Source organism: Argopecten irradians, chromosome 2 (genome assembly GCF_041381155.1).
Source record: "Argopecten irradians isolate NY chromosome 2, Ai_NY, whole genome shotgun sequence".
NCBI classification, from domain to species: Eukaryota; Metazoa; Mollusca; class Bivalvia; order Pectinida; family Pectinidae; genus Argopecten; species Argopecten irradians.
In genome coordinates this window covers 47,617,729-48,133,948 of record NC_091135.1, presented here as the reverse complement: position 1 = coordinate 48,133,948, position 516,220 = coordinate 47,617,729, and the positions used below count along the sequence as shown (strand labels likewise).

Below are 516,220 nucleotides of genomic sequence, written 5' to 3'. Positions count from 1 at the left end.
ATAGTGTAAATATATCCAGTATAATTGCTTATGAGGAAATTTTTACACTGAGCTTTTCCACTGGACAACATAGCAGAACTTGTCTGCCGTTTTGATATACATTGTACATGAACACATTTAGACAGGAGGGGCATTTGCAGACTAAAAAGATAATCTGATAGCATGTCTTGGTGATAAAATAACAGTGTTGGCAACTTGGTCACGTGACCTACGGCACCCCACTTCACTTTAAGCGATTAAAAAGCACATTTATTGGAATTAACATGTTACAAATTATACACAACCTTATTTCAGTAATATTTATCTTTCATTCAACATATCATTCAATGTCTTATACACAACTGGAGAAATCTGAGAAAAAATTGTCAAATTCTATAATTTGTAATATGATAGTTTAAATAAATGTGCTTTTTAATCGTTTAAAGTGAAGAGGGGTGCTGTAGTTCATGTGACAGAGTTGCCAGCCTTCACTTCAGACAATATTACTCATTACTGAGACATCTATAATAATATCTTTATTAAAACAAAAATACATTATTTTATTGATCCAGTCCTGTTCAAATATGCTTTTAAAGATATGCTCTTAAAACATGTTTCTATACACAATACATTTATGTACGGTAATCATGTGGAGAGGGCATATATAGGCTTTGTCTGCTGCCCGATCCAAAATTGAATCTTTGAATTTAATAAAATATTTTGAAATGAAAAATATGTGCCCGACTATTCACTTTAAAGGTGGGGTTCATTCAAATATTGCAGTGTTATCTTTATGCGAGATATTTTATCGGTATCGGTTTTGCCTATTTAAAAAGGATTAAGAGCCTACAAGATAACTTCTCACATTATTGTGGGTATCTGTCAAGGGGTCCCTTTGTATCCACCTATCGAACATATTTTTGATTTTTTTTTTTTAAATATTTCTGCTAATGCAAATGGTTTTATTCTTTATCTTATATCCATTTTGACAAGGGATAAATGTTAAGGTTTTTAGGTTTGCTTAACATATTTGACATGTTATCTATTTTTGTCCACACTTTTAAATTATAGAAGAAAAAAAATCGCCATGAGACTGATCTTTAAGCAGATACTTTTTCAAAAAAAAAAAAAAATTAAATCAGGGAAAGTAGCTTTTCAAATGCTAGAATGTAATCAATGATATTTTTTCTAAAAAGTCAACATTTGCCCTAGGCGACATTAAATTCAAACTTGACCATAGGTACCCTAATAAAACAACAATTAGTGATAGAATTATGTAAACTAACATATTTATACACTGAAATTAGTGCATTTTTATTATTGTATTTTCCCTAACAAAATAAAAAGCTTAAGTAGATATGCTCTTTTTTAATGTCAGAAATCAAATAGTAATTAAGAAAACATGCATTTTGTCATCAGCTATTTAAACTCAAAAGATGTTTTCTGTCGATAAAACTTTTTCAAATTGCATTAAAAATATATCGATTAAAGAGCGGAAAAGAAAAAAGATTGAATTTTAACCAATTAGGGACATTGATTTCTTTACCATGGCAGCAAAGTATTTCAAAACTGCTAAGTATCTTATTTAGCATACCGTATTTGACCCCATAAGTGCCTAGGGCACTTAAAAAAAATGAAAAAGTGTATAAGACGAAATTATTGCAAATCTATACAGTTTTGTGTATTTTGGTCTTTATTTATGCCTGGGCAATAATGAAATGGAGGCCTCAAAAAGGGGGAGAGGCGCTTATAGGGACATGGATGCTTACTGGGTTGAATACGGTACTTCAAAACCCCATATACCAAATTTCACTTGCAATTGTAAATCTGATATCATCTAAATTGCAACCAAAATGGGGCCTCCATTTTGTTTCCATGGTAACCGATCTTTTTGAAAGTAATATGTTATTTAGCATATCTCATAATCTCTTTATTATACCAATTTCTCTTAATTCTGACAAATTAAATTTCAAATTATCAGAGTACTTCTTTGCTACCCTGGCAACCAATATTTTTAAAGGTGTTACCATTGCATTTAGCATGTGAAATTATCACTATATATTATTTTTAACTTAAATCGAACTCTGGAATCAATTTTAAACAAAGAAGTGATCCGTAGCTAACTGCCCTCAATATTTTAGGTCACCCAAAAACGGTTTTCCTGCATTTTAATTTCGAAATTAGTTTACACATACAGATATGTCCTGAGAGTAAAATTGTGGAAACACCCTTTTACAGGGTGAAATGAGAAGACAAAGAGCAATGTTTCATTTTCGCTTTTTTTCCCTCCCAAAAAGTGTAAATGTTTTGCAAAAATCATTACAAAAGTTTGAACAAGAGGCCCATGGGCCTTAACAGTCACCTGAGTTCAGATATAGAATGAAACAAAGACATATAAACACTAATATACTGGCCCTTGAAGACGGTCAATGATTTTATAAATTTGACTTTTTAATCTATAAAGAGTATTTGTTTCCATCAAACCTGTGAACTCGGAAGAAGATAATTTAGAATTTTGACCCTGTTTGGCCAAACCCCTCTGGTCCTCCAAGGGGTCAGCAAGGACTGATATGAATGTTAAAATGCTATATCTCGGGCTAATAATTCTAATAACGTTTCCTATGAAAATTGAACAAATAATAAACTAAAGTAAAGTTGACCCCCTCCCAAAGGGGAAACGTGAGACCCCAGAATTATATAATTCACAATTTTTGGTCCATCTTTAGTATTCGATTCTACCATTTCCAGAATTTCAGATGAAGGTTTTTGAAATTTTAGCCTATTTGACTCCTTTTGACCTCCCACTAAGGCCCTTGTGATTCCAATATATGGGAGTTACTGTTCTGGTTTCAGTTAATGAACACTTAGATATTTACGATACAAGTGTTGAATTTTTCATTTTTCCAAGCCTTTAGCTGATTCTATCTATAATTAGGGCAAAACTGTTTTGAGGAGCTTATTTAACTTATAACTTATAAGGCAGATACATTAAGAAGAGTACAAAAAAATAAATCAAAGTGCCAAGGCCACTCATAGATGCTGTGAATGAAGGACTCAAAGAAAGAAATAAAGAATTTATTTTTTCATTTAGATATAAAATTTAGTAAACTATACATAATTAAGTGTGCAGTGTTGAATTTCAGAGTTTAATAAAAAAATATTTACGACATACCGTATTCATTTTATGGTATTTGAAGTTTTTCAAGAACAATAAGTTGAATAACTTATTGTCCTGAAATAACTGTAATAAATTTTATTTCTAAATTATTTTTGAAATAACGATTTTTCAACACCAATGAAACCGTTCAGAATCTGAGTATCTTTTTTTTATAATTCTTTATTAATTGCTGAATTATCAATTTCATCAATGTCTCTTCAAAGACAAAAAAATAATAAGTAAACATTTACGTATCTTAATATCCTTTTAACATTGAAGAATATTTTCGGAAAAAGTAACATTAGAAATATTACCATTTCCGGATATGTTTTGGTTTCCTTTTTAGAAAACTAACATGGGTTGCTTTGACGACTTTTGACTAATAAATCATGGCCAGATACTTTTGCCAAATAAAAGGTACATTATTTCATTACGTATATCACTCGGATTTCTTTTGTCACTCGTAAAAATTCACAAGAACGCTAGCCGTTAACATCAAGAAAACTTCATGTAATGTATCGGGCTTTAGCAAGTCTACGTAAGCCTAACAGTAACTGAATGGCGAGATATCACCGTGCAGAACATTTCTAAAGGCCTATCGCAAGTTTTGCTTTGCCGACTTTTGACTTATAATAAAACATGGCCATATACGTTTGTCAAGTAAAGGGTACATTATTTGGTTACTTATAACAGTCAAATTTCTTTTGAATTCATAAGACTGCCATCATCAAGAAAACTTCCTGCAATACATCGGACTTTAGCAAGTCTTCATAAGGCTACCGTACATTACACAGCAATATAAGTTCATTTGTCACTTTAAGTTGCTCGTACATAAATAGATCTATATTAGCATTATATTTTGTAAGTTTATGTTGATAGATTTGGTACTTTTTCCCTTTCAAATACCGCAGTTGTCGATAAACAAGAGACAGAGCTCCCAGTAACAGATCAATTAATTTTTACTGCGCAATAATATATCAGATATAGTTCGTCAATACAACCAACACAAAAAACTTTATAAGCGTTATAAGAACTTTTTTTGCAGTTACCTTCCTAACATTTGATTACAATTATCGACCATTAGCATGAATTACGTAAAATTTAAATAAACATACACAATCCAAACCACCGAAAATCTGTCGCGGAGGAAGACAGCGAAGAAGGCGTTGTTCGTGATTTTCGGGAGACCAGTGTTCTCGGAGTAATACAAATATTATAGAGTCCCAACTGAACACTTAAAACACTCCATCCATGGTGTATAAGTATGTACAAATTCTATGTCTGTGGTTTTGAATATTGGGGTTTTATTTTTTCATACCATCAAGTATTACGTGAAATGAACAAAATAACTTTTAATTTTCATCGCGGAGTGGTTTCATTGTTTTGTCTTTTGATGTGCACAGGCTCTCCGAGCGTGCCTAAGAATGCTGTTTCACAGCATCAAAAAGTAAAATAATGAATTTCCATGACTTTTCTACAATTTTAATGCAAATTATTGAAGGCAAATACTGAAATAGAATACAAATCCAAATAATACATGCAATAAACTTTAAATTAATGGTTTCGAAGCAAAATATACTATATAAAATATACTTTATTAATTAAGGAAGTTTACACAAAACCACTTTAAATGACCAATTACAAAGAATATTGATAAGAAATTGCAGACTGCCACATTTGAAATAGCCTAAGGTAAACCGTTGATATTTCGTTCCCACGCAATAATTATTTCGTTCCCACGAAATAATTATTTTGTTCGAACGCAATAATATTTCGTTCCCACGCAATAATGTTTCGTTCGAACGCAATAATATTTCGTTTCCACGCAATAGTTTTATTTATTTCATGTCCGCTCCCAGCCACGTACGTACGGGATGAATAAATATTTATTAATCAATTGATTTTTTTCCAAAAGTTATTTTTGGTGTTTTCTTTTCTAATACACTATCTAAATGATCATGTACAAGTATTGTATATTTTACTTACATTGTACATGATATGTTTACCACAGTAAAATAAACCTTTGTTTCATGGTCTTTTTGGAGTCAATGCTTAAAAATCATGCATATTTATTACTGGATTGGAACTGTTGGATATTTGACTATCCGACGGTAATACTGGTGGATAGTAAACATATGTTGTACACAATGGATGACGTCACAGACAGGTTTAAATGAAATATACATAAGTTTTAGTCTATACCTTTACTACCACATCATCATATATATTGATGCAAAACATTCTGAAGCGAAAATAATTGTGATACAACATTAGATCAGAGGTTTGGTATTTGTACTAGATAACTCTGTTGTTACGCTGAGTGTGTGTTTGGAGGTAACAAACAGAATATAAAGAGATGATTTGAATCCTATTGAATCTGTCTATGGTCTCTTTGTCATAAACGTCCACTGATGTGTTGTGATTATAATCCTTATGAAGATGACGATGACACTTAGCCCAACATGACGAAGGCGTCGACGTCTATATCTGTAAAACATAAGTTAACCAGGAAATAGAATTCTACAGAAGTCATTCTCTCATTGAAATGTTCATAATAATTTGATCTAATTTTTACTCAGTTATGTTTGGACACAGAATATAATTCACATCGACTATGAAGTTGCGGAAACTCCAGGAAAAGTATTTTCCCATTTCTACTGTAACTAATTTTTCTGGTCTCTTTGGAAATCACAATCAGCTAGAAAAATAATATAACTCGATTTTCAATTTATCTTTACGAATTGTTAAATTCCAAACAAAAGGTATCCCATTAATTTCACCTCCACAATTCACACAAAAATATTCTCATTCTCGTTACTTCATTATTCACAAAGTATATGAATTACTGACTTACATGTAGCTCTGAAAATTCTACGTAGAATTACGAATGTCTATGAAAATATTTAAAAAAAAAAAGAAGAAAACTGGTAGATATATAACATTTCTTTAAGAATATCCTTTTTATGATTAACATGCATGATTCCGACAGAATGGAAACAAATTCACGATCAATTTCCTCGATAAAAAGAGAAGGATTGCATGATATATATTGTCAGCACTTCACTGGTAGAATATAATGTTTTATTGATAAAATGTCTTCGAAAGGAAACATGTATGAAAACTGTTACATAAACCTTAGCTAAGACTACTTTTTATCTTTGAAAATGCAAAATTCCTAAAACATCATCATAATATCAATACAAATGCACAAATATGTGTTGTTTCGGGGAAATACATGACATTTCTTAGATGAACAGATCTAACGTCAGTGCTATTTGTACAGTGATCTGATTGGCTAACAAATATAGAAACGACAATCTTAGCTATTTTTAGATTTAACATCATCGCCACCGAGAAAGATGTAGACTTCACGGAGAATATGGTGTCTTTCTGTTGTGGATATCAGTGAAGGTAAGTGATATTATAGTAGATGGTTCAGTAGGCCAGATTTATACACTTCTGTACCAGTATTATATCCAAGATAGTCCCTATACTGCTCCGTTGCATTAGACAGAAACGTCTAATATACTCCGCCTGGTACTGTTGTGAGTCAGTTTATTTGGTCTAGAGCTCACAGGGACATGGGAATTGGTAAGTCTTTATGCAAAACGGCAAACCCTAGTCAGTTTCAGTCATTATAGAATATGTTCAAGCATTTTTCTTTTTGCTTCTGTGTTTCTTTTTATGGAGGTGTGTATACAACTTCCAGTATAAAATCACTCAGGTTCTCATCTTAACCGGAACACTATACCTTGGTAATCCTATCGACAAATTCCGTAATTACGGGAGATAACTTTTACACTGTGTGTTGTAACGTTGTGTATTGCACAGAGGTCAAGAACTGTCAGTGATTGCCAGTTCTCACATGCTTCACATTTTCTACACATACTTTAATTGATTTGGTTTATTTAGTTTTGCGTCCTATCAACAGTAAGAGTCATCATGTTATATTATCCTCCAATATTATATGTTATTATATTAATTATTCGACTACATTTAGGTCTACTGACTTTTAACAGTAAGCCGGCCAGTGTCTAGAACAAGAGTTATACGTAGTGCTAGATCTAGTATTGTATTTACTTATAAACTTCGAATCTGATTGTAAATAGTAAACTTGATTGTTAGCAAAATCAATCACAGGGGCGTAGGAAGCGGGGTGGGGGGGGGGGGGGGTGGGGGGGCAATTGCCCCCCACGTTCCCCAGGAGTGGGGGGTCAAACATGTCTTTTTGCCCCCCCCCCCCCCATTTTCGCCGACTGAAATGTTCTAAAAATGCACATATGAATGAAAAAAGGGTCATCCTGCACATTTTTCGTGCTTCATTTTAGAAAATTTTCCGCCGCGCGGCGCATTTCCTAAAACGTTCAAGCACATAATGTTCAAACATTTGATAAAAAGTCAATACACATGAACTAGACTAAAAATGTCCATCAAGGGATTCTACAATTTCAAAAAAAAGTCTCTTAAAAGATTAATTTGTTCATATGTATAAGCACGACAATAAATTCATTATTATTTTGAGTTACACAACAATATGCCGATGGTGTGAAGCCGGTATGTTCAGATCGAGCAGGGTTGCATAATGATATGACGACATTCACAAGTATCATTTTTAAATGCAGGTAACTTTAAATCGAAAAATTACCATGTTAAGAACGCTTTAAAATCATCAAAATACATAGTAAAACTCATCTCAGTCATTCTAAATTGTAATACTTTTTTTTCCCGGGGAGACCCCCGGACCCCTAAACAACAAAAATATCGCGCCTTCGGCGCTCACAAATTCATCAAAATAATTCGTAAAACTCATCTCAGTCATTCTAAATCGTAATTTTTTCCTGGGGGAGACCACCGAGCCCCCCCAAACTCAGCAATTTCTCGCGCCTACGGCGCTCTCATAATCATTAAAAAACCACTTTTCAGCCGTTCTAAATCGTAATATTTTTCCCGGGGAAACTTCCAGACCTCCAAACACCAAAAATGTCGCGCCTTCGGCGCTCGCACGCCAATTTGGCTAATTTCCGAATTTATTAATTTCCTGTTAGTGACGCCACTGTCTATAGATGTATACAAGGATTATAACCGTACCACAATCATTACTGTAGCTTGTGTTATTGTCCAGTAATCTATAATAAACATAATTCCTGGTACGGTGATCGGGTACGGTATCGGGGACGGCGTACACGAAATCACCTCCAACTAAATACAATACTATTAACCAATGTAAAACAGAAAAGATATCTGTATTAAAATTATGTTCATCAAAAATCAAATCAAATCAAATGAAATATAAAATACAATGTAGACTTATATGAAATAATGTTATTTTTCCATCAATTCTTATTAATGTTATACTAGATTAAAGATATATAGTATAAATATATATAAGATAAGATAAAGATTTGTATTTTAATGAGAGTCAGTAAAAGGTAAATAATAGATTCTTAAAATGAAATGAAACAAGTAGTTTATCTATTATATGTAATTTATTCTATTTACATCTTAGGAATCATGATTCAATATTAAAATTGATATTTCAAGTCATTGTTTAATTAATATCTTTTTTTTCTTCAAATATTACTTGAGAAGTGCATCAAAAAAAAATGTTCATAAGAGAAAGATATACCTCTCATATGGATAACTAATACAGTGATTATCATTTTCATTATTGCATATATATTTTTTACCAATTATATCTTTGTGTTGATTTTAATATTTAACAATTTATATTGGCCTATAATCTCCAGTTTTGAAAAAAATATACCAATGGTTTATTTCTAGTTTACTAGCATTCAGCCATTGATAAGTATGGTTATACATGACTGTAAAGTATAATCAGTGTACTGTATACATAACAATCAACATTATCGATAAACACTAAAAGGTATTAAGCAAATGTAAGTAGACAACTTAATAAAACATTAAATAATGAGAATACAACAACTATCTGATACAAAACAGTCGCCCAGTAATTAATACCTACAACTAAATCAATCATTTATATCCATTCTGTTTTAAGCTCTCTTGTGCAAAATGATTTTGATTAGTGACAGTCAGGTAAGCCACAGTTTTAAAGCTGTGTGATATTCTTTAAATCATCTGCTAAAATTGTTTTAAGCTCTCTTGTGCAAAATGTACTTACGTGTTTGATTTTGATTAATGGCAGTCAAGTAAATTAGTTTATTCTATCGATATATTGACAGCATATAAACTCATATGCCTCTTGACGTTTCTTTTAAATTTTAGGAAGAACATTTTTGAATGCATTTATTCAGGAAATACAGTATACTGTACAAACTTTAAGAAACATGTGGACATTGCTATTTTGGATTTTTTGTGGTATGGTATGTATATTTCATAAATCAGTGAAATGTTATAAGGATATCTTAATACCTGGTACTATTTGTCTATCTGTTGTCTAAATCTATCTATATATCTGTTCATCCACTAACTTTGATTATTTTGATTTCATTATTTCATAGTATAAGATTATTCTATTGAAGCTCACATGGATGTTCTCTGAACAAAATATGTACATGTATGTAAACAGATCAGATTCAGATAGTCCTTTTTTTCTTTTTTCTTTTTTTTGCACTCAAAATTGAGACGCCAGTCTGTCTAAATCTGTGATGTAAGTGAGTTTGATTTCATGGTCAACTGTTATGGTCATTTGACTAAAGTGTCTATATAAATTTATTCATGAATATTTTCATGCAATTCATGAACTTAAAACTTAATGAATAATTTAGGAACAAATATTTCATGAACATTCATGAATCCTTTCATTCATGAATTCATGAACGTTCACGAATCTCTTTTAATCATGAAATCATGAACATTCATGAACAACCAATTCATGAAAATTCATAAAACGTTCTTGAATATTTAAAGAATATTCATGAACTTAAAACCATCATGAATGTTTCATGAGTTATTCATGAACTTACACAAACAATTCATGAATATTCATGAAACTTCATGAACTAGCACAAGCCATGAATTTTTTTCATGAACTTGAGTCGCTTTCATGAAGTTTAATGAATGCAATTTTGAGTCAGCGGCATTTAAATTTCATGAACTCCACTGGAGGTCCAGAATTAAAATTTTCTGTCAAACCAATGACAATTCTATTGGAATCAATTCAATATTTGATGAAACAAATTCTTATGACAATAAGTATAATCCATATATTAATATATAACATAAGAAGATTACCAACAGTTTACTGTGTTCATTACATGTTCTTACTGCCACAGATAAGTGCTAACAAAATCTGTTTTCAGTGATACACAGCTATCAATTTCATTTAACATTCCAAGGTAATCAGTATTTGTCCAAAATAAACCTATAGTTGTAAAGTATGATAGTTGATATGGACAATTTAATTCAATAACATTTGACAAAATTTCACAAACCAATATCTATGCATATTCACTATAGCAATATCAGTTTGCGACAATTTCATGTTGAAAAAGAATTGCAGATAAATCAAAACTTACTCAAAATTTCATCTGTGCTTAAAGAAATCCAGGAATGGAATAATCCGTTCATTAATGTGCCAAAACTTCCATTTTAAGATGAATAATGTTTCCCATTCGACATGCCGGCAGATACAGCAGCCATTTTGGATTGTGATGTTTTGGCGGGAAATAGATATAGAAGTCACGTGACTTAAGTGGTCATGTGACAAGTCATGTGGATATTCACTAAAATTCATCAAAATGAATGAAATAGCATGTCAAGAATCATTCATGAAGTTTTATGCATAACTGATATTCATTAAACTTCTGAAAAATGAATGAAACACTTTCATTCATTTTGAAGAATTTTAATGAATATTAGTCATGCATAAAACTTCATGGGTAATTCTTGACACATTGATCATGAACAATCATGAATGTTTCATGGATTCATAAAACTTCATGAATAGTTCATGAGAGTCATTTGATGAATATTCATAAACTTTTTTTCATAAACCACAATCTGCTAGTATTCTTGAAAGTTCATGAATCATTCATGAATATTCATGATATCATAAATACCATCTCGTAGGGGCTGATATTTAACCAGTGTTATGTTTGTATTTTAAGTGAATCAAAATTTGTCCTGGTAGTAAGTGACCGATGCGTTCTATTGAACCCTTGTTTTTTTCTTTCAATCACAATGAATCTTTGTAATGTGTATTAAAAATAAAAAGGTATGAAATATCCAAGGAGTTTAACAAAAGACTTAAAAAGGCGTGGTTATGAGGTTATTTCGAGAAGGACAGATGGCAGAAAAGGTCAGTCTATATGTCTGGTGACAGTTAACTTAAGAAAACTGATGTGCTGTTTGCCATAATTTGCATGCTTTAACACTTCCTTTTGGAAAGATCATTGGAGAATACCGGTATGTGAATGAACTTCGAGGAAGCTGCTTTATGCTTCATCTTAATTAACAAAATACCATATAGTTTTGAAATTGGGACCATTACATGTCTTTTTCATGATTTCGAATAACACCTCCTTCAGTACTTTCAGTACTTTGATTGGTGAGAATGGAAGGTTGAGGAAAGCTAAAAATTTAGTGCAAACGAAATATATTGATAATCTAGCTCCTTCATCGCATCCCATTTAGATTGTCTGTAATCTTGACCAGGTCAAAAAGTTTAATCGTTTGAATCGGTGCCATAGAGATAAATAGATGTCGCAATGAAGTGAGTAATGTCGGATATGTTGGTATAATTTCATATATCACTAATCCGACCAAAGATAGAGAAAGTATATAGGATATGCCTAACATTGGCAATATGAAAGACAAGAATAATGTGTTGTTGTTTCGCCCTATGATGGGTGTACGCTTCGACAATAAGGTTGATGAAAGACATTCTGCAGCGAAAATAACTGATTCAATATTAAATTAGAGGTTTGGTATTTAATGTACTAGATTACTCTGTTGTTACGCTGAGTGTGTGTTTTTTGGGAGACTGCGGTACATTGCAGTGTTGTCTCACTGAAGCATACGTCCACAGAAGTGTAGGACCACAACCGATCACATATTTGTTCTGATATAAGGTCAACCAAATATTGGTTTCGTATCATTTCAACACATTCAATTGAAAATCTAAGATGTTGCGCTATAAATTGAATCAAACAGCAGACGACGCCTATACAAATCAAAATTTGTTTTCTAATAGGAACAATGGCACATATGCTAAAGCTAGTGGCTGTGGGCGATCACGCCGTCGGGAAGACTTGTCTGTTTATCGCCTACGATAAGAATACTTTCCCAGTGGACTACGTACCAACTGTATTTGATAACTACGTCCACGACGATTTAGTGACCGGGATACCTGTTAGTGTGACCTTGTGGGATACATCTCGTACTGTAAGTATCTGGTTCATTGAAGTGTAAAAAGTAAGCTTAATTGCAGGGAGGGGGTTATTGATGGTAATATTATACAATTATCGACCTAATGTCACGTGGATACGGTGAGTTATCAACCCGAGTAAGTGATATATCCCGAGGTCGGAGGCCGAGGGTTATATCATTTTCAAGGGTTGATAACTCCCCGTATCCACCTGAAAATAGGTCGATAACTGTTTTATTATATGTCATTTACAGGATATTAACCCGGTTCTTCAAAAAGACTTAACTACAATAAACATAATGATATTTGCAAATGTTCCTTTTACAAAAGTAGTTTATCTATTACATGTAGTATATGTTAAATATACAAATGCTTCTTGCTAATGTTTTAAACTAGAAAAACCGGAATATTTTATCGCTGCATCAACTTCCCGTCTGGCATTCTTGAACGTTTTCCATAAATTGAAGTTTGCAGTTGATCAACGTTGATCGCAGTAGACTTGCTGCCTTCCGCCAAATATATTGCCGACTAAGTATGATGACGTCACAATAGATTAATCCGACGTCATTGAATGAGGGAAACTCCCGTTACGCTATAAAACATCAGTCATATAATAATACTTTTATATTGTAACAAAATAGGCCTAGTGGCCTGTGGTTTGGGCATATATCCGATCAGGTATTGGATCGAGGTGTTCCAGTTTACATTTAAGATACAGTGTTTAAGATGTAACAAAACAGGTTAGTGGCCTGTGGTTAGGGCATATACCCGATCAGGGATCGGGTCGAGGTGTTCCAGTTTACATAAACGATACTGTGTGGTAGAGAATATTTGAAGATTCTGACATAAATAGCGCTAGGACGTAGCGTGGCAGTTTTATGCTATGGACATAGAAATATAAATGCTGAAGATTGTTATTCATTGAGTTATTGCATTGTATGAATTAATTGTTAAGATGCGAGAGTGATTGAAATAATGTACGAGTGCATCATGTCACGATCTCGATCTTTCCGTCAATACACAAACATGACTAGTGTGTGGAATGTGTTCGATATAAGATTAAGTAATCGAAATTACATGTAAATCAATGAATGTACAAACCCATGTGTTAGTTATCTCCCTGAGAGATACCGTCGATTTCATTGTTAGACGACTTTATTTAGCTGTAAATGTCGTTGTTGACATTCATGTGTTCGTCGCTGACAACTTGTTGTCAAAATGACGTAGTCGGCGTTTCGAGTGTATTCGTTGTAGAAATATTGTAAAGAATGTCTGTTATTATACTTAGATCGTCTTTATGTTTATGAAGATTTGTGCATTTGATTTAGGTACAGATGCATTGTGTACGATGTGTATTTTTATAGTATCGGAGGGATTATATTATAGTTCCTTTGCGTAAGGTCTCGGGTGTGAGACAGGCCAACCTAGACTGGTTCCCGATCAGTTACCTCCCTTGCGTACGCTTCACTGAGGACCGGTAGCGAGTAGCCATCTTGAGTGAGAATCCCAACTCCAGAGTAGTGCGCATCATTTCTGCGCATGCTATGTCATCATGGAGACGGCTACTTCCGTTAAGAGAAAATAACGTCATTAACGTCGTTCCTATAAACACTTTAATCTTGTTTGCACGGCTTTCAGCCAATCAGCGGGCGGCCTAGCCTCGCCCGAGGCCCAAAGGTTATAAATAGGGGTGAGCACAGGGCCTCGCCACAGCGGGCCGGCCTTCTGTTTATAATAGGGGTGAGCACAGGGCCTCGCCACTTCTGTTTCACCGGTATCAGCGAGCGGTCACTACGCTCTCGCAGGATAATAGCGCCAGACTAAATTGGTTACAGTTTAAGTTAGGATTAGACACTCACATGTTTTAAGAATACGGCTCTTAGCCTCTATGAGTTGTCTAATTATTTATTTCTTGGGTTATTTGGTTATAGGATATGAAACTCATAAGTTTCAAGAGTGCGGCTCTTAGCCTCTATGAGTTATCATATATTTTTATGACAAGCCTAGGAAAGACTCTCATAAGTTTCAAGAGTGCGGCTCTTAGCCTCTGTGAGATGTTAATAGTTGATTTCTTAGGAAAGACTCATAAGTTTCAAGAGTACGGCTCTTAGCCTCTGTGAGATTACTGGAATATATGGAGATTATCATTCTTATTTAACACATGTTGTGACTTTCTCAGTTATATAAATATATTCTTTAACTATTATTACTGGCTTGAGTCTTTTATTATACTGGATCATTCCGGATAAGCAATCGTTGAGACTTGTAGTCTTAACCTACGGATCATACAAAATATAAGGTTAGACAGGAACTGCGACCTGGGTGCTGGGTACTACCTGCACGCTACCCAGGAATACTTAGGAATACCGCACCCGGGTCAGTCATATAATAATATATAACAATGTATCATTATCTGACATTAGGTTGTAGGAGGTTATTGATGGTAATATCATACAAATATCGACCTGTTTTCAGGTGGATACGGTGATTTATCAACTCGAGGAAGTGATATTACCCGAGGCCGAAGGCCGAGGGTTATCTTACTTTCGAGGATTGATAAATCACCGTATCCACATGAAGACAGGTAGGTATTTGTTTTATTATATGGCATTTTCATGATGTAAACCATTTGACTACATGTATTTATACACTCATTCCTCTTCATGATATTAAGTAGCCTTTCTCCACGATACACGAGTCCTGTTGAATAATTTCGAAGAGAAAAATGAAGGTTGATAATATCAATAAAATAGAGAAAACATCACGTAATACACTTGGCTGAATATTTGAAAAATCTGACAAAAATGCACACACAAATATTGGCATAGTCACATTGATTCCAGTAAACCTGCTGCTCTTCGGCAAAAAGCTCGCGAGGTTACCTCTCGCGAGTCCAGTAACCTGTGTCAAAGATAGATCGAGGGAAACTCCCTTGAGATGTGACGTCATAATCACTTTTGACGTCAAGACGTACCCAAATATAGCGTAACGGGAGTTTCCCCTCATTCAATGACGTCGGGATGATCTATTGTGATGTCATTATTATAGTCGGCAACATATATGGCGGAAGGCAGCAAGTTTACTGTGATCAACGGTAACAACTGCAAACTTCAATTTATGGAAAACGTTCAAGAATGCTAGACGGGCTGCAGTTGATACAATATTCCGGTTCTACCAGTCTACACCGTTAGCAAGAAGCATTTGAATATTTACCATATACTACATGTAATTGCTTTTGTAAACAGAAAGTTTGCAAATATCATCCTGTTTTTTTGTAGTGAAGTTTTTTTGAAGAGCCGGGTTAATATCATGTAAGTTCCATATAATAAAACAGTTTTCGACCTATTTTCAGGGTGATACAGTGAGTTATCAACCCTCGACCTCGGGATATATCACTTACTCGGGTTGACCTAAACATAGGTCGATGATTGTAAAGTATCGTGGTGGGAAAATCTAGTTTCAGCCAATCAGGAACGAGCAAAACACACAGTCATGTGATAATATACAAATATATGTCGACCTGTTTTCAGGTGGATACGGTGATTTATCAACTCGAAGAAGTGATATTACCCGAGGCCGAATCACCGTATTCACCTGAATACAGGTCGATATTTGTTTTATTATATGGCATTTACATGATGTAAACCATTTGACTACATGTATAAATACACTCATTTCCTCTTCATGATATTGAGTAGCCCTTCTCTACGATACTCTCTGTTGAATAATTTCGAAGAGAAAAATGAAGGCTGATATTATCAATGATAATGTATCATTATCTGACATTATGTTGTTGGAGGTTATTGGTGGTAATATTATATAATAACGTATCTTTATCTGACATTATATTGTAGGGAGAGGACTATGACCGTTTGAGACCGATGAGTTACCCTCAGACAGATGTTTTCTTGGTGTGCTTTTCCGTAGATTCCCCAGAATCTCTCGACAATGTAAAAACAATATGGGTTCCGGAACTTAGACACTACTGTCCGGAAACTCCTATCGTACTAGTTGCTTGTAAAATAGGTAAGTATACACAGCATGACCTAGCTGTTAATTTTGGCACATACCTGTCACCTAATTACCATCTGATAATAAAATTCTTCAATATTTACTAGTAGTAACCGTGATTTCGATTATTCTATTATTTTAGAGAAAATAAATATGATCATTTGATTACTTATTTAAGAATAAGCTGGACGCTCTTAATACAATTTGCAGACTTACGGGAGAAAAGTCCTTCTGATCTTCTGACATACGAGGAGGGGTCAAAGGTTGCAAAGGAGTTAGACTTGTCTTACATAGAAACCAGCGCGCGATCACGAGAAGGTCTTCAGGAGGGTTTCGCTACAGCAGTAAGTTCTGGTTTTACCATGTGTTTTAAAGATAAGATTATAGAGCAACAAATATCATTTCCGTTCTGGTTAAGAGTATATGGTAACGTAGAACTTGTTATCACTTTTTTTATTAATTTGTTTTAATTTATATGTACATATGTATAAATATCGCCACGTCGAAAAGGTATTGCTCTAATATTGATAATTGCAACTAAGTTCTTCTGTACTCATTGTGTACTACAGCTTGAGTTGGCGCTACAGACGTCCACGATCACTACTATTCAGCCATGGTGTATGTGTTGTAAAAGGACCGTCCTACTTCCTCCCGTAATGCCCCCGGCAGGTCAGTTGTCTTACAGTACTGTATATCTCACATATTCATAACTAGTTGTCTGCCCTAAACGGTCGGGTAAGTAAACTATTTTAAAAAGTTCATGAATTCAAAACGTCATCTTCTTACAGATGTCATCTCTTTTAACCTCATAGTTGTGTGATCGAAATACACAAATCATGACCAAACCTCATAGCAGTAATTCTTTATCAGTAGAGAGTCAAAAATTGTAAAATGTACTTTCACTTTTGAATTGTACTGAATTGACACTAGCTCATACTATCAATTCACCACTGACTGTAAATATTAGTAAATAAAACACCTAAGCACCGCTCCACATGGGTTTAAATACCGCCATTAATAATGTACTGATCTAATAATTTCATAGGCAGGGCCCCAAAGATAGAAATAGAATCGTCAAAGTTTGCGGAGGACTGGATGGCGATGCACGAAAACCCTGTTTGTGCTGATGTAACTTTTGTTCTGATTGGCCAGTACAACTTGGACGCTCATAAAATTGTTCTCTGTTCAGCCTCCGAATACTTCAGACGACTATTTTCAGTGGCGTCTCAAAATCAGGTGACATTTTTATTACAACTAATTTGTAATTTTGGTACATGTTTATCCAAAGATTTAGAGATTTTGGTTGTTAATAAGGACTTGCGGTCAGTACCTGGCAACTACCCCACATGATCTTCGATGCCGATAATTACTGTGTGTATAGAACGTTACACTTACGATGTATTTTTTCAGGCAAAGGGAACTGAGTCCACAACTACCTCATCTTTTCCATATGAACTAAACTCTGAACAGCTCCAAGGGATTGTGGCGGTGTACGACAAGGACCAAAACACAGAGGACATGGTGGGTCAAGGTCACAGATTCACAGTGGTGGAGTTCAGGGATGATATCAAACCAAAAACCTTTGTCAGAGTACTACAGTTTCTATACTCAGGTATGTACTAACTGGACATTGTTTTTTCACGTACATTGTACCATTGCATCAATCCTACGTCGGTTATACATTGTAACTACCAACAAATTATTTTATAATAATAAAGACAGATAATGTGTAAATTACACACCGGTTGACACCAGTTGAACTTTTGTGATCATCCTCAAAAATTCTGTCTTTTGATAAGAATGCTAACACCACTTGGATGATGACCGGAAATTTACACCCAAATGTTGTAATTGACCATTGTCTTTAGCTTACGTTATATGAAACTTATCACAGATGTGCAATGTTTTTATTTGATATACATCTGAACTAAACAATGTTGTATGCGTTCATCTGGTTCCAGGCGTGCCTAACCTGACAAATGAGCTGGACCAGATTGACACCGATAATCTGGTTGACGTCATGAAACTTAGTGAAATATTCAATTTACCAAGACTCATGGAGATTTGCCAAAACTGTCTAGCAAACCAAGAATTTCTGAATCCAAGTATAGGCACCTCCGTAAATGACGAAACGAAAAGAACAATGAAATGCACGTATTTCAACAAACCAGTGTCGACAGACGTTATATTCAAAGTGGAAGGTAAAAACATTTAATACGTTAGCAAAATACACCAAATATCATTCACCTAATATCTCCAAGAGCAATGTAATTACTACATTAGTTTTTGTATATGGTTAGAATCTTGTTATGTAAGCAAATCCAAAAGTCAGCTAGCATTTTAACTTGAGGACAGTTGTGTTTTATAAGGCATCAACCTGGAGGTTCTCTTCAAGACAAATACATGTGTCCATGTAAAACCGTTGTTTTTAATCTAGGTGTTTCCATTTGCTTGTCATGGAATGGATACGTGTTATTTTATCAAAATGAAAAGTATTTATTCTCTTACTTTCAGGAATAAAAATATACGCTCATAAGATCGTCTTAGCTGCTAGATGTAAAATACTATTTACCGATATCAAAAGTCACGACATGAAAAGCACTGTTGCTATGACCGAGGTAAGCTTTTTTCAAACCTTCAAAGAAATATCACTAATTGTAGTCCACCGTTCTGTTATACATTATCAATTTTATTCGGGAAAACCATTAAGAGAAACGACTGTAACTGTACCATCTTTAGTGTACTTTCCTTAAATATAATTATGTTACTTTAACATATCGGCGTAACGTCATTATTTGACCGAGTTTATAGATAAAGCTACTATCAAGATAAAAACTGATAACACAATAACTTTTACTAAAATATATAAATTATACTGTATTTTTCATTAACACAGGTAGAAATTCCTGACACCTCGGCGCGCGCTTTCCTCGCGCTGTTGGAGTACTTGTATACTGATTACGTATCTATGGAAGACGTTGATAAGATGGAACTCATAGCTCTCGCGGATAAATACGGACAGAGACGTCTCGTGAATCTATGTGAGTTATGTGTCATCGAAGAAGTGAACAAAAGTGTTGTAAAGACTATAGAGGGTACAGATGTCGATGTCGTCAGACTTTTACAAGCGTCACAGGTAATAAAAGACATTTGTCATTATATGTATTGCAAACGTCACAGGAAATGAAAAACATTTGTTATAATATGTAATTACAAACGTCACATGTAATGAAAAAGGTCCTAAGTACAGGTAATTACAAACGTCACAGATAATGAATATCATTTGTATTATATATAATTACAAATGTCACAGGAAAAGAAAATAGTCCTTATTACATTATGTGATGTGATTACAAACGTCACAAGTAATGAAAATAGTGATGGTTATATGTAATTAGAAACGTCATACAGGTTGGTAAGGTAAAAACCTTCTTAAATCCCTGATTACAAAAAGTAGAACTCTTGTTCAAAAGCGATAGGCATAATGTAAATGAAAATACCATGTAGTACATGTAATGGTACTTTGTAGACCAAAGAACAAAAGTTAAAAAATCATTGAAAATGTCCTAGGTAATTGGACATTCTAGTTGATACGATGGTTGTTTATATGTTTACAGAATCACAATGCTGACCAGTTATCCAATTGGTGTCTTCATTTCCTCTCCACAAATTACACCGTGTTGAAAAACAAGAAGGAATTCTCGTCCTTAACAGACGACAACAGAACATACATTGAAGAGAACCAATGGCCTCCGCTGTCATATCTCCGCGATCTGAAGGAATACAAAAGGGAAAGAAACAAATGCTCATTGAAGTGTGTCATAGTGTAAATAAATGGACCATAACTTTTTGTGATATACCTGCATCATCTCATTGCACAATGGTGGTAGAAATACTTCAAACGATCGAAATCTGTTCTCCACTAAGACAAGGTTGTTTATTTTCGACTTCTTTGAGTTGGAATCTCCGTAAGGATGTGTTATATTTTGATGTGCAATACAATTCTTTTATTTATTTGTATACATTAAAATTCGAAAAACTCGCTTAATACGAAGTACATGTTTGGTAAGTAATAGATTGCCGAAAAACTCGCTTAATACGAAGTACATGTTTGGTAAGTAATAGATTGCCGAAAATGCCGATTTAAAAACAAATTTGGCGTAGAACGACACTTAAAAAGCCGCTTTCAACTACGTAAACATGGAGATAACTGTTAAATATTTGAAATAATTTGTTGTGATTTTATTAAATAACTATTTTGGATATATTTATGTTTTATAGTTATAACTTTGCGGCCCAGTGGAACCCACCTATATTTAAATCGATTACCGGTGTATTTGATATTGAAATATTGCTTAATCTATGTTCACACAATATCCATCGTCTTTTTCCTTGGTTTATATTGAAATCTGAATAATTTTGAAAATATTCCGCGTCCTCCAAGGACTTCAATATAAGCGGTTTACACTGTACATATAGGATTTTGACATCTTCCTTTCTTACGACACGGAACTAGTACATGTGTGTATACTTAAAGTAAAGAGATTGACAGTTGACTTGAGAACTCGCTTATAATTCGAACACTCCGATAACTCGAAGTTTTTTCGTGGTCCCTTCGAGTTCGTATTAATCGAGTTTTACGGTATATCTGAAAACCGCCTGTTTTGTATTGTTAGCTCACATGGTCCGAAGGACCGAGGTGAGCTTATGGGATACCGCAGCGTCCGGCGTCCGTCGTCTGTCGTCCGTCGTCCGTCGTCCGTCAACAATCGACTTCTTCTCCATAACCGCTGGTCGGATTTCAACAAAATTTGACAGGTAGCATCTGTGTCGTAGGTTCGTTTGAAGCACCGTCACATTGGTTCGGTGTACCATTTTGAAACTGCTTGTGTGAAGTAATATTGAGTAATAAATATGGCGGACCACTGAACTGTTGTTGTTTGATGTGTAGGAACACAATACGTCCACACTGACAGTAGAACACGAAACATGGTGTCAGAATGGTTTTCGATGGTAAGGTGAGTGACACTACTATCGTAAAAATCGATCGTGAGCCCAGGAAGATAATCGACATGGAGGCACGGAGCGTTGTAAACATGAGGTGCCCAGACCATGCGGTTCCCGCCAAATTTCACCGAGGACTATGAGGCCGGACAACGTGAATAAACTTTGAATCTATATAAACTTTTGTGAAAACAAACTTGTTTTAAGATGTCAATGGTTAATCAAAACGTTGGTGGAAGCGCCGAGGCCCCACAAGGTACTGAAGGTGGTGCAAGTCAAGTCCAACCGTTGTTAATTCATGTCCCGTCAAACTTACCTTTTCCAACAAAACTAGAAATGAAGGGTAATTTATCTGTGAACTGGAAGAAATTTCAGCGAGTATGGGACAACTATGAAGTTGCCACAGGACTCATAAACAAATCAAAGAAGCTAAGAAATGCTACATTATTGACATGTATAGGTGCTGAAGCACTCCAAGTCTATGATGGTCTAACATTTGAATCCGCAGAAGATAAAGATGACATTGAAAAGGTGTTAAAGAAATTTGAAGACTTCTGTGTTGGTCAAACAAATGACATCTATGAAAGATACATGTTCAACAAAAGGGAGCAAGGTAAACATGAGTCTATTGATGAATATGTCGCCGCACTCCGATCCCTAGCTAAAACCTGCAAGTACGATACGCTTGAGGATGAAATGATACGCGACAGAATCGTAATAGGTCTTGAAAACAACGGTACTAGAAAGAAACTACTCCAAGAGAGAAAACTGGACTTAAAAAAGTGTATTGACATTTGCCGGACTAATGAAAAGATTACTGTCCAAATGAAAGAAATGAATGAGGAAGTACATTATATGAAGCGTAAAACAGCTCCACATAAGTCCGAACAGAAATATGACCGATCCAGCGACGCGACGTGTAATTCGTGTGGTCGAAAACACGACAGGAAGAAGGAAAGTTGCCCTGCATATGGACGTAAATGCCGAAAATGTGGTGATAAAGGACATTTTGAGGTAAAATGTAAAGGCGAGCGTAAGCCTGAACGTCCAAGAAAACACAAACCGCGTGGAGGAGGTCATCGACGCGTGCACTATGTAAGTGACGAATCAGAGGAAAGCGATTATATGTTCTCTGTTGAAGAAGTAAATGCACTAGGTGTGAAACCTAAGCGAATCAATGCATTGTTGAAGATCAACAAGAAAAACATTGAGTTCCAACTAGATAGTGGTTCATCAGTTAATGTCCTACCAGCCCGCGTGTATGCACGTGCATGTCATGATCGTCAATTTAAGAAACTGAAAAGCTATAACAGAAAGCTACAGATGTTCAACAAAACCACAACTAAACCTGTTGGAAAGAGAACATTGGAAACCATCAATCCGAGAACAAAGGAGAAATATATGGTTGAATATGTGATCGTACAGGGAGACGTTCACCCTATCCTAGGGTCAGCTGACACACAGGAAATGGATTTGATCAGAATTCAATCCCATAACATACAGGAGAGAAATGTGGGTGATGATGTCGTAAACCTGGTCGATACGAAGGAAATAAGTATCAGTGACCTTGATAAAACAGGTGTGTGTTTGAAGGTGAAGGTTGTTTGCCAGGAGAACTTCATTTAGAAATTGATGAAACTGTTAAACCGACGAAAATACCAGTGAGAAAACTACCTGTAGCAACAAAACCAAAGGTCAAGGACGAATTGGACCGTTTGGTGAAAAAGGACGTGCTCGAACGTGTCACAGTTCCGACAGATTGGATTTCGTCGTTAGTCGTTGTTACAAAACCGTCAGGAAAAATCAGATTGTGTATAGACCCTCAACCGTTAAACAAAGCGCTCAAACGAAATGACTACTCGATGCCAGTATTGGATGATGTGTTGCCAGACTTAGCTAACGCCAAGGTATTCACTGTGGCAGATGCAAAAAATGGCTTCTGGCATGTTAAACTCGATGAAGCGAGTAGTTTGTTAACAACGTTTGGGACCCCTTTCGGAAGATTTCGTTGGAAAAGAATGCCTTTTGGCATATCGGTGGCACCCGAGGAATTCCGGCGAAGAATCGATGAGTATTTGGAAGGTTTGACTGGTGTCAAGGCCATACACGATGATATATTGATTTACGGTTCAGGAGAGAAGGATGAGGATGCGTTGACAGATCATGAGATCAACTTGAAAGCGTTCATCCAAAGGTGTAACGAGCAGAATCTTAAGCTCAACAGGGACAAACTGAAGTTAAGACTATCGCGAGTAGCGTATATGGGACACATAATCTCGGGAGAAGGTTTACAAATCGACCCCGAAAAAACGCGAGCGATTAAAGAAATGCCTAAACCAGCAAACAAAGGGGATGTGCAAAGATTGCTGGGAATGACGAACTATGTCCAGAAATTCACTCCAAACATGTCCGAAATCACAACACCTCTAAGACACTTAATCAGAAATGATACCGAGTTTGTATGGGATTGTGAACATGACACAGCATTTGAAAAAGTGAAAAACGCACTAACAGCAGCTCCAGTGTTAAAATTCTTTGATCCGTCAAAGGATACCGTCTTACAATGCGATGCGTCTCAGACAGGGTTAGGTGCATGTCTAATGCAGGATGGACACCCGATATGTTATGCTTCGAGGTCCTTGACTAAGACGGAAGAGCGTTATGCTCAAATCGAAAAGGAACTGTTGGCTGTGGTGTTCGGAGTAGAGAGGTTTGAGACATATACCTATGGACGTAAAGTTTTAGTAGAATCGGACCATAAGCCGCTGGAGATTATCTGTAGAAAAAATCTCCTGAGTGCTCCAAAGCGACTCCAGAGAATGTTACTTCGGTTGCAGAAATTCAATCTTGAAATTCAGTACAGACCGGGTCCGACAATGTACATGGCCGACGCGCTCAGTAGAGCATATCTCAAGGAAAACAGTGAAAATCGGTCTGAAACCGAGCGCGAGACTGAATACATCAATGTGATACTACCAATCACAGAGTCGAGATACGCCAGGCTGCAAGCCGCTACAGAATCCGACGAGGTACTCAGGCAACTCAAAACGGTAATTCTCCAAGGATGGCCGGATACTAAAGACACCCTTAATAACAAGCTTCATGTCTATACTTTACATTCCGCGATGAACTTGTCGTTCAGAATGGTCTAGTTTTCAAAGGTGACCGAGTAGTTGTGCCGGAGAGTGAGAGAGAAAATATCATTGAGGCAGCACACTCGCACCTAGGAATACAGGGATGCATTCGGAGAATGAGAGAATCTTTGTATTGGCCAGGAATGTATAAAGACGTGGAGAACTTTGTCAGTAAATGTGAGATATGTAACTCAAGATGTATCGATCAGCCGAAAGAACCATTAATAAGCCACGAGGTACCTGACAGACCTTGGTCAAAGCTAGGTTGTGATCTCTTTGACCTAAATCAGAAAGCCTACTTGGTGACAGTAGACTATTTTTCCGATTACTTCGAGATAGACAGGTTGTTCGACAAAACTGGTAAAGAGGTAATTGGAAAATTGAAGGCGCACTTCGCGAGACATGGGATACCAGATGTTATCTTTTCCGACAACGGACCGCCGTTTCAGAGTCATGAATTTGACAAATTTGCTGAAAGTTACGATTTTGAGCACATTACCAGCTCACCGGCGTACCCACAGTCAAACGGAAAAGTTGAAAACGCTGTAAAAACGTCTAAACGAATCATGGAGAAATCTATCCGTGACGCTAAAGACCCATTTCTAGCTCTACTAGACTGGAGAAATACGCCACGTGAAGGAGTGAACTATTCACCGTCACAACGTCTATTCGGTCGAAGGACAAAAACTTTGTTACCAACATCAACGAAATTGTTAGAACCACAGTCGTTGAATTCAAAGGACGTAAAAGACAAAATAACACAAAGGAAAGAAAAACAGCAGAATAACTACAATCACGGTGTGAAAGAACTAGGTATTTTGAAAGGAGGAGATGTGGTTAGGATAAAAACCAGTGGGTAGATCTAAGCTATGGACAAAAGCCGTAGTTACAGACCAAACCGACATAAGATCATATAACGTGAGAACAGAGGATGGAAGGGAATACAGACGTAATCGTCGTCACCTCAGAAAGACCCAGGAAAAATGGAAGCCTGTTGGTACACCAGTTATTCTAGGTTCAGATACTGATAGTTCAAAACCAGTTGTTGAAACTCCATCAGAAAGTGTAAATGTCGCACCAGACAAACAAATGGAACTGGTTACACGAGAGACACGAGACACTTCTCCAAAACCATCACAAATCCCTGTGAGAGTTCCTAGTCCGACCCCAAGTACACCTGTGACGACAAGAGTTGGAAGACGTGTTGAGAAACCGAAACATCTGCAAGATTTCGTGTGCCAGATTAGTGTGCATTAGTTTATATGTTCTTTTAGTCATGTTTGACTAGTTCAAAGTGTTTTGCTAGTTAAATCAGTTAATTGATATTAGTTAAAAGTGTTTACAGACTTTAAAGTGGACATGGCCAATTGAGAACTGAAAGATTATTTTAGAAATAATAATGTTAACGTTTAAATATGTAATTGCTTAGAAATTTATTGGAACAATAATTAATATATTTAGTTTCATCCATAGTGAAGAATGTTAAGCACACATGGACTCAATTACATATTGATAAAGTTTATTTTATTCCCCATATCATATCTATGGACAGTTAAATATAATATCTAAAGAAAGGGGGATGTGTCGTAGGTTCGTTTGAAGCACCGTCACATTGGTTCGGTGTACCATTTTGAAACTGCTTGTGTGAAGTAATATTGAGTAATAAATATGGCGGACCACTGAACTGTTGTTGTTTGATGTGTAGGAACACAATACGTCCACACTGACAGTAGAACACGAAACAGCATCCTTATGGGCTACTAACTGAAAATTGTACAAATGATTGGGCTGGTCCCCCGGGGGCCTGAGTGGCGGGGCCAAAAGGGGTCAATTTGGCTATTTCCATATAAACGACTTCTTCTCTGAAACCAAGCATGGGATAGCACCCATAATGCAATGGTAGCATCCTTATAGGGTGGGGATTCAAAATTGTACAAATGATGGGGCTGACCTCCCGGGAGCCTGAGGGGCGGGGTCAAAAGGGGCCAATTGGGCTATTTCCATATAAAAGACTTCTTCTCTGAAACTAAGCATGGTATAGCAATGATAATGCAATGGTAGCATCCTTATAGGGTGGGGATTCAAAATTGTGCAAATGATGGGGCTGACCCCCCGGGGGCTTGAGGGGCGGGGTCAAAACGGTCAATTTGGCTTTTTCCCATATAAATGACTTCTTCTCTGCAACTAAGCGTGGTATAGCACCCATAATGCAATGGTAGCATCCTTATAGGGTGGGGATTCAAAATTGTACAAATGAAATGATGGGGCTGACCTCCCGGGGCCTGAGGGGCGGGGTCAAAAGGGGCCAATTTGGCTATTTCCATATAAACGACTTCTTCTCTGAAACTAAGCATGGTATAGCAATGATAATGCAATGGTAGCATCCTTATAGGGTGGGGATTCAAAATTGTGCAAATGATGGGGCTGACCCCCCCCCCCCCCCCCCCGGGGGGCTTGAGGGGCGGGGTCAAATGGGGTCAATTTGGCTTTTTCCATATAAATGACTTCTTCTCTGCAACTAAGCGTGGTATAGCACCCATAATGCAATGGTAGCATCCTTATAGGGTGGGGATTCCAAATTGTGCAAATGATGGGGCTGACCCCCCGGGGGCCTGAGGGGCGGGGTCAAAAGGGGCCAATTTGGCTATTTCCATATAAACGACTTCTTCTCTGAAACTAAGCATGGTATAGCACCCATAATACAATGGTAGCATCCTTATAGTGTGGGGATTCAAAATTGTGAAAATGATAGGGCTGACCCCCCGGGAGCCTGAGGGGCGGGGTCAAAAGGGGTCAATTTGGCAATTTTCCATAAAACGGCTTCTTCTCTGCAACTAAGCATGGTATAGCACCCATAATGCAATGGTAGCATCCTTATAGGATGGGGATTCCAAATTGTGCAAATGATAGGGCTGACCCCCGGGCCTGAGGGGCGGGGTCAAAAGTGGTCAATTTCCATATAAATGACTTTTTCTCTGCAACTTAACATGGGATTACGCTCATAATGCGGGGGTCTGAAGGGTGGGGTCAAAGGGGGTTAATTTAGCTATTTCCATATAAACGACTTCTTCTCTGCAACTAAGAACGGAAGAGCACTTATAATGCAATGGTAGCATCATTATAGGTTTGGGATTTGAAATTGTACAAATGATAGGGCTGACCCCCGGGGCCTTAGACGGCAATAGATGCGAGGTCAAAAAGGTCAATTAGGCTACTACTTTCATATAAATTACTTTGTCTCTGAACCTATGTATTGGTTGTGATTCAAAATTAAACTTTGGGAGTCAATTTTGCTTATTTTTCTAATTGTCGAGTCTTGTGATAATTACTAACAAAAAACCAGGTGAGCGATACAGGCCCTCTGGGCCTCTTGTTGGTAACATAAACATGCCTTGTTTTTACACGTTTTCTGGTTCATTAATTAACATGGTTGTACTGATCATTATCCATTACTTGTATGTAAATGTTCATTTAAAGATACCCTGTGATATATACATGTGCTCTAATTGTATCGAATGCCATTTTGCACATAAATTTTAGCTCGCCATTATCAGATGGTATTAAGTGGAAAGTCTTGGGACACATGAAAGGACTAGTATGTTAAAGATAGATGGAAACTGTAGTAAGACGAACATTTTGTAGAAACAGCTTATAGTCCAAAGATACAGATGTATATAATTGAGATAAGAATGTAAATCTACAGAATTGTGTATTATACCAGTATTGATAGTATTAATTGAAGTCCCCCTCTCTCATTTACACCCACTAACAAATGCATATATATTCGTGTTCATGAATGAATGATATTACGTTTGACTAAATCTCATGCATGAGTATTATGGAAATGGTGTTTACATCAGCTGTTATAACATGTATAACATGTGTCCAATTCGTTTGTCACTTATTTGCATTTTAATAAATTCTAATAAAATTGTCCTTCGTCTTACATTCCGTATTTTCCAGAATGTACAAAAGGGATCGTGGTCACATTTGATGCATTGATTCCTCTTGGACCCTTGGTGTGTATATTGCATTTGAGGGCCGATCAGATTACGAGATGACCAACAGGCAGCCATTTTGGATTTTGATAGGTGAAGATTGTTACTGCTATTTCTCAAAAAGTACTGAAGGAATTTGTCTCAAAATTTTATTTTCTCATTGCACCCTAGTTATGTCTATTTCATTTTGAAGCTGATCGGAAAACCAGATAGCCGACAGAGAACATCTTGGTTTTTAGTTTCTGAAAGCATTTTTTTTCAAGTCTGAAATTTGTTACTGTTCATTTTTTAAAAAACTTCATGGGTTCTCTTTCATGTATTTTCAGTTTTGATATTACAAAATAATGTTTTATTTAAATGTTATTTTTGGCATATAATAGAAAATATGAGAGAAAGGATCATTCTTTCAATTGAGTGATGTACAGCATTCAGTGGTGGACGTAAATATCCCTCTATGTTTTTGATGATGTGAAACAGCATTCTTAGGTACGCTCGGCAAGCCTGTGCACATATAAACAATAAAACCACTCCGCGATGAAAATTAAATGTTGTTTTGTTCATTTTACATATTACTTGATAGTATGAATAAATCAAAACCACAAACATTAAATTTGTACCTACATATGCACTATAGACGGTATGAATTAAGTGTTCAGTTGGGACTCTATGATTTATGTATCCCAACGCGTCATGTATGGTCCCAAAAATCACGAACAACGCCTTCTTCGATGTCTTCCTCCGCGGCAGACTTTCGGTCGATTTTGGATTGTGTATGTCTATTTCAATTTTACGTAATTCATGCTACTGCTAGATTAATGTAATGAAATGTTAGGAAGATAATTGCAAAAGAAAGTTCTTATAACGTTTACATAGAGTTTTTTTTTTATTATTTGGTTGCATTGACGAACTATATCTGGTGATATCATTGCGCAGTAAAAGTTAATCACTGGGAGTTGTGCCTTTTGTTTATCGACAACTGCGTTATATTGAACGGAAAAAGTACAAACTTTATCAACATAAACTTACAAAATATAATGATAATATAGATTTATATATGTACGAGCAACTAAAAGTGACAAATGAACTTATATTGTCGTGTAATGTACGGTAGCCAACCAGTTACTGCATCTTTCGAAGACTTGCTTAAGTCCGATGCATTACATGAAGTTTTTTTGATGTTACCGACTAGCATTCTTGTGAATTTAAAATAAATCTGAGTGTTATACGTAACGAAATAATGTACCTTTTATTTGGCAAAAGTATCTGGCCGTGATTTATTAGTCAAAAGTCGTCAAAGCAACCCATGTTAATTTTTTAGAAAGGGAACTAAAACATACCCGGAAATGGTAATACATGTATTTCTAATGTTATATTTTTTTCTGAAAATATTCTTAAATGTTTGAAGAGATATTGATGAAATTGATAATTTTAGTAATTGATAAAGAATCATAAAAAAATGATACTCAGATTCTGACCGGTTTTATTGGTGTTGAAATCTTTATTTCAGAAATAATTAAAAAAATCATATAAAATTTACTTCAGGAAAATGAGTTATTCAACTTATTGTTCTTGAATCAACTTTAGATATCATAAAATAAATACTATATACCGTAAATGTATTTTGTTTAACTCCCTAATTTATCACTGTACACTTAGTATACTAAAATCAATATTTAAATGCAAAACCAATTTCTTTATTCCATTGTTTGAGTTCTTCATTCACAGCATCTATGAGTGGCCTTGGCACTTTGATCTTGTTACAAACTTCAACCGATATTTTATAATCCCCATGATAGCATATGCATATACAACAAATCTTCCAGTATTTCTGATTTCTTCTGATAGTTTGGAACCGATGGCATTACTGATATGATCTATCATCATTATATGGCATGTTTTTTTTTTTTTTTTTTTTTTTTTTTGTTAGTTGATTTTTAATTTGAATTATTGTTGGAATATCATTTCATTACTGTGATACTAACACGTATGCGTGTTTAAGTTTTAAAGTGTGTTCATTTTATTTAATTTTGATCTGTCAGTGATATGTATAGTTTTGCCGTGGGAAATATCTCTCCAGGACTAACATTTGTTTGTTGATATGATAAACGACATATATTCAATGTTCATGTGTCTTATCGCGCTGTAATACTCTTTGAGCAGAACTAATGGTTTTCGTAAGCTTTCGGGTGTGTGTGTGAAAGGAAATAATAGATCTCCTCTTTTGGACAAGATAAGACGATTTCATAGGTCATTTTCACTTGCTAAAAATAATGGGTCAAATTAGTTCAACTAACCCAAGTCATTTTTGCAGGGTCCTCGGACTCGGGATGCGCATATAGATTGACCACTACGATATCGATTATGTATAGTGTATGTGAAAGGTTTAATCCCACCATTCGTGCAAATTATATGCACTAGGTACAGAAACATAGTTTAATAGAATATTAAATTATTTCTTTATTATCGGGTTTCCAATGAACGCCGTGGTCATTATTCCTTCATCACATCGATGCCAGGCTGTTTCCATGGGAAGGAGCAGGGGTCGCACATACTGGGAACCGTCGATTCGGTGATGGTAAGTAAATACTTATCATCACCGAATCGACGGTTCCCAATGACACCAGTCCCACCTAGACCGATAGCTCAGATATAGACTTTCATTCACTCTGAGGACCTAGTACCTTGTTACAGTTTGACACCATATAGCAAAAAGTTCAGTGGGTCACCCTCTTAAAAAACATAATCACGGTACCGTATCAGCTGAATTATCACATGTAGTGGGTTATCCTATGACACTTTGTCACCTTTGATGGATCGTGATTTATTATCAGACATCTTGTGTAGCTAAGTTGTGGAGTTAAATGAAATAAAACACCTAGACAACGCAATGGTAGTTTGTATCAACATTATGTCATATGTATCAGCATTATACCATATGTATCAGCATTATGTCATATGTATCAGCATTATGTCATATGTATCAGCATTATGTCATATGTATCAGCATTATGCCATATGTATCAGCATTATGCCATATGTATCAGCATTATGTCATGTGTATCAGCATTATGCCATATGTATCAGCATTATGTCATATGTATCAGCATTATGTCATATGTATCAGCATTATGCCATATGTATCAGCATTATGTCATATGTATCAGCATTATGCCATATGTATCAGCATTATGTCATATGTATCAGCATTATGTCATATGTATCAGCATTATGTCATATGTATCAGCATTATGTCATATGTATCAGCATTTTGCCATGTGTATCAGCATTATGCCATATGTATCAGCATTATGTCATGTGTATCAGCATTATGCCATATGTATCAGCATTATGTCATATGTATCAGCATTATGTCATATGTATCAGCATTATGCCATATGTATCAGCATTATGTCATATGTATCAGCATTATGCCATATGTATCAGCATTATGCCATATGTATCAGCATTATGTCATATGTATCAGCATTATGTCATATGTATCAGTATTTTGCCATGTGTATCAGCATTATGTCATATGTATCAGCATTTTGCCATATGTATCAGCATTATGTCATATGTATCAGCATTTTGCCATGTGTATCAGCATTATACCATATGTATCAGCATTATGCCATATGTTTCAGCATTATGTCATATCAGCATTATGTCATATGTATCAGAATTATGCCATATGTATCAGCATTATACTATCAGCATTATGCTATGTTCAGATTACAAAATGATAACGTTCTATTAACAGTAAGGGACAATCGGTTCAAGGACGTTACAAGAAGTGATGGAGAACCAAGAGAAAAACAAACAACGACACAAACAAAACTAAAACCACGGTACATCAAATAACTTTTTTTAATATCCCATAGAAGAATATTTTTAAAGATATCATAAATCAATCTGTAACAGTTTTCGTATAGGGTATTTCAGGTATCACTCCTGGGTTCCGTTTTTATATACAATTAAAACCTGCTATAAATCTAATTCTGACGAATAAAGGTGAGATTAGATAAAAGGTAGTTATTTTAAAGTTAAATCAAACATTCCCATCCCTCAAATTAATAAGGCTGGTTCAACCCCTGGTAAGACAATAAGCGGGACTAACAAGTTGTGGTCTTAAAACCAGGGGTATTTTCCTCTGTCAACACTCAACCACACGTTAGCAGCCACAGTTCACAATACGGAAGAAAGGTAAGAATTAATAGATCAGATAATAGGAACGATACGTAATGAATGGGTCTTCTTTTTAGAAAAGAAACCACATTAGAACCGATCTGATATAAAGAGATTAAAAATAGATTCGGTTTGCTTCCGTATGTCGCTTATTATAACTACACTACATGTTCGGTGTATACGAAAAAAAATAACCCGATAAATTAGGTACATGCAAGGCGTCTGGATGAAATGCATTTACTTAAATCGTGTTTATGTGTAATGTTTTTTTGCTTATTATTATTATTATTTGTTGTTTTTTTTATAGAAAACAGACAGGAACGTTTAAAATGAAATTAAGTTAAACAGTTGGTTGCTTTTTGTGTGTATTCCTTTATTTATGATATGAAGCTCCTAAATGTATTCGAATCATTGTCTTACGTTTGGATGTCAGCTGCTTAGTGTATGCTGTTCAGGACATCCCATTTCTGTATGGGTCCATGGTAAATCCACAGGTCAAAGGGTGACAATTAATGTTTTCCATAGTTTAAGTCCTGATTAATTAAATACTAGAGTAGAAATGGTATTTGGTTCATGGTAAATCCACAGGTCAAAGTGTGACAATTAATGTTTTCATAGTTTAAGTCCTGATTAATTGAATACTAGGGTAGAAATGATATTTCTGCATTTTTGAATGCACACCATTAGTATCCTTATTTCCTCGTGTTTTGTTTCCTTGCAATAGTGGAACACTTGCCTTATTATAGTACTATATCACTGAAGCATACCGTCAAAGATACGGAACACAAAAAGGACGGTAGACACTTGTACCTACTGCATAGTGTTAAAGAAGACAAATCCGAGATCTTTTATATTCCCTTCTTCCTGACTGACTTTTTCTTCTTAACGTCTTTCGTGACACTATGTACATCAACTTAAGGATGTATTCTTCTGAGGTTTCAGTCCCGTTGAAGTCTCGTTTCGACAAAGATCAAAGAAGTTACGAGATTTTCAAATGCAATTTATCAATATCTGTGGCAAGTTGCCAGTTGCAAATTTTGTCAAAAAATTACAGTTCTAACTTTAGCAGATTTTTTTATACGGGGATTTTAAGAAATGGCCCATTTGGGGGCCATTTTGAAATTGTGTCTTTTTTCGCTTTGAGTAGAGCCAAAGTTTTAGCATTTTTTACTGAAATTGTTTTTACTTACATCATCACTGCACCAGCAATTTTAGCTGTATTGAGCTAATTTTTGCTGTAAATCTTTACTAGGTTCGTGGTAATGAAAATATTGAGCATTAATGTATGAAATGATTTTTTTTTCTCACTTTATTTTTACATTTAATGGTAATTTGAGCACTTTTAATTTTTACTCTAAAATACTGAAAAATAACAAATATTCAAGTGGGGCAAAAAAGTAAGCACACAGACCCCCCATTTTTCTTCCTGATTCTGAAAGAACAACCCTTTTTCTATTGATATGCAAAATATTAACAAAAGTTTGATACCAGAACTTTTTCTATAAAGGGTTAGATTTGGCAAAAATGGCTGAAAATGGTGCATTTCGTAGCTCAAAATTAAGGGGTAGGGGTAGCATATCTTGTTATTCTGAGAAAAAAATATTAGTCTTTTTGATCAAAACTGGTATAATTTAAAAGAAGACTACTGGAAAATAAATTCTACAAACATAAATACATATCAAACACCTCATTAGGAAATTATGGCTTTAATATCTTGTGTATATGGTCAAAACGGCAAAATTCCCATAAAATCCAATATTTTGTCAACTAGGTATCTTTGAGTGACAGTAGCTCAAAAACGAGCACACGGACATATGTTTTTTCTTCCAATTTCTTCCATGGTATAAACTCCTCTTTCCAAAAATCTATATAAGAAAAAAAGTTTAATACAAGAAAATTTTGACTTCTCAGAGGAGTACATCCTTAACGTATACATGTGTTCATTTTATTTTCAGGATGTAAAATGTCGAACTCGGACAAGAAAGAACCACGTGCAGCTCGATCAGTCCATCTCTGGTACACAGTGCCCGATACCGCTACTTCAGTTCGAAATACCATCATCGTCCGTCGTTGTCAGACCGGAACTTATTTCTGTGCTATCAATTTCCGATGTGGATATATCGGGATACAAGAATTATACGATGGGAAAAAAGTCGTTATATTTTCCGTCTGGGACAATAAGACTGACGATGATCCGGAAACTGACAGACAAGCAAAGGCTACTTACGAAGGTGAAGGTGTAGACATCCAGAGGTTTGGAGGCGAGGGTACAGGCCTACGGTGCCTTTTGCCATACGACTGGGCCATTGATGAAGAAACACGTTTCTGGGTGGATGCTAAGACGGACGGGAAATGGACGGAGTACTCCGGATATTACTTCGATCAGAGAAAAAACGAGAAGTTCCACATTGCCACGCTCAAGACTATAACGGGAGGAAAGCTGCTTTGCAATTGTGCGGCATTCGTTGAGGACTTTCGGCGAGACGGGAAAAGTTATCACCAGAGTCGGAAAGCGTGTTTTTGTGATTTCCAGTACTGTGACGGAGAGCAGTGGACAGGCTGTAACAAGGCCGGATTTACCGCCGATCAAACTCCGGTGTTAAATATAAACGCAGGATGTGAAGGGAAACTGTTCTTTTTGGAAACCGGGGGTGACACATGTAACTGTGGTACGCCCCTTAATAACACCGTGAAAATCGAATGATATTATAGTCATCTCAGTAGATTTATTTGTGTATAAGTCGTCGTAACGCCATCTTGCATTATAATCAGACTCCATATTGGTTTACATGTATATTTTGTTTTATCCTGGTGATCCACATAGATCTATCCAATTTTCACTTTGTTATAACACAATTAATGCCATTTTCTTCCACCTGTGAGATGACAATGGACCGTGCAATGACTTTTTTTTTTTACATTTTAGTTTCACATTTATGTTTGTTATAATATGACTGAAGGCAAGGCCTTAAAGGACGCAGCCAGATATTTCAGTAACCATTGATTATACAATGTTAAAAAGTACAATTGATGGAAATAACGGAGCCGAATTTTCTGTTTATTTTAAATTCATATAAATAATATTCTCGCTCTATCCTTATCCAAAAACCCCCATTTGAGAAGGAAATCCACATAAGAGAAAGAAGAAATTTTTATTTCTGTAACAGATATTCCGTTTTGGGTCAGCTGATTATATTGGAAGTTGGTTTATCACTTGAACGCTAACAAATAAAGAGCAATTGCACTGAGCTTCTGCCGGATGAAGATTACGTTCATCGGATCATAAAGCGTTTGAACCGCTTGATTATATATTGAGCTGACTTCAAAGCATCACATTCACGCTGATCGGATTTTTTACAGTGGGTAAAAACAATGGCGGGCGCAAACTGAAGCTGTCAGTGTGTAGGATTGAATTTTTCATGCATGCGTTACCTTAGAAGTGCTTCGCACTTCCTGCCCTTCGTGCCCTGATGAATCTTGAAGCTTTGCAATATTCAAGATACTAATTAAATATTTTTCTTCGATTTTTTTGGGGTATTTTATTCTTTGATCGTAGTTATCATTGGTTAGTTGGTTGCTTATAATTAGATAAATGTTCTAGTAACGGCCTCTTGCGTATGCAGTGAGTTGTGTGATTCCGGTGATTATGACGTCGTCATTTGACGTGATTTTTGTGACGTCATAATCACCGGGAGGTGGGACTTATCGACGGTAAATATTACCCACGTCGTTTTAGGATCTCGAAACCCACGTTTGGGAGACTGCAGTGTCCATAGACCGTTCTATAGATTTTATCCATGATTTGAAAAAAAAATAATCAGTTAACACGATTAATATCATATTACTTTTATATAAAGATCTAATGTTTTGATCCTAGATCTGAATGTATTCTTCATTCACAATGGAACCACCAGCATGTAACAGTTAAACATAATTAGCTCATCTGGCCCAAATTAGCCTTGTCTAGAATTCCATCATCGTCGTAGTCAGCCTGCATGGAGCGTATTAGAGTTTCAGAACACTGGATTCCGTAGGTGGAATTCCATTGGAACAAACTCCAACAATTCACAAAGCGCAAAATTAGACAACTTCTTTGATAGATACCGGTATTACTAATATGTCATTAAGTATCATTATGTAACAGTATTACGGGATGGGGATTCAAGATTGCACAAATGGACAAGACGCCACTCCCTAACAGTTAAGTTATACTGTTAGACCAGGCAAACAGATGGACATCTATTACATAATTCACCAAATACATTATGACGTGCATATTTGATATAAATTCTGTTTTAACGATAAAGTTCATGTGAGTTGAATCTTAGATCGTTACCAGTTTGCTTGTTTGCTATACGAAAATCGAAATATATAATAAGGAAGAATACAGGCCCTATAGGCCTCTTGTATTTTGGAACTCTTCTTTCTATGGAGGCAGCTTTGTAAACGTGTTTACATCAATCGAGAGGATTCGAGGATTTCTAGGTAGGGTTTCTTGTTTGCACATAACCGTGTAATTTCATTGCTACAATGTATATAAATATTGTTAAATATTATATGTGCCGATGCTTCTTTATTCCCTAGGATATGTGCTTAACAGTGTCAACTTGAATCTTGTCGCTTTAGGATAATAGATAATCTAAATCAATATGAATTTATCTGTTCACAGGCGTCTGCATCTGGTTTTGGAAAAATAAAATATAGTAGGGGTAGGTTATCATATTTTTATCAAACCAGAAGCAGACGCCTGTGATCTGTTTATGTTCATCGACAGTGATTGACAGATTGAAACAGTTTCAAATGAAATAATATCTGATGGAACCACATGTATTGTAGGCTACAGGTGTCTTGATTCTAGTAAATAAGATAAATTTTACTTAGTGATAGAGTATGGACTTTATTTCAGTATTCTTTTGTTAACAAAAATTCTGAACATAGAATCTACATGTATTCTTTAAAAAACCCAGAATGAAACAGTGAAAGTCACGGTGTATTTGAAATAATTGAAATAATAAACTCTACTGCAGAAGGCCAACTAAAACAGTATACGTATTAAACCAAAGGCTTCTGATGTTAATACTACGGTGAACTGCATACTATACTGTGACCTCTTTGACATATCATTAATCCTATTGTAATTTTTTGTACTACAAACCTCATGGTTCATTGGGTCAAGTAGAATGAATAATCATACCCTGCCTGCAATCTGTTTCTGGCAGGAGGACCGCCATTTGTCAGAAATCTTCTGTCTGTCATTCAGAGCTACTTCATCGCAGCTAGGGGTCGAATATTCACATGATGTAATGTTTCAAAAATGTTTCATTGTGTTTACCTATAACATTGTTGGAGTAGTTTAACACCAGCAAACACCAATGTTATCGTTGCTAAACAATATTTCCTTGGTAATAAAAGTATGACTTAAATTTGATCTCTAAATCCAAGATTTTTTTATCAAAAGCACAAAAATATGGACAAACTTTTACTGATTCTCCGCCCTAATATCTCAATATTATTACCCATACTACCAATTTGGATTTGAAAAAATAAAAGGATGATCAACGTTGTGTCAGGTGACCAAACCACTGAAATCAATGTTAAACTCTACCTGCCTATTCATCCATTAACAGTCTTCTATCCTTTACCCATAATAGTAGAGTCTACTGGTAAGTCAGTTTCTTATAATTATTGGATGTTAATTTGACACAACATAATGTTTCAAAAGTATCTCGTTGTGCTATACCACTAACATATGTTGGAGTACCATCCCTGCTGTTAACATACATTGAATGTACTCTTCCAGCTGGCTACTAGTATTCTGTTCCTTCCTTTCGTTGGCCTCTTCCATCCTATATCTTCTGATAATGTTGTTACGGTTAAAGATGCTCCACCGCTGACAAATAGTATTTTTTCACTATCAAAAACAGGACAGCAGACGATATAGTATTTTTCTTCAGTTACAAAAGTTACTTACTTCACACCATTACCACCATTGAAAAGTTTGAGCTTCTAATATTACTTCAAGTTAAAAATATGAAAAATAATAAATTGCATCCCGAAAAAATTCTGTGGTACTGTATCCTATATGGAATGAAGCACTGATTGCGCATGCACCAAAGGCAAAATAAATTATTTCATATATAATTTTTATGTTAATTAGACACATATATACACCATTAAACACCAATTATTGTTCAAATAATGAATATCATTTATGCTCTTTTGGCGATGGAGCATTTTTAATTAACTTGACCATGACTACTCAGAGCAGCTGGACCACAACATAGAGAATTGTATTTTGATATTTCTTTGATATGTCTACATGTACAATATACATATATTTGGTACACCAATGTGGATTTAGAAGATTCTGGATGGGATAGCATTCATGGTTATTTAATTAAATCAATTGAATGAAAAATGTTGATAAATTGATGACAGACTGGTCTATGGTTATATTTCAGATCAAAGATAGTTTGGAGTTTACATCAAAGCACCTATGTCTCCACTCATGCTGGTTTTTATAGTAATAACAACAGGTATGTTATTTATATGTGTGTTGTCTTAGTTAATTTGATCTCATAAACGTATACACTGCCGAATCAGTCCAGCAAAGGTATGAAATGCTGATTGAAGCTAAAAGTGTCATTAAGATTTTTTTTATTAGTTTAACATCCTATTAACAGCCATGATCATGTAAGGACGTGCCAGGTTTATTGGTGGAGGAAAGTCGGAGCAGAGTACCTGAAGAAAAACCACCATGTTTTGCACAATTACAGTTATATGTTTTATTTTCTATACTTTTCAGTGAGTAGCAAGGACTATTACTGTAGTCATCAAGCCCAAATCATTGATAAAGATGATTTTGGAATGATCACAACTCGATTGCCCTGGGACTCCAACAATCGCTACTCCAATAACCTCAAATGTGTATGGACTATAGATGCAGGAGAAGTTCACAGAATAAGAATTACATTTACCAAAATCCGATTGGAACCAAATATTCCAATGAAAACTTGTGAAGATGGGGATTTTCTGAGTATACAAGATGGTATGAAAATTGACATAACTACATGTATGCTGTAAAACTGTATGTATTAAAATATGATTATTATTTTGTTCCACAGTTGTAAATGTTTTAATTGAAAAATAAAGAAGAAAAAATCAGAATAGAGATCTATCTTTCATTGAACTGATATAAATCTACCAATGGTGATGTCAAGATCGATTTAGGATCTTTTGTCTGGAAAGTAAACCACTGCATGATTACAAACATTCACAAACATTATTTCTGATCCAGAAAAAAATAGTTTACAGCTTATAAGAAATCGTCGTGCATCATGTGCCGTCCGTAAACTTTGTATTCAAACAACTTCTTCTCAATAACCAAAAGCTCCAGGGTGCTGATATTGGGAATGTAGCATGCTGGGATGAAGGGCTACCAAGTTTGTTTAAATGAATAACCTTGACCTTCATACAAGGTCACAGGGGTAAAAAAGGCTAAAATCTTTAAAATGACTTCATCTAATAAACCGAACGGCCCAGGATACTGATATTAGGACTTTGACTTCTTGTGAATAGCTAAGGGGCGAAGAGACCTGATATTAAGCCTGTAGCATGTCATGATGAAGGGCTAGCAAGTTTGTTCAAATGAATGACCTTCTACTTCATTCAAGGTCAGTGGTCAAAATAGTGTGTGTTTCAGTTCTACTATATATTGTATTAACATTCAGATGACAGTTAAGGCCTATTGGGCCTCTTGTTTATCATTTTTTGTGTGTGATATCTAGGTGAAACAGAAAAGGCGCAAATCCTTGTCAATATTTGTCCTGGACTGACAAATCCCCAGGAGATCATAAGCAAAGATGGACATCTCTACTTGGTGTTTACATCAGACCAAAGCAGCTTTCTTGATTATTCTGGAATTGAAATGAAATTTGAGGTCTTTGGTAAGAACATTGTTCTGTGCTGTATCTAAGTGAAATTGATATACAAGTAATATTATTTCTCTCATATCACGCTATATGATATAAAGTTTGCCCTCATAAGATAGCTATGTAAGATAAATCTATCTTATATGGCATTTCATATGTGCTGATTAATTTGTGTTAGCATGGAGACAACTGTTTACATGACACCTGGGCCTACCTGTTGCACAGGGGTACGTAAATACCGTTAATATGATATTTTGATCATGTATCAGTTTCATGTGTTATAGCCTATTAGGATATATGACATACATGTATATCGACAAGACCTTGCCTATTTTACATAATGAACAATTTGCGTGTCCATGTGCTTGTTCTGAACGTACGGTTAGTCCGAAGTAGACTTGTCCGAAGTGGACAGGGATATCTCAACCCTCGTGAAAGATTTTGGCCGTCAACCCTTGGCAAGCCTCAGGTTGACCGGCCAAAATCTTTCACTCAGGTAGAGATATCCCTTTCCACTTCACAGACCCATGCAAGATTCTATTAGTCTTCCATACATGTTTATATGGTAACATTAATATTGTAGACAAGACTGACTGTCCACCGGGCTGGGTTTCCATACATGTTTATATGGTAACATTAATATTGTAGACAAGACTGACTGTCCACCGGGCTGGGTGAACCACCTTTTACATACCTACAGAGATTATGATGTAGAAGAGAAGACCTCTTGTTACCAAGTAAAGACACACCCGGCAAACGGAGCAAGGTTTCTGGATGCCCAGCGCTTCTGTACCTACAGTCAAAGTAACTTGGCTAGGATTGAATCTAACAGTACATTCAACTATGTCTTAGGTAAATTTACTAAGGTATGGAGAAAGTCTTAGATAAAATGTATTGGGAGTGTCTTAGGTAAATCTTACTGACAGTTTTGAGAAGATATGGACAGAAAAAAAACAAGGAAGGTTTTAAGGAATTATTTTGCTTCAAATTTCACAACAGTCACCACCACTTTAACAACAACAAAATTAGTATGAATTAAGATAATTAACCCAAATATGGCACCTCTGGTGTATTCAATATTTTGATCTGAGATATGAATACTAGATCTTTACTATGTCTATCTTACTATTTTGCTTTTAGTTGTTAATTTTACCATGTTGGTATATGTACAGTATCATTGCTTTTGTGAATATGCATTGCTATGCCTTGGTTATCATATTTTAAAGTAACAAAATTAACCCAATTTGTAATATATATGTGTAATAATAACAATATGAAGATTTTATTATGTTTTTTCATCAGACTTATCAAAGAAACATCAAATAGTGTATTATCTCTGGGTAGGCCTTACTGATAGGGAAACTGAAGGAACATTTCAATGGCTGGATGGTAACAGTTTCAACTCTATGGAAAGGTACAGGAAATAGATCTTAACTTTCTAACCGTGTATAAAGAACAATAAATACATTGAAATATCTTGATAACCATTTATTGCTAAATCTAATGTTGACTTTATTCTGTATTTGCACTGTACAGAGATATCTGCCCTTGTGGGTGGGTATTGATTGTGATGTCATGTGTTTGCGAGAGCAACATCACATTTTTTAGAGAAAATGACTTGAATTTTGCCCATCTAATAATAACATCACAATTGATATGTACCGAAAGGGAAGTAACTCTGTTATAGTAAGGTTTATTTATAGGAAACTTTGAAAGGTTGTCCTGGTACACATATCAACTTAAGAAGGTATACCTTAAATTAAAATTCAAATCTGAAGTTTAATGTTACCTTTATTATGAAGTTACCTAGTAATGAGTTGCATTCAAAAAACATTTATGACATACACTTTACTCTTTGTTTTGAAGTAACTTTTAGAATTGATTGTTGTGATTATTACTGGTGTTTGTTTGTCTGAAGCTAGGATAAATCCCATGTAAGGCAGTTGCCAGGTACTGACTGTGGTTTGGTGGTTTTTCTCTGGGTGCTCTGGCTTTCTCCACCAACAAACTTTGCATATCCTTAAATGGCCCTGTCTATAGGACGTTAAACTAATAAAACCAAAAATAAAAGGATAAATATGTTTACTGGTATTTGTTTTTGTCTGAAGCTAGATTACTTATTTCTTGCAGTATAAAAAAGTGTGATAATAAATGTTTCTTTCTTCTTATCAAACCTAATTATATGCTTTATCTTTTAGGATGTCTTCCATCTCTTTAAATGACCAAAACAAGAACTGTGTTGTATTAAACACTCGATTTAAGAAATACCAAGTGATGAGCTGTGACAACTCCTACTTCTACATATGTGAGATGAGATTAGGTAAATCTTATTCTTTCTACAGTCAAACATCCTTAACTTGGTGGGTAAGTCATTAAAATGTTCTGACATATTACCACAAGCCTGTGGGGCAGTTACCAGGTATTGACTGCAGATTGGTGGTTTTTCTCTGGGTACTCCGGCTTTCCTCCGCCATCTTAACCTGACACATCCTTAGCTGTTAATGGGATGTTTAACTAATTAAACCAATTATAAAGTTAATGATGCTCCACCGCCAACAAAACATAAACGATACTCCTGAATTGTACAATAATTGCTGTTAATTAGTTTGTAAATATGTCTAATTAACACAAAAATAACATGAAATCATTTATTTTGCTTTTAGTGCATGCACAATCAATAATTCATTCCATATAGGACATAGTGTCACTGAATTTTTTCAGGATGCAATTAATTATTTTTAATATTTTTGTCTTGGACTGAAATAAGAAGCTCAAACTTTTCAATGATGGTAATGGTGTAAAGTAAGTAACTTTTGAAACTAAAGAAAATCCTTATTCGTCTGTTCCTTTTTTTTAGCGAAAAAATGTCATTTGTCAACGTTGGAGCATCTTTAAACTAATTAAACCAATTATAAACTTGAAGTTGGCAGGAGTGTGATAACCCTTGGAGATGTATTTAAGTATTTTTAAAATCAAGCTTTCTTGAATATAAAATAAAAAGTTCAAGATTATCTAAGTATTTAAGTTAAAGATGCTCCACCGCCGACAGAGCATAAATGATATTCATCATTTGAACAATAATTGGTGTTTAATCGTGTATATATATGTCTAATTAAAACAAAAAATAATATGAAATAATTTATTTTGACTTTGGTGCATGCGCAATCAGTACTTCATTCCATAAAGGATATAGTGACACGGATTTTTTTCGGGATGCAATTAATATCTTTCATATCTTTAAGTTTGGAGTAAAATTAGAAGCTTAAACTTTTCAATGATGGTAATGGTGTAAAGTAAGTAACTTTTGTTACTGAAGAAAAATACTAAATCATCTGCTCCTGTTGGTGATAGTGAAAAAATACTACTTGTCAGCGGTGGAGCATCTTTAAGCTTACTTACATATAAAATAAAAAAGTTGAGATTTATCTTAGTATTTAAGTTAAGCTTAATTATACAGTGGACCCGCGATAATCCGGACGCCGATAGTCCGGAAAACTCACAATCTGGACGGAAATATCAGGGAACGGATTTCCGTAACGTTATTTATACTCACTTGTCTGGAAATTCGTATTCCGAATCCGGAACTCCATTTCGGGAACGGAATGTAATTTTCGTTAATAAATTCCTGCAATAATCCGGACAATTTGTTGTCGCCACGTGCCGAGAAAATCCAAGGCCAGCTACAGTCATGTGTAAAATACACCTTTCACACGGGTACATGCAGTCATGTAACGGTTCATTGGTTTTCTATAGGAGATCAAACTTCAGTGTTGTAATTGAGATACAGCAATTTATTTTTAGCCACTCTCTTTAACACATGCAGTTTGAGTTTGAGTACGGGTACGTATGTTGTAGATACCTTACTTGTTTCGCATGCAGAATATATCGCTATGAGTATCGGATACAATAAAGTGAGATAATACTCACAAAATTAATAAAGAATTTTAAATGTAAGTGATCTATTCGAATTCATCGTCTGTGGTATAAGATAAAAAGGCTACAGCACATGCCATTTACACGTGTGTGACATTGTGCACGAAGTTAGACGAGAACGGGCGCGTGGTTGTTACGCACGTCTGTAAGTCAGAAAGCAAAGATTTGTGGAAATGGTTATTAAAAACACACATTATACAAAATAACAATTATATGAGTTCATAAAATGTTCACAACTATTTGTTATCATAGTGTTTTTTTTATGCCAAGAACGTAGATGTTATTGATCCTTGGTAGGCAATTTGCCGTACGACAGATCAAGAGTGGGATACGTAGTTATATGCATACATAGTACACAATTAACGATGGCTTTATGTTTCGTATTTTGAAAAAGAAATACGTTTATTTATTATTCTTAACGTAATGATATAAGAATACCTATAAAGCATAACAAACAAAGTATTGATTATAATACACGTATATTACATAAAAGCCTATCATCGATTACAAGGTCAAGGGGAGTAACTCGTATGTGACAATTTAATTGACTAAGAACACGAAATTCGGCAGTCCGGAAAACTCGTAATCCGGACGGTATATATCCTAGAGATTTATTAGAAGCTTTAACAACCTCAGAGTGTGAATATATTGTATTTACCTGGTTATCGACATTCACTGATGGTTCAAGTATTTAGTGATTTATACCATCAAAATCACACTGATTTAGCAATCTTTGTTTCTTTGTGGTTTTGCATTTGTTCAAATACTGACACATGCAGTGGAAGAAGTCTTTGTAAAGCTAGTCTTGTGACTATTGACAACTGTAAAGCTCAATGTATGCAGTCTTGCATTTCTGATTGGCTTATATTAAATGAGTATTGATGATTTGAGATATTTAGGCTTAGTACTTAGTAAATGAAGCTGTGAACAGATGATGTGAATCAGGCTGAGATAAATAAACTATTGACATTTGTAAGAGAGACATGATCTTACTTTGGTATTGTTTTATACAGGACAACCCGATATCTATACAGTGCCAGAATACGAAGCTACTGAAGGAAATGGTGAGTATACTTTATAAATCAAAATGATCCATTATTCTAGGAATTATGATCTCCAGCAAGTACAACTATTAGGGTGGTATTTGATGCACCAAAGACACGCCCATATCCTCATGTTTTTTATTTGTATAATTGTTTCATCAAAAAAAAGACATTCATCTTGCTTTTGCCTCACTTTATACCATCTTATATTTGATATATTTGCCTTTGTGTGTTATACACATTTATAATTTCAACGGTATCAATTAAGATACTTAACAATGACATGAAATTTGTCAATATTTTTTGCTACATGTTTCATAAAGAATGTAGACCAATACATTTATGCCATACTTTGTCTCGTGGTTATGTAACAGAATTAGCCTCACTTAATTGTCCCTTTAAATGAACATATTTTTCTTTTGTTTTCTGTTTTTAGGTGAATTAAGTGCAGACCACCATTATGTTATTGAGGCAACAGATTTGATTTGGATATTCATAGGTTTAATAGTGACTGTTTGTTCAATAGTTGCATGCATACTGATAAAGATATACCGATCTAGAAGTAAGTATGTGGATTACAGTTCAAGTCAGACTGAAGGTCAAAGGTCAACCATGATGCTTAGTCAAAGGTCGAGTCAAACACAACAGGAAAGTGAAGTAGCTCAAGCCAACTTGTTACAAACAATGACGCAGCCACTGACGGATCCCTTGATAAATCCTTGCCATCTACCTAGACCATCTGCGCCCACTCTGAGGGAACTTCAACCAGTGCCCCATGGTTCTGAGCAGGAAGATCCTCCGTCGTATTGGGAGGTTGTGTATGGATGTTAACTGACTCATTTTATAGTGATTATAAGCTCATCTTGGTCAATAAAAATTACCAAGAAAAGTAAATGTCACATTGTGGTATCTGTCGTCTGTCCGTCAGCAAGATGACTGGTAGTATCCTTATGGGGTCAAATGTGTTCAGTTGGGCTATATTGCTTTAAATGACTTCTTCCCTGTAAGATATAATTAAATATAAATCACTCATATCTTGTACATAGCATCCAATATGAGTTTCAAATTCAAAAGTGTACAAATGGTTTGGGGGGGAGGGGGAGTCAAAAGGGTTTACTTTGGCCACATTGATATATCCAACTTTTATACAGTACTCATACATGGCATATAGGGGAGGTATTGTGAAGTTGTTGTTTAGAACATATGGTCGCCTAATAAGGGTGGTGTTTTTTCACAGATTGTAGATAATCTGGCCATATCTAAAATACTTTATATGTAAAAAGGAGCAATCAACTTTTTTAGCGCAAACTTGATTTTGAAGCAGTTAGCACAATGATGAAATTGTGCATATATAATATAATAGCCATACTCACGACTAGCACAATCATACTTGAGTATATATTTCTAAAGCAAAATTACTAAAATATGATAACTTCTGAAATATATGTACATTTACAGTGTATCAGAACTCAGGTGGCTGTTTAGACAAGGGTTTGGGTTTTATTAGTTTGAACGTCCTATTACCAGTCAGGGTCATGTAAGGACGTGCCAGGTTTGTTGGTGGGGGAGCGAAATGGCTTTTGTTTATTATTTGATATACCGTTGATATAATGTTTTATTAACATATCTGTGAATTTACATTTAAAGTGTTTATTCTATTTTTATACCTTTATTTATGTCATCTGATCTGAAGGGTCAGGATGACTTATAGCCATCATGGTTGGTCCATTGTTGTGCGCCATCTCCGTCACATTTTTAACTTCTTCTGAAGTTCCACAAGTGTGATTAAGCCAAAACTTGTCTGAAATGATCATGTCAGGTCGATTCGAAATCCAAGATCTTCATCATGAGCACAATCTTTATAACACATTTTGAACTTTTTCTCACTTTTTACCAGTGCAATTAAGCCGAAACTTGCCCAGAAATGATCCTGACATGGTCCCACTCCAAGTTCTGTTATTTTTTGGGCAATCTGAAATCTCCAAGATGGCCACCATGACACCATATCTAATTAATTTCCTATACAACTGTTGCCAACGTTGTCAGATGACCATTAAAGCCCTTGGGCCTCTTGTTTTATCAAGAACGATTACAATCGTTTGTACATGGATTTTACTAGTTTATTTATTGCCACAGACATATTTTTGTGGTCCCCTTTTTTATTGTTGACATCAAATGTCATCCATTTATCTTCAAATTGAGGCAAATATAGATTTGTAACATCAGTAAAAAGAACCATACACTGAAATGACTGCTCACTAGATGCAGTATTTAAAGCAATTGTGAATGTTTTGTAAAACTTGTTGTAGCAATGTTGGTTTTTTTTGGATCATTTCATGATGAGAAAATGGATAAGATTGTGAATCATTTTGTTATTCATTTGAATAAAGAAATCTTTCATTACCCAAGGTAGTTTGATGGAGACTTGTTTGTATTGTAGTAAGATTCTGACATCATGTAAACCCTTTTCTAGAAAATCTGCTCTACTGTACCGCTGTTCTGTCATTTTGTTGTGTTGTATCATTTCCTGATGTCTGTGTCATGTCATTGTCCAATTATAACAATGTTATTGAAACTGGTATAACCCAGTGGTGTATCTGAGTGAGTGAATGTTGTTGTTTTTAGTTTAGATATCATCAATTATCAGTTGTTACTTTTATAAGAAAGATTTTTTTATTGCAATTTGTGTTGTGAGATTATTGAAAACATTTTTTTTATTATAATATTCCCTTCATTTTCACTTTGGGAAGGTACTGTACACCAAATTTCTTTTGCAGCTATTAATTTCAGTTTCAAAACAGACGGGTAGAGATTAATTCTCTCACAATAAAAACATATTAGAATTTATTTTCAATATATAAATTATTTTGTAATTTTTAATTTGGGAGATAAACTTTCATGAAATTATTTGGATCGGGAAATTCACGAAAGGAAGTGGCACACTTTAATGGGGCTGATGGGGAAATTCACGAAAGGAAGTGGCACACTTTAATGGGGCTGATGGAATTTTATAGCTTTAATGGAGCTAATGGAATTTTATAGCTTTAATGAAGCTGATGAATTTTATAGCTTTAAAGATTGTGCCAAATTAATATTTTACTTATACATACAATGTATATATTCTTTGTTAGTTTTAGGGTGATGATAAGATCATGACCAGATGAGATGAGATTTTATCCAATTTTGTGAAATTATTAACTTTTCAAATAAAGATTTGAATAGTTTGATTTGAGGTTATTTTGTTTTTAGCTTGCCACTCAAAGACAGAGGGGCTTATGGAATCACCCTGGCATCGGCAATGACCAAAAATTTGCAACACATCAATCGAGATTCTCAAAGCAAAACGTCCTGTGTATCAAATGGGATACAAAGAAGCAAATGCCATTACCACCTTTAGAAACTATGGCATGTCTCTAAATGGACATAGAGCATATGGTCTTCCTCACAGGGTCGAACGCTTAACTCTAGAATAAAAGTAAGACGTTGAGAAGAAGAAAGTACCTTAGAAGGAAGATAAACGAAAAGATCTCAATTACTCGCCTTGTACTTATATCATTCTATGCAGGCAGCAATGCTAACGCCTTACTTAAAGGACAGAAAAAATAGTGTGTCGAGTTAAGACTCAGGAAATCGTTTGCTTTTGCTAACACTAATTATTAGTCATATAGACTGACGTCACATTGGTTCAAAACTGATGTAAAATATTATTTTAAATGCTAAACTGTATTTGATTGAGTATGGTTTTTCATTACCAGAGTATTAGGATCTTATCGCTTCTTCTTTCTAACTTACTTTCTTCTTCCTAACGTCTTTCTTGATATCGCCTCAGATTTGGCCTCGAGTTGAGCGCTCACCCCTATGAGGAAGTCTCTGGGTTCTGTACCCTGGCCGAGATACACTATTGTCTATAGAAGTTTCTGTTTTGCTTAACAGTCAGCATAAAGGGCGTGTGACAACTGGTTTGCTCGTTGTCAGTATACTGTGACCGAGTGGGTGTGCTGTCCGAAGTCTTTTACAAGTGGTACATTTGTATATATGCTGCAGAGATATATCACTATAAATGGCAAGGGTTTCCACTTTTGCAAAGATATACGACACAGATATTCCACCGTCTCCTAAAATATTCACACATACAGGTGAGGCCGATCTCAAATGGCTCTGACTGTTAATATGACGTAAATGAAACAAGTCAACCAACCATACTCTCTAAGTGGTTTTGTTAGTGGTATTATGACTCTAGCCATGGAAAAATCCAGAGCCTTCCTCTTAGGGCAGGCCTCCAGGCCAGAATTGAGGCGATGCCAAGGGAGACATTACGAAGACATGTGTTTTAGGAAGTGCAGAAGAGATAAGATCCGTTGAGTTGTCTTTCACCAATGCAATGAAGCACTATGACAGGCATTATGCTTTATTCAATGGTGGAAGGAGTATCATATACCAGGAAATATTAGATTTAATGTACATACATGTGTTATGTAATATAAATGCGCATGCTCACAAAGAATAAATACAAAATTGGTAATATACAGTGTGACATAATTAAATTGAATTTGAAAGTCTATATATTACTAAATAATACATGTTTTTGTATTTCAATTTTTGTAACAACTACAGGTAGTTACGTTATCTTCACTCAGATATATTTCAACCTACGTTTGTATATAGAAAAACAACATCAAAAGGTGTTGTTTTTTTCAATCAATCTTATCTTCACATAATATAACATCTTCTAGTTATAAATAAAAAGATAAACAGCACGAAAACAATCGCGGCGCATTATTTCTATATATATATACGCTAACCAAAATGGCGTTGACCAAATATGTTAAAGTGTTAGAAATACAGATAATTTGAGCAGTATATTTATAACATTTTCAGTGTGTAGACATATTAACAAAATTTTAAATTGTACGATAATACAAGGAAATTAAATTTTGCGAGCTCAAAATATCACACTACTCTACATAAACGACGATTTATGAATTTGTATGAAAATAAGAACATAATTATCTTTAAAAGATATGCAAGATATAAGATAATTGGTTTCCATGGATATTGTTTACAATACCAACGTATCATATACGCACACCAAACACAACAGGGTGGTCTGATATGGTAACGTCTATACAGTTGACTCTGAATTAAGAGACATAGCTAACTGCTTATTTCCTTTGCGGATGCGTTTCAGTAACTTTTCCCAGAATAATTTCCTTTCTGTGCTGATACGTGTTTTGTCGGAGTTATACTCACTTGGCCATTTCAAAGGACGCATACTATTCCAGTTGTCTCTTACGATTTTTGGAAACTCGCTCTGCTGAGTATCGTCTAATAGGATTAAGATATTCATATGCTGTCTCCCTTCTCGAAACGAGTATCTACTCGCTACTTTCATAGCAAGTGTTTGCCATTCATTTTCAAGAAAATTACAACTTACGACGAATACACTTTGATACGAAGGGAAAAAAAAAAAAAACGAATCATCAATGGCATACACTTTGATACGAATCATCAATGGCATCCATGATGTTATCGTAAATGTCACGCCCTGTATCGAATGTTTTATCCTCGGCACTGTATCTAATGCCGTGTCGATCTAACCATGTAGTAAAGGTCTTCCGTATCCAACCACAATCTTTACTGCAGTATGAAATGAAGACGTCGTATGTAAATGTATCTTGTTCTACTGGCTGTCGGCACCAGATACGTAAACCAACGCTGTGTCGCCATGCGAATCGGAGCAGAATTCCAGACACGCAAAAACCCAAAGCGAGGCTGATGGAAACAATCAGCCACACCGGAGATGCACATTCGACTCTAAAATCGCGAAGAGTTTCCAGAAACGTGACCACTTTTATATTGTTCTGAATACACACAAGGTCGTCTTTGTCGTCAATAACACTAGTAGTGTCAACCCAGGTCAGGAAATCCAGATTGCTACAGTCACAGGATAAAGGATTTCCCGCAAGTTTTATTTTTATTCTGTTCGACACTGATCGATATGTTTCCAGAACAGAATATTCAGAATAAGACAAAGAGGAAATAAAATTATTTCTTAAATCGAACAGTTCTAATGATTTAAAAATTTCCAGCGTTTGAACTGGAAGGTTATCAATCAAATTATTGGCGAAAATCAAGGTTTTCATGGAATCTGCCTGGTCTTCAAATATACTTGCGTTAAGATGAGCTATTTGGTTTGACGAAAGATCCACGTAAGCAAGATGGCGCAAACTTTTGAAAAGATTTTGAGAATAAAACATTCCATTATTATTTAGTAGACAGCTTCTAGCTGTTAATTTTGTTAAATTCTGCATCTCTATGAACATGGTGGGATGTGGCATTGAACAGTCAATCTCGGACATAACGAATTCTTCCAGTCGACTGAAATTGCCGAGCCGATGACCACTACAGGAAAATGAACTCAGTTGGTTACTAATGTCTAGAACCTTGAGGTTATTGCCTCTAACACTGATTAATCCGTTATCTTTAAACAAAGGAAAATATGACACATTCAGATAAATCAGACTGGTTGGAAGAAACACGCTTTTATTATGAGTAACTTTACGCTTTCTCATGAATGTTGATGTCTTGTATGAACAATCGAAATATCGTATTGATGGAAACAAGTTCAGAATGAAAAACACTCGCGGTGATTGGAAAGAGTTTCTTGACACATCTAAATATTCTACACAACCACGACTCGTCCATGACAATACTGCCGACATACTGATACTACCGATAGCATTGTTAGACAAGTAAAGATTCTTGACGCAAATTGTACTCAGGAACCGTACGTGTGATGCCTGTAAATGGACCGTGTCGCCACTGCGAACATAGTTGTCGCGAAGTTCGATCGTCTCTATCTTTCTTCCGCGTAATCCATAAAGAACAGGCAATATGTTGTGAACGTCTATGTGTCGGCGTGAAGACAAATACAACGATGACAATTTTTTGAATGGGTACAGAGCATTTGTCTCTATCTGCTTAGTTATAACTAAAAGCTTTAGTTTAGAAATGTTCATAATTTCCAGTTCATGAAATGTCGTGTTTCTTATCAACATATCTCCTCTTTGGTTTAAGGTCAACGTTTCTATTTTTGTTAAATTAAGAAAACTTCCTTCAAATGTCAGATTATCGAAAATATCCATATGAAGCACCTTGATTTGGGATAGAGAAAGCCATATTGATTCTGGGTAAGATTTACTTAAATGAAAGTTATTGTTGGACATTATTAGGGTCTGGATATTATTGAAGCGATTGAACGCTGATGCTCCAAAGGATAACATATTCAACTGATTGTGGGCCAGATCGAGGTACGTCAAGTTCCTAAGGTGATGAAATGTGCCTCTAGAAATGATTGATATGGCGTTATACGAGAGAACGATATGTTCTAAATGTGGTGTATGTACGAACGAACCATTTTTCAGGGCTTTGATATTGTTGTAAGTCAGGCTCAGAGACGTTGTGTTCTTTCCGATGTTCTGTGGTATAGATTCCAGGCGACACCTCGGACAGTTGACTTGATTTCTATACACACTGCAGCAATCCGTGACTATACCTGAAACAGTAAAACAGTATTTCCCATAATATTCAAGAATATTTCATTTTACTAAAGATTTGCATTTCAAAACGATAGAACGGTAGAAATAATGTTCTGTAAACCAACTTTCTTTTGCGTGCGATTTATTTTCGCGAATTTCGCGATCAAGGTATAGTTTATCTCCACGAAATAATATCTTAGACAGTCCTTGCACAATTAAATTCAAAGATATCCCACTTCAATTTTTATAAAACGCGAAATTTAATCTCCGCAAAAATATTACGAAACGGAAATCGCGAAATTTAGTAGCCACGAAAGAACGTTGGTTTACAGTATATTTGGGCATATAATAGTACATTGGATTTCCGTTTGGTTTTATTTCGTTTTCAGATAACGTCGTATATTTACACTTGCTAGGCTTGTTCACTATACGCAAGTACAAGCCGATTTTGTTTACCATAACTGCTTGGTAACATTGAACTTTGAACTTGCGTATGAAAATGTTCTATTCAGCTTAAAGGGACTCCTTTTTTTTTAAAGAAACGCATGGCTTTGTTTACATTTTGACACAACATTACGTGCATATTGTTGTTTTTCATAGAATTTTGGAAAAATGTAAACAAGACATATGTTTTATATTTATATATGATACCAACATTTTTAAAATTAACAATTTTATAAAGAAACAGGAAAATATCCCGACCGGGGCGACGTGCAGTGCTGTCAAATGTAAACATTACCTCTATGTCTGTGTTCGTCCTACGATCGAGTCTTTGGAGTGGACGGGCGTGACACCCTCTGACAGAGGTCAGTTATAAACATATCATCTTGTCTTTGTTCTTTGAGAATGTAATCATGTGTATTATAAAACATGCACCGCTAGTAATCCACGTGTTGATAGTTACGCGTCACCACAAATACATTGTACCCATCGAACACAAGTGAAATTGTTCCGTCTGTAGATGTCGATGTATCTAAGCGTAGATTATACAATCACATGGCTCCCAATGATGCAATATCGTCAAGTCATACGACAATCTCAAACACGTTGAGCTACTTGAACACCCGTGTATTGACAACTTCGGCAAACTCCAGTGTGTAAGCGTGCGTCAGCTTCGCCTCGCTGCACAAAACGGTCACCGAGTTCACAGATGTGGCCGAGTACAAATTCTTTATGTTATTACGCTATATATTAACTCTTAGCAAAATTGAATATATCTTTAAAATTCTGATATGATGAAATAAGTTTTTCTCTGAAATTTACTTTGTTTGTCATGTTTATTTTCCAATAAAATATTGAACTTTTTGTCGTCGCGGATGAATAATCTACCTTACGTGAAGAGTCATCATTCGCTGTTCAATTGAGTAAGCTCCTCCCACTTTTGACCGACTTTTATTGAATAATTACGTCACATTCAAATGACAATTTTATTGCATAATATACAAATAAAAAAAAGTCGATTGAGTGTAAATATAGGGATTGGATTTCGTTTTTATGTTAACCATGCTTGTATGGAGCAATTCCTCTAAGAATATATTCCGCGCCCCATATTGAATATATTCTTAGAGGAATTGCTCCATACAAGCATGGTTAACATAAAAGCGCAATCCAATCCCTATGTATATGGCGTGAATAATGTTCCCTTGGAATAAATTATCATCATAAACAAAGAAGACCTATCAACCAACACCAGGCCGATTATTTTTAACACGAAAAAAATACCACACTATTTAAATTCGTGTATAAAAATGGTTACATGTGTTTCTGCCTTGGAAAGACAAAATTTAGATCAACATTGTCAAACAAGTATACTGGTCATTAGATATATGAAGCCTTTCTGTAACATCATAATTCTTACCCACGTTTCCGAAAACAAAATTACTATGGTGAAAAATCTAATATTTTCGAACGGTTTCGTATCGTGATATCATAACAAAACCATACCAAACTACATTCTGTACAAACATCAGCCTACCCGAATAACAGAGAGTCCATTGGAAGCAGAAGACAATCAAAGATAAGTAGAGTCCCATTTTGTAGAAAACTTTTCCTCTAACGACCAGGAAGTTAACTGATTTACCTTCCCAGAAATAGGATATAACGCTGAGAGCTGACGTCACGGTTTTACCATACGAGTTTCACATATAAGACTTGCTTAAACAGGATTTATTACTGATATATTCCAATTTCATTTTGTAATAGTGATCAAATAACACAAGCAAACTAGCTGTAAAAACGAACGACAGCACACTAACAAACATAAAAATAGGTGTTATTGATTGCGTGTTTAATGATCATTTATAGGGTTAATACCTGTTTTAATTACTGTTAAATCTCGTATCCTCATGCATATGGTGTGGGCAGCTCTCGCCATGAATCTGACCCTTAACATAGCTGCGCGTCTCGCTCTATTGATCACACTTAACTGGGTAAGATTGTTGGAGGTTTGATACCGTTAAAAGGAAGTAGATTTAAGTACACATTGATGTAATAGAGAAGTTCATTGCTTCAAGGTTACAGTTATATGCAATGTGCATGGTTACAAATGAATCCTGCAAGTAGGGCGTAAAATGAAAAAATAAAAAAAAAATTCATCTTTGACTTCATCTCACTTTTGACCTAAAGTTCGCTTCTTTGGGGAAGCATCTGGGTTCTGCCACCTTCCGAGACACTACATAGTCGATAAAAATGGTAGAAGTGTTTTGCTTACTAGGACTCAACCAGTAGTCGTGACGGAACAGTAGTCGTGATTTAGGTAAAATTAAATTGTTTGCATCTCACGAAACACATTATTTCCACATAAACAAAACAACAATACCATAAAGTATTCATCAACAGCTCCAAACATTCGGAAATCTGGATGCACAGTAGAATATGCACACAATCACGACTACTGTTCCGTCACGACTACTGGTTGGGTCCCAGTAGGGCTCTTCATAAAGGGAAAACGTCAGTTATCAGTATATCGGAATCAGGTTGAGAGTGCTGTTCGGTGTTTTTGACGACATTTTGCAGTCAGATAGCATTATACAAAACTAAAGAATTACACTTACACGAGGGCCCACAACACGAATAGACTGCCGCCTCCTTAAACATTACAGATATTCACACACGCAACACGTTGCATACAGAGAAGTAGGCATTTCTTAGAATACCAAAGCTGTTGATATGGCGTTAAGCTTACGTTTGTTTGCTTGTTTGATTGATTAATTATCGTTCCATTAACAGCCAGGGTAATATAACGACGGCCTCCCATGTATGCGGTGTGTTGCATGTCTGTAGTGCGAGGTGTGTGTTTTAGGAGACTGCGGTATGTTCGTGTTGTGTCTTCTTGTATAGTGAAACTGTTTCCCTTTTTATAGTGCTATATCACTGAAGCATGCCGCCGAAGACACCAAACAACACATCCCACACGGTCACATTATACTGACAACCTACTCCAGTCGTCCTACTCCATGTATGCTGAGCGCTAAGCAGGAGCAGTAACTACCACTTTTATAGACTTTGGTGTGTCTCGGCCAGGGGACAGAACCCAGAGCCTTCCTCACAGGGGCGAACGTTCAACTGAAGGCCAAAAGTGGAGTGGTTTCAAGGGAGACGTTAGGAAGAAGAAAGTAAGTTAGGAAGAAAGAAAAGATAAGATCCTAAATTTAGTCGCCTTTTAGGATCATGCAATAGGGGCAGCAGGTACAATTATAACACTCTACCTGCAGGGCTGTTAAGCTTACGTAACAAACTCACTTACAAATAACAATGACAAAAAAATCACCTGTAATTGACCTAATGTGGGCGAAGTTGTCCTTTTCGCGATTTCGCAAGACATTTACGGGGTCGCGAAAATTGCACACGTGAAATAATAAATAATAAATAAACCAAATGTACCTGTATGTACTTATATATTTTAAGTAAAGTCGTGGAATTGTCGAACAATTATCCGGTATTGAAATATAGCATAAACGTATAACATATACCCAGGTAGAAATAAAATCACCATATGCTGTTGTTTTCATATTCAAATTATATCTCGATAGAAAGTTATTATTCCAAAGATACAGAGGTATGAAATTATTAAAGAACATGTCAATGTACTTACATGAAGAACAAAATAATTAAAAACGTGATTAACAGAATAAATGAACAAAATATTGTGCAATGATGATAAACCTTGTGGCTCTGCGCACTTCGCGCATAGAATGAAGTTATAAAAGCTTAATGTATAGCTTTTATACGTAAAAAAATAGTGGTCTAGATGAGATCGTAGTTGTTGATAGGATATAGTTGTAAAGGAGAGAAGGTGGTTGAGGTGAAACGGTAGATGAGACGAGATGGTGGTAAAAGTGAGATAGCGGTTGAGACGAGATGAGAGTAGAAGTATACAAAAGTCAAACGGTAAATATAATACTTGCTTTGTATACGCCTGAGACTATATGAATGAGATTAGATACAGGTGTAATGAGCCAATATCTGAGCAGAGAGAAAAAAAAACAAGAAATATTTTCAAATTATGACAATTTCCACTTAATAAATCAAAAGATTTCAGCTGTGATATGAAAAGAAAAACTTTTAGTATCACACTTTCCTTTTGAAATGACTTCCTTTAATACATACCAATTAATATTCTTATACAAGAATTAAATAACATCGACTATTAGTTACGAATAAAACTATTGTTCAATATTACGCACTATAATATACGATAATTATTATATAAGATATTCTTATCAAAAAAGAAAAGTGTTATAATGAGGAAATAATAATATAGATGAATGTGTATACATGTACAAACCAGTCTATGAAGGCCAACAAAGAGACCAACAAAACTCGCCTTTATATTCAAAGTGTCTTTTTACAAAAGTGTCCCAAATTTAGTCGACTTTTTACAATATGTACAATGGGGCAACATGTACAATTTGAACATCCTATTTGCAGTTTAGGTGTTGCATAAATCAAACTTAAATAATTTATTCCTATCACCCAGTGACCTTAGGGTGTAATCATCTTAAGCAGGTCAATTCACGCTCCATACGGCTTTGTAGTGCTACATACAATCTCAAACTATTAAATCATTGTAAAATGAAAGTTTTCATCAAAAGTCTATAATGCTAAAATATAACTAGGTCACTGTGACCTACTTTTTCAATTTTTTTTATTTCTTTACATAACTGAAATTCACAAACCATAATTTGCTGGTATAACAGTCGAACAACATAATGTCTAATCTAATATTTAAATAATTGGACTAAACGTTCACCCCTCGACCTTTGAACTCAGAGAGCCAACAAACAAATCGGATGACCTGAATAGCTGACCCTAAGATATCTTCATTCCAAATATTTCTATGTATTACATTGTGTTTGGTATCCCTCATAAACCAGTTCTACCAATTGTCATATTGTTAGCATTATCAGAATTTTGACAAGTCAGATTACCATTGCAACGTTTTGGTTTTATGTCCTATTGACGGCCATAGTAATTTAAGGACATGCCAGGTTTGATGATGGAGGAAATCAACGTACCCACAGAAAAACTACCAGCCAGCGGTCAGTACCTGGCAACTGAGTCATTGGCTTTCCAAAAGTTCTCACATATCAAATCGACGTTCTGAAAATAAATTCGCCTAACTTTTTTAAACGAGGCTGCGTTGAAATGTAACCACGGACATAGCCAGCCGGGAGGACGTTTTAGTATTATTATAATATATATTAATTTCTTCGCATGCAGAGCGATTTTGACGAGAGATTTTATTTTTCTATTTCATAAGAAATTATACTGGATGCATACATACCATTTTAACCGACTTTAGTCTCTTCATTGCCCAACTGTTCACTTGAAATATTAGCAATCTGTCGACATCAACACTCATTTAGAACTCTTGTTGTATGATGGATGACATACCGGCCAACTTGAAAAACTCGTAGATTGAGTAGACAGCAAAGTAGACTGAGGATTATTGGTCTAAAACACTAAACATACTGTTAGCTTAACTTACGTTATGTCAGACATAAACAGCTGCGTCAAGTTTTCATTGGTTGAATTGCTGAAATAAAATCGTGAATCACGTTTCGTGTAAACAACCACATCACATGGAACTGCATTAATACATATTAAATAAAGGTATACGTAATACTTACATGATTGCGTATCAAGTTCTCGAGACAAACTATTGCTACATTCGTCTCTGCACACAAGAGAATATTAAGGTAGGTTCGAAATTTATTGCATTTTATATGTAATTGGCTAAACTACTGAAAATTATTTATCGATAGATTTTTTTTTCAAACTTTTGAAATTGTAACCATAATATTGGACTCTAAACTTTCATCAGATTTGAAATATTTATGAGTATGTTTAAAGCTACATGTACCGCAATTTTCATGTTGACAATTACAACATTTCAATGCGCAGGTTTTCAAGTTTGTATTTCAAATAAGAGATCAAAATGAATGTTGCCAGTATTGCCAAAATCATTAATGTTATATCTACTATGCAGTAAAATGAATACGCGGTTAAATGATCTCATATCACATCTTTAGACTGTTATATCAGTCCATAATTTCTGTATTATTACTATGAATGATTTACACAACTTCATTCATGAAAACGTGTGTTTTTTCAATACATTATTTCGCCCAAATATGGCACATAACTTTAAGTCATTTTCCCACTAACCTTACTTCTTCAATGGAGTCATTGATGTTCTCAGTAAGTGATGAACTACATGTTAATCTTGAATATTTACATCTTGCCACAGAGAATCTCATTACGCTAATGATAATCATGAGCTGCAACCATGAGTAAATAAATGCAGCCTAGACTTGGTATGATAATACATATAAATATGAATGGGAGTTCTGTTTATTGACACCAATTTTTTCCTCGGGGAAAATTGACACTGTCGGTAAATGAATAAGTTTAGTTATGATAAAATGAAAAACAAATCTTTTAAACGTGAATGGTTTATTAATGAAAAACTGAAAACTGATTGGAAAATAGTGAATTTTAGCTCTAATTGGTACTTGTTAATTAAAACCTGAAATCAAAATGTTAATAACTTTCGGTGGTGAATAACATATTAAAAGACCTTCTTGATTCATGAGTATGAGAAATACGATACTTATGAATTTAAAACAAAACTGTTACACGTCATATGTATTGTTTAACAAATGTAATATATATAAATATATAAATGCCTTTTCAAGAAACCGTGCTATTCAAAGCTAATTTTTTTATGATAATTTAAGGTGGTAATGAGGTAAAAATGATGTTTTTGAATAACCTAAACGAATGAAAATAGTAACCGAAAAAATAATGCAATATGATGCTATCATAATGGTCATCTCCCTTTATTTCATAGATTAGTTATTGGTGTTCCTGTAATAATTTAGATTTCAGACAAATATATCAAAGAGAATAGACAGTAGACATTGCCTATAAAGGTCTTCAGTTTCAGACTGCTAAAATATAACCTAGATATCGAATATCTTAAATCTCAAAATAGATAACAATCTTTAAACAATACATATTTAAAATAAAATAGTGATATAAATTTGATTGGTTTATTAATGTTATTTTAAAACTAATTTATTGTTCAGATAATGTTATAAAATCAAGTCAAGTTCATTCAAATACTTGAAAAGCTTGAGGCATCCGTCATAATTCAAGCGTCTGCATAACATATCATAAGTTGTCACCCTTTCCATAAAACTACATTCTTAATATTTTAATTAAAGACTCATACTTTGGAATTGAATCGCAAATAGGTCCTGTTAACTTTTCAGAGCGGAGTGGTTCCTTGGCATTCATTAGGACATTTCTCTAATTTGAATTCGATGTACTTCAAAATAGATCAACTCTTTATACTTTAACTATATGTTCTAGAGATTTTTCTTTTTTTTTAAGCAAAATGACACAGGAACTAAGAAGGAAGTTAATTGCTGGACTAGAGTCAAGTCCTAAGTACACTCCATGTTGGTACAACTACGATGGTATTGGATCGAAACTTCAGCAGGAAAGCGGAGAGCTCAATAGGAATTACTATTTAACAAGAAGCCAACTATCATTTCTATAGCACAACGTACAGGTACACGTATCTTAAACATATCCGTAATTACTTCTCAATTACCTGATGTATACACTTTTCTATCATAAAATATAAGCGATCGTTCGGTATCTTACAGTGGCTTTCTGACATCTTCCCTTTTCGATACTTTATTCACTTGTATTTTTGAAAGATAAAATTGAAGCTATAATACAACAATCAGAGTGTATTCCAAAGATAACGCGAAGCGGTTTATCATGAGAGTACACTCGGATCAACCTCATTTATATGAAATTTGATTTCCTCTCCCACACAACGTTTGGTTGTAATCCATACAAGTTTTAAGGAGTAGTAGGATTTCGATGTTTTCGAAGTTATTGTTTCAATTTTGCAGGACATCGTTCAGGATGTGCCCTATGACCTGACATTAGTTGATCTAGGAAGTGGAGACTGTTCAAAAACGCGGTTTGTCATAAATGAACTTCTCAAAAGACAAACTACCCTTAAATTTTATCCAATGGATATTTCAGGAGGTATACAGTTGTAATATGTTGTAAAGTTTTATTTCACTTCGCCACTTTAATTGTCTATGTGACGGGATAGTTAATTACAAACAAAAATTTGCATCATTTTGTCGATGTCGAACATCGGTATTGTTGCTTTAAAAAGCGGATATTTGCCCCTTTCCGAAGCATAACGGCAAATATACCGAACACACTCCACCTGGTCGCACTATACTGACAACTGTCTCGTCCGGAGAACAAAAATCATAGCCTTCAGTACGGGATTAATATCAGACGGAAGGAACGTGATGCTATATAAGAGGAGTTATAAGGAAGGAAAAATGTCGTATAGGAAACACATTATCCAAAATAAAGTCACCTTCCGACAGTCATGAAATAATAATCTGCTTTCCCTCTTTTTTGTTTCTGAAACTAAGTCGTATCTAAGCTCTATCAAACATAATTACATCGACGAAGTAATTATCCACTAAAGGTTTACTGGTTTAATTACAAATCTACTAGGTTCAGTATTATTTATCTATACGTAAGATTTTTTTTCCCAATAGACTTATGGCTGGATGCCATGGTACACTTTTATTGCGAAGTAAGTTATTTCGAGGATACAAAATAACAACACTTTTGATCGAGTAAAGTATTAGCAATGTAATGTTTATGTGGATGGGATGTATTATGAATCTACCATATGACGACCAAGTTAGTACACTCCGAAGGATATCAACCAATGACATGTAGAGTGGGTGAGAAGTAAGCTAAAACCATTTCCATGGAAAGGGATCATTTTACTTAGGTAGTATGGGTGAGAAGTAAGCTATATCGTGTTAGACTGGTTTCCTTCCCTTAGTTCTCTACTCTCCGTCAAACTTTCGTAAGGGAAGTAACGGAGGCGGGAATCTGTATAATAAAATCAAGAGTTTTCGAAAGTCCATGATTATAAATGGCGTATAATCTGAAAAGATTACCTTCAATTTGTTTGTCTTCGTGCAAATGGTACATATAAAACGAGACGTTCCAGAGTGATGACATTGTTTATCGCAATGACGTCACAATTATGAGAGGCATGTACAATGTATAAGTCACAAAGCCCGCGCAATCCTCGATTGTCAGGGGTACGATCTCTACATGAAATATGTCATAGGAAAATGGAAGGATCTGTATGGGTCATTTAATGTAATTCAAAAGAATCGAATAACGGTACATTGTATGACTTTACAGTTGAGCGTCATTCTCATAAATCATCACATGAACTTACTGCAGGCCTTCGATTGGTCAGTTTGAGTTTCCAGGCCCCAATTTCCAAAAACAAACTTAAGAGAAAACTGACTGAAGACAATATATATGACATGAGTTATAAAAGGGGAAACTCGGGGTTGAGACGATGCTTACTAAAATACTACTCTCTTCTGTATTTCAATTTCAACAAATTTTCCTCTGTATTTAGGCAGGATGCAATACAATGTAACAATTTAACGTACTTGTTTCCTCATTCATGGTAATATGTCTTGCATTGCACATGGAATAAAATATATTTTACATCAACAATTCAATGGACAAACGTATCTATCCATGATGAAACGCGAAACTACCACTTTCACTTAAGCATTGGTTGTCATATTTTTGACATGCATTGGTGTGTAACATACATTGGGTATTACAGCATATCCAGAGGTGCAATAGCGCACCGTGATAGATATGCTAGAACACCCTATGTATGTTACATACCAATTCATGTCAAAAATATGCCAACAAATACTTAATTTACATTTTAAGTAGTCAATATCGTTTTAAAAAAGAAAAAAAAAAAGATTTAAAAAAATAACGCATGAAAATAAAACTTATACGTATGCATAGAGAAAAATATCAGTCGATGGAACAGCCTATGATTTGACGGGAAAAACTGTATGGCACTGTCTTCCGGTATGTTATCATGGAAAACCGACTAAACAATAGCAGTAGATGAAAAGTCCTATCGAATAACCAGATATACAATGATAAATGCAACACTTCAATCCATTTCAAGCATTTTATTTAGAATATTCATATTGATCAATTTTAGGAATATTTTATCCTTTTTGCAATGAACGCTCACGGGAGAGCTGTCTTAGCCATAGAGGGTGTAGATACCGCCAGGAGAACTCTCTTAGCCATAGAGGGTGTATATACCGCAAGGAGAACTGTTTTTGCCAGAGAATGCGTAGATACCGCCAGGTGAACTGTCTCAGCCAAAGAGGATGTAGATACCGCCAGGAGAACTGTCTTAGCAATAGGGGGCGTGGACCGCCAGGTGAACTGTCTTAGCCATAGAGGGCGTAGATACCGCCAGGAGTAGTGTCTTAGCCATAGAGGGCGTAGATACCGCCAAGAGTAGTGTCTTAGCTATAGAGGGCGTAGATACCGCCAGGAGAAGTGTCTTAGCCATAGAGGGCGTAGATACCGCCAGGAGAAGTGTCTTAGCCATAGAGGATGTAGATACCGCCAGGAGAACTGTCTTAGCCATAGAGGGCGTAGATACCGCCAGGAGATGTGTCTTAGCCATAGAGGATGTAGATACCGCCAGGTGAACTGTCTTAGCCATAGAGGGCGTAGATACCACCAGGAGAAGTGTTTTAGCAATAGAGGGTGTAGATACCGCCAGGAGAACTGTCTTAGCCATAATCGGCGTAGATACCGCAAGGAGAACTGTCTTAGCCATAATGGGCGTAGATACCGCCAGGAGAACTGTCTTAGCCAGAGAGGGTGAAGATACTGTCAGAAGAACTGTCTTAGCCATAATGGGCGTAGATACCGCCAGGAGAACTGTCTTAGCCGGAGAGGGCGTAGATACCGCCAGGAGAACTGTCTTAGCCAGAGAGGGCGTAGACACCGCCAGGAGAACTGTCTTAACCATAGAGGGTGCAGATACCGCCAGGAGAACTGTCTTAGCCAGAGAGGGCGTAGACACCGCCAGGAGAACTGTCTTAACCATAGAGGGTGCAGATACCGACAAGAGACCTGTCCTAGCCAGAGAGGGTGCAGATACCGACAAGAGACCTGTCTAAGCCAGAGAGGGCGTAGATACCGCCAGGAGAACTGTCTTAGCCATAGAGGGTGTAGATACTGCCAGGAGACCACTCTTAGCCTGAGAGGATGTAGATACTGCCAGGAGAAGCGTCTTAGCCAGAGAGGGAGAGGGTATAGATACCGCCAGGAGAACTGTCTTAGCCGGAGAAGGCGTAGATAGTACCGCAAGGGAACTGTCTTAGCCATAGAGGGCGTAGATACCGCCAGGAGAACTGTCTTAGCCGGAGAGGATGTAGATATCGCCAGGAGAACTCTCTTTGCCAGAGAAGATGTAGATACCGCTAGGAGAACTGCCTCCGCCAGAGAGGATGTAGATACCGCTAGGAGAACTGTCTTAGCCATAGAGGGTATAGATACCGCCAGGAGAACTCTCTTAGCCATAGAGGGCGTATATAACGCCAGGAGAACTGTCTTAGCCGGAGAGGGCGTAGATACCGCCAGGAGAACTTACTTAGCCGGAGAGGGCGTAGATACCGCCAGGAGAATTCTTACAGCCAGGAGAGGGCGTAGATACCACTAGGAGAACTCTCTTAGCCATAGAGGCAGAAGAGGATGTAGATACCGCCAGGAGAAGTGTCTTAGCCAGAGAGGGCGTAGATACCGCCAGGAGAACTGTGTCTTAGCCGGAGGAGGGCGTAGAATACCGCCAGGAGAACTCTCTTAGCCATAGAGGGCGTAGATACCGCCAGGCGAGATCTCATAGCCATAGAGGGTGTAGATACGCCAGGAGAACACTCTAGCCAGAGAGGGCGTGAATACCGCCGGGAGAACTTCTTAGCCATAGAAGGGCGTATACCCAGAACGCCAGGAGAACTGTCTTAGCCGGAGAGGGCGTAGATACCGCCAGGAGAACTTACTTAGCCGGAGAGGGCGTAGATACCACTAGGAGAACTCTCTTAGCCAAAGAGGATGTAGATACCGCCAGGAGAAGTGTCTTAGCCAGAGAGGGCGTAGATACCGGCAGAGAAGGTGTAGATATCGCCAGGAGAACTACCTTAGCCATAGAGGGCGTAGATACCGCCAGGCGAGATCTCATAGCCATAGAGGGTGTAGATACAGCCAGGAGAACACTCTTAGCCAGAGAGGGCGTGCATACCGCCAGGAGAACTTTCTTAGTTAGAGAGGGCGTAGATACAACCAGGAGAACTTTTTTAGCCAGGGATAATGTAGATACCACTAGGAGAACTGTCTTAGCCGGAGAGGGCGTAGATACCGCCAGGAGAACTCTCTTAGCCAAAGAGGATGTAGATACCGCCAGGAGAAGTGTCTTATCCAGAGAGGGCGTAGATACCGCCAGAGAAGGTGTAGATATCGCCAGGAGAACTACCTTAGCCATAGAGGGCGTAGATACCACCAGGCGAGATCTCATAGCCATAGAGGGCGTAGATACCGCCAGGAGAACACTCTTAGCCAGAGAGGGCGTGAATACCGCCAGGAGAACTTTCTTAGTTAGAGAGGGCGTAGATACCGCCAGGAGAACTTTCTTAGCCAGGGATAATGTAGATACCACTAGGAGAACTGTCTTTGCTATAGAGGGCGTAGATACCACCAGGAGAATTCTCATAGCCATAGAGGGCGTAGATATCGCCAGGAGAGATCTCATAGTCATAGAGGGAGAAGATACCGCCAGGAGAACTGTCTTAGCCAGAGAGGGCGAAGATACCACCATGAAAACTTTTTTTAGTTAGAGAGGGCGTATATACCGCCAGGAGAACTGTCTTAGTAAGAGAGAACGAAGATACCGCCAGTAGAACTTTCTTAGCCAGAGAGGGCGTAGATAACGCCAGGAGAACTTTCTTAGTTAGAGAGGGCATAGACACCGCCAGGAGAACTGTCTTAGTTAAAGAGGGCGTAGATACCGCCAGTAGAACTTTCTTAGCCAGAGAGGATGTAGATACCGCCAGGAGAACTCTCTTAGCCAGAGAGGGCGTTAATACCGCCAGGAGAACTGTCTTAGCCAGAGAGGATGTAGATACCACCAGGAGAACTTTCTTAGCCAGAGAGGATGTAGATACCGCTAGGAGAACTGTCTTAGCCATAGAGGGCGTAGATACCACCAGGAGAATTCTCATAGCCATAGAGGGCGTAGATACCGACAGGAGAGATCTCATAGTCATAGAGGGAGAAGATACCGCCTGGAGAACTGTCTTAGCCAGAGAGGGCGTAGATACCATCATGAGAACTTTTTTAATTAGAGAGGGCGTATATACCGCCAGGAGAACTGTCTTATTCAGAATGGGCGTATATACCGCCAGGAGAACTGTCTTAGTTAGAGAAGGCGTAGATACCGCCAGTAGAACTTTCTTATTCAGAATGGGCGTAGATACCGCCAGGAGAACTCTCTTAGGCAGAGAGGCCGTGAATACCGCCAGGAGAACTGTCTTAGCCAGAGAGGATGTAGATACCGCCAGGAGAACTCTTATAGCCATAGAAGGTGTAGATAACCCCAGGAGAATTTTCTTAGCGCCAAATATTTGATCGCGCCACTGACAGGAATAGCACTTTTCCCATATAAGAAAAATGGATCGATGTCTTGTAGAATTACTTTTGTCCTTTAGGTATTTCTTTTGTTTAATCCAAGTTCTTTTGTCAACGAGCGACATATACAACTTGACACTTCGAGATCAACTCGTAAATGATCTTACGGACGAAACAGCGACATTACCGCATCACGTTTGTTCTAAATGCTTTCTCTTCTTTCTGTGTGACTTCCATTTCCTCCTGTCTAACGTGTCTTTACTCTACCTGGATATGGAATGTAAAAGAACGAAATTTAAAAAAGCCTAATCCATATAAAGCAAAATTTCTGCCAGCAGCTTGAATCTGTCTAAGAGCGTTCTGCTGGATGAATATAGGTGGATCAGATACAAGTAATACTTATTGAAGTGTGCTGGTTGTGTAAGAATCAAATAAACAACCCGAAAAGTACATAAAATTATCTTAGCGTATATATCTATGACTTGTATACAATGTATAAAACAGTTTGGTATTTACGAGCCCGAGAATCATCCTTACCTCCTCTCTATAGCCGTTCGGAATCCTTTCTCTGCTGACTGACCATCCAACTTGTGAGACAGTCATTTGCTGTCGTCAGTCCTCTCACTGTTAACTGAGGCCGCGTCACAGTATCGGCGAAATGTTTGCTGTACCTCTTTCCACATTCCGACGCGGTGCCGTTGCTTGATACTGGATCTTGGTACTGGAGGCTAAAGGATGGCAGACGAAGCCCACGTGCACCCTAGAAACAGTATTGTAAAACAATAATAAAGACATCACCGGTAGTTAAAGCCTTGGTCAAGTACACATACAAAATGTAGCATGATTACATAAACTTTATAGAAATAGTCCTTTTACTTAATTATAATCAACGGCAGATCTACAGTTAATTAATTATCGCATGCTATGGTGTCAAAAGCAATACTATAAATTTTATTTTTTAACATTTCACTATTTTCTATCAATAAATACTTAGAGCAGTAAAATGATGTAGCACCCCTACCCTTGGTCGAAGTTGTCTGTTTCGGTAATCTCTTGTAGGTATAGCATGTTCGCCAATTAGTTGCTCAACTTCAGCTTCAAATTCGACGATTTGCTGCGCAATTTCCTCCTTGTCGGGAACAGGTTCGACAAAGCGTTTTCGTGTTCCTCTTGCGGCAGTCGGTCTGGCTACAACGCGACAGCTGATTTGTGGGGGCAAAACGGATTCTTCGCTGGCGGAAGAGGAGGATGGTCTGCCGTCGTCTTCTATATCGAGGTCTTGAATTCCATCACATGAGATGCTATCATTGATGGTGTTCTTCGTTCCTGTGGGTGATGATGAAGACAACCCAACTGACGACAAGTCATATTTATTTCCATCTCCTTTACCAATGATCATTCCTCCGACTTTGCTGTTTTGCCTGCTTCGGTTTCCTTTTCTGAAGAAGCTGGATAGTTTGGAAGAAATGCTGGAAGAATACCGGCTCATAGCTGACAAGGATGAAACATCATTGAATGGTGTGCAATTTCTGTTGTCTGGATTTTGTTCTTCCTGGTAAAGAGAGATGTCCATTTCACTTTCATCTGTCATGCTATCTGCATCAGAATCTCCATCGTTAGAGGAAGGGAACATATGAAGGCTCGATAATTCTTCTTCCTCTGTGCTTGCGCCGTGCATAGACTGTAAGCATTTCTCCACTATATTTCTTGTTACGGGCGCAGTGTGGACCTCAAGGTCTTTCTTCGACTCCGTAAAACTAGAACTTTGACTAATTACTTCCGATAGTCTCCCGTCGTCGTCCCGGGAACGCTGTTCCCTTATCTTGGTGAATTTACATCCCATCTCTATGGTTTTCGTGTATTCTATATTCAGCAATTAACGTACTTGTGTGATGGCTCGTAGCTAGGCTAGAGATGCGCGATCCCAAAATGCAATTGATAACAATTACAATGACGTCATAATACTTCATTCACGATTACGTCATAGGCCTAAGTACATGTATATTACTTGTCGGTTGTCGGTTATGCAGCTAGCATGTACATCTTATTTATCTTGATTTAATAAAGTATCCGGGTAGAAGTCGGAGGTCCAGGGTTCGAGTCCGTGCATTTTCCGTGGATTTAGAAAGGACTATGAAAATAATAAAAAGGAATCAAGACTCACGAAACAGATATAAATGTATTGCCCTATTTTATTAGTTCTTGTAATACACTGCATCTATGAATCATACAATAAATAAATATTGACATGCAACATATTTATGCAATATTTTTTACGAATTTCGGCATGCATGTTATGATTTCATGTAATTTATTCTATTATAAAATCTTCATAATTTTGGAGCGAACAGACGAAAGAACGGGCGAACAAACGTAAGAACGAGCGAACAAACGTAAGAACGAGCGAACAAACGATAGAATGGGCGAACAAACGAAAGAACGAGCGAACAAACGAAAGAACGAGCGAACAAACGATAGAACGGGCGAACAAACGAAAGAACGAGTGAACAAACGTAAGAACGAGCTCAAGACATATCAACATACGACGATCAGACAACAATGCGCACGCGCTTATGTATACATGTCCGTTCGTCCATTTGTGTGTAACTTTCAATGTTAATTATTCGTCTGGGTATCTTTGTGTCCACTGGTCTAGTCGCGTTTGGGTATATACGTGTCCGTCCATCTGTCCGTTAATATACTACGTCAGATCGAACGGACGAACAGGCACTACACGACACAAATACATTTTCAGATATGAATTCATTAAGTCATACAAACGGATGGACTGACAGACGAAAGGACTGACGTACAGACACGCACACACAACACGATGCTCATATAATATATGCACGAACGGAGGGAATCACTGTACATAACTAAAAATTCTTTGTTTGTAGAACCGAAGTTAATATTTGAAGTCAATTACGCAAAAAACAACGTGAGGTCCAGGCATTTTTTCATATAAGCAATACAAAAACAAGATGATATACATGTATTACTAAATATTATAAACTATAGTACATGATTAAAAACAAGTGAAATTTGATCTATACAGGATTATCAAATAAGAGCAACAGTAGATTTTAATACAAGATGGATCGAAAATATCATAGTTAAAAAAACCGTTTGCATCTTAGTTTAGTAGGCTATATAATAATTAATTTCCAATGGACAAGACTATATAAGGAATGGGAGGGGTAGCTGAATTATAGAAGAAACGTTTCCTTTTGTTTACAATTATTTTAATTGGAATTGGAATAATATTGATAAGTTATCAAAATTCAGAAATCATTACTGATTTTATTACTTGTTTTTTTTTCTTTTTTTTTTCAATTTGGGTTCGATTCCTTCATTTTAGTGTCACTTCTTTGTTTTGTCTAAAATCATTGCGGTCATTTCATTAAAAACATATCTCTTTCCCTGCGTGAAGATTAACCTCGTGTAAAATCTACCACGACAATACTCATTTTAACTCAATCCAACCACTCTCCTTATTTTGTCAATATCAATATAGAATAAAATGCATACTATTATTCTCGTTATTTCCTCCAAAATTACGAAGATTTCCTAAACAGAATAAATTACATGAAATCATAATATGCATGCCAAAACTCGTAAAAAAAATATTGCATAAATATGTTGCATGTCAATAGAGTTATATTTATTGTATGATTCATAAATGTAGGGTATTACAAAAACTAACAAAATAGGGCAATATATTTATATCTGTTTCGTGAGTCTTGATTCCTTTTTATTATTTCTATAGTCATTTCTAAATCCACGAAAAATGCACGGAATCGAATCCTGGCCGGATTCTTTATTAGATCACCCGATCCAGATTATCAGTATACCAATAAATGATGTAGAGCAGTTAAGTGTGCTGCAAAGGCGCAAAGATAATTAAGATGCACATGCTAGCTGCATCACTGACAACCGTCAAGTAATATACATGTACTTAGGCCTATGACGTAATCGCGAATGAAGTATTATGACGTCACAGTAATTGTTATCAATTGCATTTTGGGATCGCGCATCTCTAGCCTAGCTACGAGCCATCACACACGTACGTTAATTGCTGAATATAGAATACACGAAAACCATACAGATGGGATGTAAATTCACCAAGGTAAGGGAACAGCGTTCCCGGGACGACGACGGGGGACTTTCGGAAGTAATTAGTCAAAGTTCTAGTTTTACGGAGTCGAAGAAAGACCTTGAGGTCCACACTGCGCCCGTAACAAGAAATATAGTGGAGAAATGCTTACAGTCTATGCACGGCGCAAGCACAGAGGAAGAAGAATTATCGAGCCTTCATTTGTTCCCTTCCTCTAACGATGGAGATTCTGATGCAGATAGCATGACAGATGAAAGTGAAATGGACATCTCTCTTTACCAGGAAGAACAAAATCTAGACAACAGAAATTGCACACCATTCAATGATGTTTCATCCTTGTCAGCTATGAGCCGGTATCCTTCCAGCATTTCTTCCAAACTATCCAGCTTCTTCAGAAAAGGAAACCGAAGCAGGCAAAACAGCAAAGTCGGAGGAATGATCATTGGTAAAGGAGATGGAAATAAATATGACTTGTCGTCAGTTGAGTTGTCTTCATCATCACCCACAGGAACGAAGAACACCATCAATTATCGCATCTCATGCGATGGAATTCAAGACCTCGATATAGAAGACGACGGCAGACCATCCTCCTCTTCCGCCAGCGAAGAATCCGTTTTGCCCCCACAAATCAGCTGTCGCGTTGTAGCCAGACCGACTGCCGCAAGAGGCACACGAAAACGCTTTGTCGAACCTGTTCCCGACAAGGAGGAAATTGCGCAGCAAATCGTCGAATTTGAAGCTGAAGTTGAGCAACTAATTGGCGAACATGCTATACCTACAAGAGATTACCGAAACAGACAACTTCGACCAAGGGTAGGGGTGCTACATCATTTTACTGCTCTAAGTATTTATTGATAGAAAATAGTGAAATGTTAAAAAATAAAATTTATAGTATTGCTTTTGACACCATAGCATGCGATAATTAATTAACTGTAGATCTGCCGTTGATTATAATTAAGTAAAAGGACTATTTCTATAAAGTTTATGTAATCATGCTACATTTTGTATGTGTACTTGACCAAGGCTTTAACTACCAGTGATGTCTTTATTATTGTTTTACAATACTGTTTCTAGGGTGCACGTGGGCCTCGTCTGCCATCCTTTAGCCTCCAGTACCAAGATCCAGTATCAAGCAACGGCACCGCGTCGGAATGTGGAAAGAGGTACAGCAAACATTTCGCCGATACTGTGACGCGGCCTCAGTTAACAGTGAGAGGACTGACGACAGCAAATGACTGTCTCACAAGTTGGATGGTCAGTCAGCAGAGAAAGGATTCCGAACGGCTATAGAGAGGAGGTAAGGATGATTCTCGGGCTCGTAAATACCAAACTGTTTTATACATTGTATACAAGTCATAGATATATACGCTAAGATAATTTTATGTACTTTTCGGGTTGTTTATTTGATTCTTACACAACCAGCACACTTCAATAAGTATTACTTGTATCTGATCCACCTATATTCATCCAGCAGAACGCTCTTAGACAGATTCAAGCTGCTGGCAGAAATTTTGCTTTATATGGATTAGGCTTTTTTAAATTTCGTTCTTTTACATTCCATATCCAGGTAGAGTAAAGACACGTTAGACAGGAGGAAATGGAAGTCACACAGAAAGAAGAGAAAGCATTTAGAACAAACGTGATGCGGTAATGTCGTTGTTTCGTCCGTAAGATCATTTACGAGTTGATCTCGAAGTGTCAAGTTGTATATGTCGCTCGTTGACAAAAGAACTTGGATTAAACAAAAGAAATACCTAAAGGACAAAAATAATTCTACAAGACATCGATCCATTTTTCATATATGGGAAAAGTGCTATTTCTGTCAGTGGCGCGATCAAATATTTGGCGCTAAGAAAACTCTCCTAGTGATATTTACTCCCTATCTGGCTAAGAAAGTTCTCCTGGCAATGTCTACGCCCTCTCTAACTTAAAAAATTCTCTGGTGATATCTACATGTACTCCCTCTCTGGCTAAGACAGTTCTCCTAATGGTATCTACGCCCTCTCTTACTAAGAATGTTCTCTGATGGTATCTACATATACATCCTCTCTGGCTAAGAGAGTTCTCCTAATGGTATCTACACCTTCTCTGGCTAAGACAGTTCTCCTGGTGGTATTTACACCCTCTCTGACTAAGACCGTTCTCCTGGTGGTATCTACATCCTCTCTGGCCAAGACAGTTCTCCTGGCGGTATCTACATCCTCTCTGGCTAAGGCAGTTCTTCTAGCGGTATCTACGACCTCTAAAGCTAAGACAGTTCTCCTGTCGGTATATACATCCCTCTCTGGCTAAGAGAATTCTCCTGGCGGTATCTACATCCTCTCTGGCTAAGACAGTTCTCTCCAGGCGGCATCTACACCCTCTCTGGCTAAGAGAATTCTTGGCGGTATCTACATTCTCTCTGGCTAAGACAGTTCTCCTGGCGGCATCTTCATTCTCTCTGGCTAAGACAGTACTCCTGGCGGTATCTACTTCCTCTCTTGCTAAGAGAATTCCTGGCGGTATCTACATCCTCTCTGGCTAAGAAAGTTCTCCTGGTGGTATCTACATACTCTCTGGCTAAGTAAGTTCTCCTGGCGATATCTACATCCTCTCTGGCTAAGAAAGTTCTCCTGGTGGTATCTACATCCTAACTGGGTAAGAAAGTTCTCCTGGTGGTATCTACATCCTCTCTGGATAAGAGAATTCTGATGGCGGTATCTACGCCCTCTCTGGCTAAGAGAGTTCTCATGGCGGCATCTACACCCTCTCTGGCTAAGACAGTTCTCCTGGCGGTATCTACATCCTCTCTGGCTAAGACAGTTTTCCTAGCGGCATCTACACCCTCTTTGGCTAAGACAGCTCTCCTGGCGGTATCTACGCCCTCTCTGGCTAGACAGTTCTCCTGGCGGTATTTAGATCCTCTCTGGCTAAGAGAGTTCTCCTGGCTGTATCTACACCCGCTCTTGCTAAGACAGTTCTCCTGGCGGTATCTACGCCCTCTATGGCTAAGACAGTTCTCCTGGCGGTATCTACATCCTCTTTGGCTAAGACACTTCTCCTGGCGGTATCTACATCCTCTCTGACTAGGACCGTTCTCCTGGTGGTATCTACATCCGCTCTGGCCAAGACAGTTCTCCTGGCGGTATCTGCATCCTCTATGGCTAAGACACTTCTCCTGGCGGTATCTACGCCCTCTCTGGATAAGGCAATTCTCCTGGCGGTATCTACATCCTCTCTGGCTGAGATAGTTCTCCTGGCGGCATGTACACCCTCTCTGGCTTAGAGAGCTCTCCTGGCGGTATCTACATCCTCTCTGCCTAAGAGATTTCTCCGTGCGGTATTTACATCCTCTTTGGCTACGACAGTACTCGTGGCGGTATCTACATCCTCTCTGGCTAAGAGAGTTCTCCTGGCAGTATCTACGCCCTCTATGGCTAAGACAGTTCTCCTGGCGGTATTTACATCCTTTCTGTCTAAGAGTTTTCTCCTGGCAGTATCTACGCCCTCTATGGCTAAGACAGTTCTCCTGGTGGTATCTACATCCTCTCTGGCTAAGAGATTTTTCCTGGTGGTATCTACACTCTCTTTGGCTAAGAGAATTCTCCTGGCGGTATCTACATCCCCTCTGGCTAAGACAGTTGTTTTAATATTTATTGATATTTTGAATATATTTTATAAAGTTCATATATTTTGTATATTTTATTATTTCATATTGAATAAAATGTTCTAATGGAGTATATGTTTTGCTCTTCTATAATAAAATTGTATAAGTGTTTATCTGACATATTTCTGGGATCCTCCTTACCCCTGAACACACTTTAGAACTCTTCTGATACAAAGGATGGAACAGCTTATAATAAGTTTCCAGGGTTGAATGAGTGAAACAAATCACCAACAGATATTTTGAGCTACAACTGGGAAATATATCACTAGTGATTTTATATACAAATGAATTGTTGAGTTTAATAATAAATATCTCATTGCACAAGGACCTGGCGTGAATTTCTAACCAACAGTACTTATATATATACATAGTAAAGTGATACAATTATATATCATTGCCTCCTTTTGAGGGCACTATGGTCTTATAGTTTTGTCGACGGATGGCATAGTACCCGAGCCGGAGGCGAGGGCACTATACCATCACAAGACAACACTATGAGACTCTAGTATCCTCAAAAGAAGGCGATAATGCTTTTAGTACATAACGAATTGAAAAAAAAAATGATAGGACAAACAATTATGTATGATCACCAATAACAATTTATTTAAACAAGTGTGGCCACATCTAACATTTAGAAATGTCATGGTCGGAGGCGTCGAAATAATTTTTCCAGGCAAAAATCTTTGAAAATACTCGCTGCATATTTCGTTGCCTGCTCAGTTCAATTATCTATTTTGCTCTTTTGTAAATTCGCCGGCATTCAAGTTTCCAAACCGCGACATTTATGTTTTGCAAAACGTCGTCCGTACACAGCTTGTTTGCCTGTGAACAGCGCAAATAGCGACAGTGACGTCATTTTCGTCAATATGACGTACATAACAAATAGCGTGCCAAACCATAGTCCCGCGGGAAACCATAGTCCTGGGACTATGGCTAGATAGTGCACAGGGGCTGAGCCAATGAAAATGCGAGAAAAAGTCACGTTATATACTAATATATATATATATATAACTACTGTTGGTAAGAAATTCGTGCCAGGTCCCTGTGTCTCATTGATATGGTGGTAGACAACTTTATAACAATGATGAATAGTTAAAGATGCTCCACTGCTAACAAATGGTATTTTTTCACTATCAAAAACAGCAGCAGACGATTTAGTATTTTTCTTCAGTTACAAAAGTTACTTACTTTACACCATTACCGCCGTTGAAAAGTTTGAGCTTCTAATTTTACTTCAAGTTAAAAATAAAAAATAAATAAAAATTAATTGCATCCCGAAAAAATTCTGTGGCGCTATATCCTATATGGAATGAAGTACTGATTGCGCATGACCCAAAGGCAAAATAAATTATTTTATATTATTTTTTTGTGTTAATTAGACTTATGTATACACGATTAAACACTAAATATTGTTCAAATGATAAATATCATTGATGCTCTGTCTGCGGTGGAGCATCTTTAAACAAATGACAGAAAAACTGATAATAACAAAAGAGATCCAAGAGCAAATTAAGAGCAGGAAGAATGCCTACATGTACACCACTTATGATCTTCATATGATAGATATTTTGTGACTTATAGATTTAGTATTTCACAATACCTACACATCTGGCTCGGATTGGAGTTACATGAATATTGATACTTAGTACATTTTACTTCACTGCTGCGGGAGGGATGGGACCGGACTTGAGAGGGGCATATACAGTGTAGTTGAGCTAGGGAGGGACATATACAGTGAAGTTGAGCTAGGGAGGGGCATACACTGTGTAGTTGAGCTGGGGAGGGGCATATAGAGTGTAGTTATGATAGGAAGGGGCATATACAGTGTAGCTGAGCTGCAGAGGGGCATATACAGTGTAGTTGAACTGGGGAGGGACATATACAGTGTAGTTGAGCTAGGGAGGGGCATATACAGTGTAGTTGAACTGGGGAGGGGCATATACACTGTAGTAGAGCTGGGGAGGGGCATATACAGTGTATTGACTGGGGAGGGACATATACAGTGTAGTTGAGCTAGGGAGGGGCATATACAGTGTAGTTGAGCTGGGGAGGGGCATATACAGTGTAGTTGAGCTAGGGAGGGGCATATACAGTGTGTTGAGGGGAGGGCATATACAGTGTAGTTGAGCTGGGGGGACATATACAGGAGGAGCTGGGGGCATATACAGTGTAGTTGAGCTGGGGAGGGGCATATACAGTGTAGTTGAGCAGGGGCATATACAGTGTAGTTGAGCTGGGGAGGGGCATATACAGTGTAGTTGAGCTGGGGAGGGGCATATACAGTGTAGTTGAGCTAGGGAGGGACATATACAGTGTAGTTGAGCTGGGGAGGGGCATATACAGTGTAGTTGAGCTGGGGAGGGGCATATACAGTGTAGTTGAGCTGGGGAGGGGCATATACAGTGTAGTTGAGCTGGGGAGGGGCATATACAGTGTAGTTGAGCTGGGGAGGGGCATATACAGTGTAGTTGAGCTGGGAGGGCATATACAGTGTAGTTGAGGGGGAGGGCATATACAGTGTAGTTGAGCTGGGGGCATATACAGTGTAGTTGAGCTGGGAGGGCATATACAGTGTAGTTGAGCTGGGGGGCATATACGTGTAGTGAGCTGGGAGGGCATATACAGTTAGTTGACTGGGGAGGGCATATACAGTGTAGTTGAGTGGGGGGGAACATATACAGTGTAGTTGAGCTAGGGCATTATACAGTGTAGTTGAGCTGGGGGGGCATATACAGTGTAGTTGAGCTGGGGAGGGACATATACAGTGTAGTTGAGCTGGGGAGGGGCATATACAGTGTAGTTGAGCTGGGGAGGGACATATACAGTGTAGTTGAGCTGGGAGGGGCATATACAGGTAGTTGAGCTGGGAGGGGCATATACAGTGTAGTTGACTGAGCTGGGTGAGGGGGCATATACAGTGTAGTTGAGCTGGGAGGGCATATACAGTTTGAGCTGGGAGGGGCATATACAGTGTAGTTGAGCTGGGAGGGCATATACAGTGTAGTTGAGCTGGGAGGGGCATATACAGTGTAGTTGAGCTGGGAGGGCATTGTGGGGAATATACAGGTAGTTGAGCTGGAGGGCATATACAGTGTAGTATGAGTGGGGAGGCATATACAGTGTATGGTGGGGGATTACATGAGTTGAGTGGGAGGGGCATATACAGTGTAGTTGAGCTGGGGGGGGCATATACAGTGTAGTTGAGCTGGGGGGCATATACAGTGTAGTTGAGCTGGGAGGGCATATACAGTGTAGTTGAGCTGGGAGGGCATATACATGTAGTGAGCGGGGGGCATATACAGTGTAGTGAGCTGGGAGGGCATATACAGTGTAGTTGAGCTGGGGAGGGCATATACAGTGTAGTTGAGTGGGGGGCATATACATGTAGTTGAGCTGGGAGGGCATATACACTGTAGTTGAGCTGGGGAGGGGCATATACAGTGTAGTTGAGCTGAGGATGGGCATATACAGTGTAGTTGAGCTAGGGAGGGGCATATACAGTGTAGTTGAGCTTGGGAGGGGCATATACAGCGTAGTTGAGCTGGGGAGGAGCATAAACAGTGTAGTTGAGTTGGGGAGGGGCATATACAGTGTAGTTGAGTTGGGGAGGGGCATATACAGTGTAGTTGAGCTGGGGAGGGGCATATACAGTGTAGTTGAGCTGGGGAGGGGCATATACACTGTAGTTGAGTTGGGGAGGGGCATATACACTGTAGTTGAGCTGGGGAGGGGCATATACAGTGTAGTTGAGTTGGGGAGGGGCATATACAGTGTAGTTGAGCTGGGGAGGGGCATATACAGTGTAGTTGAGCTGGGGAGGAGCATATACAGTGTAGTTGAGCTGGGGAGGGGCATATACAGTGTAGTTGAGTTGGAGAGGGGCATATACAGTGTAGTTGAGCTAGGGAGGGGCATATACAGTGTAGTTGAGCTGGCGAGGGGCATATACAGTGTAGTTGAGCTGGCGAGGGGCATATACAGTGTAGTTGAGTTGGGGAGGGGCATATACAGTGTAGTTGAGCTTGGGAGGGGCATATACAGTGTAGTTGAGTTGGAGAGGGGCATATACAGTGTAGTTGAGCTAGGGAGGGGCATACACAGTGTAGTTGAGCTGGCGAGGGGCATATACAGTGTAGTTGAGCTTGGGAGGGGCATATACAGTGTAGTTGAGCTGGCGAGGGGCATATACAGTGTAGTTGAGCTAGGGAGGGGCATATACAGTGTAGTTGAGCTAGGGAGGGGCATATACAGTGTAGTTGAGCTGGAGAGGGGCATATACAGTGTAGTTGAGCTGGGGAGGGGCATATACAGTGTAATTGAGCTGAGGAGGGGCATATACAGTGTAGTTGAGTTGGAGAGGGGCATATACAGTGTAGTTGAGCTGGGGAGGGGCATATACAGTGTAGTTGAGCTGGCGAGGGGCATATACAGTGTAGTTGAGCTGGCAAGGGGCATATACAGTATAGTTGAGCTGGGAAGGGGCATATACAGTGTAGTTGAGCTGGCGAGGGGCCTATACAGTGTAGTTGAGCTGTCGAGGGGCATATACAGTGTAGTTGAGCTGGCGAGGGGCATACAGTTGACATAAGTCATGTTGGTCCTTCCTGATTTCAAATGAAGGTATAAGTAATAGACATATCCATGAACTTTCAAGGCTTATTAATATTAAATTACCTCTGCCATTATCATAATCATATCTAGGCTTTTATCATCAATATCTTAGGATGTAAACACACCTTATTATAAATTATTTCTATGACATATATTTTGTTTGGTATGCCAAACACATAAATGCAATGAAATCTGTTGATAAGGAGAAATTGCATATCTACTAAGCAGAATAAAAGTCAAGTGCACCATAATAAGTGTAAAATGTATGTTTTCACTTAGTCGGTGATTTATTGACCAGCATACCTCTTTATAAATGATTAATCACCATGATCATATATCAAAGTTTTAGAGGGAATTGAATCCTGCTATTCACATAAGTTTTTACTTTTGCTGTAGATTTTTAAATATGTATCTTTTTACAATTGTTTTTATAATTCAATTTATGTGATTTAGTGCACGTGCTAGAGATGTATTGGTGTTGACATGGTAATGTTTTATCAAAGGAAAGAAAATGCTGTAACAGTCTTGTTCTAGATCAATTTTTTTCTGAGTTTCTAAATCATTCAAACTTGTATCTTTAATACAGGAAATTAAAGAAACATTTCCGCTTCTCAAATCGGTAGACTATTATTGTCATTCTTGTAATGACTAATCGTGTATTTCATGGTGTTCTGGAGATTTTTAGTGTGAACCATTCTATATCAGGCCCAGTGTGTATTAACATTGTAACCCTACTGACTGTGTTACACAACACTAAACATGATTCATTCCAATACCACCACCAGTAAGTAGTGGTATATCTTACATGGTCATATATCACTTCTTTGGTGCATCTGAATAAATAAGTTAATAAAAAGTTTGTATGCATCATGGCTAACTTTAGGCATTACTGTTGCCTTGAAAATTGTTTTAAAAAGTATCAATCTTATAAATTTTGAAAAACTATGCGAAAACATGTAAATTTCAGGAAAAAAAAAATCCACCAATTTAATTTCAGAACATATGTTTCTGTCACCAAGTAACCATGCCATTATGTTTACTATTGTCTGTAGTAGGTACTACCAGTATTTATTTAACCAATTTCGATTTTACAAATTCACACACATTGAGTCCTTTTTTTACCTTGGCATGGTATTCTTATGCATATAGCGGTTAATTCTGCTTATAACTGCCTGCACCAAAAAAGTGGTTAAACTGTATCACTAGTCGAAACAGGAGGTTCATATATTCCAAAGGTCAAAAAGAATCTGACATATTTTCACATACCTCAGAGTTTGTTCATGTATCATTCACATTTCTTTACTAAAAGGCCAAAAGGGCCGCAGTGCTGATAGTTGGGGTGTTCTGACCCATTACCACTATAGTCCTTCGCCTCTGGATTGAATACGACAGTTGCTAAAATGCATGTAATATTACTCCCTTAATACCTATACCAAACGCCTTCAGGATATTATAGGCAATGCATACTGTGAGGACATTCTGGCAGTTTTCTTTTGAATTCAATTTTATGTTCAAAAGTAGGATAATCTCAATTATAAAGAATAAAGTGCAAGACTGGGAATGCTATCTCTACCCCCGAAAGTCAGAGGTTATTGGAAAAGAATCTTTATTATAAGTAATAAAGAGATCAACACAAAAAAAACCCCAAATTCTGATGGAAAGAAGAAATTGTCAAGCTTTATTTCATAAACACCAGAAATATCAGTATCAAGCTATCTAGTATTGACCAGGATTACAATCAGATCAGTAACTCTAGAGAAGTGTTTACTGTCAAACCTCACTATCCTACATGTAACCATGTAAAAACTGATTGAATACAGCAGTTATGAGATAGTAAAATGATGTTTGAGGATAATCGGTCTCACCTTCGGGTGTTTGTTAAATCACAATCACCAGAAGTTAGGATTAATCCTACTCAAACAACATCATTTTACTGTCTCCAAACCACTGTATAAGTTTGAGTTGTCCACATTGGTGAGTTATATTGTTTGACTGGGACTACGGGTGGGGTATGGTTTCTGACCATGTATTTACATGGTCATTTCTGACCATGTATTTACATGGTCAGATACCATTGTGGCGGTTTATCCCCACCTAGGACCTAAGAATGCTGGATACAATTTTATGTTATTGAAACGTTTGTATTTCAATATAATTTTAAACTGTCGTTTTGTAATAAATGGCCAATTTCAATTCAAACTTTATTTGTTGGGTTGTTTTTCCCGATCTTTGGTCCAACAAGCTTGCCCTGTCTGAAGTTCACTGAGGTAATGTATAATTAACAATTAAAATGTAATTTTAATATATTTTATACATGCTGAAGGGATTACATTTGTTAGTATAGTCCCTAGGCTATGTACTTTATATTGTACTGTTTGTAAACAAAAGGAGGGCGCAGGGTGAAGGAGGTGATAGGTCACGCGCACTAATTTGCCTATATAACCTAATTACACTGTACGCAGTCATTCCAGCCTCTGCAGTAACCAATATGGACACTGGTCAAGGTCAGTTTGTTGCATGATTATATTTGAACCCGCCTCCCTCCCCTGCTTCCTCCAATTGTATTTTGTTCAAATTCATTTTTTAGGTGGGCAGTTTATCCCCACCTAGGACCTAAGAATGCTGGATACAATTTCATGTTATTGAAATGTTTGTATTTCAATATAATTTTAAATTGTCGTTTTGTAATAAATGGCCAATTTCAATTCAAACTTTATTTGTTGGGTTGTTTTTCCCGATCTTTGGTCCAACAAGCTCGCCCTGTCTGAAGTTCACTGAGGTCATGTATATATATACAGCCAAGCTTTGTTAAACTCAACTCTGGTAACTCCATGATCCTACTTTATTCTAGTTCTGAAGTTACAGGATCTATATAAAGTTGGTTCATATATTAAGAGTTTTATATGGTTCCGATGACCTTGAGACGCGGGCCCAACATCATAAAACTATTCTCAGACAGATGTTTTATAAGTATATGATTTTATATAAATTTGAGTAAAAAATCTGTCTGAGAAAGTTTTATGGTGCTGGGCCAAGGAGATTCAACTGTTCTTTCAAGTAGGAAATTAAATTTTTACAATTAATGTCATGATCAGATGATGAGCTTTTGATCCAAGTGATAAAGTTTGTAATTATAATTGAGGTCACTTTTTAAATCTTCTCACTTTATCATGACACAGAATTTGAAAGGTCAATTAGTTTAATATCTTATACAGTTGATGTGTGAAAATTCAAACCCTTGCGTTCCCTGTCCAAACTATCTGGAATATTAATTTTTCTGATTTCTAGATTCTGCATGTCTCCTAAGTCAGGAATCAAACCCCAATATATTTCTGTCCAGATTGCAAGTTTTCCAGGGACTATCAGCGTCTGAACTATTTCAGGACACTATAAATATTTTAATGTCGGAATCATAGATTGATTGTAAACCCATATATATATATTATTTACAACATGTATTCTCACATTCATACAACATTTCACGATGAATAGGTTTTTTATTACTCACAGTTATCTGCCCTTGTCCATAAGTATGAACAGTACAATTGAGCAAAAGCAAATAAAATGAATTTATGATGTTACACTCATCAATAGATTATAAATTATATATATATATTGTATCTATGTTCCTAGTAATTTAAATCAAAAACAAGGACAGATAACTTCGTTTAATGAAATACACAACAGCTTGCTGTCATACACAAACATTTTACCTGGTATTACATGCACATGTATACATAACATACTTTTGTTAATTATTTCATATTATTGGTATTACATGCACATGTATACATAACATACTTTTGTTAATTATTTCATATTATTGAAATTAGAAGGGGACATCCCTATTAATATAACAGGGCACATCCCTGATAATATAACAGGGGACATCCCTGATAATATCACATTAGGACATCCCTGATAATATAACAGGGAACATCCCTGATAATATAACAGGGGACATCCCTGATAATATAACAGGGAACATCCCTGATAATATAACATGGGACATCCCTGATAATATAACAGGGGACATCCCTGATAATATAACAGGGACATCCCTAATACAATATAACAGGAGGGACATCCCTGATAATATAACAGGGGACATCCCTGATAATATAACATGGGACATCCCTATTAATATAACAGGGCACATCCCTGATAATATAACAAGGACATCCCTGATAATATAACATTAGGACATCCCTGATAATATAACAGGGGACATCCCTGATAATATAACAGGGGACATCCCTGATAATATAACAGGGAACATCCCTGATAATATAACAAGGGACATCCCTGATAATATAACAGGGAACATCCCTGATAATATAACATGGGACATTCCTGATAATATAACAGGAGACATCCCTGATAATATAACAGGGAACATCCCTAATAATATAACATTAGGACATCCCTGATAATATAACAGGGGACATTCCTGATAATATAACATGGGACATCCCTGATAATATAACATGGGACATCCCTGATAATATAACATGGGACATCCCTGATAATATAACAGGGGACATCCCTGATAATATAACAGGGGACATCCCTGATAATATAACATGGGACATTCCTGATAATATAACAGGAGACATCCCTGATAATATAACATGGAACATCCCTAATAATATAACATTAGGACATCCCTGATAATATAACAGGGGACATTCCTGATAATATAACATGGGACATCCCTGATAATATAACATGGGACATCCCTGATAATATAACATGGGACATCCCTGATAATATAACATGGGACATCCCTGATAATATAACATGGACATCCCTAATAATATAACATTAGGACATCCCTGATAATATAACATGGGACATCCCTGATAATATAACATGGGACATCCCTGATAATATAACAGGGGACATCCCTGATAATATAACATTAGGACATCCCTGATAATATAACAGGGGACATCCCTGATAATATAACAGGGGACATCCCTGATAATATAACATGGGACATCCCTGATAATATAACAGGGGACATCCCTGATAATATAACATTAGGACATCCCTGATAATATAAACAAAGGACATCCCTGATAATATAACAGGGGACATCCCTGATAATATAACAGGGACATCCTGATAATATAACACAAGGACATCCCTGATAATATAACATGGGACATCCCTGATAATATAACAAGGGGACATTCCTGATAATATAACAGGGACATCCCTGATAATATAACACTAGGGACATCCCTGATAATATAACAAGGGACATCCCTGATAATATAACACTAGGGATCCCTGATAATATAACAAGGGACATCCCTGATAATATAACAGGGGACATCCCTGATAATATAACAGGGGACATCCCTGATAATATAACAGGGGACATCCCTGATAATATAACAGGGGACATCCATGATAATATACCAGGGGACATTCCTGATAATATAACACTAGGACATTCCTGATAATATAACACTAGGACATTCCTGATAATATAACACAAGGACATTCCTGATAATATAACAGGGGACATTCCTGATAATATAACAGGGGACATTCCTGATAATAGATATGTTCCCAGAGGTAACATTTTAAATTGTTACATTGATACTTAACAAAACATATACTGATTACACATAACATAAAACAATTAAGCAGAGTAAAAATATAAGCAAAACAAATAAAAAAAGATATCTCACAAGAAAAAAAGAATGCTTTAAGCAAAGTTGATAAATATAAGTTAGCTATCAACCCATGGAACACCACACTTACACATGAGTGAGGGACTGACTAAATCTGTGACACATTACACATTCATATTTCACACATTCATAAAGAAGGGTAGGGAATACACAAAATCCCAATACATGGAATATGTTTTAATATGGTCATTGCCATGGAGACAGTCATTGATAGATACATACAGATGATTATAGTTATTATTTATCCCCCACTATTGTAAATGTGATACTGGTGACCTCTATACAGTTGTGGCCAGTCACTACATGTACACTTACAACATCAAATAGGACAAACCATTTCTCATAACCAAGATACCATTCATAGGTCATAATAAAAAAATAGTTGGTGTATGTCAAAAACTAGAATGACAGAAAAGTGTACTTCATTTAATACAAAGTACTGCATAAAATGTAGTATAAATGTCAATTTGTCAAGGTCATTCATTTGAACAAACTTAGTAGTTGTTCACCCCAGCATGCTACAGACCCAATATCAGGTTTGTAGGCATACTGGTTAGTGTCAAAAAGTCGTTTTTAAGATTTTAGCCTATTTGACCCTTGTAATGTTGAATGAAGATCAAGATAAATAATTTGAACAAATTTAGTATAAGGCCATCCTTGCAAGTTAGTGACCCAATACATCAAGATTTCTGGGCCAAAAGACAATGCATGCAGTGACACAGCTTAACCTTACCTTCCCTTTGTGTGGATGAGGTAAAAAATTACACACACTCTGATGATGAAACAGACCACCTTACCTTTACACATAATTTCAAACTTAATTCTTAATGAACATGCTTATTTTAAAGCTTTAAAAAAAAAATCAAATATGCAAAAAACATCTGATCCAGAGCTTGCAGAAATGTTCATTGTTCTGATAAACACCCAATTTTTGTTTTAGGTAAACGAAGAGCTAACTATGGAACACACTTATCATTTTATAAAAAAATGAAGTACTAATAGCACCATATAAATTTTTTTTAGTAAAGTAAAATTAGCATATAAAGATATAGGGTTATAATAAAGATAAACATAAATAGGGTAGATATCAGTACAAAACACTACTACTATAAACTGGTTTAGCATCAAGTTACTCACTCATTTCTCGCAGCTAATTACAATGTTACAAACTAAACAAGAGTTGTCTTTCTTACAGCTGAAGCCATTTTTCTCTCCCATGTATTGCATGAAAGCCATGAAAACCATGGACTCAATTCTAAGAAAACCCAGCAAGTTTTACAGGCATGTTTCTGATGATATTTGAAGAATTTCTTTTTTAGAAGAGGAAAATAGTACCGAAACAAATATGCGTTTAATTGTTTTCAGAATTGTTTAGTAATATGTTAAAGCAAAAGTGAAAGTGAAAGTAAATAAAACCATGGACAGATTTAAATCTCTCTTCACACCTTCAGAATATTCTTGTGAAAAGAAATATTGTTTGTATCTTAACATCTTGGCATATCCGGACAACATGTCTAATGTTACAGATAGATGGAAACATATCACCAAGTACATGCATTCCCTATCATGTGTAAACAGGCAGATGTTTCAACAAGATTGCAGAGTTTGTGTAAACAAATAACCATTTTCAAAATAAACATCATCAAGAGGCCTGCCTCTAAAAGAAATTTGGTGATCATGATGAGGCATTTGTACTTAGTTGTCTAAGAAAGTATTCAGGCTGCAAATAAGATCTTATCTATATTGATTGATTAATAATTTTCTTTAATGTCTTAAAGTTGCTCAAATGAAAGCATTGTTCATAAAATTCAACATATATGGCATGCACAATAGCAGAGCTCATTGTTACCATAAAAAAATTCTAATATGTGATTTCTAAACATCAAATCTATCTTTATGCTGTTAAACATGATATTGCACTCAGTGACAGTGAAAAAAACATATTGCAACATGAATGAGCAAATATTGTTTAAATTCTATCATCGAGAGACGACATCCTACATACTTGGAGAGTCTCTATTTTAATGACTATTTATTCATGCCATTCATGTTCTGTCATTGTATATTACAGAGTTGTCTCCCTTGCAGGTAGGTGTAAAATGTGTCATCATTTTCTCTGAAAAATATTATGTAACAATCAGTAACCTACCAACAAGGGCAGATAATTCTGTAATATGCAAAAAATTTTAAGCATTTTGTTCTCAGGTTGTGAAATGGAAGTATATGATGAAAAGTAAAAGCAATTAGCTTCTAATAATTGTCATGAAGATCTATGAACTCAGATGACCAACAATTGCAATGTCAACCATGGACCTGATCTTCAGACATTTTTGGTTATCTTAATTTACTTATAATCATCTCCATGGAAACAAAATACCATATTACATTGTGAGTTTAATGATGTCACTTCCTGTAGAATACAATACATATTACTATGATCTTGATACAGTTTTTTGTTGGTGTGTAGTTGCTGTGAAATGTTGAAGGTGATGTAGTTTACCATGTAGTTTTTGAGAGCAATAAAATATATCCCATCATGCATCAGATCAATTGATAAGATTTACAGAGTTATCTTTCCCATCATGCATCACTCGGATTTCTCGTGTCCTGGCACTGCTTTGGGTTGGTCAGTATCACCTGAAAAAGAAAACAGGAGTTGTGAGAGACAAAAGATGGCAATTTTCCTGGAAAAGTATTTGTATTTTTTTAAATTGTGGAGAAACGATTGAAACAAGGTCAAGGACAGCAAATCTGTGAATCAAAATTAATCAACAATAAAGTACAAACAAACCTGACTATAAAGACCACACAAGAACAAGAGGCCCATGGGCCAAATATCGGGACTTTAGAACTCTTAGTTATTCACAAGAGGTCGTTTAAAGATTTCAGCCTATTCGACCCCTGTGAATGAAGGTGAATGTCATTTATTTGAACAAACTTTGTAGCCCTTTATCTCAGCATGCCACAGGCACAATATCTGGACCCTGGGCCTTTTGGTTATTGAGAAGAAGTTGTTTGAATACAAAATTTACGCACGGCAGACGGCGCACCACGACGGACGATGCATGATGACAATAGGTCATCCTCCTCTAAAAGGGCTTTAAAGTAAATTCATCTTTAAACACAGATCAAATTTTGTTGGGTTTTTTCCTGATAATGTAAACAAAATATTTTTCAAAGCCATTATTTCTGAAACTATCATGAAATTTTGATCAACATATATATATACCTACAGGTCAATCCTGTTATTCAATTCAAAGAAAAAGTTTTTCTGTAGTCCTAACAAACATAAACATAACATCTTGGTAACAACTTTTATTAGTATTCACCACCAGATTCTCTTGATGAGTTAGGGATATGCATACAGTACTTGTCACTATGAAATCTGATCCAACTCATCAAAATTTTATTGTAACTGTCTTTAATACATTCTGCAGTCACAGAATAAAACAACAGCATTTGTAAAATACCAATATTTATCCTCACGATTATTGAAACAGGTCTTTGTCAAGTTAGGAATATGCACAATGTGCATTTTATACATTTCACGAACATGCTGCCAAAAATCTAAACTATTAAATATGCCTCGCATTCAGAAGACACATTCCAGGCGTAACCCCATTTGTTTTCTTATTGGAGGGACATTTCTCACTGTGGGTGTTAATGCTGTGAAATCTCTAAGCAGCAATTACACAAATTATACATGTAGGGCAGGATTCTCCACTGTAACCACGGGTAGTTTATCCAGAATGCCGTAAAGGACCAGAAATATGCTTCTATAAACAAGAACATATGTGTTACCTTGATTAGTGCTATGTATAACTGTTGTAGACTAATAGTTAAACTTTTACCTTGAGGTGAAAGTCATGTTGACCTAGATACTTAAAACAGCTGACAACTTTATAGCTAGCTAGCTAAGTTTCCTCCTTCCTCTTTGTTTGTTATATGGCAATTGCATTGTCCTAGATTTAAAATTGTAATTACAGTAAAACACGGTTAAAACGAACCTCTGGGAACCAACAAAATCACTTCGTTATAAGCATAAGTCTGTATATATATACATGTTGTAGATATCTTATGATAACCTTGCTAGGGAATGAAAATAACTACATTATATACATAAAATCATTATAAGTGTGTTATACTGTACCTGATTATCTAGACAATTTTAGTTTTGTGTGTGGCGCAAGTGGCTGTTGTCTTTAATTTGATTACTCAAATAGCAGATGACCTATATTCCCTTGACCTTCTCAGCTTAATTGGCACAGGAGGTCACATTGACCTGGATTAATAAACAACAGATGACCTTGATTCCTCTACCCCGTCTAAGCATGCCCAACATCTGACTTAAGTGTGGCACAGGTGAAGGTCATATTGACCTTCAAACTTAAATAGTTGTTAATGTGTTTAAGACCTTCACATTTTAGCAGAGGTTTAGGTCACATTAACCTGGATTGATGAAAAGACAGATAACCAAAAGACTCATCTTAACCTTCAGAGTGTGCTACAGTTAGGTCAAGGTCAAATAGATCTACAAATTCTAAATCGCTAACAACCTTAATATCTTTTGACCTTCTCAGTGTTACATAGGTGAAGGTCACATAGACCAAATTAAACTTAAAACTCATGACAACCTAGATTCCGACCTTCAAACATAAGTTTAAAGTGAAAAGTTCACAATTGTTGACAGATTGTTATTTTGGTTTCTACACTAAATCAAAGATTGACTTAGCATTCTAGGATGTACACTATAAACTTCAAAAGTTACAAGTAAGGGCGGGAACCTCTCACCTGAACACCAAACCCTACAGGTAATTCATTTGTTAAGGATGGGCAGGTAAGACAGCAAGGTAGATTGTCTATTAATCTTAACAAGGACTGGAGGAAATATGCTAAGTACAGGAAGCTTTTTATCTTTTGATTTATATTTACACAGAATTGTGTAAATCAGTAGAAACAAAAAGTGTATTGTGTGTCCTTTAGCACCCTACCAGCAGCTACAGGGTTGTTAAAGGACATGTACAATTTACTTTACACACAGGTGTGACTGTAATGAAGGAACAGTACATGGTCTAAAAGCCAGATTATTTCTGTTGTGTCCTAATTTTTGCATGATGCTCGAATGCTGATGTCAGGATTCAATGACATTGTGAAAAAATTGTGACATTCACTGGATTTTGACTTTTGTCACATTTTGACATTCAGATTCTTTGAAATGTAGAGTGTTTGTAGTAATAATAAAAAGGTATGAGATTTTCTGAAACTTGTTTTGAAGTTTTAATTATTGTTCACCAAGGCTTGCAAAAAATAAACTTCTTAAGACTCATTTTATAAAATATCATATGAAATAAACATTCATTCACCTGTTTGCTGATTTTGGTGAAGATATAATCATGAAATTTGCAGCAAATGAGAAAAGAAAAATCCACTAATCATAAATTGAACAACTGGGCCCAGTTGTCCCCAAAACCAAACACCTGAATTGTTGATATAAACAGGAATATCAACACTAGTCCATCACTGTAGACTTGGCTAAGGAATAGGATTTAATTCCCAAAGCCTTCTTGGAAGAGGCAACACTTAACTTAGGGCCAAAAGCAAGGTATAAACATAGACGGGAGAAAGTTAATTATGACAGCTCCAAAAGGATAAAGATTTTTGGGATCATATGAGCACAAGATTTCATGCCAGTAATGAGATATAGAAGCTTGGCAATGTACTTTTGTTTTTACATTTTGAAATATGTATTTTTATTAGAAATGGATTGACTTTGATTATTTTCTGTCTGAATAGCACATGTTTTTTCTTCAGTAGCAACGATACTTCTTGCCAGTCCATCAGGTGTTTATTATAATGTCTTTCAAGCCAAATTTAAAGTGCCAACGCGGTGTGAAGATGTCTTAAAAAACCAAAAAACAACATAAAAAACAACAACAAAAATGGTGATAATTAACTGTCACATTAATTAGAAAACTGCTCCTTGATGGCTGATAATTCGTTTTGCCAACTCTAATCACACTCAAACTAACTGCTGTGGATTCTTACATAATGACAATTATTAAAAAATATCCAACTTATGTGCATGCCAGCTCGTGATTTGAAATAACATAGCACTAAAGGGAAAAAATCTACAGTGTGTTGATCCACTAGTGTGAGTGATGTAACATATATACAGAAACTTTAATTTATTTATAACATCTTCCTCGCTGCCAACACCAATATCAGTTAAAACTTCAATTGACTATTAGTCATTTCAATTAAAGAAATAAAGATTCTTGACATTTTCTAATTGCTTACTTGTGGTTACTTGAAACTTATGAGAGGTCAATTCTGTTTTGTAGTGTGACCTCACCGAAATTCCATATAACTATGTGTTTATTTACCATTTATCCAAATTTACCATAATAACATTAAGCCAACATAAACTGTTTTAATCTTTAGTGACAGAGAAACAATAAGTTATAGATATGGTGGATATTGCAACACAAGATAGAATTTCAGTAACCATGCATAGGGCATCTATTCATTGCCAACCCTCCCTATTTTGGAGGGAAACTCGATTTTTAACCCTATGTTAGCAAGTCCAAATTCTTAAATATTCAAAATGTAACAAATCTGACTATACCATCAGAAAGCACAGGTCAAAATATGCAAAAATTAACCTGTAATTTTTTCATAGGGGGATATTTAGTAGACTTTCTTGAGGTTAAAATTTTAAACACATGAAATTACCCCCATGGAAATTTAAAAAATTGGTAAGTATGCAGCGGATTGCTAAACAGGGTACTGTTAAATTAAATGACTAAACACCAAAGGGTATGTAGCCAGGTACGCGTGTGATCCAGTTCAATGTCGAAGCAATCATTGTAGCATACACAATACAAAATGTGTGGTAGCCAGGCAGTTTGATTGACAGCAGGTCATCTGTTAATTTTTCTATGAAAGTTTGTCATAATTAACATTAACATTAGGAGAAAATTTGACTATTATCATTCAAAAGGCTTTATTGGTCCTTTTTAAAAGTGTATATATTTGGATATATTGAGCAAAAAGTAATATGAAGAATAGATCACTGATTGCTTGGGCTTAACATATCCTTCTGGGCTAGCCAAGTCTATTACCGTAGTCGCTGTAATTAGCGCCCAGGGCACTTACTACCTTTCTATCATAAGATTGCATGATTGTGTGATAGTACTAGTGTATCGACTCACTGTAGTAGATTACATCACTACATGTTACAGATGAAGTGTCTATGTAACACGCATTGTGATTGGCTGAGTTGATCTAAAAATAGAAGAGAAAACGTGTGTGCACAATAAACCTGTTTCAGTGAAATACGAAATATAATACAGTTTTTTATACCAAAGATTTCTCTTTTTTATGTTAATCTCAAACATATCCACACAGTCCATAATAGAGGCTAAGTTTCGAATCAGAAAGGTAGACAGGGCATCAATGATAGCTAATTCTGTGAACTTGGATATATACGACTGATTTTTGCGAAGCTGGATTTCATGGCATTAAATACGTACTAAACATTGTACTGTGGAGAGTATGGTGGTTGGAAGATTATCCATCACAATTATATCTCTGTTCGCAAACACAGGATTTCCAAAATCATTATTGCTTCGTCGAAGAATTTAATCATTTCTAATGCATTTGAAGTAAATGTCTCCACATAATCCGCAGCCAGGCTTTCTTCTGTCACATGTGCTACAATGTGTATTCAAAAGGTGTACTATGAAAAAAACCACCCCTGATCAAAACAGTCATGTATATTTTTACAGCGCAAATTCTATATCAGCGTTATTTTTTTTACAGACTGTAATACTTCTATTTTACAAATATTTGTTTTTCAGAAGCTTATTTATTTGAACATTTGTAATTGTTTCGCACACTTACAACGTCCCGATTGCACAAATAGGGGCCATTTTAAAATGGGGTATTTTTTTGCGGATGCAGAATTAGGTTGGGTAACGTTTATATTTATATGCACACTGTCAGCCAATCACAATGCGGGTTACACAGACACTTCACCTGTAATATGTAGCGATGTAATCTACTACAGAGAGTCGATACACTAGTGCTTCAGCACAATCGTACAATCTTATGATAGAACGGCAGTAAATTATTGAAACAAACTTTTATTGGTGTACCAAAATGTCAGTTTTGGACGAAAAAAAAGTCAGCCATATCTAAAAATTTTCTGTACTCATAGTACATAACTCTTTACAGTAAACATGCATATGCCTTTTATCCTGTGAGATACTTTATTTTGTTGTGATTCACATGTAAAACACTCACAAGTTCAAGTATTATGGAATGCAATGCTGATGTTAGAGGCATCACATGTTGTAAAACATTGTTAAATTCATGAGATGTGAGTGTTCATACTCTTTCTTCAGACAAACGAGGGGCGCTTATAGGGGGAGGGGTGCTAATTACGATGAATAAGGTACATTAAAGAATGGATGAAGCAGTATCATTAAATCTCTGTATAAAATCAAATACTAACTGTAGAAATATCATTAATGAGGAACCACTGTAATTGCATTAATAAAAGCTGATCTTATATCATTTCTTCTTTTAATATTTTACTGAAACCATTTGAGAATTGCTGGAAATGTTCATTTGATTCAGATGTTTAATGACATTTACTTGATCTTTTGAATAATGCTTGAAATGTTAATTTGATTCAGATGCTGAATGTTATTTCAAAGGTTATTTCAAAGTTCATCTTTATGAATAGATCAGATCAGAGTCATTAGGATATTTTAGTTTAAAAGACACTATTACACCTGAAGTTGGTAAATAAATAACTTGTGCAGACCAGAACCCTATTCTTAAGAAAAACGAAACCTAAGAGCTTGTCAGGACTAGTTTATTAAATCATTTAGAGCAACAAAAGCGTTTTGAAAAATAGGCTTTGCATACCACATATTTCATTCTGGAATTCCCAAGAAACCAACCATGTTGTTTTTCAAGCTCAATCTATTTAGATATGGATCAACCTTCGAAGATTTACTAGCTCTGGGTGTGTACTGGGGGTACTTCAGGAGGGAGAGAATTAAGCCAAGCATATCAAGGGAAACAATCTATGTATATCCCTGTAATGCCCATGTAAACATAATTATTCTTAACTCATGTGACATATACAATCAACAAATCAGAGACTTCATTCTGACCAGATGACTATTGACCATTGACTTTGAATGAAAGACAATTTTACTTTTCATATTTTTTTTTTTACTTATAATATCATATTTAGTTTAAAAGTTTTTTTTCCTATCCTGAGAACCATTGATCTCAAAAGGTGATTTTATCCTGAATTTGGATCATTATTATTGTATCATCCAATTGCTTACCAGACTGTACTTGACCTTGAGGTAAAAGTTCATGTTCTTCATCTGATTGTTCATCTTCACTCTCAGGTAAATCATCCACAGTATCCATACAACACAGGCTATAGCAGACGACACTAATCACAGTTGTGGGGAGGCCAAACATCAAAAGGAACAGCCATCGAGAAGACTGCCACACTCCCTAGGAAATACAGTATCTTACTATAAATAAAATGGTCACTAGTGTCTATCCCCATTATATTGTTTTGCACTTGGACAATGGTAATGGTCAAATTAATTTTGCATTTGTTATGATTTTTTTTACTTGATTTAAGATCATATACTTTAAATTTTAAGGTTTTAATGTATACAAATATCTCTTGATCGGCCAGATGTAAGCATGCAAGGGGTCTTAGAGTGGAAGGAAACCAGAGTACTTTGAGAAAATCCCCCACAATGGGACAATGGTAACCGTAACTGTTTTATCGCAGATTTATTTGTGGCAAGCTTGGTGGCTTAACCACTAACCCACCCAATCACTCCCAAAAATAAAAATAAAAAAAACCAACCAAATAATAGAATATAACCTACCACCACCATGACAATGAGATCGTAGAAAACTCTCTTCAGTCTCTGGAAAAATCCTGTCCCTCCCAGTGCCTGAAAAACACAAGAAGAATTCATTGTTTCAAATGCACACAAATAAAAAGTATCCTCATTTTAATGCATATGAATATGCGACATATATTGTATTTACATTTAAATCAAACTAGTCGATACAAAATTCTCCCAAGAAGTAAGCTAGAAACTTGTGGCCTAGGGGGAACCTACAGATGAACTTTGAAACAGATCCCTTCAGTACTTTCTGCGAAATAGCGGTAATAAACTTTAACCATCAAATCAAAGTTGGCAGCCAGCTAGTCCGCAATCTTGTTAACCGAATGGTCCAAAAATGCAAAATGCACAACTAGGGTCGTAGGGAAACCTACATATGAAATTTGAAAAAGATCCCTTTTACCAAAATCCAAGATAGTGGCGATCGACCATATTGTTTACAAATCGACCCCAAAATACAATATGCACAACTAGGGTCCCTGGGGAAGCTACATATAAAATTTGAGAAAGATCCCTTCAGTACTTTCTGAAAAACAGCGGTAACAAGAATTGTTAATGAATGGACGGACAACATACCACGGACGAAAGGCGATTTGAATAGCCCCCTCCCATCTGATGATGGTGGGCTAAAAAAATAATACAGAAAGCCTTGATATTTGTCAAGATAACATTTTATGATTTTAGATTTTATCTTTTGAGATATCAATATCCATGATTATCTGCATCATCATAATTCAGATCAGTGTATCTATTTTAATGAGTCCTGCATTAAAAGTATCACTATGAATCAAAGATGAATTGCAATTTTATTGACAAAAAGCAGCTGTTTATTAAAGCGTATCAAAGTTATAAATTATGTCCATTGATTTTCAAATTTTGTTTCATGATAAATATGACTGATAAAAATTTAATGTCAGCACTGACGGAATGGTTTAGAATGTCTAAATATAAATATGATTTTCTCCCAGATCTGATATCAGCAGAATTTTACGAGAAGAAGTTACCATTTTATACTATATATTTGATATTACTGTAAAACTTTTCAAGTTCATTTTAATTTCAAAATATCATCTTATTTGAAAGTCAATATTATGCAATATGTTATGAATTATGATATTGTGTATATCTGATGACTGATTTAAGTACCAAGGATAAAAAACCCCAGGTCTCCCTCGGAGTGTTTCACCTTTTATTACTAATTATAGCTATCTGATGACTTTTGTCAAATGTAGATAGCAAAATTCACCATTAAAGTCATTCCTATAAATGAAACTCTAATCGTAACATTTCAATTCTGTATCAATATTTATCACTGCAAAATCTGTTAAAGTCATTTCCTTTAAATATCAAGTTTGAAATGAGTTTGCTATATCCCCTACCCCATCACATAGTGTATGATATGGCCTACTTACTTTCAATGGTATTAGGTTATGTAACAAGTAGAGAAACAGCGGGAACCTCACCCCAGGAAAAACAACACCACAGCATTCTGTTTTAGGTTTTAGATAAATTAAAAGTGCTATGTACTTAAACCAAACCTTTAGAACAACACTTTGGAGACCCCTTCTGATTCCTGTATTTACTAATGTGTTAACTTATACACTGTGTTGTAAACATTAACATAGAACAATGGTGAAACAGATTCTATTTTACAATGGACTCTACTGAGTTGAACTTGGATACTTCTAGAAAATACAGGTTTACTTTCAAATGAAAGAGAATCCTTGACAATATTGTCCTGTTAAATATTTCCTGGACAACATACTAAAATCAAGATAATTTGATAACATTCATCTTTAATTAGTGATTGACCAATCACTGGACAGTTTGTAGCCACACCTCATGCTGGCACACGTGTTGTGTACTCATTCAATGTCGCAGTACATGTTTTAGTATACACAGTACAAAATGTTAAGTCACTTGCGGTGCCCAGGCAGTTAGACTAAGACAACTGGCGAACAATCAATAACTAAATGACTTAAAAACACCCAGGTTCACCTTTGATCATTAATGCTCTCTCATAATGGTTCATTTGAAAGGTCTTCCTATAATCAGAAGTTAATCCACCAACATTAATAACTTAAAGGAATTCCATAACTTAAAATTCTCTATAAGAATGCATCACAGAAGTAAATGATTATTTTAATTTTTACCTGTAGATTTCCCCTAACTTCTGTAATGCTTTTTGATGTAGAACTTTAAGCTAAAGGAATTCATTAAAGTTAAGGAATGGTGATAAAACTTGATCCTGCATGATTGACAAGTATCCCTAAAATATGATGACCAAATGAGGAAATACTCAAAATGACTGTTGGCCCCTGGTGAATTAGAATTACCAAATGACTGAGGTTGGCCCCTGGTGAATTAGGAATAACCAAATGACTGAGTTGGCCCCTGGTGAATTAGGAATAACCAAATGACTGAGGTTGGCCCCTGGTGAATTAGGAATTACCAAATGACTGAGTTGGCCCCTGGTGAATAAGGAATTACCCAAATAACTGAGGTTGGCACTGGTGAATAAGGAATTACCAAATGACTGAAGTTGGCCCCTGGTGAATTAGGAATTACCCAAATGACTGAGTTGGCCCCTAGTGAATAAGGAATTACCCATATGACTAAGTTGCCCCTGGTGAATTAGGAATCACCCAAATGACTGAGTTGGCCCCTGGTGAATTAGGAATTACCCAAATGACTGAGTTGGCCCCTGGTGAATAAGGAATTGCCCAAATGACTAAGTTGGCCCCTGGTGAATTAGGAATTACAGAGGATTCCGCTTATTTGCATAGGTCATTTTCCAGAAGAACATTTGCAAATAACCGGAGTATTCGAATAGGCGGAGATGACATTTTGCACCTCCGTTTGACCCCACACATATGTATGTGAATAGGCAAATAGATATCATTTCGTTTACTTGATAAATACGTAAATTATTTACACTTAAAACGAACCACAAGTAATTATTTTCGAAGTTGTAAATCGATTTTAATTGTTTAATAACAAAAAATATTCCAATATTAGATTCTTGTTTACGTTAGATCGACACATGAATATTTGAGAAACAGCTAAACGATCGATATCAAATGCAATTAGATTCTACTAAACAGGATTAGATTTGTGTCTAAAATTCTGAACCTAAATAATAAACAAATTTACGTACATTTGCCTGGCAAAATGAACTAACGATCGTGATTAAACTTCAAAGTGCCCATCAACTAGTAGTGTTGCTTTTACACATGTGCATATGAATTCGAAAATGGCGGCAGGTGATGAAGCCATGCTTTCATTCGACCTAAATGTCTTTTGAGAATTCTCCCTGTATTGTTGATCTATACGGCCAATAGCTTGATAACATTTCAGAAATTAATGAATATTCAAGTAGCTATGAAACAATTAACGTAGCAAGTATCTTTTGTATCCTAAGCTTACATACTGTACGAAACTTGCGGTAGTCATTGTACGCCGACTTTGCATGCTTTTATGTCTCGTTCAACGAGACGCTTGATACGCACATGTCTGTCGTAGTCAACAAGACTCTGGTTGAACGAGACTACTCATGAATGGCGATTGTTGTAAGGAAGCATGGTTTCTCCAACCGATCGCGAACTAATTTAAGGTACGTTACGTTCATAAATAAACATATTTGAAAGTGCAAATACTTTAATTAGATGTTTGAGTCAGTGAATATACTAAAGTTATGATCAACCGCTGCTGATGTAAATCGTAACAGCGTCGAATACCTTTGCAGATTCCTGCATAAAATAACAAGCCATACTATAACGTTAATCTGTTAAATTGAAAAATATTCGATTTTATTTTTAGAATTTCCCAAATATTTTATTCAAATAACCGGAGGTCATGTAAAAGTCTATGCAAATACACGGAGTTGAAAAACAAAGATAAAGAAGGAAAAAATCGGGACCGCAGAATTTTATGCAAATAACCGAAATATTCGAATAACCATTATTCGATTATGTGGAGTCCTCTGTACTGAAATGACTAAATTGGCCCCTGGTGAATTAGGAATTACCGAAATGACTGAGTTGGCCCCTGGTGAATTAGAAATTACTGAAATGACTTAGTTGGCCCCAGGTGAACTTTGAATTACCAACTGACTGAGTTGGCCCCTGGTAAATTAGCAATTACTCAAATGACTGAGTTGGCCCCTGGTGAAGTAGGAATTACTCAAATGACTGAGTTGGCCCCTGGTAAATTAGGAATTACCCAAATGACTGAGTTGGCCCCTGGTGAATTAGGAATTACCCAAATGACTGAGTTGGCCCCTGGTAAATTTGGAATTAACCAAATGACTGTGTTGGCCATTGGTGAATTAGTAATTACCCAAATGACTGAGTTGGCCCTGGTGAATTAGGAATTACCCAAATGACTGAGTTGGCCCCTGGTGAATTTGGAATTAACCAAATGACTGTGTTGGCCACTGGTGAATTAGTAATTACCCAAATGACTGTGTTGGCCACTGGTGAATTAGTAATTACCCAAATGACTGTGTTGGCCACTGGTGAATTAGGAATTACCCAAATGACTGTGTTGGCCACTGGTGAATTAGTAATTACCCAAATGACTGTGTTGGCCACTGGTGAATTAGGAATTACCCAAATGACTGTGTTGGCCACTGGTGAATTAGGAATTACCCAAATGACTGTGTTGGCCACTGGTGAATTAGTAATTACCCAAATGACTGTATTGGCCACTGGTGAATTAGTAGTTACCCAAATGACTGTGTTGGCCACTGGTGAATTAGTAATTACCCAAATGACTGTGTTGGCCACTGGTGAATTAGTAATTACCCAAATGACTGTGTTGGCCACTGGTGAATTAATAATTACCCAAATGACTGTGTTGGCCACTGGTGAATTAGTAATTACCCAAATGACTGTGTTGGCCACTGGTGAATTAGTAATTACCCAAATGACTGAGTTGGCCACTGGTGAATTAGTAATTACCCAAATGACTGTGTTGGCCACTGGTGAATTAGTAATTACCCAAATGACTGAGTTGGCCCTGGTGAATTAGGAATTACCCAAATGACTGAGTTGGCCACTGGTGAATTTGGAATTACCCAAATGAATGAGTTGGCCCCTGGTGAATTAGTAATTACCCAAATGACTGTGTTGGCCACTGGTGAATTAGTAATTACCCAAATGACTGAGTTGGCCCTGGTGAATTAGTAATTACCCAAATGACTGAGTTGGTCCCTGGTGAATTAGTAATTACCCAAATGACTGAGTTGGCCACTGGTGAATTAGTAATTACCCAAATGACTGTGTTGGCCACTGGTGAATTAGTAATTACCCAAATGACTGAGTTGGCCACTGGTGAATTAGTAATTACCCAAATGACTGAGTTGGCCCTGGTGAATTAGTAATTACCCAAATGACTGTGTTGGCCACTGGTGAATTACTAATTACCCAAATGACTGTGTTGGCCCTGGTGAATTAGAAATTACTCAAATGACTGTGTTGGCCCTGGTGAATTAGAAATTACTGAAATGACTTAGTTGGCCCCAGGTGAACTTTGAATTACCAAATGACTGAGTTGGCCCCTGGTAAATTAGCAATTACTCAAATGACTGTGTTGGCCCCTGGTGAAGTAGGAATTACTCAAATGACTGAGTTGGCCCCTGGTAAATTAGGAATTACCCAAATGACTGAGTTGGCCCCTGGTAAATTTGGAATTAACCAAATGACTGTGTTGGCCATTGGTGAATTAGTAATTACCCAAATGACTGAGTTGGCCCTGGTGAATTAGGAATTACCCAAATGACTGAGTTGGCCCCTGGTGAATTTGGAATTAACCAAATGACTGTGTTGGCCACTGGTGAATTAGTAATTACCCAAATGACTGTGTTGGCCACTGGTGAATTAGTAATTACCCAAATGACTGTGTTGGCCACTGGTGAATTAGGAATTACCCAAATGACTGTGTTGGCCACTGGTGAATTAGTAATTACCCAAATGACTGTGTTGGCCACTGGTGAATTAGGAATTACCCAAATGACTGTGTTGGCCACTGGTGAATTTGGAATTAACCAAATGACTGTGTTGGCCACTGGTGAATTAGTAATTACCCAAATGACTGTATTGGCCACTGGTGAATTAGTAGTTACCCAAATGACTGTGTTGGCCACTGGTGAATTAGTAATTACCCAAATGACTGTGTTGGCCACTGGTGAATTAGTAATTACCCAAATGACTGTGTTGGCCACTGGTGAATTAGTAATTACCCAAATGACTGTGTTGGCCACTGGTGAATTAGTAATTACCCAAATGACTGTGTTGGCCACTGGTGAATTAGTAATTACCCAAATGACTGAGTTGGCCACTGGTGAATTAGTAATTACCCAAATGACTGTGTTGGCCACTGGTGAATTAGTAATTACCCAAATGACTGTGTTGGCCACTGGTGAATTAGTAATTACCCAAATGACTGAGTTGGCCCTGGTGAATTAGGAATTACCCAAATGACTGAGTTGGTCCCTGGTGAATTAGTAATTACCCAAATGACTGAGTTGGCCACTGGTGAATTAGTAATTACCCAAATGACTGAGTTGGCCCTGGTGAATTAGGAATTACCCAAATGACTGAGTTGGTCCCTGGTGAATTAGTAATTACCCAAATGACTGAGTTGGCCACTGGTGAATTAGTAATTACCCAAATGACTGAGTTGGCCCTGGTGAATTAGTAATTACCCAAATGACTGTGTTGGCCACTGGTGAATTACTAATTACCCAAATGACTGTGTTGGCCCTGGTGAATTAGAAATTACTGAAATGACTTAGTTGGCCCCAGGTGAACTTTGAATTACCAAATGACTGAGTTGGCCCCTGGTAAATTAGCAATTACTCAAATGACTGAGTTGGCCCCTGGTGAAGTAGGAATTACTCAAATGACTGAGTTGGCCCCTGGTAAATTAGGAATTACCCAAATGACTGAGTTGGCCCCTGGTAAATTTGGAATTAACCAAATGACTATGTTGGCCATTGGTGAATTAGTAATTACCCAAATGACTGAGTTGGCCCTGGTGAATTAGGAATTACCCAAATGACTGAGTTGGCCCCTGGTGAATTTGGAATTAACCAAATGACTGTGTTGGCCACTGGTGAATTAGTAATTACCCAAATGACTGTGTTGGCCACTGGTGAATTAGTAATTACCCAAATGACTGTGTTGGCCACTGGTGAATTAGGAATTACCCAAATGACTGTGTTGGCCACTGGTGAATTAGTAATTACCCAAATGACTGTGTTGGCCACTGGTGAATTAGGAATTACCCAAATGACTGTGTTGGCCACTGGTGAATTAGGAATTACCCAAATGACTGTGTTGGCCACTGGTGAATTAGGAATTACCCAAATGACTGTGTTGGCCACTGGTGAATTAGTAATTACCCAAATGACTGTGTTGGCCACTGGTGAATTAGTAATTACCCAAATGACTGTGTTGGCCACTGGTGAATTAGTAATTACCCAAATGACTGTGTTGGCCACTGGTGAATTAGTAATTACCCAAATGACTGTGTTGGCCACTGGTGAATTAGTAATTACCCAAATGACTGTGTTGGCCACTGGTGAATTAGTAATTACCCAAATGACTGAGTTGGCCACTGGTGAATTAGTAATTACCCAAATGACTGTGTTGGCCACTGGTGAATTAGTAATTACCCAAATGACTGAGTTGGCCCTGGTGAATTAGGAATTACCCAAATGACTGAGTTGGCCACTGGTGAATTTGGAATTACCCAAATGAATGAGTTGGCCCCTGGTGAATTAGTAATTACCCAAATGACTGTGTTGGCCACTGGTGAATTAGTAATTACCCAAATGACTGAGTTGGCCCTGGTGAATTAGGAATTACCCAAATGATATTGGTCTGACTGAGTTGGTCCCTGGTGAATTAGTAATTACCCAAATGACTGAGTTGGCCCTGGTGAATTAGGAATTACCCAAATGACTGAGTTGGCCCCTGGTGAATTTGGAATTAACCAAATGACTGTGTTGGCCACTGGTGAATTAGTAATTACCCAAATGACTGTGTTGGCCACTGGTGAATTAGTAATTACCCAAATGACTGTGTTGGCCACTGGTGAATTAGTAATTACCCAAATGACTGTGTTGGCCACTGGTTGAATTAGGAATTACCCAAATGACTGTGTTGGCCACTGCTGAATTAGGAATTACCCAAATGACTGTGTTGGCCACTGGTGAATTAGTAATTACCCAAATGACTGTGTTGGCCACTGGTGAATTAGTAATTACCCAAATGACTGTGTTGGCCACTGGTGAATTAGTAATTACCCAAATGACTGTGTTGGCCACTGGTGAATTAGTAATTACCCAAATGACTGAGTTGGCCACTGGTGAATTAATAATTACCCAAATGACTGTGTTGGCCACTGGTGAATTAGTAATTACCCAAATGACTGTGTTGGCCACTGGTGAATTAGTAATTACCCAAATGACTGAGTTGGCCACTGGTGAATTAGTAATTACCCAAATGACTGTGTTGGCCACTGGTGAATTAGTAATTACCCAAATGACTGAGTTGGCCCTGGTGAATTAGGAATTACCCAAATGACTGAGTTGGCCACTGGTGAATTTGGAATTACCCAAATGAATGAGTTGGCCCCTGGTGAATTAGTAATTACCCAAATGACTGTGTTGGCCACTGGTGAATTAGTAATTACCCAAATGACTGAGTTGGCCCTGGTGAATTAGGAATTACCCAAATGACTGAGTTGGTCCCTGGTGAATTAGTAATTACCCAAATGACTGTGTTGGCCTCTGGTGAATTAGTAATTACCCAAATGACTGAGTTGGCCACTGGTGAATTAGTAATTACCCAAATGACTGAGTTGGCCCTGGTGAATTAGTAATTACCCAAATGACTGAGTTGGCCACTGGTGAATTAGTAATTACCCAAATGACTGTGTTGGCCACTGGTGAATGACAAGTCATGAGGTATCGGACTGTCAACTTAAGTCTAAGAGCCTTAACATAGAAGGCTACTGGGTTGACTACAGAAGAAGACTAGTTCACCTTTTTCCAATGTCTGAGAGTTATAGATATACCCGGTATGCCAAATTGAATGTGCCATTTGCAAAAAAAGTGTAGCACCTAATCATTCCAATTGATAGGTTCATGCAGTTTATTCCACATGGTTATTTATTTTATTATTTTGAAATCTTTTCAGATCATACAAGTATTTCGAACACGTATATGCCTGTTTTACCACTCCTACACATCAGCTGATCCTATGAAATATCTCAGCTTAATCTGTGTTGATAGAGTAAAACCTGTTTATTTACATCACTCCTTTAGAAACATTTTATCATATATATTGTAGAATTGTGGTTGACCGCCATCACACTAGAGTCAGATTCCATTTAGTAACTATCTGACAAGTGATAGGGAGAGTCTATCAACTACCTAGCAACGACATCCAAGGATTGGTGAAATCTGGGAATAATAATGTCTTTGTCTCTACAAGGAAGTGAAATTCTTCAAAATTAATTTTAAAAATACTGTCTTATCATTACAGATAATAAGAATTACACATGGTCAGAAGTATGACCAAAGTCTGCCGACAGGGAAACTATTCTTATCACTATATTGTGAGCTTCACTGACCTTCACTGACCTTCAAATCAAAATTTGAATGTAATTGCCACTGACCTCCACACAAAAATATTAAATATATAAAAGACCTTGACTTTGAGTGACCTTCATTCTTTAACAATACAAGATGACCTTGAATATGACGATCTTGCATACAGACACTACAATGCAACCTCACCTCCAAACTTCAAACACCAATTTGCCAAAGACCATTCATATCACACCAGTATTTTCACCTTGCCTACAACCTTGACACCACAATGTGACCTTGACTTACTTGTTCCTTTTCGTCGCGGACATCCTCCAGATACTGCATGAGCTGTTGTATGGTGAAGTCCTGTACAGGTTTGGAGGGGATGTAGTAGTAGTGGGTGGTAGGGTTCAGTAACATCAGTGTAGGACCCTTCATAAACGACATGGCTATACTGTTTACTGTCTCCATGTCGGACATCCACAGGAACTGGAATCCACTGGAACATACACAGCAAAAAGTGAGGATACTATCAAAGATGTAGGTTAGATACTGGTGCTTATATTATCTTCCATTTCAAATCTGTCACATTTTAAAAGTCAGGGAAAAGCCAGAGGTCTCTGAGCAAAACAACTGAATAATGGTCAGTAACTGGCAGGGCAAATCTTTTGCCCTTATGGTAAAAAGATTTAACATTAACTATAAGATGTGTTTTATGAAACAAGAGATCCCAGAGGGATCTTGGCGCCCATCAATGAATAATCTATGTCTGACAATGGAAAGAGGGATCTTTTCTCTGCTTTCAAAACTTTTGCAAACATTTTGTTGACCGATCGATCCAAAAACGCATTAGGCACAACTAGAGCCCTAGGGGAACCTACATATGAAATTTGAGAAAGATCCCTTCAGTACTTTGTGAGATATACCAATAACAATCTTAAACTATCAAAATCCAAGATGGCTGCCTGGCGGCCATCTTGTTGACCATTATGCATAACTAGAGCCCTAGGGGAACCTACATATGCAATTTGAGAAAGATCCCTTCAGTACTTTGTGAGAAATAGCGATAACAAACGTTAACTATCAAAATCCAAGATGGCTGCCTGGCAGCCATCTTGTTGACCGATTGGTTCCAAAATGCAATATGCACAACAAGGGCCCTAGGGGAACCTACATATGAAATTTGAGACAGATCCCTTCAGTACTTTCTGAGAAATAGCGATAACAAATTTTAACTATCAAAATCCAAGATGGCTGCCTGGCGGCCATCTTGTTGACCGATTGGTCCCAAAATGCAATATGCACAACTAGGGCCCTAGGGGAACCTACATATGAAATGTGAGACAGATCCCTTCAGCACTTTCTGAGAAATAGCGATAACAAGAATTGTTAACGGACGGACAGACGGAAGGACGGACGACGGACCACGGACAAAAAGCGATTTGAATATTCCACCATCTGATGATGGTGGGCTAAAAATGGCATGCCATAGCAACTGTCTTATATTATAGTGTTTTTGACTTAGATACCAGGATTGTCCACAGAAGTATCATCCCTTCATATTTGTGTTATGCATGGATGAAACAGGTGTGGTGGTCTATCCATTTTGGAAACAAAATCCATAGTATTTTTCTTCTGATATTGTAAAAATACCTAATGTAAACTCTCACAGGAACTGCATCTGATTTTTGGTATGTAACAAAAAAGTCTACCTGTAGCCATGAAACTAAGCTACCTTGACTGCTGAGACCATCTAGAAGAGATGTAGGGTCTCAGCGATGGGACAGAACTAACCTGAAGGCCATTACAGTGACCATGAAGGACAAAAAAATAATTTTGTTTAACAAAATTAATTGCCAATAAAGTCTGAGAAATTGTTTAGATAAGCTAGATTCTTCAATAAGAAGTAATGATATAACTGTCTATATGTGATAAGGATAACTTCTTGCTTTGTTAAGGCATGTTAAGTTTCTGTCATTTTAAGAGATATTTATTTTTTGAGTTGAAATTGTGCAGGGTGTTTAACAACATTAGTGTTCTTGCATCAACATTATACAGATAACTATCGATCAATTTTATACATCTGCAAACACAAAATTTCAGAATATTTATCATAAAGCTAAATCCACACAAAAAGCTTTAATGGGTTGAATACCCGCCTACACCTTCTCTGCTATAATCCAGCTATGAAGAACCGTCAAAAACTTATCAGACTTTCATCGACTGGCAGGGGAGATCACTCCATCAAATTATGGTTTCTTATCTGTTCTCCCACAGAGAAACTGAGGATTTTGTTTCTCTTTATTGTTCAGCAAGATCAGCATTTAAAGCCTCGTCTAAGATGAAAACAAATTTGCTGGTTTGAGATAAGGATGGTGAGAATCCTAGACTAGGAAGATGTGCCAATAATTCCTACACAATTATAGGCCCTCAGCGAATTCACAGTCCGACCATAAACAAAGTCTATATGATATGTAGAAGTACATACAACACAGTAAACCAGAGGATGAATTATAGTATACCGCAGGTTTTCATAATCACAACATTTCTGTAAAACAAAAAGAACTAAGGAACTTTTCTATTTACCAAGTTAATGTTTTAAGTCTCACAGAAATAGTGAAATTTTTTGTCCACGCTGCACATTGTAGAATACAAGAGTTTTTTTCTTCCGCATTTCTTTCTATATTTTTAAAGAGGATATGAATTTGTATATTACAAATATTAGATAAATTAAAAATAACTTTGTTTAAACTTTCATGTGATCTACAATGTTTCACAATTTGCTGTAATTTCAAGGAGAAATTTGTGTTTGAAAACCAAAACATTGGGAGATAATATTACAGCAAAAACAAATTTCCTATTTTTTTAATAACAGTGACCCTGACCTTTGACCTTCTATCCTGCAAAGCATTCCTGTGCAAGTACTTTGCTTAATTTTGAAATGTCCAGGGATCACTCTGGGCCGCAATATTGCGATTTTTACCCATACTTTTCAACAAGAGATCCCAGAGGGATCTTGGCGCCCACCAAAGAATGATCTTTGTCTGACAATGGAAAGAGGGATCTTTTCCCTGCTTTTCAAACTTTTTCAAACACACTATATATAAAATTTGAGACAGATCGCTATAGTACTTTTAAGAAATAGCGATAACAAATTTCAAGTATCAAAATCCAAGATGGCCGCCTGTCGGCCATCTTGTTCACAGGCGGCCATCTTTGTTGACCGATCAGTCCCAAAATGCAATATACACAACAAGAGTCATAGGGGAACCTGTATATGAAATTTGAGAAAGATCCCTTCTGCACTTTTTGAAAAATAGCGGTAACAAACTTCAACTATCAAAATCCAAGATGGCCGCCTGTCGGCCATCTTGTAGACCGATCAGTCCCAAAATGCAATATGCACAACTAGGGTCCTAGGGGAACCTATATATGAAATTTGAGAAAGATCCCTTCAGCACTTTTTGAGAAATAGCGATAACAAATTTCAAGTATCAAAATCCAAGATGGCCGCCTGTCGGCCATCTTGTAGACCAATCAGTCCCAAAATGCAATATGCAAAACAAGAGTCATAGGGGAACCTGTATATGAAATTTGAGAAAGATCCCTTCAGTACTTTTTGAGAAATAGCGGTAACAAACTTCAACTATCAAAATCCAAGATGGCCGCCTGTCGGCCATCTTGTTGACCGATCGGTCCCAAAATGCAATATGCACAACTAGGGTACTAGGGGAACCTGTATATGAAATTTGAGAAAGATCCCTTCTGCACTTTTTGAGAAATAGCGGTAACAAGAATTGTTAACGGACGAACGGACGGACGGACGGACGGACGGACGGATGGACGGACGGAAGGACGGACGGACAACGGACCACGGACGAAAGGCGATTTGAATAGCCCACCATCTGATGATGGTGGGCTAAAAATATCACTCTGAACTCCTCCTAATGTGATAAAACATCACATTCTCTTCAGAATCGCATACTACTGGTCAACGATTGCTATTAACAAGCTTCACACAGATACAGTTAACCAGACGCTTTCTTGTGAAATGTTCTTTGAAGTCAAGAGCACTGACAGTCCTGGTCTCGTAGATGATAACAATTATAATGAACTGATCCAGAGCATATTCCTGCAATTCTAAATCTATGAAAATACAGGTCTGCGGTAAAAATTTTCATACTTTTTTAATTAAAAACGTGGGTTTTATTCATCACTTTGTATTTATAACAAGAGACCCAAGGGCCTTCATGATCATCTTACTACCTTGGCAATAGTCATATAGGAAATTAATTAGATATGGTGTCACAGTAGCCATCTTCGATTTGGGATCAACCAGAAATGTAACAACATTTTGTTAAGATTATATCAGCATCTTTTCAGGCAGGTTTCAAAACCAATTCACATGAGAGGAACTTTAGAAGAAGTTTGATTTGTGTTTTCAAGATGGCGGCTGTGGGGTAATGGGGTAATTTTTGGAAATTAAATATTTTTGATTCAACAATTTTTTTTTCAGGGGGAGGACCCCAGCACCCCCCTTTCAATCAGGAAGGAGGAGGGGGCCCCTCCTCGCTTTGCTTGTCAGCCATGTCGCATCGCGACTCAGAATCTTGTCCATTATAATCCCCCCCCCCCTTCTCAAAATGTAATGAGATGTTTCTCTCCTTCTTATTTTGACCAAGAGTAATCCCTAAAATCTAGATTTAAATGCTTGGACATTTTTTACTCGTGCATTTTTTTTATTTTGGAACTTGAGGTGAAGGTCAAATCATACCAAGCAATTTGCTTTAAAGAACTAGGTTATTATGTCTATATATACAAGCTGTCAATTCCACCTGGATATCAAGAACTCATTTGACAAGAAAGAAAAGAACCATATCTGGTACCAAGATTTCACCAATGCTGAAAAGGAATGGAAATGTGTTGTTTCAGCATTGAAATTAAGGTGATCTTGTTGGAATGAAAAAGATGGAAGAGTCTCACTGGGAAAAGATGAGAGTTGTATACAGTTGGTGTGTGTATCTACATCCTAATGGTAAACAATCTACATGTATTTATCTTTCAGAGGATGTCTACATTTTTGTAAAAGTGTTGAAACCTATAAGCTACCTGATGAGAGAACGGATTGTGTTGAAGTCTGGCATGGTTCTGATTGCATCATAGGTTTAGATATATCCCAATTATGCTGCTATAAACACATGATTCATCACATAAATCATGTAATAACTGATTAAATACAAGTCCCATTAACCGAAATGATTTCCAAGATTAAATATTTTTAGACTTTGTTGTCTAAAAAGGCACTAGTTTGCAAACTTGGCATTTTGTAGGCATTAATGCAGATTTTAAATTTGTAATCTGAATAAGTAGTGGAATATGTCTATCCAACATATCTGATCTCCACTTTCTTTTTCAACAGTCTTGCCTAACATGTGAAGGAAGTTTTATCTGTCTTACCTGTGAAGGTCTTACTGTACATTTACCCAGAGTTTGCCTTACCTGTGAAGGTCTTACTGTACATTTACCCAGAGTTTGCCTTACCTGTGAAGGTCTTACTGTACATTTACCCAGAGTTTGCCTTACCTGTGAAGGTCTTACTGTACATTTACCCAGAGTTTTGCCTTACCTGTGAAGGTCTTACTGTACATTTACCAGAGTTTGCCTTACCTGTGAAGGTCTTACTGTACATTTACCAACAGTTTGCCTTACCTGTGAAGGTCTTACTGTACATTTACCAACAGTTTGCCTTACCTGTAAGGTCTTACTGTACATTTACCCAGAGTTTGCCTTACCTGTGAAGGTCTTACTGTACATTTACCAGAGTTTGCCTTACCTGTGAAGGTCTTACTGTACATTTACCAACACAGTTTGCCTTACCTGTGAAGGTCTTACTGTACATTTACCAACAGTTTGCCTTACCTGTGAAGGTCTTACTGTTCATTTACCAACAGTTTGCCTTACCTGTGAAGGTCTTACTGTACATTTACCCAGAGTTTGCCTTACCTGTGAAGGTCTTACTGTACATTTACCAACAGTTTGCCTTACCTGTGAAGGTCTTACTGTACATTTACCCAGAGTTTGCCTTACCTGTGAAGGTCTTACTGTACATTTACCAACAGTTTGCCTTACCTGTGAAGGTCTTACTGTACATTTACACAGAGTTTGCCTTACCTGTGAAGGTCTTACTGTACATTTACCAACAGTTTGCCTTACCTGTGAAGGTCTTACTGTACATTTACCAACAGTTTGCCTTACCTGTGAAGGTCTTACTGTACATTTACCAACAGTTTGCCTTACCTGTGAAGGTCTTACTGTACATTTACCAACAGTTTGCCTTACCTGTGAAGGTCTTACTGTACATTTACCAACAGTTTGCCTTACCTGTGAAGGTCTTACTGTACATTTACCCAGAGTTTGCCTTACCTGTGAAGGTCTTACTGTACATTTACCAACAGTTTGCCTTACCTGTGAAGGTCTTACTGTACATTTACCAAGAGTTTGCCTTACCTGTGAAGGTCTTACTGTACATTTACCAACAGTTTGCCTTACCTGTGAAGGTCTTACTGTACATTTACCAACAGTTTGCCTTACCTGTGAAGGTCTTACTGTACATTTACCAACAGTTTGCCTTACCTGTGAAGGTCTTACTGTTCATTTACCAACAGTTTGCCTTACCTGTGAAGGTCTTACTGTACATTTACCCAGAGTTTGCCTTACCTGTGAAGGTCTTACTGTACATTTACCCAGAGTTTGCCTTACCTGTGAAGGTCTTACTGTACATTTACCCAGAGTTTGCCTTACCTGTGAAGGTCTTACTGTACATTTACCCAGAGTTTGCCTTACCTGTGAAGGTCTTACTGTACATTTACCCAGAGTTTGCCTTACCTGTGAAGGTCTTACTGTACATTTACCCAGAGTTTGCCTTACCTGTGAAGGTCTTACTGTTCTTTTACCCAGAGTTTTGCTTTCTCTTTACCCCGATTTTGCTTTACCTGTGAAGGTTTTGCTTTCCCTTTACCCATATTTTACCTTACCTGTGAAGGTTTTGCTTTCTCTTTACCCAGATTTTGCCTTACCTGTGAAGGTCTTGCTTTCCCTTTACCCAGATTTTATCTTACCTGTGAAGGTTTTATTTTTTTTAATCAGATTTTGCCTTACCTGTGAAGGTCTTACTTTCCTACCAAGATATCGCCTTACCTGTGAAGATCTTACTTTCCTACACAGATATTGCCTTACCTGTGAAGGTCTTACTTTCATACCAAGATATTGCCTTACCTGTGATGGTCTTACTTTCCCTTTACCCAGATATTGCCTTACCTGTGAAGGTCTTACTTTCATACCAAAATATTGCCTTACTTGTGAAGGTCTTACTTTTGCCTTACCTGTGAAGGTATTACTTTCCTACACAAATATTGATGGATCGCCAGCTGTCAATCAAACCGCATGTGACTTTGTATTTTGTATTGTGTGTGCTACTATGTTTACTCCGACATTGAATAGAAACATGTGCCTTTGTGAGCGCGAGGCGTGGCTATATTACACCTGGCAATCGGTCAATTGCCTTACCTGTGAAGGTCTTACTTTCCTCCACAGATATTGCCTTACCTGTAAAAGTCTTGCTTTCCATTTACCAATACTTTGCCTTAGCTGTAAAAGTTTTGTTTTCTCTTTACCCAGATTTTGCCTTACCTGTGAAGGTCTTACTTTCATACCAAGATAATCCCTTACCTGTGAACGTCTTACTTTCCTACACAGATATTGCCTTACCTGTGAAGGTTTTACTTTCCTACACAGATTTTGCCTTACCTGTGAAGGTCTTACTTTCCTTTTACCAAGATATTGCCTTACCTGTGAGATCTTACTTTCTCTTTACCAAGATTTTGACTTACCTGTGAAGGTCTTACTTTCTCTTTACCCAGATTTTATCTTACCTGTGAAGGTTTTACTTTTTTTTAACTCAGATTTTGTCTTATGCCTTAAGATCTTGTCAGTATTGCCTTACCTGTGAAGGTCTTACTTTCCTACCCAGATATTGCCTTACCTGTGAAGGTCTTACTTTCCTACCCAGATATTGCCTTACCTGTGAAGGTCTTACTTTCCTACCCAGATATTGCCTTACCTGTGAAGGTCTTACTTTCCTACCCAGATATTGCCTTACCTGTGGAACCTGTCCTTATGTTCTGTAGCTAACAGTTTAACCATCTCCTTGAGTCTGCGAATAAAAAAATAAATGCATGAAACATTCTTTCATACTTCAAATAGTTTTAATCATAGTTAAATTGAAACAGATTTGCTTGCATGTAACAATGTAATTATATTGCTACTTTGAAATTGAGAAAGGCAAAACGGTCCTTGTTTTGAACCTATACATTGGATAAGATTTATTGAAATTAATTTGCCTTTTTACCTATTTGAGGTCAAGCAGTGCACACGACATCAACTTCAGGTAATAAAATTTTGTATAAACGATTTTAATGTTATGACACAGAGAATCAGAAAAGCCAAGGTTGTATAACTGGGAATACCAGCCCCTCTTATTGTAGACTAGGGATCATATTCATCAAAGTCAATTAGTGACAAACATATTCAATAAACAGTAAAAATCAACAATAAAAATAAATTTTGATACCAAAAAAGTGAATTTGTTTCTGGTAAATCAAACCTGTCTATAAAGACCACCCGAAGAACAAAAGAAAAATGGACTATATAGACAGGTGGTCTTTATATAAAGGTTCAATTGTGATTAAATTGGTCATTTTAGACCCTAGAAAAGTGGCCTTATTAAACAGGTGATCTTTATACGGAGGTCAACAAGTGTGGTACTGTTTACTGTATATTTATATTTGAATATATTGCACAATGTGTTAATGAAGCCTTACAAATATTTTTCTAGACAACCATGGCGACAATGTCTTTATCAAAGCATTGACACCATAACTAGGTGATCTTCTGTTAGAAAACAAAAGTTTTAAGGAGATAACAAAATATAGTCATATATACATTAAACAAGAGATCCCAGAGGGATCTTGGCGCCCACCAAAGATTGATCTATGTCTGACAAATGAAAGAGGGATCTTTTCTCTGCTTTTCAAACTTTAAACTATCAAAATCCAAGATGGTGGTCGCAAAATGCAATAGGCAGAACTAGGGTCCTAGAGGAACCTACATATGATATTTGAGAACAATCCCTTCAATACTTTCTGAGAAATAGCGGTAACAAACTTTAACTATCAAAATCCAAGATGGCCACCGGTCGGCCATCTTGTTGACCGATCAGTCCCAAAATGCAATATGCACAACTGGGGTCCTAGGGGAACCTACATATGAAATTTGAGAAAGATCCCTTCAGTGCTTTCTGAGAAATAGCGGTAACAAACTTTAACTATCAAAATCCAAGGTGGCTACCTGGCGGCCATCTTGTTGACCGATCAGTCCCAAAATGCAATATGCACAACTGGGGTCCTAGGGGAACCTACATATGAAATTTGAGAAAGATCCCTTTAGTGCTTTTTGAGAAATAGCGGTAACAAACTTTAACTATCAAAATCCAAGATGGCTACCTGGCGGCCATCTTGTTGACTGATCAGTCCCAAAATGCAATATGCACTACTAGGGTCCTAGGGGAACCTACATATGAAATTTGAGAAAGATCCCTTCAATACTTTCTGAGAAATAGCGGTAACAAACTTTAACTATCAAAATCCAAGATGGCGGCTGGTCGCCCATCTTGTTGACCGATCAGTCCCAAAATGCAATATGCACAACTAGGGTCCTACAGGAACCTACATATGAAATTTGAGAAAGATCCCTTCAATACTTTATGAGAAATAGGGTAACAAACTTTAACTATCAAAATCCAAGATGGCTGCCTGGTGGCCATCTTGTTGACGGATCAGTCCCAAAATACAATATGCACAACTAGGGTCCTAGGGGAACCTACATATGAAATTTGAGAAAGATCCCTTCAGTGCTTTCTGAGAAATAGCGGTAACAAACTTTAACTATCAAAATCCAAGATGGCTACCTGGCGGCCATCTTGTTGACCGATCAGTCCCAAAATGCAATATGCACTACTAGGGTCCTAGGGGAACCTACATATGAAATTTGAGAAAGATCCCTTCAGTACTTTCTGAGAATTAGCCGTAACAAACTTTAACTATCAAAATCCAAGATGGCGGCTGGTCGGCCATCTTGTTGACCGATCAGTCCCAAAATGCAATATGCACAACTAGGGTCCTAGGGGAACCTACATATGAAATTTGAGAAAGATCCCTTCAGTACTTTCTGAGAAAAAGCAGTAACAAACTTTACTATCAAAATCCAAGATGGTCGCCTGGCAGCCATCTTGTTAACCAATCGGTCCCAAAATGCAATATGCACTACTAGGGTCCTAGGGGAACCTACATATGAAATTTGAGAAAGATCCCTTCAGTACTTTCTGAGAATTAGCCGTAACAAACTTTAACTATCAAAATCCAAGATGGCGGCTGGTCGGCCATCTTGTTGACCAATCAGTCCCAAAATGCAATATGCACAACTAGGGTCCTAGGGGAACCTACATATGAAATTTGAGAAAGATCCCTTCAGTACTTTCTGAGAAATAGCGGTAACAAACTTTAACTATCAAAATCCAAGATGGCTGCCTGGCGGCCATCTTGTTGACCGATCAGTCCCAAAATACAATATGCACAACTAAGGTCCTAGGGGAACCTACATATGAAATTTGAGAAAGATCCCTTCAGTACTTTTAGAGAAATAGCGGTAACAAGAATTGTTAACGGACGGACGGACGGACGGACGGAAGGACGGACGGACGGACGGACGGACGGAAGGACGGACGGACGGACGGGACCACGGACGAAAGGCGATTTGAATAGCCCACCATCTGATGATGGTACATTAAAAAAAGAAACATGTAATGACTTAAAATCATCTAGTTGATTTACAAATTAATTCCTTTGTTTTAAGGTATAATCACACAGTTATTTACTGTTTTAATCAGACAGCCCCCAGATAAAATACCACTAATTTTTTTGTCTTCATGCTATCTAAATGTAGAATAGAAAACCCTTTATCTTTTCATATTTGAAATTTCTAAATGGTTTTTAATTTGCTAAATATGACACATAGAAGCTTGTTATCACCGAGATATAGAAATGGCTAAGATCAAAATGATTGCATCATTTAAAATCATTTAATTTGTCAAATATTTAATTTCTCTTGTAAACAAGAACCTGCTCTCTTACGTGTTAAAGAGAGGCATGTCTCCCTGCCCAATAACAAGCTATTCACAGAGGCATTGATAAGTAAATATAAAATTTCATCATTAAATCTGCTGATGAAATAAAGATAAACAAAACTTGTGCAACATTTCAACAACTGGAGAACTTTTGTGCAATGCAATCATAACTATATTTAATTTCAAGCTTCCTTTTTAAACTCATGGTTTTATTTTCCATTTGTTTTTGTTGAATGAAAATTGCAAGATACAAGAAATGTGATAAAAGGAAATTTGATCACATGTCAGCATTTTTTTCACCCAATTATTGTGATACATACATATGAAATGAATGAACAATTTTTTTTATATCATTTAAGATTTTTTAGGCAGCAGTTACATAGGGTTCTATTGAAGATGTTATAGGACTTATATTCATTTCATTCATTTCCTGTCATTAGAAAAACTTTAAAGGCAAATCCTACCCAGTATTTCTATCAATGTAAAATAAGAACGTGTATACATTCCATTACAATCACCATCCCTGGTGGTCTGCCCTTGCATCAAACTTATAGTGACATTTTCAAATGAAAAAAACATTCCGAACAAAACTCGGGTCTCTATGAAAAGGAATGTCTGATGCGACATGGCTGACATTGCTGCCATTTTAATTATAAGTTTACATATCCATGCTGCCATAGGAGAATTCCACAATATATATCACTTTTTGTGTGTTGGTGTTATTGGCCAGCAAGAAGTCCACGGTAAAAAACTTTCATTGTCAGTAGATTTTACATTTCAAATATTTACATAACAACAAATAGAAATAAATTTATTGACTAATGTTCTCCTTAAATATAATTGGTTTCCCTTATTGAGTTTGCAGAGGTCAATCATCGTGTCAAACTCCTCTCGCCAGTTAATGTTAATGAACAGAAGGTTGTTTTAAGCACTGATAAACAATAAGAACCATTTGATTTTGTTCTTCAAGAGTGTTTGGAGGCAATGCAAAATGTTTAGAACGAAGATACAAAAACTTTTTGAGATTTTTTTTATAATTTTTTTTCCCCCAAAATGAAACTCAAAAATGTACTTGCACACTCAACGCGGTGCGCACTATACGCGCAAAAATACGGTAGTTACAAAATTATCACTTTTTAATTTCAATTTTTTTTTCTATGACAATTATTACATTCAAAGATCATTTCAAAAATACAGTTCTGCACTTATTTCCCTTTTTCCTTACATGAAGTAAATGGTCAACAACTGCCTTCCGGGTTTTGGAAATAAGTCGGTTTTGCGATATACCAAAGCGACGGTTGTTACTCTTTCTGTAATTGTGACGTCATATTTTCAGGTAATTTTTTGACATGACAATCAATGGACGGTGGGACTCATCATAACTCTAGCAAAGCTAGTGTTTTTAAGTGTTTCGGCAGTCCTGAATATTACCCTATAAAATTCTTGTTCCAGAAGAAGAGGGTTTGAGGAAGAACTCTTGTCTAGTACGGGAGCATTAAGTAAAACACAATTTTTTTTTAAGTACCTAAACCGTAATTCCTATGTGTAAAATTTCAGCTCTGTAACAAGCCAGACAAAAATCCCTTTAACTTTGGAGTCCTTATATAAGAAATTCAAGTGTTGATGTTTCACAGGATTTTATTCCACTTTGAATTAACAGACATCTTGAGCATTTGGCCACGACAACTGTGACACCTCAGACCCCACGTTGACATGAACATTTTTCTAAAAAGAACATCCTTAATTTAATCACAACTTTGCTTCAATGATGATCATAGATAACCTTGAATAGATTTAAATATCAGTTTCCTTCAATAAATCTGAAAAATATAAATTCTCCCATGTCTGATCTATAAAAAAGGTTCTTGTTTGGAAAAGATATCAAAATGAAGCATTATTCAAAGGGTAACATTCAATCTAAATTATGCTCTGTTTCAGCCATAAATACCTATTCTTTTGTTATAAACTAACAGAGTTGACACGCTTAATTGACATGTACAACTGGCAAGTGTCGCCTTGTATTAGTAAAGTGTTAAACCCTGAATGAGTGAGAACAGTAGTAGGCCGGGTTATGTAACGTTTTGAAACGGTCCACCTACACGGTCAGCCAGTCAACATTAATGTGACAGATAGGTTTATTCAACTTAACAGATCTTGTTTTTTGAGTGAAATTTTTCTGAGTGGGTGTGCATCCCTGTAGGGTAAAAAATCCAATGTGTGTGAAAAAGCTTATAATTCATTATGGTAAATGGTGTGCCTTACTCTGGAGACGTCAGACCAGATGTAATTTCTCTCAGGCAACTGTTATGGCATTACATTGTAATCAGCTTGTCATTATTTATTTATCTTAACATAGTTAGGGGATAAGGTGATTTATTATATTCATGTATTATGACGTTGAAATAAATAATTTTTTTTAAAAAAATCCTCTAAAAGTTCTGAAATATCTAAAACAGCCTGAAATTTTTTTCTTCCCAAATACTTCAACCTCTCTTACATAACAATGGAAGGAAAGAGGTCATACAGGCCTGTATAAGGTTCACTTGCTTCTCTAGAGCTTGAAATTGTATTATGACTTTATGAAGTTTGACTTCTGAATGATGGTAAGGTTTAAATAAAGTTACATGCTTTTTGGCAAGTAAAACTTCTGTCATGCTCATCTATTTATTTGATTTTTTAAAAAAAATATTCTATGGAATGATTTTTGTCTAAATGACTGACCATGCAAAAAGATAATTTAAACTCAAATATCAGATTTTATATCTAATGGCTTTGTTTATCTCTTTAACAATTTTATAGGCAAATTTTATAGCTATATTTTGACAAAATTGCTTTATATCAATTTCTGTAGGTAATATAGTTTATCAAGGAAAACCAGACAAAACCGTCTTATGGTATCATAAATGAGACGATACACTTGAGGCCTTATATAAACAGGAAATTAAACGGCATCAAAACATGTATTTGTTTGTGCTGAAGTTGCTTTTTGGTTGTTCCAATGTCATTTTCCTTGAACTTATAAATAAATAAAATTTTCTGACAACAGAAACAATATGGAACTGTTTAAAGCATATCTCTGATTTGCTGAATCATTAAATTGGGAGAATACTTATCAAAGAAAATAAAAACATCAGCAGATAAAATGTCTGAACAAACACACAAAAGGCGACTTTATAACGCTGGATCGCTATAAAATACAAACAAAGCAATTTTGGAAATAACACCAAGCAAGATACAAAATGAGTCTCAAGAAGCTGAAATGGTGATAAAAGGTAAAATATAGGTTACAGTGACCTAGATTTGGTACCTGACCAATACCTCAATCCATTGACTAATATTATTAAGGAATTTATGCCACATGTAATGTTACAAATAGAGGGCAGAGTAAAAAGTATGCTGACCAATGGTGAGGCAGACAAATATGCTGAATGATGTCGAGAAAGACATTGGTCTGTCAAGTGAACAGAGAACCCTCGTGGAAGATATTAGCCGCCAACCCTCGGCAAGCCTTGGGTTGACAGCCAAAATCTTTCACTTTGGTTGAGATATCCCTGTCCACTTGACAGACCCATGTAAGATTCTATTAGTGCTGACCAATGGTGATACAGACAAATGTGCTTACCAATGGTGAGACGGACAAATGTGCTGACCAATGGTGAGACAGACAAATGTGCTGACCAATGGTGAGACAGACAAATGTGCTGACCAATGGTGAGACGGACAAATGTGCTGACCAATGGTGAGACAGACAAATGTGCTGACCAATGGTGAGACAGACAAATGTGCTGACCAATGGTGAGACAGACAAATGTGCTGACCAATGGTGAGACAGACAAATGTGCTGACCAATGGTGAGACAGACAAATGTGCTGACCAATGGTGAGACAGACAAATGTGCTGACCAATGGTGAGACAGACAAATGTGCTGACCAATGGTGACAGACAAATGTGCTGACCAATGGTGAGACAGACAAATGTGCTGACCAATGGTGAGACAGACAAATGTGCTGACCAATGGTGAGACAGACAAATGTGCTGACCAATGGTGAGACAGACAAATGTGCTGACCAATGGTGAGACAGACAAATGTGCTGACAGATAGTGAGACAGACAAATGTGCTGACCAATGGTGATACAGACAAATGTGCTGACCAATGGTGAGACAGACAAATGTGCTGACAGACAGTGAGACAGACAAACGTGCTGACCAATGGTGAGATAGACAAATATGCTGACCAATGGTGAGACAGACAAATGTGCTGACCAATGGTGAGACAGACAAATGTGCTGACCAATGGTGAGACAGACAAATGTGCTGACAGACAGTGAGACAGACAAACGTGCTGACCAATGGTGAGATAGACAAATGTGCTGACCAATGGTGAGACAGACAAATGTGCTGACCAATGGTGATACAGACAAATGTGCTGACCAATGGTGAGACAGACAAATGTGCTGACAGACAGTGAGACAGACAAACGTGCTGACCAATGGTGAGATAGACAAATGTGCTGACCAATGGTGAGACAGACAAATGTGCTGACCAATGGTGAGACAGACAAATGTGCTGACCAATGGTGAGACAGACAAATGTGCTGACAGACAGTGAGACAGACAAACGTGCTGACCAATGGTGAGATAGACAAATGTGCTGACCAATGGTGAGACAGACAAATGTGCTGACCAATGGTGAGACAGACAAATGTGCTGACCAATGGTGAGACAGACAAATGTGCTGACAGACAGTGAGACAGAACAAAACGTGCTGACCAATGGTGAGATAGACAAATGTGCTGACCAATGGTGAGACAGACAAATGTGCTGACCAATGGTGAGACAGACAAATGTGCTGACAGACAGTGAGACAGACACATGAGAAGACAAATGTGCTGACCAATGGTGAGACAGACAAATGTGCTGACAGACAGTGAGACAGACAAATGTGCTGACCAATGGTGAGACAGACAAATGTGCTGACCAATGGTGAGACAGACAAATGTGCTGACCAATGGTGAGACAGACAAATGTGCTGACCAATGGTGAGACAGACAAATGTGCTGACAGACAGTGACAGTGAGTTGACGAGCGGCAGTAGTAAATTTTCAATGACAAACATCCAAGATGGCTGCATAACGGTTTGCTTTATGCCACGATCTGACTCAGAATCACAGCTTGGGATAAGCAGAACCTTCTTGTATAATTTGAAAAAAAATTCTTCTTGAGAAACAAAAAGCTCTTTTTTCTGTATGGACAAGAGACATCTAGATTAATTTGAGAAAGCCAACATAAAGAAGAAAGACGCTCTCTGACATTATTGACTCAAAGAGTGTGTGGGGTCCCACTCCTGTGTTGCAGGGGAGATCACAACAATAGCAAGGCTTCCTTTATCTGACAGATCCTGATAAAACTTCTGACCATTGGGTGGTATGGTTACCATTAATTTCAATCTTAATTTGTACATAAGTACACATCTCCTATAAAACATTGTATGTTTTGCCATGACAGTGTTTCTTAACCAGATATTTGCTTATAACTTCTACAGACTTATGAAAAAGACTGTTTTCTGTAGACTGTCAGAAAGCTCTGTGACAAAACCCTGTCCTATCACTACTGAGGAACACAGCGCTGCACATAGTGCATCCCAACATACACACTTGGCCTGTGAACACACAGATGCGACTAAAGTGATAGTATTTCACATTTCTGAAAGTCTGAAAATGCACTGGTAATTTCCAATCGGCTAAGTAGAGGTAAACATGCATATGCCATTTAAAGCAACAGTATTATACATTTCTGTCAGTCTGGGAATGCCTGGTAATGTTCATTCCTTGAAGTACATATGTACTACCATTGTATATGATTTAGGCAGTGGTTCCCTGTCTTTCTGACACACTAAGAATGTTTAGTTACTTTCATTCTGTGAAGTACAGGTAGATGTACATATCTTCTAGTTACAGGGAATAACCGACTAATGAGCTGTAGGACATGGTAATATCGACAAGATGGCTGAGATGTCTCATTCAGGTATGAGGTCATACATTCTAAGACAAGTTGATCAAGCAAGATTGTTCATCCAAATTGTATCCAATTTTTTTCCCCATATTGGTGCTTATCTTGGTTTTATTTTTTTATGTTAAATATTTATAAAGATTTATGCAAATATCCTCATAAAAACTATATAACTACTGTGATAAATAAATGCAGGTTTCTGAAAAGGAAAAACAGAGTCTTAATATCACATATAATATGTACCTAACTCAAGCAAACCAAATATCACATATAATATGTACCTAACTCAAGCAAACCAAATATCACATATAATATGTACCTAACTCAAGCAAACCAAATATCACATATAATATGTACCTAACTCAAGCAAACCAAATATCACATATAATATGTACCTAACTCAAGCAAACCAAATATCACATATAATATGTACCTAACTCAAGCAAACCAAATATCACATATAATATGTACCTAACTCAAGCAAATATCCATGGTTATATCCTACACAAGAAGACCCAAAAGAGCACTTTTTGAAGGAGAGATGATTGTATTACAATTTACTATCTCACTTTACCAAACACTAGAAAACGTTTGTTATATACAGATAATATGTTCAGCTGCTTCCACTTACAATGGAAACAAAATTGAATGTTTGAGTGTAGACAGAAAGCAATTACAACTGGCACATTTAGTTTAGCTGAAGACCCGTGAAATGTCTACACTTTGAATAAGAAGTTTTGTGAAATAGACATATACAGATGGTACTGAAAGGGTCTGGTACTCCTTCAGGCATACAGGGCTCACCACTTTTGGATATAAACTTTTGGCATAACAATTACTTTTTGTCTAACAATAGTGCAGTACATATGGACTGATCAGATGGATAGATAAAGCATAGTCTAGCATACTGACAACATTGACTGAAAGTTTCAGCGAAATTATTGAAGACTTAGAACAAATGCTTAACTAGGTCACAGTGATCTACAAAGTTTTCAACTGTTTTCTGAACTGAAATTCACAAAACCATGATTTGCATGCAAAAACTGCAACAAAATATCATGGAAATGTCTAGGACATAATCACCTCTTATTCTATATTCAAAGTTGAGAGAGGACATGATGTGATGCAGTGAGATGGTTTGTTTGTTTAATTATTTTAACGTCCTACAGTACTTAATGATCCGGTCTAGCCGTTGCTGCTGGGTGTGATCAGGTGACACTAATTAATTAACATGTATAATCGCCCAGTCTCGGTCATGGTCCGATGGGCTTCTGAAAGGGGAGTTATTTCAATTCATTTTATACCGTTCACGGTCCATAAGTGCAAGTTACAACATGTCAAATATACAATTTATATTACAAAAGAGATGGAAAGTGATACATAATATATATATTATATATATATATATATATTTCAGCATATCGAACCAACTATCACTTCGTCATAGAAACATCCTTTTTTGGGGATGTGGATGTGGGGCAGTGGTAGAAGGCACAGGTATGTTTGGCTAGGTGATTGGGTGCCGTAGGTCGTGAGTTCGAAACCCGGATAGGGCATGTGTCAATAAATTGTCAACTATTTCACATTTCTCACCTTTTCTTAAAAGCAAAATAGATAAATCAAGGATTTATAAGTGTGGTCATCTAAGTCCTTGGTGTTGTTACTTGTAAATCCTTGGATAAATTTACCAGAATTTTATAATTCTCTAACATTGTTAACACTTTCAAAATAATTTTACTTATTAAAAAAAAAACACTTGGTCTTCTGTATTACTATTTCTTAATACACTTTTGGCGTAAAACATCATAAAATGGACATTGTAATAGAAAGTGATATAAGTAAGTTCATTAGAATCACAACATATACAATTGGTTAATTTGTAAAATAAAATTATAACAAAAATTATCAATTGAATGTTTGTACAGTATACCGTGTGTTATACTACAGTAAATACATTGTTAATAACCTCTTGTCTATATGCCTCATTAATTCTGTTCTGAATAATTTGAAATGAGTACTGTAAAAGTCAGCGTTATATTATTTGAATACCATATTCCTTCACAGATCTTGTTTTTATTATAAGATACTGATAAATTGCCTATTGTTGAATGCCGATCGTTTTCAGTGTTGTTCATGTTATTACACTTACAATTTTATTATTTATGTTTCTTGGAAAAAATATTGGATTTGCAAGCCGGTTCAGCAAGGACCGGTACATAGGTCCTTTGTTTAGTACACCAGTGTCAAAAGCTTTTGTAATTGTGCCCTGGGCCGTGACATTGCTTGCCGAGGTGAACAAGTACCTAGATACTAGCTGTAACTATATATAGAATAATTCGGACCACTATACAACTGTTGTGCGAATCGATTACTATGATCACGTTTAATTTCCGCTCTGGACGATTTTTACCTTTCGTTTTTCGTTTGTGTAATTCGTTTTTCGTTTGCATTCATCTTCGATAGCTTGCGTTTTTTGTTTTGCTTTTTTGTTTAGAGAAATAGAGGTTCCCCAACAAGTCACTGTTGTTTATCATGTTTATCAAACTCAGGTTAGTTAATTTTCAAATTTTGAAACGACACCAGCTTTAGTGAGTGTCTTTTAAAGATTTGAAAATTAACTAACAAGAGTTTAGATAAATATGATAAACAACAGTCTCGCGTTTGGGAACTTATTTATCCCATAACTTTAGCCCTATATTTATACCGTGGTGACCATTTTCTCGTCTTCACTCAGGTAAACTTACCACCATACATTGTGTAGTGATATCTTTCCGCCATAAAATATTGTGCTTAAATAGAGAGCCAACATTCTATTGTTTGATACTTTGAATAAGCAACTACCTGTTAACCAATAAATACAATTCTATTTAAAAGAAAAAGCGCTATGAAAAGTAGTCTAAAGTTGAGAGCCAATCGGAATCAAGAGCTCTTGGATTTGACCAATCAGAGGCACCGTAGGTGTTTACACACTGTAGTGTGTAAATATAAATGAAAATCAACTGTTATGGAATTTATCACATGGTTTTTCCATTGTGAAACATGCATAGTTATGGGATAAACATGTTTTTCGTTCGTCGTTCTTTGTCTTTCGTTTGCATTTTGGTTCGTTTGCGTTTGGTTTTTCATTTTCGTTTTGTGTTTCGCATGCATGTCGAGGTAATGTTACACACATTAAGTATTGTATTAACAGCCAGGGTCATGTAAGGACGGCCTCCCATGCAATCATACTGGATGCCTCAACCCATTTTTAATGAGGACATCAAATATTATATATAACAATTAACCAGGCATGTCTGATACAATATCAATCAGTTTTAAAACCATTTCTGTTTCCCAGCTGTTACTACAAAGGGCATGCATGGGACTCAATCTTAGCAGACACTTAATGTATATTGAAGTGTTGTCATACCGAAATATACATGTAATATACTGTAAAGGGTTTCCAGCAGTTGCTGTGGCGCAGTCAGGACAGCTACAGGTGTGGTCAAACACAGATTACAAAAATACAACTGGCAACTTAACAAATCCTGGTACATAACAATTCTACACAGCAGCAGATATTTCTGCTTTCATCACTCCATCAGCTTCAAACACTAAACGACTGACCCCAAACCCTGAAGAATGTCGGCAAAACATGGACAACATACAGTTCTCCAGGCATTCACCAAAAACCTCAACAGAACAGCCATTTAGTGAAGCTATGACTCAGGGACAATCTGGCACTGTCGGCTGATTGGTATCAATCTTTAAATAGCATAGGAAGATCAAAGCATTTAGGGTACCCGACATGCTGTAAATACAGACAAGAAATTCGGTGGAATATTCCTGATAATGGAAAATGTGTTTTATACAACTGCAGCAATTTCAAGATGAAGAGAATGAGCATATTTTCACTAATGCTTTACAATTCATTCAGTTAGAAGATAATAATTTCAGTGACATAATTGTTCTGACATTTGATTTTGAAACTGATTAGATATGGACATTAAACTCATTAGATATGGACATTATAGATGCAGACAATGGATTCAATCACTGACGCCAGACTTTACTTCTACCTGATATTTCACGCCCCCACTCCTCCAGGCCCTTCAAATAAAATCTTTTGACACAAAAGTCATATCAACCCATTAAATAAACATGTAAATAGCACATACAGAAATAATGTTTATATGTAAATGTATTTATTTAATATTTAGACTCAAAATAACACAAATATTATAACCCTTTGAGCGCTTGTCACCGCAAATGTCGTTCCGCTAGTATCTGTAAGTAATGTTGGTCACCGCAAATGTCATTCTGTTGACAACGTTTTTCACATGGCTCGTAGGTATTTCCCATCCACGTGTTTATAAATAAAAACAAGGACATAGTCATTCAGATCCCCCGCCAATGGAGATATCAAAGCTGAAGTAAGTTTGATTGTGGAGACTTATGTGCATGAAAAAAAAAAAAAAAAACAGGAAAAAGGAAGTTGAGCTAAAGAAAGATGGAGTATAATTCAAATAGAGCGGGGCTGCAATTGTTGAATCAGGTATACAGCCTTGACATTTATATTAGACTATATACACAAAGATGGGTGGAGTTTTGCAAAGTAACATTTACCATTTACCATGATATTTTCAGCAATGTTTCCATGGTAACGGAAAAAGTGCAAAAAATGAAAACCTAAAAATAGCAAAAGGTACTACTAGACCATAAAAAGAATGTGTCTATGAAGTTTCGTGGAAATATCTCTGCTGGTTTTAGAGTTGTGCTCCGGAAATGAACCTGCTACAAAAATATGATATTTTCAGCAATGTTTCCATGGTTACAGAAAAAAGTACAAAAAGTGAAAACCTTAAAATAGCAAAAGGCACTACTAGACCATAAGACTAATGTGCCTATGGAGTTCCGTGCATATATCTCAACCAGTTTTCCAGTTATGCTGCGGAAACGAACCTGGTACAAAAATATGATATTTTCAGCAATGTTTCCATGGTAACAGAAAAAATGGAAAAAATGAAAACCTAAAAATAGCAAAAGGCACTACTAGGCCATAAGAACAATGTGTCTATGAAGTTTCATGGAAATATCTCTGCTGGTTTTAGAGTTGTGCTCCAAAAACGATTCTTACACAAAAATCTGCCATTTTCAGCAATGTTTCCATGGTTACAGAAAAAAGTACAAAAAGTAAAAACCTTAAAATAGCAAAAGGCACTACTAGACCATAAGACTAATGTGCCTATGGAGTTCCGTGCATATATCTCAACCAGTTTTCCAGTTATACTGCAGAAACGAACCTGGTACAAAAATATGATATTTTCAGCAATGTTTCCATGGTAACAGAAAAAATGGAAAAAATGAAAACCTAAAAATAGCAAAAGGCACTACTAGGCCATAAGAACAATGTGTCTATGAAGTTTCATAGAAATATCTCTGCTGGTTTTAGAGTTGTGCTCAAAAAACGATTCTTACACAAAAATCTGCCATTTTCAGCAATGTTTCCATGGTTACAGAAAAAAGTACAACAAGTAAAAACCTTAAAATAGCAAAGGCACTACTAGACCATAAGACTAATGTGCCTATGGAGTTCCGTGCATATGTCTCAACCGGTTTTCCAGTTATGCTGCGGAAACGAACCTGGTACAAAAATATGATATTTTCAGCAATGTTTCCATGGTTACAGAAAAAATGCAAAAAATGAAAACCTAAAAATAGCAAAAGGCACTACTAGGCCATAAGAACAATGTGTCTATGAAGTTTCATGGAAATATCTCTGCTGGTTTTAGAGTTGTGCTCCAAAAACGATTCTTACACAAAAATCTGCCATTTTCAGCAATGTTTCCATGGTTACAGAAAAAAGTACAAAAAGTAAAAACCTTAAAATAGCAAAAGGCACTACTAGACCATAAGACTAATGTGCCTATGGAGTTCCGTGCATATGTCTCAACCGGTTTTCCAGTTATGCTGCGGAAACGAACCTGGTACAAAAATATGATATTTTCAGCAATGTTTCCATGGTTACAGAAAAAATGCAAAAAATGAAAACCTAAAAATAGCAAAAGGCACTACTAGACCATAAGAACAATGTGTGTATGAAGTATCGTGGAAATATCTCTACCGGTTTTAGAGTTATGCTCCGGAAACCATTCGTACGGACGGACAGACGGACGTCGGAACCCATTTGGATATCCCCCGCCAACTTCGTAGCATAACAGCGTGTGTGTACTGATACTCTCGGCAGGAGTACTAGGATATGCTCTGTTGAACAGGCCCCGACAGCAAACGTAAACAATTCGTAAATTCCATCATGGCGGCCACCTTTGACTCAGACTGGGACAGAGACGAAGACGATAATATTGAAAATATCTTCAATGAAAATAGTGACAGTTAAACTGATTTTGAAGGTTTTGGGCCTGAGGACATTGTTAGGAATGGAGCGGTAATTGCTCACATTGATATGGATGATTTCTCCCCCAAGAATGACGAAGATAACAACTCTGACAAAGCGGAGGGTTGGATGAAATCATCGGGGCCACCTTTGTGTGCCCCGTTTACAGGGGAATCAAAACTGATTATTAATATGGAAAATCAAGAACCTATAGATTTTTTTCAACTTATTTCTAAATGACGATTTTTTAAATATTATCCAACAGATTTACATGCCGACTGCAAAATATCAAGGTCGTCAAGGAAATCACTAGCGTATCTTCGAGTGGAAAAAGGTGTCACTCAAGGAGATAAAAGTATTTTTTGGTCTTGTTATAGCGATGGGATTGGTCCATAAAACCAATATTTACTGGGCAACTGAGAACATTATTTTTACTCCAATTTTCGAAGACAAAATGTCTAAAGATCGTTTCCAAAATATTCTCTCAAACTTACACCTGTGTGACAACGACACCTTCATACCTACACATGTATGTAAATTATCGCCAGGTATTATTACCTACTAATGACAAGGACTCTGATGAAACATCTACCTCCTGTATCAATCCTTCAGAACTGGTAAACTCACAAGAAATGTGTGAAATAATAATCACAAAGTCAGAATTTACAACATCATTTGTTTTATGTCATAATAATTCAACGTCAATGTTTACCTGTCAATTAGAGCTATGATTTGCCTGTTCGCACCTGAAATTTGAATCAATTAATCACCAAAACTAATGAATTGTATTCCTTGCTGTAGAAGAGGAATAAAGAATGATAGTTAGGTGATTTCACATTATAAATACTCCTACTTTATAGAATTTTTGAAGAAAATATATTTATTTACCTGTAATTTTTACCTGTAAATCCTTACCTGACAAATTTTGAGAGACAAATTTACCATCTATGTAAACCTAAACACCTACTGAACAAAATTTGTATATATTTGTGATTGAAAATGGCATGGAAAAAATGTTATTGCACATTAAATAAAGATATTCATAATTTCTGATTTTCTTCAAATTAATTGAACAGTGAGACCCCTTGTATATTAAGAGTATATAGCGCTTAAAGGGTTAAAATGCCCTGTGAATCTTGTAATGTAGTTTTAGGACTAAATTGCGTGAACATCACAATATCCTTGAGCTTTGCATTAGTTGTGAAAAACCTTTATTTTCTATTAATTAAAACCCTTTCATTAAATTTGATCTGTAGAAGGTTTCCAATTATAGTACCAGTCACATACTATGTTCTAAGCCTTCACATTTTAAGTCTATCCTACAGAAAGACGAACAGAGCTGTTTTAATATAAACATCCGTTTTCAATGAATGGTGTAAATTACAAATGAAATATAAACTTAACTAAGCATCAAACAAGCCAAACTACACACAGCAGTCCAATGCAGAACATGTTCAGATGCTTTAGAAAGATAGAGAGGGGTATTCAAGGACATTCACTCTCCTTGAAAATTCCACCAACAAATCCAACTGCTATTATTACAATGATTACATGACACCCATTGAAATTTCAGTGAAGCATGTAGAAAATCTCATGGATAAACAACCCCTGCAAGATGTTGATCATGGCATGATGAATGTTCATGAATGATTCATTACTTTCAAGACTATTAGCAGATTGTGGTTCATGAAAAAAAAGTTTATGAATATTCATCAAATGACTTTCATGAACTCTTCATGAAGTTTTATGAATCCATTAAATATTTATGATTGGTCATGATCAATGTGTCAAGAATAATTCATGATGTTTTATGCAAAACTGATATTCATTAAAATTCTTCAAAAAGAATGAAAATTGTTCATTCATTTTGAAAAACTTAAAGAAGGATCAGTTTAATACCTAACAAGTCGGTCATCAGCGGCTTCAGTCACTACCTTCCACACCACCTGAATTATATAACCTGTAGCCATTGTGACTCACAGTATAGAAACCCCATAACTCTCATAGCAGATTGAAATTCCTTTGTAAAATTTACTCAGACTGCAACAAACAGTGACCAGAACACATCTCTCTGTTGTTGTGTCTAATAAAATATGTGATGGATGCTTTTTCTGCACATTTAGATACCATATTACATATAGCTGTAGATAATTACTTCAAACCTGATTACAAAGAAACCATTGTTTGCATCTCTTATATGTCCATAGGTATTAATTTATGTATAGAATCTTTTAAAAACAGTAGCAATGTTTTGGATAAGTTCCACACCCAATCAGCCAGCGAATCAAACGGGACTGTAAAACTTGATTGAGATGATGTATCGGTGATAAGTATTAAGATTCTATAGTCTTAATCCTATAAGAATCTCAGTCAAGCAGGAGTCAAGACAGACAACTTATACTGGTTTTCAGAATTTACATGATGGTCATTAAATTGGAAAAATCAACCTCCATGTCTATAGTTTATTTGTGAAAATCACGAAATTTATCATGAAAATCATGACATTTTCCCCATCACGAAATAGCTCACTTGCACTTTGTCTACATATAAACTTTGCATTATCGAAGGTAGTTTATTTAAGAAACTTGTCTTGTTCCAATTGACCTTGTTGAAACTAAAACATCTAGATACATAAAGCTCTTAAATTGTAGAGGTAAATGACAAGTGTTTTGATGATATGCTTAAGACATATCCCTTTGATTTGCAATATAAGGTGCATTCAATTTGCAGCATTTTGCAATAGCTAACAAAGCATAATTTTTCATGTTTGCACATAATTGCGTAACATGGGTGTCAAATACATAAAGGTTAACAGGTCTGCATCACTATATTGGTGGTCAGGTGGTGCTACTCGACTGTCATCTAGCCGGCCGGGGTTTGATCTCAGACTTGAAAAGGTCAGGGGTCACCTGTCTGCTCAAATCTTCTTACTTTAAGACCCACTGGGTGCTTACATCAGGGCCATTGAAAGCGAATAATTAAGTTAGAAAACTTGTTTTGCAATCAATGTAAAATAGAGATTTCCATATCAAATTCATAATCATAATGCTGCTTTGCTGGCTGGTGTGTCATTCCCCTTTGAATAACACATTTGATGCCTGAGTTGGGCAAGTGCAAGATACTGGCCATATGCCTGTGTTTTTTCTTCATGTACTCGGGCTTCCTTCCACAATCGACACCAAGAAACACAGATTTTGAAAAAAATTTGTAAATTTAACTTGAATATACAAACATAAGAACAGATATGCAGATCATTTATTTTCTTTATAAATTGCAAGCTTATAACACCTGAAGGTTTTGTTTGTTTGGGTGCTGTCACCACAAAAGCCTGGCCTTGAAACAAACATACCAGGTAAAAGAGGAAAAATAGTAAGATGGGCCAAATCCATGACCTTAGAAGATGTAGACAACCTGTGATTGGGACTGACACAGGTTACACGCAGACTCCAGAAGGGCCCAAAACAGGGGTCACATAGCAACAAATCTAGGCTTGATTATTTATCTAAAACATAAAAACTTATATGATTGGGCTAATTGTTCAAATCCAGAGTATTCTCATATCTTATATGGACATTTTCACATGGCAACTGAGTAATAAAAGAGGTCTTATTGTAACATAACTTAAGGCATCCCCTAAAAAGCCCCAGATCTTGGTATCTCAGGAATCCAGCAACATGTGTCACATGTCACCAGGTCTGGCAGAAGCAGGAAATGGAAGGACACACAGACAGACAGTTACGTAACAATCTTTGTACACACGACTATTAACGGGGGTTCTCCCAGACAAGTTTCATCTTCAGCTACATGATAGGGAGACTTAGAATGTACGGGGGAGATGGAGGGAGATATACCGACAGGACCCAGGACCGATGTCGGTCGACCATAACTCACCCCTAACTGATTGTACTGTCCTATATATATTATGGCCAACTTTCAAAGTGATAACAGTAAATCAAACAATCATCTGTTTTCTATGTGCAGTTTGTCATCTTGGCAGTCATTGGCTCCGCTACTTATCATTTTACCAACGAGGACCAACCATATGGCACTCCCACAACTACATAGTAAATACTGATTAGAATGCACTAGAATACTTCAGTACACATTACACATAGAAGTTAAACAGCTACCAAAGTACACGAGGTCTAGCACTTCTGTAGGTGTCATCATCAGATGTCCCTCATTGTCTTGTTAACTGACCAATATGAGGTCAAGGTCATTCATTAGAACAAACATGTACCACCTAACTCAAGGGTGCTACAGTCCCAATGTATTGATGTTGAGAATTTGTCTTACGTTAGTACCACACAGATATTACATGAACACCTGCTCTGAGCAGGTAAGCTGAAAATAAAGATTCAATCAAGCTTAGCCTTAAAATAAGGTTCAATAAAGCTCTTACTTAACCTCATTCATTACCATTAGTATTGAAATGATAGTGCTAGTATTTCTTGAACTATAAGTCAATAATGGACAGTTCTGATACGATAGCATTACAACAACAAATATGTAACTTTCAGAGATTAAATTCAATAACCCTTGGAACTATGTATCTGTTTAGTTTCTAGACTATCCCATATCATGAACACATATTTGGTTTGAAGTATATGATATATATACTAAATGCAGACCAAAAACACTGACATTGTCTTGATAATGTCAGATACACTTTGGACCCTTATGACTCAAAGTAATTACATAAGAAGCTTTAAGTGATCACAACTGCAGCATCCAGCATGCATGGCCAGGTTTCCCCCCCCCCCACTATAAATCCACATTCATGTAAAGTTTGAAAAACCTGAGTGGTTTAGTCATCCCACATATATCGGTACAGATGCCTCTTCCTGTTTTATAATACTCGAGAAATTCACCAGATCTAGCATTTTTAAATTTTACTGCAATCTTACAAACTTTACAATAACTATTGGCATATTCAGTGCCTGTGACTCAAATGATAAGGTTACTCTTCCTTTGACCAAAAATCAAAGAAAAAAACAACATTGCCAATTCTCGTTGTCACATGCAGATAGATGTAATGCATAATAAAAGATCCCATGTCTGACAATGGAAAGAGGGATCTTTTCTCCTCTGCTTTTCAAACTTCAGCTACAAACTAAATATGAAATTTGAGAAAGATCCCTTCAGTACTTTATGAGAAATAGCTTTAACAAACCTAAACTATCAAAATCCAAGATGGCAGCCTGTCGGCCATCTTGTTGACAAATCAGTCCCCAAATGCAATATGCACATCTAGGGCTAGCTGCAATATTGTAGCTTAAAGACTTTTAGACAGAAAATAGTGTCGTCTTTAGAGCTACAGTTGGTGCCTATTACTGCTAATGGAGCAAATAATGATTATACAAACCATTATAAAACGTTTGTTTGCATTTTTATCGTACTTGTTTGATATCGCTACTTACTAGGGAATAAAACTAAACAATATAAAATATCAAATTCTCATCTATCATTATTTTTTTTACATAATACATATGAAGGTCTTTCTAAAGGGAATTTATACGGCAAGTCCACAAGTGGTGAATTTGACATCTTGTGAGCGGTAAGGTAGATATTAAGAATGGTAGTTATGTTTGTTTTAGACAAAAATAATATGTAAATGCATGTATACCCTTAAAATAATTGGAAACCTACAAAAAAGTATAGAAAACTTTGCCCTAGTGATTTTCGGAGGCAGTGCTCCACTACGACACATAGTGACCAATTCGTAACCGGCCGAAAGGTATAGTAGGCCGGGTACGTATATTCGTTCTAACCTAGGCACAAAGGAAATCTACTTGTGAACTTTGATTCAAAAAGAAGAAATATGGAAACTTTGATGAATATGGCTTAAAACCACAAATTGGTGAATGATTCAATACTATAAGTGACTTTCATATTTTCTAAATTTCCAGATGAAATTATCAGATTTTGAACCTGAAATAAAATACCATGTCTGATTCATATAACCTTGTGGAATGTATTGTACCACTCAGAGCATGAAATATATTCTTAAAAAACATGGCTGACCATTACCTGTCAGAAAACTCTTTATTGTTTTTATAAAAAGAAAGATGACAGTTCTGTGGAATGTGTACAGTTTTACCAATGTGTTGTGAATCATACATAGGCTATGTTGTGGGGGAGAAAACAACTGTCTAGTTAGACAGTGAATATCAGGTGTGGCACACCCACGCAGTCTAGTTAGACAGGGAATATCAGGTGTGGCACACCCACACAGTCTAGTACAGAGGAGGGAGGGGAAGGAGGGGGGCTCACCACACAGTCTAGTACAGAGGAGGGAGGGGAAGGAGGGGGGAGGGTGGCTCACCCACACAGTCTAGTACAGAGGGTGGAGGGGAAGGAGGGGGGCTCACCCACACAGTCTAGTAAAGAGGGGGGAGGGGAAGGAGGGGGGCTCAACCACACAGTCTTGTACAGAGGGGAGAGGGGAAGGATGGGGGCTCACCCACACAGTCTAGTACAGAGGGGGGAGGGGAAGGAGGGGGGTGAGGGTACATCCACACAGTCTAGTATAGAGGGGGGGGGGAGGGGAAGGAGGGGGGGAGGGGAAGGAGGGGGGCTCACCCACACAGTCTAGTACAGAGGGGGAGGGGAAGGAGGGGGGCTCACCCACACAGTCTAGTACAGAGGAGGGAGGGGAAGGATGGGGGGCTCACCCACACAGTCTAGTACAGAGGGGGGGGGGAAAGGAGGGGGGGCTCACCCACACAGTCTAGTACAGAGGAGGGAGAGGAAGGAGGGGGGATCACCCACACACTCTAGTACAGAGGGGGTAGGGGAAGGAGGGGGCTCACCCATACAGTCTAGTACAGAGGGGGGAGGGAAGGAGGGGGGGGGGGTGAGTGTACATCCACAAAGTCTAGTACAGAGGGGAGAGGGGAAGAAGGGGGGTGAGGGTATGTCCACACAGTCTAGTACAGAGGGGGAAGGGAAAGGAGGGGGGCTCACCAACACAGTCTAGTACAGAGGGGGGAGGGGAAGGGGGGTGAGAACACACAGTCTATTACAGAGGGGAAGGAGGGCACGTCCACACAGTCTAGTACAGAGGAGGGAGGGGAAGGAGGGGGGGGGGCATGTCCACACAGTCTAGTACAGAGGAAGGGGGTGGGGGAACATCCACACAGTCTAGTACAGAGGAAGGGGGTGGGGGAACATCCACACAGTCTAGTACAGAAGAGGGAGGGGAAGGAGCATGTCCACATCGTCTCGTACAGAGGAGGGAGGGGAAGGAGGGGGGTGAGGGCACGTCCACACAGTCTAGTACAGAGGAGGGAGGGGAGGGTGGGGGGTGGATGCATGTTCACACAGTCTAGTACAGAGGAGGAAGGGGAAGGAGGGAGGTGAGGGCACGTCCACACAGTCTAGTTCAGAGGAGGGAGGGGAATGAGGGGGAATGAGGGCACGTCCACACAGTCTAGTACAGAGGAGTTAGGGGAAGGAGGGGGGTGAGGGCACGTCCACACAGTCTAGTACAGTGGAGGAAGGGGAAGGAGGGGAGTGATGGCACGTTCACACAGTCTAGTACAGAGGAGAGAGGGGAAGGAGGGAGGGGGGCACGTCCACACAGTATATGACAGGAGGGGGGGGAAATGGGAGTGAGAGCACACAGTCTATTACAGCAGGGAAGGTGGGGTGAGGGCACACCCACACAGTCTAGTACAGAGGGGAAGGAGGGGGTTGAGGGCACATCCACACAGTCTAGTACAGAGGGGAAGGAGGGGGGTGAGGGCACATCCACACAGTCTTGTACAGAGGAGGGGGAAGGAGGGGGGCACACCCACACAGTCTAGTACAGAGGGGAAGGAGAGGGGTGAGGGCACATCCACACAGTCTATGACAGGAGGTGTGAGGGGAAGGGGGGACACTCAGTCTATACCTATTAAACTTCAATAAATAGACACGGTGTTTAAGAAGGAGAGAGGGGAGGAGGTTACATTAAATAAATGGGAATAGAAATGGTGAGGAGAAGGGGGAGGAGGTGACAGTGTATGTCTATACATAATCACATTTAAATGTATGCTTGATCATTGTAGAAGGTGACCACCCAAAGTCACTACCTATAACACAGTAAATAAATGGTTTATTCATAAGTTGTTAAAACTCTGTCCGGCTACAATACAGGAACCATCCAAGTAGCCATACTGGTACAATCAGTAGTAAAAGATACATCAATAGTAGTCACAGACTAATGCTATGACATCAACAACGATGAGTTAAAGATAAGTTTGTGATCCTGTTTGTCTAATATAAAAAGGCAAATAAAATATGTTTAAATCAAATAAATGGCCAGGGTGTTTGGGTAGAGAGAGTAGGCTACGTGTCTGATCTGGGTCTATGAGAAGGTGACTGCCTACACACCTACTTGGGTGTTTTGTACAAGCATCCTCAGCTGTTGACAGCTCCTGAATCAATCTATGAGGAGGGTAGTTTTAATTGGTACAATCCTCTCCCTGACTCAGTCAAAAGGCATTATCAGTGAATCATTCACAACTACCTCTTGATGTTTTATTTCAAAATAAATTTAATGTTGATTCAATGAAAAATGACTATAATTTACTTCCGTCCTTTAGTAACCGTAGCTGTTAATACGGATAATGGTTTAATTAAGGCAAACTATTTTAGGAAGGTATCACTATTGAAGAAGAAATGTGTAATTTAATTTAAAAAAACCAATGGTCTAAAATGACATGGTAATTCACCGCTGACTTTCAAAAATGAAATCTGAATTTACTTTGCACCTTTTGATTAAGACCTTATGACAAACTGACATTTGGCTTTTAACAAATAAATGCTTTTGCAAAAGTGACATTTAGTCAGGTGTCCTTTAGAAAAATATCTTAAAATGAGTGACTTTTTGGGCGTATAATGCTGAAAATTGTTATATTAATTCTCTTTAAGGTTTGCTGAGATAAATCATGAAAGTTGTTGAGATGTGAATAGACATTCATTCTATCATAAAATTACTTTATGTCCCACCATGGTACATTCTATCAATCTTTACATTAACGTAAACAACCTCATAATCGTCAGAAATACCACATATCTCATAGCAGCAGATTAACTTCTTCATTTTTTCAATTTATTCAACAAAACAAGAAAGATATCAAAATAACACTGACTCAACAATTTCAGTGATGGCCAGATCAGGTGTAATCAGCTTATCAGATAGCAACCCTGGGTTCAGTTCCAGTTTCTTCTGAAAATAAAATTACAATGAATAACAAATGTCAGAAGTTATTATTGCTGTTAGACTTGATGCACAACAGACTAATTTTTGTAGTTTGTGTGATTCGCTCTAGTATATTTCCTAGATTTTATCTTATGTTCACCGAGATTGTAATTCCACAACTTGTTTACTTGACGACTACATGTATATACACATACCAAACGATTGTAATTTACTACCAATGGAAGTTAAATAGATACTTATCATCTTTTAAGTGTCCATACAGTTATCATATCTAAATACAGGTCAACGACTGTTGGAATTAATTGTGACTATCAAAGATTCCTTACTGGCAGGATGGCCTTCATATTCAAGGCATTCAAACACTAGCTTACCTCCCCTTAGTAGTCCCCTTTGGAAAGGACTCTGTCATATTGCTGAGGCCAACATAACAAAACCAAGCACAGATCGTTTCCTCATTACAATCTCAGGGTGCAGGCTTTACTTTTAACTTTTTTTTTTTTACATTTTAACATTCCTTAACATAAAATGTCCCATTGAAAAGCAAGATTACATATGTTAAATAAGAAATCTTTAGAAATTCCCTTAACTTCTGTGATGCTTTCCTATGGGTTTTAAGAATTTCCTTAAGTTCAACAATATTTGTAAAACTGGGCCCAAATAAATAGGAAATAATCTGTTAACACCATCAAAGTTCATAGAGTTCAGGAACCTTGAACACATGCACCCTAGTCAGACCGACTAGGGATTTTGTGTTCCGCTGAACAATAGAGAATAGGACCAGTTTTTAAAAGACTACATGCAATCTTGCACATAAGATATACAACATCAGGAAATCATTGGAATTTGTTATATCTATAAGATAAGGAAGCATAAGCACATTTTTCCCTCACATAAAAATTAGCATCATTACAGCTTTGTCGCTGTCAACCTTGACATGCAGCTGCACATGCTTAACATGTGCTGGCATGCATTTCACAAGTAGGGGCGTTCAGTACACACTCTTAGATCTATTGTTATGTTTATAAATCAATAGATTTATAGTACAAAGTTCTGCATATCAAATTACCAGTGAACTTCGGTCACACTTTTACAGATGATTTCTTAAAAGAATGTACAATTGTATAAAGAACACACTTGATAGTAAACACTTAGATATACCCACTCATTCCTGTCAATAATGAATAGGTAAAAAACATTAGAATTTCAGGATTTTTTAGGTACAAAATGTGCTTGATTTCAACATGGCTCCCCTGATTGGAGTTTGAGCTCATGGACGCAAACTTTTTTTCTATCTAGTGTTATATGAGATCTTTGACTTTAATTATAGAACACAATAGCTAACTAATATTCAGCTATTTTGATAATACATTGTACAATGTAAAACATTAACAAACTTTAACACTGTGGTCTATGTAAAATTATTTAGTTGGCTGTTCTCCAATTCGTCAGTGATGTTGGAGACACATTATACTGTCCCTCCAGCACGGGTTTGTGATGTTTTGATATTTATCATATCGCTAATTTCAATTGATTTCTATGTATATTACATTAACCATGGCAATTCTTGGGTTTATAATTTGATCTTATCTTACATGTAGCACGACCATTGTGTAACAGTGTCTAAAGAAAAGAAAGGGGAAATAAGTCTGAAAATTAGCCACATACTTAACCAAGATTTGATGATTTCTTGTGTCTGTCTCAACCGCTCTGTGTCACAACATTATAAAAGATAACGCCATGTTTCATGTACTTTTATAACTATGTCTGGGATCTGCGGATCAGAGGCAGATTAATTAGAAGTCAACTGAGTACATGATTACCACACAACCCATTAATATTACCAAGGGTTCGGGTGTTAAGTGTTCATCTTGCATTCTCTCTATGATACAGAACAAAATCTGAAATCATTCCCTTCCATCTGATCTTGACGACATGCTATTACATGATATGTAGCGCTTTTTAAAGATTTCTAAGGTTCTAGTTTTGAGATTAAGGCCTTGAAACAAGAAAATTTGTTTGAAATGTTTAAAAACCTTGCAGGACAAGTGCTGTCTTAAGTCTGCAGATTATCAATATGATAAATAAAATGGGAACATTAAGATAGCCTTAACATGATACCAACAACAACAACAACACTTATTTTCAGGCCATTATCAAACAAAAACAACATACAGGGATGCTATTATATAATGAGGTGACAGCTGAATCATACAAACAAACACATTTAAAAACTTATAAGGTAACGAACTTTCTAAGAATCCAACAAATGTAAACATTGTAAAATATTCTTCCAAAACAATGCATGTAAACTTTATTGTATTATGTGCGTGTCTTGGGAGACTGCGGTATGTTGTGTTGTGTCTCCTTGTGATAGAGAGAACTCTTCCAATTTACAGCACTATCTCAATGAATTATTCTGAAGACGCAAGAAGGGGATCAAAATACCCTGTAATGTTAACCTGAAAACATTCTTAACCGAAACACTTACACTGTCGTAAACTAGAACACTGAAGTATACACAGAAGTTCTAGATGACATGGAAAAATCATTTGACCACATTTGAGAACACTACTCCACTTCCTTCCATACAAAACTTTCTATTTTTTAAATCGCTGACAGTTTTTTTCTCTATCAAAAACAGAAGCAGAGGAATTAGTACTTTTTTCTTCAATTACAAAAGTACTTACTTTACACCACCTATATGGAATTAGGTATTAAATGTAAAAAAATTATTTTAAAGGTATTTTGTCTTAAGAAGGTACATATTTACACAATTAAATATCAGTTATTGTTCAAATGATGACTATCGTTTCTGCTCTGTCAGCATTCGAGCATCTTTAAATATGTCATTGTTGAAATCAAAGATGATCTCTGAGCAGCCATTTTGAATCTGATTAGCCCCAAAAACTATACATAAAGTTACATGGGGTATCAATCCTACCAAATTTGAGAGCAAAAATACATGAACTCCTGTAATATTTATACAAAAAGAGAAAATGACCAGACAGACAGACAGACAACGTGATTCCTACAGGGCAGAATTGGTGTGTCATTTCTACCCCCTTCTAATTCTATGTACGTGTTGTATATTACCAAACTTGTATTTTCAGAAAATCAATTATATCTAATATCCTCATCATGGTCCATGTTCTTCATCACCAACTTTTATAATTTCCACACACCTGGTGATGCTTTACCATTGGTTAATGATATTGACCAATAGAAAGCCATCACCCTTCTCCTTTACCATTGGTCAATGATATTGACCAATAGAAAGCCAGCACCTTTTTCCCTTATAGAAAGGAAATAGGCAGAATGTTAGTTAGAGTGAGTATATACAGAGATTCTAGGTCCTAGGTGTAAAAAGTTCCAGGGCCTTTCTGACCAAGTCTTGACTGTGTAGAGTTTTAGAGATCCTGGGTTCAAGTTGAGGCTGACTTGATTTAAGACCACGAGTCCTCAAGATGTATCAGTCTAGAACTTCTGAGGTTAATGTGAGTTGTGTTGATCTAACCGAACAGATGTCCTACACTTAAGTTATACCATAACTGTTTATAGCTTCAGACGCTCTGGGTTCAATCCCAAATCTGGTCATTTCATTTCCTCACATTAACTGTTGAATTAGTGCCCATCTAAATACCAACAGGGTGGAGTTTGGCCTTTTGTGTGTCTTCATGTCCAAAAATTTATTGGAAGATGTAAAAGTGCAGCTGAACAGTATTGAACTGATGGCAGGTGGCCAGAGAGCTAAAGGTGTAAGTGTTTCAATGTAAGACTTGTCCTAGGATAATGTAAATGACATACTGCTGCATTTCTCTCTTTGCTATAAATGTGAAAGAATTTTTTTAATTTGCAAATATGTACATTAGTTGTCAATGTGTACATTTGTTACCACATCTAATGACAAACACTCGTTATTATTAGTTTATTTGTGAGGTGTTTCTGGTACTGTGGTGTATTCCCAGACCGACTAATAGCCAGTTTGGATCACCATCACAGCTGGTACGATTGTCCAAAACTAGCTGTCTAGATAACAAGACCAGAGAAAGAAGAAAACAATCCTGGCCAGTTATAATCATTACACATATCTAGCCATGTTTACCTGCTGAGTCGGTATGTTGGTAGATTACAAACTTTATTGTAGGACTTGTTTATCTCACTCATTGTGGAACAGAACTATGCAAGGGAGGTAATAACCAATAAAGTAGGAGCTTAACTTACCAAGGGAAGTAACTTATACAGTTAAAACGTATAGTATAACTGTGAAATAAGTAGCCAAGGGAGATAATCCATAAATTGGGAGCTTAATAATAACTATGTAATAACTAGACAAGGGAGATAACCTATAAAGAAAATGTTAAACACATACAATAACTGTAATAACTAGACAAGGGAGATAACCTATAAAGTAGGAGCTTAACACAACTATGATAACAGTCGAATAACTAACCAAGGGAGATAACCTATAGCGTAGGAGTTAACACATACAATAACTGTGTAATAACTAGACAAGGGAGATAACCTATAAAGTAGGAGCTTAACACATTCTTACTGAGGAAGCTTGCAATTAAGAAGCTATGATAAGTAAAATGCTTTCAATCTCTCAATTGTTCTTTTCCCATTTCTAAATAGTATCATGCCTCCATGCTAAAAGGGGCAGCGGTGACAGAATGGTTAAGATGTCTTGACATATTACCACAAGCCCTTCACCTCTGGGTCGCGAATACAAATCCCATGTGGGGCAGTTGCCAGGTGCTGACCACTGGTCGGTGGTTTTTCTTCGGGTACTTTGGTTTTCCTACACCAACAAACCTGGCACATCCTTAAAAAGACTAGTGCATGCCCAACTGTTGGAATATTTACATCTTCCATCCATTATATATACAAGGGGTTATTCATATGACCATGATTTCCAGTTCAAGATTTTAGATAATGACTGACAAAATAACATGAGAGAACTCTCATCATGAGAGTGAACCTTGGAAGATGTCTTCAACATTAAAATCAATGCCAATACATTTTTTATAATGCTTATTGACAAATGTTTATCTTTGAGCCAAGCATTAAGGAAATTGTCTATGTTAATCTGTGACCCCTGTTAACCACAATAGATCGTACTAAGCCATTGATGCGAACTGGTCTAAGTACTCGATAGGGGTTATAAAGTAGACATATGTGACTTTGTCACTGAGAAAAACATGTTGTGGTGTCAGAATGTAGCAAAGCACTACAGATCAGAAAAAGGATAAAAGAGGAATGTTCCATAGACTCCTGACCTATCTCAATGTTGAATCAGATCATGTTAAATATATATATATTTAAGCTTAAAGAGGAAGAAAGAGAATTTAAACAAAAGAAAACCTGCCTAATCACCTAAATATAGGCTTAATTATACAAAGCCTCCTCAGTTAAATAACTATCTACTGATTTCAATACTGTTAATTACTCTGCTGTGTTCCTTGATTCTCTCCCTGCTGTGTTCCCTGATTCTCTCCCCTTAATTACTCTGCTGTGTTCCTTGATTCTCTCCCATTAATTACTCTGCTGTGTTCCTTGATTCTCTCCCCTTAATTACTCTGCTGTGTTCCCTGATTCTCTCCCCTTAATTAATCTGCTGTGTTCCCTGATTCTCTCCCCTTAATTACTCTGCTGTGTTCCCTGATTCTCTCTCCTTAATTAATCTGCTGTGTTCCCTGATTCTCTCCCCTTAATTACTCTGCTGTGTTCCTTGATTCTCTCCCCTTAATTACTCTGCTGTGTTCCTTGATTCTCTCCCCTTAATTACTCTGCTGTGTTCCTTGATTCTCTCCCATTAATTACTCTGCTGTGTTCCTTGATTCTCTCCCCTTAATTACTCTGCTGCTGTGTTCCTTGATTCTCTCCCCTTAATTACTCTGCTGTGTTCCTTGATTCTCTCCCCTTAATTACTCTGCTGTGTTCCTTGATTCTCTCCCATTAATTACTCTGCTGTGTTCCTTGATTCTCTCCCCTTAATTACTCTGCTGTGTTCCTTGATTCTCTCCCCTTAATTAATCTGCTGTGTTCTTTGATTCTCTCCCCTTAATTAATCTGCTGTGTTCCTTGATTCTCTCCCCTTAATTAATCTGCTGTGTTCCTTGATTCTCTCCCATTAATTACTCTGCTGTGTTCCTTGATTCTCTCCCCTTAATTACTCTGCTGTGTTCCTTGATTCTCTCCCATTAATTACTCTGCTGTGTTCCTTGATTCTCTCCCATTAATTACTCTGCTGTGTTCCTTGATTCTCTCCCCTTAATTAATCTGCTGTGTTCCTTGATTCTCTCCCCTTAATTAATCTGCTGTGTTCCTTGATTCTCTCCCCTTAATTAATCTGCTGTGTTCCTTGATTCTCTCCCATTAATTACTCTGCTGTGTTCCTTGATTCTCTCCCATTAATAACTCTGCTGTGTTCCTTGATTCTCTCCCATTAATTACTCTGCTGTGTTCCTTGATTCTCTCCCCTTAATTACTCTGCTGTGTTCCCTTATTTTCCAAACTTAATTTCTCTGATGTGTTTCTTGATTCTCTCCCCTTGAGAAGCCTGAAAAGGTGTTGTTTCCATGACTTACTAAGAAGTAGCTATAGCGAGGGTTATTTATAGAGGATGCTGGCCACAGAATGACAGATAACAGGTGACCTGCAACTGTCCACAACAACAAGGTCATTTGAAAAGCTCACCAGGTGATGATAGTTCTCTGAAACCTGTTGTAAACAAGAGGCCTTGAGTGCTGCTACAGAAAGAGCATTGCAAAGTTGGTTCAAATCTATAAAAATTATTTACGAATTAAAATAAACTTAAAAGTTGAACTTTCGTATTAGAATTTTTATTTTTTGTTTTTCATTTTGATAGTTAGTGTAATAATTCTAACCCAGTTTGACTTATTTCCTATTAAAACTAAGCAAATAATGTTCATAAATGTGTTTTTCCTATATAGACTATTCTTTAAATTTTACCCCCTCCCCAGGGGAAAGTCTGAGATCACAGGGTCATGAAATTCACAATTTTTGTAAAGGGCCTTAAGACCTTCCAAGATTTATGAAGTTTCAGCCTATTTGATCCTTTTTGGCAACGCATCTAAGGCCCCTGGGGGTTGGCCAGGACCAATATGGATATGACGATAAAATGCTATCTCAGGCTAATAATTCTAACCCAGTTTGACTAATTTCCTATGAAAAATAAGCAAATAACATTCATAAATGTGTTTTTTCTATATAAACTATAGTAAACTTGACCCCCTCCCCAGGGGGAAAACATGAGACCCCAGGGTCATATAATTCACGATTTTTGTAAAGGACCTTAAGACCTCTCCATCTATGAAGAGTATTTGATTCTACCAGTTCTAGAATATTAGAAGAAGATTTTTGAAATTTAGCTTATTTGACCCCTTTTGGCCCCACCCCTAAGGCCCCTGGGAGTCAGTCATGGAAAATTTGTTAATAGGATTCAATGGCCATTTCATAGGGATAATTTTGACAACATTTGACTCATTTCCTTTTACAAATGACCAACTAATGCTCAAAAATGTGTTTTCCCTATATAAACTATAACAAGAGGCCCAGAGGGCCTGTATCGCTCACCTGGTTTTTTGTTAGTAATTATCACAAGACTCTGACAATTAGAAAAATAAGCAAAATTGACTCCCAAAGTTTAATTTTGAATCACAACCATACAATGATGCTATTGATACCATACAAATATGCTATCCAATACATAGGTTCATAGACAAAGTAATTTATATGAAAGTAGTAGCCTAGTTGACCTTTTTGACCTCGCATCTATTGCCGTCTAAGGCCCCGGGGGTCAGCCCTATCATTTGTACAATTTCAAATCCCAACCCTATAAGGATGCTACCATTGCATTATAAGTGATCTTCCATTCTTAGTTGCTGATAAGAAGTCGTTTATATGGAAATAGCTAAATTAACCCCTTTTGACCCCACCCTTTAGGCCCCCTGGGGGTCAGCCCCATCATTTGCAAAATTTTGAATCCAAACCCTATAAGGATGTAACCATTGCATTATGAGCGTAATCCCATGTTAAGTTGCAGAGAAAAAGTCATTTATATGGAAATTGACCACTTTTGACCCCGCCCCTCAGGCCCCCGGGAGGTCAGCCCCATCATTTGTACAATTTTGAATCCCCACCCTATAAGGATACTACCATTGCATTATGAGTGCTATCTCTTGCTTAGTTTCAGAGAAGAAGTCGTTTTTATGGAAATAGCCAAATTGACCCATTTGACCCCGCCCCTCAGGCCCCCAGGGGGTCAGCCCCATCATTTGTACAATTTTGAATCCCCACCCTATAAGGATGCTACCATTGCATCATGGGTGCTATCCCACTCTTGGTTTCAGAGAAGAAGTTGTTTATATTGAAATAGCCAAATTGACCCCATTTGGCCCCGCCCCTCAGGCCCCCGGGGGATCAGCCCCATCATTTGTACAATTTTCAGTTAGTAGCCCATAAGGATGCTACCAGTCAAATTTTGTTGAAATCCGACCAGTGGTATATGGAGAGGAAGTCGATTGTTGACGGACGCCGGATGCAGGACGCCAGACGCTGCGGTATCCCATACGCTCACCTCGGTCCTTCGGACCAGGTGAGCTAATAAACTTAACCCCCTCCCCAGAGGGAAACATGAGACCCCAGGGTCATATAATTCACAATCTTTGTAAAGGACCTTTAGACATTTGTATCTATAAAGAGTAATTGATTCCATCACATCTGTGAGTGGAGAAGAAAATTTTTGAAATCAGTCAATTTTACCCCTTTTGGCCCCTCCCACAGCCCCCAGGGGGGTGGGGACCATATAATTCACAATTGTGATTGGCCTTGTGCCTTAGAAGGTTTGTGCAAAATTTCATTGAATTTGCTTCAGGGGTTTTTGAGAAGAAGTCGAAAATATAAATTGTTTACAGACATACAACGCACGATGACGGACAAACGGCGATTAGAATAGGTCACTTGAGACTTCGTCTCAGGTGACCTAATAAATACCACACAGACAAGAACAAGCAAAAAGGCATTAAAATTTGTTATTGTGTAAGCTAATATAAATTAGATGAAAACTTCAGTACAAGCTGTCATGATTATTTTTAATTTTTAACTAAAGTCTGACACTATTTTTAACTAGAATACATGGATGTTTTTAACTTCTAATAAACAATAAATTCAGAAAAAAAAAATGAAAAAAATAAAAGCCTGAAAAATCATTGTTATTTGTTAGTGGTATAAGCCAGGAGAAGATTGAGCCTGTCACTCCCTATTATATACTCAGTAACAGGAACATATTTTCACCATTAGCACTGCCAAGCTGCTGAACAGAACTCAATCTTGGTCAAACACTTCCCTGCCAGCTGGCTTTAATTGGTGTAAAGCATGCATGTGCCGACGACAAAAAACAAGAAAGAATCTCAACCATGCCGTGTTCCGAGACATGGAGACAGGAACTGCACATGTAAACCAATTCTGACAATGGTCTTCTGTAGGAGTGTGATGTACTGATTCCTCTCAGCACTTTTTAATTGTTGGACAAATTGACAGTCTGTTACTTCATTTTCTGAATGCTGCATCATTTTGAAATTCTTTTTACACTTAAACCTGATATGGTTTAAAGCATCTTGACTAAATATCCTGTTGAACATATTAAATCCTATTTAATGCCTTTATAATAAAACGATGGTTGACTGTATAGATACAAGAAAAGATTTGACAAGTTTTGTTGCAAAGAAAAGGTTAATTTCCGTGTAGATTACAGTACAGTCAAACCTGCTTCAGTGACCACCTCTTTATAACGACCACCTGCTTAAAAAGACCACTTTCTCAGGGTCCCAAATTGTCAATTTTAACACAATTTGAAATGTGTATAAAGACAACTTGGCTATAAGACCATTTTCATTGATCCCTTGGATAGACAGGTTTTTGACTGTACTCCCTCCATTGTTGGCTTTAAATCACAAAGCATGATGACTCTGGTAACCACCAGGGTCAATTCATGCTAAATACAAAAAAGTTCAATACAAAAATTTCATAAATATAAGCATATGTAATATATACATCTGTTTGTACACTACACAACAGAAGTCTGAGCATTGCTGAGTTTCAAGCCAATAAATTTGGCCTCACCTCTACATCAAGGGTATAAAACTTCCATTTGTTTGTTGTGAAATAATTCCAAGCTTACTGTAGAGCTGGACTTTTTACACAGGAACACTTGAGAGTCTTTAATTCTGCCAAAATATTTTCATTTCTTTTGAAGAAAAGTTGCCATCTCATTACCACTTCCCAGGTAACGGATTAACCTTGTCATTGAGTTATTTCTACCTCATAGACTGGAGAGTTCAAACTAAACAGAAACAAACAATTTTATATTCTAAAATGTTTCATCAATCTTTATCGGTTCTTGACAGATATTTCATATATGATTTGAAGCCAAATATAAAATTGAAAAAGTAATTATATAGTTAATACACAAATACATTATCAGACCTAAGCCATGTCATGATTAACCACAATTTCAAAGTTGTAAACAAATAAAAGAATATAATTGTATTCAAGAAATTTTTGCAAGAAATGTTGGTTTGTATATATAAAAATAAGAGATTTTCTATCCAATAAACTTATCATTTCAGGAGAGTTGACATGAGTTTGTTGGTTTAAAGTCCTCAAAGTGTTGGCAAGGTATGCTGGATAGGGGATTCTGGGCCGTTGTATTGCTAAAGACAGCTTTCTTTAATAATTTCCAAAGGCCTTTTGCCAAATTGATTAGGGATGTGGCTTCCCTTGTTTTGCTTTACAACTGTATTTGGTAAGAAAAAGAGAATCAGGTCCAATGGTGGGGTTATCTAGATGGCTACAGAATTGGTAGGGGTTTCATCAAGGTACAATAATAGCCTTATAATTTTGCCATTGCTATCATCATGCAAAGAAGACAAATAATACTTTCATCGCATTTCTTAATAATTTGAACAAAATATTTAGATATTCATATAATAAAATTATAATGGCATTTCATGGCTGTAACGAAATTAACAAATATCATCATAATACCATGTTATTGCTGCTACTGTATTCACAAGATAAAACCATTCAGTCGTGTCATTGCTGTTACTGTATTGTCAATGTGTGCTGTAAAATGATCCTGTAAATTCCTAAGAAACACTTTAACTCTATCACAACAAACATGCTGTACAAATGTATGTCTGTTTTTCTTCTCTCTGATCTCACGTTTTCTGATAACATTGCACATGCTGCAATTGAATTATCCTTCATTAACTGTGAAGCATGCCAATCTACTGCAAAAACTTCATTCAGGACTTCCAAGTCTGAAAATTTTCTCATTAATAGTTCCATTTACTCAAAATAAAATAAGATTCGACACAAACCTTTGATAAGAAATCCAAAAATTTGCCATAAAAACCATGAGATGTACTTTAGATGGAACATCAGATGTAAAATAAGTTATACAGCTTGATGCTAACATTAATCATCATTACATGTCAGGAACACACTGGATCAATCTGGTCACTAATAAACCTAACATTTAATTCTATAACCTCCGGACTTTGAATTATAGAAAAGTTGCTATGGAAGCAAACAGTTGACCCAATGACCTCCATTAAACATTCACATGCATTGGTTTGCTTTTGTTAAAAAGTTAAAATTTGACATATTAGCTTCAAATATGGACAAAAATTGGTATACTACATAAGAAAGCTTGCTATCGAAGCTATTAGTTTACATTTTGACTTTTAAATTTCAATGAAGACAAAAATAGGTACGATCCAGAAGAAAACTTGCTAAAGATGTTAGAAGTTTGATAATATGACCTTTAATATTATTTTGACATCAAGCAGAAAAATCGCTGATACCAAAACTTGATTCCATGATCTCTAATCTTTCTGACCATGGACAAGAATTGGTATGCTGAATAAGAAAAGTTGCTAGGAAACAAACATTTGACTCTAAGACCTCTAGACTACTAAAGTATAAATGTTACCAAGGAAGCCAAAATGTAATGCTGTGACCTCCAGACGAGTGTGGTTGGTCTGCCCCAGTATATAGGTTGTACAGGTAAAGTGTGTTGTAAGGATAGTACATCCCCTACAGCTTGTACTTACACCAACAACTGTCACATTTATTCTATAGTTACACCTTAGTTTAACACCAAAACAGATTAGTTTGTAATGTATAGGCTTGTAGCTACTTGTTCGACCTAGGGCAGATGTCTGTATCAACATCAGTTATGAATCAATTCTGTCCTCGCCTTATTCACCAGGTCAATATAACAACATCAGTAGTGTGAATTAACTAGGACAGTGGTGGGTCAGTCTGTTCTCGCCTTATTCATCAGGTCCATATAACAACATCAGTAGTGTGAATTAAATAGGACAGTGGTGGGTCAGTCTGTCCTCGCCTTATTCATCAGGTCCATATAACAACATCAGAAGTGTGAATTAATTAGGACGGTGGTGGGTCAGTCTGTCCTCGCCTTATTCGTCAGGTCCATATAACAACATCAGTAATGTGAATTAAATAGGACAGTGGTGGGTCAGTCTGTCCTCGCCTTATTCATCAGGTCCATATAACAACATCAGTAATGTGAATTAAATAGGACGGTGGTGGGTCAGTCTGTCCTCGCCTTATTCATCAGGTCCATATAACAACATCAGTAGTGTGAATTAAATAGGACCGTGGTGGGTCAGTCTGTCCTCGCCTTATTCATCAGGTCCATATAACAACATCAGTAGTGTGAATTAACTAAGACAGTGGTGGGTCAGTCTGTTCTCGCCTTATTCATCAGGTCCATATAACAACATCAGTAGTGTGAATTAATTAGGACGGTAGTGGGTCAGTCTGTCCTTGCCTTATTCATCAGGTCCATATAACAACATCAGTAGTGTGAATTAAATAGGACAGTGGTGGGTCAGTCTGTTCTCGCCTTATTCATCAGGTCCATATAACAACATCAGAAGTGTGAATTAATTAGGACGGTGGTGGGTCAGTCTGTCCTTGCCTTATTCATCAGGTCCATAAAACAACATCAGTAGTGTGAATTAAATAGGACCGTGGTGGGTCAGTCTGTCCTCGCCTTATTCACCAGGTCCATATAACAACATCAGTAGTGTGAATTAATTAGGACGGTGGTGGGTCAGTCTGTCCTCGCCTTATTCATCAGGTCCATATAACAACATCAGTAATGTGAATTAATTAGGACAGTGGTGGGTCAGTCTGTCCTCGCCTTATTCATCAGGTCCATATAACAACATCAGTAGTGTGAATTAACTAAGACAGTGGTGGGTCAGTCTGTCCTCGCCTTATTCATCAGGTCCATATAACAACATCAGTAGTGTGAATTAACTAAGACAGTGGTGGGTCAGTCTGTTCTCGCCTTATTCATCAGGTCCATATAACAACATCAGTAGTGTGAATTAATTAGGACGGTAGTGGGTCAGTCTGTCCTTGCCTTATTCATCAGGTCCATATAACAACATCAGTAGTGTGAATTAATTAGGACGGTGGTGGGTCAGTCTGTCCTTGCCTTATTCATCAGGTCCATAAAACAACATCAGTAGTGTGAATTAAATAGGACAGTGGTGGGTCAGTCTGTCCTCGCCTTATTCATCAGGTCCATATAACAACATCAGTAGTGTGAATTAATTAGGACCGTGGTGGGTCAGTCTGTCCTCGCCTTATTCATCAGGTCCATATAACAACATCAGTAATGTGAATTAATTAGGACGGTAGTGGGTCAGTCTGTCCTCGCCTTATTCATCAGGTCCATATAACAACATCAGTAGTGTGAATTAAATAGGACCGTGGTGGGTCAGTCTGTCCTCGCCTTATTCATCAGGTCCATATAACAACATCAGTAATGTGAATTAAATAGGACGGTGGTGGGTCAGTCTGTCCTCGCCTTATTCATCAGGTCCATATAACAACATCAGTAGTGTGAATTAATTAGGACGGTAGTGGGTCAGTCTGTCCTCGCCTTATTCATCAGGTCCATATAACAACATCAGTAGTGTGAATTAATTAGGACAGTGGTGGGTCAGTCTGTCCTCGCCTTATTCATCAGGTCCATATAACAACATCAGTAATGTGAATTAATTAGGACGGTGGTGGGTCAGTCTGTCCTCGCCTTATTCATCAGGTCCATATAACAACATCAGTAATGTGAATTAAATAGGACCATGGTGGGTCAGTCTGTCCTCGCCTTATTCATCAGGTCCATATAATAAAATCAGTAATGTGAATTAATTAGGACGGTGGTGGGTCAGTCTGTCCTCTGCTTTTCACCAGGTCCATATAACAACATCAGTAGTGTGAATTAAATAGGACCGTGGTGGGTCAGTCTGTCCTCGCCTTATTCATCAGGTCCATATAACAACATCAGTAGTGTGAATTAATTAGGACCGTGGTGGGTCAGTCTGTCCTCGCCTTATTCATCAGGTCCATATAACAACATCAGTAATGTGAATTAATTAGGACGGTGGTGGGTCAGTCTGTCCTCGCCTTATTCATCAGGTCCATATAACAACATCAGTAATGTGAATTAAATAGGACGGTGGTGGGTCAGTCTGTCCTCGCCTTATTCATCAGGTCCATATAACAACATCAGTAATGTGAATTAAATAGGACGGTGGTGGGTCAGTCTGTCCTCGCCTTATTCATCAGGTCCATATAATAAAATCAGTAATGTGAATTAATTAGGACGGTGGTGGGTCAGTCTGTCCTCTGCTTTTCACCAGGTCCATATAACAACATCAGTAGTGTGAATTAAATAGGACCGTGGTGGGTCAGTCTGTCCTCGCCTTATTCACCAGGTCCATATAACAACATTAGTAATGTGAATTAATTAGGACGGTGGTGGGTCAGTCTGTCCTTGCCTTATTCACCAGGTCCATATAACAACATCAGTAGTGTGAATTAAATAGGACCGTGGTGGGTCAGTCTGTCCTCACCTTATTCATCAGGTCCATATAACAACATCAGTAGTGTGAATTAATTAGGACGGGGTGGGTCAGTCTGTCCTCACCTTATTCATCAGGTCCATATTACAACATCAGTAGTGTGAATTAAATAGGACTGTGGTGGGTCAGTCTGTCCTCGCCTTATTCACCAGGTCCATATAACGACATCAGTAGTGTGAATTAAATAGGACCGTGGTGGGTCAGTCTGTCCTCGCCTTATTCACCAGGTCCATATAACAACATCAGTAGTGTGAATTAAATAGGACAGTGGTTGGTCAGTCTGTCCTTGCCTTATTCATCAGGTCCATATAACAACATCAGTAATGTGAATTAATTAGGACAGTGGTGGGTCAGTCTGTCCTCGCCCTTATTCACCAGGTCCATATAACAACATCAGTAATGTGAATTAAATAGGACCGTAGTGGGTCAGTCTGTCCTCGCCTTATTCATCAGGTTCATATAACAACATCAGTAATGTGAATTAATTAGGACAGTGGTTGGTCAGTCTGTCCTTGCCTTATTCACCAGGTCCATATAACAACATCAGTAATGTGAATTAAATAGGACCATGGTGGGTCAGTCTGTCCTTGCCTTATTCACCAGGTCCATATAACAACATCAGTAATGTGAATTAATTAGGACAGTGGTGGGTCAGTCTGTCCTCGCCATATTCACCAGGTCCATATAATAACATCAGTAATGTGAATTAAATAGGACCGTGGTGGGTCAGTCTGTCCTTTGCTTTTCACCAGGTCCATATAACAACATCAGTAGTGTGAATTAAATAGGACCGTGGTGAGTCAGTCTGTCCTCGCTTTATTCACCGGGTCCATATAACAACATCAGTAGTGTGAATTAAATAGGACCGTGGTGGGTCAGTCTGTCCTCGCCTTATTCACCAGGTCCATATCACAACATCAGTAGTGTGAATTAAATAGGACCGTGGTGGGTCAGTCTGTCCTCGCCTTATTCATCAGGTCCATATAACAACATCAGTAGTGTGAATTAAAAAGGACCATGGTGGGTCAGTCTGTCCTCGCCTTATTCACCAGGTCCATATCACAACATCAGTAGTGTGAATTAAATAGGACCGTGGTGGGTCAGTCTGTCCTCGCCTTATTCACCAGGTCCATATCACAACATCAGTAGTGTGAATTAAATAGGACCGTGGTGGGTCAGTCTGTCCTCGCCTTATTCACCAGGTCCATATAACAACATCAGTAATGTGAATTAATTAGGACGGTGGTGGGTCAGTCTGTCCTCACCTTATTCATCAGGTCCATATAACAACATCAGTAGTGTGAATTAATTAGGACGGTGGTGGGTCAGTCTGTCCTCACCTTATTCATCAGGTCCATATAACAACATCAGTAATGTGAATTAATTAGGACGGTAGTGGGTCAGTCTGTCCTCGCCTTATTCACCAGGTCCATATAACAACATCAGTAGTGTGAATTAATTAGGACGGTGGTGGGTCAGTCTGTCCTCGCCTTATTCATCAGGTCCATATAACAACATCAGTAATGTGAATTAATTAGGACGGTGGTGGGTCAGTCTGTCCTCGCCTTATTCATCAGGTCCATATAACAACATCAGTAATGTGAATTAATTAGGACGGTAGTGGGTCAGTCTGTCCTCGCCTTATTCATCAGGTCCATATAACAACATCAGTAATGTGAATTAATTAGGACGGTAGTGGGTCAGTCTGTCCTCGCCTTATTCATCAGGTCCATATAACAACATCAGTAATGTGAATTAATTAGGACGGTAGTGGGTCAGTCTGTCCTTGCCTTATTCATCAGGTCCATATAACAACATCAGTAGTGTGAATTAATTAGGACGGTGGTGGGTCAGTCTGTCCTCGCCTTATTCATCAGGTCCATATAACAACATCAGTAATGTGAATTAAAAAGGACCATGGTGGGTCAGTCTGTCCTCGCCTTATTCACCAGGTCCATATAACAACATCAGTAGTGTGAATTAATCAGGACGGTAGTGGGTCAGTCTGTCCTCGCCTTATTCATCAGGTCCATATAACAACATCAGTAGTGTGAATTAATTAGGACCGTGGTGGGTCAGTCTGTCCTTGCCTTATTCATCAGGTCCATAAAACAACATCAGTAATGTGAATTAAAAAGGACCATGGTGGGTCAGTCTGTCCTCGCCTTATTCACCAGGTCCATATCACAACATCAGTAGTGTGAATTAAATAGGACCGTGGTGGGTCAGTCTGTCCTCGCCTTATTCACCAGGTCCATATCACAACATCAGTAGTGTGAATTAAATAGGACCGTGGTGGGTCAGTCTGTCCTCGCCTTATTCACCAGGTCCATATAACAACATCAGTAGTGTGAATTAAATAGGACGGTGGTGGGTCAGTCTGTCCTCACCTTATTCATCAGGTCCATATAACAACATCAGTAGTGTGAATTAATTAGGACCGTGGTGGGTCAGTCTGTCCTCACCTTATTCATCAGGTCCATATAACAACATCAGTAGTGTGAATTAATTAGGACGGTGGTGGGTCAGTCTGTCCTCACCTTATTCGTCAGGTCCATATAACAACATCAGTAATGTGAATTAATTAGGACGGTAGTGGGTCAGTCTGTCCTTGCCTTATTCATCAGGTCCATAAAACAACATCAGTAGTGTGAATTAAATAGGACCGTGGTGGGTCAGTCTGTCCTCGCCTTATTCACCAGGTCCATATAACAACATCAGTAGTGTGAATTAATTAGGACGGTGGTGGGTCAGTCTGTCCTTGCCTTATTCATCAGGTCCATAAAACAACATCAGTAGTGTGAATTAAATAGGACCGTGGTGGGTCAGTCTGTCCTTGCCTTATTCACCAGGTCCATATAACAACATCAGTAGTGTGAATTAATCAGGACGGTAGTGGGTCAGTCTGTCCTCACCTTATTCACCAGGTCCATATAACAACATCAGTAATGTGAATTAATTAGGACGGTGGTGGGTCAGTCTGTCCTCACCTTATTCATCAGGTCCATATAACAACATCAGTAATGTGAATTAATTAGGACGGTAGTGGGTCAGTCTGTCCTCACCTTATTCATCAGGTCCATCACATTATACCAGAAACTGTTCATTATATAGCCCCTGAAATTTTGGAATGAGATCTATTGACCCTTTACAGGAGTTATATTGTTTCACCTTAACTGTAAGCGACTTTGGCTAATGAACATATTTTTTTGCACTTTTGAGGTATATGTTTCTTTCCTGCATTTTTAAGATGCGATCTTGACTTTGAAATTTTGTAATCTTTTCACCCTGTTAAATTGTGACGTGCAATCTTCTGACCTTGAACTTGTGAGGTGCAATGCTTTGATCCTGAACTTTTGAGGTGCAATCTTTTTTGACTCTGAACTGGAGAGGTGCAATCTTTTGACCTTGAACTTATGATGCACAATCTTTTGACTCTGAGCTTGTGAGGTGCAATCTTTTGATCCTGAACTTATGAGGTGAAATCTTTCGACTCTGAACTTTAGGAGTGCAATCTTTTGACCTTGAACTTGTGAGGTGTAATATTTTGACTTTGAACTTATGAGATGCAATCTTTTGACTCTGAACTTGTGAGGTGCAATATTTTGACCCTGTGATATTGTGAGGTGCAATATTTTGACTCTGAACTTATGAGGTGCAATAATTTGACTCTGAACTTGTGAGGTGCAATATTTTGCCTTTGAACTTGTGAGGTGCAGTCTTAAGAGACTAAACTGAGGCGCAATCTTTTGACCCTGTGAACTTGGGAGGTATAATGTTTTGACTATGAACTATGAACTAGTGCTGTCTTTTGACCTTGAACTTGTCGGGTGCAAGCCTTTGACCTTGGACTTGTGAGGTGCAATCTTTTTAATGTTAACTTGTGAGGTGCATTCTTTTGACCATGTGAAATTGTGAGGTGCAATCTTTTGACTCTGAATGTGTGAGTTGAAATCCTTTAACCTTGATCTTGTGAGGTGAAATCATTTGACCTTGAACTTATTAGGTACAATCTTTTGACTCTGAACTTATGGGGTGCAATCTTTTGACTCCGAACTTGGGAGGTGCATTCTTTTAACCCTGTAAAATTGTGAGGTGCAATCTTTTGAATCTGAACTTGGGAGGTGCAATCTTTTGACCTTAAGCTTGTGAGGTGATATCTTTTGACTCTGACCTGTGAGGTGCAAGCCTTTGTCCTTGAACTTATGAGGTGCAATCTTTTTTTGACTCTGGAATTGTAAGGTGCAATCTTTTGAAACTGAACTATTGAGTTGTATTTTTTTTTTCATTGAATTTGTGTTGTGCATTTTTACCCTGAACTTAACAGGTAAAGTATAATCTAAAGTGTGAGGTGCAATCTTTTGACTCTGAACTTGTGGTGTGCAATTGTTAAACCCTGAAATTTTGAGGAGCAATCCTTTTACCCTGAATTTGTGTGAAGTAACCTTTTGACCCTGAACTTACGAGGTGTTATCTTTTGACCTAGAACTTGTGAGGTGCATTATTTCGACTTTGAACTTGTGATGTGCAATTCTTTGACCTTGAACTTGCAATGTGCAATCCTTTGACCTTAACTTGTGAGGTGTAATCCTTTGACCCTGATTTTGTGAAATGCAATCTTTTGACCTTGAACTTGTTAGGTGTAATCCTTTGACCTTGAACTTGTGAGGTGCAATATTTTGCCTTTGAACTTGTGAGGTGCAGTCTTAAGAGACTAAACTGAGGCGCAATCTTTTGACCCTGTGAACTTGGGAGGTATAATGTTTTGACTATGAACTATGAACTAGTGCTGTCTTTTGACCTTGAACTTGTGGGGTGCAAGCCTTTGACCTTGGACTTGTGAGGTGCAATCTTTTTAATGTTAACTTGTGAGGTGCATTCTTTTGACCATGTGAAATTGTGAGGTGCAATCTTTTGACTCTGAATGTGTGAGTTGAAATCCTTTGACCTTGATCTTGTGAGGTGAAATCATTTGACCTTGAACTTATTAGGTACAATCTTTTGACTCTGAACTTATGGGGTGCAATCTTTTGACTCCGAACTTGGGAGGTGCATTCTTTTAACCCTGTAAAATTGTGAGGTGCAATCTTTTGAATCTGAACTTGGGAGGTGCAATCTTTTGACCTTAAGCTTGTGTGGTGATATCTTTTGACTCTGACCTGTGAGGTGCAAGCCTTTGTCCTTGAATTTATGAGGTGCAATCTTTTGACTCTGGAATTGTAAGGTGCAATCTTTTGAAACTGAACTATTGAGTTGTATTTTTTTTTCATTGAATTTGTGTTGTGCATTTTTACCCTGAACTTAACAGGTAAAGTATAATCTAAAGTGTGAGGTGCAATCTTTTGACTCTGAACTTGTGGTGTGCAATTGTTAAACCCTGAAACTGTGAGGAGCAATCCTTTTACCCTGAATTTGTGTGAAGTAACCTTTTGACCCTGAACTTACGAGGTGTTATCTTTTGACCTAGAACTTGTGAGGTGCAATATTTCGACTTTGAACTTGTGATGTGCAATTCTTTGACCTTGAACTTGCGATGTGCAATCCTTTGTCCTTTAACTTGTGAGGTGTAATCCTTTGACCCTGATTTTGTGAAATACAATCTTTTGACCTTGAACTTGTTAGGTGTAATCCTTTGACCTTGAACTTGTGAGGTGCAATATTTTGCCTTTGAACTTGTGAGGTGCAGTCTTAAGAGACTAAACTGAGGCGCAATCTTTTGACCCTGTGAACTTGGGAGGTATAATGTTTTGACTATGAACTATGAACTAGTGCTGTCTTTTGACCTTGAACTTGTGGGGTGCAAGCCTTTGACCTTGGACTTGTGAGGTGCAATCTTTTTAATGTTAACTTGTGAGGTGCATTCTTTTGACCATGTGAAATTGTGAGGTGCAATCTTTTGACTCTGAATGTGTGAGTTGAAATCCTTTGACCTTGATCTTGTGAGGTGAAATCATTTGACCTTGAACTTATTAGGTACAATCTTTTGACTCTGAACTTATGGGGTGCAATCTTTTGACTCCGAACTTGGGAGGTGCATTCTTTTAACCCTGTAAAATTGTGAGGTGCAATCTTTTGAATCTGAACTTGGGAGGTGCAATCTTTTGACCTTAAGCTTGTGTGGTGATATCTTTTGACTCTGACCTGTGAGGTGCAAGCCTTTGTCCTTGAACTTCTTATGAGGTGCAATCTTTTGACTCTGGAATTGTAAGGTGCAATCTTTTGAAACTGAACTATTGAGTTGTATTTTTTTTTCATTGAATTTGTGTTGTGCATTTTTACCCTGAACTTAACAGGTAAAGTATAATCTAAAGTGTGAGGTGCAATCTTTTGACTCTGAACTTGTGGTGTGCAATTGTTAAACCCTGAAACTGTGAGGAGCAATCCTTTTACCCTGAATTTGTGTGAAGTAACCTTTTGACCCTGAACTTACAAGGTGTTATCTTTTGACCTAGAACTTGTGAGGTGCAATATTTCGACTTTGAACTTGTGATGTGCAATTCTTTGACCTTGAACTTGTGATGTGCAATCCTTTGACCTTTAACTTGTGAGGTGTAATCCTTTGACCCTGATTTTGTGAAACTTGTTAGGTGTAATCCTTTGACCTTGAACTTGTGAGGTGTAATCTTTTGACTTGGAACTTATGAGGTATAATCATTTTACCTTGAACTTCTGACGTATATATTTTGATACAAAGACAAAACATGAAGTCTTTTTAACAAAATTTTCTTTGTTTTTCAGCAATTTAAACAGAAGCATCATTGAGCAGAACTCTGCTGAAAATACAGCGACAAAAAAAACAATCTTTATAACAGTCTGTAAACATTTTGTATAAACAATCTTTATAATAGCCTGTAATTACAGACAAGCAAAATCAACCACATACCAAAAGATCATTTCTGGTTCAAACAAATACATTTAACTTAATTAAAAAGATTTATTTTGATAAGAAAACATTTTGGAAATTTGTTGAGATCATTTTTGGTTCAAACACACTTAACTTAATTAAATGATTTATTTGATAGAAAAACATTTCCGAAATTTGCTCAGAGATCATGTGACATAATACAGATGTAAATGTCTGAAAGAATTAATTATCAGACAAGAGATCCCAGAGGGATCTTGGCGCCCACCAAAGAATGATCTATGTCTGACAATGGAAAGAGGGATCTTTTCCCTGCTTTTCAAACTTTTTCAAACACACAACATAAAAAATTTGAGACAGATCGCTATAGTACTTTCTAAGAAATAGTGGTAACAAACTTCAACAATGAAATCTAAGATGGCGGCCGGTTGGCCATCTTGTTTACCGATCAGTCCCGAAAGGCATTATGCATCAGTCCTAAAAGGTACTATGCACAACTAGGGTACAAGGGGAACCTACACATAAAATTTGAGAAAGATCCGGATCCTTCAGTACTTTCTGAGAAATAGCGGTAACAAACTTTAACAATCAAAATCCAATATGGCCGTCGGTCGGCCATCTTGTTTACCGATCGGTCCCAAATAACAATATGCACAACTAGGGTCCTTGGGGAACCTACATATGAAATTTGAGAAAGATCCGGATACCTTCAGTACTTTTTGAGAAATAGCGGTAACAAACTTTAACTGTCAAAATCCAAGATGGCCACCTGTCAGCCATCTTGTTCACTGATCGGTCCCAAAATGCAATATGCACAACTAGGGTCCTAGGGGAACCTGTATATGAAATTTGAGAAAGATCCCTTCAGCACTTTTTGAGAAATAGCGGTAACAAACTTTAACTATCAAAATTCAAGATGGCCGCCTGTCGGCCATCTTGTTGACCGATCGGTCCCAAAATGCAATATGCACAACTAGGGTCCTAGGGGAACCTACATATGAAATTTGAGAAAGATCCCTTCAGTACTTTCTGAGAAATAGCGGTAACAAACTTTAATTATCAAAATCCAAGAAGGCCACCTGTCGGCCATCTTGTTGACCGATCGGTCCCAAAATGCAATATGCACAACTAGGGTCCTAGGGGAACCTATATATGACATTTGAGAAAGATCCCTTCAGCACTTTTTGAGAAATAGCAGTAACAAACTTTAACTATCAAAATCCAACAGACCACGGATGAAAGGCGATTTGAATAGCCCACCATCTGATGATGGTGGGCTAAAAATGTAGAAATATTTAGGAAAACAACATTACAATATCATGTGGAACAATTGGAGACATATTAGGATATGTGGCGCCTCCATGTGTCAAAGGAGAGACTACAAAGATTTACATTAGACATGTATATGTGAAGAAAGGAAACCAGGCATGCTTAATCATGACCTTGAGTTAAGATTTCAAATGTTGACCTTGACCTTTCCACATATGTTTCACAGTCATGGGGAGAAGCCTTCAACATTGAAGAAAGCAGCAGTGCCATGTTACATATTAATGTGACATAAACCATCACACATTCATACGACACGATAGCGAGACCATTCTCAGCTCCATTTTTTTACCTATAACGACACATTGATTATTATATAATGAGATTTCTTATTAGCGTGTGATAGGAGGTATTGTTTGAGATTTCATGAGTCTAACCAGGACTTGATTTTAATTTGGAATATTTACAGTCAGTGGTGAATTGATAGTATAAACCCCGTTGATTTCAACCAAAGGCTACTCAACTTTATTTCTCGATAAATTGAGTATGTCACGCGTAACTTGGAGCTGCGCAGATGAATTTATGATGGTCCAAATCAGAAACTTTTGGGTGTTTTCAGTACCGAACGTACGTTCCATGAACATGTACATGTATCAAAATAGGTTTGAACACATGTACACGTACATGTGTAAATACAAATGTAGAAAAGTTACATTGTTTATGTTACTTCCGTACCTCTTTGAGCAATGCTTCCGTGTGTATGATAAATAAACAATGTTGTACAGTTTTGCACATTCCGATGACGTCCCAATGTTTACATGTTGTGTGTCGGTGAGTCTGTGTTGTTCGCTACAATATGTAGATCTACATCCTATTTGTATTTTTAACATCTTTTGTTGTACGCAAATGGATAAGATATGTCAGGACAATTTTAAACATCAGTCTTTGAGTTGGATACGTTAAACCAAAACGACCTAGCACAACAATGCATTTTTGTTCACCTTGGGGAACAGAGAAGTCCTGTACGTTATCTACTGTGAATCGGCAAGAGTAGGCCTTACATACACAATGTACGTTTGGGTGTTTCGAAATATCAATGAAACGGAATCCTACAATTGTAGCTTTACATCACTTGTAATAGATATCTGTAATATTTATTGAAGTGTTTGAAACAACAATATAAATATAAGCTAACATTTTGAGATCGGTAAACATTTACAGTAGTGGGCCTACCTGTGTTTGTACATGTTCCTCGAAACGATGTCCGATACATTTGAAAATCTCCAAAATCCGGAAATAATGACATGGAACTATGTTAACATCCGTGTATTCAAGAAATTTCAAACGTCAACTGATTAAGTAGAACTCAAGTAATCACAAAATTGAAGAAACTCTGTTTGTCACACCTCCTTGACACTTGCGGTTTGAATCGGACGCCGCGTCACATCTACGTTAAATATCCTGCCATGTTATGAATTGTGTAAGCGTGTGTAATCAAACGAAGGAAAAGATTAAAACCAAACTGCTTTGCACCATGGTGTTTTTAACAACAGATAAATAAAACGATTTATAGTTCCATACCGGAAAACCCCCAGATATATGCTTCATCAGATGGAACTCATTTTATTTGTATGTTCATTGATAAATTGGCGGGAATTTTCGCCACTTCGATTGGCTGTTCCGAATGCCTGTCAGAACCAAATGATATAATTCAATTTACCGTATTTTCCCTAATGAGGGCGCCGGGCGCGGGTAAATGGCCTAGGGGGGCGCCGTTATTTGAGACCATTTTTAGATGTTTTTTTCTGAAACAGACTATAGTCATCTTGCTTTTAGTTTCGTATTTTTCTGAAACTTACTATAGCCAAATTACGTTTTGAAGTCAAGTAAGTATTGAAATTACATAATTATGAAGAAATGTTTGCACCAGAAGTATTAAACATTGTTTAAATATGTATGTTTCACGGAATTTTGGCATTTTATGCTAGCCTGTTTGTTTACCATGCGTACACAAAATGGCGGACGGTGCTTTCGATCGCTACTTTCGTTTTGTGGCAGATGGGAAATACCGACAAGAGCACACAATTAAATGCTTAAAAATGATAACATGCCTGTTATTTAGTAACCTTTATCATAGACATACAGTAAGTATTCATAAAACCTGTATAGACATCGCTAAAATGTTGTTGCCAGTTAGTCTTCATCCATACACGTGTGTGGGGCATTCAAGTGACACGTTTTGTTTTGAACATGGAATTCTCGCTGTTTCTATGTGTAAACACTTGGCAAAGATGTCCTAAGTTACCCAGTGCAATACATTTATAGCTGATCGGATATCTGTTAAGCATCAGATTGATGTGAAACAGTATTTTATTAGCGTCTGCAAAGACAAATCGTCACAATCTGGCACAAAAATTGTATGAAATTAGCTGATTTTTTTCAGCAAAAAACGTGGGGGCGCCCTTATTAGAGGAGGCGCTCTTAATAGGGAAAATACGGTAAGTCTTATAAACGCAATAAACACTATTAAGGGTTAATTTTGAGCTATGAAAATGATAGTTAAGACTTTAAACATAAGGATTAAAGTCTCTTTCTGGTGGTTCTATCGATGGATAAAGTTGAGTAGGGTATTGATATTTGTTTCATAGGGTATTGATATTTGTTTCATGGACTGCAAAGCGGTCCATTCCAAATATTGATACCCTACTTAACTTTATCCTGCGATAGAACCACCAAAAAGAGACTTTAATCCTTAAATAAAGTCAAATATTACATGTTATCTTCTAATGGTTATGCCACGCCCCTCTGTGAAGGAAAAACATATATCTGTACTTAGTGGTATCCATGGTTACCATGTGTACAGGTCGAAGGTCACAATACAGGTGATTATTATTCTGATTATATACTTCATGCTATTGTAGTTACTACAACCGTAAAGCTAATGGTGAACTAATTTCAGATCATTATGGCAAATTAAAAATAGGATTTATCATATGACAGACATCAAGACAGACAGAGTAATTCCAGTTTATATCCCCAACTTTTTTTTTACATTTTTACAGGGGTTAAGTGGTGCAAGTATACAATGATAGTGATACACATTGCCGAGTAATGATATGGCAATTAAGGCTTAGAAGAGTTACCTGAAGAAACCTGTCATTTTGTCATTAACAGGTAAATACCAAACTTGGCATCAGTATCCAGTGAGCAGGTGATGATACACTATAATAGAGTTCCCTGCAGTAAAACGCTCACAAAGTAAAGAGAGAGGTAGAACACCATTTGGCAAGATTCCTTTTAAATAAGCCTGAGCCTTTATACTGAACAATAAATTCTGACTAGATCAGCACTTTATGCATATCTGAGACTAAAATATCAAAGGTTCTTTAATGTAGTTTTACAAATCTGTCTGTACAATATCTGTCTGCATATCGTACCATTGTATTACCAATAGTGTACTTAACCCTGCACGGTGTAACATGTTATACAAACATTTCCTCAGGTAGCAACTGGGGCTGCATTTAGCCTTCTTAATGCGTCTTAAAAGTCGCTCAAGTCTGATTTTACAGGTCAATTAGTTCAGACATCCAAATTATAAGTTTGAGACGACAATAATTAGCTGCCTAAAAATAATTAACTCATGAAAGACTATGCAAGTAAAATTTTGCTTTCTCTTCAGAAATTTATTTTATATTATACAAAGTAGAGAAAAATATTTGTTAATCAGCTTTTTACTTCTGGTAACAGCTTTTTCAGGAGAGGTCCAATATGTAGTAGTCTGTGTCTAATAAACACATAGAGGATCTGTCTCTACAGCCTCCATAGCTTCATGAACAGATATGAAAGTCTGTCAGAAAGAAAATATTTTACTGCTTTTAGTATCTTCAACGGACAACCCTATTGTGATCTTTGCTTAATGGACTGGTCTAGTCTTGCATTTAGAAGAGTCTACATGTATCTTCAGGGGTGAAAGAGCTAAATGCTGCAAGCTGGAGCTGGGAAAGGCTTCCTCAATGGTATAAAGATAATTTTCAGCTTAATAAAGGTAAATTAATTCAGGGGAACTAGGTACATTATTTTCATCAAGCAGGAAACTGAAGGACAAAGCTTGTCACATAACAAACAATTCCTGGTTCAATCATCCTGCTGAAGTACATCCAAGACAATATAGGCATCAAGTATACTACTATAACTGTTGAAAATGATTGACGTAAAAGATATAGTTACATTAATCTTTCAAAAACCAATTGAAGTTTTCCTTTCTGCTACCTGTATCAATTCCATGTGAAATCTAAACCGACAAAAAAAGAAAGGATAAGAAAACCTGTGATGAATGAATCTGTCATCCCTATTGTATGATATGTAACACCAACTGGAGTGGGTAACAGAAGAGCAGTTGACCTTGGAGGTAGGATGACCTTGGGTGTACCTTACAGGTGTTACGATAGAGAGATAAGGACATCAATCCTTACCACGATGTCCCTGGTAGGCAGTTCAGGGCACGATGTGGAGCAGAAGCGGCTTGGACAGCCTGATGCACAATCAAAGATTTAAATTGACACAAGACACATGAACATGGTAATAAATATGACAAAACTTATATAAGTCATTAACAGGTTTCTAGTCAATGCAGGAAACAACTGTTTGATAATATCAGTGCTTTGACCCGAGTAATAGACATGTGAAATGTACTTTTAAGTACAATCCAGGCCATTCACCTACCTGCAGAATGTACCAATCTCAAGTTTCCAGAATTGCAAATAAGTCAACAATTCTGAATTTCCATCCATTTATCAAAATGCAGAAACATGCTTGGGCTTATTTTCATGAAAAGCATTTGTGCATTCTTGTGTGGCAGTTTGATCCCACAATTTAAGAAGAGTTATTGCCCTTTGTATTTTTATCATTTTAATCTTGTCTTGAGATCACATTAAGCAGTGACAAATCTGTCTAAGACGTGTAAGGTTTTATAATCATGAGGTGATCAGCAGCTTTTGGTTGTGGATATTTTAATGATTCATTGCTGGCTGTGGGATTTGATATTTTAATCTTGGCCTTTGATCTTGTTTTTCCACATAAAATGGATTGCTTTTTGACTTGATAAACTTTAAGGACTGTGAAACTTCATCAGCATTGGAAGGAACAATATCTACAGGTCTGTTTCTAAAGTCTTAGACATTTTTTAAAATAAAATTCAAAGAACGTAAAAACATAGATATGTGATAAGATTTAAGTCATTAAAATGAAAATTTAACTACAGCTGATTAAGTTAAGTCCATAAGCCATTAGATCGGTAAAAATCATGACAGGTAATCTGAGAACATGAAGTTTAAAGCAAAAACAACAAAGGGCTATAACTCTTGAAAATAAAAATTCAGAATACCCTCACAAACTTTAAAAATATGATAAATAATGAAACCCTGAACTCCAAAAATATGATTTGAACATAAATGATGAAATGCTGAGGCAATGTATAATAAGCCTATTTAGAATGAAACGGCAATATATATTTTTATCATTCTTTATCAATTTTTCTTTTCTTTTCAAAAAAGCAACTCTATAAGATAGCCTTTTTGACACGATTACCAATTTCAAAGAGACAGCTGAAATAAGAAGATTGTTATATCAAAAACCTACTGACAAAAAAAACAACCGTGATATTCTTTTCAAAATGTGAAGGCTATATAACGCTATAGTATGAAAATTATGATTCATAAATATAATAGTTAATGATCATTTATCTTCTTTGAAAAGAAAATGCACAGACACTACAAAAGAAGAAAAGATTATATGTGCAGTCTTACAAATAAAATCATTGATGTGGCCAAAAAGTTGTTTCTTAGCCAGCAAAAATTTCAATTTATGATAATAAAACGGTAGAATATGTGACATTGGCCTATACAGTCTTCCTAGTGAATAATGTCCCTGGCCAAGACAGGAATCTCGGCCCCCTACCTAGCTTAAGCCTACAGAAATATGTACACTATCACACAATAATATTTATCTGTATGTAAAGTTAAACTCCATAAAAGTTAAACCATCATCAGAAGTATAAAAATAAATTCAAGGGTCTTTATTTACATTGTATACACAACCAAGAAGTGCTCACATTCTTCTGGAAATAATTCAAGACTTGCATGTTCACATGTAGGATCTGAGTTTTAAAGAGGTTGGGTACAATTCTGTCAAATAATAAGAAAAAACAATAGTAAAACATGTTTATAACCAACAATTTTACAATAGATTCATGGTTATAACATAGTAATTATCATTCCCAGTCGAGGTTCCTGTAAGATGCCTGTAACATGTGTATAACAAACTATTCTTAAAATAAAGTAATTGTTCTGGTACCAGGTAGAGGTTTGATAAAGCTATATTGTTCTGGTACCAGGTGGATGTTTGATAAAGCCATATTGTTCTGGTACCAGGTAGAGGTTTGTTAAAGCCATATTGTTCTGGTACCAGGTAGAGGTTTGTTAAAGCCATATTGTTCTGGTACCAGGTAGAGGTTTGTTAAAGCCATATCGTTCTGGTTTACCAGGTAGAGGTTTGTTAAAGCCATATTGTTCTGGTACCAGGTAGAGGTTTGTTAAAGCCATATTGTTCTGGTACCAGGTAGAGGTTTTGATAAAAGCCATATTGTTCTGGTACCAGGTAGAGGTTTGATAAAGCCATATTGTTCTGGTACCAGGTAGAGGTTTGATAAAGCCATATTGTTCTGGTACCAGGTAGAGGTTTGTTATAAAGCCATATTGTTCTGGTACCAGGTAGAGGTTTGTTAAAGCCATATTGTTCTGGTACCAGGTAGAGGTTTGATAAAGCCATATTGTTCTGGTACCAGGTAGAGGTTTGATAAAGCCATATTGTTCTGGTACCAGGTAGAGGTTTGATAAAGCCATATTGTTCTGGTACCAGGTAGAGGTTTGATAAAGCCATATTGTTCTGGTACCAGGTAGAGGTTTGTTAAAGCCATATTGTTCTGGTACCAGGTAGAGGTTTGATAAAGCCATATTGTTCTGGTACCAGGTAGAGGTTTGATAAAGCCATATTGTTCTGGTACCAGGTAGAGGTTTGATAAAGCCATATTGTTTCTGGTACCAGGTAGAGGTTTGTTAAAGCCATATTGTTCTGGTACCAGGTAGAGGTTTGTTAAAGCCATATTGTTCTGGGTACCAGGTAGAGGTTTGATAAAGCCATATTGTTCTGGTACCAGGTAGAGGTTTGTTAAAGCCATATTGTTCTGGTACCAGGTAGGGGTTTGTTAAAGCCATATTGTTCTGGTACTAGGTAGAGGTTTGTTAAAGCCATATTGTTTGTGGTACTGGTACAGGTAGAGGTTTGTTAAAGCCATATTGTTCTGGTACCAGGTAGAGGTTTGATAAAGCCATATTGTTCTGGTACTAGGTAGAGGTTTGATAAAGCCATATTGTTCTGGTACCAGGTAGAGGTTTGTTAAAGCCATATTGTTCTGGTACCAGGTAGAGGTTTGTTAAAGCCATATTGTTCTGGTACTAGGTAGAGGTTTGATAAAGCCATATTGTTCTGGTACCAGGTAGAGGTTTGATAAAGCCATATTGTTCTGGTACCAGGTAGAGGTTTGTTAAAGCCATATTGTTCTGGTACCAGGTAGAGGTTTGATAAAGCCATATTGTTCTGGTACCAGGTAGAGGTTTGTTAAAGCCATATTGTTCTGGTACCAGGTAGAGGTTGTTAAAGCCATATTGTTCTGGTACCAGGTAGAGGTTTGTTAAAGCCATATTGTTCTGGTACCAGGTAGAGGTTTGATAAAGCCATATTGTTCTGGTACCAGGTAGAGGTTTGATAAAGCCATATTGTTCTGGTACCAGGTAGAGGTTTGATAAAGCCATATTGTTCTGGTACCAGGTAGAGGTTTGTTAAAGCCATATTGTTCTGGTACCAGGTAGAGGTTTGATAAAGCCATATTGTTCTGGTACCAGGTAGAGGTTTGATAAAGCCATATTGTTCTGGTACCAGGTAGAGGTTTGTTAAAGCCATATTGTTCTGGTACCAGGTAGAGGTTTGATAAAGCCATATTTTGTTTCTGGGTACCAGGTAGAGGTTTGTTAAAGCCATATTGTTCTGGTACCAGGTAGAGGTTTGTTAAAGCCATATTGTTCTGGTACCAGGTAGAGGTTTGTTAAAGCCATATTGTTCTGGTACCAGGTAGAGGTTTGTTAAAGCCATATTGTTCTGGTACCAGGTAGAGGTTTTGTTAAAGCCATATTGTTCTGGTACCAGGTAGAGGTTTGTTAAAGCCATATTGTTCTGGTACCAGGTAGAGGTTTGTTAAAGCCATATTGTTCTGGTACCAGGTAGAGGTTTGTTAAAGCCATATTGTTCTGGTACCAGGTAGAGGTTTTGTTAAAGCCATATTGTTCTGGTACCAGGTAGAGGTTTGTTAAAGCCATATTGTTCTGGTACCAGGTAGAGGTTTGTTAAAGCCATATTGTTCTGGTACCAGGTAGAGGTTTGTTAAAGCCATATTGTTCTGGTACCAGGTAGGTTTGTTAAAGCCATATTGTTCTGGTACCAGGTAGAGGTTTGTTAAAGCCATATTGTTCTGGTACCAGGTAGAGGTTTGTTAAAGCCATATTGTTCTGGTACCAGGTAGAGGTTTGTTAAAGCCATATTGTTCTGGTACATAGGTAGAGGGTTTGTTTAAAGCCATATTGTTCTGGTACCAGGTAGAGGTTTGTTAAAGCCATATTGTTCTGGTACCAGGTAGAGGTTTGTTAAAGCCATATTGTTCTGGTACCAGGTAGAGGTTTGTTAAAGCCATATTGTTCTGGTACCAGGTAGAGGTTTGTTAAAGCCATATTGTTCTGGTACCAGGTAGAGGTTTGTTAAAGCCATATTGTTCTGGTACCTAGGTAGAGGTTTGTTAAAGCCATATTGTTCTGGTACCAGGTAGAGGTTTGTTAAAGCCATATTGTTCTGGTACCAGGTAGAGGTTTGTTAAAGCCATATTGTTCTGGTACCAGGTAGAGGTTTGTTAAAGCCATATTGTTCTGGTACAGGTAGAGGTTTGTTAAAGCCATATTGTTCTGGTACCAGGTAGAGGTTTGTTAAAGCCATATTGTTCTGGTACCAGGTAGAGGTTTGATAAAGCCATATTGTTCTGGTACCAGGTAGAGGTTTGTTAAAGCCATATTGTTCTGGTACCAGGTAGAGGTTTTGTTAAAGCCATATTGTTCTGGTACCAGGTAGAGGTTTGATAAAGCCATATTGTTCTGGTACCAGGTAGGGGTTTGTTAAAGCCATATTGTTCTGGTACCAGGTAGAGGTTTGTTAAAGCCATATTGTTCTGGTACCAGGTAGAGGTTTGTTAAAGCCATATTGTTCTGGTACCAGGTAGAGGTTTGATAAAGCCATATTGTTCTGGTACCAGGTAGAGGTTTGTTAAAGCCATATTGTTCTGGTACCAGGTAGAGGTTTGTTAAAGCCATATTGTTCTGGTACCAGGTAGAGGTTTGATAAAGCCATATTGTTCTGGTACCAGGTAGAGGTTTGATAAAGCCATATTGTTCTGGTACCAGGTAGAGGTTTGATAAAGCCATATTGTTCTGGTACCAGGTAGAGGTTTGTTAAAGCCATATTGTTCTGGTACAGGTAGGTTTTGATAAAGCCATATTGTTCTGGTACAGGTAGGGTTTGTTAAAGCCATATTGTTCTGGTACCAGGTAGAGGTTTGTTAAAGCCATATTGTTCTGGTACCAGGTAGAGGTTTTGATAAAGCCATATTGTTCTGGTACCAGGTAGAGGTTTGTTAAAGCCATATTGTTCTGGTACCAGGTAGAGGTTTGATAAAGCCATATTGTTCTGGTACCAGGTAGAGGTTTGATAAAGCCATATTGTTCTGGTACCAGGTAGAGGTTTGATAAAGCCATATTGTTCTGGTACCAGGTAGAGGTTTGTTAAAGCCATATTGTTCTGGTACCAGGTAGAGGTTTGATAAAGCCATATTGTTCTGGTACCAGGTAGAGGTTTGATAAAGCCATATTGTTCTGGTACCAGGTAGAGGTTTGTTAAAGCCATATTGTTCTGGTACCAGGTAGAGGTTTGATAAAGCTATATTGTTCTGGTACCAGGTGGATGTTTGTTAAAGCTATATTGTTCTGGTACCAGGTAGAGGTTTGTTAAAGCCATATTGTTCTGGTACCAGGTAGAGGTTTGTTAAAGCCATATTGTTCTGGTACCAGGTAGAGGTTTGTTAAAGCCATATTGTTCTGGTACAGGTAGAGGTTTGTTAAGCCATATTGTTCTGTACCAGGTAGAGGTTTGTTAAAGCCATATTGTTCTGGTACCAGGTAGAGGTTTGTTAAAGCCATATTGTTCTGGTACCAGGTAGAGGTTTGTTAAAGCCATATTGTTCTACCAGGTAAAGCATATGTTCTGGTACCAGGTAGAGGTTTGTTAAAGCCATATTGTTCTGGTACCAGGTAGAGGTTTGTTAAAGCCATATTGTTCTGGTACCAGGTAGAGGTTTGTTAAAAGCCATATTGTTCTGGTACCAGGTAGAGGTTTGTTAAAGCCATATTGTTCTGGTACCAGGTAGAGGTTTGATAAAGCCATATTGTTCTGGTACCAGGTAGAGAGGTTTGTTAAAGCCATATTGTTCTGGTACCAGGTAGAGGTTTGTTAAAGCCATATTGTTCTGGTACCAGGTAGAGGTTTGTTAAAGCCATATTGTTCTGGTACCAGGTAGAGGTTTGTTAAAAGCCATATTGTTCTGGTACCAGGTAGGAGGTTTGTTAAAGCCATATTGTTCTGGTACCAGGTAGAGGTTTGTTAAAGCCATATTGTTCTGGTACCAGGTAGAGGTTTGATAAAGCCATATTGTTCTGGTACCAGGTAGAGGTTTGTTAAAGCCATATTGTTCTGGTACCAGGTAGAGGTTTGTTAAAGCCATATTGTTCTGGTACAGGTAGAGGTTTTGTTAAAGCCATATTGTTCTGGTACCAGGTAGAGGTTTGTTAAAGCCATATTGTTCTGGTACCAGGTAGAGGTTTGTTAAAGCCATATTGTTCTGGTACCAGGTAGAGGTTTGTTAAAGCCATATTGTTCTGGTACCAGGTAGAGGTTTGTTAAAGCCATATTGTTCTGGTACTAGGTAGAGGTTTGTTAAAGCCATATTGTTCTGGTACCAGGTAGAGTTTGTAAAGCCATTTGTTGTACCAGGTAAAAGCCATATTGTTCTGGTACCAGGTAGAGGTTTGTTAAAAGCCATATTGTTCTGGTACCAGGTAGAGGTTTGTTAAAGCCATATTGTTCTGGTACCAGGTAGAGGTTTGTTAAAGCCATATTGTTCTGGTACCAGGTAGAGGTTTGTTAAAGCCATATTGTTCTGGTACCAGGTAGAGGTTTGTTAAAGCCATATTGTTCTGGTACCAGGTAGAGGTTTGTTAAAGCCATATTGTTCTGGTACCAGGTAGAGGTTTGTTAAAGCCATATTGTTCTGGTACTAGGTAGAGGTTTGTTAAAGCCATATTGTTCTGGTACCAGGTAGAGGTTTGTTAAAGCCATATTGTTCTGGTACCAGGTAGAGGTTTGTTAAAGCCATATTGTTCTGGTACCAGGTAGAGGTTTGTTAAAGCCATATTGTTCTGGTACCAGGTAGAGGTTTGTTAAAGCCATATTGTTCTGGTACCAGGTAGAGGTTTGTTAAAGCCATATTGTTCTGGTACCAGGTAGAGGTTTGTTAAAGCCATATTGTTCTGGTACCAGGTAGAGGTTTGTTAAAGCCATATTGTTCTGGTACCAGGTAGAGGTTTGTTAAAGCCATATTGTTCTGGTACCAGGTAGAGGTTTGTTAAAGCCATATTGTTCTGGTACCAGGTAGAGGTTTGTTAAAGCCATATTGTTCTGGTACCAGGTAGAGGTTTGTTAAAGCCATATTGTTCTGGTACCAGGTAGAGGTTTGTTAAAGCTATATTGTTCTGGTACCAGGTAGAGGTTTGTTAAAGCCATATTGTTCTGGTACCAGGTAGAGGTTTGTTAAAGCCATATTGTTCTGGTACCAGGTAGAGGTTTGTTAAAGCCATATTGTTCTGGTACCAGGTAGAGGTTTGTTAAAGCCATATTGTTCTGGTACCTAGGTAGAGGTTTGTTAAAGCCATATTGTTCTGGTACCAGGTAGAGGTTTGTTAAAGCCATATTGTTCTGGTACCAGGTAGAGGTTTGTTAAAGCCATATTGTTCTGGTACCAGGTAGAGGTTTGTTAAAGCCATATTGTTCTGGTACCAGGTAGAGGTTTGTTAAAGCCATATTGTTCTGGTACCAGGTAGAGGTTTGTTAAAGCCATATTGTTCTGGTACCAGGTAGAGGTTTGTTAAAGCCATATTGTTCTGGTACCAGGTAGAGGTTTGTTAAAGCCATATTGTTCTGGTACCAGGTAGAGGTTTGTTAAAGCCATATTGTTCTGGTACCAGGTAGAGGTTTGTTAAAGCCATATTGTTCTGGTACCAGGTAGAGGTTTGTTAAAGCCATATTGTTCTGGTACCAGGTAGGGGTTTGTTAAAGCCATATTGTTCTGGTACCAGGTAGAGGTTTGTTAAAGCCATATTGTTCTGGTACCAGGTAGGGGTTTGTTAAAGCCATATTGTTCTGGTACCAGGTAGAGGTTTGATAAAGCCATATTTGTTCTGGTACCAGGTAGAGGTTTGTTAAAGCCATATTGTTCTGGTACCAGGTAGAGGTTTGTTAAAGCCATATTGTTCTGGTACCAGGTAGAGGTTTGTTAAAGCCATATTGTTCTGGTACCAGGTAGAGGTTTGTTAAAGCCATATTGTTCTGGTACCAGGTAGAGGTTTGATAAAGCCATATTGTTCTGGTACCAGGTAGAGGTTTGTTAAAGCCATATTGTTCTGGATGATTCTGGTACCAGGTAGAGGTTTGTTAAAGCCATATTGTTCTGGTACCAGGTAGAGGTTTGTTAAAGCTATATTGTTCTGGTACCAGGTAGAGGTTTGTTAAAGCCATATTGTTCTGGTACCAGGTAGAGGTTTGTTAAAGCTATATTGTTCTGGTACCAGGTAGAGGTTTGTTAAAGCCATATTGTTCTGGTACTAGGTAGAGGTTTGTTAAAGCCATATTGTTCTGGTACCAGGTAGAGGTTTGTTAAAGCCATATTGTTCTGGTATATTGTTCTGGTACCAGGTGGATGTTTGATAAAGCTATATTGTTCTATAAATGAAACTCTTAATAATAAAAATAAGCAAACTGTAATTGATATTTCCCAATTCTAACTTAGGATGAACATAAAATTATTAATTTTGGTAGTTATGAATGCTGGTAAAAAAACACCAAATTACATATGACAATTAATTGTGACTGCTACTTAAGGACAGGTTGATATGTACCAATACAGTACATCAGAACCAAAAATTCCCCATACAGACATTTAGATTTTCATCACAGAACCTCTTTATCATTAGAATCACTTTATATCACTTCTAAATTTGGTGTCTCTTGAAGGACAGATTCAAGTAAAAAATATAATATTTTCTCCATTTTCCTCATCATGATTACATAACTTCAAAATCTGTAATTTACATGTGTCAATGTCTTTTCAAACTAAACTCACATCTTGTTTGGAAGAAAGAAAATTGAAAGTAATGGATACCGGTAGTAGAAGAGTAAAACAAGAGGCCCAAGAGGCCTTGATGGTCACCTGAGTGCTGCTACAGAAAGAGCACTGCAAAGTTGGTTCAAATCTGTAAAAGGTATTTACGAATCAGAATAAACTTTAAAGTTGGACCTTCATATTAGAATTTTTATTTTTTGTTTTTCAGTCAGTCAGTGTCAGTGATTTTATAAATTTCACTTTTTAATCTATGAAGAGTATTTGGTTCCATCAAACCTTTGAATTCAGAAGAAGATTTTTGAAATTTAAGCCATTTTGACCCCGCCCTTCTGGTCCCTGGGAGTCAGCCAGGACCAATATGATATGGTGTTAAAATGCTATTTCAGGCTAATAATTCTAACCCAATTTGACTCATTTCCTGTTAAAACTAAGCAAATAATGTTCATAAATGTATTTTCCTATACAAACTATAATAAATTTGACCCCCTCCCCAGGGGAAAGTCTGAGATCCCAGAACCATGAAATTCACAATTTCTGTAAAGGGCCTTATGACCTTCCAATCAATGAAGAGTATCTGGTTCTATCAAATCTGTGAATTCAGAAGAAGATTTTTGAAGTTTTAGGCTATTTGACCCTTTTTGGTTCCGCCCCTAAGGCCCCTTGGGGTTGGCCAGGACCGATATGGATATGACGATAATGCTATCTCGGGCTAAAAATTCTAACCCAGTTTGACTAATTTCCTATGAAAAATAAGCAAATAACATTCATAAATGTGTTTTTCCTATAAAAACTATAGTAAACTTGACCCCCTCCCCAGGGGGAAACATGAAACCCCAGGGTCATATAATTCACATTTTTTGTAAAGGACCTTAAGACCTCTCCATCTATGAAGAGTATTTGATTCTACCAGTTCCAGAATTTCAGATGAAGATTTTTGAAGTTTTAGCCTATTTGACCCATTTTGGCCCCGCCCCCTAAGGCCCCTGGGAGTCAGTCATGGAAAATTTGTTAATAGGATTCAATGGCCATTTCATAGGAATAATTCTGACAACAATTGACTAATTTTCTTTAATAAATGACCAAATAATGCTCCAAAATGTGTTTTCCCTATATAAACTATAGTAAACTTCACCCCCTTCCCAGGGGGAAACCTGAGACCCCAGAGTCATATAATTCACACTTTCTGTAGAGGGCCTTGAGACCTTTCAATCTATGAAGAGTATTTGATTCAGCCATTTCTGGAATTTCAGAAGAATATTTCTGAAGTTTTAGCCTATTTGACCCCTTTTTGCCCCACCCCTCAGGCTCCTCGGGGGGGGGGGGGGGGGGGGGGGGGGGGGGGGGGCTGGGATCATATAATTCACAATTTTGGTTGACCTTTGGCTATGGAAGGTGACCTAATAAACAAAGCAAAGACTGAAAAAAGGATTTTACAATGATGGTTTTTTCATTGGAATAACCAGGAGTTTTGTAAGTCATATTTTACGTAGGCTATAAAACAATTACCAATTATTTTCTAGATTAATGTTGTAAAATATGGTTAAATGTCACCAATTGCATAATTCTGTAAATTCTCTTCATAATATGAATTTGGCCACAAATATGTAACTAAATATCAATAGGATAATGTTGTAAATTTCATCATGATATGAGTTTGGCCATAAATATGTAACTAAATATCAATTACATTAATTCCACACCATTTTTATCAGCATGTTTTACAGTTCTAAATGCAGAAAATGATAAGAATCCTTATGATTGGTTCATGATAATGTGATTCATGTGTCATTGTAAATTAAATCTCATTTACATATCAAATACATATCATCTGAGTATTATTTAAAATGACATCAACAAATGTGGTATTTAGCACCATAAGATTGAGCCAGCGTAATTTATAAATCAGGACACTTGTTTTAACATCTGTACTAACATTTATCTACAAAATGATAGCTCAAGCACAAGTTATAGCTAACAGAACATTTTTTTTCAAAATCATTGACTATAACAAAACCACATTGACCCTTCAAATGTTGAACTAAAGGAAGTCTCCAACTGAAAAATTAACAATAAAACAATAATTTATATACATCTATCAAAAACGCACATATTAAATGTATGTATCAAATCAACACCATCAATTCCTATCTCTCACAAGTCTTAATGTTTTTCTGAGGCTCCCAGCAATAACTACCGTATTTGCATTAATAAGCATCAAGAAAGCACAAGCTAGAGATATCATGATTTTTTTAAAAAAACTTTGGGTGAAAAAGACTTAATTTATTTTAATCCAAACATTAGAGTTTGTTTTAAGTAGATAGCACCAACCATATTCATTAGTCAGCAGAATGTTAACACATTGAACCAAATAACTACCCTCGTCCCTATAACTGCCCTCGTCCCTACAACTGCCCTTGTCCCTATAACTGCCACTCCCCCTTGTTGAGGCCTCGATTTCACTTCCCTCAAATTAAGCCATGTTTTAATGCAGATATGAAAACCATATACTGCACCATAGTATATTAAAAGCCACATGCCTGATTTCAAGTTAAAAAACTCACAGCTTCCACGGGTTTCTTTTTATCTTTTACAAATTGATTTACGACTTACTTTTGTGAAACATTAGTCAAAATTTTGTTGTGTTATGTGCCTTCATTTCACCCCGCCCCCCAATTCTTTTGTGTCCTGTCTGGGCACTTATTGGTTCAAAAACGGTAACTTTAAAAATCTGCTGAAAATGCTAGTTATAGTGATAATGAATTATTAAATTGCATCGTAACGAGATGATGGGTGCTAATTACCATAATATCAATCACTTCAATGAAAGAGGGTCTGTGTTAAATATACATATTGTGATAGCATTTGATAAACATTAATAAATAGGTTATCAGTTCAAATGATGTTAAGGTCAAATGTTAAAGGTCAAAACAGCAGGGTGACCATAATTATAGGAAGCTATAATAACGGCAGTAGTCGTCATATATAACGTCAGCAACGTCAGCGCCAATCAGCCTCCGTCATCACAAACCAGCCTGCGTACCCCGTTATGAGAACTGATACAGCTCAGCAGATACACAGTTATCAGGGTCAAATTGAATTATACCCCACAGTCTATCTCAGCATACCTATTACCTATCGCTACAGTAAACGATGAGAATGTTTATTATTGACATATAAATTACATCGCTTCTACAACTCTAGGATTCCGACATGGCTGAATGTTTGGAGGAGCTATTCCAGGGTGTCTTAGAAGCTCATTCAGGTCCCTCTTTCATGAACATTTCATAGCTTAAGGAAACCCCAATAAAAAATATTGAATCATGAAATTTCCAATTTTTCATAAATTAAGGAATGTTGATGTCCATATGCTTTTAATATGTTAGTTTGTTCATAATTGAGGAAATGAGATAAATGTAAAGCCCTGTCAAAGTTGTTTTGCAGTATGTTTATAGAGTTTAATGTAGGTAAAACATTTTTATTTGATTTAAAGAAATATTTTCAATGAACACCAAATGATATTTTAGGACCGACCATATTTAAGTTGAATAGGAAAACCAGAAAAATGACAGAACTATTGACCCACATTGGCAGTATCTGGCTGTACTGTTCTACCCCTGGGTACAGAGTGGGTGATAGAAAGGCACCAGAGACAGCAGTAGAATCTCAAACACCATGACCAGCTAGGACACGATAGCTGAGAGCTGGAGAGTCTATTGTAAAAAGTCAGGAAAATTTACTCTCCACCGCAGAGAGTCAGTGATAGATTGTCCGATATGTTAACCACTCAGCCTCCACCACTCAGATGTATCTAGGGCTGGAGAAAGGATGGTTTAACCACTTTTACATAGCGACCCTTAGGTCTAATGGTAAAAAGCACTATTTACTCCAGGATAGAGTAGCTGAGAATTGGAAAAGTAAATATTTCTATAAAACTTAACCACTCCACAACCAGGGCCCACCTTATAAGGATAAATTGAAATAAACTTACTCCAAAATGGTCAAGGGCATCACAAGATCACCAATCACTGTTTTTCTTAATTACCAACACATACTCATCTATACTACCTAGCTCCACACACTATTTTACCTTTAATAATATACATTTTTCCTGATGATAATGTATTAGATTCTCACTCCTTATCTGACGTTTTTGCCTGGGTTATCTCCCTTCCGTCATCAAATCACTTACCTAATGACATCAGACGTTTTAAAGCAATTAGTCAGAGTAATTCATCAAAACCATCATATCTATACCTAGCTGAGTGATATACATCGTTTATCTAGTATTACTAAGGGATTGAGATGGAGGATGCATCATGATGATGTACATGGCAGGAATAGTCTTAGGGTCTTATCACTATAGCAGTATGAAGTATTTAATACCATCGTCAATGGTAGTGTGTGGACATTGTGGTATTCTGTTGATGGGGCTGGTACAAAAACATCTCTGTTTTTCTAGACTTAATACTTCTGCTATAGGATAGCCATTCTAGGGTCTTAATAACCCTCACTCTAACACATTCCATTAACATATATAAACTGACCCACTCTCAGGATAGCCATTCTAGGGTCTACCCTCACTCTAACACATTCCATTAACATATATAAACTGACCCACTCTCAGGATAGCCATTCTAGGGTCTACCCTCACTCTAACACATTCCATTAACATATATAAACTGACCCACTCTCAGGATAGCCATTCTAGGGTCTACCCTCACTCTAACACATTCCATTAACATATATAAACTGACCCACTCTCAGGATAGCCATTCTAGGGTCTTAATAACCCTCACTCTAACACATTCCATTAACATATATAAACTGACCCACTCTCAGGATAGCCATTCTAGGGTCTACCCTCACTCTAACACATTCCATTAACATATATAAACTGACCCACTCTCAGGATAGCCATTCTAGGGTCTACCCCCTCACTCTAACACATTCCATTAACATATATAAACTGACCCACTCTCAGGATAGCCATTCTAGGGTCTTAAAACCCTCACTCTAACACATTCCATTAACATATATAAACTGACCCACTCTCAGGATAGCCATTCTAGGGTCTTAATAACCCTCACTCTAACACATTCCATTAACATATATAAACTGACCCACTCTCAGGATAGCCATTCTAGGGTCTTAATAACCCTCACTCTAACACATTCCATTAACATATATAAACTGACCCACTCTCAGGATAGCCATTCTAGGGTCTTAATAACCCTCACTCTAACACATTCCATTAACATATATAAACTGACCCACTCTCAGGATAGCCATTCTAGGGTCTTAATAACCCTCACTCTAACACATTCCATTAACATATATAAACTGACCCACTCTCAGGATAGCCATTCTAGGGTCTTAATAACCCTCACTCTAACACATTCCATTAACATATATAAACTGACCCACTCTCACACTAAGTCATAATGACATGATTTTTTTTACACCTCTTCAAACATGAAGAATCATAATCTAACATTAAGTTATTATGTACAAGAAACCATTACATCATGTCTTAAACATTTTTCAACACTCAATACATTGATTCTGCATTACCTTCTCCGTGCCTTTAATAAACTAACCCCCCCTCCCCTATACATGCAGACTACCTACAACTAGCCCTAACAGTAACTTTTCATATGCTAGAAATCATTACATCATTGCATAGTTTCTATATCACCTTTATGCCCATGCTACCCCCCCCCCCCATCCAGACTACCTACAACTAGCCCTAACAGTAACTTTTCATATGCTAGAAATCATTACATCATTACATAGTTTCTGTATCACCTTTATGCCCATGCTACCCCCCCCCCCCATCCAGACTACCTACAACTAGCCCTAACATAACTTTCCGTATACTAGAAACTAATAATTGGTACATCATCCATTGACTTTGTATCACCATCATTGTCCCTAAAGTAATCCTCAATATCCCATGCCTATAGACCACTAATGGATAAGCACTGACTGTTTCAACCTAAATTCTTCATATACCCCTTCAAAAAGATATCTCCAACATGAAGACCACGGACACCACATACTTGCCCCAATATACAGCAATGACCTAACTTTTACCTCCATATTAAACCAACACCCCTCAAATCATACCTACCACTGTGCTCCATTTTAATATCCTACAATCCATCTCCATCTCAAATGACCTTTAAAACAGCCCACAACCAATCACTATCTCTGGGGACCACCCACCAATCTATCCCTACCCCTGAGACCATAAATACCCGAAATCTATTCCTACTACCCCTGGGGACAATACAATACACGAAATCTGATCCCACTACCCCTGGAGACAATACAATATCCAAAATCTAATCCCACTACCCCTGGAGACAATACATTATCCAAAATCTAATCCCTACCATAGAATATCCCAAATTAAATCGCTATCCATGGGGACCATACAACACCCAACAACTACCCCCTACCCCCTGGGGACCATAAAACACCCAAAAACCAATCCCTATGCCCTGGGGACCATACAACACCCAACAACCAGTCCCTATGCCCTGGGGACCATACAACACCCAACAACTGATCCCTATGCCCTGGGGACCATACAACACCCAACAACTGATCCCTACCCCCTGGGGACCATACAACACCCAGCAACTAATCCCTACCCCCTGGGGACCATACAACACACAACAACTACCCCCTATCCCCTGTGGACCATACAATACCCAACTACTAACCTCTACCCCCTGGGGACCTTACAACACCAAACAACTAATCCCTACCCCCTGGGGACCATACAACACCCCCACAATCTATCCTTACCCCTAGAGACCATATAACACCCAACAACTAATCCACACCCCTGGGGACCACCACAACATCCCTACAATCCATTCCAACCCTTTTGGACCAGAACTCACTACAACCCTTCCCTACACCCACCTGGAACATTTCACTATCTCACCCACTTGGACCACTATTACACCTGACATCCAACCCTACCGCTGGGGAAACTGTCATATTTTCAAACCTAATGACAAATCTAACAAACTCACACTGACTTTACAGTATAAACCTTATATTCCACCCTTACACATTCACACAAGCATACCTTTTCTAATTCCCTACACTATAGCCACATCCCAAACCACTATTCTCCAACCACACCTGAGATTCTCCCTCTCATACCCATGCCTTGAGTTTCACCACCTTACAATACTTATAAAAGTTCACATTAACAATCTTCCCATTCCCAGTGCTTGCCCCACCCTGAGTGACACCCCACCACTATCTCCACCCCCTCAGAATAGCGTCCGTCCCCCTATAGGTGTCCCCTGAGGCCTAAGGCAGTATGGGACAATATCTCCCTCCTTTCAGCCCACAGTATAAATACAGTTCCCCTGACTGGCAGACTGTCAGTGTGTGTAAGCTCACTGCTTGGTTAGGAACCCGAGGTAAGAGAGTGGGATCGAGGTAAGAGAGTGGGATCGTAGAGGAGGCCTGGTCAGAAAGGGGCACCTAGGTACCCAGTGAAGGAGGAGGATACAGAAAGACAGGGAGATGACAGATGAGGGCTGGACCTGACCATAACTAGTGTCACACCTGGATATAACATTGTCAACAGTTACACGTGTCTGTGATGTAGACCTCTGTTGATTTGTACGACTCAAGGAACATCAGACATATTATATCATACTATCATACACAATCAGGATTCTTATAGATCTGACGTTTCTCCATCCGAAATTTCACACCTGTCATCATCACCATTGTGTTGGGCTACCTCTGGGAGCAGTAGCCTAATAGTCCAACAGTGTTCCTCCTTATAGGTAAATTTGGATGCAAAGAATGAAAAAGTGATAAATTGGCAGGTATAATGTTCTAACTTAAACTGCTTCGTGACAGTCTAAGAGATATATGATCTGGATGTTACATATCTAGTGTGCCAGTGGAACACTCATATTTATATATTACACGGCTGGCTGATACAGACGTCTGCCAGGTAAGGACTGCTACGTTATACTCACCTGTACGTTTATGAATGAAACTATCAGCTACATGCTCAAGTTAATAGATTCAGAAAGCTATAAAACCGCCGCTGTATTGTCAACCAATAATATCGCTCGAGAATCTTAATATCCTTTGACAAAAAAAAGTGATATATGGTTACTTCTGAAACTGAAAATTCTGCTGATTGGTGAAAAGTGTTGAGTGGCTGCTGTCTGAAATAGTGTTGTCGAAGTGTTCACCGGCTCCCTTAGGATTCTGTTTCTATTCCCTAGGGACACCACGGAGATTAACTGGCGGTATTAATTACATACTCTTCTAAGCAGGAGGACCAATTATATTGGGATTCTAACAAAACTGTTGAAAATTTTCTTTCATTAAATCTACAGTCTTTCTTTATTTACTTTTGTGGAACAACCGATATTGTTTAGTTAGAACATGCACCGGAGACAAATGACTGGGTGACAGTGTTATAATAGCTGACAATTTTGATTCTGATAGAATAGAATTATTTCAGGTAAGTTAACAAATTTAGGAATCAAATTTGAGAAACTGAAAGAAAAAGGATCATCTCATCATTCAAGATGCAGAATATCTGGATTCTTGTTTTAACTCTCACAGCTGTGTTTGAAATTTGTGAATTAAAAAAAGCCAAACCTGGACGAAAAATTATTCGGACTCAGCGATGCAAGTACACATTTGTGGTCAAAGAAGTGGCTGCTGGTCACTGTCCGACGTCCATTCAGCCTCCAATTCAATCAGACGACCAGCAGATCATGTCAGGTGACATGAGCACGTTAATCAGCAGACTACAAGAGGTGGAGAGGCAGTTGGATGGAGAAATGATGAAAAATAATAATTTAACTGAAAGTATAACTAAGCAGGAGTTGACTCTCAAGAAAGCAGACTATATGTTAGAACAGTACAGATCCAATTTTTCTAACCTGTTTCACATTATCAACCATTTAGAGCGGAGCTTACATACTCAGAGGTCAAGCTATCGTGACCTTGAGAAGAAGGTGTCCAGTGTGGTGTTGGATGTGCTGGAGATGAATAATATACTGACCACCAAGGTCAGCCCAAACGACAACAGTAACCCTATTCTTAAGGATGTACAAGTACAAAGTGTCTCCAAAATACATAACTGTGGACTTTCAAATGTGGATACAACCTTCTTAGGTAAGTCAAAATGACCAGAGGTCAAGCAAAATAAAATGTTTTTACTTACATATGATTATATTACAGAATGGTCCATGATTTGTAAAATTGAAGAAAAAAATTAAAAGTTCTAGTGGATCCTCGGCCACCACTTTATAGACGATGCCGGCCAAAAAATCTTTGTCATCAAACTTGATGGAATAAAGTAAACCTAATTCTAATACTTCCAAGGTCAATAACCTCTGAACTAGTATGACCCCTAGGTCACTTTGTCCCTAAATTTTGGCTGTGTATTAAACACTAGGTACTAAATGAATAATTCATGTCCTTTTGCACCAGTTAATCCATGGAGCAGAAGACTGCGGTTCAACAAAGACAGTATGTAAATACGTTCCCTACTGTTGACTGAGGAATGTTCTACTAGAGATCCAAGTATTAAGCTATGTGATGCAATCTCTCTTTGGATTTAGGGATTGCTTAGCGATCCATCTTCACCTTTAGATATCAATATCTATGAAAGTGCCTATCTGTGAAGTTAAACCCATATGAAAGACTAAGTCTATGAATTCAGATATTGATCCAAAATGGGTTAATCTACGAATTTTTACATGGAATGATCCTGTAAAACAATCCATTCCTGAATTCAAACATTGACCAAACAATTAAGCTCTTTATACACTGAGCATCTCTTAATCAATATTTGATAAATAATATCTTTAAACATCTGAGTGTGTTTTCCAAATAACCTTTTCGTCTTTAAAAATTGAAAAAGAAAATTTAACTGAACATACTGAACATCACAGTGTATGTATGGATGTATGTATCAATCTACCACTGTACCTATACACAGTATGTATGGATGTATGTAGCAATCTACCACTGTACCTATACACAGTATGTATGGATGTATGTAGCAATCTACCACTAACCTATACACAGTATGTATGGATGTATGTAGCAATCTACCACTGTACCTATACACAGCATGTATGGATGTATGTAGTAATCTAGCTACCATTATACCTATACACAGTATGTATGGATGTATGTAGCAATCTACCACTGTACCTATACACGTATGTATGGATGTATGTAGCAATCTACCACCATACCTATACACAGTATGTATGGATGTATGTAGCAATCTACCACCATACCTATACACAGTATGTATGGATGTATGTAGCAATCTACCACCGTAAGTATACACAGTATGTATGTATGTATGTAGCAATCTACCACCATAAGTATACACAGTATGTATGGATGTATGTAGCAATCTACCACCAGACCTATTCACAGTATGTATACAGGTTTATAAATAAGCCATATTTGATCTCTAAACATAGACTTGACATCCTTTAGTGCGATACACAGAGAAACTTTAATACCAAACAATGTCTATATGAGTTAGAAAAGCGTTGGTCACACATGGTGTAGTTGTGAAGTTGTATAATTTTGTATCATGTTGATACGCTAATCTCCACTTAAGTAGCTATCACAACACATCATTATCAAACCCAAACAAACTTGTGGGTATAGCCTCCCAACGCCTCATCCCTCCTCTAACTGTAACATTCAACAGGTTTTCCTGAGCGTTTCCAAATATCTCGTAAAGCATACACCTAAATAACATCATCACCTCTCAAATAATCATACAAAATTTAAGTATGTTTCTCTCAAAAAAACTACTTTTGGTTTTTGCTAGTGTAATATTCCTCTTAACCACGGTCTTCAAACACAAGGTACACTCAACAATGTCAGGTAATTTTAGTTTTCAATCTTATGATCTTTATGTTGATTTGCCTGTGGTTTCGTTCTAGAGAAGTGCCTGAGGTCCATTCATATTTGTCTGAAGTTTTGTAGTTGGTCATATTTAGATTAAGTTGTAAGAGGAATGCTACATATTAGAAACAGACTTATCAGAGCTATCATAAATGTCTATCTCGGCTAGACTAGTACTCTACGCTAGACTAGTACTCCACGTGTGCTTATATCACTGAATTAGAAATCTTTTAAGAGTACTACAGCATATTGCTATACCAAATCCTACGTACATGATTTTTTTCCTAATTTCCATATTTTTTTCATATAATACATACTTCCTCGACAACTGTTCTCACATACTAATGGACACATGAAAAGAACTTATGGACATAATTAAGACACTGTTCAGATTTTTCTCTCAAATAAAATAACTAAATCTTGTGAAGCCTACACAATATTGGTGCTGTACATATTTTTTGACATTTTTATCGAAGGAGTGAAGATTGAGAAGGAATGTATTAAGATTAATTTGTTAACTATATTAAGAGAGAGTATTTGAACCTGATAGTGTGATATAAGAGTGAAGCTATGTCGACACCATACCACGACGGCCAGTCAGAATGTGTAGGTGTCTTGTATCATGAATGAGAGATTTGTTCCAGCGTCAGTTGTAAGGAATGTTACAGCTCAGAAATGAAAACATTTTCAGCTACTGAAAATATTAAAGTCACAGTCTGTCAAGAAAAGTACTTAAAATCTACTTACAACTAATTTACACAGTTCTACTTGATTTTCAAACTTAATGTAAAATATAAATGAAACAGTCACTCAAAGATGGAAATATAAGATAAATTAACATAGCTCGAGAATGGTAGTAAGTTATAATAAATCCATAGAAAGCATGGACAATGTGGGGGAGTATAATCTAGATATTCTCTACCACCGTTGTTCATTATATATAACGAAAAATACAGATTAAAAAAATCAGCACTGCTGTTCATGAACAATGTGATAAAATAACATTTTGAAGTTGAAGCTGGTTCATCGATTGAGACATCAGAAACAAATTTTACACAATTTTAGTAGAGTGAAATGTGAGTAAATTCAAGGGACATAATTCTGATAAGGGAGATAAATCTACAGTTTTTATCTATGAGATATACAGTTCTCTAGATAATTGATCATCGATATGACGATAATTGAATCACAAGCAGTTACATCATCTTATAAATGCCCATATGGTGTTTACTGAATAATTCTCTTAGAATATAATCTATCATATCAAATACAGCAGTGTTATTAAAGGATAGGCAAACCATTCTACATAGACCATGGCATGATGCAGGTGCATTTCACACAGAGTACAGACTGAACTGTGGCTCTCTCTCTATGGTGGTAAAAACTACCAAGATCTACATCTTTGATAGCATTGTCAACTTATCTAAGTATAGTAACTTATATCACCACACATTGTTTATTTCTTAATTCACAAAGAATAAACAATAACAATCTATTGCTGAAAAGAATAATTTACTATCTTTTAACATCTCTTATCTCACATAAAACATGAGGAATATGTTTGATCTATTTTCTATGACAAAAGAAACATCTATGTTAAACTTAATTACTTATATTAATAAATTATCTTATATTTTTACTGTTGGGGTACTTAATGATAAATGAGATGAATATGTTGCAGTCCAACAGTTGTTCTTACTGAATATTTTTATGTCAAATCATTGTATTAAATAATGTTTTATTTTACACACATGTATGTAATTTCTATTGCTTTTACCTTCTAAAGCTAACCATACTATCTACATATCGTAGACTGGAAATTTACAATACCTATTTTTAGGAAGGGGTTATATACAGGCGATTGAAAAGCCGACATGTTAGCATGCATTGATATACCTGTTGTTGTATTATCAGATAGACATTTCAAAGCATATTCTCAGCCCACCTAACGTCTAGTCATTTGTGGTTCCGACTGCGAACATGGGAAAATTACTCTATCACCATTATCTCGGAAAGAACATTGGGTGAAGTTTTTAAAGAAATGGTTCTTAACTAGAGCCTGGAAGTTGTCTGATGTAAGGCTCTTTCTTTCACACCATCCTTACATAATTTGGTGTTTTTCTGGCCCTCAACCATTTGGCCACGCTTATAAGTATGAGCATATACAGAAAATTGAATATTGGTTATTCCTTTTTATGATTATCATTTTACTATACTGTTTCCCACAAGTCAAATATGCTTGATTCAACAGTAATGTTCTGTAATATATAGCAATACCCAAAGTTAAATCAACCTGACACAATCCAGAAGACTTTGTTTTGTATAAACATTAATATTCATTGGCTGAATAGTTTTAAAGTACATACACATGCTAAAACGTGAATTTCCCAATTCCTGAAAAACATGACTTTAAAGAACAAGTTGAGAATGTAATGGTAAAGGTATAAGAAATTTTACACCTGGCCATCTTCTAGGCCAAAGGTACTAGCAAATTTAAAGTGCAGTGCTTTCTGCCCTCCATCTAAGGCCTTCAAGCTAAGGATTTTCTCAGGGCAGTGGTCATCTTGGGGCAGTGGTCAGCTTGGGGCAGTGGTCATCTTGGGGCAGTGGTCGACTATGCTGGAATCTTAAAGGCACCTTCTTAAATGACAATAGCTGTCAATAGATTCTTATTCCAGGTTTAGTTTTAGAAATGAATTTTCAGGAGTGAATGAGTTAAGCTCTCCATAAATTTTGTATGGCGACACCTTACACCAAGTCACCATGGCGCCACCTTACACCAAGTCACCATGGCGACACCTTACACCAAGTCACCACGGTGACACCTTACGCCAAGTCACCATGGCGCCACCTTACACCAAGTCACCATGGCGCCACCTTACACCAAGTCACCATGGCAACACCTTACACCAAGTCACCATGGCAACACCTTACACCAAGTCACCATGGCAACACCTTACACCAAGTCACCATGGCAACACCTTACACCAAGTCACCATGGCAACACCTTACACCAAGTCACCATGGCGACACCTTACACCAAGTCACCATGGCAACACCTTACACCAAGTCACCATGGCAACACCTTACACCAAGTCACCATGGCAACAACCTTACACCAAGTCACCATGGCGACACCTTACACCAAGTCACCATGGCAACACCTTACACCAAGTCACCATGGCAACACCTTACACCAAGTCACCATGGCGCACCTTACACCAAGTCACCATGGTGACACTTACACCAAGTCACCATGGTGACTTATACACCAAGTCACCATGGCAACACCTTACACCAAGTCACCATGGCAACACCTTACACCAAGTCACCATGGCAACACCTTACACCAAGTCACCATGGCGACACCTTACACCAAGTCACCATGGTGACACCTTACACCAAGTCACCACGGTGACACCTTACACCAAGTCACCATGGCAACACCTTACACCAAGTCACCATGGCGACACCTTACACCAAGTCACATGGCAACACCTTACACCAAGTCACCATGGTGACACCTTACACCAAGTCACCATGGTGACACCTTACACCAAGTCACCATGGTGACACCTTACACCAAGTCACCATGGTGACACCTTACACCAAGTCACCATGGCGACACCTTACACCAAGTCACCATGGTGACACCTTACACCAAGTCACCATGGTGACACCTTACACCAAGTCACCATGGCGACACCTTACACCAAGTCACCATGGTGACACCTTACACCAAGTCACCATGGCGACACCTTACACCAAGTCACCATGGTGACACCTTACACCAAGTCACCATGGCGACACCTTACACCAAGTCACCATGGTGACACCTTACACCAAGTCACCATGGTGACACCTTACACCAAGTCACCATGGTGACACCTTACACCAAGTCACCATGGTGACACCTTGGTGACACCTTACACCAAGTCACCATGGTGACACCTTACACCAAGTCACCATGGTGACACCTTCAATTGGTGGTTATGTATCAAACCTTAAGTATGCCAAAACCTTATATAAAACAAATTGAAATATCTTTCAAATTAGAAAAAGTTGTAATAAATGGCTCTTGGAATGATGAAACTATTTATTTACATATGATTTGATATAAATCCAATTTCAATTTATTTGCTGCCATAATCTTTGAAGTAAAGAGAACTGTTTGGATTGCGAAACATAAACAGGAAATAAAATGCTTAGACTACATAAATTATAGCCCTCCTTATAGAATCAGGTCCAAAAGCCTGAAAACATTTAAGGTTGAATTTCTTTTCTTTTTTTTTTAGTATTAAGGTGTTCCTGCCAACACCAGGCTGTACATTTTGTACCCATAAGCCAAGGAGGAAGGCTTGAAATGGCACTTATCTATTTACAATAAACCCAAACCACAGCAAATTTCATTGATGACTTTTTGGCTACCGAGACACATTTTAGCATTAACACGTGTAAACACGGTGAACTCACAATCATATAAATGAAGGGATCGTTTCAAGGTGGCACTTCACATCTTCCCTGTAAGTGCAACTCGTGGTATACTTAACCGAACAGGAAGTGGTTTTAATTACCAGATACGTTCCATAAGGATTAAATATGTTACACAGTTTCTTTCATGTTTCTGATCATGCTTTAAAACATCATTTTATACATTTGGCAAATAAAATATATGAGAAAAATGTATATGTTTGGGCTGCACATTGATATGATTAATAAGCCAAGTGTATCTTGTGCAAAGTTTTTAACACTCATGAACTATATGAAATCTTTGACTAGGATCCTATTTGCTGCAATAAAAGATTTTATGTACTCATCACTGCTGATAGCGATTAGTGTGTCCCATCACATATACCCCAGGCCTACTGAAATAACTTGGCTTTCAGAGCTGTGGCGTTTGGTGATGCCCAGCATTTCAGACCTGGATCTGCATGCTGGCATCTGAGATTTCAGACATGAACTTTCTGACCTCAGTAATCAAAAACTGGATTTTCAAACTACAGGTGATTGTTTTAATGCTGCTGTAAAACTATTCCCAAATATTATATAAGACAAATATATTTACAATACTTTCTAATTTTACTCTAGACACGTTAAACTGATAAAATATTAGAAATTTGGAATCAAGAGAACTGTATACATTTGAAATTCTCCTATCTTTTTTTATTCGTGTTTCTTGATTAAAATCAGCATGATCCATGATACAGAACACATTTTACTGCAAATGTCTAGTCTGATACACTTGTGGTAGATCTGCACGTACATGTGGCACCATGCAGGCATGCATGGTGACAAGTGTTACATAAACTGTTTATATGTACATTCCTTTTTATACATGAGTACAATTGTACAATAATGTAAACTCACCCTTCCTTCTCCTATACCCTTCCCTCCTCCCCTCATTTTTTATTCTTCTTGCCCCTTTTTCTTCCATCCCTTTCCCTCCCTTTTCTTCCCTTTTCTTTTACTCCCCCTCCCTAACCTTCTTCTTGCCCTTCTCCTCATTCTCCTCCTCCTCCCTCCCCCTCTCCCTTATGGTGGTTCATGAAGAAGAAAAAAGGTCCCTACCTAGATATGATAGGAATGTCACAAACCTTATGCGTCCTCATTCCTAAGGTCTGAACTGTTCTTGGCAAAGTCTCTGTGTGTTCCCCTCCCCATCATAATAAACAACGATGAGGAATCACCAAGACAGCTTGCTCTGACTCCATTGTTCTATATCTAATGTCTTGTCATAGCTCTGACTCCATTGTTCTATATCTAATGTCTTGTCATAGCTCTGACTCTATTGTTCTATATATAATACCTTGTCATAGCTCTGACTCCATTGTTTTATATCTAATGTCATGTCATAGCTCTGATTCATTGTCTATATCTATGCTGTCATAGCTCGATTTTGTCATAGCTCTGACTCTATATCTAATGTCATGTCATAGCTCTGACTCCATTGTCTATATCTAATGTCATGTCATAGCTCTGACTCCATTGTTCTATATCTAATGTCATGTCATAGCTCTGACTCCATTGTTCTATATCTAATGTCATGTCATAGCTCTGACTCCATTGTTCTATATCTAATGTCATGTCATAGCTCTGACTCCATTGTTCTATATCTAATGTCATGTCATAGCTCTGACTCCATTGTTCTATATCTAATGTCATGTCATAGCTCTGACTCCATTGTTCTATATCTAATGTCTTGTCATAGCTCTGACTCCATTGTTCTATATCTAATGTCATGTCATAGCTCTGACTCCATTGTTCTATATCTAATGTCTTGTCATAGCTCTGACTCCATTGTTCTATATCTAATGTCTTGTCATAGCTCTGACTCCATTGTTCTATATCTAATGTCATGTCATAGCTCTGACTCCATTGTTCTATATCTAATGTCTTGTCATAGCTCTGACTCCATTGTTCTATATCTAATGTCATGTCATAGCTCTGACTCCATTGTTCTATATCTAATGTCTTGTCATAGCTCTGACTCCATTGTTTCTATATACTAATGTCTTGTCATAGCTCTGACTCCATTGTTCTATATCTAATGTCATGTCATAGCTCTGACTCCATTGTTCTATATCTAATGTCTGTCATAGCTCTGACTCCATTGTTCTATATCTAATGTCATGTCATAGCTCTGACTCCATTGTTCTATATCTAATGTCATGTCATAGCTCTGACTCCATTGTTCTATATCTAATGTCATGTCATAGCTCTGACTCCATTGTTCTATATCTAATGTCATGTCATAGCTCTGACTCCATTGATCTATATCTAATGTCTTGTCATAGCTCTGACTCCATTGTTCTATATCTAATGTCATGTCATAGCTCTGACTCCATTGATCTATATCTAATGTCTTGTCATAGCTCTGACTCCATTGTTCTATATCTAATGTCTTGTCATAGCTCTGACTCCATTGTTCTATATCTAATGTCTTGTCATAGCTCTGACTCCATTGTTCTATATCTAATGTCTTGTCATAGCTCTGATTCCATTGTTCTATATCTAATGTCTTGTCATAGCTCTGACTCCATTGTTCTATATCTAATGTCTTGTCATAGCTCTGACTCCATTGTTCTATATCTAATGTCTTGTCATAGCTCTGACTCCATTGTTCTATATCTAATGTCATGTCATAGCTCTGACTCCATTGTTCTATATCTAATGTCATGTCATAGCTCTGACTCCATTGTTCTATATCTAATGTCTTGTCATAGCTCTGACTCCATTGTTCTATATCTAATGTCATGTCATAGCTCTGACTCCATTGTTCTATATCTAATGTCTTGTCATAGCTCTGACTCCATTGTTCTATATCTAATGTCTTGTCATAGCTCTGACTCCATTGTTCTATATCTAATGTCTTGTCATAGCTCTGACTCCATTGTTCTATATCTAATGTCATGTCATAGCTCTGACTCCATTGTTCTATATCTAATGTCTTGTCATAGCTCTGACTCCATTGTTCTATATCTAATGTCATGTCATAGCTCTGACTCCATTGTTCTATATCTAATGTCTTGTCATAGCTCTGACTCCATTGTTCTATATCTAATGTCATGTCATAGCTCTGACTCCATTGTTCTATATCTAATGTCATGTCATAGCTCTGACTCCATTGTTCTATATCTAATGTCTTGTCATAGCTCTGACTCCATTGTTCTATATCTAATGTCATGTCATAGCTCTGACTCCATTGTTCTATATCTAATGTCTTGTCATAGCTCTGACTCCATTGTTCTATATCTAATGTCATGTCATAGCTCTGACTCCATTGTTCTATATCTAATGTCTTGTCATAGCTCTGACTCCATTGTTCTATATCTAATGTCTTGTCAGAGCTCTGACTCCATTGATCTATATCTAATGTCATGTCATAGCTCTGACTCCATTGTTCTATATCTAATGTCTTGTCATAGCTCTGACTCCATTGTTCTATATCTAATGTCTTGTCATAGCTCTGACTCCATTGATCTATATCTAATGTCTTGTCATAGCTCTTGACTCCATTGTTCTATATCTAATGTCATGTCATAGCTCTTGATCTATATCTAATGTCTTGTCATAGCTCTGACTCCATTGATCTATATCTAATGTCTTGTCATAGCTCTGACTCCATTGTTCTATATCTAATGTCTTGTCATAGCTCTGATTCTCCATTGTTCTATATCTAATGTCATGTCATAGCTCTGACTCCATTGATCTATATCTAATGTCATTGTCATAGCTCTGATTCCATTGTTCATAGCTTATCTAATGTCTATATCTAATGTCATGTCATAGCTCTGACTCCATTGATCTATATCTAATGTCTTGTCATGTAGCTCTGACTCCATTGATCTATATCTAATGTCATGTCTATATCTATTGTCTAGTCCATAGCTCTGACTCCATTGTTCTATCTATATCTAATGTCTTGTCATAGCTCTGACTCCATTGTTCTATATCTAATGTCATGTCATAGCTCTGATTCCATTGATCTATAATCTAATGTCTTGTCATAGCTCTGATTCCATTGTTCTAATTATAGCTCTGAATGTCTATGTCATAGCTCTGATATCCAGAGCTTGATCCATTGTCTATATATCTAATGTACTTGTCATAGCTCTGACTCTCCATTGAATCTATATCTAATGTCATGTCTTAGCTCTGACTCCATTGTTCTAATATCTAATATATCTAATTCTGACACATGTCATTAGCTCTTTGACTCCATTGGATCTATATCTAATAGTCATGTCATAGCTCTGACTCAATTGTTCTATATACTAATGTCTTGTCAATAGCTCTGACTCCATTGTTCTTAAATCTATGGGGTCCTTGTCATAGGCTCTGTCCATTGTGATCGTAGTAAGTTCTATTGGTAGTCAGGAAGACTCTGATTCCCATTGTTCTATATCTAATTGTCTTGTCATAGCTCTGACTCCATTGATCTATATCTAATGTCACGTGTCATAGCTCTGCTACCTCCATTGATCTATAATCAAAACTCATTGGTAATAGCTCTGATTCTATTGATCTATATCTAAAGTCATGGTCATAGCATCTGACTTCATATTGATCTCTATAGCTGACTCCATAGATCTTAGATATGATTCCATTAGCTTGACTCCATTGTTCTATATCTTGTCTATGACATTGTCCATAGCTTTTGTGACTCTTCCTATTGAGTCTATTATATATTGGTCATGTCATAGCTCTGACACCATCGGTTCTATATCTAATGTCTTGGATCATAGCTCTGACTCCATTGTTCTATATCTAATGTCTTGTCATGAGCTTGACGAGTCCATTGATCTATATCTAATGTCATGTCATACGCTCTGACTCCATTGTTCTATAACTCTATACATCATGTAATGGCTCTGACGTCTAATGTTTCTCAATATATAAATGTCATTGTCATAGCTCTGGAATCCAAGCCCTCTGACACATCAGATGTGCGCTGACACAAGCTCTTTATTATATGTTACAGCTTCGAATCAAGCCTCTGGACACATCGAAGATGTAGTCTTGAACAAGATCTCTATGATACATAGGAGTAGAATGCTTTGTCTCTGTAAATCAGTGGGCCTTAATGACTTGGCAGCTATACTCCATGTTCTATATCTAATGTGATGTCATAGCTCTGACTCGATTGTTGGTACTTAAGATCATGTCTAGCTCATCATCACTAAACAAAAAGTCTGATAGATGTCATATTGACCATATCAAATGTATTATAGAACTTCAGAATGTTCTATATCTAACTTGTCATAGCTCTGACTCCAAGTTCTAAATCACTAATGTATCATGTCATAGCTCTGATTCTACATTGAATCTATACTAATGTATGTAATAGCTTCAGATCTCATACATTAACATCATATCATAACTTCATCATCTAAATATGGTAGAACTCAGACAACTATACATTAATGTATGCCATCCTTTAGTCTCTTTATTTAATGTACAACTCTGATCATCATCTAATGTAACATTGGATCTATGACTAAATCACAAACTGTTTACAAATCAGATCTCTCTCCATTCACAACTACTCAGAACTTCAGATCTCTATATGATCATCAAACTGTTATAATTGCATGGTCTGTCATCCTCAAATCATAACATCACAATGAATATTTAGTCAATTTAATTTCAGATATCTTATACATCACAGTCGATAGTAGAACTTAAGCTCTCAGTGTATAGAACTTCAGATCTCTATACATTAACATCACAACTGGTATGGTAACTTTCATCAAAACATTGTAAGATAAAGGCTCTGACACTTCATTTAACACAATCTCTGATACATTTACATAACAACTGTATGGTAGAACTTCAGATCTCTATACACATCATTAGGCCATCACAACTGTCAGATCTATATCAAGCCATTAACATCACTTCAGATAGAACCTTCAGAAATAACATCACAACTGTATGGTACAACTCAGTATGGTAAACTTCACAGCTCTCTAGATACACTTCTTTGACTCTCTATATCACCTAATCATCACACATGGGCAACTGTATGGTAAACTTCAGGTGGACAGCCATCAAGATAACTCTATACATCAATAACATCACTGCATATTGTTCCTTAACTCACATTAACATCACACTGTATGGTAGAACTTCAGAATCTATGTATGGTAGAAACTTCAGATCTCTATTCACTAACATCACAACTGTATAGTAGAACTTCAGATATCTATACATTAACATCACAACTGTATGGTAGAACTTCAGATCTCTATCCACTAACATCACAACTGTATGGTATACGTAGAACTTCAGATATCTAATACATTAACATCACAACTGTATGGTAGAACTTCAGATATCTATACATTAACATCACAACTGTATGGAAGAACTTCAGATCTCTATCTATCCACTAACATCACAACTGTATGGTAGAACTTCAGATCTCTATCCACTAACATCACAACTGTTATGGTAGAACTTCAGATCTCTAATCCACTAACATCACAACAACTGTATGGTAGAACTTCAGATCTCTATACATTAACATCACAACTGTATGGTAAGAACTTCAGATCTCTATACATTAACATCACAACTGTACGGTAGAACTTCAGATCTCTATTCATTAACATCACAACTGTATGGTAGAACTTCAGATCTCTATTCACTAACATCACAAAACTGTATAGTAGAACTTCAGATATCTATACATTAACATCACAACTGTATGGTAGAACTTCAGATCTCTATCCACTAACATCACAACTGTATGGTATACGTAGAACTTCAGATATCTATACATTAACATCACAACTGTATGGTAGAACTTCAGATATCTATACATTAACATCACAACTGTATGGAAGAACTTCAGATCTCTATCCACTAACATCACAACTGTAATGGTAGAACTTCAGATCTCTATCCACTAACATCACAACTGTATGGTAGAACTTCAGATCTCTATCCACTAACATCACAACTGTATGGTAGAACTTCAGATCTCTATACATTAACATCACAACTGTATAGTAGAACTTCAGATCTCTATACATTAACATCACAACTGTACGGTAGAACTTCAGATCTCTATACATTAACATCACAACTGTATGGTAGAACTTCAGATCTCTTTACATTAACATCACAATTGTATGGTAGAACTTCAGATCTCTATCCACTAACATCACAACTGTACGATAGAACTTCAGATCTCTATACATTAACATCACAACTGTATGGTAGAACTTCAGATATCTATACATTAACATCACAACTGTATGGTGCAACTTTCAGATCTCTATACATTAACATCACAACTGTATGGTAGAACTTCAGATCTCTATACATTAACATCACAACTGTATGGTAGAACTTCAGATCTCTACACATTAACATCACAACTGTATGGTAGAACTTCAGATCTCTAAACATTAACATCACAACTGTATGGAAGAACTTCAGATCTCTATTCATTAACATCACAACTGTATGGTAGAACTTCAGATCTCTATACATTAACATCACAACTGTATGGTAGAACTTCAGATCTCTAATACATTAACATCACAACTGTATGGTAGAACTTCAGATCTCTTTACATTAACATCACAATTGTATGGTAGAACTTCAGATCTCTATCCATAACATCACAACTGTATGGATAGAACTTCAGATCTCTATACATTAACATCACAACTGTATGGTAGAACTTCAGATCTCTATACATTAACATCACAACTGTATGGTAGAACTTCAGATCTCTATACATTAACATCACAACTGTATGGAAGAACTTCAGATCTCTATTCAATAACATCACAACTGTATGGTAGAACTTCAGATCTCTATACATTAACATCACAACTGTATGGTAGAACTTCAGATCTCTATACATTAACATCACAACTGTATGGTAGAACTTCAGATCTCTATTCATTAACATCACAACTGTATGGTAGAACTTCAGATCTCTATACATTAACATCACAACTGTATGGTAGAACTTCAGATCTCTATACATTAACATCACAACTGTATGGAAGAACTTCAGATCTCTATTCAATAACATCACAACTGTATGGTAGAACTTCAGATCTCTATACATTAACATCACAACTGTATGGTAGAACTTCAGATCTCTATACATTAACATCACAACTGTATGGTAGAACTTCAGATCTCTATACATTAACATCACAACTGTATGGTAGAACTTCAGATCTCTATAACAATAACATCACAACTGTATGATAACTTCAGATCTATCTACAACATCACAACTGTATGGTAGAACTTCAGATCTCTATACATGCAATAACATCACAACTGTATGGTAGAACTTCAGATCTCTATACATTAACATCACAACTGTATGGTAGAACTTCAGATCTCTATACATTAACATCACAACTGTATGGTAGAACTTCAGATCTCTATACATTAACATCACAACTGTATGGTAGAACTTCAGATCTCTATACATTAACATCACAACTGTATGGTAGAACTTCAGATCTCTATACATTAACATCACAACTGTATGGTAGAACTTCAGATCTCTATTCATTAACATCACAACTGTATGGTAGAACTTCAGATCTCTATACATTAACATCACAACTGTATGGAAGAACTTCAGATCTCTATTCATTAACATCACAACTGTATGGAAGAACTTCAGATCTCTATTCACTAACATCACAACTGTATGGTAGAACTTCAGATCTCTATTCAATAACATCACAACTGTATGGTAGAACTTCAGATCTCTATACATGCAATAACATCACAACTGTATGGTAGAACTTCAGATCTCTATACATTAACATCACAACTGTATGGTAGAACTTCAGATCTCTATACATTAACATCACAACTGTATGGTAGAACTTCAGATCTCTATACATTAACATCACAACTGTATGGAAGAACTTCAGATCTCTATTCATTAACATCACAACTGTATGGTAGAACTTCAGATCTCTATACATTAACATCACAACTGTATGGTAGAACTTCAGATCTCTATACATTAACATCACAACTGTATGGAAGAACTTCAGATCTCTATACATTAACATCACAACTGTATGGTAGAACTTCAGATCTCTATTCATTAACATCACAACTGTATGGTAGAACTTCAGATCTCTATACATTAACATCACAACTGTATGGTAGAACTTCAGATCTCTATACATTAACATCACAACTGTATGGTAGAACTTCAGATCTCTATACATTAACATCACAATTGTATGGTAGAACTACAGATCTCTATTCAATAACATCACAACTGTATGGTAGAACTTTAGATCTCTATACATTAACATCACAACTGTATGGTAGAACTTCAGATCTCTATACATTAACATCACAACTGTACGGTAGAACTTCAGATCTCTATATAACATGTAGAACTTCAGATCTCTATACAAACACATGTATGGTAGAACTTCAGATCTCTCTTTACATTAACATCACAATTGTATGGTAGAACTTCAGATCTCTATCCACTAACATCACAACTGTACGATAGAACTTCAGATCTCTATACATTAACATCACAACTGTATGGTAGAACTTCAGATATCTATACATTAACATCACAACTGTATGGTGGAACTTCAGATCTCTATACATTAACATCACAACTGTATGGTAGAACTTCAGATCTCTATACATTAACATCACAACTGTATGGTAGAACTTCAGATCTCTACACATTAACATCACAACTGTATGGTAGAACTTCAGATCTCTATACATTAACATCACAACTGTATGGAAGAACTTCAGATCTCTATACATTAAAATCACAACTGTATGGAAGAACTTCAGATCTATATTCATTAACATCACAACTGTATGGTAGAACTTCAGATCTCTATACATTAACATCACAACTGTATGGTTGAACTTCAGATCTCTATACATTAACATCACAACTGTATGGAAGAACTTCAGATCTCTATTCATTAACATCACAACTGTATGGTAGAACTTCAGATCTCTATACATTAACATCACAACTGTATGGTAGAACTTCAGATCTCTATACATTAACATCACAACTGTATGGTAGAACTTCAGATCTCTATACATTAACATCACAATTGTATGGTAGAACTTCAGATCTCTATTCAATAACATCACAACTGTGTGGTAGAACTTCAGATCTCTATACATTAACATCACAACTGTGTGGTAGAACTTCAGATCACTATACATTAACATCACAACTGTGTGGTAGAACTTCAGATCTCTATACATTAACATCACAACTGTATGGTAGAACTTCAGATCTCTATCCACTAACATCACAACTGTATGGTAGAACTTCAGATCTCTATACATACATCACAACTAACATCACAATTGTATGTATGAACTTCAGATCTTTATACATTAACATCACAACTGTATGGTAGAACTTCAGATCTCTATACATTAACATCACAACTGTATGGTAGAACTTCAGATCTCTATACATTAACATCACAACTGTATGGAAGAACTTCAGATCTCTATACATTAACATCACAACTGTATGGAAGAACTTCAGATCTCTATACATTAACATCACAACTGTATGGTAGAACTTCAGATTTCTATACATTAACATCACAACTGTATGGTAGAACTTCAGATCTCTATACATTAACATCACAACTTTATGTACATGGGAAAAGATGACATTTATGGCAATAGGGGCATATCAGTAAAACATACTGCTGTGATATCTATGTAAATCTAAGATTTATCAGGATATATATTGTACTTCTTTATGGGGATACAGATGTTTATTTTACCATTTATGCATGGATGTCTATAAACTACAATAGGGATGTGTTTACTGCAACATTACACCTCGGTTCAGGATAGAAGATTTTTATTGAACATCAACCAATCTAGTTACAGAAATAAATATCTGTTTTATTATAACATTTACGGCACTTGAATGTTTTACATTAATTAACAAATGTCTAGGTACATGTATGAAATGCCTGGGTACAGGAATTAAGATAGGTCTTAATTATATCAATTATGGTATTGATGCATAAATCTATAGGTATACGCAGGCAAAGGAAATGTTGTTTATACAGAACTATCATGGAATCTACCTCACTATGTAATCCTGCTCCAGAAACAGATCTTGTAAAACTGATATAGGGAATGTGTTGAGCAGGCGTATAGTAGGCAGATAGCAACAAGACAATGGATCATCAACAGGTGCAAATAGGTCATTAGGATTACCTGTTAAAGTACAACACAAAAATAAAACAGTGCACAGGTTGCCAAACCTGGTTACAACTTAATATTTCTTCATCATACCTAACTGTCTGGGTTTTTTTCGGTTAATTTACAGTAGAGAAGTACGTCTTGAAGTGATGCCATTCTTGTTTTGTAGCCATTTCTATTTTTGTTACCAATAAACATTAGTCACTAGTAATAACTTTTGATTACAATAGGAATAACACATAAATCATTATTAGCTACTTATGAGTACAAATTATTTAAGCCTGACTGGCACTGATTCCCTACCACACCGCCTCATAGTAACAGGCCATCTCTAGTTACATGGTAATCTTATTCCAAAGTCACTGGTTTGGTCTACGAATTACATCAATTAGGCAACTTCAAATGAGTAGAGAATGATCTCCCTTTCTCCTCACTTCCTGTCTGTGTGTAGACCACCAATTATCATGCCCACCTGTATATTCAGCTGACCACAAGTTGTTACTGGGTATAAATACCTATATAAACATTTGCCCTTATCCAGGTGTCCATCGGTTTTTAATAGCCAGTTAGGGGAATGTAAGAGATGGTTTTAAAAACCATAAAAGAAGGAAATGGTCTCTAACTATTAAAGAGTCTTTCAGACATTCTTCAGTAGCCATGTGTTTACCCAAGTTATGTCTGGTAAATGTTCTTCAAATTTTACAACTATGCATATTCATATTTAAGTTTTTAGCTGAAATGTGAAGGAAACTGAAATTTTCTAAGTAGAGACTTCCTTGTTTGCACAATGTGGAACTTATACAAACCATACCTAATCTAATTAATATCTTCACGATCTAATTAAAAATTAATAAAACTTTTAAAAATTGGTATATTTTAATAATGTTTTACTAAATATAGCCCTCTGATAACACTTTAATGGCCACTAGAATTTTCTTTTCTTTCTTGTATAAAATAGAACAACACACAGTCCCCACAAGTTAAAGGTTTAGGCTTTTATTTAGAGAGTAAATGATCTTACCTTATATATACATTCATTATGTAAGACGTTGTTAACATGTTGGTCCATACACAGCTGTACAAAATCTCACAAAGAAAATCTGTAACTTACCTGAAATGACAAAACAAAACATAAAATTAAGTTGATTTGCCATAAAGTTTTTAAAAACAACATACTATGCTTGTTTAAATGTCAATATTCAGCAATTGATCATTTAAGGTCAAGGACATTTGTAAAGGTCAATATCATGCATCAAGGTTATAGCAATTGATTTAAAATAATGTCATAAACTTTTGTAAAGGTCAACATTCAAACAATTTTTCTTGTAAAAAATGAATTGCTTGTCAACGTTAAAGTTCAAGAAATGATTGATTAAGTCAAGTTCAAGATCAAGATCAAGGTCTTAGTAATGATTTAAGTCAAGGCAACAAACTCTTATCAGGGTCAAAGTGAAAGCAAATACAATATCCATGTTCATTATGAGGTTCATTATTATATCAATAGTATAAATGAATATGCTTTATCAAATCCAATGTGTAACCAATATTCCTTTACAAAATCACTATAATTTACATTAACATAAGTGTGAGTGGGACAGACAGATGTTAATAATTTAGTATAACGTAAAGTAGCAGCTAATCATTTTTGTTTGTGTCACATTTCATTCCATATATGTCATTTTAAACAGAGCAATGTTAACGGTTAGTTTTATACCACCAACAGTAGGTATCATTATGTACCGTCCACCTCACACTAATACAGCTAATGATGACATGCAGCATGGCCTGAAGTTCACCATTTCCTTCATGACATAAGAGACTTTAGGTACCACACTTTGTCAATGACATAAGTGGTCTCAGGTACGTCACTTTTTTTCAATGACATATTAAGTGGCTCAGTAAGAGAGTATAAGTATTTCAATTGTTTAGGTCAAATATAGACTACAGTATCTTAATTCAGTATGACACTTTTTGTAAGTGGTCAAGTTTCACTTTTACATTCCCCTGATTATACAATTACTATACTACAACAATATGAACATTATATCAACCTAATATTTGAACTAATATGCCTCCAAATCCATCCCGCTTAAATTAACATGCACACACAAGGTCTGAGGAGCATGGAGTGCTGTAGAATTGTAACATTAGGACTTTGTTTTAACCAAAGACGTCCATTGTATTCTTCTTACTGCCATTCAGAAATGACCTCCTACGCCTTTAGACCAACATTTTTATGTGTCCAAAAAGCACGTCAAGTTATGAGAGTCAAAGATCTGATATAGGACGTTTTTACCATCATCATGATACTGGTGATATTTAAGTGTAGAAAGTTCAACATTTTACAAAGCTGGCTACATCCCCCATACAGTACAAAGCTGGCTACATCCCCCATGCAGTGCACTCATGTCTGCAGAAGACGCAACCAAATCCATCTGAAGGTATCTAGGTCACTGTTACAGACAAAAGTTCACGACTTTAACCAAAAAAAGGAAAAATTTAATACAGAGCCTTTACATCTGATCTTGTCTTTGTAAAAAGAAAATAAAGGGATACAGTTTCTAGAATGTCAGAAAGCACTTCAACACCTGTCAAACATAAGGCACACTGCCACACAAAAAGTGGCCATGTTAGAATGCAGGGGAATTAAGTTATATAATATATGTTTGAAAAGGCACCGCTCCAAATACTGAATTTTTCTACTGTACAGTTGCTATATAAATGTATACTAAGCCTTGTATAGGCATTTCTGTGTAACAACAGCTTGGCTACCTTGTGATATGGGGCTGCAGTGGCTTCCACTTCTGGGTCACTTCACAAGTGTGAACCCTATGTGGGGCAGTTGCCAACACTGGCTGCTTGTTGATGACTTTTCTCTGGGTACTCTGGCTTTCCTTCATTATCTAAACCTGGCTCATCCTAATAAATGACCCTGGGCGTTAATAGGACACTAAAGTAATCAAACCAAACCTTGTAGCATCACAAATAAACTCCAGATATCGCAAGTGTTACATAGAACACTTTTGGATTGTCAGGTATTTATATATTTGGCTGTATGAAAAGATTTGTTTCTCTCTAATGTCTACAATAAACTTTACTGTTTATGAATGGTAATCAATTGGCAATGATGATGTATTGCAATATATGACATGTTTTTTGTGTAATAGAAATCCTTAATTTAATCACCCCCAGTTATATTTCCTGTAAATTCTTTTTCGTTGTATCATAAGCAGATTATATAACAGGATGAGACTGAATGATGGGCTGCTTATTTTCTAAGCATGATGTGTTTTGTAATTCCTTGAATTACAGAAATATATGAATCACAGATAAAATCAGTTTCACTGCAATGATGAAGAGGATCAATTTGCAGGGAAGTCACTAAATATTGGAGAATGTGCGTGGGATGAATTCTTTCAAATTTAAATTTCAGTAAAACAAAACACACAAGAATGTGAAAAGAGTCTTCAAAATACTGGTAAAAATATCACAATCACCCCCATCCCCAAACAAATATATTCACTCCCCCAACCCCCCAACCACCACCACCAACACCACCACCAACACCCAGCCCTTTCCTCCATAGACATTAAGTTACTGGATCACTCCCACCCCTTGCCCCTTCCATATACAAGTAATTCTACATTTACTCACCCCCATTCCTTGCCTTAACTGCCCTCCTTCCCATATATTATGTATTTCTACATTTACATCCACCTCCCCACCCCATTCCTGTCTTTCAGTACCACCCCCCACCACCAATACTCGGCTATGTCTATAAGTACCCACTAACCCTCCCCCCCTCCCGTCAGTACTACTCTCCCACCTCCCCACCCCACCCCTGTCTTTCAGTACCACCCCCCACCACCAATACTCGTCTATGTCTATAAGTACCCACTAACCCTCCCCCCCTCCCGTCAGTACTACTCTCCACCCCCCCTCCCACCCCCCCCCCCCCCCCCCCCACACACACACACATATTAATGTATATCATCAGATTTATTGTCTATCTACTGCAATAAACCAGTAGGTCATTTGTTCCCCCAAAACCACAACAGATCAGGACAGCTGATAAAGAATGTCTGACAGCAGGAATTACATCAACTTAAAGTTCCTGGTTCTTGTCTTTGTCGAATTTGGAATAAATCTAACATTTTGATATGTCATGACAAACTGCAGTCAAACTTGTCTGTATCTCATCCATGTTATCAAAGTTTTAGTCAATTCCTGGTGTTGTCTTCATGTTTCCTTGGTTTCAAGGATAAAACCTGGGTGATAAAAGTATAAACTTCTACACCATATTTTGCATTTCTACAGGGGCCTAGTCTACAGGGGCCACAGTGGCCTAGTCTACAGGGGCCACAGGGGCCTAGTCTACAGGTGCCACAGTGGCCTAGTCTACAGGTGTCACAGTGGCCTAGTCTCCAGACATTCAAAACCCTTCACATTTGAGTGACAACTTTGATTCCCATTAGGATAGTTGCCAGGTAATGACCAGTGGTCAGTGGTTTTTCTCCATATGCAGTTACCTTGAGTTTTCATCCACTTATAAACTGACATGTCCTTAAATGACCTCTAGGTGTGTATAGGACATAAAACCAACCAAACCACCATTCAGAACAATTCATCAGCTCGTAAACCATATACCTCAATATCTTCTTGTAATATGTAGTTGATTGCTTACAATGCTATCACCTGCAGACGTGTACCAATTCTAGTTTGTGGTCAGCAAAAACCACAGCTCTCAGAGAGAAGCTAGACAAAACAAGCTGTATCATAACCAAAATATAAATAAACAGATAACGACAAGAAACGACAAGAAACGGAAATGTGTGTATATATTTATAGAGTAATACAGACACATGCTCTCACTCAATAGATCTACCTTATACCACAGACCTAGCTAGGTGGATGTTTGTACATGTTTCCTATATTTATATACCAATTGTATATCACTTTGTGTAATGTAAGTACATGTATTGTTTTTATGTATTTCTTTCCTGTTTTCTCTCCTGTTTTCTCCCCCTGTATTGTTACAACATCCTGTCTCTCTAACTGTACCAGACCAATTAACTTGTATATCCACACCAATTATGGAAGGTTACTCAAACAAATGGGGAATTTTTTTTTTTTAATTTTTTATTTTTTTCTCTCCATTATATTTAGATATTTGGCTGTCACATTGCCAATAATACCATTATGTAGAATACAGATGAGTAACACAACAGCCACCATATAGTGTATACTCTGATACCTTCACTTTATCCTCATAAAGGGGTATTCTCTAACAATCCTCTGATAGGCCCTAGTTGCCGAAAATAGAGTTGTTTTTCTCCTAAAGTATTTTAACATTCTAGGAGAGAGAATTAAGATAAAGACCAAAAAAAAAACAATTATAACTTTTTATTGTATCCAAATTTGTTTTCAACATTTTTCAAATTTTTGAGAAACTGAAATGTAACCGAAATTCATAGAATATTTGAGATAGTTTTCACCAATAAGATCCACTGAGGAGGTACCTGATATAGATGAAATTCCTCATTCTTTATCTAGTTATAGAACGGTAAGGTATGAAAACATTCACTAAATTTGATATTATACCTTCAATAATATTCCAATTTCGTATAATATCCAATGTATCTGATAAGCAGAAAATTAGATGAAAACTTTTTCCTAATAATCAAGAGATCTGAATATAACTCTATCATTTTTTTATCTTTGCACCACTAAGGAAACCTATACTTGTCTTTGGTACCAGTAGATTTTTTTATAGTTACCTACATCAGATGATAGTTTTAGTTTCTGATATTTAATGTATATTGCAAGTATCTGCAGGCTTAAATGAATGTGTGGTGAATCTCGTACATATTATATATGTCCACCGTTCTTATCACAGTTAATAACCTGTTGTCTGACATCCTGGCATTTCACATTAAATAGTCCCGATATTTTTGACTTGGTCTGGTTACAATCACTCTTTAAATAGAAACAATGAGGTTCACCAAGTTATACCTAAGACAAGTGTGAAATGTTGACGCTGGATGGATAAGGAAACACAGCCAAATTGTACAAAGAACAAAAAACTATACATATGTCTGTCCTGTCTTCATTTTCTGTCTTTGAATATTACAGAGTGATCTCCCATGTGGGCAAGTATTGATTACATTTGACACTGAAACTCATATCATTTTCACTGAAAACTATGATTTATAATCACAACAAACAGATGGGGCCAAAATCAATTCCTACCTACAAGGGCAGACAACTCTTAAAGATGAAAATAATACCAAGGAGAGGGACAGGACAGTATAGGACATGATTATCTATAGCACTAGATGCCCCCTCCTGTTTCATCCAAAGGCCAGGAGACAGAGGCAAAACAAAATCTTTAATTTATCCTGCCACCCGAGCCTTTTGAAAATTAAATACAGATTTCTGATAAGCCCATCTTAATGCTGAATCAGCCCCTGCTGTATAACTATGTCACTATCCTATCTGTGGACCAAACCTGATGATATCAGCAGGTGAAAAAAATCGGCCAGACACTCAAATGATATGTATTTCATTGTGTAAAGGTTTTGTTTAAAACTATGACCAGAATATTTAATATCTGTAGCATAACAGAACAGGTTTGTACACTAAAAGCAAAATGTGTAAAACTGCATACCAAATATCTAGATGTTCATCAGACCGCACTAGTTCATCTGACACCTTAGGAAAATATCTATACCGTGAAATTTTTCCTTTCTCAAATAATAATTTGAATAGCAGGTAGACACTTGATGGACCCATAAAAGTTAGGTTTTTGTTGATTTACGACTTATAGAGAATATTATATCCAGTTTATGAGCTTACTCTATAAACCTTGATTCAGCCATATAGATGCAATTTTTTTACCAGATACATTTAATCTCTGATCAGAGGAAGACAGATCTCGGATAAATACTTAGATAGGCATTTGAAATTCATATTCCTATAAAATATTAGATGATGTACTTTACAGACCACCTGAAGGTTAAATGCAAAATACACTCTCAGTAATAATCCTGTAAGGTCACAGTACATTTCCACAAGTCTGCATTAGAGTTATTTCCCTTACAATTAATTATCTTTTTAGCTTATAATGGTTATCTCCCCTGCCAATAGAAAAACTTCTCACTCCTAAAGAAATGATTAAATGAAAATTAAATTGTTTTCTTATTTGGATATGTAATTATGCAACAAAAGGCATAATTATATACTCCAAGACCTTGATATATCTAATACATAGGTAACAGTTATTCACACACATCAATCCACATTCCAAGCTGGAGGGGGAGAAATATTTTACACAATGTATGACACGTTTTGTTTGTATTGTTTTTCCATGTGACAAATTCCTCTTTACTTCAATCTAAGAGCAGTGAAAGGTTGTCCAATAACTGTTTCTTCAGTATCAGCCAACATCAGAAACTCAGTTCCACAGAGATCGGTGACACAGTTACAGTGGCCAATAACACTGTCATTATTCAAACACATTATGTAAATTATTTAGCAATTTGGTGGTAGTTGTGGCCGAAAATTGAATGGGAAGATTTTTTTGAAGGCTAATTCTGATCATGACTAGATAAAAACCATCATGGCTAACCAGCTTCAATCTTTTCATGTCAACAGCCTGGCAGTGCCTGTATAGGTAGATAAATGGTGTGGACAAATTGTCAGTAATTACCGTGATTTTATGACTGGAAAGTCATCTAAATGTCCAAATCATACAAAGAATAGCCTTTATCTATCACCTACAACAAAGTCAAGGTCAATGACATCTAATATCCAAAGCACTCATCCCTACCCTTTGTAAAGAAAATGACTTAAAAAAAACATTTATAACTTTCATGATAATAAAAAAAATTTAATTAAAAGTTTTATATTGTGTAAATTGATGGAACCTGAAGACACAATGTTATGAATTTTTCAGATACTCTGACTGTTTATGTAGTTTGTTTATCAGGTTTCATCACACATAAAATGGGTTAAGTTATATTAGGTTTATGAGATCCTCTTGTGCGAGCCATGTAAAGAATATTTTTTAGGTAGACTCTGAACAAAATGCCTCTACAGCAATTAGAGGTCCGCTATAGTTAAATAAAGTTTAAAAAAAAAAGTCTTTCCAATATATCACAAACTTTGTTTTTTTGCTACAATTTCATATTAAATTATTAATACTGAGTCTTTAACTATCTTTACGTTAAATGAGTATCAATTTGATTTTTGTCCCTCTTAATGTAATTGAAACTCTCACTTAAGACTCTTTACCACACTTAGAGATCCTGTCATTGACATGGTTAAGGGATTTATCTACCCTGTCTTAAATGTGCTTAATTCAGATTTATCTACCCTGTCTTAAATGTGCTTAATTCAGATTTATCTACCCTGTCTTAAATGTGCTTAATTCAGATTTATCTACCCTGTCTTAAATGTGCTTAATTCAGATTTAACCGTTTCTATCCTGTCATACATGTGATCAATTTAGAGTTGTTTTCCCTTACTTGCCTTGTCAATATGTTTTTAACTAAAGTTTTTTGCCTGTAATATTTGTTCCCCTGTCATGTCTAACAGTCTTTTATCTTCCTATTTTAATTGTGTTTAGGAGAGTATTCTCCCCTTTCCTCTCATTTTGTAATGTCTGTAAATCATACTTTCTAGAATACTATTTTCTTTGTTTTTAAAAATATCAGATTGATCTACCCTTCCTTGACCAGATTTAAGTTTAGCATCAACATTGTACATTTTTTTAAATTGTGAACATCAGGTGGCATCCAACACAATTCCCAGTAAAACTCACATTTACCCACACTGATTTCTCCTCACTCCATGATGAGCATGTGAAGGAATATGATAGCATTATACACCAATGATAACAGGAATTTCCTAAATCTAGAGCAAAGCTATATCAGTCTTCACTTAATTTCATCTTGTTTAGATTACCCCGAACATTTCAACATTTCGTTTGAAGTCTAAGCGATGCTGTTATAAATATGGTGCAAAAATTGAAATTCTGAATAAGACTATTTGTGTAAATGTAGATAAAGCCACCTTCTATATACCCTAACAATCTAACTGTAAATATCAAGATAAAATTATTTTACTAGGTTCTATATCAATCCAATATGGGCCACTTCATACAAGATACAGCTCAAAAAACACAAGTAAGAATAGCTTCACAAAGTCCAAAGCTTCGAGTCTATTGTAAATAAATTCTATAGAGTTCCCTAACTCCTACTCACCATGAACTTATTGTTGGTGCCATCACGCCATTGTAGCCCCAGACTAGTGAGTCTATGGATAAGTTTGGGAAACAATTAATACACTTGTTGGTGAATGCATTTCATTACGGTGTTATAAAATCATTATATCTATAAACACATTTATAGCACAATTAGATATATTCTTTCAAGGCTTAATTCCATCAGGTTTACTGCTACACAATTTGTCTATGTATTTAGGAAGCTGCTCAGAGAATTCCTTTTAGGCCCAAATGGTATGCATATGTGGAAATAAAACGCTCTATGCGGAAAAGATACAAGTGTGTTTGAAATTTGATGTTGCATGTTAAACCCTCACCTGGTATCATGAACAAAATTGGTCAAAGTCCCACATCGTGATATGTTCTACAGCAAAACAAAGAAACTAAAAGAACAGCCTTAAGTGAAGCTCAGCTGTACCAAGGATACCATCATAACTCTTTCTCTAATAGTTGTGCGAATCAGTTTGCACGCTTTCCTGACAGAGCTCAAGGGCATCTAGATCTACCTCCAATCAAGGTTGTATCAAATTTGACCTTCCAATTTTAATAAGGGCCAAATGAACAAGAGTAGTTAAGGTGTCCGACATTCTACCACATGCCCTCCATCCCAGGGACTTAGGAAAGTTGACAAGATTTCTATACATTCTGTAAGTATTAGTGGCCTTTTACCTATGGGTCATGAGTTGGAGACAGAATTGTGGAACAACAGTAAAGTCACTGTGTCTTTTGTGATTATGTTTTTTTACTGGGAACTCCAGCTTTCCTCTATCCCCAAAAGGCTTTGATCCTTCAGAAGCAAAGCTACATATTGACTGCAGTATGTTCAAAACATTACTTAAAATTCAAGTTATTTGGAGAAAATTAACATCATAAGGGAAAAAAGGAGGAAAAAACTAAATGCTATGGTGATTGACTGTGTTTTGAGGTATATTTGTCATCTGAGCAATATAAACAAATATAGCATTTAGGGATAAATAGCTGTTAGAAATGTCACTTCCCCCATAATTACTTAGGTATAGCTGTCAGATAACAAGTAATGGTGACCCAGTCAACCTTGATCTTTTACAAAATCTGCTAGTACACAAGATGAAAGAATGCCAAACAATTCACAAAAAAATGTCAGCCATTGTTTTGTAGAGCCGTACGTGTGTATGGATGTTATTACATTACTCATATAACTGTCCAATTAGACCTGAATTCTACACTGACTGATAATGACTGCTATCACACCAACAAGCTACACAAATGTGCAGAGTTCCTAATATGGGCAAATATATATATATATTATTGTTAACTATAAACAGATAAACAGGCATTTGTGTCTGAACTCTGTTTTGGTATTATGCTCTCATGAGAGGACATTGCAATATATAAACACCTTGGTCAAAAGAGAAGATGTTTTGTTGGGTTGTTTTCATTTGGCTATGTATAAGGATGTACAAGCTCAAGGTTTTGATATGTCTTAATTAAATTTAAAAATGAAAATTAGCATCACCTACATTCATTACTTGGCAACTGTCCTTTGCAGAACTCAAACCTTCTGCCAAGAGTCGGAAATGGCCACATCACCATCATCATATTCATAGGGTAAAAAGCCTAAAAGTGAAAAAGAGCTGAAAATGTGATGAGTTTATCCAAATTTCAGGAATTTACATAGAAAGATTTCTAGATCTGTACCAAAGCCAAGTGAATTGAAAATTTCAATTTCAGGCTAATGGCTGAAAAAAACAAATTCCCACCAGAAAACAAAATTGTACTCTTACCTTAGAATGCTCATTTTTAATTCTGATACACATTAGATTTGACTAAAATAGAAATAGGCTTTATGAACTTTTCAAACATTGTGTCAATAAATTATTTACAGGCCCATTACTTAAAATAATGTGCTTCGATCTTTTGATGACCAATAGCGGTTGTAGGATGATACCGAGGCATGGTCTGGTACCTGTATACATGGTGGTCTCTGATAGATGTAGGTGGTGAAGAATGGGCCAATTATATAATACTTGTGTTTCTCCTCATCACTCACCACATCAAACTTCTCACTCACCAATAACTCCAATCAGACATAACACCCTAACTAATACGATATATCCCTGGCTCATCACCACACACTCACACAGGTAAAACGATCTGTGATATCTCTTCATCCTTACACCTGTTCAGAAATATGTCAAGATTGGTGCCAATCTCCTGTGAGGAAAGCCATTACAACAAGAAGTGTTTCCTCCACATTCAACAACTAACTAATGTCAATCATTATCAAAATCAAAGTTAATGCATTTCAGGAAAGAAAATGTGTAAAATACTGTTCTGATAGAAATACTGAGTGATGCAGTAACTGTCACAGACATCAACACAGTTCCTTTCTCTGTAAGCCATCAGGTCTTATTGAAAATTTCAAGGTCAACAGCTGACCTCCAAGGTCAAAGGTCAGAAAGATACTGGTAAAGGACTAAGCTAATATCAATTTTTGTATGGAAAATAATAGCACCAAACAATTTCCTTTCAATTTCCAAAAGCACAGTTCATCATTTAACTGTCATAAGCTGCCATTGCTATCACAGTCTACCTCCTTCAGGCTCCAGGATCATGAAAGAATCTTATACTGAAGTTTTGACGTAACTTTTGGTAACATCATCTTTGATAGGCTATTAGCCAATCAAAGATGATGTTACCAAAAGTTACGTAAAGTCTGAAGTAAGACAGTTTCACGACTCTAAGGTTAGACAGGATAAGGACAGAAAGGACAAAGGTGAAACTTTTATGGTGGGGGTGTAAAAAAACTTGATATTTTTTTTTATCTCCATTGTCTAATATCATGATGAAGACTTATATACTTTGAATTGTGTGATTGTGGCGGAGAGTTCTCCCAGTGTTGTGGTGCTGAGGAGACTGATGGTCTATAGACTGATACCTCCTCGACAGCCTGACAATGATGTAGGATATACAGGAGAAAGCCAACAGACTCCCCTCATATATAACTGTTATATTTAACCTCCCAAGACCTTCAGCACACTATACCATGTCACAACCAAGCCTTTTGTTAGCAAATCGGGGGTCACAAACATCAACCTCCTACATAAAAAACAACTCCTATTTGTTTTCAACAGATGTTCAGTCTCACCTGTTACCCTGTTGGTCGTATATTACAGGTATGTCAAAACAGATGATGGTTATGTGGTGTAAAAAAGGCTTTTTATGTCTGGTTTTTATGATGTAGTGACTTGTTACAAATTCTTATATAATCAGCCTTTCTTTACAGGCTTCCTTCACAGCAGTAGGTCCAGTCAAGTTAACTGTATTCCTTCACAGCAGTAGGTCCAGTCAAGTTAACTGTATTCCTTCACAGCAGTAGGTCCAGTCAAGTTAACTGTATTCCTTCACAGCAGTAGGTCCAGTCAAGTTAACTGTATTCCTTCACAGCAGTAGGTCCAGTCAAGTTAACTGTATTCCTTCACAGCAGTAGGTCCAGTCAAGTTAACTGTATTCCTTCACAGCAGTAGGTCCAGTCAAGTTAACTGTATTCCTTCACAGCAGTAGGTCCAGTCAAGTTAACTGTATTCCCTCACAGCAGTAGGTCCAGTCAAGTTAACTGTATTCCCTCACAGCAGTAGGTCCAGTCAAGTTAACTGTATTCCTTCACAGCAGTAGGTCCAGTCAAGTTAACTGTATTCCTTCACAGCAGTCGGTCCAGTCAAGTTAACTGTATTCCCTCACAGCAGTAGGTCCAGTCAAGTTAAATGTATTCCCTCACAGCAGTAGGTCCAGTCAAGTTAACTGTATTCCTTCACAGCAGTAGGTCCAGTCAAGTTAACTGTATTCTATTTTAGTGTGATGAGCATCCATTGCAATTCTATCCTACCAAGTAACGGTGACCTTTTGGAGGATGAAATAGACTACAGTTAATCTTCAGGAAGCACCTGCAGCCATTTTGGTCTTCAAAAATAATTGCTCTCAAAGGGAATCTAAAAACTCAGAAAAATTCAAGGGGCTGTTTTGAAGGATATTAATCTCAGTTAATGCTTCTGTTGTTCTAATGTCCTATAAGATAAAATGGCCATTTTAACAACATTTTGGACATAATAACATTATGTCATCCAAATGATGTTTCCAAAATTTTCAGGCCACTTGCTATAATTACTATGACAGTCACACAGTGGCATTTCATAATATTCTACAATAGATTGTGTTTCAGGTGGCCTTGTCCAGGTCACAGACATGTTGTGTACAAGGTCACATATCAATCCTCAAGGTCAATTACTTACTATAGTCATAACACAGTAGCCATGTATGTAACATCAAACACATCAACATCCAATTGTAACATACAAATCACAATGCCAGGAATTCATTCAAGATTTATTCGTTTTATGTCACCTTTATAAAAGTGAAGAAAGACAAGCTACATGATGGAATCCAGTCTAAGGTAAGGTGTTGGAATTTGAGGAATTTGAAGTTACACCTTTAAACACCTGTACAGGTTTGGAATATCATCATGACAAAACATTAGGCCTATATATCTCATATATACCGTGTAGTAAACCAAGCGAGTGCACAACGTCACAACAGTCAGCTCAGTTTTACCCATTCATTAAGAAGTACCTAAATTACCTTGGAAACGTAATATATCTACTACTGGAGAAGCATCCCAATTAGCCTAGATGGAAACAAAATATCTTCCTTCTAAAAAGAACTGTTTCTTTTAGTATGGAGAAGAAATATCTCCAATACAGCTGTATCTTAGAAGAGGTGTCACCCAATTTATCGGAGACAAAGATGTTACAATCTACCCCTAATAAACAAAACTGTCATAATAACACTGGAGAAATTTAACTTTCCCAGTATCTAAAGAGACTTGTCCATCTTTACTGGAGACGTTACATTTCCATTACGTCAAAAAACTTGTGCCTCCATTAACACGAGACGCAACATCTCCAGAAGAGCTCCTGTCTCCATTAGCTATAAGCTGGAAACATCTCCAACATCTCCAGAAGAGCTCCTGTCTCCATTAGCTATAAGCTGGAAACATCCCCAATATCTCAGAAGAGCTCCAGTCTTCATTAGCTATAAGCTGGAAACATCCCCAATACCACTGAAGAGCTCCTGTCTTCATTACATGTAGCTATAAGCTGGAAACATCTCCAACATCTCCAGAAGAGCTCCTGTCTCCATTAGCTATAAGCTGGAAACATCTCCAATATCTCAGAAGAGCTCCTGTCTTCATAAGCTGGACATGTTACATCTCCATTACCTATAGATAACCAGGGTGTATCTACCCTGCACACCCGAGTCTGTTGACACTTATACAGATGCACCCTGCCTACTTAATAGCCTCTATAAAAGTCTCGTTTATCTCCATCAGCATGTCACATAAAAATGTCTACCCCAGTACTTACCGCTGCAGCTACATAAACTGATGAAGAGTCCACAACGACACCAATTACACTTTATGTCAAGTTGATCTGCCACGAAATTACAACCATACATCTCAATAGTAACTGTCACCAGATTTCTTTATAATACAAAGATATCGGCATAAATAACTATCATTAAAAACATATAAACAACTTTCGTTGGGATTCTGTATAATGCACACAGCTACAATACCAAGAACCACTACATGTGTATACTGTAACAAATGTTTATTTATGTATGTATGTTTGGAATATTGTCCAGAAGTGTTAATCCCTTACAGTGCAATTTCCTTTCTGCGTTTTTTATTGTTGCATTTCATACATAATAAAAATGGTAAAATCCCTTTGAAATCGGGTGTTAAATTTATTCATAGAATGAAATTTAAATAATTTTTCTTTTTAAATACTTAAAAGTAAATTTGACATCAATGAAAAATGCAACAAAACTTTTTTTCTTTAATGATAAATTGTGAATTGATAGTTTTAAAATCCGTAGAAATATGATAACCAACATGCTAAACAACTTTCCACCATCTTTAAAGTGAATGAATAAAAAAGATTCTGTTCAATTTGAAGTTTTTCTTGTTGATCCTGACAAAACATTTTACTACCCATGACTTCAAGATTTAACAAGTTCCGCAGACTTTATGTTAAGGAGGTATGCCTGTGTTTCATTATATCCTCTGTGCATTTGTAAGCCAGGTATTGGTATTGAAACAGAAATGTTGATTGACAGACATCTTGTCAGTTTCACCAAGTTCATTTTTTTAATGCTATATGTATGGTCCTCTGTTATCACATACTTTTTTTTCTTTAAAAAAACCCACATCATAAACAAACCTCACTCTGAAGGATTTCATCACCAAACAGTAAATATCTTAAGACTGAGGCAGCACTTGCATATATAAAACAAAAGTGGATATCCAGGTTATTTAAACATTTGTTTTGTTCCATAAATAGTTTCTGAACAATTTTCATGAATAAACTTACGAAGAGAATAATCACATCACTAAAATGTTTGTTTTGTTAATGTAAATGAGGCAAGCACGTATCAGAAACAGATCCAATTATCATCTGATATGCATCTAATTACAGCAGGGCATTTGCCTTTTACAAATATCAAAATGTCAATGGATTCATAAAACACACCTAATGTGATTACTTTGTACAGGTCAAGGCCAGTATAATGATAAGAACTCAGTCTATACAAAATCATACTCATTTTTGTGGCATTTTTTGACATTTATCTGCAGCAAGTATTTCAGCTGCTTATAGCATATTCTTCTAAGAAACACGCTGCAAATGTCTTTTTAAGTCACCATCTTCCTTGTTTGAATACCCCAATCATTTATCTACAGCAACAATGAATGTTTGAGCTATATTCAGAAAGAGTTAGTACATTCATCTAAAGTTTGGAGATGCTGGGTTCAAATCCCTGTCTGGTTGTTGCTTTAACTTCCTCTGTCTTAATTCTGCGTGGTTGAGTACCCAAATAAATATACAATAAAATGGTATGAGCTCTATATATAATGTGTCATTGGGTCAATGGCTACGTTTGGCAAAAGAGGCGGAACATTAACAGAAATGTACTTCAATAATTAACACAAAACTTCAAGTTGTTAAAATATGTTACAGCTTAACTTGGAAATATTACTACGGAATGTCACAAGGGTTGAACTTTACAAGCTTGGTGTGGATTCTCCTCATTATAAATTCCTGCGTGGAATTTAAAACTGGAATTTGATATTTGGTTACAGAGTGCACATTACTATACTAGTTCTTATTTGTTAGAATTAATTTAAATTCAATTAAAATTTCTGTTCAAATGTAATTAATATAAATTGAAACTTTCACAAAAAGGCATGAGCAAGTCTGAAGATATTATTAAATATAATCAAAATGTCACACAACATAATATTATATTTTACCACAAAATCCCCAAAAATGTAAGAGTGGCAGTTGTTATGTATAATAACTAGGAGTAATTGATTATCAACTCTGACTACACATGGCTAAACTAATGGACGCAGGGATATAAATCACCTTCTAGTCACGACAAGGGAAGTGGTCTGACTGGAATATCTGGTCATCAAAAGTTTTACAATGGATGTCATTTTTGTAACATAAAGTATTATATATATAAATACATTGTATTTTACACAACTTCTAATTTTAACCAATCTTTCCTAAACTGACATATGATTATGGATGATATCTAATCATATTCTCTTCAAAATAATCAAGCTTTTTTAACCTATAGATTTTATATTGAAATATTACATCTAAAAGTGTATTACATTTTTCGATATTATGGTGGCTGGTGGCTACCTGACCAACATTCCAAAGGCCAGTCACATATTATATATTTCAAACAAGAAAAGGGTTAAGTACCAGCCCTGTCTATTAGACACCTCAACTGGCTAGGAATAAGGTAACTGGCCTGGAATAAGATAAAGTGTCTTGTCCATAAGACATATTTTCTTTTAACTGGCTGGAAATAAGGGAAAGTGTCTTGCCCATAAGACATCTTTTTTTCTAACTGACCTGGAATAGGTGAAAGTATCTTGTCCATATTTTTTTACCTGGCCTGGAATAGGGGAAAGTTCTTGTCCACACGACATATTTTCTATAACTGGCCTGAAATAAGGGAAAGTGTCTTGTCCATAAGATATATTTTTTTGGACTGACCTGGAATAGGTGAAAGTGTCTTGTCCATTTTTTTAACTGGCCTGGAATAGGGGAAGTATCTTGTCCATAAGACATATTTTTTTAACTGGCCTAGAATAGATGAATGTGCCTAAGACATATTTTAACTGGCCTAGAATGGGGAAAGTGTCTTGTCCTTAAGACACATTAATTGGCGAGTAATAAAGTAAAGTGTCTTGTTCATAATTATAAGATAGATATATCAAATGGACAGGAATATATATGGTAGTATCTTGACCATTACACTCATTAACTAGTCAGAAATAGGGTAAAGTGTCTTGTCCATTAGACACATAAACTAGTCAGGAATTTGGTAAAGTGACCTGTCCATAAGACAAATGAACTAGCCTTGAGAATAGAGTTTTCCTGATGAGTTACTTTATAAACACATACAATTTAGGGCAGATAACATCATATACATGTATCTCTATTCTACTCTCAATTCATTCACCTCCAAAACTGCCATCATCAGTTTTCCATACAAGGCAAATTTTTACAAGAGTTACTCTATGAATAATGTTGTACAACGTCCAAGGGTAATGGCCAATGTTTGTATTTTAACTATCTAATTATCACTAGAATTTGCACACTGAACCATATTTTATTCTATTTTGATATAAAAATATTTACAAAGTATCATATTTACAGTCTGTATATTTATCATATGACTCAATACAGGAATAAATTATTCTCAATCTTAATGGTAGCGTGATTTCTCTGCAGAGAATTTTAATGAAAGTTTTTCCTAAGTTACAAAAATAGAACTTGAAAAGACTATTTTTTGCACATTAAGCTTCATGCAATGAAAGTTTCTGCATATGTTTATAATACCAGAAAAAATGCTTTTATGTTTTTGTTCGTGACATCATCAAATACAAGTGCCTTTATTCTGCTGGCCAGAAGGATAAAGACAAGAATAAGTTAACTGAGTACAAATAATCATAAACAATCATGGGCACTTAGCAAATCTACTTATTATCTCAACATCTAAAGAAACAGGAAATCTATAAAAATGAAAGAATTATGAATTAAATGCTGTAAATTTGATTATAATCACATTATAATAGTTATAAGGATTAAAATATGAATAAAGCACCAAAATCGTGTAAGATGGGGATGATCCAAGTATTAGCTGTCCTGCCAAGTTTGAAGTGCCCTGAAGTACTACCTCTACTCATCATATTGTTCTGCCAAGGGACACAACTATCATCGACTTTCTCATCCTTATGCTGGTCAAAGACACAAATCTCATTTGATATTTTTGTAATTGCCTTTGACCACTCAACTATCATTGGAGGTACCCATTAGAGAAATTATCCAATCATTTTCTTTACAATCATTATGTTATACAAGTTCACCAAAAAGGAAATAACAAAGGGACATAACCCTTTTTCATCACTATACTAATCACTGATGGGAAAGTGATCAAGGGACATAACTCTCATTCACTTTAAATATATCCAATGACATGTAAAGACAAACTTTTCCTTTCATACATACACTGCTAATTTAGCAAAAAACATAATGCTAAAAGCATTCTGCCATTTTACAACATAACTGACTTCAGTTAAGCAAGTAATTTTAGCTCATCATCCATCATTCAGACAAATATCTTCAATGTTCATAAAAAAACATTTGGATATGTGGGAATAAAAAAATCAACTAGAAGCTCAAACAGTCGACCTGATGACATAAGTAACCTACAAGATAACACAAAATTTATGACTTCATGTTACTCTGTATTTTAATATTTCTCCATTAACTTGGTAAATATAATGTCTACATCTGTTTTCAGCCATTTTATCAAATCTATTTTCTCAGATAACAGATGAAATATGCCTTAGCAATATCTCTTAATAGTGCAAATCTTGCACATTTATGCTGAAAATTGTATAAAAAAAGTAAACATTTTGTCTGCTTTACAATTCAAACTGCATGGTACCAGATGGAGAACCTAAACAACATATTGGTAACTTGGCAGTTATATAATTTTATATGACCTCAGTGTGGTAAGTGACAAATGAACGGGTATTAAACGAGTTAGGAGATTGAAAAAGTCCCACAAATCAGCAGCATGATATACCACAACAGTCAGTCTAAGTAAAAGCCCTCTAGGGAGTGATAGAACAGCTGATACACCACAACAGTCAGACTAATAGAAGAACCCCTCTAGGGAGTGATATAACAGCACTTACTGGTTACAGCAAACTACATCTTTCAATTTCCTTAGTCACAGTTGTATAAGTGGTATTTGTCACATGACATTTGTTCCCAATTGCACTGATATTTAAGTTGTCAGTATTTTTTTATTACAGAGGTATTACAGCTTTAAGTTATCCCTAGTTACAGTGTTAGTTTTAAGCTGTACATTTTTATTGGATAAGGCAATAACAGCAACTTTGTTGTCCTTGTCTACAGTTTATTACAGCTACGTGTTATTCTTGGTAGCAGCTGCCTGTTGCCCATGGTTTCAATGAATATTACAGCTATTTGTTGTCCTTGGTTACAGTAAATGTTACAGCTATTTGTTGTCCTTGGTAACAGTAAATTTTACAGCTATTTGTTGTCCTTGGTTACAGTAAATATTACAGCTATTGGTTGTCCTTGGATACAGTAAATATTACAGCTATTGGTTGTCATTGGTTACAGTAAATATTACCGCTATTGCTTGTCCTTGGTTACAGTAAATATTACAGCTGTTTGTTGTCCTTAGTTACAGTAAATATTAAAGCTATTGGTTGTCCTTGGTTACAGTAACTATTACAGCTATTGGTTGTCCTTGGTCACAGTAAATATAAAAGTTATTGGTTGTCCTTGGTAACAGTAAATATTACGGCTATTGGTTGTCCTTGGTTACAGTAAATATTACAGCTATTGGTTGTCCTTGGTTACAGTAAATATTAAAGCTATTGGTTGTCCTTGGTTACAGTAAATATTAAAGCTATTGGTTGTCCTTGGTTACAGTAAATATTACAGCTATTGGGTGTCCTTGGTTACAGTAAATTTTACAGCTATAGGTCGTCCTTGGTTACACGGTCACATTACAGTGATGTTTAAGCGTATTATGTTTAGATTCCACTGAATAAACAACAAATGCATTCTGATAAATAGTGTGACAAGTACTGATTGTATCAAAATGATCTCATTTCATATGCCCTTAACTCTACAATAACTTTGATAGTATGAGAACCTGTCATTGCCCTGATAAATTTACACCTATGTTTTCTCCAATAGAATTGTTCCCTGATAAAGACATGTACACCTCTATGTATCTGATACCATCTCCCACCCTCCAAGGTGTGCAGCTGAGACATGGTGGCAGACGCTCTGATGCTAGGATTAAAACGGACACACTGGAATGAAGTTACATTTGACACATGATATAAGGGAGGTGTTGTGGAGGTACAAGCTTAAAAACATGTATTATTAACCATTTTGTTTTGAGACATTTTAGATGATATGGGAGAATCTTTTGACCTGTAATCCTACAGTGTAGAGTAGAGTTTCTAAACCTCTCACATCTGTAGTGTCAGTATTAGTCACCAAAGTCCCTGTCATACCCTACAAACACCACTGTGAGTCACTGCATCTCCTACTGCACCATGTCTTACATAAAGCTGCACTCACAATTGTCCCTCTACACAATACCACTCAGCCAAAGCAGTCCTTCAATATCCCTCTCGGGACGTCAGTGGCCAAGTGATTAAGATGGGATTGATGAATATAGAAACTTGTTCTTCAATCTTTTAATGAAAACCACAAACAAGAAAATTTTGTTATCCTTAAATGCTTCTTAAATTGATACTATTACCTGCATAGCAGGTGTAGTTGAGATTTTGTTTAACTTTGTGGCAGGCACTAATAAGCCATTAGCAGGAACAATGCATATTGTAAGTGATCGTAAAGCAACACCTGCTCCTTACCTTCAAGACAATTGTTGTAATTTTCTTTGATCAGATTATTGTTGAATAATCAAGTTTTTTAGTTTACTGTCACCAGAAGGGCTTATAAAACACAGATGTCTGCTAGACTGACTAATTTGCCCACTAAAAAGCATTTGGAAGAATTGGTCATTTCTCCTTTCTAAGATCATAGCCTCAGTTATCATCACTAGTCCTCTACCTCTTGGTCTAAAGGCAAGGTGAGAAAAGTACCTGGACATTCTTCAACCAGCCCTCTACCTCTGACTTACATTGTGGCTGACACTCCACCTCTTGGCCACAATGGCAGTGTAGTTATGGTGACTGACATTCTACTACCAACCCTCAGGGTCTTGAGGTTGTGGTCTGCCAGGGGTTACTTGTCCGAGAGTGGTCATACCTTGCTTTCATCCATCACCAAATCCTGTTATGACTTAATGGCTGAAGCTGCTGATAGATTGTAAAACTTGAGCCCATCCTTATCTGGTAATCATATGACAGTTAAATCATCATTACAGATGGCTTTCAGAATCAGAAAATTGGCCTCAAAAACCTGATAAAGATTTGATTACTGCTGTCTTCAGCTTCTGTTGAAATAAATTTAGACAAATTTATCAGAACAGGTTAAAGTCTAATAAAAAAATACACAAGATTCAGCTCAGGTGTTTATACCAGTATAGGGTCTCACTGACGGTCTGGATACTGTTACCACGGAAATAATTACATCCCATAAATAGTATTATTACTTCTAGTAAAACTGTATAATGTCTATATCTGATAGCAGACCCCCAAAGATACCAATCCACTTTCTCTCCTAATCACATGTTCTCACGTTCTCACAGGAAATGAAAGATAGTTATAATAGTCCCTTTTATTTAAAGTTAACTCTGTCAAATTGTACATTTGTAGAATATGAGCCCTGTTTTAAACCTAGGAAGGGCAAACAAATGACATCGGCCCACCTGATTGAACCAAATATCTCCTATTTCTCATTTAAAAGGCGGAGAAGTTTCAGTTACATCTAGTTTGAAACTAAAACCAGAAAAACATTGGAGGCATTCAACAAACATTTCATTAAGATGATCTAGGTGAATGAAAGGTTTGCCAGAAGGCATGGTGTTAAAGGATATTAGAGATCAAGATTCAACCCAACAGAGATTATCATTGTGTATAATGTCAGCATCTCACAAATGACCAATTTTTCAAACTGATAAAACAATTTATTTCAAATTTAAGAAATTAAAATGTACTTTAAGATTTTTGGTGTCAAAAAGGTTTTCAAAGTTGGACAATTATTAACTTATTATGGCCTAACAAAATCTGATAGTATTCCGATAGATAATATGTTTTCAACAAAACACTGAAATCTGCTATCTAAAGTCATCCAGTTCTGGACTGCCATTCAGTCGATCTTGACCACTTTTTAAGTATCCCTCCACCCCTGGGCTTCTTTGGCTTAGATTTGCAAATTAATTGACTATGGGTGGATTGGTCCTTTGACTATTTGATGCAATTTTCATTTTGATAATATATAGTAGAATTCTCTACTAGGTACTCATGGCCATAGATTGACCAGACAAGAGCTTTACCATTTCACACTGACAATCACTAAGCGATACAATACCTAAGTGAATCTTTCAATCTTAGACGTATTGGAATTCCTCATCTTAGTTTTATTCTTTTCTTTCATTTTTAGAATCAATAATAGAAACGTATTTGTATGCTTTCGTCTAAAATACAAAACAAATGTGTTAGATAAAACTGAAATGTTTATGAGGGAATGACCGTGACATAATTCTTGAAGATTTAAAAATAATTCTGAAAATAGAATTATCACAGGTGAAATGTTCAGGTATAAACACAGCACATATCTATACCCTCTGTTTCATACCAAATTGATAATATCATTTCAAAAAGACAGTATCTTTGGTTAAGGCTACATGACTTCATCATGGTTGGAAACAGCCACAGATAAATTTCCTGCTTTTCGATGCTGCTCTTTCTGCAAATATTCGATACCATCTTTTCGCCCTCCTAATCTTCGGAATGCTTCCTTTAAATTATTTCAAAAAAAAATCTTTCATGAGACTTTAGAATAAGCATGGGTTGTGCGTGGGATTGTGTTATCATTAGGATAGAAAGATAGAGTGAAGTCGAGTGTGAAATCTGACATGTGCCACCCAAACTTGGCTTGTCGTGCTCCTCCGTAAGATAACTACTGAACTAAGGTGACCAGTTAGACAACTTATCAGAAAGGCCATGACTTCTCTGGTACTTTCTGACATGGATTCGTGGATTTATCAATGATTTTTGGGGGGTGCATAACATTCTGCACCACCTTTATCAAGATTAATCAGTTAACGTGAAAGGGCACTTGTTACTTATCAAGCTATTGATATATCTTTCTTACAAATCTGATAAGAAACTATTAAACCAAACAAAAAAGTCTTAATTTTCACTACAGAACTAAATTCATGTATTGAAATGTAAATGCTAAAGACAAGTTTTAGTACTGAATTTATATCCAGTTTTTATTCAAACATTTGATTTTAGCACAAGAGATAATTAATGCCTGTTTTGCTTTTTACAGAATAAATGATAAAGGTGTTATACACTATAAGAGTTTACAAGAACATAGAAAATGATATAGACGCAGTTGTTCACATATAAAACCTATTCTAGTTTTTGTGGTGTAGATATTGTACTATCTTGGTTAATGCTGAAGACAGTGATATCTTAGATAGATTTCAACACATCTGCCAAATGCAGTTCTTTTAGGGCTTAACAGGTAGTGAGATAGAAGTAAATTTTCATCTCTTAAACAATTGTCTTTTTACATAATGGCTACACCATTTTACTTAATTTTGTCTTACCAAAATGAGATTATATGTAGAATTATAGACTGAATATTATTTTCTATTCTTAATTCTACCTCTTCCACAAGATCTTTATGTCATGCTTGTGATATTGGCTGACTGCTGTAATTTACCATATTGTTTAACACATCCACCCCTTAAATTTCATAATGGATTGGTCTAATCTTTTGATTAAGAAGATCTTACTGTATAGTTGCTACTATTCGCAGAGGTTTCAATTTCGCTAAATTCGCTATTCATAAATTTGCTAAAATTAATATCTCACAAAATTTATCAAAATTATGGTTTTTCATATCAAACTCTGTTGTGTGAATGACGATTTGAAAGGCTGTATTAATATGAATCGCAAAAATAAACACCAGATAAAAACATCCAAACAGTAAATTGCCAAATTTTGCATCCGCATAATTTAACAGAGGGGTGAATATGAAAAGAGTACTGGAAATACTGTGACAATAAAAAAGGACAATTTCAATTATTTACACCATGTAAAAGGTTACAGGTACGTGATACAAAAATTGTGTTCCAGTATGAAGGATCGTGTCTATGTCATCAGGGAAAAGGGCCATATGTATCCCTCCGAGTTCTTAAAGGAGGTGATGACAGGAAGGGTCTTATCGGGATTAGTAAGGGCTTACCCCTCTAATAACGGAACAGAAACGATCTAGATAGGAAAAAATGTCAGCATTATTAGGAAGTTACTCAAGCTGAATAAAAGGTTAATGGGGCCTAACTGATTACTGTGATAGCATTATAGATAACTGCGATAGCATTATAGCATTCCGCAGTCTGGTAGTCCCACAGATAAACTTTTTTGTGTATTTGACAAATCAAATGTGATATGACATCTCAAACGATGGATATATAGTATCATTTTTTTTTTTTTTTTTTTTGTTAACAAAAATATTAGAGGTTTATCTCTGATGAACATTTTCTTCTTCAAAATAATTACTTTTAAAAGTGAAACAAAATATAAAATCCATTGTATAATGGAACACTAAAAACATATTTTTTTTTAAAATTTGTTTTAAATAATATCAGGGATCGAATAGATCCATGGTAATGCATTTCAAGCTGGAAGTTTTTGGTTTGCAGAATGAAACACTTTATAGCCTATAGCTAGTAACACCATGGAACACTATACAGACACATTATTTTACGCCTACTTTAAATCAATCTCGCACTAAATTTCTAATTTTCAGGTTGAAGGTTCCGACACATCCTACATTAATAGAAAGCATGTGTGGTGGGAGGGAAAGAATGAACAATAGAATCTCCTTCTTTAGGCTGACACATGCACAACACTTTAACAGTATCCATTTCTCAGGGTTTCAGTTTTAAAATCACTCCTGCTATAAAAACCTCATTGAAAATTGAGAATGTTTCAAGTTGGCCACTTAGGCATACCAAGAACTTACAACTTGACACTTGGTGCATGTACAGGAATAAAGTAGGTTAAATGAGGTCATGGATGAGGAGGGGGGGTAGTGGTGAATATACTACAGAGGAATTTAAGGGTAGCTAAGGTGGAGGGGTAGGGTTTGGTTAGGGTGGGGGTGGCTTTAATGTAAGATGGAGGGGTAGGGTTTGGTTAGGGAGGGGTGGCTGTAATGTAAGGTAGAGGGGTAGGGTTTGGTTAGGGAGGGGTGGCTGTAATGTAAGGTGGAGGGGTAGGGTTTGGTTAGGGAGGGGTGGCTGTAATGTAAGGTGGAGGGGTAGGGTTTGGTTAGGGAGGGGTGGCTTTAATGTAAGATGGAGGGGTAGGTTTGGTTAGGGAGGGGTGGCTGTAATGTAAGGTAGGGGGAGGGTTTGGTTAGGGAGGGGTGGCTGTAATGTAAGGTGGAGGGGTAGGGTTTGGTTAGGGAGGGGTGGCTGTAATGTAAGGTAGAGGGGAAGGGTTTGGTTAGGGAGGGGTGGCTGAAATGTAAAGTGGAGGGATAGGGTTTGGTTAAGGAGGGGTGGCTGTGATGTAAGGTAAAGGGGTAGGGTTTGGTTAGGGTGGGGGTTGCTGTAATGTAAGGTGGAGGGGTAGGGTTCGGTTAGGGCGGGGGTGGCTGTAATGTAAGGTAGAGGGGTAGGGTTTGGTTAGGGAGGGGTGGCTGTAATGTAAGGTAGAAGTGTAGGGTTTGGTTAGGGAGGGGTGGTCGTAATGTAAGGTGGAGGGGTAGGGGTTTGGTTAGGGTGTTGGTTGCTGTAATGTAAGGTGGAGGGGTAGGGTTTGGTTAGGGAGGGGTGGCTGTAATGTAAGGTGGAGGGGTAGGGTTTGGTTAGGGAGGGTGGCTGTAATGTAAGGTGGAGGGGTAGGGTTTGGTTAGGGAGGGGTGGCTGTAATGTAAGGTGGAGGGGTAGGGTTTGGTTAGGGAGGGGTGGCTGTAATGTAAGGTGGAGGGGTAGGGTTTGGTTAGGGAGGGGTGGCTGTAATGTAAGGTGGAGGGGTAGGGTTTGGTTAGGGAGGGGTGGCTGTAATGTAAGGTGGAGGGGTAGGGTTTGGTTAGGGAGGGGTGGCTGTAATGTAAGGTGGAGGGGTAGGGTTTGGTTAGGGAGGGATGGCTGTAATGTAAGATAGAGTGTAAGGTTTGGTTAGGGTGGGGCGGCTGTTATGTTAGGTGGAGGGGTAGGGTTTGGTTAGGGAGGGGTAGCTGTAATGTAAGGTATATGGGTAGGGTTTGGTTAGGAAAGGGGTGGCTGTAATGTAAGGTAGAGTGTAAGGTTTGGTTAGGGTGGGGCGGCTGTTATGTAAGGTGGAGGGGTAGGGTTTGGTTAGGGAGGGGTGGCTGTAATGTAAGGTGGAGGGGTAGGGTTTGGTTAGGGAGGGGTGGCTGTAATGTAAGGTAGAGGGGAAGGGTTTGGTTAGGGAGGGGTGGCTGTAATGTAAGGTGGAGGGGTAGGGTTTGGTTAGGGAGGGGTGGCTGTAATGTAAGGTGGAGGGGTAGGGTTTGGTTAGGGAGGGGTGGCTGTAATGTAAGGTGGAGGGATAGGGTTTGGTTAGGGAGGGGTAGCTGTAATGTAAAGTGGAGGGATAGGGTTTGGTTAAGGAGGGGTGGCTGTGATGTAAGGTAAAGGGGTAGGGTTTGGTTAGGGTGGGGGTTGCTGTAATGTAAGGTGGAGGGGTAGGGTTTGGTTAGGGAGGGGTGGCTGTCATGCAAGGTGGAGGGGTAGGGTTTGGTTAGGGAGGGATGGCTGTAATGTAAGGTGGAGGGAAAGGGTTTGGTTAGGGTAGGGTGGCTGTAATGTTAGGTGGAGGGGTAGGGTTTGGTTAGGGAGGGATAGCTGTAATGTAAGGTGGAGTGATAGGGTTTGGTTAGGGAAGGGTGTCTGTAATGTAAGGTATATGGGTAGGGTTTGGTTAGGAAAGGGGTGGCTATAATGTAAGGTGGATGGGTAGGGTTTGGTTAGGGAGGGATGGCTGTAATGTAAGGTAGAGGGATAGGGTTTGGTTAGGGTGGTGGAAGCTGTAATGTAAGATAGAGTGTAAGGTTTGGTTAGGGTGGGGCGGCTGTTATGTTAGGTGGAGGGGTAGGGTTTGGTTAGGGAGGGGTAGCTGTAATGTAAGGTATATGGGTAGGGTTTGGTTAGGGAGGGATGGCTGTAATGTAAGATAGAGTGTAAGGTTTGGTTAGGGTGGGGCGGCTGTTATGTTAGGTGGAGGGGTAGGGTTTGGTTAGGGAGGGGTAGCTGTAATGTAAGGTATATGGGTAGGGTTTGGTTAGGGGGGTGGCTGTAATGTAAGGTGAGGGTAGGGTTTGGTTAGGGGGTGGCTGTAATGTAAGATAGAGTGTAAGGTTTGGTTAGGGTGGGGTGGCTGAGTAATGTAAGGTGGAGGGATAGGGTTTGGTTACGGCGGTGGTGGCTGTAATGTAAGGTGGAGGGGTATAGGGTTTGGTTAGGGTGGGGTGGCTGTAATGTTAGGTGGAGGGGTAGGGTTTGGTTAGGGAGGGGTGGCTGTAATGTTAGGTGGAGGGGTAGGGTTTGGTTAGGGAGGGATGGCTGTAATGTAAGGTAGAGGGATAGGGTTTAATTAGAGAGGGGTGGCTGTAATGTTAGGTGGAGGGGTAGGGTTTGGTTAGGGAGGGGTGGCTGTAATGTAAGGTAGAGGGATAGGGTTTGGTTAGGGTGGGGTGGCTGTAATGTTAGGTGGAGGGGTAGGGTTTGGTTAGGGAGGGGTGGCTGTAATGTTAGGTAGAGAAGAACGGTTTGGTTAGGGAGGGGTGGCTGTAATGTAAGATAGAGTGTAAGGTTTGGTGAGGGTGGGGTGGCTGTAATGTAAGGTGGATGGGTAGGGTTTGGTTAGGGAGGGATGGCTGTAATGTAAGGTAGAGGGATAGGGTTTGGTTAGGGTGGTGGAAGCTGTAATGTAAGATAGAGTGTAAGGTTTGGTTAGGGTGGGGTGGCTGTAATGTAAGGTGGAGGGATAGGGTTTGGTTACGGCGGTGGTGGCTGTAATGTAAGGTGGAGAGATAGGGTTTGGTTAGGGTGGGGTGGCTGTAATGTTAGGTGGAGGGGTAGGGTTTGGTTAGGGAGGGGTGGCTGTAATGTTAGGTGGAGGGGTAGGGTTTGGTTAGGGAGGGATGGCTGTAATGTAAGGTAGAGGAATAGGGTTTGGTTAGAGAGGGGTGGCTGTAATGTTAGGTGGAGGGGTAGGGTTTGGTTAGGGAGGGGTGGCTGTAATGTAAGGTAGAGGGACAGGGTTTGGTTAGGGAGGGGTGGCTGTAATGTTAGGTGGAGGGGTAGGGTTTGGTTAGGGAGGGGTGGCTGTAATGTAAGGTAGAGAAGTACGGTTTGGTTAGGGAGGGGTGGCTGTAATGTAAGATAGGGTGTAAGGTTTGGTGAGGGTGGGGTGGCTGTAATGTAAGGTGGAGGGATAGGGTTTGGTTAGGGTGGTGGTGGCTGTAATGTAAGGTGGAGGGATAGGGTTTGGTTAGGGTGGGGTGGTTGCAATGTTAGGTGGAGGGGTAGGGTTTGGTTAGGGAGGGGTGGCTGTAATGTAAGGTGGAGGGATAAGGTTTGGTTAGGGTGGGGTGGCTGTAATGTTAGGTGGAGGGGTAGGGTTTGGTTAGGGAGGGGTGGCTGTAATGTCAGGTGGAGGGGTAGGGTTTGGTTAGGGAGGGGTGGCTGTAATGTTAGATAGAGTGTAAGGTTTGGTTAGGGTGGGGGTGACTGTAATGTAAGGGTAGTCATATAGTGAAGGAAACTTTTCAGGATATAGTAAAGGTGGTAGGAATGAGCTCCAAGGTTTTTAGGGAAAGAAGGAAAGGGGTATGTTTGGATTTGTGCTGGTAGTGGGGACAATCCAGGGTGGCTATGTAGGTTGGTAATACTTGTCCTAAAAATTCCAGGGTCTTGACATTGGTAATGATAATGAAAAACTGGGGTAGCTTGTGAGTACTGGTAGGTAAGGTAGAGTGAAAAGGATAACTGAGGGTTGAAAATATATATGAAGGGTGTCTTTGAGGGAGAGGTAACAAGAAGGGGTCAGAGTGCATGGTGATGGAGGTCGAGGGGGTGGTGGAAATTGTGTCTAGAAGGGGAGGTAAGAGGTGATAAGTTTGACCTGAAGTGCCCAGACAGCTGACCTAAGCCAAGGCCAGCTTCACACCCACTCTACACTTGTCCTGTCTGAGTACTCTAAGGACATGCAAGTACACATACCATTATCATCACACAACATACTAGCATGTGCCTCATAATTCTCCACATAGATTTACTAATTACATGTACAGCCCAAACACGCCTGATTAACTGGTTAATTACCCTATTGTTTTTTACAAATTCTCCTAATGATCTCATAGATTTAGGACTGGTAAATATCAGCTCCATATGTATATATACACACAAATGAGATAATTATGGATGCAGCTATTATGTTTGTCTGTGCACTCTCTCTCATACCCAAGACCATTTCTAGACATTACAGCATGGGCTAGGGTAACAGACAGCTTGAGAAGGAACACTACAGCTTACCCTATATAATGTTAGTGATGCAATACTGTCATAACTTATATAGGGATGGAAAATCTTATTTATTTTAGAGATGGGGAAGGATTGTCTCTGGAAAGTTCTAATTCATTTACAGAGTGGATGGGATATAGCAGGGTTGTTCATTCTAATTCATTTATGGTGTGGAAAAGGGGAACACATGCCTTATAAAACCAAAAGTATAACAACTTTATTCCCCCAAAAAAGCAATAAATCTTTTGTAACTTTCCCTACAAATTGGCAACAGTCTCTTTTTTCCTCTAAAGTAGCAAATATATTACTTTTACTTTAAAGTTTTCGCTTTTGAAATAACAACTGCAGTATCAAAATTTGTCCTCTAAAGTAAAAATAGTATAACGCATTTCTGAAATGTATATGTGAATCAGTATAACAGATACCTATGGAGAATATTACTTAAGTCATCATAAACAATAACCTAAGTGTTCAGTATAATTAGTATACATTCCCTAATACCATCGTCTAAGGTATTACAGTAGATGTGGCAGGAACACAGACGTCAATCTGACCCAGAAACACGGGTATAAATGCCGATCAAAGGCACGTAACTACTCATTACCACTAATTACAAAACACTGAGCTTGTAATTATAACTCATTACCGACTTATTTACCTGCGAGAGTAACATTAAGGTAATTAGGATTACGACGTAATGTTCGTCTCCACAAGCAAACACCGGTCATTAAATCTGTCAAACTCATTTGTAAATAGGGAAATTGATATCTATCTTTATGATGTATGCAACTATAAAACAAAAAAAGATTTATGGTTCTTTTATATTTTCTTTTTCTTTTTTGTTCTTCCGCAAAATTCTTCAAAATAAAAATCAATGGAATAATAAACTGCCAGACATGGAGTGTTTCAAAGTCTTCAATTACTGATGCTTATGTATATCTTTTTTCCTTATTCTGCCAAACATTTATGAACTTTAAAAGTATTGAGCCCTACAAGACATGACAGGAAATACTATGAATGATTCTAATATAATCATTCCATTGTGAAAGACATATTTAAAAATAAACAAATAAATATTTGACGAGTGACGATAAACATGTGGTATGCCTAGCAATTTAGATGAGATTTTAGTGAAGTGACCAATGTTGGTGATAGTAAACATGATCTCTCCTATTTCGGTATCTCTATGACGAGTTATGAAAAAACATGCCAATTTTAATCACATGTCATTTGTATATGTAACCCAAGTGGAAGTAAGCCTGGTATCTGTGATTCCACAAACACTCCTAAGTAATTAAAGCTCCAGTATTAGTTGGCACTCCTGTTGGTGTCTTGTCTAAGGGTACCCTATATAAACTGACATTGGCACTCAAGTCTGCAGCTATGATTAGTGGTTTTTTGCAATGTATACCGACATTCTCGAGTCGTACACTGATTGATAAGACATTTTCCTGTATTGACGATGAGTATTTGGCATATTTCACAAGTTTTCCTTCATTATAAATTAGAATAGTACAATTTTGCTGTTAACAACACAAACATTTTTCCCATATTTTTTTTCTTATTTTTTTTTACTTTGCCAAGTCTTCACATTGATGCCTTAATGCCACTTAGACCAAACAATATACACCTCTTATTCTATAACTAGGAAAAGTGCAAATTTTCTACATTATCAATGAACGTTGTGTCATTAAACAGCCCAGTTGTTTAGATATATATCTGATGCTCGCATTATCCTTTGGAAATTTGTAATTGATAAATTAATGTTTTATGAATGCAATACCTTAGCAAAAAAAAAAGTTAATTTTTAGGACTTTTAGATTTTAAACAATAGTGAGTGGTTAATATGTCTCGACATATCAACACATACATACCATCCATTTCTGGGTCATGAGTTCATATCTCATATGTAGCCAAGTAATGACTGCTGGTCTGTGATTTTTCTCTGGGTATTCTGGCTTTCTTCTGCATATAAACCTGGCATGTCTTTAAAAACCCTGGCTGTTTAAAGGATGTTAATTAATCAAACCAACCACACCAAAATGAAGAGAGGACTTAAACAAAAACCTGCAAACAAAAATTTACCATTCCACTCACCAGGATAACAAATCTCTGTCTTAAACGATTCTGACATTTGTTTTCCTTTTCTGAATTGAAATATATTTACTGAAACTAAAAAGTGCCAGCAGCACCATTTGAAATGTTTTTCATAACAAGATATATGATTCATGTAGGGAGTTAAATGTCGTTTTGACAGGTTTTTTGGTGTTAACACTACTGTGGCACTATGAATATAGACTTCTTCTGACAAGATCCAACCGTTTTTAAAGCAAAAATTCCACATGAAGATAAAATTTGTTCTTTTAGAAAGAAAAACTAAAACTAAATCGCCATTTCTCTGTAAAACAGCTCTAATCAAGACTGTTGATTTAGGGAGTATACACCTACCAAACCACCCAGGACGAAAACTCAGCGCCGTTACTTTGTTTTAATTCAAATTTTCTATTGAAACTTTGCCCCTCATGAAAGAATGTGTCTACAGGGAACATTTTAGAAACACATATAAGAATCTCCAAGTCACAAAAACAAGAACAAGACAGAACATTGGATCTAAGATTAGGAGAGCTAAAGACAAATTTCATTTCAGTAATACGTTACCATAACTTTAGTATGCAAATACGCTACCTACACCCATCTTTGTAGCCCCAACAAACATAAGATTTGAGAATCCCGTCTCCCTACCGTACCTCATCTCGTACTCGACGAGAGTAACATAGAGTGGTCTCCCTTCCTCTTTCCTTTATGGCGCTACACAGCTCGGACGGCAATTGCATTGTGTCTATTTCGTTTCGCTGTTAGGTCCATTTATTTGACGTTTTAGTCAAATTTTTTCACACATTCAGTTGTGTGTTTTACCCATCTGCCCTGTGTTGTTTTCTTTTTGTACTGTCATTCGTTTTTTGTGCCTTTTTTCGGCCGTTTTTTGACTGTTCCACGTGCTTGCCGGTGTTCCGTGCGATCCGTCATTACTGGTGACGTCTCGCTGTTTCCGGTTTGTTTACGTTTGTTTTTTGTTCGGTTTTTCGTCGCTGAGGCTTCGTTGCCGTTGTTATTAGGTAAGATTTGTGTCACCTAACACTGTTTTTTACGTGTTTAGCGTGTGTTGCTTATATTTTACGTTTTTGACGTAATTTTCTTACCTTGTTTACGTAATTGTCGTTGTAATGCCTGGTATGTCCCGCTCGGGTCAGCGTCAGGGGTCTGCTCATGGGTGTTCCCATTTCTATGAGGAACGGGACCCACATGATGCATGTCCCCTATGTCGCTCTTGTCATGAGTCCTCTCCTTGTGAACTTTGTCCAGTTGGAGAGGCTCTTGGCCAGGCCGGCATTACACCAAGGCGATCTTCGTCCTCCCGTAGAGGGATTCGTCCTCATCTTACGGGAGGAGAAGGAAGCAGGCTTCTAGTTCTGTTTCTGTTCCTGTCTCGGTAGTTCCTGTCTCTACAGGTTCTTCTCGAGATCAGGGGGTGGTCCCTCCTGTCCAGGATGTTCCTGGAGTAGGGGAGGGGCAGCCTGACCCTGACGTTTCTCGGTCTAGGGTCGAATTGGCTGGGAATGCTCGTAAGCTTCCATGCTTGCCTTCGGGTAGGGACTACCAGCCGCCGGTCTCTGACGTTGTCAGCGGCTCCGGCATTCCAGGTGGTGTTGCTGTTGGGGGCGGTCTTGATGCCGGACCTATTCGTCCGAGTTTGGGTTCAGGGACTACAGACTTCCTTTCTGGTTTGTCCGTTTCCACTGGGATTAGTGATGCGCAGCTCTCTAATCCCGGCATCAATTCTGGTCCAACTTTCCCTCCCGTCCAGTTACCTGGTCCCGGTCCTATTAGGTCCGCTCCTGAGTGTGCTGGCTCGGTTTTCCCAGGGGGTCATCCTCAGGGTCCTGGGTTTGTTGGTCAGGTGTCCGATTTTCGGCCTCCTTTTCCCCCTGGCTTAGGGTATACGGGTGCCTGCGGGCAACCATCCTTGGGCCCCCCAAACCAGCCTGCGGATGGTTTTGGGTTTCAGCAGCATCCCGGCAGTTATGGGCCTAGCCCATACATGTCCGGGTTTCCACTTGGAGGGAGTGGTGGTCCAACCTCGTCCTTTGGTCAGGTTGGCCAGCCCCAGTCTCAGGCAGGCCAGTTTGGCCAGTTCTGGGGTCACTCCCAACCCACGGGACCTTTTCCGTATTTTCAGGGATACGGTTTTAACCCCATGGCTATTCCTTCTTGGAACCCTTGGGGTTTGGTCTCTCCCCTCGCGGAGACCTGTCAGCGGTTCGGTTGCTCCCCCCCAACCTACTGCTGCTTCGGGTGCCGGTCCTAGAAAGGTTCGCCGGACCTTTAGGACTTCTGCTTCTCGTGCAGTCCCGTTTGTCTCCGAGTCCAAGGGTCGAGCTTCGACCGTTAGGTCGAAGCCCTCAGCTTCTGTGGTTAGGAGTTCGGCTCCTAAACGCCACTTGTTGGAGCCTGCTCAGGAGAGTTTTTCCTGAGTCTGTCTCTTTTGCTGGCCCTTTTCTCCCCGTTGGGACCTCGGGTCCAGGCAACGAGGAGGATATGGACTGTGAGGTCGTGGGTTCGGCAGAGGATGATGATGTTGTTCATCTCTCCCCTGGCTGCTCCGATATTGACCAATCTGGTTTTGTCGGATGCAGATCCTCAGGTTGAAGATTTCCAGGAGGAGGGTGACCTTGAGGCTGCTGAGGTGGATGCCCAGCAGGTTTTGTCTGGGATGCGGGCCCTTAGGGCCGATGTATCTCGGATTCTCGGGGCGGAGGTTTGCCCACCACCTTCCGCTTCATCCATCCCGGAGTCCACCACCCTTTTGGGTTCTTTGGTGGCTCCACGGGCATCTGCTCAGTCAGATCGCTCACTGCCAGAAGGCACTATTGTGTCTTCAGCTCTGGCCACTGCCCAGTCTCGAGTTATGGAGAAGAATTCTTCTTCATCTCGCACGCCTGGGTTTGCCGGGTTGCAGCTCAGTGTTGGTGATTTATCAGAGGTTCAGGCCTCTGATTATGCCATTCACGATGGACTGCTGTCCTCTCAGCCAGCTAAGCTGGAGTCTAGAGAATTGGCAGCTTGGCCCGGCAAGTCAGTGGACCAGGTGGTGTTCGGCTCCAAGGAGCACCACAAGATGGAGAGGCTGCTGCGCCTTTCCATTCAAATTCTGTCTTATATAGACTTTCTGACGGTTAGTCTATATAGGGTATCCGATGTGCCTGAGAGTCGGATATCTGAGACAGAGCAGGCCGACATTCAGGACAGAGTTACCTCTGCCCTGAACAGGGCATTGAGAGCCTTGGCGTCTTTACAGGTGTCATTGCTCGCCAATGTCTTGTTGGCTAGGCGTTTTTCTGTGTTGAAAAACCACCCGGTCGAAGAACCTTACCGGTCCCCGATTGTTGACTGCCCCCTTCTCTGGGTCCACTCTTTTTGGAGGGACTCTTCCTTCTGTTCAGAAGGATTTGAAGGAGGACTCGGTCGCTTCTTCTGCCCTTCTTTTGAAGAGATTGCAGACCGTGAAGGCCAGTACCTCGCAGGGGTCCGTGCCTCCAAGAAGAAGGCTAGAACTTCAGCTCCTCAGTCTACTGCACAGCCGAAGTCGAAGCCTTACTTCAAGGGCAACAAGGGGAAGGGTAAGAAGGGCAAGAACCCTCCTGGGGGTAAGAAAAGAGTTCCTGACTCTTTTTCCCCCTCCTTGGCCATTCCAGACGAGGGGTCTGTTCTGGAGGACTCCGCTCCTCCAGTTTTAGATTCCGGTCCTTCTCCCGCAGGATTCAGTTTCGGGTTAGGAAGCGATTCTCCCGCCTGGGAGGGTCTCGATCTTCCTCGTCCCGATCTTCCTGTAGGAGGTCGTCTGTCCTTCTTCCTCCCAGAGTGGAAGGAAATCACAGAGGACACATGGGCCTTGTCTGTGGTCAAGGAGGGGTTGGGCATTCCCCTCTTGCGGGATCCGCCCTTGGCATCAAGACCTATCTTCTTCCCTCCTCCAGGGGATCCAGAAAAGGCACTTGCCATCCAGGAGGAAGTAAGGACCATGCTTTTAAAGTGCGCGGTCGAGGAGGTGCCTATGGTGGAATGCACTCCAGGCTTTTATTCCAGAATGTTTCTGGTTCGGAAAAAGTCCGGAGCTTGGCGTCCCATCATAGATCTAAGTGCCTTCAACAGGCACGTAGATTCTCCTCACTTCAAGATGGAGACTCCACGGAGCATCATAGCTTCGGTGAGAGAGGGGATGTGGGCTACTTCAGTAGATCTGAAGGATGCCTACTTCCACATTCCCATCAAGAAGTCGGCACGGAAATTCCTCCGTTTCACTTGCACAACGGGAAGTATTTTCAGTTCCGGGCCATGCCTTTCGGGCTCACTACAGCTCCTTAGGTTTTCACCAAGCTGCTGCAGGTTGTCGTGGGGTTTCCTGCACTCCAGGGGTATAGATGTTCACATCTATTTCGACGATTCCCTCATGCTCCACCTAGTGCGGGAATCTTTGGTGCAGAACACCCGTCTGGTCCTGAAACTTTTGCTCAAAGTCGGCTTCATTCCTTCCAGAGAGAAGTCCGAGTTCTCCCCTTCTCGAGACTTTGTCTTCCTGGGAAACCGTTTCAACACGGTTAAGGGCATTGCCCTTCCACCTTTGGAGAAGTTCGAGAAGGCCAGAGATCTTGCTTGACCTTCATCAGTTGGTCACACGTCCAGGGCGTTGGTTTTCTCAGTTTTCTGGGTTATCTCAACTCCCTGGCAGATGTAGTCCCCCTTGGGAGACTTCACATCAGACCTCTCCAGATGTTTCTCCTCGCGAACTGGGTTCCTGCCAGCAGGGAATGGGAGGCTTGGCTTCCTCTCAACCAGTCCGTGAAGGAGTTTTGCACGGTGGTGGACTCTCAAAGACAATGTTCTACAGGGGGTTCCGTTGTCCAAGCCAGCTCCCACCATGACCTTGTTCACGGACGCGTCCATGACAGGTTGGGGGGCTTACCTCGATGGCCATTGCCGGTCGGGGGAATGGTCTGGGGATCAGCTCTCCGAGCACATCAATGTGCTGGAGATGAGGGCTGTTCTGTTGGCTTTGCAGGCTTTTCGAAAGATTCTGCATTCCAAGGTGGTTTGTGTGGGCTACTACGGGACAACTCTACAGTTGTCGCGAATTCTGGAGAGACAGGGGGGACAAGGTCCCACGTCCTTTGTGCCCTCGCTATCCTTGTTCTTCTTCTCTGTCAGGAAAATGCAGTTGACTATTCTAGTCAAGCATCTTCCAGGCAGGTTGAATGTTCTGGCGGATACTCTCTCCAGGCGCCGCCAGCCGGTTTTCTGACAGAATGGCAACTAAATCCCTCGATCTTCGAGGGGCATTTGTCAGGTGTGGGACAGGCCTCATATATACCTTTTCGCCACTTCCCTGAACAATCAGCTGCCAACCTTTGTCTCTCCGGTGCCAGAACCAATTGGCTTGGGCTGTGGACGGCTATCCTCTGGATTGGGAGGTGGATGCAGGCTTATGCAATTCCATCCCCCTCCATTCAACCTGGTGGGCAGGGTTCTACAGAAGTTTCGGACGCATCATTGCTCCCTCCTTCTGATAGCGCCCCTGTGGCCGAGACAACCATGGTTTCCGGAGCTATTGTCGTTTCTGGTGGATGTTCCTCTGGTTCTTCCACTCAGATCCAATCTCCTGCGCCAGCCTCGGTCACGGACGATGCATTCACGTCCCGAGATCCTCCACCTTCACGCGTGGAAGCTATCTCAGGAGGCCTCGCTCAGGCAGGCTTTTCTTCGGACGTGTCAGCCCGCATCGCCCGATCAATTAGGTCTTCCTCTTCTGCCGTCTACCAGTCACGCTGGAAGATCTTCTGTGATTGGTGTATCGGCAGGAAGATTGATCCGATCAAGGCTTCTGTCCAGCTGATTGCAGATTTCCTTCTCTATTTATTTAGGGAACGGAATCTCGCCTCTGGTACTATTGCGGGATACCGCACGGCTATTGCCAGTGTACTGTCTTTTCATGATAGGCGAGAGGTAGGTTCTTCCACCTCGTTGTCTGCTTTGATTAGGGGCTTCAGTCTGGACAGGCCTAGGGGTACGGCAGTTAGCTCCACAGTGGAACCTAGCTCTTGTGTTAGAGTCACTGAAGGGGGCTCCTTATGAGCCTTTGGGGTCTGTCTCCCTAAAGTTTTTAACTTTTAAGACTGTCTTCCTGCTTGCCCTTGCCTCAGGCCGTAGGAGGAGTGATATCCATGCTTTGTCTGTTCACTCTTCGTGCCTTCGTTGGGCCAGAGATAGCTCTGCCGTTACCCTTCTCACTGATCCTGCCTTTTTGGCAAAGAATCAGGTTCCTGGTTTTTCGCCCGATCCCATTAGGATTCCTTCCTTGACAGTCTCTGTTGAGTCTGAGGAGAATGATCAGTTGCTGTGCCCCTGTCGAGCACTTAGGTTTTACCTTGATAAAACTAGGGGGGGGCGAGGTACTCGATCTCGTCTATTCTTGCCCATTAAACAGGGTCAGCAGGATATCTCCTCCCAATCCATTTCCAGATGGATATGTCAGGTGATCAAGATTGCTTATGAGCTATCTAATGATCTATCTCGGGCGAAATGTAAGGTGAGGGCTCATGAGTTTAGAGCCCTTGCAGCTTCTTTGGCTCTCCTAAATGGGTCCCTCATTCCAGGACATCATGTCTGCTGCCTTTTGGCGTGGTCAGTCTACTTTCACTGACTTTTACCTCCGGTCCCTGTCCTCTCATTCTGAGGGAATGTTTTCCTTGGGTCCAGTTGTGGCGGCTCAGTCTGTGACTGTTCCTCCGCCCTAGACATGGTATTTATTTTTGGTTTTAACTGTATGCGGGCAGGCATCACGATGGTACTCCTCTTTTCTCTGGGAGGTATTCCATTTTTTATCCCTTTCCTTCGGGGGGTTCCTGGAACCCTTTTTATTCTCCCTACTGGGGCTTGTCTCCCTGGATTTGACGTTTGATTGGGCTGCCTGGCTTCGGACTCTCCACTACGGTAAGACGAATTCGCATACTAAAGTTATGGTATTAACTGAAATTGAAATTGAGGTTTTTTCAATGTAAAACCAATTTTCATGATGTAATACTTACCATAACTTTATGGAGTCCCACCCTTCTGTTTCCTCCCCTTTCCTCCTCAGCCATTTTGCCCCTGTGGCTCCATAAAGGGTTTTTGAGGAACTACTTCCTTGTCATTGACTATTATTTATAACTACTTCCTGTGTAATTGACTATTAAACTAAAACTCCTGTTTCATTAACTATTATTTATATAACTACTATTCCTGTTTCATTTGACTATTATTTATAACTACTTCCTGTTTCATTGACTATTATTTATAACTACTTCCTGTTTCATTAACTATTATTTATTAACTACTTCCTGTTTCATTGACTATTATTTATAACTTAGGCACTTCCTGTTTTCATTAACTATTATGGTTTGTTTTGTTAAGATACGTAAGTTAAAATTAATATTTTTTTTTTTCTTTCCAAAATCGTACTCGAAACCATCGGAAAATTAACTGAACTTTTATAACAAATCAAAGTTATTCTGCTGTTTAAAACTATTTTTAATGAGTTTATATAAAAACTCCCTAGTGGAATTAAAACAGCAGGGATATCTCCACCCGATACATCAGCAGATGCCGATCGTCTACATAATGCAAGCCAAGATTTGACATTGAGTTTTCTAATTAATCTTATGTTCTTGGCTAGGGAGACAGATTAACCATATAGCTAGGTGGTTTTTTTATGCATAATGGATTATTTTCGCAGGACATTGGCTAATGATTTCAAAATTCTGATAATCCTAAATATTACATGGTTGAAACGTATGTGGAGATTGCCCTAGGGTGGGAAATATAGAAAATTATAAACCAGCGTTGAAATTATCATGTTTCTTTAGTTAAAAATTGTGAAAATTTTGACTCATGACAAATAATACTCATATAATGGTAATCCTCGAAGATGTCTGAATGTCTTTGATTGGAACAGGGAATGTTTTTCTATTTAAATCAATACTAGTTTTATTTATATGAATACTTTATGGTAAAAGCATATGACAAAGCAACAATGATGTCTGTTTTTACACGTTATTTTTTTTTTTTTTGTTTTTTTTTTATAGATTCAAGTTTGGTCTGGAGAATGTTATTTCGGAAAGTAGGAACCAGTCACAAGTCATACGAAGCTGAAACAAAACAATCCAATTAGTGTGCTGTATGACATGATGAGGAAGAATCGGTCATATTTGATGAGGGATAAAAAAACAACTTAAAATAGCAGACTTACGTCAGAAAACACAGGATTACAATGCCTGAAGGTTACCTTGATAATTTTTATGAAAAAATAGGTTTTAATTATTCCTATATGTGTGGGTTTTCAAGATACCAAAACAATATCAATTGACCTTAAAGATGCTCCACCTGCCTGACAGAGCATAAATGATATCATCATTTGAACAATAATTGGTGTTTAATCGTGTGTATATATATGTCTAATTAAACACAAAAATAAAATTATAAAAGAAGATTATTTTGCCTTTGGTGCAGGCGCAATCTGTACTTCATTTCCATATAAGATATAGTGCCATGAATATCAAACCTTAACTATCAAAATCCAAAAAAGAAATATCGATAACAAACTTCAACTGCCTAAATCAAAGATAGCTGCCTGGCGGCCATCTTGTTTTTCCGATCAGCCTCAAAATCTGTATGGCACAACTAGGGACCAAGGGTAACCGCCATGTGAAGTTTGAACAAAATCCCTTTAGTAGTTCTCAAGAAATATCGATAACAAACTTCAACTGCAAAATCAAAGATAGCGGCCTGGTGGCCATCTTGTTTATCCGATCAGCCTCAAAATCTGTATGGCACAACTAGGGACCAAGGGTAACCTCCATGTGAAGTTTAAACAAAATCCCTCCAGTAGTTCTCAAGAAATATTGATAACAAACTTCAACTGCCTAAATCAAAGATGGTTGCCTGGCGGCCATCTTGTTTTTCCGATCAGCCGCAAAATCTGTATGGCACAATTAAGGACCAAGGGTACCCTCCATGTGAAGTTTGAACAAAATCCCTTCAGTAGTTTCTCAAGAAATATCGATAACAAACTTCAACTGCCAAAATCAAAGATGGCTGCCTGGCGGCCATCTTGTTTTTTCCGATCAGCCTCAAAATCTGTATGACACAACTAAGGACCAAGGGTAACCTACATGTGAAATTTGAGAAAGATCCATTCAATACTTTCTGAGAAATAGCGATAACAAACTTTGAATATAACAAGAGGCTCAAGAGGCCTTGACGGTCACCTGTGTGCTGCTACAGAAAAGCATTGCAAAGTTGGTTCAAATCTGTAAAAAGTATTTACGAATTAGAATAAACTTTAAAGTTGAACCCTTTAGAATTTTATATTTTTTTGTTTTTCATTTTGATAGTGTATTATGTTACCAAACCTTATGCTGAAAATTCCAATTTGCTTTGCCAATGTTAAACAACAAAACCAAATAAGAAGTCAGTCAATGTCAGTCATTTCATAAATTTCACTTTTTAATCTATGAAGATTATTTGGTTCCATCAAATCTGTGAATTCAGAATAAAATTTTTGAAGTTTTAGCCTATTTGAATCCTTTTGGCCCCGCCCCTCTGGCCCCTGGGGTCAGCCTGAGGCCTGGACAAATATGGATATGGTGTTAAATTCTATTTCAGGCTAATAATTCTAACCCAGTTTGACTAATTTCCAATGAAAACAAAGCAAATAATGTTCATAAATGTGTTTTTCCTATATAAACTATAGTAAATTTGACGCCCTACCCAGGGGAAAATCTGAGATCCCAGGGCGATGAGATTCACAATTTTTGTAAAGGGCCTTAAGACCTTCTAATCTATGAAGAGTATCAGGTTCTATCAAATCTGTGAATTCAGAAGAAGATTTTTGAAGTTTTAGCCTATTTGACCCTTTTTTGGCCCCGCCCCTAAGGCCCCTGGAGGTCAGCCAGGATCAATATGGATATTACGATAAAATGCTATCTCAGGCTAAACATTCTAACCCAGTTTTACTAATTTCCTATGAAAAATAAGCAAAAAACATTCATATATGTTTCCTATATAAACTATAGTTAACTTGACCCCCTCCCCAGGGGGAAACATGAGACCTCAGGGTCATATAATTCACAATTTTTGTAAATGACCTTAAGACCTTTCCATCTATGAAGAGTATTTGATTCTACCAGTTCCAGAATTTTAGAAGATTTTGAAGTTTTAGCCTATTTGACCCCTTTTGGCCCCGCCCCAAAGGCCCCTGGGAGTCAGTCATGGAAAATTTGTTAATAGAATTCAATGGCCATTTCATAGCGATAATTCTGACAAAATTTGACTAATTTTCTATTATAAATGACCAAGTAATGCTCCAAAATGTGTTTTCACTATATAAACTATAGTAAACTTAACCCCCTCCCCAGGGGGAAACCTGAGACCCCAGGGTCATATAATTCACAATTTTTGTAGAGGGCCTTGAGACCTTTCTATCTATGAAGAGTATTTGATTCTACCACATCTGTGAGTGGAGGAGAAGATTTTTGAAATTTTAGTCAATTTTACCCCTTTTGGCCCCTCCCACAGCCCCCTGGGGGGTGGGGGTCATATAATTCACAATTTTGATTGGCCTTATGCCTTAGAAGGTTTGTGCAAAATTTCATTGAAATTGCTTCAGCGGTTTTTGAGAAGAAGTCGAAAATGTAAATTGTTTACGAACACACGACGGACGACGCACACCGCACGACGACGGACAAAAGGCGATTAGAAAAGGTCACTTGAGACTTCGTCTCAGGTGACCTAAAAATCCAAGATGGCTGCCTGGCAGCAATTTTGTTGACCGATCGGTCCCAAATCACAATATGCACAACTAGGGCCCTAGGGGAACCTACATATGAATTTTGAGACAGATCCCTTCAGTACTTTCTGAGAAATAGCGATAACAAACTTTGAATAACAAAATCCAAGATGACTGCCTGGCAGCCATCTTGTTAACCGATCAGCCTCTAAATGCAATATGCACAACTAGGTCCCTAGGGGAACCCACATATGAAATTTGAGACAGATCCCTTCCGTACTATCTGAGAAATAGCCATAACAAACTTTAACTATCGAAATCCAAGATGGCGGCCATCTTGTTCACCGATTGGTCCAAAAATGCAATATGCACAACAAGGGCCCTAGGGGAACCTACATATTAAATTTGAGAAAGATCCCTTCAGCACTTTTTGAGGAAATGGGGATATCAAACCTTAACTATCAAAATCCAAAAAAGAAATATCGATAACAAACTTCAACTGCCTAAATCAAAGATGGTTGCCTGGCGGCCATCTTGTTTTTCCGATCAGCCTCAAAATCTGTATGGCACAACTAGGGACCAAGGGTAACCTCCATGTGAAGTTTGAACAAAATCCCTTTAGTAGTTCTCAAGAAATATCGATAACAAACTTCAACTGCCAAAATCAAAGATAGCTGCCTGCGGCCATCTTGTTTATCCGATCAGCCTCAAAATCTGTATGGCACAACTAGGGACCAAGGGTAACCGCCATGTGAAGTTTAAAACAAAATCCCTCCAGTAGTTCTCAAGAAATATTGATAACAAACTTCAACTGCCTAAATCAAAGATGGTTGCCTGGCGGCCATCTTGTTTTTCCGATCAGCCGCAAAATCTGTATGGCACAATTAAGGACCAAGGGTACCCTCCATGTGAAGTTTGAACAAAATCCCTTCAGTAGTTTCAAGAAATATCGATAACAAACTTCAACTGCCAAAATCAAAGATGGCTGCCTGGCGGCCATCTTGTTTTTTCCGATCAGCCTCAAAATCTGTATGACACAACTAAGGACCAAGGGTAACCTACATGTGAAATTTGAGAAAGATCCATTCAATACTTTCTGAGAAATAGCGATAACAAACTTTGAATATAACAAGAGGCTCAAGAGGCCTTGACGGTCACCTGTGTGCTGCTACAGAAAAGCATTGCAAAGTTGGTTCAAATCTGTAAAAAGTATTTACGAATTAGAATAAACTTTAAAGTTGAACCCTTTAGAATTTTATATTTTTTGTTTTTCATTTTGATAGTGTATTATGTTACCAAACCTTATGCTGAAAATTCCAATTTGCTTTGCCAATGTTAAACATCAAAACCAAATAAGAAGTCCGTCAATGTCAGTCATTTCATAAATTTCACTTTTTAATCTATGAAGATTTTTTGGTTCCATCAAATCTGTGAATTCAGAATAAGATTTTTGAAGTTTTAGCCTATTTGAATCCTTTTGGCCCCGCCCCTCTGGCCCCTGGAGTCAGCCTGAGGGCTGGACAAATATGGATATGGTGTTAAATTCTATTTCAGGCTAATAATTCTAACCCAGTTTGACTAATTTCCAATGAAAACAAAGCAAATAATGTTCATAAATGTGTTTTTCCTATATAAAACTATAGTAAATTTGACGCCCTACCCAGGGGAAAATCTGAGATCCCAGGGCGATGAGATTCACAATTTTTGTAAAGGGCCTTAAGACCTTCCAATCTATGAAGAGTATCAGGTTCCATCAAATCTGTGAATTCAGAAGATTTTTGAAGTTTTAGCCTATTTGACCCTTTTTTGGCCCCGCCCCTAAGGCCCTGGAGGTCAGCCAAGATCAATATGGTTATGACGATAAAATGCTATCTCAGGCTAAACATTCTAACCCAGTTTTACTAATTTCCTATGAAAAATAAGCAAAAAACATTCATATATGTTTCCTATATAAACTATAGTTAAATTGACGCCCTCCCCAGGGGGAAACATGAGACCTCAGGGTCATATAATTCACAATTTTTGTAAATGACCTTAAGACCTTTCCATCTATGAAGAGCATTTGATTCTACCAGTTCCAGAATTTTAGAAGATTTTTGAAGTTTTAGCCTATTTGACCCCTTTTGGCCCCGCCCCTAAGGCCCCTGGGAGTCAGTCATGGAAAATTTGTTAATAGAATTCAATGGCCATTTCATAGGGATAATTCTGACAACATTTGACTAATTTTCTATTATAAATGACCAAGTAATGCTCCAAAATGTGTTTTCACTATATAAACTATAGTAAACTTAACCCCCTCCCCAGGGGGAAACCTGAGACCCCAGGGTCATATAATTCACAATTTTTGTAGAGGGCCTTGAGACCTTTCTATCTATGAAGAGTATTTGATTCTACCACATCTGTGAGTGGAGGAGAAGATTTTTGAAATTTTAGTCAATTTTACCCCTTTTGGCCCCTCCCACAGCCCCCTGGGGGGTGGGGGTCATATAATTCACAATTTTGATTGGCCTTATGCCTTAGAAGGTTTGTGCAAAATTTCATTGAAATTGCTTCAGCGGTTTTTGAGAAGAAGTCGAAAATGTAAATTGTTTACGAACACACGACGGACGACGCACACCGCACGACGCACGACGACGGACAAAAGGCGATTAGAATAGGTCACTTGAGACTTTATCTCAGGTGACCTAAAAATCCAAGATGGCTGCCTGGCAGCAATTTTGTTGACCGATCGGTCCCAAATCACAATATGCACAACTAGGGCCCTAGGGGAACCTACATATGAATTTTGAGACAGATCCCTTCAGTACTTTCTGAGAAATAGCGATAACAAACTTTGAATAACAAAATCCAAGATGACTGCCTGGCAGCCATCTTGTTAACCGATCGGTCCCAAAATGCAATATGCACAACTAGGTCCCTAGGGGAACCTACATATGAAATTTGAGACAGATCCCTTCAGTACTATCTGAGAAATAGCCATAACAAACTTTAACTATCGAAATCCAAGATGGCGGCCATCTTGTTCACCGATTGGTCCAAAAATGCAATATGCACAACAAGGGCCCTAGGGGAACCTACATATTAAATTTGAGAAAGATCCCTTCAGCACTTTTTGAGAAATGGGGATATCAAACCTTAACTATCAAAATCCAAAAAAGAAATATCGATAACAAACTTCAACTGCCTAAATCAAAGATAGCTGCCTGGCGGCCATCTTGTTTTTCCGATCAGCCTCAAAATCTGTATGGCACAACTAGGGACCAAGGGTAACCTCCATGTGAAGTTTGAACAAAATCCCTTCAGTAGTTCTCAAGAAATATCGATAACAAACTTCAACTGCAAAATCAAAGATGGCGGCTCCTGGTGGCCATCTTGTTTATCCGATCAGCCTCAAAATCTGTATGGCACAACTAGGGACCAAGGGTAACCTCCATGTGAAGTTTAAACAAAATCCCTCAGTAGTTCTCAAGAAATATCGATAACAAACTTCAACTGCCAAAATCAAAGATGGCTGCCTGGCGGCCATCTTGTTTTTCCGATCAGCCTCAAAATCTGTATGGCACAACTAGGGACCAAGGGTACCCTCCATGTGAAGTTTGAACAAAATCCCTTCAGTAGTTCTCAAGAAATATCGATAACAAACTTCAACTGCCAAAATCAAAGATGGCTGCCTGGCGGCCATCTTGTTTTTCCGATCAGCCTCAAAATCTGTATGACACAACTAAGGACCAAGGGTAACCTACATGTGAAATTTGAGAAAGATCCATTCAATTCTTTCTGAGAAATAGCGATAACAAACTTTGAATATAACAAGAGGCTCAAGAGGCCTTGACGGTCACCTGTGTGCTGCTACAGAAAAGCATTGCAAAGTTGGTTCAAATCTGTAAAAAGTATTTACGAATTAGAATAAACTTTAAAGTTGAACCCTTTAGAATTTTATATTTTTTGTTTTTCATTTTGATAGTGTATTATGTTACCAAACCTTATGCTGAAAATTCCAATTTGCTTTGCCAATGTTAAACAACAAAACCAAATAAGAAGTCAGTCAATGTCAGTCATTTCATAAATTTCACTTTTTAATCTATGAAGATTATTTGGTTCCATCAAATCTGTGAATTTTAGAAGAAGATTTTTGAAGTTTTAGCCTATTTGAATCCTTTTGGCCCCGCCCCTCTGGCCCCTGGGGTCAGCCTGAGGCCTGGACAAATATGGATATGGTGTTAAATTCTATTTCAGGCTAATAATTCTAACCCAGTTTGACTAATTTCCAATGAAAACAAAGCAAATAATGTTCATAAATGTGTTTTTCCTATATAAACTATAGTAAATTTGACGCCCTACCCAGGGGAAAATCTGAGATCCCAGGGCGATGAGATTCACAATTTTTGTAAAGGGCCTTAAGACCTTCCAATCTATGAAGAGTATCAGGTTCCATCAAATCTGTGAATTCAGAAGAAGATTTTTGAAGTTTTAGCCTATTTGACCCTTTTTTGGCCCCGCCCCTAAGGCCCCTGGAGGTCAGCCAAGATCAATATGGTTATGACGATAAAATGCTATCTCAGGCTAAACATTCTAACCCAGTTTTACTAATTTCCTATGAAAAATAAGCAAAAAACATTCATATATGTTTCCTATATAAACTATAGTTAAATTGACGCCCTCCCCAGGGGGAAACATGAGACCTCAGGGTCATATAATTCACAATTTTTGTAAATGACCTTAAGACCTTTCCATCTATGAAGAGTATTTGATTCTACCAGTTCCAGAATTTTAGAAGATTTTTGAAGTTTTAGCCTATTTGACCCCTTTTGGCCCCGCCCCTAAGGCCCCTGGGAGTCAGTCATGGAAAATTTGTTAATAGAATTCAATGGCCATTTCATAGGGATAATTCTGACAAAATTTGACTAATTTTCTATTATAAATGACCAAGTAATGCTCCAAAATGTGTTTTCACTATATAAACTATAGTAAACTTAACCCCCTCCCCAGGGGGAAACCTGAGACCCCAGGGTCATATAATTCACAATTTTTGTAGAGGGCCTTGAGACCTTTCTATCTATGAAGAGTATTTGATTCTACCACATCTGTGAGTGGAGGAGAAGATTTTTGAAATTTTAGTCAATTTTACCCCTTTTGGCCCCTCCCACAGCCCCCTGGGGGGTGGGGGTCATATAATTCACAATTTTGATTGGCCTTATGCCTTAGAAGGTTTGTGCAAAATTTCATTGAAATTGCTTCAGCGGTTTTTGAGAAGAAGTCGAAAATGTAAATTGTTTACGAACACACGACGGACGACGCACACCGCACGACGACGGACAAAAGGCGATTAGAAAAGGTCACTTGAGACTTCGTCTCAGGTGACCTAAAAATCCAAGATGGCTGCCTGGCAGCAATTTTGTTGACCGATCGGTCCCAAATCACAATATGCACAACTAGGGCCCTAGGGGAACCTACATATGAATTTTGAGACAGATCCCTTCAGTACTTTCTGAGAAATAGCGATAACAAACTTTGAATAACAAAATCCGAAGATGACTGCCTGGCAGCCATCTTGTTAACCGATCAGCCTCAAAATGCAATATGCACAACTAGGTCCCTAGGGGAACCCACATATGAAATTTGAGACAGATCCCTTCAGTACTATCTGAGAAATAGCGATAACAAACTTTAACTATCGAAATCCAAGATGGCGGCCATCTTGTTCACCGATTGGTCCAAAAATGCAATATGCACAACAAGGGCCCTAGGGGAACCTACATATTAAATTTGAGAAAGATCCCTTCAGCACTTTTTGAGAAATGGGGATATCAAACCTTAACTATCAAAATCCAAAAAAGAAATATCGATAACAAACTTCAACTGCCTAAATCAAAGATGGTTGCCTGGCGGCCATCTTGTTTTTCCGATCAGCCTCAAAATCTGTATGGCACAACTAGGGACCAAGGGTAACCTCCATGTGAAGTTTGAACAAAATCCCTTTAGTAGTTCTCAAGAAATATCGATAACAAACTTCAACTGCCAAAATCAAAGATAGCTGCCTGACGGCCATCTTGTTTATCCGATCAGCCTCAAAATCTGTATGGCACAACTAGGGACCAAGGGTAACCGCCATGTGAAGTTTAAACAAAATCCCTCCAGTAGTTCTCAAGAAATATTGATAACAAACTTCAACTGCCTAAATCAAAGATGGCTGTCTTGCGGCCATCTTGTTTTTCCGATCAGCCGCAAAATCTGAATGGCACAACTAAGGACCAAGGGTACCCTCCATGTGAAGTTTGAACAAAATCCCTTCAGTAGTTATCAAGAAATATCGATAACAAACTTCAACTGCCAAAATCAAAGATGGCTGCCTGGCGGCCATCTTGTTTTTCCGATCAGCCTCAAAATCTGTATGACACAACTAAGGACCAAGGGTAACCTACATGTGAAATTTGAGAAAGATCCATTCAATTCTTTCTGAGAAATAGCGATAACAAACTTTGAATATAACAAGAGGCTCAAGAGGCCTTGACGGTCACCTGTGTGCTGCTACAGAAAAGCATTGCAAAGTTGGTTCAAATCTGTAAAAAGTATTTACGAATTAGAATAAACTTTAAAGTTGAACGTTTTAGAATTTTATATTTTTTGTTTTTCATTTTGATAGTGTATTATGTTACCAAACCTTATGCTGAAAATTCCAATTTGCTTTGCAAATGTTAAACATCAAAACCAAATAAGAAGTCCGTCAATGTCAGTCATTTCATAAATTTCACTTTTTAATCTATGAAGATTTTTTGGTTCCATCAAATCTGTGAATTCAGAATAAGATTTTTGAAGTTTTAGCCTATTTGAATCCTTTTGGCCCCGCCCCTCTGGCCCCTGGAGTCAGCCTGAGGGCTGGACAAATATGGATATGGTGTTAAATTCTATTTCAGGCTAATAATTCTAACCCAGTTTGACTAATTTCCAATGAAAACAAAGCAAATAATGTTCATAAATGTGTTTTTCCTATATAAACTATAGTAAATTTGACGCCCTACCCAGGGGAAAATCTGAGATCCCAGGGCGATGAGATTCACAATTTTTGTAAAGGGCCTTAAGACCTTCTAATCTATGAAGAGTATCAGGTTCTATCAAATCTGTGAATTCAGAAGAAGATTTTTGAAGTTTTAGCCTATTTGACCCTTTTTTGGCCCCGCCCCTAAGGCCCCTGGAGGTCAGCCAGGACCAATATGGATATGACGATAAAATGCTATCTCAGGCTAAACATTCTAACCCAGTTTTACTAATTTCCTATGAAAAATAAGCAAAAAACATTCATATATGTTTCCTATATAAACTATAGTTAAATTGACGCCCTCCCCAGGGGGAAACATGAGACCTCAGGGTCATATAATTCACAATTTTTGTAAATGACCTTAAGACCTTTCCATCTATGAAGAGTATTTGATTCTACCAGTTCCAGAATTTTAGAAGATTTTGAAGTTTTAGCCTATTTGACCCCTTTTGGCCCCGCCCCAAAGGCCCCTGGGAGTCAGTCATGGAAAATTTGTTAATAGAATTCAATGGCCATTTCATAGCGATAATTCTGACAACATTTGACTAATTTTCTATTATAAATGACCAAGTAATGCTCCAAAATGTGTTTTCACCATATATAAACTATAGTAAACTTAACCCCCTCCCCAGGGGGAAACCTGAGACCCCAGGGTCATATAATTCACAATTTTTGTAGAGGGCCTTGAGACCTTTCTATCTATGAAGAGTATTTGATTCTACCACATCTGTGAGTGGAGGAGAAGATTTTTGAAATTTTAGTCAATTTTACCCCTTTTGGCCCCTCCCACAGCCCCCTGGGGGATGGGGGTCATATAATTCACAATTTTGATTGGCCTTATGCCTTAGAAGGTTTGTGCAAAATTTCATTGAAATTGCTTCAGCGGTTTTTGAGAAGAAGTCGAAAAATGTAAATTGTTTACGAACACACGACGGACGACGCACACCGCACGACGACGGACAAAAGGCGATTAGAAAAGGTCATTTAAGACTTCGTCTCAGGTGACCTTAAAATCCAAGATGGCTGCCTGGCAGCAATTTTGTTGACCGATCGGTCCCAAATCACAATATGCACAACTAGGGCCTTAGGGGAACCTACATATGAATTTTGAGACAGATCCCTTCAGTACTTTCTGAGAAATAGCGATAACAAACTTTGAATAACAAAATCCAAGATGACTGCCTGGCAGCCATCTTGTTAACCGATCGGTCCCAAAATGCAATATGCACAACTAGGTCCCTAGGGGAACCTACATATGAAATTTGAGACAGATCCCTTCAGTACTATCTGAGAAATAGCCATAACAAACTTTAACTATCAAAATCCAAGATGGCGGCCATCTTGTTCACCGATTGGTCCAAAAATGCAATATGCACAACAAGGGCCCTAGGGGAACCTACATATTAAATTTGAGAAAGATCCCTTCAGCACTTTTTGAGAAATGGGGATATCAAACCTTAACTATCAAAATCCAAAAAAGAAATATCGATAACAAACTTCAACTGCCTAAATCAAAGATGGCTGCCTGGCGGCCATCTTGTTTTTCCGATCAGCCTCAAAATCTGTATGGCACAACTAGGGACCAAGGGTAACCTCCATGTGAAGTTTGAACAAAATCCCTTTAGTAGTTCTCAAGAAATATCGATAACAAACTTCAACTGCCAAAATCAAAGATAGCTGCCTGGCGGCCATCTTGTTTATCCGATCAGCCTCAAAATCTGTATGGCACAACTAGGGACCAAGGGTAAACCGCCATCTGAAAATTACTTAACTTTTATAACATATCAAAGTTATTCTGCTGTATTTAACTATTTAAGAGTTTATCTTAAAGCCCCTAGGGACATAGAGAGGTACATCTGCCTATCGTAAAATTGGCGAAGTTGCCAATCTCTATGTATATATGTTTCTGACTAAGCTTAAACACCTGGCTATATACCCAAATTTAATAATATGCCATGAACAGCACGTGCTCAAGCTATACATGTGTGGACATAACAAAAACACCGAGCGTAAGTACGGATAAATCCAATATTTTTACACTTATATAACTAGCTTAATTGTGCTCTTTGGGCGAGATGACTACGTAAACCAAAATAATTCTGACAGTTTTTTCAAACTATTTCGTCCCTGAAATTCTCTGTCAAAATTTTGCAAGTAGCAATTTGATTGGCCTTTTCCAAAGGTCACCTGGACATGACCCCTAATGGGATTTTCTCAGATCCTCTTATCAAACGTAGTGATAATAAGGATCTGTATTCTGATCAGATTGCTTTGATAGGGATATCGATTCATTTTTTCATGGGCAGGCTATAAAAAGTCTTTAGACTTGTTTGAATAGTCACGGCGAAATCCATATATACATATGTACAATGTCCCGAGAAGAGACTTTTTATAGCCAGACAATGAGATTGCAGACGAAGCCTCGCTCAAGCATATTATGTTGGCAACGAAGCCATTATGAATTTTTAATTACATGATTTTCATGATGTTTGTCATAACGGGGCTTATTTCGTCTTAATAACGGCACTTTGTATAGATGTATAGGATGATTTTGAAAGGAAAATATCGCTCTTTCAAACGTTTTCATGACGATGTACTAGAAATGTGTTTTTATAGCCGCTTAGGGTAGGCGAGTTAGACATTTGGAGTCTTAGGCTTTCCACCTGATTTAGATGTTTTTTAATCTAGACCTCTAAAACGTCTAAAATGGTCTTAGAGCACTCTGGTGGGTTCATGATTATTAACTAATTATCAGATCCCTGTGAATTAGAGGGCACATCATGGTCAATATCCAAAGATGTATTGAAAATATACGATCAACAGAAAATATAACATCAATAATATCTGGAATCGAGGGTGGGTCATACTCATAAAAAAAATGCGATAACAGACATTAGAGGGCCCATCATACTCATAATTTTGTGATTTGAAAATTACACTTTGAACTCATGCTCAAATATTAAGTGATTTCCATGCAATACACAAATTACTGAAATTAGAGGGTGGGTCATACTCGATCTTTACAATTTTCATAGATATAAATATTATCACCTCTTTTTCAATATCAAAGGACCCATCATTACATACTCGAACCAACAAAGTACACGAGAAAAATTGCTGCAAGATGAAATAATTTCACAAAATGATCATCTGTCGATCGACGGTGGGTCATACTCGATATATATAGAGTATATACAAGTAAAACCGAAAAAAAATGACATAAACTCTATATCAGAGGGCCTATCATACTCACAGTCCATATGACAGAAAACAAATCAATGTAGGCACATGTACATCCTGTATTAAAAATAATGAGTCAATGAGGATAGGTCTTTCTCTATACATAACTATTGACAGGCAAAAATACACAGTATCACAAGCAAAAAATGTATATGACCATCAAGGACACGCAGAACAAACTGTGGCATATTTGCATGTGCTTAAATATGTAATTAATTAAGTAAAATCACAAAACCATAGTTCATAATATAAAAACAAAATTATAGTTAGACATCTAAACCAGATTGATAACCAACAATGTGTGGTAATATAATGAATATGGGCCTATATTATGATGGAAAATAATATTCTGTTGTTATTAACCCACGCCCAACGAAGTTGGCGGGGAATATACAAATGTGTTCCGTCCGTCCGTCCGTACTAATGGTTTCCGGAGCATAACTCTAAAACCAGTGGAGATATTTCCACGAAACTTCATACACACATTGGTCTTATGGTCTAGTAGTGCCTTTTGCTATTTTAAGGTTTTCACTTTTTGTACTTTTTCTGTAACCATGGAAACATTGCTGAAAATATCATGGTAAATGTTAATGTTACTTTGCAAAACTCCACCCATCTTTGTGTATATAGTCTAAATGTCAAGGCTGTATACCTGATTCAACAATTGCAGCCCTACTCTACTTGAATTATATTCCATCTTTCTTCAGCTCAACTTCCTTTTTCCTGGATTTTTTTTCATACATATAAGTCTCCACAATCAAACTTGCTTCAGCTTTGATATATCCATTGGCGGGGGATCTGAATGACTATGTCCTTGTTTTTATAAGAATGCACACTGTAGATCTAAACTCTAGAGCAAAAAATACAGGTATGTAAAATTTTTTGAAGAACAAAATTCTGGCAGTATCAAGACGTTAATGACAACGTAAATGAAGCAACAGATATGAAATGACATGCTCGGGTCCTATAGAAATCAAATGTTGTCATGAAGATATAGGAGTTATCCTTTGCTTATAGATGTCAAGTATTAGCGGATGCAAATTAGACAGACAGGCTACAGGTATACAAATGATGCCGATAATTAAAAAGAAATGGCAAATATAAACATATATACCTGGATCAGATGCTTATAAAATTACATTCGTCGAGAATGGAAAACGATAGCCGCTCGTATGCTTTTACTAAACTTTGTCATGCCAACATTGTTGAGGTGAAACATGGCCAGTGCATATAATGGGCTAGGATTCGCCCAAAAGCCACGATGATGCCAGAATACAAGAGCATCATGCTCATAAGCCATGTATTCTAATGTTACATTTATTTTAACAGCGTTGGCATTGTCGCTGGAGCAAAGGCGGTTGAAAAATCTTGGTAGCAGTTGTCCGATCGCAACATGCATATGGCGAACTGAAAGTGCGTTCGATACAAGCAGCGCGAAGCTTATTTTGTCCTGTGCGAGTTCGTTAACAGAACAATCCCTAGTGAAATCGTCACGCCACACTGATTCACGACAATACGAGGTTGTATGTCTCTTAATAAAGTTCACTTATTTTGGAGCTATTTTGGCCCGGGACAAATCGTCCTAGTTTATTACAAACCACCTAAATGTTTATTTGTTTGGTTAATTAACGTCCTATTAACAGCCATGGTCATGTAAGGACGGCCTCCCGTGTATGTGGTGTTTTGCGTGTATGTTGTGCGAGGCGCAAACCACCTAAATTTCTGTTCCGTCCAAACCAAGATTAAAGAATTTGACGTTATTTTGGAAAACGGAATTCATCTGATCTACAAATATATGAATGGCAAAAATAAGCACTGGCATAGTCACGGTTAAAATAAGCAATAAGAAATGGTTAAAGTTATATGTGCCGTAACTGGCCGAAAATTTGGACATGCTACTTTTTCTTCAATTATCTATTTAAAACCATAAGTGTTAATGAATAAAGCTGTGAAAATTATTCAAATGGACAGAGAAACATATATAATGCCTTATAAACGTAAGTTAAGAACAAATAGGTTATGCACTGTGAAATTCTTGTTTTTTATGCCTTATGCATATTTAGATGGAAACATACCTTCAGAAATCATTGTTTGTTTGATTTATTAACGTCCTATTAACAGCTTTGGTCATGTAAGGACGGCCTCCCATGTATGCGGTGTGTTGCGTGTATGTTGTGCGAGGTGAGTGTACTGGGAGACTGCGGTATGTTCGTGTTGTGTCTTCTTGTATAGTGGAACTGTTGCCCTTTTTATAGTGCTATATCACTGAAGCATGCCGCCGAAGACACCAAGAAACACACCCCACCCGGTCACATTATACTGACAACGGGCGAACCAGTCGTCCCACTCCCTGTATGCTGAGCGCTAAGCAGGAGCAGAAACTACCACTTTTATAGACTTTGGTGTGTCTCGGCCAGGGGACAGAACCCAGAGCCTTCCTCACAGGGGCGAACGCTCAACTCAAGGCCAAAAGTGAGGCGGTGCCAAGGGAGGCATTAGGAAGGATAAAGTCAGTTAGGAAGAAGAGAAAAGATAAGATCCTAAATTTAGTCGCCTTTTACGATCATGCAATAGGCCTGCAATATACCTGCAGGGCCACCAGAAAGATGTACCTATCCATATGGTAGACCAGTACACCTATTATAGACTGCTGTGCCGTTGACTCTGTAGTTTACCGGAGCGAACACGTCTGATTTATAAATCAGTTAGGAAGAATAGAAAAGATAAGATCCTAAATTTAGTCGCCTTTTACGATCATGCAATAGGGGCAGCAGGTACAATTCTAACGCCCTACCTGCAGGGCAAACAAACAAACAAAAAAATAGAGCTTGTAAAGAATGATATTATTAACAATTTGAAGAAGAAAGGTAAACATCTCTCCCGATGAACAACAGGCATTCCATTCACTATTACATAAGTGACATTATCATAAGACCAGCAGACAAAGGTTCCGGGATTCTTGTAGTTGACAAGACTGAATAATACAGAAGTTGCAATATGATATGAATTGTACGTAGTGACAATTATGTAGAAGTGAGTACAGACCCAAGCCAGCATGAATTTGAGTCAGTTAAAAAGTTGGTGAATAAAATGGGGTGATGGACATGAACTTGAAGAATTCGTTAAAACGTCACCAAGTTATATTCGGGATACATCTGATTTCATAAATAAGTTGTCAAGTGTTGAAACACCTTTACCAGGTCAAGCTATTTTGCTTTGATGTATGTAAGTTAAATCCATCCATTCCTAGAGAAGAAGGACTTGATGCATGTGAAGAGGCGCTCAATTCAAGAACTGATGCGATAATACCAACAGATCATGCTATGGAGATGATACGGACGGTATTGGCCAATAGCAAATTTAGTTTGGGTGATAAAAACTACCAACAAACTAAAGGAATAGCTATTGTATCTAGATTGGGCAGGAACTTTGCATGTTCCTATATGCGTAAATGGGATGAACAGCTTATGGAGTATGAACACCAACCAGAATTCTACAAACGCTTCATTGATGATGGATTTGGGATATGGTTAGGTAGCCCAGAAGAGCTGGAAAAATTCGCAACGTATGCTAAAAGTATACATAAAGATGCTCCACCGCCGACAGAGCATAAATGATATTCATCGTTTGAACAATAATTGGTGTTTAATCGTGTATATATATGTCTAATTAACACAAAAAATGAAAAAAAAAATTATTTTCCTTTGGTGCATGCGCAATCAGCACATCATTCCATATAGGATATAGTGCCACGGAATTTTTACGGGATGCAATTAATTATTTTTCATATTTTTAACTTGAAGTAAAATTAGAAGCTCAAACTTTTCAACGGTGGTAATGGAGTAAAGTAAGTAACTTTTGTAACTGAAGAAAATACTTAATCGTCTGTTCCTGTTTTGTGGAGCATCTTTGAAGTACAATTTGTCAGCGGGGGAGCATCTTTGAAGTTGAGCTACGTTGGAGTCATGAGAAAATTGAATTCCTTGTTACATGGGATTTGCTGGAGAAAGGTCATATAATCACAAATTTGTTTATAAAACCTACAGATAAGCAGTTGTATTTACACATTACTTCGTGCCATCCTTCACACACAAAGAAATATCTACCATATGGATTAGGCATGGGGATCAAGAGGATTTGTAGTAGGAGTGAGGATTACATGAGACATCGAGATGCGCTTAAAGTACAATTACGTAAGAGAGGTTACAGTGGTAAGCAAGTGGACCAACAACTACAGAAAGTGGATCGAATGGAGAGAACGGAGCTTTGAACTAAACGTAAGAAAAAACCTAGTAATAGGGTCCCATTGGTTCTCACATACACCATGATGCTCCTTAAACATACAGAAAATCCTTCAGAAGCATAAAAATAGCTCTGAACAAATGGGGATTGTATTGTATCAACCGCCGTTACTGGCATTCCGTAGGGACAGCAATTTGTGTGGTACCCTTGTGCATAGTAAAACCAAACATAAGATATATGTAGACGCTGGTTGTGATTGTTCCATATGCGATCATATCGAGAAAGAATGCTGTCTATGACACAAGCCGTTCATGCGAATATAAGCCAGTATCATCAGCAAAATGTTCCACACGGAATGTTGTATATATTTTGATTTGTAATAAGTGCAATGTGACTGTGTATGTTGGTGAAACTGAAAGATCGACGAAGGAAAGGTTTACTGAGCATTTACGGGATGTTCGTTTGCGTGCGGATAAACCAATAAACCGGCATTTCTGGAACCATAAAGGAACTGATGTGAAGATTGCGGTTATGAAAACATTGTCTAAGAATGTGAAAGAATACCGGCTTTTACACGAAGAACAATGGATAAGGTTGTTGGACACAAAGACTTCAAAAGGATGTAATGTAAAAGGAATGTGGTGCAACAAAGACTTAGTACGGGAAAATTCATTACGACATTTTCGCGTATTGTTATGGATGACGTCATGGATAGTGAGAAGTTTTAAAATCAAGATGATAGCAAGATGGTGACTTGATCAGTAGACTGCGATTCATTTCCCAGCGAAGGCTACGTAGCCGAAAATTTGGAACAGAGACTGTTTCTATTATGTATATCAAAATTAATAAATATCAAAGAAACACAATTTAACAAAGCATGACAATTTATTGACTCGTTTCCTATCCGGGCCTCGAACTCACGATCTACGGCACCCAATCGCCAAGCCAAACATACCTGCGCCTTCTACCACTGCGCCACATCAATATGGATGTGGCGCAGTGGTACGATTGGGTGCCGTAGACCGTGAGTTCAAGGCCCGGATAGGGCACGAGTTAATAAATTGTCATGCTTTGTTAAATTGTGTTTCTTTGATATTTATCAAAATTAATACTAATTGTACAATATTAACATTGAAAACTTTTCAAGTAATTGTAATGTATTTATTCAATATCAAAAGTATTGAAATATGGATGATTTAAGCGTCATAGTTTGGCATTGCTCAGTAAGTGATCACTCCAGTTTGAATACAGTCAGGAGTCTGCTCAGATCTGAATGATTCTCCATCAAGTGCACAATCCCAAATATCTGATATAACAGAGAAAAACCTTCGGAAGAGAATTTTTGAACAATTTTCCAAATTGCGTCAAGAAAATAAAAAGACTATTTGATATGAAAATTGAGTTGAACTGGAAATAAGTCTCTTAGACATTAAGTGTTCGCTAACTACAATGTACCTTCTAAAACTAATTTCTAGTAAAATATGTATCTACAAGGCCTTACTCAGAGATATTTTACACGTACAAAAATGAAACATTTGATAAATAACCCGGAGAAATATATACCCACAAGTCTATATGAAATCATCCTTGACAACAGATCTAGATCTACGTATCACATCGATCGCTCTTTACCCTTGGGACTATTGCAAGGAGAAATAACTTTGAACTTTGTTAATTGTGTTCTTTATTGCATAGCAGTTTGTTTAAAAATGTATTGATATGATAATTTTGTTCTTTATTACATAGAAGTTTGTTTAAAATTTTATTGGTACTGATACGATAGACTTGTTTCGCTGTTCAAAATAGTCATCCTATACAGCACATTCCAGTCTCTGTGCACGTGGTGACTTACCTCTGTCATGCTTGAATGCCTTTCCAGGTATATCATATCTAAAGCTCATGCATCCAGACTGATTTTAAATAGTACTTTTTGTTCTGTTTCCCTTACGCAAGGCTGGGTAATTTTATAAATATTTATTACAACCGCAGCAAATGCGGTATATGGTCACGGGTTAGTAAGCGATAGTGCAACGTACACCTCGGACCTAGAATGATGTGAAATTAATTAAGTATTATCTGCTAAATGATGTTGTAAATGTCTTTGGCAGATACTAAAATTTATCCGTTTCGTCACTTTTTATTGGCTTTATAAACCTGATTTGCATTGTATTGTTCTGGAAGTTTCCAAAGTCGATCAGATGCTCAGAATATCATGACCGATGCAAGAGTTTGTATAATTCGCCGCTTGAAGTTTACACAAAACGAATGTGTTTAGCACTGTCTAATGTCACTGTTGTAAATTTATAGTAGAACATCGCTCACCGGTATCTCTTAGTATATGTTTGAAAAGGTTGGTGTCACTAAATCACTGCGAAATCTATTATATCAGAAACATATAGGACGGTATGAGGCAGTGACTTTCGGTATCGCGTGCGAAGTTGTAATCTGCTCATAGCGGATATACACAGACTCTTCACCTGACAAGCAAAACAATTGTGCGAGAGTACGCTCGCACTGAAATGATTTACATAGGGATATCCATGAATTAAACCATACGAGAAATTTCATGTCTCTGGGTCACAAAACGAATATGTTAGAACGAAGAGTTAGTGCAATGAGAATGAACCTGTCTCTCAAAATATGAACAGTTTCTCCTAAGACCAGCACATACCCTCTTCTCATTCAAACATTGATGATCAAAATTTCAATGGAATTCCTCATCAGAATTTTGAACAAAATAAAAAATCTTTTTCAATAAAACCTCCAACTTATGATTTAGAAGATTTTATGTCACAAATTGAAACCATAGTTCAGATCAATAAATGGGATTATGGCTCCAAAGCTTTGTATTTGCCTAGTAGTTTAAAGGGTTCAACAAGAACAATCCTTAGTGAACTAAATCTTACACAAAAACATGACTTTAGTAAAATCACTAAACGTAAGATTTGGATATGAAGATAGATCATAAATGTTCAGAGCTAGACTTCAATCTCGAACTAGAGGCAAGCATGAATCTTTGTCAGAGTTAATTCAGGATATTCGTAAATTAACTAGATGTGCATATCCAACCGTGACAGACCAAGTGACCAATAGACACTTTAGCTGTTGACTACTATGTTGATGACTTATCAGATTATGATACTATATTAAGGTTGTGAGAGTTAATGCTCAAAAATATAAACGAGGCAGAAACAGACGCAATTAGAAGTTTATAAACAGGCAGATAGACAAAAGGGTAAGTCTGTATACATGGTAGAATCAGAAAGTACACAAATCACGGACAGTCCTGTTAATCATACCATAACTTAAAACACAAAACCTGATAATGGTGTAAATTTCAAAATCCTATTAGAATCAATACACTCATTGTGATTGTTTGATCATTTTAACGTCCTCGCATGTATGCAGTGTGTACCGTGTGTAAAGTGCTAGGTGTGTGTGTTTTGTGAGACTGTGGTATATTCGTGTTGTGTCTTCTCGTATAGTGGAACTGATGCCCTTTTTGTAGTGCTATATCACTGAAGCATGTCGCCGAAGACACCAAGCAACACACCCCACCCGGTCACATTATACTGAAAACGGGCGAACCGGTCGTCCAACTCCGTTTGCTGAGCACTAAGCAGAAGCAGAAGCTACCACTATTATATGCTTTGATGTGTATCGGCCAGGGGACAGGACCCAGAGACTTCCTCACAGGGGCGAGCGCTCAACTCAAGGCCAAAAGTGAGGCGGTGCCAAGGGAGGCATTAGGAAAGATATGGTCAGTTAGAGAGAAGACAATCTGATTAAAATACAGATCCTTATTATCACTACTTTGAACAGAGTGTTATAAGGATATGTATTTCAATCAGATTGGAGAGAAGAGAAAAGATCAGATCCTAAAGGTGGTGTTCAAGCTAATATTAAAAATCCCATAGAAACTGCCCACAGACCAATTTTCTTGAAACTTTGCATATTGAAAGTACTATTAGTTGTCCCTTTAAAACGACACTTCTTTTTCCTTTTGTGATTTCAAAAATGCCCAAAAGGGCCTGAATTCTTTGTAGTCATGTTCATTAAAACTACGTGCACAAACATACCAAAAAAGTTTAGCCTTTGTTAAATATTCTACATTTTTATTCACAAATCATTTGAGTAGATCGTATGCTTTATATTTAAGTCATTTCTTTTCGATTTTTAAAGGAAAATATTGTTTCAAATAATATTTTTTACGAAAAAGTAACATTTTTTGGAAAAAACGAAAACGAAACATTGCTCTTTGTCATCTCATATCACCCTGTTACTGGTTTATCCCATGACATTTTCTGTCTATGTGTAAATTTAAAAAAGTTTCAAAATTAAAATCCGGGAAAACAGTTTTTGAGTGACTTAAAAAAGAGAACAACGGACCACTTCTTTGTTAGTATACCTAGTTATACATTTCCAGTTTATGATTCCAGAGTTCGATATAAGTGAAAATGAGAATACAATAATAATTTCAGATGCTTAATATCATGGTAACACGTTTTAAAATATTTGTTGCCATGGTAACAAAACGTAGGCCTCCGATTGGCCGAAATTTAAATGTCAGAATTAAGTAAAAATTGGTATATAGGGGTTACGAGATATGCTGAATAACATCATTTTCAAAAAGATTGGTTGCCATGGAAACGAAATGGAGGCCTCTGATTGGTTGAAATTTAGATATTGTCAGATTTAAGTGAAAATTGGTATATAGGGGTTATAAAATATGCTGAGTAACATGGAATCACTTTTTAAAAGATTGGTTGCCATGGAAACAAAATGGAGGTCTCTGATTGGTTAAAATGTAGATATTATTAGATATTAGTGAAAATTGGTACATTGTACATATGGGTTATGGGGTATGCCGAATGAGATAGTAACAGTTTTAAATTCATTGTTGCCATTGTTTCGAAATTAAAAGCCGTCTGATTGCTCAAAATCAAGATTGCAGCCTTTGTGGTGTGCTGGTATTATTTTCAAATTATACATATTTTATTTGAAAATCAAATATAACTCTGTTTCCCTCTTTTAATCATTTTTAATTCAATTTAAAATAGTTTTTTATCTACATAAGAGAGATGGATAATCTTATTTGTATCTTTTGCGTTTAAGTTGCTGAAGAAAATACACTTCTTTCCAATAGTTATTTTATTTCTGATATGAAAAGAGAAACAATTGGTTTCACCCTGATCATATAAAGTTGTTAGGCTTTTTTGTACTGTTTGGGGACATGCTGGAATAAAAATGCAATAATTTTAGAGTACATGTGTTAGTTAACAAACAAGAGGCCCATGGGCCTTAACGGTCATCTGACTCATGGCACAAAACAACAAAGTCACAGTATAAAGTAGTGGTTAACAATTAATATAAACAATAAGCTCTAAGCTTGTTTTCCCATCCTAGCTGTCTGTATGTATTGGTGTATATGTATGTATATATTTGAATAAAATAAACTAAACTAATATAAACAATCCTCCTAGTTGATATGTAAGTTTCTGAAATAGTTTAATGTCATTTGTTGAACAAACTTGGTAGCCCTTCATCCATATATGGTTGTAACCCATTCAAGGATTAATATAAGGAGTCAGATTTTATAGCCAAATTTCAGCAAAGCTCCCATTTTGGACCTCCGCTGTACTACCCCATGGGTCTTAGCTCGGTTCTTTATAAAATATATTTGTCCTCACCTAAAGTTCCCCCTTCTGAATAAATTAAAACCCCTATAGACCAATTTTCATTGAGATCGGAGACTGAACCCGAACACAGGAAGTGGGCCAGCGGCCATCTTGGCATACCAAAATCTTTAAGAAAATGTTTACGTGTTGCTCGGCATCAATTAAAACCCCAATAGACCAATTTTCATTGAAATCGGAGACTGAAACCTTGATACAGGAAGTGGGCCAGCGGCCATCTGGGAATACCAAATTCTTTACGAAAATGTTTGCATGTTGTTCGGCGTCAATTAAACACCTCTATAGACCAATTTTCATTGTTATTGGAGACCGAAACCTGAAAACAGGAAGTGGGCCAGCTTAAATTAAGAAAATTTGCCCTTTTGGGGCCCACCCCTCAGCCCCTAGGCGTCAGACCAGGCTCATTTATATAAAATACAATTGTCCTTCCCCAATGATGTTTCACACCAAATATGGATGAAATCCATTAAAGGATGAAGGATGAGTAGGATTTTAAAGCTTAAATCAAGAAACTTTGCCCTTTTGGGGCCCCACCCCTCAGCCCCTAGGGGTCGTACCTATCTCATATATATAAAATATGATTGTCCTTCCCCAATGATGTTTCACACTAAATATGGATGAAATCCATCAAAGGATGAAGGAGGAGTAGGATTTTTAAAGCTAAAATAAGAATTTCGCCCTTTTGGGGCCCTGACCCTAGGGGTCAGACCAGGCTCATTTATATAAAATATGATTGTCCTTCCCTAATTACATTTCACACCAAATATGGATGAAATCAACCCAAGGATGAAGGGAGGAGTATGATTTTAAAGCTTAAATTAAGAAAATTTGCCCTTTTGGGGCCCACCCCTCAGCCCTAAGGATCGGACCAGGCTCATTTATATACGATATGATTGGCCTTCCCCAATGATGTTTCAAACCAAATATGGATGAAATCCATCAAATGATGAAGGAGGAATATGCTTTTGTATAAATAGTCTTACGCACGACGCACGATGACAATAGGGCATCCTACCTTCGGTCAGATGACCTAAAAAATCTATAACTAACTGTTGGTTTATTATGATGTCTATGATCAATTTTAAATTTATGGTCAACTAGGGCAAATATTGATCTTTTAGAAAATTCCCCTCGCTACATTTCAGCCAATGAAATGCTATTTTCCCGGACATCAATTTTTTTGAAAAAATATTCTGTTATAAGATTATACCTAAAGCATGTTTTTACAATGGTTTAAAAGTGTGGACAAAATCGATAACATGCCAAATATTTCGAGCAAACCCAATATCCTCAATTTTTATCCTGACAAAAAATTGAGTTTTTTTGCTTCAAAATCAATTTGTCGTAAAAATAATTCGTAAATATCATTATAAAATGGATATTAAATAAAGAATGAAGTATCTGTTATCATCAAAAATAATTAAAAAACTAAAAATATGTTCAAAAGATGGGCACAAGGGGTTCCCTTGCCACATACCCAAAGTAATTTTAGAAAACATCATTTCAGGCCCTTTATGCATTTTTAAAACATACAAAATAAATAAAAAGCACATAAAAGTAGTTATATACCTAGACCTTTAACACTGCAAAATTTGAAAAATAATTGGCGCGTGGGCGGATTTTGCAACACCACCTTTAGTCGCCTTTTACGATCATGCAATAGAGACAGCAGGTACAATTCTAAAATAGAAAATAAAAAATTCTGAATAGCATACAATATGCAGCTGACCCTAAGGTATCTTCATGCAAAATATTTTGCTTATCTCCGAGTGGCCGTAAAAACGGCCAAAAGTGATACCCCCTCCTTTGTGGTTGACGTAACGATTGTTTTTAATCACGTGACATGGTTTTCAATAATCAGAATTTGTGTCTAAGGTATAATAATGTTTTGGCATTTAACGGATATAAAGATGTTGACCAATCAGATTAAAATACAGATATATCCCCTGTGAGATAGGTTCTGCGTTCTGTCCCCTGGCCGAGACACACAGAGGTCAATAAAAGATGTTTCTGCTCCTGCTAAGCGCTGAGCATACAGGGAGTGGGACGACTGGTTGGCCCGTTGTCAGTATAATGAGAAATGGTGGGCTGTGTTTGCTTGATTTCTCCGGTGGCATGCTTCAGTGATATATCACTATAAAAAGGGCAAGAGCTCTACTATACAAGAAGACATGACACGAATATACACCGTATACACGCTCAACACCGCATACGTCGGATGCCGTCCTTACATGAACCTGGCTGTATATAGCGCTATAGATGTTAATAAATCAAACATACAAACTAATCCTACTGAAATAAACTATTACTAAACTTCAAAGAGTTTCCGACATAACCGTTTCCCTGTGTACTTATCTGAGTTGGTGTTCAAGGAATGAACCAGAGAAAGTAAATATGTTAATTACATAAATACCGACCCTGTTTGAGATCTATGACCACTTACTCTTCTGATGTAGATCCTACTAACTGTAGGGAGCTGAGACTTGGCAGTCCCTCTGGTGTTTACAATGTGACCTTGACCCCTGGTCGGATTGCCGATGTTTACTGTGGACATGGATGCAGACAGAGGGCCTTGGACTGTAAGGATTGTAACATCTTCATGTACCATTCAATTAGAAACTCAAATTGATACGGTTTTCGATCTTATATCTGATTTCCCTGGTTTTGCAGGTGATACACAAACAGACAGAACGGTGACGTAGACTTCTACCGGAACTGGGCGGAATACAAGCAAGGCTTTGGAGACTTGAGAGGAAATTTCTGGGCGGGTAGGTACATTCCTTTATTTCAATTAGGATATATATATCCCAATACGTAATCAGTCAATCACAATTATATGTACATATTGCGCTCCGTCTGATCAAAGAACTTTATTGAATAGTTTGATATATAAAATGATAATGGCGTAATTTCGATGTGTAAAGGTTTAATAACAATAAATTCATTGTGATAACTGGTAGATGGAATAATAGAAATTATCAAAAATGGAATTTGTCCTTATTGTAATATCAATGATATTTGTGATGAATTTCGATATTTATTAAGTTCTGACAAAAATGGCATTTTTCCCCTATCAAAAACCGGAGCAGACGAATTAGTATTTTTCTTCAGTTACAAACATACACCATTACCACCATGGAAACGTTTGAGCTTTTAATTTTACTTGAATGCAAAGGTATGAAAAAATAATTATTTGCATCCCAAAAAGAATCCGTGGCACTATGTCTATATGGAATGAATTATTGAGTGCGCATGCACCAAAATCAAAATAAATTATTTCATATTATTTTTTGTGTTATTTAGACATATATACATGATAAAAAATTTTTAAAAGTTGCAAAGGCACGAGCTTTAGCGAGTGTCTTTGTAACTTTAAAAAAATAGCTCGCTTGTTTGGAATAAGTTCGATATTTAACAACCACGGGTAGTGTGACCTGTTTAGACCACAATCATATTCGTTTTTAGCCGAGAGAAATATAGCAGAGATACGGTAACGTGTATTTACCAAAATATGCAAATAAGGTGTTGTAATATTTCATCAGCAAAAGACACTAATTAGTATTCAAAAGTCATCGTTTGATAAAAAAAACAACATCGATATCAAATTCTTCTAATTGGGAACATCTCTAGGGTTAAATTATACTCGTTTAAGGTCTTACCGAGTTCAAATCTACATAGTTGCTTCCAGAAAATAAAAACTCAATATCAAACTACTTGTATACATGTAAAAACATTCGCATGGCACGGCATCGTCCATTTCCGCCAGATAATCATCAAGCCATGACCATTAAGATACACGTTAAATCTAAGAAACTCATTAGTGAAATTCTTATCCGTTAAGATGTATTATTAGTACCAAATGTCAATTAAACATGTGTGAAAAGGTCACGTATTTTGACAAAAACGCCCACGATGCATACGCTTCCCAACAGCAGTTTTGGACGTCAAGCGGCGATCACAACACAGAATGACGTCATTTGATTATTGATGACGTTGACATTGATGACTTGACACTGAGAGATAAGTAGTTCGGTCAAAGTTAACCGCAATCTGATCGTGTCAGCCAATCAGAATGCGTACAGATTTTTAGACCACGTGTGGTATAAACAAATTGTTAATCAACAGCTGCAGTGTTTATTTAATGTCCTGAGAGTTGAATAACGTCACTTATTATGGTAAAATAATATATATTATAATACTATTCCTAATATTAAAATGCCACAGCTACTGATCATTAGAAATATCAAAACATTGAGGAATTTATGTAAATATTTAGTGTTAATGTTATAATCATTCTGTACAAAGTGTTATTTAGTTTGTACTCCTTCTATATTACATTTGTTGATTTTTACAAATAGAGGTTCCCAACAAGTATGTTTCTCTATAGGCTGTACTTTGTAAAGAGACTGAATAAAGTTTTAACGGCTGACTTTGCTTCCGACATTTCTTATCATATCTGATTGAATCGGTCACAAATTTAAGGGAGGGTATCACTTTGGGCCGTTTAACTGTCACTCATGATCAGTAATATACAAAGGTGGCGGTATTATTGGATGAGGAGATATACAAAGGTGACGGTATTATTGGGTGTGGAGATATACAAAGGTGGCGGTATTATCGGATGTGGAGATATACAAAGGTGACAGTATTATCGGATGTGGAGATATACAAAGGTGACAGTATTATTGGGTGTGGAGATATACAAAGGTGGGGCGGTATTATCGGATGTGGAGATATACAAAGGTGGCGGTATTATTGGGTGTGGAGATATACAAAGGTGGCGGTATTATCGGATGTGGAGATATACAAAGGTGGCGGTATTATCGGATGCTTTGATATACAAAGGTGGTGGTATTATCGGATGTGGAGATATACAAAGTTGGCGGTATTATCGGATGTGGAGATATACAAAGGTGACGGTATTGTCGGATGTGAAGATATATAAAGGTGACAGTATTATTGGATGTGGAGATATACAAAGGTGGCGGTATTGTCGGATTTTGAGATATACAAAGGTGGCGGTATTATTGGATGTGGAGATATACAAAGGTGGCGGTATTATCGAATGTGGAGATATACAAAGGTGGCGGTATTATCGGATGTGGAGATATACAAAGGTGGCGGTATTATTGGATGTGTGGAGATATACAAAGGTGGCGGTATTATTGGATGTGGAGATATACAAAGGTGGCGGTATTATTGGATGTGGAGATATACAAAGGTGGCGGTATTATTGGATGTGGAGATATACAAAGGTGGCGGTATTATTGGATGTGGAGATATACAAAGGTGGCGGTATTATCGGATGTGGAGATATACAAAGGTGGCGGTATTGTCGGATGTGGAGATATACAAAGGTGGCGGTATTATTGGATGTGGAGATATACAAAGGAGGGTAGTATTATTGGATGTGGAGATATACAAAGGTGGCGGTATTATCGGATGTGGAGATATACAAAGGTGGCGGTATTATTGGATGTGGAGATATACAAAGGTGGCGGTATTATTGGATGTGGAGATATACAAAGGAGGTAGTATTATTGGATGTTGAGATATACAAAGGTGACGGTATTATTGGATGTGGAGATATACAAAGGTGGCGGTATTATTGGATGTGGAGATATACAAAGGAGGTAGTATTATTGGATGTGGAGATATACAAAGGTGGCGGTATTATTGGATGTGGAGATATACAAAGGAGGTAGTATTATTGGATGTGGAGATATACAAAGGTGGCGGTATTATTGGATGTGGAGATATACAAAGGTGGCGGTATTATCGGATGTGGAGATATACAAAGGTGACGGTATTATTGGATGTGGAGATATACAAAGGTGACGGTATTATCGGATGTTGAGATATACAAAGTGGCGGTATTGTCGGATGTGGAGATATACAAAGGTGGCGGTATTATCGGATGTGGAGATATACAAAGGTGACGGTATTATTGGATGTGGAGATATACAAAGGTGGCGGTATTATTGGATGTGGAGATATACAAAGGTGGCGGTATTATTGGATGTGGAGATATACAAAGGTGGCGGTATTATTGGATGTGGAGATATACAAAGGTGGCGGTATTATCGGATGTGGAGATATACAAAGGTGGCGGATATTATTAGATGTTGTGATATACAAAGGTGACAGTATTATTGGATGTGAAGTTATACAAAGGTGACGGTATTATTGGATGTGAAGATATACAAAGGTGGCGGTATTATCAGATTCTGAAATATACAAAGGTTGCGATATTATTGGATGTGAAGCTATAAAAAGGTGACAGTATTATCCGATGTTGAGATATACAAAAGTGGCGGTATTATCGGATGTGGAGATATACAAAGGTGGCGGTATTATTGGATGTGGAGATATCATCCGAGGTGGCGGTACAATCGTTTGTAAGCTCACCTGGTCCGAAGCATGAGAGAGCACCCATAATGCAATCGTAGCATCGTAATATGGTGGGGATTCAAAATTGTACAAATGATAGGGTTGAGCCCCCATGGGCCTGAGGGACGGGGGCGTCAAAACTGGTCAATTTGACGTTTTCCTTTTCTGAATTGAAATATATTTACTGAAACTAAAAAGTGCCAGCAGCACCATTTGAAATGTTTTTCATAACAAGATGTATGATTCATGTAGGGACGTTAAATGTCGTTTTGACAGGTTTTTTGGTGTTAACACTACTGTGGCACTATGAATATAGACTTCTTCTGACAAGATCCAACCGTTTTTAAAGCAAAAATTCCACATGAAGATAAAATTTATTCTTTTAGAAAGAAAAACTAAAACTAAATCGCCATTTCTCTGTAAAACAGCTCTAATCAAGACTGTTGATTTAGGGAGTATACACCTACCAAACCACCCAGGACGAAAACTCAGCGCCGTTACTTTGTTTTAATTCAAATTTTCTGTTGAAACTTTGCCCCTCATGAAAGAATGTGTCTACAGGGAACATTTTAGAAACACATATAAGAATCTCCAAGTCACAAAACAAGAACAAGACAGAACATTGGATCTAAGATTAGGAGAGCTAAAGACAAATTTCATTTCAGTAATACGTTACCATAACTTTAGTATGCAAATACGCTACCTACACACCCATCTTTGTAGCCCCAACAAACATAAGATTTGAGAATCCCGTCTCCCTACCGTACCTCATCTCGTACTCGACGAGAGTAACATAGAGTGGTCTCCCTTCCTCTTTCCTTTATGGCGCTACACAGCTCGGACGGCAATTGCATTGTGTCTATTTCGTTTCGCTGTTAGGTCCATTTATTTGACGTTTTAGTCAAATTTTTTCACACATTCAGTTGTGTGTTTTACCCATCTGCCCTGTGTTGTTTTCTTTTTGTACTGTCATTCGTTTTTTGTGCCTTTTTCGGCCGTTTTTTGACTGTTCCACGTGCTTGCCGGTGTTCCGTGCGATCCGTCATTACTGGTGACGTCTCGCTGTTTCCGGTTTGTTTACGTTTGTTTTTTGTTCGGTTTTTCGTCGCTGAGGCTTCGTTGCCGTTGTTATTAGGTAAGATTTGTGTCACCTAACACTGTTTTTTACGTGTTTAGCGTGTGTTGCTTATATTTTACGTTTTTGACGTAATTTTCTTACCTTGTTTACGTAATTGTCGTTGTAATGCCTGGTATGTCCCGCTCGGGTCAGCGTCAGGGGTCTGCTCATGGGTGTTCCCATTTCTATGAGGAACGGGACCCACATGATGCATGTCCCCTATGTCGCTCTTGTCATGAGTCCTCTCCTTGTGAACTTTGTCCAGTTGGAGAGGCTCTTGGCCAGGCCGGCATTACACCAAGGCGATCTTCGTCCTCCCGTAGAGGGATTCGTCCTCATCTTACGGGAGGAGAAGGAAGCAGGCTTCTAGTTCTGTTTCTGTTCCTGTCTCGGTAGTTCCTGTCTCTACAGGTTCTTCTCGAGATCAGGGGGTGGTCCCTCCTGTCCAGGATGTTCCTGGAGTAGGGGAGGGGCAGCCTGACCCTGACGTTTCTCGGTCTAGGGTCGAATTGGCTGGGAATGCTCGTAAGCTTCCATGCTTGCCTTCGGGTAGGGACTACCAGCCGCCGGTCTCTGACGTTGTCAGCGGCTCCGGCATTCCAGGTGGTGTTGCTGTTGGGGGCGGTCTTGATGCCGGACCTATTCGTCCGAGTTTGGGTTCAGGGACTACAGACTTCCTTTCTGGTTTGTCCGTTTCCACTGGGATTAGTGATGCGCAGCTCTCTAATCCCGGCATCAATTCTGGTCCAACTTTCCCTCCCGTCCAGTTACCTGGTCCCGGTCCTATTAGGTCCGCTCCTGAGTGTGCTGGCTCGGTTTTCCCAGGGGGTCATCCTCAGGGTCCTGGGTTTGTTGGTCAGGTGTCCGATTTTCGGCCTCCTTTTCCCCCTGGCTTAGGGTATACGGGTGCCTGCGGGCAACCATCCTTGGGCCCCCCAAACCAGCCTGCGGATGGTTTTGGGTTTCAGCAGCATCCCGGCAGTTATGGGCCTAGCCCATACATGTCCGGGTTTCCACTTGGAGGGAGTGGTGGTCCAACCTCGTCCTTTGGTCAGGTTGGCCAGCCCCAGTCTCAGGCAGGCCAGTTTGGCCAGTTCTGGGGTCACTCCCAACCCACGGGACCTTTTCCGTATTTTCAGGGATACGGTTTTAACCCCATGGCTATTCCTTCTTGGAACCCTTGGGGTTTGGTCTCTCCCTCGCGGAGACCTGTCAGCGGTTCGGTTGCTCCCCCCCAACCTACTGCTGCTTCGGGTGCCGGTCCTAGAAAGGTTCGCCGGACCTTTAGGACTTCTGCTTCTCGTGCAGTCCCGTTTGTCTCCGAGTCCAAGGGTCGAGCTTCGACCGTTAGGTCGAAGCCCTCAGCTTCTGTGGTTAGGAGTTCGGCTCCTAAACGCCACTTGTTGGAGCCTGCTCAGGAGAGTTTTCCTGAGTCTGTCTCTTTTGCTGGCCCTTTTCTCCCCGTTGGGACCTCGGGTCCAGGCAACGAGGAGGATATGGACTGTGAGGTCGTGGGTTCGGCAGAGGATGATGATGTTGTTCATCTCTCCCCTGGCTGCTCCGATATTGACCAATCTGGTTTGTCGGATGCAGATCCTCAGGTTGAAGATTTCCAGGAGGAGGGTGACCTTGAGGCTGCTGAGGTGGATGCCCAGCAGGTTTTGTCTGGGATGCGGGCCCTTAGGGCCGATGTATCTCGGATTCTCGGGGCGGAGGTTTGCCCACCACCTTCCGCTTCATCCATCCCGGAGTCCACCACCCTTTTGGGTTCTTTGGTGGCTCCACGGGCATCTGCTCAGTCAGATCGCTCACTGCCAGAAGGCACTATTGTGTCTTCAGCTCTGGCCACTGCCCAGTCTCGAGTTATGGAGAAGAATTCTTCTTCATCTCGCACGCCTGGGTTTGCCGGGTTGCAGCTCAGTGTTGGTGATTTATCAGAGGTTCAGGCCTCTGATTATGCCATTCACGATGGACTGCTGTCCTCTCAGCCAGCTAAGCTGGAGTCTAGAGAATTGGCAGCTTGGCCCGGCAAGTCAGTGGACCAGGTGGTGTTCGGCTCCAAGGAGCACCACAAGATGGAGAGGCTGCTGCGCCTTTCCATTCAAATTCTGTCTTATATAGACTTTCTGACGGTTAGTCTATATAGGGTATCCGATGTGCCTGAGAGTCGGATATCTGAGACAGAGCAGGCCGACATTCAGGACAGAGTTACCTCTGCCCTGAACAGGGCATTGAGAGCCTTGGCGTCTTTACAGGTGTCATTGCTCGCCAATGTCTTGTTGGCTAGGCGTTTTTCTGTGTTGAAAAACCACCCGGTCGAAGAACCTTACCGGTCCCGATTGTTGACTGCCCCCTTCTCTGGGTCCACTCTTTTTGGAGGGACTCTTCCTTCTGTTCAGAAGGATTTGAAGGAGGACTCGGTCGCTTCTGCCCTTCTTTTGAAGAGATTGCAGACCGTGAAGGCCAGTACCTCGCAGGGGTCCGTGCCTCCCAAGAAGAAGGCTAGAACTTCAGCTCCTCAGTCTACTGCACAGCCGAAGTCGAAGCCTTACTTCAAGGGCAACAAGGGGAAGGGTAAGAAGGGCAAGAACCCTCCTGGGGGTAAGAAGAAGAGTTCCTGACTCTTTTTCCCCCTCCTTGGCCATTCCAGACGAGGGGTCTGTTCTGGAGGACTCCGCTCCTCCAGTTTTAGATTCCGGTCCTTCTCCCGCAGGATTCAGTTTCGGGTTAGGAAGCGATTCTCCCGCCTGGGAGGGTCTCGATCTTCCTCGTCCCGATCTTCCTGTAGGAGGTCGTCTGTCCTTCTTCCTCCCAGAGTGGAAGGAAATCACAGAGGACACATGGGCCTTGTCTGTGGTCAAGGAGGGGTTGGGCATTCCCCTCTTGCGGGATCCGCCCTTGGCATCAAGACCTATCTTCTTCCCTCCTCCAGGGGATCCAGAAAAGGCACTTGCCATCCAGGAGGAAGTAAGGACCATGCTTTTAAAGTGCGCGGTCGAGGAGGTGCCTATGGTGGAATGCACTCCAGGCTTTTATTCCAGAATGTTTCTGGTTCGGAAAAAGTCCGGAGCTTGGCGTCCCATCATAGATCTAAGTGCCTTCAACAGGCACGTAGATTCTCCTCACTTCAAGATGGAGACTCCACGGAGCATCATAGCTTCGGTGAGAGAGGGGATGTGGGCTACTTCAGTAGATCTGAAGGATGCCTACTTCCACATTCCCATCAAGAAGTCGGCACGGAAATTCCTCCGTTTCACTTGCAACGGGAAGGTTTTTCAGTTCCGGGCCATGCCTTTCGGGCTCACGACAGCTCCTTTGGTTTTCACCAAGCTGCTGCAGGTTGTCGTGGGGTTTCTGCACTCCAGGGGTATAGATGTTCACATCTATTTCGACGATTCCCTCATGCTCCACCTAGTGCGGGAATCTTTGGTGCAGAACACCCGTCTGGTCCTGAAACTTTTGCTCAAAGTCGGCTTCATTCCTTCCAGAGAGAAGTCCGAGGTCTCCCCTTCTCGAGACTTTGTCTTCCTGGGAAACCGTTTCAACACGGTTAAGGGCATTGCCCTTCCACCTTTGGAGAAGTTCGAGAAGGCCAGAGATCTTGCTCTGACCTTCATCAGTTGGTCACACGTCCAGGTGCGTTGGTTTCTCAGTTTTCTGGGTTATCTCAACTCCCTGGCAGATGTAGTCCCCCTTGGGAGACTTCACATCAGACCTCTCCAGATGTTTCTCCTCGCGAACTGGGTTCCTGCCAGCAGGGAATGGGAGGCTTGGCTTCCTCTCAACCAGTCCGTGAAGGAGTTTGCACGGTGGTGGACTCTCAAAGACAATGTTCTACAGGGGGTTCCGTTGTCCAAGCCAGCTCCCACCATGACCTTGTTCACGGACGCGTCCATGACAGGTTGGGGGGCTTACCTCGATGGCCATTGCCGGTCGGGGGAATGGTCTGGGGATCAGCTCTCCGAGCACATCAATGTGCTGGAGATGAGGGCTGTTCTGTTGGCTTTGCAGGCTTTTCGAAAGATTCTGCATTCCAAGGTGGTTTGTGTGGCTACGGACAACTCTACAGTTGTCGCGTATCTGGAGAGACAGGGGGGGACAAGGTCCCACGTCCTTTGTGCCCTCGCTATCCGTGTTCTTCTTCTCTGTCAGGAAATGCAGTTGACTATTCTAGTCAAGCATCTTCCAGGCAGGTTGAATGTTCTGGCGGATACTCTCTCCAGGCGCCGCCAGCCGGTTCTGACAGAATGGCAACTAAATCCCTCGATCTTCGAGGGCATTTGTCAGGTGTGGGACAGGCCTCATATAGACCTTTTCGCCACTTCCCTGAACAATCAGCTGCCAACCTTTGTCTCTCCGGTGCCAGACCAATTGGCTTGGGCTGTGGACGCGCTATCTCTGGATTGGGAGGGGATGCAGGCTTATGCATTCCCTCCATTCAACCTGGTGGGCAGGGTTCTACAGAAGTTTCGGACGCATCATTGCTCCCTCCTTCTGATAGCGCCCCTGTGGCCGAGACAACCATGGTTTCCGGAGCTATTGTCGTTTCTGGTGGATGTTCCTCTGGTTCTTCCACTCAGATCCAATCTCCTGCGCCAGCCTCGGTCACGGACGATGCATTCACGTCCCGAGATCCTCCACCTTCACGCGTGGAAGCTATCTCAGGAGGCCTCGCTCAGGCAGGCTTTTCTTCGGACGTGTCAGCCCGCATCGCCCGATCAATTAGGTCTTCCTCTTCTGCCGTCTACCAGTCACGCTGGAAGATCTTCTGTGATTGGTGTATCGGCAGGAAGATTGATCCGATCAAGGCTTCTGTCCAGCTGATTGCAGATTTCCTTCTCTATTTATTTAGGGAACGGAATCTCGCCTCTGGTACTATTGCGGGATACCGCACGGCTATTGCCAGTGTACTGTCTTTTCATGATAGGCGAGAGGTAGGTTCTTCCACCTCGTTGTCTGCTTTGATTAGGGGCTTCAGTCTGGACAGGCCTAGGGTACGGCAGTTAGCTCCACAGTGGAACCTAGCTCTTGTGTTAGAGTCACTGAAGGGGGCTCCTTATGAGCCTTTGGGGTCTGTCTCCCTAAAGTTTTTAACTTTTAAGACTGTCTTCCTGCTTGCCCTTGCCTCAGGCCGTAGGAGGAGTGATATCCATGCTTTGTCTGTTCACTCTTCGTGCCTTCGTTGGGCCAGAGATAGCTCTGCCGTTACCCTTCTCACTGATCCTGCCTTTTTGGCAAAGAATCAGGTTCCTGGTTTTTCGCCCCGATCCCATTAGGATTCCTTCCTTGACAGTCTCTGTTGAGTCTGAGGAGAATGATCAGTTGCTGTGCCCCTGTCGAGCACTTAGGTTTTACCTTGATAAAACTAGGGGGGGGCGAGGTACTCGATCTCGTCTATTCTTGCCCATTAAACAGGGTCAGCAGGATATCTCCTCCCAATCCATTTCCAGATGGATATGTCAGGTGATCAAGATTGCTTATGAGCTATCTAATGATCTATCTCGGGCGAAATGTAAGGTGAGGGCTCATGAGGTTAGAGCCCTTGCAGCTTCTTTGGCTCTCCTAAATGGGTCCTCATTCCAGGACATCATGTCTGCTGCCTTTTGGCGTGGTCAGTCTACTTTCACTGACTTTTACCTCCGGTCCCTGTCCTCTCATTCTGAGGGAATGTTTTCCTTGGGTCCAGTTGTGGCGGCTCAGTCTGTGACTGTTCCTCCGCCCTAGACATGGTATTTATTTTTGGTTTTAACTGTATGCGGGCAGGCATCACGATGGTACTCCTCTTTTCTCTGGGAGGTATTCCATTTTTTATCCCTTTCCTTCGGGGGGTTCCTGGAACCCCTTTTTATTCTCCCTACTGGGGCTTGTCTCCTGGATTTGACGTTTGATTGGGCTGCCTGGCTTCGGACTCTCCACTACGGTAAGACGAATTCGCATACTAAAGTTATGGTATTACTGAAATGAAATTGAGGTTTTTCAATGTAAAACCAATTTTCATGATGTAATACTTACCATAACTTTATGGAGTCCCACCCTTCTGTTTCCTCCCCTTTCCTCCTCAGCCATTTTGCCCCTGTGGCTCCATAAAGGGTTTTTGAGGAAGGGAGACCACTCTATGTTACTCTCGTCGAGTACGAGATGAGGTACGGTAGGGAGACGGGATTCTCAAATCTTATGTTTGTTGGGGCTACAAAGATGGGTGTAGGTAGCGTATTTGCATACTAAAGTTATGGTAAGTATTACATCATGAAAATTGGTTTTACATTGAAAGACAAAATTTACGACCATGATATTAGAGGGCAAGCCTAGAGAAGAATGGCTACTGACAGACTTGAGGTTAACATGCGATAAAATGGTTACTTTTTACTGGTTTTTCAGTAAATGAGATAAGAAAACTCCTTCAACAAAATGATAACCATAGATTATGTTTGTTTTCCATTGTGTTTCAAACAGATTTATTTGAGGTGCATCAAGGGCCTTCTTTAAGCTTCCATTGATGGACTATACTCTGGTGAGGCAGTTCATGGATTTAAAGTAAAAACCAACAAATTAGTGTCAATTACCTACATTGCATATAGCTTAAACAGATCTAGGACAAAACTTTTCATTTTGATGCAAAATATCTTGCCTTCACCTTTTCCTGTGACCAAACAAGCTTTTTATCTTTGGAATTCAAATTACAGTCCTACATATATATAATAAATAAATAAATATACTAAATGTTGGTGATAATAGGTCTATATATAACACGAGCTAAAATTCATAGACATGCATATTGTGCAGGTTATATTTATACTGAAATAATGCTTAGACAAACGAGAATACTATGGCACATTTCCAAACACAGTTAGTAGACAATTTACCACTAGTTAGTGTTAAATACCTCTCCTACAGTTTACAGTGGGGATAATGATGAACATGCTATCGTTTATGCCATTAAGGACTCATAGGAGTATATATGTTCATTAAACAGGACCCTTCCCCATACAGGTCATGGTAAGTCGGTTACATCCTACTTCTGATCACAGACAGACCTGGAAGCCTTCACCTTTATACACAACAAAACCCCAATAACTGTCTATGTAATTCATATAACTGTCTATTTAATTAGATATGCATTCAAGCTAAATGGAACACATAAACTTTTTAACTTTCTGGTTATTAATATCAAAAGCTGAATTTCTATAGGACCAAGCTATATATAGTTAAGAAGACTACCAATATCTAGGGTATAAGATATAGATATATTCAGAAAATTGTCATCTATTCTTTTATATATGTGCAACATCTTTATATAATCTTAATTATGACAGAACAATAAAAATTCCGATGCCAAGCCTTTTTATTCATTGAAAACCCTCAATGTAATCATAATCACTTTTGGAAAGTTCAGCAAACATCTTTTTTCCTAAACTAATGCTCAAACCTTTTTGTTGAAAAAAAAATTATTTATGTTAAAGAATTAAGTGCTCAAGAAACAATACAATCCGTCTATAATATTGGATAAACGAAGGCATGATAAATGAAAGTGATACACAGTCTGTACTCGTTATTTTTCAACATCTGGATTTCATGATATATTCTCTGTAGAAAGGGATGATACATTATACAGAGTTGATTGGAACCATGTATGAAGCAGTTAGATTATGTCAAATTAACCTTCTACAGATGCTCAAATCATGATCCAGCCAAAGTTTTTTGAAAATTTGAAATCTCAACAAGAGACTGTTAAAATGTCAGCAGTTGTGCGAAAGCCGGAAGAGATCCTGCATGTCGTGTGCACCTGCTGTGTAGTAATCTATATGTATTTCTTTAATAGGAAATGCATGTGTATCTGACATATATCTTGGTAAAATGTACACCAGTTTTCTGTAATGTTTCTGATGTTGATGCAGCAGAAATTTGCAAAATCTGCAATCACGATGTATATTACACATGGAGTGAATGTCAGCTGCTTTTTATACAGAAATTAAGTCTAATGCATTCCTCTACACATATCAGTTTCCGTTTTTATAGTTTTGAAAATTTCAAATATAGAAGCGATAAAAGAACCCATGAAAGTTTTAAGAGTTTTGAATTTAAAAAATTCAAACGAAAAATAATCTCCAAAAAACTTTCATGTACATTTAACCCAGATTTGTAAGATGTTTGTGTTTCAATCCAACTGTTTTTATAAAGATTCTAGATTTCAAGTTAATGTCCCACTGATTTTATAAATGTGTGAAAAATGTAAGTTATCATGGAAACACAAGATATGGGAATGAATGGAAAGCACGATTGGTCAGTCAGTACTTTGTAGGTGCAAGACTTCTAACATCAAAATCCAATGAATATGATAAGGAAAACTCCATGACATCATAGCATGAAACACTTTCAGTATATTAACATAGACCATAAAAAATGTGCCCTGCATTAAATTCTCCAGCAGGGATTCTAGTATGTTCTGATGCACCTCTCGTAAAAAACATTGATTTTATTTGTATGATAACTTTGAATTAGCTCCTTTACAGCATTATTCAGTTTGCATGTCGATAGAATAAGAAATCTTAAATACGTAACAAAGTGTAGGTAAGCTCAATATCAACAGCTTTATCCACACAAAATGTAACAGAAAAGGTTACAAATTGTGAAATCAAGTGTATAAGTGTTAAAATATTCATTTATTCGGTAATTAAGCCCTCCCACATACTGTTCATGAATTTATTTATTACAGAATATTTCCATTTACTTCAAGAAGTTAGCATTCAAAACACATTCTGATAATGTGCATTGTTTTTTAAGCAAGAATGCATTATTATCATAACAAAATGGCAACGAAATTGGTGTTTGTTATCTCAAATTACACAATATCTCCTCATTTACATGATTATCTCCCTTTTGTCATATGTTCTTATCCAATAAAAACAAATACATTAATGCAGAACAAAATAGCAGAACATAATATATTCATGTTATGTAAAATTAGATGTACCTTTTTTAGAACTTAGGAGGCGGGCAACGGTAACATAATATATTCATGTTATGTAAAATTAGATTATTCTTAACTTTACTTTGAATTTCAAGTTTTTAAACTAGGTCTGTTCACATATCATCAATCTTTGGTGTATATCTAGAGATCACTTAAATTTTTACAATGTTTGTGTATTCTATTTATTTTTTTTTTTTTTGGCAGCAATATTACATACCAGTAGTGCCTTTTTTGCAACAGAAAGTTTTAAAAAGATAATTCAAATGTAGACATTTATAAACATAACACGAAGGTGACACATGATCATGGAATAAAGTTACGCAACTGGAAAATAAGAATTGGTCAAAAAATGAATTTCAGATATAAATTTTTAGAAGCTATGATTCTGACATAATATATACCATTAAGATGATTTATTCATATGTACGTAATTATTCACTACAACAAACCAATTTTTGCATCAATTTTCATTCCTCACAACTTTTCCACACAGACTGCATTACATCATCTACAAATATTGAAATTCTACTATATCTGAAAAGGAAACTATATCAATGTAATTCAATTTTTTAAGTGGGCCAACAGTATATAAAATTCAAAACCAAAGACTTACAATTGATAAAATAGCAGCAAGTAACATAAATGGGTTTAATCATTATACATATATGGTATACAGATTTCTTTCATGATTTAATTGAGGATGCGACTACAGATTTGGCTAAAATACATGGATAACTAAGTGACAAATTTACCAGTATAAACTTGAATCCTGTCATCCAGGTCTACTCCTTAAACAAAATACTTCACTCCAGTTAAATTTACGTGACTAAATGGCAGCTCCGACTGTAGAACATAGCTCCTCTAAAAATCATATACAATTATTGACTTGTTGCCATGTGAATACAATGATTTTCTAACCTGAGAAGGTGGCAATTTCCATTATGAACAAGACTGTCAGAAATCCATGTATTCACCTGAAAAGATGTCATAAATATTTTTATATCATTGGTTTAAAAACTTAACTTTTGCTCTATCAATTTTTTCAAATTCTAATGCAGCATTAAAAGGATTAAATGACAATACAATTGTCATCAGCCACAGACAGCAGTCTTGTGTGGGTGCCAGTAATCTTCATTGCTCTCTTAGTTGTATAAATACATCCAGGACCAATGTATATCTTCTACTTCACGAACATCAGCTACTTTATATTTGTGTATGTCTACAACTCTCACATAATTCTAGATTACATAAACATGAGCTATTTCTCCACTTAGAACATGTAATTGTGTGTGATTGTGGCAAACATGTGCATATTGCGCCCTCTTCATACACAGGTGGCTTCCCCTATTGACATGAAAAGTAATATTAGTGAAGTAGAAAGGTCCCTCCATTAAGGAAGTGAGGTTATGTAACTTAAAGCTGGTAGATTTAACAAGATTGTACTTCAGCCAAGGACTTCAGTAAGGCTTTGGTGTATTAGATGGAATCTTATAGATCAAGGTCCCAGATGTTTTAAGATGATTGTTCTGGGTAAACATTTTCATCTTAATATCTAAACTACCAAGAAAATATCTAATCAGGACCATTCTGTCATATAAAATCTCGAAACTGTATGTTTTGTAATATCTGATGCATTTACTATTTCACTAATTCTATCAATAATATTGCCTTCCAATGCATTTGTACTATTTCACAATTCATGTTTCATTAATATTTCTCGATTACAACTTTCTATCTGATCACCATAACTATTCCTATTTCATTAACTACTGTAAATAGTATATAACTAAATTGTACTTCCTGTTTCAATAAACTACTAGTTACAACTACTATCTGTTTCCTTAACCACTAATTACAACTACTTCCTGTTTCATTAGCTATTATTTATAACTACTTCCTATTTTATTAACTACTAGTTAAAGCTACTTCCTGTTTCATTAATTACTAGTTACAACTTCTTCCTGTTTCATTAACTATTACTTATAAAAACTTCCTGTTTCATTAACTATTATTTATAACTACTGCCTGTTTCATTGACTATTATTTATAACTTCTTCCTGTTTCATTAACTATTATTTATAAGTAATGTTTGTTTTATTAACTACTATTTATAACTACTTCCTTCTTCATTAAGTTTAAAATATAACTTCTTCCTGTTTCATTAACTATTATTTATAACTACTTCCTGTTTCATTAACTATTATTTATAACTACTTCCTGTTTCATTAACTATTATTTATAACTACTTCCTGTTTCATTAACTATTATTTATAACTACTTCCTGTTTCATTAACTATTATTTATAACTACTTCCTGTTTCATTAACTATTATTTATAACTACTTCCTGTTTCATTAACTATTATTTATAACTACTTCCTGTTTCATTAACTATTATTTATAACTACTTCCTGTTTCATTAACTATTATTTATAACTACTTCCTGTTTCATTAACTATTATTTATAACTACTTCCTGTTTCATTAACTATTATTTATAACTACTTCCTGTGTAATTGACTATTATTTATAACTACTTCCTGTTTCATTAACTATTATTTATAACTACTTCCTGTTTCATTGACTATTATTTATTGGTACTTCCTGTTTCATTGACTATTATTTATTGGTACTTCCTGTTTCATTAACTATTATTTATTGGTACTTCCTGTTTCATTGACTATTATTTATTGGTACTTCCTGTTTCATCTTATTTATTTATATACCTGTTTCATTACTTATTTATTTTTTTCTTCCTGTTTCATTGACTATTATTTATTGGTACTTCCTGTTTCTTAACTATTATTTATCTACTTCCTGTTTCATTGACTATTATTTATTGGTACTTCTGTTTCATTGACTATTATTTATAACTACTTCCTGTTTCATTAACTATTATTTATAACTACTTCCTGTGTCATTGACTATTATTTATAACTACTTCCTGTTTCATTAACTATTATTTATTGGTACTTCCTGTTTCATTGACTATTATTTATTGGTACTTCCTGTTTCATTAACTATTATTTATAACTACTTCCTGTTTCATTAACTATTATTTATTGGTACTTCCTGTTTCATTAACTATTATTTATTGGTACTTCCTGTTTCATTAACTATTATTTATAACTACTTCCTGTGTCATTGACTATTATTTATAACTACTTCCTGTGTAATTGACTATTATTTATAACTACTTCCTGTTTCATTAACTATTATTTATAACTACTTCCTGTTTCATTGACTATTATTTATAACTTCTTCCTGTTTCATTAACTTTTATTTATAACTTCTTCCTGTGTAATTGACTATTATTTATAACTACTTCCTGTTTCATTGACTATTATTTATAACTTCTTCCTGTTTCATTAACTATTATTTATAACTACTTCCTGTGTAATTGACTATTATTTATAACTACTTCCTGTTTCATTAACTATTATTTATAACTACTTCCTGTGTCATTGACTATTATTTATAACTACTTCCTGTGTCATTGACTATTATTTATAACTTCTTCCTGTTTCATGAACTTTTATTTATAACTACTTCCTGTGTCATTGACTATTATCTATAACTTCTTTCTTTTTCATTAACTATTATTTATAACTACTTCCTGTCTTATTAACTATTATATATAGTTCCTGTTTTATCAACTATGATTATACTGTAACTACTTCCTGTTCCTTTGAACACAATGATAAACACTGTGTACACATAAAGGAAGCTATCTTGTTTTACATTATTGAACACATTACTGATCATTATATTTTTGTCCTCCTCAGATTGCTTAGATGTCCTAAATCGGGGCCACACTGCGAGTGGCGTGTACTATGTCACACCGACCTACTCATCATGCTCAATTCCAGTTTGGTGCGATATGGACACTCCACCTGGTGGCTGGTTGCTGATTCAAAAACGCACAAATGGTGCTGTCGACTTTGATCGCTTTTGGAATGAATACAAAGATGGCTTTGGTAATGTTGTTTCTGAGTTTTGGATTGGATTGGATAATATGTTTCTTTTGTCAAATCAGGATCACTATGAACTGAGAGTGGACCTGTGGGATTTCGATGACAACCGTGTACATGCCCTTTATAAAAATTTCAAAATTGATGGTGAACGTGACAAATATAAACTCCATGTTAGCCACTACGAAGGAAGTGCTAAGGATAGTTTGGAAATGCACAGAGGTATGAAGTTTAGTACGCCGGATCAGGACAATGACAATTGGAACAATTACCATTGTGCCCGCGAGTGGTCATCAGGATGGTGGTACAACAACTGTTGGTCCGCATTACTCAATGGACAATACCACAATCGCTCTGATGTAAAATTTAGGGGCATTACATGGAACGAATGGAAGCATGAACAACTTGCGCGAACGGAAATGAAAATTCGCCCTAGCAGACTCTATCACAACAATACAGTTCCGCACAAGAGATAAAAGTGATAGAACAAGAAAAGCCAGTATTCCTATAGTGGAAACATCTGTTCCTGTGATTAAACATTTCAATCAAGTGTCTTAATGACAGTGACCAAAAATCTTGGGCAGCAAAACACTTGATAGCAATAGAAATCTCATACTGCATGACTGACACATCATCAGTCCAGGAACGAAAAATCCTGCACCTCCACAGAGCAGGATGGGACTCCAATCCAATGGTTCTTATCGTGAATGCGGAAGAAATTGGTTTACAGACAAAAGTTTCAAATACATTATTTAAGTAATTTTAACTTTATCATATTCATCATCGTCAGGCTTAGGGCTAACTTACAGCTGTGATACATGGGTTGTATATATGGTTGATGATTTTGATACAATGAGTCGAGTTCAGATGGTATAATGTTGTACCTAACATAGGGTAATCCTCAAGAGACACTTGTGTACATCAGGCAATGTAGCTCTATCATATTTGTCATAATGAGCAGACTGACATCTAGAAATATGTTTAAAAGGGGGTGTTTACCCAAATAAGTGCCCTGGGTGTTTAAAAAATTGAAAAAAAATTGAAAAGGTGCCTAATAAGACAAAATTATAGCAAACCTATACAGTTTTGGTCTTTTATTTATGTCCGGGCAATGCAAATTGAGGCTTCAAAAGGGGGAGGAGCTCTTATAGGGCATGGACGCTTATTGGGTCAAATACAGTATTTTATGACCAAAAATGTATTTTAATAAAGGTAAAATAGATGACCAGATAATACCAATATTCCAAGTCCTATAATTACATTATTTTTCTTAATAACTATAATACTGACATAACAATAAAAGAATAGCTTCGAAAAGGAGCCAGGACAAGAACACAACGGGACAGATCGTACAAAGGTAACATAATACACCCCTCCCACTCAACACTCCATAAATATTGAGTAAAATTAGCAAACTACAATATGTAAGGGTACCTATTCTGAATTTGCATATAACAGAGTTATCTACACTTGCGGGTAGGCATTGATTGTGACGTCATGTGTTTGCGAGCGTAACGTCATACTTTTCGGAGAAAACGACGTGAATTGCATTCACAAAATCATGACGTAACAATCGATACCTACCTGTAAGGGAGCTAACTCTGTAATATGCAAAGACGGAATACATTGTCAATATCATTATGGCAAATACTATAGCAGGAGACTAGGGAGATCTACTGACTGAAGAGCCAAAAGTAATTGAATGTCTGATTCCAGTCACGAACGTCATCATAAACTCTAAAAGTAGTGATATTAGAGAGAAGAGTGTCATGTATTTTTTATACCATTTGTACCAATATTGTACTAAGGCCAGTATTATGAGGTGAAAGGGCAATCACACATGTATGCATGGCTGAGCAAGCATTCAAAATTCTTATTGTATTCCAGCCATATTATTGCTTTTTAGTAAATATTCATGAGCATTACTTGATGAATATTCATGACTTTTATTTGGTATGGTCTATAAATAAATGTACTTTTATAAGGGTTTCACCTCCCTGATAAATATTCAAAGTGCTAAAAAAAATTAATATTTTATACGGAATGATATGAATGTACATTTTTTATGGGGCGACATATTAAATCGTTATTGTCTGCTACCAATGATTTCAAGCAGAAAGCTATACTAAGTTTTAGATGAAGAAAATTACTATGATGACAAACCATTTTATCAATCTGTTGAAAGATTAAAATTTTATGATGTGCTAAATATACATATGTGTACGCTATACTATGTAAATTTACTGTATGCAAATGAAAGTGAGGGAATAAGTTAAAATTGTAATGGAGTGAATGTTGATTTTGTATTATTTTGTGAAAACGTGTCATACGTTTATCAGTATATATAGGCTTATAATTCCAGCAATAAACTCAATGTGTTTATTTGATATATAATTGTCATCTTATGTTAAAAATCAAACCTCCTCAGAGGAGATAACTGTCTGTTAATGACAAACAGGTTCCAAATCTGTTGGCGTCTAAGACTTGAGCATATCTTGTTCCAAAAAATATGTTGAAGAAAAAAAATGTCAAGATATATATTTTACTGATTACCTTAAATAAAAGCAATGTTTATATGTAACCTAGCTTGGCAAAGTAAGATAAGTGAGTTCATACAGGACACAAGGATGGAGAAACAGTATTGGTTAACAGACTCATGTCCAGGACAACCATGTTATTACACTGTCAAAGACAAATCATGGTATCCAGGACAACCATGTTATTACAGTGTCAAAGACAAATCATGGTATCCAGGACAACCATGTTATTACAGTGTCAAAGACAAATCATGGTATCCAGGACAACCATGTTATTACAGTGTCAAAGACAAATCATGGTATCCAGGACAACCATGTTATTACAGTGTCAAAGACAAATCATGGTATCCAGGACAACCATGTTATTACAGTATCAAAGACAAATCATGGTATCCAGGACAACCATGTTATTACACTGTCAAAGACAAATCATGGTATCCAGGACAACCATGTTATTACAGTGTCAAAGACAAATCATGGTATCCAGGACAAACATGTTATTACAGTGTCAAAGACAAATCATGGTATCCAGGACAACCATGTTATTACAGTGTCAAAGACAAATCATGGTATCCAGGACAACCATGTTATTACAGTGTCAAAGACAAATCATGGTATCCAGGACAACCATGTTATTACAGTGTCAAAGACAAATCATGGTATCCAGGACAACCATGTTATTACAGTGTCAAAGACAAATCATGGTATCCAGGACAACCATGTTATTACAGTGTCAAAGACAAATCATGGTATCCAGGACAACCATATTATTACAGTGTCTAAGACAAATCATGGTATCCAGGACAACAGAATTCCATCCAGGACAACATATTTAAGTATCCAAAACAATTTTTTGTGTCTATGGCAACTGTTGTGTGGCAATAACAACTGACAGGAATCCATGGCAACTGATTTCTGTACACTAAAACATCTCCATGGTAACTGATATGTGTCACAGGCAACAAACTTTAATTCAACTCTCTTTTGTTGATAACTGGAAAATGACAGTGATGATGGAATAATGAAAATATATTTATGCTACAAAAGTTAGCTTTAATGACAATAGCCTGTGCCTTTGTGTATTATTTTCATATTGATAACCTGTGCAAAGTGACACTTTGAATACAGACACAACATGGATAATATTACAATGATTTCCTGGAGAAATCTTCATCTCATTGAACTATGACATACATGTAATTGGTCAAGGTCAACCTAAATATGTTGAACCAGAACATTTTATGTGACCTTAGTTCATTAATGACCTATGGGTTGTTTTAGATGTTTTTAGACTCTAGACATAGTGTTGGATTCAGAATCTCGCTGTCCATGGCTTTGCTATACACTTGAGTTAATACTGAAATGAATGAGTCCTACGACCTTGTGTTGGCTCAAGGTCATGGTTTTGCTTTTTACCTTGAGAGATACAGAAAGATATACAGTGATCTTAAGTGTGCTCAAGGACAAGACCTTGTGATGATCTTGAGTGTGTTTAAGAACAAAACTTTGTGATGACCTTGAGTGTGCTCAAGAAAAAAACTTTGTGATGACCTTGAGTGTGCTCAAGGACAAAACTTTGTAATTACCTTGAGTGTGCTCAAGGACAAGACTTTGTGATGACCTTTAGTAAGGGTCACAAATATTATCGTTTTGTAATCTTGAAGGTTTAAGACAAGCAACAATGTCTTTTTGATAAAAACAGGTACTTCACAAGAAATATGATGATTAGACCTTAAAGATAATGATGTTCTGTATAGTGTCACTTCCATGCCTTATTACTGATCAATCAATGTTAATGCTTGATCATGGTACCTTGTATTTGTGGCTCTCTACCGCTAATGTGTAATAAAACATTTAAAACTTGAAAAGTTGTTTTGAAAGCATTAAACATCTATATTACATGAATCAAGGCATAAAAAGCAATTTCATGACTTGCAGTAGTTTTATGGAATCAAATGAGCATCTATTCAATAAATTACATGTGGTAATTAAATCATGATTTAACACAATCAAATCAGCAGTGTAAAAAGTTGGTTAAAACATGCTATATACACACGTACAGGAAATCCTCAATTTTCCAAACACTTTCCTCCTCACTCCAAACTGTCTGACCAAAGAATGAAGTTCTAGCAACCAATCATTTTCACCATCAGTGACCTTAACCTTTAACTCTCTCACCTGAAAAGCAATGTCAAGCAAGCACTTTTCGTGACAAAGGTGTATTAACAAAGTTCTGCAAACCTGTTGAGAAAACGATGCCTATGACAGAAGTTGGACAGATGTACAAAATTACAGACATCTTATAGAAATCTTGACGGGGAAAGGAAAATTACTATGATATAACAATGAATTTGTTGTAAGTGTGTTCATTATAAACATGTTTTACTGTACTTTATCAAGTAAATTATTTAACCTGGAGAAAGAAATACTTTAATCAGATCACTTTTAATTCTCTGAGGTCTCCGTCTTCCTGATTGTAAGGATAGTGTTATTGATATATGATTGAAAGCAACACCTTGCTATACAGGTGTAGTTTGTAATATTACAAGGCTTCATGTCACACCTAGAAAAATCACAGACATTTAATGCCTGATATGAACTCATTCCAATAAAGCCTCAGCTTCTCTGATGAATCCGCTTCTTCGTGTACATATTATAGTGTATCTATAATAAGTGCAAGGCAATCAAAAATGAAACTTATTACCACTTAAAATCTTGAATTAATTCTATAGAAAACTAAAATTAAAATATAAAAACAACACATCTTTCAATATATCAGCTGAATAGGCATATTTTACAGACACATGGTATATAATATTACAAGTGTGAAAGCTATACTTCATCGTGACATGGAAACTAGGATCACACTGGGAATACTTTATTTCCACACCTGTCATAATAACCAAAGTCTTCCGCTGTGGTCAGAGGAATGTTTAAACATGTTTATTTTAACGAATATTCTGCACCGCCTAAAACTCATTAATATGTGCCAAGTTGGCATGCCAAATGGCAAGAAACTACAACTTGATACTTATAAAAAATGCATTCATATTGTTAAAGTTCCAATTCACCGATTTTACTTGTATCATCAATGACCAGCATGATTCAAAGCTCCAGCGTTTTACTTGAAGAAAGTCCAGCGCTAGTCTATGTAAGCTGGTGCAAATACTGATGAAAACAGCCCAATCTTTGAGTGCTTCTTTGCGAGCTAAGGTAAAATATAGTCTTACAAATATCAATTTCTGCACCAAACACCTTAATTAGCAAATCGTTGATTCTATAAATGAGGTTAGTTTAATGCAAAGTGAAAGAAAGTTAATTAATGTCTACCAGTATATTATATTGGGCAGAAGAGATCCTAAGTCAATTCTTGAGGCTATATTAAGCTAAGTATTGAGGTAAACACTTGTGTCTATGTAAGGTTAAAACATTTGGTTTGGTTTGGTAAATTTATTTACGTCCTATTAATAACCAGGGTCATTTAACGATGGCTTCCTATGTATAAGCGGTCTTGTGTGTATAAAGTGACAGGTGCATGTTTTGGGAGCCTGTCATATATTTGTTTTGTGTCTTCTTGTATAGTGGAGTTCCCACCCTTTTTATAGTACTATATCACTGAAGCATGTTGCCGAAAACATCAAGCAACACACCCCAATCGGTCGTATTACACTGACAACAGGCGAACCAGTCATCCCACACCATTAAGGCTAAGCCAAAGCAGCAACTTCTAAATTCAGCAAAGCCCTTTGAGGATTCCTACAAGCTAAGTTCAAAATGCATGCCAATTGTCTTTTCTTACTTGATGGCTTTACCGCAGCCATCCATGTTCTACATCGTAACTTTGAAAGGATTTTTTCATTACCATAAATTTCCTAAAGACTTGCTGCCAAAAACACAAAATTGCATTTTCATATGAAAATAAATTTGCATAGTTACATTGTAAATGTTTGCAAAAAGGTAATTGATGTCCTGTAAGAAAACTGGAGTACTGGACAAAAGACCAACAACCTACAGTCAGTAGCAGCAAGCAGACATATGCCCTACGTTTCAAACTCACGTCCCAGAGATGAATTGAATATGGACGCTGGGACATATTTCACCATTCCACTACTTCAGCCACAACCCTAACATGCTTACTACTGTGTTCCTACAAATACAACATATAAGGTTCCCAGCCCTTTAGGAATTACAACAGAGAAAACCTTGGTATGAAAACCTGATGTTTATTATCAGCAAGCCTCTTCTCAAAAGATAATCAGAAAATTAGATCACAAAACTCCATCCCTCTATCAGACACAGAAAACATTTAAACTGGAAAAAAACAAGAAGAAAGTCAGAAAATTTTGGTAATTAAATCTGTATATCAGACATATAAATATGCTTCTCAGTGAATCATCTAAATCAAAACATTTCTGTTGAAATGAAATCAAATTATCACTCGGTCTTATCCTAATACACTCTGAGGATTGGAGGTATGAATGGATAAACACCGACCTCTCCACTCTGTGTTTGTGTGGTACTGGCTGACAAGAAACCCTAAACGGTATACATTTACAGATGACATATACAGAATATGATGTAAGGTTTGGAGTTTATTTTGTCAGAGTTTCTTGCTTTACCTCGAAATCAAATATATTTCTACATGTGTTCCTATTTCAAATTCATGCCAATTGTAATGAATTGATACAGCACCGCCTAATGGAATGCGTTAAGATTTTTCCAAGACGGCAACACCCTTAAAAAAATTATGGAAAATAAAAATATGCTTTATCTAAAGAACATTACAGATGTAAAAGCAATATCTAAATAGTTCAAAAATTCACTAAAATACTTGGCACATAATTTCCAAAATTTTAACACATATAGATGTATTTCATTTTGTTTTCAATAAAAATTTGACAACAAAAAAATGGATAAGCCATCTTGGATCCAAGTGATACGTTTGAAGAAATGGACCACTTGTGCTGATTCAGTTGGCATGGTAAGTTTGATTACATACTGTTATAAATCCATAAATTAATCGATGGTCTGTCATAACAAAATTTATATCTGACCTTGATGCCTTAACTATATCTTTGAGGGTTTACCAAACTTAAGGTCAGAGAAAAGAAATATTGACAAAGAGGTTCTGAGTGAACCCTGCAAACATTACCTATCTTACTTCACAATGCTTTAACCTTCTCCTGAGGGCAATCAACTTCAATTTGAATATTTCCTACCATTGTAATTTTTAACATGCTTCTAGATTCTTTTTCACATTGGATTATTATGTGAAGTGCAGTGTATTTCTGTATAGAACAAAAACGAGTCTCATCAAAAGACCAGACATACCATGCTCTGAAGGCTTCTGTGCCTACAAGACAAATCCCTTATTTATTGCTACAAACAAAATATGCATACATAACAAAATTGACTGCAGACATATCTATAATCTTACATATTGCACCTTATCTACCAGACCAAAGATGTTATTTTATATGATAGCAATCAAAAAAAAGTTCTATACCAATTGTCCTCCAGTCATGCCAAAGATTACATCAACCGACATTTAACTGTGAGCTTAAGACCAACAAGGGGCACTTCTCAGATATGTACTAGCAGCTGGTTGGCGACTTTTCTCTGGGAACTCCAGATTTCTAGCATCATCCAAATTCTAAATAAGTATAGCTCTTTTTGAGTAGAACTGTTGCCAGAGTGGACGACTAATAGCCCCGCTGCACAAATTTAGTAATAACTCCATTAACAGGGGACATTGCATAACCCTATATAGTTTACTCAACTCCCCTTTATCAAAATCTGTCGAGCAGTTAGGAGGAGTTCACCGGACATAGTTGTGTCTACAGACAGACAGATTGAAGGACGTACAGATGGACAACCAGATCCCACTATAAACCCCTAACTTCGTTGCACAAGGTGGGGTTATAATTAGATCCTTGCTCACTGCCAGAAATGTATAAGACATATAAACCCTAGTCCTATAACCTGTACATTGTCATTGGTTCCTTAAAACGTCCACATAAGTGTCAGAGAGGGTATACCGTTCTTGTACTTACAGAAAAACAAGACAATTAAAACCTGCTTTATTGGCCAGTATCATTTCTGGTTACAATCTGGTCCTGATGAACTGTTTATGAAAGTCATCAATATGACAGACAGAACATGTAGGTTTGATATCACCGTACCTCATTATAGTACTATCAGTGATAAAACTTGTGTAAAACATGGTGTTTAAGACTCAGAATCTGTCATCCTCACCACTGTTACGATCAGGAACATAGTTTTAAAACTCAGAATGCTCCCTAGGCTGGGGTGATAAAGGTCACAGAGGTCACATCAGATCAAACACCTACCAATCCTACAAGAGAAAAGGTCAGAAAAAGTTCAAAGATGGATCACCAAAAAAACAATTTGTAACTTTCACATGGTATGTCTGTTGTTTTTCTAACATCTGTTTTGAATTGTTCATATAATGCCAGGTATGCATGTGTTACTGGTATAAATGTATATCTCTCTAATTTGAGAGAGAGAAAAAAAAATACATGTTGGTCTATCCATGGCAAATTTAAGACTTTTTATCCAATTAAAGTATTATAGATAGCAGCTAAATTGCTATGGTTATATGGCTAATTGTGTCAATAAATTTCTGTGATTTAATAGTTTGTTTTAATATTTTAATGTTTGGATGAGGCTTTCAAAATTGTTGCAATCGGAAATTTTGATAATTACAAAATCAAACACATTTCTTGCTGGCAAGTCATATATAAGGTTGCCGTGTAGCCAGTTTTGCCATTTCTACCAAAATGATGGATCATGTTTTATTGATAAACACATCAAGAATACCCAGATACATTGGGCGACAGGTTCTACGGACTCTAGTCACAGAACATAAACATCAAATCTATAATTTGAAATAGATTAATTATAACATTGCTAAATATCACCGATGAATAATGAAACATGTTAAATAAATGGGCATGCTTTATTTTGTCTACTGTATCATCCAAGTTGTGGCTTCAAAATCATGCTTTACAAGTAATCGTTTCGTGCACATGAAGCTTGCGACCAAACATAATTTCAGTCTTTGATAGGCATAAATGGTTGTTAAAACTTCCATCCTCAAGTCGTCAACCATATTTGTACCTCTAATGTTACAACCACTAAGTTCTAAACTAAACAGTCCTGTATAAGCAATTCATAGCTTGGGCGTCAGTAATGACTGCTATTTGCTTACTAAAGGGAGTTAATTATCAGCAGAATCAAGGTCAAAGGGATGCTTACTCAAAAAGTCGATCTTAGCAACCGGTCGTTAGACAACTTTGATGGGCTAAAATGACACATTAGACAGGTGGTCGTTATGCCCAGTGTCATTATAAAGTGAAAACGCACGGGGAGTCTAACAAGAATTCCATGGAAGTGGATGTGTCGCCTGCACAGCATCACAAAAAATAGTTATTTAGAGTTGAAAATATTGTTAATAATTAGGTGAAGTTATCAAATCCCATAACTCATGCAAATATTGATGGATTTTGACCAGTATCGAACCCATCTTAGATCTCATTGATATAAAGCAATACACCAAATTTGGTTGAAAACGGACAATAAATACTAAAGTTATATAGCGGACACCATGTTTTGACAATTTTAAAGTCCCATAAGTCTTGCAAATATTGACGTATTTTGACCAATATCGAATCCATCTAAGATCTCATTGATATATTGCAATGTCCCAAATTTGGTTGAAATTGGACAATAAATACCAAAGTTATTGAGCGGAAACCATGGATTTATCTGTTTTGACAATTTTAAAGTCCCGTAACTCTTGCAAATATTGACAGATTTTGACCATTATCGAACTCATCTGAGATCTCATTGATATAAAGCAACTTATAAAATTTTGTTGGAATTGGACAATAAATATTTAAGTTATCGAGCAGAAACCATGGATTTATCTGTTTGACGATTTTAAAGTCCTATAACTCTTGCAAATACTGACGGATTTTGACCATTATCAAACTCATGCGAGATCTCAATTGATATATTGCAATATCCCAAATTTGGTTGAAATTGGAAATTAAATAGTAAAGTTATTAAGCAGAAACCATGGATTAATCTGTTTTGACAATTTTAAAGTCCCGTAACTCTTGCAAATATTGACAGATTTCGACCATTATTAAAATGGTCTGAGATGTCATTGATATAAAGCAACTAATAAAATTTGGTTGAAATTGGACAATAAATACTTAAGTTATTGAGCAGAAACCATGGATTTATCTGTTTTGACAATTTTAAAGTCCCATAACTCTTGCAAATATTGACAGATTTTGATCATTATCAAACCTACCAAGATCTCATTGATATAAAGCAGTATACTAAATTTGGTTGAAATCGGACAATAAATATAATTAAGTTATCACATGAAAACCGTTTCCCGGACGCAAACGACACCGACGACACTGACGCCGACATAGTGATACCTTAGTGTCGCCCTTGCGTTGCAGGCGACACAAAAACCGGTCGTTATAAACAGGCATTCATTATATAAAGGCGGTCGTTAGAGCAGGTTTGACTGTAGTCAACTGTAGTGTGTAAGATATACCGGTAATGCCTCCTCAGAATGTGGCAAGATCGGGGCAAGATACCTACCCCTCACCCATCCCAGACATTGAAAACTATATAACCTCACTTTATAATGTCTTCAACTCCAATTACTTTGACTTTCTGGAGTTTTGTCTTTCATGTTCGTACCTAATATGGTTTGTTTGCATGCTGAAATAAATACAAAAAGAGGTTTTTGAGGAAATGAATTTAAACACTCAATATCTATATTCAATTGCATAAAATTTAATGCAGCATAGTCAAGTTTCTGCTTTTTTGTGTTGCTATTTCTTCAAAATATCATGATAGGAACTATACATACCATATTCACCCCAATAAGCGCACATATGTCCCTATAAGCGCCCCTACCCTTTTTGAGGCCTCATTTCAATTTGCCGGGCTTAAGACCAAAACTATCAAAACTGTTTAAGTTTGCAACAATTTTGTCTAATTAGGCACCTTTTCATTTTTTTTTAAAAGCCTGGGTACTTATTGGATCAATTACCGTAATCAAAGTTGTACAGTAAAATTTTAATGATAAAATGATAACCTATGATGCTGCAGAATTTACAGAAAAAATTTACATCATATGAATTCCATTCACGGCTTCGAGTTTACACATCAGCCTTTCAAATCACTAAACGACAAATGAGGATTTTCATTACGGCCATTAAATATCGCTGCTATTAATCCCTCACAATACTTAAGACGTCGAGACATGAAATTGGCGTACTCTCAAAAGAAAAACATTTTGGTTAGTGTGAGACTCGTTGAGTCAATCATGTGTTACCATTACATTTCTATGATGTAATGTTGATATGTTTGTTGGCCCTTTGTAGTCGGTTTAACATTAAGTGAAATGAACGTTGATGGGATCTGAAACAGCAGAACCTGCTCTATACACCGTAATAGTAACAGATACACACCATGCTTTATGGGGCAAGGTCGAATGACCGAATTTAGGCCAATCTAGTTCAGCCTGACTTGTACAGATAAACAACACACTATATTCTGATTTTATTAATGAGCAAGTTTATTGCAAAAACTTAATAGCTACTGAATCTGAAAAACTGATAATATGAAAACTTTGTAGGTTTCTTAATTAATTTCTATTGCAAATTAATTGATGGCTTAGTTTGTACAATGATTTATGAAAGGCTGGTATAAATCAAGTTCTTTTAAGCTTCCCTAAATTATTTGTTTCCATTTTTTAAGCACAATAAACACTTATTGGGTCGAATACAGTAGTTTTAAATGAATGACCTATTTCAAATATAACCTTGAACAGTCGATGAAGTCTGACGAAATTACCTAGTTTAAGTTTAACCTTGAAGAGTTGGTTCAGTCCAACCAAATAACCAGGGGTAAATCAGGTTTATTCATTGTTGCTTTAGACTCACTATACCTCATAGAAGTTAGGTAACAAGTTGTTTACACAATTAATTCCCCTCCCAAATCTACAATGTACTTCTAATTCCATCACATTTGGATGGCATACCCCAGACATAAAGCCAATTAATTCTATAAGAACTCCATAATAACATAAAACAGATCTACTGGTATAAGGTTTCATTAGATAATCAAGACATTTAATTACCCTATCTAATAAAATGTATGTTTAAATAGTTCTGCAAAAAAGCAGACAATATTAGATAAGTGATAAGTACATGGTCACTTCCTACCTGTAAAGTTGATTTCCTCGGTATATTTACAGGTGTTCTTACATCAATCATATACATCTGTAATCAATTACATACTTACTTAGCATTATTATATGTAATAAAATGTTCTCCATTACCATGACAACCTGTGTCACCATAGCATACCACAGGTGCTGAAGTTTGGTTGGATTTTGTGTATATATATTACAGTAAAACATGGTTATAACGAACCTAAAAGGGCCAAGGAAATTATAAATACAGAGTATTCCGCTTATTTGAATAAGTCATTTTCAAGAAGAAAATATTCAAATAACCGTAGTATTCGAAAAGGCGGAGATGGCATTTTGTACGTCTCCATTTGACCCCCCACATACATGTGAACAGGCAAATAGATATATGTTACATTTACTTGATAAATTTGTAAATTATTTACACTTGAAATGAACAACAAGTAATTATTTTTGAAGTTGTAAATCAATTTTAATTGTTTAATAACAAAACATATTCCAATATTAGATTCTTGTTTACGTTAGATCGACATGTGAATCTTTGAGAAACACCTAAAGGATTTATATTAAATGCAATAACTAAACAGCATTGAATTTATGTCTGCAATTCTGAACCTAAATAATAAACAAATTTACGTACATTTGCCTAGCAAAATGAGCTTACGATCGTGATTAAAACTTCAAAGTGCCGATCAACTAGCAGTGTTGTTTTGACACATGTGTATGAATTCGAAAATGGCGGCGGGTGATGAAGCCATGCGTTCACTGGACTTAAATGTGTTTTGAGAATTCTTCCTGTATTGTTGATAGATACGGCAAATAGCTTGATAACATTTCAGAAATGCATATTCAAGTAGCAATGAAACAACGTAGCAAGTATCTTTGTATCCATAATATTACATACAAGACTTGGGGTAGTCATTGCACGCCGACTTTGCATGCTTTTATGTCTCATTCAACGAGACGCTTGATAAGCACACATCTGGCGTAGTCAACAAGACTCTGGTTGAACGAGACGACTCATGAATGGTGATTGTTGTAAGGAAGCATGGTTTCTCCAACCGATCGTGAACTACGTACTATATTTATATTCAATCAATGCATAAAACGATTCATCACATGCAATTCAAGCTTTTACTGGCATCACAACACAGCAAAGCCATATCGCAACGTTAACAAATTGATGTTACACGGAAACTCAATCATAGCTAAGTGCGCTGCTTTAGGTGCCATGATTTTATTTAACCCACATCAACAGTAAAAGGACCATTAAACAAGTTGTAGAGAGTTTCAGAGAAGTAGGGTCAAAGCTATCCTCATTTTATTCTTTCATGATATGTATAGCTAACAGTGTGGGGCTGCATGGTGGCAGACACATGTTACTTAAGCATTATGGGTTGTCCATGTTTTTTTGTGTGGTATGTCTCATTACCACAAATATCTACATTTCCTCACCACAAAACTTTGGTGTATGACAATGGTACATGTGATTTACGACTATAATCTAACGTTACCATCATTATGACCCGTTACTCATTACCATGGTGAGTGACACCTGATGATACAACGGCAATCATTTCGTTCATTAACACCTGAACATAAACCACGAAAACTCTACTGAAAATTTGCCAAATATATCAATGAAATGTACTTGGGCACTTCAGCCATCTTGAAAGTACACATCCCATACTGATAAGATAAATCAGGACTTCAGTTCAGTCAAATTCCTGCAGCTAAAATAGCTTATCCTCAGAAATATAGGTATTCTTATTGCTCCATCTGACACAGGCTACTATTCTTCTGGAAGATAATCCAGTTCTGTTACACAACGCATCCTTCAGAAATGACAGATATTGTAGTTTGGTGTTGGCCTGAGATAGGGATGGTAATTCTGGCCCTGCCATGTTACTATAATTCAGATATGTTTTATTTTTCTATGTAATTACAGACTTCTTTGAAGAATTTAGGCCAAAACCTTCATCAATAATCATTAAACATTGACAGAGGTTTCAGAAGATGGATATGGCACCTGTATACCACACACAGATACAGGTTGGTCACTGTTCTGGTCACTGTTCTGGTCAAGCAGTGTCCAGTTTCCACGATGGCACTATAACAAATTTGACCAACACAAGCATGCAAAACATCATCCTGAATGGTTTTTTTTTTCAATTTTGGCTTAATATAGTTACAACAATTTTTGAAGCTACATCTAAAATACCAGTGACTGTGATTGTTGCGTGTTTATAGCCAGGATGTAGATTACAACCTGTCCTCAAGACTATGTCCCTCCTCCTTTCTCAACACAGGCTTACGAAGACAAAATACTTCCTATTTCTTATAGACCTTATGCCACTGATGAGCTAGACGAAAAAACATTTTTTTTAGTCTTAGAATTTCAGCATTTCAACAGACTTTAAAATCAACATTTACAAAACTGGTGAAATTACTGATTACTGCTTAGAAGATTTAGACTGAAACATGAAGACCAAACGCTGAAAAGGCTGAATGAATGGTATAAATAGTAGTTGTAAGATCCTACAGATAAAGGAATACTTCCATTAACTGATACTGCTACAAACATCCCTGATAGATGTGTGGCCACTAGTTTATGTTATACATGCATTACACAAGCATGGGGGTAAATAAAGGTTAATATGGGAACGTGTGTCTGTGTACATACCACGTCACACAGCCTTCATTATCGTCTCATTAACATGCCTTTACATTGGATCTATTTTAAATTCTAGTTAATTATCCCAAGTCCCTGAATTCTTCTTTCATAATTCCTGCCCTACAACATATATATCATATCTGTAGGTATGTGATCCCTTCCATACTCTCTGGGGTGGTCGAACTAGAGATGCTGACAGCTCCCCAAACTATATGGACCGTTTACTTGCACCAGACTGACAGCATGTCTATGGTACTGGTAACCCTGCTATGTTTGCTCTTATGACACCAATGTGACAATATGACACAAATCTCACACACATGTGATGCTGACAAGTAAACAGAACTCAACTGATTGCCAAAATTCATGTAACATGCCTGCATTTAATGTGATAACAATATGATACAAAAATATTTTCCACTATAGCCTGTATTGATTTCAAAGGTAAACTGCATATTGGTTTAGCAGGGCATCAGCTGACTCAAGGAAATGAGAAGGTACATGTATATATCCCAAGATAAAATATGACTGGGAATCCGGCGGGATTCCGATTGGGATCCTGCCGGGATTGACAGGGATCCCAGTCAATCCAGGTAGGATCCACGTCATATCCCGACAGGATCCCGGTCATATCCTGGCGGAATCCTTATCATATCCCGGCAGGATCCCAGTCATATCCCAACGGGATCCCAGTCATATCCTGGAACCAAATCCTGGTAAGATCCAAGTGAATTTTATCTTTTGCAATATTCATCATAACTAATTTTGCTTTTTCAATGAACAAAAAAATTTCATAAAGACTTAAAACTTGTCATTAAATAAAACTTGAGATGTGTTACAACAACTAGACAGTTAACAAAAAGATTCTTTCATCTCAAGCCATTCCTTGACCTACAAATGTTATTGAATTTTGAATTACTCTAAAGCTTTGTTCTTTTCATAATTGTGTAAATTTATAATGCTACACAGAAACAAAATATTATCTAAATCAGTTCAAACTTATATATACTAATAATTGTCACCATGGCCTAATTATAACTTATTTATCAATAAATGACTTTGCACTTTCATCACTCAGAAAAAAAAAGATTCTAGGTTACTGGTCATTTCTATTAAAAAACATTATTGTGAATGCAATCTATGTATTTCTTTTCTTTTAGGCTTATAAAATGACTTTTGTAACATTATGAAACTTACCAAAAATGCTGATATCCTAAAATCCACAAATAAATTGCACAAAACTTTGCCTACCCAACCTGTAGCCTCCATCTTAATTTTGAACTGTGGGATCCTGGTTTCTCAACCGGGATCCCGGTTAAATTATCAAATTCCGACGGGATCCCGTCAGGATTTGGTTTCCCGGTGGGATCCCACCAGGATGCCAGTTAAATTTTCTCTTGGGGGGCTGGACACACAGTGGAAGGCACCATAGCGGCAACATTTTATAGTCTTACAGACACACTAAGAACAGATGGACAGACAGACAAAGGACAAACAGACAGACAAAGAACAGTTAGATAGGCAGACAAAGGACAGTTAGACAGACAGACAAAGGGCAGTTAGACAGATAGACAAAGAACAGATGGACAGAATGACAAAGGACAGACAGACAGACAAAGTACAGATGGACAGACAGACAAAGTACAGATGGACAGACAGACAAAGACAGATAGACTGACAAAGAACAGTAAGACAGTTAGACAGACAAAGGACAGTTAGATAGACTGACAGACAAAGGACAGTTTGACAGACTGACAAAGAGACAAAGAACAGTTAGACAGTCAGACAAAGGACAGGTAGATAGATGGAAAGACAGATCAAGGACAGCTAGACAGACCAAGAACAGTTAGACAGACAAAGAACAGATAGACAGACAGACAGGCAAAGCACAGTTAGACAGACAAAGAACATATGGACAGGTTGGCAGACAAACAAAGGACAGTTAGACAGAAAGAAAAACAAAGGACAGTTAGACAGACAGAAAAGAACAGATGGTACAACAATACAATTAAATCTGTAAAAGCACAGTACTGTCTGCCAATATATAATCTTGACTCTATTGATAATATTCAGGATAGCAGCCTACAATTTATAATAAATGATCAACTCTTTCTTGAGACACTTTTAATGGAAATAAGAGGAAGAACAATATCATATTCATCTTTTAAAAAGAAACAAAAGAATTTAAGAGAAAACTATCTGAAAGAAGATATTAGTAAACTTGAAAATCAAACTACTGTTGATATAGATCTAGATGAATTGAATAGAATTTTGGAAATAGTTTAAGAAATTGGATAAAAGTTTTACATCATAATGCTAGCTCTGCAATTAATCAAGGAGGTAATTTGTCTTCATTTTTTAATATTATGCGCGGTTGTCGTCAAGGCGATCCAATCGCTCCTTATATTTTTATCATCTGTGCGGAAGTCTTAGCTATTCGTATTAGAAATAACAGAAACATTGTTGGTATAAATATAGAAAATTGTAGTATTTTAAATTCTCAATATGCTGATGACACTTCTCTAATACTTGATGGATAATACGTCATACTGAAATATATCTCTAAACGTGCAGTAATAGACGTTATCGTCATGGATAACAGCAACTTCCCAGAATTTTTCTTAAATTCAATAAACAATTTCAATCAATAACGGCTCCCCGTGTCAGATATGACTTTCTTTTTCCTTTTTTTTCGCGGAAGTTTTATTTCTAAGTAAGAGGAAATTGGTGCCCAACGGCGCAACCATATTAACTTTTATAGAGAGACTGTATAGTGCAAGTTCACCATATACACATATTATCTGTCCTGGTGGGTAGGTAGTAATTGTGACGTAATGTTTTTGCGAGCTTAATGCCAAGCTTTTCAGAGAAAACGACGTGACTTTTGCACACAAAATAATGACGTCATAATTGATACCTATCCGCATGGAAAGTAAACTCTATAATGTGAAAAGACGGAATGCCAAAATTGTTATCTTAATGCTGGTTTCTGGTAAGAGTTAACTGTTATTCATAAGCTTAAAGATGCTAAATTGCGATACTTGTCTCAACTCAATTAGTTGATAAAGCAATGGACACATCGATCAATTTGAATAAAGTTAAGGTACAGCAATGTGAAAAAAAAAAAAAAAAAAAAAAATTTCTCTTGGGGGGCTGGACACACAGTGGAAGGCACCATAGCGGCAACATTTTATAGTCTTACAGACACACTAAGAACAGATGGACAGACAGACAAAGGACAAACAGACAGACAAAGAACAGTTAGATAGGCAGACAAAGGACAGTTAGACAGACAGACAAAGGGCAGTTAGACAGATAGACAAAGAACAGATGGACAGAATGACAAAGGACAGACAGACAGACAAAGTACAGATGGACAGACAGACAAAAGACAGATAGACTGACAAAGAACAGTAAGACAGTTAGACAGACAAAGGACAGTTAGATAGACTGACAGACAAAGGACAGTTTGACAGACTGACAAAGAGACAAAGAACAGTTAGACAGTCAGACAAAGGACAGGTAGATAGATGGAAAGACAGATCAAGGACAGCTAGACAGACCAAGAACAGTTAGACAGACAAAGAACAGATAGACAGACAGACAGGCAAAGCACAGTTAGACAGACAAAGAACATATGGACAGGTTGGCAGACAAACAAAGGACAGTTAGACAGAAAGAAAAACAAAGGACAGTTAGACAGACAGAAAAGAACAGATGAACACATGGATACATGGACAGACAAACAAAGGACAGTTGGACAGTTAGACAGACAGACAAACAACAGTTTGACAAACAGACAAAGGACAGGTAGAAAGATGGAAAACAAACAAAAGACAGTTAGACAGACTGACTATGAACAGGTAGACAAATCCACAAAGGACTGGTAGACAGGCAGACAGACATAGGACAGGTAGACAGATGGACAAAGGATAAGTAGACAGATGGACAAAGGACAGATAGACAGATGTAGCAGGTAACCAGAAAGGACAATTGTCACATTACAGAGTGATACATGTTCATTTGCGGTTCTGGCAGTAAGACTAACTTTAACATTAAGTAAAGATGATTGTGAGAGGTAAGGAAGTATGCAGTAATTCCAGCTATACCGCCTCAAATGAGCGCCAATAAATAGTTGTAACTATATACACTAATGGACGCATACAATTCTTCTGATAACACTCAACTTTCTGCACCAAGGAAAAAAAAGAGCTTATAACTACAAGTACATTTTAAGTTAAGTGTACCACAAAATAAAAATGTGAATAAAACAAGCAAATTCAGAAGTAAGACATTTAACTTTGTTACCAAGTTTGAAGAAAATTGGTTAATATTTATTACAGTTATTGTATGGAAGTGGCAGAAAATATTTTTTTTTATTAAATCAAAGGGCCATAACTCTGCTAATTAAGATCTGCCAAAAGTGGCGATCGAACTTGGTTAAGCCCTTAAGGCATTTAACTTTGTTACCAAGTTTTAACAATATTAGTTTTAACATTTGTTAGTTATTACACAGAAACTGCAGAAAAATGACATTTGTAGTAAATTAATGGGCCATAACTCTGATAAATAACATCAGCTGAAAGAGTTGATCAAACCTGGCCAGACTTTTTTTATATAAGCAAAGGGCCATAACTCCGCTAAATAAGGTCCGTTGAAAGTCACAATCGAACTTGGCCGAGTCCTTAAGGCATTTAACCTTGTTACTAAGTTTGAAGAAAATCGGTTTACGTTTGTCACACAGAAACGAAGTGTTACGGACAAACCCAAATTAATATCCCCCGTTTTGGAGAAAGCGGGGGATAAAAAATAAATGGTATAAATATTTGCCAAAGGGTACCTTCTGAGCATAAAAGCAATAAAAAATATACCTCACCATGCTATTTTTAAAGAGACAATTCAGTCAGGCTAATTCTTTTACATTACTAACAAGAGGCCCATGGGCCTTAACGGTCATCTGAGTACCTTGGCAATAATCATATAGGAAATTAATTAGATATAGTGTCATGCCTCATGGTTGCCATCTTTGATTGGGGATCAACCAGAGATGTAACAACACTTTGTTGGGACCATGTCAGGCTCCTTTCATGCAAGTTTCAGCCAAATCGAACCGGTAGAACTTGAGAAGAAGTTCAAAATGTGTTTTCAAGATGGCATCTGTGGCGGCTATCTTGGATTTCGGATCAACCCGAAAAATAAGAACACTTTGTCGGGACCATGTCAGGATCATCTCATGCAAGTTTCTGCCAAATCGCACTGGTAGCACTTGAGAAGTTCAAAATTTTGTTTCAAGATGGCGGCTGTGGCAGCCATCTTGGATTTTGGATCGACCCGAAAAATAAGAACACTTTGTCAGGACCATGTGAGGATCATTCCATGCAAGTTTCAGCCAAATCGCACTGGTAGAACTTGAGAAGAAGTTCAAAATGTGTTTTCAAGATGGTAGCTGTGGCGGCCATCTTGGATTTCAGATCGACCCGAAAAATAACAACACTTTGTTAGGACCATATCAGGATCATTTCATGCAAGCTTCAGTCAAATCGCACCAGTAGAACTTGAGAAGAAGTTCAAAATGTGTTTTCAAGATGGCGGCTGTGGCGGCCATCTTGGATTTCGGATCGACCCGAAAAGTAACAACACTTTGTTTGGACCATGTCAGGATCATTTCATGCAAGTGTTAGTCAAATCGCACCAGTAGAACTTGAGAAGAAGTTCAAAATGTGTTTTCAAGATGGCGGCTGTGGCGGCCATCTTGCATTTCAGATCGACCCGAAAAATAACAACACTTTGTCGGGACCATGTCAGGATCATTTCATGCAAGTTTCAGTCAAATCGCACCAGTAGAACTTGAGAAGAAGTTCAAAATGTGTTTTCAAAAGATGGCGGCTGTGGCGGCCATCTTGGATTTCAGATCAACCCGAAAAATAACAACACTTTGTCAGGACCATGTCAGGATCATTTCATGCAAGTTTCAGTCAAATCGCACCAGTAGAAATTGAGAAGAAGTTCAAAATGTGTTTTCAAGATGGCGGCTGTGGCGGCCATCTTGGATTTCGGATCGACCCGAAAAATAACAACACTTTGTCGGGACCATGTCAGGATCATTTCATGCAAGTTTCAGCCAAATCGCACCGGTAGAACTTGAGAGAAGAAGTTCAAAATGTGTTTTCAAGATGGCGGCTGTGGCGGCCATCTTGCATTTCGGATCGACCCGAAAAATAACAACACTTTGTCGGGACCATGTCAGGATCATTTCATGCAAGTCTCAGCCAAATCGCACCGGTAGAACTTGAGAAGAAGTTCAAAATGTGTTTTCAAGATGGCGGCTGTGGCGGCCATCTTGGATTTCGGATCGACCCGAAAAATAACAACACTTTGTCGGGACCATGTCAGGATCATTTCATGCAAGTTTCAGCCAAATCGCACCGGTAGAACTTGAGAAGAAGTTCAAAATGTGTTTTCAAGATGGCGGCTGTGGCGGCCATCTTGGATTTTGGATCGACCCGAAAAATAACAACACTTTGTCGGGACCATGTCAGGATCATTTCATGCAAGTCTCAGCCAAATCGCACCGGTAGAACTTGAGAAGAAGTTCAAAATGTGTTTTCAAGATGGCGGCTGTGGCGGCCATCTTGGATTTCGGATCGACCCGAAAAATAACAACACTTTGTCGGGACCATGTCAGGATCATTTCATGTAAGTTTCAGCTTAATCCCACTGGTCAAACTTGAGAAGAAGTTCAAAATGTGAAAAGTTAACGCACGGCGCACGACGACGGACGAAACATGATGACTATAGGTCATCCTGACCCTTCGGGTCAGATGACCTAAAAAGCAAAATACAGCATAAATGTATTGTTCTACATTTCTTATGAAACATATAACCTAAAACATTGACAAATTCCACGACATTAGTAAGTATTTTAATTAATATCGTTGAAATATCAAATCGTTGATCAATACGATTAAGTAGGTACATTATAGATTATGATTTTTTTTCAAGAATTGGAAAACTGAAATTTGAGAAAAACTAAACAAAAATTGTAGGATTTTTGAAATATCCATGCAAGTAAATAATTATTGCTCAACAAAGAGCATTTTACAATGTATTAGCAAACAGTTTTGTGCAAAAAACAACCATACAACAAGAGGCCCAGTGGGCCTGTATCGCTTACCTGGTTTTTTGGGGTTTTTTTGAGTAGTTTTGTAATTTAGTAATCAGTGATTCCAAAATCACAAAGACAAATTGACCCCACGATTTGTTAAATTTTGAATCCCAACCATCTAACATTTGATATTTTATAATGATGCTATAGTTACCATAGAAATATGCTATCTAATACATAGTTTCAGCGAGGAAGTAATTTATATTCCATGCTTTTGATATTTTATAATGATGCTATAGATACCATAGAAATATGCTATCTAATACATAGTTTCAGGAAGGAAGTAATTTATATCCCATGCTTTTGATATTTTATAATGATGCTATAGATACCATAGGAATATGCTATCTAATACATAGTTTCAGGGAGGAAGTAATTTATATGAAAAAAGTAGCCTAATTAACCTTTTTGGCCCCACGCCTTAGGCCCAGGGGGTCAGCCCCAACATTTGTACAATTTTGAATCCCCACCCTATAAGGATGCCCTATAAGGATGCTACCATTGCATTATGGGTGCTATATGCCATTCTTAGTTTTAGGAAAAAGTCATTTATATGGGAATAGCCAAACTGACCCCTTTTAACCCTGCCCCTTAGGCCCCCCGGGGTCAGCCCCATCATTTGTACAATTTTGAATCCACATCCTGTAAGGATGTTACCATTGCATTATGAGTGCTATCCCATGCTTAGTTTCAGAGAAGAAGTCGTTTATATGGAAACAGCCAAATTGACCCCTTTTGGCCCTGCCCCTCAGGCTCCCAAGAAGTCATGCAACCCCATCATTTGTACAATTTTGAATACCCACCCTATAAGGATGTTACCATTGCATTATGAGTGATCTCATTGCAGAGAAGAAAATGTTTATATAGAAATAGCCAAATTGACCCCTTTTGACCACGCCCCTCAAGCCCCTGGGGGGTCAGCCCCTTCATTTGTACAATTTTCAGTTTGTAACCCATAAGGATGCTACCAGTCAAATTATGTTTTTGAACTGACCAGCAGTTATGGAGAAGAATTCGATTGTTGACGGACGGACGGACGGACGACGGACGACCGACGACGGACGCCACGGTATGGCATAAGCTTACCTTGGTCCTTCAGACCAGGTGAGCTAAAAATATTGTAACAGGCCAAGCGTGCCGGATTCGAACCAGATACCCTGACTTACTGGTCCGCCACTCTAATGACTGAGCTAAAGGGAAATTCTTCTAGCATGAAGCTAGAAGGCGATCGTATCACTATTTACAATTAAAACCTGCTACATTATATATTTTTTTTATTTCAAGGGAAGTCACTCTTAAACATTCAAAGTAACTGTGAGATTGAAACTCTTGTTGGTATGAAGTGTAACTGTATAACTCGAGTAGTAGTGCACTAAACCTTAACAAGAAAATGCAGACAGTCACTAATTAATATATAGATGTATTTCTGAGTTGATCAAAACAATTTTTACTTCTCATCAATTAAGCAAGAATAAACAATAAAGATAATATTAACACAATATCCAGCATGGAAACTGTATAGTCTAGAATGCAATCTTAGCCAATTATATCACATACATTTCTTGTCTGCGCTTTTTACTTGCAATTAACAGCAAACTTTGCATTAGGTTGTATAGTCTAATTACGACACCATGTGAGTGTTCACATATCGGTATAATGCTGAAGCAACACCATCCATCATTACAAGTGTGCTGTGAACTACGCCAACAATGTGCAAACTACATGCACTGCTCGTTAGCATAATTTTATAAATGTGCAGCTAATTATTTTTTGTGGTTTTGTGGGGATCAAGAAACCTGGTGTCCATTTCCAAGCTAATGTTAATAGCGGTAGAATGTTGTTAGTGATAAGAAAACTGTATAAATGACAGTAGAAATAGATTCCTGTAGCCACTGTACACCCATTCCGACCAAATATAAGTGTCTTGAAAGTTATCAATAGAGAAATAGCTCAAAAGTGTAATATAGCCTTTCTCATGTTTATAAATATGTATATAGGCTTTCTTATGTTTATAAATATGTATATAGGCTTTCTTAAGTTTATAAATATGTTTATAGGCTTCTTATGTTTATAAATATGTATATAGGCTTCTTATGTTTATAAATATGTATATAGGCTTCTTATGTTTATAAATATGTATATAGGCTTCTTATGTTTATAAATATGTATATAGGCTTTCTTATGTTTATAAATATGTAAATAGGCTTTCTATGTTTATAAATATGTATATAGGCTTTCTTATGTTTATAAATATGTATATAGGCTTTCTTATGTTTATAAATATGTATATAGGCTTTCTTATGTTTATAAATATGTATATAGGCTTCTTTAAAGTTACTTATGTTATAAATATGTATATAGGCTTCTTATGTTTATAAATATGTATATAGGCTTCTTATGTTTATAAATATGTATATAGGCTTCTTATGTTTATAAATATGTATATAGGCTTCTTATGTTTATAAATATGTATATAGGCTTTCTTATGTTTATAAATATGTATATAGGCTTTCTTATGTTTATAAATATGTATATAGGCTTCTTATGTTTATAAATATGTATATAAGGCTTCTTATGTTTATAAATATGTATATAGGCTTCTTATGTTTATAAATATGTATATAGTCTTCTTATGTTTATAAATATGTATATAGGCTTTCTTATGTTTATAAATATGTATATAGGCTTTCTTATGTTTATAAATATGTATATAGGCTTTCTTATGTTTATAAATATGTATATAGGCTTCTTATGTTTATAAATATGTATATAGGCTTCTTATGTTTATAAATATGTATATAGGCTTTCTTATGTTTATAAATATGTATATAGGCTTCTTATGTTTATAAATATGTATATAGGCTTTCTTATGTTTATAAATATGTATATAGGCTTTCTTATGTTTATAAATATGTATATAGGCTTTCTTATGTTTATAAATATGTATATAGGCTTCTTATGTTTATAAATATGTATATAGGCTTTCTTATGTTTATAAATATGTATATAGGCTTTCTTATGTTTATAAATATGTATATAGGCTTTCTTATGTTTATAAATATGTATATAGGCTTTCTTATGTTTATAAATATGTATATAGGCTTTCTTATGTTTATAAATATGTATATAGGCTTCTTATGTTTATAAATATGTATATAGGCTTTCTTATGTTTATAAATATGTATATAGGCTTTCTTATGTTTATAAATATGTATATAGGCTTTCTTATGTTTATAAATATGTATATAGGCTTTCTTATGTTTATAAATATGTATATAGGCTTTCTTATGTTTATAAATATGTATATAGGCTTCTTATGTTTATAAATATGTATATATAGGCTTTCTTATGTTTATAAATATGTATATAGGCTTTCTTATGTTTATAAATATGTATATAGGCTTTCTTATGTTTATAAATATGTATATAGGCTTTCTTATGTTTATAAATATGTATATAGGCTTTCTTATGTTTATAAATATGTATATAGGCTTTCTTATGTTTATAAATATGTATATAGGCTTCTTATGTTTATAAATATGTATATAGGCTTCTTATGTTTATAAATATGTATATAGGCTTCTTATGTTTATAAATAAATATGTATATAGGCTTTCTTATGTTTATAAATATGTATATAGGCTTTCTTATGTTTATAAATATGTATATAGGCTTCTTATGTTTATAAATATGTATATAGGCTTTCTTATGTTTATAAATATGTATATAGGCTTCTTATGTTTATAAATATGTATATAGGCTTCTTATGTTTATAAATATGTATTAGGCTTTCTTATGTTTATAAATATGTATAAAGGCTCTATGTTTATAAATACCTATACCAAGTTACTGTAAACTCGACATACTACTAGTTAGGGGGGGGGGGGGAATAATTCCGTATTTTTACTACAACCCCACTATGTAACCTTTACCAGATACAGGTGGGAGTGCCAACTGAACAAGGGCCAATTCAACACCAAGTGCTTATTGGATGGTGTGCATTGGCATTCATCCTTCGTTAATAGCACATTGAAAGTTCAATGTTTAAGAAAAAATAATAAAATGTAACTCCACCATCACAATAAGTGAGGAGGCTTTAATAAGTTACCAAGGATAAGCTTTCTATACATGACCAGAAGGGTTATCTTAGGCCCACATGGGGCAGTTACAGCCAAATACTGACCATTGGTTGGTGAGTTTTTCTCTAGGTCATCAGACTTTCTTTTATCACCAAACCTAGACCACCCAGATGACTGTATATTTTAACAGGATATAGAATACAAATACAATGAATCAAGGAATTGAGATAAAGGTAGAATTATATATATAACTAATATGTGTTTAACATATTACATATAATTCAGTTGTTCAAAGATAATGCAAATGGTAACCAACAGCAGTATTAATGGAAATATGCATTTCAAAAGATTCCTTCAGTTATATTTTTTTCATTAGTGCCAGGTCATGACTTCATTTTATTGGATAATGCCCTATACAATAACATTCATTTTACTGTAATATTCCTTTTTGGTTCCTAGTAGTTAAAATGATGCTATTTATTAAAACAGACTATCTTACATGGGTGGCTGTAAGTATAGGAATACATGAGTTAAATAATTTGATATGCCACAAGCCTTTGGATAATTCTTGAGAATAAAATTAAGATATTCCAATCAGGGACACCTTCAATGTTACAGGAAGCCTAGGGTCAATGTTACACTGTGATGAAAAGCTTTTGTGTGAATTTATGCTGTGTGTGTTAAAAGGCAAAAACTCAATAATATTTATTGGAAAAAAAAAGGTTAAAAGCATTAAGTCAGACTAGCCTTGAAATTATATATAAGGGTCCAACTGAAAATGAAGTAATCTTTGGACATACACTGAACATTTATAGGCATTTTACAGCAAAAAGTATTTTGAATGACTGACAATTCAAGAATACCGTATTTTCCGGAGTATAAGCCGCTACTTTTTTCCCTGAAAATCGGGAGTGCGGCATATACACCAGTGCGACTTATCTGTGGACGAAAACCAAAATCTGACGATGTTTTGGCATTATTACGTCGTGATTCACATGTGAAAATCGTAAGTTTTACTCGCCAGTTTTTTAAAGTTATACATCGAACAAATCACTGTAAAAGTGTTTAAAAGATAAAATATGCAATGAAAATATATTAACGATGAAAATGATTACATATCAGATGGATATTCATTCGTAAAATTGTTTAATTCAAGGAAAATCCGCCGACTGAAACGTGTTTGTTTACTAGCGCAACACAATAGCGGTTTAGTAAAGTTATACATCGAAAATATCACTGTAAAAGTGTTTAAACGATATAATATGTGATGAAAATATAATAAAGATAAAAATAATAACGTACCAGATACATGTTCAATCGTAAAATTGTTTAATTCATGGAAAATCGGCCGACTGAAGCGTGGTTGTTTACAGTCACAACACAATGGCGGACTGATTTCGCTATCGATTTGCTGCAGGATCGTTACCAAGAAAATAATAACTAAAACGTCAAAAACCATCAAATATCAAACAATAAGTTAAATATATTATTTAAATATTATTTGAGTGAAAGAAATGTCCGCAGACAGGGAAAAAAACAATCTTCTGAATGACTGCTAAATATAACTTGCACACGTGTTACACACGGTCAACATGTGTATTTCTCAGAATCCTGTCGCTGTGACTTCAATGAAATAATCGGCAGTCAAGTTTATAGTGTGAATTACATGTAATATAGAACATTATAGCGATGTTAAAAAGCACCAAACAGTCGTATAAAACATCATTTAATCGATCTCTGCAGCGGCAAACACCACGAAATCATATCCGGAAGTTTACAAAAATAAGGCTTCGGTGAATTGCATCATGGGATGGCAAGTTGAGAGAGAACACTCTAAACGAAGTCAATTTTAGGTTAATGATAGTCTTGATAATAAAGTAATCCTATACACATCAATATAATTAATACGCGAAGTATATCAAAATAGATATAAAAGAAAATCGTATGCATATTGAGGAAAGTATTTTAACCGGCATGTTGAAATATGAGAGAGAGTAAGCGTGAATTCGTACGGCCGCCATGTTTGTTTACACACAAGAAGTCTTACGTAATGGCAGAGTAAACAACGAACAGAAACATGACCAAATCAATTTTGCTAAAGATATTTACATCATTGTGAGTTTTATTTGTTATACATTTACAGAACAAGTTTACAGACAGTTTTCGTGATTCTAATCGATCGATAAGCATTACCGTGCTTCATTAGAGATCGATCGTTTACACAGAGGGTTGCGTGGGTGCATGGGCCTAACTTTTGGTTGCGGCTTATGTAACGGTGCGTCTTATGTGTGTACAAAACCTGAAAAAATCGTAAAAAAGGCCTCTGCGGCTTGTACACAGGTGCGACTTATTGTCCGGAAAATACGGTAACACTTATTTACATGATTAATGACTTACTATGGATTACATGATTAATGACTTAATATGGATAAAAACATGTATCCTGAATACCGCCCTATCTTAAAGTTCTGAATACCGCTATGTTAAATTTCATAGCTTAATAATAACAAAAAGTACTATGAAATATCAAACTGGAGCCAACAGATATAAGACGGCCATACAAATATTTATATATAACATTACAATATCATCATTTTCATTAAAAACATATATAAAAACAACTTATTGTAAGTTATTCTAAGCGTTTAGCCCAATAAGCTTCAGGTTTCATTAAATGCTCAGATAACCAGTATGTATAAAAATCACAACTTGGCATATTTATAGGAGTTTTAATGTATAGCTATAGTCTTATTACCTCTTCTAAAACCAATCTACCTCAAGTAGCTGGCAGATTTATATATCTTTAATTCAATTACATTTAATGACAACAGATAATGATATTATCAGATAAATATCATCTGCCTGTAGCATCATAGGGTAGATATGACACAGCACCAACGAAATACCAAATACATTGTTAAGAAACGATGTAAAATACTTTTTTTTTCTGAAATGCCGACCAACAGACAGAATGAAATATCACATAGAAAACCTAGAACTTCACTAGACTTGTTATCACACCCTAAGAATTTCTCATCTGTATTCATTTAGGAGATATTACATCCAATTTTATTGATTATTTGAATACTTATAGCAGATTTTCACATAACTTATCAACACCAAGTTTAAATGACAAGTCAGACCAAATAAAAGAGTTGTCTTCCCTTATTTAATCAGATTGCATTAGCAATAGCATACATTTTTCTCAAATTATGACATAGACCGAACAATCATTTAATTATGACAAGGAAGATAACTCTGCAATAAATAATAAGCTTTATGTAAAATAACTCTCTCTATAGTTTCTAAAAGATATTTAATCCACATTTTTCAATGTTTTTTTTTTACTACTTGAACCGTAAATTAAGAAAGCCCAAGCCACATCCACTTAGACCAAGATGTTTTGAATCATTCATAGCTAAGATATATGGAAGATTAAATTCTAATACAGCTTACAAAGACATAAAAGGAATCCGTTTAATATGATATGAATGAAAAGTCTAACATAATAAAGCAAAGTTTCATCATAAATTTCTGATAGTTGGTAATAAAAGATGTTCATGTAGTGCAATAACATTTCCAGAAAAGTCACGATATGCAATATTTCAAAGGGAGATAACTCCAATAGAAGCTAAAGCATTTAACAAGTAATAAATAGCTTGATATCCTACAGCATGATTAGTTCCATGTTTTCTACACATAGCTCAAGATTTCTCTTATGGTTTCCACCTGTAGATATCAAACAAAAAACCTTGTTCTGTGTAAAAACAGATCGGAAGTATATCTTTCACGATCTTACATTCATCATTCCAAAGTATAGGAACAACTCTTTTTTTTCTTTGGTGCAGTAAGATGATGAAATATCACACAAGACTGAAATAGCCCATGGAACACTACAATTCATTAATTTGTGCAAAAATACACAGTTTATGTAAACAGCCAGTGTGGCCATCCACTCAAAATCGGACGGCTACTACATATATTCCAGGTGTTGGAATACAACTGACAATTAAACAGGTGAAGCAGATGATCTCATTTCAGATTCAAAGAATCACTCATCTAAACTACAAATACTTTATGTTATTATTACAGTTGGCAGAAAGTTCTGACAGATGAGGATTGTAAGTTTTGTTTCAATGTGTAGAGCAATTCAGGTTTCTCTAGAAGCCATGGAATGGTTTCCTTAGGTTAGACTACATAATTTATGGGCATTGCATTTTTATTCTTCTCTGCAGTAAACACTGTGCTATAGCTAGATAAGCCTTGTTTCATGCCTTATCTGTTCACAGTCAAAATGATTTTCCTGAGAAGTGAAACAAAACTAAGGAACAGTTAACAGTTTACTGAGGCCAATTAAATGCCAGGCCAATATATCCCCTTTTTATGTATCCAACATTGATACTTCCAGCTCAAAACAATGCATGAGTCTGAAGACAAAGAATAATGTTTATAATAACATAAGGTATTTACAAATTTATCACATACATTATAAAACATTTCACTTTCCCAATAAAGCAATTCACATATATCTAAAACAATAATCAATGTCAAAGGTAGCAATTCTACCAATAACAACATATCATCTTCACCCCTCAGATCAAATCACTATAAAGATGTATTTCTTTCAGTGTCTTTTGTTCCTGAAACAAAAAATATGCTAATTGTATTTTCTGGATGTTGACAATAATGCAACAATGCATCAATTCTTTAAAAAATAAGTCTGATTGCTAAACAAAAGTTAACAGTATATCCTTGAAAGAAAATGGAGTGATGGATCTTTTGCTGATTGAAAGAAAATATAGAACTGAGGAGACAGTAACACTGTCACATTTTGATAGGTTAATATAATCAGGTATGACAAGAAGAAATCACTCAGCATTACAATGGTACCAAATGCTGTATTTCTGTGTTAAAAGATCATTCTAAGTGCAACAGGGTGATTATACAGAGTATGGGTACACTTAAACATAGCTAAAACTATCAGGTATAGCATAAATGGAGTAAATCATCTGACATTGTACACTGTTATCTGCCATAAATACCAACTTTCTAACAATGACGAGTCTCTCTGACACGTATGTACGACCGTTTTACTACTATCCCCGAGACACGATACAGATCATGTCACTAATCATACATGCCACACATAATTGCCACTTATTTAACCCATTCTTCTGTTGTATCATACATTGTTCATAACCTACATTTTGTAACAGTTTTCTCCTGGCAAATTTCATTGGGGCTGACTGGCTGGCCTTGGAAAGGAGGGCATGAACAAAGGTAGTAAATGGTGACAAAGGGAGGTAACCCAAATTAAGGGATGAGAAAAATGGTAGGGATCTAAGGAGACTAGGAGACAGAGGTGTAATAATGATGGGGTGACAAAGGGAGGTAACTGAAACTGAGGAATGAGGGCAATGGTATGATCAATTTGATCTTCAAAATTTTTCTATTAAAATACAAAGATTTCATGAGAATTTTCTAATGAAATAAAGTGTTTTACCTGGTTACAAGTCCACTAGATAAGTGTGAAGTTTCTGTTCAGTAACAATTTTTCATGAACAACATCTAGATACAGGTTGACATTTCACCAACACTGAAACTTACCAGGACTTTTGTATGACCAGAGCAACAAAAAGGACATGAAAACACAAATAAACTAAAACACCCTGTTGTACTGCAGACACATGTACCCTGAGCTCATTCATACTGAAATTCAGAAAAAGCAATCAGCACAAAACTCCATTGTTTACCTACATTTAGTGACACACAGCATGGTTAAAACTCTCATAACTTTAATTAAGGCAGCCCATACCATTGGTGGGATGATGCCATCAATCAGGGTTGGGTACAGCAACACTACAGGTAATAAAGACAGGCCCTAACGATGCTACATTACCGAGAGTCACACAAAAAATACTGACAAAGTGGCAGATTTTTACATCCTTCATCTGACAAAACTCTGACACGACAGACGTGTCCTCTTCATCATCCCTTACACTCCAACAAAACGATAATTCCAAATCATTAAAGAAAATCATTCATTTTCTGTCTCGGTACATAAGCATATGATATGAGCAGATATTTGTTTCTCCTCTGAAGTTTGCAATGTTACGGCATACAAAAGTAAAACTAGCATTTTAAAGGTGGAAACATTACGACTGCCATTGCCGTCGTGACATGATGTAAACACTTGTGAAATGTTTGTCTAGAACCAAGGTATATAACGACTGTGTTAATTACAATAGAATAAAATACCTGGTATACATTGTATAAATCCGCTCCTCTTGTTTGGAAACCATCCACATTTTCTGAGACTAGCTCAGCAGGACCATGACATTGACAACATTTATGTCTAATTTAACGGGCTCTTAACCAAATTCTGGACAGCTTTCAGTTTTTTTTACAGTCTTTAACAGTGAAAAAACAACATTAGGTATTTGTACTTATATAATAAACTTAGCCTGCAAGAAGTGTATCAATAAACTTGTTGTACATAATGTCAAAGCAAAGTTTAAACTTAGCCTTCATTTGTACATAAAATATTACAGCTAAATATTGATGACCCAAAACAGATGTTTTATAGTTTGGTACAAATTTTGTAAGACAGTAAATGTAAACAGTGAGTCATGCATTACCAATTAATACAACAAAGGTATATAGCTGTATAGATTAACAGTGAAACTATTGTCTCGTTAAAACTCTATCTACGTTAAAACTCTATCTATGTTAAAACTCTATCTACGTTAAAACTCTATCTACGTTAAAACTCTATCTACGTTCAAACTCTATCTACGTTAAAACTCTATCTACGTTAAAACTCTATCTACGAATGAAAGAGCAATAAAGTTATATAGTATACAGTACAGTCTAAACCAGAAAGAAAACCAAGAAAATTACTCATCATTTGTAAACAAGAACCATGAATCATTTCAGAATGCATATCGTATTACTCTTGTAAAAGTGCTTAATATTGTGTTACTATTCTAAAGATTACAGATAACTTGATCAATTTACCTGTAGGCTGTGCAAGAGAATTTTACTAGAGTGGTCTCTCTTATTGACTAAAAACTCATAGCCACCGTAAAATCTACTTAAAACACTGTATTGACTTTATCAATTTTCACATTAGAATTATTTCAGATTCCTCAGCAGACAGTATTTCCTTTCTGGCATATTTTTGGTTATCTCCCTTAATGAGGATGCTGGTATTTTGAATTATTACCTTTGTGATCTTGTTAAAGAATTCTAACAAATTTTGCCTTGCTGTATTTTCATATCTAGTACAAATATTGTGTCAAAACCTCACGAAAACTATATGATCCGTAGCTATTTTTCGTTTGTAACTATTCCACATATAACATAGCAAGAGATAACAGGAAATCACAGGACTAGATATATATACTAGATTGTCTGAGAGGTCTTGTCCCTAAAGAAATGTTGTTATATCATCGTCATGTGAGCATGTATCTATAACACTCTTTAACTTGTCCTGACAAAGGTGAAAGTGAGGTCAAAGGGTCATTGGGTACAGCCATAGTAAACCAGGATATAAGCTAACAATAAAACATTTACCGACTACCCGACTACCCGTGGAGGAACAGAAATTAAAAATTAACATCTGAGTTTTATACTTCAATCTGATATCTAGATAACTACTAGTGAGCAAAAGGAATGCTACCATACATGACAGAAAAACATAAGTTGTCACAGCAAGGTGCAGAAACACACTTTTATAAAACATTTTTTTTATGGTTGTGTGGGTGTATACTAAGGGAGGGGGACCTGTGAGGATAGAATGCTTTGATAATATGGCTGTCACGACAAACATCTACATCCGTAGCTATTCCGTAATGTCTAATTACATAGACCAATTACAGAAGGCTGAGTTCAGTCAACATCACAGGATTTCTTAACATTAACAACTTCCTGATATCAAAAAAGGAGGAAAACATTTAAGAATCACATCGTATATGGTGTAGATGTTGACATATTTTCTCAGCACTATCGAAATTAATTGTACACGATTTCAGATAACGCACCTTGTAACCATGATGCATAACAAACATATTTACCAGGTACTTGGAACTAATGTAATTCATTGTACATGATAATACACCTTGTAACTATGATGCTAATGTATTTTCATTTCATCTTAACTTAATCCATCACATGTAACAAGTAATCAAAGGACCAGAGGGTGTAGTTTAACAGTATCTAACTGACTTCAACAGTATCTAACTGACTTTAACAGTACAGTCAAACCTCGATGGTTCGAACTTCGATGAATCGAATTTCTCGCTGTATCGAACTTTTTGTCTGGTCCTGAATTTCTTCACTATATAACATTACTAACTAACCCATGTATGAATCGAAGTTTTATGAATCGAAGTTCTCGATGTATCGAACTTTTTTCATGGACCATTTGTTATAGAATCATAGGTAACTGACACTCGATGATTCGAATAAAAATTTACCTGTACAGATCAGGTGTTCGCCGATACCCCACGGCATGCTGCCACACCTAGCTGTCTCGCGACGGCCCTTCGCCGGACAATAGGGATTATGACAGCTTGTGTTGCTAGCTTGATATCATCATCAAGATAATTAATATCACTAATCAGGCCGATACCCGGTGCTTTCTTTTTACAAGCTGCGTTATTAAATTATTAGTACGGCAAAGATACAGTTAGTACCGTTGGTAGGTTAGCGTGGAAATGTAACACGGACATAGTCAGCACGGGGAGGACATTTTAGGATTCGTATACTTTAAATTATTTTCTTCGTACGCAGACAGATTTTGGCGAGAGATGTTATTTTTCTATTTCATAAGGTAAATTATCCTGGACTACATTCTCACCATTTGTACGACTTTAAGCCATCCTTGCCAGACTGTTCACTTTAAATTTATTCTTTGTGAAAAGAGTTGCTGTATCATTCGACTTCGTTTGTGTAGAGTGTTCTTCCACTGTTTGTAAACTAGGTAATCCAATAACCGAAGCGTATGTTTGTAAACTTCTGGATTTTGACCTCGTGGTGTTTTGCCGCTACAGAGATCGATAAATTGGTGTTTTGTAGACTATTTGAGGTTATAAATTTGCTATCTTGATCCTATATAACATGTAAAACACAGCGAATAAACTTGATACGATGTATACTTCAAAAATAACACGGATTTCGGAAAATACAACCTGTTTGTATCGAGTGTAAAAATCTTACTTCAACACGTATCAAATTGACTGACTTTATGTATTTTTGAAGTTTTTCTGACGGTCCTTGAACTTCGATACATCGAGGTTTGACTGTTTAAACAGTATCATAACTGACTTTAACAGTATCTAAACTGACTTTAACAGTATCTAACTGACTTTAACAGTATCTAACTTTGACTTTAACAGTATCTAACTGACTTTAACAGTATCTAACTGACTTTAACAGTATCTAACTGACTTTAACAGTATCTAACTGACTTTAACAGTATCTAACTGACTTTAACAGTATCTAACTGACTTAAACAGTATCTAACTGACTTTAACAGTATCTAACTGACTTTAACAGTATCTAACTGACTTTAACAGTATCTAACTGACTTTAACAGTATCTAACTGACTTTAACAGTATCTAACTGACTTTAACAGTATCTAACTGACTTTAACAGTATCTAACTGACTTCAACAGTATCTAACTGACTGACTTTAACAGTATCTAACTGACTTAAACAGTATCTAACTGACTTCAACAGTATCTAACCAACTGACTTTAACAGTATCTAACTGACTTAAACAGTATCTAACTGACTTCAACAGTATCTAACTATCTAACTGACTTCAACAGTATCTAACTGACTTTAACAGTATCTAACTGACTTCAACAGAATCTAACTGACTTTAACAGCATCTAACTGACTTCTGGGTTTTGTATTCATAAAATCTGAACTCTAACTCAAACCCATCACAAAAAGTAGCGTCAATCTTACAGTAGTAAAAAGGAGATGTACCGTATAAAAAAGATTCTTTTGGCATTGGCAAGAATAAATCATGGAGTTTATGTGAAATTAATGATTCAATAACCATACATCTGCCAAATGTGAAATCTTCCTCCCTATAACAAAACTATATATCACAAACTCAAAAACTCAGTACTTTAGTACACTAGTGACCCCATGACCTTTCTCACTTGTGACCTTTCTAAACCATAATGTAAATATAAGTGAACTTGTGGCCTTTGGAATACACTGTCAATACCTTACTTAACTGTAACATCAGTAATTCTGTGACCTATTTTTTTTTTACATAGCATCATATCCCCTATGATCTTGGTACAGTTTTTCAACAATCTTATCACCCCTATGACCTTATGAGCTTCCTCACAAACACAGCCAAAGTGCGTCATTGACCTTCTGACCTCTCTATATCACCCTCTAAGAGCTACTATGACTGAAATTTATTTTTTCAGTGACATCCTTATTGTCTCATTGACCTTTTGACCTTTCTAAATTCAATGCTACAATGAAATTGTGATCCTCTAAATCATAACTAAAGATCTTTTTCAATTGCATTTCTCAGAGCTCCTGCGACCTTGTGACCTTTTGAACTAAAAATATTTTAATGCTTCAGTGACCTTGTGACCTGTCTAAATCATAACCTCAGAACACCTTTGACCTTTTACCTTTTCTCACATTCAATTTTTAGTGTCCCTAACGACTGACATTGTGGTCTAATACAACCATAGCCTCAGTTTCATTTGACCTTATGACCTTTTTAAGACACCTTGACATTTCTAAATCACAACTCCAGTGCCCCAGTGACCTTGTGACATTTAAAAAAAAAGATAAAAATTCAATGAAAAACAAAAATGATGAACAAATTTTAGCATCTCAGAACACTTTTGCTCATAATAAATCATCAGCGTGTATGTACCCGTAGATATATTCAAATAACATATGATCATTATTCTTGGATCATGTTTATGTTTTCCTTGACATGCCTGATCCTTCTATATTTCAAAGATAAAAGTTGCATGCGAGAACAGCAACAAATATGATAAAACCATGGTGATTTTCATGTGTTATGTCTACACTTCACGACAAAATCAGCAGCATGCTACAACGATAAGACAAATCTTCTAACCACATCATATAGAAAACAGGCTAGGAATGAAAAACAATGACAATCCACTGACATTAACACAAACAAGTAACTTCATTCATCTTAACAGTTCTGGCATTCTAAGATGACCTGTGGCTATCTTGGATGAAAATTCCATTTATGATGCATATCATGCACCCAAAAATACAGCTGCAGAATCTGCACTTTGTCTCCGATGAGTAAAACGCATGTCTGCACTAAAACATAATGGATTGGTTGGAAATCCTATCTATAGAGACAAGCCTCATCAATATAGCTATATCACTCGCTCATATTCTCCTATCAGTACTACAGTGAAGCAGGTATGTTAGCCTTATATCTTCTCTATCACATCTGAACAAACATAAATTCATATCCTACAGGCATACTTTGGCACCAAAGGGGAAAAAAGAGCTGAATTTTTTAAAGAAAAATAGCCTCTTAAATACACATTTTTTGATAGTTAAAGGCAATTCATGCCTTTACTTCCAGGGTGGTGTTTCTAGATTTCAAGACAAAATTAGCGGATTTCAGCTCAATGATCCTTTTTAATTATGTCATACATCCAGTTGACAGTTCATACCAAATGTATATGTCATACATCCAGCTGACAGTTTATACCAAATGTATATGTCATACATCCAGCTGACAGTTCATACCATATATTAGGCATGTGCATTAGTGTTTTAGGACAAACCAGTTTTTTACAAAAAATATTGTGTATCATTTAAAAGTAGTTGTTTGCATTGGGTGTGTGTTGACGATTCAGTAACCAATGTATATTGTATTTCTATCTGAATTTTCATTTAGTTTAATTTAGAGAAAACAAACACTGTTATAAAACCACACAACTGTACTGTAACAAATTCTAATACTGTATCAGTGGTCAAAAATAACTCATGTTCGATTTAAAATCTATTTAAACTTTTAGGAATGGGTGTAACTGTATTGAAAAAATCTAAACCAGGAATGCTTTTTATGTGCCAGTAAAGTACAGGAATCCCATCATCATACACAGGGATACTACACTGTTCACCAGGTTTAATGCTTGACTGAGACATAAATTAAAACACTATATAAAAGTACACAGAGTGTGTCATATGAACACTCAGAGTAAAGAATAAAGAGCAACTATTTGACATGAAAGTACAGTTGATCTTTGTTACCTGGGCAGTGGTATAGCTTCAAGTTAAACAAGTCTTTGCCATTAGATTTAAGTTACCTCGGAATCTATCTAAATACTTCAAAAACTAGAACTGCCGTCAAGGAGTCCAATGCAAAGTCATATTCTTACAGATTTTCTTTTTTTTTTCTAAATTTGCAATATTTGCCCTATTTGTTTTGCCCCTCAGATCAGATTTCCAAAAAAAAATCATTTTCACTTTTCCCCCAGGAGTTCCTTAAATTTCTTATAAAATCCATTTCATGCTTTAGGAGTGGTAGAAACCTACAGACTTGTGGTCTTCACTAATGATAACTACATGATGGCATCGCTATTTATCAGCTTGGCTCAACATTCAAGGACTATATTTAATTTTATGGTTTACAAGACATTAACTGCAGTATTTAACTTACACCTTAACCATCACATTCAGGTCAACTTCAAATATATTCAGACAGTAATGATATTTTTAGCATTTTGCCCAAAAATGAACATCACTTGATTCAAAAACTACAATTCCCGTTAGCATTTCAACGAAAGAAAAACAAAAATGTTTGATTCATAAAACATAAATGTAATCTTTTTTATAAAATATTTATCTAAAATTCCTATATGAAGTTGACATTACATCTTTTGTTAGGAGCGGCCCACCTGGAAGCCATGTAAAGAATACCCCCATTCCAATACATTCAAGTCAGACAGATTTTCAGGGTCAGTTGATATGAAGCTTTGATGAAATTTGATTCAGTTGAATTTTACAACCATTTTATGTGTGAAGAAGTTAGTTTAATTTCCAATTTATGTGGGCAATGATTACTAGTGAGGATCTCGTGTCGCATGATATTGCTAAATCTTGGCCTGTTTTTGTAATCAGACAAATGATATGGACATGAAATGTAACCGTTTCTAGCATTATTGCTTTGACTGATAGGTATCAAGTATATTTAAGGTACACTATAAATGTCAAACATTTGTTTCAGAGTTTTTTTAATCATTTTTTAGAATTCCACATGTGACGAAATTTAAACAAAAGTAGAAACGTACTTTAAATAACAAAGTCATTTCAAGTTACATTTTATTTTGCGAATTCACCACAAATTACAGCTTGTGTGACATATTTTATTGTGGATGGTGTCTTTTTGGACAATATTATAACCACAATTAAATTCATTTGAAATACTTTTCTGTCAAAAATTTGTCTGAACTTACACAGACTGTCAGAGGAGCATACTAGGTCAGATAGAGTCAAATTGTATTAAAGGAAGAGATAAAAACAGCAACAGGACAGAAAACCTAAAGTCATAATAATGGAAGGTGATGACATGGGATCTGCTTGCCTTCATATTGACAGGATATGATATGATGGGACAACGGGATGCAATGGATACTTTATGAAAATAATTCTATACTTTCCATGTCATGGCTGGGGCATGCAATTTCATAAAGAATGAAATGATGAGTAAATTGGAAAAATAAAAAGACAATCCAAAAACGATTTGATGAAGCAGCGCAGATACGGAGGTGCTCCGCAATAAGGTTGGACTCCATATAGATACTTTCACCGACAACCTTTACTAATACAAAATGTACCTAGGCCCAGGCATCTGTGCCCAGCTGCATTCAGAATTGTACATACACAGAACTTCAGCCAAAACCCTTACATCAGCTAATTTTTGTCGGTCAAGTAAACAGAGCTTGCTAAATTCTTGTATACAACTTTATCCTTAATGACTGACACAGCATTCCTAACCTAAACACTACTTCTCCCTAATTAATGATCAAGATAAAGCCGATCTTTATATCTTCACAAGTACACAATAACCAAAACTCTTTAGAAAAAAATGAAGACCTCATTTCTTAATTTCCATGGCTTATAAAGAGTAAAATAAGATAAAATCTTCCATGAAACTAAACGTTTGGTCTAGAAGTTCCTAAGAAAGGTGACTTCAGGTCAAAGTCACAGTAATAAAGACTGAATGAAAAGGTTAATCATGAATTAACTATTGCTACTATATGGGCCAACTTCATACCACAAATCAAGCAAAGTTACCAGACCTTTGGATTTTTCACATTTTGCTTACAAACAACGGCATTAAAAAGGGTTAATGATGTAGGTGGTAAACTTAGTAATTATCTACATATAAATGTAAACTATCTTATATGACTATGTAGTGAGTACACAAATTCATATGTAGTTTTGATAGGGTTATTTTTAACATCTCCAACATCATTGTTGTACTATATATTACAGAAAGTTCCTTCGATAACAATGAATTTCATTTCTTGGTTCATTCATTATTTATTTATGCAAAGATAATTGTTATAATTGTAGAAAAAATATATGGATACATGCTTAACAACAATACCTATTGCACTGGATTTTTAAATGACTTAATGTATAGATGTGTGTGTTATGTCTGCTGAAATAGAACGGGTTTGCACCTAGTTTGATGTACAAGTGTATATTACATATCCCAGTATATATGGAGAGATACCAGTATACGTGGATATGTTCATGCTCGAAAACATTATGTGGAGGATGCACAACAGAAGCAGATAGGATGATATAGGTATTCACAAACAGCTTAAGTTAATAATTATTGTACAAAATGCAGAGTGCATTCCAATGTCACAAACAAATATGATCGTAAAATCATAGACTCTCGGCAGGAAAAATTGTGGAGAAATCATTTCAATTACAGAGAATAACTGAATCAACACGAAGGACAGCCCACTTATGATAAAAACAAATGAACGTTGTGATAGTGTTACTGAGTCTGGTAATAAAGATGGAGTCCTAAATCATCAAGTATACAGGTTCAGATCCACAGCTGAGAAAGAAACAGATTGTTACGTTTCTTCAAAAACACATGCAACTCATTCCTTGTTTATTATAAATACATTCTTTCACTGTTTCGTTTCAGACCTGAAAACTTTTCTATTTCCTTTATTCTCCGTAAGACTTTTGATAAATTAAGGTACGGTTTCATTTTGACACGATACATGTCACTGGTTTAGTATTAGCTCAGGCCATTCAGCTCGATTGTCTAGACTAACATGAAGCATGTTCGACCAACCTGCTGTGTCACCTATCTTAACTGCTTCTCTCCCAAATTATAGTGTTATCAATCCGAATCTTTGGAGCTGCGGGATACAGGCCGGTGGGAACCAAATAGTATTGTAAATAGGTTGGTACTTATTAAAGTTATTTTGAAAACAACCTTGGCACTTAAATCTTAACCTTCATCATTATATTAAATGTCATTACAAAACTAACAGATCAAGTTTTTAAACAAGGTTGTTTTGAATGTTATAGATGATATTTTCGTAAACAAATGATTGTTCGATAATTGGGCTATTTGTCCTAATCACAGCTTTGATAATTCAAGGATAATTTCATATCTAGTGTGATCTATGTGTGAGTGTCTGTATGTTTTGGAAGGCTGCAGTATATTCATATTGTGTCTTTTTGTAATAGTGAACTATTGCCCTGTTTATAGTGCTATCTCACTGAAACATGCCACCAGAGACTGGACACGACGTCCCTCCCAGTCACATGACTTTGTAATTTGCATTCTTCAACCAAAGACATTTGCTCCAACATTGAACTGGTATAATATTGTGCATGTGTGAGCATAAGGCTATATACCATCAATTTTTTATATTTTTTTAACTAACCTTTGAACAATGATAGTGTATTTGTTCAGAATATACCTATGCATCCTTACAACGGAGGCAATTAGAACTAGATGTGTTTGTTAACACCTGTTTACCAACACATCTCTAAAGGAACGTTCTCAACAATTTCTCTATTTCAAGAATGCTAAATGAATGTGCTTCACTCAAGTGGCAGCAATAAGCTCACCTATGAAAATAATGTATCAAAAAGTAGTAACTGCCAGGAAATGTGATGGTTGAAATACCTACACCTGATTCATGAAATAAATTCTGAAATCTCAGCAGGGAAAAAACTGAATAAAATGTAATAAATACCATAGGTATTCCATAGACTTAATGGTTCTGAGAATTCTTCTTTAAGGCCTTACTTCTACTTGTACTGACAGACTTTATCAAATTATATAAACATAATAGAGCAAATACGAAAATCTGTTTTATTTGTATTGCCCCTAAACCAGTCAACACTGAAGAAGTTTTAAGTGCTAAGGACCGATTAAAAAGCTTTAGGTTGGTAAATGGCAGCTTATCTTTACTTCTTCACCTGTGACTGCAGTGGCCCAGTGGTTAAGGTGCCACACATTCTACTTCTAATCATCTACCTCTGAGTTATGGTGGCCCAGTGGTTAAGGTGCCACACATTCTACTTCTAATCTAATCATCTACCTCATCTGAGTTATGGTGGCCCAGTGGTTAAGGTGCCAGACATTCTACTTCTAATCATACTACCTGGTTAAGGTGCCAACATTTACCTAATATGGTGGCCCAGTGGTTAAGGTGTCAGACATTCTACTTCTAATCATATACCTCCGAGTTATGGTGGCAAAGTGGTTAAGATGCCAGACATTCACCACTACCTCTCCATTTCTGGCTATGGTAAGCAATAGTGAGACATTTTCCACTAGCCTTCCACCTGTGGGCTTTGGAAACTTCATTTGATAAGTGTCCATAAATAATGCAGTTTTTCGGTTTTTCTTAAAATACTTTAACTTTCTTACCTATTACCAAAACCAATCATATCTAAAAAAAAAAAAAATTAAAAAAAACATATAATAGAGTTTTAAATAAATGAATATAAAACTGAAAACTAAACGATCTTAAATTAGTTTACACCATCCATAAGACATAATTTCTAAATTGGTCAATACCGATATAACAGGTGATAAATCAACAGTACAGGATAACCATGTTACACTAAAAGTAACATACACAAACAATTATGATTAATATATTGCAAAGTGCTTCTGATTAGCAATATGGCCATCAAACCCAGTATAATGTGTTTTAATAATCACTGCAGGCTTCCAGTTGCAGGACCATTTAATGAGGATTCAACACTTTTAATTCTGAACATGTAGCCATGATCATGCTATAATAATCCTAAAAGAGTTCTATTACTGACGACACAATAATACCTTGGGCGGTTTTGGTGATCACTACATCAGCGAACTGTCACTATACCGTTGCACGCTGTTGCTTCATTCTCAATAACTTGGTCACAGTATTTATAAAGTAATATCTCGACGGTGCCAGCAGGTGACGCTGTTATGTCATACGTGTATGTGTAAGCACAGGTATAGCGACAAGCGACAACATTTACACATGTTTTTAATGTAACGTACCGTACATTGCAGAACTTTAAGCAATTTACTGAAGTAGCTTACATATTATAAAATTACGTTCATTATGTACATGTAACGTAATTATCGTAGTCAAACTTGACACGATTAGTTTTTATGCAAGCATTGAAACATAATCATGGAGAAATCAAAGACTGAAATTTAATCTACACAAAAGTACTAAATGCATGAATTTGGAAACCAGACTAGAGTTACATACAGTAGCTATAGGTAGTTTACTTATAGGAATTATGTTGGAAATGGGAAAATATGCCGTAATAACTGTATTGTAGACAATGTAAATGCAGAGACCCCAAAATGAGTTAATAATGTAAATATAAGCATTAAACTATCTTCCTCTGGAATCTTTGGTCTATATAGATGCCAGAGCTTTGCAGACAATCATCTCATAATGCACTAGCGCACATTATGAAGATTGTCTGCAAAACTCTGGCATTTATATAGACCATAGATGCCATATGAAGATAGTTTAATGCTTAAATAACTACACTTAATACTAAAACAATACTTTATACTATAACTATACTTTTTACTATAACTACACTTTATACTATAACTATACTTTATACTATATAACCATATTTTATAATATAACTATATTTATACTATAACTATACTTTATACTATAACTACACTTTATACTATAACTATACTTTATACTATAACTATACTATATACTATAACTACACTTTATACTATAACTATACTTTATACTATAACTATATTTATACTATAACTACACTTTATACTATAACTATACTTTATACTACATAATTATACTTTATACTATAACTATACTTTATAAATATAACTATACTTTATACTATAACTACAATTTTACTATAACTATACTTTATACTATAACTACACTTTAAACTATAACTATACTTTATACTATATAACTATACTTTATAATATAACTAACTATATTTTATACTTTATAACTATACACTATAATATTATACTATATAACTACACTTTATACTATAACTACACTTTATACTATAACTATACTTTATACTATTAACTATACTTTATACTATAACTACACTTTATACTATATATAACTATATTTATATACTATAACTATACTTTATACTATATAACTATACTTTATACTATAACTATACTTTATACTATAACTACACTTTATAATATAACTATACTTTATACTATAAACTATACTTTATACTATAACTTATACTTTATACTATAACTATACTTTATACTAAAACTACACTTTATACTATATACTATACTTTTATACTATAACTACACTTTATACTATATACCTTTATTTTATACTATAACTATACTTTATACTATAACTATACTTTATACTATAACTACACTTTATACTATAACTATATTTTATACTATAACTACAGTTTATACTATATAACTATACTTTATACTATAACTATACTTAATACTATAACTACACTTTATACTATATAACTACACTTTATACTATAACTACAGTTTAATGCTCCCACTCAATGAAATGAGGAGGCACAGATGAAAGCAAAATTAAATTTATTTGTTAAAACTGTCTTCTATAAGAAAGCTGCTATGGGTACAATAGTATTCCTTTAGCTACTAAACCTGGGTGATTGATGTGTCAACATCTGAAATATAATGTAGTATAGTCATATAGTATAAAATATAGTTATAGTATAAAGTGTAGTAGTATAAAGTGTAGTTATATAGTATAAATATAGTTATAGTATAAAGTATAGTTATAGTATAAAAGTATAGTTATATTTATAAAGTATAGTTATAGTATGAAGTGTAGTTATAGTATAAAGTGTAGTTATATTATACAAATATAGCATTTTGGTGAGGTCGATACATGGTTATATCGACCAAAGAAAAAATATTTGACCGAGGACGTAGTCCGAGGTCGATATTTTTTCTATGGTCGATATAACCATGTATTGACCGAAATCAAAATGCTATAATTGTTTTATTATTTTTTCTGAAATTGTTACATTTTGAAATGAGTGTGAAACTAAATGAGCATCGCATTTTAAATTCTGCTTCGTGATGACAGTTACAATCTTATGACTTTGTAACAAGTATAATTCAAAAACAACATATTAAAACAGTATCAATTGATGCACTTTAAGCTTTTATTACATGAACCCGGTGCATGCGTGTTTTTGTAAATTGCATACATGTACATGTACTCCATTACACATGTAGCTCCATGTCTTAAGGACAGTCAATTAAATGTATAGTTTGTTCTCCGTTGAAATAATACACTTCGACGTCAAACATATATTAACAGATTCAGATTGACATTAAGATACATTATCTTATGCTTAGTACTCCATTCCGTAAAATGAAAGTCGTATACATACAGTAGGATTAGCCTAGGCCTAATGTTGTAAGTAGCCTAGGTGTAATTTTAAAAATAAATATCAAACGTATTCACTATTCAATGGCTCCAGACGCTTAATGTATGTTATTTACGATTGTTTCCAACTCTCCTATACCGTGTTTATATTGAAACTTTAAAAGTTTAAACTGTAGACTAGTCATCAGCTGGAAGTCGTCATCATCTTTGTTAGAAACCTAAACAATCAACGTCGTCTGTCACATTTTGTGGTTACGCTTCAAACTAAGGTCATCAAAGCGTTTGTTTCAAAGCGCCAGGAACACTAAGCGTTTTGGTAACGTCGACGATAACGTTATCTAAAAATAACCGTGCAATATACTTTTTCTATAAACTACTTCCGGAAAAATCGTGCAATATAGTTTTTTATATCGGTGATCACGTGGCGTGTTTTTTGACCAATGAGAAGTGACAAAAAATCCAGAAAAATAATAAAGTACTTTATACTATATAACTACACTTTATACTATAATAACTATATTTTATACTATAACTATACTTTATAATATAACTATACTTTATAATATAACTATACTTTATACTATAACTACACTTTATACTATAACTACAGTTTATACTATAATAACTATACTTTATACTATATAACTACACTTTATACTATAACTACACTTTATAATATAGTTACACTTTATACTATAACTACACTTTATACTATAACTATATTTTATACTATAACTATACTTTATACTATAACTACACTTTATACTATAAACTATACTTTATACTATAACTACACTTTAAACTATAACTATACTTTATACTATATAACTATACTTTATACTATAACTATATTTTATACTTTATAAGTATACACTATACTTTATACTATATAACTACACTTTATCTATACTATAACTACACTTTATACTATAACTATACTTTATACTATATAACTATATTTTATACTATAACTATACTTTATACTATAAACTATACTTTTATACTATAACTACACTTTTACTTATACTTTATACTATACTATAACTATACTTTATACTATAACTACACTTTATACAGTATAACTATACTTTATACTATAACCATACTTTTATACTATAACTATACTTTATATACTATAACTACACTTTATACTAAAACTACAGTTTACTATAACTAAATGATTATACTATATAACTATACTTTATTTACTATAAAATTCTAACTATACTAATAATATACAGATGAATAGCATATAACTTCTACACTACACTATATACTATATAACTACACTTTATACTATATACTATATACATTATACAATAGAACTATATTTATAAAGGTATAGCTACACTATTATACTAAAATTTCTATACCTTTATATACATAGCTATAATTACGTAGTTCTTTATACTATAAGGTATACTTTATAAATATAACTATACTTAACCTAATAGACTACTACTACCTTTAATAACAATAACTACACTTTAAAAACAATATATACTACAGTATTATACATATATAAATATACTATAATACTATATAACTAAACGGCTATTACTATACACTAAATATTACTACACTTTATATACATATAACTATACAATACTTAAATACTACATTAACTAGCGACTTTATACTAATAACTACACTTTATACTATATAACTATACACTTTATACTAACTATAACTAATACTTTCTTATACTATAAACTACAGATTTATAACTATGATAACTATGACAGCTTTATAATAAGCTATACTTTTATACTATATAACTAGTACCTATTATAGCTATAACTACTACCTATATATACTACACTTAATACTATACTATAAACTATAACTACACTTATACTATAACTATATTACTACACCTTATACTTTATAATAGATACACTATACTTTATACTATAAGACTATACTTTATACTATATAAACTACACTTAATTATAGCTATAACTATACTTTATACTATAAAACTACACTTTATATTATAACTAATACTTTTATAACTATAACTACACAATAGTTATATACTATATAACTATATTTTCTACTCGATACTAAAACTATATACTATATAACTACACTTTATACTATAACTATACTTTATACTATAACTATACTTATATATAAGACTATTATCACTAATACTTTATACTATAACTACACTTTATACTATATAACTATACTTTATACTATACTATACTATACTAACTATACTTTATAATATAATAACTATACTTTATAATATAAACTATACTTTATACTATAACTACACTTTATACTATAACTACAGTTTTATACTATATAACTATACTTTATACTATATAACTACACTTTATACTATAACTACACTTTATAATATAGTTACACTTTATACTATAACTACACTTTATACTATAACTATATTTTATACTATAACTATACTTTATACTATAACTACACTTTATACTATAACTATACTTTATACTATAACTACACTTTAAACTATAACTATACTTTATACTATATAACTATACTTTATACTATAACTATATTTTATACTTTACAAGTATACACTATACTTTATACTATATAACTACACTTTATACTATAACTACACTTTATACTATAACTATACTTTATACTATATAACTATATTTTATACTATAACTATACTTTATAATATAACTATACTTTATACTATATAACTATACTTTATACTATAACTACACTTTATACTATAACTACAGTTTATACTATAACTATACTTTATACTATAACTATACTTTATACTATAACTACACTTTATACTAAAACTACAGTTTATACTATATAACTATACTTTTTACTATAACTACACTTTATACTATACCTTTATTTTATACTATAACTATACTTTATACTATAACTATACTTTATACTATAACTACACTTTATACTATAACTATATTTTATACTATAACTACAGTTTATACTATATAACTATACTTTATACTATAACTATACTTAATACTATAACTACACTTTATACTATATAACTACACTTTATACTATAACTACAGTTTGATGCTCCCACTCAATGAAATGAGGAGGCACAGATGAAAGCAAAATTAAATTTATTTGTTAAAACTGTCTTCTATAAGAAAGCTGCTATGGTATAAATAGTATTCCTTTAGCTACTAAACCTGGGTGATTGATGTGTCAACATCTGAAATATAATGTAGTATAGTCATATAGTATAAAATATAGTTATAGTATAAAGTGTAGTAGTATAAAGTGTAGTTATATAGTATAAATATAGTTATAGTATAAAGTATAGTTATAGTATAAAGTATAGTTATATTATAAAGTATAGTTATAGTATGAAGTGTAGTTATAGTATAAAGTGTAGTATATATAGTACTTTATACTATATAACTACACTTTATACTATAACTATATTTTATACTATAACTATACTTTATAATATAACTATACTTTATAATATAACTATACTTTATACTATAACTACACTTTATACTATATAACTACACTTTATACTATATAACTATACTTTATACTATAACTATATAACTACACTTTATACTATAACTACACTTTATACTATATAACTACTTTAACTATACTACTTTATACTATAACTACACTTTATACTATAACTATACTTTTATACTATAACTATACTTTATACTATAACTATACTTTATACTATAACTATACTTTATACTATAACTATACTTTATACTATAACTATACTTTATACTATAACTAACTACACTTTATACTATAACTACACTTTATACTATATAACTACACTTTATACTATAACTACACTTTATACTATATAACTACACTTTATACTATATAACTACACTTTATACTATATAACTACACTTTATACTATATAACTACACTTTATACTATATAACTATACTTTATACTATAACTATACTTTATACTATATAACTATACTTTATACTATATAACTATACTTTATACTATATATACTATACTAACTTTATACTATATAACTACACTTTAAACTACTATACTTTATAATATATATTACAACTTTATACTATAACTATATTTTATAATATAACTACACTTTATAATATAACTACACTTTATACTATAACTATACTTTATACTATATAACTACACTTTATACTATAACTATACTTTATACTATATAACTATTCTTTATACTATAACTATATTTTTATACTATAACTATACTTTATACTATATAACTACACTTTATACTATAACTATACTTTATACTATAACTACACTTTATACTATATAACTATACTTTATACTATAACTATATTTATACTATAGCTATACTTTATACTATAACTATACTTTATACTATAACTATACTTTATACTATAACTACACTTTATACTATAACTACACTTTATACTATATAACTATACTTTATACTATATAACTATACTTTATACTATAACTATATTGATACTATAGCTATACTTTATACTATAACTATATTTATACTATAACTATACTTTATACTATAACTATACTTTATACTATAACTAACTAATTTTATACTATAACTACAGTTTATACTATATAACTATACTTTATACTATAACTATACTTTATACTATAACTACACTTTATACTATATAACTACACTTTATACTATAACTATATTTATACTATATAACTACACTTTTTACTATAACTATACACTTTACTAAACTAACTTTATACTATAACTATACTTTATAATATAACTATACTTTATACTATAACTATACTTTATACTATAACTATACTTTATACTATAACTATACTTTATACTATATAACTATACTTTATACTATAACTATATTTATACTATAACTATACTTTATACTATAACTATACTTTATACTATAACTATACTTTATACTATAACTACACTTTATACTATAACTACACTTTATACTATAACTACACTTTATACTATAACTACACTTTATACTATATAACTACACTTTATACTATATAACTACACTTTATACTATAACTATACTTTATACTATAACTACACTTTATACTATAACTACACTTTATACTATATAACTACACTTTATACTATAACTATACTTTATACTATAACTACACTTTATACTATAACTATACTTTATACTATAACTACACTTTATACTATAACTATACTTTATAAATATAACTATACTTTATAATATAACTACACTTTATACTATAACTACACTTTATACTATAACTACACTTTATACTTTATACTATATAACTACACTTTATACTATAACTACACTTTATACTATATATCTACACTTTATACTATAACTACACTTTATACTATATACACAGAGCTAAAAGAATTATCTACTTACCTATCTGAATCATCAATATAAAAATCAGATTTTATTGACATTAACAGTATTTTGATCATAAAAATCAAGCCTTTAGCTGTATTATCAATGAAAACCAATATACATCCATTATCAAACTTAGAATATCAAAATCAGAAATTAAGCTTTATAAACAGCTGACAAGGTAGGCGGTAGGAAGATAGCATCATCTTTATTCACAGGTGCATCGACTGTCCCTAGTATACACAGAGATGTGTTCTGATTACTCAGGGATCCAAACAGCAGCCCTCCACACAAACACCTAATGATTTATTGTTACTTTAAGTTTTCTATTACATACTGATTTATCCTTCAGCGACTCATTTTATGGTTTTTTATGAGCTGAAGTTCCTCAGGTTTCTGCTTTGTCCATTGGCAATTTGAACAGAAAAACTTGTCAGACGCACATAAAACACAAATTTTGTGCAGACCGTACAGGTCAGGTAGGATTCATCCTGCCATTTACATAACACTGAATAGATGTGATGGCAGATAATGCTTTGTCCTGCTGTGTTCAGTATTTCTGCTGAAGATATTACCCCGTCCTGTATACTCAATAAAACTACGATTAATAACAGCCAATATTTGTCACAATGATCAAATTACCAAAGTTTTCCCTTTTAGCTACCAAATGCTATAAAGAATACAGTTGATATTTTAATTGTAACAATCAGAAATAAATGAAAGTAAAAATACTTGTCCCTTGCATCCCTATGACATTGTAGTATGTATGGACAAGGCAGACCAGACAGGAAATGCTTGCAACAGATCTAGACCCGACAACCCACTCCACCACTACAACCAATTAGAAATAAGATGGCCGTTGGCTATTGGTCAAACATCAGACAGCCTAACAAATAAACCAATACATACAACATGCAGCATGGTTAATTATCCTAATTACCAACGCTAGGATACCTAAATCACACACCCAATATTGCATGTGGTGTTCATAGATGGATCGAGTTATAACTAACACATGATATGAAATACAAGTCGTTAATGTAAAATTTAATAAAGACTGCCCTTTGTCCATTGTTACATAACATAATGGTTGTGCTTCCCTTTTCAACACTTTGTGTCGCAGACTCCCATTTACCTGTATATAATGTAGTGTCTGAATTAAAGATATACTCAGGCTGCATTATAAACATAATATGATGTCATTTAACTTTTCTTACATCCATGTTCTGCATTTCATAATCTCAGATAACATTCATATGGTAATTATTTTCATTGGGTTCTTTCATAAAATGTCAGTAATAGCCTTCATTACATGTACAATATTGAAGACAGGGATATGAAGTGATGTCTATCTCCTGTGAGATGATGTGACTGATGAGTTTAGGTATAACACTTAGCCTTTGAAGTCTGTCTGGCAATGATAATAGTGGCTATAGTCAGTTGCATGGTCAGCAGTAGTTCTCCACTTTTCTTAGCTTTCAGAACCTGACCCACTATAAGATGATGGTAACAGTTTATATAATGTAAAATAGGATCAAATCAAATTTGGACTTTATGGAAATAGTTTCCATGTAAGTGTAAGTCAAGTGAAAAATTCCAAGGACTGTATATACATCAGCATGTCATTAAACAAATAAAAAAATAACAACAATATTCTTATTTTCTATAAACATCAGCATGTCATTAAACTAAAATAAAACAACAACAATATTTAAATTTTCTATCTTCTTAAGAGACATACTTAAGAAGCTGGAGTCTCCTCGTGTAATAGGATTATCCTGACTTATGATACAAGAAAACAAAAACATGTACAGGAAAAAAAACCACCATTTATCATACACATGTTTTTTAATTAATAAAGCTGAACCATTCAGACACAGAAAGAGAGAAAAAGCGGTAGAATGTTTGACACATTAACAACTAGGCCACAATCACTCACAAATAGAAAGTATTAGAATGTCATATACATTTGATTTCACATCTATATGGACCATAGAACAAAATTAAAAATAGATTTCTGGAAATTCCCTTTTGGGCAGAATATTCTGTAAAGAAGTAAATGTTTCGGAGTCTGCTGGTTTGGTATTTAGATTAGATCAGTTTTAAAAGTTTAATGTGTGTCTTGGACAATACATGTAGATGTAAAAAGTACATTTAAAAAAAAAAAAATAATAATTATTTCAAGTTTCTATTGTCTGAGGGAGATAATCATGAGTCAGAGTGTAATCTTTTTTTTTTAATTTTGGTCATTTTTTGGTGCAGATTGCAGTTCCCATTTAAAAGTTCCAAGATGGCAAATTTTTAAAATTTTCAATTCACAAGTGTATGAGATAACCTTCTTAGGAATCAGTATCAAAGGCTTAAAAACTCTGGATAGTGTTTACCCTGGATAGTGGCAAACATTGACATTATCATCTATGGAACACCATTTAGTGCTGTGTAGCCCCTTACAGAACTGTACCGAATCTAGTCTCACATGCACTTCAACACAGTATCAATAAGTCAGGCAGCAATATCATTTGACAGATTATAAAAAAACGTGCAGACAAATAAACTAAATTATGCATTTATTAATGCAGCATTTATAAAAAGCTACCAACAAAGCAAGGAAATGACTTGTCAATCAAGCAGTAAGTGCTACTGCAAATTATCAATTACGTTTGACAAACAGTCATCTAATAATTTGTTTGGTCCAACAAAGATGTCGTGTTTCATACATCTTGTTTATGTTATGTCTTTCTTTAAACACAACCAGGAGCATGGGCAAGACAGAGGTATTATCCAACATATAATATACTCAAAGTGTGCGAGTCAGCCGTCCAGTTTTCACATGAACCAAAACAATCATACACAATTTGAGTGTATAAGCCTGCCATTTCCTTTTTTCCAATTAAGTCTCATATCTTCATACGTCTATTCATCAAAGAAATATATCATTCTTCCACAACTTACATACTGGTGTGCCACCATAAACCACAGAACAAATGTCTTTTTGAAAAAATGGATCAGTTACCAGTTTTCTTGATGAACGTGTCACGAAACTGATCTACAGTACTTAGCTACCAGGAGACATTAAATAGGGGAACCAGTACAGTCTGAGTCTACACAACTATGACAATAAAATGTAAAGGAAAAACTTCCTACAAAAGTATGTTTACACAAATCACTAAAAAGACATTTATGTAATTTCAATTGTCCTCTATCTTTCAGAATTTATTTAGAAAATTTTGCAGCTCTATACAACAATTATACCTAGATGATTTCAGTACAATTTCTTATTTTGGTGACATTTACATTAATTCCAAGGAAAAATGTAACAGCCCAATGTCGCCAATTTGAAATTTGAATACGCAGTTGTCATTCTTTCATCATAAGTACATTAAATAAATCTTGATAAGAAAACATTGTCCTTGCTAAAATATGAGGTAATTCAAATTGTCACACCACTAATGCACAATGTCAAACTTCTAGTGTCTTTAACTAATGTTGTAACATGCAACGATAAATAATATTTTGATTTATCTTACTTGCAATTATACTAAAAGAAGGGATTGCATTCTATCAAAATATTGCACGAGACTTGACATGGACAATCTCCTAAATTTATCAAAAAAATTTATTTGTTAATGTACCCACTTTACATGTACAGAGACAGAGGAAATAAAATTTTGAAATTCTTTAGTATACTGTATAAGGGGGGACAACTTCAACAACTGTATGTCCTTGTAAGTCTCTTTTCAACTCCTAAATTAAAGATGCTCCACAGCTGACAAATGGTATTTTTTTCTCTATCAAAAACAGAAGCAGATGATTTAGCAATTTTCTTCAGTCACAAAAGTTAACCTACTTTACACCATTACCACCATTGAAAAGTTTGAGCTTCTAATTTTATTCAAAATAAAAATATTAAAAATAATTATTTGCATCCAAAAAAATTCCGTGGCACTATGTCCTATATGGAATGACATGCTGATTGTGTATGCACCAAGAACAAAGTAGATTATTTTGTATTGTTGGTTTTTTTGTGTTCATTAGATATATTTATACACGATCAATTATTGTTCAAATGATGATTATCGTTATGCTCTGTGATGGAGCATCTAATTCTTTAAGCAAAACATCAACTAGTTAATGTAGCCACTTAAAGTGTACACAGACAGAGGAAATAACATTTTCATAATCTTTGGTATAATACCGTATTAAGTAGAGACAACTTCAACATTCAACAAAACCTTACTTGACATACATTCAATCTAGAATACAAAATACTTTGGCAACAGATGACAAAGCTACATTGATAACTTTAGCAAATAAGAATAAATTTGAATTGCACTTCTGTTTCTACACTCGACCTCCGACCTCCACATACATGTATTTAGGTTTGATTAAGGTTAGAGGTGAATATAGAATAAGTTTGTTCTTTGCTATAAAAATGGTTTCGAAAATGATGAGAAGACAATTAATTTCATTTTCATAAGTTAACTAGTGATTACCATTACCAAAATGCCTAAAATGCTATAAATAGCAAAAGCAGTCACAAATATAGCAACATTATTGGTCAGTAATTTTCTCTCGGAAATATCTATCAACGTAATTGTCTTGTATGTATCATATATATAAACGCAATGAAGTGAGACCAGACTTCTATCCTCAGCAACCAGTAAACTACTCTGTGTCCCACAACTCTATTTGCCCTCTTCACATAACCTCTAGTCAGAGCATTTGTAACTCTTCAGCCTGGGAGAGACTTCTACCACTTCCATCTATGAGCTGGAAGATCTCAGAATACACTCCTACAAGATGAGCCAAATTAGAGTTGGCCTTTCACTATAACGTTCTCCTGTTGCAAAACCGTAGACCTTGTCAACTTTTGTTTGAAGCAGGAGGATTACCAGAGACTGGTAAATACATACTCCAAATTATGTTATAGAATATACTATTGATGTCTCCTTACAACACAAGTTTTACAGCACAGAGATGATCTTCAAATATCTTCTTGAAGTAACATTGTAGGACATCTATTTCTATCTGTAACATCCTCTATTGAAGTCAGTTTGAGCTGTATATAAAGTGTCCACTGAAATAAATCCTACTACAATATACAAATTCCACCTACCTTTCGCTGTGGGTCTTGCTTTCTGTATCTTCGTCATTCATCACCATCATAACTAGGATCTTCCCACTTTCTGCAATGTCATTTATGTTGGCCCCGGTGACCAGGGGGAATGCTGGGAAACGTTCGGAATTAATCCATTCCTGTAGACTGGACATTGTCACTATACCTTCAGGAGCTACAGAAAATAGTGGATTTATCATTTTCTGGTGGTTGAGAGCTGGATAACACATTCATCAGTAGTGTAATTTAAATTCAACATGTTTGTGTCAAAAATTGATCTAATTAGATGCAATGCACAAACAAGAGATCCCAGAGGGATCTTGGCGCCCACCAAAGAATGATCTATGTCTGACAATGGAAAGAGGGATCTTTTCCCTGCTTTTCAAACTTTTTCAAACACACTACATATAAAATTTGAGACAGATCGCTATAGTACTTTCTAAGAAAAGTGGTAACAAACTTCAACAATGAAATCTAAGATGGCGGCCCGTTGGCCATCTTGTTTACCAATCAGTCCTGAAAGGCATTATGCATCAGTCCTAAAAGGTACTATGCACAACTAGGGTACAAGGGGAACCTATGCATGGAATTTGAGAAAGATCCCTTCAGTACTTTTTGAGAAATAGCGGTAACAAACTTTAACTATCAAAATCCAAGATGGCCGCCTGTCGGCCATCTTGTTGCCCGATCCGTCCCAAAATGCAATATGCACAACTAGGGTCCTAGTAGAACCTGTATATGAAATTTGAGAAAGATCCCTTCAGCACGTTTTGAGAAATAGTGGTAACAAACTTTAACTATCAAAATCCAAGATGGCCGCCTGTCGGCCATCTTGTTGACCGATCGGTCCCAAAATGCAATATGCACAACTAGGGTCCTAGGGGAACCTACATATGAAATTTGAGAAAGATCCCTTCAGTACTTTCTGAGAAATAGCGGTAACAAGAATTGTTAACGGACGGACGGACGGACGGACGGACGGACGGAAGGACGGAAGGACGGACGGACCACGGACCACGGACGAAAGGCGATTTGAATAGCCCACCATCTGATGATGGTGGGCTAAAAATGCAAAGCAGATTTTTTTCGCAGCTAATAGACTTCGCGATTTTCATTTCAAAAAAAGTTCACAAAGATTAACATTCACATATTTAGAAATTGACTGGAAATTCCTATCAGTATCAGTGATGTAGATGCTTATTCGCAGAGATAGTTTTTTGTGAATGTACTTGGACCGCGAAAGTCGATCACACACAAAAGGAGTTGGTCTACAGTAAAAGATTATTAACTCAAAAGTTGATGCTGTCCCTTTCTGCAACTGCTGCTGAAGGCAGGACAAAGACTATAAAATTTTCTCCAACTTACCCTTATATTCCACCATCTCTTGATCTTTAAATGCAAGTACTGTCGGGATTGTAGTGGGCTTTACACCCTAAAAAGTAGCAACAAAAAGAACATTCTAATATACATAATACTCATTAAGTCTCTCCTATTCTATCTATGATATCTTTAAATTCACAAAGTCATTGCTTAAATGTGTCAAAATAGAAAAATCACTAGACATACATGGAATATGTATTTACACTTTGAGAGGTAGTGAATATATCTAGTTTAACTACCATTTTACTTGTATTCTCTTTATTAAATATATATTTTAAACTTGGATGGTCATGAGACCTCTATAACAAGAGGCCCATGGGCCTTAACGGTCACCTGAGTTAGAATATATAATGAAACAAATAATAAACAAATTAAAGACATATAAACACTATATGCTGGGCCTTGAAGTTGGTCAGTGATTTATAAATTTGACTCTTTAGACTATGAAGAGTATTTGCTTCCATCAAACATGTGAACTTAGAGGTATTTTTTGAAATTTTAATCATTTTGACCCTTTTTGGTCCTGCCCCTCTGGTCCCCCAAGGGGTCATCGAGGACAGATATGAATGTTAAAATGCTATATCTTCGGCTAATAATTCTTATCAAGTTTGACTTATTTCCTACAAAGATTGGGCAAATAATGTTCACAAATATGTTTTTCCTATATAAACTAAAGTAAACTTGACCCCTCCCCAGGGGGTAACGTGAGACCCAAAGCTCATATAATTCACAATTTTTATAAAACACCTTAAGACCTTTCCATCTATAATTATTTGATTCTACTATATCCAGAATTTTAGAAGATTTTTGAAGTTTTAGCCTATTTGACCCCTTTTTTTGCCCCGCCCTCTGCCCCCAGGGGGTCGGCCAGGACCAATATGGATATGATATTAAAATGCTATCTCAGGCTAATAATTCTAACCAAGTTTGACTCATTTCCTATGAAAATTGAGCAAAAAATGCTCATTAATGTGTTTTTCCTATATAAACTATAGTAAACTTGACCCCCTCCCCAAGGGGAAACAGGACACCCCAGGGTCATGTAATTAACAATTTTTATAAACAAACTTTAAGACCTTTTCATCTATAAAGTGTATTTGATTATACCATTTCCAGAATTTTAAAAGAATATTTTTGAAGTTTTAGCCTATTTGACCTTTTTTGGCCCGGCCCCTCTGCCCCCAGGGAGTCGGTCTGGACCAATATGGATATGATATTAAAATGCTATCTCAGGCTAATAATTCTAACCAAGTTTGACTCGTTTCCAATGAAAATTGAGCAACAAATGCTCATTAATGTGTTTTCCCTATATAAACTATAGTAAACTTGACCCCCTCCCCAGGGGGAAACGTGAGACCCCAGGGTCATATAATTCACAATTTTTGTAAAGGACCTTAAGACCTTTCCATTTATGAAAAGTATTTGTTTCTACCATTTCCAGAATTTCAGAAGAAGATTTTTGAAGTTTTAGCCTATTTGACCCTTTTTTAGCCCCGCCCCTCTGCCCCCAGGGGATCCGCCAGGACCAATAAGGATATGATATTAAAATGCTATCTCAGACTAATAATTCTAACCAAGTTTGACTCGTTTCCAATGAAAATTGAGCAAAAAATACTCATAAATGTGTTTTCCCTATATAAACTATAGTAAACTTGACCCCCTCCCCAGGGGGAAACGTGAGACCCCAGGGTCATATAATTCACAATTTTTGTAAAGGACCTTAAGACCTTTCTATTTATGAAAAGTATTTGATTCTACCATTTCCAGAATTTCAGAAGAAGATTTTTGAAGTTTTAGCCTATTTGACCCCTTTTGACCCCACCCCTAAAGCCCCTGGGGGTCAGTCATAGAAAATTTGTTAATAGGATTAAATGACCATCTCATACTGATAATTCTGACAACATTTGACTCATTTCCTATTACAAATGACCAAATAATAAGCAAAAATGTGTTTTCCCAATATAAACTATAGTAAACTTAACCCCCTCCCCAGGGGGAAACTAGAGACCCCAGGGTCATATAATTCACAATTTTTGTAAAGGACCTTAAGACCTTTTTATCTATGAAGAGTATTTGATTCTACCACATCTGTGAGTAGAGAAGAAGATTTTTGAAATTTTACTCAATTTTACCCCTTTTGGCCCCTCCCACAGCCCCCTGGGGGGTGGAGACCATATAATTCACAATTTTGATTGGCCTTATGCCTTAGAAGGTTTGTGCAAAATTTCATTGAAATTGCTTCAGCAGTTTTGGAGAAGAAGACGAAAATGTAAATTGTTTACGGACATACGACTGACGACGCACGATGACGGACAAAAGGTGATTAGAATAGGTCACTTGAGACTTCGTCTCAGGTGACCTAAAAAGGATGGACCAGCAATGACTATTTGTTGGTAAATCATTGTTTAAAATTGGATCTATCATTTTAAAACTAACTTTACTACAAACCCCTTTATTTTCATGCTATGATATGTTGTGTCTTCGTTATTTCCAACAAATACATAAATTCCTGATCAAGGGTTCATACTCACAATGATGCGTTCATGTAATGTTCTGAACAATTACTTAAAAAAAAATTGAATTCAATTTAGAGCTCTCTTCAAAATAACGCCAAAATTTGAATCTCGCGAAAATAAATTGGCTTACAGTGCTGCTACACTTACACTGGGTAGGACAGAAGAACTACCAGCATAGAAGTACGACTGGATCAACATCTGTTCTGCTACATTACTGTACTTGCTCTGTCAAAATTAAAATCAGAAAATATTGTAGAATTCAGGAAGTGTTGTTTTCATTGCATAAACATGTTATTTCAACTTTAATATGTCATATATGTTGAAACTGTGCCCTCACTGTTTATTATATTATTGTTTGGTCAATCAGGTTTATATTTCTCTATTGCGGTCTTACTCACAAACATGTCATCCACAGGATCCTGTTTATTATATTATTGTTTGGTCAATCAGGTTTATATTTCTCTATTGCAGTCTTACTCACAAACATGTCATCCACAGGATCCTGTTTATTATATTATTGTTTGGTCAATCAGGTTTATATTTCTCTATTGCAGTCTTACTCACAAACATGTCATCCACAGGATCCTGTTTATTATATTATTGTTTGGTCAATCAGGTTTATATTTCTCTATTGCGGTCTTACTCACAAACATGTCATCCACAGGATCCTGTTTATTATATTATTGTTTGGTCAATCAGGTTTATATTTCTCATGGTCTTATCACAAACATGTCATCCAGAGGTTGTCATCAGGTTTATATTTCTCTATTGCAGTCTTACTCACAAACATGTCATCCACAGGATCCTGTTTATTATATTATTGTTTGGTAGGTCAATCAGGTTTATATTTCTCTATTGCGGTCTTACTCACAAACATGTCATCCACAGGATCCTGTTTATTATATATATTTATTTTTTGTCAATCAGGTTTATATTTCTCTCTTTGCGTCTTACTCACAAACATGTCATCCATCCCAGGATCCTGTTTATTATATTATTGTTTTGGTCAATCAGGTTTATATTTCTCTATTGCGGTCTTACTCACAAACATGTCATCCACAGGATCCTGTTTATTATATTATTGTTTGGTCAATCAGGTTTATATTTCTCTATTGCGGTCTTACTCACAAACATGTCATCCACAGGATCCTGTTTATTATATTATTGTTTGGTCAATCAGGTTTATATTTCTCTATTGCAGTCTTACTCACAAACATGTCATCCACAGGATCCTGTTTATTATATTATTGTTTGGTCAATCAGGTTTATATTTCTCTATTGCGGTCTTACTCACAAACATGTCATCCACAGGGTCCTGTTTATTATATTATTGTTTGGTCAATCAGGTTTATATTTCTCTATTGCAGTCTTACTCACAAACATGTCATCCACAGGGTCCTGTTTACCCAGAAAAAGGAAGAATGCAGAATCTTTATGCTGCCGCTTAGCTTCATCAAACTTGCCTTTGCTGGCAAGATTTCGAACTGCAGGTCTGCCAAAAAAAATGGATGTTAAATGTCATGATTGAGAAAGTAATTGTAAATCCTCGCAAAAAGTGCATAACTTTGTCATTGTATGTTGTTTCCTAACACATGAAAGACGAGAATCAAAGACCTGCACAAAACACTTTAAAGAAAACATTCATTTTATTTTTTCATGGTTGTGTTTTAATCAAAATAAACAAAATTGTTTAATTACAAGCAGTATTTAAATTTCCAGACTAAAGAAGACTACTGTACCCTTTGGCTCGATTCACAAATTCCAGGATGTCCTCTTTAGACCGGTCCCCTTTATGAGTATAGATATTTTCTCCATTGAAACTGCAAGAGATCATACTCAGAAGTAACTACTTTACAGGACTATATGCACTACTAGGCATTTATGGCTTCAAATTACAATATTCCATGTAGGAAACAGAATTTATTTTTATATAACATATGGATACATATGATGACACAGTACATGCACCAAAATTTGCGTTTGACATTACACTTTTATGTGATAATGCCATCGAAATGGGGGTTCTGCCATTTTACCCAAAATTCATAACAAAATGTGCGATTTTGGACTGTTTTCATTGAAAATAAATATGAGCGCATGCATGAATTTTTCGCAGAATGTGTTGACTACCATAACACACTTTTTGACAAAATTTTATGATGGCACATGCATGCGCTTATACTTTCCATGAAGCATTTATGCTGAAAAAGGTTGGCAAAATAATAAAAAATGGCGGGAAATTGGAATTTGGCTATTTTTTTGTGACGTCATATCGTCAAAAAAATGTTTTAAATGTCCAAAGGAGTATATTTTCACAACCCTTCAGATTTTTTTATTTCATTCTAAAATTATTTTATCTATGTATGAATAACTAAATTTCAGTGAATTTCAGAGCTAAAAAGGCCCAATAGTGCATATAGTTGTTTTTACTACAATGCAAATAATTAGAATTTTTTTTCTACAATGAAAATAATTAAAAATAACAATGCATTGGTAATTAGATTAATTTGAGTATGGACTTTCTTAAGAAAGTTCTATTTAGCCAAAAGAGTCAAGTACCGTAAAACGTTACCTCGAGGTGCAACTTTTATCTCTCCATGTCTCATTGCAAACAATCACCACAGTTCAACATACCTTTTTAATGATTTCAGACAAAAATCATTGATTTATCTACATCACTACCAATGGAACTAATCTAGAACCAATCAAACTTCCTTCACTAAAACCTTTTATTTAACACGGTGAAGACCAAGATAGGCCATGCCTGATGTCTAATCCTATTGACACTTAACATCTTTTTGTTAATGAAGTAATTTGGAAATTGAAAAAAAAATCCGTCTGGCCAAAAAACACTAAAACGAATTAAAAAGGCCCTGAGTTGAACAAGTTTCAGTGACTGTATATAAAGTTTCATGTATACTTACAATTTTATTGTTGGAAAACCTTTAACACCAAACTCTGAAGCAACACTTGAGAACCTGGTACAATCTAACTTTCCAACCTTGACTGGTGTATTCCTGAGAGAAATAGAGACTTGGTGGAAGGTTGGCTCCAGCTTCTTACAATGGCCGCACCAAGGGGCATAAAACTATGAACAAAAAGAAAAGATTGAATGTATATAATCAAAGATCATTATTATTGTACCTGTGATCAAGAAGAAATAACACAACACACTTTTGCTTCAACTCCAGTATTTATACTCCACAACACATAAATATATATATCAAGTTAATGTTACAAGGATACCAATTAGTAAATTAATTTTAACTTACCTCTACAAGCCAGGGTGACTCTTTATAGACTTCTAGAAATCTGCAATGGAAAGAACACAGTTTATCAAACTAAAGGCAATACAAAATCATGCTCAGATATGAAGTTATTTATGACAATTTGACCAAATTGGTTCATTTTGATCCTATCCTCAGGCCCTTGGGGAATCAGTCCCCCCATTTGTACAATGTGGAATATACAACCCCTAACAATGCAGCATATGAAATTTGGGTGATACCCATTCACAATTTTCAGAGAAGAAAACACTAACCAAAATAGCCAACATAGACCAATTTAGCTATGCCCCTCAGGTCACAGGATAAATTCTAATCCATACAAATGTTGCCTATGAAATGTAAACCTTATCCATCCAATGCTTAAGAAAAAGCATTTCTTTTACAAATTAACAATTAACAATTAGAACATGGATGATGCTGCTTCCAGTCAGTAAAGGTTAGTGTTTCCCACAAGAAAAAAAAGGGCATGGTGCTGGGTTTCGAAAAGGGCACTTTGACCGCGATAAATAACCATCAGAGGGGCACAAAGGTTATATCGACGACTTCCAATACAAGGGAAAATCTTTAAAACTGTCTTGTTGTTTATGTAATTCTGATTCAACTTAATATCATTTAAATGCTTTAAACTCTCTGAGTTGCTAAGTAATATCAGGACATCTATTTAATTATTCTGAGTGTACAAAATGATTTTTGGAAATTGTTATCTGCTGATCCTATGATCATGACTATAATTGATTCACAAGAAAGATCTAAATTTCATTTATATTAATTAAAAGAATAGGAAAAATGCAAAATGTATTCCTTTATTTCAATCCAATTACCTTTATTTTAATATATATCTTTTTTGAAATATTGAAAATACTGTATTGAATTGAATAAGATAACATATTTCATAATAATGGATAATTAATTAAAAAAATGTTCTAAATTTACAAGCACTAAATTAAGAAAATACAGATAATTAGAGTAGTATTCAAAATATTTTAATTTAATCTGATAGAGAAAAAAATGATTTCTTTTTAATTTGATTTATTTTGATTAATTTGCTATTAATAGTTTTATTATTGTTAATATATCTTTTCTAAAATAAATTCACATCGAAATTTTAAAAAAATAATACCGTTTTCATTTTTTAAAACGTGAATATTTGTAAAAATCCTGAAATTCAATACCTCCGAATAATTTACAGTTGTCAGCAGTATTTGTTTTTGAAATAATGCTTACTATCTGTAGTCATAAAACTTTTTGAAAGGCCAGCTGATTGTTTTCTAGGCTGCCGATCGGCTGCTCAGACTTCAGCTTACGTAATACACAGACCTGAAAGTGACACCACAAGCCAAAGTGGAAATAGCCCAAGGCTGCTAATTAGGGCCACTGGGGTGTTGGTCAGGAGGTCAGGGAGTGGTCACACCTCTTTTGTTTACTTAACTATCAAGCCACTGCCTGGTATTTTGGTAGTGTAGTAAAAGTGTACTGGGGACAAACGGGGCAAGGCGTTAGGTTATAGGGGCATGGCGTCAGGTAAAAAGGGCACGGCGCGGCGCCATGCTAATCACGGCTGTGGGAAACACTAAAGGTATGTATATTTAAATTGTTGTCTGTTGGTTATGCATGTTTTAATGATTTTTTTTTTTAGAATCGATAAAGTATGCTTCATGTTTATGTTTGATGTTGAGTCGTTTTTCATTCTCTACCAGGTTATCAATCTTCTTCATCATGTTAAGCCAAATAAGGTTATGTTGACTTATGTTCTTCCTAAGTTGTTTTGCCCTAAATCTGATTTTTAAGGAGAAACATTAAAATTATTTTATTATCTTTTCTATATAATTCTATTACATTTCAAGATAGTGACTGCAACTCTAAAATTATAAGCCCTAATAAAAAACTTACAGGTATTAGATAGGGCTGGGTATTGGAATGTCTAAAGCGACACAATTTGTCATCTGTGTTAATTCATTTCTGTCAATTCCTATTCTTAGTTATGAAAAGCCATTTCTAATGCATCTAGGTGACGCAGATGCTTCAAACACTTCCTTTTGATTGAAATGCTCTTACTTGAATGATGTTTTAGAATAAATTTTGTTTGGAATTTCCTATTTCTATTAAGAAAACAGTAGATTGAGTTGTTAAAAATATAAAGCGATATACAGCATGTTTGCGTATCAATATTCGATATGCTGCTGAAAACCGATACAATTTGTATTGTACATAGTAATATCAAGAACTGCAGTGTGGTGTATAATTCCTCATGAAGTTATATTTCGAATCCACCTAGCTATTTACGATTTCGGTAATTATAAGAAGTGATGTCATATTTGACTTTAGTATACTCATGCACAATTTGTCCTTGTGCACACATAACCATCACAGTGTTTTAATTATTAGATGATCTTAATTACAGGCAGAATAATGTTGTTTTAGCTTCCCTTCCTCGGTTTAAAAACAAATTATAAGGTGAAATAACTCCGGGCAAACAGGGTTCATAGGATCCCTGTTTTTGTTCATTACTAGCAAATTTGTGTAGAACATCGATATCTCAGGTGTTCGCAATATCAACAAATAAACATGGATGTAAAGAAAGCGTTAACTTTTTCATCTATATCGATCTGTTGATTAATTTTTGTAAAGAATTTTAGCACAATAGTTGTTTAACCTATGAGCAAATGCGTATCGAATTTTGGTACCAATCCTTTGGAACTGGGTGAGTGTCACATGCAGTGGGCCTAGTTTGATTGAAGACTGATTGATTGCCCGAGGGCAACGTACAGCTGATCTCGAAGCGGGTATCTGTACTATGCCTACCTTTCATCAAGTTCTAGAACGTGGCCGGACACATCGCACACCAAACCTGCAAGAAATGTCAAGAATTAAACAAAAATACGCAACCATATATATGAATTAATGGAAATCGAAGTTGTCACAATGTGTGAAGCTCCTACCAAACACAATAGCTGTCAAAATCGTTTTCTGCATGGAGAGCGCCATCTTTCAAACAATGATAGTCCTGCAGTATAATTGTATCTAAATGTAAAAACGGTAGCAGGTGACGGAACTAAACGGAAAAAATACGAAGTCAATACTTGCTTTGCCTAGTTCTTTTTAGAGAGACATTTAAAAAAATCTTTTTCTTTTCAGAGAGAATAAATAATGTCTTTATTATAAACAATACTGTAAAGATATATCTTATGACAAACGACTTTTGATTTTTAACTTAATGTAGTGTACACGCAGTGTTTTATTTCTTCTTTTTCTTCGATGACGATGATTATATTGTGTGGATTGGCCGGGGCGTGATTGTGAAGAAAGAAGAGTGTAGTTATTTAGAGTGATTGTAAAGGTGCAGGTTATTATTATTATTTTTTAGTTTGTAGTTTATTTGAAGGTGCAGGCTTATTTTATTATTTTTTTTAGTTTATAGTTAATAGTAATTTTATATGTACATATTTAATTAAGCAAAAAAAGTGGATATATATCTATAATTTTATCTAGTCTATCCCGTGAGTAAATTAATTTAAGACTGATTGAGTGTACATGAACTGTACGCATAAAGATAAACACGGGTTACCTTACTTGGCGCTAGATGTCGCGAGTGTTTTGTGGTCACATGACCGGAAATATATATATCTCCTAGCAACGCCAATTAGTTTAGCAACTCACATGGTGAATATTGCCGAACTTTTCAAGGAGGGAGATTTAAACACTGTTTTCTTACTATCATTTCGAAAATGAGACGAGTAAAGCCAACACCATTTCTTCATAGGAGAACCACACATCCAGGTAAGTAATAAAATCATTAATATTGAATAAATTCGTGGTTTGAACCATATTTTTTAAATAATTTCCCTCAGATATTATTGGTCAGACGTATTTACTATCTCATGATCTCTTAAAACATTACTGTTCAGTACAGTATTTGTTAAAAACTTTACACAAATTGAAATTTTGAGCAATTTGCATAAAATATATGTGGAACATATCTTTAGGACTTATTTTTTCAACAACTTTTAGGCCTATCTCAATCTCTGCTTGTAGTGGAATGAAATGCTGAAGCTGTACTGAAAGAAATATTTCAATGACTGATTATTTCAAGCTGTTTTCAAACAGGGGCAATAACAGCAGACATTTTCGTTATTTAATACAAGACAATAACAAATTAATTCAACATTTTGATGTATATATACTCATAACAAATAAAACAAATAGGATTTATGACTTGCATGATGTACATTATACAGAAATCCTTGCTCCCTAAACTATGTTAGAGTGGGTATAACTCTTCATCCTCTTCCTTACAAGCTTGAGAACATTCCTGTGATACTATGTGAGGAACATTTATCTATTAATAGATTCAATACAAAATGTTATATATAAGAACCGGCGATTGCAGTGACAGTGGCTAGTGCATTAAGTGATTGTGATTTGTATCTATGTTATTATCATAGGTGTTAGACACCTGAAGAATTCAAGTTACGAAGATGATAAAAGAATAGATTTGGAGATCGAAGTTCTCAAACAGCGTATTGATAGCAATATCGTAAGTACAAATTCATAACCATAAAGTTTCATACAATACACAAAAATAAATGAATGAAAAGAAAGAAGAAAAGAAAGAAAAAAAGAAAGAAAGAAAGAAGAAAAATGTATAATTGATTAATAATCTTCAAAATATTATTATTCATTGTATGTGCAAATTTGTTTCTCAATGTTTCTAACTACATATGTACATGTATTTAACTAATTTACATATATTGGATTTCAAAAGCATGTGTGATAGCATGACAAATGATCAAAATGAAATGGAATTCAGAAGGCATGACAATGTAAAATGTTTTATTTCAACACAGAAACGTCACTTGGATATTAGATCAGAAATCAGACAGGAAGTTGATAACCTCAGACAAGAGAACATGGATATGGCAGCAATGCTCCACCGTACTGATGAGACGTTCTACTTACACCAGGATTGCTTTGAGGAAGTCAACAGGCTCAGATCAATGAATGTACGACTGAAAGAAATGCTGTGTCTACAGGAAGCCAGATCAATAGAAACATTCGGCCCTTCGAAATCACGAAAGTCTTACCCTACGAATACCTATCGAAGCTCTTGCTTCAAGTCTCCAGCAACTTCATACAATACAAAACATGAGACACGCACAGATGCACTAACTTCTCCAATTTCTTCCCAAAGCAAGATTCAAGATGCACACGAGAATATATCTGCCCACTCCAGAACATTGTTTAACAGAATTGATAAACTGGAAGCAGAAATGAAGAATTTTCTTATCGAAACAAGTTTACACCCAAAAGAGAAAGACGTCTGTCAACGGAAGCATGTGTCATACGCTGATATACATAGTGGGATAGAAAGGATAACAAATGACATGCGAAACCTGTCAATGAATGACAATCCTACGTCTGTTCCAAAACAAAACACTACATCTTCAGTCAAAGTACACGGAAGTCCAGGAACAAAAGTCATTCTATGCAAACCTTATGTAAAACAACAAGAATTCGAGTGGTGCAAACTTGGTAATAGATCAAACGATCGAGATATACATTGCGACAGAAATTATGTCGATATGAATTACCGCAGTCCAAAGCCTGATAGTGAGTCGTCAGATGACAGAGATGTCAATATGAATTCATCAAGGTCAGATAACACAAACATTTCATACAACATGAATGGGATCACTAAAAGCCCTACTAGATTAGAAGATGAAAACGTCATCCTCAAAAATGTGGATATCAACATGAACTCACAAAGATCAAACGATGGCCTTTTTCTACCGCAGGATATCGAATCCGAGTTTATGCTTGTCAAGCTGCAACCAAGAACATCTCGGTCCGGGACAATAATTGGATATGCGACGAGCGACAACTGCCAAGAATCTTTCACAAACAACAATAAAGCAATATTTACTGAAGTCCCACACTGTGAGCCGGCACAGCCAGTGCATCAGGAAGTAGTATCCGATCTAGTTCCCAGTTACATGAATGGACCAATATGCATTGAAGACTTAGAGATTCGAGGTAAGTTGAGTAGATGTAATCTTGCTCTTTTATGTTATTCTATATAATTATTTTACCCATGGATACAATTTCAAGCCTTTTAACATTTAAGAAAATCAATGATAGGATGGATACATGTTTGCATATTTTGCATGTATTTATTGTTTATAACATGTTATCCGTTTCATACCAGATCCTTGATATCTGTGACCCCCACGTCCCAACAGAAGTAGTTCAAACAATAAGCATTCACATGGTGTATTTAATTTTCTAGAAATTCAATGTACATAAACAGTTTCATTTGAAAAAATTCAAAAGTTTTCCCCCGAAAAAATATGACTTTGAAATACGTAATGGGAAGAGAATGGTGATAATTACATTTGTTCTGTAATCTATATCCTTGCAGATATCTTTAAGAGTGCCCCAAATAGTTCAGAAAGCGAATGCTCTTCGTCTTCATCCGAAAGGACGCTGAAGTTCCCTATACCTTTCACAGTGGTATCAAGTAACCCCGTCAGACCAAGAGATGTGCCACGGTTAGACCTGAGTGATCTGGTATCTGAATCCGACATCAACGTCGTTAGAATATCACAGGAAACGGTCGAAGATCTCATGAATGATTCTGATGGAAAGTCCAGTGTTTCTTATATTGATATTAATGGAGATGAGGAATATCTGGAAAACGAGAACATGTCTTCCCAAGGTTATAATATACTCGGAGAGTTGTGTTCCGATATCAGGGAGGATAATTACACTTTCTATGAAAATGCAATGCAATCCAACAAGAAAATGAATTTAAGTGATGTGATCAAGAAGCTTTGTGCTAACGAGGATATGTCTTACATGCAAGGTAAATACACACATACACACACACATTTCATATTATTCAAACACAGAATTGTCTTTTGTATACTGACGCTCGGAAATAACATATTTGCCCGTACTTTATGAAGTTTACAAAAGATTCAAAATTGATCGCCACGCGGTTCATTTGCATGTTTAGTTTCAAGTCGTTTATTTGCAGTATGATTCATATACGATGCATTTATATTGTTCTATATTTTGAAATGAAAACCTGCATGTGTTTAAGTATAACATGACTATTTCTGTGATGTAGAGTTCTTTTGTGGCGGAGAAAATGACAATGAAGAAGTACGTTCTGGACCACAGGTGTTGACCGATAAGCCAAGTAAACAAAAGTGTACCTCGACAAAAGAGTATAAGAACACTACGTTGAATAATATCCTAAACGCCAATCAGGAAAAATCAGCGTTAAAAGCTGTACATACCAATTTTAATCATCTGGATGAAGTTTCCTGCGAAGCAGTTCCCTCCGTGGAAATCCCCCACTTGGAAACTCACCAGATGGAAACTCCCAGTATATACCTGGGCAAGGTTAATGGATCTGATTCTGATGAGCTGTCTGTGCCTGTTACACCTACTGACAACGGAGAGGACAGATATAAACAGTACATGGAGATGTGTAACACTACCATCCAGTTAGCCAGCATAATCCAGGCATTGTGTGCCAACAGAACTGTACAAAACCCACAAGGTAAGAACTCTACTTTGTTGTAAGTATGTCCTGTTACCCTCTTTTCTGCTTCTTCTATCACTGTCTAATTTACAAACACAGGAGGTCCTATCGCATTCCTGCTGAGTCCTCGGTGACAAAACGTTTATGTTCACATGCCAAGCTAAATCTGCATTAATACTAAATAGGAGATTTTTGTATAACCTTTATGCTAACCTTAGTTTAAAATGATTTTTTAGAATCCCCGCAGCATACCACCCCCAATGAAGAAAAATGCCCACCAGAGATTTGGAACGGCAAAGACTTTGTGATTGCAAACAACATTTTGCGTATTCCTGCCGAAACACCCAACCAGCCATTTGGCACCGATGTTTTAAAAAAGGACAACTGGACACATTATTATGAAGGGACAAATAGCAATGGAAACAAAGATTCGGAAATCAAATACGCTGTCGGCAAAGGTAAAGTTTCTGCAGGTCACAGGACACAATGTTGATTTGGCATGAAAATTTATTTCGTTTTGTGTCCAGTGCTATTTTAACGTTATCTCATTTTATTCATTCGTTAAAATGTATGTATGCACCGTTAACAAATACACGTATAGAGTATTAAAAGGGCACTTTGATGTCTTTTGTAGAAACGTTGGACTTCAAGATACCATGTTGTACTACTGACAGTGCCAGGTCTGACGTGTCCTGTATAGATCTGAGTTTACACAAGGAGACGCCAAGACTTGGTTCTACCAGGAGAGAAAGTGAAGTAAAATGTAACGCTTCTACTTTTAAATAACTAATGACGATGTTTCTTGTTTTCGCAAAAATTTCGTTCTTACTAAATAATATACATAATATATCATTATTCAGTTGTCTTGTATTTCAGGTGAAAATATTAGCAAATTGGGAAATAAAAATATAACAGCGTACACATGTAATACACGAATATAGTACTAGTACACTCGATTAAAAAACTTTTGAATTATGACAGTCATGTACACTATTTACAGATTGCTTTGTTCCTTGCGAAACTCCACCTGATGGTTCAGATCATCTTAACAACACTGTTTATACAGATTGCCAAATAATGTCAAATGAGCTCGCACTTCCCACCAACAAACAGCAGCATTTGGTTACCTCACTGTCTGAGTCCCACGAGAACTTGGTCAGACTCCTAAACCCGGCCAATTTTCCACATACTACAGATGATGGAGACCTGGATATGGATGAAGAAACTTCAGTTCAGGGTAAGATTTCATAAGCGAATATCTAGACTCCTTACTTGAGCCAACTTTCTGAATTTCATAAGATCTTTATAGATATCTCGTTTTAATTTTAACAAAATCATTGCCTTGCAGAAATCCTTCTTTCACCGGATAACTTCTCTGGAGATTACAAACAAACTTGGAAGCCATGTCTTATGAGCGAAACAATGTACGATACAGACACAGACTCGAGATTCAGCCCTATGTTCAGTCATAGATCAAGATATGATGTGGACGCTGAGATCTCATGCATTGATTTGAGCGAAGAATGCTCAGCTTCAAGTTTTGTCCAGCATTACCATTCGGTAAAAGGTAAGTTGTCATAATCAAAGACCAACATTTTTCAAACGTGTAACAGAATACCATGTACTTGGATTACCTCTGATTGTTAGCGGATGCTGTATAAATCGCATATTTTATTTTTCATTAGCGCTTCAATAATTTAAATAATATTTATATACACAAGATTCTTAATTTGAACATTGTCTCAAATCCTGTTCCAGAGTTTCTGCGATATGAGGAAGATGAATCGGACGTACAAGGAGTATTCTATAGAGAATCGAGTCCTCGATGGTCAAACTCGGAATCTTCGTTAGGCGAGACATCGTACTACTCTGACACGGAAGTAGAAAGTGTATATATCACTGCTAGCGAGGATGAATCTGAAACCAGTAAGTTGTTTTTTGGTTTAATTAGTTTTGTATGTTAATTTCTTTTAATTATGGTAGTTATGGTTGGAGGACGCCAATGTAATAATATAGCAGGGTAGAAACCTAATTGTTCTTTCACCGACTCGTGTTCTCATCCTTAGAATGTGTTTCCCTCCGGTTGGAATGAAGCGAGTCGTCTATGTATGCAGTGTGATTCCTCTTTATGTGAATTTTCTGTATTCAGAAGTGGTATTTTCATATTAATGTATACCTCAGTCACAATTGCGTCATTCAGTTGTTGTGAATATAACATGGAAGCCATTTCTGTCATAACACACTGCATATAAATATAGTCGAACATACTTTGTTTTATAGGCTGTGCAACTTCTTCAGAAAGCCTAGCTGGATATGCCAGAAGAGATCAAATATACGAAAAAAAATTCCTGGTCGATTACATGACAAAGTCTAACGAAGAAAAGTTAGCTAGCGAGGACGATTGTGAACCTAGTAAGTTTATTGGTCAATGTGTGTACTTCAGTTTTATTGCTATTGGTTGTAATCCCAAGGGAGGGACATCTTACATCGAGCAGTGGCATGATTCGAAAATGTGTCATCTTCCGATTTTGAATTAAACCTTCGATTGAGACAAAGACTACTTTTCTTCCGAGACTCCTTGTCCGATTATTCTTCAATGTTGCGTTCTTGTAAATCTGTCGCTAGTTGTGATATTGTTATTTTGAGGCAATAATTGCGCGATTGAAATATTGGAAAATTAACTCAAATATATTCTTTCAAATCACACTGTATCAAGGTATTACATTGTGGTTATTCATTTTGTAGGCGGTACTGCTTCTTCAGCAAGTCAAGTCGGATATGAGAGGAGAGATCAAATGTATGACAAGAATTTCATGGCCAATTACATGACTAAGTCTACTATGGAGAGGATAGATAAAGAACATAGCAGAGCTCTGGTTGCCATGGCTAATGAAGACATTGACAAAATACATAAAATCCGTATACCCATGTTGCTTGGTGAATATACCACGCCCGACACCATGGACTCTGCTAGGTCGGATGTGTCCTGTATTGAGTTGAGTGAAGAAGAACCAACTTTACCGGACATCAGTGAACAGCGTGTCGTTAAAGGTATATATTCCATTGCTTGATCAAACGGACGAAATTCCAATCCTTTACCCACATAATGTATCAATAAATGAGATCAGAAAAAAATCAAAGAGAAAAAGTGAAAATTCATAGTATATATCAAAGCGATAAAACAACAGTGACGAATACTTGGGTCCAACGACTGTGGTTGGCAATCTTTGATAAGCGGCTTTGATATTAGCAAAAACTGAAATTTTCAGTCATTGATTTCATATACATGTACATGTATATATCGACATTATATATTCGAGTTGCTCAAATGGGATGAAATGGTGATGACAAATGATATTTGGTTTAGGTTTCCTGATCATTCATGAAGACAACCAGAAAGCAGCAAGTAACGATGCACTTGATCAGTGGGCTAAACCAACCAAACACGTGACTTTCGAGCTGGCTGCATCCGGAACCTCGTCTGAAGAATATGAGGTCGTTCTCTCCGACATCGAGAATGGCGATGACGGAAGTGATATTACTGGGAACGATGTGACGTCCGTGCAAGGTAGATATTATAATACATAATTACTATCACTACTAAGACTGTAAATACAAAACGACCTGCTACAAGTAATAGATTGACGTACTGAATTATATCAATTTCTTGCTTCTCAACAATTGAGTTTTCAATCTCGAATGTTTTCTAATTCAGCCTTTTCAGACATGGAATCTTGTGTGTTTGACATGGACGACCAAGAGATATACCCGACAAAGCTCGAAGAGGCTGAACCACGTGATCCTCATCCTTCAGATGCACGAGTATCATCGAACACCAGCCCCGTCCTCCCATTTGATGACGTCAGCCCTGTTCTCCCATTCGATGACGTCAGCCCTGTCCTTCCATTTAATGACGCCAGTCCAAACCTGGATGTTATCCCTGGTATGTCTGATGTGAAGAAACACGGACCTAAGGCCAGCTTCAAGTTCCTGCGAGGACTGAATAAGAAAATGAAGAAAGTTAAGCAAGGTAAATATTCAAATTACATGCATTTTCATTTTTTGGATGAGATATTGGTAGCAAAGCTAGCCTAGATCTACTCACAAAACTGTTCGTCTATCATCACAATTTTAGTTTCAACAGAATGTAGTTTTTGTACCTGCTTTTCTTTCAAAATAGTCCAATCAATTCAAAATTGTTATGGTGCAACACCAATTCATCAAATGCATATTATTTTCTCTAATTTTAATTCGGGCTTCATTTCCATCTGTTTCAGATATAATGGCGTCGAGCAAGGTGTCAAAATGGCTATTGTCATAGGATGGCTGTCATCACATAGTGCTAGTGGTGGACCAATCAAGGCTACGTACTAAGTTACGATATTTTTATAAATCATCTATGTTATAATAATATCATTATTATTTATCTATTCGTCAATGTTTATTTATTTAAATATAGGCCTATTTATTTGTTTTTTGCTTTTTTGTTTTTTTTTGGGTTTTTTTTGCTGGTTTATTTATTCAAATGTATTTATTTATCTAGTTCAAATTTATTCATTAATTTATTTATTATTTATTTATTTATTTATTTATTTTGTCGTCAATCTATTAATCATGACGTGAGAAAATATTGCAGATTGTAATATGTAAATGATGTGACAATAAGCTAAAACGTCGAATCAGTCATGATGATTATGTTACATAAGTAAAATAATCATTAATATTTAAAGATATATGTACATGTGTGTCTTTGAATATCCATGATTATGTTACATAAATGAATAATTCATGATATTTAAAGAAACATATGTGCATGTGTATCTTTAAATGCCAATGATAATGTTACATAAATGAATAATGCACGATATTTAAAGATACATAGGCACATGTGTATCTTTAAATATCGTGAAATATTTATTCATTTATTTATTCATTTTATCTATCATCTACATATTTGTTTATTTATCTATTCCTTTATTTATTTATTTTCCTTTTTATATACGTGTTTTAGTAACATATTATAAATTCTATGAAATAAACTTTGAAAACTAATGACTTGTTTGCGTTGTCGTTACAGCGACTATTCTGGGATTTAAAATTATTCTCCGACCTATCACAGCCAGCATCACGGTGATCAATCTATGCTTAGGAGACCAGTTTTGATTGTTCTAAAACATTCACCAAAATTTAAATAAGAATTTTAATAGCAAATTATTGCAGTTTTGATACATATATGTTTCGCTTTATGATGGAATGCGGTACTGTAAAACAACTTACTTGTGTGTGCAATTCTTCATGTATTCCTAAATCATCACCAAAATACGTGCCAACTTTTTGCATTAGAGGTTTTTTAACTGCAATTCACGAAAATAAAGTCGCCGTGAAAAGGTCGTCAGGCACGAAAACGCGAATTTTAGACATCGCAAAAACAGGGAGGTTTATAGAATGTTTAACAATTGTCACAGAACTGACCGGAACTGGACGGGCTAGCAGTCTGTGTTTGGCTATGTTGGTGTAAACAGTTGCAGAAATTCCGGAGCACAAGCACGACATAAAAGGCTCTCCATTACGTACAAGATTACTACTATACTAATCGCAGTTGGGGCATCATTGGGGTTATATCAAAACTGGACACAGAACATGTGGACATCAAAAGTCTGAGAACAACAATGGCAAATTCAGAGAACTAGATATATCTTTATATCAAAATTTTCTATAATGACTGTCATGAGTGTAAGATTGTGGAAAATATTGCACATAGGTGATTTGTAAAGGAATCCTGCAGAGATGGAACCAATCAAGAAACTCCGGGACTGTTATAAACATGGTTACAAATAATACAGTACCGAACAATAAGTCACGAGGGTCATGTTGGGGGCGAGAGCATACTTGCATGTACTTATATTTACTGACCTGTTTCTCCACAGAAAAGCTTTACATTTTTCAGTGTAAAATATAAGGTCATATAGTCGAAGTATATGAGGTGTTTTTCACCACGAGTGAAAACATCGCTTTTGACATATTCACTTAATATTGATCAATCAGAACACAGCATGTACAGTGAAAATGCCGTTTTGGCTGGAGTATCTTATTTTGAAATATCAAACCAAAAGTATAATAGTAGTTTTTTTGTTTTTCTTTTTTTTTCCCTTTTACTTTTGATTTTTAATTGTTGGAGCATAAATGCTTTGCATTAGGTTATCTTCAGTTATCTTTCCTCAAAATCCTTTGCGCCCCATGTGTCAGTTGGCATAGTTTGGACCTAAAATAGAGACGAGACGTAAAATGTAATAAATAAAACATGAAAATATCAAAGTTTCCACCTCACAAGATAAAATATTACTGTTATTCATTAAATAATAAAGAATATCGTATATTTATACATACGATATAATATCATAATCCATTACTAGAAATATTACTGCTATTTTGTTGATATTGTGTCTTAAAGATCCATAATACAACATAACGACTTGTAACCCTTAAATCAGTTTGTGCAGAAACATATATTAGAGAGATTGGTAACGCCGCCATTTTTACGATAGGTAGAGGGACCCCGATTTATACTTAGTGTTTTTGAATCCTAAACAGCTATAGTGTAATAAAAGTTCAGAAAAATTCGTGTAGCACCACTTTTGAAAGAAAAAATATGTTTTGCTTGATACGTTGATAAAAGAAAAAAAATGCACTTGCGGTTTTTAATAGACCATGTTTCGAGAAAATCAGAGTCTGAAACCAATAGGTCTAATCAGTTATCAGAGATTGCAAATGAAGTGAAATAGATTGATGACAATTGTTTTGATATATTTTTTTAGGAATAAATCGAAAAAAGGCGAAATTGTCAGACAGAATTTACATATAATAGTGAAACATTTAGAGACCCTAAGATCATTATAGATAATTGGGCATCACATTTTGAAAATATATTTAAGTATGATTACAGTACATTTAGTTGATGGCGGTTTTAAAGAAACATTTCAGATAAAGAGTATGCCTCGCGACGCTGACACGTTTTTAGAGGAACCGTTTCTATGTCTTAGGTGAAGAGCATTTGTAATAAGTTACAGATCAATAAGTCATGTGGTCAAGATAGTCTTGTTTATAAACATTTGAAATGGGAATATGGTGATGTATACTCATCTATCAAATGTAAGTCGTTACATACATGTACCAGAAAAATGGACACAATAATTACGTTGTATATGGGAAACGGTAAACACAAAGATGATCCGGATAGTTATAAGGGATGAACTCTTTTATCAGTCATTTTTAAAGTACATGTAATAATGTACATGTATCTGAAATTATTTTAGTCAAGAGATTGGAACCAGCCCTTAATTCTAATAGTTTCCCCATTAAACATCAATCAGCATATCAAAAAGGCCTATGTAGTCTGTTAACTTCATTTAACTTAAAGGAATATATTAATTACAACCTGGAAAAAAAGGAAGATGTTTATGTCGCCTTCCTAGATAGCAATAAGGCATTTGCTACGGTGTAGCATGATGGGTTACTATATAAACTACACGAGATCGGTATAACTTGAAAATGTACTTAGTATTTTATAAATAATATTATCAGACATTATTGAAAATTTTAATTACGGTGTATAATGTTGCGGAATTAAGAATTCACAAACAAAGACAAGCTGATGATATATGCCTGGTTAGAACTCAGCCTAAGAGTTTACAAAATATGCTTGATATATATGATTTATATAGTAAAAAGTAAAATAATGCGTCTCACAAGAAACCGTGTTGTTAGATATATGTATTGATATGAGCAAATTCACACATGTTGGTGTCACGATATTAAAAAATAATCTTTTAATAGTATGGAACGCACAGTACGTTCTTGTTATAAGCTAATCAATTAGTGGTGTCATGAGTTTAATCAGAAGTGGTGCTCATCCATGTGCCTTAAATAACTTGACTGCGTGTAAAATAATTAAATCAAAAATATATGCTTGTTTATGGTCCTATTAATTCTCCCAGGATTGGAGACAAACTGAATAATGCGCGTTACAGAACAACCCCCCCCCCCCCCCTATCCCACCTCAATTTAATCATGGTACAATTCCTGCACCTATGTATGATAAGTCAAAGGTAAAAATAATATCTAACCGTTATAAAAAAGTTTACATGTACTGAGTTCATGCATATATACACGCAGATATTTAGATAGTTACAGTAAATCTCTGATACATACAAGTTAATTGTACTTGAAAACTCCATTCCTATTTTTTTTCTTACAAATAAGGTGAACATTTGTAACAACAGTTATCTATGTCTCTGGTAACAGAAATCATGGTTCTGCCTTAATGGCGAGTTTTCTAGCAAATGTCCTTACATCGAGCCAAGGATTTATAAGTGTGTTTACGTCATAGGATATTCCGTATTTTTCTACTTATAAGTAAGTTGGTTCTTTTATTAGAAAAATCTTTCAGGAAAACAAAAAATAAAATTTTGATAGCCTAAAAACTTTTACTGTATTCTAAAAGTGATATCTCATCTTATCATCATAATTCATTGATTTTAGATAGATTTCCGTACTTCAAACATTTAAAAGTTAAAAAATATTCTATTCAGTGCGGAGATACAATCACCGTTCCAAGATGGCTGCCACCATGAAGAATGCGGTGCGTGTTCTGTCTTTAATGTATTTTCGTCGTTACTAGGCACACAGTTCTATTTTCTTTCATTTATACATGTTTGTGGTAGGCCTATCGGAATTTGTTTTTAATTAATAGAATGGCTGCTTTTAGCAAATTGAGACTTACATCGAGAGAAAAGGCTCCGATTCACGGTTCTGATTGAACATGCCCATATCTGTCAAATACATGTTTTGACACTAGTCTAGCATAGTCCCATACCAAAGTCTGGTACATGAATGCCGATACCCTTTAATTAATATGAATTTAAGGCAAAGCCTCAGAAGAGCGCAGCTACATGTAAAAGATTTTAACATCATAACTTTATATTGTCTATATTTTTCTACGAGATAACAATAAAATATTTCACTGACATGCACATACTATCGATAGTTAAAAAGAATTCAAAATAGTTCAATATACTTCAATCCTGTTTTTATCAGATGCAGAGAAAACTTGGCAACATGCCATGCTATCAAAAATACGCGCGAATCTGTGCCGTCATCTTTGGCGTCAGGTTTTATGACGTCACTGACGTCATATATTGGACCAGTACATTTATTGCGTTGTTCTTGTATATGTGTAAATCAAAATTACTTACAGTAATTTTAAAACATATACTGAAAACATATTTAGTCTAGTACAGAAATTTCAAATCTCGTCGTGCTGATAACGAGAATTAAAACATGGCTGCCTACTTGGAGGCGCGAGAATTTTCCTGCGGGACACAATTTCAAAGTCCAAGGGGTACTGGAATGTATTGGATTCTATATGCTCACACACGTGTTATGGTTAGTAGAGCTTCGCTCTACGCGGCCTTCGGCCGCGCAGAGAGCTGCGCTCTTATGAGGGTCCATGTGTAAAAAATACAGTCTTTTCTCTATTAATTCGCCTGAGATCTGTCGTTCTGATATTTACACTTTAGATTATATCAAGGACGTATATGAGAAGGATAAGTCACACTGGGTTTTGGGGAAGTCCAAGGCAGGCGCTTTTGTGTTTGTGCACTGACTGTGACGTTGGGCGATGACTGATTTTCTTTAAGGATAAGTCACACTGGGTTTTGGGGAAGTCCAAGGCAGGCGCTTTTGTGTTTGTGCACTGACCGTGACGTTGGGCGACAACTGATTTTCCTTTGATATCCGCCGGCGCAGCCTTTGATGTAGCTTGCGGGTGCGAGTGTTACCGTCTTACTTTCTGAAGCGGGGCCGTTATTTCATGAGCTGTCGATTATTTTTAACGAAAATTAAAGACATATCCTCTAAATATTCCGTCTTTAAAGCAAGTAATATACGTCGTGAAATTTAATAAACTTTACAATGGTGTTTCGTTTGACTCGATAAGACAAGTATTTGTTGAGAAAAACGGTTTTTATTCCCGGTTCATAGGCGTCTCGCGTGGTGTTTAGTAATGTAAAGAGACAGTCACGAATCCTTCTCACTTATAAATCCTTGACTATATATATCCACCTCTGGACTTTTTCATACACATAGTAAAACTGAAGGCAGTTCAGGAGAAAGTAAATGACCAAGCACAGGTCTCCAGAGGCTTTCTTTGAAGATTACAGGAAAGTGATGTCCATATTCAAAGCCACAATGTCAATTACAGTATACTGTCTCTTGTGACTATCCAAGTAAAAAAAAAAAAAAAAAAAAAAAAAATGACATAAGTGGCATTTCTGAAACAAGAGGCCCAGAGGGCCTGTATCGCTCACCTGGTTTGTAATGCCAAGTAATGTTCTGAATACAGGTTCATTGTTTCTTTTCTGAAGGAATTTTATTATTAACCTCTAAATCCCCTATTGGGCCCCACCCCTCCCGCCCCCAGGGAGTCAGAGCCAAAATTTATACAAGTTCTGTTTTTCCAAGGATGTTTATGGCCAAATTTGGTCACAATCCAAACAAAACTCTAGGACAAGAAGTGATTTATAGGATTTACCTCTATTTCCCCTATTGGGCCCCACCCGTCCTGCCCTTGGGGGGCCAGAGTCAAAATTTATACAAGTTCTGTTCCCCTTCCCCCAAGGATGTTTGTGGCCAAATTTGGTTACAATCCATGCAGAACTCTATGACTAGTAGCGATTTAAAGGATTTACCTCTATTTCCCCTATTGGGCCCCGCCCCTCCTGCCCCCGGGGGGTCACAGCCAAAATTTATACAAGTTCTGTTCCCCTTCCCCAAAGGATGTCTGTGGCCAAATTTGGTTACATTCCATTCAGAACTCTATGACTAGTAGCGATTTAAAGGATTTACCTCTACTACCCCTATTGGGCCCCGCCCCTCCTGCCCCCGGGGGACCAGAGCCAAAATTTATACAAGTTCTGTTCCCCTTCCCCAAAGGATGTTTGTGGCCAAATTTGGTTACATTCCATTCAGAACTCTATGACAAGTAGTGATTTAAAGAATTTACCTCTATTTCCCCTATTGGGCCCCGCCCCTCCTGCCCCTGGGGGATCAGAGCCAAAATTTATACAAGTTCTGTTCCCCTTCCCCCAAGGATGTTTGTGGCCAAATTTGGTTACAATTCATGTAGAGCTCTAGGACAAGTAGAGATTTAAAGGATTTACCTCTATTTCCCCTATTGGGCCCCGCCCCTCCTGCCCCCAGGGGGTCAGAGCCAAAATTTATACAAGGTCTGTTCCCCCTTCCCCAAGGATGTTTGTGGCCAAATTTGGTTACATTCCATTCAGAACTCTATGACTAGTAGCGATTTAAAGGATTTACCTCTATTACCCCTATTGGGCCCCGCCCCTCCTGCCCCCGGGGGACCAGAGCCAAAATTTATACAAGTTCTGTTCCCCTTCTTCCAAGGATGTTTATGGCCAAATTTGGTCACAATCCAAACAAAACTCTAGGACAAGAAGTGATTTATAGGATTTACCTCTATTTCCCCTATTGGGCCCCACCCGTCCTGCCCTTGGGGGGCCAGAGTCAAAATTTATACGAGTTCTGTTCCCCTTCCCCCAAGGATGTTTGTGGCCAAATTTGGTTACAATCCATGCAGAACTCTATGACTAATAGCGATTTAAAGGATTTACCTCTATTACCCCTATTGGGCCCGGCTCCTCCTGCCCCCGGGGTGTCACAGCCAAAATTTATACAAGTTCTGTTCCCCTTCCCCAAAGGATGTTTGTGGCCAAATTTGGTTACATTCCATTCAGAACTCTATGACAAGTAGCGATTTAAAGGATTTACCTCTATTTCCCCTATTGGGCCCCGCCCCTCCTGCCCCCGGGGGGACCAGAGCCAAAATTTATACAAGTTCTGTTCCCCCTCCCCCAAGGATGTTTGTGGCCAAATTTGGTTACATTCCATTCAGAGCTCTATGACAAGAAGCGATTTAAAGGATTTACCTCTATTACCCATATTGGGCCCCGTCCCTCCTGCCCCCGGGGGTCAGAGCCAAAATTTATACAAGTTCTGTTCCCCTTCCCCCAAGGATGTTTGTGGCCAAATTTGGTTACATTCCATTCATAACTCTATGACTTGTAGCGATTTAAAGGATTTACCTCTATTTCCCCTATTGGGCCCCGCCCCTCCTGCCCGGGGGATCAGAGCTCAAATTTTTACAAGTTCTGTTCCCTTCCCCAAGGATGTTTGTGGCTAATTTGGTTACAATCCATGCAGAACTCTAGGACAAGTAGTGATTTAAAGGATTTACTCTATTACCCTATTGGGCCCCGCCCCTCTGCCCTGGGGGACAGAGCCAAAATTTATACAAGTTCTGTTCCCCTACCCAAGGATGTTTGTGATCAAATTTGGTTACAATCCATGCAGAACTCTAGGACAAGTAGCGATTTATAGGATTACTCTATTTCCCTATTGGGCCCGCCCCTCCTGCCCAGGGGGGACAGAGCCAAAATTTTTACAAGTTCTGTTCCCCTTCCCCAAGGATACAATCATGCAGAACTCTAGGACAAGTAGCGATTTAAAGGAAATGTTGACGGACGGACTGAGCTAAAAATGACGTTACGATACTGTATAGGTATTTCAGAATGTGTAAGTCTAGATCTGGTGTCAGTTAATTATATTAAATGTAATATGACTGAAGGCAAGGCCTTAAAGAGCGCAGCCAGATGTTTTAATATGAATCATGCACGGCAAACGAAGAGCGAAGCTCTTCTTGTTTGTTTTATTTTCTATTTCATGTAGAAGACATAATTTAGAAATAAAAGAACACACTTTAAACTATAGAAGTATATGATGTAATAATTGTCTAGCATAAACTCAAAGAAATGAACTCAAGTTTCGTATTTCTCTGTGTCCATTCAAGGCCTGGAGTGCCGCGTATGCAAATCCTATGATATCGCGCCATTTGTTGACGTTATGTGACGTCATGATTCCTTGTGCTCATCTTCGCTTTAACTGCTTTCAATAGCTTTTAAAGTGTTATTAATATTATTTAGAAAATAATAAAAAAAAAATGTTTAATTACTCCTGTTATGCATTTGGATTATTTAAATATATATCTACTGGGGAGAGCAGTACCGGAGCAATGCACAACCTCCCCATATGTATGACAAAATGGCGGCCGCAAACTGAAGCTGTCAGTGTGTAGGATTGAATTTTGAAGATTGTGTTTTTTAGCCCACCATCAACAGATGGTGGGCTATTCAAATCGCTTTTTGTCCGTGGTCCGTCCTTCCGTCCGTCCTTCTGTCCGTTAACAATTCTTGTTACCGCTATTTCTCAGAAAGTACTGAAGGGATGTTTCTCAAATTTCATATGTAGGTTCCCCTAGGGCCCTAGTTGTGCATATTGTATTTTGGGACCAATCGGTCAACAAAATGGCCGCCAGGCAGCCATCTTGGATTTTGATAGTTAAAGTTTGTTACTGCTATTTCTCTGAATGTATTTAAGGGATCTTTCTCAAATTTCATGTACAGGTTTGGCTAGGGCCCTAGTTGTGCATATTGCATTTTGGGACCGATCGATAAACAAGATGGCCGACAGGCCGCCATCTTGGATTTTGACAATTGAAGTTTGTTACAGCTATTTCTCAGAAAGCACTGAAGGGATCTGTCTCAAATTGCATGTGCAGGTTCCACTGGGGGCCTAGTTGAGCATATTGCATTTTGGGACTGATTGATGAACAAGATGTCCGACAGGCCGCCATCTTGGATTTTGATAGTTAAAGCTTGTTACCAGTATTTCTCAGAAAGTACTGAAGGGATCTGTATCAAATTGCATGTGCATGTTCCCCTAGGGGTCTAGTTGTGCTGGTGGACAAGATGGCCGACAGGACGCCATCTTGGATTTTGATAGTTGAAGCTTGTTACCACTATTTCGTAGAAAGTACTGAAGGGATCTGTCTCAAATTTCATGTGCAGGTTCCCCTAGGTCCCTGGTTATGCATATTGCATTTTGGTACTGATCGGTGAACAAGATGGCCGACAGGACGCCATCTTGGATTTTGACAATTGAAGTTTTTTTCTGCTATGTCTAAGAATGTACTGAAGGGATCTGTCTCAAATTGTATGTGCAGGTTCTTCTAGGGGTCTAGTTGTGCATATTGCATTTTAGGACCGATCGGTGAATAAGATGGCCGACAGGTAGCCATCTTGGATTTTGATAATTGAAGTTTGTTACTGTTATATATCTCAGAAAGTAGTCAAAGGATCTTTCTCAAATTTCATGTGTCGTAATATGTAGTAAAAGCTTGAAAAGCAGAGAAAAGATCCCTCTTTCCTTTGTCAGACAAAGATCGTTCTTAGGTGGGCGCCAAGATCCCTCTGGGATCTCTTTATCTTATATTTTCGTGTATCTGTTACCTTAGAAGTGCTTTGCACTTTGTGGCACGAAGAGCTGCGCCCTTATTAATTACAATTGCACTGAAATCAGTCTGTCACATGTCTTTTTAAGTTATTATTGTCCAATTTCAAGGTTTGGTCCATTGAGACAGAGCGTTTTTTTTTTCATTATCAACATTTAAACTAAAATAGGTATATAATCAGTCAGTCTGTAAAGAATTTAGCTACCTGCAGAATCTCGGGTAAAAATCCATTTAGCTATAGAGGCTACTAAAATATAAAGGAACGCTAGTACTTGGGAGAGAGTTTACGAACAAATTCAGCTGTCTCGTGTTGGCCTCGATAATCATTCCAGATCAGTTCTATAACTTTCCATTTCCAGAGTTTACACAATTTACTAGTGGTGTTCCGATTAATCAAGTTTGACGAATATTGTTGGTTTGGGGTGGTTTACCAATTAATCAAGTAAGAAATTTGTAATAGAGTTTCGTCGGCATTGGCCTGCATAGGTATAAACAAAAGTGTATAATTAGCAAGAAGTGGCATAGAAAACTTATCATAATCAATCGCTTGTGTGGTGGTTTTCGCTTGTATCATTTCAAGCATCAAGTGCTAAACAAATTGAAGTGCACATATGCATACATAGTAATATACACGTTCAGAGGAGTATGATTTTTTTTTTTGTGAAAAGGAAATAATCGACCTGAGAAGATGGCAACATGTGTAGAAGAATGTTTGTACGATTTTTCTGGAAAACGTACACAGTCTTCAGTGGGACCCAATCGATTTTAATCAAATTGATTGGTTACGCAAAACTGATGATCGATAATAAAATTGCAACTGATTCCGAATCAACACTACAATTTACGATGTATATTGATGCACTGTATTGCTGCCGTAATGATTGAAATCAGGACAGGAAAGCTCACCAATAAATCATTTGCAACAGGAATCAGGATATATACGAGAATGTTTAGCATTTAAATATAATTAATCAATGTTCAATCTCAACACCATTACAAATTACTTGATCATGTACTTCGAAGTAGTTAATGATTTTACCAGTCCCAATGCTGCTACATATAGCTTTCCCTTCATTTTACTAAATATCTTTTCATTATACAGGATACAGACACACAGGTCACATACCAAGACCAGCAAAAGATTAACAAATTCGCCCGCAATAATGCCCGACTCCAGGACTTGAGGGATGAACAGGAAAACAAAAAGGTTTGTAGGCATAAAAAGGTTCATCATAGCATTTAACTTTTGACAGGTGTTTTTGCTCTCAGGGCATAATCACATGTAATACAAAATAAAGATATGAATATCGTGGGTATTATAATGATGTTGTCAAGCTTTAATTCAAATCCAATATCTAAAATGTATTTTTTTATGCTGTTGTCTTTCTAGTTTTTACCAGTATAAGAATAAAGATGTTTAATTTTATTGCAATGCAAAATTGCTTTAACATCAACAAATGCTTTAAGGAATTACCAAAATTATGTGTGTTTATATCGATGACAACTTCTTCAAGAAGTAAAGATTGGGTCTTTTCATATTACATTGAGATTTAACATAGCCCTAGCTTGGACTTGTGTGATCAAGGAGACAAGAATATAGTGCACTAGATTTAGACTGAGGTGTTTATCTGAATTAAGTTTTTAGGTCATCTGACCAAAGGTCAGGATGACCTATTGTCATCGTGTTTTGTCCGTCGTCGTGCGCCGTCCGCCGTGCGCCGTCCGCCGTGCGTCGTGCGTAAGACTATTTATACAAAAGCCTACTCCTCCTTAACCCTTGAGCGGATTACATCCATATTTGGTGTGAAACATCATTGGGGGAGGACAATCATATTTTTTATAAATGAGCCTGGTCCGACCCCTAGGGGCTGAGGGGTGGGGCCCCAAAAGGGCAAATTTTCTTAATTTAAGCTTTAAAATCCTACTCCTCCTTCATCCTTGGATGGATTTCATCTATATTTGGTGTGAAATATCATTGGGGAAGGACAATCATATTTTATATAAATGAGCCTGGTCCAACCCCTAGGGGCTGAGGGGTGGGGCCCCAAATGGGGAAATTTTCTTAATTTAAGCTTTAAAATCCTACTCCTCTTTCATCCTTGGATGGATTTCATCTATATTTGGTGTAAAATATCATTTGGGAAGGACAATCATATTTTATATAAATGAGCCTGGTCCGACCCCTAGGGGCTGAGGGGTGGGGCCCCAAATGGGGAAATTTTCTTAATTTTAGCTTTAAAATCCTACTCCTCCTTCATCCTTGAATGGATTTCATCCATATTTGGTGTGAAACATCATTGGGGATGGACAATCATATTTTATATCAATGAGATAGGTCCGACCCCTAGAGGCAGAGGGGCGGGGCCCCAAAAGGGGAAATTTTCTTAATTTAAGCTTTTAAATCCTACTCCTCCTTCATCCTTGGATGAATTTCATCCATATTTGGTGTGAAACATCATTGGGGAAGGACAATCATATTTTATATAAATGAGTCTGGTCCGACCCCTAGGGGCTGAGGGGTGGGGCCCCAAAAGGGCAAATTTTCTTAATTTTAGCTGGCCCACTTCCTGTTTTCAGGTTTCGGTCTCTGTTCTCAATGAAAATTAGTCTATAGGGGTTTAAATTGATGCGAACAACATGCAAACGTTTTCGTGAAGATTTTAGTATTCCAAGATGGCCGCTGACCCACTTCCTGTTTTCAGGTTTCAGTCTCCGATCTCAAGGAAAATTGGTCTATAGGGGTTTTAATTGATTCAGAAGGGGGAACTTCAGGTGAGGACAATCATATTTTATAAAGGACCGAGCTAAGACCCATGGGGATAGTACTGCGGATGTCCAAAATGGAAGCTTTGCTGAAATTTGGCTTTAAAATCTGACTCCTCCTTATATTAATCCATAAATGGGTTACAACCATATATGGATGAAGGGCTACCAAGTTTGTTCAACAAATGACATTTACCTATTTCAGAAACTTACATATTCAACTAAGGAGTTCCTCGTATTGTTTATATTAATCTTTAACCAATACTTTATACTGTGACTTTGTTGTTTTGTGCAATGAGTCAGATGACCGTTAAGGCCCATGGGCCTCTTGTTTGAAGGACTTATTAATTGTTTTGTTTCTATTTACCTAAACAGAAAGAGTTACAGAACCTGGAAGATGCTGCAGATGAAATACTGATGCTTGAGGACGAAGATGGTGCCATTCCATATCCTTTATATACTGTTCATACTATCACTTCAGACCAGAAAAGCTTAAAGGAGCAATTCAATAAGGATAATTTTGTTACATAACCACAAAGCAAATATGACATAAATGTATGGTTCTTTATTCCTTATGAACAAGAAATATTGACAAATTTCACGACATTGTTAAGTATTTTGATTGACACTATTGAAATTCCAAATCGTTGGTCAATACGATTAAGCAGGTATAAAATGTATGTTGTACCCATACCCGAGCCAAAGTCAGGAACGTTAATCAAATGCAATACATAACCACTGAGGATTTGGTGAAATTGTATTTAGATAAGAACATGCACCGAATAACATCAACACACAACTGTAAGAGCAATTTGAGTAGTGCTAGACAAAAACTTTTTTACTACACTGGTAAGGGCCAGGGTTCGGCATACAAGACGTCCGACCACAATGTGTAAAGGTGGACAGCAAGCGAGTGTGAACATTTCATATACATTTCACTACAGTCGGCTTTTCTGGCATATCACAGTAAAACCAACTAATCTTATTTCTATTAGAACTGGTTTGTTTCCGATATATACATGTATGCAAATTTTAATGTAGTCTTAGACTGAATTGTCCTTTTAATTAGATATATGTAAAATATTCATGAATTAAACCATAAGAGTAATTAATAATAAATAAGTAGGTCATAAGATTGGAGAGTACTGTAGTGTAAAGTGAACATTTGTCTTTTACAAATCAGATAGATGAAAAGATGGATACTTGTAAATTAAAATAGCTAAAAGTGCTGTAAATTACACATCAAGAATATCAAATGAGGAATGTTAGTTTCACTTCTTTCACGTTTTACAAATGATAAGTAATTGATAATTTTTCCAATAGCATTTTCGTAGACCCTGCTGATTGACTACATTTGTGATAAGTGTAGCATTGATGCATAAAGTAGTGCAATCAACCATGGAATACCGACAATAGCCAACAGAAAACAAGTAATTTTTAAACATTACTGACCAAAGCCAATTTATCCTTGACTGAGTGATACTTACCAGATAGGAGAGGTGTTTGTGAGTCTGAATTCGGAGACCACGGGGGAGATGTTGGAGAAGGCCAAGGAGCGTGTTCAGGAAGAGATGAAAGACCTCGACTCACAGTGCGAGGTCCATAAACAAATCCTACAGGACCTGAAAGTCGAACTTTACGCCAAGTTTGGAAATAACATAAACCTCGAAGCTGATGACGATTCCTGATCTGTTATAGAATCTACTCTCACTATGGACTATTTAATATTTTGTTCTCATTATTTGACTTTGGTGTAGCAGACAAGGAAATCAGTAGAATCATTTTCTGAATGTGGACTGTCTGATTGGATCTGTATAGCAGTTATAAAGACTACTTGGCTGGTTGACGACGGTTACATCATTTACATTCTCTGTTTCATTGTGACCTTGTAACTCTTATTGTCAAGTATTACTTCCTTTATTAAACCAACTGACATAAAATCAGAGTTTCTATTATCTATAGGCACCAACAGCCATTTACATAGGCCAGTCAAACCCATTCTCTTGTGACTAGATTTCTTATACATTCAGAACATTCAAAACACCAAGTGCATGGAGCATAGGAAAAATGTTTTTATAGCCATTTGGTCTTATTAAATACACAGATTGAATTATGTTGGTCATTTGGGACCCAGGAAAAGTGGTCTTTATACAGAAATAGTTGCTAAGACAGGTGTTACTGTACCTAGAAATGTTTTTTTTTTTTAAATAGTGACTTGATAACAGGTGGTTGTGGCATGAGTGTACAATTTATTTCTATACCAAATTCAGAAAGATGTTTAACAAGAACAAAACGGTGTGTAATTTAACCCAATTGACCTTTTTCCCCCAACATGGTAATGCAAAATGTTTTCCACAGCCAAATCATGCAAGAATAAGTTTACCTATTGGGCCACTCAGGGTCACTTTGACTGAATGGTTAAGGTGACCTGACATTCTACCACAAGCAATCCACCTCGGGGTCACTTTGACAGAATGGTTAAGGTGATCAGACATTCTACCACAAACCATCCACCTCAGGGTCACTTTGAATGAATGGTTAAGGTGACCTGACATTCTACCACAAACCATCCACCTCAGGGTCACTTTGACTGAATGGTTAAGGTGACCTGACATTCTACCACAAACCATCCACCTCAGGGTCACTTTGACTGAATGGTTAAGGTGACCTGACATTCTACCACAAACCATCCACCTCAGGGTCACTTTGACTGAATGGTTAAGGTGACCTGACATTCTACTACAGGCCTTTCACCTCAGGGTGACATTGGCTGAATGTTTAAGGTGTCCTGTTATTCTGTCACAAGACGTCCACCTCAGGGTCACTTTGACTGAATGGTTAAGGTGACCTGACATTCAACCACAAGCCATCAACCTCAGGGTCACTTTGACTGAATGGTTAAGGTGACCTGACATTCTACCACAAGCCATCCACCTCAGGGTCACTTTGACTGAATGGTTAAGGTGACCTGACATTCTACCACAAGCCATCCACCTCGGGGTCACTTTGACTGAATGGTTAAGGTGATCTGACATTCTACCACAAGCCATCCACCTCGGGGTCACTTTGACTGAATGGTTAAGGTGACCTGACATTCTACCACCAGCCATCCACCTCGGGGTCACTTTGACTGAATGGTTAAGGTGACCAGACATTCTACCACAAACCATCCACCTCAGGGTCACTTTGACTGAATGGTTAAGGTGACCTGACATTCTACCACAAACCATCCACCTCGGGGTCACTTTGACTGAATGGTTAAGGTGACCTGACATTCTACCACAAACCATCCACCTCAGGGTCACTTTGACTGAATGGTTAAGGTGACCTGACATTCTACCACAAACCATCCACCTCAGGGTCACTTTGACTGAATGGTTAAGGTGACCTGACATTCTACCACAAGCCATCCACCTCAGGGTCACTTTGACTGAATGGTTAAGGTGACCTGACATTCTACCACAAACCATCCACCTCAGGGTCACTTTGACTGAATGGTTAAGGTGACCTGACATTCTACCACAAGCCATCCACCTCAGGGTCACATTGCAATGGTTAAAATAAGCTGACCAACATTCTACTACAAGCCATCCACCTCAGGGTCACATTGACTGAATGGTTAAGGTGACATGACATTCTAACACAAGCCAATCACCTCAGGGTCACATTGCAATGGTTAAAATAAATCTGACCAACATTCTACTACAAGCCTTTCACATCAGGGTGACATTGGCTGAATGGTTAAGGTGATTCTATAGATATTCTATCATAGCCAAATGGTATTTTGGTTAAGTTGTTTTAACACTAGCCCGCCAGATGGGTGGACTCGAGATCACAGGTTTTCCTCTAGCTTTTGATGTCAAACCTGGCACGGCCTTACTGATTTTACCTATCACAGTATCAATAAACATTAGGACTGGTTGTTTAAAAGGTGATCAGCTTAATTATTTGATTAATGAAATTTTCATTTCTCATTTGCTGCAAAACCTATGATTATATCTTACGTTAAATCTGTATTCCAGTAAAACACAGTTATAATAAGCTTCTGGATACCAATGAAATCACTTTGTTACAGCTTCAGCATAGTTTGCTCACATATTAAAAACATTTTAAATGAACGGGGGAATAAAAATTACTACCTCCCCCTCTCTTTCAACAATGAATTTGTTGTAAGCATGTTTTATTCAGACTTAGTTTTCTGAACAAGGAATTATTTTATTGTGATCTGAAAATTATTAGCCTAACCACCTCTTTTTGAACATTCAACAAAACATCAAATAAATATTTCCAAAGGTTAAATTATGTAACAAGTCATGCCAATTCAATATTCATTTCAGTCTGACGTCAGATGTAATGAAATAAATGTATATCATTAAGCCAAACTTACGCCCTGTAATTTAATCGTGATGAAAAGTACATTCAGAAAGTTGGAGGCACTGCCATTATATTTAACCCGACTCCGGTTGCAATTTGGGTTTCTGTGATTTCTGCCAAGTCTTGTCAAATACAACAAAAATTGTCAACATGTATTGTAAATTTTAATGGAAAAAACTTTCTATAAATATCATGATATAAAACTTCTCATAGTGGAATGTTACTCTATGATCTATTATCTTAGCACAACACTACAACAGGTGTTATACAGTGTGGAGAGACACATTAACAGTCAAACAAATAGCACCATAAACAAGAGTCTCGGAGGGCCAGAATCGCTCACCTGGTCATTTCAGTGCATATAGAAGCTAACTCTTACTGATACTGTAAGCCAACTTTTATTTGGGTGCAATTTACTTCCTCCAATTTCTCGATCAACTAAAATTCACTAAAGTTAATCTCCGCAAATTATTATAGATATGAACTGTAGGTTACTTCATTACTTATTTATTGTATCATTTTTAGCATATGGAAACGTATATGTTTCCAAAGAAAACTTAACGCATACTGATCTTCGCCAAGACTAGCAGGTTCTATTGTTAATTTGTGTGGGAGTTCTATTCTGTCATATCTGCTTGCATAGGAATTTACACTCGTACGTACACACACATAGGCTCGTAAAAGGCTATAGTCCGTTTCAAAAAGCCGGCCTGGAAGTGTCGAAGTTTCCGAGAAGTAGCAAATGAATGTTGAACTTTCGTCTGTTTCGTGAAAGTTGATCTCAGTGAACTTGTTTTGAAAATAATTCGCGAGATTTAATAGCCACGAATAAAAGCTGGTTTACAGTATGTTGGGCATGCCAGACACAAAGTGTATATACCAAATTGTTTACTCATCATGGGATACTGTAGACTTACATTTAATATGGACAAAATCCTTCAAAGCAAATGACTTGTGACTATTTTGAAGATTAATATGAAAGATACGGTGTTGGATGCTACACCATTGATAAGCTCACAATTATTGTCTATAGACAAGGGAATGTCATCTTATGTACCAAGATGCCAGGTATGTCAATATCTCTTACACAATACACATAACTAATAAAAGACAGAGGTAAAATCCATAGATCTAGACTTACAAGTGTTGCACAGATATTTTTAGGTCATCTGACCCGAAGGGTCAGGATGACCTATAGTCATCATGCTTCGTCCGTCGTCGTGCGCCGTGCGCCGTCCACCGTCCGCCGTGCGCCGTCCGCCGTCCGTAAACTTTTCACATTTCAATCTTCTTCTCAAGTTTGACCAGTGGGATTGAGCTGAAACTTACATGAAATGATCCTGACATGGTCCCGACAAAGTGTTGTTATTTTTCGGGTCGATCCGAAATCCAAGATGGCCGCCACAGCCGCCATCTTGAAAACACATTTTGAACTTCTTCTCAAGTTCTACCAGTGCGATTTGGCTGAGACTTGCATGAAATGATCCTGACATGGTCCCGACAAAGTGTTGTTATTTTTTGGGTCGATCCGAAATCCAAGATGGCCGCCACAGCCGCCATCTTGAAAACACATTTTGAACTTCTTCTCAAGTTCTACAAGTGCGATTTGGCTGAAACTTGCATAAAAAATGATCCTGACATGGTCCCGACAAAGTGTTGTTATTTTGCGGGTCGATCCGAAATCCAAGATGGCCGCCACAGCCGCCATCTTGAAAACACATTTTGAACTTCTTCTCAAGTTCTACCGGTGCGATTTGGCTGAAACTTGCATGAAATGATCCTGACATGGTCCCGACAAAGTGTTGTTATTTTTCGGGTCGATCCAAAATCCAAGATGGCCGCCACAGCCGCCATCTTGAAAACACATTTTGAACTTCTTCTCAAGTTCTACAAGTGCGATTTGGCTGAAACTTGCATGAAATGATCCTGACATGGTTTCGACAAAGTGTTGTTATTTTTCGGGTCGATCCAAAATCCAAGATGGCCGCCACAGCCACCATCTTGAAAACACATTTTGAACTTCTTCTCAAGTTCTACCGGTGCGATTTGGCTGAAACTTGCATGAAATGATCCTGACATAGTCCCGACAAAGTATTGTTATTTTTCGGGTTGATCCGAAATCAAAGATGGCCGCCACAGCCGCCATCTTGTTTTAATATACCGTAAAGCTCTTTAAATTTGTAGGTCCCTGTTTTTTTATTTTAAAACTGTATTCGCAGTGGTTCAATTTTACGGTACACACAAATTTCTCAAAATAGAATATGCATAGATTAATAAAGTTGTGACAGTGTCAATAGTATGTTATTAATACATCTTCTATCTTTTCAATTAATTTTGAGTATAACTGCTTGAGAGCAGTGCCACTTTGGGTAGAGTACAATGGTGCGATAATGGGTTTTGCTAGTGTTTTGAATTTGCAGATTTCAGTAAATCTGTGTATATAGCGAAAATAAACCACCCCGAAAATTTACCCTCTATTCAGTATGTGGTCAAATGAGCCAGCTTCACCCATCCTCTTCCTTGTCCTCCTATCTTTATACATACCGTATTCGACCTAATAGGCTCCCATGTCCCTCCCCCTTTTGGGACCTCAGTTTCAATTGCCCTGGGCATAAATAAAGACCAAAACTATCATAACTGTATGGGTTTACATTTTGCTTTGCGATAATTTCGTCTTAATAAGCACCTTTTCATTTTTTCAATGTTTAAATGCCCTGGGTGCTTATTGGGTTGAATAATCTTGGAACATCTTGGATAATGTTACAGAAATGTCAATTTGAGCCCAATGTCCTTTAGTGAATTCTGATGTCAATCAATTCTGAGAGAATTTTTACCAGACAGATGATGAACCATTGCATCAGCTTCTTACCCCATTGGGATGGTGAAGTGGGAATAGCAACATCAATTCTTTTAGGCAAACAGCAATTAATAACACTTTTTGTAGTAATCAACCATGACTGTTCAAGGTATTATTGTATCGGCAAAAAAGGCATGCTTAAACAATTTATGATATTCCTAGTGACATTTTGAAAAGTACAGAATATTCTTGTACATGCCTACCACAGCTCGTATAACTCCAAGTTCAACAATGATCTGGTAGACTAAATGATATAGAAATCTTATGGTTTGACATCCACATTAAATTACATTTAAATCAATACTGAAGATGGATATACATTAAATTACATTTAAATCAATACTGAAGATGGATATACATTAAATTACATTTAAATCAATACTGAAGATGGATATACCACATAACTACTATAAAGAAGTGACAATAAACCCTACACTCCGAGACAGAAGTTGTTTATATTACAGATCGGTGTTTTCTGCTCAGTAAATGGATAATAAAAAACTGGCCTATTTAATGTATGATACTGTATACAAGTGAAAAATAGCGAAACTAAACTTAAAATATAAGTTATATAACTGAAAGTATTCATACGAGACCTGAACCCAGATTTATTCATAACTGCATCAGTAATTTGTTTTAGAAGTCAGGACGACTCAAATCATGTAAGGATATCAGAAGAACAGATGGCTAGACCGGCGTCCTATATAAATTAGTTAATGGATGATTCTCTAAGTGATAGCCATGGTCTCAGGTGACTGAAAAGGTTCATGAATTAGGACGGAAGTATAAACAAATACAAGGTAATAAACATATTGTACCGTACATAGCTTGAAGATGAGGTATGTGGTAAACAGATTTACATATATTAAAATGTAGATATAATCCACAGAGACTTGAGAGAGAAGTAGGGATGTATTATAACTTATTACTCGGTAGAAATTATCTTTGTGTACAAAATATCATGTAGACAAGTCATGCAAAACTCTTCTGGCAAAATGTCCATACATGTGTGTAATAAATCATTTTTGATTCCACCTGGTGTGTTAAAGATTGTTGTAAAATCAAATGTGGCTTTACATATACATACGAGATCCCAGAGGGATCTTGGCGCCCACCAAAGAATGATCAATGTCTGACAAACGAAAGAGGGATCTTATCTCTGCTTTCCAAACTTTTACTTCATATTACTACATATGAAATTTGAGAAAGACCCTTCGAGTACTTTCTGAGATGTATAACAGTAACAAACTTCAATAATAAAAATCCAAGATGGCTACCTGTCGGCCATCTTTTTGCCCGATCAGTCCGAAAATGCAATATGCACAACAAAGGTCCTAGGGGAAGTTACATATAAAATTTGAGACAGATCACTTCAGTACTTTCTGAGATATGCGGTAACCAACATTAATTATCAAATTCCAAGATGGTGGCCTGTCAGCTGTCTTGTTCACTGATCGGTACCAAACTGCAATATGCTTAACCAGGGACTTAAGGTAACCTGTACATGAAATTTGAGACAGATCCCTTCAGCACTTTCTGAGAAATAGTGGTAACAAGCTTCAACTATCAATATACAAGATGGTTTCCTGTCGGCCATCTTGTTCACTGATCGGTACAAAAATGCAATATGCATAACCAGGGACCTAAGGGACCATGCACATCAAATTTGAGACGGCTCCCTTCAGTACTTTCTGAGAAATAGAGGTAACAAACTTCAATTGTCAAAATCCAAGATGGCGGCCTGTTGGCGATCTTGTGGATTGATCAGTCCCAAAATGCAATATGCATAGCTAGGGCCCTAGGGGAACCTACATGTGAAATTTGAGAAGAATCCCTTCATCCCTTCAATACTTTCTGAGAAATAGCGGTAACAAATTTTGACTATCAAAATCCAAGATGGCGGACTGTCGGCCATCTTGTTGACTGATTGGTCCCAAAATGCAATATGCACAACAAGACCCCTAAGGGAACCTACATGTGAAATTTGAGAAAGATCCCTTCAATACATTCTGAGAAATAGCGGTAACAAACTTTAACTATCAAAATCCCAGATGGCTGCCAGGCGGCCATTTTGTTGACTGATTGGTCCCAAAATGCATTTTTGCACAACTAGGGCCCTAGGGGAACCTACATATGAAATTAGAGAAAGATCTCTTCAGTACTTTCTGAGAAATAGCGGTAACCAATATTAATTATCAAATTCCGAGATGGTGGCCTGTCAGCAACCTTGTTCACTGATCGGTACCAAAATGCAATATGCTTAACCGGGGACTTAAGGTAACCTGTACAGGAAATTTGAGACAGATCCCTTCAGTTCCTGCTGAGAAATAGTGGTACAAGCTTCAACTATCAATATCCAAGATGGCGGCTTGTCGGCCATCTTGTCACTGATCGGTCCCAAAATGCGATACGCACAATAAGACCCTTGGTGGAACCTGCACATGCAATTTGAGACAGATCCCTTCAGTACTTTCTGAGAAATAGCGGTAACAAACTTCAATTGTCAAAATCCAAGATGGCGTCCTGTCGGCCATCTTGTTCAGCGATCGATACCAAAATGCAATATGCATAACCAGGGACCTAAGGGACCATGCACATCAAATTTGAGATGGCTCCCTTCAGTACTTTCTGAGAAATAGTAGTAACAAACTTCAATTGTCAAAATCCAAGATGGCGGCCTGTTGGCCATTTTGTGGATTGATCAGTCCCAAAATGCAATATGCATAACTAGGGCCCTAGGGGAACCTACATGTGAAATTTGAGAAGAATCCTTTCAATACTTTCTGAGAAATAGCGGTAACAAACTTTGACTATCAAAATCCAAGATGGCGGACTGTCGGCCATCTTGTTGACTGATTGGTCCCAAAATGCAATATGCACAACTAGACCCCTAGGGGAACCTACATGTGAAATTTGAGAGAGATCCCTTCTGTACTTTCTGAGAAATAGCGGTAACAAACTTTAACTATCAAAATCCAAGATGGCTGCCAGGCGGCCATTTTGTTGACCGATTGGTCCCAAAATGCAATATGCACAACTAGGGCCCTAGGGGAACCTACATATGAAATTTGAGAAAGATCCCTTCTGTACTTTCTGAGAAATAGCGGTAACAAGAATTGTTAACAGACGGACGGACGGACAGATGACAGACCAGGGACAAAAAGCGATTTGAATATCCCACCATCTGATGATACATTTACAAATACATTTGGATTTGTATACATTAATACTATAGTGCATGTTCAGTGTATTTATTTCATACTGTAATGAACAAGAGATCCCAGAGGGATCTTGGCGCCCACCAAAGATTGATCTATGTCTGACAAATGAAAGAGGGATCTTTTCTCTGCTTTTCAAACCTACACTTCTTTTTTCTGCTTTTCAAACTTTAAACTATCAAAATCCAAGATGGTGATCGCAAAATGCAATAGGCAGAACTAGGGTCCTAGAGGAACCTACATATGATATTTGAGAACAATCCCTTCAATACTTTCTGAGAAATAGCGGTAACAAACTTTAACTATCAAAATCCAAGATAGTCACCGGTCAGCCATCTTGTTGACCGATCAGTCCCAAAATGCAATATGCACAACTGGGGTCCTAGGGGAACCTACATATGAAATTTGAGAACAATCCCTTCAGTACTTTCTGAGAAATAGCGGTAACAAACTTTAACTATCAAAATCCAAGATGGCTACCTGGCGGCTATCTTGTTGACCGATCAGTCCCAAAATGCAATATGCACAACTGGGGTCCTAGGGGAACCTACATATGAAATTTGAGAAAGATCCCTTCAGTGCTTTCTGAGAAATAGCGGTAACATACTTTAACTATCAAAATCCAAGATGGCTACCTGGCAGCCATCTTGTTGACTGATCAGTCCCAAAATGCAATATGCACTACTAGGGTCCTAGGGGAACCTACATATGAAATTTGAGAACAATCCCTTCAATGCTTTCTGAGAAATAGCCGTAGCAAACTTTAACTATCAAAATCCAAGATGGCTGCTGGTCGGCCATCTTGTTGACCGATCAGTCCCAAAATGTAATATGCAGAACTAGGGTCCTAGAGGAACCTACATATGAAATTTGAGAACAATCCCTTCAATACTTTCTGAGAAATAGCGGTAACAAACTTTAACTATCAAAATCCAAGATGGCCACCGGTCGGCCATCTTGTTGACCGATCAGTCCCAAAATGCAATATGCACAACTGGGGTCGTAGGGGAACCTACATATGAAATTTGAGAAAGATCCCTTCAGTACTTTCTGAGAATTAGCGGTAACAAACTTTAACTGTCAAAATCCAAGATGGCGGCTGGTCGGCCATCTTGTTGACCGATCAGTCCCAAAATGCAATATGCACAACTGGGGTCCTACGGGAACCTACATATGAAATTTGAGAAAGATCACTTCAATACTTTATGAGAAATAGCGGTAACAAACTTTAACTATCAAAATCCAAGATGGCTGCCTGGCGGCCATCTTGTTGACCGATCAGTCCCAAAATACAATATGCACTACTAGGGTCCTAGGGGAACCTACATATGAAATTTGAGAAAGATCCCTTCAGTGCTTTCTGAGAAATAGCGGTAACAAACTTTAACTATCAAAATCCAAGATGGCTACCTGGCGGCCATCTTGTTGACCGATCAGTCCCAAAATGCAATATGCACTACTAGGGTCCTAGGGGAACCTACATATGAAATTTGAGAAAGATCACTTCAGTACTTTCTGAGAATTAGCCGTAACAAACTTTAACTATCAAAATCCAAGATGGCGGCTGGTCGGCCATCTTGTTGACCGATCAGTCCCAAAATGCAATATGCACAACTAGGGTCCTAGGGGAACCTACATATGAAATTTGAGAAAGATCCCTTCAGTACTTTCTGAGAAATAGCGGTAACAAACTTTAACTATCAAAATCCAAGATGGCTACCTGGCGGCCATCTTGTTGACCGATCAGTCCCAAAATGCAATATGCACTACTAGGGTCCTAGGGGAACCTACATATGAAATTTGAGAAAGATCACTTCAGTACTTTCTGAGAATTAGCCGTAACAAACTTAAACTATCAAAATCCAAGATGGCGGCTGGTCGGCCATCTTGTTAACCGATCAGTCCCAAAATGTAATATGCACAACTAGGGTCCTAGGGGAACCTACATATGAAATTTGAGAACAATCCCTTCAATACTTTCTGAGAAATAGCGGTAACAAACTTTAACTATCAAAATCCAAGATGGCTGCCTGGCAGCCATCTTGTTGACCGATCAGTCCCAAAATACAATATGCACAACTAGGGTCCTAGGGGAACCTACATATGAAATTTGAGAAAGATCCCTTCAGTACTTTCTGAGAATTAGCGGTAACAAACTTTAACTATCAAAATCCAAGATGGCGGCTGGTCGGCCATCTTGTTGACCGATCAGTCCCAAAATGCAATATGCACAACTGGGGTCCTACGGGAACCTACATATGAAATTTGAGAAAGATCACTTCAATACTTTATGAGAAATAGCGGTAACAAACTTTAACTATCAAAATCCAAGATGGCTGCCTGGCGGCCATCTTGTTGACCGATCAGTCCCAAAATACAATATGCACTACTAGGGTCCTAGGGGAACCTCCATATGAAATTTGAGAAAGATCCCTTCAGTGCTTTCTGAGAAATAGCGGTAACATACTTTAACTATCAAAATCCAAGATGGCTACCTGGCGGCCATCTTGTTGACCGATCAGTCCCAAAATGCAATATGCACTACTAGGGTCCTAGGGGAACCTACATATGAAATTTGAGAAAGATCACTTCAGTACTTTCTGAGAATTAGCCGTAACAAACTTTAACTATCAAAATCCAAGATGGCGGCTGGTCGGCCATCTTGTTGACCGATCAGTCCCAAAATGCAATATGCACAACTAGGGTCCTAGGGGAACCTACATATGAAATTTGAGAAAGATCCCTTCAGTACTTTCTGAGAAATAGCGGTAACAAACTTTAACTATCAAAATCCAAGATGGCTACCTGGCGGCCATCTTGTTGACCGATCAGTCCCAAAATGCAATATGCACTACTAGGGTCCTAGGGGAACCTACATATGAAATTTGAGAAAGATCACTTCAGTACTTTCTGAGAATTAGCCGTAACAAAACTTTAACTATCAAAATCCAAGATGGCGGCTGGTCGGCCATCTTGTTAACCGATCAGTCCCAAAATGTAATATGCACAACTAGGGTCCTAGGGGAACCTACATATGAAATTTGAGAACAATCCCTTCAATACTTTCTGAGAAATAGCGGTAACAAACTTTAACTATCAAAATCCAAGATGGCTGCCTGGCAGCCATCTTGTTGACCGATCAGTCCCAAAATACAATATGCACAACTAGGGTCCTAGGGGAACCTACATATGAAATTTGAGAAAGATCCCTTCAGTACTTTCTGAGAATTAGCGGTAACAAACTTTAACTATCAAAATCCAAGATGGCGGCTGGTCGGCCATCTTGTTGACCGATCAGTCCCAAAATGCAATATGCACAACTGGGGTCCTACGGGAACCTACATATGAAATTTGAGAAAGATCACTTCAATACTTTATGAGAAATAGCGGTAACAAACTTTAACTATCAAAATCCAAGATGGCTGCCTGGCGGCCATCTTGTTGACCGATCAGTCCCAAAATACAATATGCACTACTAGGGTCCTAGGGGAACCTACATATGAAATTTGAGAAAGATCCCTTCAGTGCTTTCTGAGAAATAGCGGTAACAAACTTTAACTATCAAAATCCAAGATGGCTACCTGGCGGCCATCTTGTTGACCGATCAGTCCCAAAATGCAATATGCACTACTAGGGTCCTAGGGGAACCTACATATGAAATTTGAGAAAGATCACTTCAGTACTTTCTGAGAATTAGCCGTAACAAACTTTAACTATCAAAATCCAAGATGGCGGCTGGTCGGCCATCTTGTTGACCGATCAGTCCCAAAATTCAATATGCACAACTAGGGTCCTAGGGAAACCTACATATGAAATTTGAGAAAGAGATCCCTTCAGTACTTTCTGAGAAATAGCGGTAACAAACTTTAACTATCAAAATCCAAGATGGCTACCTGGCGGCCATCTTGTTGACTGATTAGTCCCAAAATGCAATATGCACTACTAGGGTCCTAGGGGAACCTACATATGAAATTTGAGAAAGATCACTTCAGTACTTTCTGAGAATTAGCCGTAACAAACTTTAACTATCAAAATCCATAATGGCGGCTGGTCGGCCATCTTGTTAACCGATCAGTCCCAAAATGTAATATGCACAACTAGGGTCCTAGGGGAACCTACATATGAAATTTGAGAAAGATCCCTTCAGTACTTTTAGAGAAATAGCGGTAACAAGAATTGTTAACGGACGGACGGACGGACGGAAGGACGGACGGAAGGACGGACGGACCACGGACGAAAGGCGATTTGAATAGCCCACCATCTGATGATGGTGGGCTAAAAATTTTGATTATCGGTATTGATTATGCATCAATAAATTCAATTTTTTTTTTTTTTTTTTTTTCATGTTGTAGAAAAAATATTTCTCTCATCGTCATAAATTAGGCACTAATTCTATTAATAGTTTGATCATTGATACAACAGTAAAAAGTGATTGTTTCATTTCTTTGATTTGATTTGTATGGGTATGCACATGTCAATAGCATCAACAATAACATAAATCCTCAGATTTTAGTGTTGTGTATCCCTGGTACAGTGGACGCAATTCGGTGTCCCAATGGTTAATGTCACTTTCTGCTTAATATCACTTTTTCTTGATGCACCATTTTTTTTCTCTATACATTCTTTGTATTTTTACAATTGATATTTAATATCACTTTCTTCTACCCTAAAAACACATACCATAATATCACTTTAAGATAACCAAAATACTTTCAACGGTTAATGTCGCATTCCTCTTTAAAAGCATACTCCATGTGCAGAACCAGAACCTTGTAATGATGCCATGAACACTTGAGGCTATGAATTTGAGTCAACAGAAGCAAACCATTTCTATAAATATAAAATTTTACATGTATGGACTAGATAGGAATGTAATAAAACATCATGTTGCATACAAATGCAAATGTATTGACAGCCATGCAGAATAATTAGACTTGTTGTTATTTTATACTTGAACAACCATCTCCCAAGTCCCAAGATCTACTTGTACATTATACCAGGTATTAAATTTGTTTTTCCTTTGCATATGTAAATTTTAACAATTATATCAACTAATCACAATGTATATTAAAATACATGTGACAGTTCAAAGTGATCTGTAACCACCAGCATCGGGTATAGTTTGGTATTGTACAGTGATAACCATATTTAATTCAACTATTATATTAACCTTACACAAGAGTATTTATGAATTAGTTATTGCACTGTTTCTGTAATAGATTCAGTCTCCTGCTGTAACACTATATGGCTACAGTCATTGGCCTGGTGTGGTATGAGGATGGTGTCGACTGACTGACCGTCTGTACCCGCCAATAATGTCTGATATGCCACATTCATTGCGATGTCCGCCACTTCATAATTGATTGTGTTGCCATCACTATCTGTAGCAATCACCAGCTGGTTGGTTTGTAAAGCGTTTTGGAGATTCAGATGATCAGAACTAATGTCTGGGTCAACAATAAGATTGACAGTATCAGTGATTTCTTCAACAATGTCTAGTTTCTTTTCCTCTTGAGCATTTTTCTTCGACCATGTTTTCGGAATCGCTATTCCATGCATTTTTTCCTCGTGCCTTTGAAGGTGATGTTTGTGTCTGAAGACGTAACCACACACTGTACATTTAAATTTACCTTTAGTCGTGTGGTTTCTAACATGTGCGCGACACATCACCTCGTTTCTGAAACGCCAGGTACAACCAGGATAAGTACAGGGGAATGGACGACTCATATCATGGACAGATTTGTGTTTGGCTAATGTAGATTTGTCAAAGTAAGCTGTACCACAGATATCACACAGCACACAGCCTTTGTTATGGATCTGTCTGTGTTCGTGGATCACAGTATTGATGGACGATTTAAAGTCACACTGGTTACAACTGTACGCTTCTTTTTTATGAACTTTCCTGTGCTGATTTAAGTAGGCTCTTGTTTTGAAAGCTTTTCCACACTCGTCACACAGAAACTTTTGATCAGTGCGGTGAACAATTTGATGTTTTCTCAAATACCGCAGTCTATTGAACACTTTGTCACACTTAGGGCAGGCAAAGTTTCCTGGAAGGTCCTGTTTTTCGACACCACGAGACCGTGGATGAGCAGATTTGTTTTTCCATGTTAGCTGCATGGCTGTATATTCTGACATTTTCATAACGGTTCTATTGCTGTCAGTATGTGCTGCTTTAATTTGAATGGCCTGATGAAGAGACAGTGTGTCAGAATGTTCCTCTCGCATGTGACGACACAAACCACTTTTCCAGCTACTCTGGTAATCACAATGAAGACACTTGAATGCCTGCTTGCCATAAGTAATGGAGTTCCCCTCCACAAAATCAGTTAACAATATGAAGTGAAAATCGTCTGTTGTAGCCTTATCCAGTAAAGGAGGGTCTGTTATCAGTTCTGTTTGTTCGAGCTGTTCTGAGATCAGATTTCCGTTACTGTCGCCACCACATAGATTCATCAACTCGCCATTACCTACTAATGTATGATTGGGTAGCGAGTCATTTTTCTCAACAATGACATGGACAGATGAGTCGTCTTCCATTGATCTTAGTCCACACAGATCTCCATGATGCTGTAAACCATAGGATGACTGAACATTTTCTGAGGTAATGTTAAAATCTTCGTAACCTTGAGACAGACCAGAGTTTTTATCTTGCATGTCCGATGTTGTCATAAGAGAGCAAATTCCATTGGTCATTATGCTGTCATGGTTGCTACGCTCCATTACCACATGCACTGAATTTTGACCCATAAATAAGAACTCCTCATGGGGATTATTTTCTCCCTGTCCCAACCGAGCCTCCCCTATTTCTGCCCCGGACGATGGCATGTCACAAGTCAGAGCCGATGAGTTGAAATTTGCATCTGTGCTTGATTCTAAGAGATGTGAGATTGGGTGCGTGTCTAAAGCTTTACTATGGAGCATATTGCCATTATCACTTGTCATCATGATTACCGTTGAAGACTCCAGACCCTGACTGGTCTGCATCGTTTCAAGACCAGATTCCTTTTCGGTAATATGCTGTAAGTCAGTGATTTGCTCTGAAGTGTTTCCCATGCTATTAACAATGTCGTCAAATTTTGACTTCTTTTCCATGACAACGAACCCGTTATCAACTTGTGTGTCTTGCTCATCATTTTCTGTTACAGCTTTGAGTTGTTCACTGGTGCTGTTTGACTTTTTTCTTCGTTTGTACTGTCGACTTCTAGCCATAGATACATTTGGACTGTTGTCGTCGGAGAACACTATCTTATGTTTGATGCGGTAGTGTTCCTTTAATGTGATATATCTGGTGTAGGATATCTGACAGAACTCACAATGTATTCCAGCACCAGGGGCTGCATCTGTATAACACACAAACATAACTCTTAACAAGCAATAATTCTACAGTCAGTTTCACCTTATCATTTTATAGGAAAGCATTACAACAAATTGGTAAACAAGATTTTATAAAATTGTCCTCTATGTTATAATGTGTAATACTTTAACATAGCTGCCAAACTTTTTAACAAATGCCTGTGATTAATTTCAAGCAGTTTTAATGATGTCATTAGCCTCTATTGTCAGTAAATCATGTGATTCCTTAAGAATTATACGTTTTCCTATGGAATCTATGGTCTATATATGCTTATAGATGCCAGAGCTTTGCAGACAATCTTCATAATTCGCTGGCACATTATGAAATGATTGTCTGCAAAGCTCTGGCATCTATATAGACCATTAATTCCATATGAAAATAGTTTAATACTTATATTGACATTATAACTCATTTTGGAAGTCTATGCATTAACATTGTTTAAGTTTGACCATGAAAACCATCTATCAACAACAATTTAATCCACAAGATGGAACAGACATTTTGATGGTGATCAGTGACCATATCAACATTAGTGACGTCATAATGGTCACGTTTTGGGTGTCAACTATACCCCCATATACTTCACTTTGCCTTTGTTAGTTTATATGGTAGAAATGGCAAGTGAATGTAAATATAAAAGATAAATAACCAAATCAAGGATTGAAACAATGACTTCTTCATTCTGTTTCTATACACCTGATCAACACTTCTAAATATAGAATTAATTGTTTTGATAACAGTTCAAATCATAATAAATCATGATCATTTTGGCAAATATGGCTGTATAATAGGTTTCATCAAAATGCATTACTGTATCGATGAACAACTTTCTTTGAAATATATATTATTGTGTTAATTGTGCATTTACTTTATGACATAAACCTGTCAGATGCTTTGATAGTTTGGAAAAAGAGTCAACATCTGTTCTATTTCAAGAGTTGCAGAAAAACAAGCACTACAAAGGCTAATGAAATCTCCTTAAGCCAGTGAATTTAACTTTAGTTTCGATGGTGTAAAGAGAGTTGACAATACAGATACTCACGTTGAGCTTTGTGATTGAGGAAATCTAATATTGTATAGCTAACTCCACTACAAACACTGCAGGTAAACATATCTGACATGGTTGCACCCCTTCTGCAATTAAAAAAAAAGAAACACTTAAATTTAAGATACAAAATTGCATTATATGAATCTGATCAGATACAACGACCAAACCTTAAGGCTTGTAAAATTTCAGATTTTTTACCTAATTTAATAACTCCTATACATTGTATATCACTATTTGGAATATGCGTGTTTAGTGTTCATTAGTTATGTTCATTTTAATTGGTAAATACTAAACGAATATTGACGGTATTGGATTGATAGGATTCTGTTTTAAGCATCGGCATCCTATTACCACCAAAAAGTGCCACTTACCATGGTCTATTCAACAATAAATAAATATTGAATAATTTATCTACCCACAGCAATCCGTACAGATTTAATTCGATTTGTATATTAAGAGCCCAGAAATTACTGTAAGTAGTTTTAGATAATTACATATGGACAAGACCGACACAATAAATGGCCAAAAAAGATATACTCTGTGTGTTCTCATTTGCACAGGAATGTCAGCAGAGATGTCACGAAACCTGACGTCAAAGATGACGACACAGATTCTCATGCATTTTTGATAACATGGAATTTGCGAAGACTTTCGCCTTTTATAGAAATAAGATTGAAGTAAATTGAACTATATTCCAGTTGGATTATTTTTAATTTTATCTAACAATTGATATCCTGTGCATATCAGTGAAATATAATCTTGTAGAAAAATGTGAATACATATTTCTAAAGTTCTGAGGATATAATCCTGTATTCATATGTAGCTGCTCTCTTCCAAGGCTTTGCCTTGAATACATGGTGACGACAAGAAGGGAAATTTCATGTTGTATTGACAATGATAAAATGTGCATGCTTCATAAAATGGATTGCTATGGGTAGATACATTATTAATTGGTTGAAATGACCAAGGTAAGTCCCGTACCAAACAGTGTTGGTGAATTCAACGTTTTTAAAGAGCATTGCGCTTAAACAGTTAAAACGAATAATCATACCCTGCCTCAACTCTATTCCCGGCAGGGTATGAATTCCACCCCGTTGCCGATAGTGTTGCAAGCCCTGGTGTAATCCACATAGGGCACTTTGAGGCTGATAAAAAAATTTTTTTATATAATATCCATATATATATATCTACAATTGCCACTGTTTCTTTATCAATAAACTAAGTTGGAGCAGATCTCTTTATTTCCCAATAACTTGAGTGCAGAACGTGACCCGATTCGGTGCGTATGGATACATGTAAAGAATGGAGGATTTTCTTTGACATTCCACAAAAGGATGTGTCAATGTATACAAATAATACATGTACGAGACAATCGGAGACATACAATAAAACAGATTTTATTTTTTTGAATGTGTTATAGATATTTGACATGAATAACCGCAGTTACGCAATTTACCTTCTGCTCCATTTGGATTATCATCTCATAAACTAAACAAAGTAAGAGATTAATCCTTAAGTAACTATATTGTTCTGACAACTATGATTAATATTCAATTCACAAACCTTTTGATTATAATGTTTAATGAACTATTAGTGGTAAAATCCAAGGCAAACACAACACACTCATAATTCTGTTCAAATATGCCCCCATATTTGATATACAAATGTACCGGAAACCACGAGGCAATGAAACACTCAACAGGTAAAACGTTTTGAAGTATAAAAAAAAAAAAACCCAACTAAGAATAAACAATGTGAAACTGAACAAATATAAGTATATTTTAAATTAGTGAAAAAGAATTTTAAAAATTCATGTTTAAAACTCTGTGACATTATGTTTCTTTCGTAGTAAAAATTTGTAGGTCATTCCATATATGGTACTAGTTGCCATATTTTGAGCATGAGACTTTTAAACGAATAGCATCATTGCTGCCAAGTGAGCCGTGTTGGAGATGTAAGCCATTCAAATGTGTTTACAAAAATAATTTAGACATGGAGGAGGGTAAATAAATAATCATTTTATGCTAAAGATGCTCCACCGCTGACAAATGGTATTTTGTCACTATCTAAAACAGGAGAAGACGATTTAGTATTTTTCTTCTGTTACAAAAGTTACTTACTTTACACTATTACCACCATTGAAAAATTTGAGCTTCTAATCTTACTTCAAGTTTAAAGTATGAAAAATAATTAATTGCATCCCGAAAAAATTCTGTGGCACTATATTCTATATGGAATGAAGTACTGATTGTGCATGCACAAAAGGCAATATAAATCATTTCATATTATTTTCTGTGTTAATTAGACATATATATACACGATTAAACACTGATTATTGTTCAAATAATGAATATCATTTATGCTCAGTCGGTGGTGGAGCATCTTTAAAAATGTTTGATATTGTTGAATTAAATTACAAATTTACATGAAAACATGTGAAGGGTAACATTTTCACTGCTGACTGTTTTGCTAAATTAAGGTCAATGGGATGGAATCGTAGCTCTGACAACAACCATCTGTTAGTAACCTTCAGTCTGTTGTTCAGAGCTACGTCATCGGTCTGCTTTTGGAAAATACAATAACCTAGCAGTAGGGGTAGGTTATTATATTTGTTTAAATCAGAAGAAGACGCCTGTGCTCTGACCCTACACCAGTCATGTATCTGGGCCGTTTTTCGATTATACGGTTAACGGTTTGACTGGTTGGACCTAAGCTTAGTTTTTTGTTTATTTATTTAATACGGACCTGGTGATTTTATATTCAATATTGTGGCAGGAGTGGTTAATTTATGTATATAACTGGTTATTATTTTGTTGTTAATATTATTAATATTTCGTCTGCTGTCTTATTGTTTACGACATACGGGTACCAGGACAGTACCACTTTTTGTTATAATGCAGCGGCGTAAACCATTCAAGTTACCGATACAGGTATAAAAGACCGTGTTGTAGCCAGTATCGGTCACTTTGGCACTGAGACAAGGTATTGTCGGCCGGGTCACTTCCTAGGTAGCTATAGCTGGATATAAGGCCTTGTAGCCATGTAGTATTAAAGTATAAAAGTATGTTCTAGAGGTTAAATGAATTTATGATATCTGGCGGGAAGGACGGGTGGCTTTTATTAACACCGTAAATTGTTTCGTTGCCTCAAAATATTTGTTATTTGTTTGGATATAGATCTGTTAAATTATAATAAAATTATTGAATTTGTATTTCGGTTTTAGTCGTATTTGTATGATAAGTAAACCAACACGGAACCTCAGATCCATAAAAGATACAGCTATTACAATATTGTTTTCAGGCTATCCTTCACAAAACCCTCACAGGTTTGTATTAAAACTGCAGGGATTTATACTTGAAATAATTACTTTAACAAACGGTCGAACCGGTTGTTATGAGTAAACGAAAACTGCCCAAGTCTGTTGACGGGTCCAGAGTATCATCCTCACCGGCGCATTTTGACAGTTCCATTTAGGATTACGACTTTGTGTTGTTGGTTTTTTTTATCAGACTTGCTAGTCGCTAGCTCTTAGTATTCCACATGAATAAGGCACATGTAGAATATATACTTGGAATATCGCCATACAAACCCTTGACATCAACTGTCAGTGACTGCAGACACTTCCATTCAGCATGACAAATATCTTCCAATATTTTAACCGGAAGTACGGTCACCGGAAGTACAGTTAAAGTAGAGTAATGAAAGGCATTTTTTGATTGGATAATTATTACCTTGGCCGTTTTCGTTTATTCGGTACAACCGGTTCGACCGTTTGTAAAAGTCATTATTTTTAAGTTACAGGCCTGTGAGTGCTTTGTCAAGGCTCGTTTGAAAACAATATAAAATCACCAGGTCCGTCTTTAATTCATAAACGAACAACTACAATATAACAGTTAATTAAAATTAATTATACTTACGTTACGCTCAAAGAGTATCATAGTGCATCGGGTCTAATTTTAAGTAGATTGAAACAATTTAATGGTCGTTTTCGTTTATTCGGAACAACCGGTTCGACCATTGGTTAAAGTCATTATTTCAAGTATAAATTTTGACGGACCTGCAGTTTTTTATACAGACCTGTGAGGGCTTTGCTTAGGCTCGTCTGAAAACAATGTAAAAGTCCCAGGCCCGTCTTTAATGAATAATCGAAAACGGCCTAGTTCCAACCACAGGGATCAGATATGGCCGTTTTCGTTTATTCGGAACAACCGGTTCGACTGTTGGTTAAGTCATTATTTCAACTATAAATCCTGACGGACCTGCAGTTTTTGATACAGGCCTGTGAGAGCTTTGTCAAGGCTCGCCTGAAAACAATATAAAATTTAATTAATAAACGAACAACTAGGTCCAACCAGTCAAACCGTAACGTTATAATCGAAAACGGCCTAGTTACAGATTATATAATCATGGACCCACCAAAGTGCCCTAAGACCATTTTTAGACGTTTTAGAGGTCAAGATCAAAAAACGATGAAAATCATATTCTACATGGTAGATCTACTAACAATACTAAGAGAATGGCGGAAAGCCTTAGACTCAAAATTTCTAGCCCGCCCACCTTTAGCGGCTATAAAAACACATTTCTAGTACATCGTCATAAAAACTGTTACTACCGTTGGAAAGAGCAATAATTTTCCTTTCAAAACAGGGGCGTAGGAAGCGGGGAGGGGGGGGGGGCAATTGCCGCCCCCCCCCCCCACCCCGATCCCCAGGATCCATCAAGTGTCCATCAAGGGATTATAAAAAAAATGTCTCTTAAAAGCTTAATTTGTTTATATATCTTAGCAAGACAATTAATTCATTATTATTTTGAGTGCCGATGGTGTGAAACCGGTTAGTTCAGATCGAGCAGGGTTGCATAATGGTATGACGGCATTCACAATTATCATTGCGAAATGCAGGTAATTTTAAATCGAAAAATTACCGTGTTAAGAACGCTATAAAATCATCAAAATACATCGTAAAACTCATCTCAGTCATTCTAAATCGTAACATTTTTCCTGGGCGAGACCCCCGGACTCCCCAAACAACAAAATCTCACGCCTTTTGCGCTCACAAATTCATCAAAATACATCGTAAATCACATCTCAGCCATCCTAAATCGTGATTTTTTTTCCCGATGGAGACCCCCGTACCCCCAATCACAAAAATTTCGCGCCTTCGGCGCTCGTAAAACCATCAAAATACATCGTAAAGCTCACCTCAGTCATTCTAAATCGTAATATTTTTTCCGGGGGTTAACCCGACCCCAAAAAATCCTTAAACTAGAGAGACTACGGCGCTCGTAAGGTATTAATTTTATGTTAGCGACGTCACTATCTATAGATGTGTATAAGGATCCTGTGTCCTGTGGGTGCGGGGCGCGGGTTGGGGGGGTTACAAAATAATGAGGACTTTTGGGGGGGGGGCCCTATGGATCACAGCTCACATAGCTCACTTACTTTAACCGTCACCGCCATGTTCATTTTTCTCTCGGAACGCTTCTCGACTTTACATATCGTGACTACATTATGCAAATTATGTAATGTTGTGCTTGTAGGTAAACTCGAGAAGCGTTCCGAGAGAAAAATGAACATGGCGGTGACGGTTAAAGTAAGTGAGCTACACGATGTTTAAATGGAGTTTCTACAAAGTACGGGTCATGACACCTCCAAAGGAGATTGTGGATGAACACAGTTATGGGTACTGTTTACCACCACAAGAGTAGATATTGTGGATTTTTGAGGTGCCCATTAGAGCCGAGACGACATTTCGACCGGACAGGGAAATGTCTACCTAGCATATTTTTCGTAAATTTCCCGATTCATCAAGCCATAACTTCGCCAATACTTGGCCAATTTTGTTCATCAAGCACTCAATGGAAAGATGCATTATTTCTCTTTAAGGTAAGATATCCGTCAATACTGTATATAACCCATTTATTAAAATAATCACGGTTTTAAAAAAATAGGTCCGTTTTTCTCGACCGCCGAGTTCATACCCTTGATACTATAATATATATATATGTATACTGTTAGTTTAAAAAAATCGTGCCAGGTCCCTGTGCTATGGATCGATAAACAACCAAAGGACTGAAATTTTGCCGGAATGAATTTAATGAAAAGACAGTTATATACACAAGAGAGGTGCAGTGCTCTACATTTTTCGATAATGTCACTGAAACTGAATCAAGGACGTATATGAGAAGGAATAAATCCTTGAGCTGAATGCAATCACTAAAGTCAATCATATACATTTCAGCAACTAACTAGTGAAAGCACTGCACCCCCTTATAAACATATTACATGAAAGCAACATATATTAAAGTGAATAGTCGGGCAAAGAAAACCAGTCTAAATGCGTTCATTGGTCTTCCAAAAGTTCTCACATATTAATACGACGGCCAAGTTCTGCTTACGTTCCCCAGTTCTGACCATTAAAGTAAAGGAAAGTTGAAAGCAGTGAAAGCGAGGCTGCGTGTAAATGTAACCACGGACATAGTCAGCCGGGAGGACGTTTTAGGATTCCTATACTTTACTTATCCTTCTCATATACGTCCCCCTTTTTTGCTATACATGTACTTTTAAATTAATTTCTTTCGTACGCAGACAGATTTTGGCGAATTTCTTCGTCTTCTACGCTCTGTGAAACTATAAGATATCGTCAAACTACTCAGAATAATGCCCAAACACCTCGACACAATTTTTATATTTTTTTCGACGCAGACCCCATTTACATAATCTGTTAATATTATGACCTTATTGAAAGAAAATATTCCATTTCTTTTTATCTTATAGGGAGAAACATAGATTTTGGCGAGAGATTTATTAAAAACCCTATTTTTCTATTCATTTTGTTTCTGTAAAAAAAACATGTATAATTCTAATAGAAATTACAGTATCCATTGACACTGGTTTTTTCATACATAGGAGTTATTACCCCATATCTTATGTACTTAATGGACATTCTGGAATTTTATAAGTACTATCTCTCTCTTTAACCATTGTTGTCATAATGCACCAATTAAAGCACGGTAGTCGACAACTTGAAGTTTCGTTGCCCATTATCACATTACATAAAATATTGGTATATTTGGCTATCTTGGAAATTTCACACCGTTGATTTTTACCGACAAATTAGTTTATAGTGTGTTTTATTATGTATAAAGCAAATTATTGAGTAGAAAATCATCCTTGCCCGACTGTTCTACTTGAGATGTTAATTGTCTAAGCAAACTAGCAAAGGCAATTGGGTATGTAGTATAGACACAAATCAAATAACCAGACTGGAATAGTTTAATGATGTTTCATGTAGCTTGCGACAGCAATACGAAGCGACAAACCCATTTCATTATTTGAGTCACATAAAAAACAACAAATACGCCCAATCCGTCATTACGGATAAAAAATGAACACATTCACAAAATCATAACTTTACACTTGACATATTTTCTTCAGCATTCATGTCATACCCAGAGAGAAGAAGTACTCAAAAGGCATGCACATAGTATCGTGGATAATTAGGCAATTTGCCAGAGAATTTGGAGTCTGTGGTCAGCTTTCCACCCTTCTCGTATATAGTACCATGTAGAATATGATTTTTATCTTTTTTTTTTATCTAGACCTCTGAAACGTCTAAAAATGGTCATTATAGGGCACTCTGGTGGGTCCATGTTTATATAATCTGTAACTAAATCTCAGATCCCTGTGGTTCCAACCAGTTAAACCGCAAATAGAAAACGGCCCTTGTTTGGTCTAGCACGTGCCCTGCGGCTAGTCGAGTACTATGCATATCTCGCGACTTGACCACCTGACATGTCAAGATGCCATTCATTTCACTTTGCCTTTTACATATTTATACAAATGTAAGTACATGTATCTAGCATCCCAAGTATTTACAAGCTAATTCAATTCAAAATATTTTATTGAGCAACAAAAGGATTGGATAACAGACAGTGCCTATATTGATCCTTTCCTGAAAGCTAAGCATGAAAAGAGTTCTGATTAATAGTAACAATTTTTTGACTGCACAAGTTTCCGATGAAAATAATAGATCCACATATGATTGTTAAAATCTGATACGTTCAAGGATTTATGCGTGAGAAGGGTTGTTAAACTTATCTGATACGTTATTCAATTGTGTATAAACATGTACGATTTTTGCTATGCGTTTGTGATAGAAAATGGGGTGCTGAATCTTCATATGCCACTTTTTTGTGTTTGTTTGTTGTTTGGACTATTTCAGTCTCTCAGTTTCTATACTTACCTGTACTTAGGTACATTTAAGTTATATATGTATGGGAAAGTACAGCTATCACATGGATGATTATGGTAAAGTAAAATAATTAATAATATATTCCAACTTTCAAACGAAAAAAATAATATTTGGTGTTACATGTAAAAAACATATGCTAAATATGTACCTTATCATGAAATACATTTACAAATTAACACATTAATAGATATCGTGAAACGCAATAAAGATATAGAAAATCCTTGGATATCTAGCTTTGCCTGATAGCGGGAACATCACACGGATCGGCGAACATTCGTATAGACAAAATTAATAATTATGTACTCATACAGTTAATGTTACGCCTCTTTCTTAATGAAATGTTCTATCGTATATTTATACTGACAAATATCGTCATCTCATAATGCGGTTGCATCTTTACATTCGATATTTGACTTGTTACCAGAATATGATCTTTTACAAAAAAAATCTAAGTAAATAGCTTGTTCGAACTATCAGGGATCCATTCTACATTACTCAAACACATTTCCAATATTTACTAATACTTCAGTAGTTTTTATGTAATTTTTCATTTTTTAATGGTGTGACAAAGAGAGCATGTTTAAACAACTTTATTGTTATAGAATCATTCAAAAATTACCTTTAAATTTCGCAAATTACAGTGTATGTATATAAAATCAAAAAAATTGTGATGTACTGCAAGTCCGTCAGGATTTATACTTAGTTATCAGGTGTCATGAAATTATGACCATCTGGATTTTTCCAAACACAAACGGCATCTTGATTATCATTGGTTTGTCAAATATATATACAAATATTGACAATAAACTTGTCACGTGTTTCGATTAGTGCCAGGTTTCATCGGTGCTATCTTAGGAGACATGTATCATCCTACCGTGGTTACTCTACATCAATCATGCACACATGTATATATATATATTAGGATTAATTAGAAGTCTTTGACTCATGGCCTTACGTTTAACAACATTCCAAATCACAGCTGTTATTGTTCTGACTTATATATACCTGCGAGCTTTGTTTGCTCAAAATTTTTCATGAAATAAAGATAGGGAATAAACAATAGGATGGCTCTTAAAATCTTGGCATACCCCTGATAAATAGCGGGGAAGCCGTTTATTTTTATTAGTATTGTATATTATAAGGAAATATGATTTTTAAGTTTCTTGAAAATTTTTAGCGAAGGTGAGCGAAAATAACGCCGTTGAGCGAAAATAACACAACAAACAATATACATCTTAAACGAAAACAAAGGATGAGGATTACAATATGCATGATACAAAGATATATTATTCCTTTTTCCGTTAAGAATAAAAACAACCATAAATTCACACATAAAGTTGGAAAGGACGGGGTTGGTTGGGAGGTATGTTTTAAATTTATTCTACCTTCTAAACAGTATGTAAATGCTGACATTTTTAGGAATATTTTCTCAATTTTCAAAGATGGTCGTTATTTTTTACTGAAGCTGTTCAGTATGGATGGGGCTCTATAGTGGGGACTCCCTTTGTCTTACATAGGGCTAAATCACGGGGCTTGACCAATCAGAAGACGTATAAATCTACTATGGGGCTTACAGCGGTCATGTGACCTATGGCAGGCTTGTAATCAAATTTGGACTAATTAAGCATATTATTAATGGGTAATCAATTATGGTGTTGAAATCTTTTATGGTACAAAAAAATATGTCTATGAATAGACAATTGTTTTTTTGTCCTGCTAAAGATTAAAGTTACGTACATGTTTACAATCAAATCAGTAAGGCGTATCTTGGTCCATACCTCGAGCTTTTTCAAGCTCAAAATTTTATTGGACATGAAATATAAGACTAAACAATAGGATGGCTCTTAAATTCTTGGCATACCCACTGATAAAGCGGGAAGCCGTTTATTTGTATTAGATTTAGGGGGTCCGAGGGTCTCCCCCGGGAAAAAAATATTACGATTTAGAATGGCTGAGATGAGTTTTACGATAAAGTTTAATGATTATAAAGCGTTCTTAACATGTGGTAATTTTTTTATTTAAAGCTACCTGCATTTAGAAATGATAATTGTGTCGTCATAACATTATGGAACCCTAACTCGATCTGAATATACCGGCTTCACACCATCGGCACATTGTTGTGTAACAGAAAAAATGAATTAATTGTCTCGCTCTAAGACATTTAAACAAATTGATCTTTTAAGAGACTTTTTTTTTAATAGTACATAGAATTTATAGCATCCTTTCTTTGTTAAAACGCAGCGGAAAATTTTCTAGAATGAAGTACGAAAAATGTGCAGGAGGACCCTTTTTTCTTTCAATCAAAAACTTCGCACAAATATTTAGAGTTTAAACATCATGTTTAACTTTTTGTTTAGGTCCTTTAAATCAAATCAAAAACTGCAAGTCCGTCGTCAGGATTTATACTTGAAATAATGACTTAAACAAACGGAAGAATCGGTTGTCGGTTGACAATCGTGTTTTTCGATGTGCCAGGTTATCGGTGCTTTAGGAGAGACCGAAATGCACACGGATGAGGACTCGTGGCCTACGTTCGTGCTGACCTCCCTTCACGTAGACGTAATGATCTCGAACTCAGAGATGTGGAATCCATTGTTATTGAGTGTTCCATACAGAAGAGGAAGTGGGCTTTTATTGGCACATACAAACCCCCTTCTATGCACGATAACGATTTTATGAACGATGCCGTTTTATCTATTGATCGTGTATCTACAAAGTATGACAATTTTATGATTTAAGGTGATTTAAACTTTGATTGCCTAAATGAAAATAAAGGTAAAACACTGTCTGATTTCTGTGACATGTTTGACCTGACAAATAAAATTACAGAAGCTACATGTTTTATGAAGGATTGTATCCCTTCACTAGTTGATGTCATCCTAACAAATTGTCCTAGTTTCTGTTTTATGTGGTCTTAGTGACTGCCACAATCTTATTGGAATTGTTATAAAAGGCACAGCACCATGCTTGCCTAGGGTTAAAAGTAAGTTCCGTAGTTTTAAAAACTTTGAACAGAATGTTTTTAACTCTGATTTATCTAATGTACCTTTCCATGTGGCATATGTGTTTGATGATACTGAGGATGTCTACTGGGCTCATGATAAATTATTGAGGGAAGTAGTTGATGAGCATATACCTATTAAAGAACGCAAACCTCGTTTAAATAGACCTCCGTTTTTAAACAGTAATCTTAGAAGGGCTGCTTTTAAGAAAACTATGTTGCGTAATAGATACAACCGCATGAAAACACCTGCTAACTGGGAAGCCTACAGAAAGCAAAGAAATTATGTAGTTAAACTCCGTAGACAGTCTGTACGGCTCTATTTCCAGGAACGATGTGGTGGAGGCCCAGCCTCTAAGGATTTTTGGCCTACTATAAAGCCTTTTTTATCCAACAAATGTGTTAATGATCAGAAAATTATTTTAGAAGAAGATGAAAGCATTGTATCCAGACAGAGAGAAGTTTGTGATGTTTTTAATGGTTTTTTCTCTACAGTTGCAGATGATATTGGTAAGGATCTGGAGGGTGTGTCAAATTTTACTGACCACCCAAGTGTTGTTAATATTACAAAGACCATGTGTGAAGGAAATGAAAACAATGCTTTTAATTTTCAGCCTGTATATGAGGGTGATGTAAAAAACATTTTGTCCTCGTTGATTGTGAAAAAAGCTACAGGTTTTGATGGTATCTCCTCAAAAATGTTAAAAGCTGGTTCAGTAGCTTTTACTCCTGTTATAACATCCCTTTTTAACCATTGTGTAAAGTTTTCCCATTTTCCCGATGCCCTGAAGAAAGCACAGGTCTTACCGATTTTTAAGAAAAACAACCCTATGGATAAGAGTAACTTCAGGCCTGTAAGTATTTTACCTTCTATGTCAAAAATGTTTGAAAGACTTATTCATAACCAATTAGGTGAATATTTTAAGTCTATTTTTAATCCCTTCCTAGCAGCGTTCAGGAGCGGTTATGGGTGCCAGTCTGTCCTGCTGCGAGCTCTTGAGGACTGGAGGCAGGCCTTGGACAACCATCAGCATGCAGGAGCTATTCTGATGGATCTGTCCAAGGCTTTTGACTGCATTCCTCATAACCTGCTACTCGGGAAGCTGCAAGCTTATGGTCTGGGTAAGTCAGCTATTGACTTCATCGGCAGCTACCTGAGTGACAGAATGCAGCAGGTCAGACTGGGGCCAGAGACCAGCGAATGGACAGATGTGAAGAAGGGGGTCCCCCAGGGTTCTATTGTCGGAACCTCTGATTCTCAATATTTTTATGAATGATATTTTTTACCTTTGTTGACAAATGTGTTTTATATAATTATGCAGATGATAATACTCTCTCTAAGATAGGTGATAGTTTTTTCACACATCTGAAAGATTGCTTAGAAAAAGAGAGTAAAGTTCTAATAGACTGGTTTAATTTTAATGGTATGAAGGCCAACCCAGAGAAGTTCCAGGCTATATGTTTTGGAAAGAAGACAACAAATTCTATTAAATCTTTTAACATCGATGGCCTTGAGATTATGTGTGAAAGATACTGTAAAACTTTTAGGTGTAGATATTGACTTTGTTCTTAAATTTGATGCACACATATCTCGACTCTGTAGAAATGCTGCCAAACAACTTGCTGTTTTAAAAAGACTGGGAAATAATCTTACAAAGAAGGGGAAAATTACCATTTTTAAGTCTTTTATACTTTCAAATTTTAACTATTGTCCACTTGCCTGGCACTTTTGTACATTGACTAATACTAGGAAAATGGAAAAAGTCCAGGAGAGAGCACTTCGTTTTATTGACAATGACTATGTTTCCCCAGTCTTCGATATTTTAAGGAGGCACAAACTTGATTTTTTACATGTTAAGCGTATGAAAGATATGGCCTCTGAAGTTTTTAAAATTTTAAATGATATTTCTCCTCATATTTTACAAAATCTTGTTGAGAAGAAAGAAGTTTTTTATAATCTTAGACAGGACAACCTGGTAAAGATTCCAAGGGTAAACACCTCCACTTATGGTAAGAGATCTTTTCGTTTCGCTGCTTCTCAGGTGTGGAACAGTCTGCCAAATGAATGTCGGCTAGCTGAAAACTACAGTTCGTTTCGCAGACTGCTTCACACCTGGGATACACAGATCTGCTCCTGTACCATCTGTACACACCATATAGGATGAGTTGTTCCCCTTTGGAATCTACCTACTTGTAATTATACCATATAACCTGTGATATTTCAAACCTTTTCAAAGATCATTACTTTTATAAATCTTATTTTAGCTTTTGTTTTCTACCTATGACTTCAATATTCTACTTTTAATTCACACTATGTTAGTGTATATCCTGTAAATTTTTACACTTTGCTATATTAGCATTTATGTACATTACACTTCAGTGTCTTAACCTATTTTGTGTAACATTTGTGTGATATACAAGTGTAATTATTAAGTTATTACCTTTAAATTAAATTTTCTTATTTCTGCTAAACTGTGATAGCTGTTTCCATATCATGTATCTATTGCATGCTTGCTATAGTTAAATTGTTGTCTGTCTATATATATTTTACCTGTTTGTACTGTGATATTTTACATATGTTTGTCGCAAGAATAGCACTACAGTGCTAATGTTATTATGTTCCCATGTATGCGACTCTAAATAAAACTTCTTGACTCTTGACTCTTGACTCCGAATGAACGAAAACGGCCCTGGTTCGATGAGTGATACAGGCCCATTAGGTCTCTTCCGAGTTACCTCCCTTCGGCCTCCCTTCGGCGTGAAACTGATAACTTAAAGTTTGCCTTAAATGTGCTGCTTCAAAAATGATTACTTTTGTCTTATATAAAATGAAAATTTAATGATTATCATAATGTTATTGTGATGTTGCGATAAGACATGATAAGACGTGTTAGTTGGCCTTGTGCAACCTGTATGAAATGTCTCTAATGATTGGTTAATATAACCGGAAGTAAGTTTTCATTGGATTGTCCATTCCTAGATACGAATTTCAAACAAGAACACCTAAGCCTAATAAGAGAAGAAATGGCAACTCAAAATACTGATCCTATGGCTGCACCCACTTCCAACAGAAATAAGGATAGCACAGAGAAAATGAGTTCAGCTAAAGATAATCATTCCGTCAGCAAAAGGTATTTTTTCAGGCAAATTTCAGTGTTAATAATGAAACTAGGCATATCGATGCGTGTCCACTGCCATTGATTACTTTGCAGCAGATGTGTTGGTAGGCCTACATGGTAGATTTAAAAGCTTGTATCATAAGTAAACTAAAGTTGAATCTAATATGCATATAATATATTTGAGAAATGTCTTTATATATATAATATTTACTGTCCTCACCTGAATACACACTGATAAAACTTAAAAACCAAGCAGGTTCGAATTTTGAAAATAGACTCCGTGTAAGTTATGATATTCTCATTTGATTCTGTCTGAAACATCGGAAATATTTTTTATTAATAGATTGCAACAGGAACTGATGACACTTTTGGTAAGTATTTTACTGTTTTGTAACTTATATGTTAGTTTACTCTTGGTCTTGAAAGTTGAATATTTATAAAAATATATTACGAACTCTAACAAAAATAGATTAGAATCTATCATTAACCCTTTGAGTGCCACAGAAATCCTCTTAGAGAGTGCCAAGCCGTGTTTCGATCAAAATGTGATTTGAAAAAATATGACGTAGAACAATTGAACCAGCGATGACGTCACGTCATTATCACGGCAAGCCTGGAATTCCTCTCGTCACAAAATATATAATTAATCTTACTATTGTCAAGGTAGTCAGATGACCGTTAAGGCCCCAAAGGGCCTCTTGTTTATCTGTTCTGATTGATTCTGGAAATATTTGAATAAATTGATGCGTTTTAGTGGAAAGATATTTTGTAGATAATGATATTTTTACTTTCCGTCATCATTCCATAATTTGTAACTACCAAGTAAAAATGATGACCGCGTAAACTTACAAATAGTGGTGGGGGTAAAGAAATGTCTAACTTTAGTATAAAAGTGCAATAGTGATGTTTTGTATTTTGGCTTTAACATGATTTGGGATAATTCTTTCAGGATGTGAAAGGTTAGTGTAAACACAACTTGAAATTTTGAATTTATATTGAGCCTATTTTTGCACCGTGTGAATCCTGCCTTGATTGTTAGAGGTTAGACTCATCATCAAAAGTGTCTCGTCATGCTATACCTCTGACATTGTTGGAGTAATTATAAACATGCAAAATTTGTCTTAGATTCTAGAATAGTGTACTGGGGCCCAACCAGTAGTCATGACGGAACAGTAGTCGTGATTGTTAGCATATTCTAGTGTGCGTCCAGATTTCCGAATGTCTGCAGGTGCTGAGGAATACTTCATGATGGAATTGTTTTGTTTATGTGAAAATAATGTGTTTCATGAAATGCAAACAATTGAATTTTTCTCAAATCATGACTACTGTTCCTTCACGACGACTGGTTGGGTCCCAGTATGGAATCAAATAATACTGTACTTTGATTTAGTGTCAGAGTATTATATTACAAATTATTCTTCTGGACACTAATAATGTTGAATGAAAACTTCAATGTTTAAATTTATTGAAGTTATTTGACATGGTAAAAAAAAGACATGTATACTGAACTAAGTACATTGCTTCTGTGTGTTACTGTATAGGTGTTCTAAGAATGCTGAATTTGGGTAATAGAAATGAAAACTTACTTTAAATGAACAATACATGTATATATATAAAAAAAAAAAACACAGAAGGAAAACCACTGGTCTTATTAAATTTTCTGTTTGCAGACCTCCAATAACCCTGGGATATCAGCATTTCCTGATGGTGACAATTTGTTCAAATGGATTGCCACATTAGATGGAGCAACAGGAACGGTACACACAATAATACTGTTCAACTTCAGATTTCAAAAACCAGTGCAACAAAACAGTGATATATTTCTGCCTCCATATAGTGCTAAAGATTAGGAATTTTCTTAAAAGTTATGCATTGTAAAAAGGATAATCAGGGTTATCATACCTCATCTACACTGCCTCCAAAAATTCTTTTATCAGAACTTTTGGTGGACAGTGTATATATTCAAGGGTTACAAAAGATGCAATTTAGTGAATGGTCTTATAAGTTTCTGTAATAGTTAATTTCAGTGTTTCTGCATGCTTTAGAAAATCAAAATGAAAAAATAAGGGTTTACACTTGTGGTACTATGTTGGGACATCTTAACCACTGTGTCGATATAGGAATCTTTTCTGATTTTTACATTCCTTGTGTGACCTTTTATTTATATTCAACTAAGTTTGTATCTGTACTTGTCTCATTTTGTTCATTAAGGTGTACGAGGGGCTTCGTTACAAGCTTATCCTTGAGTTCCCAAGCAGCTACCCCTACCAAGCTCCAACAGTGAAGTTTGATTCCCCTTGTTACCATCCCAATGTGGATCACCATGGAAACATTTGTCTAGACATCTTAAAGGAGAAGTGGTCAGCCTTATATGACGTCCGAACCATCCTACTCTCACTTCAAAGTCTTTTGGGAGGTAAAATGCATTTAATCAAGAACTGGGTTTCTGGTAGAACTTTGAGAATATGTTTATGGCTTCTTTAAAGGTAGGTTTCGCCCAATGAAATATAAAGACTACAAAATTGAAATTTATCATGTACATAGATATAATCTTCAGATTATTTTCAATGCATACAGCGAACAATATGGGTGGTCAGTTGCCTAGCTTGACCAGGAAAATACTCCTCTAAAAATAGAGTGAAGTCAAGCTTTACATGTATAGAACATGACATATTTTTTTCCAAAACGAGGCCGCAGCAACAAACGGAAGCGTGCAACAAAATGTCAGATAGAAGTGACAGTCTTGACACGGCATGTTTGTTTAAAAAAAAAAAACAACAAATCGAAGTGCGATGGACTGTATATACATATCATATAATCTAAAACACTATATGTTACTTACATACGCTCGCTAGCTTCGTACACCAAATATACATGTAGTTAGTCTGCGGCTGTTTGTGCGCTGGCATATGTGTTGAAATTTAACTCACCACGTGCAACGTGGAAATCCATTATAATTTCCTCCACTTTGTTGCCGATTCAGATATATATTTTCTATCTCACACACTTTTGTTCAGGCATTTTGTTTACTTTTAGTGTGTGACAATGCGCATGCGCGAAACTTCGACAACACAATCCATTGCAGCTTCATTTGCATACTATTTTGTCTGACGGACACCGTAATAAATCAAGGATTTCCTTCAATTTTGTATTCAAGACACATTTGTTCAATCTCAAACGCATAAAGAAATTAAATTGAGGTATTTTAATATGTTTTTTCATCTTTTCTTCCGTTTATCACATTTCACAAAAAATATTAATTTGGTTGGGCGAAACCTACCTTTGAATTATTTGGTTCTTGGGATATGTAGTACACAACTATCAAATATTGTATTGTAAAGTAAACTTGCAATTGTCAGATGTTGAAGCATAGCTAATGCTAGCATTAAAAGAAATTAACAAAAAGATACAAAACCATATTTAAGACATTTTTTTGTAAGTGACTTAGTATTAATTTTTGTTTTGCAGGTACTCCTGCACTGAGCAGATAAAGACAATAGGACATAAAAATTGTGAATTTATAAGATTTATAAGTGAGAGTTCTAATTTGATACTGGACATTAGGATTAGAATTTGAAGCTAGCATTTGATATAGACCACTTACATGACTAACCCATTTTATTTTGTTATTTTTATTTTTTGATAATAATTCAATGCTTTATATTTCAGAGCCCAACATTGACAGTCCACTCAACATACATGCTGCAGATCTATGGAAAAACCAGACAGCTTACAAAAAACATCTCCATGAAAAGTATGACAAAGATGTCCGCTGCAAATCATCGTAAATAGACATGTAACAGAACTGCTGACTACAGACTCTGAACTTATTGTGCAATAATTTATTAGCTTTCAGAAGTTAGTTGGTGCAAGTAGGATGATTTGTATGGACACATGTATACTGAAATATCAAGGAGTGAGTTCTAGAGTTGGTCTTTTTCATATTTTGTAAATTTCATGATGTACACCAATGTTTAATTCAGAGAACCATCAATCAAGGTTAATTAATGGAAAATTTATACATAATTTTCTAATGTTTTGAGAAAGTAGATTTTGTTAATTAGTTTCATAGAAATATTATTTACGGTCAGACAATTCCCACTTTCCAACTCTGACAATGTTATGTGGTGAATTGTTTATCACATGTTTTGTACAAAAAGTGGTCTGTAAAGATTTATACTGCATACAACCTTCAGAGAATCAACTTTAGTCAAAGTGACAATTTAGGGGTTTATCTCATTATTGTATACTGACAGAATGTTAGACATCAAGGGTTGATATACTAGTGGTGGTCCTGTGGTCAATGTAAATAAATAATGAAACAATTAAAAAATATATATTATTCAAATGTTTTACTTTCATACTTTAAATACTTTTAACTAGATTAAAATGACCACCAGAAATTATTATATGGTGGTCCTTCTGGCCATCGAATAAGAATTATCAACCCTTGTGATTACATTTGTCAATAGTATTGAGTAGGGGGGGATGGATATTCAAGTTAAAAATGCAGATCAATGCATACCGGTTGTCAGAATATTTTTATTACAAACTATATGTATCCTTTTTTGTGTTTAACAATATGTGCGATTCCATTCTGATGATTCTTATCTTTCTCCGTTGTGTACATTATCTATTGTGTTGACATTTCCACAGTTGTCTGCCCTTTGTCTGTTTTGTCTGTTGTGGTATTTTTGAGATTGAGTTACATCAAGATGTAATAGCCATTGATTTGTGATAAAACAACTTAATTATCTCATACAATAAAAGATGTAACAATCAGTACCAGTTCACATCAGTGGATAACTACATAGCCGAAAATAAACTGCTAAACCTGCCTATATTATTAGACTTTTTAGGACACCTGAGAAAAAGACTCGAGTGACCTATTCTAAACACTTTTTGTCTGTCGTCGTGCGTTGTATGGCGATCAACAATTTACATTTTTGACTTCTTCTCCTGACCCTGGGGTCTCACGTTTTCCCCTGGTGAGAGGTTCAATTTTACAATAGTTTATATAGGGAAAATATATTTTTGACCATTGTTTGGTCATTTGTAATAGGAAATAAGTGTAATGTTGTCAGAATTATCAGTATGAATAGTCATTGAATCCTATTAACAATTTTTCCACGACTGACCCCCAGGGGCCTGAGGGATGGGGCCAAAAGGGGTCAAAATATGCTAAAATTTCAAAAATCTCCTTAAATTCCAGAAATGGTAGAATCAAATACTCTTCATAGATGGTAAAGTTTAAAGGTCCTTTACAAAAAATGTGAATTGTATGACCGTGGGGAGAGGGTAAAGTTTACTATAGTTTATATAGGGAAAACACATTTATGAGCATTTTTTGCTTAATTTTTAAATGCGTCAAACTTGTTTAGAATTATTAGCCTGAGATAGCATTTTAATTTTATATCCATATTGGTCCTGGCCGACCCCCCAGGGGGCAGAGGGGCGGGGCCAAAAGGGGTCAAATAAGCTAAAACTTCAAAGATCTTCTTAAATTCTGGAAATGGTAGAATCAAATACTCTTTATAAATGGAAAGGTCTTAAGGTGTTTATGAAAATTTTGAATTATATGACCCTTGAGGTCCCACGTTTCCCCCAGGGAGGGGGTCAAGTTTACTTTATATGATAAATACATTGCTGAACATTATTTGCTCAATTTTCATAGGAAATGAGTCTAACTTGATTAGAATTAATAGCTTGAGATATAGTATTTTAACATCCATATCAGTCCTCGCTGACCCCCTGGGGGATAAGAGGGGCGGGGCCAAACAGGGTCAAAATGACTTAAAATTTCAAAAAATCTTCTGAGTTCACAGGTTTGATGGAAGCAAATACTCTTCATAGATTAAAAAGTCAAATTTATAAAATCACTGACCGACTTCAAGGGCCAGTTTATTAGTGTTTATATATCTTTGTTTCTTTCTAAACGAACTCGGGTGACCGTTAAGGCCAATGGGCCTCTAGATTTGTTTTGTTGGTTTTTTTTTTTGTATAATATTTACATGTATTAGGGGGGAAAATGGGGGGGAAGCCTAATAATGTATCCAGGTTAAACAGACTAAGCGAAAAAGTGCATTAACTGTATAGTATATACCGAAAAGGATTTTCAAACTGGAACTTCTTAACACGGCATGTTTTTAGACAATTATTTCATCAATGCTTGGTAAACAATAGTCAATAGCTCTAAACAAAGTTTCTCACAAGAGCAAATATTTACCAGGTAATAACAAACAGACTAAAGTACAACGTATTTGATATTCACAGATTTAAAGATTATGGTGAACTACATGTCCAGGCTATGAATGTTGTGTATGTTACATATTTTTATCACTTTACAGCTATGGACATGTATGTACATGTGTAAGATTTTTTACTTCTATGTTTTACCACTCTTTCTCTCTTGTTCTCTCTCCTTCTCTTGTATATTTTGTACCATTGCCTATTTATATATTCTCTCTTCAGACAAAAGCTTTGAAATAAAATCAATTAACTTATTCAGTTTGTCAAGTCCTACATTTGTGTCCCTATTGCAGTATATAACAAAAAGTCAGCATTTCATTTCAACAATTTGTTCATCAATGTTTTTCAAATTTTGAAGAATAAAGACAGACATTGCAACAGATTGAGATTTATAGAAGAATATTAGGCTCGCATAGGAGAGTAATTTTCAGGATAACAATTTGGTTTTACATTTGTCACAATATAATAATTATTTGGTGGCCGCCTCTTCATTTATGTCTAGGCCTTCACAGACTTGTTAGAACTGTGTAGCCAATTTTTTCTGGCAGCCGCCAAATTTTGAAATACAATATTTCCTTATTCCCTATCCTGAAAAATATTTTCCTATGTGAAACTGATGCTTCCGTAGAGGCATGCTTAACTGCAAACATTCGTGACCTTTGACCTCTCCATACAGGATAATGTAACAGGAGCGAGACGGGCCCAGGTTGAAAAGATGTCAAACTACGCCCGGTGCGCCCCTAGTGCAACCCAGGTTCGTTGGGTATTATTTAATATGCTTGTCTGTTGGTTGGAGGAAGAACAAACTACTGGGTTTATATGATAAGGAACAGTTTATTATGACTATAACAGTAACTATTTACAACATACAATTGTACATCACACATACATCCACACAAATATTATGCCCAGCCCCCCATTCCCGTACCTAATTCCATATTACGGTTTTTATTCCCACCTAATTACCAAATATAAAATAGTCACCTATAGGCCTTGTAGCGGAGCTGGCAGCACGCAGGAACTTAATCCATCAGACTACCCAGTCTACTAGAACTACCCCGAATTTATCCCCTTACCCGAGTCTAGGCAGCCAATCACAACAGAGAAAACACAGACACACATTTAGGACACCTCACGAGAAATGAATGCACGACACAAAACACTACCACAGTATAGAGAAATACAGCACAGGTACACAATACACCTACGGACAAAACAGCTTGACTGGTTAGCTTGCCTAGACATATATTGTAAACATATAAATTAACATCACCCGCTATAAATTACAATAAATAAAGTAAATAGGTACATTTATGTCATTAGAACAAAAATTAAAGCAGCTTATGTGTACTGTGATTCTAAAAGAATGGTGACAGGAATATGCCATTATGCCATAAAGTAATATTTTGTAACCTGGTTTTATTTGGAATAATGGACCCTCCCTAATGAACTGAACTATTCCCGGCCATTTGTTAAGTACAACTGTATCTGTATTTGCCGTTATTAGGCCTAAACTAACATCGTTTTTATATAGTTGGTATTTTAGAGAGAGAAAAAATTGTCGAGACAATTATTTCAGCTATGATTATTTTTATCAAAATAATAATGCCTCCCTTTATGTGTTTTTTGTGTCTTTCAAAACTAAAGAGTTCTAATTCAAGAAGAAAGATGTTGCAATCACATCGTTTGTTGTCGAGGCCCTTGCACAGATTGTTTAGCACTTTTACTCAAGATCTGTTTTCAACTCCAGTATGTAGAAGTTGTGCAAAAAGACAAATATCAGTTCGACATCCTCTGGATTTACGTAAACTGTCCAAGGGGACGACAGGTAATGGCCGGACTAGCATCAGACCTGACCGCACAGTCATGTAATGTTAGTGTTACTTAGTATTATCTGTTTTCATTGGCTGTTGCTGTTATTGCTTTATCACAGAGGAAATGGTAATATTTAATAAGATAAACTAATATACCTGACATGCATGGCTAATTTTGTTATAAACAAGGGGAAGTAACTCAAGCATCTCGGTTTGTATACTGCCAGTAGTTCAGAAAAAAATAATGGGAAATTTAATATTATATAATATAACCACACATAAACGACTAAACCAATGTAAAAATGAGTGTTAACTATTGAGAATATATCAGAATATTCCAGAAGGCGCCTATCAAAGTTTAAGAATACAAATGTTTGTTCTATGGCCCGTTTCAGCCTGTCAAATCATAATTAAAAAAGTTACGTTATTGAATAAGTTGTACATTTATACATTGACAAAGAGTACATGACCATTTACAATGGGTAGGGCAAGGTAACGGTGTGAGTTATTGGGAGACTAGTGAATTCCAGTCTTGACCTTTAGTTTAGCTCTGATTGATATTGCAGCGATAACGGGACAAACTATAAAACGCAGTCCCCACGTTGTTTTCTGTATACAGACAATGATAACTGCAGAAGTCATGTTTCAAGACATCATGAATAACAAGTATCTCCATGGAACAATTTACCACCTGAAGTCGGTAATGCACAAAACATTCGAGGCACGTCGTGACATACGTCGGAAAAATGAAAATGTCCTATATGACTAACCCCCCCCCCCCCCCCCATGAGATGCAATAGAAGGAGCTGAATATAGAGGCATAAGCCTGTGTTCAGAAATTACCCTAAGGTATGATAAGAAATAAAATTTGAAGACCAAATACTATATTACTGACTGCATTTTCAGGGAATGTCGAACTGATGAAAGCCTGCGTTTCATTGTTTGTCACATTATCGCTGCAATATCAATCAAAGCTGAACCAAATGTCATGACTGGAATATAAAATTCCCCATTCACCAGTCTCCCAATAATTCATGCCGATACCGTGCTCTACCCTCCGTAAAGTGTCATATACACTCATGTCAATTTATAAATGTACAACTTAATTAATCAGGTAGTTGTAATTTGACAGGCTCAAACTGACCATCATATGTTTTTGACTGTTGACCTTACTAGTTCCTCTTACAGTATGTGTTAATAAGAGAGGGTATTGTGCCAGCCCTGAGGCCAGATCCATCAACCCTACCTTAGATGCGCAGTCCAAGATTTTTTACTTTGATACATTGGCATTGGTAAACAAGCTGAAATCCCAAGGTGAGTCTATTATTAAGTTAAGCAATACAAGATCCAAAAATGACATGGGTACAATTTGCCATTGATAATTCCAATCTTTCATCAATTATGACATCGCAAAAGAACGCTTCAAAATATGACAGCACAATTATAAGATGGTGGAACAAATCGACGGTTTACCGTACGTTACTCATGTTGTTTAAAAATAGGATTTCAAAACCCTCTTATTCTCATAGCAAATCGTGGAAAATAATACTTTATTTCCTGTTGTGATAGTCAACATGAATATGGTGCTACCTGGTATCTTTTTAATAATGATTGTGTTGATTTGGTTTTCGAATTAATTCCATATCTAGATTAGAATAAGAAAAAAAAAATTAGCTTTCTTTTGAACCACTTTATAGGTTTTACAGAGGAGCAGGCTACAGCAATTACAGAAGCTTTCTCGGAGGTTCTTAATACAAGTATTGAACATCAGACAAAGAACATGGTCACCAAACCTCAACAGGTAAGACTGTAAAGTCAGGTGATCATTCATGGTCACCAAACCTCAACAGGTAAGACTGTAAAGTCAGGTGATCATTCATGGTCACCAAACCTCAACAGGTAAGACTGTAAAGTCAGGTGATCATTCATGGTCACCAAACCTCAACAGGTAACTGTAAAGTCAGGTGATCATTCATGGTCACCAAACCTCAACAGGTAACTGTAAAGTCAGGTGATCATACATGGTCACCAAACCTCAACAGGTAACTGTAAAGTCAGGTGATCATACATGGTCACCAAACCTCAACAGGTAACTGTAAAGTCAGGTGATTATTCATGGTCACCAAACCTCAACAGGTAACTGTAAAGTCAGGTGATTATTCATGGTCACCAAACCTCAACAGGTAAGACTGTAAAGTCAGGTGATTATTCATGGTCACCAAACCTCAACAGGTAACTTTAAAGTCAGGTGATCATTCATGGTCCCCAAACCTCAACAGGTAACTGTAAAGTCAGGTGATCATTCATGGTCACCAAACCTCAACAGGTAAGACTGTAAAGTCAGGTGATCATTCATGGTCACCAAACCTCAACAGGTAACTGTAAAGTCAGGTGATCATTCATGGTCCCCAAACCTCAACAGGTAACTGTAAAGTCAGGTGATCATACATGGTCACCAAACCTCAACAGGTAACTGTAAAGTCAGGTGATCATTCATGGTCACCAAACCTCAACAGGTAATGTAAAGTCAGGTGATCATACATGGTCACCAAACCTCAACAGGTAACTGTAAAGTCAGGTGATCATACATGGTCACCAAACCTCAACAGGTAACTGTAAAGTCAGGTGATCATTTATGGTCACCAAACTCAACAGGTAACTGTAAAGTCAGGTGATCATACATGGTCACCAAACCTCAACAGGTAACTGTAAAGTCAGGTGATCATACATGGTCACCAAACCTCAACAGGTAACTGTAAAGTCAGGTGTATCATACATGTCACCAAACCTCAACAGGTAACTGTAAAGTCAGGTGATCATATATACACTCACAGGTTCACCATAATAAGGTGAACACATTGTCACTCACAGGTAACTGTAAAGTCAGGTGATCATACATGGTCACCAAACCTCAACAGGTAACTGTAAAGTCAGGTGATCATACATGGTCACCAAACCTCAACAGGTAACTGTAAAGTCAGGTGATCAGTATCATGGTCACCAAACCTCAACAGGTAACTGTAAAGTCAGGTGATCATACATGGTCACCAAACCTCAACAGGTAACTGTAAGTCAGGTGATCATACATGGTCACCAAACCTCAACAGGTAACTGTAAAGTCAGGTGATCATACATGGTCACCAAACCTCAACAGGTAACTGTAAAGTCAGGTGATCATACATGGTCACCAAACCTCAACAGGTAACTGTAAAGTCAGGTGATCATACATGGTCACCAAACCTCAACAGGTAACTGTAAAGTCAGGTGATCATACATGGTCACCAAACCTCAACAGGTAACTGTAAAGTCAGGTGATCATACATGGTCACCAAACCTCAACAGGTAACTGTAAAGTCAGGTGATCATTCATGGTCACCAAACCTCAACAGGTAACTGTAAAGTCAGGTGATCATTCATGGTCACCAAACCTCAACAGGTAACTGTAAAGTCAGGTGATCATATACATGGTCACCAAACCTCAACAGGTAACTGTAAAGTCAGGTGATCATTCATGGTCACCAAACCTCAACAGGTAACTGTAAAGTCAGGTGATCATTCATGGTCACCAAACTCAACAGGTAACTGTAAAGTCAGGTGATCATCATGGTCACCAAACCTCAACAGGTAACTGTAAAGTCAGGTGATCATACATGGTCACCAAACCTCAACAGGTAACTGTAAAGTCAGGTGATCATACATGGTCACCAAACCTCAACAGGTAACTGTAAAGTCAGGTGATCATTCATGGTCACCAAACCTCAACAGGTAACTGTAAAGTCAGGTGATCATACATGGTCACCAAACCTCAACAGGTAACTGTAAAGTCAGGTGATCATACATGGTCACCAAACCTCAACAGGTAACTGTAAAGTCAGGTGATCATACATGGTCACCAAACCTCAACAGGTAACTGTAAAGTCAGGTGATCATACATGGTCACCAAACCTCAACAGGTAACTGTAAAGTCATGACAGGTGATCAACATACATGGTCACCAAACCTCAACAGGTAACTGTAAAGTCAGGTGATCATACATGGTCACCAAACCTCAACAGGTAAGACTGTTAAGTCAGGTGATCATTCATGGTCACCAAACCTCAACAGGTAACTGTAAAGTCAGGTGATCATTCATGGTCACCAAACCTCAACAGGTAACTGTAAAGTCAGGTGATCATTCATGGTCACCAAACCTCAACAGGTAACTGTAAAGTCAGGTGATCATACATGGTCACCAAACCTCAACAGGTAACTGTAAAGTCAGGTGATCATTCATGGTCACCAAACCTCAACAGGTAACTGTAAAGTCAGGTGATCATTCATGGTCACCAAACCTCAACAAAGGTAATCACTGTCAAAACCTCAGGTGTATCATACATGGTCACCAAACCTCAACAGGTAAGACTGTAAAAGTCAGGTGATCATACATGTCACCAACCTCAACAGGTAACTGTAAAGTCAGGTGATCATACATGGTCACCAAACCTCAAATCAGGTATCAACATGTAAAGTCAGGTGATCATACATGGTCACTTACCAGGTTTCCAAACCTCAACAGGTAACTGTACACTGTTAAGTCAGGTGGGATCATACATGGGATAATGGGGGACCATAACCTCAATGGGAGGGGGTGATAACTAACTTAATCCACTGTAATATGGGATGATATATTTCAGGGAGTGATCCAAAAAATTTCAACAAACTTAAATCATGGGATGGGGGATTTCATAACTTAATCTCAACATGGGATGGGGGATTTCATAAAACTCAAAATCAATGGGATGGGGGGATTTCATAACTTAATCCATGGGATGGGGAATTTCCATAACTTAATCCATGGGATAGGGGATTTCATAACTTAATCCCATGGGATGGGGGATTTCCATAACTTAATCCATGGGAATGGGGATGGATTCATAACTTAATCATATGGGATGGGGGATTTCATAACTTAATCCATGGTGAAGGATGGGGGATTTTCATGAACTTAATCATGGGATATGGGGATTCATAACTTAATCCATGGGGATGGGGATTTCATAAACTTAATCCATGGGATGGGATTCCATTTCATATAACTTAATCTATTGGATGGGGGGATTCAAAACATAATCCATGGGATGGGGATTTCATAACTTAATCCATGGATGGGGGATTTCATAACTTAATCCATGGGATGGGGGATTCCATAACATAATCCATGGGATGGGGGATTTCATAACTTAATCCATGGGATGGGGGATTTCATAACTTAATCACATGGGATGGGGATTTCATAAACTTAATCTTAATTGTCATAACATGGAATGGGGATTTCATAACTTCATCTATGGGATGGGGGATTTCATAACTTAATCCATGGGATGGGGGATTTCATAACTTAATCCATGGGATGGGGGATTTCATAACTTAATCCATGGGGATGGGGGATTTCCCATAACTTAATCCATGGATAGGGGATTTCATAACTTAATCCATGGGATGGGGGATTTCATAACTTAATCCATGGGATATGGGGATTTCATAACTTAATTGCATGGGGGGGGGATTTCATAACTTAATCCATGGATAGGGATTTCATAACTTAATCCATGGGATGGGGGATTTCATAACTTAATCCATGGGATGGGGGATTTCATAACTTAATCCATGGGATGGGGATTTCGCATAACTTAATCCATGGGATGGGGATTTCATAACTTAATCCATGGGATGGGGGATTTCATAACTTAATCTATGGAATGGGGGATTTCATAACTTAATCCATGGGATGGGGGGATTTCATAACTTAATCCATGGGATGGGGGATTTCATAACTTAATCCATGGGATAGGGGAATTTCATAACTTTAATCCATGGGAATGGGGATTTCATAACTTAATCTTATGGGATGGGGGATTTCATAACTTAATCCATGGGATGTGGGATTTCATAACTTAATCCAATGGGATGGGGGATTTCAAAACTTAATCCATGGATGGGGGATTTCATAACTTAATCCATGGGGATGGGGGATTTCAAACTTAATCCATGGGGATGGGGGATTTCATAACTTAATCCATGGGATGGGGGATTTCATAACTTAATCCATGGGATGGGGGATTTCATAACTTAATCCATGGGATGGGGGATTTCATAACTTAATCCATGGGATGGGGGATTTCAATAACTTAATCCATGGGATGGGGATTTCATAACTTAATCCATGGGATGGGGATTTCATAACTTAATCCATGGGATGGGGATTTCATAACTTAATCCATGGGATGGGGGATTTCATAACTTAATCCATGGATGGGGGATTTCATAACTTAATCCATGGGATGATGGGGATTTCATAACTTAATCCATGGGATGGGGGATTTCATAACTTAATCCATGGGATGGGGGATTTCATAACTTAATCCATGGGATGGGGGATTTCATAACTTAATCCATGGGATGGGGGATTTCATAACTTAATCTATGGGATGGGGGATTTCATAACTTAATCTATGGGATGGGGGATTTCATAACTTAATCCATGGGATGGGGGATTTCATAACTTAATCCATGGGATGGGGGATTTCATAACTTAATCCATGGGATGGGGGATTTCATAACTTGATCCATGGGATGGGGGATTTCATAACTTAATCCATGGGATGGGGGATTTCATAACTTAATCCATGGGATGGGGGATTTCATAACTTAATCCATGGGATGGGGGATTTCATAACTTGAATCATGGGATGGGGGATTTCATAACTTAATCTATGGGATGGGGGATTTCATAACTTAATCCATGGGATGGGGGATTTCATAACTTAATCCATGGGATGGGGGATTTCATAACTTAATCCATGGGATGGGGGATTTCATAACTTAATCCATGGGATGGGGGATTTCATAACTTAATCCATGGGATGGGGGATTTCATAACTTAATCCATGGGATGGGGGATTTCATAACTTAATCCATGGGATGGGGGATTTCATAACTTAATCCATGGGATGGGGGATTTCATAACTTAATCCATGGGATGGGGGATTTCATAACTTAATCCATGGGATGGGGGGATTTCATAACTTAATCCATGGGATGGGGGATTTCCATAACTTAATCCATGGGATGGGGGATTTCATAACTTAATCCATGGGATGGGGGATTTCATAACTTAATCCATGGGATGGGGGATTTCATAACTTAATCCATGGGATGGGGGATTTCAATAACTTAATCCATGGGATGGGGGATTTCATAACTTAATCCATGGGATAGGGGATTTCATAACTTGATCCATGGGATGGGGGATTTCATAACTTAATCCATGGGATAGGGGATTTCATAACTTAATCCATGGGATGGGGGATTTCATAACTTAATCCATGGGATGGGGGATTTCATAACTTAATCCATGGGATAGGGGATTTCATAACTTAATCCATGGGATGGGGGATTTCATAACTTAATCCATGGGATAGGGGGATTTCATAACTTCATCTATGGGATGGGGGATTTCATAACTTAATCCATGGGATAGGGGATTCCATAACTTAATCCATGGGATGGGGGATTTCATAACTTAATCCATGGGATGGGGGATTTCATAACTTAATCCATGGGATGGGGGATTTCATAACTTAATCCATGGGATGGGGGATTTCATAACTTAATCCATGGGATGGGGATTTCATAACTTAATCCATGGGATGGGGGATTTCATAACTTAATCCATGGGATGGGGGATTTCATAACTTAATCCATGGAATGGGGGATTTCATAACTTCAATTCCTTCTCCAGAAGAGAGAAAGGACACTTATAGCTAAAGGAGCGCTAATTATGGCAAACATGGTATGAGTTGAAATTGATGATTTCATTAATAATGCATGCTGCAGTTATGTCGCATGCATTGATGACATGACATAATTGTCTGATGTGTGTGAGCTGTATTTCACCTCCCTGTGTAAGATAACGTTTTTTTCTATCCTTGTCAGGATTATCCCGTGGTTGCTAGGGAAATGATAACTCTGTCTTTTATCAGGATAGGGAAAAGACAGCTCACATGCGCTAGACTATGATGTGACGTCATCATTACATGCGGTGACTATTGTCGATGATGTCACAAAACTTGGCACATAGTGACGTTCCTACGATGGTGTGGCTTTGGAAATGTTTCTCTATAACTGTAGTTTCATGTTTCGTTAAAGTATGGGAGAAAAGGAATCAAACATTGGTCTGTCAGGTGGACAGGGATATCTCAACCCTCGTGAAAGATTTTGTCCGTCAACCCTTGGCAAGCCTCGGGTTGACCAGCCAAATTTTTTTTCACTTGGGTTGAGATATCCCTGTCCACCTGACAGGCCCATGTAAGATTCTATTAGCCTTCCCTAACAACTACAAGATATCCCTGTGAAGTATGGGAGAAATAGATGCCGCAGTCTTTGTATGAATTCAGGATGTAAGGATGAGCTGGATGTTCTCCCCTCTTTATAGCAGGAAAATGAAAATTCATGTTTATCCCTTGCTTTAAGATACAGAATTTCTACAATTGTTTTCTACAATTGTTACCCAATTGTAGAAGTAAGTTTTAAAAATTGTATTGTTTCTACCACCAAAATATCAAACCAACTGTTGTGTGCACGTTGACTGGCCATCATCTCGCCCTCATTACTATAGTTGGAAGTAGAATTTAAAGCACAGATTTAACACCAACAACATTGCAGTATTATAAGGAAAGGTGATATAATGACTTGTACTTACAGAAACAAACCATGCAGATCAAACAATTCCAGCAGACTCTGCAAGATGAGATGGGGAAACTAAAAAATAATGTTGTTCTCGACATAAATCTGGAAAAGAGTCGTAGCACTGAAGCGGTGAGTTTTTAAGTTTATATATTAATCTCCATGATTAGGATGTATTGTACTATTTAACCAGGATAACATGAAAGCTCAGCAATTACTGTCTAAAAGTTCAGCTGTTGTGTCTGCATACAGTTTGTGTACATTGTCTTACTGTACTACAACAGTTTGAGTCAAATTTGTACACAGAAATTAAGAAGGAATTAATGAGAAGTGAAGAAACTGTATTGTAGATAAGGCTTTGTTCATATCCACATGTGTACAAACCTTGAACAAATCTTATGTTTGGTCACCCAAAGTACATTTTATACATACCTTTATTTTTAAGATTGCCTTTATCAGAAAAATTAAATGTAAAATTTATGAGTCAGGACTTTTCAGATTGAGTGTTTTATGGTGTTAGTCGTAGCAAAATCATGGCAATGCATACTTAGAAGAAAACAATATTTGGTCTTTCTTGCTAATTGCTGTGTGTAAGTTCCTGCTTATGTTTAAATTTGTTAAATTTTAGCATGCGGAAAACCGTAAAGAGCTTCAAGTCCTAAACAATAAGATTGTCACAGATACAGCTGCTTTGCACACCAAGATAGAAACATACCGTAATGACGTCTTCAAATACGCAGCAGGTCGGTTCTTGCCACAATTTTATTAGAAAAAATTAGTATCAAATTACATATCCAATACTTAACCTTAATTTCAGTTTTGATTTCGTGCAAAATACAAAATAGTAATATACTGAAGTAGTTGAACCTTGTAGAAACTTCCATTTTAATGTTAGCATGAAGTCAGGGCAAGACTAGCTACTACATTTTAAAAAGTTTTAAGTCAGCATGTTCAAGTTGAAAAAATTAAACTAAGATGCAAGTTTAACAAAATAAGATGCAAGTTTTACTAATACATGTAAATGGTTTCTGCATAATTAAATTCCTTTTTGACTAAATCAAGAACATTGCATTAATAGGAGCGGTGGCTGGTACAGCAACACTATGTATAGGACTTCTGAGATTGTGGATGTAAGGATGTTTCAAATGTAACAGCTGACGCTTGTTAGGGAATTTTGTTTCTGTGATTCATGACTGGAAATGAGCAAGATTCTGGAACAGCCAATCATTTGTGGAGCTTCTGAGACTTGGTGTGAGCTAGTTAACTGGAACAGCCAACATGTTCAAAAATTAAATGGAAAAGCTGTTGAAGCAAAATAGTTAATTCGGACAATTGTGCAGTGTTTGGGGTTTTGATGACTTGATGTGAAGGGGAGATAACTATAACAGCTACCTGGTTTGAATGTGAAGAGTTCACTGCCTGCCTTCCACCCTGTTTTATGGTTCATCTCCAGGTATAAAGAGTTCAGAACTATCAACCATCTGCGACATGCTTGTTGATATTACAACATAAGTGGATCAAAGAATGAATCAGTGTAAATGCTACATGTGGATTGATGAGAACAACATACTGTTACTGCTGTTGTGGTTTTAATGGGCACGCTGTCTAATTAGTGTATATCGGATGGAGTTATATATAAAAGGAAAAACCGACAGAAATTATTTTTATGTGATGCATAATTATCATAAGTGATGGATTGTCAAAACAAAAATCAATAGTGTAGATTTAAAACAAACACTACCAGACAGAGTAATTGATTTTCGTGTGTGAGACTTGTCAAGTATTTATTGGAAAAGAATATTTAAATAGGCTTAGCCTGTTATCCATTTATATATGTTTGTATACATACATGTATAATATAAGTTGTTAAATATCTATTGTTAACTATAAGGATGTGATGTTTATTACAGTCTATCTAACTATGATCATTGATAGTGATGATATGTTGTTCACTGTGATGCATGTATAGTTACATGGGCACCACTCTCATTGATTTGTTTTATCATTATACATCATATTGTATTTAAATTTTGTATTCAGTTCCAAGGATATATGTGTTATGATTACAAGAGAAACATGGAAGAGCATTTTACAGATTTATACTTCAGTTATTAATGTAGTAAGAAAAAGTGCCATAAAATGTACAATCTCTGCAGTTTTTAACTTAATACTTAATCATGATACAGTAATATTGTCTTGTTTCTAAGAACGGAATCATAGAATCAATTGAGAACATTGGAATAAAGGAGCATATCATATATATGTATCAAAGCACACCTTCAGTGCTGTGTGAGTTCAGTAATATTATTATCCTATAGGTATACTGAATTGGAATCATTCAATGTGGACAGAATCAAAAGTTCTTAATTTTTATGCTTAATACAGAATTTGTTTGAAAGAGAGTAGATGACATTATTTGGTTTGAAAGAGAGTAGATGACATTATTTGGTACTGATATATTTGTACTATCTGAGAATGGTGACATTGCATCACATCTCTAAAGTTCTCAATGTCAGGGTATTGTTAACTTATTGTGCAATATTGACTCTACATTTCTAAAAATAGAAGCATCTGCTTGATATTCAAAATTCAAATACACAACAATTGTATGATGGATGGAGTCTCCAACAGGTAACATTCATTGTTAACTTTTAGATCAACTTAAGGCCCCTTAATGGTATTGCCAAAGATCTGAATATCTGGGTATTAAACGAGGATTTTACTTTTGGTTATTCTGATGTTACAAAGTCAACATTGGCACTTTATAAAATCCTAGAAATAGATCCATACTTTGTTGGTTTATAAATGGGACCTTAACTTAGCTACAAAGTAAACCTAATGTTGAACAAATATATGATGATGCAGTCTGACATCTTGTCACTAAAAATGTGCAAGACCAGTGAACATTAGTTATGATCTCATCATATTTTTGTTGTAATAGCTATATATAGTCTTGACTGTTATTTATAGATGTTAAAGTATTAGTAATAAAGATCCATTATAATATCATAAGATATACATAAGGACGTTCAGGAACAATCTGGTGTGTGCATGATTTTTAGTTGATTTCAAGTATAATATTATTAAACAGACACCAGTGTATTACAAAATAGAACAGATTTATTTTTCAAAAGTTTTTATCTATGATTAAGCAAACACTCATTTAACTTTATTAGGTCACCTTCAGTAAATATAAACCGAGCTTAATGAAACTTTGTATGTAGACTTACATTGGAAAGATCTCGAACGAGTTCGAAAATCAGTGCGATTCGACTGTAATTTACGGAGTTATTGCCCTTTGCACTAATAATTATCATTGGACCTTGTGAATGCGATAACGTGAGTAAATATAAACCGATCTTGATGAAACTGTGTTTATACTAACATTGGAAAGATCTCAGACGAGTTTGAAAATCAGCTTGGTTCGATGATCATTTGCCGAGTTATTGCCCTTTGCACTAATAATTATTAATGGCCCTTGTGAACACGGTAATGTGAGTAAATATGCTCGAAGCTTAATGAAAATTTGTATGTAGATCTATTAGATATATGTTCCTATTTCATGAACAAAAGACATCAGTTGGCTAGTAAATTACATAACGAAATTGTATCAAATATCAGGTGACCGTTAAGGCCCATTTGCCTCTTGTTATATTATTTCACAAGATTAATAAGGGTTGTTCCAGCAAAACATATATGGCACCCATGGAAGGCACTTTAAAAAATAATATGTGCCGTGATAAAAGATAAAAATTACCTCTGTGCCAGAGTGGCATTTCAATAAAATCACTTCTGTGGGTGGGTCTATCTGAAGCATTTGTAACCTTTTGAAATAAAATGCAAAATTTATGTTTAATAATGTTGCTGTCAGTCATCTTCACTACAAAAATAACTGTTGAGAAAAATTTGAAATTCTGACAATATTAATGTGTTATTCATCTTCAATAAAAAAACAATTTTAATATTTCATTTTCTGTGTGTTTTGATATAATATTCACAGAATATTTATTTCAAACATATTATATTCATTCAAACTTGTCAATGGTACAGAGAAATAATTATTAGTTTTGGCAAAATACTATTTTCATCAACAGATCTTATTTAAATTCACTGGTATTAAGTCGAGGAAAAAGTGGCAGTTCACAAGCTTAAATGTGAATGTCCAGATGTCTGCTCTGCGTTACGCTTGTGAAACACCTCGGTATATATAGTAGAATTTTCGATGGTTCTTGAAAATGACGTTTTTCGTTAATAAAAGGACCATAACTTAGCCAAATAGGGTACAATCAAAGTCCCGATTGAACTTGGCCAAGGCCCTGAGACATTTAACCATGGTACTAAGTTTCGAGAAAATCTGGTAATATTTGCGAAAGTTATTAAACGGAAACAGCCGAAATGTCGTTTTTCGTTGAACTCCGCCAAATATGAGAGTGCCGAGCTCTTGCTACACTTGACCATGTGACCAAGTTACAAAAATATCGCTTAACATGGCAGTAATTGAACGGAAACCAAGCGTTACAGACGAACGGACGGACAAATCCAAATTGATATCCTCATTTCGGTGAAAGCGGGGGATAATTAAGTCTGGTAGTCCTGCAGGTTATCCTATACATTTCAATTGATAGTGAATCACTAAGAAATAATAGCAGCGCTGAAATTTGCTGGCATTGTGTTTAACTGAACATTGATTATTTCCATAAATCAAGATATTCTTAAAGTATATATCTTTATTATAAGGGACAAAGAAGTAATGCCAACAGCGTTGACAAAATATTGTCAAATTTTCGAAGAGATCTGTCCCTTTATCAAAATACAAAAATAAACAAATTTACACGTAAAAGAGTTATCACGCTTCCTGCACTGAACTCGTGATCATTACGCGATATAAAGAGACAGGTGTAGATTGCCCTGACATATTTTAAAATGCGCGTGAGCTTTCATGCAAAACCAAAATGACCAATCAATCGCCTGCTCACTTATAGTATACGAATAAACTGTGGTAGACAAAAGGTACATTATGACCCTTATACCTTGTTAGTAACTGTAAATTATTTCTCAATTATTTAGTGTATTAAAGAGCAACATTATATATTCCCACGACGTATGACGGGTTTTTTATCAATCAGAAACTGACACACTTTTATATTTTCAGACTTCAAAAAGTTATTTCTATGACATCTATAATGCAAAAGTCTCTCTCGTTAATTGAATACAAAATAAGCATATGGATTCGTATCAATCTGATAAGAGGAGAAACAAATTTCGATCCGAACATTATCATCAGGTCCCCTGTGGTGAGCCCCTCCAGTGCCACGCGCCTCCCCCGTCAGTGCCCAATCTCAGCAGCAGCAGCAATGTGTACAACTTTCTCCCGTCGATCATCAGATGTTTGATATCGGGTTTCTTTCCATACTTAGAGTTGCGACGTCACATTACTATCAGGTCTTCCCAAACAGGCTGTAGCCGACAGAAAAGCGTAACAGACCATATAGTCACTTTTTGAGGGGGTAAGTAAATTATCTATCGATGAAATATTGTGTCTATAATATTCCATCTTTCGCCTTGAAAAAAGATGAACTGAGTGAATTGTTCTTGTATTGACAGCTGTGCACGCGCTGGAATGTAGATCACTGTTTATATATACGTGTATAGCGCAAAGATGGCGAAACCGGCGTGCTTTTTCACGTGCAGATATAGGCCTACCTTACATACGGCAAAGTTATTCTGAAGATGTTCCACTTCACATTAGCGTAATGCGATAAAACAGACATACAAAGATAGTTCGTCAGTTTATATTGCGGGTCTGAAAACCGTGAAGAATTTTAAGAGATGCACATTACGAGATTGGCATGCTATCAAACGCATACTCTAGGCTGCACGTGTAGACTTTGTATGTACGTGCTTGTTAGATATGAACAGACTGTTTAGACATTAATCCTTCATTCATTTCACAATTGAATGCTTGCATCGTCCGTTTTGAATACACGTACATGTATATAGTAAAATAAAAAAAAAATAAAAAGTTAAAAAAAAATATAGAATAAAAAATCGGTCAAATGTCATTGAAACCAATGAAGTAATAACATAATCCTGCACCAGCCTTTAGATGTAAACTTTATAATCAGTATGATAATCAGTTTAATAGACTCTGGTTATAAAAGTTTCAATGTAAGGGGAGGTAATGAATCAGATGATTAATAGATAGACAACCCACATTATTTTTAGTCTAGGTGTAATATGACGTCTAAAAATAGCACAGAACTGATGGGCGAAACAATTAATCCAGAATCTATGTGTGACAGCACCGTTAGCATACTTTTGTATACATCAGTATACCTGTAAGCTAACCATACATTATCTATGATGCTGTCTGCGCTGTTATGTAAACCACTTTTAAATAAATTGTTTTCAAACATATATCTAAATGTATAGGGCACCTGGGAGTACTAGTAGGTTATACAGTCTAATCACAGGGCCTCGTTACGTATGATGATATATATATAAAAGACAGGTCACGTTTATTTACTTACCTTACATACATTACATTGAAATATATGTAAATAGGCGTGACCTTTCTAATATATACCATCATTAGTAACGAGGCCCTGTGGTCTAATTATACATTTATCTATTCTACGTATTATCTTGCCCCCTGTGTGCACTTCGAGTGTTTCGCGAGAGTTTTTTTTTTATTCATGTAGTAATATGTTCCTTACTACTGCATGTACATTTTTGTGAAGATACTGGTTACGTACAGTGGTAATTTCCCCGAAGTACTACGACACATGATTATTATGTTATAATGCACCCTACAGTAAGGGAGGGGGTAAACTAAGACAACTTTATATCGGTAATTAGGACAGCCCACATGTCGACACGGTAAGGAATCCCCAGCCCCTCCTATCCCACTCCCCGTCATTATACTTGTATACATGCATGGCACAGCGTTGAAATGTCCAACAGAGTTCATCAGCGATAGCTGTATGGGGCTAGTCTTACAATATTGTCCGCTAGAGCAATTAGTCCAAATTACGCATTCTTCTGATCGAGATACATGTACTTGAGATAAAGGAGAATTGCTCAAATAACGCTCAACTCGACATCTTTGTAAAAATGCCAATATTTAGGATATTTTGGTAGTCGCTCGAGAATCTCATCCCTCGTGCTTTTGAGATACATTCCGTCTTGCTAGTAGGTATTCATTGTGACGTAATGATTCACGTCGTTTTCTCCGAAAAATGTGACGTTATGTTCGCAAACACATGACGTTACAATCAACAATTCGCGGTAATGAAAAGCATTTATAAACTTTTAGTATCCGTCTTGTATCAATATTCACAACAAGTGGACTAGTGATACTAGAATGAATGCTGATACACCGTTCTTCACCCGCAGATAATGGCCCAGAAAATGACAAATCTCGCACGGCATTTCACTAGAATTTTGTATCTCTCATTCTGACAATTAGAGAAGGACATGGTTATATTAATTGTCCACCTTTCATAACAAATGTATGCCTTTGTATAGCAATACACATTTACGATACCGGTAAAACATTATACATAAAACAATGGCGTAAAGTACGACATTTGTATGGGTTTTTTTTCCACTTAATACGATTGCCTTGTTAAATTTAAAAAAAAAATGTTAAACGAAAAGAAACAAACTCTTTATGACAACGTTTGATTTTTTCTGAATAAATACATTCTTAAAACATGAATGTCTATTTTCAGAAACGCACGTGAACAAGAGCCCCACCTATCTCACGGCCACCGGACGTGTCCACGATGAAGGTTTTAGACTTAAACACGGCAGCCCTAAAGGACTATGAGATGGGAAATTACGACACGGCAATCCAGCTCTACACCAACCTTCTCGAGGACGAGCCGGACTGTCCTTACCATTACGTAAACCGGGCCAAATGTTACCTCCAACAGGCCAAATACAACAAAGTGGTAGACGACGTCAAGAAGGCACTCGACCTTGACCCGACGAACATTGAGGGTGCCATCACTGGGGGGAGGGCGTCCACCAAACTCGCCAAATATGAGGATGCCTATCATTTTTATAAGGCCGGTCTAGATGCGGATTCTAAACATGCTGTCATAACTGAGGATCTGAAGAAACTCCAGCAAGTGATACTAGAGGACTACGAGAAGATGGGTGGCGAGACGGACGAGCAGGGCTACGACGCCGTAAACTTCTGTGGTCAGGACTACTATCCCGGCGACGACATTCTGCTGAAGAGGGAATACGAATCCCTGGAACACAAGTACGATATGGAAAAAGATATTCGCGCTCCTCCTCCGGATAACTTGAGATCGGAGAAAGCTGGTAGGATAGCTGTAGAGGGACACAAAGCGATGATGGCTGGAAAGTTTCCCGAGGCTCTGCAGTTCTTCACTCTCGCTGTAGAACTGGAACCTACCAATAGGATCCTGCGACGTCTGAGGGCAGAAGTGCGTTTCTTGAACGAAGACCTGATTGGCGCCATTCAAGACTTATGGGTCATCCCTAAGGGAGAGCGGACGGCTGATTCATGGAAACTTGGAGGTTAGTATAGTTTAGCATTCATGAAATTTGGGATTTAGTTTAGTTCGTTAATTTTATATGTTGTATTCGCGAGAAAGGAACAGAATAAGTGATGTTTTGCGTTCACAAGCATCCTAGATGGTATTGTGTTAACATATGGATCTTGTGCATAGTGCTTTGGTGCCGAAGACTGAACGCTAGTGTAGAGTAAGATTTTCTTTTTCATACATGTACTTTTAGTATCACATTTAATCAAATTTTGTTTTCACAGGTAAAGTACTGGGTCAGATAAATTACCCAATAGCGGCCGAGTTCTGGTTGAGGAAGGCTTATACTCTTTCCGGTAAAAAAGACCAAGAGGCTGCTATAATCTTCCAAAAGGTTCGAACCAGTCGTATATACGGCCCACTGACCACAGACTTCCCCATAACTGTGGACTTTTCGGGATACGGCCGTGGTATATACGCTAAGCGTGACATCTCGGAGGGTGAGATCATATTTGAGGACTCTCCCGCGGTATTCGGCAGAGTGCTGTCGAAGGAGGTAGACAAGATGGTGCCCGCTTGTGACTATTGCTCCACGTCACTGTTGACCGCGCGCGGATACTTCGGAGACAAACTGGACACATTCGACAGTGGCGTTAAGGACCTGATCGATAGCCAATGGCCTGACGTAACACCTGTAATGTGCGACAAATGTGACATTGTTAAGTTCTGTACGGACACGTGCAAAGAGCGTGCGTGGGACGAATACCATCAGCTGATCTGTCCTTCTAGGTGTGCGGCCGCTAAAACCCTATACGAACTTGCAGATAACTATGGTTATGGCTACAACGAGAATGGTGAGAAAGTGAATCTGTGGCTGGCTTCCTTCAGTCCAGTTATCCTGGCTAGGATGTGGGCACAGATTGTGATAGCGGCCAAACGTCTGATGAAGAAGGACGGGTGTACAGAACCAGCTCTGGAGCATTGGGCAAGGGCAAAGGCTCCCTTCCGGAAGTAAGTTATGGTTGTCTAATACGTGTTTAGCAGTAGCAGTCTTAAGGCTATTGTAGTTATTACAAAATATATTTTACGATGACTTCCAAATTCAGTGCGTACCTTTTGAAAGCCCCACAGATTGGTCCAAACACGGGTTCGATTGCTATCACAGATATATTCAACGAGTCATTGTTAATATGATTTAGGCTAAAGGATGTCTTCTAAAACCGATTTATTAAATAATTGGAAAGTAACAAAACATTAATTTGTTATCATTTCAGATTTATCGCATTCGGTACTGGTGATGTTGCATCTAAAATGTCGACGATCCTACAACTGTACCGTGATATCTTCAGCGACTGTGGCGATGGCATGAAGTACGAGATTTCGGAAGCTGAGTTCACGGGACGATATTTCCAGGCGTCATGTAACCTCCAAAGCTTTTCCTTTCCAGTGACGCCGCACCACCAATTCCTTAACAGTCTGTCCAAGTTGTATGCACAAGATATGAGAGCCCTGGCTCTTCTAAAGCCTCTCGAGGCCAAAGTTCCTACCGCGGACTTCTGTGGTATTTTCCCTCTTCACGCATGTCTGAATCACTCATGCATGAACAACGTCGAGGTATGTGACGGCTACGTCAATGACCGCGGTGGCGTGATAGTTCGCGCCAAAAGAGACATCACAAAGGGGGAGGAGTTATACACGACTTACATTGACACGTCCATGCCCCGGAAGCTTAGGAGGGCGTGGCTTTACAAGTCCTTCAACTTCTGGTGTCACTGTCCACGCTGTGTGCATGAAGGGGACGACGCCTATGTCTGCACGAACTGTCACAAAAAGACTAACGACGAGGCATACAGAGGGTGCGGCAACTGTAAAAAGGCTTGGTACTGTACTGTAGACTGTCAGCGTAAGGCATGGAGCCAGGGACACAAAGAGATTTGTCAAACCAAACATTCGGATACCTCGTAAACAGGCTTCAGTGCTCTAACTTGTCCTAGTCCAAAGCAAGGCATAAAGAACATATTAAGTGCTTCTTCATATGAGCACAAGCAGCGTCCGTACAGTCGATCAAGCGTCAGAACCGTCAACGTCGGTGATGTCTAGATGTTTGTCTACAAGCCAGGAACAAAATGTCGACGGACATTTAATGTGAATGGTGTGCAGTATCAGTGTGTGTATGAATTTCAAAGAGGATGATAGGGTGTGAAGTAAGCGATTCGTCATATTTTTTGTCTAGAATTCCTTTCTCAACGTGATAAAATTCAATCCAACTTGCTTTACAATGCATTAGACATATACAACATCAAAATGAATTGAAAGGATAACTACAAAATAATACTGTTTGAAATTAGTCGACCTTGAGAGAATTTACAAGTTATATTAATAAAATAATTAACTATCGCTCAATACTAAGGTATGGGGTAGAATCATTTGAGTGATTTTAGACGTTTTGGTGCAGCGTTGTTTTGAAAGCACACGGATGACTGTAGATTTTCTCTAAATATGTATGTAATACTGTGTCCTTGACAAAGTACATATATTACACACACATATATAGAGAAAAAATCCATGGAGTTTTACCTTACCTTTGGTAAAAAGAATTATTTTGATATACTGAAAATATGTTAAGTTTCGGTACAATTTTATTTTGTATGAAATACACTTGAACCACCATTCTTTCGAAATATTCTGCTCAAGGATCTAATATGTCATGACAACAGGTATCTGGGAATTAGTAACAGTTCAATATGTACACATTTGTACCTGCCATTGTTTCTATAGATCGGTGACGATTTTAGATGTTTGGGTGTCTATATACTCGCCACAATGTATAACTGTGCGTATTAACTGTACCTAGTTTTCAGATACCTGTGGTTGTGACACGGTGTTCTGATGTCCATAAGACTTTGAATTTACAAGAAAGTTATTATTGTTGTATATATTTCTATTCACCCAGGGTGACTAACGATACTATGTTTGGTTTGCTCACTAAAGGCGGTAATAGTCCTTTTGCTCATCTTCATACCAGTAGGTCTACCATAGAATTGTTGTTTACGACACTCCTTGGGTTTACCCAGTCGACCATGACAGTATTTTGTTTACATATTTATTTTGTATTGGTCATTTTATGACGTTTTTCGTCCCTTACCCTTTCCCAACCATTCCGGTTTTAGCCCAACCCCTGTGTGATCTTTGTTATGTCTTGTTTTAATCCACACAAATGGCACATCTGTTTACCACTCAAGTTGTTTGTCAGCTATTTACTGTAGTTTAGAAATTGTATCGGGAAGTTTATGAGAACATATTTCGCTTTACAAGATGTCGTACCGTTGGAATCAGGTATCTATATTGTTATTCCCTCAAAATGGATAACTTTGATCTAACTTGCAGACGGTAATAACGAATTCCTACAGTATTTTGTATGTATACTTAGTCTGCTTCACGACAAGGATCAATATTGACCATATGTTTCTTTGTATTTTTTCGCCACTATTCCTTAAAACCATACATGGTGGTCGTGACTAAGGAAACATCACTGATCCATTTAAAATTGACTTTGTAGAACTGTAAGAAATTTGAGAAGATGTCGTTATTGAATGTTTTTATTGAAAATCATTTCAGTTTTTCTCCGATTCCGACACCAGACTTAGCCATTTTGGTTGATAAGACTATATTCATACATTTTCTGAGTTTCTGTCAAAATGCCGAATTCTGATGTCTGCAGCATTATGAAGGCCAATAAACAGGCTATGAAGAGAAATTCGGCAACATTCTTCTTTCGTTGCGTTATTAACTTTCCCAATAAAGCAAGGACGCGAATACAAATTGCTACTGATTACAATGACCTGTTGTTTCCTTGTGTTTGTATATGTTACATGTGTATACTGTTTACACATCACCATTCCTTATATTCCCTGCCTCCCTCAACACCAGACCTCGTTAGTACCACTTTTTGTTAATTTATTTATCCCTTGTTTTTAATTTATTCACTCTATTGTAAACCATATCACGTTTTAATATTTCAACATTGTGACAACCATACACAGAATTTTTAATGATCTTATGTACGGAATGAAATAAATGATGAAAACCCGTGTTTTTGTTTGATATTTATTACGAAGTTAATTGTTTGGTATTTATTACGAAGTTAATTAAAGGAGTATACCGCTATCGGGTGATCCGTCCGTCCGTCTGTCTGTAGACAAAACTACTCGACAGATTTTGATAAAATTTGTATACAGAGCCCTGACATAAAGAGGACTTGAGTAAACTAAAGGGTTCTAAGGTTCTACAATATTCCCCAATGGGTACAGTTGGGGTATTAGTCGTCCACTCTTTGATCTGGCGACAGTTATTTGTTGATATGTCTTTATTTGAAGGAAAATCACAGGTAATACGACTGGTAATACGACAGGTTATACGACTGCATATTTCATACAAACTTTTTTTTATATTGTTGCTAAATTGACGGTGGTATTAAGTCGATTTCCGGACATTTCTTATCAACTTTTTTATTGTGTATATTATGATATTTTTTCTTAGCTTAGATGGTATTTGTCACGATATTACTATATTCAGCTGATATTGTATTTGGATTGAAATGCACTCTACGGTATATGATTACTACGACAACTGTTTGTCACTATTTAACAAAGTTATTGACAAAGTAAAATAAAAAAAAATCTTCAATTTGACAGCTAGTAAAATATTTTACTTCAGTTGATTGAAATCGGGTATTTGTAGTATTACATTTGTTGGGAAATGATAGTGGCAGAAAAAAGATGATTCCACATCTAGAAAGTAGAACAGGAAAATCTTTACCCTGGTAGGAGATTCACGAGTCACAAGGGTTTTGGTTACATCCCTAGGCTGAGACCCATAATCCATAAAATTGAAAGTTTCTGCTACTTAGGGTTCCACAGTGTAGGACAAGTTTGGTTGATGTGTCTGTACTATGATAAATGTGAACAGATAGGGATGGTCACTTTGGCCTTCAGACATTAGTGTTGGCCCACCAGCAGCCATGGCCATACTCAACCATTTATCTGGGGCAGAGCAGTGACCATCATATTCTATAATTTGTTCATTTTTTCTATCTTTGCAGCCCATCAATTCAAATACCAGAAATATAGTGTTAAGGATGTATTCTTCTGAGGTTTCAGTCCCGTTGAAGTCTCGTTTCAACATAGATCAAAGAAGTTTTGAGATTTTCAAATGCAATTTATTAGTATCTGTAGCAAGTTGCCAGATGCAAATTTTGTAAAACAAATACATTTCTATTTTTAGGGAATTTTTTTATACGGGGATTTTAAGAAATGGCCCATTTGGTGGCCATTTTGAAATTGTGTCTTTTTTCGCTTCAAGTAGAGCCACAGTTTTACCATTTTTTTTACTGAAATTGCTTTTACTTAAATCATCACTGCGCCAGCATTTTTAGCTGTATTGAGCTATTTTTTGCTGCAAATTGTTACTAGGTTCGTAGAATTAAAATATTGAGCATTAATATGTGTATTGATACACTTTTGTGACTTTATTTTTACATTTAATGGTAATTTGGGCACTTTTATTTTTTACTCTTAAATACTGAAAAATAACAAAAATTCAAATGGAGCAAAAAAGCAAGCACACGGACCCCAAATTTTTCTTCCTGATTTAGAAAGAACATCCGTTTTCCTATTGATATGCAAAGTAATAACAAAAGTTTAATACCAGAACTTTTTCTATAAAGAGTTAAATTTGGCAAAAATGGCTGAAAATGGTGCATTTTGTAGCTCAAAATTAAGGGGTAGGGGTAGCATATGTTGTTATTCTGAGAAACAAATATTAGTCTAATTGATAAAATCTGGTATATTTTTTTAAAAAAGACTAATAGATAATTAATTCTAAAAACATTCATACATATCAAACACCTCATTAGGAAATTATGGCTTTAATCTCTATCTTATATGGTCAAAACGGCAAAATTCCCATAAAATCCAATATTTTGTCAACTAGGTATCTTTGAGTGACAATAGCTCAAAAACGAGCACACGGACATATGATTTTCCTTCCATTTTCTTCTATGGTATGAACTCCTTTTTCAAAAAATCTATATGAGAAAAAAAGCTTAATACAAGAAAATTTTGACTTCTCAGAGGTCCAGTGGCATAAATACAAAACACAATATTAACAAATTAACCATGTTTATTATTTTGCGTAATCAATCATCAATACAAAATATTGGCACATTGGCAATCACCTTGATTGGCTCACCTTGCTTATCTATCAATTTCAATAACAACTTATTTAGTTTTAGTCCAGCATAGTGAAATATACAACAGAAACAGACCATAGCATTAAAAGTTTTATGTCTGCAGCATTAACATAAACTTTTAAAATGGCATGTTAAATGCAAATAAATGCCTGTCTTAATTAAAATGCAGTTCATCTTGAACACAATGTCTTTGATCATTAAGTGATTTTAATTTGATTCACAATCTGGGGATTACAACACCGATATTGCAGCAAATCATAAAAAGTACAAATGTATCGAAAGTTTTTTTTATAAAGAACTAAAACATTTGATTGGCTGTGGCACTAGGATTTTGATAAAACATATTGAAACCCAGTAAAATTGTTTATACCCTGTTGAAACTCCATAAAAACACTAAATTGAAAATCAAATTTTGAACACTATAAAGTTGTTTGGTTTATGTTAAATGCATCTATAAAACACAGCACCAGTTTAACATCGTTACATATTACAGATATAGATATGAATAATAACAGTATTCCACACATGGTCCACATATAGGATGGGAAACATTTTATTTAACTCTTAATACTACAAGATTCATTTATATATGAAGGATGTAGATATTCTACCTGAGGGTCAAACTTTGTAGTAAAACCTCTCAGGCTTGCCAGCAGTTTTACTTTTTATGATTCTGACAATAACATATCCCTTTCCTTCTTATCAATACATAAACTTTCATATCGGCCGAGATGGCATGATTTATTGGATTAAAAAGGAAACAAAGCAATTTTTTGATTGGCACATTTTAAATTCAATTTGATACAAGATCTGATAAAAAGTATTTCTAGATAAAATGTAAACCAGTCTAAAATAATGACTAGCAATTACTAACTCTAATAGTGAATAAAAGCACAACAATTCATCTAACAAGAGATCCCAGTGGGATCTTGGTGCCCACCAAAGAATGATCAATGTCTTTCAATGGAGAGAGGGATCTTTTCTCTGCTTTTCAAACTTTAACTAATGTTCATATTACTACATATGAAATTTGAGAAAGATCCTTTCAGTACTTTCTGAGATAAACAACAGTAACAAACTTCAATTATCAAAATCCAAGATGGTGACGTGTCGGCCATCTTGTCCACCTATCGATACCAAAATGTAGTATTAATAACTAGGGACCTGTGGGAACCTACAAATGAAATTTATGACAGATCCCTAAGAAATGTTTACGGACCGACGAAAAAAAAGGACCATGGATGAAAAACGATTTGATTTGGCTAAAAATGTAATGCTGATTTCCTTCAACCAAAAACTCAACAACACACACCCAGTATCCTGAATGTACATAGATGTCTTAATGAAATATCCCTAGCTTGCTCTATGAAATTGGGACATACAGCACAATCCATGATCTGAGGTCTGTAAAGTGACAGAAAAATATTTTACAATTTTCATTTGAAGTGACAAAATTGCACTTAAACCAATCATTTGTTTGCCAAACAGCATATCACTATGGCACTGAATGGCTCAAACTGGTACAACTGTTTTTTATCAAAATGAAAACAGATATAATAAACAACACTTTCTTTTAGTTTTGAAATTTTACAGCACTAACACCAGGATATCATTTTCAATTCATAAACAATACAGACAAATAAAAATAAAATACAAAGCAAAATTAAACAACCAGCCCCCTCCTTTGAAGATTTTAAAGACTTGTTTTTATCATAAATGTATACCATATTTAGCTACCTGTCTTCACACATTCCTAAGATTTTATCTGGTAGTTGAACACAAAATTCCAGATCCAGCACTCAAGTAAAACAAAACTATCCAAGAATAACATAAAATTTTGATTAGATTTGTATGAAAGTTAAAATGCTGCTATGTAAAATACATGTATATGAACTACAACAAACGTCAAACTACTGAGTCTGTAAAAAAACCAAAAGGTTTGTACAAAATGTCATCGGGTGAATTTTACTTGTAAACAACTTTACCTCAGCTTCAACTGAAGGTATTTTCACATGAAAGTCAAATTTTTAACTTTCAATTGACGAGTTTGCTCTTTTCATGTAGCATTTACCTGAAGACATTTTGTCTGTGTACCTTCTATAAGACCAGGTGACCATCTAGAAGATTTAAAATATCAACAATTACATGCTTTCAAGTAGAACTATAGCACCTGTATACATTACTGAAATGATCTCGACAGAACTGTCTGTGATTGAAGTCTGTGACAGTGAAAGTATCTACAATCAGTAGTAGCCTCCCCTTACCAAGGTCATGTTGAGTAACATATAAAACATACACTGATATAAGGGACCCGAGGACCTTGTTACTGAGAATAGGTTTATCTCCATCATCCAAAATCAAGGACACTTTTCATACATCTGCCTTATAAATGGTTATAGTCTAACTACAGCGGTAAGTTTCCCTGTTGGAAGGAATGCTGCAGATGTATGGTGTTTCATACTTAAATCACTAGTTGTACACGTCCGGCTCTCAGCTATTGTTGTCACTGTCGTCACACAAGTTAATTACTTCATCTAAAATATCAAAGAAATAGCATGTCACAACTTCACAAGTACAACCAATTTACATATATTGTGAAATGACATTCATTCAATGTATCTGAATATTGTAAACAACTTTATTTTCATATCAGTTATTTTCAAAATATTCATGAAAACATAACTAAACATAAAGGGCTCTTTACTGACACTCGTACATTCATGGGATATATTTTATACCATTACATTCCACTTATACATTAGGTACTTTCCAGAAGAAATATATACAAATAACAGGAGCATTTATATTGGTAGAGATGACATTTGCACCTCCCTTTGACCCCTACATACAAGTGACTAGGCAAATACACATTGTTTCATTCGCAAACATTGGAATTCGCGTCTGAGCTCTCCTGCGAAAATTTTATCTCACGAAAAATATTTTGTTTGCAATAGTCAATATCAAATGATGTTGCTAACACCTTAGTAGTCTATTCATATCAATATAGAATCTCACTGTCTTGCTTCTGTCAAGTGGAACTTTTATGTACAAAATATCCACCATCACAAAGCCAAACTTCTACAGGAAGGAAGAATTTAAACTCCTGTCCCCAGAACTAGTTCTTTAATACTAAGAAGTAGGACTGTACTTACAGTTGTTTTGGTTCGCCCTCCTGATGCGACATTGCTGTGCAGAGTTGTGCTCCATTGGCTCCTGTTTGATGTGGACCTGGGAATGTAAGGGTGAATTTTGTGTGGAGTTTTTCTTCAAGCTCAGCCTTGACCTTCCTTTGTTTGACATCCCGGTCACAGGTGAATTGGTACCAGTGGAACTTTTATTGCTGCGTAGTTGTGAAAGAATCAAAGTTGGTGAGGAATTTTGTTCGGTTTGAGATGAACTTGCTTCTGCTGAACCTTTATGGCTGCATAATTTTGAAAGAATAGAAGCCTGTGAGGAAGGTTGTTTAGTTTGAGATGAACTGATCACATTTTTGTCAATTATTGATACAAGTTGTTTGGCAGGAGAATCACTCACTGGTGAAGACAAAGGTTTTTCTATTCGTACAACAGTGGGTCTGTTTGTAGCTTGGTGAATCCTTCCAGAAGCCACAGCTGGAATGATAACTCTACCAACTCCTGGGTTGGGAAGGTTGCAAGCTGTGCGTGGATTTCCATGAGGTGTGGACAATTCGACCCTAGACCCTGAAGCTGTTGCTGGAATCAAGACACTTTTTGGTAGCAGCAGAGTTTTGCCTGCTACACTTCCTATATCTATGGTATTACATTTTTTGTCAGGAATGGTCACAACTTTACCAAGAGAAGTACTGTAAAACTTTTTCCCATTAAGATCTACCTGAATTAGATTCCTGGAAAGACCAGCTGCTGATGAAACAGTATTGTTAGATACAACAACCCTACCTGGAAGTGTAGATGTATGAAGGAAGCCAGGGGTTTTGGCAGTCTGGGGTCTAGCCACACAAGAGATCGGAGGAGGTATCCCTGGCCTAGAGGGTACTGCAATCTGTGGTCTTGTCATAGATGAGGAGTTTTGTGGCGATAATTCAGGCCCGAAAAGTCCTACAGGATGGGGTCTGGTAACAGTGGAGAGTTGTGACGAATTTCCGGGTCTTGTGGGCACTAAAAGCTGAGGCCTCGTGACAGTTGAGGAATTTTGTGGCAGTAATTCAGATCGTGCAGTTTGGGGCACCATTGATGAGACTTGCAGTGATATTACATGACTGGGACGACCTAATGTTGAAGGTTTTCCCCTTCCTCCAGTACTTGGCTGTGTTTCATCATATGAATCCAGATCAGGTAAAGCTCTCTGTAGCCAATTCAGTTCCGGACCAGAAACTTCTACAAAATAGAAGTAGAAGTATTTTCTACGTTGGCTGGAGGGGTGGACTACATTATATATATATCTATGTATATATAGACGAACTGATCTATATATCAGTTCATCTATATATAGATGATATATCTAAGTATAAATAATTAAGTAAACAACCTCACAATCCTAATACAATTCATAGTCTTGTGTTTATTGTGTATTATATTAGTCCCACCAAAATGTAGAAATCAAAGACACACAAAGGAGATGGAATTCTTTTCATGTCTAGGGAAGGTATACTTAATAACTTGAGAGGTAAAACCCGTTTTTGTCAAGAATCATATATTTTTATTATGAATGAACATCACACTGATTTTTAGAAGCCAAAAATAAGCATTTCAAACAGTTTTTTAATATCAATATCGACAAGATCACTTTTGTGATTGAAGAACACTTCATATTCTGCTAGGGCCGCGGTGGCCGAGTGGTTAAGATGTCCCGACATATTACCACAAGCCCTCCACCTCTGGGATGCGGGTTCAAATCCCATGTGAGGCAGTTGCCAGGTACTGACCGCTGGTCGGTGGTTTTTCTCCGGGTACTCCGGCTTTCCTCCACCAACAAACCTGGCACGTCCTTACATGACCCTGGCTGTTAATAGGACGTAAAAATAAAAAAAAAAAAAAAAAATAAACAAACAAAATCATATTCTGCTAACCTTGAAAGTTACTGGAGGGTTCCCATTCCTTCTTGATGGAAGTACTAGATAGTACTTGGGTCGATCCCGGCTCCTGTTTCAGATGCTTCAAAACATCCGTCACATGTGTGGACTTGGACATTTCCACGGAAACATGTTTGGTTTTGCCATGGGAATCGGTCACCAACCTCTGGGTACTACCAATAGTAGTTGTATACATTTGGGGACCTACAGGGGCAGTCTTGGCCATCTGTAGGCCAGAGGGACCAGGGAGGGCAGGGTCAATTTGTGGGACTGGACTACCCTGATGTGATTGGCCAGATAGTGATGGACTGTCCTCGTTAGATGTGGACTCACGTGTCGGTACCACTGGTAGAGAGATGTTAGCATCTGTGTGGAGTTTACTCACCGACAGGACGGCCTGTGTTACACCTAAAATAGGAAATGTCAATTTCATCTACACATATATTCTACTGTAAACCAGCTTGTTATTGCTGCAACTGAATGTCGTCTTCTCATGACTTTTTCCTGGCAATCTATTTTCGCCCTTTACAACTTAAAGCACTATTGTACTTAAGTAGGGTTGTTTTCACGGTGATTCATTTTCCCAAATTCTGGTTGCCCGTGAAAAGACATTGCTCACAAAAATAAATTGGTTTATAGCATAAGGTAAGCTTACTATCCATAAGTTGATACATGCTTTTAGTATTACTCTAATAATAGTTTGAACCCCCCCTCCCCATCTTCTCTTTTTCGTAATTTACATATGCAGTAAAGCTGCCACATATCAAGTTGTGTAGAATTGTAATGGGCGACTGCTGAAACAGATGTGTTAAAACAGAAAATACGATGGTCTGATAAGGATACAATTTCAAAATCTTGATGAACAGATTAATATACTTACTGTCAAACAGAAGATCCTTAAGCAGTTTGGTTTGACTTGGTGCCTCCCACAATGGCTCAAACGCAGCCTGAAGCATCTCACAGAGTGACCGACACACAAGTCTGACATGGGAAACCACATCCTCCTAAAAGAATGAAAACTTTTATTGATAACACAAAATGGTCAATTAAAATCATTCTTAATCTATTTGATTTCATACGTATAATTTTTATCAATTTTTATAGTTTCATCTCTGTTTTACACAAACCTTGAGCTGTATGAGACTATCCAGTAGTATGCGTGAGGCCTCCCCAAACATGTTGTGGCGTCTGTAGTCTACCCCTCCAGCCATCGCTTGTTTGATCCTCATGAACATTCCTTTACCAGCTTCACCACCACAATAGGTGTACGTCTGGTCCAGATTTTCCTGTCATAGTCATAACGCTTAATACAATGATAAGGTAACCTGAAGATTTTGACCTCTGTGATTGTAAATGAAAGTCAAGGTCTTTAATACCATGTTATTTGGTAGCACTTCAGCCAAGAATGCTATGGACCAGCTCGGAGGTCGCTGGATACCATCTTTTTTGAGAAATTGTAAACAGAACAACTGGAGAAACAGCCTATGAGCCCTTTAAGCACTGAAGTGAAATGTTACAATGTACATGAAACACGAACTTAATTCAGAGACATTTACTCCCTACATGTAACGTATTTTCCTTATTAAGAGCGCATCCTCTAAAGCGTTTTATTGCATGCTTTTATCAGTATTTCCCATCTGCCACAAAACGAAAATAGCAATTGAAAGCACCATCTGCCATTTTGTGTATCCATAGTAAACAAACAGGCTAGCATGAAATACCAAAATTCTGTGAAACAGACACATTTAATCAATGTTAAATACTTCTGGTGCATACATTTCTTCATAATCATGTAATTCCAATACTTACTTGACTTAAAAACATAAGTTCATTATAATAAGTTTCAGAAAAATATGAAAATTAATAGCAAGATGACTATATAGTCTGTCTCAGAAAAAAACATCTAAAAATGGTCTCAAATAACGGTGCCCCCTTCGGCCAATTACCCACAGACAGCGCCCTTATTAGGAAAATTGAATTTAAAGGACAAGAATTGTACCTATGATAATTAAATATGTAGCTAGTTAGTCCTAACTGTACTGTTGGATGAGTTTCCTGACGAACCTGCAGATTTTGATATATGCCAATGATAGCTTTGTCAAGGATTGTCTGAAAACAATTCAAGATGACCAGGTTCATCATTCTTTCAAAAACGAACGACTAGATCCAACCAGTTAAACCATATAAATGAAACAACCTAAGTGTTATCACTCAGCTATTAGGTCCTACCTGTACTGTTGGTGTTATGACCCTGCTGATATCACGCTGACGGGACAAAACCAGCTCCTTTAGGTTAGTCAGCATCTCTGCCAACTACAACAAGAGAGATACACACAATTAATACAGTGTCTCTTTATAACAGAATGATAATGTCTAATAATATTTTATCCTGCAACTGTCCACATACTGACCGATAACTACTGCCGAATAAACTTGTGCTTTATCCGTCAATACGATCACGTGAATTAGTTCCATATCAGACGTAACTTTTTCTTACTTGAACCCAGAAACGTGACAGCACATTCACCGGAATGACGTCATTTTTACGATATCGAAACCACATAAGGCGGTGTTGTCTTTTTTTGGTTCATGGCAAAGGTATGTATTGTAAAGTAATTCTTTAATGGGTTCTTGTTTTTGAGTATTTGCATATTGTTTCAGTGATATATCACACTGAATAGAATTACAGATACTGTTTGTGAATGCGTTTATTTATTTCCCACGGCGGTAAATAGGAGTGCACTCTCATTCGGTTTAGTGAATGAATCTTTACCTCCGCATCAAAGAAGAGTCTCGCTTCAAGCGAAACAAAGTAAATAACTGTCAATTTGCTTTCATTTTGAATGCCATAATGGTCACAGGATAAACAGAATACACAGTTAGTATCTTACAATACAAGTTTTATTTTGGTGCTCGACAGAGAGACGAGATGACTCGGCAAAGCCTCGTCATCTCGGCTTTCCTAAGTCTCGCACCAAAATAAACCTTGTATTGTAAGATAATAACTGTGTATTCTCTATGTTTGTCTCTTGGAGTTCTTGGATTGAAATTCAATACAATACAACTTCGACTTTGAAACAGAGAAACCTCCATAGATTTCAGTCTGTATTTGAATCGAGGTGAGTGAAGTTGTGGCCTCAAAAAGTGTGAGGGGCGTTTATTGGGTCAAATATGGTAAATACCATCTTTTATTGTGACAGATTCATACAAAGTTTCCATCACTTTCCTATACCGGTAATTAAAATGTCTGTCAGTTGTATATTACCCTTTCACACAGTTTTGATGTAACTTTGATATCTCTCCTGACTCTCACCTTGTCTTTAGCACTATTACACAGCTGAGTGCTCACTCTGTCCGTCTGACTCCGATCTACTTCCAAGGCTTGGAGTTTCCCACAAAGGTCCCTTACAAATGTGGCCAAGGTCATCATAATTAGGCCCCTACAGTTTTCCAGTGTTCTCCACAGGAGGCCACTGTCAAAATACATCATACCTTTATATAATTGGTTGATGAGGGAGTTCATCATGAGGCCATCTTGTTAACCGATGGTCCCAAAATGCAATATATACAACAACAGCGCTTGGGGAACCTGCATATGATTCTGAGAAATAGCAGTAAGTAAACTGCATTTATCATCAAAATCCAAGATGGCGGCCTGTCAGCGATCTTGTTGACCAATCGGTCTCAAAATGCAGTATTCACATGTAGGATGGTAGAGCAATATACATATGAAATTTGAGAAAGATCCCTTCAGCACATTCTGAGAAATTGTGGTAACAAGAATTGTTAAAGGAAAGAAGGACTGACGGACCACCGACGAAAGACAATTTGAATAGCCCACCATTTGATGATGGCGGGCTAAAAATATGAGGTTATGCTAATTAAAGCATGATATAACAACCTGCACAAGCAGACAACTTGGCAATATGAAACTACAGAGTATTGATTCACCTGAAAACTTTGTCCCAGCATACACTGATACACCTATACATGGGCTCCGACAGTTGTTCGTTGAAGTCGATAGCACCATAGGTGGGAGATTTGTACACGCCCTGTCGTCTTACAGTACATTGGTACGTCTTCCAGTGAAGTCCGCCTTCAGATCTGACCTCTTTGTTTGGCTGAAAGACAACAAACAATGTTCATTAAATTGAAAGTAGGCTACATTTACTAATATGGCAGCGAAGCCATTGAGAGGGCCACTTCATATTTAGGGCCGCCATATCATTGTGTCAGAGACATCAATTAAACTTGTGACGTCACAGATATTACCTTCAGCCACCACACGGCTGGGCAGACAGGCTACTGAGCATTTATTGTGGTTATTGTGGACACTGTGTGTGTCATGTGTGTGTCGTAGGTTACTTTCGCAACTCAGCCATTCAGACAGACTACGACCACAGAGTCTACGTCGATGTACAGTGTCTTAACCTACATTTGGTTTGTGGAGTCATCAGAGGGATGTGTGCAGAGACATTATTCATTGTGTGAAAGTAGTGTTAATGGGTGTGAATAGGTTGTAGGTATCAAATAACTTATGTAAAACTTGTAAATATCTTGTTCTGTGTATTTGGTGTATAAAATCTCTATTTTGTTTCTTAATACGATGTTGTGTTTTCTTTTTCCTAACTGAATACTATCCCCACTCGTCCTTTCGTCCTACGTTACAGATTCTAATATAACATCAGGACTAAAAACTTTTACAAATCTTGATGTAACTTTATGTTCCAAGCCTAGCATACTTGTCTATAATCACTAATGATTGACTTAACTGCTCTCTTGTTCATAAAGTTGTTTACCGTAGAAGCCCACTTTGAGACAGTGTCATTGGCAGAAGACACTGCAGAAGCAACTCCATCAGTCATTTTTGTCTCAATACTGTTGCAGAAGATTTCTTCGATGTCATGAGTAAGACGAGACAAAACTGGCTCAAACTTTTCACACAGTTCCTTGGAATTTTCCTCTACTGCAAACTTAGCATCCCTCCGAGTTCCTTTACACTGAAACACAAACACTCAATGTCATAGCTCCTTTCATCACATAATACATGTACTTCTCTTTTCCATTGAATTCACCCATGTAGTGTTTTTGGCATACATCTCTAGTGCAAGACTTCAAATTACAATAATTTTGCAAATATTTCATTCATATTTACCTGGTAACTCAACAGAAATCAAGACTCCATTAAAATCTCCTTGGAATCACAAATACTTTTTTCATAATCAAGATAATAAAATTTCATGAATCGAGAAGAATTCTTCCATGCAATGGCTACACATTATATATTGATTGTGATAATAAATCCATTTGATATTTTCTTTATCCATTTCTGCCACACCAATCATGTACATACTGTGGCGCCATCAGCCATGATGTAACTCTGGACATCAAACACAAACTGCCCCAGGGTACGGATCAACCTATCGATATGTTGTTGTCGCCTTGACGATGTCAGCTCATGGATGTATCGTCGCAGCACAGGAATTTGTGTATCCTCTGTAGTACTGAATACCTACAAACAATAAACTGATGTTTTCATTACACGGTAACAATACTTTTCACATCATCATGGAGCCGCGGTGGCCGAGTGGTTAGGATGTCTCAATATATTGACACAAGCCCTCCACCTCTGGATCTTGAGTTTGAATCCCATGTGGGGCAGTTGCCAGGTACTGACAACTGGTCAGTGGTTTTTCTTTGAGTACTCCTGCTTTCCTCCACCAACAAACCTGGCATGTCCTTAGATGACCCTGGCTGTTAATACAACGTTAAATATATTATTGGTGCCCGCCAAACCAACTCATTATTAACACAGATTCATCCAAATGTATAATGAAAACATCTTTTTCTATTAAATAATGACAGAAAAACCCAGATGGAACAAATATAGTGTATCAAAGATCTAAGAAAGGTCTCATTTAAAGTAACGTGCATATGTTATTCACCACTAAACATTACCAACATTTTGAGAATTACAAAATTTACAAAGCATAGTTTTATTTTTTTCATATTTTTACAGTGTTATTAGTATTTATAAAGTGAATCATGCAGGTGTTTCTATCTAAACAATTTTACCGTGCATAAATTCTGTGTTGTAACTAATGTTTATAAGGCATCATACATGTTTGTCTGTACATTTAAATGATTTTCTAAGCTTAATCCATTTAAACTGATGGTTTTTAATAGATTACTGAAGAAAAAATAATATGTCAAAATTTTCGTTCAGTTACGACACCTACAACTTTATAGTAATTAACCTGTACAATCCAGAAACCTTACTATACCAGCCTAATACGCTGACCAGTGACATCCAGTTTAGACAAGGCAAATTGCAACATTCGTCCCAATCTGGTACAGATGACAACATTTGTGTCAACCTGGTACAGAAGACAGAGGATTTCGAAAGCAATCACTAGAGAATGCTATGTAGGTAAACCTGGTGACAGTTTTAAAATGAAATACAAACAAGAGATCCCAGAGGGATCTTGGCGCCCACCAAAGAATGATCTATGTCTGACAACAGAAAGAGGGATCTTTTCCCTGCTTTTCTAACTTTTACTACATACCATATATTAAACTTGAGAAAGATCCTTTCAGTACTTTCTGACATATATAGCAGAAACAAACTTCAATTATCAAAATCCAAGATGGCTACCTGTCGATCATCTTGCTGACCGATAAGTCCGAAAATGCACTAGACCCCTTCAGGAACCTGCACATGAAATTTGAGAAAAAAACCTTCATTACTTTCTGAGAAATAGCGGTAACAAACTTTAACTATCAACATCCAAGATGGCCGCCCTTCGGCCATCTTGTTGACCGATCTGTCCCAAAATGCAATATGCACAACTAGGGTCCTAGGGGAACCTACATATGAAATTTGAGAAAAATTCCTTCAGTACTTTCTGGGAAATAGCGTTAACAAACTTTAACTATCAAAATCCAAGATGGCCGCCGGTGGACTATCTTGTTGACAGATTGGTCCCAAAATGCAATATGCACAACTAGGGCCCTAGGAGAACCTACATATGAAATTTGAGAAAGATCCCTTCACAACTTTCTGAGAAATAGCGGTAACAAACTTAAACTATCAAAATCCAAGATCTTGTTGACCGATTGGTCCCAAAATGCAATATGCACAACTAGGGCCCTAGGGGAACCTACATGTGAAATTTGAGAAAGATCCCTTCACAACTTTCTGAGAAATAGCGGTAACAAACTTAAACTATCTAAATCCAAGATGGCCGCCAGTCGGCCATCTTGTTGACAGATTGGTCCCAAAATGCAATATGCACAACTAGGGCCCTAGGGGAACCTACATGTGAAATTTGAGAAAGATCCCTTCACAGCTTTCTGAGAAATAGCGGTAACAAACTTTAACTATCAAAATCCAAGATGGCCGCCAGTCGGCCATCTTGTTGACCGATTGGTCCCAAAATGCAATATGCACAACTAGGGCCCTAGGGGAACCTACATGTGAAATTTGAGAAAGATCCCTTCAGTACTTTCTGGGAAATAGCAGTAACAAACTTTAACTATCAAAATCCAAGATGGCCGCCGGTGGACTATCTTGTTGACAGATTGGTCCCAAAATGCAATATGCACAACTAGGGCCCTAGGAGAACCTACATATGAAATTTGAGAAAGATCTCTTCACAACTTTCTGAGAAATAGCGGTAACAAACTTAAACTATCAAAATCCAAGATCTTGTTGACCGATTGGTCCCAAAATGCAATATGCACAACTAGGGCCCTAGGGGAACCTACATGTGAAATTTGAGAAAGATCCCTTCACAACTTTCTGAGAAATAGCGGTAACAAACTTAAACTATCTAAATCCAAGATGGCCGCCAGTCGGCCATCTTGTTGACAGATTGGTCCCAAAATGCAATATGCACAACTAGGGCCCTAGGGGAACCTACATGTGAAATTTGAGAAAGATCCCTTCACAGCTTTCTGAGAAATAGCGGTAACAAACTTTAACTATCAAAATCCAAGATGGCCGCCAGTCGGCCATCTTGTTGACCGATTGGTCCCAAAATGCAATATGCACAACTAGGGCCCTAGGGGAACCTACATGTGAAATTTGAGAAAGATCCCTTCAGTACTTTCTGGGAAATAGCGGTAACAAACTTTAACTATCAAAATCCAAGATGGCCGCCGGTGGACTATCTTGTTGACAGATTGGTCCCAAAATGCAATATGCACAACTAGGGCCCTAGGAGAACCTACATATGAAATTTGAGAAAGATCTCTTCACAACTTTCTGAGAAATAGCGGTAACAAACTTAAACTATCAAAATCCAAGATCTTGTTGACCGATTGGTCCAAAATGCAATATGCACAACTAGGGCCCTAGGGGAACCTACATGTGAAATTTGAGAAAGATCCCTTCACAACTTTCTGAGAAATAGCGGTAACAAACTTTAACTATCAAAATCCAAGATGGCCGCCAGTCGGCCATCTTGTTGACCGATTGGTCCCAAAATGCAATATGCACAACTAGGGCCCTAGGGGAACCTACATGTGAAATTTGAGAAAAATTCCTTCACAACTTTCTGAAAAATAGCGGTAACAAACTTTAACTATCAAAATCCAAGATGGCCGCCAGTCTTGGATAGATCCCTTCACAACTTTCTGAGAAATAGCGGTAACAAACTTAAACTATCAAAATCCAAGATGGCCGCCAGTCGGCCATCTTGTTGACAGATTGGTCCCAAAATGCAATATGCACAACTAGGGCCCTAGGGGAACCTACATGTGAAATTTGAGAAAGATCCCTTCACAACTTTCTGAAAAATAGCGGTAACAAACTTTAACTATCAAAATCCAAGATGGCTGCCAGTCGGCCATCTTGTTGACCGATTGGTCCCAAAATGCAATATGCACAACTAGGGCCCTAGGGGAACCTACATGTGAAATTTGAGAAAGATTCCTTCAGTACTTTGTGAGAAATAGCGGTAACAAGAATTGTTAACGGACGGACGGACGGACGACGGACCACGGACGAAAGGCGATTTGAATAGCCCACCATCTGATGATGGTGGGCTAAAAATAAATATATTAAAAAAATGCTGATTTAATTGTAACAAATTATTACCGTGGGTGGTCCATCGTTGGTAAGGAGGTTCTTCATCTTTTGATATTCCATGGAACTGACACAGAACACCCTCAGATTCTCTGCAGTTCGACCCATCTCCTCGTCATCATCATCACTTATATAATCCTGATCTTCATCGTCCATTTCATCGTCTTCATCAGCATTGGTCAAACCTGCCTTCCTTTTCATTTCCTAGCAAAACAATCAAAAAGTTATAAAGTTAGCCAATAACATTGACAGTTTTTAGAATTTATTTGATTACTGTCAATCGATTTTATCTTTTCTTCAGGACAATAGTTTTTGGGTTTTTTTTTCCCGTAACCTTTTCTTCAGAATATTAGTTTTTTCAAGTACTTAAATTTGTCTTTCATGAAAATAAATCATGTGTGCAAATTTTAAAACATGGTCTATAAATATATAATTTTTGGTTTATTCTTTCAACAGAGATATTGTCATTGGATTATAGATACTTACCCGCAGGCCTGCCTTGAAGTCTCGTTTGATCTGAGATTTAGAGTACTCATTCCTGGCCTTGGCACAAATGGCTGATATCTCCTTTCTTTTCACTTCTATTTTCTTTTCAAGTTCCAGAGACTGAAAAATAATGTTAACACAGATGATAATTTAATGTGGATGATTTTTATATAACCTGTGAGATTAAATTGCTCAAGAAAATGGGGTTGCAGACTGGTGTTTTTCTGGAAAATAAACTTAAATTTATTTTGCTGTAAAATGAACCTTAATTATTTTAGATTGATTACGAAACAAGTAATATAACCTATACAAATCACCTTCCGTCACCCAGATGGAAGTATGCAGTGGGGTGGGTTTTAAGAGTAACAGGAAATTGGGGTGCCCGGAGAAAACTCACATGATTGGGCAGGTGATCCCTGACCACATTTGTGCTGCCGACCAAACCCTGGATAGCTAGGTGTAAGGCGAGTGATTTACCCCACTCCCCCCCACAAACAATCATGTGACACTAATACAGCAGCTGTTAACTGTGGTCATTACTTACCTCCCTTGTTGCCTTGTCCATTTCCTTTTCCTTGTCAGCCTTTTCACTTTCTATTGTCTCCAATGATTCCTCTTTGTCGACTAAACATAACCTTAACTCTTTCACAGATTCCATGCCTTCCCCCTACAATTACATCACGATTGATATGCAATACACATGAACAAGAGGCCCAAGGGCCTTAACGGTCATCTGATTACCTTGGCAATAATCATATAGGAAATTAATTAGATATCGTGTAATGGTAGCCATCTTCGATTTGGGATCAACCAGAGATGTAACAACACTTTGTCAGGACCATGTCAGGAACATTTCATGCAAGTTTCAGCCAAATCGCACCGGCAGATCTTGAGAAGAAGTTCAAAATGTGTTTTCAAGATGGCGGCTGTGGTGGCCATCTTGGATTTTAGATAAACCCGCAAAATAACAACACTTTGTCAGCACCATGTCAGGATCATTTCGTTCAAGTTTCAGCCAAATCGCACCGGTAGAACTTGAGAAGAAGTTCAAAATGTGTTTTCAAGATGGCGGCTGTGGCGGCCATCTTGGATTTCGGATCAACCCGAAAAATAACAACACTTTGTCGGGACCATGTCAGGATCATTTCATGCAAGTTTCAGCCAAATCGCACCGGTAGAACTTGAGAAGTTCAAAATGTGTTTTCAAGATGGCGGCTGTGGCGGCCATCTTGGATTTCGGATTGACCCGAAAAATAAGAACACTTTGTCGGGACCATGTCAGGATCATTTCATGCAAGTTTCAGCCAAATCGCACTGGTAGAACTTGAGAAGAAGTTCAAAATGTGTTTTCAAGATGGCGGCTGTGGCGGCCATCTTGGATTTCGGATCAACCCGAAAAATAACAACACTTTGTCGGGACCATGTCAGGATCATTTCATGCAAGTTTCAGCCAAAGCACACCGGTAGAACTTGAGAAGAAGTTCAAAATGTATTTTCAAGATGGCGGCTGTGGCGGCCATCTTGGATTTCGGATCGACCCGAAAAATAAGAACACTTTGTCGGGACCATGTCAGGATCATTTCATGCAAGTTTCAGCCAAATCGCACCGGTAGAACTTGAGAAGAAGTTCAAAATGTGTTTTCAAGATGGCGGCTGTGGCGGCCATCTTGGATTTAGGATTGACCCGAGAAATAAGAACACTTTGTCAGAACCATGTCAGGATCATTTCATGCAAGTTTCAGCCAAATCGCACCGGTAGAACTTGAGAGGAAGTTCAAAATGTGTTTTCAAGATGGCAGCTGTGGCGGCCATCTTGGATTTCGGATCGACCCGAGAAATAAACACTTTGTCAGGACCATGTCAGGATCATTTCATGCAAATTTCAGCCAAATCCCACCGGTAGAACTTGAGAAGAAGTTCAAAATGTGTTTTCAAGATGGCGGCCATCTTGGATTTCGGATCAATCCGAAAAATAAGAACACTTTGTCGGGACCATGTCAGGATCATTTCATGCAAGTTTCAGTCAAATCGCATCGGTAGAACTTGAGAAGTTCAAAATGTGTTTTCAAGATGGCGGCTGTGGCGGCCATCTTGGATTTCGGATCGACCCGAAAAATAAGAAGACTTTGTCGGGACCATCTCAGGATCATTTCAGGTAAGTTTCAGCTCAATCCCACTAGTCAAACTTGAGAAGAAGATTGAAATGTGAAAAGTTTATGGACGGCGCACGACGACGGACGAAGCATGATGGCTAAAAATGTGAACTGTTTTTTTTACTATTCATTTCTGCATCTGTACATTCAATTTTCATTTAAATTCTATAGCAGTTCTAGATGTTGTTACAAAATCAGAAAATCAGTCGTATTTTTGTACATGCAAGATCAGCAAAAATTGCTTTCAACACATGATTATTTTGTTTATTGTCCTATATTCCTGCTTGCAGTAATTGGTGACTGGCTACAGCAAAGCACCATTAGAGAATGTCATCTCAGGTAATCACAACCACAACTGTCCACACCTGTAAAAAATTATCAGATTACTCTGCATCTTTATCTTTTAAAATTGAATATTGATGTATACCAACCTCCTCACTATCCAAGTCAATAACTCCATCCATTTGCTCTATCGTTTCCTTCATATCAGCAATGTTGTCTGTCAGCTCTGTGATTTCCTTTCCAATCTTTCGGATTTCTTTCTTCATCCTCCCTACCGTACCATTAGCCTCATTCTGTTCAGCTATCAGCGACTCAATTTCATTTTCCAACGCTTCACATTCATCATCCAACCTCAAGTTCCTATATGAAACATTTACATTTAATTTAATTTTTGTACATGTATATGCCAAAATCAACAAATTATTCACAAGATTTATTTTGTAGTTTATTTTGTTTAATGTATTATTATATGTTAATAGGTGAAGTGAAAGAAGGTAGAAAATTATTGACCTTTAATCTGTGTTCCAACCTGCAACTATAATAATAATGATAATAAACTTTATATATTGAGAATGGATTTACATGGCTTATCTACCACATCATCCTCCAACTTAAGAGGTGGTGGCCACGCTTAATTACTCTGCCACCATAACGATAGTACAAAATGGAACAAGGAGCCGCAAAGCTTGGCATTATCCCCCGCGCCCAGTTGTGTATGAAAGCTCAAACATAAAATAAATAAAGCTCATTGTAACTAAGAGTTTAAATTTTGATATTGTCATCCATGTAGGTTTAACTATTTGAACAGAGCTTAGTATTGTCCTTGAATAAATTCATACAACAATATATCCGCTCTTCAGTAACATGACATTTAAAAGTAACAGAAAAAGTATCGAAAATGAAAGGTTCCCATTAGCAAAAGGCACAACTAGAGCACTAGCCTAACATGTACAGAAAGTTGAATGGTTTCGATTATAGCCCGGAATAGAAAGGAAACTTTAATAATATGGTATTTTTTAATAAATTTCCATGGTAACAGAAAAAGTATTGAAAATGGAAGGTTCCCATTAGAAAAAGGCACAACTAGAGCACTAGCCTAACATGTACAGAAAGTTTCGTGTAGCCAAGTTGAACGGTTTTCGAGTTATAGCCCGGAATAGAAAGGAAACTTTAATAATATAGTATTTTTGAATAAGTTTCCATGGTAACAGAAAAAGTATTGAAAATGAAAGGTTCCCATTAGAAAAAGGCACAACTAGAGCACTAGCCTAACATGTACAGAAAGTTTCGTGTAGCCAAGTTGAACGGTTTTCGAGTTATATAGCCCGGAATAGAAAGGAAACTTTAATAATATGGTATTTTTGAATAAGTTTCCATGGTAACAGAAAAAGTATCGAAAATGAAAGGTTCCCATTAGCAAAAGGCACAACTAGAGCACTAGCCTAACATGTACAGAAAGTTTCGTGTAGCCAAGTTGAACGGTTTAGGAGTTATAGCCCGGAAACGATACTCGGACGGACGGACGGACGATACTCGGACGGACGGACGGACGGACAGAGCCCAAATCAATATCCCCCGCAAACGCGTTTCGCGGGGGATAATTCATGATTTACCTCAAAGATTATAGATAGTGTAGGTACATAACGTTTGGCAGTAATGTACAATATTTGAAAGCAAATTAAAGTGGTCTCTGAGATTTGGCAGTGAAGTGTTTACCTTATAAGTTCGGAGGGCATGAGGTCATCCGATTTAGTACAGATGAACGCGACACTTCCATACTGTCCATCCATGAGGAGTTGGCGCCGGAAGTTTTCTCCAAGCATCTCCTTGGCAGTCTTGTTGTTTATGGCTCGATGGATAGCTGCTACCACCCACACCACTGTACAGTTCTTCAGATACTGGAGACACATTGTATACATCAGATACTGGACACACATTGTATACATCAGATACTGGACACACATTGTATACATCAGATACTGGACACACATTGTATACATCAGATACTGGACACACATTGTATACATCAGATACTGGACACACATTGTATACATCACTGGACACACATTGTATACATCAGATACTGGACACACATTGTATACATCAGATACTGGACACACATTGTATACATCAGATACTGGACACACATTGTATACATCAGATACTGGACACACATTGTATACATCAGATACTGGACACACATTGTATACATCAGATACTGGACACACATTGTATACATCAGATACTGGACACACATTGTATACATCAGATACTGGACACACATTGTATACATCAGATACTGGACACACATTGTAACATCAGATACTGGACACACATTGTATACACATACTGGACACCATTGTATACTGGACACACATTGTATACATCAGATACTGGACACACATTGTATACATCAGATACTGGACACACATTGTATACATCAGATACTGGACACACATTGTATACATCAGATACTGGACACACATTGTATACATCAGATACTGGACACACATTGTATACATCAGATACTGGACACACATTGTATACATCAGATACTGGACACACATTGTATACATCAGATACTGGACACACACATACTGGACACACATCATCAGATACTGGACACACATTGTATACATCAGATACTGGACACACATTGTATACATCAGATACTGGACACACATTGTATACATCAGATACTGGACACACATTGTATACATCAGATACTGGACACACATTGTATACATCAGATACTGGACACACATTGTATACATCAGATACTGGACACACATTGTATACATCAGATACTGGACACACATTGTATACATCAGATACTGGACACACATTGTAAACATCAGATACTGGACACACATTGTATACATCAGATACTGGACACACATTGTATACATCAGATACTGGACACACATTGTATACATCAGATACTGGACACACATTGTAAACATCAGATACTGGACACACATTGTAAACATCAGATACTGGAACACACATTGTATACATCAGATACTGGACACACATTGTAAACATCAGATACTGGACACACATTGTAAACATCAGATACTGGACACACATTGTATACATCAGATACTGGACACACATTGTATACATCAGATACTGGACACACATTGTAAACATCAGATACTGGACACACATTGTATACATCAGATACTGGACACACATTGTATACATCAGATACTGGACACACATTGTATACATCAGATACTGGACACACATTGTAAACATCAGATACTGGACACACATTGTAAACATCAGATACTGGACACACATTGTATACATCAGATACTGGACACACATTGTAAACATCAGATACTGGACACACATTGTATACATCAGATACTGGACACACATTGTATACATCAGATACTGGACACACATTGTATACATCAGATACTGGACACACATTGTATACATCAGATACTGGACACACATTGTATACATCAGATACTGGACACACATTGTATACATCAGATACTGGACACACATTGTATACATCAGATACTGGACACACATTGTATACATCAGATACTGGACACACATTGTATACATCAGATACTGGACACACATTGTATACATCAGATACTGGACACACATTGTATACATCAAAGATCATGTCACTTCACATAACGTCAATAAACAACAAAACTTTACTCATTAATAAAATTCTTAAGAGTTTGAATTAATCTACTCATCAATTGACATTGCAACGTGCATATGGAAGAAAAATATACCTATCCTGTTAAAAATTATGTAAGAAATGATTAAAAAGTTGGAGATCCTCAGAAATGTGAAACAGAGCTTTGATAGTCAAGTTAAAGCACTCAATATATAAATATACAGAGGATTCCGCTTATTTGAATAAGTCATTTTCCAGAAGAAAATATGCAAATAACCGGAGTATTCCAATAGGAGGAGATGGCATTTTGCACCTCCGTTTGACCCCACACATATGTACATTATAATTTATGTGAACAGGCATAAATACGTAAATTATTTACACTTAAAACGAACAGCAAGTAATCATTTTCGAAGTTGTAAATCGATTTTAATTGTTTAATAACAAAAAAATATTCCAATATCAGATTCTTGTTTACATAAGATCGACACGTGAATCTTTGAGAAACAGCTAATCGATCGATATCAAATGCAACAAGAGCTGTTGGAGAACAGCAAAGCTCGCCTATTCAGAAGAAGTTGATGTTCAAGTATATACTATTTAACATAGAAATATGACAAATTAACAGACTCAAAAAAAACCTAAAGGGCCCCAAATTGGTTGTATTATCACATTCAGCATCCATACACATTAGGAAAATAAAACCATAAACATTTATGATGACTTATGCTTAAACAATTGACAAAATAGAAACTTGCTCAAAAACTTTAACATGGAAATATGACAAATTAACAGACTCAAAAACCCCCTAAAGGGCCCCAAAGTGGTTGTATTATCACATTCAGCATCCATACACATTAGGAAAATAAAATCATAAACATTTATGATGACTTAAGCTTAAACAATTGACGAAACAGAAACTTGCTCAAAAACTTTAACGTGAAATGGGACGCCAACGCTGACGCCGACACCGGGGTGAAAACATTAGCTCTCCCTATTCTTCTAATAGGCGAGCTAATAACTAAACAGGATTGAATTTGTGTCTGCAATTCGAACCTAAATAATAAACAAATTTACGTACATTTGCCTGGCAAAATGAACTTACGATCGTGATTAAACTTCAAAGTACCGATCAACTAGTAGTGTTGTTTTGACACATGTGAAATGGCGGCAGGTGATGAAGCCATGCGTTCACTGGACCTAAATGTGTTTTGAGAATTCATCCTGTATTGTTGATCGATACCGCGAATAGCTTGATAACATTTCAGAAATTAATGCATATCTAAGTAGCAATGAAACAACGAAGCAAATATCTTTTGTATCCTACATACTGTACGAAACTTGCGGTAGCCATTGCACGCCGACTTTGCAAGCTTTTATGTCTCGATCAACGAGACGCTTGATACGCACATGTCTGTCGTAGTCAACAAGACTCTGGTTGAAGAGACTACTCATGAATGGCGATTGTTGTAAGGAAGCGATTAACGTTATCGTACGGCTTGTTATTTTATGCATGAATCTGCAAAGGTATTCGACGCTGTTACGATTTACATCAGCAGCGGTTGATCATAACTTTAGTGTAATCACTGACTCAAACATCTTATTAAAGCATTTGCACTTTCAAATATGTTTATCTATTAACGTAACGTACCTTAGTTCGCAATCAGTTGGAGAAACCATGCTTCCTTACAACAATCGCCATTCATGAGTAGTCTCGTTCAACCTGAGTCTTGTTGACTACGACAGACATGTGCGTATCAAGCGTCTCGTTGAATGAGACATAAAAGCAATCAAAAGTCGGCGTGCAATGACTACCGCAAGTTTCGTACAGTATGAAGGATACAAAAGATACTTGCTAATTTTTTGAATGCTACTTAAATATGCATTAATTTCTGAATGTTATTAAGCTATTCGCCGTTTAGATCAACAATACAGGGAGAATTCTCAAAACACATTTAGGTCCAGTGAACGCATGGCTTCATCACCTGCCGCCATTTTCGAATTCATACACATGTGATCGGCACTTTGAAGTTTAATCACGATCGTAAGTTCATTTTGCCAGGCAAATGTACGTAAATTTGTTGATTATTTAGGTTCAGAATTGTAGACACAAATTCCATCCTGTTTAGTTATTGCATTTGATATCGATTGTTTAGCCGTTTCTCAAATATTCACGTGTCGATCTAATGTAAACAAGAATCTAATATTGGAATATTTGCAACTTCGAAAATAATTATTTGTTGTTCGTTTTAAGTGTAAATAATTTACGTATTTATCAAGTAAACGAAACGATATCTATTTGCCTGTTCACATACGTATGTGTGAGGTCAAACGAAGGTGCAAAATGTCATCTCCGCCTATTCGAATACTCCGGATATTTGCATATTTTCTTCTGGAAAATGACTTATTCAAATAAGCGGAATCCTCTGTATCTTGAAACATATATCGGCGAATTTCGCTAAAAATGTATTGCAAAATTGAAAAATATTCCATTTTATTTTTAGAATTTCACAAATATTTTATTCAAATAACCAGAGGTCACTTAAAAGTCTATTCAAATACACAGAGTTGAAAAACAAAGATGAAGAAGGAAAAAATCGGGACCGCAGAATTTTATGCAAATAACCAAAATATACCGTTATTCGATTATGTGGAGTCCTTTGTATATATAAATAAATAAATTCTCACATCTCTGGCGATGGGGTCTCGGGCAGCATTTGAATCTCGTACACCCGGGAGATCTACCAGGACTGCGCCACTACTGCATGCATCACAGTTCGGCATTTTTATGGTCACTTGTTTCACGATCGGCCAGAACTGACCACCAGCACCTGGATCTGCAGTCTCTATGTACCGGTCAATCAGTCGTCGGAAGTCTTTTGACTACAAACAAGCACACATGTTGGTAATCATAACTGGATAAATATACATGACCATCAATTGAATGCATTAATGAGTTTCTATATAAATTTGCTATATATATTTTTTCTTGTCATGGTCACTGTAAATATTGGAACTATACAACAGATCAGATGTGATTTCAGATTGAAAATTGTATTGCTTAAAATGAAAGTAGAACAGTGTTACTTGTCTAACAGGATGTCGCCAGGATCAGTACATGTATACTAACATTGGTGGCCTTGATGGTTTTGACCTTGTCCAACATCCTGGTGACCGCGGTGAGACGTTTCAGTGCTGCCATGGTGTCTACCTTGCCATATACAGCCTTCACCTTGAGGAAAGCTACCCCAGCCTCAGAGTCAAGGTCGGGCACATGCTTCTTCAGTTTCCCATCAGCTGTGGTCAAGTCTGAGATCAGAAGTTGGAGCTCATCGAACCATTCCTGTTCAAATATTAAGTTTAGTTAATAAGTCTATGTTGGCTGCATCAAGATCTCGAAAAACATGGTATAATGGTTTTTGTTTTGCTTGAGTCAATATAAAGGTAATATATAAACTTTTACAAATAGGAAATATCTGTAAGACATAAATTCATCATACAAAATTGGGATCAGTTGAGACAAGCCAGACAAGAGTAACACTATATGCCTCATGCAAATGATGGGAGTATAAAAATACTAATGAAATGGCATTTTCATTAATTTGTATTATTGAAAGAAAAGTTAATCATTAACATACTCTACATTTTATGATAATTATACCTGGTGAGATAGGAATTTTATGTCAGCCTCGTAGTTGTTACTGGTGGTGTTGGCTAGGACCTCGACCACGACAGCAGTGCAGGCTCTCATGCCCGAGGTTGGTAGAGTGTTGAGTTGGTCTATCACAGCGTTCATCAGACTTGACTTTCCAGCCCCAGTATCTCCCACCACAGCGATAGTCGTCCTGGGTAACACAGTCTTAGCCTGTATGTCTGACAAGTCTTTCCTGGAGACGAGATTTCATTCATAATATCAAATCGACAACCTTTAGCCCAACAGGATTTCAACAGCTATCGATGCTGCCAATGTTTGCTTCTAACATTTGTGTTGAATTGCCATTTCTTTTCTATAATTTATGCAGTTACTCTGTATTATGGCAAAAATGTTTTTTGTCAAGTTATTATACCATACTTGTCAACTTTCCCATTTCTGTTGAGAATTTCCCAACTTCTGACTTCCTATCCCATTTTCCGACCTTACTCTTCATTTTTTTTATCATAATTTTTTGCCTGCTATTTAACTTGATATTTGGTAGCCTACTGTTTATAAATAGACAGAACAATATATTTGAAAAGTTGGCAAGTATGTTATACTTAAAGCTTAAATTTTAACTTTGGAAGACCTATTATGATAGCCACATACATGTAATCACTAAGACTAATAATAATAAAATCTATGATGGATTTCCTTATATGTCTGTATACCATAATTTATTGATAACTGAACTGGACCTGCGGTGTGGCAGGGACAGATCTCAGTTAAATATTCGCTTTACATACCTCCACTGCGAGACTCGAGGAAAGGTGCCAAGCTTACGTCCCTCCAGGGCTTGTCCAAGATTACTGATGACATCTTTACATCTGTAAACAGTAACTTTTGCATGATACCAATACTTCACAAACATATTACAGTAAAATATATGAACCTCTGGGGGCCAACAAAATTATTTGGTTATAGAATAGTTCGTTTTACATGTATTAAAGACATCTTACCTTGACCAGGAATGAAAAGTACTACGTAATAACTATGAATATATTGCAATCATGTTTGTTATAAATATGTTAAAGGGACAATTCAAAGAGGTTAATTCTGTTACAAAACCATGAAGCAAAATATGACATAAATTATTGTTTTATATTTCTTTTGAAACATATAACAAGAAGTATTGACATATTCCATTACAATGTTAAGTATATTGATTGATACCGTTGAAATTCCAAATCGTTGATCAATACAAATAAGCAGATATAACATGTATGCTGTACCCATACCCGAGCAAGTCATGTATGTTTATCAAATGCAATACATAAGGGTTACACCATATTTGCATATTATATTTAGACAAGAACATGCACCTAATAACATAAACACAACAATGTAAGAGCAATTTGAGAAGTTCTTGATAAAAAATTCTTTACTACACTGGCAAGTGCCGCGGTTCGGCATACAAGACATCCGTCCACAATGTGTAATGGCGGACAGCAAGCGAGTTGAACATTTCACATACATTTCACCACAGTGGACTTTTCTGGCATATCATAGTAAAACCAACTAATCTAATTTCCATTAGAACTGGTTTGTTTCCGATTTATATGCAAATTTTAATGTACTCTTACACTAAATTGTCCCTTTAACTGTATATAGTATGACATGAATTATAAGCAAGCTTTGTGTTAATCGGCCAAAATCTTTTACTCAGGTAGAGATATGGAGATATCTTTATCTAAATGACTGATTCATGTCAGATTCTTTTCGCTTTTCAGAACACTTGCTAATAATGTCTTCCACTACATACAAACCTAATACACATCCTTACCTTGAGAGATAGCCAGCTATTTTGTCATTGGAAGCTTCTGCCTCGGTCAGAATACGTCGCTGCACAGAACTTGACACTGGCATTTCTCCATGAGTTTCCTGACTGGATGGGGCAGACTCTGTCTGGGAAGGTGTTGATTGCTTCTTTTTCTTGTACTTCATAAGCTTTGCTTTTACATTAACCAAAAACTCTCTGGTCTTTCTTTTCTTGGCCGATCCTTCTGTTGCATTTTCAGCAGAAAGAAGCCGTTTAGACGCATCTTCAAACTGGCTTTCATTGATGTCCGACACTAGGGGGCACTGGGTACTTATAAGCATGTCTTCATCCAAGGCCCTTTTCAACTTGCTTGTCGGCGAAATTTGGGTAAAATTTTCTATACTTAACTGTTTTGTTCTGGGTCGTTTTGGTGACGGAAAATTATTGACTTCCTCATCATTAAATAACTGACGTCTCTTTAAGTTTGTGCTGGTTGAAGCCTCCGTGGGTCTTGGTGTATTTGTGATAGTTTCTCCATCTGTCTCTTCATTGTGGAGGTCTCCACTGTCAGATTGTCCGAGGTATTCAGAGGGACTTCTGTCATCCTCTCCATTTTCGCCCATAGTATCTGTTCCAATGTCATCATTTCTGGACGACAACTCTGATTCCTCATCCATTTTGTCATCACTAGTAGTGTTCTCAAATGCATTCCAATCCACATCAGGAGCACTGAAGTCTTCCTCCGAGTCAAACATGTTTGAATCATTGTCAGCTCGAGATCTCTCAACCATCTTTGTGTGTGTATCGAATGTCTTGCTTATGTCGGGGAATACGGGTGACAGACATTGTGAGGGAGCTACATCTTCATCCTGATTCCATGGCGACAGCGGAGGAAGAACAGGTATAGGCATATCAATGTCATCATCTTCATCGCATGTATTAGGAATCATGTCGTAGTCATCTGAATGGTGGTGGTTAGGAGGAGATGAAGGGAAAATGTGTGAGTTAATATTGTCATCTGAAACATGGGACTCATCATCTTTGTCATCTTCATCATCATCACCATCATCATCGCCCACACTTTCCTCTAGACAATCCTGGTCACCCTGACAGGAAAACTCATCACTAGCATATGCAGGGTCCTGAAATATATCAAAGAATTATTCAATAGCAGTGATCAAACTGGTAAAGCAAATTTCAATATTATAACTATAAACGTTATCCCAGGTAACTGTACATTAAAACCATCATAAATAGCTAGTAATTAATTTCCAGCTGTAACAAGCAAATACCCCGTATACACATTTGCGGATTTGTACCAGTTGTAATAAATTGATACGGCATCGCCAAATGGAACGCGTTTGGAATTTTCCATGATGGCGGCACCCATATGAAAGATACGCTTCAAATATAACGGCCAATAATTTTCGTTGTTAACAATAAAATTGATATATAAGTAATACCTAAATAGTTTCGAAATACATTGAAATAAATAATCCATGTAATTTTATTGGATAGAAATAATCTCTGTCTTGTTTTCAACAAAGAATACATTCCGATCACAAATAAAAATTCTCGGGTACGCCATCTTGGATCCAAGTGGTATGCTTCTGAAAACCACTTGTACCGGTACAGTTCTGCTGGTAAGGCGCGTTCCATTTGAAATACAACAGATTTGTTTTGATACAACTGGTACGAATCTGCAAATGGAACGTGCGGTTAGCTATATGAATAGTTTTGCTATTGTAGTATTTTTTCATGCCGAGAAACTCTGCATAAACAGGTACTGAAGCACTTACAATGTAACTCTTGTTTTCTGATAATGCTATTTTAGGTGTGACAACTATATCAGCGTGCCAAACAATTACATTACCGTATTCGCTGTAATAAGCGTGCAGTGCATTTCAAAAATTGTGATAAAAGGGGACACTTATTAGGGAACCAGAATATAAGTTACGGGCAAACAAAAGCTGTATTTACACTATTTCAGTAGGTGTAATTCCCCTTGTTTTCATTTCAGATAAAATATGGAAGTATTGAATGGGAGCTGGGGGTCAGGGGGGGCGTCTGTATAACGACTCATTCTTTAGAAGTGGGGAGAGGCGCTTATAGGGGAAGGGGCACTAATTATGACAAATACAGTATATGCTGAAATATAGTCGAAAAGGTTAAAAAGATTCTGTTCATAATCTAGATTCCATAAAACATTAGAAGTTACTTTATATCTAAGCATAACAAAGTAGTACCTCTGGTATAACGGTCTCATCCACTTCTGATATCTCTGGTACCTTATCATCAGTACAGTAATCATCACTGTCAACAGAGTTCTCCTCCTCTTCCGTTACAGAATTCTCATTACCATCATCAGAATTCTCCTCCTCCTCTTCCATTATAGAATTCTCATTACCATCATCAGAGTTCCAATAGTCCTTCTCAACTGTGGAGTTAACAACTGTAGTGTCCTCAATATTTGTGGATGTTTCTTCAGTGGCCGTCGCTAATACTATATCAGACCTCAGGGAGTTGTTGCTGAATGAAGCGGGTAATGAGGAATCTTCGCCAAACTCTTCAGAATTGAAGATATCCTGTATCGATGCTTCTCCCCCTGTAAAGAACCAAATTTCTTAAAAGGGAAGGGGCATTTATAGGGATATGGGCGCTTATTGGGTCAAATACTGTCATTTTTAAAATATTATAATGAACATCTAAATATAGAATATCAGGAAATGCATTGAAAGACAAGAGCTGTTGGAGAACAGCAAAGCTCGCCTATTCAGAAGAAGTTGATGTTCAAGTATTTACTATTTAAACATGGAAATATGACAAATTAACAGACTCAAAAAACCCCTAAAGGGCCCAAAATTGGTTGTATTATCACGTTCAGCATCCATACACATTAGGAAAATAAAATCATAAACATTTATGATGACTTAAGCATAAACAATAGACAAAATAGAAACTTGCTCAAAAACTTTAACATGGAAATATGACAAATTAACAGACTCAAAAAACTCCTAAAGGGCCCCAAATTGGTTGTATTATCACGTTCAGAATCCATACACATTAGGAAAATAAAATCATAAACATTTATGATGACTTAAGCTTAAACAATTGACGAAACAGAAACTTGCTCAAAAACTTTAACCTGAAATGGGACGCCAATGCTGACGCCGACGCCGGGGTGACAACATTAGCTCCCCCTATTCTTCGAATAGGCGAGCTAAAAAAGGAAAAGAGAAATATATTGATTAATATAAACAGCTAAACTTCATTAACTCAAAGCCAGCAAAAGAGCATGAAAACAGTGATGCTGCTACCATGGTTAAACAAATATTTAAGTGTTCGTGAAAAGTGTACATGTACAGCCAGTTATTTACACTGCGTCATGAAATTACATACCTTGAAAGCCAGATTAAATTAAAAACTATCGAAATTTAATTTCCTCATTTTTAATTTCTATTTTTTTTTATCCATATAAATAACCAGCTTTACAGTACATAGTAAAAATTCATGGTTGGGACAGGGTCTTCATGTATTAGGAGTTTGAGTTAATGAAGTTTTTTTTCAGATTTATCTATATTGCCTACAACTTAAATTGTAATGTGTGCCTAGATGTTAAGATTTTAAGTGCAAATATAAACCTGATTCAGTTGTTTGAACTTTCTCGTCCATTTCCACATCCTCATCTTGAATGTCCTGTAGAAGGTCACCTTGGAGGTCGTTACCTTTACAGGAGCCTCTGGATGCATTCAGAGTGACTGATTTGGTCCCACCTTGTTTCAGCTTATCTCTTCCCTTCTGTACTGAATTTGGTGGACTTATAAACTTTGATGGATCATCATCATCAGACTCGCTGTCAGTGATCAATTCAATAATTTCCTCTGCACAGCACTTTTCACTTTTGTTTTTCTTCCTCAGAGGTCGCCGTTTAAATTTTGGTGTAGTTCTTGGTGTAGTTTGCTTCTTTTCTGGAGTTTTGTTTTTATTTTTGATTGGCGACTTTTTCTTTCTCCTTTTTCTGGGTAAATCTTTCCTGCCATCTGTCTCATCATCACAACAAGACAATGGAGTACTTGTACTAATGTCCGACCTTGGTGAATTTAGTCCTCTTCTACGCAAGATTGGCCTGGATTTCAGAGTAGTCAATGGCGATTGTGGGATAGTTTTAACCTCCATGTTCTTGCTTTCTGTTGATGAAACACTGGAATCATCTGCTAATGGCACAAATTCTTGTTTCACAGATAAGATTTCTCCATCAGGATATTCTGTTTTGAAGTTCCGATTTGTTTTTTCTTCTCTAAGAAACACAACTTCTGGTAAACTATCACTAGAGTCTGAAATCACAATTTCATTTTTACATGGCGAGATATATTTAGCACTGATATCTAGAGCAGAGGTACTTTCATCTATCCAGGAATCACTTTCAAAATCAGGCAGAGGACAGTAGTTAACGGAACTGACATCTGTGAGCTCTGTATTCTGTTCAGATTCATTAGTGTCCTTCAGAGATCCAACAGTTGGTGTTTGAAATCCCTCCAATTCTTGTTTCAGATGGATTATGTTCTCAGATGGAATGTCCTTTTCTTGAGTGTTTTTCTGTTTTAATACATCACCATTAATGTCGTTTCCTTCCCAGCAGTCCAGCTCCTCAGAACTTCGGAGTGTGATGATGGAGATATCCGAGGAATCTAGATCACTCATGCTGTAGGTCCTTCCCTTCAGGTCTAGGACTGGGATACTACTGAGGAGGGATTTTCCAGAAACATCCCTAGAATCTTTTGATTTATCTTCCATTTCCTCACTAACAACAGTTTTTTCCATCGATTCTGTAGGTTCAGTTGGCACAGTCCAATAATGGTCGGTTGAACTGCTTTCTTCCTCAGATGGGAGGTTCAACAAATCCTCTTCTCCATTTGATTCTGGCCTCAAAATCTCTTTACTTTCTTTTGAAGCCAGCATTGAGTCTGAATCTGACTGGCTGTCTTGTTCTTTATCAGTATTGGCAGCTTCTTTGTTTGAAGAGCAAACCAATGTCTCCAGTGGTCCAAACAAGGATTCACAGTTCTGTGTATTAGCAGATTCTGTATATTCTGCAGCTTTCTTGTTTGAAGAACAAACCAAAGTTTCAAACGGTCCCAGCAAGGATTCAGAGTTCTGTGTATTAGCAAATTCTGTATATTCTGCAGCTTTCTTGTTTAAAGAACAAACCAATGTTTCCAACGGTCCCAGCAAGGATTCAGAGTTCTGTGTATCAGTGGATTCTGTAAAATCTGTGTCATCAAGAAGTCTGTCTCCAGAAGAATCCAGATTCTGATCCAGAAAGTCTCTGGAATCTTGGGACTTATTCAAGACATTCTCATTCCCAATCTCCAAAGAATCAGCTTGTGTACATTCCTCTTCGGCTGACTGAATGTCTTCATTGTTTTCAGATGTTGTGACAGGAAATTCCTTACAAAGCTGTAACACCTCATCTTTAGTTTCTGATTCAGGTGTATCTTCATGGCAATCCAAGCAAGGATCAAATCCCTGAGATTCTCCAGAAATATTACAGTCATCCGACAAGTTGACATCTTTGTCACCATGACTACCATCTTTATTGTCACAAGTGTTACTAGAGACTTCCATAGTAGTATCTGATGTCTGCAATGATCCTGATACCTTGTGCTCTCCTACTGAACTGTGTACATGTTCATTACTGTAACTATCCACAGGAATGGGTCCATGGTCAGGGCTGCTATGTTCAGTTTGTAGACTACTACCAGCCTTCATTTCAGCCACTGTTTGAGTGGTCGTCTTCTCAGATGAATCAGTTAGAACTTTATCTGTGGAAATTGTTAGCATCTGCTCCGATGATTCTGTAGGCACATTATCAAGAGAATAAGTGTCAGTTTGTTCTGATGATTCTGTGAGAATGGTATCCAAGGAATGAGACACTGCCTCATCTGATGATTCGTTGAGAATGGTATCCAAGGAATGAGACACTGCCTCATCTGATGATTCGTTGAGAATGGTATCCAAGTAGTGAGACACTGCCTCATCTGATGATTCGTTGAGAATGGTATCCAAGGAGTGAGACACTGCCTCATCTGATGATTCGTTGAGAATGGTATCCAAGGAGTGAGACACTGCCTCATCTGATGATTTGGTTAGAGCTGTATCCATGGTGTGAGGCACTGTTTCGTCTAATGATTTGGTGAGAGTTGTATCCATGCCATGTGATCCTGTTTGCTGTGACAATTCAGCGAGTACAACTGAGTGAGATGCCACTGTCTCGCCTTCAGATTCCATCTTTCCTCTTTCTTGTGATGTATGTACAGATCTTGTTTGTTTGCCTTTCAGAAAGAAGAAACGTTTCACCATCTTGGAAATATTTTCCTTTCTTAGCTGCTTATTTGAACAGGATCTTTTTTTCGAAGACACTTTGTCTTTGATGTTGAAGAAGTTTGTCACAGTATTTTTCACATTTTGATACCATGTCTTCCTTTTTTTCCTTTCCACGTGTTGTTCATCTTCAGAAATTTCATTTGACATCTTTCGCTTTCTCTTTCCTTTTAGAATATTACAGGAAACAGTGTCATGACTATCACCAGAATTTTCCAATTGCTGAACGGATTCCAAACTATTCTCTGGTGAGTCTTTGATCTTGGTTTGGGTAACATGTTTAGTAGTTTCATGGTGTGCAGAACATGGCGTCCATTTGGAATTTAGTTCATTGCTGTCAGAATGACAAGATGTATCCCTAGTTTCCGTTTCCATGGTGTCAATACTACGAGCACATGGTGTATGCTCATTATTCAGGTTGGTGGCTTCAATACCTGGTGTCTTTTCAGTATTTAGTTTAGTGGCTTCAGTAATCTGGGAACAGTGAGTCTCCTTTGATTCAGCTACCTGGGTTGAATCTGTTAACACAAGAGCAGGAGAGCATTCATCTGGTGTTGATTCAGCAACCTGAGTTGCATTAGTTGGCTCATGGTCATGATGGTGTTCGTCTGGTGTTGATTCAGCAACCTGAGTTGCATTAGTTGGCTCATGGTCATGATGGTGTTCGTCTGGTGTTGATTCTGAAACCTGTGTTGAATCAGTTGACTCAAGGGCAGGACAGCATTCACCTGGTGTTGATTCAGCAACCTGAGTTGAATCAGTTGACTGAAGGGCATCAGAGCATTCAACAGGTGTTGACTCAGTTACCTGTGTTGAATCAGTTGACTCAAGGGCAGAAGAGCATTCACCTGGTGTTGATTCAACAACCTGAGTTGAATCAGTTGACTGAAGGGCATCAGAGCATTCATCTGGTGTTGATTCAGCAACCTGTGTTGAATCAGTTGACTCAAGGGCATCAGAGCATTCATCTGGTGTTAATTCAGTTACCTGTGTTGAATCAGTTGACTCAAGGGCATCAGAGCATTCATCTGGTGTTGATTCAGCAACCTGTGTTGAATCAGTTGACTCAAGGGCATCAGAGCATTCATCTGGTGTTGATTCAGTTACCTGTGTTGAATCAGTTGACTGAAGGGCAGGAGAGCATTCATCTGGTGTTGATTCAGCAACCTGAGTTGAATCAGTTGACTGAAGGGCATCAGAGCATTCATCTGGTGTTGATTCAGCAACCTGTGTTGAATCAGTTGACTCAAGGGCATCAGAGCATTCATCTGTGGTTAATTCAGTTACCTGTGTTGAATCAGTTGACTGAAGGGCAGGAGAGCATTCATCTGGTATTGATTCAGCAACCTGTGTTGAATCAGCAACCTGTGAATTTGTCAACAACAGTTCATCACCTGTTTCTTCGACGGAATTAGCATTACTCAGATTTCGGTTATCTATTTCCCATACTGTAACCAGGTTGCTCTCACTAAACCTTGAGGTACAGCTATCTGTTAGTGACATGCTGCTGAAGTCCATTGAACTTTCCGGTGTGGAATCAACACTACATCCTTCAATAGTCTCTCTGTCATTTTCTACCATTAAATCAATATTCTGAACAGGTTTCTCATCCACTGCAGCCTTCTCTGTGCATGTTTCCAAAGTCTCTCCTTTACAGGGGATACAGTTTACATTTACGTCAATGTTTTGAACACCCGTCTCTTGATCTTTTGTGGAAGTGGTATTACTGGAACTTGAACCCTCCAGAATCAATGTAAAACAATTCTGAGGGAAATTTTCTTTCGGTGATTGACAATGGTTGGAATTTTCCTCTTGAATTCTTACTGGTGTTTTTGTCAGCTTTATGTCTGGTGATTTAGCCTCGTTTCCTACCACTCTACAAATAGATATGTTACTTTGAACATCTTTTCTTCCTTCTTTCTGTTCATCAGCCATGTCCAATTTCCTTGACACATTTGTATTTCCATTACAGTCTTTTTTATCCAGAGTATCCATATCCACTACGAACACAGGAGGCATGTCTTTGACCTCGTGAAGCGACACAGAAACACCTTCTATGTCCGAGGCATTGTCTATAGACGAAATAGAATCTTCAAGACAGCTGATCATGTCGGAGGCATCAGCTCTATCTTTCCTTCGCTTGGTAGCAGGAGACATGAATACTTCAATGTTATTATTGTTTTCTGTGGCCTTAGTCAGGGGAGAGATACTTTGACAAAAGTCCTGTAGGGCTTGGATTTTTCTAGAGATTGGTGAGGAACTACCAACACAGTCAGATTCAGTGGCAATACATTTCTCAGGTCCCTCGTCAGTGAATTTAGTCCTCTCTGATGCGGAACTCTCCTGCACTTGTATATAATCTGTATCTATGGTGGTAATGGCTTCTGTTTCTGCCAAAGAACCCTGCTGTTTGTCCTCTGTTACATCATTACCATCAGTCTCAGCTTCATTACTTCTATCACTAGGAGATCCATCTTCTATATTGCCTTCCGTTGATGTAATATCCACCAAAGTCTGGCTGGAAGATGTACCATCAGTCTCCATAATCTCCTTTGTTGATGGACAAACTTTTGGAAACTGCTCATCAGGAGTTGTGATATTGGTTCTCAGTTCATTCTTTCTATCTATGAAAGAAGTCTCTGCTAGATTTTCAAGACTTACATCTTCTGCTTCAGTCTCCATCATCTCACCTGTTGGTGAAGAATCCTCACAAATAGGATCTAAACCATCTAAAGTTACTTGTGTCTTCTCCATACTGATGGCAGCATCTGGTTCATCCTTGATGATACCATCTGTCTCTGTACTTTCCTGTACATGTTCCCAGGCAATACTTTCTGCTTCAGCCTTAATTGTCTCCACTTTGGGTGAAGAAACGTTGGAGACTTGTTCAGTAGAGGCCAAACCTTTTAAATCATCCACTGGAGTTTTTTCAGTAGTAGGACCCTCCAGTATGTGTTCAGCTGTTTTTTCACTCTCTGACTGAAGCTCTGAGTTTCTATCATCATCAATACCCTCATGCATCTGTTCCTGCACCTCTACATCAGCCACTGTATTTGTATCAGGTGGTGGAAAGTCTCCCTTTATCTGGTCTGGTGAGATCAATGTCATTCCCTTACCCTCTGGAATCACATTTATAGGTAAAACTTTATCTTGATCTGCAACATTTATACAAGCTGTTATTGTCATCTTACTGGTATATGTTGCTTTATCGTCCTGTATTTGTTCAAAGAGCACACTACTTCCTGTCTCAGCCTCATTATGTTCTTGTACATGTTTAGAGAGCACCTCTTCAACATGCCCATTCTCATCTATCTCAATATCTTCTGGTATCTGCTCAGCCTCTGAATTCTCATCAGTCTCCCTATCTTCCTGAATCGAGTCAGGTGTCACTTGTACATCCTCCTTACTTTCCTGTACTTGTTGGAAGATTTCCTCTCCAGCCTGACAATTCTGTTCAGAGTGTCCCTCTCCAGTCTCGGATGTTTCATGCATATCTCTACCTTCCTGCATCTGTTCAGAGATTTCCTCCTCAGGTTGTCCATTCTCATTTGTCTTATCAACTTTTGTTTGTTCACAGGGTCTCTCTTCCGTCACAGATGTTTCATTCATACCTCTATCTTCCTGTTCCAGTTCAGAGACCAACTCTTCATCATTTCCCCCAGTATATGTCTGTTCCTGTTCAGAGATATCCATATTAACCTCTAAATCCTTATCTGTCTTCTTCACCTCTTCAGCCTCTGAGTTATCCTTGGTCTCTGTACCTTCCTGTACCTGTTCAGAGATCACAGCTTCAGTGATCATGACCATATTCAAATCTGTAGTTGTGCCCTCCCGAGCCTTTTCTTTGGTTTTGTGGCTTTTTTCACTCACATCAGCTTCTATATTGCCATATGTTGATAAATCCTCCTGTGTCTGATTGAGTGCTACTCTTTCTGACTCATCCATCTTTTCCTCTGATTGCAGATCTAGAGAAAACTCCAGATTAAGGTTAAACACTGAATCTTTACACTGCTCCTGCATTTTTTCTGCAGTGGCACCAGAAGTCTGAACAGGCTCAGAGTTCATAGTCTGTTTATCAGCAGACGCCTCTAATTCCATAACTAAGGAGAGACTAGCGCCATCGTCCATATCTATGTCACTTTGATGGCAGAGATGGGCATCACTTGACACCAAGGAAATATTTGGCAATATGGCTGAGGATAAATTTTCCTTACAAGATTCTACAGTCCTGTTATCTACAACATCCTCACCTTGTTCTAAGCCAGCACAATGTCCTATCTGTATATTGTCACCAGCCGTTTCCCCAGGATATTCTTTGGTGAAGGCTTCTTCATTCTGTTCTTTGCTTTCTGAATTCCCTTCATGATGATGTGTAGTGGACTGTTCTAACGACATTGTATTATGGTCATTACTTTTCTCATGATCAGAGGTCACAGACACAGTTGAAGTCAGATCTAGTCTTGGCTTGACAACGTCGTTCTTTACAGTAACAACAGACCTTACTACATTAGGAACACTTCCATCCACCTCGTCTGCTCGTACACGTGTATCACTAATCAGACTATCACAAGACATGTCCTCAGAACTACTGGGGTACAATGGAACATCTCGGGTAGTGCTTTCCTTTTGTCGCTGAACATCCTTCAAGGTGAAATTCTTGTTTATGTCAACATCTGCTGGTTCAATGTTTTCAAGGTCAGAATCAGAACTAAAGTCACTATTCAATTTGTCAGCCTCCTTGGTTGCTGTACATGTAACATTCAATTCATTGGGATGCATAGTTACTGTGGCACTGTTGGTATCTTTTTCTTTAGCGTCACTGTCATCATCAACTGTATTGTTTTCACTTCCATTAACATTCATGACAATATTATTCAAATCAGATTTAATGGAAGCAGATAGGACAGTGTCAATGGATTCTTCTGCATCATTTTCACCAAGGTGAGATTCAAGCCCAATATCCGCTGAACCAGAATTCACACCAATTTCACTTGGTTTAGGTTTTTCTACTTCATTGATTTCCTGATTTGAGTTTGGTGAATCATGCTGAACTGCTTGAGTTTTAGCCTCATGGTCTTTCGTATAAGCAAGTTCAGGAACAAGCAATGTGACTTCTCTGTCCATATGTGAATAGTCATGTTTAATCTTCACATTTTCTTCTGATGTGTCTTTTTCCTGGTTGATAATGGGCATCCCAGACTCCATAAAGTCACTTTTAGATAAACCAGTTTCCTTGCTAACTACTGCAATAGGATTGTTTTCTTTGATTTCAGAGATATTGTCTTGTGCTTCTGTCTCTTTAACAAGGCTCACATCTCCCTCAATGTCTTTTGAATTTTCGAATTGTCCGAGAGTGTCACTACAACCAGTTTGTTCTGCCGAGTCCAGTTCCATTCCACAAACATCATTTTCTGAAACACTTTCAGTTTTGTCTAATTGCACATCATTTGTCACTTCGTCTAACAATTCTACTGTCTTGTTTAAAGTTTTGTTCAGATCACCAGCAGGATCAATGTCACCCTCTGAAACAATCTCAGTTCTGTCTGCGGCCTCTGTACCCACCTTGTCTATATCACATGTGTCCATATACACTTCCTTCGTGTCATCTTCATCAAACACACCATCATCCATGTCTGAGTCCTCAAACATGTCTTTATAGTTTAAGTCCTGATCAGGGTTGTTGATGATAATTTCTGTAGGGCATTCCGCCGAATCTGTTGACTGACTTGTACACGACTCAACCTCTTGATCCATCTGAACATGGCGATCAAAATCACTTATCTCAGGAACTTTGAATTTCTCATGAAGGCAAAAATTTGTCTCTAAACCACTAGTGTTTGTAGTTTTCTGAATGCTTGACAGATCACTTGTCTGACTTTTACATGGTCCCTGTGCTTCAATCGTCTCTTGTCCAGCATTAATCCTAGCCAAGGGATTTTCTTCCTCGTACTCTACTGGGCCAGCGGAAGACAGCTTCCTTTGCTCTGGTGCATAGGTTTCTTTGACAAGAGATACAAGAGGTGATGTCTGGATAGAAGCATCCTTCTGTGAAACCAGATCTGTTGGACCTAATTGTTTTATAGGACCAGATATAGCTAAAGCTCCTTCCAAATTACCTTCAAGACTTCCTCCTGTTTGCACATTCCCTGGTGCAGCAGAAGTTTGTAAGGAACTAGCTTCTTCAGATCTGCTACCACTTGAAGAAACTCTGCTTTTGTGTACAGCTTGTTTTGGTTTTGGTGTGCTAGTTTTAGCTGGACTTTTAGTAGTATCTATAGTATTTGGCAGATTCACAACTAGCTCAAAGCTGTCCTCTACTGATAAGCTGGCACTATTTTTTGAATCTTCTTCACCAAAAACAGAGACTTTGCTAGTATCATTCCCAAGTAAACTGCTATTTTCTGTGAGATTAGCACTATTTTTAGAACATTCTCCACAATTATCAGCATTGGCATCAGAAGGATGTAAAATGTAGTTTTCTCCTTGGTGCTGTCTTGGTTCATTTATAACATCCTCATTGGACATAGCACTAGCTTCTGTATCCATCTGTTCTGACGTGACACCAGAAGCTTCTCTCACAGTAGGCCTAACTTCTGTATCTATCAGTTCTGACGAGACACAAGGAGTTTCTGTCACAGCAGGCCTAGTTTCTGTATCTATCAGTTCTGAAGAGACACAAGGAGTTTCTGTCACGCAGGCCTAGTTTCTGTATGTATCAGTTCTGACGAGACACAAGGAGTTTCTGTCACAGCAGGCCTGGTTTCTGTATCCATCTGTTCTGACGAGACACAAGGAGTTTCTGTCACAGCAGGCCTAGTTTCTGTATCCATCTGTTCTGACGAGACACAAGGAGTTTCTGTCACAGCAGGCCTGGTTTCTGTATGTATCAGTTCTGACGAGACACAAGGAGTTTCTGTCACAGTTGGTTTATAGGAAGCGTCTCTATCACAGTTATGGGAATTGATGTTAATTTGAACACGGTGCTCAGCAGCTCTTTCTCCAGAAGCAGAAGAATCTTGGTTGCTAGGCTGTGTCGTAGTGCTCTCTAAAGCAGAATAATCTTGTTGACTTTCCATGTCGTTGTTGCTGCTAGACTGAGATGATAAAACTGATGGGGGACAAGGAGACTTCTGTTCATATCCTTCTTTCTGCAAATACAAATGTAACTAAAGTTCAGTAATTTTATACAAGAGGCCCATGGGCCTTAACGGTCACCTGATATTTGATACAAATTAGTTATGTAATTTACTTATGTCTTTTGTTCATGAAATAGGAACATACATCTAATAGGTCTACATACAAATTTTCATTAAGCTTGGTGCATATTTACTCACATTACTGTGTTCACAAGGTTCAATAATTATCATTGCAAAGGGCAATAACTCAGTAAATAAGTTGTGCATATTTATTCAAGTTATCGTATTCACAAGGTCACAATAAGTTCCCCACATAGGTGGGAGAGCTTAATTTCCGAGATAAACTTTCGAAGTTTTTAGTCGATCACAAAATTCACAAAAGTAAATCACATGCAAATAAAAGATGGTTTACAATATAAAAACAGTCTGATTGAAATGTTTCTTGACAACAACAACATATTCACGCTTACTCTCCTCAGCAAGCCTCGGGTTAGACAGTCGTGAATCTCCTCCTTGGGTAGAGATTTCCCTACCATACCCTCAAGGTAGGGAAAGACCCTATTAATCTTCAATGTTTTAATAACTCTAGAAGTGGATGACTAGCAGTCTGTGACTTTAAGCACTAGTCTGATGCCCACGACTAGTAAATTTATGGTCGGACTAGTGCCAATTGTAATGAACTAGTCCAATTGGACAAGTGGCTCCCCACCCCATTAAAATTACTATATTTACAAGAGCAGTGGTCAATTGCGTTTTTCAACACATTTTAAGTGTGTTCTGTATGCGATTGTTTCTGTATGGATGCATTATTTTGTGAGAATTTGTAACATATCCAAACTGTAATTTGTGACTAGTGATTAAATAGTCGGACTAGTATAATTTTGGGGTTTACTAGTCCATATGACTAGCCGCGAAAAAAAAATAATGTCACAGACTGCAACAGAAAATCAGACATCTTAACAATTCAGCCACCATGACTCAAACATTGAAGGTAAGTTATAGGAAAGTTGAAACCTAAACCATTCTACCAACACGCAGGTAAGAAGAATTATTCGCCCACTGAAGTAGTTCCAAAATCCTCAATAGGTTTAAAATATATAGTGGATATGCAAAAAGTCTGAAATGACAAATTCTCCTACCCTGATGTAGTCCAATATACTTACAAGTTTGAGCACGTCTTCAGTTGTTAACATAGTAGTGGCATTCCTGTCACGCTTCTTTGATTTGGATTTAGCAGCTTGCACGGGAACATCAGGTATGACAAAGGGACGGTCACACGAAGGCCTCTGCAAATTATAAAATAAAATTCCTCCTATGGTACTAATGCAGGAAATAGAGTATGAACATCCTTTTTTGTAGGTGTACGGCAAAGGTCAAAGGTGGGTTACAGTGACTTACTTTTTATAAATAGTTCATGGCAAGCTGCCTTCCAGATGATGAGGCAAAAAAAAAATATGTATGTTTCAGGTACCCCTACCTACTAGGGCTGCCGCGATACGGCAGAAGCGTACCACGATATATTGTGATACACAACAGCTGTATTGTGATATGTATTGCAATATTTTGACCTTAACATATGTGGTGTCTATTTTGTATACATTCCATAATAAAAACACCCTTTACATTATACAAACATACAGTGCTATGTTATGTAGTTTTACATCGATTTCAACTGTGTTGTTGAGTCACAAAAATGTTCAAATGTGAGGTTCTTGTTTTAAAAAATACGAGTCTGTTTGTGAAAAAGCTAGTCTACAGACGATCTCATCCTAATAATGCAATAACTAAACATGATAGTGTCTGCAAATATTTACACTTTTGAACCTAAATAATGAACAAATTTACAAACAATTCTCCTGGCAAAATCAGCTTACGATCGTGATTAAACTTCAAAGGGCTGATCGGCTTGCAGTGTTGTTTTGACACGTGTAGGAATTCGAAAATGGCGGCGGACGATGAAGCCTGAAATAGCTGGCAAATTCCCTGCAGCCATATATTCACCGGACCTTAAATGCGTTTAGAGAATTATTCCGGTCTTGTTGATTGATGGAGCGAATCAGCTTGATAATATTTCAGAAACTAGCCTAATGCCATATTGTTCATATTCAACGTCATGCAAATGTTTGAATCATTTGAACATTATACACGTTAGTTACAAACATTTGACTGACATTGGAATCAAATGAAAACGAAAGGGATACCCACATGGCTTCATATTATCGGAAAAGAAAACAAATTCAACTTGCTGGTTTTGTTTTAATGACAGGATGTTTTAATTATATCAAATTAATGAAATTATGATACTAAGAAAATATATCGTAAAAAACCAGTACAGGTAAACTGTATCGCGGTACAATATTTTTTGGTGGTGCATTGCAATACCCCAATATACCGGTTAACCGCGGCAGCCCTACTACCTACCCTAGTTTTTACTTCTGACCCTAGCTATTTTATCACACTTTTTCAAAACAAAAATGTAGTGTGTGAAGTTTTTAACTTAAATTTTTACGCTTGCTTTAAGTTTATCCAGATAAAGTTCAATTATGGTAATGAGAAATAAAAGTCTTCTTGCCTGAAAGACAAATTACTTCGTAATGTAGTGATAACGCAACTCATCCCATCCCTCCCCCACCCCTCCTAAAAAAATAAAATAAAAAAAATTCCCAACAGACCTACCCTATTTTTTTCAGTCATCTAACCTGAAACATGCATATACTTATTTTTTGCTTGAACACAAAATGACAACCCAACGCATAATTAAAGCTCTTCTCTCCTCCAAAGTCAGGGATGTGATTGATCCTATCAACTAGGGTTAGGAATCGGTTGAAATTGATCGATTAAAATCGATTATATTTTTCTTTTACACTAAAGACAGCGTACGTTTTCCAGGAAAATCATACAAACTTTCATCTACAGGCTGCATTGTTGCCATGCTCCGAGGTTGTTTATGTTATCACAGATAAAATCATACTCCTCTGAACACTTACATTACTAGGTAGTGCTAATGTGCTCTTCAATTTGTTTAAACGCGTGATATTTAACATTATATGAGAGATAACACACACAAGCGATTGATTGCGACAAATTGTCTATGACATTTCATGTGTGTTTCACTAATAGGCTAATTATACACTTTTGTTTATCATGATGTCGGAAAATTCTGACGAAACTCAATCACAGATTTCTTACTCGATTAATTGGTCAAACACCCAAAACCAACGATACTCGATGAACTTGATTAATCGGAACACCACTAGTCCACTACTATCAACAAATTTAAAGAAAGGATCTATCTCAACTAATTAGAAAAAACCATCCCTTTAAGTTTAAAAGGTCTTTCCATGATCATGATGTTTAAGGTCATATCTGGCATGATTATTACTATACAGTTTAACTTAAAAAGCAACATTAACTTACACAGCAAATCCTCTAAAAGGAGGAAGAATCATAATCCTGATAAAAGATTGTTCTGATACTTACATGACTCACTATCATTTGACCAGGACAGTTGCATCTCTCAAACTGAAAAAAAAAAATGGATAAAAAAATCAATGGCTTTTCTTACAAAAAGTCATTTCAAACACAAAAAAAGCTGTCATCGTTACAAACGATATCAATTTACAGTGGAACCTCCCGAAACCGATCATGGTCGGTGCATATAATTTCGGCCAGTTTAGAGAGGGTTCGGTTTGGAGAAGTGAACCGAATACCGATCATCACGATCCGGATTTAATCGATCAGAAGTCGTTTTTTACATTAGTGCACCGCATGTATGCCTAGTGTTCGTTAAAACCGACCAATAATGAATATTGATTGTTAATGTGAATGTTATCACAAAAGAGAAAATCATACGTTTAAAAGGAATGGATTACAGCAAACTTTACTTTGTTACCGCTTATAAACGTAGTTTAGTTAGTTAGTTGCGTGAATGTTCTTGGGGATGTTCTCGTCTGCAACCTACATACGACCGATCGCTTCCGGTTACGTCAAGAATCAAATTATATGGTCTAATTACACGATCATTATATGACATAGTCATTTTCTAAAACAATACATGGCTTCGGCTTCTTCATACAGATAAATTACGTTATCCGACAACTACATATGTAAATAAAAAAAAATGTGATTTGAATACGAAACTTTCTCTTTATTACTAGCTCTGCTTGTTTTCCTACAGTAAACAAACCGCGTGCACATGGTAGACCTTCGTTAGATATCTAAACAATAGGCATGATTAAATAATTACACAACCATCTCGGGTACAATTACTGTGTATAGCCTTCCAATCGGTATACATGCCCAAGGACATGACATGCATTAACTATGGTACAGGTATGTGTGTATTTCACGGTCGGTTGATCAGACCTCAATGCAATCTATCGGTGTCGCTCAGGTAAGGCCGGTTTTCAGAAGTGTATTTTAGTTACATTTGACTATTCCGATCTCAAAATCGGTCCGGTATTCGGAATTGGGAGGGATCGGTTTTGGGAAGTTTTATATACTATTAATAAAGAGGAATTCATTCCGTACATGACATCGATGTTCGGTTTCTAGAGGTGATCGGTTTTGAGAAGGTTCGGTTTTGGGAGGTTCCACTGTATTGAAGATTCTCATCTTCTGATACGATATTGATTCCTATTTTTCGAAATTGATACACTGACAAAAATTGTACTTGATGACCTGCCTATGACCTAGTACCGTTGGAATTTCACATGGTGACGAATTATTCCATGAATTATATATGAAATATTCAGTTATAGTTCCTGAGTGACATGCATTGTTTTCGTTCATAAACCAATTATTAGGGCTGCCGCGGTTCACCGGTATATTGGGGTATTGCAATGCACCACCAAAAAATATTGTACCGCGATACAGTTTACCTGTACCGGTTTTTTTACGATATATTTTCTTAGTATCATAATTTCATTAATTTGATATATTTAAAACGTCCTGTCATTAAAACCAAACCAGCAAGTTGTATTTGTTTTCCTTTCCGATAATATGAAGCCATGTGGGTATCCCTTTCGTTTTCATTCGATTCAGATGTCGGTCAAATGTTTGTAACTTACGTGTATAATGTTCAAATAATTCAAACATTTGCATGACGTTGAATATAAACAATATGACATTAGGCTAGTTTCTGAAATATTATCAAGCTGATTTGCTCCATCAATCAACAATACCGGAATATATAATTCTCTAAAACACGTTTAAGGCCCGGTGAATACATGGCTGCAGGGATTTTGCCAGCTATTTCAGGCTTCATCGTCCGCCGCCATTTTCGAATTCCTACACGTGTCAAAACAACACTGCAAGCCGATCAGCCCTTTGAAGTTTAATCACGATCGTAAGCTTATTTTGCCAGGACAATTGTACTTAATTTTTTTCATTATTTAGGTTCAAAAGTGTAAACTATCATGTTTAGTTATTGCATTATTAGGTTACGATCGTCTGTAGCCTAGCATTTTCACAAACAGACTCGTATTTTTTAAAACAAGAAACTCACATTTGAACATTTCTGTTACTCAACAACACGGTTCAAATCGATGTAAAACTACATAACATAGCACTGTATGTTTGTATAATGTAAAGGGTGTTTTTATTATGGAATATATACAAAATAGACACCACATATGTTAAGGTCAAAATATTGCAATATATATCGCAATACAGTTGTTGTGTATCACAATATATCGTGGTACGCTTCTGCCGTATCGTGGCAGCCCTACCAATTATGTCATAAATGTACACATAACGACCGTTCCAGATTTCATCTTTTTCTTAACAATATCATTGTTTCGATATACATGTATATTGATATATTGTGATGTTTTCCTTTTGATATATCAATACTTAAAATTTATATCAATGACAGCTTTACCCTCCTTTCTACCTTATTACTGATTATTGTTCATGAACAGTGTTGTTGAACAATTGCTGTACTCAATGAAACTTAAACAAAATGTACCTCTCCATGTCGAATGCATATCTTATTTATTGCAAAGGGTAACAAGCAAATTCACAGAATTTATATCCTCTGCTTTTGTTAATTAAAGGCCCATAACTCCAGTCCAATGATAGTGTCCATCAAAGCTGTCCAAGGCTCTGTGACATTTAACCACGATACCAAGTTTAGAAAAAATCCTGTGATATTTGTGAGAGTTATTGAATGGAAACAGACAAAAATAGTGTTTTTCATTAATCAAAGGGCCATAACCCAGCCCTGAGACACTTAACCATGTTACCAATTTATATGTGGTAATATTTGCGACAGTCATTAAATGGAAACAGTCGAAAATGACATTTTTGTCTGATGAAAGTGCCGAGGGAACTCATCTGAGCCCTTTGCACATTTAACCATGTGACCAAGTTACAAAACAATCGCTTTAGATTTGTGGCAGTTATTGCATGGAATCCAGGCGTTACAAACAGACAGACGGACAGTCTATCAGACCCAAATTAATATCCCTCGTTTTGGTGAAAGCAGAGATAAAAAAAAAAACATACTAAGAATTGATATTCCGAGTCTGGCTGGAGCTTCCGCATGCCTCCAGGTATTTCTGCACCTCTTGGATGGCCGAATGTCACCCTATCTCCCTCAGTTAGTGTCACATTATCTGTAACAAAATATCTGGTTTTACTGCAAACAATAATATTACACATGGGCATTCATAGACACCCTCCGTCAAAATACGATTGATTGTCAATAATGGAAAATCTGCCAAAGAAGACACCTTGGAATTTGTGAGAAAGCATAAGTAACTAAATTGATTTGGGGTGCAATCAGCCTATGACTTTAATTAACTTATAGTTTCAGAAACTCTTTAGCAAATTTCTGTTATGAGTTTATTTCTCCTGGTCCACTGGGATTCAATATAGCAACATTTTAATGTATTATATATAATTATCAGGCATTGATGATAGTAATCCTCAACTTTTTTTTAAAACAAGACACTAGAAAAAATGGTAATGTGAGTAACTGATCACCAGCTGTCAATCAAACCGCATGTCACTTTGCATTTTGTATTGTGTCAGACAACGCGAAAGTTGAAAAAAATGGCAGGACATTCGGACCAGCAATGACTGTGAGTAAGCCAGACCGAACATAAATGTGAAGCTTTGAAGTAAACATAACTCCCTGCTATAAGTATCCGGGCAGCTGTTTTCATGATTATCTAATTTATCTTATGCAGTTTACATATTTGCCAGGTTCGGCACCTGCATAATACTTCAGAGACACCATTTCTACCAACTTCCAGTACTCAATAATTGCCGGACTGTCAGTCCGGACCAGATTTTAAAATAGGCGGTCCGAGTCAAATTTTGCCGGACATGTGCGTAGGACGGGCAAATTTAGCGATGTCTGTTGTGTATATGCTGCAATGTCTATTCTGGCATTGAATAGCTACACATGTGTTTGCAAGCAGGAGGCGTGGCTATATTACACCTAATGATCAATCAGTTTATCAGAAAATGTATTTTTACATATATTTTCTGTTTTTGCCATAAAAATTATTTACCTTCTGATTACTGCAATGGTGGAATTATTATGTATAATTGCTGATGTGAAAATTATCACTTATTTTTACCATAGTCTCAAATATACAAATATATTTTAATATATATATAATGCACTGCGCAAAAGTTATTACACTGAAACAGTTTGAAAGCTGATTTAGTAAAAACATCCACATTTACAGCATAGACACAATTAACAGGCAGTTGAACCTTGTTACAACATTAAAATTTAATTACTAGACCATAATAAGACATTAGTTCTAATAACTTGAAGGCCCATTCTGTCCTTTCACAATGGTCCCAATGGAATTTTACACTCGACGTTTAACTCACTCGATCAACACCCAGAAGCTTTATCACTTTTACACAGACATCTAAATAACGATTTTCACAATATTATGAGCTCAAATCAATGTTAACACACTACATGTATTTTTTTCAAAGTCTACTTTGTACTTACGAAGAATTTTCAGGTTATTGACGAAAACACCATTCATACTGTCGTCAAACAGCCTGTGATCATTACTTGGAGTGCGTATCACTACTCTGGCATGGTTCCGGGAAATGTACTTGCGTCGCATGTCCGATGCTGAATCTATGATATACGTGGACTGAGGACTTTTCCCAATCATCGTTGTCACTTCATAAAAACTGAAGATAAATTAAGCAATCAGCGATAAATGTCGATCAGCAAAATCATGAAATTTTCAGAGCCATCATTTATACAAAATCTGTTTACATTCCCGTAAAGATGTTTCTAACCAAATTTGGTCAAAATCCAATGAGAACTTTATGACAAGTATTGTTTTGAAGTAATTTTTCCTCTATTTCCCCTATATATATTGCGCCCCACCTCTTAAGCCCCAGGGAGGTCAGTCACCGTTTATACAAAATGTGTTCCCCTTCCCCTAAGGATGTTTCTGGCCAAATTTGGTTAAAATCCATTGAGAACTCTTTGACTAGAAGCGATTTAAATAATTATCAAAATTTCCCCTATTGGGCCCTGCCCTTCAGGCCCCAGGGGGTCAGAGGCACCATTTATACAAAATCTTTCCCCTTCCCCTAAGGATGTTTCTGGCCAAATTCGGTTAAAATCCATTGCAAGCTCTTTGACTAGTAGCGATTTAAAGGAAAAGTTTACGCACGGCGGACGGCTGACGGCGCAAGACATACGATGACAATATATATAGGTCATCTTGATCCTTCGGGTCAGATGACCTAAGAAGCAAAGCTTTGATACAGTTTACATGTGATGCTTGTTTTAAAATAAAACAGTTAAAATAGGCGAAGAATTTTTTCCCTTTTCTCCTCGTCCTGATGGGAGTGTTGCAGAGCCAAAATTTATATAAGTTCTGTTCCCCTTCTCCCAAGGATGATTCTAGCTAAATTTGATAACAATCCATGCAGAACGCTGACTAGTAGTGATTCAAAGAAAATGTGGATGTAGGAAGGGACAACGGATGCCACGCCTTCAGGCAAGCTAGGTGAGCTAAACAAAAACTTACTCCATTATATCTGCTACTCTTGGTCTCGTAGCAGGTGGTCCAATCCGACGCAAGTGGAACATGGGGAGACCATTCCGATTAGATCTGCCTTCTTCAGCCATATCGTTAAGTGACAATGTTCCTTAGTAAAATTGGTATCAAATCGTCTCTGTACACATATCCTGATGGCACTCAGCATTCAGAGACACTACCTACCTAGGAAAGTACAAATTAAATTGTGTTTCTAAATTAATAGCTCTGGTTTGAATTAACATTAATTTGTTATATCTTATATAATTGAATCAACTTGTATAGTCTATATATTGCATTGTAAACCATCTTATTTTTGCATGAACATAATTTCATGCTTTTATCTTAATATTGTTAATGATTTTTTTCACAGTAAATATTTTGTAATTTAAACTTAATTATTTATATATAAATGGTTCCGCTAGCTAGCTAGCTGTCTCTGTGATTTTTCCAATTTCCAATTCCCTGCGAAACACACAAAATCTAATTACATCAGCATGCAAAAATAAATTGGTTTACACCGCCCTACATATACCAATTCCTTGGTCTTGAAAACTACTTAGGAAAACTCTGTTGTCACTTAAATTGTCCAATCATGAAAACATTTTATCTGATATTACAAATAAATATATAAATAGTCTACTATTTAATTTCCTAGAACAAATATATGTATCCACCACCAAGCCTACTATGCTTTCTGGCGTCACTCAGACAAAATTTCCAGGTTTTTAATATATAGGTTTTAATCATTTCATGCTTATAGATGCATGTATATATATAATTCTTGCCTAAAATCAATAAAGAAAATATTGAAATCATCAATAATATTTATCTTACCACTCACAAGACGTCAATTTTATAATATATATATTGCTGTACATTTTCCCATTGAAATGACCGCCATGCATATACGTGCATAATATACAACTGTGCACATGGCTAAAAATCTTTTATATGTTCCCTAATAGTTAAGGGATATAAAACTGGTTCAATAACATGCATACAAAAAGGTGTCAATATTTCTACAGAATTTTATTTTGCTCCACAAGTAGTAAATCAGCACCAATTGTAGCTCTAAAGACGACACCATTATGGAATATCTGTGTAGAAGTCTTTTAATTATAATTAAGCTACAATATTGCTACTGCATCTTTCGTGCAATGTCAGTGTTTGGCATAATTAGGCATGTTGACCAATTTGAAATTTGACCACAAATATTATACTCACATTGCACTTTGTTCTTGACACATCCATTGTTTCAGAATCTAAAAGAAATATTACCATGCATATATTACAGTGAATTTATGTCATTCTCCTGTTGTTGGAGCTAGTGCAGGGATAACATTTTCACTGAAATTAAATTATCCGAGATTACCTGAGCAACTGTACATTTTTGCAGCAGAAAATATAAACACAGATTGGAAACTTGATCATTGTCTTTAAATTTGCCGACGACAGAGAAAACCTCGGGTTTAAATTTAAAGGCATTACAATTGTACTTCTTATAATATTACAATTGGCTTGCTACTTTTAAATGTATTAGCTGAAACAAGTTATTTTTGCATAAATTTTAAGTTTAAACATTACATTATGGTCTGATTTGGTAAAGCTGCTTTAAGCAGGGATACATATTTGCGGTATCTGTAATGGTATCTGTATCTGTAACATACTTACTACCAGCCGAACCGAACTAAACAGGTAAAAGTGTGTGGTATTACCGTATTTTCCCTAATGAGGGCGCCGGGCGCGGGTAAATGACTGAGGGGGGCGCGGTTATTTGAGACCATTTTTAGATGGTTTTTTTCTGAAACAGACTATAGTCATCTTGCTTTTAGTTTCGCATTTTTCTGAAACTTATGATAACCAACTTTTGTTTTGAAGTCAAGTAAGTATTGAAATTACATAATAATGAAGAAATGTATGCACCAGAATTATTAAACATTGGTTAAATATGTCTGTTTCACAGAATTTTTGCATTTCATGCTAGCCTGTTAGTTTACCTTGCGTACACAAAATGGCGGACGGTGCTTTCGATCACTACTTTCATTTTGTGGCAGATGGGGAATACCGACAAGAGCACACAATAAAATGCTTAGAAATGGTAATATTACTATTAGTTAGTATTCATAAAACCTGTATAGACATCGCTAAAATGTTGTTGCCAGTTAGTCTTCATCCATACACGTGTGTGGGACATTCATGTGACACGTTTTGTTTTGAACATGGCATTCTCGCTATTTCTATGTGTAAATACTTGGCAAGTTATTCAGTGCAATAAATTTAGTGTTTATACAAGCTGATTAGATATCTGTTAGGCATCAGATTGATGTAAAACTGTATTTCATTAGCGTCTGCAGAGACAAATCGTCACAATCTGGCACAAAAAATGTACGAAATTAGTTGATTTTTTTCAGCAAAAAACGTGGGGGCGCCCTTATTAGAGGAGGCGCTCTTAATAGGGAAAATACGGTATATGGAAAAGTTTAATTCAAATATATTATTTGTAAACTGTACATCCCTTTAACCCATGTCTGTATATGTAGCCTTAGGGACCTGTGGTCGTGTCGCGTAACATGTTGGCCAGACATCAATGAAAGCTATTTAACCCAACAGTTACACATGACTGTGATTTATCATGTCTGCTAATGGTCAGCATTTTGATGTAACTTAGAATGACTCTGTGATTAACATTGATTTATAGATATAACTCAACACAAACATGTTGGCTTATATAAACGCCATCGAAACCATTTTATAGTGTCACTTCCCCCAGTACTCGACCATGAGTACTGAATCATACTTTGTCATCCGGAATAAAGTACTGAAACCACAACTCCGTGCTTGACTCTTCATCAACTCAACTATACTCAACAATACACCACACCGACAGTAAAGAGGACACACAGAATACCAATACTTCAAGTGGTTGATATATTGAAGCTTACCACTTGGATCCAAGATGGTACACAGAGCCAAAATTTATATAGACTCTGTTCCCCTACACACAAGGATGTAAATTTTGGCCTAATTTGGTTTCAATCCTTGCGGAACAGCTATGACTATGGAGTTATAATCCCATGAGGCAGTTGCAAGATACTGACCTGGCAAGTTGACCTTACATGACCCTGGCTGTTAATTATATATATATAATAAGACGTTAAAACTACTAAAACCCATGCATCCTCTTGTCCCCTGATGTTATATGTCTTTAGGGCTTTCTCATGCTACACATGATCATTTTGGACCTTTTGTCCCAAATCATTCGGTCATGAATACATTTACAAGATACTTAGTGCTGGCCCATTTTTCGCCGGACTCTTCAGTAGAATTCAAAACTCGCTTGGCTATGTATTCACTTGAATCTAATTGGTTCATTTAAGCATTGATGTCACTATTTTTTAATTTTATCGGGGTATGAAAAAAAATTTGTTTGCGTAGATTTTATGATTTTGGCTTGGTTTTTGAGGTACCCATTAGAGCCGTGAGGACATTTCGACCGGACAGGGAAATGTCTACCTAGCATATTTTTCGTAAATTTCCCGATTCATCAAGCCATAACTTCGTCAATACTTAGCCAATTTTGTTCATCAAGCACTCAATGGAAAGATAAATTGTTTCTCTTTGAGGTAAGATATTCGTCAATGTTGTATAGCACCCATTTATTAAAATAATCACGGTTTTAAAAAAATAGGTCCGTTTTTCTCGACAGCCGAGTTCATACCCTTGATACTTTAATATATATATGTATACTATTGGTTAAAAAATTTCGTGCCAGGTCCCTGTGCTCCTACACGTAGCTATGCTCAACCAAAGGGCAGGTAACTCGTCTTGGTATCTCCGAAACGCTTGAAAACACGTACCCTAAATAATGGGTTTACTATCCGGAAGATTAATGTGTCCTAACTGTTCTTTACAAACGCAAAAGTGACACCAATCTGTTCATTCGGAATCCTTGTGGTTTAATCTCACTTTATATGTTAGAAATGGCAGAGGGGTAAGATACGGCGATTTATTGAAAAATTGAAATACTGTTACTTCCTTGAATTCAGCTGAGTCAAATGCCCTTACTGTTCTAGTTGTAATATTTAACCATTTCTGTATTTTTTAGTATATAATAACACATTTGACAATCCCGGGAAACATACGAAAATGTATATTTTTTCGAGATGGGGTCAATGACAGTAGGCGCGCTTAATTCCAAAATGGCGGCCTTTCGAAGTGTCAAGAGCTCGTTCAAACCCCAGGCACACATAATTTCTATTTTCTCGACAGTTTTATATGGAAACCGTCCGTTTGAGTTTACAAATACATAAATCTAAGTTATTTTAACACTATTTTAACAAATTTAACGTTTACCATAGCATTTTTTTAACCAGAGAAACCCCTTTTGGAAGCAGTGCCAGAGCCAGAGCAGGGGTTAATGAAGTACATGTAAATGAAAAAGTGCTGGACGTAAACAAATAGTTATAAAGTAATTTCTTTTCAGAAAATTTGCAACAACAACAACCCTTTTGAAAGAGTGTATATGGGGGGAATGTAAAACAAGGGAAGGGGTTATAGTTGTCCATTTAGATTGTTGTTTTGTATATTTTTAGGCCTAATAAAAAAAAAACCTGTGTTTCCATTAACTTGCAAAAAAAGAGGGTCGGTAGGAACGTAAAACAACACGAAGGTAAATGATTTTAGAAAGCAGGTGATTAGTTTTCCTGGTTATTTTATCTGTATGGATGTCCCTAAAACCACTATGTTTTATATACATGTACTTTGTGCAATTTATGCTTTTAATACCAACATTGCTTTCCTTTTGATTGATATGAAAGACAGCCAAGTATTACATACATTGTTGTTATAACATTCAGCAATGAAATATCTTATAAAAAATCTCCAAATGTATGATTCATGTATACAGAAATGATTATGGATTATGGTTATGTTATGCCTGGTAGGAATCCATTTTCACAAGACCTATTTGAGAGCGACAGTGATGTCACACTCCCACCAAGCCCTTGCCCTGCACTGTTACTGGACTTATTAAATAATATAAGCTGTAATATCTTGCAGAAAAAAATGAAAGAATGATCTGCTTTTTAGTAGAACATTACAGTTGGCATATATATATGCAAAAAGTAATAGCAAAATCCTATTTAACTTCCGAGGATGAGCGAGGTACATGTTTTTTTCAAATTTAACAAAAAAGCAGTTTTGGGAGGTTGGATTTTCGTTTTTTCAAAAATGTATAAAAAATTCGTTTTTCATCCAATTTTCAATCTGTTTGCTGTTTTGTGATCAGAAAGACAAGGCAAACAATATTAGATACAGTTTGACTGCATAAAGTCATAAAAAAATATGGTTGAGCATTGCTACTACACGTACATGTATATGAGGTCTTATTCCACCTGATTATGTCACATGACGCAATGTTAAAAAGTATCTCGTCGTGTTACCTCTAACATTGTTGGAGTACAATGGCCACATGTTAAACTAATTAAATCTTATGGGATTATATGTTCTCTCACCGAGAACCGAGAGAAAATGCTGACAACAGCTAAGCTTAGATAGACTAAAAAGATAGGCCTATCAATGTTTTTGGAAATCAATGCTTGTTTGGAAATTTCTGTGCAGAAATATCGAGTCTGAATGCATACATTTAAAACAAGGAAATCATTAATGAGACATTGATAAAACTATCAGTTGTCCTGTGATACTCACGGCATGCCTACCATATTGTGTCAATCAGCACTCGCGTTACTTTCACTTTTGACATTTGCTTTCCGCGAAAAAAACTGACTGAACTTTCCGCGGCAAAATTTGGGACAATACTAAAGGCATGATAAAATTGTCTTCATAATGGGTCAAGGTTGACCGGAACGACAGGAACGGACCGGATTGCAATCCTACCGTATTTTTATTTGTTTGACTCTATTATGTGGCACTTCAGCACGAAATTAATTACCTGTATAATCTAGCCATGGAAAAAAGAAGTCTACCAGACTATCCCACGTGGTTGTGTTTCAAACAAAACAAAATGATAACCGTAAAACTACACATCTTATGAAAATTATGTACATTAGACTCTATTTCATTTGAAAATGTATACAAGTATTGGGGTTTTTTTTCAAGTTACTATTCAAGTACAGAATCCCCACTGAGCTCGGGACCACGTGATCCCTTATCTCCACCCAAAACACACTGACGGTTTTTATAGTATATCGTACAGTAACTAACATTATCCTGACTTAGGTATTTACAGACACATGTACTTGTCAAACAGGTCTAGTACACATAACTGTTAGCTCTGAATGGACCACATGGGGTGTTCGCTTTTATCTTACCGTAACTTGGCAGAATCTCTGGACCTGGTCAGAAGTCATCCGTTAGAAAGTGGTTTACATGGCTATTTTACCTGTTTACTCATGTTGTCTTGAACGATTAACTGGGCGATAATTTTGACATGCTATTTTTTCATCATTAATTTATTAAAAACCATAAGGTTTGATGAATAAAGCTGTAAAAATCATTCAAATTGCTTCAGATGACTTATAAACGTTAGTTATAACACAGAAATTTTGTACTGTAAAATTGTTGTTTTTATGCCTTAAATATGTTTAAATGAACATACCTGCAGAAGTCACTTTACAATTACTAAAAACATTGTAAAAATGTGTAATGAAATTGTAGACCACAATTTGGCATAATGGTCTCACCGTATGTACTCATTTCACTTCACTATTGATGTACAGTAAATAAATGATTTTTGGCAGTACTGACAAAAATCATTTTCAGCTCTTTTTTGTACATGTAAAATTAAAACCTATGCATTGAAAGCACTGTAATTTTCAAAAAGTTAGTAATTTTTGGTGCTGAATAACATATTAAAAGCTCATCTTGATTCGTGAGTATGAAAAATAGGCACATTAACTTTAAGCAGAAATTTCATAGTAAATCTCTGACTTAAAGATGCTCCACCGCTGACAAATGGTATTTTTTCACTGTCAAAAACAGCAGCAGACGATTTGGTATTTTTCTTCAGTTACAAAAGTTACTTACTTTACACCATTACCATCGTTGAAGAGTTAGAGCTTCTAATTTTACTTCAAGTAAAAAATATCAAAAATGATTATTTGCATCCCGAAAAAAATCCGTCGCACTATATCCTTTATGGAATGATGTACTGATTTTGTATGCACTAAAGGCAATTTTTTTTTGTGTTAATTAGACATATATATATATATATATATATAACACGATTAAACACATATTATTGTTCAAATAATGAATATCATTTATGCTCTGTCGGCGGTGGAGCATCTTTAAATAAATAAGTTTGCTGATGCTGGAAACCAATTTTCAAAGAGACAATAATAAGATGACTAATCAGATATGGGTCCGTATTTCATTCAGAATTAAAGAAGACTCGGGTATGGTTTCTGATATGAATAATGCATGTGACTCATCCTCGATACTCCAGGGGTTACAATTAAAATAAGTAAGCTTATTCCATTCTATATCAAAATCAAATTATTTCTTGTGTCCAGTTTTTCAACTCATTTACCCAAATATTTGAATACCATACACATACAATTTCACATTTTACACCAAGTACACCTATAGCCGTTACTATTTGTGACTGTGAAAAATATCTCTATTTTATCAAACAAGACACATGCGGTTACAGATTTTAAAACTTGGACCTTTTACTGTCAAAAATTGAATGCTTTTATTACTATGTGAGAGTCAAAATCTTAAGATTCTACACCGCTGACGAATGATATTTTTCAAAACACGAGCAGACGAGTAAGTATTTTTCTTCACTTACAAAAGTTTACCAATGAAAAGTTTGAGCTTCTTATTTCACTTCAATATCAAAATACTAAAACTAACTAATTGCATCCCACAAAAATCTTGGCTCTCTGTCCCATATGAAATGAAGTATTGATTGAGCATGCACCAAAAGCAAAACAAATTATTTTACATGTATTTTGTGTTAATTAGACATATTATATACAACATCAGTTATTGTTCATGTGATGAGTGTCGTTTATGCTCTGTCGGCGGTGGAGCATCTTTAACGCTAAAAATATAATCTTCAATGTAGTACATAAATATATTAATGGAAAAAAAATATACAATACATGTTTTAATTTTACAGTTGAATATTCAACGTCAACCATTTTAACTCGATTACTCTCTTTAATTCGAGATAAAATGTAGGTCTCGGCGAGACTTTACACGATAAGTTCAAAGTACACGTAGATCGAATAAAGTTTTAGTCTGGTTTCAACTAGAAGTAGCATCCTCGGGGTTACTATCACTTACTTATATCCACCCCTGAAACCATCTCATAGTGAACTGGAACCAGTTTCAGGGGTGCCAATCTACGTCATCGATAGGTTGTTGTATACTCCATTTTTTTTATAAAACGGCAGCAATATTGATCACTTCACTATTGATGAGACTACAGTAAATAAATGATTTTTGGCAGTACTGACAAAAATCATTTTCAGCTCTTTTTTGTACATGTAAAATTAAAACCTATGCATTGAAAGCACTGTAATTTTCAAAAAGTTAGTAATTTTTGGTGCTGAATAACATATTAAAAGCTCATCTTGATTCGTGAGTATGAAAAATAGGCACATTAACTTTAAGCAGAAATTTCATAGTAAATCTCTGACTTAAAGATGCTCCACCGCTGACAAATGGTATTTTTTCACTGTCAAAAACAGCAGCAGACGATTTGGTATTTTTCTTCAGTTACAAAAGTTACTTACTTTACACCATTACCATCGTTGAAGAGTTAGAGCTTCTAATTTTACTTCAAGTAAAAAATATCAAAAATGATTATTTGCATCCCGAAAAAAATCCGTCGCACTATATCCTTTATGGAATGATGTACTGATTTTGTATGCACTAAAGGCAATTTTTTTTTGTGTTAATTAGACATATATATATATATATATATATATACACGATTAAACACATATTATTGTTCAAATAATGAATATCATTTATGCTCTGTCGGCGGTGGAGCATCTTTAAATAAATAAGTTTGCTGATGCTGGAAACCAATTTTCAAAGAGACAATAATAAGATGACTAATCAGATATGGGTCCGTATTTCATTCAGAATTAAAGAAGACTCGGGTATGGTTTCTGATATGAATAATGCATGTGACTCATCCTCGATACTCCAGGGGTTACAATTAAAATAAGTAAGCTTATTCCATTCTATATCAAAATCAAATTATTTCTTGTGTCCAGTTTTTCAACTCATTTACCCAAATATTTGAATACCATACACATACAATTTCACATTTTACACTAAGTACATCTATAGCCGTTACTATTTGTGACTGTGAAAAATATCTCTATTTTATCAAACAAGACACATGCGGTTACAGATTTTAAAACTTGGACCTTTTACTGTCAAAAATTGAATGCTTTTATTACTATGTGAGAGTCAAAATCTTAAGATTCTACACCGCTGACGAATGATATTTTTCAAAACACGAGCAGACGAATAAGTATTTTTCTTCACTTACAAAAGTTTACCAATGAAAAGTTTGAGCTTCTTATTTCACTTCAATATCAAAATACTAAAACTAACTAATTGCATCCCACAAAAATCTTGGCTCTCTGTCCCATATGAAATGAAGTATTGATTGAGCATGCACCAAAAGCAAAACAAATTATTTTACATGTATTTTGTGTTAATTAGACATATTATATACAACATCAGTTATTGTTCATGTGATGAGTGTCGTTTATGCTCTGTCGGCGGTGGAGCATCTTTAACGCTAAAAATATAATCTTCAATGTAGTACATAAATATATTAATGGAAAAAATATACAATACATGTTTCAATTTTACAGTTGAACATTCAACGTCAACATTTTAACTCGATTACTCTCTTTAATTCGAGATAAAATGTCGGTCTCGGCGAGACTTTACACGATAAATTCAAAGTACACGTAGATCGAATAAAGTTTTAGTCTGGTTTCAACTAGAAGTAGCATCCTCGGGGTTACTATCACTTACTTATATCCACCCCTGAAACCATCTCATAGTGAACTGGAACCAGTTTAGGAGAAAAAACTGACCAATCATCGATAGGTTGTTGTATACTCCATTTTTTATAAAACGGCAGCCATATTGATCCGCTTCGCCGGTAAGTTCGCCATATTAACCACATATAACAGCCACCAGTGTTAAAGAGACAACGCTCACGGAACCCAGACAATTATATAGAACCTACGTATTATAAAATATCTTTTGTATACTGTCTGATTTCTTAGATTACCTGGTGCACATAACAAAGCCGTGGCTTGGTTGTAGTATAATCGTCAATCTAATTAAAATTCGATGTTCATTATCTACTCCGTATACTCCGTATGAAGTACTACAACCGTGCTGTAAAATACGTTTGTACCACAACCGGGTCACCAAGATTGGATTTCGGAATCGTGGTAGGTATAACGTACAAAGTGATTCATCAAGAAAGCATTTCAGATCATTTTGTCACGTAATTGACAAATAGGAAGAGTTGAATGTGTCTGAAAAAACATTTATTACGAAGAAAACCTGAATTTCTGTTGATATCGACAAACGATTATACGTGCACCAGGTAATCTAAGAAATCAGACAGTATAGGCCGTTTCACGGTTAGACTGGTTCCCTTCCCTTAGTTCTCTTCTCTCCGCCAGGCTGCGCTCCGCAGTGAAGCGTACGCAAGGGAGGTAACTGAGGCGGGAACCAGTCTATTTCACGGTTACCCGAGAGTTTTCTCCCTTGTAACGCTCTTCATCCGATGTGCGCAGGTGCGGAGAGCAATGACACTTCCGGATAGTTCACCGGATAGTCGTCGCATGTAAACAAACACTACGTCATGGGGAAGATTTATTGTTGTGTGACGGGTTGTTCAAACTATAGCGGAAAGGTGGTCAATGGCAAAAAGGTGTCCCTGCATCGTTTTCCTGCGGACAGTAAAGTTTCAAGGGTCTGGGAGCAACGGGTTAAGTGTTTCCGTAAGAATTTCGTGCTGAAGAACACAACTCGTTTATGCAGTGAACATTTTGAAGGAACTGATGGCCCATCAGCAGAGTGTCCCATCCCGAGCATTTTCCCTCAAAAAACCTTCAAAACATCCAAGGTACATTTACATATCTTTTACATTAATAATACGATGTTGATTTAAGAATGTAATAGTAAATCCATTCAGAACGATCGTAAAAAGATCGCCCAAACCCATGACATGTATCATCAGGTCGACACAGGTGTGTTTACGTTTTCAAATTACCGCGCGCACCGGTCACGGTTTGTGATTACATTAAGCACTCCAGTCAAAGGTCACGTGATGTGTTATTTACCTGTCAAGTTAATGTCGCTTGGTATATAGGTTACCTGTATTCGGTCGATCGATGACTTTATTTAGGGTAGGCTAGCAATATTATGATATATATGTATGAAATACTTATCAACAAACTCCATTTGCGTTTCAAAATTAAAGACTGAATGCCTACGTAAAATTTAATTAAATCTATATGTGATTGAAAAGAATTTGTGTGCTACCACTATTTTTTGACTTAGCAAATACATGATGATGTAGTACATATGTTGACAAGATTTCTGGTCTGAATATTATATTCTAGTATATGATATAGATAAAGTAAAAATTATATGTGTAGCATGTTACACTTAATCAAAACATTTTAGATATTATGCAGTGTATTTGAATATCTTATTTGCAAAACACTTATCTCTCTTTATTTTCATATATACATATACAGAAATTGACTGTATCTTTATTTCATTTATTCAGATTTCTGAGGCATTGTGCACACCACAGATACTGTTAAGAGGGGAATGTGATACTTCTGACGAGGATAATGATGATGATGTTCTTCAAAGCTCTCTTCATGCCAACATATCTTTCCTAGAGACATCTGTGTTTATGCATGACTACGCTGGAGAAATTTCAGAGGATCATGTGTGTTCCCAGACTAATAAGTCAGAGCAAACGGACGATGTTGTTATTCTGTCAAGGGAGGAGTATGATAAGATCTGTAGTTCATCACACCCTTCAGAACCTCGGAGAGAAGAACTCAAGACACAGCCAAAACCGAAAACAGTTGATGTAGGAATTCAGTGCAAGTTGCCAGATATTACATTTGATGACATCAAAGACAGTGATGATGATGTGATGTTTTATACTGGATTCCCATCTTTTGCTCTTCTCTGTATGGTGTGGAGACGTCTGAAACCTCGGGCAGAAAATATGTCGTACTGGAGAGGCAACATCTCAGCTGGTGAGAAGACTTATCAGAGAAGTGGGAAACAGAAACCAGGACCAAAAAGGAAGCTGAGAGTTGAAGATGAGTTTCTCCTCGTGATGATGAGATTGCGTCTTGGCTTGTTGTTGGAAGACTTGGCTAGACGTTTTGGTATTAGTGTGACCTCTTGTTCTAACATTTGGAGGACATGGGTGCAATTTCTTGCCCAGGATATGGTTCCTTTGCTCATGTTTTGGCAAAGTTAGGAAGCAGTCCACAGTCATATGCCATCCGCATTTAGGAGGAGATTTCCAAACACCAGAGTTATACTGGACTGCACAGAGATACGAACAGATACGCCAGAATCAACCAAAGCCAAGTCACTACTGTATTCCAACTACAAATCCCATATGACGTGGAAGATTTTGGTTGGAATAACACCTTCTGGAGTTCCTAGTTTAGTGACATCGTGTTATGCTGGGAGTATATCGGACAAAAAGATAACGGAGATGTCTGGAGTGGTGGACATGTGTGATGCTGGCGATGCGATCATGGTGGATAAAGGATTTCTAATATCAGACATGACTACCCCTAAGAACATCGAACTCATTATACCACCTTTTAAGAGAAAGAACAAGAAATTCTCCGGGAGGGAGGTAGAAAAGACCCGAAGAATCGCAAACCTTCGCATACACGTTGAAAGACAGATGCAGCGAATCAAACTCTTCCGCATACTCAACGGTGTAATGCCAATCAGCTCTGCAGATACTGCGTCAAATGTGTTCAAGATATGTACAGCTATGACAACAATGTATCCCCCACTGATCTGTGGATAGTTATTTATAACTGTAACATACTGTTTAATTACTAGTTATAGCAGAACAATAACAACTACCATCTCCAAGACAGTATTAATTAATGTGCATGATCAATTGTTGATGTTCACTGCTCAGTATATGTCAGACAAACTATTTTTTGTGTTGATAAGTTGAATGTCATTAATTATGACCAGGGTTTATTTATTTTATCTAGATCTTTAAAATTTAGTGCATGCGCAGATACTGTGGAAGTGTGCACATGTATGTTTTATAAAGAAGTCATGATCATGCATGCATCTTTATCCAGGTAACATTATTCAATCAAGAAACTAAAGTCTACAGCTTTGACAGATATTGACATTTCATAAATGCATGATCATTAATGCATCAATGATGATTTTATTTTGAGATTGTTGTCCGATTAACGTTTTATCTTGAAAAAAATTCAACATTCTGTCCAAGTATCAATATTCCTTCTGTCCAAATGTCATAGTTATTATGGAGGCAATTTTCTTTTTGATATGATAAGCTGTAAATGGTTTTAACATGACCAAGTCTATACTACATAATCATAAAGTAATTTAATTAAATTTTGAATAATTAGTTTCCTCTGACCCTGACACCATACACAAACCTTTAGACAGATATCTGCCAATATTATCTATCGGTATGTCAAAATGTCCGATTCTGGTATCAGGGCCAGAGGAAACTCTGACCAGATTTAAGCATTCTTTTTTTCAAGCTCATGCTCACGAGAAGTCTAGATATGTAACTTTGATTTAAAAAAAGAAGTTTGGTACACTGGGTGATATTTCTTAGCTTACATACAAGTGTGATGCTTTGTAATTTATTATATTAAGTGTTTTTGTTTTAACTTATTAAACTATAATTATTAAAAATGATCAGTTAAAATTCAAATAGCATTCATCGTTTTTATTTCATGAACTACACACATGCAGACATGTATTGATGAACTGACTACAAAACATATATACTCATAAATATACATGTATACTCGTTTACATGTTATAGAGTCTGAGATCTATAATATACAGCAACTGCAGGCAGGCATTAAGGCAATGATAAAACACACACATGAGATGTCATTATTGATGAAATATGTCAGAAGTGCAAGTTCTTAGACTATGAAACATCAGCTATGAATACAGTGATTCCCCAGTAAGTCTAACCAATTAATATTTAAGTTCTCAAGTTAATTGATATAACTGATATTGAATAATTAGTGTAAAACTAAAGCTTTGACACTAAATGGTGAGGACCATCAAAATACTTCTAAACGAATTCGAACTGGGTCATCATATATATATGGGTTTGAGTTAATTAGGTTTCACTTTATCATATATGTGTAGTTATTTCTAAGTTTGTTAGATCTATGTAAAAACTGGTAAAAAGTTCAGAGAACTACTAATACTGTACATGATCATGACTTGCTGGTACCAAATACTTTTTGAATATTACCGGGTATGTACAATATCATAGAAAAATATTCTAAAAAAATAATTCCAATTAGGTAGTAATACTTGAAATAAATAATTATATAAACAACATATCTATTCAGATCAGTAATGTTGAAATCTCTACTGATTTACAAAAATTGTAATTTACTTTCAAATGTATTTGTAATAAACATCACAGAACCAAATTCCATATCCATGTTTACATTTTGCGCTGAAGTCTGCGACTAAATATCTCCGGAACTATACAGTCTCTAAAGAACATAGAGAGTTTTGGAAGAATGTCTTTCCACAAAGAAATGTCAAATGGAATCCTTTCAATGGATATTCCTTTTCGAGTCCATATCACAAAGTCACACCAATTCCTTCCTGTCACTGCCATCTGTCCTTGAACTTGGAAGTAATAGGGATGAGACTTCTTCAGTGTCAAGCTATCATTGTTCAAATCACAGCAGAAATCTCTATTCAGAGCAGCATGTTTTGGAGAAAAATTCCGGTGTTTAAATGGGCATTTAATCTCCAGAAGTCCTTCACTGTCTTTACAGTCTCCATAAGAACAAGATACCAAACCATCAGGACTAGCACCAATGTATGGATAATCTGGCATAACACAAAGTCCACTCTCTTCCACACTTATAGTTCTATGACCTTTGTTTTTCATTTCGCGCACATACTCCTTTTTAGCCGTATTCTCGTGGTTGATACCCCATTCCATTCCATCACTGGTTTTGTCAGAGTAATAACCCATGACTGATTTAATGAGGCTATTTGGATCAACATTTTCTTTCCGTCGACATACAGTAGCAAAGCGTGATGCTGTTATGCGTCCTGTTCTGGCTTTCATCCACACATCATTGGCACTCTGTCCCTTAGTCAGCTCCGCAATGGAATCTGTGCTAGAACTTTTGTTAATCAAATTTTGCACATATTTATCGAACTCAGTCTGACAAGCACTTGAAGTCAAATCTACATTATCACTGTAGTTAAAGATGGGTTCTGGCAAACAGCACTCTTCTAACACATGACCAGGCACTTCCTGTTTTGGAAAGAGTTTAATATACCCTGCATTTGGACAGGCCTCCTTAAAGGAAGTGGACCTTTAAGCTCCGTTAAGAATGCATCCCTATCCAATGGTGGCTGAAGTCCAGATGGGCGGAATTCTGCATACCCTGAACGGTCAGAATTACCTATATAATGGAAATAAAAGATTGTTAACAATTAGAAAATCATAATGAAGAGCAAATGATAGTCTTGGCTGAACAACTTTTCAATGTTGATAGGGTGAAATAGTACAGTATATGCCAATACCCAGCTGGACAAACTTTTTTTCTAATGGCTGATCATATGCATGAGTCTCAGTCATTAAGCTGATATATTATTATTATACCAGTACAATTACCTATATATACATTGTGTGTATATTCTTTCAGTCATCAGAATATTATTTATATTCAAAGTTCATCACTTTAAAATCTCATCACAACATTCTATACAATAAACCCTAATTATATTGCCATTTGTGTATTGCAAACCTAGCTTTTTGCCTTAAATATATGTAGAATATATATATATATACACCTGTTAGTGCCAAACTTGCCTACCGCCATGATGTTTTGGAAACAAATGGTTGAAATAACACTATATTGACCTCGTTAACGGGAACAATTCAGTCTAAGAGTACATTAAATTTGCAAGATGATCTGAAATGCTTTCTTGATGAATCAGTTTGTACGTTATACCTACCACGATTCCGAAATCCAATCTTGGTGACCCGGTTGTGGTACAAACGTATTTTACAGCACGGTTGTAGTACTTCATACGGAGTATACGGAGTAGATAATGAACATCGAATTTTAATTAGATTGACGATTATACTACAACCAAGCCACGGCTTTGTTATGTGCACCAGGTAATCTAAGAAATCAGACAGTATACAAAAGATATTTTATAATACGTAGGTTCTATATAATTGTCTGGGTTCCGTGAGCGTTGTCTCTTTAACACTGGTGGCTGTTATATGTGGTTAATATGGCGAACTTACCGGCGAAGCGGATCAATATGGCTGCCGTTTTATAAAAAATGGAGTATACAACAACCTATCGATGACGTAGATTGGCACCCCTGAGTTTAGGAGAAAAAACTGACCAATCTTTACAATCGTTGGTTGATTTTTAGATAGTTATTAAGGAGTACGAGCAAAAGTGACACGACACGATCCTATGTGCAAGGATCACAGAATCTGTGAATTACTTACAGTTAATTTAAGCATTATTCTCAATATCGTTGTTTTATGAAGTCATAGACAAAAACGGAATGACATTCATCATTTTTATCTAGACCCCTTAACATCTAAAATGGTGATATGGGCTCACTGGTGACTCCATTATTATGTAAACTGTAACTAATTATCACATCCCTGTGCAGTGCATAAGCTACATAATGAAATAATAACGCATGCAGTGTTTAAGCCACATGATGAAATAATAACACAACACACCAAATGATACTAAATTGATCGACAGGAATTTCGTTCGATTCCCTCCCTCCCTCGTAACGCTGAAATTGCAAGTGATTCCCATCTCGTAACGAATGCCCTGCAGTCAGGGCGCCAAGATTGTACCTGCAGCCCCTATTGCCGTCCTGAGCTCATCGGGTATTATCCCGAAAATACACTATTATATATAGTCCCCCGAGGAATTCCGGATGCCCCTATTGCATGATAGTAAGAGGCGACTAAATTTAGGATCTTATCTTTTCTCTTCTTCCTAACTGACTTTTTCGTCTATCCTATATTTGACATTTTTTCTGAATAACTGCCTTCAGTTCTCATATAAACTAAGTAAATAAAAATACCAACGCAATAATTGGATGAACCTGCTCGCTGACATCCTCGATACTCCAGGGGTTCCAATCACTTACGATCTCTACACCCCTGGACTATCTCATAGTAAAACTGAAGGCAGCTCAGGTGAACATCTGTTCACCTGAGCTGCCTTCAGTTTTACTACAGACCAGCAAAGATTACCTTTGAAGACTACAGAGAGAGCGACGCCCAACTTCAAAGCCACACAGTCAACCACAGTGTATCGTTATACGGCTCTTTTGATGTACATCAAAGGACTAAATTGCCTGTTCTATTCTGTTGCCTCCAGTTTTTCTACGAGATAGTCCAGGGGTGTAGAGATCGTAAGTGATAGGAACCCCTGAAGTATCGAGGATGGCTCGCTGAAGGCCATTTTAGAATAACTATATATACGATGCACATGATTCCAACAAGTACATTAACGTTTATATGTCAGTACAATATATCAGCTGAAATTCTGCTGATTTTTCCGTTTTGAATGCGATAATTCCCTGATTTATGTCAAGTCAACAAGTGTTTATGGACTTGACGTGAAAACTACCAGGCCCTTTCGCGGAATTAATTACTGGAAAATGCTCATGGATAAGTCATATGTTCCGTGGCGCATATGTTTTTATAACAAGTTATCTGAAATTAAGGAAAAATCCCAAAACAAAACCGAACATTCCTAAAATTTTGTAAAATAGCGGCCCCCCTTATTAAAAGCGGTACCGCGTACACCAAGTGAGGTATTGGAATCTGGCGTAACACCATCGGAAACCACAGCGTCTACTCTTGCACTACGGCCAACCGTAACCTAGTGTAACAGTCAATCTGCCCTAATCTTAATGTCAATATATACCATCGACAAGATAACAAAAAACTCAACAAAATTCTCTTATTCAGAAACTATTTTATTATTGTAAGTTAAAGAAAAGCAATAATACAAAATGTATTCCATTCACTTACATTAAATGGTTTATGACAACCGAACGTTTTGGTTTCCTTTTTAGAAAATTAACATGGGTTGCTTTGACGACTTTTGACTAATAAATCATGGTCAAATACTTTTGTCAAATAAAAGGTACATTATTTCATTACGTATATCACTCGGATTTATTTTAAATTCACAAGAACGCTAGCCGTTAACATCAAGAAAACTTCATGTGATGTATCGGACTTTAGCAAGTCTTCGTAAGCCTAACAGTAACTGGCGCTCTTTATCGTGCAGAACATTTATCGTGAGTTTTGCTTTGCCGACAGTTGACTTGTAATAAAACATGGCCATATACGTTTGTCAAGTAAAGGGTACATTATTTGGTTACTTATAACAGTCAAATTTCTTTTGAATTCATAAGAACGCTATCATCAAGAAAACTTCCTGCAATACATCGGACTTTAGCAAGTCTTCATAAGGCTACCGTACATTACACGGCAATATAAGTTCATTTGTCACTTTAAGTTGCTCGTACATAAATAGATCTATATTATCATTATATTTTGTAAGTTTATGTTGATAGATTTGGTACTTTTTCCCTTTCAATATACCGCAGTTGTCGATAAACAAAAGACAGATCAAGGGAGGAGGCACGTACGCAAAACTATTAACTTTTACTGCGCAATAATATCTCAGATATAGTTCGTCAATACAACCAACACAAAAAAACTTTATAAGCGTTATAAGAACTTTCTTTTGCAGTTACCTCCTAACATTTGATTACAATAATCAATCATTAGCATGAATTACGTAAAATTTAAATAAACATACACAATCCAAAATCCACTGAAAGTCTGTCGCGGAGGAAGACAGTGAAGAAGGGGTTGTTCGTGATTTTCGGGAGACCAGTGTTCTCGGAGTAATACAAATATCATAGAGTCCCAACTGAACACTTAAAACACTCCATCCATGGTGTATACGTATGTACAAATTCTATGTCTGTGGTTTTGAATATTGGGGTTTTATTTTTTCATTCCATCAAGTATTACGTAAAATGAACAAAACAACTTTTAATTTTCATCGCGGAGTGGTTTCATCGTTTTGATGTGCACACGCTCTCCGAGCGTACCTAAGAATGCTGTTTCACAGCATCAAAAATACAAGTCTAATAATTAGATTGGTTTTATTCACCCCTGGAAAATGACATAGAAATCTTATCATATATCTTGGCGCCAAAAATTGATTTATGTCTGACAAATGAAAGAGGGATCTTTTCTCTGCTTTTCAAACTTAAACCTCTTTTCTCTGCTATTCAATCTTTAAACTATCAAAATCCAAGATAGTGGTCGGCCATCTTGTTGACTGATCGGTCTCAAAATAGGCAGAACTAGGGCCATAGAAGAACCTACATGGAAATTTGAGAACGATTCCTTCAGTTCTTTCTGAGAAATAGCGGTAACAAACTTTAACTTTCAAAACCCAAGATGGTTGCTTGGCGGCCATCTTGTTTACCGATCGGTCCCAAAATATATATATGAAATTTGAGAATGATCCCAAGAGTACTTTCTGAGAAATAGCGGTAACAAACCTCAACTATCAAAATCCAAGATGGCTGCCTACCCATCTGTCCCAAAATCAACATGACACCCCTTGAGCCCTAGGAAAACCAACATTTGAAATTTGAGACAGATCCCTTCAGTACTTTCTGAGAAATAGCGGTAACAAACATCAACTGCCAAAATCCAAGATGGCTGCCTGGTGGCCATCTTGTTTTCTCGTTCAGTCTGAAAATCAGCATGATACAATCTTAGGGCCCAAGGGAACCTACAGATGAAATTTGAGACAGATCCCTTCAGTACTTTCTGAAAAATAGCGATAACAAGCATTGTTTACGGACGGACGGCGGACCACAGACGAAAAGCGATTTGAATAGCCCACCATCTGATGACGTTGGGGTAAAAAACTGACCAATGACAATCCAATCTGATTAAAATACAGATCCCCATTATCACTACGTTTGGTAAGAGGATCTGAGGAAATCCCATTAGGAGTCATGTCCAGGTGACCTTTGGAAATGGCCAATCAAATTGCTACTTGCAAAATTTTGACAGTGAATTTCAGGGGACGAAATAGTTTTAAAAAAAAAACTGTCATAATCGTTTTGATTTACGTAGTCATCTCGCCCAAAGAGTACAACAAAGCTAATTGTATATGTATACTGGGACAAAATATCGTTTCCAATCGATGTATCAAGGAGTAGAAAATATAAAGGTCATCCGAACATGAACCCTTATGGGATATTGTCAGATCCTCTATTTAACGGAGTGGTTATTAGGATCTGTATTTTAATCAGATTGATTGCAATCAGGCCTTCTACAGACTTGCTTTCGGAAGATTAACAGAGAGCAACGTTAACACGGAACTTTAAAGAGACAATTCACTCAGGGTGATTCTTTTACATAGTCAAGTAGCAAAATATAGCATAGATGTATTGTTCTAAATTTCTTATGAAACATATAACGTAAAACATTGACAAATTCCACAACATTGTAAGTATTTTAATTAATATCGTTGAAATATCAAATCGTTTATCAATACGATTAAGTAGGTACAATATGGACGTTGTAGTCATACCCGACTAGCTAAAGTGCAAGCATGCACGCGTACGGGCGCTACGCCACTGTCGAGCTAAAGTGCAAGCATGCACGGGCGCTACGCCACTGCCGAGCTAAAGTCACGCACGTTAAACAAATGAACTACATAACCACTGAGAAGGTGATGAAATGATTTTAGGCAAGACGATTCACCAAATAAGGTAAACACACTACTGTCAGAGCGATTTGAGCAGTTCTAGGCAAAAGTTGCATTACTCTACGAGCAAGGGACAAGGTTCGGCATACAAGAAGTTCGACCACAGTTTGTAATGGCGGAAGCGAGCGAGTCTGAACATTTCACACGCATGTCACCACCATGGGCTTTTCAGGCATATCACAGTAAAACCGACTGATCTAATTTCCATTAGAACTGGTTTTTCCCGATATATGTACAAGTTTTAATGTTCTCTTAGACTGAAGTGTCCCTTTAAAGCCATGCATACAAATTACCTTTATTCAATTCCTTTGTACATCAAAGGGCCAAACCACTTGTTGCATCATCTGTTGTAGCACACAATGCCTTTGGTTTTGCTATAACATATCACAGGAAAGGATATAATGAGAGTGAACCTCTGGAATATCCAGGATGAGTTTTGGAATATTTGGATAATACCAAGTCTATATATCTGAGTTTGCCTTTGTTTTATGGGAAGTACAAAAAAACCTATAATAATTTAAACCTGTTGGAATAGAAGTTTATTCATTCAAACTCTCTCTGATGTCAGTTTATAGTATGTCCAAATAGACATAGACTTTGCATTGAACCACCTTACTACCACTTACTCTGACTCTAAATATACGTTCCACTGACAACATATATATACACACTTGCACTTCCATTCATATCATAAACATTCAATAAATATCTAAAATTGCTCACAACATATTATAAATATATATAGATATACACAACGTCTATATAATATACATAATAAAATGTTTTACATGTAATCGAAGAAAAGGCAAAACAACATCCTGATGCATCCAATGTGTCATTGGGACTTTGGTAAGTCTTGGCCACAGGGATCTGAGAATTAGTTACAGATTATATAATTATAGTACCAGGTAGAGTATAATTTTTATCGTTTTTTAATCTAGACCTCTTAAACGTCTAAAAATGGTCTTAGGGCACTCTTGTGGGTCCATGATTATATAATCTGTAACTAATTCTCAGTTACCTGTGGTCTTGGCCTTTCCTAACAATGGCTTCAGAAACATTGACAAAATATATCTTTTTATCAGAAAAAATACGTTATCTAATTCATTGAAAAACTGTAGTTATAATTATAACATTAGATTTTTGACGCGTATAAAACCCTTACAATAACAGGGACTTGTAAACATGCATAGAAAAATAAGCTGGAATTGTTAAAAGTTCATTATAACAGAAACGTATATACCGACCCCCCCTTGATAAATCATGATCAAGTACTGACGGTGTGACACGAAGGGGACTACCTCTTAAAATTCAGAATGATCGATCCATGGTAGGTAACGCCACCAAACATTGCGTCAGGGGGGTGTTTTTTTTTATTAATTTGCTACTAACAAGCAATAGGGCGACATTATCAAGTAATCACAGTCAATCTGGCCAGTTTGCCTTGTAATGGACGGATTTCAATACACTGGCTCGATATTTGGAATGATACATTGTAAAACGTTGTTCGATTACGGCTCAGTAAAATGGATACGATATATAAAATAACCTTTCATACATCGCTAACTATATAATACATAAACTAATCACAATCGGTGTCTTGGGATAATTCTAGCTCTTCTGCCAATTGCGAATGTGCATATTCTTCCGTTTCCGGTTGAATTGTAACGTTAATGTCCTGCGAACCGTTGAGACTTTGACTTTGAGACAGATTTTGTGAGGATGAAGAGAGAGAATCTGATGTACTTCTGTACGATGGCGAGGTAGATTGTAAGTATGATGAAGAGGAGGAGGAGGATCGGGTCTGAAGTCTTTGAGACGTAATTGATGATTCTGATGGTGTGGGCGTGATGGTCCTAGGTGGCGCCATATCCGGATCACAGTAATCTCCCTTTAGCCAAAGATGACGACTACCGTCAATAAAGTGTCTGAAGTGACGAACAACTCGACTTCCTAAAGAGTCATACGATTCTCCCATCACCTGTGAAGATAAGTAATTACAATAGTGATTATATCAATCAAGACTTTAGGCTGAAGTTTGGTAAGGAGACAAAAACAAATTAAGAAAACCATACAAAACTAACGTACCTCTATCTGCAGTTCCTGGTTGCCTATTCTGAGGCAAGCTTTGTATAGATTTGTATTTTTAGATCCGTGAACCCCTTTACTGTGAATTCGGCCCAACAACTCCAGATCAAGTTGCTCAAGGATTTCTTCTCGTATAGTCGTGACGTCACTTCCGGAATCAATCATAAACTCTGTGAAAGGAACAATGATTTCTATACAAGCATTTTTGCACTGTTTCAAAACCAATGTTGGTATATATGGACAAACAAACATCAAAGAAAGTTGATCAAACAGGACAGAGGTAAAGGACATAAAGCACAAGCTAATCGACAGGTTTGTGGAAAGACACAATTTTTTGTGGAAAGACACAATTTCATGCTAAGTGGGTTTTTTTTCAATAGAATCTTTCTGGTTGCCGTTCAAACCCACAATATGTCTAATATACCATTTTACGGGCAAACTAGAACTCTTAGCAACACTTTATATACAATGCATTTGAATTTATAGTTGACGTTTTACAAAAGTTCTCAGAAGTCCACTTAAATGCATCGCCTTACCAAGCGTGAAAGACTTTTTACGATCCTTTGTAGAATAGACAGCAGCGTCCAATACCAGAAAATCAAACTTTCCGTCTTGCAGTGCCGCAGGTTTGGCCCATCGTCCATGTGCAAGGGGCTCTTCCGGTGACGGGTCTGTTAACGTTGTTTTGATTCGTTTCCGCAACCGGTTTACTGTAGTAGACAAAAACACAAATCTGAGCATGTTTAAACCAAAGTTACCACCAAAAGAATAAAAGATATTTGCTAAATAACAACATGACAAACAATCGTAGACGAAATCGACAAAACATGTCAACGTAGAATCTCCTTTCAAGATTTCAAAACTTCTTCTCAAATGCGGTGATAACGATATTGACAAAAAATGTTAAACGTCATGTCTTGTTGCCCCGTTCACGAGGTTTTCGAAATATCGATGACCTTTGGTCTCGTGCACCGCACGTGTAGATCGACTCAGGCCGGTATATAAAAAGACAATACAACGGCAAAATAATTCAGACTAGTGTAGATTATAGTCTAAAAACTCTCAAGAAATTAGAAAAGTCTTTTCCACTTTAATAAACTGAAACATATCAATGAAAATCAATTTTATCCCATTCAAGTTTTCTTATGATAAATCGATGGCTGTAACTCTTACTCCTGTGCCATGCCGTTACGCTGGGGGGAGTATATAAATCGATTGGCAGGCTCCTGATAGTAGTATCAGCACCAATGTCGTCTGGCTTTTATCGAAACAGACTTCCATACCAAAGAACATCACCAATTTCTTGCTTCTTTAACGACAATTTGACATGAAAAATCTGAAGAACTTATTCGCGTCTTCGATTCCCACTTTCACCAAGCGGCAAGACCAATGCGGTCACTCATAAACCGACTGAGTATCACCAATGAATATACGTATAAGATTGTTTTTATGCGTTATCTAATCAATGCAGAGTGCATTGTGACCCAAAAACATCCATGCAGTATCAGAAATGCACGATGTACCGACCCTTGGTCTAAATCAAAACGTTTCCAGGAGTTACAGTATACGACAGCAATAGTAACCCATGGGATATCGAAGATATATGTTGCTATAGAGTACAATTTAGATTAGAATGAGGTTTACCTCGAAAATCAATCAAGTCTTCCAGCTTCTTGACAGGAGGGCAGTTCTAGTCTAGAACCCTTTTCCGACTATGCATATTACAGAGTAAGCTCCCTTGTGGGTAGGTATCCATTGTGACGTCATTTTTTGTGGGCGCTATTCACGTCGTTTTCTCCAAAAAATATGACGTTACGCTCGCAAACACATGACGTCACAAGGATAGATATTGAGATAAATCTGCAATAATATAGAATAAGTCAGTGCAAGCGGCCTTCCTTGTGGACAGAGGCTCAAATATTAGGTAAAGCCATGGAAGCCATTTCCTTCGCTATCAATGTCGGTCTTTTATCGATAGAATTATATTGTCCGAATTTTCGCGACCCCCCCCCCCCTAAAAAAATCTGTTTTCCTCAAATCTTGATGGGTACGTTGTTACGTTGGGACAGTACATGATATACGGCATGATATACATATTGTATCATATACCAAATTAAAAGTAAATTATCATGCATTTGTTAAAAGAGCATGACTTTGGCTCGGGTATGGGTACAGCGTGCATGATGTACTTGCTTAATCGTATTGAACTTCAACAGTATCAATCAAAACACTTTTAAACAATGCCATGCAATTTGTCAATATTTCTTGTTATCTTTTCATAAGGAATGTAGAACAATACATTTATGTCGTATTTTGCTTCATGGTTATTTAACAGAATTAGCCTCACTGAATTGTCCCTTTAACCGGTTTTTCTTCAATCAGACGGTGATACACATGCCTCTAGATGGGGGTCCCTAAAATCAATTATGCATGTGAACGTGTATTTGACCGTGAATAATACAATAAGAAAACCACTGAAGCGTATTCTTGTGGCATATTGAAATATGAGTAATTACGGTTCACGTGCTGAACACCTGTCGGTGCCGTATCGATAATTATGTACTGGATACCGTTATAGGTACGGAGGCTGATTCCAGGTTAGTGATCTAACGAAATCTACCTGCATAATGCATGGGGACTAACGATTGATCCGATAGCGTTCGGCGGATACGGGAGGGGGAGTTTCGCCATAGCAACATCAATTATCCATCATGATCACCTGAGTAACGGTGTAACGGTTTCGATATCGGTGATGCCGAGCTGGTAGTTAGCAGGTGTAAATCGATTGAGCGCACGAGCGACGTGTGTTCATGATGTAGGGATTGTCTCCTCCGGGGGATCCGTTTTATAGCAAATAAATGGAGCAACAACCTGACATAGAGTTGGGACGAAATAGCAGGCTACTGAGGATGGCTGTTCATTAGAATACAAAGTATAATCATTAAAACAGTTTAATTTGATGCAATAAAGATAAAATTAGTATTTTGATAAAATGCTTGAAATTCTAAAGATAGTCAAATTCATGGGTTGATTTCGTCTACAGTCAGCCTGTAAAGAATTTGGTCGATCTCTAATTTCGATAAAATATTACTTTGAATTATAAAAAAGAAGTTCGTCAATTCTTTGCCATCTCCGGTCCACTAGCATTGTGAAATCTGTTTAAATACCCTTAAGAAGTAGATCGATACTGTAATTTAGTCATACAAGTAAAAACACGTATTTAATACTGTTTTCAGACCTTTGTGTTCGCTACATGTAGTGATCACTGAATAAAAAAATCACCAAGTCCTTTTTGAATGTGTACAATAGACTGGGGAATGCATGTCTCAACTTAGCCATTCGCCTGTCCCACGAGATATACACATTAAGTCGTGCGATATTTCCGGAGATCATTTCCTTACATTTAAATTATACATACTTGTACGGAGCATATTGTGTGAGTCTGTTGTATCGCTACCGTTAAAGTCCCGAGAGAGAACTGACGACAATGTCTTTAACAGAAACAAGATCCGCCAAAAAACGACGGTAATCTTTTTTTATATATATTTTTACACGTTTTTCTGTAAAGCTTATGTACATGGTTGAATTAGTTTATATTCGTTTTCGACCTACGTTAGGGAAGATAACTGATAACATGTCTTACTCGGAGAGAATGAGAATATAATGATATAAATCGTGTACTCAAGGCCTACTTGTATGCGGTGCTGGTATAAAGTAGTGATTTACATGATAGATATTATACATATGTAGTTTTATTATTTTGTAGGGTGGAGGAAAATGAAGAGACGTAAGTTCATTAATTTTAAGTATCACGATATATATTCCTATACTTAATTCCTTCTTTGTTTCACTGTGGTTATCACCAACAGAGTTCTGCCGCACTTCCGTTTATAGATAATTTAATTAAACATGAGTTTTGTCTTTACATCACAATGTGTCCTATGTATATTTTCAAATTTTATGTAAACCATAGAGGAGTGAGTAAGAAGTTGTTTCACATAAATGTACAATATGTTTTGCCTTCAAATTTCAATGTCATGTATCTGCTGGTAATAAAACAGCACATCCTTTTAAAAACATTTTAAATAATCTTAAACGTTTGATACATACCTGCTCGTTCGAATCGCCGTTTGTGTCCGGGGAGCGTTATTTCTAACTCGTCGAAAATGTCAGGGTCCGGTAAATTCAACATTTTTATCTGGTCCAGATCGTTTGCAGATTCGCTGTTGACAAAGTTCGGGTAATAATAATCGAGACCATTGATTCTCAACCATTCTAACAGCCTGTATTCTGGACTGGGTTTGAATCGTCGAGCTATAAATTGAGATAAAAAATGGTCAATATTGTGTGGAATTAATTATTGTGTGTGTGTGTGTTGTTTTTTTTTGTTTTTTTTTTTTTGTTTATCAAGAAGAAAAGAGATATGTTAATATATAAATATCTTGACTGTAACCAAATTAGCAAAATATGAACATATTTGAAGATATAATTATGTCAAATTTTATTACTTACAAAAAGCCTTTGTGTAACTAATGAGATATAGATTGTCTAATCGCATGAAATACGACACGCGTCATATATTACCATAGAGACAATATTTTTAAAATTAGTTACGTGAATTTAGGATTTTTTTTGGAAACTATATAGTGCATAAATATAATAATACGGTTTGGTCCTTTCTGTATAAATTATTGGTATTCGATGCAGTTATGTTGAAAGGTTATTATTAAACCAATTGTCGCCGATGGGTGAATACACGCGACATTTGCTTATTGATTTCGAAACGAGATTTTAATCAATAACTTTTGGCAGTATTGCACCTCGGGTTATCTCCCCTCGAAGCACGTGGCTACTTGTTTACACTCGTTTGTGGGCGTGTAGGGGGGCACCTGTCAAAGATTCAGACACTCACCAGAATGTAGGATCTGTCGACGATGATCAGGATCTGCTATCATCATTGAATCTAGGTCGGCACTGTCAATATGACATATATCTTCCTCACAGTCGAAGCCTTTGATGACAAACATATCAAAATATTGCAACAACCCCAAATCCTCTAGAAACGTTTGCACGCCTTCCGTCATCGTAACATAGTTCTCGTTCTTACTCCCATTATACATATCTACGCCATTTTGTGTACTTATTTACAATCGACGAGCTAGTCCACCGACATATCAGCTGTTATGATCCAGGTATCTCAATATTATCCCTGTGTGAAAGGTATACGTACATTCCGTCAGTTGTGTATGTGTAAATTTGGAGGAATCTGATTGGCTTACACGCTAACGGGACGCTTCACGGTATCCAATGATTACTGAGCTTTATGTGCTTGTTATAGCCCGACTCAAGTGTTTTCCCTGTCTATAAATAGGTGAGTCGTACTAAAAACCTGCTAGACAAGGATAATACAAAGAAAGAACGGCCGGTGTATGATGTAAACATGAAATTCTAATTATAAATGATACGTTTTAAAGCTTTATAGATTACATGATCCTGGCTACTTTATCATTCTTATATCTG

At 36.8% G+C, this 516,220-nt stretch overlaps 22 protein-coding genes and 1 pseudogene across 26 annotated transcripts; 12 read left to right on the top strand and 11 right to left on the bottom strand.

Annotated features, from left to right (window-relative positions):
• The first annotated feature begins 6,456 nt into the window (after positions 1–6,456).
• LOC138315752 (rho-related protein racA-like) lies at positions 6,457–20,578 on the top strand. Its single transcript, XM_069257000.1, has 11 exons — positions 6,457–6,547; positions 12,312–12,502; positions 16,340–16,511; positions 16,707–16,840; positions 17,066–17,165; positions 17,542–17,732; positions 17,907–18,108; positions 18,458–18,697; positions 19,011–19,114; positions 19,393–19,632; positions 20,114–20,578. Exons 2-11 carry the CDS (start codon positions 12,317–12,319, stop codon positions 20,324–20,326), a joined length of 1,782 nt encoding a protein of 593 aa, XP_069113101.1. The 5' UTR covers positions 6,457–6,547; positions 12,312–12,316; the 3' UTR covers positions 20,327–20,578.
• Positions 20,579–32,754: 12,176 nt separating this feature from the next.
• Positions 32,755–36,651, top strand: LOC138315751 (uncharacterized). Its single transcript, XM_069256999.1, has 2 exons — positions 32,755–32,835; positions 34,773–36,651. Exon 2 carries the CDS (start codon positions 34,781–34,783, stop codon positions 35,519–35,521), a length of 741 nt encoding a protein of 246 aa, XP_069113100.1. The 5' UTR covers positions 32,755–32,835; positions 34,773–34,780; the 3' UTR covers positions 35,522–36,651.
• Positions 36,652–37,036: 385 nt separating this feature from the next.
• Positions 37,037–48,948, top strand: LOC138315750 (uncharacterized). The gene is made up of 9 exons (XM_069256998.1): positions 37,037–37,302; positions 39,279–39,353; positions 39,623–39,865; positions 40,605–40,763; positions 41,397–41,600; positions 42,051–42,162; positions 42,947–43,068; positions 45,695–45,745; positions 46,161–48,948. The coding sequence occupies exons 2-9, from the start codon at positions 39,314–39,316 to the stop codon at positions 46,553–46,555; spliced, it is 1,326 nt and encodes a 441-aa protein (XP_069113099.1). The 5' UTR covers positions 37,037–37,302; positions 39,279–39,313; the 3' UTR covers positions 46,556–48,948.
• Positions 48,949–51,204: 2,256 nt separating this feature from the next.
• Positions 51,205–55,341, bottom strand: LOC138316675 (toll-like receptor 8). Its single transcript, XM_069258343.1, has 3 exons — positions 55,238–55,341; positions 53,139–53,279; positions 51,205–52,205 (listed from the first exon to the last, which is right to left on the bottom strand). Exons 1-3 carry the CDS (start codon positions 55,293–55,295, stop codon positions 51,205–51,207), a joined length of 1,200 nt encoding a protein of 399 aa, XP_069114444.1. The 5' UTR covers positions 55,296–55,341.
• An 8,737-nt stretch (positions 55,342–64,078) lies between these two features.
• Positions 64,079–64,786, bottom strand: LOC138316674 (uncharacterized). Its single transcript, XM_069258342.1, has one exon. It carries the CDS (start codon positions 64,784–64,786, stop codon positions 64,079–64,081), a length of 708 nt encoding a protein of 235 aa, XP_069114443.1.
• A 948-nt stretch (positions 64,787–65,734) lies between these two features.
• On the bottom strand, positions 65,735–66,484 carry LOC138316673 (uncharacterized). Its single transcript, XM_069258341.1, has one exon. The coding sequence runs from the start codon at positions 66,482–66,484 to the stop codon at positions 65,735–65,737; it is 750 nt and encodes a 249-aa protein (XP_069114442.1).
• A 37-nt stretch (positions 66,485–66,521) lies between these two features.
• Positions 66,522–67,310, bottom strand: LOC138316672 (uncharacterized). The gene has a single exon (XM_069258340.1). It carries the CDS (start codon positions 67,308–67,310, stop codon positions 66,522–66,524), a length of 789 nt encoding a protein of 262 aa, XP_069114441.1.
• A 177-nt stretch (positions 67,311–67,487) lies between these two features.
• LOC138317003 (uncharacterized) lies at positions 67,488–69,261 on the bottom strand. The gene is made up of 3 exons (XM_069258637.1): positions 68,381–69,261; positions 67,897–68,119; positions 67,488–67,626 (listed from the first exon to the last, which is right to left on the bottom strand). Exons 1-2 carry the CDS (start codon positions 69,200–69,202, stop codon positions 67,904–67,906), a joined length of 1,038 nt encoding a protein of 345 aa, XP_069114738.1. The 5' UTR covers positions 69,203–69,261; the 3' UTR covers positions 67,488–67,626; positions 67,897–67,903.
• Positions 69,262–71,398: 2,137 nt separating this feature from the next.
• LOC138317002 (uncharacterized) lies at positions 71,399–75,092 on the top strand. The gene is made up of 3 exons (XM_069258636.1): positions 71,399–72,289; positions 72,551–72,773; positions 73,044–75,092. Exons 1-2 carry the CDS (start codon positions 71,468–71,470, stop codon positions 72,764–72,766), a joined length of 1,038 nt encoding a protein of 345 aa, XP_069114737.1. The 5' UTR covers positions 71,399–71,467; the 3' UTR covers positions 72,767–72,773; positions 73,044–75,092.
• A 9,939-nt stretch (positions 75,093–85,031) lies between these two features.
• On the bottom strand, positions 85,032–352,241 carry LOC138315755 (protein disulfide-isomerase TMX3-like). The gene is made up of 14 exons (XM_069257004.1): positions 352,177–352,241; positions 352,040–352,085; positions 349,223–349,262; positions 348,875–349,038; positions 347,690–347,770; positions 347,328–347,442; positions 346,098–346,175; positions 343,420–343,486; positions 342,055–342,229; positions 113,154–113,207; positions 105,302–105,494; positions 95,371–95,439; positions 94,804–94,981; positions 85,032–88,075 (listed from the first exon to the last, which is right to left on the bottom strand). The coding sequence occupies exons 1-14, from the start codon at positions 352,220–352,222 to the stop codon at positions 88,026–88,028; spliced, it is 1,356 nt and encodes a 451-aa protein (XP_069113105.1). The 5' UTR covers positions 352,223–352,241; the 3' UTR covers positions 85,032–88,025.
• On the top strand, positions 181,944–289,302 carry LOC138315756 (fibrinogen-like protein 1). Its single transcript, XM_069257005.1, has 2 exons — positions 181,944–183,722; positions 284,712–289,302. The coding sequence occupies exons 1-2, from the start codon at positions 183,128–183,130 to the stop codon at positions 285,371–285,373; spliced, it is 1,257 nt and encodes a 418-aa protein (XP_069113106.1). The 5' UTR covers positions 181,944–183,127; the 3' UTR covers positions 285,374–289,302.
• A 275-nt stretch (positions 352,242–352,516) lies between the features above and the next one.
• LOC138315749 (uncharacterized) lies at positions 352,517–361,856 on the top strand. 3 transcript variants are annotated; one of them, XM_069256995.1, is made up of 15 exons: positions 352,517–353,014; positions 353,680–353,771; positions 354,082–355,267; positions 355,653–356,096; positions 356,364–356,801; positions 357,020–357,241; positions 357,418–357,546; positions 357,784–358,020; positions 358,132–358,350; positions 358,542–358,709; positions 359,082–359,195; positions 359,529–359,834; positions 360,151–360,351; positions 360,499–360,813; positions 361,061–361,856. In XM_069256995.1, exons 1-15 carry the CDS (start codon positions 352,963–352,965, stop codon positions 361,102–361,104), a joined length of 4,167 nt encoding a protein of 1,388 aa, XP_069113096.1. In that variant the 5' UTR covers positions 352,517–352,962; the 3' UTR covers positions 361,105–361,856. The 3 variants fall into 3 exon arrangements, with proteins under 3 accessions (XP_069113096.1, XP_069113095.1, XP_069113098.1); XM_069256994.1 differs by having other exon boundaries at positions 359,064–359,195; positions 361,061–361,853; XM_069256997.1 differs by lacking the exon at positions 357,418–357,546 and having other exon boundaries at positions 359,064–359,195; positions 361,061–361,855.
• Positions 361,857–365,379: 3,523 nt separating this feature from the next.
• On the top strand, positions 365,380–375,908 carry LOC138315748 (prefoldin subunit 4-like). Its single transcript, XM_069256993.1, has 4 exons — positions 365,380–365,421; positions 372,308–372,412; positions 374,344–374,414; positions 375,452–375,908. The coding sequence occupies exons 1-4, from the start codon at positions 365,398–365,400 to the stop codon at positions 375,654–375,656; spliced, it is 405 nt and encodes a 134-aa protein (XP_069113094.1). The 5' UTR covers positions 365,380–365,397; the 3' UTR covers positions 375,657–375,908.
• A 12,567-nt stretch (positions 375,909–388,475) lies between these two features.
• Positions 388,476–396,493, bottom strand: LOC138315746 (uncharacterized). 2 transcript variants are annotated; one of them, XM_069256991.1, is made up of 3 exons: positions 396,412–396,493; positions 392,817–392,908; positions 388,476–391,760 (listed from the first exon to the last, which is right to left on the bottom strand). In XM_069256991.1, exons 2-3 carry the CDS (start codon positions 392,893–392,895, stop codon positions 389,614–389,616), a joined length of 2,226 nt encoding a protein of 741 aa, XP_069113092.1. In that variant the 5' UTR covers positions 392,896–392,908; positions 396,412–396,493; the 3' UTR covers positions 388,476–389,613. The 2 variants fall into 2 exon arrangements, with proteins under 2 accessions (XP_069113092.1, XP_069113093.1); XM_069256992.1 differs by having other exon boundaries at positions 396,190–396,486.
• Positions 396,494–407,037: 10,544 nt separating this feature from the next.
• Positions 407,038–413,697, top strand: LOC138315745 (ubiquitin-conjugating enzyme E2 C-like). Its single transcript, XM_069256990.1, has 5 exons — positions 407,038–407,206; positions 407,538–407,565; positions 408,865–408,951; positions 409,406–409,610; positions 410,864–413,697. The coding sequence occupies exons 1-5, from the start codon at positions 407,100–407,102 to the stop codon at positions 410,980–410,982; spliced, it is 546 nt and encodes a 181-aa protein (XP_069113091.1). The 5' UTR covers positions 407,038–407,099; the 3' UTR covers positions 410,983–413,697.
• Positions 413,698–415,072: 1,375 nt separating this feature from the next.
• Positions 415,073–426,396, top strand: LOC138316671 (mitochondrial calcium uniporter regulator 1-like). Its single transcript, XM_069258339.1, has 6 exons — positions 415,073–415,271; positions 416,446–416,571; positions 416,955–417,058; positions 423,982–424,113; positions 424,610–424,724; positions 425,060–426,396. The coding sequence occupies exons 1-6, from the start codon at positions 415,112–415,114 to the stop codon at positions 425,113–425,115; spliced, it is 693 nt and encodes a 230-aa protein (XP_069114440.1). The 5' UTR covers positions 415,073–415,111; the 3' UTR covers positions 425,116–426,396.
• Positions 426,397–429,327: 2,931 nt separating this feature from the next.
• On the top strand, positions 429,328–436,591 carry LOC138315744 (uncharacterized). The gene is made up of 4 exons (XM_069256989.1): positions 429,328–429,488; positions 431,715–432,534; positions 432,785–433,511; positions 433,775–436,591. The coding sequence occupies exons 2-4, from the start codon at positions 431,769–431,771 to the stop codon at positions 434,463–434,465; spliced, it is 2,184 nt and encodes a 727-aa protein (XP_069113090.1). The 5' UTR covers positions 429,328–429,488; positions 431,715–431,768; the 3' UTR covers positions 434,466–436,591.
• Positions 436,592–438,751: 2,160 nt separating this feature from the next.
• LOC138315742 (microtubule-associated protein futsch-like) lies at positions 438,752–477,842 on the bottom strand. Its single transcript, XM_069256986.1, has 22 exons — positions 468,556–477,842; positions 467,161–467,519; positions 464,939–466,056; positions 463,902–463,982; positions 463,123–463,348; positions 462,592–462,804; positions 462,150–462,344; positions 457,526–457,707; positions 455,959–456,169; positions 453,919–454,041; positions 453,375–453,494; positions 452,901–453,092; positions 449,154–449,312; positions 448,600–448,800; positions 447,752–447,921; positions 447,114–447,273; positions 446,030–446,113; positions 444,928–445,086; positions 444,681–444,804; positions 443,798–444,208; positions 441,903–443,105; positions 438,752–441,284 (listed from the first exon to the last, which is right to left on the bottom strand). The coding sequence occupies exons 1-22, from the start codon at positions 477,839–477,841 to the stop codon at positions 441,241–441,243; spliced, it is 15,021 nt and encodes a 5,006-aa protein (XP_069113087.1). The 5' UTR covers position 477,842; the 3' UTR covers positions 438,752–441,240.
• Positions 477,843–477,981: 139 nt separating this feature from the next.
• On the bottom strand, positions 477,982–493,256 carry LOC138315743 (uncharacterized). Of its 2 annotated transcripts, none has more exons than XM_069256988.1 (8): positions 493,184–493,256; positions 488,691–488,728; positions 487,455–487,649; positions 486,410–486,600; positions 484,939–485,048; positions 481,912–481,953; positions 479,595–479,717; positions 477,982–478,443 (listed from the first exon to the last, which is right to left on the bottom strand). In XM_069256988.1, the coding sequence occupies exons 3-8, from the start codon at positions 487,553–487,555 to the stop codon at positions 477,985–477,987; spliced, it is 1,026 nt and encodes a 341-aa protein (XP_069113089.1). In that variant the 5' UTR covers positions 487,556–487,649; positions 488,691–488,728; positions 493,184–493,256; the 3' UTR covers positions 477,982–477,984. The 2 variants fall into 2 exon arrangements, with proteins under 2 accessions (XP_069113089.1, XP_069113088.1); XM_069256987.1 differs by having other exon boundaries at positions 493,173–493,254.
• A 4,970-nt stretch (positions 493,257–498,226) lies between these two features.
• On the top strand, positions 498,227–501,459 carry LOC138315741 (uncharacterized). The gene is made up of 2 exons (XM_069256985.1): positions 498,227–498,609; positions 499,279–501,459. The coding sequence occupies exons 1-2, from the start codon at positions 498,346–498,348 to the stop codon at positions 499,993–499,995; spliced, it is 981 nt and encodes a 326-aa protein (XP_069113086.1). The 5' UTR covers positions 498,227–498,345; the 3' UTR covers positions 499,996–501,459.
• On the top strand, positions 500,014–500,565 carry LOC138316670 (uncharacterized). Its single transcript, XM_069258338.1, has one exon. It carries the CDS (start codon positions 500,014–500,016, stop codon positions 500,563–500,565), a length of 552 nt encoding a protein of 183 aa, XP_069114439.1.
• A 6-nt stretch (positions 501,460–501,465) lies between the features above and the next one.
• Positions 501,466–503,629, bottom strand: LOC138316669 (uncharacterized; annotated as a pseudogene).
• A 4,705-nt stretch (positions 503,630–508,334) lies between these two features.
• LOC138315739 (uncharacterized) lies at positions 508,335–515,971 on the bottom strand. Its single transcript, XM_069256982.1, has 5 exons — positions 515,613–515,971; positions 514,811–515,014; positions 511,237–511,410; positions 510,701–510,870; positions 508,335–510,593 (listed from the first exon to the last, which is right to left on the bottom strand). Exons 1-5 carry the CDS (start codon positions 515,818–515,820, stop codon positions 510,195–510,197), a joined length of 1,155 nt encoding a protein of 384 aa, XP_069113083.1. The 5' UTR covers positions 515,821–515,971; the 3' UTR covers positions 508,335–510,194.
• Positions 515,972–516,220: the final 249 nt, after the last annotated feature.

Bases quoted from the DNA above. Each gene is read 5' to 3' on its own strand.
- LOC138315748 (XM_069256993.1), top strand. From the start codon at position 365,398: ATGGCTGCCACCATGAAGAATGCG. The intron at 365,422-372,307 runs GTGCGTGTTCTG...TTCATTATACAG, and splicing joins CTGCCACCATGAAGAATGCG to GATACAGACACACAGGTCAC. The intron at 374,415-375,451 runs ATATCCTTTATA...ACTGAGTGATAC, and splicing joins GACGAAGATGGTGCCATTCC to TTACCAGATAGGAGAGGTGT.
- LOC138316674 (XM_069258342.1), bottom strand. From the start codon at position 64,786: ATGGTTAAGACAGTTCTCCTGGCGGTGTCTACGCCCTCTCTGGCTAAG.
- LOC138315749 (XM_069256994.1), top strand. From the start codon at position 352,963: ATGAGACGAGTAAAGCCAACACCATTTCTTCATAGGAGAACCACACAT. The intron at 353,772-354,081 runs GTAAGTACAAAT...ATTTCAACACAG, and splicing joins AGCGTATTGATAGCAATATC to AAACGTCACTTGGATATTAG. The intron at 360,814-361,060 runs GTAAATATTCAA...CATCTGTTTCAG, and splicing joins AATGAAGAAAGTTAAGCAAG to ATATAATGGCGTCGAGCAAG.
- LOC138317003 (XM_069258637.1), bottom strand. From the start codon at position 69,202: ATGGGATGTAAATTCACCAAGATAAGGGAACAGCGTTCCCGGGACGAC. The intron at 68,120-68,380 runs GTAGGGGTGCTA...TACTGTTTCTAG, and splicing joins ACAGACAACTTCGACCAAGG to GGTGCACGTGGGCTTCGTCT.
- LOC138315741 (XM_069256985.1), top strand. From the start codon at position 498,346: ATGGGGAAGATTTATTGTTGTGTGACGGGTTGTTCAAACTATAGCGGA. The intron at 498,610-499,278 runs GTACATTTACAT...TCATTTATTCAG, and splicing joins AAACCTTCAAAACATCCAAG to ATTTCTGAGGCATTGTGCAC.
- LOC138315743 (XM_069256988.1), bottom strand. From the start codon at position 487,555: ATGGCTGAAGAAGGCAGATCTAATCGGAATGGTCTCCCCATGTTCCAC. The intron at 481,954-484,938 runs GTATGTTTTTTT...TTTTTTTTTCAG, and splicing joins ACTCGGAATATCAATTCTTA to TTTGAGAGATGCAACTGTCC. The intron at 479,718-481,911 runs GTAAGTATCAGA...TATAATTTGCAG, and splicing joins GTCAAATGATAGTGAGTCAT to AGGCCTTCGTGTGACCGTCC.
- LOC138316675 (XM_069258343.1), bottom strand. From the start codon at position 55,295: ATGGGACTCTACTTATCTTTGATTGTCTTCTGCTTCCAATGGACTCTC. The intron at 53,280-55,237 runs GTAGGCTGATGT...TTACTGTTTCAG, and splicing joins ATGGACTCTCTGTTATTCGG to GTATAGTCACGGATTGCTGC. The intron at 52,206-53,138 runs GTTCGTTCGTAC...CTTTGTTTAAAG, and splicing joins TATCAAAGCCCTGAAAAATG to ATAACGGATTAATCAGTGTT.
- LOC138315744 (XM_069256989.1), top strand. From the start codon at position 431,769: ATGAAGGTTTTAGACTTAAACACGGCAGCCCTAAAGGACTATGAGATG. The intron at 432,535-432,784 runs GTTAGTATAGTT...TTGTTTTCACAG, and splicing joins TGATTCATGGAAACTTGGAG to GTAAAGTACTGGGTCAGATA. The intron at 433,512-433,774 runs GTAAGTTATGGT...TTATCATTTCAG, and splicing joins GCAAAGGCTCCCTTCCGGAA to ATTTATCGCATTCGGTACTG.
- LOC138315750 (XM_069256998.1), top strand. From the start codon at position 39,314: ATGTCTCCACTCATGCTGGTTTTTATAGTAATAACAACAG. The intron at 39,354-39,622 runs GTATGTTATTTA...TATACTTTTCAG, and splicing joins TTTTATAGTAATAACAACAG to TGAGTAGCAAGGACTATTAC. The intron at 45,746-46,160 runs GTGAGTATACTT...TTCTGTTTTTAG, and splicing joins CGAAGCTACTGAAGGAAATG to GTGAATTAAGTGCAGACCAC.
- LOC138316672 (XM_069258340.1), bottom strand. From the start codon at position 67,310: ATGGCTATAAGAGTTCTCCTGGCGGTATCTACATCCTCTCTGGCTAAG.
- LOC138315746 (XM_069256991.1), bottom strand. From the start codon at position 392,895: ATGTCAGATATGTTTACCTGCAGTGTTTGTAGTGGAGTTAGCTATACA. The intron at 391,761-392,816 runs GTGAGTATCTGT...TGTGTTATACAG, and splicing joins CCTCAATCACAAAGCTCAAC to ATGCAGCCCCTGGTGCTGGA.
- LOC138315742 (XM_069256986.1), bottom strand. From the start codon at position 477,841: ATGGATACAGAAGCTAGTGCTATGTCCAATGAGGATGTTATAAATGAA. The intron at 462,345-462,591 runs GTTAGTATACAT...GCTTGTTTGTAG, and splicing joins AAACCATCAAGGCCACCAAT to TCAAAAGACTTCCGACGACT. The intron at 457,708-462,149 runs GTGAGAATTTAT...ATGTGTCTCCAG, and splicing joins GAGACCCCATCGCCAGAGAT to TATCTGAAGAACTGTACAGT.
- LOC138316671 (XM_069258339.1), top strand. From the start codon at position 415,112: ATGTTGCAATCACATCGTTTGTTGTCGAGGCCCTTGCACAGATTGTTT. The intron at 416,572-416,954 runs GTGAGTCTATTA...ACCACTTTATAG, and splicing joins AAACAAGCTGAAATCCCAAG to GTTTTACAGAGGAGCAGGCT. The intron at 424,725-425,059 runs GTCGGTTCTTGC...TTGCATTAATAG, and splicing joins CGTCTTCAAATACGCAGCAG to GAGCGGTGGCTGGTACAGCA.
- LOC138315751 (XM_069256999.1), top strand. From the start codon at position 34,781: ATGTCGAACTCGGACAAGAAAGAACCACGTGCAGCTCGATCAGTCCAT.
- LOC138315752 (XM_069257000.1), top strand. From the start codon at position 12,317: ATGGCACATATGCTAAAGCTAGTGGCTGTGGGCGATCACGCCGTCGGG. The intron at 17,166-17,541 runs GTCAGTTGTCTT...ATAATTTCATAG, and splicing joins TCCCGTAATGCCCCCGGCAG to GCAGGGCCCCAAAGATAGAA. The intron at 19,115-19,392 runs GTAAGCTTTTTT...TCATTAACACAG, and splicing joins GCACTGTTGCTATGACCGAG to GTAGAAATTCCTGACACCTC.
- LOC138316673 (XM_069258341.1), bottom strand. From the start codon at position 66,484: ATGAGATCTCTCCTGGCGATATCTACGCCCTCTATGGCTATGAGAATT.
- LOC138315739 (XM_069256982.1), bottom strand. From the start codon at position 515,820: ATGTATAATGGGAGTAAGAACGAGAACTATGTTACGATGACGGAAGGC. The intron at 510,871-511,236 runs GTAAGGCGATGC...TTCCTTTCACAG, and splicing joins TAAAAAGTCTTTCACGCTTG to AGTTTATGATTGATTCCGGA. The intron at 510,594-510,700 runs GTACGTTAGTTT...TTATCTTCACAG, and splicing joins ACCAGGAACTGCAGATAGAG to GTGATGGGAGAATCGTATGA.
- LOC138315755 (XM_069257004.1), bottom strand. From the start codon at position 352,222: ATGGCGCTCTCCATGCAGAAAACGATTTTGACAGCTATTGTGTTTG. The intron at 342,230-343,419 runs GTAAGTTGGAGA...TATTTTCTGTAG, and splicing joins AGAGATGGTGGAATATAAGG to CTCCTGAAGGTATAGTGACA. The intron at 105,495-113,153 runs GTAAGGCAATAT...TGTATGTTCCAG, and splicing joins CATAAGGACAGGTTCCACAG to TGGATTCCAGTTCCTGTGGA.
- LOC138315756 (XM_069257005.1), top strand. From the start codon at position 183,128: ATGCAGAATATCTGGATTCTTGTTTTAACTCTCACAGCTGTGTTTGAA. The intron at 183,723-284,711 runs GTAAGTCAAAAT...TGTCCTCCTCAG, and splicing joins TGTGGATACAACCTTCTTAG to ATTGCTTAGATGTCCTAAAT.
- LOC138317002 (XM_069258636.1), top strand. From the start codon at position 71,468: ATGGGATGTAAATTCACCAAGGTAAGGGAACAGCGTTCCCGGGACGAC. The intron at 72,290-72,550 runs GTAGGGGTGCTA...TACTGTTTCTAG, and splicing joins ACAGACAACTTCGACCAAGG to GGTGCACGTGGGCCTCGTCT.
- LOC138316670 (XM_069258338.1), top strand. From the start codon at position 500,014: ATGCCATCCGCATTTAGGAGGAGATTTCCAAACACCAGAGTTATACTG.
- LOC138315745 (XM_069256990.1), top strand. From the start codon at position 407,100: ATGGCAACTCAAAATACTGATCCTATGGCTGCACCCACTTCCAACAGA. The intron at 407,207-407,537 runs GTATTTTTTCAG...TTTTATTAATAG, and splicing joins AATCATTCCGTCAGCAAAAG to ATTGCAACAGGAACTGATGA. The intron at 408,952-409,405 runs GTACACACAATA...TTGTTCATTAAG, and splicing joins TAGATGGAGCAACAGGAACG to GTGTACGAGGGGCTTCGTTA.